Source organism: Thermothelomyces thermophilus, chromosome 1 (genome assembly GCF_000226095.1).
Source record: "Thermothelomyces thermophilus ATCC 42464 chromosome 1, complete sequence".
Lineage (NCBI taxonomy): Eukaryota > Fungi > Ascomycota > Sordariomycetes > Sordariales > Chaetomiaceae > Thermothelomyces > Thermothelomyces thermophilus.
In genome coordinates this window covers 1,116,048-1,641,224 of record NC_016472.1, presented here as the reverse complement: position 1 = coordinate 1,641,224, position 525,177 = coordinate 1,116,048, and the positions used below count along the sequence as shown (strand labels likewise).

At 53.3% G+C, this 525,177-nt stretch overlaps 130 protein-coding genes across 130 annotated transcripts in view; 65 read left to right on the top strand and 65 right to left on the bottom strand.

The window, feature by feature from the left end:
• The window catches only part of MYCTH_2049886 (uncharacterized protein), a gene marked incomplete at both ends in the record, with an annotated part of 297 nt that extends 296 nt beyond the window's left edge, over position 1 (top strand). The window contains one exon of the mRNA XM_003658642.1: position 1. This exon is cut by the window's left edge and continues 296 nt beyond it. Within this exon, the coding sequence (XP_003658690.1) occupies position 1 (1 nt within the window).
• A 3,197-nt stretch (positions 2-3,198) lies between these two features.
• On the bottom strand, positions 3,199-5,517 carry MYCTH_2294774 (uncharacterized protein). The gene is made up of 3 exons (XM_003658641.1): positions 5,337-5,517; positions 4,178-5,278; positions 3,199-4,094 (listed from the first exon to the last, which is right to left on the bottom strand). The coding sequence occupies exons 1-3, from the start codon at positions 5,394-5,396 to the stop codon at positions 3,237-3,239; spliced, it is 2,019 nt and encodes a 672-aa protein (XP_003658689.1). The 5' UTR covers positions 5,397-5,517; the 3' UTR covers positions 3,199-3,236.
• A 1,155-nt stretch (positions 5,518-6,672) lies between these two features.
• MYCTH_44797 (uncharacterized protein) lies at positions 6,673-9,691 on the bottom strand (the record flags this gene model as incomplete). The annotated part of the gene is made up of 2 exons (XM_003658640.1): positions 6,673-9,138; positions 9,191-9,691. 2 exons carry the CDS (start codon positions 9,689-9,691, stop codon positions 6,673-6,675), a joined length of 2,967 nt encoding a protein of 988 aa, XP_003658688.1.
• Positions 9,692-10,243: 552 nt separating this feature from the next.
• MYCTH_2087521 (uncharacterized protein) lies at positions 10,244-11,080 on the top strand. Its single transcript, XM_003658639.1, has 3 exons — positions 10,244-10,548; positions 10,617-10,708; positions 10,821-11,080. The coding sequence occupies exons 1-3, from the start codon at positions 10,436-10,438 to the stop codon at positions 10,958-10,960; spliced, it is 345 nt and encodes a 114-aa protein (XP_003658687.1). The 5' UTR covers positions 10,244-10,435; the 3' UTR covers positions 10,961-11,080.
• A 474-nt stretch (positions 11,081-11,554) lies between these two features.
• Positions 11,555-13,771, bottom strand: MYCTH_2294768 (uncharacterized protein). Its single transcript, XM_003658638.1, has 5 exons — positions 13,273-13,771; positions 12,913-13,209; positions 12,778-12,858; positions 12,601-12,720; positions 11,555-12,429 (listed from the first exon to the last, which is right to left on the bottom strand). Exons 2-5 carry the CDS (start codon positions 12,929-12,931, stop codon positions 11,708-11,710), a joined length of 942 nt encoding a protein of 313 aa, XP_003658686.1. The 5' UTR covers positions 12,932-13,209; positions 13,273-13,771; the 3' UTR covers positions 11,555-11,707.
• Positions 13,772-16,632: 2,861 nt separating this feature from the next.
• On the bottom strand, positions 16,633-17,771 carry MYCTH_2313379 (uncharacterized protein). The gene is made up of 6 exons (XM_003658637.1): positions 17,637-17,771; positions 17,496-17,505; positions 17,261-17,356; positions 17,102-17,202; positions 17,078-17,080; positions 16,633-17,039 (listed from the first exon to the last, which is right to left on the bottom strand). Exons 1-6 carry the CDS (start codon positions 17,659-17,661, stop codon positions 16,945-16,947), a joined length of 330 nt encoding a protein of 109 aa, XP_003658685.1. The 5' UTR covers positions 17,662-17,771; the 3' UTR covers positions 16,633-16,944.
• A 1,771-nt stretch (positions 17,772-19,542) lies between these two features.
• Positions 19,543-22,459, top strand: MYCTH_2074905 (uncharacterized protein). Its single transcript, XM_003658636.1, has 7 exons — positions 19,543-19,735; positions 19,841-20,001; positions 20,192-20,264; positions 20,326-20,346; positions 20,407-20,751; positions 20,806-21,745; positions 21,813-22,459. Exons 2-7 carry the CDS (start codon positions 19,976-19,978, stop codon positions 21,929-21,931), a joined length of 1,524 nt encoding a protein of 507 aa, XP_003658684.1. The 5' UTR covers positions 19,543-19,735; positions 19,841-19,975; the 3' UTR covers positions 21,932-22,459.
• A 1,407-nt stretch (positions 22,460-23,866) lies between these two features.
• MYCTH_2294761 (uncharacterized protein) lies at positions 23,867-27,826 on the top strand. The gene is made up of 3 exons (XM_003658635.1): positions 23,867-24,741; positions 24,801-26,008; positions 26,062-27,826. The coding sequence occupies exons 1-3, from the start codon at positions 24,025-24,027 to the stop codon at positions 27,725-27,727; spliced, it is 3,591 nt and encodes a 1,196-aa protein (XP_003658683.1). The 5' UTR covers positions 23,867-24,024; the 3' UTR covers positions 27,728-27,826.
• Positions 27,827-28,372: 546 nt separating this feature from the next.
• On the bottom strand, positions 28,373-30,989 carry MYCTH_2294760 (uncharacterized protein). Its single transcript, XM_003658634.1, has 3 exons — positions 30,322-30,989; positions 29,537-30,208; positions 28,373-29,459 (listed from the first exon to the last, which is right to left on the bottom strand). The coding sequence occupies exons 1-3, from the start codon at positions 30,898-30,900 to the stop codon at positions 28,602-28,604; spliced, it is 2,109 nt and encodes a 702-aa protein (XP_003658682.1). The 5' UTR covers positions 30,901-30,989; the 3' UTR covers positions 28,373-28,601.
• Positions 30,990-31,699: 710 nt separating this feature from the next.
• MYCTH_2294757 (uncharacterized protein) lies at positions 31,700-33,472 on the bottom strand. The gene is made up of 2 exons (XM_003658633.1): positions 32,980-33,472; positions 31,700-32,923 (listed from the first exon to the last, which is right to left on the bottom strand). The coding sequence occupies exons 1-2, from the start codon at positions 33,378-33,380 to the stop codon at positions 31,744-31,746; spliced, it is 1,581 nt and encodes a 526-aa protein (XP_003658681.1). The 5' UTR covers positions 33,381-33,472; the 3' UTR covers positions 31,700-31,743.
• A 2,014-nt stretch (positions 33,473-35,486) lies between these two features.
• MYCTH_2294755 (glycoside hydrolase family 20 protein) lies at positions 35,487-37,949 on the top strand. Its single transcript, XM_003658632.1, has 3 exons — positions 35,487-35,951; positions 36,057-37,223; positions 37,375-37,949. The coding sequence occupies exons 1-3, from the start codon at positions 35,802-35,804 to the stop codon at positions 37,804-37,806; spliced, it is 1,749 nt and encodes a 582-aa protein (XP_003658680.1). The 5' UTR covers positions 35,487-35,801; the 3' UTR covers positions 37,807-37,949.
• Positions 37,950-40,175: 2,226 nt separating this feature from the next.
• On the top strand, positions 40,176-42,352 carry MYCTH_2294752 (uncharacterized protein). The gene is made up of 4 exons (XM_003658631.1): positions 40,176-40,447; positions 40,528-41,038; positions 41,169-41,663; positions 41,841-42,352. Exons 1-4 carry the CDS (start codon positions 40,267-40,269, stop codon positions 42,265-42,267), a joined length of 1,614 nt encoding a protein of 537 aa, XP_003658679.1. The 5' UTR covers positions 40,176-40,266; the 3' UTR covers positions 42,268-42,352.
• Positions 42,353-42,617: 265 nt separating this feature from the next.
• On the bottom strand, positions 42,618-45,025 carry MYCTH_2294749 (uncharacterized protein). Its single transcript, XM_003658630.1, has 4 exons — positions 44,494-45,025; positions 44,301-44,334; positions 42,997-44,189; positions 42,618-42,884 (listed from the first exon to the last, which is right to left on the bottom strand). Exons 1-4 carry the CDS (start codon positions 44,812-44,814, stop codon positions 42,630-42,632), a joined length of 1,803 nt encoding a protein of 600 aa, XP_003658678.1. The 5' UTR covers positions 44,815-45,025; the 3' UTR covers positions 42,618-42,629.
• A 1,341-nt stretch (positions 45,026-46,366) lies between these two features.
• MYCTH_2136549 (uncharacterized protein) lies at positions 46,367-47,441 on the bottom strand (the record flags this gene model as incomplete). Its single annotated transcript, XM_003658629.1, has 3 exons — positions 47,036-47,441; positions 46,920-46,985; positions 46,367-46,842 (listed from the first exon to the last, which is right to left on the bottom strand). Coding segments are annotated over exons 1-3 (687 nt in total), but the record flags the coding sequence as incomplete, so codon positions are not given.
• Positions 47,442-48,226: 785 nt separating this feature from the next.
• MYCTH_2055617 (uncharacterized protein) lies at positions 48,227-48,820 on the top strand (the record flags this gene model as incomplete). The annotated part of the gene is made up of 2 exons (XM_003658628.1): positions 48,227-48,394; positions 48,464-48,820. 2 exons carry the CDS (start codon positions 48,227-48,229, stop codon positions 48,818-48,820), a joined length of 525 nt encoding a protein of 174 aa, XP_003658676.1.
• Positions 48,821-49,605: 785 nt separating this feature from the next.
• On the top strand, positions 49,606-51,756 carry MYCTH_62175 (glycoside hydrolase family 16 protein). Its single transcript, XM_003658627.1, has 3 exons — positions 49,606-49,985; positions 50,054-50,982; positions 51,147-51,756. The coding sequence occupies exons 1-3, from the start codon at positions 49,877-49,879 to the stop codon at positions 51,381-51,383; spliced, it is 1,275 nt and encodes a 424-aa protein (XP_003658675.1). The 5' UTR covers positions 49,606-49,876; the 3' UTR covers positions 51,384-51,756.
• A 367-nt stretch (positions 51,757-52,123) lies between these two features.
• On the bottom strand, positions 52,124-55,005 carry MYCTH_2294738 (uncharacterized protein). Its single transcript, XM_003658626.1, has 4 exons — positions 54,782-55,005; positions 53,092-54,720; positions 52,339-53,031; positions 52,124-52,271 (listed from the first exon to the last, which is right to left on the bottom strand). Exons 1-4 carry the CDS (start codon positions 54,965-54,967, stop codon positions 52,131-52,133), a joined length of 2,649 nt encoding a protein of 882 aa, XP_003658674.1. The 5' UTR covers positions 54,968-55,005; the 3' UTR covers positions 52,124-52,130.
• Positions 55,006-55,896: 891 nt separating this feature from the next.
• Positions 55,897-57,553, top strand: MYCTH_2294734 (uncharacterized protein). The gene is made up of 4 exons (XM_003658625.1): positions 55,897-56,158; positions 56,346-56,923; positions 56,981-57,114; positions 57,179-57,553. The coding sequence occupies exons 1-4, from the start codon at positions 56,103-56,105 to the stop codon at positions 57,305-57,307; spliced, it is 897 nt and encodes a 298-aa protein (XP_003658673.1). The 5' UTR covers positions 55,897-56,102; the 3' UTR covers positions 57,308-57,553.
• Positions 57,554-57,747: 194 nt separating this feature from the next.
• Positions 57,748-61,874, bottom strand: MYCTH_2294733 (uncharacterized protein). The gene is made up of 2 exons (XM_003658624.1): positions 61,412-61,874; positions 57,748-61,249 (listed from the first exon to the last, which is right to left on the bottom strand). Exons 1-2 carry the CDS (start codon positions 61,732-61,734, stop codon positions 58,066-58,068), a joined length of 3,507 nt encoding a protein of 1,168 aa, XP_003658672.1. The 5' UTR covers positions 61,735-61,874; the 3' UTR covers positions 57,748-58,065.
• An 800-nt stretch (positions 61,875-62,674) lies between these two features.
• Positions 62,675-65,226, bottom strand: MYCTH_2294730 (uncharacterized protein). The gene is made up of 4 exons (XM_003658623.1): positions 65,082-65,226; positions 64,792-64,987; positions 62,961-64,568; positions 62,675-62,888 (listed from the first exon to the last, which is right to left on the bottom strand). The coding sequence occupies exons 1-4, from the start codon at positions 65,157-65,159 to the stop codon at positions 62,767-62,769; spliced, it is 2,004 nt and encodes a 667-aa protein (XP_003658671.1). The 5' UTR covers positions 65,160-65,226; the 3' UTR covers positions 62,675-62,766.
• Positions 65,227-65,393: 167 nt separating this feature from the next.
• On the bottom strand, positions 65,394-66,434 carry MYCTH_2074876 (uncharacterized protein). Its single transcript, XM_003658622.1, has 3 exons — positions 66,374-66,434; positions 66,168-66,318; positions 65,394-66,104 (listed from the first exon to the last, which is right to left on the bottom strand). Exons 1-3 carry the CDS (start codon positions 66,419-66,421, stop codon positions 65,836-65,838), a joined length of 468 nt encoding a protein of 155 aa, XP_003658670.1. The 5' UTR covers positions 66,422-66,434; the 3' UTR covers positions 65,394-65,835.
• Positions 66,435-68,130: 1,696 nt separating this feature from the next.
• On the top strand, positions 68,131-70,114 carry MYCTH_2294727 (uncharacterized protein). The gene is made up of 6 exons (XM_003658621.1): positions 68,131-68,383; positions 68,519-68,570; positions 68,646-68,853; positions 68,923-69,079; positions 69,136-69,521; positions 69,586-70,114. Exons 1-6 carry the CDS (start codon positions 68,377-68,379, stop codon positions 69,985-69,987), a joined length of 1,212 nt encoding a protein of 403 aa, XP_003658669.1. The 5' UTR covers positions 68,131-68,376; the 3' UTR covers positions 69,988-70,114.
• Positions 70,115-70,786: 672 nt separating this feature from the next.
• Positions 70,787-72,405, bottom strand: MYCTH_2294721 (uncharacterized protein). Its single transcript, XM_003658620.1, has one exon. It carries the CDS (start codon positions 72,307-72,309, stop codon positions 71,062-71,064), a length of 1,248 nt encoding a protein of 415 aa, XP_003658668.1. The 5' UTR covers positions 72,310-72,405; the 3' UTR covers positions 70,787-71,061.
• A 2,188-nt stretch (positions 72,406-74,593) lies between these two features.
• Positions 74,594-77,485, bottom strand: MYCTH_2087474 (uncharacterized protein; the record flags this gene model as incomplete). Its single annotated transcript, XM_003658619.1, has 15 exons — positions 74,594-75,017; positions 75,079-75,171; positions 75,226-75,454; positions 75,508-75,529; positions 75,584-75,745; positions 75,824-76,000; positions 76,059-76,290; positions 76,368-76,403; positions 76,681-76,790; positions 76,846-76,909; positions 76,969-76,997; positions 77,138-77,185; positions 77,238-77,297; positions 77,366-77,388; positions 77,451-77,485. 15 exons carry the CDS (start codon positions 77,483-77,485, stop codon positions 74,781-74,783), a joined length of 1,557 nt encoding a protein of 518 aa, XP_003658667.1. The 3' UTR covers positions 74,594-74,780.
• A 1,559-nt stretch (positions 77,486-79,044) lies between these two features.
• On the top strand, positions 79,045-83,218 carry MYCTH_2106260 (uncharacterized protein; the record flags this gene model as incomplete). Its single annotated transcript, XM_003658618.1, has 3 exons — positions 79,045-82,846; positions 82,944-83,128; positions 83,192-83,218. The coding sequence occupies 3 exons, from the start codon at positions 79,045-79,047 to the stop codon at positions 83,216-83,218; spliced, it is 4,014 nt and encodes a 1,337-aa protein (XP_003658666.1).
• Positions 83,219-84,227: 1,009 nt separating this feature from the next.
• MYCTH_35909 (uncharacterized protein) lies at positions 84,228-85,017 on the top strand (the record flags this gene model as incomplete). Its single annotated transcript, XM_003658617.1, has 3 exons — positions 84,228-84,562; positions 84,793-84,874; positions 84,961-85,017. Coding segments are annotated over 3 exons (474 nt in total), but the record flags the coding sequence as incomplete, so codon positions are not given.
• Positions 85,018-85,622: 605 nt separating this feature from the next.
• On the bottom strand, positions 85,623-87,919 carry MYCTH_2294713 (uncharacterized protein). The gene is made up of 3 exons (XM_003658616.1): positions 86,984-87,919; positions 86,534-86,891; positions 85,623-86,447 (listed from the first exon to the last, which is right to left on the bottom strand). The coding sequence occupies exons 1-3, from the start codon at positions 87,139-87,141 to the stop codon at positions 85,776-85,778; spliced, it is 1,188 nt and encodes a 395-aa protein (XP_003658664.1). The 5' UTR covers positions 87,142-87,919; the 3' UTR covers positions 85,623-85,775.
• A 1,536-nt stretch (positions 87,920-89,455) lies between these two features.
• On the bottom strand, positions 89,456-90,021 carry MYCTH_2294711 (uncharacterized protein). Its single transcript, XM_003658615.1, has one exon. It carries the CDS (start codon positions 89,864-89,866, stop codon positions 89,654-89,656), a length of 213 nt encoding a protein of 70 aa, XP_003658663.1. The 5' UTR covers positions 89,867-90,021; the 3' UTR covers positions 89,456-89,653.
• Positions 90,022-91,295: 1,274 nt separating this feature from the next.
• On the bottom strand, positions 91,296-92,472 carry MYCTH_2313370 (uncharacterized protein). Its single transcript, XM_003658614.1, has one exon. It carries the CDS (start codon positions 92,193-92,195, stop codon positions 91,743-91,745), a length of 453 nt encoding a protein of 150 aa, XP_003658662.1. The 5' UTR covers positions 92,196-92,472; the 3' UTR covers positions 91,296-91,742.
• Positions 92,473-93,783: 1,311 nt separating this feature from the next.
• Positions 93,784-94,371, bottom strand: MYCTH_2053230 (uncharacterized protein; the record flags this gene model as incomplete). Its single annotated transcript, XM_003658613.1, has 1 exon — positions 93,784-94,371. The coding sequence occupies one exon, from the start codon at positions 94,369-94,371 to the stop codon at positions 93,784-93,786; it is 588 nt and encodes a 195-aa protein (XP_003658661.1).
• Positions 94,372-95,107: 736 nt separating this feature from the next.
• Positions 95,108-96,780, top strand: MYCTH_2294707 (uncharacterized protein). The gene is made up of 2 exons (XM_003658612.1): positions 95,108-95,718; positions 95,782-96,780. The coding sequence occupies exons 1-2, from the start codon at positions 95,452-95,454 to the stop codon at positions 96,613-96,615; spliced, it is 1,101 nt and encodes a 366-aa protein (XP_003658660.1). The 5' UTR covers positions 95,108-95,451; the 3' UTR covers positions 96,616-96,780.
• A 44-nt stretch (positions 96,781-96,824) lies between these two features.
• Positions 96,825-101,881, bottom strand: MYCTH_2294706 (uncharacterized protein). Its single transcript, XM_003658611.1, has 3 exons — positions 101,384-101,881; positions 97,904-101,303; positions 96,825-97,750 (listed from the first exon to the last, which is right to left on the bottom strand). Exons 1-3 carry the CDS (start codon positions 101,550-101,552, stop codon positions 96,946-96,948), a joined length of 4,374 nt encoding a protein of 1,457 aa, XP_003658659.1. The 5' UTR covers positions 101,553-101,881; the 3' UTR covers positions 96,825-96,945.
• A 647-nt stretch (positions 101,882-102,528) lies between these two features.
• Positions 102,529-104,712, top strand: MYCTH_2037035 (uncharacterized protein; the record flags this gene model as incomplete). Its single annotated transcript, XM_003658610.1, has 1 exon — positions 102,529-104,712. A coding segment is annotated over one exon (2,184 nt), but the record flags the coding sequence as incomplete, so codon positions are not given.
• Positions 104,713-105,195: 483 nt separating this feature from the next.
• MYCTH_2294705 (uncharacterized protein) lies at positions 105,196-107,874 on the top strand. The gene has a single exon (XM_003658609.1). It carries the CDS (start codon positions 105,516-105,518, stop codon positions 107,784-107,786), a length of 2,271 nt encoding a protein of 756 aa, XP_003658657.1. The 5' UTR covers positions 105,196-105,515; the 3' UTR covers positions 107,787-107,874.
• A 917-nt stretch (positions 107,875-108,791) lies between these two features.
• Positions 108,792-111,264, top strand: MYCTH_2141429 (uncharacterized protein). Its single transcript, XM_003658608.1, has 4 exons — positions 108,792-108,999; positions 109,101-109,283; positions 109,346-110,828; positions 110,897-111,264. Exons 2-4 carry the CDS (start codon positions 109,135-109,137, stop codon positions 111,050-111,052), a joined length of 1,788 nt encoding a protein of 595 aa, XP_003658656.1. The 5' UTR covers positions 108,792-108,999; positions 109,101-109,134; the 3' UTR covers positions 111,053-111,264.
• A 91-nt stretch (positions 111,265-111,355) lies between these two features.
• MYCTH_2294700 (uncharacterized protein) lies at positions 111,356-113,289 on the bottom strand. The gene is made up of 2 exons (XM_003658607.1): positions 112,770-113,289; positions 111,356-112,543 (listed from the first exon to the last, which is right to left on the bottom strand). The coding sequence occupies exons 1-2, from the start codon at positions 113,049-113,051 to the stop codon at positions 111,539-111,541; spliced, it is 1,287 nt and encodes a 428-aa protein (XP_003658655.1). The 5' UTR covers positions 113,052-113,289; the 3' UTR covers positions 111,356-111,538.
• A 1-nt stretch (position 113,290) lies between these two features.
• MYCTH_2294698 (uncharacterized protein) lies at positions 113,291-115,390 on the bottom strand. Its single transcript, XM_003658606.1, has 4 exons — positions 115,156-115,390; positions 115,015-115,084; positions 114,427-114,940; positions 113,291-114,109 (listed from the first exon to the last, which is right to left on the bottom strand). The coding sequence occupies exons 1-4, from the start codon at positions 115,204-115,206 to the stop codon at positions 113,581-113,583; spliced, it is 1,164 nt and encodes a 387-aa protein (XP_003658654.1). The 5' UTR covers positions 115,207-115,390; the 3' UTR covers positions 113,291-113,580.
• Positions 115,391-116,093: 703 nt separating this feature from the next.
• Positions 116,094-117,271, top strand: MYCTH_2106248 (glycosyltransferase family 62 protein; the record flags this gene model as incomplete). The annotated part of the gene is made up of 2 exons (XM_003658605.1): positions 116,094-117,194; positions 117,251-117,271. 2 exons carry the CDS (start codon positions 116,094-116,096, stop codon positions 117,269-117,271), a joined length of 1,122 nt encoding a protein of 373 aa, XP_003658653.1.
• An 841-nt stretch (positions 117,272-118,112) lies between these two features.
• Positions 118,113-118,840, bottom strand: MYCTH_2037019 (uncharacterized protein; the record flags this gene model as incomplete). Its single annotated transcript, XM_003658604.1, has 2 exons — positions 118,113-118,411; positions 118,663-118,840. Coding segments are annotated over 2 exons (477 nt in total), but the record flags the coding sequence as incomplete, so codon positions are not given.
• Positions 118,841-119,365: 525 nt separating this feature from the next.
• On the bottom strand, positions 119,366-122,566 carry MYCTH_2131574 (uncharacterized protein). Its single transcript, XM_003658603.1, has 3 exons — positions 122,494-122,566; positions 122,332-122,431; positions 119,366-122,244 (listed from the first exon to the last, which is right to left on the bottom strand). Exon 3 carries the CDS (start codon positions 122,180-122,182, stop codon positions 119,726-119,728), a length of 2,457 nt encoding a protein of 818 aa, XP_003658651.1. The 5' UTR covers positions 122,183-122,244; positions 122,332-122,431; positions 122,494-122,566; the 3' UTR covers positions 119,366-119,725.
• Positions 122,567-125,267: 2,701 nt separating this feature from the next.
• MYCTH_98838 (uncharacterized protein) lies at positions 125,268-125,753 on the top strand (the record flags this gene model as incomplete). The annotated part of the gene is made up of 3 exons (XM_003658602.1): positions 125,268-125,343; positions 125,405-125,550; positions 125,613-125,753. 3 exons carry the CDS (start codon positions 125,268-125,270, stop codon positions 125,751-125,753), a joined length of 363 nt encoding a protein of 120 aa, XP_003658650.1.
• Positions 125,754-126,300: 547 nt separating this feature from the next.
• On the top strand, positions 126,301-127,691 carry MYCTH_2294689 (uncharacterized protein). Its single transcript, XM_003658601.1, has 2 exons — positions 126,301-126,811; positions 126,875-127,691. The coding sequence occupies exons 1-2, from the start codon at positions 126,435-126,437 to the stop codon at positions 127,536-127,538; spliced, it is 1,041 nt and encodes a 346-aa protein (XP_003658649.1). The 5' UTR covers positions 126,301-126,434; the 3' UTR covers positions 127,539-127,691.
• Positions 127,692-128,672: 981 nt separating this feature from the next.
• Positions 128,673-132,205, top strand: MYCTH_2294684 (uncharacterized protein). The gene is made up of 9 exons (XM_003658600.1): positions 128,673-128,971; positions 129,056-129,285; positions 129,353-129,661; positions 129,726-130,023; positions 130,091-130,179; positions 130,242-130,495; positions 130,553-131,248; positions 131,357-131,396; positions 131,480-132,205. Exons 1-9 carry the CDS (start codon positions 128,815-128,817, stop codon positions 132,134-132,136), a joined length of 2,730 nt encoding a protein of 909 aa, XP_003658648.1. The 5' UTR covers positions 128,673-128,814; the 3' UTR covers positions 132,137-132,205.
• A 386-nt stretch (positions 132,206-132,591) lies between these two features.
• MYCTH_2294679 (uncharacterized protein) lies at positions 132,592-135,403 on the top strand. Its single transcript, XM_003658599.1, has 6 exons — positions 132,592-132,814; positions 132,959-133,013; positions 133,106-133,179; positions 133,256-133,584; positions 133,671-134,894; positions 135,000-135,403. Exons 1-6 carry the CDS (start codon positions 132,770-132,772, stop codon positions 135,217-135,219), a joined length of 1,947 nt encoding a protein of 648 aa, XP_003658647.1. The 5' UTR covers positions 132,592-132,769; the 3' UTR covers positions 135,220-135,403.
• Positions 135,404-137,331: 1,928 nt separating this feature from the next.
• Positions 137,332-140,711, top strand: MYCTH_2294675 (uncharacterized protein). The gene is made up of 2 exons (XM_003658598.1): positions 137,332-137,404; positions 137,492-140,711. The coding sequence occupies exon 2, from the start codon at positions 137,524-137,526 to the stop codon at positions 140,158-140,160; it is 2,637 nt and encodes an 878-aa protein (XP_003658646.1). The 5' UTR covers positions 137,332-137,404; positions 137,492-137,523; the 3' UTR covers positions 140,161-140,711.
• Positions 140,690-141,552, bottom strand: MYCTH_2122256 (uncharacterized protein; the record flags this gene model as incomplete). The annotated part of the gene is made up of 3 exons (XM_003658597.1): positions 140,690-140,707; positions 140,796-141,191; positions 141,352-141,552. 3 exons carry the CDS (start codon positions 141,550-141,552, stop codon positions 140,690-140,692), a joined length of 615 nt encoding a protein of 204 aa, XP_003658645.1.
• Positions 141,553-142,197: 645 nt separating this feature from the next.
• On the top strand, positions 142,198-144,151 carry MYCTH_2313362 (uncharacterized protein). Its single transcript, XM_003658596.1, has 5 exons — positions 142,198-142,311; positions 142,789-142,993; positions 143,085-143,329; positions 143,388-143,453; positions 143,509-144,151. Exons 2-5 carry the CDS (start codon positions 142,837-142,839, stop codon positions 143,593-143,595), a joined length of 555 nt encoding a protein of 184 aa, XP_003658644.1. The 5' UTR covers positions 142,198-142,311; positions 142,789-142,836; the 3' UTR covers positions 143,596-144,151.
• A 505-nt stretch (positions 144,152-144,656) lies between these two features.
• Positions 144,657-147,352, bottom strand: MYCTH_2294664 (uncharacterized protein). Its single transcript, XM_003658595.1, has one exon. The coding sequence runs from the start codon at positions 147,220-147,222 to the stop codon at positions 144,796-144,798; it is 2,427 nt and encodes an 808-aa protein (XP_003658643.1). The 5' UTR covers positions 147,223-147,352; the 3' UTR covers positions 144,657-144,795.
• Positions 147,353-148,101: 749 nt separating this feature from the next.
• On the top strand, positions 148,102-149,281 carry MYCTH_2294663 (uncharacterized protein). Its single transcript, XM_003658594.1, has 3 exons — positions 148,102-148,524; positions 148,591-149,108; positions 149,181-149,281. The coding sequence occupies exons 1-3, from the start codon at positions 148,492-148,494 to the stop codon at positions 149,272-149,274; spliced, it is 645 nt and encodes a 214-aa protein (XP_003658642.1). The 5' UTR covers positions 148,102-148,491; the 3' UTR covers positions 149,275-149,281.
• Positions 149,282-150,182: 901 nt separating this feature from the next.
• On the top strand, positions 150,183-154,461 carry MYCTH_2294661 (uncharacterized protein). Its single transcript, XM_003658593.1, has 4 exons — positions 150,183-151,644; positions 151,694-151,836; positions 151,900-152,446; positions 152,504-154,461. The coding sequence occupies exons 1-4, from the start codon at positions 150,615-150,617 to the stop codon at positions 154,135-154,137; spliced, it is 3,354 nt and encodes a 1,117-aa protein (XP_003658641.1). The 5' UTR covers positions 150,183-150,614; the 3' UTR covers positions 154,138-154,461.
• A 77-nt stretch (positions 154,462-154,538) lies between these two features.
• MYCTH_2294657 (uncharacterized protein) lies at positions 154,539-156,204 on the top strand. Its single transcript, XM_003658592.1, has one exon. The coding sequence runs from the start codon at positions 154,758-154,760 to the stop codon at positions 156,084-156,086; it is 1,329 nt and encodes a 442-aa protein (XP_003658640.1). The 5' UTR covers positions 154,539-154,757; the 3' UTR covers positions 156,087-156,204.
• Positions 156,205-160,199: 3,995 nt separating this feature from the next.
• On the top strand, positions 160,200-163,742 carry MYCTH_2294655 (uncharacterized protein). The gene is made up of 2 exons (XM_003658591.1): positions 160,200-161,239; positions 161,293-163,742. The coding sequence occupies exons 1-2, from the start codon at positions 160,465-160,467 to the stop codon at positions 163,557-163,559; spliced, it is 3,042 nt and encodes a 1,013-aa protein (XP_003658639.1). The 5' UTR covers positions 160,200-160,464; the 3' UTR covers positions 163,560-163,742.
• Positions 163,743-165,349: 1,607 nt separating this feature from the next.
• On the bottom strand, positions 165,350-166,044 carry MYCTH_2294653 (uncharacterized protein). Its single transcript, XM_003658590.1, has one exon. It carries the CDS (start codon positions 165,695-165,697, stop codon positions 165,530-165,532), a length of 168 nt encoding a protein of 55 aa, XP_003658638.1. The 5' UTR covers positions 165,698-166,044; the 3' UTR covers positions 165,350-165,529.
• A 3,351-nt stretch (positions 166,045-169,395) lies between these two features.
• Positions 169,396-171,530, top strand: MYCTH_2294650 (uncharacterized protein). The gene has a single exon (XM_003658589.1). It carries the CDS (start codon positions 169,511-169,513, stop codon positions 171,425-171,427), a length of 1,917 nt encoding a protein of 638 aa, XP_003658637.1. The 5' UTR covers positions 169,396-169,510; the 3' UTR covers positions 171,428-171,530.
• A 978-nt stretch (positions 171,531-172,508) lies between these two features.
• Positions 172,509-174,703, top strand: MYCTH_110187 (eburicol 14a-demethylase). The gene is made up of 3 exons (XM_003658588.1): positions 172,509-172,923; positions 173,025-173,222; positions 173,306-174,703. Exons 1-3 carry the CDS (start codon positions 172,678-172,680, stop codon positions 174,446-174,448), a joined length of 1,587 nt encoding a protein of 528 aa, XP_003658636.1. The 5' UTR covers positions 172,509-172,677; the 3' UTR covers positions 174,449-174,703.
• Positions 174,704-175,070: 367 nt separating this feature from the next.
• Positions 175,071-175,968, top strand: MYCTH_2294646 (uncharacterized protein). The gene has a single exon (XM_003658587.1). The coding sequence runs from the start codon at positions 175,156-175,158 to the stop codon at positions 175,627-175,629; it is 474 nt and encodes a 157-aa protein (XP_003658635.1). The 5' UTR covers positions 175,071-175,155; the 3' UTR covers positions 175,630-175,968.
• An 897-nt stretch (positions 175,969-176,865) lies between these two features.
• Positions 176,866-178,421, top strand: MYCTH_2294643 (uncharacterized protein). The gene is made up of 2 exons (XM_003658586.1): positions 176,866-177,390; positions 177,474-178,421. Exons 1-2 carry the CDS (start codon positions 177,147-177,149, stop codon positions 178,262-178,264), a joined length of 1,035 nt encoding a protein of 344 aa, XP_003658634.1. The 5' UTR covers positions 176,866-177,146; the 3' UTR covers positions 178,265-178,421.
• Positions 178,422-179,879: 1,458 nt separating this feature from the next.
• Positions 179,880-181,913, bottom strand: MYCTH_2294640 (uncharacterized protein). Its single transcript, XM_003658585.1, has 3 exons — positions 181,654-181,913; positions 180,130-181,127; positions 179,880-180,066 (listed from the first exon to the last, which is right to left on the bottom strand). The coding sequence occupies exons 1-3, from the start codon at positions 181,771-181,773 to the stop codon at positions 179,982-179,984; spliced, it is 1,203 nt and encodes a 400-aa protein (XP_003658633.1). The 5' UTR covers positions 181,774-181,913; the 3' UTR covers positions 179,880-179,981.
• Positions 181,914-182,537: 624 nt separating this feature from the next.
• Positions 182,538-185,075, bottom strand: MYCTH_2313356 (uncharacterized protein). The gene is made up of 2 exons (XM_003658584.1): positions 183,125-185,075; positions 182,538-183,063 (listed from the first exon to the last, which is right to left on the bottom strand). The coding sequence occupies exons 1-2, from the start codon at positions 184,794-184,796 to the stop codon at positions 182,945-182,947; spliced, it is 1,791 nt and encodes a 596-aa protein (XP_003658632.1). The 5' UTR covers positions 184,797-185,075; the 3' UTR covers positions 182,538-182,944.
• A 282-nt stretch (positions 185,076-185,357) lies between these two features.
• Positions 185,358-188,022, top strand: MYCTH_2294635 (uncharacterized protein). The gene is made up of 2 exons (XM_003658583.1): positions 185,358-186,036; positions 186,103-188,022. Exons 1-2 carry the CDS (start codon positions 185,625-185,627, stop codon positions 187,986-187,988), a joined length of 2,298 nt encoding a protein of 765 aa, XP_003658631.1. The 5' UTR covers positions 185,358-185,624; the 3' UTR covers positions 187,989-188,022.
• A 1,558-nt stretch (positions 188,023-189,580) lies between these two features.
• Positions 189,581-192,200, bottom strand: MYCTH_2294631 (uncharacterized protein). Its single transcript, XM_003658582.1, has 4 exons — positions 191,522-192,200; positions 190,198-191,331; positions 189,942-190,122; positions 189,581-189,888 (listed from the first exon to the last, which is right to left on the bottom strand). The coding sequence occupies exons 1-4, from the start codon at positions 192,112-192,114 to the stop codon at positions 189,748-189,750; spliced, it is 2,049 nt and encodes a 682-aa protein (XP_003658630.1). The 5' UTR covers positions 192,115-192,200; the 3' UTR covers positions 189,581-189,747.
• Positions 192,201-196,758: 4,558 nt separating this feature from the next.
• On the top strand, positions 196,759-197,646 carry MYCTH_2074790 (uncharacterized protein; the record flags this gene model as incomplete). The annotated part of the gene is made up of 2 exons (XM_003658581.1): positions 196,759-197,518; positions 197,597-197,646. Coding segments are annotated over exons 1-2 (690 nt in total), but the record flags the coding sequence as incomplete, so codon positions are not given.
• A 308-nt stretch (positions 197,647-197,954) lies between these two features.
• MYCTH_2294624 (uncharacterized protein) lies at positions 197,955-200,277 on the bottom strand. Its single transcript, XM_003658580.1, has one exon. The coding sequence runs from the start codon at positions 200,187-200,189 to the stop codon at positions 198,336-198,338; it is 1,854 nt and encodes a 617-aa protein (XP_003658628.1). The 5' UTR covers positions 200,190-200,277; the 3' UTR covers positions 197,955-198,335.
• Positions 200,278-201,469: 1,192 nt separating this feature from the next.
• MYCTH_2294623 (uncharacterized protein) lies at positions 201,470-204,218 on the top strand. The gene is made up of 3 exons (XM_003658579.1): positions 201,470-201,760; positions 201,817-203,748; positions 203,807-204,218. The coding sequence occupies exons 1-3, from the start codon at positions 201,570-201,572 to the stop codon at positions 203,892-203,894; spliced, it is 2,211 nt and encodes a 736-aa protein (XP_003658627.1). The 5' UTR covers positions 201,470-201,569; the 3' UTR covers positions 203,895-204,218.
• Positions 204,219-204,352: 134 nt separating this feature from the next.
• MYCTH_2294621 (uncharacterized protein) lies at positions 204,353-205,756 on the top strand. Its single transcript, XM_003658578.1, has 4 exons — positions 204,353-204,581; positions 204,850-204,875; positions 204,942-205,087; positions 205,199-205,756. The coding sequence occupies exons 1-4, from the start codon at positions 204,544-204,546 to the stop codon at positions 205,535-205,537; spliced, it is 549 nt and encodes a 182-aa protein (XP_003658626.1). The 5' UTR covers positions 204,353-204,543; the 3' UTR covers positions 205,538-205,756.
• Positions 205,757-206,098: 342 nt separating this feature from the next.
• On the bottom strand, positions 206,099-207,721 carry MYCTH_2294618 (uncharacterized protein). The gene is made up of 2 exons (XM_003658577.1): positions 206,209-207,721; positions 206,099-206,123 (listed from the first exon to the last, which is right to left on the bottom strand). Exon 1 carries the CDS (start codon positions 207,563-207,565, stop codon positions 206,276-206,278), a length of 1,290 nt encoding a protein of 429 aa, XP_003658625.1. The 5' UTR covers positions 207,566-207,721; the 3' UTR covers positions 206,099-206,123; positions 206,209-206,275.
• A 2,978-nt stretch (positions 207,722-210,699) lies between these two features.
• MYCTH_8962 (uncharacterized protein) lies at positions 210,700-213,814 on the bottom strand (the record flags this gene model as incomplete). The annotated part of the gene is made up of 3 exons (XM_003658576.1): positions 210,700-212,936; positions 213,071-213,298; positions 213,352-213,814. Coding segments are annotated over 3 exons (2,928 nt in total), but the record flags the coding sequence as incomplete, so codon positions are not given.
• Positions 213,815-214,380: 566 nt separating this feature from the next.
• MYCTH_2294614 (uncharacterized protein) lies at positions 214,381-217,455 on the bottom strand. Its single transcript, XM_003658575.1, has 3 exons — positions 217,104-217,455; positions 216,272-217,051; positions 214,381-216,070 (listed from the first exon to the last, which is right to left on the bottom strand). Exons 1-3 carry the CDS (start codon positions 217,332-217,334, stop codon positions 214,586-214,588), a joined length of 2,496 nt encoding a protein of 831 aa, XP_003658623.1. The 5' UTR covers positions 217,335-217,455; the 3' UTR covers positions 214,381-214,585.
• A 331-nt stretch (positions 217,456-217,786) lies between these two features.
• On the top strand, positions 217,787-219,351 carry MYCTH_62074 (uncharacterized protein). Its single transcript, XM_003658574.1, has 8 exons — positions 217,787-217,904; positions 218,051-218,142; positions 218,224-218,246; positions 218,323-218,356; positions 218,434-218,468; positions 218,536-218,562; positions 218,636-218,705; positions 218,785-219,351. The coding sequence occupies exons 2-8, from the start codon at positions 218,079-218,081 to the stop codon at positions 218,847-218,849; spliced, it is 318 nt and encodes a 105-aa protein (XP_003658622.1). The 5' UTR covers positions 217,787-217,904; positions 218,051-218,078; the 3' UTR covers positions 218,850-219,351.
• Positions 219,352-220,013: 662 nt separating this feature from the next.
• On the bottom strand, positions 220,014-223,036 carry MYCTH_2294607 (uncharacterized protein). Its single transcript, XM_003658573.1, has 3 exons — positions 222,651-223,036; positions 222,087-222,451; positions 220,014-222,033 (listed from the first exon to the last, which is right to left on the bottom strand). Exons 1-3 carry the CDS (start codon positions 222,822-222,824, stop codon positions 220,272-220,274), a joined length of 2,301 nt encoding a protein of 766 aa, XP_003658621.1. The 5' UTR covers positions 222,825-223,036; the 3' UTR covers positions 220,014-220,271.
• An 8,948-nt stretch (positions 223,037-231,984) lies between these two features.
• Positions 231,985-233,174, top strand: MYCTH_2313350 (uncharacterized protein). Its single transcript, XM_003658572.1, has one exon. The coding sequence runs from the start codon at positions 232,135-232,137 to the stop codon at positions 232,903-232,905; it is 771 nt and encodes a 256-aa protein (XP_003658620.1). The 5' UTR covers positions 231,985-232,134; the 3' UTR covers positions 232,906-233,174.
• A 1,185-nt stretch (positions 233,175-234,359) lies between these two features.
• MYCTH_2294601 (uncharacterized protein) lies at positions 234,360-235,839 on the top strand. The gene is made up of 2 exons (XM_003658571.1): positions 234,360-235,384; positions 235,484-235,839. Exons 1-2 carry the CDS (start codon positions 234,944-234,946, stop codon positions 235,799-235,801), a joined length of 759 nt encoding a protein of 252 aa, XP_003658619.1. The 5' UTR covers positions 234,360-234,943; the 3' UTR covers positions 235,802-235,839.
• A 1,132-nt stretch (positions 235,840-236,971) lies between these two features.
• On the bottom strand, positions 236,972-239,258 carry MYCTH_2294596 (uncharacterized protein; the record flags this gene model as incomplete). Its single annotated transcript, XM_003658570.1, has 5 exons — positions 236,972-238,239; positions 238,321-238,723; positions 238,782-238,935; positions 239,000-239,098; positions 239,160-239,258. 5 exons carry the CDS (start codon positions 239,253-239,255, stop codon positions 237,156-237,158), a joined length of 1,836 nt encoding a protein of 611 aa, XP_003658618.1. The 3' UTR covers positions 236,972-237,155.
• Positions 239,259-242,835: 3,577 nt separating this feature from the next.
• On the bottom strand, positions 242,836-243,573 carry MYCTH_2294589 (uncharacterized protein). Its single transcript, XM_003658569.1, has 4 exons — positions 243,407-243,573; positions 243,287-243,348; positions 243,136-243,222; positions 242,836-243,066 (listed from the first exon to the last, which is right to left on the bottom strand). The coding sequence occupies exons 1-4, from the start codon at positions 243,440-243,442 to the stop codon at positions 243,006-243,008; spliced, it is 246 nt and encodes an 81-aa protein (XP_003658617.1). The 5' UTR covers positions 243,443-243,573; the 3' UTR covers positions 242,836-243,005.
• A 115-nt stretch (positions 243,574-243,688) lies between these two features.
• Positions 243,689-246,863, top strand: MYCTH_2294587 (uncharacterized protein). The gene is made up of 3 exons (XM_003658568.1): positions 243,689-244,104; positions 244,168-244,964; positions 245,078-246,863. Exons 1-3 carry the CDS (start codon positions 243,809-243,811, stop codon positions 246,847-246,849), a joined length of 2,865 nt encoding a protein of 954 aa, XP_003658616.1. The 5' UTR covers positions 243,689-243,808; the 3' UTR covers positions 246,850-246,863.
• An 864-nt stretch (positions 246,864-247,727) lies between these two features.
• Positions 247,728-249,296, top strand: MYCTH_2294585 (uncharacterized protein). The gene is made up of 2 exons (XM_003658567.1): positions 247,728-248,269; positions 248,443-249,296. The coding sequence occupies exons 1-2, from the start codon at positions 247,864-247,866 to the stop codon at positions 248,958-248,960; spliced, it is 924 nt and encodes a 307-aa protein (XP_003658615.1). The 5' UTR covers positions 247,728-247,863; the 3' UTR covers positions 248,961-249,296.
• MYCTH_2294582 (uncharacterized protein) lies at positions 249,297-250,044 on the bottom strand. The gene is made up of 4 exons (XM_003658566.1): positions 249,913-250,044; positions 249,715-249,792; positions 249,559-249,629; positions 249,297-249,444 (listed from the first exon to the last, which is right to left on the bottom strand). The coding sequence occupies exons 1-4, from the start codon at positions 249,925-249,927 to the stop codon at positions 249,363-249,365; spliced, it is 246 nt and encodes an 81-aa protein (XP_003658614.1). The 5' UTR covers positions 249,928-250,044; the 3' UTR covers positions 249,297-249,362.
• Positions 250,045-250,789: 745 nt separating this feature from the next.
• On the top strand, positions 250,790-254,300 carry MYCTH_2087375 (uncharacterized protein; the record flags this gene model as incomplete). The annotated part of the gene is made up of 5 exons (XM_003658565.1): positions 250,790-251,020; positions 251,110-251,242; positions 251,464-252,000; positions 252,584-253,304; positions 253,392-254,300. Exons 1-5 carry the CDS (start codon positions 250,912-250,914, stop codon positions 254,298-254,300), a joined length of 2,409 nt encoding a protein of 802 aa, XP_003658613.1. The 5' UTR covers positions 250,790-250,911.
• Positions 254,301-254,600: 300 nt separating this feature from the next.
• Positions 254,601-256,052, bottom strand: MYCTH_2294574 (uncharacterized protein). The gene is made up of 4 exons (XM_003658564.1): positions 255,810-256,052; positions 255,613-255,698; positions 255,399-255,551; positions 254,601-255,283 (listed from the first exon to the last, which is right to left on the bottom strand). The coding sequence occupies exons 1-4, from the start codon at positions 255,828-255,830 to the stop codon at positions 254,902-254,904; spliced, it is 642 nt and encodes a 213-aa protein (XP_003658612.1). The 5' UTR covers positions 255,831-256,052; the 3' UTR covers positions 254,601-254,901.
• A 2,321-nt stretch (positions 256,053-258,373) lies between these two features.
• On the top strand, positions 258,374-259,754 carry MYCTH_62052 (L-arabinitol 4-dehydrogenase). Its single transcript, XM_003658563.1, has 2 exons — positions 258,374-258,623; positions 258,752-259,754. Exons 1-2 carry the CDS (start codon positions 258,403-258,405, stop codon positions 259,680-259,682), a joined length of 1,152 nt encoding a protein of 383 aa, XP_003658611.1. The 5' UTR covers positions 258,374-258,402; the 3' UTR covers positions 259,683-259,754.
• Positions 259,755-260,336: 582 nt separating this feature from the next.
• MYCTH_2313342 (uncharacterized protein) lies at positions 260,337-262,304 on the top strand. The gene is made up of 3 exons (XM_003658562.1): positions 260,337-260,858; positions 261,129-261,213; positions 261,410-262,304. Exons 1-3 carry the CDS (start codon positions 260,570-260,572, stop codon positions 261,651-261,653), a joined length of 618 nt encoding a protein of 205 aa, XP_003658610.1. The 5' UTR covers positions 260,337-260,569; the 3' UTR covers positions 261,654-262,304.
• Positions 262,305-265,311: 3,007 nt separating this feature from the next.
• Positions 265,312-267,304, bottom strand: MYCTH_2294559 (uncharacterized protein). The gene is made up of 8 exons (XM_003658561.1): positions 267,134-267,304; positions 266,634-266,761; positions 266,457-266,562; positions 266,248-266,396; positions 266,111-266,167; positions 265,915-266,058; positions 265,426-265,851; positions 265,312-265,352 (listed from the first exon to the last, which is right to left on the bottom strand). The coding sequence occupies exons 2-8, from the start codon at positions 266,687-266,689 to the stop codon at positions 265,322-265,324; spliced, it is 969 nt and encodes a 322-aa protein (XP_003658609.1). The 5' UTR covers positions 266,690-266,761; positions 267,134-267,304; the 3' UTR covers positions 265,312-265,321.
• A 5,393-nt stretch (positions 267,305-272,697) lies between these two features.
• Positions 272,698-274,506, bottom strand: MYCTH_2294558 (uncharacterized protein). Its single transcript, XM_003658560.1, has 2 exons — positions 273,005-274,506; positions 272,698-272,893 (listed from the first exon to the last, which is right to left on the bottom strand). Exons 1-2 carry the CDS (start codon positions 274,309-274,311, stop codon positions 272,755-272,757), a joined length of 1,446 nt encoding a protein of 481 aa, XP_003658608.1. The 5' UTR covers positions 274,312-274,506; the 3' UTR covers positions 272,698-272,754.
• Positions 274,507-275,154: 648 nt separating this feature from the next.
• On the top strand, positions 275,155-278,089 carry MYCTH_2294555 (uncharacterized protein). The gene is made up of 2 exons (XM_003658559.1): positions 275,155-276,282; positions 276,346-278,089. The coding sequence occupies exons 1-2, from the start codon at positions 275,256-275,258 to the stop codon at positions 278,031-278,033; spliced, it is 2,715 nt and encodes a 904-aa protein (XP_003658607.1). The 5' UTR covers positions 275,155-275,255; the 3' UTR covers positions 278,034-278,089.
• Positions 278,090-283,619: 5,530 nt separating this feature from the next.
• MYCTH_2294554 (uncharacterized protein) lies at positions 283,620-285,534 on the top strand. The gene is made up of 2 exons (XM_003658558.1): positions 283,620-284,396; positions 284,512-285,534. Exons 1-2 carry the CDS (start codon positions 283,873-283,875, stop codon positions 285,374-285,376), a joined length of 1,389 nt encoding a protein of 462 aa, XP_003658606.1. The 5' UTR covers positions 283,620-283,872; the 3' UTR covers positions 285,377-285,534.
• A 545-nt stretch (positions 285,535-286,079) lies between these two features.
• On the bottom strand, positions 286,080-286,844 carry MYCTH_2294550 (uncharacterized protein). The gene is made up of 3 exons (XM_003658557.1): positions 286,715-286,844; positions 286,557-286,654; positions 286,080-286,487 (listed from the first exon to the last, which is right to left on the bottom strand). Exons 1-3 carry the CDS (start codon positions 286,749-286,751, stop codon positions 286,104-286,106), a joined length of 519 nt encoding a protein of 172 aa, XP_003658605.1. The 5' UTR covers positions 286,752-286,844; the 3' UTR covers positions 286,080-286,103.
• Positions 286,845-293,998: 7,154 nt separating this feature from the next.
• On the bottom strand, positions 293,999-294,662 carry MYCTH_2294549 (uncharacterized protein). Its single transcript, XM_003658556.1, has one exon. It carries the CDS (start codon positions 294,175-294,177, stop codon positions 294,007-294,009), a length of 171 nt encoding a protein of 56 aa, XP_003658604.1. The 5' UTR covers positions 294,178-294,662; the 3' UTR covers positions 293,999-294,006.
• A 5,024-nt stretch (positions 294,663-299,686) lies between these two features.
• On the top strand, positions 299,687-301,115 carry MYCTH_2294547 (uncharacterized protein). The gene is made up of 2 exons (XM_003658555.1): positions 299,687-300,161; positions 300,246-301,115. Exons 1-2 carry the CDS (start codon positions 299,970-299,972, stop codon positions 301,071-301,073), a joined length of 1,020 nt encoding a protein of 339 aa, XP_003658603.1. The 5' UTR covers positions 299,687-299,969; the 3' UTR covers positions 301,074-301,115.
• A 2,199-nt stretch (positions 301,116-303,314) lies between these two features.
• MYCTH_42394 (uncharacterized protein) lies at positions 303,315-305,244 on the bottom strand (the record flags this gene model as incomplete). The annotated part of the gene is made up of 3 exons (XM_003658554.1): positions 303,315-303,992; positions 304,116-304,602; positions 304,721-305,244. Coding segments are annotated over 3 exons (1,689 nt in total), but the record flags the coding sequence as incomplete, so codon positions are not given.
• A 776-nt stretch (positions 305,245-306,020) lies between these two features.
• Positions 306,021-310,494, top strand: MYCTH_90896 (uncharacterized protein; the record flags this gene model as incomplete). The annotated part of the gene is made up of 4 exons (XM_003658553.1): positions 306,021-306,150; positions 306,219-308,994; positions 309,109-309,977; positions 310,085-310,494. The coding sequence occupies 4 exons, from the start codon at positions 306,021-306,023 to the stop codon at positions 310,492-310,494; spliced, it is 4,185 nt and encodes a 1,394-aa protein (XP_003658601.1).
• Positions 310,495-311,105: 611 nt separating this feature from the next.
• On the bottom strand, positions 311,106-318,903 carry MYCTH_2294543 (uncharacterized protein). The gene has a single exon (XM_003658552.1). It carries the CDS (start codon positions 318,642-318,644, stop codon positions 311,205-311,207), a length of 7,440 nt encoding a protein of 2,479 aa, XP_003658600.1. The 5' UTR covers positions 318,645-318,903; the 3' UTR covers positions 311,106-311,204.
• Positions 318,904-319,587: 684 nt separating this feature from the next.
• Positions 319,588-321,714, top strand: MYCTH_2122204 (uncharacterized protein; the record flags this gene model as incomplete). The annotated part of the gene is made up of 3 exons (XM_003658551.1): positions 319,588-320,292; positions 320,442-320,550; positions 320,603-321,714. The coding sequence occupies 3 exons, from the start codon at positions 319,588-319,590 to the stop codon at positions 321,712-321,714; spliced, it is 1,926 nt and encodes a 641-aa protein (XP_003658599.1).
• Positions 321,715-321,917: 203 nt separating this feature from the next.
• MYCTH_2294541 (uncharacterized protein) lies at positions 321,918-322,795 on the bottom strand. The gene is made up of 2 exons (XM_003658550.1): positions 322,475-322,795; positions 321,918-322,366 (listed from the first exon to the last, which is right to left on the bottom strand). The coding sequence occupies exons 1-2, from the start codon at positions 322,514-322,516 to the stop codon at positions 322,082-322,084; spliced, it is 327 nt and encodes a 108-aa protein (XP_003658598.1). The 5' UTR covers positions 322,517-322,795; the 3' UTR covers positions 321,918-322,081.
• Positions 322,796-322,997: 202 nt separating this feature from the next.
• On the top strand, positions 322,998-325,425 carry MYCTH_2294540 (uncharacterized protein). Its single transcript, XM_003658549.1, has 4 exons — positions 322,998-323,121; positions 323,230-323,698; positions 323,807-324,102; positions 324,191-325,425. Exons 2-4 carry the CDS (start codon positions 323,476-323,478, stop codon positions 325,415-325,417), a joined length of 1,746 nt encoding a protein of 581 aa, XP_003658597.1. The 5' UTR covers positions 322,998-323,121; positions 323,230-323,475; the 3' UTR covers positions 325,418-325,425.
• A 268-nt stretch (positions 325,426-325,693) lies between these two features.
• MYCTH_2313336 (uncharacterized protein) lies at positions 325,694-327,243 on the bottom strand. The gene is made up of 3 exons (XM_003658548.1): positions 326,773-327,243; positions 326,639-326,710; positions 325,694-326,570 (listed from the first exon to the last, which is right to left on the bottom strand). Exons 1-3 carry the CDS (start codon positions 326,959-326,961, stop codon positions 326,082-326,084), a joined length of 750 nt encoding a protein of 249 aa, XP_003658596.1. The 5' UTR covers positions 326,962-327,243; the 3' UTR covers positions 325,694-326,081.
• A 333-nt stretch (positions 327,244-327,576) lies between these two features.
• On the top strand, positions 327,577-330,198 carry MYCTH_75824 (uncharacterized protein). The gene is made up of 6 exons (XM_003658547.1): positions 327,577-327,682; positions 327,794-327,971; positions 328,034-328,202; positions 328,264-328,642; positions 328,709-329,518; positions 329,581-330,198. The coding sequence occupies exons 1-6, from the start codon at positions 327,640-327,642 to the stop codon at positions 329,847-329,849; spliced, it is 1,848 nt and encodes a 615-aa protein (XP_003658595.1). The 5' UTR covers positions 327,577-327,639; the 3' UTR covers positions 329,850-330,198.
• Positions 330,199-330,797: 599 nt separating this feature from the next.
• On the top strand, positions 330,798-331,946 carry MYCTH_2122199 (uncharacterized protein; the record flags this gene model as incomplete). Its single annotated transcript, XM_003658546.1, has 1 exon — positions 330,798-331,946. The coding sequence occupies one exon, from the start codon at positions 330,798-330,800 to the stop codon at positions 331,944-331,946; it is 1,149 nt and encodes a 382-aa protein (XP_003658594.1).
• A 1,842-nt stretch (positions 331,947-333,788) lies between these two features.
• On the bottom strand, positions 333,789-334,997 carry MYCTH_2313333 (uncharacterized protein). Its single transcript, XM_003658545.1, has one exon. The coding sequence runs from the start codon at positions 334,866-334,868 to the stop codon at positions 334,518-334,520; it is 351 nt and encodes a 116-aa protein (XP_003658593.1). The 5' UTR covers positions 334,869-334,997; the 3' UTR covers positions 333,789-334,517.
• A 2,679-nt stretch (positions 334,998-337,676) lies between these two features.
• On the bottom strand, positions 337,677-338,367 carry MYCTH_2122196 (uncharacterized protein; the record flags this gene model as incomplete). Its single annotated transcript, XM_003658544.1, has 2 exons — positions 337,677-338,031; positions 338,270-338,367. 2 exons carry the CDS (start codon positions 338,365-338,367, stop codon positions 337,677-337,679), a joined length of 453 nt encoding a protein of 150 aa, XP_003658592.1.
• An 8,224-nt stretch (positions 338,368-346,591) lies between these two features.
• On the bottom strand, positions 346,592-352,345 carry MYCTH_2294525 (uncharacterized protein). Its single transcript, XM_003658543.1, has 3 exons — positions 351,867-352,345; positions 346,923-351,802; positions 346,592-346,851 (listed from the first exon to the last, which is right to left on the bottom strand). Exons 1-3 carry the CDS (start codon positions 352,221-352,223, stop codon positions 346,824-346,826), a joined length of 5,265 nt encoding a protein of 1,754 aa, XP_003658591.1. The 5' UTR covers positions 352,224-352,345; the 3' UTR covers positions 346,592-346,823.
• A 578-nt stretch (positions 352,346-352,923) lies between these two features.
• MYCTH_2294523 (uncharacterized protein) lies at positions 352,924-354,028 on the top strand. The gene has a single exon (XM_003658542.1). The coding sequence runs from the start codon at positions 353,166-353,168 to the stop codon at positions 353,892-353,894; it is 729 nt and encodes a 242-aa protein (XP_003658590.1). The 5' UTR covers positions 352,924-353,165; the 3' UTR covers positions 353,895-354,028.
• MYCTH_2294522 (uncharacterized protein) lies at positions 354,029-355,634 on the bottom strand. The gene is made up of 8 exons (XM_003658541.1): positions 355,516-355,634; positions 355,359-355,448; positions 355,166-355,297; positions 355,049-355,093; positions 354,750-354,922; positions 354,606-354,694; positions 354,445-354,549; positions 354,029-354,381 (listed from the first exon to the last, which is right to left on the bottom strand). The coding sequence occupies exons 1-8, from the start codon at positions 355,527-355,529 to the stop codon at positions 354,163-354,165; spliced, it is 867 nt and encodes a 288-aa protein (XP_003658589.1). The 5' UTR covers positions 355,530-355,634; the 3' UTR covers positions 354,029-354,162.
• A 247-nt stretch (positions 355,635-355,881) lies between these two features.
• MYCTH_2294520 (SWD1-like protein) lies at positions 355,882-357,798 on the top strand. The gene is made up of 2 exons (XM_003658540.1): positions 355,882-356,382; positions 356,501-357,798. The coding sequence occupies exons 1-2, from the start codon at positions 356,024-356,026 to the stop codon at positions 357,570-357,572; spliced, it is 1,431 nt and encodes a 476-aa protein (XP_003658588.1). The 5' UTR covers positions 355,882-356,023; the 3' UTR covers positions 357,573-357,798.
• Positions 357,799-358,373: 575 nt separating this feature from the next.
• MYCTH_2294518 (uncharacterized protein) lies at positions 358,374-360,115 on the bottom strand. Its single transcript, XM_003658539.1, has one exon. It carries the CDS (start codon positions 359,756-359,758, stop codon positions 358,556-358,558), a length of 1,203 nt encoding a protein of 400 aa, XP_003658587.1. The 5' UTR covers positions 359,759-360,115; the 3' UTR covers positions 358,374-358,555.
• Positions 360,116-361,654: 1,539 nt separating this feature from the next.
• On the bottom strand, positions 361,655-364,244 carry MYCTH_105669 (uncharacterized protein; the record flags this gene model as incomplete). The annotated part of the gene is made up of 6 exons (XM_003658538.1): positions 364,150-364,244; positions 363,801-363,901; positions 363,073-363,747; positions 362,748-363,006; positions 362,170-362,680; positions 361,655-362,082 (listed from the first exon to the last, which is right to left on the bottom strand). Exons 1-6 carry the CDS (start codon positions 364,234-364,236, stop codon positions 361,655-361,657), a joined length of 2,061 nt encoding a protein of 686 aa, XP_003658586.1. The 5' UTR covers positions 364,237-364,244.
• A 1,222-nt stretch (positions 364,245-365,466) lies between these two features.
• On the top strand, positions 365,467-365,984 carry MYCTH_44554 (uncharacterized protein; the record flags this gene model as incomplete). Its single annotated transcript, XM_003658537.1, has 4 exons — positions 365,467-365,570; positions 365,630-365,774; positions 365,826-365,884; positions 365,954-365,984. The coding sequence occupies 4 exons, from the start codon at positions 365,467-365,469 to the stop codon at positions 365,982-365,984; spliced, it is 339 nt and encodes a 112-aa protein (XP_003658585.1).
• Positions 365,985-367,051: 1,067 nt separating this feature from the next.
• MYCTH_2313331 (uncharacterized protein) lies at positions 367,052-369,928 on the top strand. Its single transcript, XM_003658536.1, has 3 exons — positions 367,052-367,604; positions 367,747-369,413; positions 369,501-369,928. The coding sequence occupies exons 1-3, from the start codon at positions 367,488-367,490 to the stop codon at positions 369,607-369,609; spliced, it is 1,893 nt and encodes a 630-aa protein (XP_003658584.1). The 5' UTR covers positions 367,052-367,487; the 3' UTR covers positions 369,610-369,928.
• Positions 369,929-370,067: 139 nt separating this feature from the next.
• On the bottom strand, positions 370,068-371,120 carry MYCTH_14609 (uncharacterized protein; the record flags this gene model as incomplete). The annotated part of the gene is made up of 3 exons (XM_003658535.1): positions 370,068-370,391; positions 370,551-370,796; positions 370,872-371,120. Coding segments are annotated over 3 exons (819 nt in total), but the record flags the coding sequence as incomplete, so codon positions are not given.
• A 1,113-nt stretch (positions 371,121-372,233) lies between these two features.
• Positions 372,234-374,759, top strand: MYCTH_2294504 (uncharacterized protein). Its single transcript, XM_003658534.1, has 3 exons — positions 372,234-372,296; positions 372,971-373,936; positions 374,024-374,759. Exons 1-3 carry the CDS (start codon positions 372,252-372,254, stop codon positions 374,417-374,419), a joined length of 1,407 nt encoding a protein of 468 aa, XP_003658582.1. The 5' UTR covers positions 372,234-372,251; the 3' UTR covers positions 374,420-374,759.
• An 82-nt stretch (positions 374,760-374,841) lies between these two features.
• Positions 374,842-380,200, bottom strand: MYCTH_2294503 (uncharacterized protein). Its single transcript, XM_003658533.1, has 5 exons — positions 377,899-380,200; positions 377,523-377,839; positions 377,282-377,455; positions 375,946-377,188; positions 374,842-375,823 (listed from the first exon to the last, which is right to left on the bottom strand). Exons 1-5 carry the CDS (start codon positions 380,087-380,089, stop codon positions 375,105-375,107), a joined length of 4,644 nt encoding a protein of 1,547 aa, XP_003658581.1. The 5' UTR covers positions 380,090-380,200; the 3' UTR covers positions 374,842-375,104.
• A 425-nt stretch (positions 380,201-380,625) lies between these two features.
• MYCTH_2313329 (uncharacterized protein) lies at positions 380,626-382,936 on the top strand. Its single transcript, XM_003658532.1, has one exon. It carries the CDS (start codon positions 380,871-380,873, stop codon positions 382,710-382,712), a length of 1,842 nt encoding a protein of 613 aa, XP_003658580.1. The 5' UTR covers positions 380,626-380,870; the 3' UTR covers positions 382,713-382,936.
• A 300-nt stretch (positions 382,937-383,236) lies between these two features.
• MYCTH_2294499 (uncharacterized protein) lies at positions 383,237-385,033 on the bottom strand. Its single transcript, XM_003658531.1, has 2 exons — positions 384,677-385,033; positions 383,237-384,535 (listed from the first exon to the last, which is right to left on the bottom strand). Exons 1-2 carry the CDS (start codon positions 384,769-384,771, stop codon positions 383,320-383,322), a joined length of 1,311 nt encoding a protein of 436 aa, XP_003658579.1. The 5' UTR covers positions 384,772-385,033; the 3' UTR covers positions 383,237-383,319.
• A 658-nt stretch (positions 385,034-385,691) lies between these two features.
• Positions 385,692-387,288, top strand: MYCTH_2294498 (uncharacterized protein). Its single transcript, XM_003658530.1, has 2 exons — positions 385,692-386,306; positions 386,623-387,288. The coding sequence occupies exons 1-2, from the start codon at positions 386,056-386,058 to the stop codon at positions 387,146-387,148; spliced, it is 777 nt and encodes a 258-aa protein (XP_003658578.1). The 5' UTR covers positions 385,692-386,055; the 3' UTR covers positions 387,149-387,288.
• A 271-nt stretch (positions 387,289-387,559) lies between these two features.
• On the bottom strand, positions 387,560-388,654 carry MYCTH_2019108 (uncharacterized protein; the record flags this gene model as incomplete). The annotated part of the gene is made up of 2 exons (XM_003658529.1): positions 387,560-387,768; positions 387,805-388,654. Coding segments are annotated over 2 exons (1,059 nt in total), but the record flags the coding sequence as incomplete, so codon positions are not given.
• A 639-nt stretch (positions 388,655-389,293) lies between these two features.
• MYCTH_2294496 (uncharacterized protein) lies at positions 389,294-391,366 on the top strand. The gene is made up of 2 exons (XM_003658528.1): positions 389,294-390,972; positions 391,052-391,366. The coding sequence occupies exons 1-2, from the start codon at positions 389,557-389,559 to the stop codon at positions 391,112-391,114; spliced, it is 1,479 nt and encodes a 492-aa protein (XP_003658576.1). The 5' UTR covers positions 389,294-389,556; the 3' UTR covers positions 391,115-391,366.
• Position 391,367: 1 nt separating this feature from the next.
• Positions 391,368-392,439, bottom strand: MYCTH_2294493 (uncharacterized protein). The gene is made up of 2 exons (XM_003658527.1): positions 392,170-392,439; positions 391,368-391,938 (listed from the first exon to the last, which is right to left on the bottom strand). Exons 1-2 carry the CDS (start codon positions 392,186-392,188, stop codon positions 391,595-391,597), a joined length of 363 nt encoding a protein of 120 aa, XP_003658575.1. The 5' UTR covers positions 392,189-392,439; the 3' UTR covers positions 391,368-391,594.
• A 994-nt stretch (positions 392,440-393,433) lies between these two features.
• On the bottom strand, positions 393,434-395,195 carry MYCTH_2294490 (uncharacterized protein). The gene is made up of 2 exons (XM_003658526.1): positions 394,481-395,195; positions 393,434-394,415 (listed from the first exon to the last, which is right to left on the bottom strand). The coding sequence occupies exons 1-2, from the start codon at positions 394,916-394,918 to the stop codon at positions 393,516-393,518; spliced, it is 1,338 nt and encodes a 445-aa protein (XP_003658574.1). The 5' UTR covers positions 394,919-395,195; the 3' UTR covers positions 393,434-393,515.
• A 1,367-nt stretch (positions 395,196-396,562) lies between these two features.
• On the bottom strand, positions 396,563-397,193 carry MYCTH_2122175 (uncharacterized protein; the record flags this gene model as incomplete). Its single annotated transcript, XM_003658525.1, has 3 exons — positions 396,563-396,694; positions 396,753-397,077; positions 397,174-397,193. 3 exons carry the CDS (start codon positions 397,191-397,193, stop codon positions 396,563-396,565), a joined length of 477 nt encoding a protein of 158 aa, XP_003658573.1.
• Positions 397,194-399,385: 2,192 nt separating this feature from the next.
• On the top strand, positions 399,386-400,707 carry MYCTH_98773 (glycoside hydrolase family 18 protein; the record flags this gene model as incomplete). Its single annotated transcript, XM_003658524.1, has 4 exons — positions 399,386-399,547; positions 399,605-399,836; positions 399,913-400,484; positions 400,618-400,707. The coding sequence occupies 4 exons, from the start codon at positions 399,386-399,388 to the stop codon at positions 400,705-400,707; spliced, it is 1,056 nt and encodes a 351-aa protein (XP_003658572.1).
• Positions 400,708-402,265: 1,558 nt separating this feature from the next.
• On the bottom strand, positions 402,266-405,906 carry MYCTH_2294485 (glycosyltransferase family 90 protein). The gene is made up of 5 exons (XM_003658523.1): positions 405,624-405,906; positions 405,482-405,537; positions 405,295-405,399; positions 405,037-405,191; positions 402,266-404,972 (listed from the first exon to the last, which is right to left on the bottom strand). Exons 1-5 carry the CDS (start codon positions 405,647-405,649, stop codon positions 402,426-402,428), a joined length of 2,889 nt encoding a protein of 962 aa, XP_003658571.1. The 5' UTR covers positions 405,650-405,906; the 3' UTR covers positions 402,266-402,425.
• A 358-nt stretch (positions 405,907-406,264) lies between these two features.
• MYCTH_2294483 (uncharacterized protein) lies at positions 406,265-408,027 on the top strand. The gene is made up of 2 exons (XM_003658522.1): positions 406,265-407,954; positions 408,004-408,027. Exon 1 carries the CDS (start codon positions 406,355-406,357, stop codon positions 407,813-407,815), a length of 1,461 nt encoding a protein of 486 aa, XP_003658570.1. The 5' UTR covers positions 406,265-406,354; the 3' UTR covers positions 407,816-407,954; positions 408,004-408,027.
• MYCTH_2294482 (uncharacterized protein) lies at positions 408,003-408,554 on the top strand. Its single transcript, XM_003658521.1, has one exon. The coding sequence runs from the start codon at positions 408,190-408,192 to the stop codon at positions 408,523-408,525; it is 336 nt and encodes a 111-aa protein (XP_003658569.1). The 5' UTR covers positions 408,003-408,189; the 3' UTR covers positions 408,526-408,554.
• MYCTH_2294478 (uncharacterized protein) lies at positions 408,555-412,346 on the bottom strand. The gene is made up of 2 exons (XM_003658520.1): positions 412,041-412,346; positions 408,555-411,928 (listed from the first exon to the last, which is right to left on the bottom strand). The coding sequence occupies exons 1-2, from the start codon at positions 412,041-412,043 to the stop codon at positions 408,584-408,586; spliced, it is 3,348 nt and encodes a 1,115-aa protein (XP_003658568.1). The 5' UTR covers positions 412,044-412,346; the 3' UTR covers positions 408,555-408,583.
• Positions 412,347-415,367: 3,021 nt separating this feature from the next.
• Positions 415,368-418,710, top strand: MYCTH_2294476 (uncharacterized protein). The gene is made up of 6 exons (XM_003658519.1): positions 415,368-415,663; positions 416,145-416,380; positions 416,460-416,714; positions 416,795-417,204; positions 417,284-418,102; positions 418,196-418,710. Exons 2-6 carry the CDS (start codon positions 416,280-416,282, stop codon positions 418,270-418,272), a joined length of 1,662 nt encoding a protein of 553 aa, XP_003658567.1. The 5' UTR covers positions 415,368-415,663; positions 416,145-416,279; the 3' UTR covers positions 418,273-418,710.
• Positions 418,711-419,333: 623 nt separating this feature from the next.
• On the bottom strand, positions 419,334-421,573 carry MYCTH_2294472 (uncharacterized protein). Its single transcript, XM_003658518.1, has one exon. It carries the CDS (start codon positions 421,306-421,308, stop codon positions 419,533-419,535), a length of 1,776 nt encoding a protein of 591 aa, XP_003658566.1. The 5' UTR covers positions 421,309-421,573; the 3' UTR covers positions 419,334-419,532.
• A 345-nt stretch (positions 421,574-421,918) lies between these two features.
• Positions 421,919-422,653, top strand: MYCTH_2294471 (uncharacterized protein). The gene has a single exon (XM_003658517.1). The coding sequence runs from the start codon at positions 422,060-422,062 to the stop codon at positions 422,624-422,626; it is 567 nt and encodes a 188-aa protein (XP_003658565.1). The 5' UTR covers positions 421,919-422,059; the 3' UTR covers positions 422,627-422,653.
• Positions 422,654-422,877: 224 nt separating this feature from the next.
• MYCTH_2313324 (uncharacterized protein) lies at positions 422,878-423,819 on the bottom strand. Its single transcript, XM_003658516.1, has 4 exons — positions 423,639-423,819; positions 423,477-423,560; positions 423,351-423,412; positions 422,878-423,297 (listed from the first exon to the last, which is right to left on the bottom strand). The coding sequence occupies exons 2-4, from the start codon at positions 423,522-423,524 to the stop codon at positions 423,138-423,140; spliced, it is 270 nt and encodes an 89-aa protein (XP_003658564.1). The 5' UTR covers positions 423,525-423,560; positions 423,639-423,819; the 3' UTR covers positions 422,878-423,137.
• A 58,588-nt stretch (positions 423,820-482,407) lies between these two features.
• MYCTH_2050200 (uncharacterized protein) lies at positions 482,408-482,704 on the bottom strand (the record flags this gene model as incomplete). Its single annotated transcript, XM_003658515.1, has 1 exon — positions 482,408-482,704. A coding segment is annotated over one exon (297 nt), but the record flags the coding sequence as incomplete, so codon positions are not given.
• A 14,666-nt stretch (positions 482,705-497,370) lies between these two features.
• On the top strand, positions 497,371-497,646 carry MYCTH_2054788 (uncharacterized protein; the record flags this gene model as incomplete). The annotated part of the gene is made up of 1 exon (XM_003658514.1): positions 497,371-497,646. A coding segment is annotated over one exon (276 nt), but the record flags the coding sequence as incomplete, so codon positions are not given.
• A 9,493-nt stretch (positions 497,647-507,139) lies between these two features.
• On the bottom strand, positions 507,140-507,634 carry MYCTH_2054177 (uncharacterized protein; the record flags this gene model as incomplete). Its single annotated transcript, XM_003658513.1, has 2 exons — positions 507,140-507,373; positions 507,410-507,634. The coding sequence occupies 2 exons, from the start codon at positions 507,632-507,634 to the stop codon at positions 507,140-507,142; spliced, it is 459 nt and encodes a 152-aa protein (XP_003658561.1).
• Positions 507,635-525,177: the final 17,543 nt, after the last annotated feature.

Genomic DNA, 525,177 nt, shown 5'->3' with positions numbered 1-525,177 from the left:
GCTTAGGAAAGGCATTCTATGGTTTGACGCCAAAGTAAGGCCACTTTAAGCCCGGAAGACGGCACTAATAGTAATAGCCTAGAAGGAAGGAAAATTGAACCCTAGGAAAGCTAAACGTACCCGGAAAGTGGTTATATCTACTGTTAAATTTACTCTAACTAAGGAAGAACTCGAGTCATTCCGACTACTATAGGAGTACCTATATAACTAGGAGTTCCTCTATTACTACTGCCTAGAAAAGCTACTAATCCTGAATTTAGATGCCTATCGTGACGGCTATAGTGTCATTACCTTCTAACTTAAGGACGATTAGGATAGAGAGAAAATTCCTAGTAAGGATATTCCTATAAGCGAGGTATAGCCTATCCTATTTATGTTATAAGCGACTACTAACGTGGAAAAACGCTATAGATCTACCAAGGCAGAGATTGCCGTACTTATCTAGGTAATTAGGAAGCTTAGAAAAATAGTCTAATCGAATAGGCATCTAGTCAATGTCTTTACTAACTATACTCCTATAAAAGGGATTATAAAGTATATATCCTTAATTATAATAGATCTAGCTAAGGCTAACCTTAAACTTGCTAATATTATTAATTACCTGTCTAGATTTAACCTTAATATCTTTTATATCCTAGGGACTTTAAATATTATACCTAATATATTATTAAGATTACCTATATAGGAATAGAAAGATCCAAAGATTAAGAATAGTATAGCTAACAAACTTAGAGACATTAGAACCAAGTAGTAGGATAAGGATATCTTTATAGTAGATATGACTATTATGGAACTAGTACTTAGTAATAAGTTTAAGGCTAGAATCATTACTAGCTATTCTAAGGACCGTAAGTATAAACCAATTTACCATACACTTTATAAAAATAACAAACTAGCCAGAAACGACTACGGCTAGAAATACTAGTGTAAGAGAGCCCCTTGCGTAAGAAGGCCGCTAGCACGCTCTATAGTAACTGTACCCTGGCTAGGGATACCTAGGCCAGGGCTAGGACTCTTATACGCCTATAGTAGGAGCGCCTATCAGCACTATCTATATTCCTAGATAACCTAGGCCCGGCTAGTAGTAAGAAGGACTAACAGATAAGCGAATAGATATAACCGTAGGATAGAGGAATAATTATAAGGACTGTCGTAATAGACAAAAGACTAATATATTTACTAAGTTATGACAGGTCGTCATTTTTCCTTTCGAACCCTAGCACCTGTTATAGTATTTGGCTATCTATAGGTTAGATCTAACTGACCTACTAACAGGGATAAAGAGCTAGGGTCAATATATATTTAGACAGCTTCTCTAAGTGCCTCTAGCACTTAGAACAATCAACGCCTTTATTACCTACTTCTATAGACCGTAATAGTTGGTCTGCCGCCTACGGCACGAATACCGCTATAGTGTCATACCTTTGCAGCCTCTCTGAGCTATACTGATTATAGCCTCTAAGCTATAGCAATAACTTTGACTATACTTCCTTCGAAGCTCTTTTATAAAAGGAAGGAATAGAGGAAGAAGAACCTCTTATTAGTAATATATCTAATTAATCTTTCCTTTCCCTTAATATACCCATTTACTAGTCTTTATGGTATATTTCTATAATAGTTTATAACCTCCTTTTCTTACTAGCCTTAATCTTTATATCTCTATTTTAAGTTCCTATAGCTAGTAATTTTATTTCTTATAAGTATTATTATAATTATTAATTAGCTTCTAATATTTTGCCTTTATCTTTATTATCTCCCTTAGCTAATAATAATAAGGATTAATCTCTAACTAAGTAAAATAACCTTAGAATATAAAAGTTATCTAGCCCTTCTAATACCTATTAATATAATATTAGCTATTTACTTCCTAGGTTTGACGCTAGATAGAACATTTTCTATAGATAGTACCTAATATAATAGAGGTCTTATCGCTTTATATTACCTTTTTCTAATCTTCTAGGGTTTAATCTTTAACCTTTATAGTAAATTTAAGCCAAGCTATCTTCTAGGCCTTATTTAATCTTAGCTTTATTATTAACTTAATATTCTTAAAACTAGCTTACTTAAGCTATTTCTAAATTATTATTTAACTTAGCCCTTTTTTATCTAGTAGTTTTAATACTATATTAGTAATCTATTAATAGGTATATTATCTTATAGTATTATTTTTAGTTACTACTTATTTAATAATCTAAGTAATAGGTTTAATTACTACTTTTAGTCTCTTAAACTTTAAAGTATTTATAATATACCTATCTTTAATAGGCCTATTAGGTATATAACCTTATTCTTTTACTCTTTATAATATAGTATAAAATGCCTTCTATTTTATACCAATAATAGCTTCGATTTCGGATATCTTAGCTCCCTTAGAATAGAAGGTAAAAGCTTAAACACGTTAAGTAATAGTCATATATTTACGGCTTGACTTAGTAGGTATAGAAGAGTCTGTAAGCAGGGGAGCCATTATAACATAGGCTGACTAATAGCCGGTTAGTAGGAGTTATCAAGTTAGGAAAGGATAGCTTACTAGAACGCTCTAGAAAGTATTACAACTACCGTGTCTGGAAGACTTGTAGGCTCTGATGGGCAGGATGGGCAGGATGGGCAGGATAGGTAGAGAGGAACCTGGATGTACGGTGAGGATCTGTTTACTATACAAGTTATAGTATAAATAAGATTATAGGTGCACTTCGCACGTTATTATATGCCTAGCCTTGGCATAGGTTTGCAAAGTCTTCCCGGACCAACCTCCGTACTTACACATAATACGGAGTGTACTATCCTTTCTAGGTAAGGTACATAGATAGGTACCAAGTTACGCTAGCGAGTCCCGTACGCAGATATCTACTCCGTAGACTACGCAATCATCTTAGCCAGCCTAAAAGGTTGTCTGTTGCCCCGCCGATTCCATGACGCGAGACTGAAGGCGACCACAATTACAGAAGGAATTCAGATCTGTATGTACAGTACATGAACCATCCGGATACCAAAGCCGTATGCCCAACCCTCGAGCTCCAACTCCTGAGCCCGTTTTTCTTCTTTTGCCCGAGTCGTTCTTGCAATAAGCCCGCCCAATAGTGTAGGATCATGCTTCCATTCTAATACCGTCTCCCATCCACGGTCCCACCCTTTTATTGTTTCCTGCCCATCACTAACTAAGCCTTGCCTGCTCAAAGACAAGCAAGGCATGTCAGAGAGACCCAACAGGAGGAGGAGGAGGAGGAGGAGGAGGATCAAAGCACCGTCTTCGCGCTCGGCGGGCACCTCGCGCTTATGCTCCACGCCCTCGGCCGTTGCACCGTCATGACCAGCTGCTGCCCTCCTCCGACCCCCATGTTCTCACCTGCAGCACCGGCCAACCGCTCCCCGTTCGCCCCCATTACCTCCCTCCCTAGCTGCTCAATCTCGCTTGCCTTCCTCCTCAGGTCGCCCGCCTTGTACCTACTGACCTCCTGGTACGCACGGTCCAGCTCCATTTCGACGGCACACCGCACCCATAGCGCGGCCACGGCCGGCCACACGCTGCGCTCGCCACGCAGGATCCAGTACTCGAGCGTCTCCTTCGTGGGCGTCTCCAGCAGCCGCACAAAGTCGGTCAGGCCGACCTGCGGCACCAGCGTGACGCTGGGCCCGGGCAGGTGCTCGTCGACGAGGAATCGGCGGATCAACGGCGGCAGGAGGTGGAGACGGTCGAGCTGTCGCAGGCGATGGCGCGTCTCCAGGCCGATAATGCGCGTGATGAAGGTCCGCGCCGCCGCGAACATGCTTCCGTGCTGCCGCGGGTCCCACCCTATGCTGCCGTATTGCTGCGACGTCGACGGCCCGTGCATGTCCGACTGAAGGAAGGGAATCAGGTAGGGACGCGCCTGGCTGACAATGTAGTGGTTGACGTTGAATAGGCCGGCGACGCGCTGGAGGGGCGCGTTGCGGTCAGTGTACGACGCGAATGTCCAGTGGCGAAAATCGACCGTGTCGGCGGGCGCCCAAGGGGTGATGTTACCGTGGGCGTCCTTGCAGAGGATCTTCGTCTGCCGGTGGCCATAGAAGGTGGTCGAGGAGGCGTTGGAAGCCACCGCGGCCGTCCAGACCAGCTGGAAACGGGAAACCGTCAGCAACGTCGAGGTGTCCCCCCGGGGGGGAGGGGACAGGGAGAGGAGGAAAGATAGTAACTTACCACATTGGGGGCGGTGATGTAATTGAGGAGGGTCGGAATGCCCTCCTGCCCGGCCGTGACGACGGTGATGTTGAGGACCCGCTTACTGCGATTGTAGGCCTCTTCGAAGGTAAGGTCGCCCACATTCGCCCGGACACACTCCTCGAGGACCTTGACATCCAGAAAGTAGCCCTCCCTCTGGAACCGGCGCACCCTCCTGATAAGAGTAGCCCACTTCGTCCACAGGGACTGCATGACCCGCTTGTTGTGGCCCTCCGGGTCCCTACCGTTGGCCGCAAACGCCGAAAGATCAATGCCGTCGCCCGTCAGTATCCGGGGGAGTTCCTCCTCGGGATGGACCCCGACCAAGGCGGCCATCATGGCTCCAGTCGCCGTGCCGATGATGATGCGCGGCAGCAAGCCCCGTAAGTACAGGGCCTTGACTACGCCGAGATGGCAGAGGCCGAATATGGCACCGCCCTGCAGCACGAGTGCAGTCCGGCCGAAACCCTGTCTGGTGTCGTGGACAAAGTCGAGCAAGTGCTGCGTCGGGAGTGTCGCCTTGGCCATGCCGCCCTTGCTGAGACGCGCGGCGGCGGCAGCGCTGATGGCGCTCTTCTCGTCACCGCCACCCTCGAATCCGCTACCGGCGCCGCTGCTACCGCTCCCGCCCAGCTCGCCGTCTTCCCACTCCGGGGCAAACCATTCCACTGTCGGCTGCCTCTCGTCCTGTGGCGGCGGCGGCAGCATGACGATCTCCTGGATCGCCTCGACAAACTGCTGGACATATTCCTCAATGAGGTGCTTGGTGCCGGCAAAGGCGCAATTGAAAAGCTTAGGGCTGGTGATGTTGCCCAGGTTGCGGACGAGTCCCGTGCGCAGCGTGTTGATGAGCTCGTAGACGTCTCCGGCCTTGCGGGCGTTGGCGATAAGCCGCAGCCGTTCGTTGATCAGCCGGAAGTCGTAGTCCTTGCTCGTCGGGTCGTGGCGCCACAGGTCAAGACCGAGGCCGAGATCGAGGTTCTGTGCCGCCTCGGCCCATTGTTCGTAGGTCGACGCGGTACGGAGGTCATGGGCGTACTCTTGTAGTTTGGAGCGCTCGAACAAGTACGAGACGGTCCTCTGCTGACATGTTATTCATCGGCGCCGACCCGGGGCAAGAGAACAAAAGAGGACATACCGCCTGCCAGAACCACACGACGTCCCAGAGCGTGTGCCAGAGAGCTATGAGAAACGACATGTCGGACAGGATGACAACCGACAGGGCACCCTAAACCCAATGATCCGGGGGTATGTGTGGAATCAAGAATCGCATGTGCGGCAACGCCGAGAGACAAGAAACCAAACAAAGGGAAAAAAAAAAGGAAAGAAAAAGCTCCAGAAGTAAAATGCCAGAAGGCTGAGCTAATTACGGGTTACTAGAACTGCATAGAAAACCAGCCACGGATGGGAGGAGGTGCGTGCTGAATCAAGAAATGATGAGACCGAATCTGGGTCCAGAGCGGTCCGGGAGGAGCGGGCGGGCGGTCACAGGGACTAGGCAGCGCATAGGAAAAAAAAAAGAAAATAAAAAGCCCGTGTGCCGCCTCCTGGATGTCGTATGAGTTTAATAATCCACAAGCTCTCGAGCGCACGGGGAGGATGTTGCCAACATTTGAAGGTTTGTTGACGGGACAGGTATGGACTTAAGGTCGGTGGGCTTCCATTTCCCGTGGCTGCAGTGCCGTGAGCCCCTTCCCGGTTGATGTCGCAAGCATGTGATAATCCACGGCGGTGCTCGTCATGGGCCCCCGCAGTGGCTAGTCCCCGCAGTGGGCCCCTCGGCCGTTGGCAGCGTTGGCAAAGCCGACCCACACTGAGTGGGAAGGATTGCTCCATCACCGGACCTTATATAATCACGCAGTACTCTCTGTTCATACACAGTACCAACCGAGGTACGCCGTACACTACTTGTAGAAAATGTACAGTACAACTGGACACCCAGGTGGGCAGTGCGCACTACCACAAGATTACTACTCCCATCACGAGTTTTCCTAGGTATCTCGAGGATGACGGCCCATCAAAGTAGAGTGCAAACGCCCATGCAGCATAGTCGACCTGTTCTACGCCGCTCGATTCAAGCAAAATACTACATGGGGCCCCCCGGCATGCATTGTCACGTCGTCTACTTCTTCTGCATGTGTAGACCCGCCAATTACAGATTTCTTTATCCTCTAACTCTATGTATCGGCGCCTCTAAATTATGCGTCTCATCATGCTCCTCCTCCTCGCTGCTGCCGTAGAAGAACCGTGGCCGACTAATCCTCGGCAAGCTCCAATGAAGAGCCACCGATGCATGGGCATGTGTCAATATTTGATCATACAGAACCACAAAGTCGTAAGAGAAACCACGCTCTTTGTAAATGCTGGGCAGGTTGTACCCGAAGCAGAGAACGCCCATCCCGAGGAAGGGTGAGAGTAGACGGATAGATTGGCGTCGGGTGGAGAAGACAGGTTCCCGGGGGACTGACAACAATTCAATTCCCGCTTGGAGGGGTCGACACACCCTGCCGGAGTAGCTCGCTCTTGACTGCAGACTCCATCTCTCCCGACGTCATCTCAACCGAGCTCCAGCCCGTGACCTTGTTGGCGAGTTCGAGCTTCTTCTCGCACGCCTTGTACACGAGCTCCTCCACCGTCCCCTCGCTGATCAGCCTGATGATCTCCACCGGCCGCGTCTGCCCAAGTCTATGAGCACGGTTCTCGGCCTGAATATCGTCCTGCGGGTTGTCAGATTGGTCAAAGATGATGACCTTGTTGGCAGCCGTAAGGTTGATGCCAGTACCGCCGGAGCCTGTCGTCAGGAGAAACACGGGAATGGACTCGTCGGCGTTGAATTCGTCGATCAGCTCCTGCCGCGCGCTGACATCGGTATTTCCCTGGAGAGACAGGTATTCGATGCCTTCCGACGCCAAACACTCGCCTAGGATCTCGATCACCTTGGCAAATCTCGTGAAGACGAGGGTGCGATCCCCGTTTGCCTGGTATTCCCGGACCAACTCGAGGAGCGCTTTGACTTTGGCGCAATCCGTCCATGACTTATCCGGGAGATCGTAGCGCCTGATGCACTCGTAGTCCCTGCACCAGAGGTGCAACTCAAAGTCGGACAGAGCTTTGAGCTCGTTTATCAGGTGGTCGAGCCTCGGCTGTCTCAACTCTGACTGCGGCACCTTCTTCATCAGGATTTCGGCCATCTTCTCGACGTCGCGGTCCTTGAAGAACCGCCGGAACAGCTGTGGGTGGATGGCTGATTTTCGCAGCTGGATCCAGACATTGTTCGTGTCGTTGTCCCGGCCTTCTTTGACTCGAGGATCGGAAGCCGAAGAGTCGGATTTCCTAAACCGTCTCTCGTAGTCTCGATATATGGCTTCCTGAACAGGATCCATCTTACAGGTGACAACCCTGGACGTCTTGGGCGGTAAGTCTTGCAGCACCTGCTCTTTTCTCCGCTGAAGGATGAACGGTTCGAGGATCGTCCGGGCACGCGCAACCCGCTCGCTGTGCAAGAGGGCTCCCTTGGAAACTGCTGTCAATGACAGTTTCTGGTTGAACAGCGCTTCCAGATTCTCAAAGTGGTCTTGGAACAGCTTCGGCTCGACAAACTGCAAGAGAGCGACCATCTCCATGAGGTTGTTCTGAACCGGTGTGCCGGACAGTACCAAACGCCAAGTCACCGTTATGCGGAGCAGATCCTTATACACCTTCGTCTTGGGATTCTTCATCTTGTGACCTTCGTCAAACACCGCCACGGTTGGCCGGAGGCGACGAAGGTTGGAGATATCATCGTTCCTTGAGAGTTGCGAGTATGAAGTCAGGACCACATGATGGCTAGACGGATCTTCCCCGATGTCAAAGGCAATTTCGTCTCGGGCAGACTGGCTGCCCTGATAGAGCGTGACATTGAGCTTTGGAGCAAACTTTTCAAACTCTGCAGCCCAGTTTGCCAGCGTAGAGGGGGGAACGATGATGAGGTTCGGCCACGGGCGGGTATCCATGCTTCGGCCGTTGCGCTCATAGTCTTCAACAATGGAACAGATCAACGAAATGACCTGGCAGGTCTTGCCGAGACCCATGTCGTCAGCTAGAATACCGCCATACCGGTTCTGATAAAGCAGGTGTAGCCAGTTGAGGCCGTAGATCTGGAATGGCTTCATCGTGCAGCCCTCCATGAGCTTTGGTTGACGCAGCGGCACCTCCACCAGTTTCGCCGAGTCCTCAACGCTGACTGGAGTCATTGGCTTCCCGTCGTCGGGCTTTGAGTCGCTGCGGAGGTGACCTGTCAGATCGATATTCCACCTCGAGGTTGTCGCCTTGAGCGAGTCCGCTTGGGATTCGCAGACCGCAATGATGTGGTCAATGTCATCCAGCGCACGAGCGTAGGACCTGACTGCCGAAACAATCTCATCTCCGATCGAAACCTTGGCAGCTTTCTTGCCACGCTTTTTCTGGGATATTGTCACCCTCCGGGCTTCCTCAAGGTCGCTAAACGGTTGACGAGAGACCATCAGCTTCGCACTATCCTCTTTGACATTCGCAATGGCGACAAGCTGCATGACGTCGCAAGTGTTCAGGTAGTTCAAGACCCGTTTGTCAAAAGGATCCTCTTCTTCACCTCCCACCGGCGAAGAACCGCGCTGCGAAGACGTCTTGGACGCTTTGTAGTCGTCTCCCACATCATCGTCGCTAACCAGATCAATTAATTGCGCTCGTTGTGGTGTCTGTTGGCTGAGGCTGAGTACGGGACTCGAGGGGCTCGCTGAGCGCGGGCGTCGGCCTTGTACAAGTCGTCGCCGGGTTGGCTTTGGAGGGGAAACCCTCCGCAAGGACTCGAAGCTTTCCTGCGATGAAGAAGATGGTGAAAGCGATACCCAATCCTTTTGTAAGACATAGGATTTCTCTGGGCTCGTTACGGAGCTGGTAGAAGCAGATTTGGCAGCCTGTATCTCGTTAGCCTTCGCTGTCCAGTGCACCCAAGGGCTTACAGCTGTAACCCACCGTCTTCTTCGCGACTGCTTGGCCTTCGGGCGCAACTTGTGAGATCTTCGGCCCCCTAGGCTGAAACGAGGACGGGCGGATGTCTCCTCTCGAGGGTTCGTCATCATCCGAGGAATCACCTCCGGCGTAGATCGGGGCATCAAGCTCGTCATCCGAGATCATGACAAACTCCCGCTTTGGCGCAGATTTTGTTATCGGCAGAGGCTTCTGGGCAGGAGGCCTGAACGTCGTACCAGCAGGTGCCATGACATTCGCGAGGGGCCCGCGTCGTTGTTGAAGAGCCTGTGGCCGGAACGGGGACGAGGCAGGCACCTCGACGATCGACTTGGGAGAAGAAGTCGCGACTGGCGGTAATTGTGGATTCGGTCGCTCAACGACTTGGGTTGGTTGTGTAAAGTAAGGGGATTGTGTCACCAAGGTCAGCTCGTCGTCGTCGTCGTCGTCGTCGTCCTCGAGGCTGAGGAGCCGACGATTTGCGGGCGGCGAAGAGGAAAACTCCATTGTGAAAGACGGACGGTCTCCGAAACGCCGAGCAATACAGAAAATGTACTAAGGAACTCCCCAGCCCAAGGAGTCAGAGAAAAGGCATCTGTTGCGCTTAGCAACGGGTGGGCAACTTCGCCCAAAGGAAACTTTGGCGGTCAACCAAAAAGTACTAAACACACAGAGGTGCTGAACAGGGCCCCGGATAAAGAAGACAAAACAAGAAAAAAACCAGTGCAATGCAAATCTAGAGCACTTAAGAGGATCTCATGAATCCCCGTCTTCCTTCTTCCGTCCCAAGGCGAAGTGCTCGAGGCTGGGAGGAACGGCGTGGGGTTTGAAAGGATCAAGAATTGAGCCCGATTCGGCATCACGACGCCAGACCGACCTGATCAGCGCCCCACAGCGCGTTGATGGGTAAGTTTTTTGCGGGGCGACGCGACCCAAGCTGAGGTAGTTTAGTCGCGTCGACACGTGCCCTCTTCAGTCAATTAACGCGATGTTGGATCACTAGTACCGAAGTACGCAATACAAACCTTGCAATCCGTTACAACTCCGTAAGCGCCTCGGTCTGTGTGCATCAGCAACCCTGCGCACTGTCAACCCAATCAAAGCCAGATTGATTCCGCCGAGAACGATTCGTTGTTGTCCCGCTTGATCGAAACAGGATCTCTTTGTCGCACTTGCCCACTCTCGCACATCAGTTTTGAAACCTTCTCTTCCACACTCACCTCGCCTTGAACTTCAGATACCCATCTCATCATGGCCACCCGCAGGATCATCTCCCACGAGAAGACCATCCTCGAGAAAGATGACTCTATCGGCTCGAGTCCGGCAGCAAATGAGAAGTCCAACATTGCGCCCGCTGTCCCTACGTGAGAGATCCCCCACAGTTTGGGTCTCCATCCCAACTCTCATTCGCCATCTAACCCCTCCGCTGCAGGTCTGTCATCATGAAACTCCTTGCCTTCACCTTAGGCATGATCGTGATTCCCATCGGGTCATACTACGTCACAGTAGACACTCTGTTCAGAGGTATGTTATCTAAAGTTGGCTCTCGTCAACACTTACCCGCCCAGATCTCCAGCCCAAACCCGGCCCTCATCCCATTGGGCAAAATGTATTTGAAAGACTGACTTGATTCCAGGCAACTCTACTTACGCCGGCGCTCTCGCGGCTATCATGGCGAACGTAGTTCTCATTGGTTACATATTCGCCGCCATGGCCGAGGACCAGTCGGAGCAGCAGGGGGGAGCAGCAGCAAAGGAAGGGAAGAAGGACCGGTAAATAAGCTTATACTCTTTCATGCTTTGTTTCTCAACACATGGTGCGCAAAGGGGGAGAAGCAACTTTGTATATGAGTAGGTATGCCATGCGCTCTCAATATGTAATGATTAGACGCTTCCGCTTTGTTCCGTTTCTCATCCCATTCAAGATACAAATTTGAGTATGCTCCGGAAGACCAAGAAACCGTTTCCTTCCCCACTGGCCAATTACTCATAGTAGGTCCATGCCTGTCATCTTTCAAACGCAAAAAGAATATGGAAAAGAAAGACGAAGTTGGAACAACGGTCAAGCCCCAAGCCAAGAGATCGACAATAGCCTCCGAAACCCTGAACAGTCCACCACAATACGTTCCTCCTGACCGCGTAACCTCATCAACCGCGAGCCATGAAAACCGCATATCCGGTCGAAAAGTCATAATCCACACCCTCCCCGGCAATCCCATACAAGTAACCAATAAAACAAGTACGCTACGAGATGTCCAACGTGCAAACGATTAAACTCATCCACCGCCAGTCATCAAGCACCGAAGACAGCCAGCATACCAGCCAGCATACTGTTGAATCATTCGTCGTTCGTCCGCTGTGCAGAGGAACGCGACCCTGCTGCGTTCACCGTTTCAAGCAGTCCAGCTGACATTTCCTCGACCTTTGCTCGGTCGTCGAGAGAACAATGGGTATCGAAAGCAACAAAAAGACAAAGCAACTGCGTATGTGTAATTGGTCCAGCACCAGAAAACAAGCATCAGTACTACCCGTGCTTGCTGAATCGCCGAGCAAACCAACTCTTCCGTTTCTCGGGCTGCGCTGGTCGTGCCTGCTGCGAAGAGTTATTCACAATCGGCTTTTTTAAGATACCTGCTCCCGAATCTTTCTGGGGAACCCGGGGGGGAGTGTTGCTGTGGTTGGCGACTCCGCTCACTTGGTAGTTGCTGTCGTTGCTGTAACCCACGTTTCCTCTCGCGCCGTTCGCCCCCTCAGTCTGACCGCCAAGCGCGAAGCTCGGCGGCTGGTACACTGCGCTCTGACTGAACCCAATACCGTAGTCGTTCTCCGGCTGCCGCCTGGGAACAGAAGACTGTACGCGTTCAATCGAGCTGTTGTCGCTGCTGGTCGGGTCGGTCTGATAACCTGCTGGTTCCGCCGACGAACCGCTCCCAGAAGCAGTCGTCACCGTCTCGTTCGAGCGGTGGTTGCTCGGGATTGGGTAATCGCCTTGTCCCCCTGGTGGTGGTTGTCTGGATGAAGAACCATAGTGCGGTTCGGAAGCCATCCTTGCCCATCCACGTCGCCCATTCTGCGTCGACGGCCCGTACCCGCTGTACCCGGTTTGTTGCTCGTAGTAACTGTCGCGTTGCCCCACACTGCCGGCACGAAGATCGGGAAGACTTCCGTCCGCGCGATTGGCGTACATCATCGAACTCGGGCGGCTCCCATAATAGCTGTCATGTCCAAATCGACCGCTGCTTCCATCTGTTCGCCTTCTTGTAAGTATCATGTCCTTGATAGGATTCAGGGGAACTCATACAGCCGCCATAGTAAGAAGTTCGCCGATTAGGTCCCCAACTTGACCCTTCGGCTTCTAAGCCAACAGTCGCAATCAGCGGGGGATGTCATTTTTTTTTGCCAGTCCATCAGACGTACCTGGGCGAATCATGGATCTCCGATTGTTGTACGCGCCATCAATCGCTGCTTCAAAGCTCCGAATCGTCTCCAAGGGACGTTCCCATCGACTGCGGGTCGGATTTGAACGGTCGGGGTCGACTACATGGAACTCAGTCAGCCTCTTGCCATGAAGCGCGGCAATGTATGAAACCATACCAATAGGGTTTCCCCAGATGTCCTTGTGCTGGATACTTCTTAATGGGGCGAAGGTTGTCCCAATACTCGCCGCCACCTCGGCTGCAAAACAGTTAGCGAAGTCGCAGGTGGAATTTCGTACGATACGGTGCTCACCAGGTTCTGCTTCATGCATGGCAAGCGTCGGGTCCGCTTTGCTGTGCAGTCTATTTGCTTCTTTTTCTGCCGACGTCTCATGCAGGTTGATTTTGTGATTGCTGCCCGAGCTGTGAGACTTGTCCGAACGGAAACTGAACGCTCTGGACTTTCGGCGCCCGTGACCTTGACCTGAGTGGCCTTGGCGTGTCTGCGGCGAGGCCTGCTGCTCGGTTTGGGGAGGAGGAATGGGTGGAGGGTAGGTATTTGCGATCGCCATGTCGCGTATTGGGGGAATGTCAACAACTTTATCCTGGGCTTTCAGGCTAGGGTCCTGGTCAGCGCAGAGGCGGATGCACGATGGAGCCAAGCTCGGCTTACCCTTGCCGTGACTATAGTGAAAGCAGATTGTCGGTCAACAGACGATCCGGGAGTAATTCCGGCTAGGGTTACTCCACTAGCGTGGTGTAGATAATGGAGCTGGAGATCAAAAGTGGAATCGCCGGGAACCTCCTGGGCGTCGAGAGATTGCTTCAGGTGTTTTTTTCGAGAATCGCGCGACCCACAAAGCGTTTATTGCAGGTTTCAACAATCAGGGCACCAGATGCCTTCGAGGTTTCAAAATGTTCAATCTCGGATAGAATCGGAGAAGACAGAGCTAGCAAGTGAACGTTCAGTCGGGCGAGTCGGATGTTGTGCTGCGGCACAATCGTGGCCAAAATGACAAAGGCGGTGGTGTCTTGAAGCACGAGGTGGTAGTTTCTTTGCGCTGCCGCCTGTACCAGCAGCTTCCTCAAATCGCTGACAACCAAACACTCGGGGCTTTCCTGGCGTCTGATCGGCCCACTGGGCGCTCGACTTTGTTTGCAGGGGTGGAAGACAACCAAGTGCTCCACTGCAACCCAAGAACAGCGCCTTGTGGGGACCGCACTAAAGCTGGCTGCGGCGGGTGGAGTGACTTGGGACGGTCACTGACGTCAGCACCGTATGCCCCGCTGATAGGGTACCTTTCGTGTCGGACCGAAACACAAAACGCACCACCCAGCTTAACGGAAAGGCAGAGCACAATTCCTTCCCTGTCGGCCGCCGGTGATCGTCGTCGGGATAGCACACAATTCAGCCTCTGGGATGCCGTCAACGACTGCACTCCTTGCTTGTTGTCGCGTGGTAACCAATGGCGCGAGAAATTAGTTGTTTGCTGAATACGAGCCGGGAGAGGTCGGTTGCTGCATGTCCAGCGCAGGAATCGGCGCTAACTCGACGCAGCTGCCACTAGGTAACTTTAGATCGGAGTCCGCCACGCGGTGTGCGAGCCAAGTCCCTGCGAGGCGAGATGGGTTGAACTTGGGTGTTTGGTGAAAATCTCGGGCGTTTGACAAAAAGGAAAGTGTTATATGAATATTTCTGAGGCGAAGGGGGATGCCAAACATTCAACGGGTTCAATGGGTGATCACGGTTGTTGGTAGTAACGAGAGGAGCGGACGCGGCTTTCGAGGAGTCAAAAACGAAAGGTTTTGATTAGATCGGTCGGGTGCGATAAGAGCTCATTGCAGAGTACCCCAGCGTCGAGGGGGTTCAAGTAAAAGGAGTTCGATAACGGGCGTGTGCCGGGCAGCCGTATCCTTAAGAATGATCGGTTTCCGGATGTACATAGCTCGCAACGGACGCTAGGCCGCGTGGAAGGGTGTGGAAAGGTGGGAAGGTGCAGCCCGAAACCGCAAAGCGGATATGTTCTCAGACCTGTTTTGATTTGCCCCTCTTCAGCGTTGTGAGCTTTGACCCACAAAGGGACCTTGCAACACGAGCTGACCTGACTTTGAACACTACTTGTTTCGTCGCATCACCGTAGGCTCCAACACATCGCTCGCACAGTACGCTGATGACTGGTGCTCGTAGATAAGACGGCATTCAAATAGGCGCAAAGACGACGGGGTGGCGGCTGGGCCCACGATCTGCGGCCGATCCACCGGAGCAGGTGCTACTTACGGGACTCGTTGAGCAGAGCCCGGCAAAAGGGTCCGTCCTTGGATGTTCGGAGTGTGGATGCTTGTCTCGATGCTGCGCCCCAGATTGCGTATGTGGGCGGGGGCCAAACACTGTGCGTTTCCAGGTAACTTCCAAGTTGGACAGGAACGATTCTCCGGTTTCTGGGCGCCAAAGTAACCGAATGTAGGACGCGTTTGCACCATTCTCGCGGTTGAACAATTGATTGCATGAGACTCGTCTTCCGGCAGAGAGTGTGTGCACGTACACCTAGCAACTGAAACATGGTTTGGCTCTCGCCCGGCAGTGCACGACGGCCAATAGACCTGGTCATCTCTTCGGCGTTCCATCCCTTTGGCCTCAGCTTAATTGTTTAGACAACACTGGTCCTGGCCGTGGGTCGAGGCCCAGAGCTGCATACTCTCGAACTGAGGTATCCTGTATGTATTGTACAGAATTCCATACACAGGAAAAGAATGTACCTACCAGATATCCAACACACTGTCTCCGCGAGATCAAGCATAAAGGTATCTAGGCACCTTACACATATTCACCACCCTGACCCGCGGACCAAGACTGCTGAACTCAGCATTCTGTGTATTACGGCAGTTCTTCGCCCTGCTGAGACACTTGCTGATATTTAACGGTGACGTCTGGAGTTTAGTGAAAAGGCTTCTATTGCGGCAGAGAGTAAAGGGGTAACCCCGTTGCAGTTTTCGACCGGGACTATATCGTCATCTTTTGCCGAGAACGACCGTGACCTTTTAACTTCGCAAGACACCCACAGATAGATGGGCCTCGCTGTGACTAGTGAACCGGGTGGTACGCTACCTGAATCCGCAGAGCTACCTGCCTGTAAAAACATGGAATTGACGTCTCGACCTGCGTGCCTCAAGCAGCTGTAAATGCTCCACGACGCACGGTATTGAATAGGCGGCATATTCCGGTACCGTGGGGGAATGGAGAAAAGGTAATGTACAGTACATACACCCGTGCGCTAGTCATCCGTCCCTGCTGATAGCCTCTCGAATTCCGCCCTGCCACGGGATATGCGGGCTGCGAGAGCAGGCTTCAGGCGGCCCATTCGACCAAGCATTCGGGGTTCTTCGGCTCCGTTACGACGCTTCCACTCATCGTGCAGACAACCCGGAAATTCTGCGCGATACTGTCAACTGGTTTTCCAATTACCACCCGTGTAGCAGTGCAAGGGGATTAGTGGCTGGCGAAACTGCTCCATTAGATAATTCTACCACAAATGCGCTACTGCGGCGTCCGAGGCTGGCCTGACCTGGGCAATTTCAGTCTGATGGGAAACAACAATTCCACTAAGTGGTATTGCCCATTCTGGACAGAGCATTGGTCCGATGAGGTGCAGTTTCAAGAAGGGATAGGTTTGATCCGCCGGGCAGGACCGAAGGAAAGCCACTGAGACGCGCCGCCATCTCACTTCCCAAATCTCCACTCCCCTGTGTCACGGATGGCCCTGCGTTGGGTTTCTGTCGGCAATACGCATGCTCGCACCGTTCTGAACTCGTACACTAGGCAATACCTTCGCCATGACGGGTAGCTGCGGGGAGAGACTCCACGCTTCACCGGTCTGGACCTTCAGCTTGAAGGGATTTTAACATTAGCGGGATCCCTCAAGAAGACGTATTATGGGACGGTCATCCGAAATTCGGCCATCTTGTTGGTTTCAGAGAAGCCTTTGGTGAGATATCACGCCTTCGCAACACACCTGAAGCTGGCTCTTATATATCGTCACCATCCCTGCCACTCAGACCGCCTCAACGGTCTTGCAGACCTGTAGATGTTGTAGCCCAGGTTCGGCCTTTATCGTTGTTATTGTGACAGAGAAGCCGAGAGTCTTCCCTCTGAGCTGCCTTGTGTCCCTCATCAGTGAAGCACTCTCCCGTACCCCAAGCTGTGGATCCTCAATGGCATCGTCATCTTGGTATTGCCTTGATTTTGAATGCTAGAAGCATGGCCATTTCTGTAGAGGCCTTGCCTATCCCTGATGCACCAAAATCATGAACCACCCATCACCAACTAACTCCGGCCTGATCCAGTCCCTTAAATCGAGGAGGGGTAGAGCATGATGCGAACCGAGGCGCCAAACGACCTTGCAGGAAGGGGGGTGGAGAACTTCGCCCGAACGACACCAGAGTTGCCTGTGGAAGAAAAATCAGCCCAGCCCATCTAATTGCGCATCATATCCGTCGAGTCGTACCGTGTGGCCTCGTCACCTTGCCCCAAATGACCCGAATCTTGGTGCCGCGCACCTCCTTCTGACCCCGGTAGACATAGGCGACCCTCTTGCCGGTGTAGAAGCTGTTATCCACCGTCAATCCCGTTCTCCGCTAATCTGACATTCGACTTTTCAACATACTTGGCAGCAGCAGTGTCGTCGACGCCCTCGATCTTGATCAGGCTGGTCCTGGGGTGGGTGTTGTGGCGGCCCCGCTGGTAGCTCAGGTGGCGACCCCTACGCGACAGCGGCGGTCAGTGTCTCGAGCTCATCGGCAATCGAAATTCAGGGCGCTTTATCTCGAATCGCGTGGATCCAAAGCGTTCGACTTCGCAGCTGGAGCGCTCTCGGAATTGTCGCCAGGGGTTGTACTCACTTGACGTATACTAGAGAACAAAGTTAGCCATTACTCAACAAAGCAAAGCGAATTCAGCAACACCAGTGCTAGACATCATCGCAACCGTGCGAGATCGGTCGGCACCAGTGTGGCTACAGTAGCAAGTCCAGGTTCGCTCACATCTATGACCAGATTCACTAGGCATCTTGTCGGTTTGGAGTTCCCGATCGATCAGTCTTTTCCGACCACGGTCAAGGGATATCAGCAATGTGTCGTGCTGATTCGAGGTCCGGCGTTGGGCGACGTGGTTGTGGCTCTTGCGCTTCAATGTCCCGGCCGATTTCAAAAATTCGCGTGGTGCGGCTGGTAGGGCTTTCTGAGCTTTTGTGGGGCGGATTATCTGTTGCACCGGTTTATGGCTCTTGGCCGAAGGCTTGGCATGTGGAAGGCTTCGGTCGATCGTGGCTCAGCCAACAGGGTCTGTGGCTGGTGCGCAAGCCACAAGTGACAACATGCAGTTGGATTGGCGATTATTTGCTTAAGTTTCTGGAACCCCCTTCTTGCATCCACCATCACAAACACTAGTAGCAAGCGCCAGTTGCGCTGTAATACAACGCTGGACTCGGCATTCCTTTTCCGGCCAGCACTGCTGCTGCTGTACTGATTCTTGCTTTCGGTCAATCGGGCATTAGACTTACGGAGTAGAAGGTCAATAATCGAAAATGTATCGCTCGAACGAAGCCTGGACAAACCAGGAAGGCTAGAGGTTGGGTAATTGCCTCACGCTTATTGCGATTGTTGCAACTTTTCCTCAACAGCATCAGAAAGGTTGTCCGCTCCCGTCCTGGCTTAACAATGGAGCGGATAATCGGAACCCTGCAGATGCGAAAGAGTGGAATTCAGCTCCACAGCTTGTCGCTCGAGACATGCGAAGCCGGACCGGATGTCGGAGTCACCTCGATCACGAAACAAAATAGACTCAAGAAAAAAACGGCGAATTTGTCAGTCTTGGCCCGCTTCGACTGGATCAAAAGGGATATTCGATACGCTCTTCTGCTGTGGCTATCCCCTACTTGTCCAACGGGCGTTGGTAGCCTTAGCCTTGACCTAGAGCACCTCCAGTTTTTCACTCAAACGTGGTTATCCCGCGGAGATGTAGGCAAAAATTGCTGTTGTCGTGCGCACATCAAATTCTCAAAGCAGGCATGCCGAGGAGTCGCAAAACTGAGGCGACCGGACTTCAATACTCGCTCTTCAATGCACCGAACGAAGCTAACCAGGTATACACTACATTACCAAACACGTCGCGTGGGGGCAGGGGAATTCTGCCGGTCGGCGGATCCAGCCTGCTCAACGCAATTCCTTGACCTCCGTCAACGTGCGATTTTTGCCTGTCTGGCGGTTTAGTGTCAAGACAGCCCATCCACACAGGTCCACGGGTCCTGCGGTATTTCTCCGGGGGCAATTACCGCCTTGCGACGCATGCACGTTGGCAAGAGCTTTCTCGGCTCGCCGCGACCGACCTGATCTTGCTCCACCACCACCATCCCAACAAGATGCGAATGCCCCGCAGCGGCTGGATCAACAGCCCTGCGTTACCTCTGAGCCCTTCCGACCTTAGATGCTGCAGAGGGTCCAACCCCGAGATGAGATTAGCCAAATTACCGGGAGAGCCTTCGACATGGTGTCCCCACGGGTTCGGCTATGGGCGCGATGCTTGGCTGCTTCTCCTGGAATTGAAATGGGCACTTGGTAAAGCGCTTGGGTTGTGGAGGTGAAATTTATCTGACTGGTACGGAGTATATGGTCCATACAATAGTTAGGACGTAGTGCCATCTTCGCTCTTCCAGGTTGCCCTCCCCATTCTCCCATTATTTGTCAAGTTTACTCAGATTTCCGGCGTAGCATGCATTTCTGCCACATTATGCAACATAGTATGGCTCTTGAATTTGGATGCTGGAGGCATCCTGTAGTGACAAATCGGTACCTGCACGAGCGTTCGCCTGTTCAGCCTTTAAAGATCCATGACGTAGGGCAGGGCGTCAACCACGTAGCAGCAACCGACAGGCGTTATCAACAAAGCAAACTAATCACCACGGCTGTTTATACCTCACACATGCGGCGCCCCAAGGGTTCTTGGTTACAAATCCAGTGAGGGGCGTGTGCCCATCCGGAGAATTCGGAGGGTACACAGGAAGGAGTTGGGTTCCAAGGGTTAGCATTCCCGGCCCAGGCTCGCCTTGCTGTGGTAGGCCGATACGTAAAGGCGGGGTCCCTGAGTAAGCTGCCCCTCGTCGCAAATGCCCTGCTCTTGAGCTCCAGCCCTTTGCTCATCACCCATCGCCCCTGCCCGGTTCAAATACTATTAACCCCGAAACCTCCAGCTCGAACGAACTCCGATATTCTTTCCCCCTCCCCTCAGTCGACACAGCCATTCCGCCTACTTCGGACCAGCCTGAAGTCCTCCGATCTTTGGCGCGGACTCAATCAAATATTTGTACAATAGAGCCCTGGACAAGATGGCCTCTAATTTGCATTCTGGAGGGTGAGTGAGCCCCGCCATCTCATGACGACAATTTCAGTGGAGCTGGGTCGGGCTATTTCGTACAGCTCAGCGCAACTGCCTCCAAGACAGAGTTTTGGCTTCATTGGCAGGACGCACTCAAGGAAATGTCCCGAGAACAGCCATGAATTCAAGCGACCCGAATTTGAGCCTCATTCTGACTGCTTTGCAGCTCCGTCGAGCTCAAGGACAACACCGTCATCGTTGTCCTTGGCGCCTCCGGCGACCTCGCTAAGAAGAAAACGGTACGTATCTTGACAGCCAACCCCCCAATGTTTGACGTGCTTGCCGGCTGACCATGCTTAGTTTCCTGCCCTTTTTGGACTCGTAAGTTGGAAAATACTCACCGGAAACGCTGGGAGATCGAGTGATTAAACGTCTTGGTAGTACCGAAACCAGTTCCTGCCCACGGATATCAGAATCGTTGGATATGCGCGAACAAAGATGGACCACGACGAATTCCTTCGTCGCATCAAGTCGTATATCAAGACACCTACGAAGGACATCGAACAACAGCTGGAGGAGTTCTGCAGCCTGTGCACATATGTGTCTGGCCAGTACGACAAAGACGAGTCATTCCTGCAGCTCAACAGGCACCTCGAGGAGCTCGAGAAGGGAAGGAAAGAGACCAACAGATTGTTCTACATGGCACTTCCGCCCAGTGTCTTCACCATCGTCTCGCAGCATCTGAAGAAGTGCTGTTACCCAAGCAAGGGCATTGCCCGCGTCATCGTGAGCCCGCAGAGTCCCCTGAGGACCTTTTGCTCCTGCTAACCCTTGTGACAGGTCGAGAAGCCATTTGGCAAGGACTTGGCGAGCTCCCGCGAGCTTCAAAAGTCGCTTGAGCCTGACTGGAAAGAAGAAGAGCTGTTCCGCATCGACCACTATCTTGGCAAGGAAATGGTGAAGAACATACTCATTCTGCGATTCGGCAACTCCTTCTTGGGCGCGACTTGGAACAGGCACCACATCGACAATGTGCAAATCACATTCAAGGAGCCGTTTGGAACCGAGGGGCGCGGTGGATATTTTGACGAGTTTGGCATTATTCGCGATGTGATGCAGAACCATCTACTTCAGGTTTTGACCTTGCTTGCCATGGAGAGGCCGGTTTCCTTCTCCGCCGAGGACATTCGCGACGAGAAGGTGCGGGTACTTCGTGCTATTCCCGCCATCGAGCCCAAGAACGTTATCATCGGCCAGTACGGGAAGTCGCTGGACGGTAGCAAGCCGGCATACAAGGAGGACGACACTGTTCCCAAGGACTCGCGGTGCCCCACCTTCTGCGCGCTCGTTGCCTACATCAAGAACGAGCGGTGGGACGGCGTGCCCTTCATTATGAAGGCGGGCAAGGCGCTTAACGAGCAAAAGACGGAAATTCGCGTTCAGTTTAAGGACGTCACCTCCGGGATCTTTAAGGACATTCCGAGGAACGAGCTCGTCATGCGCATCCAGCCTAATGAGAGCGTCTACATTAAAATGAACTCGAAGCTTCCGGGCCTGACAATGCAGACGGTGGTGACGGAGCTCGACCTCACATACCGCAGGCGATTCTCCGATCTCAAGATCCCTGAGGCGTATGAGTCGCTAATCCTCGATTGCCTGAAGGGCGACCACTCCAACTTTGTCAGAGACGACGAGCTCGACGCCAGCTGGAGGATCTTTACACCTCTGCTACACTACTTGGACGACAACAAGGAGATCATTCCCATGGAGTACCCATATGGTAAGCGGGTTCTAGACATCATGCTATTCCTGCCCGCCATTGTTTCCAAAGCTGACTTCCTTTTCAGGCTCTCGTGGTCCGGCTGTGCTCGATGACTTCACCTCGTCTTACGGCTACAAGTTCAGTGATGCCGCTGGATATCAGTGGCCGACAACCTCGGCTCTGGGCCCGGGCAACAAGTTGTGAGAAGTTGATGCTCGCAGGTGAACATGCAAATGCTGCTTAAAGCGATAGTCTTAAACCGCAGCTGAGCGCATTACGACCTCGGTCACGCTCAACTAAGCCCTGTTGGGCGTTCCTTAAGACTTTTGCGTTTTTGGGCAGGGCAGGGCACGGCACGGCACGATTAGACTTTAACACTGGGAAGGCGCGGGGCAACGCAGGAAAATGGGTGGATAGCAACGGGATCTTTCGAAGCAGCTGCAGGTTGTAGCCGTGTTGCTTTCTTGCTTCATCGGAAATTTCGATCTGTTAGCCAACAAGCCACGCAGGGAGGGATAAGAGCCTTTGGGATGACCAGGTTCAACAGGTAAATTCAACGTTTACACGGGTTGTAACTGGCAGCCAGATATTTTCACGTGGTGAAGAAACATGGTTCAAATCCTTCAGTGGGTGTATGCCAGGAGAGGACGCTATCGCTTGCTTGGTGTTGCAGCCCACCCTCCAACGGTGCAAATGGGTAGTTATTTTCAGAAGAGAAATTCGTCCCGGCTCAATGGACTACTTTCTTTAAGGCACAGGTTGGCCGTCGTCGGGCCACTTCCGAGTTCCGCAATATCTTGAATGACGTAAGGGAGTCCCAAGGGCCCTGGAATCGAGTTTGCGCAATATGGATGTAATTCCGGTCAACTCGAGCTGGCCAAGTCCGCCCTGCTCGAGATAGCTTTCATTGACTACATAGCAGGACATTTAGTTGGTAGCTCAGAAAGTAAAGACACAATGTTAGCGAGGTATTCTGTCGCGTAGCACAGGGCAGCGTTTCACAGCAAACGCGGTGTTCAAGAGTGACATCGGGGGTGGGGGGGCGAGGGGGTCGGGAGGAAACAAAAGGCTGTCGCGGCCGTGTCTTAGCGTACCAGCATGCACTGCACGCGTATGGAAGGCTTATATAAAGTAGGTATGGTAGGTATGTACCTAGGTAGGTAGAACGGAGTACGGGGTGTACGGATTGTGTATGTAATCCGTACATAGCTTACAGTGATGCCTCCCTGCTTCGTGCCCTCCATTTTCAATGTTATCTGCAACGTATTTCGTATTGCCAAGGTATTTGCGCCTAACTTTCCGGGCACCAAAGCAGCACCCCTGTTCTCTAGTGGAGCATAGCCCCCACCCCTGTTCGCCTGAGAGATGGTTGCCGTTCTTTGGCACTGGGCGGCAGATTCCTCTGGAACAGTTCAACACCACGGAACCGCGACGATTCCAACCGCGACTGTAAACCGAGAGCGACGCTCCCTCGACAAGAAACACAGAGCGCATGGTTTAATTAAGCAAGTTGGAACGCTGCGATATCGAATCGTTGCTCGTGACACTCCGAGCGTTTTCCAACGATAGGAGACGGGAGTCGGAAGCCAAGAGCAGCTCTAACGATCGATTTACTGCCCTCTCGAACCGAAACGAGAAATCCAACTCAGCAATTACGGGCGCTAGGCGCGGTGCGGAATCGGATCTGGAAGTAATGGGTTTTCGCATCGCCGATTCTTGCCCTGTCTTCTAAGCCCGCGACTGGCAAGGTGCTGGCGCGCAGTCGCTGCTTCTCGGCGATTTTGGCTCGTCAGCCTTTCTCTTTCTTCGGCAGCATCGCGTTTCGCCTCCCGCCTTATACTCCTCGCTCGGTCGAAAAGAAAGCCTCAGCTCAGCCAACGGCGACCGATCCGCCGACCGACCGCATGGAATTCGGGAGCCGCTCTCTTCGACTCCACTTTCTCCTTTCTGAACTTCGCCCGCCGACAACGAGATCCGCATCAACAGCAACCGGCGGAGAAACTTGGAACTACCTCTCCGTGTCTCACCTTAGCAACTAGATCCCCCCCTCTGCTTTGACGGCATAACCTGCCAGGCGACCAAGGGCACGCCCTATCGCCATACCCTTCCACTTTCTCATCGGCGCATCTACTCATTCTCGGGAGCTCGACATCCAGTACCTCACGCCACTCACATTCCCCCCGCTCCTTTTCACGCGCCGGTCTTCCTGAGGCTTGGAGATCTCCTAGGTCAGCCTTGTCGAGACAGTCACGGTTGAAGGCGCTGTAGGGGTCTGTGGCGCAGAAGCCGGTCTCGAAATGGACAGCGGCATGCACGACAGCACCCCCCCCGACAAGGCCAGAGGTTCCATCGTTAATGGCGTCAGTGGCGATGACGTGCCCGTCAAATCAGAGTCTCCAACAACAGGCAACAAGGTAGTTGACAATGGACCGGCCATCGACTACAGCAAGCTGGGGAGCAGCCTGAGGGACGTCAAGAAGGAGGAGCCACCAGACGAACTCCAGCATATAACGGAGGGCGTGATGCCGCTTAGTCTTTTGTTGACCAGGCTTGCCCAATTCTCGCATATGAAACTCCAGGAGCTCATCCTTGAATTGGCATCCAAACCTCTTCCTGAGCACACTCGTAACGGCAATGCTAAGGGTCCCATCAACAGCGGCATCAATGGCAGCGTTAACACTGCCAATGGAGGCGCCAAGATGCCCGGTAATGTCTTCGAAGATACCTCCCCCGAAAGCTTGGACAAGAAGACGATGCTCCTGAAGTTCATCCAAGATCTTCACTCGAGATGGGTCAAGGCATTGGTCATCACCGAGTGGGCCAGAAACGCCGACGAAGTTGGCAAGCTGATTGACTTGAGGATACATCTTGCCGAAAAATTGGAATTGTACAACAAGGCGTTCTGGAATATGATTCACGTAAAGCAAGAGATGGCATTCGCCAAGGTCCCGAGCCCGGACTTGAAGACTGCGCTAGAGGTTCTCAGCGCCGGAGCGGTACACTGGATGCCAGATGTAGGTTGAAAACTGCTCCGGGTTTCTGCAAGCTCCGTACGAACTAACCGATTTGCTAGTTTGGTTATCTTCCCAAACCGCCATTGGAGGCGCAAGAGATATCGCATTGGCTGAATGAAATCGAGGTGACCTTGCACATGAGACTTCAACTTCACGAGTACGAGCAGATTCCAGAACCGTGGAAGCAGTATAAGATCGACAATGGCCGAGTCACCTTTACCGTGCCTGGCGAGTTTGAGGTCGATCTGACGATATCCGACGAGGATTTCGGCACGCAGTTCTGGTTCCTCGATTACCGCCCCCTCTTCAGCCCGGCACCCCCGAAACTCTCGGACGGAGCCAGGGGATTCATTGAGGGCCGGGTGAACAAGATTCTCGAGACTGAGGGCTTACCGGGGTGCTACAAATACCTGCATGAGATGGCTCTCACTGCCAAGATTGGCGAGTTCACACGCCAGGCTGTTGAGCTCAACCGTACTGGGTTGTGGGCGGAGACATTGAGGGTGGAGAGGCTGAATAGGGCCCTAGGGATTCAATACTGGGTTCAGAGTTCGCACACCCAGGGGTCTGAAAGCTGGATCTTACTCGGCACACATAGCGGCAAGAACTCCGAGGGGGGCTCCGATCCGAATTCCCCGAGTCGCCTCGTATTGCAGTGGTTCCGCGACGGGAAAAAGGTCAAGGATGCCGACATACCGTTCGATGCGGATAACATTTCCACCGAGAAGTTGTTGACGGCGGTCATTTCGAGGCACATCCAGCACCTCCTTTCGACGATCTTCAACACCCTTCAGGGCAAGCCCCGGTATGCGCGGAAGCAGGGAAAGCTGGCGTTGCGCATCTCGGACCAGCCGGGAACCGACTCCGCGCTCACAATGCAGCTGCTCGGTAAAGCCGACGCCGTCCTCAGTATCGGCACGTGGTCGGGAAATTTCTATTTCGTCGACCGGTCCCTCATCGGGCTTGAATGGGCACACAGGCTCAACTCCTCGCGCAACCCGGCAACCGAAGGCCCGGGCATGCTAGAGGCCTTGAGGTGGGCTTACACGGTGCGTTACCTGAGGACGCTGCCGAAACCTGCCGATTGGGTCATCCTCCCGCAAGCTCCCGTCCCTTCGGACGAGGTGAAGCGCGTCGTTTACTCACATGCTCCAACGACACGGGAGCCGTTCTACGCCATGTGGATGAGGAACACTCGGTGGAGCGCGCAATGGTTTGCCATGATGAGCTTGAGTCTTGGCGGAGACCGGTGGTGGCTCATCGAGGTGTAAGTGCATCGTTCCTTGTGTATGCCTCTGCTCTACGCTAACGCACATCAAGCACCGCCGAGGGACACGGCTTGCCGGGCTTCCGTATAAGTACCTTTACCGAGCTTCCCATCACGCCCACCGATCTGCTTCCACCAGCAGCTAGTCTCATTCCGAAACTCACAAAGCACACAGCAAATATCATGGCCCAGATTGACGATCTTCGTGGTCTCCACCAGCAACGTGTGCCGCACACCGCAAGCAAGTTCCGCGAGAGCGGTTCGTTGACAACATATGTGCTGTCGGCGGATATGTTGGCGCGCCAACCCGGTTCCGACGACGCCTCGCGAACAACGTGGGCGGCAAAGTTCATCCCACTCGCTTACAAAGGCCCAGCGCCCGTCCCAATATCGGAATACCGTGAGCTTCTTGCCGACCTCCGCTCGCCCCAGAGGCAGCCTGCACGCCAGAGGGTCATGGTGGAGGCGAAAGTCGACGTCACAAACCGCTCCAGATTGCAACTCCTTGAGCGCAATCTTGATCGGGATGTGCTATATGACCACCGAGCTGGCCAATTTATCCTCCGACTTCAGCCGGATAGCAGTTCTGGAGCGATTCCCCTTCTCCGTGCCCGCATGCAGGCTCTCGATCGCCTTGTGGGCATCGTTGACGGCCTCGGACGCGGCGGCAAGCATGTGACTCCGGAAAGGATCACTCTCCGTGAAGTCGTCTTTTCATACAGCGCCAAGGCATCGGCAATTCGCGCTCCGGAGCTCTCACAACCCGATCAATCATCGTCTTCAGATGGCAACACTCAGCGGTCATGGAAAGTGCGGCTTGGTCTTGCCGGGGAGCAAGGGGTAAATGTCATGCTCGAACCCGGCAACCCACATCTGCGAGTCCTCGACTTCCTGCGGGCCACGGCCAATTCGCCTCAATTTAAAAAGCTCCCTTCTTGGCTGCTTTTCACGCTCCCACTTTTCGAAGCACTGGAACGGCTCCAAATTTCCTGGGACGCTGTCCTCGCCAAAGAGCAAGGGACGTGTTACGTCTTCCACAAATCGATGGATTGGGTGACAATACGCTTTGCACTCACGGGGGCCAAAAATCGCCGCTTGCACCTGGATATTCGGCCCCGCGACAAGGGCGGCGAGCTCACGTGGCACGTTTACCGTCCAGCAACAGACACGAATGTCAACAACGAGAATGATGAATTCAACAGGGTCCTGAAACAGCGCGTCTGGTCGACAAACGGTCGCGGGTTTAAGGGCCTCATGAATGGCGCGGCGGCGACCTGGGACGACGGGATCGGCAATCTTTTGGCCCTCATTGACGAAGCGCTCCAGTCACTGGCCGGTACACCAGCGCCTCCGCAGCAGGCGCCGGCGCAAGCCCCGCAACCCACCCAACGTCCGCAACAACCTCAAGCCCTAGAGCTGCAAAATCAGCAGCAACCACAACAGCCGCAGCAACCACAGCAACAGCAGCAACAACAGCAGCAGCAACAGCAGCAACAGCAGCCGGCTCTCCCGCTGCACGGTAGTGGCGCGCCTGGGCGATTTCCACACCCGCTCCAGCAGGGCCAACAAGCACAGTACCAACAGCAGCAACAGCAACAGCAACAGCAATTACAACAAGCACGACTGCAGCAGCAGATGCATGGTCAGGCCCAGGCGCAGGGTCAGCAGCGCGGAGGCGGCGTAGGCAACAACAACGCGCCCGTGGTGGTTCTCGACTAGACCTCAGGAAGCCAACCGGCGGGGTGCGTTTCTCTGACGAAAACCGATCTGCCGTGACTGTGGTTGCTCTGGCCGGCTTATTCTTCTTTCTCTTCCGTCGGCGCACGACGGCTTATTCCCTACGGGCGGGGACCGACCAGTGCCTGGCAGCATTCTAGCGTGTTGGCGTCTTTTTTGTATGGTATCATGTTGTGCATTCACTTTTTTTTTTGTTTTTGGCCCGACACGACACAGCAAGAGGAGCGGGAACAGGAATTGGGGTCTTGTTTGTGGGGAGAAAGGGAGGAAGGGTTTGGGTTTTGAGAAGCCCACAAGGCTGCCGGGGCGGAAATCCAAATACAGGACAAGGACAGAAAAGCAAGGGACGTGTGAACGGACATGAGGAGAAGAGGGGCGCGGTGGACGGGATACCATGTCATATGTCATATCAGATCATTGGGGCTGTGGAATGGCTTTTTAGATAGGCGATGATACCAGCATAAAACACACACAAAAACAAGGAAAGACGCGCGGGACCCATCGTCTGGGCCGCGTCGTTTCTGATACGGTGGTGGTTCTCTCAGAGTCGTTATTTTCTTTCTCCTGATGACTTCGAAGGTTGTGCACGTGGGGGTGGAAGTACGTTTCGTAATACATCTTTGGCTTGTGCTTTTTGTCTTGCATGATTTCTTTCTTGTCTTCTTCGAAGACTATATATATGTATATATAGATTTACAATACATTCCTCTGAACGGACAATGCCCGGCTTATTTTACACACCCGCGCGCGCGCAACGCACGCAAGCACACAACAGATAAATCTACGGGTGGTGCCAGCCGCAGGGCGGACCCTCCCCCCCTCCCCCCTTTTCTTCATGCTTCAGTTGGCCTCACCATCACCCTCCGGTTCCCAAGGCGCCCTCCCTCAGCCTGACCTGTCCGGACTCGTCGACAAAGGCGCCGCTCCCGTAGCGCAGGGGCAGCATGTGCCTCTGCAGGGACAGGTACTTGGGCTGGCGGGTGAAGCGCTCGAGCCCGGTGTCGCCGACGGACCACTCGGCGGCGGCGCCCTCCTCGCGGCCGGCGATCTGGACGGCGACGTCCCTGGCGGCGCGCAGCATGTTGAGCACGCCCGGGTTCTGGTAGCTCTGGCCGACGACGGCGAGGCGGCCCTTGAAGGTCCACTCGAGCTCGGAGTGGGCGGCGCGCATGCGCCTTGCGTGGCCGACGAGGGGCTGGGGGATGCAGTCGCGGCAGAGCTTGGCCGAGGCGTGCGCCTGCTCGGTGAGCTCGGGCGGCAGGCGCAGGTGGCGCTCGACGGCGGCGAGGGCCGCCTTCTTGGCGCGGAACGTGTTCGCCGTGACGTGCAGGGGCCAGTCGGTGTAGTAGTGGCCGCCCATCATGACGGTGAGCTTGGTGCCCTGGACCGTGTCGGCCCCGCGCGGGGCCGGGTCCGGGTCGGACGGGGTCGGAAGCGGGGACTCGCGGTCCGAGTCGAAGATGACGCCGAGGACGCACTCCGGGTTCTGCTCGAAGGGGAGAGCTTGCGGGACGAGGTAGCCGAAGCCGTTGTAGGGGAAGTTGATGCGCGGGACCGGGTACCAGATGTTGACGAGCATGATGCTGACGGCGGTGGTGGGGAGGAGGGAGGGGAGCAGCTTGTCGGTGATCTTGTATAGCTTCTTGGCGAAGATGGTTGAGACAACCTTGTCGTACAGGGCGGGTTCCTCCATGAGGGATCTCGTAATGTGAACCTAGGAGAGAGAGAGAGAAAAAGGGCGGGATGGTTAAGACGCGGGTGCGACGAGCCACAGAGAGAGAGATAGCTTACCCCGACTTTATCTGCCTTCTCGATGTACTCGACACGAGTGACGAACTGGCCGGTGACGAAGGTGACGTTGGGGTTCTTCTCGAGCGCGTCGGCCAGCGCGTTGGTCAGGGTGCTGAAGCCGTCGCGGAACCAGAGCGCGCTCGTGTCGAGGTGCTGCGAGGCCAGGTCGAAGACGGCCTTGTCGCGAGCCAGCTGCAGCATCATCTCGTAGTCGACGCTGCGCACGGGAACGTTGGTGATGGGCTCGTCGTCCGTGGGCACCAGCTGGTCCGCCAGGAAGCCGCTCCCCATGCTCAGCTTCCACACGTCGCCGCCCGTGATGCCGTGGACCATGGCCGACATGAGCTTGTCCACCAGGGCGGGGCTCCCGAGCCGGTAGGCGTAGTAGTCCCCGACCGACATGTCCCGGCGGCCGCGGAACAAGTCCATCCTGAAAGGGTCCTTCCTGGTGCGGAAGATGTTGAGGACGGCGGGGATCAGGTCGCGAAAGAGGGGCTCGAAGAGCAGGGCGGCGAGGTTGGCGAGTTGCCGGAGAGCGCCGAGGGGGTCGGACAGCCGAATGGTGACCTTGGGGAGCGGGACGAGGTGGTCAGGATAGTAGATGAAGCCCGAGACCGCCTCCTCGTCCTGCTTCGCGTGCACGAGCTGGTCGGTCAGGTTGAGCTTGGTGACCTGATTTGATGATAATGAGATTCATTAGCGCGCGGCGGGCGGTCAGCATCGCCTCGTCCATGTCATACACATGCAAAGGGGGGAAATATCTATCCGCGCCGAGCAAGACGCACCAGATCGTAGAACACCAGGTCGTCCCACTTGGGGACGCGCGCCGGAGCGGATTGCGGCTTGATCATGCGGGCGGCGCGCTCAAAGTGTACGGTGCCGACCTTGCCGTCGGGCGTCTTGACCTCGGCCTTCTCCGTCTCGATCCAGCCACCCAGACGCTTGTTGGCCTCGTAGATGGTGATCTTGGCCTCGGGGAGGAGCCGCGTCAGGTACCATGCCGTGGTGAGACCGGTCAGGCCACCGCCGAGCACGGCGATGGTCTGCGGCGGGTGTTGCTTGTTGCCCACGGCATAGTGCCGCCTCTGCTGGCTCCTGGACCGGGGCGGGATGGCCGGTCGTAATGGTGATGATGATGGTGATGATAGTGGTGATGATGATGGTGATGATGACGATGGCAATGCCGGTGTGGTCGTCGGTGCTGGCGGGCGCAGGTTATGGTGGGGTGGGGGGGTAGATCGCAGTGGTCGACGCGCGTTGGCGACGTGGGCGCTCAGGAATCGGCGGCAGGTTCGCAGCGGACCGCACTTGGCGCCATTGCCGCCCGGATTGCGCGCGGTGCAGCGCAGGCTGGTTGCGTACATGTCGAGCAGCGCTCCAGTGGCCACATCCCGCATCGACAGGACGGTGGGCGCAGGCAATGGCTCGGTGCGGACCTGAGCCTCAGGTCAGGTAACATAAGGTTGATTTCTCCGGGGTTTCGCGAAGCCCGCCGCTGCTGTGGTACCACCTTGGAAGCTTGGATTGTGACATCGCTTCAAACCCTAACCCTGGTAATATTGGTAATATTGCTCGTGAGGGAATATGGAGACAACCGTTTGCACATACATTTCCGAACGATCTACGGAGTAGTTCTGAATCAAAACCTGGACACTTGGCTGGGATGGGAGGGGAGAGGGGGAGGGCAAGGACATTTCAAGCTGAGCGGGAGCGAGCGACGGCAATCTCTATTCATGTCGCTCTTCGCCCCAACCAGAGATCCACCACCCTTCTTCCCACTATCTTCCGCTTCCATGGAACAGAGAAACAAAGCCGGTCTAAGAGAAGGAGGACAAGAGAGAAAGAGGGAGAGAAAAAAAAAGGTGACCCAAGGGGAACCCAAAAATGCTCCAGAACGCCGCTGTGATGATATACTAGTACATGACCAACCCGCACCTTCACATACCCATTGCCGGCAACAAACTCGTCCAATACCACACATATATATGCCCATGCCCTCTTCTTTGCTGGGTATCTACCCTCGGTATTTTGTTGTTCCCATGTCACCTCGCATAAGGGCTCCATCCCTTTCCCATCGTTCCATCCTTGGTCTACCTCCCTGTGATCGAAATGTCGTTTGAACAAGCCGCCCACAACCTCCAGCGCCGCTTCGCTGCCATCCGTTTCCCAACGCATCAGAGCACCCGCCCCCCACCACCAGCCCCCAACTAGATGACCACCTCGGTGGCTTCGGCATCCGGTGCTTGATCTCCAGACCCAGGAAGCACAAGGTCCTCCGGCCCCTCGTTGGCAAATTTGCGCTCGCTAACGTGCTCCTTGCGCCCGTCTTCTGCCGTCCAGACCTTGTCTTGGAACGTGCCCCGCTGACCCTCCTCGTGCATAAACGGGCAGTTGCGGTTGGTGCACGGCCGGTACTTGCAAGGGGTCTTGATGTGTGTGAACTTGCAGCCGGGCACCTTGCACTCGCCGCCGTTGCGGCAGGCCGGCATGCTAGGGTGCCGGAACGGACAGACCGGGTTGGCGCAGTTGGGGAAGTACTTGCAGTCCTGTTCGCTCTGATGCGCCGCCTTGGCCGCCGGTGACGGGTGGCGCCCGACACACTTGCGGTTCTTGCAGGCCGCCCCGAAGCTGCAGACGTCCTTGAGGTCGATGGGCGTGTTGGGCGGTGCCGCCGGCGACTGGTGCGCAAACTTGCAGTCCTTGTTCTGGCACCGCAGGTTGAACCGGCACACCGTCTCCTCGGGGTTCGGCGCCTCGCGCTTGGTTCCCGCCATATCCACGTCGCCCTGCGAACCAGAGTCCGCCTGGCCGCCTTCAGACCCTGGTTGTTGGTGCTCCCCGTGCCCGTTGTGCTGATGGTGTCCGCCACCGCGCCGGAACTGGCCACCTCTCCCGCCCCGGTCGAACTGGTGCTTGCCGCGGCCAAAGCCACCGCGGTTCCCCATACCATTCTGCTGCTGTTGTTGTTGTTGCTGCTGCTGCTGCTGCATCATCAGCTGCTGCTGCATCTGCTGGAGCATCTGGTTCTGCTGCTCCATCATGGCAAAGATGTCCGCTTGGGTGTAGCCGCCGGCGTTCATCGGGTGCATCCCGCCCATTCCGTTCATCCCCGCAGGCCCCTGGGGTGGCATGCCGCCCATGTTCGCAATTCCGGCGGCGACGTTGGCCGCGCGAGCGTTGTTTGTCCGCGGCTGCCGTCCTACGCCCATCCTCGGCCCAGACGGCGGTCCTCTCCCGATTCTCTCGTTGCCAGACTGATTCCGGACACGGTGGAGAACCGAATCTTGTTGGCGGTCCATTGCCCGGTTGATCTGGCTCATGAGGCGCTTTTCCCGCCCGCCACGGATGTTGCCGCTTCCGTTACGCATGGCCTTAGGCCCGGTAGGTCTGTTATTTGTCAGCAATGAGGTCTTGCGCCCGGCGACTAGTGGGAAGTGACTTACGCGTTGAGCCCGGCTGCGGGTGCGTCGGATGTGTCCATATTGGTGTCCTGGTTGGCATCCTGGGACCCATCCATCGGCTCGTCCTTTGCCCCGTCCGTGGCATCAGAGGACTGGGCCTGCTGGGAACCTAATTGTGCGCTGAGGGTACCGATCTGCTGAAACAGCCAACTTGCGAACGCCGGAGCTGTTTGGTCGTCGGGGCCGAGCGAGAGCAAATCGCCAGCGATTTCGGCGGCAATCTCGGACTCTGTCTTCCCGTTCGCGAGCATGAGGAGAAAGTACTCTGACATAGCAGAGCCCTCGGTGCCCGGGCCGGCCCAACCAAGCTCTGCGATCTTTCCCTGGATGGCCACATTAAGGGCCTCCGCGAGCGGCGTGCCGAGCGCGACCTCGACAGACATGGTGATGGGCGATGATACGGGGCAACACCAGGTTGGATATGGGCGTCGTCAACGGAGTTGATAAGGAGTATGGGGTGCCGTGCTTTGCGCGGTGAGCGTGCTTTGGCAGGACGATCGGCGCTGGAATCGAAGGCCGATGTGGCCAAAGCGAGGCTTCGTTATCGAGACGCGGCTGAGGCGACTTGATGGTGCATGCGCGAGCTGACCAAGGTCCAGGTCGCGGAGTGTATCGTAAAAAAAAAAACAATCCCAATCTGGGAAAAATACGTTTAGAAACGTCCAGGAAAGGCGCGTCGAGGGGCGTCGAGGGACGAAAGTCGTCGGTGATCGGTCGTAGGTTCGTAGGCGATGATGATGCCGGGGAAGATTTTAAGATTAGGAACGTGGAGCCGGACTGGTCAAAACCAGAGGCTTGGTCCCTTGGACAAGCAAGCAGGGGGAGAGCGGCGTTGGGTGGCTGGTGCAAAGCTAGAGGTGGCGTAACCTCACGTGACCTGCCAAGAGCGCCTCCACTGGTGCGCTTGGTCAGCGGCGTGGCGCACCTCGACCAACTTTCAGGCTAACTTTGTCTGGATTCTGCTCGGTCAGATAGACAGTTGAAGGCAAAACTGGCTGCGCGCTAACTGCCAAATGAGATGAGACGACCGGCAGTTGCCCAAGTGATTACTATTTAGACAATAATGCGTTCTGCATGTTGACGTCGGCGGAGTCATTGCCGTACGGCCAGCCTGGACGCAACAAACGAGGCAAAAGAACGTCACAGCGTTTCAAGTCAGAATCCGCTTGGTTGAGGCCTTTGTGGTGTCTCTGTCTTGTCCTCTTTGTTATAGTCTTTTTACATTGACTGCTTTCCTGGCTAGGGTTAAAGAAGAAGGAAGCGTTTAACAGAAAGTTAAAAAAGAATAGAAAGAAGTGCAAGGCGCAACCAAAGACAATGGCATACTGTGTAATGAGATACATCTGGTCTTCGTATTCTTCCCCGCAGTGTAAGAACAATAGTAGCTGAAGTTCACAGTTGCTGGTCGCACCGTGGTTTACATGCACCCACCTTCCTTTCTCGCTCAGAGGACAGCCGATGGTCAAGTCTTTAGCTCTTTGTAGTGTCGTGCTAGATAATGAAGCCCCAACCCTGCCTACCACGACGCAGCTGCAACCTTAACGATCTGGTATGTCGTAGTTAGCACTCTGCACATATGTATCGTATGTATGTACAGTACGTATCTCCCTGCCTCCCACTAGATTCCAATTGACCCACGTCTTTAGCGTAGGATGCTATTGGATGCCTGATGGAGTCGGAGATTCTATGGGGTTGCTTTGCAGCCCACCCACTCTTTCCTGGTGCCTTTCCAATGCAACTATCATTCTTTCAATTCCCCTCGGACTTCGCTCCAGACGCCGTACCAGTACTATGCTCCAGGGTGGAGTACAGAGTCTGTTCCTGGAGGGAACTCTCGCACATTTATGCTTTGCGGCGTTTCTTGCGACGGGGTTTAGTGTACTGGCTTCCGGACCCGCGCAGATCAACCGATGATCGTCCCTATTTCGGTGCTCGCGTCGCAGTCATACGGGCTGACACGTCGCCAGGCAACTTCGCTGTGAGACGTAGCTCTCCCAGGGCCGAGATGCAGGCATTCAGCACGCCTTACGACCTTGGAGTCGTATATGAATACAAGACGCTAGCACTCGGAGCATTTCGAAGCTAAACAGTTCCAAGTCGGCAACAAAAACATAGCTCGGCTTGGATGGACTCGGTTCCCCTCTCCACACCAGTGCAGGCAGCAGAGACGTAACGTTGCGCCCTGTTCCCGACGGAGCTATACTTGATTTCCCAGCACCCGCCGGCAAAGCAACACGCGACCCGCCAGCTGACCCGTGCTGGATCCAGCCTCTTGGGTCAACAAGCGTGTGTGTGCCCGACACGCCGAAGTGCACAGTAACAATCTAACTATCTGGTACCTTGGGTGACCGTGGTGGGTTGCATAGCCATTCCTGCCTTAACCCAAATCATAGTTCGTACTGTACCTACCATTCCCCAACCACCGCTAACCTGCACCGAGACACCCTACCTTGCCCTTCGGTCCCATACCATCACCGTCCCATCACCTGCCAACACTTCTGTGTTTCCCGCTTCTCTGGATACTTCTTCTCGGGGCTGCAACCAACCCGTGCAACGGTACCGGAGCAGGGTATCCGAGTGATTGGACCTGCCGCGACCAACCAACCAACCATATCAAGACCCAGCCAGAGTCGTATAACTATAAACATTTCGACCTTACTCCCCTGCTGTGCCGCATCCCATCTCGCATTCATCAAAACGAGGGCGGCGCCACTTTTTTTTTGGCCTTTCAGTTTATGTCTTCTCCTTCAAGCCCCCTCGCAGATATACTACACAACAAGTCATGAATTGATGCTCGATTAAAGATGTGGTCGCCGTCACTCTCTTCGTTTTCTGTTTTATTGGCTGCTCTGCAGCCCGTCGCGGCAATCTGGCCGGCACCCCAAAGCTTGACGACGGGCAGCTCGGTTCTATACTTGAACCAGAACATCAAGGTCACATACAATGGAGAATCCGTACGATGGTCTTCCTCTTGCTCTTCTTCTTTCCCTTCGTCTTCCCAACACGTATGCTCCGACAAGGAGGTGGAAGTGGATGCTAAACAATATCTGCACCAACAGATTCCGTACACGTACGGATATGTGTCTCGCGAGTTGACCAGCAAGGAGGTCGTTCAGGCAGGCATTTCCCGGACGCTCGCGGGCATTTTTGAGAGCAAGTTCGTCCCTTGGAAGCTGCACAAGCGCGGGTCCAAGTGGGAGCCCGACCTGTCGCAGGGCCAGCAGTGGATCAAGACGCTGGAGATCGTCCAGAAGGGCAAGGACGAGCCCAGCACCTTCAAGCCCCTCGCCGGCCAGGTGGACGAGTCGTACAACCTGACGGTGAGCGCCAAGGGCGAAGCCAAGCTCGCAGCCGTTTCGTCCATCGGCGTGCTCCGCGGCCTCGAGACCTTCTCGCAGCTGTTCTACCAGCACTCGGCCGGCACCTTCTGGTACACCCCGTTCGCGCCCGTGTCGGTGCAGGACGCGCCCAAGTTCCCCCACCGCGGCGTCCTGATCGACACGGCGCGCAACTTCCTCCCCGTCGCCGACATCCTGCGCACCATCGACGCCATGGCCTGGAGCAAGCTGAACCGGCTGCACGTCCACGTGACCGACTCCCAGTCGTGGCCGCTCGTGATCCCCTCATTGCCCGAGGTCTCGGAGAAGGGCGCCTACCACCCGAGCCAGACGTACTCGCCCGAGGATGTCGAGAAGATCCAGACGTACGGCGCCGAGCGGGGCGTCGAGGTGTACTTTGAGATCGACATGCCGGGCCACATCGGGGTGGTGTCGCTGTCGCACCCGGAGCTGATCGTGGCCTACAATCTGCAGCCCTACCAGTGGTGGTGCCAGGAGCCGCCGTGCGGCGCCTTCAAGCTCAACAATACCGCGGTCGACGCGTTCCTGGACAAGCTGTTCGACGACCTCCTGCCGCGGCTGGCGCCGTACTCGGCCTACTTCCACACGGGCGGCGACGAGCTCAACCGGAACGACTCGATGCTGGACGAGGGCATCCGGTCCAACGACACCGAGGTGCTGCGGCCGCTGCTGCAAAAGTTCATCGACAAGCAGCACGCGCGCGTCCGCGCGGCCGGCCTGACCCCGATCACCTGGGAGGAGATCCCGCTCGAGTGGGAAGTCGACATGGCCAAGGACACGGTCGTGCAATCGTGGCTGGGCGGCGACGCGGTCAAGACGCTGACCAGCAAGGGCTATCAGGTGATTGACAGCAACTACAACTTCTGGGTAAGTATACCAAAACCCCCCTCCCCGGGCCCGGCCCCCCTTTTTTCAAAACTCAATCAGACACTTGCTTGCAAACCCTCAGCCTCCCCTTCTTTTTTCCTATTCTTCTTGGCTAATCTCTCTCTCTCACCTTCTCTCTTTGGGTGAACAGTACCTCGACTGCGGCCGAGGCCAGTGGCTGACGTGGGGGAACGGGGCGGCGTTCGCCCAGGGCTACCCGTTCAACGACTGGTGCGGGCCGACCAAGTCATGGCAGCTAGTGTACCAGCACGACCCGACGGCCGGGCTGACGGCCGAGGAGGCCAAGCTCGTGCTGGGCGGCGAGGTGGCACTCTGGGCCGAGACCATCGACCCGGTCAACCTGGACACGCTCGCCTGGCCGCGCGCCAGCGCCGTCGGCGAGGCCCTCTGGTCCGGCCGGATCGACCCGGCGACGGGCCAGAACCGGAGCCTGGTCGAGGCCGCCCCGCGGCTCAACGAGTTCCGCGAGAGGCTGGTCGCCAGGGGAGTCGGGGCCTCGCCCATCCAGATGACCTTCTGCACCCAGGGAAGGGCCGAGGAGTGCGAGTTTATCGTCGCTTGAGCGGGCGGGTCGCATCCGCACGATTTGATGGGGGATTTTTCCTCTTCTCTTCTCTTCTCTTCTCTTCTCTTCTCTTCCCTTCCCTTCCCTTCCCTTCCCTTCCCTTCCCTTGTTAATTTATTATTCGGCAACTCTTTTTGCCAATCTTTTGTTCCGGAGTGGGGTCACGGGTCAGCCTTTGCATACATTGACGATCTCCTATATTCTTGGAAAAGAAAAAAAAAGGGGGGGCAAATCGTGATGTGATTTGGTGACGGAGCTCAGGTCGGAGTGATTCCGTAGGGAGATGCCCCGATGTTGCATCACAAGTCGGCTAGTATCCGAAGGAGCGCATGACTGCAGTAATTACTTTAGGAACCCAGCGTCTGTTTGTAATATTACTATGTCTTTAGCCTTCCTGCGACGTGCAATTGGATCACTCTCGGCCGGCAACGGGTCATGGTGGGGTGGGCCTTCAGGCTTGGTGTGACAACAACAGCTTTAGCGTCATAGCAAGGAAGCTAGCTAGTAGTGGGCATTTCTCTGGGCGTATGCACTGCACATACTGTAACTACACTACGTACATAGGCAGGTCCTATTGCCCGTGACGGGCTCGGGATGGGGCACATGCCCCTCCGAACCCTGCTCGAGGGCCACTGCTTCCTCATCGGTGTTTGGATGTAGTGCGAACCCGGCGATACCCCCAGGTGAGATGCGTGGGTATCCGTACTTAGCTTACCTAGGTAAGGTACCTTCCGACGAGAGCCGGGGAAACAAATACACTACACTACTAGAAAGATAAGGGGCCCTCAGAATGACAGTCAGCACCTTACCTGAACCTCGCCCTCCATACACCCTGGCATCTGATCGGCTCTCGCAGATTAATATGCAAGACACTGTGGTTTGGGCGTGTACATACATCCCATTACACACAAGGACGGAGTAACGGAAGTAAGACGGGACGCTGCGAAAAATCCATTCTGCCTTGCACCGAACCCACGCGATGCCATGTTCGTTCCTTCCCGTAAGTCTAAATGACGTAATCCGTATCTATCATGGAATGACATAAACGTACTAGTACCTTCTGTTTGCTTGCCCAGCGTAGCACCTTCCCAATCGCTAGCGACGACTGCCTTGACTCCAAAAAAAAGTTGCGAAAAGTGAGGATAATAGAGACTGTGGGCATTTCTGCGTGCATACATAACTACAATACACATTCTGTATGTACATACTGTAAAGTCGAATACCAGTACGCTGCGCTAACCTACCCGTCCATGACGCGCACAAGTGTGGAGTACAAGGCTTCCTCGGCCCCGGATCTGCATCGGATAAGAAGAGCCGGGGCATGGTCGATACGCTTGGATCGGCGGGGCGCACGAGGGCTCATTTCCAAACCTTTCCCCGCTTCGCAACGGTCTGTTACACCACGGGCGCAGAAGGGGAAGAGAAGCCTCGGTACTTACCTGGTTTGGTTACACACCACACCCTCTGCGATGTGGGTTGCAGCGCAGCACAGCCCAGATGTATGTATGTACGTACGTACATACATAGTTACATACACTGGCCGCTGTCTAGAGCTTCTCTAGCGCTGCCGTGGAATCGAGGTGTGGGGTAGCGACGGGGCCCGCGGACGGCGCAAAGAACCGCCGCGACGAACAAGAGCCGTGCCAAGAGGCTCTCATGTCTCAAGGCAAGGCGTGTGTTTGGCGGCGACCACAGCAATGGAACTCGCAAACTCGCCTCCTATCCGTCACGGTGGAGCTCTTCTCTTTTGTTCGCTTCGATCTCGGTTCGAGAGGGGAAGAGGGGGGTGGGCGGTCCGAGTGGGGAGTATACACCACCGGGATGGCTGTATTGTTGACGGGCCTCCTCGTAAAGACACGCACGCGTACTACTAGCACACGGCCTGTCTCCGAGCACTTGGCACGAGATGGCTAGCGTCTAAGAGCAGGGAGTAGCCGATTCGCGGTACGTTTCCGTATCCGCATGGACAAGACACATTCGCGTACCCTAGTATCAGGGCCACTGCTTGGCCTCCCACTTGGACCTAGAGAGGTTTTCCAAGGAATACTTGCGCCAGGTTCCAATCAATGATAGACACGGGATTCGGGCCCATTGACCTCCCATCCCCTTCTACCCTCCCGCGCAGCCGGGCTCCAGGGTCCGCCCGGCAGCTTTCCTCTCTTCTCGGCCGTGTTCTCCCTAAAGTAGTAAGACAAAAAGGGCCGGGGTCCCCAGGAATAACCCGACTTCCATGCAATCCAGAAATTGTCGTCCGGTCGCATCTCACACACAGTAGTCCGTACACCTGGGACACAGTTTGTGTCCCGTCGCTCGACAGCTCCCCCCCGCCGGGCCCGGCACGTCGTTACCTTCTCCCGCTTGACTCGTCTTTTGTGTTCTCCGGTTCCGGCTGGACCGGCGAAGTAACCACTCTTCCCCCCTTCAAGCCAGTCCCGTTTTGTTGAGCCGTCTGGCATAATGGGACTCACCGAGGCTCTCATCGAGCGTGCCTCGGCCAAGTCGGCCCTTATCCTCGTCCCAGGTCTCTTGTTGGCCTACGTCATCGTCGCCATCGTGGTGAGGCCAGCATGGCAGGAGATCAAGCTGGCTCGCATGCCGGGCACAAGGGCGCCCCGGATCAAGTCGAAGCTCCCATTCGGTGAGTGAGCAGGCCCTCGCAGGGGGGGGGGGGGGGGGCACCCCGAGTGCTGAGAGAGAGAGAACTAACGGCGTGCCCAGGCCTCGACTTCCTCTGGGGGGCAGTCACCTCGGCGCAAAAGAACCAGAACCTCGCCTTCTGGAACAAGATGTTGGGCGAGGCCGGGGCATACACGGTCGAGGGCCGTATCGCCGGCCGCCGCATCGTCTTCACCGCCGACCCCGAGAACATCAAGGCGATCCTGGCTACCCAGTTCAACGACTACGGCAAGGGCGAGCCCTTCCACCGGGAGTGGCGAGCCTTCCTCGGGGACAGCATCTTCACCACCGACGGCGCCCTGTGGCATGACAGCCGCCAGCTGATCCGCCCCCAGTTCGTCAGGGACCGCGTCAGCGACCTGCACGTCTTCGAGAAGCACATGCAGATCCTGTTCCGCGCCATCGCCAACGGGGGCGCCCTCGACGGCGAGAACCAGCCGGTCGACGTCGAGGCCGGCAACGGGAAGCCCGTCGAGATCACCGATCTGTTCTTCCGCTTCACTCTCGACTCGGCCACCGAGTTCCTGCTGGGCCACGATGTCAAGTCGCTCAGGTGTGTTCCCTCCCCTTTTTTTTTTTTTTTTTTTTTCCCGTTCTCCTCTTTTTTTACTTGTCTGGTCTGGCCAACGTCTCCAAACACAAAAAAAAAAAAAAAAAAAAAAAAAAGTCTGACCTTCTCCGAGCCACCCACGTCAGGAATTTGCCGATGCCTTCGGCGAGGTCCAGCGGATCCAGAGCCTGATCTCCCGCGCCGGCGCCCTCAACGGGCTCGTACCGCGCGGCCAGTTCAACCGGAGCATGAAGGTGATCAACAACTTCATCAACACGTACATCGAGCGCGCCCTGCGCCTGAGCCCCGAAGAGCTGGCCAGCAAGTCCAAGAGCGACGCCGGCTACACCTTCCTGCACGCCCTCGCCGCCTACACGCGCGACCGCCGGGTCCTCCGCGACCAGCTCATCGCCGTCCTGCTCGCCGGCCGCGACACCACCGCCTGCACCCTGTCCTGGACCGTCTACGAGCTGGCCCGCCACCCGGACGTCCTCCAGAAGCTGCGCGCCGAGATCCTGTCCGTCGTCGGCCCCACCAGGCCGCCCACCTACGAAGACCTCAAGAGCATGAAGTACCTGCAGAGCGTCATGAATGAGACCCTCCGCCTGTACCCGGTCGTGCCCTTCAAGTGAGTTTTTTTTTTTTTTTTTTTTTTTTTTACCCATATTCCCCTATCCGTCCCACCAAAGGAAACAGAAAGCAAAGAAGAAGGAGAAGAACAACAAGAAGTAGAAGAAGAAGAATCACAGCAATGCTGACGAACACGGGGCTCCTCGCCCGCCCCCCCGGGGCCCTACCTACCTAGCGTCCGCCTGGCCCTCCGAGACACGACGCTGCCGCGCGGGGGCGGGCCGGACGGGCTCGAGCCGGTCAAGGTGCTCAAGGACACGCCGATCGCGTACTCGACGCTGGTGATGCAGCGCCGCGAGGACCTGTACCCGCCGCCGGGGGGCGCCGCCGCCTCCGCCCCCGCCGACGCCTTCTCGCCGGACCGCTGGGCGACCTGGCAGCCCCGGCCCTGGCAGTACATCCCCTTCAACGGCGGGCCGCGCATCTGCATCGGCCAGCAGTTCGCCCTCACCGAGATGGCCTACGTCCTGACCAGGCTGTTCCAGCGCTACGACCGCATCGACAACTACACCCACCGCCACCCCGGCCTCAAGGCCGACATTGTGCTGCAGCCGGCCGAGGGGGTTAGGGTCGGTCTGTGGGAGGCGAGGGCGGAGAAGTGAAAGGGGGGGGAAAAAGGGAAAAAAAGAAAAAAGAAAAAGGGAAAAAAAGTCGAGGGGAGGTTAGAGGGGAGGTTGTTGATGCAGGGATGCAGGGCAAATGACAGTCCCTTATCGGGTTTCGCTCTGTCTTTATATGATGATGATGATTACGGTTGGCGAAATCCGGATGTATGATACTCATTAACGTCGACGGACATTCCCTTTTTTTTTGTTGTTCTTGTTGTTGTAGTTGTAGTTGTTATTGTTCCATGTTGCGTCCTCCGGGACATGAGAACTTGCCGAACTCGGGGTCGCTTGCCGTTGTCCAAGTTGCCGACAATGCCACGGGCCATAGATAAACAATTTCAATTCATCTTGAAATTTTACATCCGGTAGCTCTCCCTAATTGCCTCTCCCAGCCGCCTGATGGCCTCCCTCATGTTGTCCGGCGAGGCGGCAGCAAACGTGGTCCGGAAGTACAGCCCGGACGGGGGCTTGTCCTGCTCGGCGCGGAACCAGGACCCGCGGGCCACGAGGACGCCCTTCGCGATGCACCTGTCGAAGATCTCCTCCTCCATGTCCAGGATGCTCTTGGTCGATGCGTGCGGGTGCAGCTCGTGGTTGACCTTGAGCCATTGCTGTCGTTCCGTCAGCATCCAACACACACAGAGAGGGGCGCCCATGCATAAAAAAGAACGGGAAAGGAGGAGAGAGAGGGGGCAAAAAAAAAAAGAAGAAAAAAAAACTTACAAACATGCCCGCCTTGGGCGGGTTCCAGCTGACCACCTCCTTGGGCAGGAACTCGTCGCAGGCGGCGGCCATGACGTCGCGGCGCTTGGTGTACTCGAGGCGCAGGTTCATGAGCCAGCGCATGTAGCCCTCGTGGCCCCAGCGCTCGTCGAGCAGCTTGTGCAGGATGACCTGGGAGAAGCCGCTGGGCCCCTGGTTGGCGACCTCGGAGTGGCGGATGAAGCGCTCGACGATCTGCTCGGGCGCCGTGATCCAGCCCATCCGGGAGCCGGGCACCACCACCTTGGAGAAGGAGTCCATGCGGAGCACGCGCCCGTCCACGTCCATGCTCAGGTAGGTCGGGATCAACCGGTCGAGGAAGTCGTCGACGGTCCGCGGCGGGGGCGCCGGCCCTTCGTGCATCTGCAGGTAGTAGTACGGCTCGTCCTCGATGATGAAGAGGTCGTGCCGCCGGGCGACCTCGTAGATGTCGCGCCGCCGCCGCTCGCTCTGCGTCGCCCCCGTCGGGTTCTGCCCGGACGGCACCGTGTACAGCACGTGCGGCTTCCTCCTCCCGCCCCCGCGCCCCCGCCCGGCGGCGTCCCAGCCGGTGAGGAGGGCGTCGAGCCCGTCCGGTAGCAGGCCTTCCTCGTCCACGGGGGCGCCGGCGAATCCGACGCCGAGCGGGGCGGCCGTCTCGAGCGCGGTCGAGAAGGAGAACTCCTCGATGACGAGGGTGTCGCCGGCGCGCAGCAGCATGCGCAGCGCCTGCTCGAGCGCGCCCGTGCTGCCGACCGTCAGGCACGTCCGCCAGTCCGCGTAGGGCGGCACGCCCACCAGCTCGACGTGCTCCGTCACGAAGCGCGTCATCTGCGCCGACCCGGACGCCTGCGCGTAGTTGAGCGCGATCGAGAGGTCGTATTCCGACTTGGGCTCCCCCGTCCCGGGCGCCGTCGACGGGCTGGACGTGGTCGAGGGCTTAGAGAAGCCGGCGTCGTACTTGCCGATCGTGATGTCCTCGCCCCCTCCTTCGAGCGTGGCGGCCTCGGAGAAGTCCGGAGGCGTGGCCACGTGCAGAGTCAGGGAGGAGATGGGGAAGTACTCCGGGCAGGGGAGGCCGCCGCCGAGGGAGATGAGGCCGGGGGTCTTGAGGTGCTTGGCGGCTTGTTTGAGCTTGCAAGGCTCCCGGGAGAGGGATTCTTCGGTCAGGTAGTCTGCCGCACTAGTAAGCACTTAGCTCCCCGAGAGAAGAAGGGGGCAAACAAGAGGGGGGTGCGTGGTCAAGGGGGATGGTTTTTTTTTTTTTTTGGGGGGGGGGAACGTACGGTCCCAGCGTTTGGCTTTGGGCTTTCCGGTCGTCTGCTCATGGTAATTGGTGTTAGCTACAGCATCTGAGTCTGTATCTTCTTGCTCATACTGGCCCCGGCGTCATGTATGTACTAGGTCGGCTGAAGGGGTGACGGGAGAAAGAGAGGGGGGGAGGTGGTCGGGATATGAGACCAGGGTTAGGGTACACACTGGCGCCTTGAACATGTCAGCATCGCTGTACGCCGCTGTCGGCGCAATGAGCCGCCCGGCTTTGGCCCGCCGCTCCTTGATGTCGGCAATGGAGATGCGCTCCCGGGGCGTCACTGCCGGCACCGACTCGGCTTCGGGAAGCTTGGCAGCCGGGGCCAAGGCTTCGGAGCAGTCGGGGGATTTCGAATGTAAGGCAGCCGATGGGGGCACTAACAGCCGGCGCGGCACATGGTTCCGGAGGCCATTGGCACCGGGGCGGAGCGGAGCCGAGTTGAGCGACGGGAGGCCCCGGAAGGCGCCGATCCGGATTGCGCTCCGCATTTTGGCGGGGGCGGGCACGATACGGCGGAGTGGGGGTGGGAACTTCTGGGCTATTGGACGCAAGTTCAGAACGGGCACGGATCCGCGCACGGGGATGGAAGAGGGAAGGGTAGGGGATGAGGTGGTCAGCGGGATTCAGATGGGAATGGCTATGGCGTCTGCGGGAAGATAGGTAAGGGGGGGTGCACTTTGATAGACGGCGGGAAAAATGACAAATGACCCCTCCTCTTTGATAATAATCGTCCAAACAGATAACTAAGTTTCAACTTCCTAAAACGAATGGCCAGGGCCAATTCCGGGGGGGTCCCGGCCCCGGAGGTAGCCGTGTGTAGCCCCGATAAGCCACTAAACCTTTGGACCCGACTTGTCCTTGTGACCACTGTAGTGTTCGGGGTAGTAACACCGCCATTCTGCCAGTACGTAATGGAGAATCGGACTGATTCGAGCTGGTAAGTCGCCGAGAACTGAGCTCCACCACCAACGCCAGAGCAAGAGACACAGACCGATTCTTGAGATTATGTAAGTATTCCTTGGTGGCCGCAGCACTTGCGCAGCCTCGATGTTCTGTGTATACGGATTACATGCCTTTCCTTTCAAGGTACCTTAAGAGTGCTTACAATATCGGATCGAGGATAAGTGTGTACGTGGAAAAATCCAGCACCACATTCTCAAGCACGCGTTCCTCCTTCCCAGTTCTCGTACTCCTCTCTCCTTCCTCTGAATCTTCTTATTCAGGGGCTTCCTCGCACACTAGATGTTTAGCCATCCTCCCGAGTCATTGCTGCCTGGCACATGGCACACACACACACACAGAGAGAGAGAGAGAGAGAGAGAGAGAGACTGTGTGTGTGTGTGTGTGTGTGTGTGTGTGTGTGTGTGTGCGTGTGTTACGGATGCGCCTGCATATAATTTCTAAGCTCTACAGCTACCGACGTATGCATTTGTACGATGAAAACAGGCCGCCACCCAGCCAGCCAGGATCATGACCGATTTTGAATGCACGCAACTCCGGGGAAAAGTAAAGCAAAAGGAAAAGGAAAGAAAAGAAAAGAACCGAAAGAAAGAGCGAAAAAAAAGAATATAGAAACCGGGAGGAATCGGTGAGTCATAACTGTTTGTTTGCTACAGGATGTTAACCATTCATGGCCCTCGAAGGGGAACCGCGGGTGTCCCCTTTTTCTTTCACACCGCGCCTTCAGCAGCCGCTTCTGTTGGGAGTTTCGGTTTTGAAAGGAAAGTCTTCACAGGGAGCAAGAGTGCGTAGCACGTATCGGACGTTGACCAACAGATCAATCGTATTGGGGATCGGTGCTTTGATCCATGGACGAGACGACCGCATCATTCAGAAGAGATGAAAAAGGAAGAATGCATTCGTCATGCTGAATGACAAACAGTCTCTTTTCACCAAGGGTACACTCCCGTAGAGAATCTCAGAGAGTTAAACCTCTTCGAGGCGTGAGCAGGGGGTAGCTGGACTCTACCGTATCGGCGTCCGAGTCAAGTTCCGGGTCAGAGTCTGAGTTCATCCGTCGTTCCGGACTTGCAGTCCGCGGGCCAAACCCAACCGGGTGTTCTCCGTTTGGCGGAGCAGTCGCTGAAAAGTAACCCAGTGTCTGGGCATCCCAGTGAGATCGCAACTGTGGCGCGATGCCGGAAAGCGTAATGTCGGTGCCGTTTGTGTACGTCCGCTGGGACATTCTAGAGGGGGGCCCATGCCGGGCGAAAAAGAGAGGATCGTGCAGAGTGGAGCCGAGTACCGACTGCGGCCGTTGCTGGGTCGACACGGACCGGAGGGAATAATTGCTCCACGTGTCCGTGGATGTCCAAGACGGCACGTCGTCGCTACCGACGAGGGAAGCAGGCCGGAGCCCGATACGCTTCGAGATGTCGTCCATGGCGACTGTGATCAGGCTCAACGAGGCAATGAAGAGCGGCAGCCACGGGATGAGTTCCTCCCTCGCAGATCCAGCTGCCAGGACAGCGACGAGAAGAAAGGCGAGGGCCGGGGGAACAGTAAAGCGTCCATATCTGGAAGGGAAGAAAACGGTCAGCAGGCATATGGGACAATAACCCTGATTATGACCCGCGGTTGCCGGGCCTATTACCTGACGAAGGGTTCCAGGTGTAGCGCATGGAAGCCCAGCGCGCTTAGGATGAAGATAGAGGGCGTCCTAAGTCCTCTGTTAGCAACTTGGTCCTGAGAGCTGCGGCCTGGCCTTACAAGGCGCGAAACCAGAGGCCCTGGACGTCTGCCAGGGGAAACAGGATGGCAGTGCCAATCATGCCACCGCAGGCCATGATCTTGATGGCATGGCGGAGCTTCTGGCGTCGGGCCTTCTGGCTCCCAAGGGGGCGGGCTTGCTCCATGACGGGGGCGTTGCTCAAGAGTTGGTTTGATCGTCTGGGCTGAGACGGAATTCCGCCTTGAACTGCTGCCTGCACAAACGTTCCGGTCAATCAGGGATACGTGCTTCCCGTTGGCTTCGAAAAGAGCGTTGGTAGGGCAAGAAATAGATCAAAAGAGCGCGGGCCGGGCGGGATAGTGTAATTAAGAGAATGACCAACAACTCGGCTCCAGGCCGCTTTCTCAGTAGTGGTGGGAGGCTCTCCGTCGAGGTGAGCGGTGGCACACCTGTAGCCTGCGCACTACAATCCCTGGCCGGCCAACTCGAGAGTTGAGAGGCCGCCTTTTGTATCGAAGACGTCCCGGTTCGCTGCGGTTTGCAATTGTCCCCAGCATTTTGCATTCACGAATCGGTTGACGGCGCGGGGTTGATCGCGAACCTTCTGGGAGATTCGGAAGCGTGGGGAGAGCAGGCGGTTTGTCATGAGCTATCCGGGGCATCCCAATGGTCCGCCATGGTTCGCCCAGCTTGCGGCTGAAAAGTATGGCGTTTGCAGAACCGGTTGGACTCTCGGTGAGCGTCGTCAGCCGGTCAGTCAGCCCTGGCGCCGACGAGGCAGAAAAGGCAGCGCCAATTGGCTCGCCTTCGCCTTCGCCTTCGCCTTTGCCTTTGAGTCATGGTGCGCAACGGGAGCAATAGGGCAATGCGAGCCTCGCCTGCCCGCCCTCGCCCGTTCTTTTCTTCCCCGCATGCATGCGCTCATTCTGGATCCGGATCGAGCGAGCAGCCTCGATCCACACACACCGATAAGATGCAATTGCCCGGCGCTCGTAAGTTCGCAAATGCGCAATCACACCAATTAGACTCGGGCCTTCGGAGGCCGTGTCGACAACTCGACGGCATCCGAGGACCTTCGTTGAGCCTACAAAAGACCCAGCCCACTGCCCGTCCCCATCATCAATTGATGATGGCAGCCCGGTTCACATCTCCCAGACCGCCTAGACGGGAACTCTTCGGCATCTGAACGCACCCCCGACATCCCAGGACGCTTCTCACCTAGCCAGCCAATGGACGTGCGGCCTTGTTGCCAACAACCGAGTTCGGGGGTGGCAGACCCGATTTCGAGCCGTCGGTACTGTGTATCGGAGGTGCTCGAAATCGCCATCTGCTCTCTCTGCAGCGTCGTCATGTGGGAATACACCGTCCAGAATGAAATGATGGAAAAGCGTGACGGAGTCAGTGCTAGTCGGCTCGATTTGGGAACGTTTGTTCGGCTAACCGGTCGAGTAAATAACCAGGACCAGGTATCCGGTCAGCATAACGGAGCCGAAGACGTCGCCGGCCCATCTGTCTTCCGCCCATCCCCCGGCCTCATGCTCTTCTCCTGCCTGGTGTTCGGCTGCTGCGTTTCGTCCTTTACATACCGGAGACAGGACCAGGACCCGTTCCAGTTCGTCATCTACCTCATCCTCTTAGGTTGCGTTGCCATGATTGGGTACGCCGTCGGGGCCCATCTCCACTTGATCTTGCTGGGCTATCTTCCGTGGGCAACGTGTGCCGCCATGGCCATCAGCATCTCGGGCCATAGCGCGTACAGGTATCTGAAGACCAATCCTACGAGGCCGAGCCGAGACGAGGAGAAGGCACGGCTTTGGGGTTGAGTTGCCAGGAAGTGAAACTCGGTCATTAGTCGCCTCGTCGGCCAACTGTTCACGGCCAGTACGGAAGCACACTTCGCGTTCACTTCGAGCTGGCGAAACTGGCGATGTGAGGGATGGATGACCCGACTAGATACGTTTTCTATGCTTGATGGCCGAAGATGGCAGGGCCGTCGGTAATCTGAGTGATCGACGGATGGGGTATATAGCTCCTTCCACAACTGGACAGTTTCTCTTCTTTTTGCATGACCGATAGACCACGAGGGGGAAGATGCAAAGAAATCAGATGCCTAATCTGTGAATTCCATATCGCTCCCATAGTCCCATCCCTTGCTTGCTGCTTCGATGAACACGAAGCGCATCACGGGGGAAAGCGAGAGAAAGGAAAGAAAGAAAATAGAGGCCAGCCGCTCATCAACCGACGAGTCCCGAATGCAGTCAAAAGCGGGGCTCGGAGACCCTGGTAATGCCAAGACTTCCAGCCACCAGCACAGAGAGCTGAGACTCGCTCTTGTGGTTCTGTGGCCTGCCAAGACTTCCCAACCTCCTCCCACTCACACAATGGAGACGAGGCCCGAGATGGCATCCGAGCCAATCCTTGTCCGTCTACACTTGATCCAGGGAGCCCACTTTGGGATGACGACAATTCCAGGAGGCTGGTGATGTCGAGTTGTCTCCTTCGTCTGATCTGTTGGACCCTTTGTTAAAACCGGGAGCCCAAAACTTGCAGCGCAAGTCTCGCAAGTTTTCTTAATTGTACATACCAGACACAGTACTCTGTGAAAGGACAGATAGGGAACATCCGCCAGCAGGTCATCCTTTCAGGGTGTAGCTATCCGTACCTCCCTATTATCTCCAGCTCTGGCGAAGGCGTAGTGCGCTTTGTTTTATCTCTTGCTCTGGGGATATTTTTTTTTTCTTTTTTATCCTCTAAAAAATAGACAAAACAAAATACTGTTGCTTGCCACGAAGGGACCTTCGTACGGAGGAGTTTCACACGGATCAGTCCCTCGGACGACCTTCTTCCCGTTTGCCGCTCGGCGTCGGATCTCCCACAAGATGTTCTTGTCCAGCCGGGGATGGAGAAGAGCAGCAGCCACGGCGGTGGCTCTGCTGAGCAGATCAACATTTGCTCAGACCTGGTCGGCATGCAACCCATTAACATCAAGTGAGTTCCCTTCCCGTTCCATGTCCCCCTCACGCCCCTCCCACGGCCCGCACTGACATCAACCCAAGCAAGTTGCCCGGCCGACACGGCACTGGGCATGACGATACACGTCGACTTCACCGAGGGGGAGGTCAACTCCTTCGTCCCTAGCGGGGGGGTGCCGACCTACGACGAGGACGGCGTCAGCTTCACGGTCGCCTCTTCCGGCGACGCGCCGCAGCTGACGAGCATCTTCTACATCATGTTCGGCCGCGTCGAGGTGACCATGAAGGCCGCCCCCGGCGCCGGCATCGTCAGCTCCCTCGTGCTGCTCTCCGACGCCCTCGACGAGATCGACATGGAGTGGCTGGGCGCCGACTCGACCGAGGTCCAGACCAACTACTTCAGCAAGGGCCAGACCACCACCTACAACCGCGGCCAGTTCAACCCGGCCCCGAACAACCAGGCCGAGTTCGTCACCTACACCATCGACTGGACCGCCGACCGCATCGCCTGGTACGTCGGCGGCACCCTCGTCCGCACCCTCACCTTCGACGAGGCCAACGGCGAGTACCCGCAGACGCCGATGCAGGTCAAGTTCGGCGCCTGGTCCGGCGGCGACCCGTCCAACCCGCCCGGCACCATCGAGTGGGCCCGCGGCCCGACCGACTACTCCCAGGGGCCCTTCTCCATGGTCGTCCGCTCCGCCGTCGTGACCGACTACTCCACCGGCAAGCGCTACACCTACGGCGACCAGTCGGGCACCTGGCAGTCCATCCGCTCCGACGGCGGCGAGATCAACGGCAACCTGGGCGCCGCCGGCACCGTCTCCGTCACCGCCAGCGCCCCCGCCGCCACCGACTCCCTCTCCCCCACCATCCCGCCCGGCGGCATCATCGGCGGCGGCACCGCCACCGCCACCGACGGGAGCACCGGCCCCTCCCGCACCGTCGGCCCCATCCCGGACGGCTGGGTCATGACATCCGAGGGCAAGGTCGTGCCCATTGGGTCGAGCACTGTAAGTACGTACCTACCAACCATTCACACAGAAGAGGAAAGAAAGAAGGAAAGAAAAAAAAAGATTACCTCCTGAGAGTGTTTCTCTCTCTCTCTCCTTCAAGAGCTTCTCTTCTCTTCTTTTGTCTGTTCGCAAAAGATGCTGACAACATGGTCACGGTTCAGACACTCCCCGGAGCACAACCGTCCTCCTCCCTCTCGCGGGAGCTCTCTGCTTCGCCCTCAACGGCGGGCTCCGGCGGCGGTGAGACCACCACCCTCGCCACGAGCACACTATCGACCCTTGGCGGCGCGAGGGCGCCGACTGACGCGCCCCCTGAGAGCAGCGCATCGACCGCGAGACGAGGCGGACTTCTGCTTGGACTCCTCGTCCTCGCCGCGTCCGCGTTGCTTTGCTGGTAGCGGCTGCTGCTACTTTGCCTCTTTTCCTCTGAAACAATGGGTGGGCTCTTTTTTTTGCCTGTATTTTTTTCTTCTTTTTTTAGCGTATCGGGAGCATAGTTGGATAGAGACCAGGGTGCATTTGACGGCGTTGCGGGGCATTCACGGCAGCAATACTTCATTTGACAGTGGGCATAGAGAGAGCGGAATTCTCAGGCAACTTGATAGGGTAGGCAAACTGTTCGAGCTCGGAAATACTTGTGCGCAGTACTTCATACCGATGTACGTCATCTAGTGGATGAGCATTTCGGATGGCGGTCTTGATTCAAGACTCCATAAGCACAAACAACCACAGACGATCGCAGAGTTAGATGCAATGACAGTTCATCGGCTCAAATCCATCGCCTTGAAATCATAAACGGCATGCTAGTGTTATAGCCTAGACCCGACGAATCTCGAGCTAGGGATCAGTCGGCCAACCCCAGGGGCCGTTTCAGCATAGCGAACGAATGATCCCTTCCGCCTCGGGGCCACTTCGCTTTCTATCAAAGGAGTAGAACACATGCCCCCGTCTGTCAACGCCGCAGCTATGAACATCCCCAACTCTGCTGCCCATTCTCTCCCAGGCATCAGAGTTCGTGCGCCTGTAAGGTCAAACAGAGTATACCTTCGATCTCGAACCCAGGCATCTCGATGGTGCCCGCAGAAGTATGAAAATCTGATTCTCTATTGCGTACGGCAACGCAACCCATAACGGGGAATGGGCTCTCAGAATTCCCACGTGGAGTCTTTGCCCACGGACTGGATGGCCCAATTGAACTTGTCACGGAGCGTCTTGGAGAAGAATTTCTCGATAGGAACGTTGAATCTGTTCGAGAAGGCGACCGTGAGACGAGGGTCGATGTAGTTCTACAGTAGTGATGTTAGCAGAGTTAGGGTCATGCCATTTGCAACAAACGCCGAGCGAGCGACTCACGATCTTGGATGTGCCAAGGGCAACCTCCTTGTTGCCCTCGCGGTCTGCCGACTGCAACTCGAGCGTCCTTATACGCTCGTTCAGCTTCTCGACAGCGGCTGTCAACTTTTCGACAGTGACACCCTTGCCCTCGGCCTCGACTTTGTTCGTCTTGTTCTCTTTCTTGAACTTGGCTTCGAGCTCCGAGACCGCCTTAAGGCGCTCCTTGAGCTCCTTCTCCGGCAGCTTCTGCTTGCCGTCTGCCTCGAGCTTCTCGTTGTCCTTCGCAAACTTCTTCTCAATCTTCTCCCGCAATTCCTTTGCAAGAAACTGCTGGTGTGATTCAATCCAGGCCTGGTCGAGTTCGGGATCGAGCTCAAAGAATTCAGGACCCTTCTTCTTCTTCAACTTGGGGTCCAGGTCGAGCATCATCATCTTGGTTCGCCACCTCTGATACTTGAGGCCCTTGATGCGATCGCCAAGCTTTTCCATCTGCGCCTCATGGCTAGCGCCAACAGTTCGCTTGTGGTTGCAGAGAATGGCAACCTCGCGATTGCAGTCATTGTAGAGCTTGATCTTCTCGGCCATGGTCCTGTCTTCCACCTTCAGGTTCTTGAGGAGCTGCGACATGGTCCAGGACGCGTTGTAGGTACGGAAAACCTTGGCCGTAAGCCCGGGCATGTAGCTGGAAAGGTGTTTATTCAATTGCGAAGTCTGCGAAGAGGATGTTAGCAAACCGAGTCTACCGGTTATGTGGTATGCGGTCCAGCTTACCGTCAGCCTGTCGAAGATGTCGTCTCCCTCCTCCTTGGGAGGCTTTTTGAACATCTTGAGATTCTTGAAGACTTGACGATCCACGGTGAATTCGTTGTAGAAGCGAATGCTGTCTTTACCCAAGAAGTCAAAGATCACAGTGTTGGGTTCTTTGAGGGTGACGTGCTCGTATTTCAACGAGCAGCAGCCGACCGTCTCGGCCTCATTCTCCGTGTCCTTTTCATTTCCAGCTCTGAGCGCAAACTTGTCGATCAGATACATGGCAGTGGCACGCTGCCGGTCTGCCATGACCTCGCTCTTGAGCTCCCTTGTGTAGTCGGCGCGAATGCGGTCGATGTGCTTTTTGAGCTCCCGAGCCTTCTCGAACTTCTTGTAGTCTGCTTGCCCCTTGATGGCACTGTTCGCAGCCAACATCACGTACTTGTAGTTACCGTTAACGTTCTCTTGCCACATGGCGAGCCAGGTCGCTTTGTTGTCGTGCTGGACGGCCTTCCACTTGTGCCCAGGAGGTGGAGACGGAACCTTCGCCTCCTTCCCAATGTTGATCGTAACTTGCTCGGGCATCACACGCTTTTTTACAGTACCAGTCTTGGGGTGCTCGCCGCGGCCGCGGAAGAGGCCCGGAGGTTCAACGCGAAAGTTGCCCACTCTCTCCTTGCGGCCATCCCACTTGCAGTACATGTAAGGAGCCTCTAACTTCTCCTTCTCGGCCTTCTCCGCTTTCTTTTCAGCGGCGGGACGTGCCTTCTTCGCATCGCTGATCGCCTTGTAGTGCTCATAGATCTTGGTGAAATCGAGCTTCTTGAACTCTGTGATGTCGACGGGATTGCCGTCCAAGTCCTTGGCGCCGCCGGTCTTCTTCAGGATGTCCTTAAAATCGTTGAAAAAGTTCTTCTGGAAAACTGGGTTTTCGACGTTCTGCGTCGAGTGAAGCATGGAGCCAAAGAAAGTCGCAACTTCTTCGGCGTCGACGTGTAGATCAACGGGCTTCCCGTCGTAGTAGAGCTTCACGTGCTTGGGAAGTGGCTCATATGGAGGGGGAAAGAGCACACCATTGTGCTCAAGCGTCGTCCACTTGATCGTGTCATCTTCCTTCTTCGGCTCGTCCCACCACCGGTATTCTTCCTCCTCTTCCCCTTCGCTGTTCTCCTTCGACTCCTCCTTCGGCTCCTCCTTCACAGGCTTGGCGTCTTTGGCAGGCGCAGTATCCTTGCCCTTCTTGGGTGGCGGAGCGGCCTTCTTGGCCTTCTTTGCGATGGGTGCATCAGAATCAGAATCCGGCTCCTTTTTAACACCGTTGGTCTTTTTCACAGATGAGACGCCGTTCGACTGGCGTTTCCTGGGCTTTGCCAGCGGCTCATCGTCGGACTCCTCCTTGATCGACTTCCGAGGCGTGGCCTTCTTTGTCTTCGCGTCAGCCCGGATGGATTTGGCTTCCTTCGCAGCGGCCTTCTCAATGTTTGCCCTCCTTTGCGCAATCTTTGTCCCTAATGGTTGGTCGTCATCAGATGATTCGAGGGTTGCCGTGTCCTTGACGGACGGAGGCAGCTTCGAGCCATTCTTCTTGGCGATTGGCTCATCGTCGCTGTCTGGCTCGGCTTTTTGGTGTTGCGATTTTTGCCGTTTCGCCTGAGTTGGTCAGCCCACACTCATCTGTGGAAACTCCGGCAGAGGATGTGGGCAATCCTACCAAGGGAGCGCCGTCGTCACTATCCGATTCCTCTTTGTATTTAACTGGTTGCCCAGCCGAGCTGCGAGATTTGCGCTTGACGGTCCCATTGGGTGCCGAGTCGACACCCATCTGGTCACCGACCGGGCCATGACGAATTGAGACGCCCGGAGGCGCAGGGCGCGCTTTAGATGCAGACTCGTCCATCTCGCGGTCGGCAGAGGGCGATACCGTGGGAGCGGATGCTACAAGAAAAGAGCGTCGGTTAGTCCGGCTGGTACTCTGGGGGTAAGTCTTGCCAGCGACAATCTGGGTAAAGCTGAAGGGGTGCCGCTCCGAAGACGCGATGCGCATAAACGTAGGGCTCATCGAGGCACCTTCGTGCGTTGTGAATATCAAAGGGGGGGAAGCGCGGTGTTGCGTATTTATGTCGACAGCAAACTTACCGTGACTGGCTTTCGCAAGGGGGACGTCGTCGTCTGAGCTATCGGGACGCATGTTGACTGCAGGTGTTTTCGATTGAGGTCGTGGTGCAATCTGGAAAGAGGGAAGGTGGTGGTGATTTGGTCGGATCAGCTAAACTTTAAGGCGGCTGAGCCGAGTCCAGAACGACTGGAAGGCTGCAAAGGTCGCGAAGACTTGTAGTTATAGATGGTAACCGAGGCACGGTGAACTGAGCGGGGAAAATCAAATACGGTCTTCGGGAGGGCACGGCAGCGGGGAAGATAAGAGGTAGCGAAAGAAAAGAAAGAGAGGGAGGAAGGCAGAACGGCCGGGGGGGGAAAAGGAAGGGATTCAACGAGCCAGAACTTGGGGCGAGAGTGAGGTTAAAGATTGGAATCTTCGGGGCTCCACTTCGCAAGCAACCCGAGCGTCAGCCTGCCCAGGCTCCGGGGATGAACCATTACCTTCGTCTTGTCAGGTATGTACTGTATGTATGTACGGAATACGGAGTAATCAGTGGTAAAATTACCAAAAGTCGGCCACCGTGGCACGCAGAGAAGGTTCGGGCAGGGAGGGACTTCCCAGCAACGAGTTGAAGCGGGAGCGAGCCACAATCTGACTAAGCAAATGTATTATTGTAGGCGGCCCAGCGAGTCTTCTCTTGGTTCCACCGGCCAATCGCCAGCTGCCGGGAAAAAGGGCGGCTTGAGTGCACGAGCACGAACAGGAAGCGGAAGGAAGTGGAGCCGACGGCAGCAAACCTCTCACGCCAATTGCAGACTTGCGTCCAATTGACCTCAAACTACCCGATCAATTGACGCCAGCACACACCGTGGTCAACCGGGGCCACAGCCAGCAGAGACGGTCTCTTTGAAATAGTGCAGCATCTCATTTCGCAATGCTGTCCCGAGCTGCCCGCCCGGCGCTGAGGGCCGGTGCTGCCGTCTCGTCCCGGTACGTGACCTCCTCCCACTGACTGGAGCTGCCGATGAGGTGGAGGATTTGGGAGGGGAGATGGGGGCGAGGTTGAGGGAGGGCCGGAAGACTTTGTGCAGAGCATTTAGGACGGGGGAGGCGATGGATAGGAGCCTTGATGCAATGACGAAGAGAATCCCGGCTAACCGACGACGACCACGCGCAGAGCGGCCGCTCCGACAGCCACCTTCGCGACGCTGCGTGAAATCGAGGGCCGCCTCAAGTCGATTCGCAACATCGAGAAGATCACCAACACGATGAAGATCGTTGCCTCGACCAAGCTGACGCGTGCCCAGCGCGCCATGGGCGACTCGCGCAAGTACGGCGAGACTAGCAACGAGGTGTTCAAGTCGGCCGAGACCAAGTCGCTCGAGGGCGAGGGCAAGAAGAAGCTGCTGGTCGTCTGCAGCTCCGACAAGGGTCTCTGCGGTGGTATTCACTCCGGCCTGTCTCGCTACATCCGCCGGAGGTCGCATGAGGACTCCAACTTCGACCTCGTCATCCTTGGCGAGAAGTGCCGCTCGCAGCTGCAGCGCACCAACGCCAAGAACATCGTCCTCAACTTCGCCGGCGTTGGCAAGGACGTCCCTACCTTTGCCGAGGCCCAGGCCATCGCCGACCAGATCGTCCAGCTCCCCGGCGACTACTCCGACATCGAGATCGTCTACAACAAGTTCATCAACGCCACCAGCTACGAGCCCGCTGTCATCACGGCTTTCAATGAGGAGGCCATTGCTGCGTCCCGTACGTTGAGTATCAATTGGCTCGCTTTCCACGCACGGCGCTGACCGCATCGTTTAGCCAACTTCGCCGCCTTCGAGGTTGATGAGGAGCTGCTTTCCAACCTCCGCGAGTACACTCTCGCCAACTCCCTCTACTGGGCTCTGACTGAGGGCCACGCCTGCGAGATCTCGGCCCGTCGCAACGCCATGGATGTGAGTCGCTTCTCTCCCCTCATTCTGGCCTCTCCTCCGCGGAGCTGACCTCGATAATCTTCAGAACGCCTCCAAGAACGCCGGCGAGATGATCAACAAGTACCAGATTCTGTTCAACCGCACCCGCCAGGCCGTCATTACCGGCGAACTGGTCGAGATTATCACTGGTGCTACTGCCTCGGAGGACATGTAAGGGGTTTCAGAGCGCGTAGTTCCCATAGACCGAGGGGAGAAAGAGAGCGCGGGTTGCAGCGGCGACGGGTTTCGTTCTTTCTCACCTGCGTAAAGCACCACAGTAGAGAGAAGGAGGGAGTTTTTTTCTTCCCTTTGTATATCAAGCAGCAGAGACTTCGCCCTGCATCCGGCCCTCAGTGTACCAACGCCTTCCAATACAAAATTTCTTTCCGATCTTATTCTGCATTTCAGGAAACCATTTGCCCCTGCAATACGCAATCTCTCTTTGCGGTGAGCAGTAATAATTCCTTGTCAGCCGCCGTCCCTTAGTGATTACTGAGCAAACGCAATGAAACCGGAACGCTTCAAGATCCAACTTCCATTCTCTACCCTGGCTCCGTCAGGCCCCCCCCCCCCCCAAAAAAAAAAAAAAAAAATACCTCCATCATCGCAGACAGGCAGCCGCTCTTTCTTGCAGGGCCATATAGTACATGTACGGGTCGCTATTATATATCATAGTCTCGCTAATATATATGTACCGATCCACCTTCCATACCTCCCAATGTCCCCAGCAATAAAAAGCCGCAAAACTTGGTCCGCAAAAAAAACCGTTCGATGCCGCGCGCAGCCTCATGACGCCGTCGAACATCGAGGCCACAATGGGCCACTGGAAACAATGTATACATATCACACAGTTACACAATACGTCAAGGTGAAAACGGGCCAGGTGAGAGAAGGGGTGGGCAGGGGGTGGGAGAGGGGTTGCTTGGCGCTCACTCACTCCGCCATCACCACTTCTGTTATCTTTCCTCCCCGGCTCGGGCCCCCCGCGTCCTCGGCGCTGTCCACATCCATCTCGTCGCTCGCCCCCGGCCCCACCCCCGCTTCCCCATCGGCCTCCATTTCCACATCACTATCAAGCTCGGCATAACTCTCCACCTTGGCCTTACTCCTCCTCCTTCCTGCAACGTCGCCGTCTGGACCACCTTCAGCGGCAGGAGGCGGATTCTCCTGCACCCACTTTCCCCTCACCTCTTCCGCCTTGCCATCCCACTCGGCCGCAGCAACCTTCCACGCCTCCAGCGCGGCCGTATACGCCCGCTTCTGTTCCTCTGCCATCTCCAGATACGGCTTCCTCTCCTCCTCGCTCGCGTCACGCCACATCTTGGCGCTCATGACGCGCACCTCGTTAGGTGACGGCTTGCCTCCACCTTTGCCGCTGCCCTTCCCTCCGGAGCGCCGGCCGGCTTCGAGGCGCCTTCGTGCGTCGTCGTAGTGCGCTTTGCTGTAAAAGATGTAGGCGTTGGTGGCGGGCTTGGGCGGCGGGAGAGGGCGCGGGCCGAGGTGTGCTGTTATGTGCTCCCAGAGACGGGCCTCGTAGGCTTCGAGGCGGGCGCGAGCGGTGACTTCTTTGGTGGCGGTGCTGTTTGAGGATGGGCCTGTTTCTAGAGAACCGGCTTTGCGCTTGCTCCCGAGGAGGGAGGACGAAGAAGTAGAAGAAGAAGAAGAAGAAGAAGGGGGGGAGTCTTTGGGTAGGATGAGCGGGGTGGGCACCTGGATGGGGCCGAGCATGGCGTCAAGCACTTCGGAGGCAGCTCGGAGACCCGAGAGATATGCGCCGTGAACGGTGGCGGGGTGGGTGCCGCTGGTGTGCTCGCCCGCGAAAAAGAGATTGCCGATCGGGCGGGCCATGCTGTCGTAGTCGTCGGCCTTCATGTCCGGTCCCGCGGATGAGTAGCTGCCGCGAGCGAACTTGTCGGACGCCCAACGCGTAACGACCGCCTCGATAGGGTGAGGGACCCTGGGACCAAAGACGCTGCGCAGGATGTCGGTGGCTTCGGCGACGAGATCGTCGTTACAGGTCTGTTCGGTGTCGAAACCGGCGTCACCAGCCATCAGAGCGATCAGGACGGGCAGGCCGCTGGTTTTAGTGACGTTGAACCACTGGAAGAAGCGGCCCCGCTGGGAAGCATAGTCATTCTGATCCAGGCTGTGACGGTTGGTCGGATTCCTCAACACGCCAAAGATATCGCGGTCTTCGTCCCAGAATGGTTCCTTGTAGACCAGGATGACCTTATTCAGAACGCCAAAGCCGAGGCGGCCAATGGCGTCTGCCTTCCAAGCCGGTAGCGGGGGTTCGAACTTGACACTCCCGTGCTTCAGCACTCCCAGCGGGATGGTGCTTACGACAAAGTCGGCCTCTATAGTAGAGCCATCTTCGCAAGTCACCGTCGCGGGGCCTGTGGGACTGTCGGAGGTGTACGTGATCTTGCTGACGGGAGATTTTTGTTTGACGTTCAGCGGCGTAGGCAATTGCATGAGACCCCTCGGCACGCTTTGATAACCGCCTACAACCATGGAGTGACTGCCCTCCCATTCGTTGCCGGCGTCGATGTCCCACCCTTGGAGGCTGAGCTGATGATAGTTGATTGCGTTGCTGTATTCGAGGTTGGCAATGTGCCAATTCATGAGCCTGAAGTCTTGCGCGGTGAGGTCCAGCAGGCTCCTGTACTGAGCAATCACCTTGTCTGTCACGCTCCCGAGAGTGGCGTTGGGCTCTTTGGTTGCTGCTTCCAAATCTATGTCCGCGTCCTCACTCACGCCTTGCTTCAGTGTCCAGCCTATTAACTTTGCCTTGTGCGCCGCCTTGAGAGCGCCCGGTGTCCCCGGCTCTGTGTGTATCTTTCCGGTGGCTCTATCGGTCGACACTGGCACGAGATTCACCTGGGGCGCCATGTTCTGCTCTGAGACGGGTACGGCATACGGCTGGGCCGCGGCGGATTCTTCTGCTTGCCGTATTGTCTTGTGCGTTTCAGCTGAGCTGTCCTTGCCCTCGTCAATCAGATCTCTGTTACCCTCGATCAACTTCGAGATAGGCTGCTTGAACTTGTACTCGCTGACTCGGTCGAGGCAGTCATTATAGAGGTTCTCCACTAGTTGGTCTCGATGCAGATCTACCGGTTTGCCGTTGGAGTCGTATAGGGTGGTCTCTGGCCTTAGGAAGTGGTAGGCGAGGCCCAGCTGCCCTCGGAGGAGGATGTTTAAGGGGTTGCCCCTCTCAAACCCGGTGATGATCATGCCTCCCATCTCGGCTGTGAATCGCATCCCCTCGAAGTGTTCTGGAATCTGTTTCGGCCGCGACTTTAAAGATCGTGAGTAAACTCTGCCGCCCACTCGGTTCCTGCCTTCGAGGACGATCACTCTGGGCGGCTCCTCGCCCATGCTGCAGAATTGTTTCGCGTACTGCAAGAACAGGCCCTCGAGTTGTCTGGCACAGCCAAGGCCAGACATCCCCGCTCCGATGACGACCACGGTTCTCTGCTTGCGACTAGGCGATTCGCTCTGCTTGCTGTGTTTACGCGGTGGCCGTATCTCGACACATCCAAAGTTGATGTAACCTCGGCGGACAAGCCAGTCGAAACAGACGCTTGCAACGTCGAACCATCTCGGGTCCTTGGCACAACCGACAGCCTCCTCGCGGGTGACTGGAATCTGCGGGTTCCTGACCCAGAGCCGCAAGACACCATTCCTGATGTTCAGGTAGGTAGTCACTTGGGTATGACTAATGTGGTCCCGCAGCATCAGATACTCTTCTTGGTGGAGTGAGTAAGGATTGAGCCTCGACGCCTCGGCTGCTGCGACGCACTGCATCGCATACTCGGGGAGGGGCAGGTCGGAGGGAATGGAGACCTTGGGCCGTACATCCCACTTCCGCCTCGGTGTGCCAGTCGATTGGCTAGGACATGCAACACCAGGGGCCGGAGCCTCTCTTAAGACGTCGTGGTCGACAGGGGTAGTAGCCTTGCTCGATCCTGATGGCGCGTGGGACGAGAGATCGAACTGGTCGGACAAAGAAGAGAGCGAGGATAACGAGGAGGATTCCTTTAGGGGGGTCCCATTCTGGACAGGAATCGACGGCGTCGCGGCCGGAGGCGGCGCTTGGGAAGCAGGTGCTGGTATTCTAGTGATAGGTTCAGCAGACAGCCATGAGATTGTGAATTAAAGCACTGGATGAAGCTGCCGGGGGGTGTGCCTGTGTGGATGAGACGACGAGATCTGCCCCGCCATGAAGAACGGCAGACAGAGAGTGTGGGTGAGGAGCAGCTAGGACCACAGGACATACACTGTCTTTTCCTCGGAGGCCGGAGTGGCCGGGGTCGGTGAGGTGGCTGATTCGGGCGAGTCTCCCGTCATGTTGTTCATGTGCTCAGTCCAGACCACAATCTCGGGAGCAATGTCTTCTGAACCGGTCGCGGCAGTGCGCCGAACCAGCTTGGACGCAGCCTCTAGGTCCGACCCGGTGCTAGGGGGTGGCGATGGGGGGTTGGCGGGACTGGCGAGTGAAGTGCGTGGTGAGCGGCGTGGGTCGGTCTCCCTGGTTCCCTTGAAAAGGCCCTTTCCTGAACCGCTAAAATACCGAGCGCGGGACTTCGGAGAGGTTTCCATTATATCGTTAGAGGCCGCGGGTCACTGGGCTGTGATATCTGCGGCCGGCGTGGTCGTCAGTGCTGACGGGTGCCGCTCGGCCTCGGGCCATATAAGGCACGGAAGGATTTAGTTATGAGGAGCGATGGAGTGCCACAACCCAGCGAACTTATAAGCAGAATGTCAGATGGACGTCGGCTGTGGCTATGAGAGAAAGAGGACCCGAAACTCTGCTCTGCACGCATCAGCATGGCTTCTTCAGGACATGGACGGAAACGGGGGGAAAGTGATATGTGAAGGTCAAGGGTGCGTGTCAGAGAATCGATGCTTCAGAAAAGACTCGCGTACCAATGTCCAATCGTTAGTTAGGCTAGGGAATTGCATATCACCGTACCTCGAACACACATATCGCCCATCATGCACTCTGTGCCATTCGAATACGGTCGGGATGCGGTTGCCTTCCAAGGTCAATGATACAAATTAGGAAATTTTGTCTCTGAGGAATTGCGCCTCGACACCCCAGGGTGGCTGTCGTCTTGGTGGGACGAGGAGTACTCGGGTGACGGTGCAAGTTAGGTGATCTCCACTGCAGCGCGACTTTGAGCCTTGGCCCGCCTGACTCGCTGCATTGAAGCCACCATTTCAGGCATGGCGCCATCACGTGAGGGCAAACACGAGCGCCTTCTGCGAGACAGTAAGACCCCCAACAACCACGAGAAAGGCAACCTCCCTCATGTCTTAGCTACCAGGTGCCTGACCTGGGCCACTTGCCTGATCGAAAAGCTACCTCGACCCTAACTCCGTGGAAACCTCGTCTGCCAGGGACCCAATCTCGGCTCCCCACGATTTACAAAACTCGGGCTCGGTCGCCTTTCGGAGTTCCCAACTCCTCATCCGGCACACCTGGGGCCCTGGGGCGAGGACTAGATCCTGTCTCGTTTCACAGAGAGCTGCTCTAACTCGCCCCCCCCCCCTTCTCCCCCCAGTTGAGCCTCTTGAGATCACCCGTATTAAGTCCAGGTCGCCATATACTGCTAGAATGGGTATCGCAATTCATCGCGCTTGTTGCGCAGCCTGTGGGTTGCTCTTTTCGAACGTCCCTCTCTCTATCGCGGCATCCATTATTCGGTTCCCGCTAATGATCGAGGTAGTGCATATGACAAAGTTTCTCCGTGCTGCCCGACCGAGCGTATGTTAGTGATCACGTCCTCACTGGGGTCCGGATCGTGGCCGTAGCTCCAACATACCTTCCTCTTGCTTCGCCAGGAATCTCAGCGCCGCGATCTCTGTAAATGTGATGCCGCCCACAAACACAACAAACACCGTCTTCTTCTCGCCGCTGCCCGACAACAGAGCCCGCGCCTTAACAGCCTTGTCTTCGCCCTTTTGAACCTCGTCGAACGTCTGCCCGCGGGCGTGTTTCACGGCGTCGTCAAATCCCCGCCAGCCCTGTGCACCTCCCGCTGCCGCACCCGATGCGCCGCCTGCCGAGTTGCCTCGGGTGATGGAGAGCAGGTACTGCTTTTGCAACACGCACTGCACGAGCCGCACGGAGAGCGGTGCGTAGCCGCTGTAGACGTAGGCGATGTCGTTGGGGTCGTGCTCATTCACTTCGTCCACAATGAGCCGCAGCTGTTTCCGCAGGTATGTATAATTAGTCTTGGTACCCTGGGCACCCACGGAACCAGTCATGGGGATCATCGACGCCAAGGGCGACGCTCTGGATAAGAGCATCTGCAGGCGCTCTAGGTTATGGAGGGTAAGGAGGTGCTGATATCCGTATCCCTGCAGGATCAGCCGCCGGAAATGGTCCAGTTCTTTGGTCTTGATCCCTCCAGAGATGCACGAGTAGATGCACAATAACCTGAGGACTTGGGGTAATGGGGTATCACGGGCGATGAGCTCCTCGATCGCATCGAATTGCCCCGAGGGATCGGCACCTGCCGCCAGGTTCTGCTGGACCTCGAGCAACTTGTTAAACCTCTCAGTCCGCGTGTACTTGATGATCTCTTCTGCCAGGCCCGTATGGATCTTTAAGCTCTGCTGTTCGGCTTGATATCCAGGAAGCTTCTTTACAAACTCTTTGAGTTCCGCCGTCGTCTTGGAGCTATGCCTACTTTCGTAGTCACTCTTCAGCCGTCGGGCTATCTTATTCAGGAGATTGCCGACGACAGTAAAATTAGAGTCGCGAAGCTGTGCGAACAAGGGGTCCGACCCATCCAGCTGGATCTTGCGCTTTCGCGATTGCCCGTTGTTAGACGGCGCGGCTGACGACGTACCCGCCCCTGCCGGCTGCGCCACGGCACCAACGATGGTCGAATCGACGTCGGTCTGATTGTTTTGGATCCCAAACACCTCGTCTATAAGACCCTCGTAGGTGAGTTGCGTCAAAAGCGGCGTGACAAAATCGACCTCACGGTCGATTATGATGACGTTCTCGATAGTAGTGCTGGGGGATAGCCCGGTCGCGTCCGCCTCGGCTGCATCCTCGTCCGCAAGCAGTTCCTGCCGCATGCGGATGAGAAGATCGGCTACTCGTTTAGCGCTGTCACCCTTGCCGATGATGCGAGGAAACAGGCCGTGTTTCTGCTGGATCCCCATCAAGGCACGGGCAAGCAGGAAGAGAGGGGTTGGGTCTTTCGCGAGGTACAGATCCCTAAAGGAATCGCTCAGCTCGAGCGACAAGACATCTGTTTCCAGCGGAAAGAAGAAGAGGGGCAGCTCGGCGACGTTGGTGTCACCCAGAACACCGGCTTCCTCCAGCACCTTGTCCGACAGCAGAGTCCGCCGAGGCACCCAGAAGATGTGGAATTCGTGAGGTGATTGACTCTCGCGTTGAAGCCGGATGATCTGGTCTGCGGGATTGTTAGCACACTATGATGCTCTCGACCGCATGTCATGCGACGATTAGTGAGAGTATAGGTAGGTGCCAGGCCCGATTGGCTTGGTATCCGGCTCATCTGACTGACAAACGCTGAGTGGAGTGAGAGCTCGGCGCTGTCTACTCTAGAGCCGAGGACTTGATGCATAGGAAGCTGGGGGAGGTGGGTACGAGGTGAGGAGCCATCCTGTGCTCACCTGCGATGGCATGGGCATTGCGGGCGGACTCGCCGCGAGCGACGAACACAACATTCCGTTGGCTCGTGTCTGTGTTTTTGTTCTCCAGGAAGAAGAAGTTGTCGACGCCGTAGTCGCGAAGAGTGGAGGCCTTGACCACGACACCGAGTGGACCAGCCAGCTCCTTCTCAATCACGAGGTTCTTCTTGCCGCGAACCTAGGCGACGCACTGCCCGTCAGTCTCAGCGGTCCAGCGCCTCGCAGAGCCCAGCGTGGAGCATGGCGCGTCTCGACCGAATGCATCGACTTACTCCCTCAAGGAGATGGAGCAGATCCTTGCGCGCCTTGTCCCGGAGCTGCTCCGTGTCAAACCCCGCACGAGGAGCCATGATGCTGAGCTCTCCATGTGGTGATTTTGTGGTGTTGGGTGGAACCTCGGTCGGGCTCTGCGAAGCCTGCCGAAAGCTGGGCGCAAAGGAAGAAGAAGAATGCCTTGTGGGTCGCTATTTGAAGTCTTGGCGTTGGCCCAAGCTTTACACGAGCAGCACTTGTCGAGACCAATCCGCTTTCAGTCGTCGGTTGGCTTGATCCAAGAAAAGATGAGGCATTTGCACAATGGATTTCGTACAACAAGTATCATATCGTTCCTTCAGCGCTGTCGGAGTCACACAGGAATGCTGTTAAGGCTATTTCAAAATTTGAGTGCTAAAAGCGAATGCATTTTGCGCCTGTTGCTTCCCTTCATCAATCAGTGACCACTGATTGGATGCGTCTTCGTGCAGCTCCGTCCGTCATCCAGGAATCCAGCAAAGACCAAATTATCCCAACCCGACCCTGCACCTGGCAGACCACGATGATTCGGTGCATTGGGACCAAATTGACGTGAGGGCTGCATAGCAGGACCGGCCAGGTGCGAGGGCGGTCGGAGGGTTGGTCCTAACTCCATAATGCATGCAGTCAAAAACGTTCGCAGAACCCACAACCAAAGATTCGTGAGGATCATAAGAAGGCTTATGAGTTGGAGTAACTTTGGTGCCGCTCTCGGGGATTTCAGCCGGTGCTGCGTCACACGTCGTTATCGTGATAGTAGAACTGGATGTCCCTAGGTCGCATAGTGTTGCCCCGAACAAATTCCTCATCTCCAGGAGGCCGCTCGTTCTTGGAGTTCCCGGTAAGCATGCTTTGCAGACTCATACAAACGCTCTCGACGTTCTGCACGGGGCTCCATCCTTGCTGGCCGAGTAAGTCAAGACAGATGATTCCGTTGGAGTAGATGTGAGGATGTATCGGGATTGGACGGTCAGGAAGCTGGACGAAGACGACTTCGGGAGGCTCTAAGAGCGGAAATATCAGGAACTTGCTTCGTCCCTTGGTGACAAGAAGCGGGGAGGACAAACCGATAGGGTATGACGGGCTAAAACGGAATTTCAGCCTGTATGTTTGGTTTTGGTAGAGTGGGTTGTTATCCAGCACCTTGATGTCCAGCAGCCATTCCTCGAAATTGTCAGCCGAGACAAGCTCGATCCCTGGCGGCAACGAGCTGCTGATCTGAAAGCGTACAACGTCAGAGATGCACAGGCTTCAAAGATAAGTCGTGGCAAACCTTCTGGAGCTCCTTACCCAACCTTTTCGCAGCAAACGGCACCGACATCTTCTATCGTGACTGTGATTCCGATGATGAACAGTTGAGGGGAGTTGTGGCGGGGAGAGAGCTGCAGATGGTGGGGGTGGGGAATAATCATGTACTACGGAATTGAATTGATTGAGTCGTGGAGCGGGATGGATGGTCCGGCCGGCGCCGGGGGGGGGGGCAAACAGAGTTAGTAACGACAAATGCTAGGTTTGAAATGAAAACGGTCCCCTTGGAACATAATACGGGGCCAAGTCTACCCTTAAACTCAGGTCTATCCGGGGCTGGACGTGAGAGAAAACATCGCGTTCAAACGCGGGGGTGGGCAAGACCAAGGTCGCTTGACCACAATGGAACGCAACGCAGCGCAACGGGAGGGATGCAAGGCTCCACCAGCCGTCAGACACCTTACCCTCTCGTCCTGGACGAGACCCAGCAGGAGGGAACCAAGCCGGGAGAACCACGCTGCTCCTTCATTGGTTGCAGCAGCAGGCGGCTCAAGCTGGATCGAGTTCGGGCAGCATCCGGGCGGGCAAGAACCTAAACTGCACTCAGCATCTCTCTCATAAAGTGGCACGACGCAACACCATGCAGCGAGTATCTTGACCTTTAACGCGGCCTCACCGATGACATGCACGGAAGGCGACAGCTCACGCGTTGTTTGTGCTATGAGCCAAACTGTGAGCCTAATGCTTATCACTGCACAAGAGCGCCAGGGATGTCCATCCATCAAAGGGCCCGAGCATCTACGAACCTTTTTCTATAGCCACCCGACAGCTTCCCGCCCTTCGCTGTGCCTTACACAGCAGCGGCAGTGCAGTGCAGTCCTACCCAACCTTTGTCGTTGTAAGAAGATTGTTGTCAAGAATTAAGCATCATGAGAGGCAGCAGCCAAAGGTTGCCCGCCAATGAACGTCTTATGAACTTAGGCATATATGTCTTCATGTCTGAAGCTAAGGTACCTCATGAGTTTGAAAAGTTCCTGAGTATCTGGCGGCCATAATCCAGCCGTCTGGCCGTCTATCCCCGCCATCCACTCCTCCAATCCTCCGCGAGTGGGACCCTAGCCTACGGTGGATGTAACTTCTTGTTCGGAAGACACAACGCACCTCTCAGTACATGATACTGATCTATACAAGTACACCTCGTTGAGGTAGCACTAGTGTACACTCCTGCGCAGGTAAGGTAGCTCAGGTAAGGTAGGTACCTAATGTGCAACACCTGGCTTCCGTACCAAGAAATGAACTGTACGGAGGTATTGCGGTACTGCGTATGCGCAGAAGTGGGGTTAGTAACCCCTGGACCGTAGCGACCCACAAGGAAGAAGGCACAGCCAACGCTCGAGACCCAGCGGCCGGTTCTCACAGCCGCAAGCTGGAACCAACCGATGTGATGTGAAGAAGCCTAAAGGGCTTCGCGTTGATGTGCCTAAGTCGGCGCCTTGTGGAAAGCGTGAAAGATCTGTACTGCGTCCGGATGTTTAAATAATCAGTCTAGTCCAGCACCCCGTCACCATCTCCACTTCGTTGTCCCTCTTGGGTACTATACACGGACAACTCGCAGCAGTTTCGGCGGGGTACTCTGGGCAGTTACCCCTCGTTCAGCCCAATCGTTGCCAAGCCCCCTTCCTCTCGTTAACTTACGTACCCTTCATCTGCTTCGCAGCGCCTTCCCAGCTGAGCTGCCAACCGATCGATCGACAATTCAGACCCCAGCTGAAGCCTCCCTTGATTTTTTCGCCGCATCTCGTGCGATTCCGCTTCGCCCAGGCCCTGCTTCTCCGCGCGAAAGCCAGGCCTGCAACACAATACACAGCCAAGGCACGACCCAGTCTACCAGCGACAACGCATCTAGGACGGAATCCTCGTAGCGGCCAAGCCTCGCGCAGTCCGTTACTCGACCCGAGCTGACCATTTTTTTCTTTCCTTTGTCGGTTGAACCTTCATTTGGGCTTTTCTCCTGCAAAGCTCGCAACCATGAGCTGTAAGTCACCCTCGTTCCGTCAGACGCTTTCGAGCTTCGGTTTGTTGCTTCTGGCCCCCTCAGTCGAAGAACAGCCCTGGGACCACGGCCGACGGGCGTTGCGTTTTTCATGAGGCTGATGGGTGTACTATGCAGTCGCAAACATGCTCAACCGCCTCCATGGGCAACCCGAAAGCTACGAAAAGAAGTACGTTCCCCGGGGTTCCCATTGCACCGCTTCCGAGCCTCGCCCCTCGCGGTCCACTGACACATCATACGTTAGGGCGAAGTACCGCTTTGGGCGCACCCTTGGCGCCGGCACATATGGTATCGTCAGGGAGGCAGAGGGCCCCGATGGTCGGGTCGCGATCAAGATCATCTTGAAGAAGGCCGTCCGCGGCAATGAGCGTATGGTTCTCGACGAGCTGGACATGCTCCAGCGGCTTAAGCACCCGCACATTGTCAAGTTTGTGGACTGGTTTGAGTCGAGAGTATGCCGCCTGATTCGCTATCGGCAGATTCACGGGAAATCTCGAAACTGATTCGCGACATTTGTTTAGGACAAGTACTACATCGTCACCGAGCTGGCGACTGGCGGAGAGCTGTTCGACAGAATTTGCGAAAAGGGCAAGTTCACTGAGAAGGATGCCTCTCAAACCATCAAACAGGTCCTGGACGCCGTCAACTATTTGCACAAGAACAACGTCGTTCACCGCGGTATGTATCTTCGCTGTAGATTGTCTACGCCGCGCCAGAGTCTAATCGTGCAACAGATCTCAAACCCGAGAACCTCCTGTACCTCACTAAGGACCCGCACTCGGATCTGGTACTGGCCGACTTCGGCATCGCGAAGACGCTCGGAACCAAGGACGAGGTGCTGACGACGATGGCTGGTTCGTTCGGCTATGCGGCGCCCGAGGTGATGCTCAAGCAGGGCCACGGCAAGCCCGTAGACATGTGGTCGCTCGGTATCATCACCTACACCCTACTCTGCGGCTACCCGCCTTTCCGATCCGAAAATGTCCAGGACCTGATTGATGAGTGCACTGCCTGCCGTGTGGTATTCCACGAGCGCTACTGGAAGGACGTCAGCCAGGACGCCAGGGACTTTATCTTGGGACTGTTGCGACCGAAGCCGGAAGATCGCTGGACGAGCGAGGTGAGTTCACGCCCCATCCTGAATCTTTTCGAAATTACGATCGGTGACTGACTCCCCCTTTCAGCAAGCCCTCGCCCACACCTGGCTGAGCGGCAAGAACGCTACCGACCACAACTTGTTGCCCGAGATTCGCGCCTACCTCACTCGCGCTCGGTTGCGGCGCGGTATTGAGATGGTCAAGCTCGCCAACCGCATCGAGGCGCTCAAGGCGCAAGAGGAAGACCCGGAGAACTCTGATATGCCCAAAGACGCCACGTCAGCAGCGGACCAATCGCGCCTTACATCTTCCTCTAACGCCAACGATAGCTCCGCCGCCGGGAATGCTAGCGGCCAAGGCGGCAAGCGCAATCTCTCCAAGGCGGTGAAGAGTGCCATCTTCCGCGAAGTGGTCCTGGCCAAGGTGCGAGAAATGAAGGAGCAGGAGCAGACTCTCAAGGTGACCGAGGAGGCGTCCAAGATGGCTTGAAGGAGAGGAATCGAGACCGTCTCGGGTTTGATTTTGAAAATACACATAAGACTTCGAGAGAATATGGAAGGGGGGAAGGGGATAGGTTCTGTTTTGTGAAGGGTTCAAAATGTGGGGACTTAGCTTTGACTTGGGAAGGATCCTATATTGCTGCTCGGATGATCTGGGAGACAGGTTTTCCACATACCCCGTCCCGAGTTATGGACTGAGAGCGGGTTGCTCTTCTTTATCTAGTCATGTTTTGATCATTCAGAATGTGTCGACAAATAGGGCTCTTGTCGCCTCGGACAAATTGGAGCGGATTAGCTGTCTGGGACACAATCCAAATTCTTTTTTCCCCCTTGTCCTTCCACACTCGGAACGCAAGATGGCGAACGCGCCAGCGGGAATGGCGATATGAAGATCTTGGTCAAGGCGGATTGCCTTGCCAGAACCATCTCTCTGGTGGGGGCTACTTCTTCTGTGATCCCCCAGGCCAGGTAGAATCGGCGCAGAAACCGGGTCAGTCACGAGGGGATCGAAGCCGGATGGGAACAAGTTCGGGAGCCTCGCGGGCCAGCATGCCAGTAACAGACTCTGGATTCCCTTGCAGAATAATGATTTTGGTCCGCAGAAAATTGGGTGAGCTTGCTCATTCGGTATATGGGTGTGTATACAACAAGTAGAGCTTGGGGGCCAGCACCATCACGCACAACATCCTCACGAGCTCGGCAACACTATGAGCAAAATTCTGAGACTATTGTCGTTGTATTGGTTAAGTCACTTGTGTTCCATCTAATGCAAATGCAACACTCAAGACCACCAAGAGAACAGGGTCGGCCTCGAGAATTCTCGGTGAAATTTTACCCTTCCCTCCCTTTAAGTACATTTTACCCTACAATGGAACGAAGCAACCAACCCGTGCGCCCCACCCAATTGCGTGAATGTATATCTCAACTGTCTAAATTAAGAATGATGTAATGTTGCCCATCGTGAATTCGTGAAAAGTAAAGTCCCTTCCGTTTTCTTTCTTTCTTTCTTTCTTTCTTTCTTTTTTTTTTTTTTTTTTTTTTTGCGTTCGCCCCCCGCCCGGGCTTAATCCTGTCCTGACAACTCGGCCAAGACGGTATCGCACAACTCTTCGTACTTGGTCGGGTCGAACCGCTCGCGCTGCCACCCGCTCTTGCGCAGCCGCTCGATCCTGGCCTGGCGGTCTTGGTTCCTGTCATTGCAGCCCCTTTGTGTCGTCGTAGTTGCCGAGGGGGAAGAGGCATCAGGGGATGGCGTAGGCTGCTGAGCCAAGAGCTGTGCGAGGCTGGCCGAATGCCGCGCCAGCTGTGTGCGCAGGGTGGAGAGGTGCTCGCAGCAACGGTCGACGGCGCGGGCTACGTGGTAAGCGCTCTCGTCTCCCTCTTCTCGTTCCTCTTCTTGTTCGTGCTCTGGCACTGTCGGCAGGGGCAGCTCAATCTCCTCTTGGAACTTGATTGGCCGGAGATCTGGCGGGGATGCTTCTGCTGCTGCTGATACGCCGGGCTGGTGGTAGAAAGCGTCTTCGAAGCCGAGCGTGGGCGAATCCGGACGGATGATGGGCTCTGCTGGGCCGGCATGAAGGGGCGTATTCTCGGAGAAAGAGAAGGATACTTTCTTGCCGTGCCCGTGGAGTGAATGAGAGGATCTGCGATCGGGATCGTGGAAGGAAAAGACGGAGTTGGTTGGCGACGTAATGCAGGTGTCGGGGGTCCATGCTCGCGAGCTGATCGAGCCGGAGGGCGAATGGCAGCTGGAGGAGCGTGTTGAGCCGACGGAGCCGGGGCGAAACTTTCGCAGAAGAGACTCCTCGGCGGCATTGATCAGCGCCGAGGCCCGGTCGAAGTGGGTGTAGGCCTGCTGCAGGAGCGTGGCCCGGAACGCGGCAGTGGATGGAAGCGGACGGGCGCAGATCTCCAAAGACGTGGCCGCGTAGAAATGGAGGTAGATGAGATATACGGGCTCGACCTGGGACGTATCCTTAATGCTCTCAAGGACCTCGAGACACCTCGCCGAGCATGCCCGGTACCGCTTGCCAAAATACATCCTCTTGACTTCGGCGATCGTCTTCTTCCATTCTGCCTTCGTACAGGGTATCACTGGAGCTGGCGCTGGGGCGGGAAGTGACGAGCGTTTGTGCGGGTTCAGCCTCACAGCGTACGTAGGTACCGTAGGTACCGTTGGGGTAATTGGCGTCGTTGGGCTCGTTGAGCCGGGCGAGTAACCCGTTGACTGGCGTCGAAGGAAAGACTGAGTTGGGCCCGCGCTACACGTCCGAGAGCCCGAGGCGAGCATCAAAGGTATCAGTCCAGGCATGGTTGCTGTTAGTTGACGGTAGTCCCAAAGGAAAGAATGTCGTGGCTTCGTCTGGCTTCGTCCCGGAGGTCGTCAAAGGAAGCTGGAGGTTATCTTCTTTGAACCGGGACTTTGAAACCGGGCGGAGCCCCGTGCTGTTGACTCCCCAGGAGCTTGTACAGGCATGCACCCTGTCGCTCGCTAAATGAGGCGATGAAGGGGATCGCCGAATCCGGCAACAGGCGCAATTCGCCAAATGGAAATTGGAGTGGATTCGACAGGGTCTCCCGAGATGAAGAAAGCAGGTTCCGGGAAACTGGGAAAGGGTCTCACGCCGTGCCTTCGAGAATCGTGAATCGTGAATCGAGCCACGTGCGGAGCACGTCGTGATCTTGGTACACTTTTAGTACGGCCTGGGGTCTGATCTGCAGCTAGCACAGCGCGATCGCCCTTCCCTTCAGAGAGGAGTTGTTGCACGCGGCCGGAACGGAAGACCTGGCCTGACTAGTGTAGCGTAGTGCTGAGCATCAATTAACGGGCTGATCTGGATCAGCGTTGCCTCCTGGTCGGGCAGAGGTTGCCACGATTCTTTCGAAATGAGTGCGTTGGGCAAAGCCCCTCTTGCACAAGCTTCTGCTGCAGAAAATCTGGTGGCAAAACGCGGTCCGCGAACAAATGCACGCAATTGTTGTTTGTGTGCTGTCAAGCGACGGAGCAGCTCCCGACGGGATAGAAAGGAACGGAGTCCGAGTTGGCGGGCAAACGCTTTTGAGGCCGGAAGGAGCGGATAGGTGCTATTGCCGGGTATGCAAACGAAGTAACGGCAACGACAACAGCAACGATGATAGGACCGCGGGTGCTAAAGGAGTGGACGAGGATGTAGTGCGAAAAGACTCTGGTTGACCGCGGATCTCAATCGCACAAACAACAACCCCCACGAAGCGTCTCTCTGGGAAGGGAGCAGAGAGGGAGAGAGAGAGAGAGAGAGAGACAGAGGAGAGTAAGTCAACGCACTGACCGACCAACGGGGCAGCTCGAGCACACCCCAGGCAGAGCCGGGGGGTTCTTTCCTAGTAGTGTACACTATACCCTTCTTCAGCTGCATGACACCCAGCGGCAATTGTATGTACTGTGTACATATACATACGCGCAAGACACGCTTTTTTTTCGCTCTGGATTTGTGCGGGAAGAGAACCGGCGCCGAATCCCACAGAACGCTAAGTCGCATTTGGGGCTGGTCGTGCGTCTCCGGATGCGAGTGTAGGAGCTTCGGAAGGGCTCGTGCTGGCACTAGCGCCGCAGGGGCTCGAGTTTGGGTCCTGACGCTAAACCGAGTTCGGGAAAGCTTAATCTTAGCCCCTCAGCACGCTAACCTGAAGATGGAAAAGTGATATCTGCTGCAGCTCGCACATCAATCCCGTCACGCAGTCACCAAGTCACACGTGAAGAGAACACAACCTGCCCAACATCGTGGTCCACGAACACACTATGAAGTGCTCCATCATGTAATCCGTACACTATGTACATACTGCGTACACGAGTGGAGTTCGGGTATCACTCTTGCCTGCTAATGTAGCGATTTGGACGCTGCAGAACTACCAAGTGTGGTTATTAGGACTGCCCATCTAATCTGGACGGTAAATTTACTTGCTCCAAATCTTGATGCCTTTTGAGATTACGCACAGCTGCACACTCCATATATACATACATATACAAACAAGCCATGGCCAGGATAGACTCATACTTGCTAAATCAAGCGGGGGAAAAGAAAAAAATAAAAAGGAAATTGGCAATAACATTACCTATATCCACCACTTAGTGTCTCAGCTTTGCCGAAACACTTTCTTCCCAGACACGGTAACTAGTATTATTCGTAGTGTAACTATGTAACTACATACACTCGTGTGCGGAACTTCCCATCCCTGAAGAAGTGTGATCATGGCGGCCACCCCGAGACATGCCCGGCGGGGCCAATGTGCAAACCATCAAAAAGTCAAACATGACTTTGCTCAGGACCCCGAAAAAAAAGCAAATAGTGCCCTGAGCAAGCACAAGTCGGAACCCACGCAGCACAGCGATCGCTGCAGCAGAGTCTTCAATCACAGGAACTTGCAGAAAGGACATCAGCCCCACAATCAAGTTCCCTAGTGTATGTATGTACACTATGCTCTCAGACCCTGCAGCTGGGTTGGCCCGCATTGACCATGCCCAAGGTCCTTCTGTGACATGTCTGAGGAGGGCGACCGCATTCAACTCTCAACAAAGTCATTGACTGCGGGGGTTCTTCTCACGAGAGATATGAGGTACTCGAAAAGGGGTAGTCTATCTTTTTGAAGTCTATGTACGGACGTACTTGGCGCTGCCAAATCTACGCTCTCCATGCAAACCGTACCCGTTCCTTTGGAGAACGCTGGGCCCCCGGAACTTGCACGACATTAGCGACTGAGACAACATCGGCATCACGGCTGCTCCGTCTCCGGGGAAGAATGAGACTACTCGGTAGACTGAGCCGTTTCTGCAGGAGCTTTGACATCTTCCCCTTTAACCCCACCAACGACCTTGAGGCCCTCGGCTTGTTGTGTGATACTGTCAAGCTCCTGCTTCCGCGCGAGGCGTGTCTTCACTTCCTCAATGAGGTTATCAAGACTGATGAGCTCGCCCTCCTTCAGCGGGTGGTCCTCGGGAAGACCCATCTCCTTGAACCTCGCCTTTCCTTGGGCCAGTTCGTCCTGTTGTGCAGTGTCAAATAGCTGATGGCAATGAGAGAACTGTGAAACCTGAAGAACCCACCTCACCCAAAATAAGGGCAAATGGCACGCCGTTTGCTTCGGCCGCTTTGAACTGGTTCTGGAGCTTGGGCTTCACCTTGTAGAGGAACTCGGCCTATCCGCCATTAGCTTTGGTTTTGACATTGAATGCTCGGCGGATGAAACCGACCTTGATCCCTGCGTCCCACAGACGGGCACAGACCTGACTCCTCTCCTTGAGCAGCCCAGTAAAGTCCTTGCCGCCGCCGAACGCCATGACGAAGACTTCGACCTCGTTTCGCCGCTCCTTCTTCTTCTGGGTGGCCTGGATGATGGAGAAAATACGGTCGATGCCGAAGCTGATACCAACGCAGGGCACTTGCGTCTTGCCGGAGAACATGCCCACAAGGTTGTCGTATCTACGCCGAGATCAGTATGAATCGGAAAGCGCTTCGAAATAAACACCACCAACCTGCCACCAGCAGCAACAGACCCTACGGCACGTTAGCATTTGGCATCACCGAGGCTGCAGGTGTAAAACGACGCACCTATTCCAAGCGTAGGGTCGTCGGAACGGTCCTCCTCAGGATCCCCGGGCTTACCACCCTTCTTCTTAGCCTGCTTTTCCTTGGCCTCCCCTGATGCGGAGACAGCAGGCGCAGAACCTTCTGTTACCACCTCATAGATGACGCCTGTGTAGTAATCAAGGCCTGCATTGCCCCATTTTAGCATGACCCAACAGCAATGCTAACAAATGGCCGGCACTAGCGAATCGGCAAAGAACATACCTCTGGCCAACGACAGATCGAAAGAAACAGTGTGGTCGGCCCCAAAGTCCTCAAGATAAGTGAAGAGAAGATCCATGTCTGCGAAGCCCTGCTGCATCGATGGGTTTGCCGCCAAGGCCTCATCCTGCTTCAACTTCTCGAGGAGGTCTCGCTTCCCCTTGAGAACCACGTAAGTCCCTTTCGGACGGTTAGTCTATCTCGATAAACAGGGACTGGAGAAACTCGATCAACTCACCGATCTTGTCGGCAACCTCCGGGGCCAACCCCTTCTCGTCAACCATCTCTTTCCTGACGTCGGCCCAAGGCATCTTGTCGAGCTTGTCCACGGCAGAGGAGATGGGGCGGATGAGATTGTCCGGCACACCGCAGACTTGGAAAAGGCCGTCGAGAATCTTGCGGGAGTTGAGCTTGATAGTGTACTTCCCATGCCAGCCAAGACCCTCAAAGACCTCGTTGATGATCCTGATCTATTGAAGGTTAGATCCCAAACGGCCTACAAACGGGAATGGCCAAGCTCAAGACCGAATAGCTGTGTCCGACGTACAATTTCAGCATCCGGAATCATGGGATCGTATACGCCCTAGGGATGTTGTCAACATTTGGTTCGGAAATCGGGGCCCGGAAAGGCAAGCAACAGGAGGAGCGCCTTACAGCAATGTCGAAACTGTTTCCATGAAACGAAATCGTTAACTTGACATCTGTGAAATAGACGCGACTGGAAATGCTTTTTTTTTGGGGGGGGGTGGAGGGGGAGGGTGTTAGGCACAACACATACTCGCATTGATACTAAGTCATCATGTTAGTCTACATGTAGTTCCTTGATGTGCGGGAAAAAGAGGGGAGGAGGGGATGCTCACGAATTCTCGCATGCGGCCCTTCTTCACTGCCGGTTGATCCCTGCGGTAGACCTTGGCAATGTGATAGCGCTTGATCTGAGTGACGTCCTTGTTCATCGCCAAGTACCGGGCTGGGGTGAATCTTAGTACCGAGACCGCAACTCGGGGGCCGACTAGAGGGCATACCGAAGGGAACGGTCAAGTCATATCGCAAGCTGCAAAGCTCACCACCCTGATCCGCCAGGTCGTACTACTAGACTGTCAGAGGGATCCGAACCGCGTGTTGTGGACAGACCGAATGGGGCGTACGATGAGCTTGCTGTCCTCGCCATATTTGCCTGGTTGTGCCCGGCGTCAGTCGAGGTCTCGGTGTCGGTGGCCGCACGCGGCTTCTATGTACCTGCAAGGATCTCTGGCGTCTGTTAGCCAAGCTCTGCTGCTAGCCATCGAAGGATAACCGGATTGAGGAATTACCCACCCTTCAGTTCGAACACGGGGGTGTCGATGGTAACACCACCATGACGTTCTTTTGCCCGTCAGCCTCGTTCCCACTGACGGCTTGTTCGGCCTTCACCTACTGAAGACATCGGTGATTGTTTTGAAGATCTTTTCCCTGAGCACCATGTCCGGACCGGACCCTGGGCGTGATGTTAGGAGCCGTATAGTAAAAGTGTCAAGGCGAACAGGAAATCTCGGGACGACGCACAGTCTCGGGTGCCCTTAGGCGTCCTGCATGACGGTTAGCCGGATGCCTTCCTTGAATGTCCCAGTGTTGGCAAAGAACAACGGACTTGATCTCGAACTTGGGTGTCTTCGAGGGCGCCATGGTTTTTGTGATGGCGGGGTTATTGATGGCGGGGTTATTTGGATTGGGGACCTGCAGCGTCGCCGAGGAGGATCGGAGGGATGAGGATGTCGTGATCTGTCTCGATGATCTAAGCTTGCAGGATGTCGTCGACAAGGTCGTCAAGGCTGATTTTAGGCCTCGTTGTGGTCTGGCAGACCGAAGAGCGCGGATCCACGGGGTCTGCATCAAAATGTGGGTGGGAATCGGGCGCGGGGTGACTCAAGCTCTCGCGGTTGTGTAGGTCCTGAGAGCTCGGCAAAACCTCTGCAATTGCTGATGCATGCGGGTCCGACTGCAAGGCTGCGACGAGGCTGTAATGCGGGACGTAAATTCATTGGCGGCAGCTCAGGGTTAGGTATTACGGAGTAGTTTACGCGAATCCGCTGCTGACTTTATCGCTCTTATCTCGGTCAACCCCGCCATGCCAGGCCACTCACCTCGCTGCGGTTCACGAACTGAGCATCGATATTTTCGAACAGAACAGGAATTGTTGTGCTTCGCCGTAGTCAAACGCCATTTGCCAACAGGTACAGTACTAGATGAACTGCGAAAGTCCTATGGAATCCTAGATGCTAACTTAGTCGGAAACGACGTATTTCCACTAGCAAAAAAGGTCAGGTATCGTGACTCGTTTACAAAATATATTAAGGAAGCTCGTGTTACTGCGTGGGCGGCAAGTCACTCGAGTACGGACGTACACATTTCCGTCGCGGTCGCCCTATACGGAGTAGAGCAGGGTCCATTAATTACCTGGTGGGGCACTACACATGAAGGACCCTGGGTGGCTTGGCGAACGACGGGTGTGGTGTTCGTAATTCGTATTGTATAAATGTTTCCTCCGATTGGTCATTTTTCAATATCCTTGCAGCCTACACTACTGCAGTTGATTGATCTTTCTGGAACCTGCTTTCTTTTGAGCGCAGAATTCGTGACTCCAGAACGGGATCGTTTCGCCCCTGTTAGCTGCAAACGCGTGCCAGCGCTCTCAGGCGTCATATGAAAAGGGGAAAGTATGGATGTTTTTTTGTACTATATGTACGTACATCCATACGTAGTGTATATCGTTGGGTATAGAGGTCATTACTAGTAGAAGCTCAAAAACCTCCATCACGACTTGTTTAGACCAACACGGGATATGCTACGGCATACGGAGGACGGGGACTGAAACTTCTTGGCACCAGTGTTAACGAACATAGCGTGGGCCTAACTTTCCGTTTTGAGCTCGCCGGCCCTCGGACAATTCTACAAGCCCGTGAACCCGCTACACAGGAGAGATTGTCACGTATGATTACCTAGCAGCGCGGCCCCGTGCAAATTTAGAGGCTGTCGCATAGAGAAAAGGACACCAGGCATCCATTGTTACGTGTATTTAATATATTCTCGTTCCTATCGTCTAGAATAATACTCTTTTCTCTTCGTTTACTGCCTATTAGGCAGGCTGAAACGACGCCTGGTCTTTCTCCACCCTCTCTCGATCGCGCACAGCTCCCAACTCTCGCGTATGGGCACGACCTGAGATCAATTAACGCGGGGCAGCCATGGGCGAGAGCAGCACAGAGAGCAGCGAGAAAGCGGCGTCTCGGCCAGCCGACGGGGAGAACGAGAAGAAGCCGCCGACAACTGGCGGCAAGGTCGATGACGATGGCCCGACCAAAGAGACTAAAGATCCCAAGGCACGGCCCGAACGGGAGGCCACGGCCGCTGACTACTTCCGCGTCTTCACCTACGCCAAAAGATGGGACTTTGTCCTGATGGGCACAGCCGCCATCGCCAGCATAGGCGCCGGCGTCACCATGCCCTTGATGAACATTGTCTTTGGCCGGTTGATCGGCGAGTTCAGCGATTTCTCCAACCCGGACGCCGCAGACCCAGACGAGTTCTCGCGGACTATCGACCGCATGTCCCTGTACATGTTCGCCCTCTTCATCTCCCGCTTTGGGCTGAACTACATCAACAAGTTCTGCTTCCGCCTCATCGGCATCCGCATGTCGGCCGCCATTCGCCTCCACTACCTCCAGTGCCTCTTCGGCCAGACCGTCCACGTGCTCGACTCGATGCCCTCGGGCGCCGCCGCGAGCACCATCACCTCGACCGCTAACACGCTGCAGCTCGGAATCTCGGAGAAGCTGGGGACCTTCCTCGAATTCAGCTCGACCATCGTGGCCGCCATCGTCATCGCTTTTACCTACAGCTGGTCCCTGACGCTCGTCACCGCGTCCGTCATCCTCTTCATCTCGCTCGTGGTCTCTGTTCTCCTGCCCTTCATCATCAAGGGGCAGACCATGCTTACCAGGGCCGACGCCAAGGGAACGTCGGTGGCCACCGAAGCCTTCGGCACCATCCGCATGATCACGGCCTGCGGCGCCGAGGCCAGGATGGCCCGGCGATATGCCAAGTGGGTGGCCAAGGCGAAGCAGGCCACCCAGTTCAGCTCCCCCTTCCTGGCGGCCCAGTTCGGTGCCATCTTTTTCGGCCTGTACGGCGCCTTCGCGCTGGCCTTTTGGTTCGGCACGAAGTCCTTCGTCGAAGACCGCATCGAGGGCATCGCCACCATTCTTATCGTCCTCATGTCCGTCATGCTCATGGTCATTTCTCTGGAGCGCGTCTCCACTCCGCTGATTGCCGTCTCCAAGGCCATGGTGGCCGCCGCCGAGTTCTTTGCCGTCATCGACGCTCCGAAGCCAAAGATGGGCACACTGAAGGAGCCCGACGTCTCAGCCGACCAGGACATTGTTTTTGAGGATGTTCATTTTGCCTACCCGAGCCGCCCTCACAAGAAGGTGCTCGACGGCTTAAATCTCCGCATCCCCGCCAGGCTGAACACGGCCATTGTAGGCCCCAGCGGGTCCGGAAAGAGCACCATTGTCGGCTTGATCGAGGGCTGGTACACCCTCCACGATCAATATGTAATTGCGAAGGCCGTCGAGAAAGACAAGGCGAAGAAAGAGAAGGAAAAGGCAAAGAAGAAGGAGAAGAAGAAGAAGAAGAGCAGAGGGAAAGAGGACGACGAGGACGACGACGAAGACGCAGCCGCCGACGCGCCGCTCGATGTGGAAGAAACCGGGGCCCCGGTCGAGCTAAAGGGAAGCATATCAACGTGCGGGAGGCAGCTCGGTGATATCGACATCAAGTGGTGGAGGTCGCAGATCGGTCTCGTGCAGCAGGAACCCTTCCTCTTCAACAACACCATCTTCTACAACGTCGCAGTCGGCCTCATCGGCACGCAGTGGGAAAACGAGCCGGAAGAGGTCAAACGCCGGCTCGTAAGAGAGGCGTGTGCCGAGAGCTTCGCCGACGAATTCATCGACCGGCTACCGGATGGCTACGACACCCAAGTGGGCGACTCGGGCGCCAAGCTGAGCGGTGGGCAACGCCAGCGGATCGCCATCGCCCGGAGCATCGTCAAGAAGCCCAAGATCCTCATCCTCGACGAGGCGACCTCCGCCATCGATGTCCGTGGAGAACGGATCGTGCAGGCGGCGCTGGAGAGGGCCTCCAAGGGCCGGACCACCATCACCATCGCTCACCGACTGTCTACCATCAAGAACGCCGACCGCATCTGTGTCTTGCAGAACGGACGGGTCGTCGAAGAGGGCACCCACGACAGCCTGCTCGAGAACGAGCGGGGCGTCTATTACGGTTTGGTCCACGCGCAGAAGCTGTCCCTGGGAGATGACACGGGCGGAGACCTCCTGCACGAGGAAGACGTTGGCGCGGCCCTCGCGCGCGAGAAGAGCGCAGCCAAGTCGGTGGCCGAGGGCGCAAAGGAGGAAGCCAAGTGGGCCGAACGAGGCTTGTTCAGCGGTTTTGGCAAACTCCTCTACGAGCAGCGCAGCCGGTTCCCATTCTACGTCCTTGCCCTTATCGGTGCCATGGGCGCTGCCGCTGCGGTGCCGGTACAAGCATATCTCTTCGCTAAGGTAGTCGGTGTGTTTCAGAGGACGTCTCTGCAGTCTCTCATGGACGGAGCCACGTTCTGGTCAAAGATGTGGGCTGTCCTCGCCGGCGGAGTCGGCGCTAGCTACTTCCTCACCTCTCTCGTATCAAACAACCTCGAGGGCTACATCGCCGCCGTATACCGACAGGAGTATTTCGAGTCGATCCTGTTCCAACCCACTGCCTACTTTGACAAGGACGACAATGCCACGGGACAGCTAACCGCGCGTCTCTCGAGCGATCCGCAATCGCTCAAGGAGCTCCTGGGTATCAACCTCATGGTGGTGCTCATCGGAATCTTTTCCCTCGCAGGCGCGCTCGCCATCTCGTTCGCCTACGGCTGGAAGCTGGCCCTTGTCGCCCTCTGCGTGACGGTGCCGATCGGCATCGTGTCGGGCTACTTCCGTCTCCGGTACGAGCTGCAGTTCAACAAGATGAACGACGAAGTGTTCCAGGAGAGCTCAAAGTTCGGTGCCGAATCTATCGGTGCGTTCCGGACCGTCAGCGCCCTCGTCATGGAAGACAGCATCTGCGACCGGTACCAGAAGCTGCTCAGCGGTCACGTCGTGGCGGCGTTCAAGAAGGCCCGGCTTACCACGATCGTCTTTGCCTTCGCCGACAGCGCTAGCTTGGGGTGTCAGGCGCTCATCTTCTGGTACGGTGGCCAGCTGATGCTGAAGCGTGAGTACGATGTTGTCGCGTTCCTCGTCACCTACATGGCGGTGATTCAGGGAGCCGAGTCCGCGGGCCAGTGGCTGAGCTTCGGCCCCAATGCTGCGCAGGCGGCGGCGGCGGCCAATCGCATCCTGCATGCTCGCGAGACGCGTCTCAGGAGCGACGCCACCAAGTCGGAGCAAATCCCCGACGTGGACGGCGGCATCAAGATCGAGCTCAAGGACGTCCACTTCAAGTACCCCACCCGCGACGTCTCCATCTTCAGGGGGCTGAACCTCACCATCGAGAAGGGCCAGTTCGCCGCGCTGGTCGGCGCGTCCGGGTCGGGCAAGACGTCCATCGTCAGCCTGCTGGAGCGGTTCTACGACCCGGACAGGGGCCAGATCTTGTTCAACGGCAAGGACATCAGCGAGGTCGACGTGTACGAGTACCGCAAGCTCCTGTCGCTGGTGGCGCAGGAGCCGTCGCTGTTCCACGGCACCATCCGCGAGAACCTCCTCCTCGGAGTGGACCCGTCGACCGTGACGGACGAGCAGCTGCACCAGTGCTGCAGGGACGCGAGCATCCACGACTTTATCGTGTCGCTGCCCGACGGGTACGACACCAACATCGGCAGCCGCGGCGTCAGCTTGAGCGGCGGGCAGAAGCAGCGCGTGTCCATCGCCCGCGCGCTGATCCGCAACCCGCGCGTCCTGCTGCTGGACGAGGCCACCAGTTCCCTCGACTCCGGTGAGTGGCCCCAATCGGCCTTTTTTCTTTTCTCTTTTTGTGTGTGTGTGTGTGTGTATGTGTGTGATTTGCCGTTTGCTAACCTGATGTTGGGCAGAGAGCGAAAAGCTCGTGCAGGCGGCGCTCGAGAGAGTCGCCAAGGGCCGGACAACGATCGCGGTGGCGCATCGCCTCGCCACGATCCAAAAGGCCGACATCATCTACGTGCTCGGCGAAGGTAAAGTGCTCGAGAAGGGCAGCCACGCCGAGCTGCTCAGGCAGAAGGGCGTGTACTGGCATATGGTATGCTTCAGACTCTTGTACATGGAATGATTGGAGCCTGTTTCATGCTGACTTGTGCGGCAGTGTCAAAACCAAGCGCTCGATAGGTAACTAACTGGTCGCGGCACAATCGCGGCTTGTGCCATGTTCGACTTCGGGAATGGGCCGAAAGCACCCTCATACTCGGTTTCACCTGTGCAACTAGCAGGTCTGGAAACTGTTGGTACCTTAATCGCGGAGGTTTCTGTCTTATACCTATTTGCTATATTAATACGGGCACTTCCTCTCTTGGAGTTCGATCTTGTAAAACAGCATCCGGCATTCTCCACTCCCGGAGGGGAAGAAAAATATATAATCCATATATACATGATTCTCTGGACAGCATCAATAGACCAGATGAACGACACGAGGATCTATTGAATCACGAATCGTCTTAAACAGATGTATATAAGGTGTGCCGAGTAAAGGTAGACGCCATATAAGCGTGCAGGAACCTTGGTGTAGAGACACCGATGTATGTGTATCCATGTACGTAATACTTTGACCGTGAAAGGTCGAGTCTTGAAATTCTCGTTACACAGTACAGCACGGAACACACTACTTGGATGTCGTATAGCCCTGCATTCACAGCAACTCGCGGGAAGGCGCTCTGGTCGGCTACAAGCGGCACAGCGCGGGGGGGGGGCTTCCTGCCCGCATCGGGCTTCTCCGCTGACCTTGTTGTTGACTCTCGCCGTGATGCAGGCCCCAACAGACGGACAACGCCGAAACGCCTGATGCGACCATCATCCATCAACATCCGGGAGAAGAACAGAACACCGGTTTATCCCAGCCATTGCTCCCAATTGCTGCTGCTACTCCACCACCCCCGCAACCCACCGACACTGAGGACCCGCTCCGCAGTGTCCTTATCGCTCGATCAAACAAGCAATTGAAGTATCAACAGGTGAACCGGAGAACAAAGAAGGAAAAATAAAGAAATAAAGGGGGAGAGAATACGATTCAAGAACGGGAGAGACCGACAGAAATAGAAAGGAAAACACCTAAAAGAGAGAAAAAAAAGAAGAAGAAACGACAAGGGAGAAGAACGATGCCGACCGCCCCGATCGCCTCCTCCATCACCTCCCACACGGCCATCAACGAGGCCTGCCAGGAGCACGGCCTGAGCCCGAGCGAGTTCCTGGAGCTGTGCGGGCGCGCGCAGGACGCCAAGGCGCGCGCCTACTGCCCGTACAGCGGCTTCCGCGTGGGCGCGGCGCTGCTGACGCGCGCGGGCGACTACGTCGTCGGCGCCAACGTGGAGAACGCCAGCTACCCGGTCACGACGTGCGCCGAGCGCGTCGCCTTCGGCACCGCCGTCGTCGCCGGCGCCGCCGGCCCCGGCGGCTTCAAGGCCGTCGCCGTCGCCACCGACGCCGACACCCCCACGAGCCCATGCGGCATGTGTCGGCAGTTGTGAGTTTCTCTCTCTCGCCAATTTTCGTTCTTATTCTTCTTTTTTCTTTTTGAGAACCATTTCTTGGGGACAAGGGTAGATAAGAGAGGGCCGTGGGGCAACGGCGGGGCAAGGGAAGGGGATGAGGGGGGTTCCCCTCTTCATTCCGGGTTCGGGAAGAGACATTGGATGTGCATGCCTGCCGACTGACTGACTGACTGACTGATTGACTGACGTACCGTCGATGCAGTATCCGCGAGTTCTGCGAGCTGAATGTGCCCATCCTCATGTTTGATAAGGACAGCAATTTCATCGTGCTGAAGCTAGCAGAAGTATGTACATACATACCCGACCTATTAATACCCCCCACCTTTCCCGAACTGATTGACTGACTGCTAACGCTTCTTCTTGTACATAGCTTCTTCCCCTGTCTTTCGGTCCGGACAGCATGGGAGTCCCCGACCCGGCAAAGCCGCCCAGCACACCTCCTACCGCATAGGGGCGTGAGGCCATGTGGGAGGCTCTTGCAGAGATGGTCGATCCATGATGTTGTTTGATGGCGTTTGGGGGGGCAGCGACACAAGTTTCGTTTTTCATTGTTCAGCATGCAACTGCATTTTAGAGGGACGAGGAGCAATCGGATTCTATGGCAGCGAACAGCATCCCTTGTATGGAGATAGGGAATAACTAGCATATCACGCTTGGATTAATTCATTCATTTTATTATTTCTTTCCACCCAAGGGTTTTTTCCTGCTTTTGTCCTTTGCACAATGTCCACTAAGGCGGTTTCAGACGAGGCGCCTTGCATAGGCAACTTAACCGAATCACAAGCACAGGAAGAACGCGCCCATGGCAGAAAAAGGAAACTAATTAAAGCCTGTATGAATTACTATAAACGAAAGTCCCCATACACTTGTGCGTGCTAATAAAGGAATGGCATATTTCAGAATGCTCAATGCTACACACCCTCACCTCCTGATACGCCAGACAAAACCAAGAGACAATGAGCCCAGAGTCGTAAAGCCAAACCCAGTATTGAAAAAAGAAAAAATCGTATACGCCAACAAGACAGCAACAACCCCTTGACAAACTTTCCTTTGGGAAAAAAGAAAAACAAACTGGCCCAAGTATGTAAAAGTCTAGACCTCCTTTTTCCTTGAGATACCGCCCGGCCGCCCCATGAACAGCGATTCCCTCCGCTAGGAGCCGAGGAGCCAGCCTTTGACGGCGCCTTAATAGCCGAACCCGTCGTGCTGGTGCACCGGACACCTCCCCGGGTGGCGCTCCCACCAGGCGTTGATGCAGGCCCGATGGAAGCGGCAGAGACACTCGAGCCTCGCCATGGCGACGCCGACCTCGAACTCCTCGAGGCAGATGGAGCACTCGGCCGAGTCGACGCAGTCCTTCTCGGTCGCCGTGTAGGGGAACATGCCGGTCCTCCGGGGCCCGGGCCGCGCGCCGTCCGGGCTGCTGCCGTCCTCCCCCGCCGAGGCGGGTGGGCGGCCGCCGTATCGGCTGTGCGACTCGATGCAGCCGGTGATGTGGGCCTCGCGGAGGGTCTCGAAGTTGGGGAGGGTCCGCGGCGGGAGCTCGCGGTGGCAGACGGGGCACTCGTCTTCCTCGGGGATCTGCGGGCGCCGGCGCACGGGGGGATGGAAAGTGCGGGAGGCGCTGGAGGAGGAGGAGGAGGACGAAGGGCCGGCGATGGTGGAGGGGCCCGGCCTGTTGCCGACGTCGAACATCGACCGGTACCGGGGCGCGGTGCCCGGGTAGAACGGGGCGGACTGCGAGGTGGCCGTCGGCCGGTAGTAGGCAGGCGGGGTGCCCCAGAGAATACGAGCCTCGTAGTTACTACGATGTGGTGGTGGGACCGGCGGCTGGGAAGACGATGACGGCCCGGGTTGCTGCGTGTGGGTTAGAGAAGTCACACATTCGAGCCCGAAGTCGAGCCATCGCAACAACAGAAAAGCGAGCGACATGCGGGACTTACCAGAGTAGCGCTCCGAGTCCTCGTCTGAGGGTCATTCGCGGCTCCGGCGCCAAAGTAGAAGTTCCATCTATTGGATGACGAGCTGTCGGCCCGGCCGGGCGAAGCCGGGTCGTTCTGCGAGCTTTGTTGATGCGCCTGGCTCTGAGGCGGCGCCGTGTTGGGGTCAGGGACGCAAGGGTTGCATAGCCTGACTCTCTCGCCCCCCGAGAATTCGGGATACCAGCCTTGGCTGTCTAAGAGGGAAAGGGAAGGACCTTGGGAGAGCGGACTGGGCGCCCCAGGAGGCCGAACGATATACCGGTGGGGGATGGTGATGCGGTGTGGCGAGCACGCGTTGCAAACGACCCGACCACACTTGCTGCAACAAAAAAATAAAAAAATAAAAAAAATGGGTGAGCCTTGCCCTCCTCTGACATCTCGCATCTCTCTCGGCTTAGGTAGTGTACTCACCGGCAGTGGTGTTTCCTGACGAAAATGCTGAACTGCGTGCCGCAAATCGGGCAGTAGGTCTGTTCGGAATCCGGCTGCCACCTCGGCAGCACCACCTCTGGAGGAGCGCGCTGAGCGGGTGTTGTCGACAGAGTGGGCGGGTCAGCGGCAGGCGGCATGCTAACTTGACGGCCGGAAACCCCGGTATCTCTCGGCATGAACCCGGGAGGCGGAGCTGCAGGCCCTCCGCTCGCCGCCCGCGATCCTGGCTCGGGCCGTGGCTGCGCAACCGACGGGGAGGTGTTCCTCGGCGTGGGCTCGTTGTTTTGACTTGTCGACGTAGCGTCGTCCTGCCGTGCGTCTGGTTCTTCAATCCTACGGGCCTGCGAGGTGGCATCGGCCTCTCCGGACGTTTCGGGGTGGTGTTCCGGCGAAGGATGCCGAGCCTGCTGATGACCATCGCCCTCTCGGTCGCCGGAACTCCGCGGCGAGACCTCCCCCGGATCGAGACGGGTTTGGCTCGCACCCGGTTGCGCACCTTCCTCTTCTCCGTGTTCTTGGTTCCCTCGGTGTCCTTCCGCTTCCTCTTCTCCTTGTCCTCCTGACGACTCTCCGGCGTCGGATAGCGCGCGCTCAACGACGTGGGTAGGGCAGTCAAAATATCGCGAGCATTCGTGGTCGTGATACCGCGCGGTCCGCCATCGGCATACCGCTCTGGTGCTCTGATCGAGATGGCGGTCGCGGCTGGCGGGGCTGGGGCCCCTCGAGCTGCTAGGGAGAGACTCGCCGCCAGTCTCGACTTGCCGAAACGCGCCGTCGTCTTGGGAAGTCGTCATGGCCGAGGCGGGGGGCAGCACATCCGGAGACGTCCCAGTAGACAACTGGTGGGGCGATAGGCGCTCGTCGGGTTGCCGAAGTTACCTAAACGCTGCGTATGGGAGCCTGCCTGTGGCTGCCTCTGATCTGCTGTTCGCACGTGTTGGATGCAATGCGCCTTTCGTGGTGTGTCAGGAATGGGGCGAGATAAGCGGGGGGGTTCGAGTCGTCGACGGCCAGACGAGGCTGGCTGGTAAACCGTAATGCGCCGGGAGAGAACAACGAAAAAAGGAAACAGAAGAAAAAGTAAAAGTATAAGAAAACGAGGAACGTCAAGCTCAAACACGAAGGCCAGTCAAAGTCAGCCCGTTGTTGTTCCCGGCCTGGTGTGTCGGTGTCGGTGTCGGTGTCGGTGTCGGTGTCAAACCTGAGGGATGGCCTCAGCCAAAGGGTCTCGGCTCAGCGCCGACCCACTGATCGCGTCATGGGCGTCTCAACGCCGTCGATAAGCTCTCGAACCCCGGACTGAGCACGCGCCCCGGGCTGTACTTCCAGATCTTGCTGCTCCGTCTACGGCACGACGAGGGAAAAAAATTCCAAGAAGCCCGGCTCTTGCCCGATATCCAATGCTGCCCTCGGGTGTATGGAGCGAAGGGATACTGGGGAGCGGCGGTAGTTCGTTGGGTGAGCAGTGGAGTTGGAGGGGCAAAAACCGTGGCGGCGTGTCGGGGATGCCTTGTGAGACAGGGGTTGTTGATCCCGGGATAAGAATGTGGGGCGGGTTGCTTATCCTCCACGCTCCACCCTACTCCGTACTACAGTATAAACTGCGTGTGGACCTTGTAATATACAGCATCTAGATCTGATTACCGAGTGACCGACCAGACATCACACACAAGACGATATCATCCAGAGCTGGTCATGCTTCTGCATGTTCCTGTCTCGATGGGAGCTGGAACCCGATTTGTAACTTCTGCTGCTGCTGCTGCTGCTGCTCTACAGACAATCAGGCAGCGCAACCCTCGAACGGAAGGGCCATCTCCACGTAAGAGTGAGTGATGGTTTGTCAAGCGAGGAGATCAGAAGTTGAACCACATCAGAACCCCGTTCTACACCCTGTTTTTCGACCTCTTACCCGCATTGCTCATGCCAAGCCTGCTACCCTCTCCCCTGGCTGTCAACTCGTTCGAGGAACAGGTTTAGCTGCTTTGTATAAACGGCAATGCGAGTTCAGGAAGGCAGGTATGCTAGATAAGATAAGTACGGGGGTCAAACAATTGCTTATGAGTCTCCTAACATCTGATTGCTCCGTGGTAGCGAGTTCTGATACAGATTGGTTATAGCGGAAAAGATATGATCAGCATCCGAACCAGCAACCAGATGCGTCAGTTTTTATATGCGAAGTACTAGCTGGGCGTGAGTATCGGATGTACTTTCTTTCGGAGAGGGGCTTCCAGGAACCTTTTATCTGATGGACCACCTTCCTCGGCTCTCTCCCAGTGTCAATAGAACACTCAGCTCGAATGGACACAAACCGTCTTGGACGCGACGATTACGAAAAGACGGTGTTTGTACGGCACCAACATTTCTAACCGCCATGACGGAATATGTCTTAAGTTGAGGAAAGCAACGCGAGTTGTTCTTATGACTAAACTATAATCCTGCGCCTGCGCTTTTAAAAATGTCCTCTATCCCACCCCCTAGTGTCTCATTTCCATTCTATACCCGTGTCCTTCTGGTAACCGCTTCTCCTTTTCCCAAAATCAAGATGTGAAAAAAACCCTGGTGCCTGCACCCTCATTTTCATTCTATGCCTTGTATCCTTGTAACCGCTTCCCCCTTTCCCAAAATCAAGACAGGAAAAGCCCAGTCTCCTCAATTACCCGTGGTCGTGGTCGTGGTCGTGGTTGTGCTTGTGTCTGTGCTCGTGTCCGTGGTGGTCTCGGAGCGGTACAAGGCCCTGTTCTTGGAGCACGAGATGCCAGACTGACCACACTTGCCCTGCTCGCACTGGCTACAGAGCGTGTCCTTGACCTCCACCGTGTTGGTGCAGGTGTAGTCCGAAAAGTGCTGGCACACGAAAGGCATTATGTCCTAGTAATTGATGATCAGCGAGGCTCCAATGGTCTCTTGAAGGGGGGTGAAGGACCTACTGATGTCAAGGATCGAGTTTCGATCGGTGGAGGAGTAATGTGGCTTTGGAGACTGTGAGAGTGTCTGGGGAGTGATGGGTGAAGAGTGTCCTTCGAATTATAGTTTTGATGCTCTTGAACTGGTAGATGATGTGAACGGCTGAGTTGAGGATGTTCAGGTATCGTGAACGGCAGATACTCGGTCGATGATACCCCTATATATATGTGCAAATACATGGCGCCTCCTTTGGCATATGTTCCCAATGCTGTCCGGGACAGCCGTGATGTTGCCAGCTGGAACAGCATCGATGTTCACCTCGTCGCAACCGCCATTGTCTCCTATAGACGTGGCTTGGGACGTGGCAGTTCGTCTTGCACCAAGTGACCAGGTATTCAAAGGTTGTCTGAGAAAGAAGTTCGGACCGGCATGAGTGGAGCGTGCTCTCGTCAAGGTCACGATATAATGCGGCCCTTTGAAAGGGGCAAGTTTCCAAGGCACGAGGGCTAACGACGGGAAATCTAGGAATCTACTTGAAGGGTGACCTGGAAGGGTGGACGTGGTCATCCGGAGGGTGAACAAAGTGATATTTTAAACCTTGGATCTCAGGGGATATAAAGAACAGGTTCCTGACCGCCTACACCATCAACCAACAAGGCCCAGGAGTACAACAACGATGCTACTCCTTTGACTGGGGGGATGGCCTGTGGTGTAAGTAGGATAGGGATCGTTACCAGTGAGTTTATCACAAAGGGGCAAGGGGCAGCTTTCAACTCCCAACAACATCACTCTAACCCAGACTAGACCGGCACTTGCTCTTACCACTCTCCACGTACCGGACTCCCAGGTTGCCGTCTCGCATCATCCCTGCCGTCGAAACGATTCATGTCTCTAGTTACTTCTCCCTCTATAAGCGGCATATAGCTGTGAAGAAATAGGAGCTGGCTCTTCGTTCACCCGAGTCGGTGTGATAGGTTCACCTGTTCACTCGACACTACGGTTCGAAGGTGTAACACCTTACACTCGCTTGCCATCTGGGATCTCTTAAGGAAAACAATGCTTCTCAGGGGAAACTTATTTGGGGGCGGTTGAGAAGTCGGTCGACTTTAGCACCATCGACTTATACATATTGCAGCTGAAAAATTACAGGTTATTGAGGAATGCGATCAAGCGAGAATGCTTACGTGCTTACACAACAACACATCTACAAGTGCATGAGATCGACTAGTATCAGTACTGGCCTTGATTCCTCTGGATCGACCGTTTACCTGTACATCTCCAGATCGACACTACTGAGGCAGATCAATCTGTGCAACAACGGCGCAATGCAATGTCGAACCCTTCATTGACCGTGCCAGGAACAACCAGAAAAGATAACCAAAGGAGAGACCGGCGGAATGTTTCTTTCATCCTTCAATTCGTTACCAAGCACTTGTGTGCGAGCTGCAGCACTACAAAGAACTCGGGTCAGAAACTCAGGCGCCATGATGCCCAAGCCATGCCAACAAAGGCATGTCATAGTCTATTGTCCAACATGCCGGCCGGTATCCCGCTCGAAGATGATCAAAAATCAAAGGAAATGGTTGGCGAGTTGCCTCGTAATATTGAATCCCGTTCCCCCACCCTTTTTCCACACCTTTCAAGGTGTTACTTCCAATCAAAAAGCCCCAAACGTCTCATCCCCGGAGAATCAAGTAAGGTGGCAGAGAAGCAAAGAGTTTCAAAAATAAAGCTTGTATTCATGGGTATAAAATCGTCAACGCCAGATGAGTCTTGAGCCTCCCACCCGTCCCTCTCGAAGCGCGCATCTTGAGAACAGAGTGGCTACGTTCGTTTAGGCCAGGAGAGCAACACCGGCGGCGCCCAGGACACCGAGAAGCATGGCGGGCTGGACATAGAGGCCCGCGGCGGCGGCGGTGGGGATCGAGGGCGAGCTGGACGTCGTCTCGGACGGAGGGACCTCGACACCCGAGCTCGAGGGCGGGACGACGAGGGCGGTCGAGGTGGTGAAGATGAAGGAGGAGCTGGCGGTGGGACCGACGGTGCTCGTCGAGTTGGACAGAGGGAACGACGCCCAGCTGCTGCTGCTGGTGGTGGTGGTGGTCGACGTGGTGGTCGACGTGGAGGTGGAGGTGCGGCCGGGGCAGTTGGTGACCGTCGGGTTGCACTCGGTGATGGTGACCGTCCTGGTCAGCGTCTGGGTAGAGGTGACGGTGCTGTCGCTCTCCTGGGCGGCGACCAGGGACAGGCCAGTGGCGAGGACGGCGAAGATGCTCTTGAACTGCATTTTGTCTGATTTATGACGGCGATGTGATGCGCTTCGGCCAAGACCGCTCCGCAATCGACAGGTTTAACGAAACGAGGTCGGTAATGTAAAAGAAGGCGCGACCGCAGCCAAAAGGTTGTAATAGGTCTGGTAAACTTAAAAACGACCGACCGATTGAAGGTGGCGTTTGCAGTTGTTGAACTGATTCAAAAGAGTGGAAGGCTGTGACGCCGGGAAGGTTGAGAAAGGAGCGGATGGCTGCTGGACGCGCTGTGTGGGTGAAGAAAGAAAGGGGGGGAAGGAGGGAGCGCAGATCGAATGGGACGGGAAATGCAATGCTTTTTTATTAGGGGAGCTGTGGGAGCGCCCAGAATCTTTGCGCCTTGGGGGCACCTTCCCACCCTGGCACGACAGCGAGCCATGTTGCGCCAACTTGAGGAGCGGACCAGTGGGGGATGGAGCACCCAGGGACGCCCAGGGATGCCCAGGGATTGACACGCAATCGACCGGGCGAAAACCGGTACCTTGCAGCGATGAAGGGGTGGAGACCCTTATTTTGACGAGCGGGTGCCGGTGACTGGTCGGGCACGTTCCGCCTGCAAGGGACGGTCAGCGGACAAGGGAGCATCGACCACTTGAAATTTGAGTGCGGTGGGCCCCAGAACCCCCCCCTCATGCTTGTGTCCGATCTGCAAAGTACTGTACACTACGCTCTGGGCTGTCAGCGCCCAATGCGGCACCAGGAAACAACTCATCAATCCACTCGGGCTGATGATGCCGGTGTCCACTTGCGCAGCAAGGTAGTGCACGCTGGAGTCTGCAAAACTCTTTTTTCTTTTCTTGCTTGCCACATAGTTATCTGCGCGTGTGTTTTGGAGGCATTGCCGAAGAGTGTGTCTCTAAGACGGGTCTGGCCGACAAATGCCCGCGCCAACGCCCAAAACGAGCAAATGGGACATCATTCGATACGCCGTGCCGCGCTAGTCGAGCGAGGGGGCATGCCACTGTCATACCGTGCGAGCAAAAATAGATGGCTTATCGGAAGCTCAAGAGGGGAACAGTCGCATGCCCCGGGGCTGACTTTGCGATATATTTGCGATCGCAACTCTACTTTGAAGAAGTACAACATGCTGCATGACACAGAGTACTGCGATAGTTACACTACCCATGTAACCACAGCGAGCCCTGCGCATTGCGCTCCAGACCCTGCTGAAGGGGAATCTGGACCCCCCGTACGCATGGCTTGGCAAAAACGTTATTTCGGTCGGCAGCATTTTAACATGGGCAATCCGCGTTTGACAAGAGACCCCCTTTCCACTTGACCATACATAGTAAATTGCAGATTCATCAATATCCGGGGTCACCATGCCAAGACCCCGCGAAATTTCGACTCTTTAAATTGGGCAGCCGATTCTAATGTTTCACGTGCGGTGTACGGAATAACTGTGCTACGGACTATGAAGTACTCTGATAGACAAGATGGATTGATCCGTCTAGTTTGCCAACATGGGACGAACACACCAACAAGGGCTCTCCTTGGTTCCCGGCAATAACCGGCCGCATTTCCGCCACTGTCCTTGCCACTCCCATCACTCCCATCGGGCCGCCGTCAAGGTTTGTGTGGGCCACCACTCGACCGGAACTGTCGTTTCCGCGAATCGGCACCGCTGTCCGTGAAGGTTCCGATCCGGGTGGCGTCGAGCTCGGGAACCGCCGGGCACTCGATGATGGCGGAACCGCAGCGGGTGCAGACGCAGTGGCGGCAGCAGTATGTCGTGCCAGCCGAGTCTTTGCCACGGGAATGGGAACTGTCGGCCTGGCCGCTCGGATGCGGCGGCTCGGGTTTTGCTTCGGGTGCCGTGTTGGGGGGGCTGTACGGCGGCGCCTCTTCGAACGGCGTCCGCTCTCGTTCGAGTCCTAGGCGGCACCTTTCTGACATGTCCAGCCGGGTTTGCTCTTGCCATCTCTGCCGCTCCTCGACGAGACTGTGCTCCAGCGAGAGGCATAGCCGCGCCAGGGCCTCTTCAGCCAACACGGCCGAATCCCTCGCCCTCTCCTTCTCTCGTCGATGGGTTCGTTCTCGGTGCGGGCGCTCAGAGCGTCCGTGACTAGAGCGTCCGTGACTCGAGCTTCTGCTCTTATGCCTTCGCGTCTCCTTCTCCCGCTCGAAGGGGAGTAAAAGACCGATTAGACACATTTTTTTTTCCCTAATGGTCAAGTGGTATGTGCACACAGGAACAGGGAGCGGGATGAACTGGTGTGATATCGACTCGGCTTGCCCTCGAACTGCAGTCTCATGTATCAACGTGCTTTACGATTGCCTCTATATACTACTACCTCCATCTCCGGAGTGTTGCTGATTCCGGCGGGGGGAGCCTCAATGGGATGAACTCGAGACACCAACGCTTTGTGATGCCTTCTGTCGAGCCTTTGCCCTTTGAAAGGGGTACTACCATCTAACAAGGACTTGTTCTCAGCCTCATCGCCAACGTGGTGACGGGCCACGGTCTCGTTTCAACAAGAGAATCTCCGAGCAATGATGAGGAAACCCCGCCACCCACCGACTGCGCCTGTTAGTCCGATCTATGTTGAGCCGAGTCCGTTTGTCACAAGCGTGACCGTCCTTGATCGGATCTGAAAGAAGCCTTAGAGAGCATTGTTGGGCGAGCTTTGTTAGCCATGATCCTCTCGGTCGATTCATCTGGGACAACAACAAAGCACGATTGACTGGAATGTGTGCTTTTTATGGAGAGCGGGAGGCCTGCTTCGTCGACGACATCCGGCGCCAACTCCAGATCGGCTGTGTGGATTGCGTTGCATCATCGGGAGATGCAATGGATGATGGGCACTGAACCGACCTGTTTCATGTCTCGTGGCTGCAGGAGCTCTAAGACAGACGACCACGTTTTTTGTCTCCTTTCGCAGGGCAGCCAGCCATTGTAGTCGCTCCTACAACTACTGGTACACTCTCAATAGGCTCTATTTACTCGAAGTCTTTCTCTCTACATTGTTTTTCCTTTCCTTATTTTCTTTTCTTTTCTTTTTCCCACCCAAAAAACATCGCTTTCTTCCCAACCTTTGCTAGTGTCTTGGTAGGTGTGCGAGTGCCCCTCCCTCAGCTACCCCGCAAAAGTGGCTGGCGGTGCCCCTCCTTCACGGCTTTTAGGAACTGGCCTTCGCGCCCGATCTCGAGCTTTGGAGACAAGGCGATCCAACACAGCCGAGAAAAAGAAGAGATCAAACAAAAAGGCGTCCTGCAGACAGCGCCGGCAACACCATGGCGTCGGAAAGCAGCGAAACCAAGTCGTACTCGACCGACCCCGCCCTGTACATCTACACATCGTTGACGGCGGGCTCCTCTCACATCGTCACGGCGACGTCGCGCCTCGAAACCATCCTGCGCGCCAACCGCATACCGTTCAAGGCCATTGATATTGCCACCGACGAGAAGGCCCGCATGCTATGGGGCCGCCGTGCCGGCAAGGATGCGAGCGGGCGCCAGCGCAAGCTCCCGGGGCTGGTGCAGATGGGCATGGTCTTGGGTGTAGGTTCACCGCGTCTGAGCCCCTTGCTCCCGGCCGCGTACTAATCCGCCGCGGTTTCCCAGGACATCGTAGAAATTGAAGAGTGGAACGAGTACGGCGAGCTCAAGGACCATGTCACTTTCTACTACGACGAATACACTCAACCCTCCATCCACCAGGCGCCCAAGCAGCCCCCAGCAGGCGCGCCGAAGGCACCATCCGCGACGACGGCATCGCCCGCGCCCCCGGCACCGGCACCGGCACCGGCACCAGCATCAGCATCAGCGTCCAAGACAACCGCTACAGAGAAGGCCGCCTCCGCCGCCTCGACAGCCGCCGCCAATGTCACCCTTCCCGTCCGCAGCATAGCCGAGGAAGCAGCCGCCAAGGCGAAGCAAGTCCACCTGCAGTCCCTCCGCGATAAGGTCCACGGCAAGGGCAACAACAACGACAACAACAACAACAACAACAGCAGCAGCAACAACAACAATAGCGCCAGCACTGCTTCCACATCCCCCTCCTCCACAAGCGCGACCGCCAGCACAAAGGCCAGCGACGCCACCGCCACCACCACCACCTCTTCGGCTTCCCAGGGGACAACCGCCGGCCTTCAGTCGCCCACCTCCTCGGGCTGGAAGGCGCCGGCCGGCGGCCCGGCCCCGACGCAGTCGCCGACGTCGACCAGCTGGAAGCCGCGAGACGTGGAGCCGCCGGTGACGGAGCTGCACGGGGCACCTGTGGAGCGGGCGAGCGCGGCCGAGATCGCGGCCGTCGAGAAGGCCGAGGCGATTCGGGAAGAGGGGGAGGAGGAGAAAGGGAAGGAAGATGACGTGGAAGAGGATGGTGACGAGGAAGAAGGAAAGAAGAAGGAAGAGGGAAAGACCGGCGGCGGGGAGGCGAAAGGGAAGGGGCAGTAATTAGAGCCGGGGTGGAAGACGCGTTGTCCCATCGTCAAAGACGGGGGCGACCTTGTTGTTGTTTGATATGGTATCAACCTCGGCAGCATTTTGCCCAAGTCCTGTTTCTCTGGGTTATGGTACGGGTGGTTTTTAACTAGTGCACCCTTGCAAGCATGCTGGCGTAACAAGATCCTTCAAGAATTGCTGCTGGTTGTTGGGGGCCTTGGACAACATTCTCTCATGCTTGCAGTCATACTTTACTCTTCAGCAACCCTGTACATGCCGGTTACTAACCCGTGCATGCTTTCTTTATGTTATGTATACATTACTCCCTCAACCCAACCCGTCCTAATCATACAACCCCTCGTCGCCGCTCCCCGTCCCATCCCGAAAAAATGGAGATGCCTCGGCGATCGGAGGAGCCACTTCCTTCCCCTTCCCCTTATCCCTCACCCCATATCCACCACTACCGCCCTGACTACTCTCCTCCCCTTCTTCTTCTTCCTCCTCCTCCCCATCCTCTTCTATCTCCCCTCTCTCTTCATCGTCATCATCGAACTCGTCCTCACTCCCCAAGGCAACCGCTTTGCCTTTGCCCTTCCCGCCAGCACCTGCCCTGCCCTTGCCTTTTCCGCCGGCGCTCCTCGCCGAGGCGCCCGACGCCGTCCTCCGCCCGGCCAACCCCAACCCCAGCCCCAGCCTCGCCGCGGCCGGCACGCCGGCGCCGTTCGGGGCACCACCTACCTCCTTTCCGTTACCCTTTTCTTTTCCCTTTTCCTTCTCTTTTTCCTTGTCCTTGTTGGCCCCCTCGAACGTCGCCCTGACCCGCTCGTAGTGCGCCAGCTCACCCGCGCTCACGCTCGGCACCAGCTCGCGGTGGGCGTCGAGGAAGTCCTGCTCGGTGACCATGACGGCCAGGTCCTCGGGCTTGGCGAAGTGGTCGAAGAAGTAGGCCGTCGAGATTGGCGCGCGCAGCCCGTGCGCCGGCGGGTCCGCGTTGATGGCCCGGACCTTGGCGTCGACCAGGCTGGCCTGGCGGGTGACGGCCTTGAGCATGGCGTCGGAGCAGAGGGCGTAGAAGTCGGCGCCCGTGTATGTGAATGGCAGGCGTTCCGCGATGGAGCGGAGGGAGAGGGAGGGATGGAGGGTGAACCTAACGGTGGAGAAGGAAGGGAGGTTGTTGGTGTTAGTTGATCCGTACACATTATTAGTAGGAAAGGTAGACGAGTCAGAAGCGGGGAGGAAAAAAGGGGGAAGAAGGGGGAGGGTGTTGTCTATATGCGAGGGGATATATATATATACGTACTTCCTCGTCAAGGCCTCCATGATGGTGAGCTGCTTCTCGTGCGTGTCCGACACGCCCAGGTAGAGCATCTTGTCGAAGCGTCCGGGCCGGAGCAGGGCCGGGTCGAGCAGGTCCGGTCTGTTGGTCGCGCCGATGACGAAGACACCGCCGCCCGCGTCTTCTCCACCCCCGGACATGCCGTCGAGCTCGGCCAACAGCTGCGAGACGATGCGGTCCATGACGCCGCCGCTGTCGCCCTGGTTTCCGCGCTTCGGCGCGACCGAGTCCAGCTCGTCGAAGAAGACGACGCACGGCCTCGCGTCCCGCGCCCGCTGGAAGACCCGCCTCACGTTGGCCTCGGACTCGCCAATGTACATATTGAGAAGCTCGGGGCCCTTGACGCTGAAGAAGTTGAGGCTGTACTCGGTCGCGATAGCCTTGGCAAGGAGCGTCTTGCCCGTACCGGGGGGGCCGTAGAACAAGATGCCTGACCGCTTCTTCATGCCCTTAGCGAACAGCTCTGGCCTCTCGAGCGGCAGCTGGATGGTCTCGGCGACGGCCTCCTTGACGTTGTTCAACCCTCCGACGTCGTCCCAGGTGACATTGGGGATCTTGGGCGCGCCGATGGCGTCGGCAAAGTTCTTCCTGGCCGCCTCGACGGCGACCTCAAAGTCCTGCTTCGTGAGGCCCGAAGCGGCAGGGCCGCCGGCAACCTGCACGTCTCGTACCGTCACGGGCTGGCCATCGCTCGTCGCCTTTGCCGAGAGCTGCTCCAGGCGAGACTGCCGGGCCACCAGGGCCCTGTCGACGACATCGACGAGGTCGCCCGCCACGAGCGCCGCGGTCTTGAGCGCGATGCCGCCAAGGTCGACTTCGGGATCGAGACTCACGCCGCGGTCGTCCACGATGGTGCGCAGGATGCCCTCGCGCTCCGCCTCGTCCGGCGCACTCATCTCCAACTCGTGCGTGAACAGGGCCCTTAGGCCGTCGGGCACCTTCTCGACCTCGGTTGTGGTGGCGATCAGGACTCGGGCATCCGCCAAGATCTCCTTGATGGACGAGACCATCCGGTCGGCGGTCAGAGCCTCGATGTGACGGATCAGCAGGGCGCAGCAGTCCGGCCCGCAACTCATGGCGCGCTCCGCGCGCGAGGTCAGGAAGCCGGCCGTCTTGACGTCGCTCCCGCCCGCGCCCGAGTCGTTGACGATGTCGTACGCGTCGATGGTGAAGGTGTGCAGGCCAATGTCGGCGCAGGCCTGCGATGCCGTGAAGGCCTTGCCGATGCTCCGCTGCGTGGAAACGAGCAGGATGGCCACGGGCGGCATCTTGAGATGGATGGCCGGCTTGCTCGTCGCCGCAGCCACGAGCTCCCTGACCTTGCGTCTTAACGGCGAGACGTACTGCCGTTCTGGCTCCGCCAACAGCGGGCTCGAAGGACCATGGTGTCGTCTTGGGAGCTTCTTGATCCCGAGGTAGTATGGCCACGTATTTGAGGTCGTGCCGGGGACACGGCTCGTCACGGAGCCGGTCTGCTCCAGGTGCGCCACGGAGATGTCGACGCAGGCGACCGAGCCCCAGGGGTCATCCTCTTCCTCGTTCTCTTCCGCCGACTCCTGCTTCACCGGCTGGACGTGGCCAACTTTGAACCAGGCGACTTCGTCGTACTTTATGCCCCGGTCCGGCCTTCCACTAGCGATCAGGCCCAGCACGTCGTCGACGGCCGGATCGTCGCCTGCCGCGGTGGATTCCTGCAATGCTCGCCCTAGCTGAGTGTCAATGGGCACCGCGATAAGATCTCCCGTCTTCACCACGCGCAATCTGCTCTCGAAATAATACTTCAGGCCGGCCATGACGGCAGTCTGCACGTCCCTCTCCACGGGGATCGGCGTCCGAACGTGCTGCAAGATCACCTCTCGAGCAAGAGGCGGTTGAGTGGGGACGGATGACTTGGGCTGGGGCCCCTTTGCCTGCATGGCTCGCTTGATGGGCGCGAGACGCAGGTACGGAGGATTCTCGAGGTTCGCGAGCATGACGGGCGAGAGGTATACGGTGGGGCTCGAGGTTCCCTGGACCTGGGACTCGAAAAAGGACATTCTCCGGCCGTCGTGCTTGGAGCTCGCCACGCGGGCCATTGGGCGGTTGGAGTAACCCTCCGGCAGCCCATAGACCCTCGCAGACCGCCAGTTCACCTCGTCGGGGTCTTGCTCGACGAAGCTGCCGAGGCCGAACGCGCCGAAGCCGGTACTTGGCGGCTCTCGGGATGCCTCTACCCGCACCCAGTCCCCCGAGAAGCAGCCGATGCGGGTCAGGTCCTTGGTGTCGACGTAGATGCGTGCCTCTTCATCGTCGACAGCGGCGGGCTTGGGGTGCAGAAGGTCGGGCGGAATGGGCTGCACGAGCCCTTGGGCTTTGAACAAGCGGCCACGCGGCCGGTCCGGCCTTGCGGTTGTTGCGGTGAAGTTGGAGAAAACGGACGCGGCGCCGCTCATCCCGTTCATCCTCCGCCCGCGCCCTATGGTGGAGGGTGTGCCTATCCCGCTTGTTATGGTGGACGACAGCGTGGGCGCCTGGAGAGATATCATTTCGTCCATCGAATCGTCCGAAAGGGCATCCTCCTCCTCCTCCTCTTCCAGTCCTGGCTCTTCGAATTCCGTATCGGTTGCGGTGGCATCTGTTTCTTCGGTCGCGGTGTCAGTCCGGATGCCCTCCTCGGCGGCCGAGTAAAACTGGTCGTTCGCCGTGTCCTCGTCGTCCTCTGTGGTGCCGTTCAGACCCCGGCTCTGCGGCATCGGGGCCGACGAACGGCTGTGCTTGGAGTGGATGCGGCCCCGCGACACGATGATCTTGGTGTTGGGACCCAGGATTCCCTGTGCGACGGGCTCGCAGAGGGCGATCCTGCCAGGGTTTGGAGGGACATGAGTGACAGGGTGCGGCGGCAGAGGGAGCGGGAACAGGTCTCCGGTGTGGACGACCTTCAGGGAGCGGAGAGCGGTTCGCAGGGCGGCCGTCAAGCGCGCCTCGGGGGTAAAGGGAACCGGGGCCTTCCCGCGGTCCGCGGTAGTGGGATGGTCCCGGAAGAAGGTGCCCTCCCCGTTCTCAAGTCGCTTGGCCGACTCTCCCTCGAGGTTCACAAAGACGGTGTCTAGCTCGATGGCAGCGACATCCAGCACCAAAATCTCGATCCCGCTCCTGCTCCGGGTGTTCAACTGCGACGGGGCGACCTGCTTCAGATTCAGGGCGAAGGACTGCAGCGCCAAAGACGAGGGAGAGAATTGTATGGTAGAGGGGGCGAGGGCGGTCGACGGGGTGACGGGGACTATCGCCCAGTTCGTGGATTCGGGAGAATGAGAGGCCGTCCATGGGGCGATGGCAATGTGCAAGGGGGTCGGAAGGCTCGAGAACCGATCGCCTTCATCTTGGGCTACATCGTGCGCACACAATTAGCACCGATGCAGTAGAATGGTTGGCAATTGGAAAAGAGACAAGGAGTGGCAAACACACAGTCTTGGAGATGGGGGAACAGCTCTGCGAACAGATCCTCGGACACGACGCCAACGTCGGTCTTGATGTGGTCGTCGAGAACCAAACGCGCCGAGACTGCGGCCTTGTCATGGCGACGCCGCCGTACCCGTCTCCGGCGGACGCTACCAGTTGCATCGGAAGCTGCCATCGTGAAGGCCGGGCGCAGGGGGACAGAGTATGGCGGATGGCCGGGCGGCGTGCCGCTTCGCTCCCCTGGGGGAATGTGTGGTCGGAGTCACCCGACGACTGTTCTGATCTGGAGAGAGAGCAATTGGGCAATCGGAGTCGGTGCCGAGCTGCTCCAGCCTAGAACAAAATGGTCGTCCACCTGGGATGCGGCGTGAAAAAAAAGGGAGATTAGAGAATTCCGCTATGCTCTCCTGAATCGAACTCGGGTTCAGGTTCCCATCTTCAAACCCGATTACGGATAATCGTTCGGCGCATCTCTTGCGAAGCACCCCAGACCCTTTGGTGCAGGTAGCTTCGGCTCTGGGGTTTCGCCTCGGCACATTGAGGGCCCGCTCAGCTCGCCCGGCCCGGGGAATGCAGCAGGGTGCAGGAATAGTGTGGCTAACCCTAACCCGAGTTAATCGAGAGCAGTGCCGGAGATAACTATTCAAGAGATCTTCACATGCCCCAATGCCAGGAACCAATGCGAACCCTGTCAATCTCCCCAGATCTAGGAGCTTAAACTTCCCGCATTCTCCCCTTTGTCAGCAGGGCGTGTTGCATCACTACTACTATGATGTAGGCACGCATTTGTGGTAGTCGCATGCGATCAATAACTAATATGATAATTTCAACTCAAGCCAGATGACGTCGCGACTGAGTGGCAGTACATTGGTTCCTGACAACGTGAACCTTCAACATCTCGATTAATGCTTTTTCATTTTATCTCTTTCCCTCTTTTCCCTCCCCCCCCTTTTTTTTTCAATTCCTTCGAATTGAGCAAGGCTCACGTTGAAAATGCTCCGGAAAGCTTGTACGGCTCTCCATTGGCATCGTACGACCCGTGAAATCTTCATCTCGTCTGTGTCTGTCTTTAGACCTCGCAGTCAGGACCTAGACATTCCATTGCCACCATGACAGTGCCAGAGGCCAATCCGCGTGAGAAGGAGCCAATCCGTTCCCCGTCCAGTCAAGATGGCGATGGCTCTTCTTGGGACCGGGCTGTCGCCGAGTTTGCAAGCCAGGCCGAGAAGCTCTCCCTTCAGCATCCGTCCGAAACCGCCGTCGGGGACGGAGTCGCCGCCGAAGCACGCTTTGTGACGCCCCGAGACCCAGTACTTGTCACGGCGGACGGCAACCGCTTGGCTCCGGTGCCGTTGGAAGAGGCACACAAGCTGAATGTGCTGCGGGAAGAGCTGCAACATCACGAACCTGGAACAGTAGCATCGGCAGGCGGGGAAGACTATGGCATCAGTGCAGAGGGACCTGCGCCACCAATGAAGAGGGCGGTTGATGTTGCCGCGGAAAAGGCAAAAGAACGGGGAGCAAAATCGCCGGACGGGAGTCTTCGGCGGGCTATGCCCCCGACGCACACGAACCCTCTATTCCCGCCGTTACCACTCTACGGCCCTCCTTCTCTACTCCGAAACCTCCAGTGTCGCGTGTTTCAGATATCGTCGTTCTTTCTCAGCCTTGCCTTTCTCAGTGTCATCGTCCTCGGTGCGCTCTTCACCAGCATCGGCCCGTCGCTGCGGCGGCTCTGGCTGCGTGCAACACTGCGGGACCCCGACCGCGCCCGTCCGTTCTACGCCGAGGAGGTCAACGAGAGGAAAAGGAGGCTTGAGAGAGAACGAGAATGGAGAGAGGGTATCCGCTCCGGCGATGATGGCTTCACACCCAGCGAAGGAGGGCCCGACCCGATTGTGTGTGATCCGGCATACTATGCCCGCCGCGTTGGTCTGGACATGGAAAGCTTCCAAGTTCAGACTGAAGACGGTTTTATCATTGAGCTCTGGCACGTCTATGATCCGAGGGAATACCGACCTCTGTCCGGGAGTGACCGCGCTGCTGGCGGCCCAGAGACCCTCGAGCGCCTCGACCAAAGAGATCCCAGCCACAACGCCATCAACGGCAGCAACAGCGCACGGGACGAGAGCCAGGGCAACAACCAGAAGCCCAAGTTCCCCGTCCTCCTCATGCACGGCTTGCTCCAGAGCTCCGGCGCGTATTGCGTCAACGACGACGCGTCGCTGGCTTTCTTCCTCTGCAAGTCGGGCTACGACGTCTGGCTGGGCAACAACCGCTGCGGCTTCTCGCCTAGACACGCCCTGCTCGACTACTCGGACCCGCGCATGTGGTGCTGGAATATACGGCAAATGGGCGTCTTCGACCTGCCGGCGCTGGCGTCACGCGTACTGGTCGAGACCGGCTTCGCGCGACTCGGGCTCATTGCGCACTCGCAGGGCACCACGCAGGCGCTGGTGGCCCTGGCCAAGGAGCAGCGCCCGGACCTGGGCGAGAAGCTCACCGTCTTCTGCGCCCTGGCGCCCGCCGCCTACGCGGGGCCGCTCATCGGCAAGATGTACTTCAAGTTCATGCGCGTCATCTCGCCGGCCATGTTCCGCCTCATGTTCGGCATCCACGCCTTCATCCCGCTCATGATGACCATGCACCGGGCGCTGCACCCCTGCGTGTACGGCTGGCTCGGGTACAAGGTGTTTTCCTTCCTCTTCAACTGGACCGACGCCCGGTGGGACCGCGGGCTGCGGGACCGCATGTTCCAGTTCGCGCCCGTCTACGTCAGCTCCGAGTCGATGCGCTGGTGGCTAGGGAGGGAGTGCTTCGCCAGGCACAAGTGCATCCTCGCGACCAAGGAGGAGTGGAGGGCCGAGGAGAGGGAGGACGCCCGGGAGCGGGAGCAGGAGCAGGAGCAGCAGGGGAGGGGGACGCTGTCGTCGTCGTCGGTGCTGGCGCGGGCGGTCCGGGACATGGAGGGGGACGAAGGGGTGAGGAGGTCGGAGCAGGCGGCCGGGGCGTACAGCAAGAGGAAGCCGAGGGGGTCGACGGCGTGGTACAATCACCAGGCGCCGCCCTTTGCGCTGTGGGTCTGCGGCAACGACGCGCTGGTGGACGGCGAAAAACTGCTTAGGCGGTTCGAGCGCGGCCGGGAGCCGCACGTCAGGGTCGTCCACAGCAAGGTCATTCCCGAGTACGAGCACTTGGATGTCATTTGGGCCATGGACGCGCCGGAGCAGGTGTTCAAGGAGGTGCGGGAAGTGCTGTGGAAGACGTGCGACGTCAGGGACCTGTGCCGCGTGCCGAAGGGTTGCGAGGACGTGGAGCCCTGGGTGCCTCCAGACAAGCAGCACCTCGGAGAGCAAGGGGAAGAAGAAGAACAGGAGGGGGAGGAGGGGGAGGGGGAGGAGGGGGAGGATAACCTTATGTCAAGCAGCAGCGAGGACCCGTCTTCGCAAGATTTCTAACAGGGTTAGATGTCCTGTTTTGAGACAACATATCCTTGGCTGGCTGGAAGGTTTCAGATGGAGATCGCATTGAACTGTCAGTATCGGTCTCCGTACTATGTACCCCGATTGAACTGTCTTCCAGCATCAAGCTTTCGCCAATTTTACTGGACTGATAACCTTCCAGGCTCCAGCCACCAAGCAGGCAACGAACGGAACGGGATTTGCAGAGCTGTCAATCCCCCCCCCCCGGCACGCCTCCATGCATTCATTGGCCGATGAGTCAGAAGCTAGTCCCTTGTCGCACTGGCACCGCCAAGAATACCACGATCCGGCATCTGGATTCCGGTCGAGGCCCCTTCAGGTCTCAGCTGGTCACGACACAAAACCTCCGTTCTCGCGGCGCATGTTTTTGCATTTTCATCTTTTTTTTTTTTCCAGACCATCCCCGTCCCGCTTCATCAAGTGGGCATACAGGAGTACACAGTACACCAGCGTATCGCCGGGGGTTTGAGCCCGCCCTCTGTGCTGAAACCAATTGGCTCCTCTCAGGCTATTTTTGGGGTCTTTTTTTTTTTCGGGGGGCCCCAGTCCAAGCGGCTCCGAGGCAAGAAAGAACTGCAACGGAAACATCAATACTAACAACAAACAACAACCCCGGCACGGTGGTGGACCAACGGTCCCACGACACTCGGCGGAAGATGGCTCTTCCGTTCCTGACCGGCTCCCGGCGGGGGCGGTTCATAACCCTCGCCCTCCTTTTCATCACACTGGTGCTCTGGTTCACATACCAGACGCCCTTGTCTACCGTTGTCCCCCACGACGCCTTTGATCTGCACAAGGACCCACAATACCCGGACGCAGCGCCCGATGTCGCCAGGCCACCCCATGACCCTCAAGACCACGCGACACCGGAACACGACCATCCTGCTCAGGAGGTAGAGAAGCCTAAGGATGCCGCGTCTCCGCCGTTGACCTCTACGGGAGGGGATGCCGGCGAGGGTAGCGAGAAGGCCGAGTCCGAGCCCCGGCCGGGCGAGAGTACAACCAGCACGGCGGCCGAGCAGACCAAGGCGCCCGAGGAGACCGAGAATGCCAAGGAAACAGGAAAGGCCAAAGAGACCGGACAAGCTAAGGAGACCGACGAGGCCAAGAAGACGGGGACCGCGACCACGGCAACCGCCGCCGCTACTGCCGAACCTTCGGTCGAGTGCGTCGACTTTGAGACGCTGCAGCGACAGAAGCCCGGGCCGCTGTCCGAGGGCCGGCGCAAGTTTCCCTACGTCCGGCCGCCGCCCGAGTGCAGGAAGTTCCGGCTGCCGGCGCTGGAAGCCCTGATCGAGCGCATGAGGAAGGTGATCCGCGACCCGGACCTCTTCCGGCTGTTCGAGAACAGCTACCCGAACACGCTCGACACCATGGTCAAGTGGCGGGGCTACGCGACCCGCAAGGACGAGGAGACGGGCGAGACGGTCGAGACGGACGAGGAGCTCACCTACGTCATCACGGGCGACATCGACGCCATGTGGCTGCGCGACTCGGCCAGCCAAGTGTACTCGTACCTGCCCTTGTTGGAGGCTTCCGACGACCGGGACTCGCTGGCCAGCCTCTGGCGAGGGCTCATCAACGCGCACGCGCGCTACATCATCATCTCGCCCTACTGCCACTCGTTCCAGCCGCCGGCCGAGAGCGGCATCAAGCCGACCAACAACGCGGCCTACCACCAGAACCACCCGTTCCCGGCGTACGACCCGGAGCTCGTCTTCGACTGCAAGTGGGAGCTCGACAGCCTGGCGTCCTTTCTGCAGATCAGCACCGCCTACTACCGCCGGACCGGCGACCTCGCCTTCTTCGCCAAGTACTCGTGGGTCGACGCGGTCGAGGCGGCCGTGGACGCGTCGGCCGCCATGCGGCGGGGCACCTACGACGAGGACGGGCGGGTGCTCCCGTCGGCGTGGACCTTCACGGGCTGGACGAACCGGGGGTCCGAGACGCTGACCAACGACGGGCTGGGCAACCCGGTGCGGGAGAACGGGATGGTGCGGTCGGCGTTCCGGCCGAGCGACGACGCCTGCATCTTCCAGCTGCTGACGCCCAGCAACATGATGTGGGCCGCCTACCTGGAGCAGGCGTCCGAGATCATGCAGGGGCTGGCCGACGGCGGGCTCCACGCCAAGGCGGCCAACCTGACCACCGAGATGCGCAAGCTCGCGGGCGGGATCCGCCGGGGCATCGCGCTCGATGCCGTGGTCCACCACCGCGACTTTGGCGACATCTTTGCCTACGAGGTCGACGGCTACGGGGGCGTCAACCTGATGGACGACGCCAACGTCCCCTCCCTCCTGGCCATGCCGCTGTGGAACTACACCCGCCCGGCGGCCGCGCCGGGCAGCCGCATGGTCCGGTCAGCCAAGCACGCGGCCCGGAGCGAAGAAGGTGATGATAATAAGGACGGTGATGCCGCCGCCGCCGCCGCCGGCAAGAAGACGGAGGCCGAGGAGGAGGAGGAGGAGGAGGAGGAGGAGGAGGAGGAGGAGGAGAAGAAGCACGACTACGCCAAGGTGTATCAGAACACGCGCCGGTTCGTCCTCAGCACGGCCAACCCCTACTTCGCCAAGGGCCCCGCCCTCTCGGCCGTCGGGGGCCCGCACCTCGGACCGGGCAAGGGCTGGCCGATGGCGGCCATCGTGGCCGGGCTGACGGCGTTCGAGGACCTGGCCGGGTTCGAGACGGCGCAGGAGCGCGACGCGGCCGTGGCCGAGCAGCTCTTCGCCGTGCTCAACTCGACCGCCGGCACCGGCGTCGTTCACGAGACGGTCAACGCCTGGGACGAGCGCCAGTGGACGCGCGCCTGGTTCGGCTGGGCCAACGGCCTCTTTGGCGAGCTCGTCCTCCGCATCGCCGTCGACGAGGAGAAGAGGGGCGTCCTCGGCAGCGAGGAGGGCCTCCTGGGGCGCTTGTGGCAGGACTGATTCCGGGGGGTTTGTTGGGATTCATTATTCGGGCATAGACAAGCTAACTGTATAGGTTATCTACCTCGTGATGGATATTTGGCGTTGGGTTGCTGTCTTGTTTTATTTATTTTTTATTATTATTTTCCCTCTCGTTTTAAGGTAATCGGAAACGAGTAGTATGATGGAGTGTTTTGATGTATTGTAGCTACGATTTGGCTTGCTCTTGGCTAAATAGAGAAGGAATCCTGACTCAACCGGCAAGGCTTTCAAATATGAAAATGACTAGGAAAAAAAATAAGGACCTGCAAGTGTTCGAACCCTTGACCTCCCCACAAAAGGTCCGGTCGGAGGCCCTTAATACTTCTCACGGCATCTTGCTTGGCTGTATAACTAATATTACGTTAGGTACAAAAAAGTGAAAAAAAAATTGGTAGCGTCTCTTTGAGTAGCGTGTCATCCTTAGTGCAGGGGCCATGCTAATCTTCTCTGTATCGTTTCAACTGCGAGGTGGTTAGTCTCTTGTTTTACAGAGCGTAACGCTAAACCGCTTGGAAATACTCACATTGACCAAATGTCCCGAAGGACAATTGTTGCCCCAGCAGCCTACCTTATAAACCATATTGAACCGTGCACCTCCCCCGCCAGCTGGGGGCGGCTGGCTGCCCCTCAGTTCCAGGGTCCATCCGATAACGATACCAGCTCGATCCCCTACGATATGCCCATTTGGGCCAGGTCAACGAACTACAAGACGAGACGTTGTACACGTGAGAATGAAAAACAAGGTTTGTTACAAAGGAGGACGGGGAAAGCAATTCACGCAATTTTAGGGGGAAAACTCTTTTATACGTTCCACCCAAGCGAGCAACTGCATGGCGCTAGTGCGGCAATTAGTAGCTAAAAAAGCCTGGGGTGCGGGGCTCGCGGGGCAGAAGCAGCCTCCCACCCCCGATCCCGGCCAAGCTACCCCTCCATCCGACACAAGTGACGAAAGAAACAAAGACAAATTTCAGCCCCTCGCTCTTGCCTTTTGGTGGTGTGTTGGGCAAACGCTGAAGGTGCATTATTGGGCTGATCTCTCCCCGCCACGAGCCTTAGAGCCTTCTCTTTCTCGGCGGCACCAGCCAACCATTAATCTTCTCCCTTCTGTTCGAGGCACGGCAATTGCAGGGTTTTGAGCACTCGAATTGGCAGCCGAGTTTACGATTAACCGGCCGGGACTTGGGTACACCTTGTAAGTCGCCAAAAACAAAAGGAAAAAGAAACCACCCCCCCAGCAACCGATCGCGGGGCTGCAGTTGATTGAAGAGAACCACTGACGTGCTCGAACTGAAGTTAGCGTTCTCGCAACACCAAACCATCTCTCACAATGGCCGACCATCAGCGAATCGCAATTGTTTCGGTCTATGACAAGACCGGGCTCCTGGACCTGGCCAAGGGCCTCGTCCAGCACAATGTCCGCATTCTGGCTTCGGGCGGCACCGCCAGGATGATTAGGGAGTCGGGTTTCCCGGTTGAGTACGCATTTCGCCTCGGCACCTTCAAAGGAAACAGTTGGCTAACAAATGACCTTCATATAGGGACATTTCTGCCATCACCAAGGCTCCCGAGATGCTTGCTGGCCGCGTCAAGACCCTCCACCCTGCCGTCCACGCCGGCATCCTTGCTCGTAACCTCGCCTCGGACGAGAAGGACCTGGCCGAGCAGAACATCGACAAGGTTGACTACGTCATCTGCAACCTGTACCCTTTCAAGGACACGGTCGCCAAGATCAATGTCACGGTGCCCGAGGCTGTAGAGGAGATCGATATCGGCGGTGTCACTCTCATCCGCGCGGCTGCCAAGAACCACGCTCGCGTCACCATTCTGAGCGACCCCAAGGACTACGCCGAGTTCCTCAAGGAGCTCGAGACCGGTGAGATCAAGGAGGAGAGCCGGAAGCTGTACGCCCTCAAGGCCTTTGAACACACTGCCGACTATGACGCTGCCATTTCCGACTTCTTCCGTAAGCAGTACGCCGCCGATGGCAAGCAGTATATTCCCCTCCGCTACGGTGCCAATCCCCATCAGAAGCCCGCCTCGGCCTACGTCAAGGAGGGCGAGCTTCCCTTCAAGGTCCTCTGTGGCTCTCCGGGCTACATCAACCTACTGGACGCCCTCAACAGCTGGCCCCTGGTCAAGGAACTCAAGAAGGCTCTCGGCAAGCCCGCCGCTGCCAGCTTCAAGCACGTGTCTCCCGCTGGTGCCGCCATTGGCCTGCCTTTGACCGCCGACGAGCGCAAAGTCTACATGGTCGATGATATTCCCGGCATTGAGACTTCTGGCCTCGCTCAGGCATATGCTCGCGCTCGCGGCGCCGACCGCATGAGCAGCTTTGGTGACATGATCGCTCTGAGCGACGTTGTCGACGTTCCCACCGCCAGCATCATCTCCAAGGAGGTCTCCGACGGTGTTATCGCCCCCGGGTACGAGCCCGCTGCTCTGGAGATCCTCAAGAAGAAGAAGGGCGGCAGGTACCTTGTCCTCCAGATGGACCCGGAGTACGAGCCCAGCAAGACCGAGACCAGGACCGTCTACGGTATCAACCTGACCCAGGGCCGCAACGACGTCGAAATCTCCCCCGAGTCGTTCAAGACCATCATCACTCCCAAGAACTCCGGGCCCCTCCCCGAGAGCGCTCTGCGCGACCTGACCATCGCCACGGTTGCCGTCAAGTATACGCAAAGCAACTCGGTCTGCTACGCTGCCAGGGGCCAAGTCGTCGGCCTCGGCGCCGGCCAGCAGTCGCGCATTCACTGCACCAGGCTGGCTGGCGACAAGGCCGATAACTGGTGGCTGCGCTTCCACCCACGCGTCCTCGGCATCAAGTGGAAGAAGGGCACCAAGCGCCCAGACAAGAGCAATGCCATTGATTTGCTCGTCAGCGGCCAGCTCCCTAAGTCGGGGCCGGAGCGCGAGCTCTTTGAGGCCGCCTTCGAGGAGGTCCCGCCTGCCTTCACCGAGGAGGAGAAGAGCGAGTGGCTGTCCAAGCTGACTGACGTTGTCGTGTCGAGCGATGCTTTCGTAAGTTACCGCCCTTTTCCGGTGTGCCACCCTCCCATTACTGGTTCGAAGCTGACGTGGGACCACAGTTCCCCTTCACCGACAACGTTTACCGCGCTGCCCGTTCTGGCGTCAAGTACATCGCCGCCCCCGGTGGCAGCCAGAACGACTTGCCCGTCTTCGAGACGGCCGAAAAGCTCGGTATCACGTTTGTTGAGCAGAACATCCGGCTGTTCCACCACTAGAGGAATACTGCTGGACCGACCTCAACATGACGAAGATACCCCATCGCCTCAATTTCTAGGCTCGATGTACAATATGGATGCCCCATACTACCTATCCCCTCGGGGTGGAACACTGGCGTGACGATATGTGGTGGATGGCCTGGTCGGGAACGGAAGAGTTCAACACTTTAGCTAGAAGGGTAGACATGGAATGAAATGGGCATTGCGTTTCTACCTCGTGGCCCAAGTGTGAAGCTAATTGTGATTGACTCTGCGGCGCCCTAATGTGGCACGAGGGCAGAGGCAAAGCAAAGAATGGGCAACTATCTATTATACATACCTGGACGCGAGAGCCAATAGTTTTCGTGCTGCTACCTTTTCCGGCCTTAGATATCAAAACCTCTGGAAGTTCAAGCGAGATGAAAAGGGAAAGTTCGTACACTATACCGCAGAGCACCCATGCCAAGTCAGACTTGGGCGCCGCACAATCAGGTTCCTACCGGTTAATCATTCCTCGTCGCTCGCGTCGCCGCCACTTCCTTTCCCCCCGCCTTTATCCCCCTTTGATTTCCGGAACCTCTCCCGCCCCGTGGCGAGGTAGGCCTCGACGATGCGGCCGGCGAAGGCGCGGCCGTGCATGAGGCGCAGGCAGGCCTCGGCCGCCTCGCGGGTGCGGAACTTGACGCTCACGATCCCGTCTTCCTCCTCGTCGTAGAGGACCACGTTGGTGACGGGGCCGAGCTTGGCGCACTCCTCGCGTATGTCCTCCTTGATGTCCAGGAGGGCGGCGGGGTCCTCGCGCAGCTCGTCGAGGGTGAACATGTTGCGGAGGATGACGACGCGCTGGTACTTTGGGTTGACGGCCTCCCGCAGCGCCGACGGGTCGTCGTCGTCGCTCCAGTCGGCCAGCTTGGCCGAGAGCTTCTGCGTCTTCTTGATGATCTTGGCCTTGTCCTGGCTGCTGCGCTGCTGGTTGCTGCTACTATTGTTGTTGGCATTGTTATTATTATTATTGTTGCTGCTGCTGCTGCTGCTGTTGTTGTTGCTGTTTTGATCTGAAGGACCCGCGCCGGTGCCGGGTTCTCCTGATCCGGCGGCGTTCTCGCCGTCGTACTTGGTCTTCTTGTAGCTCGAGTCGGCGGCCTGGACGCGCATCTTGGGCCCGTTGGACGGGGCGCCCGGGACGGGGAAGCGGAAGTCGGTATCGTCCAGCAGCATGATGGCCATGTCGACCGACTGGGGCTTGAAGAAGACGATGAGGGCGTCGCCCTTGAAGTTGCCGTTCTCGTCCGTGTACATCTTGATGCGCGGCCGGCCGCTGTCGATCTCCTCGGCGATGACGCCGCACTTGCGCGAGAAGAGCTCGGCCACTTCCTCGACGGTGGCATCGAGCGGGAGGCCCGTCACGTAGACGGCCGTGTTCTGCTTGGGCTGCGGCGGCCCGCGGTTCCCTTGCCTCCTTGCCGCCTTGAAAGGGCGGGCCTTGTTATTATTGTTGCTGTAGTTGCTGTCCTGCTGGCGCGCAAGCAACAAGGTAACATCAAGCGGCTGGTCAGTCTCTCCCGGATCTCGCGCGCGAGCATTCGGGACGGTCCTTGTCTCTCGGCTGGCCTTATGTGCTGGGCTGTGTGGTAGGAGGAAGAGGAGGTGGTGGTAGATGAGGAGGAAAAGAAGGAGGAGGGCATGACGGCGTGCGGGACGGCAAGTCGCTTCAGGTGTGCATGCGCGCGCAGCTTACCTCGCGATCGTTCGAGTCCAGCTTCCTCTTTTTCCCCTGTGCCAATTCCTGGCGGTCGTCTTGAGCGGCAGAATTGGGCATTATGTACCCTTTCTGTTGTTCCTCGATCAGGGCTTCGTCGACGATGGGGATCCAGCGCCTCAACCCTTCGTCGAACTCGTACTCGGTGCCGTCGTCCTGCACCGCGATATACTTGTTGTCGAGCTTGGAGTAGGAAATCCGCTCATCCTGATCGAATTCTTCCGGGTTTGTCGGAAACGTCCAATATTCCGCTTCTGCCATGGTCGTCGAAGTCTCGATGGCGCTCACCTAGGTTGGTCGGTTGTGGGAAGGAGGAAGCTATGAAAGCTAGAGCTCCAAGCTAAAGTGGGATGACGCAGCGAGTTCCAGGCAGAGAACTGCAAGGGTTAGGGTTGGTTCATCGAGCAATGAGTTGCTCCGAAAGTCTTGTGCTCGTTTTCGAAACAATTCTGGAGTTTAGGTTGAGGGAAACGGAAACAAACCGAAAAAGTACGTAGAATGAGTGGCAAAGAAGGGGGGAAATTGAGTATCAATTTCATCAAACTTGACACCGTTGAGACAGCGCCAGGTCTAGCCCTCTAGATCTGACACATTCCGCCGAAGATGAACCAGTCAAGGCTACGATGCACTACCGGTCTATGTACGACTTTTCCCAGTTCCGTATTTGGCCTACCTGCTATGGCCTAGCAATGACACCCTGTTTGTAATATGTCTTCCTACAATGCGGCTTGTGTCGTCTCTGGCACGGATGGCCCTGACACACAGCCCCCCCTCCCTCCCCCTTTTCCTTTTACTTCTTCTGCACCGTCTTCTTCACCCCCTCCACAAACGCCTCGACAGCATCACCACCACCTAGTGGCACAGTCCCGCCCCTGACCAGCCCGCCATTCTCCACCGCAATGCCCAAGGCCTCCGAGATGCTCGGCAAACCGCCATCCCTCAGGGCCATCGTCAGGCTAGCCAGACTCTGGCTGAACTGTGGGCTGCGGAGCACCTTCTTGAGGAGGTCTCGCTTCTGGCTCGAGCTCATGGCCTGCTTGGCGGCTTCCACCGACTCGGGCCCCGGTTCTCTCTCGATGGCATCGCCGCGGTCTCCCGGCTGAGCCAGGACCAGCACGGTGGGGGGGATATAGCCCAGGAGGCTGTCGACGTATTCGTCCGTGGCCGCCTCCAGCATCGGGATCGTCGTAGACGTGTCGAGAAGATCGGTCAGCAGAGGGTATGCCTTGCCCTCGGCCCGGTTGATCCCCCCGAGTCCCGGGGCGCCCTTGAGGGATTCGAGGAAGTTCCGCACCGCCGTGGCAGCGTCGTTGCTCACCCTGCAGCTTGAGATTAGCACTTGTGCAGGAAGCCGATGAGCGTGGAACGAGAATGAGACAATGCCGGCTTTCTCATTTTCTTTGTTTCTTGGCCGCCATGCTTCTTCTCCTTCTCCTCCTCCTCCTCCTCCTTCTTCTTCTTCTTCTGCTGGCGGGTCTCTTTAGAATGTACAGGCTATCTGAGAGAATGTCCGATGCTCTGCGCCAGATCCCAGTCCATTCCCCAGCAGCGAGAACGCCCATGATATAAAACGTGCAAGGCAACAGAGAAGACACCCGGGAGACCGGAGTCAAAAAGTGGAAGGATGATCACCTACGCTCGCGCCCCGTCCGCCCCTCCTTCCCGAGCATCCTCGCCCTCCTCTCTGAAGTCCCCGCCGGTTGCGTCCGGGCCGGCGCCTCCGCCGCCGCCGCCGGGGCTGCGCCGATGAGAATCACCGTGACCCTCGACGTCCTCCATGGTCTCGTCGTCGTCGGCATCACGCCGGCTGTTGTTGTTATTATTGCGGACCGAAGCAAGCTCGCGGTTCACGTCCACCTCCTCGCCCTGCAGCAGCCTGTCGACGATGTCGCCAATCTTGAGATCCCTCGGGCTGAGCCACGCCGCGTCGCCGCTGCGACCCTGCGGCTTTGACTGGAGCCAGAACAGGTGGCGCTGCGAGGATGAGGCGAACTTGAGGACGAAGATGCGGCCGTTGGTCTTGGAGGAGGGGTGGCTCGGCGTGCGTGTGTCGTATGGGACGAAGTTGCCGTCTGCCGGCACCATGACGAGGTCGAGCTCGGGTCGGTCGAGGGGCGCCGACCTGGGGCGCCAGCAGAAGTGGACGAGGTCTGTTGCGGGGTGTCAGTCAGCGCCAGTGCTGGGCGGGGAGGGCGGCGGGCGCCAAAAGGTCAGCAGGGCGTACCATCTTCGGAGTAGAGGTAAATGTAGCCGGGCGTCGGCTGGGGCTTGACCTTGTATGGTTTCGACGATTGCTAACGCCAGGTTCGGTCAGCGCGCTATCGGACGAAGGAGGGGCAGGGCAGGGAAGCCAGGGAAGACAAACATCGACATCACAGATGCCCGCCTTGAAAGTGATGATTGGCGTTATTGACATTGTCGCAGTTGTGTCGGCCTCGGCGATTTCAAGGAAGTTGAAAACGAATAAATGAAGCCGGAAAGTATGGGTGAAAAAAACGGTGTCGTGAAGAGTGGTGGTTTTCAATTCCTCTCGAAGAAAGCGGCAAACTTGGTTGCGCAGGTGGCAGCTTACACTAGTTAAGCTCCTCGCAGTTGATTAGGTGAACTGCTTGCTCTAGGTAATTAGTTAAGGCTGCGAGCCGTTGACGCAGCTCTACGGAGTAGGCCAGAGGCAGACTACACACTGTACCGCACACTGTATGTTTGTTACAGGGTTTCTTATGTCTCAAAATCATAACTGGGCCCTAAACAAAGCCACCGGACGTGGCCAAAACCTCTTGATTCAAGTTTTCCGCACTGACAAGGGAGGAGGACATGTTGCAGAAACTCGTGCTTTGGCCCAGAACAAGAGACATCTATGTGTCGAGCAAGATGGCCCGGCGCTCTGTCCAACGACGTATACTTGAAACCACCAACAAGTGCCCCAGCCAAGGGGATCTCGATTACCATGTATCCATACTGTGCCCTTGCAGCAATCAGAAGCCAGCATTCGGCCGCTGCCATTTTAGACTTGTCCTTTTTCGACCCCCATTGCATCCCCCCAGCACCAGCCAACTCCGGTTAACCAACTAAAGCCCCTTTGACACACCCCCCGTGGACGAGCAGCCTCTGGTTGCGTTGCCGGGCCGATTCGTCACGACCCTCGCTGGGTGACGTTGGAGCGAGCGAGAGAGAGAGAGAGAGAGAGAGAGAGAGAGAAGGAGGAAAAGAGATCACTGCCCGAGTTCAACCTCGACGATAACGCATCAACGCGTCGCTGGCAACTCTATGGGTCGTCTTTCCTGATCCATCTTCGACGAACCCATGGCACGCCCCATGGGGTCGGTTCGTCTCAAGAAGACGAGCCCCGCAACTCTTGCCGTCGGCGTGGCGCTCTGCATATTCATCATATACTTTTTAATAGGGCCCTCTACCCCCAATTTTTCCCCTTCTCGCAAAGCCGCCGCCGCGGCGCACCATCTCTCGCCGCCGACCTCTCCCTTCCGCAAGCCGACTGGTGACAAGCAGAAGCAGAAGCCGCCGCCCGTCGCGCATTACAACCTGAACAATGTCACCACCACGCCCAACCCGCTCGAGAACCGCGAGAACATCCTGATCCTGACCCCCATGGCCCGCTTCTACCCGGCCTACTGGGACAACATCCTCCGGCTCGAGTACCCTCACGAACTGATCACGCTCGGCTTCATCCTTCCCAAGACGAAGGAAGGGAACGAGGCGACGCGGGAGCTGCAGAAGAGGATCACCAAGACCCAGAAGCACGGGCCGGAGAAGGACCGCTTCAAGAGCATCATTATCCTGCGGGAAGACATCGACCCGCCGCTCGTCTCGCAGGACGAGAAGGAGCGCCACAAGTTGGAGAACCAGAAGGTCCGGCGCGCCGCCATGGCCAAGGCCCGCAACTCTCTCCTCTACTCGACCCTCGGCCCCTCGACCTCGTGGATCCTGTGGCTGGACGCCGACGTCGTCGAGACCCCTCCCACCATCATCCAGGACCTAGCCAGCCACGACCAGGCCGTCATGGTGCCCAACTGCTTCCAGCGCTACTGGAACGAGGAGAAACAGATGATGGACGAGCGCCCCTACGACTTCAACAACTGGCAGGACAGCCCCACCGCGCTGGACATGGCCAAGAAGATGAACCCGGACGACATCCTGCTCGAGGGCTATTCCGAGATGGCTACGTTCCGGACCCTGATGGCCTACATGAGCAGGGAGGACGGTCGCCTGCATGAGGAGATGCCCCTGGACGGCGTCGGCGGCGCCGCGCTCCTCGTCAAGGCCGATGTCCACAGAGACGGCGCCATGTTCCCTCCCTTTGCCTTTTACAACTTGATCGAGACGGAGGGCTTCGCGAAGATGTCCAAGAGGTTGGGTTGGCAGCCCGTCGGTCTGCCCAATTACAAGGTGCGTATTTACTCCGGGTTTTCTGTGAGCTAGATATGACATGCTGACCGGGACAGGTGTATCACTACAATGAGTGACTGTTTGTGCAGTCACATTTCTTCTTACCCGGGTGCCACTACTACACATGCCGACTCCAGGAGGAGCAGAGTAAGCGCCCTTACGAATAATAAGCGTTCGCGGGACCCAACCTCTTCAGGACGGCCATGAAGGCTTCATGGAACGACGTGGGAAAGAGACCGATCAGCTTTGGTTTCGCCCACTTGATATCCTCGTAATGCACTTCTCTCGTCGGGGGTTGCACCACTTCGTCTTCAGGAGAGGGTGTTGGTCAGCCAGCTGGCAAAGGAGGCTGTGCCTGAAACCTGTACGATAGATTGTGCGACCTTTCTGAGAACGGGCGCGACATAGAGACGGGACTTGGTGTTTTGTTTTGTATTTTTTTTTTTTTAAGGCCTTGTGGAACTCGCGGGCGGGAGGCCAGAGATCACTCCCTGCTGGCAGACAGCCGTGACTCAAAGGTAACAAGCATTGCGTAGAGAGAGAGAGAGAGAGCGAGAGAGAGAGACCACCAGGGTCCGAAGGAATGGGTATCATTATTATGCATCAACTTTCTCGAGCGAGACTAAGGTGTCCCTTGAAGTCGCCACTGCTCCCACTATAACCAGTGAAACAAGTCCAACACCGTGTGTGTGTATGTGTGTATGTGTGTGTGTGTGGCCTTGCGCGCGCGCGCGCGCACCCCCGCGTGTTGCCGATTCAACTGCGGTTCCCGATATTATTCATCCGTATGCATCCGTATGCATCATCAATGTCTCATATCTCCTCTTCAAACCCACAATCTCAGGTCTTTCGTAGGAGGGCAGGAGAGAGGACCCAACCTAGATCATTATTACGGCATCACTTGCCCTCGAACCGCTCCTCCTCCACCCACAGCTCAACCAGCCTCCTCGCGCCGAGCGCGTCCCCGTCGCGCAGCAGCGCGGCGACGTCCACGTTGAGCGGCGAGTCGATGCCGGGCGCGCTCAGCAGCATGCGCACGGCGCGCACGCACTCGAGCACGCTGTAGGCCGGCGTCCAGGCGTCCTTGAGCAGGTCCAGGCAGATCTCGCCCGTCTGCAGCGCCACGTTGGCGTGCACGATCGGCGTCGCGAAGCGCATCTGCGGCGGGTGGAGCGGGTAGGTCGGGGGGATGGTGATCTGGAGGAGCCAGCGGCCGTCTGGAAGATTGTTTAGGTTGCCGGGGCCCCATGGGCCACCCCGTTCAACGTCAGTCGTCGGGTTGCTTTTTTTTTGTTCTTTTTACTTTCAGGACGAGTTAGGGGAGAAGGAGAAGGGAAGGATCCGCTCGTGGAGAACGAAGTAAAGAGCGGCGATGATGATGATGATGTTGTTGTTGTTGACGATGATGATGATGTTGACGATGCTGACCAAGACCAAGATCAAGGATGAGAAAGAAAAGAAGACATACTCTCATACCCGCACCCGACCCCCCGGCCATTGATCACCGCTTCCCATCTGAGAAGGTCCTCGCCGTCGCCAGCGGGGCCCAGGCGCTCGATGCCTTGCTCGGTAGGCGACTCGATGGTGGTCCAGGTGTCGAGCTCCTTGAGCAGACGGCGCACGGCGCTGCGGGGGAGGGCGGAGGAGGAAGAGGGAGGGGATGATGATTCGGGGGGCATCTTCGGCGATGTAAAATGCTGCGATAAACGTTCTATTGTTCTCGTTTTCTTTGCTTTCAAATTGTGTGCCGCCAAAAGCCGGTAGCTCTACTCGAGGAGCAAGAAGGGCAGCACGTTCCGTACAAGACGTCGCTTGCGGAATGTTTCGAGCTGGGCGGTTCGTTTGCTCAGAGAAGAGGTAGTCGGCCGTGTTCGGTGATCGCGTGGTCGCGCGTTCAATTGGACTGTCATAAAGTTCCAGTTTCCGTCTTGTTCTCCGTCCTCGACTTTTGCTGTGGCTTGAGACTCGCGCAACGCGGAGCTTTAGGGCGCGCTGACGGGGCGTTCTAGATTGTATGTAGTTACTGTATGTATGTATGTATACCGAGGCCGCGTGCAGTGGGACGCCCGCTGAGCAAAGACCCCCACTTGGTACCCGATGCCGAGATCCAGAACCGGCGATTACGTTGAACAAAGCACCCCGGATGCGCACCGATTAATCCATACAATCTTCCAGTCGTTCAAAGCAGACATATGTCGACCTCGGTTTGCCATTGTTCCGGGGCATGCCCGCTACCTCATGGTACGACATATGTACAACGATATGTCAAGAGAAACAACCATCACCGACCGAAAAAGAAGAAAAGATATCATGTCCCCATCGTAATCCCCCGACCGCCATTGAGACCGACAATCACTCTGGCAGTTGAGCTTGCTGTTCCTGATCTCATGTACCTAAACTTGCCCTTCATTCCGCCATCAGAAACGCCCAAAGACTTCAAACGAAACCCCGTCAGCACCCCCACGGCAATCCTGCATCTCCGCCCCAAAGCCTATGGAACTGCGCCCACTGAAACTCCGAGGCACTGCCATTCACCTAGTGTTCTCCCCCTTCGATTTCCAGAACTGCATCATTCGGCTCAGACGCTTGGACTTGCTGCCTTTCGTCTTCTTTTCTGGCTCCCTCTCCATCGGAACTTCAATTGACAGTTTGCTCCGTTCCCCGTGCGAGCTGTTGATCAGGCGGCTAAGACTCGCCAGACTCGAACGCCGCCGCCCAAAAGCTGTCGAAGTAAAGGAGGCGGGCCTGGGCTGCTCATTCAACGGCGGCTGCCTTGCTTGTGGGTGCTGTGCAAAGAGACTCTCCCTCGTCATCGTCGAATTGCTCGAGGTCAGAGACGGGATATCGTCTACGGAAATCCGCACTTCTGGGCCAGGTTCTCCCATGAGCAGTGACTGGAAATTGTCCTCCGTAACCGATGACGGCGCTGTGGAGATGCATTGCGCATCATACGACATTGGCGATCGCGGAGAGGGGAACGCCGAAGACTGAGTCAATGACCACGGGCTAACCGGACCCAAAGACGCCGTGGGGAGATTTAGAGGGCTGACCTCAACAGGCGCAAGCTCCTTGGGACGGAAGACGTGCCGGGGAGAAGGCGTCGAAGAACCAGAATTGGCATAGCCGGGAGACGACCCCGAAACTTCCATCGCAAACGGTGGGACAGGCTCAGCAAGCGAAGTTTCGTCGCATTTTGAGACCGCCGGCTGAGTCGTCGCCGGTTCCGCTGTGCTTGCCACTACGTTATTTTCGGCGCTTCCCTCCCGACTGTCTTGGGCAGACGGCGGCGCAACCGCCGGTTCAGAACTCGGCTGATTCCCGCGCTGTGCCCCATCATCGGGCTTTCCCGCAGTCGAAGTTCCGGCTGCAGGGGTTGAGGCGTTGATCGAGGATTTGCAGGATTCTTCTTCTTCTTCCTCGTCTTCCTCAAACACGTCGGCCATCGATGAGCTGCTTCCAAACCGACGAAAGCCAAAGCGTCCGCCCTCGAAAGGCACCAGTTCCGGAGCACTTTCAGCCCGTCTATGGTAGTAGTGCATCCCGGGCCCAGTAAATCGACTCATGCCGGCGGCGCTGTGCAGTTGCTTCTTGACGAGACCTCCCGCCTTCTGCGCTGCCTCCCATTCTGGATTGCGTGGCAGTGGGGTGTTGAAAGGACCGAGAGCCGCGTCCAAATCAATCATTGGATATGACGTGTCTTCATCCTGATTCTGAGCGGGCTTGGGGAATGTCCATGATTTCCAATCTCCATTTTCAGACGACTGGGAACATGGAGCCTCTGTCTCTGTTGGCATTTGCACTGTACCGTCATCTTCGCCTTCAGCAGGCTCAAAACGGCGAGGTGGAGTCGGCGTTGGCGCTCTTCGCTTGTGCTTCTTTCCATAGTGATATTTGCCTTTGCGGGTTAAGATGGATCCTGCCCAAGTCTTGACCTTCTTCTTTTTCTTGCTTCTCTTCTTTGTCAAGGGCTTTGGTGGCTCTGGGCTTTCCGCGAAATCCGCCAAAAGTACATCCGCAGCACGTTCCGTTGAATTGCCTTCTGCCACACTCAAACGCGAATGGGCAGAGCGCGGGCTATCGGCCTGGGTCCGTGTAGGGGAAGGGGAGACAAACGAATCACGACCAAATAGCGACCATTTCTTTGACGATCTTGTAGGGCTCGGAGTTGCTGGGCTAAGCGGAATGCCAGAGGGAAGCGAACCCAAGAGAGGAATAGATCCTCGTCTTCTCGGAGAGAGTAGATTTGGATCTTGTTCGTGAGCACTCTGGGTCCGCTCCATAATAGCCCCTGCAGTGCTGGGTCGACTTTCGCTGGGTTTTTGGGCCGAAGCAGAGCCAGGAAAAGGATTGACTTCGCGGTCCGCATTCGTAGCGGAAATCACAGACGAAATGCTCCCCGAAACAGAGTGGCCAGGTCGTGCGGTAACAGTGCTGGAGGTATCGTTGGAAGCGAGTGACAGCGGCCTTGGGATGTACTCCAGTGTATCTGAAAACCCAACCCTGTTTCGAATCGCAGACTTCGGTGTTTGATCAGGCTTTGGGGAAGGCGGCACATGACTGTTGGGTTGGTGAGCAGCAAGGTCTGGAGCGGAAACGGGTTCCACATTTCCATTGTCGACAGGCTGGTCATCAGCCGAACAATTCTGGATAGAAAATTGCTTGGGGGGTGCAGGGCTCGGGGGAGCACTGCCTCCCTTTGTAGAGTTGGGAGGAGGGACGATTATTGAAGACAGATCATGGCTCGAAATAGCGGCTGACCGACGATGAGCATGGCCTCGCCGAGGTCGAGTTGGTTGAAGCGATGGCGAAGCGATGCCGCTATCAGACTTGGTTGGACTGATGTTCGTTACGGTTATCGCCTCGCCGTCTCGAATGCTTCCTCCAACGAACTCGCTTCCGCCCCTACGATGTCCGTGACCAGGGGGGCGCGTTGCTGCTAGTCGAGGAGAGCTCGGCGCGGACGGAGACTGTGGCGGACTCAAGAACATGTTTTCCGGTGGCGGAATCGGCGGGAGCGAAGCGCCCGGGTTGAATGAAAAAGCCGGAAGAGCTGGGGATCGATTAACGAGCTTTTCATCATCGGTGCTCGTTTTTGCCGTGGCACTGCGAGGTTCAATCGCGGATTGGGGCCGTCGACCATTCGTTCTCGGAAGCGAGGATGGCGCGGAGGAGGATGATGGCCGTGCCGGGAAGACGAACGGTGGGTTCGGAGGCGGAGGTTTCGATCGTGGGGATGACTGCGAATCGGAGGGACGCGCCTGGGTTGATGCAGCGCTCATGGTCGGGGAACCAGAAAGACAAAAGGCCGCTCGTTGATCGAGCCTCTCCGGCGAGGGAGGGTCGACCAGCATATCGAGGCCAACTGTCGCCATCTTTCCAAGCCGCTCTGCGGCACCAGAGTTGAGTGGCAACTCAGTTCAATACAAATGACATGGAAATGCCGAGGACGAACGTTGCCCGGCGGAGAGACTCGAAGCGAAATACGATCCGAGGCCAGTTCGCCGATGCTGTCGTGGCTCAGCCGATAGTGAGAAGAATTAAACGATTAAACTCAATTGCAGTCTGGACTTTCGTAGATCTAGTTAACTGTCAGCAACGGTCGAATGAGCCGACAAAGACTGCGGCAATATACAGAAGATGCGCGCCGCATCTGATGGCGAACTATCAGGATGTGGTTTGTCGCGGCGATTAATGAGCATCACAACGCACCATTGATCGTCGAAGTCCGCGTGCCTGCAAGAGACGTGGAGGATTAGGCAACCGAATGCTGTTCCAGACGAATCCAAATAGTATGTATCAAAGGAGTGGACGGCCAAAGCCAGAGCAAATCGAAAGATTTGCTACCGGAATTGAACCAAGAACGCCGGGCTGTCGAGAAAGCGGAGGGCGGCGATGGAAGCGGGAGATGTGGGAGGAAGGGGTAAGAGAGCGAAGAACCTGGGTGTTGTGTCCATTGGCTGTTGAAATGCGCTGGCAATGTGCGGGGAGAGGAGACGCACTGTGAGTGTGGGCCCTGGAACTCCATCTCCAAAAACGGCAGGAACTGCGGCTGCAATTGTTCATATTCAGCTCTCAACCTTCCTCTGTTTTCCGGCCCTCGGCTTCGTTGATTTGAACTTCTTTTCCTTTTATTCTCTACTACATACTTGCCCTTCATCGGTAGTATCTCTTTACGTTTCACAACCATCATGCTCTTTTCTGGAAACCTTGTGACCCAAACACTAAAGGGGGAACAAAGTACAAAGGTACACATGACGTTCCGGCGCTTGCGTTGCTCTCGTTCCCGTTGATGCAACAGTCCTGTGGCATGGTAAGAATGAGATTGGGGGGGCTCGTGGAGCGAGTTGATTGCGGACACGGTAGCCGTTTAGTGAGCTGGAGAAGCTCAATTGTGTCCAAATTCGAACTGCTATTGCAGCCCGGCGACCGCTGATTTAGTTTGGGCGCAGAAACACCCCTTCACCTCATCTAACACAACACGTTAACGTTATTTCATTCCATCCCAGCTGCCTCCATCAATGGCAACAGATAGCCCTGCGCCTTATTGCATGTTACGCATCGGCTTTGCTCAGGATTCTGCCAGATCTTCGTTGCACAGCCAGTCGCACGCACTACTTTACCCCTGGCTTGCGCGGGGGTCGAATGCAACCCTCCGGCTCGAATCCTGCGCAAGCGGGCGGAACAGCAATCGGCTTTCCGGTTCCTGTCGTAAATTCCATGTTAACTGTGCTCGCTACGGAGTCGTTACAGTACCACCGTACTAGGCACTGTGTTTCTTTCGGGCGTGAGGGTCTGGAGTCAACCGAACGGTGGCGCACGGTCCTGACAATTCTATTCAAACGCAGGACGCTAGTCCAATATAGTGCAAGGTACCTTAGTCTGTAACTATGTATTGTACACTAGTGTACGGATTAGATCAGGTACAAAGGTGCGTGCGACCTAGCAGGCTGAGCGGATTTGCGGCCTGTTCCTGCATGCCGATTACTGCGGCAGCTTCCAGATTTGTAGGCGAAAACAGGGGCCAGTGGCACGGCTGCAGGGTGTTCAACAGAGGTGCGACGCGCTGCTCAAGAACTTTACTAAAGAGAGTATCGAGCCTTGGCTGCGCAGTTTATGGGACACTTTGGAATAATAACTTGTATCCGTATTCTGTGAGTGTAATCCATTACTCCACATTAGCGGCGCCCCGCATTGTGTGCCGAGACGATACTAATTTCCGAGCAGAACCAGTGTATCAAGCGAGAGTCAATTAGGTATGTACACTAGTACTGTGTACAGATCCTCCAGGTTGTTCCATCCAGCCCCTGCATTAGTTCAGAATACGATATCTGAATCTAGAGTGTACTCAAGGATATACATATGTGGTATCCCGTACAAGTACCTGTATGGTACGTACAACGGAAGTGAGGAATCTGCTTTAATGGATCAGTTCAGGTGCGCTTGAAAACAAACAAGGTATGAGGGGCAGATTAAACGCCTTACTCGTAGTGGGTCGAAATGCTCAGCAGCCAAGCTTAGTAGCAATGATCTGAACATCATCAAGAGGCATAATTGAGTTTACCATATCAGAACACGGTGTTCACTGTTCCGGTACGATATCTAGGTAGGTTGTATTGGTAGGCAGGCGCCTAATTTCCGCTTTCAAGAATTGAGCACGAAGTATACTTGGTATTAGTCAAAAGCCCTAGCAATTCACCTTCAAGCGAGAGCCTGACAGCTTTCTCTACAAATTACGCTGCTCACCTGCGTCCATACACTACTTGTCCGTGCTGAACATGATCTGCCCCTGGGACTTTAGAGTGGGGCTGTCTTTAACGCCCTTCAGCCCAGCCTCATTTCAATGCAGAGCCAACGATTGGGACTTCGGAGCCGATAAGCGGGCCATCTGAAGCGGCAACTAGAACCCCGCAAAAAACACGGCTCTCCGACAATTCTGCCGGCCAAACTTGGGTATAGTGGGGCTGTCCTTCCCAAATTTTGCGCCCAGCAGCAGCACTAGAGACTCGACCGCTTTTGCGTTTCCTGGTGGTGGTCGTCTTTGAGAGTGGAGGACCGTTTTAAGAATCATCAAAGATGTCTACAACAGCGGTTACTGCGGCGGCAACGCCGGAAGGAACAGTGACTAAGCCTCTTGGAATGCGAAAAAATGGTACGCCGATGGCGGTCCGCCGCATTTGCAGCCTTTTTGTCATGCTGACAGCACCCGCCAGGCAAGCAATGGCATGCTCCGAAGAAAGCTTTCCGTCCTGGTTCTGGCCTGACACCGTACGAGCAACGGGCGAAGGCCAGAGTTGCGCAGGCCGCTGCGAAGGCTAAGGAGAAGGAGTTGAAGGAAGAAAAGGAGGCAGAACGGAAGGTGCGCGGTGCAACCTCAGATATGATCGAGCAGCCGCGGAACGCTAACTGTCTACCGTGTAGAGACGGATACAAGCCCTGAAAGAAAAACGAGCGGCAAAGGAGGAGAAAGAGCGATATGAGCAATTGGCGGCCAAGATGCACAAGAAGAGGTTGGAGCGGTTGAAGCGCAAGGAAAAGCGCAACAAGTTGCTCAACTCATGATCGGCATTCGGGGCGGATCGTTCGGATACCAGCTCGCTGCGGCACATAAGGCCGCTTCGACCACATCACACGGCATGGGGTTCCTCGTGGCAGAATAGCTCTGAAGCAGCATGCCCGGGAGGTCAGGTCGAGGGAGCAGCGCAGGCGGCTGCTCTGGTGTGACTCGCTCGTTGAGCTTCCCTCCGCACATATACCCACAAATACAGAGGCGGTAACCACGAGGGCTAGGTAAGCCATGGTATTACTGGCAAGCTAAGACGCCCGACGACAGCCGCCTTGGCTGGGGATTGCCGATTCGTGGTGATCGAAGTTACTCAGGGCACTCGATCATTTACATTAGACATGGCATACGGCTGTATGTTCTGCGTAGGGTATTGTACTCTATCATCAGCAGATCAGCACATTATGCAGTTTTTAGCTGAGTCCGATGGCACCTTTCTATCACTTTCCCATTTTTTTCTGGAGGGGAAATCTGAAGCGGCCGCAGAGATTCACATGCCACCAGCTCACTGAATGTAACTTCTGCCCCTTGACACCGAGTTCCGTGCCCCACCTCCGCTCCTCAGCGGTCTCATGACTTGCGCCTGGCAACCAACCCAAACCACTTCAAGTCAAGCCTCGCGCGTGACTGTACGATCTACCAGCCCGATCCCATAAATAGAGCCAGAAACGCCGAGGACCATGTCCCAAAATGGCGGCGACACAACCAAATCGTCGTCGCCAGGACGCCCGCGGCATCAAATAACAAGGTCAATTTCCGAAATTTCGTCACCGATTCGCCTGCATCGCCGACATTCGTATCGAGCAGGAAACGAAGGCGAGCGCGAATCGCGCGCTTCAGCTCCGCAGTCCGCGATACTCGCCGTCCAAGGGAAACGTTCATTCGAGTTGCCTCGCTCCGAGGGAGTCACCCCAAATCTCACCCCCAGCGCGAGCCGACGGACGAGTGTGCTCTATGCCTCAGCTGACGAGGGGATGCCGGCGGCGGAGGCTCCAAAGGAGAATGTGTTGCTCAACGGGCTCTCCAGGGAACAACAACATGCAGCAGCCCGGGAGAGGTCAGCATACCAGTTTAATGACCCTCGCTATTGAAACCAGTTGTGCGCTGACCGCCTTTCTAGTGGCCTGCAACGATCGCTAGCAGAACTCGGGTCTTTTGCAACGACAACAACAAAGCAGCTTGACGACGCATACTACGCTTTTGTGGAGAAGCTTAGCGCGTTGCAAGGCACCATCATCGCACTCAAGGAGCTCTGCGAACGTTCCCGGCAGCTGAACGACAGATTTAACACGGAGGCCGACGATTTGGTTACAGACATAAGTGCACAACTAGACACATTCAGGCAGTTTGAGGATCAGCAGAAGCGCATTGAGTTGCTCCAGGGTCGCATCCAAGCGGGGAGGGAGCGCATCAAGTCGCTGAGCGAGCGAGTCGATGCCGTAAGTACGCGGATCGAAAGCTGGGAGCGAGCAGACCGGGAATGGCAGGAGAAAACTAGGAAGCGCCTCAAAGCCATCTGGGTCGTCACGTCTGTCGTCTTCTTCCTGGTCCTTTCGCTCTTCATTGGCTTCCAATATGTGCCCGAAAACGCGGAGAGCAAAACAATCCACGTCGCGAGTCAAGGCCTGACTAGCATCAGGGATTCGTCTGGAGCAGACCCAGAAGCGTCTCCAAGCGCTCAAAAGTCCGAACCATATGGAAATGGCTGGTCATTGAACCGGACAAGATCCTTAGGGCAATCATCTCAAATGGTTGACATGCTCAGGGCATTCGACGAATTGTAAGCATACACATCAAAAGAGGTCTGACGGCACAAGGATACCCAACTGTTGCTGCGTTGTCAAGTCTTGGTAACCGAGCGGTAGCATTATCCGTAACAAACGATTGTTTCTTTACTCAGTCCCACAGCAACTACCTGGTAACTTGGTTTTTGGTTTCAACTGCGACAGCACAGTACACAGTGCAGTCTGTTGTAACTGAGAGTTTCCAGTGATCCGGGGTGAGGCCTCACGGCGAAGAGGTTCCACTTGAGTTTTATGAGACGATCAGAAGGGTCAGTTTTGCCGAGGACGGGAACGGTAAAGTGCTAACTAGCTTGCGCGCCTCTGTTGATCCACGTTTGCCCTCGGCTGTGGACGTAGACAATGAACTACACTACGGATTACACGTACGTACACACTCGGGAACAATATCCGTTCACAAACGTGCATACTCGTGACTGCGATGCCTCGACGTTTTCGCTCCTTGCTTTGCCCAATTACTATGAGTAGTGTAGACAGAGGCTTGGCGTGCTTGGCTGCTTCCAGGGGTAAAGGCGCCAAGCAGACGTCATCAAGCAGGCTGGGGGACCAAGGGAGCTTGGGATGATCTGCGCCACCTACCAAATGCGTCATTCGGTCACTCGGCCTTTGCACGGAGACGGCTTCTGGCGGGGGAACATCCTCACCGCCCAGCTTCTTGGCTGTCTTGGAACGACGTTGTTGGAGTGGCTCAGCTGCGTACTGCGTATGTTACCCTTCAACTCCGTCGTTGCTCGATAGATAGAATAAATATCAAGAAGCTGCGACAGTTATCCGTGTTAACCGTCTGGGCGTTGATCTGCATGTCCAATTGCGGGGTGAACCAAGACGCAGGCAAGTCTTGGCCCCTGCTATCAGTCGTCTGGCGTGCTTGACTGCCCGCTTCTTTTGTTCCTTCACGCCTGGGTTGTACCTGGTCTCTCCCTTCACACTTACGTGTTTGGCTCGCAGTTTCTGTTTGGTACGGTGCGTATAGGTAGGGGCCACATCAGTGTGCGGCGCAATCTGTCAGGCATCAAGCGCCGCACAACCTTCGATTCTCAGCTTCGACCCTCGAGCTTCTGGTGCGATTGTGCCCCGCTATCTTAAACACGCCCGTCCGGGAAACGCCCGTAACCTTGAGTAGTTCGGGGTCATCTCACTGCGCAGTTGGAAGCTGTGCATTTCTACCTACCCGCAAGAAGTTGCGAAACAAGTGGAATCCTTCTTTACCCTAGTATCACCCGAGTGCTCTGCCGTTCCGGCCCGTTCGTTCGCGGCAATGGTGTCTGTCAGCTCCGCCGACACGCCCCAAGATTCCAGCCAAAATAACAAGATGCCGCCCGTCCTGTCCACGGAGCTTCCAGTGCGAGCGGCATCGGACCCCGCATCAGACCCCGCGCCAAAAACGCAGGCGCTGACGGGAAAACAAGAGCATTGTTTGTTTCCTGTTCCTCGCGCTCCTAGACCCTGTCGGTGTTGCAGTCCCACCCCAATATCTCGCTGACACACCTCCTTCGCAGACCTGAAGCGCGAACTCATATCGGAACAAGTGAAATGGGAGATATCGGAGCTCAATTCGCCTACGGCTCTGCGGCGGTTCGGCGCACCGTTCAAGTCGGACTACGGCGAGGTATCACCGCTCGATTCGGAATTGCCCATCCTCCGATACATCTTTGTCCACCATGTCCGCGAGTTTCCGTTCCTCGACAAGGCGAAGGAGAAGGAGTTTTGGCAGGATAAACTGCAGGTGGTAGGTATGTCCACCGGTCTAGGGCGGGGGAGCCAGGGGGCTGATATCCGGCATTCGTCTCATCTAGTTCCTCGAGTCGTTCGCGAGCAAACACATTTCGTCTTCCGAAGACCGATTGGAGGAGACCAAGAGGAGGAAGCTAGCCACCAAGGCTAGGAAGCTGGTGGAGCTGATGATGGTTTCGGGGATACCAACGTCCTCAGGCTTTGAAGAAAGAATCAGGTTTTCCGAGCTCGAGATCGTCGATGCCAACGCGATAGACAGCGGTGTTCTCAAAACGCTGCCAGAGGGAAATTATCTGAACGGATGGGACGTTAATGTCGCTGGTGTTCGGATGATTACTGTTAAGCGGAAATTGAGGAGCCACGAGCATGCCGTAAGGTTCTTCATCCTGCCACTTGCGAAGGTGACTGGTTGCTAATCGATTTATCAACGTCAAGGTATTCCTCCTTCGGGTCAGGAGGAAAAATGCGCCAGAGCACTACGTCGGGCGACGCTTCGGCGACTTCGCTCGTTTACATAAGAGATTACGGACCGAGTTACCGGGCAAGGTCCTCCCACCTCTGCCCCAGAAAAACAAGACACATTCCACGGCGCCCGGTATCATCGGAAGCCATAGCGGGAATGAGTCTGAAACATCTTCCATCTCGTCGGCTTCCACGCAGATCCCCAACAGCCCCCTGCCGAATGGCTGTGGGCACCAGAGCGACACGCCCCAGAGGCTGTTGTCTGTAAGAGGTAGGTCTGAAGCCGAGCATTCGAAAACTGCCAAGTTCTGCATACTCACCGAGCCATCATCGCTTAGACCGTCGCTCGGCCGACCGGATATCTCCTCGAAACTCGGTTGACGATAGGCCAGTGAGCCCGGGTCTCCCGAGTCCCAAGCCGCAAGAGGTCAGTGTTTCTCGCTCAGACGAAAACGACGTACATTCCAGCGCGGCAGCTGACTATACCAGACTGTGGTAATATATAGAGAGAACCAGAGAATCTCGTTGCGTGCGTTTTTACGAACGCTGCTGCAGAACCCCCAGATTGCCGGCACAAAGGCTATGGAGGAGTTCCTGCTCGCTAACCCGGTAAAACTGACTGACGAGGACTGGGACGATATTGCCCGCCGAAAGCATGTGGATAAGAAGCGGGTCGAGGAGCAGAAGCGGTTCTACGAAGTAGCAAGGAAGCGCGCGGCCGAGCTCGACGTCTACATGGAGCAGTAGGTTACCTCGCAGAATCCCCTTCCGCTCTCGCTGCGTGCTGATTATCCGTCCAGATTCCGACAAGACATTGTCGAGCGCAACGGCCTGACCATGCTCTTCCAGGAAATCCGCGATAAGGAGACGATTCAGGACCTGAGCCTGCAGTACCAAAAGTTCGCCGAGTGGCTGCGCATCGAAGTTGCGGCCACCATCTACCACCTCTTCCTTGCCGAGGACAATTCGCCAGAGCTGTTCGCTCAAGCGAAACGGATTCACTCGCTGATTCCCTACACGCTCGTGAAAAACGCCATCCGGATAGCCAACCCGGCGGCTGTCATGTCCAGCATCCTCGACATATTCTTGGCACAACCCTTTGGCACCCGGTCTTTGATGCAGCGCATATTCTCCATGACGTTGCATGACGGCATCAGGGCTTTCCAGCGGTCGATCGATGCGCTCGGTGATAAGATCGGCGACCCCGTCTTCGTCGAGAAGCTCAAGACATACACGAACGCCGACGAGCAGATCAAGCAGGTGATCAGGGATGAGGCCGCGGACGAGAACATCGACGTACTTGTTGCCATCCTGCGGTCGGAACTCGTGGGTCCTGCGCTCGAGCCCGAGCAGATCGAGCGGCTGTACAACGCATACGCGGCGTTCAACAACGCGGTTGAGAACGTTGACGAGGAGCTCCGGCAGGGCGCGCAGCTCTTCTCGTACCTGAAACAGCTACAAAAGTTGTACCTTCGACAGAGGGATAAGGCCATGATGTTGAGTCTCATTGAGGAGCCCGTCACGCTCCAGCTGTTTCGCGATTTGTTTACCATATTCTACGAGCCTCTCGTCAGGGTGTACAAGTCGGCCAACGTCTACAACAGCGTGACCGACTTTGCCCATTTCGTCGACGACTTGATCACGGTACGTTTTTTTTTTTTTTTCCCATTATTTGAGCCCTGGGAAAAGGGGTTTTGATGATGATATTGAGCTGACTCGGCATGCAGGTCGTCGAGAAGTGCCGCGAGCAGGATGCTTCCGCGGATCCTAACCAGACAGTGCAAGCCTTCATCGACCTCTGCCAGCGGCACGAGAACCACTTCTACAGCTTCGTGCACCAGGTGCACACGCACGACAACGGGCTCTTCACGCAGCTGATGGGCTGGGTCGAGGGTATCCTCGAGTTCCTCCGGCACGGGCCCAAGAACGGCAGCCTCGACATCAACGCGCTGTTTGAGGGGGCCGTCAGTTCGGCCCTAATTGACAGGGAGAAGGCCATCGCCGAGATCGACAAGCTCATCGCGTGGCAGGAGGCGCGCAAGAAGTGGCACCACGACAAGACGAGACAGAAGATGGCCGCCGAGGGCGGGCCGGGAGACGCGGACGCAGTGGCGCCGCCGGGGGCGCTGACGTTCCGGTCCAGCGACTTTGGGCTGGACCAGGAGGACGTGGCGGAGATGGGGTACGACGACGACTCGGAAGAGGAGGCTGAGGCCGAGGAGGAGGATGAGATGGACCCGATCGATGCGGAGCGCAAGCGCCGGGCGCGGAGACAGGCCCGGCTACGGCGGAATGCCGGTGAGCCAGAGAAGCCCGAGGTGTCTGAGGTACACAAGCTGAAGGACAACTTTTTGGCTATGTTGCGGGTGGTGCTTGCCGAGTAGAGAGAAGAGAGGCTTGTTGCAGGTTCTTCGTTTTCCCCTTTCCTCGGTCCTCCTTAATTTTTTTTTTTTTTTTGGCCCGTGTCAAGGACAGACAGGGCCCCTTCGTTGTTGCATACTGATGTTTCCCTATGGATTCATTACCTGCGATTAGAATTGGTTAACTGGCATCTTTCTTCTACAGCAGAAAAGCATCCAGCAGCAGTAATTGAAGCAATTGGGCGTGCAATGGCGTTCTCCTCGTGACATCTTCAAAGGAGGTAGTACCGTGGATGTGCTGACAAGCCAAGGGGATGGACTTGGCAGCTGTCATGGTGCTTCTTCAGTTGTTTGACGCTTGGCGTGCCTGTGCCGAGGGACAATCTCTCGTCACATTCTCTTTCACCTGACTTTGGAGCACAGTTGGCGGCAAACACATCATGACGCCCCACTCGCTCTTCCGGTGCTCCCTGGCCCACCAAGCGCGGACCTCGCCGGCAACTCGGGTAATCAGCCCTCGCTGATTGGCTCGTCCGCTAGAAGCTCTCGTGCGTCGGTCGGGACTTGGAACAGGCGAGCAACTGCACGACATCAAAGGAGGTTCAAATTATTTCCCTGATGCTCACCACCTCCCCCTCCAAACCTCGTTAGACGACAATGGCTTCCACAATGGCTTGGAGGCGCCTAGCCGCGGCGCCGGCGGTAAGTAGCTCCCACGTTCCCCGTTCGCTCGCGCGCCTGCTCGCTTCAGGTTTGCGCGAGATTCCCGCTTCTTCCTCTTCCCTTTTTCTCGCACGTGGAAAAAGTCCCGGCCAGTGGGCTAACCCGAGTTCTATCCGGAAGCAGCTCTCGCGTGCCGCCAGAAACCCGATCCGCGCATTTTCCACAACACGGCCAGTCGGTAGGTCAACCAAAGCAGAGAAGCCCCCAATTGGAGCGAGGGGGGGGAGAGAGAGAGAGTTAGGGGAGGCTAACTGTGGCGGCTTGTCACAGCCCGCGTCATCGCCAACGGGCCGCTCCGTGCGAAGGAGGCGTCCCCGTTCGTAAGCAGCAAGTACCCGGTCATCGTACGTGTCACCCCGTGCTTTGGAGCTCTGCGCGCGCGATTGATGAGCAGGATCAATTGACCTTGACGGAACACAGGATCATGAGTACGACGCCATCGTGGTCGGTGCCGGCGGTGCCGGTCTGCGTGCTGCCTTCGGTCTTGCCGAGGCCGGCTTCAACACGGCTTGCATTTCCAAGCTCTTCCCCACTAGAAGCCACACGGTCGCTGCCCAGGGTGGCATCAACGCCGCTCTCGGCAACATGCATGAGGACGACTGGCGGTGGCACATGTACGACACGGTCAAGGGCTCCGACTGGCTTGGCGACCAGGACGCCATTCACTACATGACCCGTGAGGCTCCCGCCTCCATCGTCGAGCTTGAGAACTACGGCTGCCCCTTCTCCCGGACCGAGGATGGCAAGATGTAAGTTGTTCCCCCCCCCCCCCCCACCGCGTCTGGCGACCCAACTTGGGCAACACGTGGCAAGACTGACAAAAAGGTTCCAACAGCTACCAGCGTGCTTTCGGTGGTCAGTCCCAGAAGTACGGCAAGGGCGGCCAGGCCTACCGCTGCTGCGCCGCCGCTGACCGTACCGGCCACGCCCTGCTCCACACCCTCTACGGCCAGTCGCTCAGGCACAACACCAACTACTTCATTGAGTACTTCGCTATCGACCTGATCATGCAGGACGGCGAGTGCCGTGGTGTCTTGGCGTACAACCAGGAGGACGGCACGCTGCATCGGTTCCTCGCCAACAACACCGTCCTGGCCACCGGTGGCTACGGCCGCGCCTACTTCAGCTGTACCTCGGCCCACACCTGCACCGGTGACGGCATGGCCATGGTCGCCCGTGCCGGTCTGCCCAACCAGGATCTCGAGTTCGTCCAGTTCCATCCCACTGGTATCTACGGGGCCGGCTGCCTGATCACCGAGGGTGCTCGCGGTGAGGGTGGCTACCTCCTCAACTCGGAGGGCGAGCGCTTCATGGAGAGGTACGCCCCGACGGCCAAGGATCTTGCCAGCCGCGACGTCGTCTCGCGTTCCATGACCATGGAGATCCGCGAGGGCCGCGGTGTCGGCCCCGAGAAGGACCACATCTACCTCCAGCTCAGCCACTTGCCCCCCGAGATCCTCGCCGAGCGTCTCCCCGGTATCTCGGAGACCGCCGGTATCTTTGCCGGCGTCGACGTTCGCAAGCAGCCCATCCCCGTCCTTCCCACCGTCCACTACAACATGGGCGGCATTCCGACCCGCTACACCGGTGAGGTCCTTACCGTGGACGAGAATGGCAACGACAAGGTCGTCCCCGGTCTCTTCGCCTGCGGTGAGGCTGCCTGCGTCTCCGTCCACGGTGCCAACCGACTGGGTGCCAACTCGCTGCTCGACCTGGTCGTCTTCGGCCGTGCCGTCTCGCACACCATCCGCGACAAGTTCACCCCCGGCGCCAAGCTGAAGCCGATCGAGGCCGACGCCGGCGCCCAGTCGATCGAGACGCTCGACAAGATCCGCAACTCGAACGGGCCCAAGTCCACCGCCGAGATCCGCCTGGCCATGCAGAAGACCATGCAGCGCGAGGTTAGCGTCTTCCGTACCCAGGAGAGCCTGGACGAGGGTGTCAGGCAGATCACCGAGGTCGACCAGATGTTCTCGCAGGTCGGCATCAAGGACCGCAGCATGATCTGGAATTCGGACCTCGTCGAGACCCTTGAGCTCCGCAACCTGCTCACTTGCGCGTGAGTGGCCCCCAACACTCCCTGTTGTCTTTTTTTTTATGATTATCTCCTATTCTTCTTCCCGATGAGGCGCTCAAAAACGGGTGGCTAACGAACCGGAAACAGTGTGCAGACCGCCGTCTCGGCCGCGAACCGCAAGGAGTCCCGTGGCGCCCACGCCCGTGAGGACTATCCCGAGCGCGACGACAAGAACTGGATGAAGCACACGCTCAGCTGGCAGAAAACGCCGCACGGCAAGGTCGAGCTCTCGTACCGCCGCGTCATCGACACCACCCTCGACGAGAACGAGTGCAAGCCCGTGCCCCCGATGAAGCGTGTCTACTAAACAGAGTCGATGCATACCCGAATGTGTGTGCCAAGACTTGACTGTTGGGCCGCGCGCGTGTGGGGAGGCTGCCTGATGTGACTTGTCCTCTGATCGGAACGGGGGAGTCAAGTCGATTCGGGCGGAGAAAAAAAAATAACAGGCGAGCGCTCAGAATGGACTGCCTAAGAAGGTCGGTGTGGTGGGAGTGGAGAAACGTGAAAACATCCATATCCGCAATATGCATGGGTGTTTTGTGGGAAGGAAAAGAATACCTGCCAAGCATATCATTCGGTCATTTTTATCCTTTTCCTTCCTCATGTGTCGTGTTGTGTTTGGTACTGCTGCGCCCGGAGGGTGGAGATCTGGTTGTGGAGGAAACGGGGCTTCACGTTGGAGGCTCGGAGGTGCGGGGAGGGGGACGATGGAACGCGTACTTGTAAACTAGCAAACTTGGACGGTCTCCTTGTCGGGGTGGCTTGTTGGTGTGTACACACAGAAGAGATAGGCGCAAGAAACGGGAATCGTTGGAAGAGGCGCGAGTGGGAAATGAGTATTTATTCTTGAAATCCCTTGGCAGGCCCTGGAGTGGTGTTGCTGCCTGGTTTGCCGCGGTTCCACGGGATCTTGCGATAAATCGTTCCACCTGCGCGAATTCCAGAGGTATATCCATAAAGGAAACGAGGGGAAGTTAGAGGAAGTTAAAACAGGTATCGTACGACAAATATCCTACTTTGGACGGGAGTTCTCGGTTCGGTAAGTTTCAAATGTATCTCCGGGTCATCAACCAAGCGCCAACTTTCCCTCCCCCCAGATCTGCAGGGCTGCGGGAATCGGAACAATAAGGGTGTCGAAGACGGGGCGGCCGATCAAATGCATGGCCAAGCATGAAGATGATGGAAACATCCCGAGGGCCCATGTGGCTAGGGTGGCTGAGGGAAGGGGGTTTTCCTGGCGGATGACCATGTTGACGACCGCCGGGCTCCTTGTCATTCGGAGCGGGCGACTTCTGGTACCCGGTAGTTCGCGCTGAGAGACATGGTCGTGGTCGCGGTGGTAGTGGTAGGTGTGCTATTGTTGTAACTGGGGAGAAAGCTGAGAGTTGGCGATTCGACGACGACGACAACAACAACAACAACAACACCATGGATTCCTGGGACGGCACTTCCCTCGAGAGTCGGGAAGGGATCAGAGGAGGCAGGGCTCAATATCAGGCACTACGTCCAGCCCTGCCTCTTATAACCATACCACAATTAGGCATGCGCCGAGCGGTAGGTACAGGAGAGACATTGCGAGGGAATCGACCCGCAATCCGTCCGCTTGTTCTCGGCGAACACAGACCTTCAGGATCAATGATGTCGGTGCGAGAATCTCGCAGAACGGGAGCGTCGACGCTCAATGGCTGAGCACGTTTGCGGAAGGCGTTCTGGAAGCGCGTTCTTGATGCAAATCTTAGGTTCGCAGACCTTTTTCCTCATAGCCGCATCTGGTGTTTTTTTGATGAGAGTGACAGATTGGGGAAGGTCCAAAGAATAACTACAGAGCATAGGAGTCACAGATGCCACTTCCTGCGCGAGCTTGACTCCACTTCCCAGGCGCGCTCAAGACGTGCCGTGGGAGTTAGGATAGATACCTGAGGTATGTACTGTACTTTACAGAAGTTATCGATCCGTTATCAAAATGCCCATCCTCCCCACCATTTCCGCACTGCACTGCGTAAGAATGGCTTCGGAATTTCGACCCGCATATCATCAGTTCGACGATGTAACATGGAAAAAGAGGTGCGTGGTGATTGGCCCGCAATGTTCTCGCGGAAGCTTGGAAGCCTGGGCTGAGGTTGGTTGCTGGGCAACGCGAGCATGGCGCATGTCTACAGAGCTATCAACAACCACCAATCAAACAAAAGAGGATGATGCTCTCCCCGCCTGGGTTGGAAACCGGAATCAAGGCCGACCCGAGGCTCTCAGTTTTCCAAGACCGCTCCACATTCCGCGCTGAAGAAGGCCCGGATGGCCCGTTCATGATCATTCGTTTGGATGTGTTGAACCGAGCGACTCCAAACGAGAGAGGGACCCGAGTCCGACCCGAGTGCCCAAGATACTAACTAGCCTTGGCCCCGTGCTCTCATCTGGCCTACCTTAACAAGCCACCTCCTGTGGAGTATAGTTACGCACGGGATGTTTACTCCTGGGCCGGGCAACACCGAGTAAGAATGCCTTATCCTGATGCATCTCTGTTTTCTTAACCTTTCGCGTCAATGAGCCTGGGGACCTGACAGACATCGACCGCATAGCAAGTCTACATCTCTCCCCATTTGAATTCAAGATGGGGTTGCTACCCTTCAAGCTCTTCCGGTCGCGGGAGACAAGGACACAGCAGCTGCCCTTGTACAAGGAGGTCCCCGCTCCGAGGACGCGCAAAGCCAAACCACGAACGCCGCGCTCGCCCGTAAAAGAGCGTTATTCCGACTCAGAAGACTCGTCGGATGTTTCCGACGATGGCAACACCACCGACTCGTCCACCTCCAGCTCCGGCAGCTCGAGGCGGACATCATCCTCTGCCTCCTCGGCCGCGGCACCCATGCTCTCCAAGAGGCGGCCCGTAGCTCCGCCACGCCGGGCACCGGTCAGGAGATACCTGTACCGCCTGCCGAACAGGGTCATCCGCTTCCTGTGCTTCGGCATGATGTCGACCATCATCATCTTCATCTTCATTCTGGTCCGGGCCAGCCAGATTGAAAACAGAAGGATGGCAGAAGGGAAGGTGGAAAAGAAGCCAGTGCCGCCCCCCTGGGAGCAGTTCGAGTTTCTCACTCGGTACTACGGCGGCGTCAAGACCATCCTTCCTCTGGCCGACAACACGCCCCAGTACCCGCGGCTGGAGGAAGAGGGCCCCTACAACGCCAGCTACCCGCAGGAGAAACAACAACAACAACAACAACAAGATGCAAAAGTCCCTCCAAGCAAGGCCTTTGTCGACTACCCGGGGGCGGGGTTCCCCAAGCCGGCTGACGGCATCCGCGAATGCTTCCTTGACAGCCAAAATACCCTCAAGGTGCCCTCCATCCGTTACTTCGAGGGTCGTCCGCACGGTTTCCCGGACAATATCCTCGGCTCTTACGAACTGCTCTCGCTCCCGGGGGACATCTGCTTCGACCGCTACGGGAGGTACGGGCCATATGGCTACGGCTACTCGGTCCGGACCGGGGGCCTTGGTATCGGCGAGCACGGCGACCGCGAGGGGTCCGAGGCGGTTTGGAAGTCCGACCGGCGGATCGACTGGCGCAACATCGACTGGGCCGCCGCTCAGCGCCAGTGCTATAAGGCTAATGCCGAGCGCTTCAAGCCGTTGACGGTCCGCGAGGCTCCCCCTCGCGGCTTCTACATCGGCGACGGGCTCGAGATTCCCAAGCTGGCCACGCGTCAACAAGACGACCAAGACCAGCCCCTGGCCACGGACGAGGAGCCCGGGAGCGAAGAGCTCCCAAGGACCGCGGTTGTGCTCCGCTGCTGGGACGAGTTTCCCTGGCGGGAAGAGGACATTGTCAACCTCCGAGCCCTCATCGCCGAGCTGTCCCTGGCCTCGGGCGGCCGCTATGATGTCCACCTCCTGGTGCAGGTGCGCAATGATGCCAGGAACCCCGTCTGGGCCGACGACGACGAATATCGCAGCCGCATCAACGAGACCATCCCGAAAGAATTCCGCGGGATCGCCACGCTGTGGTCCGAGACCCAGATGCTCGCCGTCTACCAAGGTATCCGCGATCTATGGACGAGGGGGCCAGACCTGCCCGTCCACGGCTCCTACCGCGGCCTGCAGATGGCGATGCAACACTTTGCTTACAACCACCCCGAGTACGACTACTTTTGGCAGTGGGAGATGGACATCCGCTACACGGGCCACTACCACGACCTCCTCTCCAAGCTCGAGCTCTGGGCCAAGGATCAGCCCCGCAAGGGCCTGTGGGAGCGCAACGGGCGCTTCTATATTCCCCACGTCCACGGCAGCTGGGAGGACTTCAAGCAGATGGCCCGCGTCCAGACGGAGCACGGCACCGTCACCGCCGACAACATCTGGGACTCGGTACAGATTGCCAACAACGGCGGCGGCGACGGCGGCGGCGGCGGCGGCAGCAGCAGCAGCAGCAAGCTCGGCGAAAGACTGGCAACCCCCAAGAGTGAGCAGTCCGTCTGGGGGCCCCTACGCCCGGATTCCCCGGCCGACTGGTTCGAGCACGAGGACGACCCAGAGCCCCCAACCACGTACGAGCGCGACAAGTACACGTGGGGCGTGGGCGAGGAGGCCGACCTCCTGACGCTCTCGCCTATCTTCGACCCGGACGGCACCACGTGGAAGCTCGCCGACGACATCACGGGGTACAACGAGACCGGGGGCAAGCCGCCGCGGCGGGCGCAGATCATCACGGCCTCTCGCATGTCGCGCCGCCTGCTGCTAACCATGCACCGCGAGACGGCGTTCAAGAAGCACCACGCCTTCCCCGAGATGTGGCCGGCGACGGTGGCGCTGCACCACGGCCTCAAGGCCGTCTTCGCCCCGCACCCCGTCTTCGTCGACCGCGTCTGGCCGCCCGAGTACATGGCCCGCGTCCTCAACGCCGGCCGCAACGGCGCCTCGGGCGGCGGCCGCGCCTCGGTCTACGGCGAGCGCGAGCACAACATGCGTGGCCTGACGTGGTTCTACAACGCCGGCTTCGCCGGCAACCTCTACCGCCGCTGGCTCGGCCTGCGCGTCAACAACGACGGCGGCGAGGAGTTCGAGACCACCGCCGACCTCAGCAAGAACGAGACCTCGGTCGGCACCATGCGCGGCGGCGAGGGCCGCATGTGCCTGCCCCCCATGCTGCTCCACCCCGTCAAGGAGGTCGACCTCCCCGTCGAGAGGGGGCATCCGCAGGAGGAGGAAGCCGCTCCGCCCCCTCCCGCGTTGGATCCTGCTGCTTAACGGTTGTTTTTTTCTTTCTTTCTTCTTTTTCCTCCCTTGTCCTTTTCCTTTTCCTTGTCATTTTGCTTTTATTCCTTTTTTTTATTGGCTTGAGTGTTCAGCTTCGGCGTTTGGGTATGATGTGCTAGGAAAGGGAAGAAGATCTGTAGGGTTACGCTTTGATGATGAGATATGTAAACAAACAGATGGTTCTGCTTGGACATGACATGCATTATGCGCCTTCGCGAAGAGAGAAAACAATCCGTCTCAGTTATGTCCCTTTATATGGTAAATGACCCTACTATCGTCGTGGCTGTCACCTCTCAACGTATGATATGTCCTTCGGCTCGTTTAGTTCATGTTCTTGGTGATCGTACAGGACCCGGACGCATGGGAATATTTGATGGGACACGCGTCGTCCAAGACGCTACACCAGAAGATCACCGGCGCCGTTTTGGTCTTCCGAGTTCCCCGTTTGCGCCACACATACTGATATATGTGATTTTGCATCGCCAATGTAATAACACTAACAACGTCGAGAAATGGCCGATTAAACAACCCTCTTGACCTGATTTAGAGAAGAACTGATGTTAGCAGGAACGCTCTTCCAACAATTTCCCCATAGCCTCCAGCAGCACCAGCACCAACCGACGTACCTCGAAGAACCTCCGCAGCCACCAGACCTGGAAGACGCTCTCGCCAATGACGACGCCAATCACAAAGATGTTCCACCACTTGACCCTGCTGTTGGTGCTCTCGGCCGTGTTGCGGTGGGTGCGCTCGCGCACGACGATGTAGGCCTGCTCGTCCTTGACCCGCTCCAGCATGTCCGACAGCTTGCGCACCTCGGCCTCGAGCGGGTCCTGCGGCGCGTCCGCTTCGGACACGTAGACGATGCCGTGCACGTTGAACGAGACCTCCTTGGACGACGCGCCCCAGTGCTCGTTGCCGAAGCAGTAGACGTACTTGCCGTCGTGCCGCGCGTTGAACGTGAAGTCGCCGTTCGACACCGACTTGTCGTTGACCTCGTACCCGCCCACGGGGTTGGTAATCTTAAAGAGAGAGAGAAAGAGAGGGTGTCAACAAATATTACTGTTTGCACGGATCGATCGATTGCCCCGACTTGGGAAGAGGGAAGAGGGAAGAGGGGAAGAGGGGAAGGGAAGGGGTTTTGGGGGGGGGGGGGGGAACATGTTTCCCGCAGCGTCATACCCAGAAGTCAATGTCGAGGTTGCCGGCGCTGCCAAACTCCCGGTCGCCAACCTGGAAGGTCACCGTCATCTTGTCGCCCGAGTGCAGGTTCTCGTGGAAGCACTCGCGCCCATGCGCCGGGAGCTGGATGTTGTGCGCCACTGCCGAGCTCAGCAGCAAGCTTGCTGAGAGCAGCAGCTTCGCTGCCGTTTGGAGAAACATGGCTGCTGCCTGCTGTCGTCGTGTGGTGGCCCGCGCCGACGCTGTGTTTGTTTGATTTTTCGAGTTCCTGCCAGATATCCCAGTGCAGGGCAGTGCAGTGCAGTGCAGTTCCTTTTTCGGGCGGCTGCTTTCAGGGATTCGTCAGAGCGTCCAAGGACACCTTGGCGGGTTTTAGGCGGTCGGTTGGTTGCGGCTCCAGGGGGACGTCGTCCCCTTGGATGGCTGGCTGCCAACAACTGCAACGAATGCAGACAGTGCGCGTGTGGGCCGGCCACGGGGGCAGGTTGCCGACTCAGCAGGCACCTTCTCAGTGAAGGCGACTGGGGCCCGGACTCGGGGCGGAGCTGCTGAAGGCTGGGTACAGTAGGTACTCCGTACTCCGTACACTAGGTAGGGAAAAAAAAGGAGGTGGCCCCGGTCCAATGTTGTTCCAGGCAACCCAGTACAAGTCAGGTACAGGTGACACGCGGTGGCAAGCAGAGCCATTGTCAGCCAGCGGGTCCGCAGATAAGGTGTCCTAAAGGTAGCGTGCACGGGCCTTGGAACGCCCTGGATGGGACCGCACCCCCGGTCAGCGCCCCAGTCACTGCCTTCTCTGGCCTGGATCAGCCCGAGAACAACTTTCAAAATCCAATCTGTTTCCCCCCCCAAAAGGCTTTCCTTTCACACCGCCATCGTAGCATCATAACCAGCGCCCAAACTCGCCGGTAAATAACCGCGTCGCCATCTCGGTCTGTCTTCGAGATTAATACCCGAATAGTAAGTCGCTTTCTCTATCGGCCGACTCCTCTCCGGTGGATTTAGCGGCTTCGGCTTCTGCCTCGGTCTGCCTGCCGCCCGCTGCCTTTGAACGTCTTTGTCCCTGAAGGCCCCAAATCCCATCCACGCCCAAGTCTTGCGCGTCCCAAGGACCCCAGCCTGCGCGTGGCTGCCTCACAATTCCGCTGCCCACTGGTCGCTGACTAGCTTCCTTTGCCGGCGGTCTGGGATGCTTGGAGCCTCTGTCCCCCAAGGACGCGCTGTGCATATCTGTCCTCAGATCACGCACGCCAGTCAGCGGCCTTTAAAACCACCATCCCCCCCCCCCCCCCAAAAAAAAAACAAAAGTCCGGATTCTCTCGTGTCGCATTGTTACCGGATCCCTTTCGTACAAGACATCAAAGCCTTTCCCCTCCCCCTCCCCTTCATTGCACACTCGCGCCATTGTTCGATTGCTTACATATCGGGCCTCGACAGATACCAACCCCTCTACTTCTCTCGGTTTGACCATTCAACACCACCAAGATGGGCCTAGGAGGATCCAAGATGTGGAGCTGGCTCTCCCTGCTCATGAAGCAGAAGGAGATGCGCATTCTCATGGTTGGTCTTGACGCGGCCGGAAAGACCACCATTCTGTACAAGCTCAAGTTGGGCGAGGTCGTCACTACCATCCCGACCATCGGTACGGTCCATTCCCGATCCTGAGCAGGGCGGCTTGCACTGCTCCTCTGGTGCGACCAGGCGCGAAATGCTAACTTTGTCGTCGCTCCAAGGCTTCAACGTCGAGACCGTCGAATACCGTAACATTCAGTTCACCGTCTGGGATGTCGGTGGCCAGGACAAGATCCGTCCTCTGTGGAGACACTACTTCCAGAACACCCAGGGTATCATCTTCGTCGTCGACAGCAACGACCGTGACCGTGTGCCCGAAGCCCGCGAGGAGCTGCAGCGCATGCTCAACGAGGACGAGCTGAGGGACGCCCTTCTCCTGGTGTTCGCCAACAAGCAAGATCTTCCGGTGAGTATTCGCGTTGCTCCGGTCTAGCAAAGACGAGCTGCTGACGTTGCCCGTCTAGAATGCCATGAGTGTTGCCGAGATCACAGACCAGCTCGGCCTCCACAGCCTGCGGCAACGCACCTGGGTACGATACCCACCCCTGCCACTGCACGATCCTACCCGTACTAACCGTGCCGCAGTACATCCAATCCACCTGCGCCACCTTGGGTGACGGTCTCTTCGAAGGTCTCGACTGGCTCGCCCAGGAAATCAAGAAGCACAACTAAAGCAATCCTGCAACACCGGGGACCGGTCCTCCTCGCCCCCCCTTTAGCCAAGCGTGGCTCGATTGTGCTCTATCAGATATTCCACGTTAGGCAAACAGTCGACTAGCCCATAGATCAGCTCTGGCGGTTTGGTGCATGCATCGTGACCACCGCTTACGAATGAGAAGATGAACGCGGGGAGGGTGGCCGACACTCATTTTGAAACTCCTGGTCACTTTTTCGGAAAGACGGAGGGGGCGCACTGGGTTGGGATCATGTACAATTTGATACACTCGTCAGGGAGAGACAAACAGTTCACTCACTGCTTTCCTCGACCCCAGACCAGAGACCAGGCCAAGTGGCCTCGCCGTGTGTGCTGTACCGAGAGGATCGGAGCAGAGAACGAGTGCCTGGCCCGGGGGAAACACGCAGCGGGTTGTGCTTGGTTGTGCTTGGAGTATAACGCGAGCAAGGGCTGTAAACAGTACGGGTAATCATCAAATGTCGATTTTGCGGTTTCTGCTCTTTTTCTTCTACTCTTGCTTTTCCTACTTTGAAATTCTCCTGTTGTCCCACCAGTTCGCCCGCCAGGTGCAACAATAGGCAGTAACTCTAGTGTGTGCAAGTGTGCGGGAGAGAGTGTGTGTACGGGGGTGTGTGTATTTGTCTATACCGCTCAGGCAGGTCAAGGAGACTGGAGTCCGTCTAGATATGGAGGACATTAATTTCGATCGGCCCCTTCCAGGGAACCATGGGCGCCATGAATTCGTCCTCGGGATCTGAAAGGTGTACAATATACGATGCTATGTCGTTCTACTACTCAAGTAAGGACTCCGTCGAGGCGCATATATTGCCTGCGAGGTTAAGCCGGTGGTGGGGCGGGAAAGACGCACGAAAGATGAACGTGATGGAAAATGAACATGACGGAATTTTTTTGGATTGAGTGGGCTTGGAGCTACCTAGTATGCTAGCTACATTTATACTGTACATGATATGCTTCCGTTCCTTGAGGCTGACAACCTTCTATCCCGCCGGTGGCATGCCATCCTTTCAAACACCCCGTAAATGATTTCTCCCTTCCGCGGAACGCTTTTCCAATGACGACGTGGCGAGTCCGACAACAAAAAACGGATATACCCCAAAATAATATACATTATTGTACACAAAATAAAAATCATCGTAAATCGTCATCAATAGCCAAAGGATGCCGAGCATCTAGCGTCAGGCCGTGGCCGCGGTCTCCTGTTCCGCCGCGCCGCCGTCGCCGGCGCCGCCGTGCAGGGCCGAGATGGTCAGTCCGTTCTTGTCGTCGTTCACCGTCACGACGGCAGTGTCGCCCGTCTTGATCTCTCCGCGGATGATCTTGTCGGCGAGCCCGTTGCCGATCTGCGTCGTGATCAGGCGGTTGAGCGGGCGGGCGCCGAACTTGGGGTCGTAGCCGCGCTCGGCCAGCCACTGGCGCACGTCGTCGGCCGCGCTCAGCGTGATGCGCCGGTCGCCGAGCCGCTCCTGCAGCTCCCGGAGGCGGATGTCGACGATGTCGCGCAGCGCCGGCAGCGAGAGGCGCTTGAAGACGATGAAGGAGTCGATGCGGTTGAGGAACTCGGGCGGGTACTGCGACGAGACGACGTCCATGACGGCGGATTTGACCTTGGGATCAATCTCGCCATCGGCGGTTTCTTGGTACGGGTGGATGGGGTCCGCACCGACCAGGATGTCGGCCCCCAGGTTGGAGGTGAGGACGATGATGGTGTTTCTGAAGTCGACCTTGTGGCCCTGGGCGTCCGTCAGGTAGCCCTCGTCCAGGACCTGGAGGAGCAGGGCCGAAATGTCGCGGTGCGCCTTCTCGAACTCGTCAAAGAGGAGCACTGCGTAGGGCTTGCGCCGGACGGCTTCGGTCAGCTGGCCAGCGTCCTCGTAGCCGACGTAGCCCGAAGGAGCACCGATCAGGCGGGAGATGGTATGCTTCTCCTGGAACTCGCTCATGTCAAAACGGACGACGGCGGATTCGGTGGAGAAGAGAAAGCCGGCGAGCTTCTTGCACAGCTCCGTCTTGCCGACGCCGGTGGGGCCGAGGAAGAAGAAGGACGCGAGCGGCCGGTTCTCGCCGCTGAGGCCGGCTCTCTGCATCCTCACCGCATCTGCGACTGCCTTGAGGGCCTCGTCTTGGCCACGGACAGACTCGCGTAGGATATCCTCCATGTGGATCAGTCTCTCAGTGTGACCGCTCGTGAGCTTCGAGACTGGAATTCCGGTGACCCTCGAGACAACGTTGGCGATATCGTCTGCTGTGACCGAGTCATGGATCAAAGCGCCCTCGTCCGCTGGCCTCTCGCCGTCCTTTGGCAGTTTCTTCTCGAGGTTGGGAATGACGCCGAATCTCAGCTCGGACGCCCTGGCAAAATTGCCTTCCCGCTGCGCCATCTCCAATTCTATCCGGGCTTTGTCGAGCTCGGCTTGAGTCTGTTTGATGGCGTCGATCTCGGCCTTTTCTTTCTCCCACTTCTCTGACAAGGCTCGCGCTTCTTCTTGGTACTTGCTGAGATCGGCCTCCAGCTTCTCCCGCCGCTCTTTGCTTGCGACGTCCTTTTCTTTCCGGAGGCTCTCGAGCTCAATCTGAACGGTCATGATCTTCTGATCGAGCCGCAGGATATCCTCTGGTTTGCTTTCTTGCTGTAGCCTAAGGGAGCTTGCGGCTTCGTCCATCAGATCGATCGCCTTGTCGGGCAGGAAGCGGTCGGTAATGTAACGGTTCGACAATGTTGCGGCGGCAACCAGCGCGCCGTCGGTGATACGGACACCGTGGTGAACCTCATACTTGTCCTTGATACCGCGAAGGATGCTGATTGTGTCTTGGACCGTTGGCTCGCTGACGAGGATCGGCTGAAATCGTCGGGCGAGAGCAACGTCCTTCTCAATCTGTCGGTACTCGGCCAGCGTCGTGGCGCCGCAGCATTGTAGTTCGCCCCTCGAGAGAGCGGGCTTTATAAGGTTCGACGCGTCGATGGAACCCTCGGCCTTGCCGAGCCCGAGAAGGGTATGGAGCTCGTCGATGAAGAGAATGACCTCGCCGTTTGATTGTTGGACCTCGGTCAGCACCTTCTTGAGTCGCTCCTCGAAGTCTCCTCTGAACTTTGCGCCGGCAATAAGGGATCCGAGATCAAGAGCAACGACCCGTTTGTTCTTGATACTCTCTGGGACAGCACCCCGCACAATCTCCAGAGCCAGCCCTTCAAGAACAGCCGTCTTGCCAACACCGGCGCTGCCGATCAGGACGGGATTGTTCTTCGTCCGCCGGGAGAGGATTTGTATTGTCCGCTGAATCTCAGCCGATCGTCCGATGACAGGGTCCAACTTGCCCGCCTTCGCTTTCGCTGTCAGGTCGACTCCGTATTGCTCGAGCGCCGGCTTTTCTGGCTCGCCTCCGAGATTCATGCGGTGCGTGCCGCCGGGCGGATGTGGTCTGCCATTGGAGTATGTTCGGATTGCGACGCTGGGAAGAAGCCGTAGGGAGTTCGTGGCCGCCGTTATCCGCGGGGCAGCCGAAAGTGACCGTGGAATTTGAGGCTGTCGCAAGGAGCCGCCCCTCGAAGCAGCGGCGAGCCGCCTCGAGGCAGTTGACGCTGCTAGTTGTAGTCTTGCTTGCATCTTACGAAATTGGTTTCAAGATCGGGAACAGAGATAATTGCATCAATAGCGCAGATGCAAAGCGTATCTCGCATCTCTAATGTCCGTCCCGAACATCCGAAAACGGTGGCGATCCTAAAGCGGCCATGCGATGCGCCAGAGAGCTGGAACTTGTGACGAATGCTCTCGCAGCTTCTCAGACCCACCCGCTCTCTTATCTTATCAGAGCTCCATCGTTTTGTTGGTTGGGTCTGGGTCCGTGCTTCCATTATTGACTTTTTAAGGAGTTCAAAATAACGGATTTTTTTTTTTCGCTTCTTTCCAATATCCGGCAAGACGGCCAAAGGTGTTAGTTGTTGGCGGCCAACTGGTTGTCAACAATTTTGCCCAGTGATGTGTAAGGTATGTACCCTTCGGTTTGCTCTGATCTGCTTCCCGACAATCATTCTATCTTTTTCTGATGATACATTTTGGTCCGTGTTGCCGAGCAGCCTCAAGACCTGCAGATGAGGACAAACTCCTGCATTGACATGCGTTTCTGATTCTATATTCTATATTTTGGCGTTATGGAACTGTTTTCCCCGGCATTCGCTAATCATTTCTGCGCGCAGATGGTTGACCTTGTTCCGAAAGGCTTTCCACGGATCACGTCTGCTTGTCGTTGAATCCCCAACCGGTCCAACTACGGAAACCACGGAACCGTTGTTTCTCTAAAGCTCTTGGGTGTTATCCGGCTTAGTAGGTGTTGCTGATGACGCTCAGCGCCACCGGACTTATTGGTTGGTAGTACGCTTCGTCTTGTAGCAGGTTCAATTGTGCCCTCTACTGGGAACCTATAGCACTCCAAAATCAACAGCAAAACAAGAAATATATATGTGTGCCTCCGATAAATCCATTCGCTAGGGAATCAAGCTCCTGGCCGATTCCACCCATGTCAACATGTCCCAATCTCGATCGGATAGAGGCTTGCTTGCTGAATATCATCAATGATGTGGCTACTTGAAAAACGTGCTATTAAGTTTACGAGTAGGCAGGAGCCTTGTAAAGGCAACTACTTGTGTACGGATTACATACATACGGATGACATAGGACAAGCAGAGTAGCATGAAGTGAAAGTGGGGACAACTGCGCTGTCCAATTGATGCCCTGCACCTAGCATCTGGCAATCCCGACGCGGCGCGACGCAACTCGCTCCTGGCCCTCCAAACTATCAACAGTCGATTTTTAAAGTCTGCACGCGCCTTCAACATAACTTAATTCAACTGGACGGTCCAGCAAAGCTTCTTTAAGATGCCTATGTACGGAGATCTGGGCAACAAATTGGTACGGAACTGTTCTAGCTGCCAGTCTATCGTTCTCTCATTCTCATCACTGACCCCCTCATACCAGGTTCAACATGCCAAACGAACACAGAACCTGGCGCATCTGCCGCCGTATCAGACCGAGCTTGTCCGTGCTGTGACCCGAGAGGTGCGAGACTTGGACAAAGATGTGGCGAGCCTGCTCGAGCCATTCCAGGGTTCGTTCGACCCCTCAGCAGACCAAGCCACGGCATGCACCTTGCTGGTCAACCACCTGTCCATGCGCAGGAACAAACGCTGCCTTCTTGCATACCACAGGACGCGTACCGACAAGCTCGAGGAGCTGGTCTGGAAGGGGGTCGACATTCTCGACTTTGCTGGTCAACAGGCAGGTGGCGCTAATGGCGCGCTTGCCGCCGAGAGCGGAGGAAGCAGCAGTCTGAGCCCTCAGGAAGAGGATTACGTTCGCCAATACGGAGATTTACTCGCTGCCTACAAGGGACAATGGACAGATATTGACTTGACCGGGAGTCTCGAGCCGCCAAGGGATCTATTCATCGATGTGCGGGTGCTGAAGGATGCGGGCGAGATCCAAACAGAATATGGGTAGGTCTCCGTCAGGTTATTTCCGGGGTCCTCCCATCCCGAGCTGGGGAGCGGAGCTGATTTGTCTTGCAGCGCCATCAACTTGACAAAGAACAGTCAATTTTATGTCCGCCAAGGTGATGTGGAACGATTGATCGCCCAAGGCTACCTCCAAAAGCTTGGTTGAAGCTCCTTCCGTTCTATTGAAGCGTTTCTTGGTACTTTGAAAAGGCCAAGGGATTCCGACCGGACCTTCGCACATCCGTCCACCGATACGTTAAGGCAGCATGGTATAAAAGGCATGGGTCCAAGGATAGTTCAAGATTCGCCTTGGCCTGTGGCCACTCATACGGGTGGGTGATCGAGTTCGCGGAAGGTGGTACAGACTGGGCGGTAGCTCGCCACAATGGTGGCAGAAGACGAGGTCCCTTTTGCGCGAACACCAGGGAGCAAGCGGCAATGCCATATAACCATGGCGCCATGCTATGTAGTCCTTACGCAGTACTGATGCGCCCCGCTCGGCGGCACCCGCCGTGTCCGTGCCGGAACGCGGACGTGCATATCCGCGGCCTTGCAGGCATTCAACAGACCTGCAGCACCGGCTGGCCTGGAAAATTTCTTGCCAATCGGGAGGCGGCAGTTCACAGTGGGTGTACTGTATCGCTCTGAGACCAGATCACGATGCAGTAAACAAGTTGTAGCTAAGGTCTCTAGGAAAACAAGACTCGTAGAGGTTGGTTTTGAATTTGAAGAGAATTGAAGATATGGCACAACTACACGATTATGCTTAGCAATTTAGATCGGACTTGATTCCCATGGAGCAGGTGCTTTCTCCAGTCCCAGGACGTGCCTTGGCTGCCCCAGCAGCTCAAAAAGTCAATCCACACTGTTATTGCATCATCCTACATTTGCCCGTCGTTCTGCCCCGCCGACCGGCGTCTGTCAACGGTCCAGGCCTTCATGTGAATTGGACCCGTACGGTAGCATGCCGGGCTTCAGCACAGTGCTAGCGGCTGAAAGTTTGGAATGTAGAGGAATCTGTACCCATACCAGTACACTAGTAAGTGAGTGCTTGGATACCATGGACTGTTGGCCGGAAGTTACGACATTCCATAGCGCACAGGTGGGGCCCACACCAATTGAAAATACCACGGCCCGTCTTGCGGCTTATCTGTGATCGATCGCCTTCACATGGTAACCTTATTTCCGTTGCCGATTCCATCATGTTACCCATTCCGCCCGCTGCTTGATGTGCTGCTCGAATCAACCAGTTGTCCCGCGCGGGTCGGTAATCCAGCTGCTTTAGGAGCTGCTGTCGACTCCAATCCTCCAGCCAGCTGCAAGCCCCGTTGCAGCCCCCGTTGCTTCCCTTTCCGGCGCTCGGTACATCCCATGCATCGACCTACCTTGCGCAAGTTGCTCGTCATCGCAAGGGTCTGTGTCGTTTGCCCTGGTGGAACCGCCATGTACACGCTGTTGGCAAATCTGCTGCAGACCACGCCTTAACCATCTGTTACCCATTTCATCATGTCGTCGCCGGGTCTCGGCCGCTCGTGGCGGAGGAGTCCCTCCTTCGCCTCGTCCCATTCGCAAGAAGAAGAACCCCCATCCGCCTCAAGCCAACTACAGCTCTCCCGCAAAACCAGCAATGATGGAAAGTTACTGTCTTCTTCGGCGGGTTCAGTCACGTACCGGGAACCTCTGAGGTCCTTCATCCATGGTACCGTCAGAGGCCGTCTAGGTGAGGCTCCTTGCCAAAGCTTACGCGGGAGGGCTGATGCTGACAACCAGGGACCAGCACCGCTCGACAGTGCAGAGTCGGCACGCTCAGTGCGCGAGGAAACCGCCGAGATAGCCGACTACTTTCTCTCTGACAAGCCGGACGCCAGGAGCAGCCCGTTCCCTCGCCGAGCGCAATCTGCGTCCTCCCCAAAACCGCGACCTTCCGTGGAGTCACCTGGTCCCGAGTCAGGCCCGTCACGGTCCACCGATACAATAGCCGAAGTTTCAGAGCCGCCCTCTCCCCAAGACACTCACGAGCCTGCCGGTCCTTCGATGCTCACAACTATGTTGAAGAGGTCACCACCGGACAAAGACAACTTCATTGCGCCAAAGGAGCCCAATTCACATGAGGGCGGCGTCCCAGCCGAGGAAACTGACGACGAGGAAGGGGCCCCTCTGAGCAGGGTACAAACCGTCGAGTATCGGCCGTTGGATGCCCGTCCGGATCATTCGGACAACACCAACGAGACATCGCCGTTGCTGGCTGCCGCAGCGTGGGAACGTTCGGGGGGGAGCTACGGGGCTGGCGACCAGGATCATCAAGATGCCGACTTGGAGGGCCGGAAGAGTCTTCACCGAAAGAAGTGGCTGGCAAGAACGGCCGATTCCCTGCGGGAAACCGGGGCCCGAGTGGTTATTATCCTCCCGACCATTGGCAACCCGAAGCGTTGGGATCGCCATCTCCTTTGGGAAAATGTTGTTGTCGCTCCGATTGCCTGTCTTCCCGCCGTCGTCGTCGGGTTGCTTCTCAACATCTTGGACGCACTGTCATACGGTGAGCTTCATCGTTTGATTTTGGTTGTTCGTCCGCTGACTCGGCACAGGCATGATCTTGTTCCCCCTGGGAAGCCCCATCTTCGCGAGCTTAGGGTCTGCCGGGATATCAATGTTCTACGTCAGCTGTATAATTTCGCAGCTAACATTCTCATCGGGGAGCATATTCAAGGGTGGCGTTGGCTCTGAGTTGGTGAGTCCTCCATAACCCCCCCCCACCCCCTGCATACATCCGGCATCGTCTCACATCAGGCAGATCGAAGTCGTGCCCTTTTTTCACAACATGGCTGGCACCATCACGGAGATAGTCGGGCAAGAGAATCCAGACGCTGTTATTGCAACGACTATTACATCGTACGCGCTAAGCTCGATGCTTACTGGCGCTGTGTTTTACCTGATGGGGAAGTTCAAGTTTGGCTACCTCGTCGGCTTCATCCCTCGGCACATCCTGATCGGCTGCATCGGAGGTGTTGGGTGGTTCCTGATTGCTACGGGATTTGAAGTAACAGCGAGGATGGACGGGAAGTTCAGCTATAACCTGGACACACTCAAACGGCTCATGCAGGCCGACACCGTTCCCCTATGGATCATCCCCCTTACCCTGGCCGTGATCTTATTCTACGGGCAGTCCAGGATCACGTCCAAATATTTCCTCCCGCTCTACATTCTCATGATACCCGCGGTCTTCTACGCGGTGACCGGTGCTTTGAACCTGCTGAATCCGGACACCCTCAGGGACAGCGGCTGGATATTCGAAGGCCCGCCCGCAGGGGAACCTTGGTGGTATTTCTATACGCTATACAGTAAATTCTCCCCACATTTGCACGTCCAAACCGGCCCATAGCTAACGAGTAGTGCAGAACTGAAACTGGTCCACTGGGGGGCTATTGCACAGTGCATCCCAGCAATGTTCGCCTTGACCTTCTTTGGCGTGCTCCACGTTCCCATCAATGTCCCGGCCTTAGCTCTGAACACGGGCGAGGATCACGCCAACCTCGACCACGAGCTCAAGCTGCACGGGTACTCGAACTTTCTCTCTGGCGCGGCAGGTAGCATCCAGAACTACCTCGTCTATTCCAACAGTCTATTCTTCATGCGCTCCGGTGGTAACACCCGCCTGGCCGGGTTCGAGCTAGCATTGTTCACCTTCTTGGTCATGCTAATCGGCCCCTCGCTGATCGGCTACATCCCCGTTATGATGGTCGGTGTGCTCATCTTTGACCTTGGTTTTGAGCTTCTTCTCGAGGCCGTGTGGCAGCCGAGGAAGAAGCTGAAGCCGGTCGAATATTTTACCGTCCTGGTGATTGTTTTAGTCATGGGAACTTATGACTTCGTGGTCGGCATCGGCGTGGGAATCCTACTCGCGTTCATGTCCCTGACGTTCCAGACATCAAGGGTGTCCGCCGTCAGAGCGAGCTACTCGGGCGACATTGTCGGGTCAACGGTGAGAAGGAACCCGACTCAACAACACTACCTGCGGCAGGTCGGCCGCCAGATCAACATCATCAAGCTTTCGGGCTACCTATTCTTCGGCACCATCGTCGGCGTGGAGGATAGGATTCGAGTCCTCATTTCCGACGAAGAGTTCAAGAGACGCCCCATCAGGTTCTTGGTATTGGACCTTTGGCTGGTCACTGGTGTCGATTACTCCGCCGCCGAGGTCTTTAACACCATCAGCCGCCTGCTAGATAGCAAGGGTATCGAACTCGTTGTCAGCGGCGTGGACCCGGAGCACGGCCTAGGCCGTAACCTGAGGGCTGTCGGGCTCGGCGAAGACGGCGTCGAGGTCAAGCTCCTCCCCGAACTGAACTCGGCGCTCGAGTACTGCGAGAACGAACTTCTCAAAACCCTCTTCGTCAACCAAGAAGACTCGGACAGCACGCTCACGACCTCGACGGCGAACCTCGACGTGCCGAACCAGCCATGCGCCCTCGCATCATCGGCCGTCATGCTAGGCTCGTCCCCGCGGCGCGACCATCTCCGCGAGGTTGCCCGCAAGTCGCTCGGGCAGGTTAAAGCGAAACGACCGACGCGCTGGCAGAGCTTCAAGGAGCCGCTCCGGCTGATGCTGCAGATCTTCCGCGACGTAAGCGACAAGAACGAAGACTTTTGGTTTCGGGCGGTGCGCTACTTCAAGCGCGCCCATCATGCGACCGGCACGGTCCTCTTCCGCCGCGGCGAGCGCGCCGAGGCCTTCTACCTCATCGAGTCTGGAATCCTGAGGGCCGAATACGATCTGCCGCAGGGGTGGCTGTTTGAGAGCATCGTAGCGGGGACCACGTGTGGGGAGTTACCCTTCTTTTCCGAGACGAATCGCACGGCGACGTGCGTCGTCGAGAGGGAGGCGGTTGTGTGGGTGATGGACCGGGAGAGCTGGGCGCGGCTGCAAAAGGAGGAGCCGGGTGTTGCACAGGAACTGCTGCGGATCTCGCTCAAGCTGACGAGCGAGCGCATGTCGGTTATTACGAGTTATACGCTAACTATGGCTGGATAATTAGTGCGTGGGAAAAAGCATGACCTGGGCGGTCTTTTTGTTTTTTTGGCTTCTAGCGAACATTGGGAAGGAAAGAGTTTGTTGGTTGAAGGAAGTCTTTTCACAACTAGAGTCCGACTAGTGTTCATATAACATGTTGACTGCTTAGTGAGCTGCAAGTATAGCCGATGCATGGGGCCGTACGGTTTTAGAGCGCTGATCTAGAGATCAATAAGGTCCTCTCTTGTTGTCTCGAAGCCAGCAGCGCTGTCAACATGTGAAAGGGTTAGGGTTGTACATACGTACATGAGCACATACAGTATTAGAAGTTTCCGTACAGTATGGAGTTATCCGTACTCCGTACACATCTTACTCTCTCCTTCCACGTTTGGCAACCCGTGGCAAGTTTTTCAGAATGGCATCCCGGAAGTTATGGCCGCGTAACGCCCGTTAGTTATTGGTACCTTGCATAAAATCAGATCGAACAGCGCCCCGCTGGCCGTGCCGCGCCCTGCCACTGATGGAGGGCGGCGCAAGACAATGTCTATTGAATACCCGCCGCGGAGAGCCTCGCCTGTGAAATCATTTCTCGCCGGCTTTCCAACTGCCAAAAATAACACGGTGAACCTCCTACCGCCATCATGACCCTCCACTCCGTCCTCGGCATACCCCGCGTCAAGAAGCGCTCATCCTCGTCTGCAACGAAGCGCTCTTCATCGTCTGCAACCCCGACATGGACGGCCTCGTTAGCCCGGACAAAACCTGGCACCGGCACCACCAGGACCAGTTCCAACAAGGCTGTTCAGCCCAGAGACGATTCAAGTGACCGATACCACCAAAGACTGCCCAATCTCGGCCCCGCTTCTCTTCCCGTCCCATTACCATCTCTCCCGACCTCTGGAGGAACGGCGTCGGCGTCGGCGCCAAACCCAGTCGAGATCCACGAGCACATCCTCGCCACCATGTTCTCCCCGCTTCCCGGGAACGGCACCGGCAAGGGACTCGGCTCGGCGCGGATCGCCGCCGTCCTACAGTTCCGTGCCGCCGTGCCCCGCGTCGTCTCGGTGCCCCACCTGCTCCAGGCGCTGCGATCTTGCTCCTCTTCCTCCTCCTCCTCCTCCTCCTCCTCACCGGCGGCGGCGGAGCGCGCGATCGCCGCTACGGTGCGCCGCGGCGAGGGCCGGCGCGTGCGCATCCCGACCCTGGCCGGCGGTGCCGCGGGCGCCGAGCTGTTCGTGCGGGCCGCCGAGCTGGAGGCGCTGGTCGGCCGGTGCGCGGCCCTCCGCGAGGACCGCGTCGGCGACCGGTTCCTCGCCTGGCTGGGGCAGAACCCCGGGCGGGAGAGGCTGGTCGAGGGGGAGGGCGGGCTCGGGAGGAGGGAGGTGGACGCGCTGGTCAAGGCCGGGTTTCTGACGGCGGTGAACGGTCACGGGACCTGCGGTGGCGGTTCCGCCACGGGCGGGGCCGCGCTACGGGCGAGGCCGGAGGCGAGGTACAACACGGTCAGCCTCGAGACGGTGGCGCGGGCGGCCGCCGGGTCGGCTGCCGCAGTCGGCGGGGAAGGGGTGCTGCATGCGGCCGGGGGTACCGGGGCGAGGAGGTTGGGGCCGGCGGCCGAGGAGCCGGCGGGCAGCGAGTTCAGCGTCGCGGTACCCGGGAGCGGGGTGTTCCTCAAGCTGGCGTCGGCCGCGCTGGAGCACCTGGCGGACCTGCTGAGGAGGACGCCGTACCGGGAGCTGCCCGAGTCGGACCTGCGCGAGAAGTGGGACGGCGGCGTCGTGGGCGACAGCGACATCGCCCAGGCCAAGAAGTCGAGGGGCGAGTTTGCGGGCGTCATGCCGGGCCGGACCAAGAAGTGGAAGGAGTTTCACGGCTTGGCGTTCGACTGGGTGCTGCGCGAGGCCGTCGGTGCCGGCATGGTCGAGGTCTTCGAAACGCAGACCGTCGGCCGCGGCGTGCGTCTGGTTTGAATAGCTCAGGGGTGAATATCACGTTGCCCGAGCGGTACAACAAGCAGACTTGTTGAGTTCCTCGAGATGCGGCTCGGGTGGTGGCACACCTAGCCCGGGGACCCTGAGCGTTACTGGCGCCGACCAGCCATCTACTCCAGACATCGGAGGGCAGGTTCCCGGGCCTTCCGGTGAGAGGGGCGCTCATTCACCTCCCCTTAGTAGCCATGCTGAGGCTTCAGTTGTCTGAACTAGTATGCAACTCAAACCAACCCCCCCCCCCCTTCTCTCACAACCAAAACTCCTGGGCACAGCGTTTGGTTCTCCTCCCACCCGGCCGATGGTAATGCGTTGGTGCCCGGGAAATCCTCAAGATGAATATGTGCCCGGAGTCTGTGCGATCCGCTGCCGCATCAAAAGTTTCAGGGAGGGATGGCGGCAGCTTTATGCACCGAAACACGGTTCATGCAAATGGCTGTTCCCATGACTATTGCCATGGTTTACATCAAACACGCGGGAAGGCTCTATCACAGCTTTCGGGGACCATCATCTTCACAAGGTGATAGATAACTCTCCAGACACGATGCAAGGCCTGTCTTCGAAGGCTTGACTCTCAACCGCCACTGGTTTATTCAGGAAGGGTGGGGATGAACGCAGCACAAGTAACCATCCTTTTTTTCTACATAACGAATGAGCACCACAGAAATGTGTGCAACTTATGGTATCGGAATATAAACAACATACTGATAGTTCGGCTGATCTTCTCTCCCGCTGCTCGAATGATTCGCCAATCATGATCGTTCTCAGTAGAAACTCCTGTTTCTGGGAGAGTTGATCCTATATCAACTTCTCTAGGATCTTAGCGAACACAACAGTCTCCGTTCTCTTGGGAATCACCATCGGGCCGCAAGACCGCGGCTGAAACAGCGCGCGACTCGCGGGAAACCAGAAACCGGCTTTGATTCCGGGCGGAAAATGGGCAGCTTGACTCGGGTAACTCTGAAACCTGTTACACTGCATAGTGTGTGGGCAGTGTGGTTAAGATAGTCCGGGTCTGCCCCATAAGCCTCCCTATATCAGCCCGACCATACACTACTCTGTAGTGAACGTGTCTTAATGAACTTGTCATACAGTTAAAGTAATCCGTATTTTCTTGGAGTAGAAGTACTTGCCGCCTGTACGTCTAAGCATGCAGGGGGGGTTTCCGGATTACATAGGAGGATAGCCGTTGACGTTCTCCTCCGTTCGCCGCTGATCTCCGCAGCGCACCCACGTTAATCGATGGTTAAACTTTGGGGGCCTAGTTAACTGTTTCGGCGGGTGGCCGATGTCTGTGAGCCTGTCCTGGCCAAACAAGGCCCGAGGCTCTGGGTTTCTTTTCTTTTTTTTTTTTCCCGATCTCTACGCGTTTGGCGGGCGGTTGACGGCTAAAATTGAAACCGGAAAACAAGAGACCGAAACATAGAAACCGTTTTCATGCCTGAAACGGTGCGAGTATTATGCGGACGTGGTTCGCCTCCATTTCAAGATGACTCGACAGATGCGCAGCAACGTATGTACTGTACATTTCTGTACTACGTACGGATGTACGGAATACAAGAATGGCGTATGGAATTTTTTTTCTGGTTACCATTGTCTTCGTGATCGCTGGGTTACATTGAGATTCTCAACTGCTGCGTAACTAAGGTACGCAGTATGCGTGACGGAACTGGAAGCAACGCTGCAGCAGCGGTCGCCTTGCATCAAGCAGTGGGGGAGCTCCCACGCCTGTCGAAAACGCACGGTCATCCGTTGTAAGCGCCAACGATGCTGCGGATGTCTAAGGATTTCTTCTTTTTTTGTTCCATAGCTGAATGTTTTGTTCTTTGTTTGTCTCTTATTTCAACCCTTGATTTTCTCTCTCTCTTTGAGCGACGCCCTTCTTAACTTCTCCGTATTTGCGGTCCTCTGATTTTAGCCTTCCGGTCCATTTCCCCAGCAGCGCGTGGCTCCCTGAATCTTTAGGGCCGGCTTCAGGCCGGCATCGCCAAGTACCGATCTTGTGGAGTGATCTTTGAGGTCTTCCACTACTGTGTACACTAGTGTACAGAGTAATCACAAGGGTCCTCCACAGGACCCGGGTGACCCCTCCTCTTGGTTGAGGGGCGCAAGAGGCCCGACGTGCGAGGAGTTGGCCCGCGTTTTGCAGGGACGCGACAGTGAGAACGAGTTCTTTCCCTTTCCAACTAGTTATTGTAGACGTACGCAGTCAGGTAGTTACCAACGGCAAAACCCCACGCTTCCACAAGTCCCTGATAGGGCACGGAGTAGCGTGGGCAGCTATCCTACCCATGCACAAGTGATCTGGTATGCCGGCCAATGTGGTGTTCGAATCAATGCGACTCATGAGGTGTGATGTGACGGGGCGCGCAGAGTTGATCCTCGGCGCTGTCTGCGCGCCTGGTTGGTGTCGAGTTGCAACCCCCCGGTCCTGCAGGGCCGGCAAGCTCAGTGCGGGTGGCAGGCATCCTCGCCGAACCATTGCCGCGAGAACCGGATGGCTATGAATTCATTTCTTTATGTAAATTCTGGCTGTGGCCCTGGTAAAGAGCCATCGACTAAATATATTCTGTCAGTCTCTGAGTACATAAGAGCGAGACGGGTGCGAGAGCATAATACTCACTCACTCACTCTGTTTGGTTCCTACGGAGTAATCATAGCTGTCGAATCATCGACGATTTTCTTTTTTCTGTTGTGCCTGTCAGATGCCCCTGGTTCATCCGCACCTCTCCAACCACACGCTCGGTCCAGAAACGGCCTACGGAGCTAATCCGCCTGGGGTTGCGCTGCAGGGGTCCGCAGGGACCCGATGGTGGTCCGTCGAAATTGCATCCTCGAGAAAACCGGGGCCAATTACCCAGGCTCGGTTGGATCGTGCCAGAATGCCCACGGTCAGGGGAATTTTTGGGACGAGGAAAACAAGGGGCTGCTCAAGAGACTAGTGTAGGAGACCCTAGGAGACTGGGAGACTGGAAAAAGGAAAAGATCTGCCCACTCGGTCTTCCCCTCCCCTTCGTTACTGCGTAGCCTCCCGTCGTCTCTAGCAACCACTGGATGGTGAGAGGGCATTCACGACGAGGTGATAGCGACAAACCGCGCGCGGCATTGGCATTCGTTTCGCGACCGGAGCATACTCTGAGTAAAAAGAGACTACGGATAACGAAAGACAAACTGATCGCCTGGAGCATTTCCCTCCAGCGGCGAACGACGCTCATTTCTCGAGGTACTTCGTACTCGACTCTCGCCTCTCGGGAACACACCTCCCATCATCGGTTTTGCCAGTCGCTCTTTTGCCCTCCCAGGAACCACCAGCCTAGCTCTCCGACGGCTGCCGCGACGACAAGAACAGCGTCTTGCAACTCGGCCATTCAATCGCTTCTACGAACAACTAACTCTGGTAGTTAACTACCAAGTACTGTACATACCTGGGGCAATCCTCGCCCGTTTAGTTCGGTCCCTGCGGCCGCTTGTCTAAGATCTCAAGCGCCAGGGCCGGACCTTGCGCTGGCTCGAGCACCCGTTCATCTCCCCTCCACGCGAACCTCGTCCGATCTTTTCACGCATTCCTTTCCTTGCCTGTGGCTCACAACTTTGGCCCTTCACCTGGGCACTCCTCGGTCCTCAGTTGGGCACTATATCAAGCCTCAAGTCTCCGTCATTTTCGGGTCCCCCACAGGGAAGGACGCGAACAAAACCGGAGAGTGTTCACCAACCCCCACTCGTTTTAGCCCTCTGACCGCCTCCACACCTGGGTTGCGCCCCCAGTTCGAACGTCTTGCAGCAGCGCATCTTCCGACATCTGCGGGCGGCATCATATTGCAGCTCATCATCGTCACGCCATACTACGAGCCGGTTGAGCTTGCAGCAGCAGTTGCTTTCTTGCTGTCTGCACACGACGCTGGTTGCTTACCTTTTTAATAACGGACCGACCACCTCCACTCTATCGGGGTTGCACCTGCTCTCTCCCAAGCAACTCGGGGTTAGGTTAGGCATCGACGTGGAGCAACCCAAGAACCAGAGGCAGTATCTGCCTCACACACTCGCTCAGTCGAACAACGGAAACGAGGAGAAGTTTCAAAGAACTCTGGCACGGCCGGTGCGCCGTATGTCTTCGTTTTTGATTCGTCGCCGATATTTATCGCCTCGTTTCGCTCTCCGAAACCCGTATATCCGGACGGACCGGTCCCGACTTGAATAGCTGGAAGAAAGTCACGGTCGATTCTATCCTCGGCACAAATGCGATGTTGACGGGCCCCGCCGAACCGAAACCTTTGTTGTAACGCAACTGCCATCCGTCAGAAGCCCTCGTGTCGCCCTTCGCAACAAGGCCAGAGAACTGTCGAAATCGGGTTATATAGAAATGTCCACCGCTCTGCCGAGGCCGTCGAGGCCGTCAAATGGCCCGCCCACGATAGCGCTCCCGGCTCTGCCCGTGAACAAGACGAGGAAAAACACCGGAAACCTGGCAGCTCCTTCAAGCAAGTCTACGCCCACGACCCCCAAATCATCCGGTCTTCGAGCCCCGTCAACAGCTCTCCTTCCTCCTGCCTCGCCCAACCCGGCCGGGTCCCTTCCTCAGCCCAGGTCGGCATCGGGCGTTAACTCAGCAGGGAAGACGATAAGGAAAACAGTCAGCATCAACTCATTCCCCCAGCCACCGCGAGGAGACAGTCGGATATCCAGCCTGCCACCCAGCCCACTGTCTACCAGCGCACCTTCGCGAAAATCGCGAGCGCCTACGACGCCGAACCCCCAGCTATCCAGTGCGACCCCTAGCTTCCTCAACGGCACCGGCGAGGGCAAGTCAATATCCCGACAACCTTCCACCAGGAATTCAGATGGCCTTACCAGCGTGGCCTCTCCACCGCAAAGCCGCAGCTCCTCCGCCCAGGATTCCTACTCCACCTCGGCAACCCAGTATGACGACGTCAACGACACAGCACCGCCAAAATCGGATTCTGCCGTGAGCGGAAAGCGTGCGTCAAAAGCAGACGGCAAGGGGAACGTCATCGTCAGTGTCAGGGTGCGACCGGATCTCAGCGGCCACGATAACGCGCCGAATCCGGACTGGGTGATCGACGGGAGGAAGTCGTTGATTGCGTACAGAGGGAAAGAAGGGGGAGACTACTATTACGGTACGGATCTCGAGAAGCAGCTCCCTTGAACTCCGCTAACCCCATCGTCGCAGATAACGTCTTTGCAACGCACGATGACAACTACAGAGTCTACGACCACATCGCGAAGCGCTTGGTACGAAGGGTCATGGAGGGTTATCACGGGACCGTCTTCGCCTATGGAATGACCGGCACGGGTAAAACGTTTTCGATGCAGGGCACTGCATCCTCGCCGGGTGTGATCCCTCTCGCGATCACCGATATTTTCTCGTACATCCGCGAGACGCCGTCCAGGGAGTTCTTGCTCCGAGTCAGCTACTTGGAGATCTACAACGAGAAGATCCACGATTTGCTGAGTATGCCCACCGGCAATAATCCCGGTGCACAGCAAGAGGAGATCAAGCTTCGGGAGGATAGCAAGCGGGGGGTCTATGCGACGCCGTTGAAAGAGGAAATCGTCCAGAGCCCGACGCAGCTCCTCCGTGTCATTGCCCGCGGGGACCAGGCTCGCCGCACCGCAAGCACACAATTCAACGCCAGGAGCTCCCGAAGTCACGCGGTCGTGCAGATCGTCGTAGAAAGCAGGGAACGGATTCCCACCTCTGGGGACAACAAACGGCAGGGCCTCTTGCCTGGCGGTGTCCGCGTATCGACATTGAGTCTGATTGACTTGGCTGGGTCTGAGAAGGCCGCCGAGTCAAAGGAACGTCGGCAGGAAGGCTCACATATCAACAAGAGCTTGCTCACCCTCGGCACGGTGATCGCAAAGCTCTCCGAGCAGAAGGAAGGCAAAGGGGGCGACAAGGATGCCAAACACTTGCCCTATCGTGACAGCAAGCTCACCCGGTTGCTGCAAGGAGCCCTGTCGGGAAATTCGCTCGTTAGCATCCTCTGCACCATTTCCATAGGCCCGGGCGCGGGCCCCGCCGCGTCGGCCACGAATATCAACGAGACCCTCAACACACTCAAGTTCGCTTCTCGAGCCAAAAACAGCATCGTCAGCCATGCCAAGCGCGCCGAGGAGGCTCTGGGTGTCGGTGGTGATGGGAATGCCCGGGTCCTGCTCGAGCGGTACCGCATGGAAATCATGGAGCTGAGGAAGGAGCTGGAAAACCAGGCAAAAGCCAACAGCAAGAGGGAACTTGATGAGGAGAGGGCGCGCGATGCGGAGGAGGAGCGGGCTCGTGAGAGAGAAGCGGAGCTACGCCACGAGGAGCAGATGTTGGAGATGCAACTGGCCCGGACGGCTCTGAAGGAGAGGATAGACCACCTCAACAGGCTCATCCTCAGTTCCAAGTCGATCGGGGTCAACGCGAGCGGGTCTTACAGCGCCCTCGGCATCCATCACCGCTACTCGCAAGGGTCGATCCGGTCGTCGATGGCCACGTCGAATGGGACCAAGTTTGGGCTCGAAAGGACAGAGTCCATGACCTCCAGCGCCTCCACGATCGGCCGGAAATCGGCAAGCCATCGCTCATCTGGCGGCCCGGAACCACCCGCCTTGGACGACGAAGAGAGCACGGGCGAGTACGGGGACGGGACGGCATCGCTCGCATCGCAGAACCGTGCGCTCCAGGCAGATCTCGCCGACAAGAACCGATACATCCAGACACTAGAGAAACGGCTCCTTCAGGCCCGGCGCGCGAGCTCGTCGCGTGCCTCGATCGGCTTGTCGAGCAAGGGCATCATGGTCGGCGAGGACCACAGCGTGGCGGCGCTCATTAAAGAAAAGGACGCCGAAATCGCTGAGCTTCGCGCCCGGCTCGACGACAAGGACCGAATGCTCGCCGCCCTGCGGAGCGCCGCGCGATGCCGCGATAACGCCGACCGCGTCGAGTCGCGGGTCGAGTCGCGTTCCGAAGTCCGCACCTCGCAGATCCTCGACAGCAACCCGGGCCCAGCACCCACCGGCAGCCCCCCGGCCGCGCCACCCTCCCTCCTCCGTCAAGTGTCCCATCTCCGCAAGCGCACCAAGAGCGTCGACGAGATGAGCAGGATGCTCGACGAGATGATTCAGGATCGCGTCGAGAGCGGCCACCTCATCCGCGGCGCGCGGGGGAGTGTTCGGATCGCCCCTGCTGTCGCCTCGTCGCCGCTCGATAAGCCGCCGGCCATCGCCGGGCGGAGCGGCAGCGGCAGCAGTGGTGACAGCGGAAAGGTGGCGCTGTCGCCGTCGACCTCGTTCGGGCCGCCTCCTTCGCTGCCTCCCTCGGGCCCGCCGCCCCCGTCTCCGCAGGCGCCTCCCGTCTCTCGGCCGCCGATCCAGCTGCAGCTCCTTTCAAGGCAGAGGTCGTCGTTCGCGGCGTCTGAGCCGCAGAAGTCGCTTGCGTTGGAAGTATGAGGAAAGGGACCGGGCTGTTCCTGTTTGCTTTGGTTTTGCCTTTTTGGCTCTTCGGCCTCCGACCTGGCCGCTGGGGTTTCCCTCGAATTGAGTACCGCGACGGGCCGGCCGGTCATATATCTCGATTTCTTTCTCGAGGTCAAAGGTACCCCATCCGATTCGTCACGTTGGCGTTTGGTGGAATATGGTGGTTCGACTTACCTACTTTGTTCATTTTGTTGGTTAGGCCGATTCGTTGATTGATCGGCATTTTTATCTTTTATTATACCCGACTTTTCTCCTTTTCTTTCTTCCTTTCTGATCCGTCATTTCTCGTTTCTCTCCTTGACTGTGACCTTTTTTTTTTAGGTTCGTTCTGTTCTTTCTCATTCTTTTCTCACCAACCCTATCTTGGGTTTGTTTCTTTGTGCCGAAAAAGGTCTTGGGAACCGTGGCGCTTGTTTTGCCTGCCTCATTTTATGGAGCTGGGGGGTTCTGTTGGGCAGGCAGTGTATTTTTTGTACTATCATCAGTAATGTGTTTAGAAAAGAGGGGGCAGGCAAGTGGCGGGCGAGGGAACGGAATGACCCCATCATGAAGTGGACGAAGGCAAAGATGGGTGGCTTGGGTTGGTTGAATCCGACGAGTGATCAAGCAAGCAAAGCAAGGAAGAAAATGGATTCATGGAATCTTGATCCGAGTGTCGTCATTGTGACGTCTTGGTGTTCGTGATTTGTTGCGCTTTTGTTTCTGGTGCTGGGGCCGGGGTTGTCTTTGGTTCCCGCTCGCCCGCTACGAGTTAAGAGACATGATTGTGAGACAAGGCAAGAGGAGCGAAGGTGGACGAGGCCTTCGGCATTTTACCTGATTTTTTTTTTCGTGCAATACCGACCCGTAGGGAATTTGCCGTACGCATGAACGCACGAGTCAAGAGCAAACGGGCCGCTCTGCTGCTATTGGAGGGTACCTAGTCCAACGGTGGTCAGCACGAACCAAGTCCCCTCCCGTGAGAGCTCCAAGAACTGTTTATTTTAGCAACTTGTCAGCCAATGGGCGGGCCACCTCGGGGCTATGGTTTGCAAGGACCGGGCTAGAATTCTGAAAGGACGGGGACGATGTCGGGATCTGGGCGTTTGCATTGCCCCATAGCGTTTTGCTTTCCTTGGGAGCTCAGGGTGTTGTTGTGCATCGGAACGGGAGAATCGGCGGCGCGCGAGAAAGCATGAAGACGGCCGAGTCAGCGGGAGGGGGGAAGATCCCTGGAAGGAAAGGGACGGAATCGCATGATGCTACCAAGTACGGTGTCCTCAGAGTCGTCGTAGCACGGAACGTTGGTGCAAGCTAGTAATGATGGGGTTTCACGCGTGTGAGACTACCTGATTCTTTCTCCTCGGATGGAGACTCGTCCTGTCTGCGTACCCTGTCTGGATAAGGGGAGGTCTCACCAGACACATACGCGACCGCTAACACGATCACTACGCTGTGTGCTACAGAGGCCAAGTCTAGTGACGGTCGAGCACTGAGGGCATATCAAAGGTAACTGCTTCCAATCGCAGAGCAGAGCAGGGAGAGGAAGGACGGCCGTTATGACTGGTTTGTTGTTTCGGGAACATGCTGATGCCATCTGATGATATTTTGCTCTTGCAGCGGGTACCCGGGGCGATCGCGGGTCGGAATCTTGCATACAAAAACCATCTTGCATTGCCATCGCATCTTAGTGAAATCTCCAGATTGTCACATACCTCCCCGTACGGTATGGACGCTGCATAGCGGCGGCGGGCCGATGTGGTCAGAGCGCCGTGCCAGCTTTGGGATCAGCAACGCACGGCGCGGGCCCGCTCCCGCCTTGTTTGGGGAGATGGAGGTGTTGAACAAGACATTGGTCGAGGACGTTGGGGAGGGGGGAAGGGGCGGGAGGCAGGAGTGAGCCGGGAGCGGTAGCGCTCTACGTTCTGACGCCTCAGAAACCTTATTTTTGACCTTTAGTTCTGTTATACTTTCCGACTGGCAAGAGCAGGTGATCGAGGTACGCGGATCACTCCGTAGCAATGGTGGGTTGCCAGCCAGCTACTGAGCCACGGGTCGTCGGAAAGCTCCTTTGCTGTCTTCCAGTTCTCAGGACGCCACTGCAGCGTGCCTCTCAGGAACTCTAGAAACATCGCCTTGTTCTTCCCCTCGAGCCTCGTCCTCGGATGATTCGAGGTTATTGTTATATGGGATTTAAATCTCGCTATCCTAAGACATGACGCGCAACTGTTAGGGAAAAAAAGTGATAGAGATATGGAAGGCTCACCGTCTTTGATGAAAAACCGAGAGCCGCAAACACACTGGCGGAGAAGATCCTGGGCCGGTGAGCCAGCATTCGTGCCATGTCCGCCAGGGGAACATGACTCAGGTACGGATTACTTTCTGGTTATGGAATCTTAGCTATAAATCATGTGTTTTACGGAGCAGCCTTGAACGAGTCACAGATCTGCCCAGAAAACCATTGTCAGCACTGACCTGCAAGAGTCCAGCTCGGCCAAGGCAGGAGGTAGAGGGTAGAAAAATGGAAGGAAGAACAGGCTGAACCATCCAGCCGCCGGTCCAGAGATACCTACAAGCTCCATCATGACATTGTCGGCTTTTCGTTTCTACGTCGGCATGCACATCGTCAACTCGTTGCTATCTCGAAACGAATGGAGCTAGATATACGGACAGGTGTGAGGCGATGTGCATTCGCCACAAAGAGAATCAAACGCCAGAAGCAGCGTCTTGGTGGGCGGGTTGAAACAGTTCCATTGTGAACTGGCCGGTGGGGGCGGGGGGGGGGTTATAGCAAAGCAAGTCTCTCCAGATGTTCCAAGCGGTCTTCAGCACGAGACGTTGATGGTCCGCGCCGGGTCAATTCTCGGTTTGGCGTATCCTGGATGCCGAGAGCTGGCGTCGCTAGGTGTGTTCATAGGCTATTTGCAACTCGACTCTCTGGTTTCGACGATACTCTTCAAGTTCAGTGTCACATGCTGATGATCCTTGAATCTGTCAGCATATTACCTCCGGCACCGCTAGCCAAAAGAATACCGACTGAAAGTCGCGAACGAACAAGCTACGCCGTAGAAGTAGACCCGAACCCCGACTTCCCTACCTAGCATTAGGTAAGGACTCTGAGAACGTGTGCGTACTGAATGTACATACATGCAAGGTACATATAGTGCCTTCTCAACGTTCACCAAGCTACTAGGAGCGTATATAGTCCGGCCTTTTAAAGTCGTCAAAGTGCTCTTCCTCAGCCGTTACTTGTGGGTGAGGATATGCCGAAGACAACGGTTGGGAATTCACTCGGGAGCAGTAAGCGTCGGGGTACCAGAGCCCTCGCCTATTTCAACAATGAAGATCACCAGATAGGCAGTGACCATCTGGGCGGGCTTTTTCTTCGAGAAGCACCTACGAGGAACGCTTCTCGGAAGGCACGCTCGAGCGTCGTGATGCATGGACCGTGCCGCGCTCGATGATCGTCAGGAAGGACCACGGTTCTGGCTGCTACACCTAATTAGGTTGCTGGAAGCCAGCCAGATTTGGCGATTGCGACTGTAATGGAACTGGTTTCTCTTGCAAAGTGGCCACTAAGCGGCGGAGTACGGGTGTAACATGCAAGGAGGCGAGTGGACAAGCAGAGGCGTAAGGTATACTCTACCTCCTACTTGAGTATGAGTGCTCTAATCTGTATCCGTGCTGTTTACGAAGTACATGCGGGCATGTACGGAGTTCATGCCACTTTTCCAAATGTATCGCTAAGTTGCCCGTCTTGGCACGTAGGGTCGTGGAATCCGTGCTTGTACCGTACAGTACTGTATGTACGGATCCGTACATACATCCATACATACCTTACTTACAAATTAGTACAGGACACGATGGAATAACATGGCTTCCCTGATCGGTACAGTACTCTGGACACGTGCATGTACGGATTACTCCGTAGCGCCGGTTTTGTGTGGGGTCGAATGGCCAAGGGGAGATGGGAATTCCGACTGGAATGCAACAAATGCGGCCATGCGGGATGTCACCAGCCTGCTGGATAAACCGGCAGCTCCCGGCTTTCCTGATTGGGTCCCCCCAGGACCCCTAAACCCATTGTTGGGCGTTTCAGAATCGACATGGGTGAGAAATGAGATCATCTGCTGACCCGCGCTCTTGTCTTCCTTGATGTCCACGTCTCGGCGAAATCGGGTCTCCTGTGTAGGAGAGGGTTTTACGGAGTACTGCGTAGTGTATCCGTACTACGGAATACACAATCCGAGCAGATTGCTACAAAGTAATTCGTGTTCCGCAGTGTGTAGTATTCCACGGAGAGAAAAAAAAAGCCATCTCGTGCCGCGTTATTCTTTCAGGACAATGATTGCACTTACGTGATGGATCTGACCTGGTGCACCGCCCGGGTATCCGTCTTGAGCTGGAGGGGTTTTTCCCGGTAGCTGAACAGCCGACGCGACAAAAACTGGGCAATCGCAAACGTGTGGGCGGCGCCTGCCAACTTCACCTCAACCATGCGTTTGAGCAATTCGTGGCCGTTTAACATTACAAAACGGGAAAAGATGTCCCGACCCGCCACCTTTCTTCCCTCGTCACCCCTCGCCAACGGTCCGGATGGGAAAGGGAATGAATGGGGAGTGAGTGGCCATGGGCAAGCCCCGCCGTCCTGCTCAAGGCCCCTGACGAGTGAGAGTTGCATTTGATCGACACTCCGACCAGGCTCCGGCGATCTTACCCATTCACCTCTGCAGTTCCTTCCATCGGCATCGACCATGGGCCTTCCTTTTCTTGCCTTCCCGCCGCCGAGGGCTCATCACTCGACCAGGCCCTTGTGCAAAAATCATCGCGACCTGGGGTTGCACACCTTCTCTGTGGCCCGGCTCTCTTTTCGTGCCGTGAGATGTTGAGAGTGAAAGGGCCCGCAATTTTCATCCCTCCCTTGAGCAAACAACCGCTATTGTCAGCCTTTCGTTACTTTGCATGACAGAGGGTCGTCCAGCAGCTATGGTGCGGCACGCATAGCCCGAGGTATGCCCTCAATTCTCTCTCGTCCCTCCGACCCTCGGCCATTCATCCCTATTCTTTCTTCCCTTCCCGGGCCTGTCTCTCCAAGGTGATTGACAGAGCCTACTGCATATTCGGGCAGAAGCTGTCCTGCCAGAGTGGAAATGATTCTCTCGAGGCTTGGAGCCAACCCCTCGCGCCATTCACGTCATCGCCAGTTTGCCCTGTACGACCCCCCGGCCGCTTACATTGTGCATACATGCATACAGACAAGGCCGCAACCTCCACAACATAACTGGGACCTACTGGCAGTGTGCATATACAACACGCAGCGTGGAGTGCATGTACATACATACATACCCAACCCGTGGGCCGCCGGCTAACTACCTCGTCAGGGTCGTTCAGTAGTTAGAGGTCCCTGGAGAGGAAAATTGTTCTGCGTGCAGATCTCCCTCCCGGCCCGTGGGTTCCGCTCCTCAGCTTCACCGCTCCCTGATCGGCGTTTTGCCGTATAAGAAGCTGTCGCGGTCTCGTGGTAGCATCGCGCGACTCGAACTAGAAGGGTTTCGTCGCGTGCTTCACCAGCCTTGTGGTCTTGAGCCGAGACCTCGGACTGCGGTAAGCGGCCATCGGTATCGGCGGCCGGAGCATGGCGTCGACATAAGGCTTGAGCGGCTCTCTCTCTCTCTCGACATTACCCGAACCAGTCCCCATTCGATCAGATCGCATGCCCGCCGCCGTTTTACAATCACTCTAATCGCCAAAAATAACCTGCCGCTCCCTCCACCGCGCGATCACAGGGGCAATCTCGACGACATCGACGAGTCACCAAAAACACTAAACGCTTCTGTGAGCCTCGCTCAGCCGTTCCTTTCCCCTCACCGCAGTCTCTTCTTTTCTGTTCGGTTTCTCGAAGGCTTCTCGCATGCCGTAAACATCGGTATCACCAGTCGTTCAGCATGCCGCCGACGCTTGACCTCAGCACCAATTCCCACACCAAAGTCGTCGTTGCTCCGCCACGTATCAACCTTCGCCGAGCCGCATCGTATCAACATGACCGGGGCCCGCTTTCCTCAACGTCGTCGCGGTTCAGCTTCAACCACTTGGTTTTTTCCCCACCCCCGTCACCGGGCCTCCCTTCGCTATCGCCCCCGGCAAAGAAGCCGAGCGGACGACTATTTGGCACCGTCCGCCCGCTTAGAATCATCCGCTACGCCATCCGACTGCTGAGCATCGTCGTGGTCTTCTTCGTGGCCCTGGAGGTTCTCACATGGCTGTTCGGTGAACCAGTACCGGCAACCGCGCCAACAGAAGCCGCGAGACCAGTCGAAGAAGCCGAGAAGGAGACTGGGATGGTTTCCCAACAAACGGCGCCGGACTTCCCGACTCCGATGGTCATAACCGATCATCGGGGGCGGGCAAAGTGGACGGTGTCCATACCGCCAGGATCCGAGTTTCCCTTGACGATGAACCAGTACGCCGACATGTGCTCCAAATGCCAGCAGGTGGCGGAACGGACGCGCTACTTGCGGTCCCACGGGCACGGACTACATCAGCTGTCGTTGGGGTTCGGCTCCGACTCGGCAGATGACTTTATTGACGTGCAGGAGGCCGAAAAGGCTGGGTACCTTCCGGGGCCGGAGAAACCCAGTGGGAGCTCCCAAGAGCCGGATGCAGCGGGGGGCACGGTGTGCAGAAAGAGCCTAACATTTGTGCTTGAATCGACTGATGCTGGCCTGGGCAAGACCCTGATGATGCTTTGGATGGCATACGGGATAGCCGAGAAGGAGGGGCGTGCCTTTTTCGTCGACGACACTAGGTGGGCATACGGGAAGTTCACCTCCATCTTCCAACCTCCGCCGCTCCCGGGGTGCTCAGCACCGCCTAGCCACGAGATACTTCCTTGTCCACGACACGCCCGGCACCTGGTCGCATCCGCCGCGACCATGGACGTGCTCTTTGGGAGCCTGACCGAGAATGCCGATCCCCCGTCCGAGTCGCACGACCGAGCCCAGCGCAGGGCGCAGTTTAGCCTTGCCCGCCGGGGTTACGAGGCCCTGTCTCGGCTGAACGAGGAAGACAGCGCCTACGTCGACGCCCGCATCCGCGAGCTGAATGCCAAGAGGTTAGTGCCCGAGTCGAATGGCCAGCGCAACGGCCTCGCCGTAGGCGTGCATATCCGGCGCGGAGACCGGCACCCGCTCGAACTGCAGTACCGCCATTCATACATGCCGCTCAACCTATACACCGACACGGCGCACCAGATCATCGAGACGTACTTCAACCAAACCGGCGGCGGCCTCTTGGGCGGCAGCGCCGATGACCAGGGCGCCGCGGCAGCCGCCAAGGAGCAAAGCATCGTCGTGTTGGCGTCGGATGACCCCGTGGTCTATGACAGCCCCGAACTGGTGGCGGCAGCGACGGGGCACACGAGCACAAGCCGCCACCACCGCGCGCAGGAGCGCATCAAACTCGCCAGCAAGGAGGCCATCAAGGAAGTGAGCACGCGCAAGTCGGTCATGCGCAAGTTTGTTGACGAGACTTTTGGCTGGGAGGGCGGCTTCTTCGCCGCCATGTTTTGGAACCTGGGAGTCTCGTCGGCGGCCCGCTCGACTTCGGCGTCCGCCACCACTGCCGCCCTCGCCCCTACCGACACCACTCCATCTGCGGAGACCCTCCGGCTCAGGAGCCTGGTGGGCCGCGCGTACATGATGGACCTGGCTGTGCTGGCCGGGGCGAGCGACGTCGTCATCTGCACGGTCAGCGCGGTGGGGTGCCGGCTCTTGGCCGTCATGATGGGGTGGGAGAGTGCCATAGAGCGGGGCAACTGGGTCAACATCGATGGCGGGTACGGGTGGTTGGGGCTGGAGTGGTGATTAGGTAATTGGCCTCCGTCCTGCCTGGCCGCGGGCCACAGTAAGCACAATCCTCCGAAGAAGGTCTCATTACGCATTCTACATGGAAAAGGGCGTTGTCGGGCGTTTTTATCATCGGGCGGGTCCGTTTTGGAGCTGAGCGAAAGGGAGAGCGGCGGGGTCGGGGAGTGTCGGGCTTTGACATATTTACCCCCTTTGGGGTGGCATGATACCACATCATACGCATTTGACTGCGTCTTTTTCTTCACTTCCTGTTTCGTTTATTTGGTTGCTGCATGTCAGAGAGAGACAGAGATGGCGTTGCTACGACAATTTCGCGCCCGCAAGAGGTAGCATGATAATAATTGGTACTATGATAATAAATAGAGCCAGCATGAAGGGGAGTTTCGAAGGCCAAATCAACACACATTGGGTGTGTTGACGACCTATTAGACTTGGCAAGAAGTGCGCGTACAGACGGTTTTGTAAGGGGGTAATCCGTCCGTAGACAGATTATATCCAAAGGGTTAGGGATCATCAACCAGTGAGGGCATTGGCAAGCGTTGGATTCCCACCAGAGTGCTTGGGCGCACGGCCCTTCTCTTTCGCTAGTGTGTACGGATTACAGTACGGATCCTTCCGTCCGCGTAGTGTAGCCAGAACAAAAAGTGTTCTGTACCTGCCTTAGCGTGCCAAATGTGGAGTCCCACTTTGTGCCTTCCCACCAGCAACTGCACCCTCCGCGATCGTATTCGGGAATCTCTCACAGCCCAATGGTTGTAGCTCTAAAACTTGCACTCTGGCCGTGGATGCCTCTCTGCAAAGGCGGAAAAGGCCGGCCATACAATCAATTGGCTGCGTTGTACGAATCCGTACGATTGGGAATGCCTGTGGCATGATCGAGCCAAGGTACCAAGGTACCTTGGCCGGATGCGAATACGAACACCACCTCTGATTGGCTGATAACTGGAGAAATCATCAAAAGACCCAGTCGCATCGCGCCAGTGGTCCCCCGTTCCCCTGGAACAAGGCGGTAGGCATAAAAGTTAGGGACACTGGGACCTTCGCAGACCGCTTCAAAAACACACCTTTCCTCCCACCCAGCACACCCTACTTTAGAGTCCTTCTTCCAGGACGACAAGAAGCCGAGTTTCTGCCCACGAGTCGACTTGCAGATACTTTGGCTCTTGGATCCAGAGTCTCTTGCCCTCTTTCCCTCGTAATTGCCTCGGATCCGGCGCCCTCTCTCCCTCTCTCTCTTTCTGCTTAACATGGGTCTCATCCAAGATCTGGGAGGCCCGCTGGCCGAGGGGTTCTCGCGCCTCGGGCTGGCGTCGCAAATCGGTGTCGCGGTTGGGGGGTTCGTGCTCCTGTCCGTCATCCTCAATGTGCTCAACCAGGTGCTCTTCAAGAATCCCAATGAGCCGCCCGTCGTCTTCCACTGGTTCCCCTTCATCGGCAGCACCATCACCTACGGCATGGACCCGCCGCGCTTCTTCAAAGAGAACAGGGCGAAGGTGAGGACTTCCCCCCACTCTCAACCCCCACCCAACCCTCTCGCTCCTCGCGCCTACGGTGTCTAACTCTCTTGTTTTGTTTCTTTTTTTTTTCTGGTTAGTACGGTGATTGCTTCACCTTCATCCTGCTCGGCAAGAAGACGACCGTCTACGTCGGCCCCAAGGGCAATGACTTCATCCTGAACGGCAAGATCCGCGACGTCTGCGCCGAGGAGATCTACACGGTGCTCACGACGCCCGTTTTTGGCAAGGACGTTGTCTATGACTGCCCGAACTCGAAGCTCATGGAGCAAAAGAAGGTTGGTGAAACCAGATAACCAACCCTGGCGGGGGATATCGGACGGCAATTGGGTGGCTGACTTGGCAATTTTCGCTCTGGCAGTTCATGAAGATCGCCCTGACGACGGAGGCATTCCGCTCCTACGTGCCTATCATCTCGGATGAGGTCAAGAGCTACTTCAAGAGGTCTCCCGATTTCAAGGGCCAGTCGGGTATCGTCAACATCTGCCCCAAGATGGCCCAGATCACCATCTTCACCGCCTCCCACGCGCTGCAGGGCAAGGAGATCCGCGATAAGTTCGACGAGACGCTGGCCGACCTCTACCACGACCTCGACATGGGTTTCACGCCCATCAACTTCATGCTGCACTGGGCCCCGCTCCCGTGGAACAAGCGGCGCGACCACGCCCAGAGGACAGTGGCCAAGATCTACATGGACACGATCAAGGCTCGCCGTGAGCGCGGCGAGACGGGGGCGCAGGATATCATGTACCACCTGATGAACTCGACGTACAAGAACGGCGTCCGGGTGCCGGACCACGAGATTGCTCACATGATGATTGCGCTCCTGATGGCCGGCCAGCACTCGTCGTCGTCGACCAGCTCGTGGATCATGCTCCGCCTGGCTTCCCGCCCGGACATAATGGAGGAACTCTACCAGGAGCAAATCAAGAACCTCGGCCCGGACCTGCCGCCGCTGACGTACGAGGATCTGGCCAAGCTGCCGCTCAACCAGGCCATCGTCAAGGAGACGCTCCGCCTGCACGCGCCGATCCACTCCATCATGCGGGCCGTCAAGCAGCCGATGCCGGTGCCGGGCACCAAGTACGTCATCCCCAACAACCACGTCCTCCTGGCCGCGCCGGGCGTCTCGGCCTCGGACGAGCAGTACTTCCCGCAGCCGGACCTCTGGGAGCCGCACCGGTGGGAGAAGGACCACCCGCTGGCGCCCAGCATGGTGCGCAACCCGGACGAGGAGGAGGAGGAGAAGGTCGACTACGGCTACGGCCTGGTCAGCAAGGGTGCAGCCTCGCCGTACCTGCCCTTCGGCGCCGGCCGCCACCGCTGCATCGGCGAGAACTTTGCCAATCTGCAACTGCAGACCATCATCGCCGAGACGGTGCGCATGTTCAAGTTCCGCAACGTGGACGGGAGCGACAAGGTCATTGGCACCGACTACGCCTCGCTCTTCTCGCGGCCGCTGGAGCCGGCCAACATCTACTGGGAGAAGAGGGACAAGCAGTAGATGGAACAAAAGAGAGGTTTTCGGCTGTGTGTGCGTGCGTCTGGGTGCGCACCCCACGCGAGAGAGAGAAAGAGAGAGGGGTTGGGGTGCGTAGGAGAGCTGAAACGAAGAATGATTGCTTCTGCGGCGTTGGTTATTAGGAGGAAAATGCTGTTGTATATATAGGGGACACGATTCATGGAACGACAGGACCGGCGGCTAGCATGACTGATGTGCGCCATCATTAGACGGATAATATTAATACTCGTCCACTACTTTGAGCCGGCCCTTTTTTTTTTTTTTTTTTTTTTTTTTTGCGGCGGACCTTTAACTGACCTGCTTCTAACCGGTAGGCCACTGAGGAGGTACTGCTCATGGATATTAACCCTTTACCCTCGGAATCGAGACAGCAGGCGGTTTGATGGTAGGCCATGTTCCGACTCGGGCCCTCCAAAGAGCCTCGGTTCGACGAGGTAGAGGCTGACGGGTAGACAGGCACAACTGATTCCGCGCCACACGCAGCTTCCCACGGTCACTTGCCGCGTCTTTCTCGCATCTCTTGAGCTCTGAAACAGCCATTCGCCGTTCTTGCTGACTGACCCGACCTCTGCGCAGCGTCGATCCCAAATCTTCTCTACCACAGCCGGTATGTGTGTTCCTTGGGGCCCGAAGCGGCTGAGCCAGAGGCCAGAGCTAAACCGCCCATACCAGACAACCAACCCTCTGTTATGATCAAAGTCTACGAAGGCGAGAGGACCATGACAAAGGATAACAATCTCCTGGGCAAGTTCGAGCTCACGGGCATACCGGCGGCACCACGTGGCGTCCTCCAGATCGAAGTCACGTTTTCGCTTGACCTCAACGGCATCCTGGAGGTCTCGGCCCAGGACAAGGGCACCGGACGCAAGGAGACCATCATGATAAGCAGCGACGGCGGCCGCCTGACGCAGCACGAGATCGCTCGCATGATTGCCGAGGCCGAGAAGTTCGCAGATGAGGATAGGGAGGCCCGGGAGCGCATCGAGGCGCGCAACGGCCTCGAGAGTTGCGCCTTCAGCCTCAAGAACCAGTTCGACGACGAGGCTGGGCTCGGTGGCCAGCTCGGTGGCGATGAGAAAGAATCGGTGCGTTCCTCCTACCCGGCCTGGAGACCTGCGCAAAGAATAAATACGATGCTAACCCTTCCCCTTCCGCCTGTATAGCTCCGGGATGCCGTGAGAGAGGCGATCGAGTGGCTCGACGAGTACGCGGCGTCGGCGACGGCCGATGACTTTGCGGAGCAGAAAGAGAAACTGTCCGAGGCTGCCTCCTCCATCACCAGTAAACTATACGACGGCACCGGAACCGAACGCGCTGGTCGAGACGATTCTGGCGATTTTCATGATGAGCTCTGATCTTTAGTGAATCCTCGGAAGATATCGGCCGTTGGAGCGAGAATAACTTCTAGAGTTGGAATATCCGCAAGTAAAGAAGATAGCTAAAATCCACCCCATCGACCAACTCCATCTTGGTGTTTTTATTTCCTCTGTTTGTTTTCTTTTCCTTCTTCTTCTTCTTCCTTTATAAGTCGCTTCGCAGTGTACCTGGAATGGGTGTGCTTGTCAATGCCCATGCGTGTGCGTGGCTCGGTCTTCGATAAGAGTGCAAGCTTGCACCCACAAGCAAATAAATACTGCAAACACTTCATGATGCAGTAGTTACATAGTAGTCCGTACATACTCGCAGGCTTACAACTGCCTACAGTGTACTAATCCCATAACATAATCCGTGCGGAGTGCAACCCGCCCAGACCGGACCGGCTAAGCCCCGGGCCTCTCCACATTGCGCAGGGGTGGACTGGCACTCCGCAAGCCGTGTATGTACAGTACTGTACATACGGACTCCAGTAATTCGTACCGAGGTTCACAAGCCTCCCCCCCACACTCAGAGAGTGTCGGCCGTCGCCCGCAACCTTGGCTATTCTCCACTTGGCCGCCCACTGCCCGTCAATTATCAACTCGACCACATGCCAGGCGCTCTTGCGAACGCCGGCGCATCGCGAGGAAGCAGAGAAAAGAGCCTGAAATCGAGCCACGTCAACCTTCGCGGGCCGTTTTCAGCGCACATTCTGGTTGTTGCGGGCGCGCGCTTCCCGCCAAGAGCCCCGACAAGTACCGATCAAGTACCCGCGCACATACCCCGTACGGCCTTCTTCCTTGGGGCGACCCGACCCTCGGCCCGCTTCCTCGCGTCGCCACCCTGGAAACGATTCTCCGCCGTCATCGCTGGTGACCACCGATTTCTCAAAAAAATCGCTGCCACACAACGCCCACTGCACAAACAAAAGCAAACGCACGCGAGCGAGCTCACGCGCGAAATATGGCTTCGCCACCAAAACCTTGGGAGAGACCGGGCGCGGCGCCGGCGACTTCTGGTATGCATTCCTTTCCTCTGTGTGTCGGTCGGGCATCGCCAAACAATATCGCTAATCCGTCCCGGTGAAGCAGCAGCGCCATCCACATCCTCAACATCGGCAGCCGTGTCCACCGCACCGGCAACCGCCAGCACAACCACAACAACATCCTCTACCACATCACCCGCCATTCCCGCTCGGCCTGCAAGCCTGACTGCCTCGGTGAACCAGAATGCGGCGACCTACAGCAGACCCTACGGGACAACTCCATACACCTCGGCATACTCGTCGCCATACGCCACACCCTACTCCAGATACGGCGCCGGCATGTACGGGGCCGGAATGTACGGCGGCTACGGCGGCTACGGCGGCGGCATGTACGGCGGAGGCATGTATGGAGGAATGCCCGGGGCCATGCCCGGGGACCCCAACAATCCCGACAGCCTCACCCAGCGCTTCAACATGAGCACTCAAGCCACCTTCCAGATGCTCGAGGGCATCGTGGGTGCCTTTAGCGGGTTTGCCCAGATGTTAGAGAGCACATACATGGCTACCCATTCAAGCTTCTTTGGTAAGCTAATCACCCACCCCTCTCCTACCCGGTCGATCGTGTACCAAAGTCCCCTGGCTTCTAATTTTTTTTTCCTCAAATAGCAATGGTTTCCGTCGCCGAGCAGTTCGGTAACCTGCGCGACACCCTCGGCTCCGTACTGGGCATCTTCACCCTCATGCGCTGGATCCGGACCTTGATCGCCAAGCTGACGGGTAGACCCCCGCCGGCGGATGCGAAAGCTCTCACCCCCGCCTCGTTCGCCCGCTTCGAAGGCCGCCACAGCCCCGCCGGCGAGGGCGGCCCGCCCAGGCCTAGCCGCAAGCCCCTGTTCTTCTTCATGCTCGCCGCCTTCGGCCTGCCGTATGTCATGAGCAAGGTGATCCGCTCGCTGGCCGCCAACGCAGAGGAGGAGGAGCGCCGGCGGCAGCTCGTGGCCTCCCAGCAGACCCTCGACCCGTCCAAGCTCGAGTTCTGCCGCGTCCTGTACGACTTCTCGCCCGCCACCCAGGGCCAGGCCCTCGTCCAGGGCGTCGACCTCGAAGTCCGCAAGGGCGATCTCGTGGCCGTGCTGAGCAAGAGCGACCCGCTCGGCAACCCCAGCGAGTGGTGGAAGTGCCGCGCCCGCGACGGCCGCATCGGATACCTGCCCTCGACCTTCCTCGAGGTCCTGCGCAAGCCGGGAGCTCCCATCGCCGCCATCAAGGCCGCCCCCGCGAGCGAGAGCAGCCGCACCAGCTCGCTGACCAGCACCGTTAGCGCGCCGGGCGCCCTGCCGGAGGCTGCCGCCGCTCCCGCCAAACCCGCCGCCCCTGCACCAGGGCCCGTCATGCCGTCCACCAAGGTCGGTAACGTCACCGTCGAGAGCTTCCAGAAGTCGCAGTTCCAATCCTAGCCGGGCTCTGCCCTGTTCATTCATTATCACCATCGCCCTCTTCCTCCTCACCTTGGCGCCATTTATTAGCGGTATCGGTTGGCCATGACCAGCCGTGAGTCGCACCTCATAGCAGCACAATACACTTGCTGTACTTGCCACAACTATGGCACCACACCAAAAGAGGCGCTACGCAAATTCGCGAGGGGCTCCTTGCTACTCACTGTCCTTTATCCTGTTCTACTACTCTAAAGAAATGACTTCGTATATACTTACTGGCATGCCTGATTCGGGCATGGGAGCGACCGTTGGTTTTTCAAACTGGAATACCGGACTCAAAAGGCCGAAGAGAGAGAGAAGGAGGGGGGGGGAGGGGGGTGGAAAATAAGATTCTTGGCGTTATCGGGCGTTGAGCGTGCGTTTTGCGCGGGGTTGCAGACACAGAGAAATTTGCTCCATTTTGACAAATAGATGGAACGCTTTAGCGACGGGTGTCGTTTCTCGTTTTCCTTATTTCTCTTGTACGTCGTGTCGTTTAGGCCCTGGAGTGAGGTAAATTCTCTTCCTCGTTCAGCCCGGGGAGAGTGACCTTGTCGTTGCGTTTCTGTAAGTAACATGTTATATATGTGTGCAACCTAGCATCGACGGAATGTGATACCTCCTTTATCATCGTCCCCTTGGACTTGCCCTCTTCGTGGATGTATGTATGTGCAGGAGAATTCATGATCCATATCCAGCCGTTCGCCTCACCCTCAACCGTCATGCTTTGCTGGGTTGATGCTTCGTCCACGTCTGTTGCACATTTTTTGTATTCTTATTTGGAGAGCGGGAAAGAGTGTTCTGTTGAATTACCCGTAGCCGCAGTCCCGCATCTCCTCGAGCTTGCCTCCATCCGAGCTCAAGTCTCGGCTCTCGCCCCGGAACGCCATCACTCTTGCCTTCTTCCTTTTTTTTTTACTTAATTCAATTAAGAGCGGTCATCAGTGCCAAAGTCCAAGAGCGAGGCTCAACTGTACGAGTGCCACCAGTCACGAAACCACGCTAGCATATCACGAAACGCACGTAGAACAGCTCATTGTTACCGCTCCATTCGTACCCAGGTAGGGAACAAACTGCCTCACCTACCTAGAATACCAAACCGCTGACGCCTGGGTCTCTGTCCGCCATGAACAAAAACAAATCGGGGACTTGACATCATTCCCGAATAGCGGCCACCCAGTGATTTCCTTCCTCTCATGACGTCCCGAATCATATGATACAATACCTAACAATTGCCCAACTGTCGTGAACGGTGAAACCCGTTTGCCCGTCTTTGACTCCCAAGCGAGATAGGGAAAAAAGCAGATAAAAAGAAGAAACGGGCAAAGTTGAGTCGAGAATCCAGGAAGAAATACCCCGCTAGGTAAAAGAAGAGAAGAAAAAGAAGCAGCCCTTGATTTTGGAAGGGGCTCCGTCCGCCAAGAGACCGGCATTTCGTGTTTCAGGCGGAGACGAAAAACAAGGCTAGAAGAGAAAACCGAGAGCAGATGGGTCATCGCAGGATCTGTCAGCTGCAGCAATCAGAGGCAGAGTAAACCGTGGCTCCTTGGTATCCCGGATACTGGAGAGGGATCGGCGCGAGAGAGGCAAAGGATTGCCAGGAAGTGCCGGGAGCCTTTCCGCCAAAATCACAACGCGTCAGGAATACCGAACTCCAGTACGAGCCGAGGCTGACTATGGGCAACGACCGCCGATGTGGTCACCACTCGTATTCGCCGGTCGCCTTGGCGAAGACGTATTCCTTGCCGTTGACGGTAAGCACTCCGTCCTTGAGGATGCACTTCCTATAAAGCATGTCAGCCACGAGTCCAGGCTAAACCGGAGGGCAGTTGAAGAATCAATCATACCACTTGTTCTTGACGCGCTGCACCTTGTCGTACATGCAGAGCATCATATGGCCCATTGAATCATCCTCGTCCTCGTCGTCGTCACCCATCTCATCGGGATCATCGAGGTCAGAGTTGATGGCATCCTCGTCATCATCCTCGCTCTTTCCATCGTCATCTAACCCGCCATCAAACTGGGCAGGGCCAGTAGCACCGGCTTGCTTGCTAGCAACGCTGCGGTCCTTGGTCGCCTGCTTGAGCGGCAGCATCAGGCCGCCGCCTTCCATTTGCTTGGCTCTCGCTGCAAGTTGGGCATGGAGGAGCTCATCGATCTGAGCACGATCCATGGTGACAGAGGACGCGGCCTCAGCTGCATCGCTGGGTCCATCAACCTGAGAGGTCGGCAGACCGTTGGGCCCCGTCCGGTTGACTTGTTGCATTCGCTGCTGCTGCATAGCGGCGGCAACGTTCTGCCTGTACTGTTGCTGCGGGTTCAGGTGTTGTTGTTGTTGCTGCTGCTGCTGCTGCTGCTGCTGCTGCTGGTGCGGGTTCATATGCTGCTGAGGCACCTGGCCGGGTCTTTGATTCTGATGAGATTGCTGGGCGGCGGAGTTAATCTGAGCGATGGACTTAGCAGCCCGCGGGCCATACTGGTTGTGCAGCGCCGAAGCGGCTCTCTGTGCTGCTATGGGCGGGACTCCGTTGGCGGGGTTGTAGCCGGAGGGAGCCGGGGGAAGACCGGGTTCCTGCTTAATGGTGGGCTCGGCCTGGGTAAAACCCGGCTCCTGCTTCGTGCCCACCGAGTTTGAGTTTGGATGAAGCGACCCTGGAAGCGAGAGAGTCTGAGCGGAGGACTGGGGACTCAGCGTGGACTGTGTGTAATTGGCGGTAATAGGGGGCGCACTAGGGGGCGCAGACGCCGGGGGTGCGTTAGCCGACGCCGGCGTTGGCGGCGGTTCGGGCTTGGGGTCCCATGGGAACTGCGCCAAGTTCATCTGGGACAGCTTGTGTTGCCATGTCTATTACCCGCACGTTAGCACCATACCCTACCGTCTTGGGTCTCGCTGCGAAATTGGAGATTCAGGGTTGAGCTGGGGAACAAGGGAGGGGGACCAGTTCCAGGGTTCAGCACGTGATGCGGGCCAAACAGCCCAATCGGAAATGGCGGGACAATGGCTGGGCTGTGTCTGGAACAGTTGCGCTGGGCCTTAAAAGAGACCCAAAAGTGCTGGGTCGCCCACCCAGCCAGCTGCTCTCCACCCCTCTCGCCCTGGCGCGGGAGGCAACCGTCCGGGGAAGCCCCCAACAACTCGTTGCATCTCTGGCTGGTGCATTCAACGCCAAACCGAACAAAACGGATCCCTCAAGAGCGGATGCATCGACATACTGCACCCGACCTCGATCGCGAACCGGTATTGTCCGGGTCTGACGGTGCATAGGAAATGGTAGGTAGATGGGTGGGTGAATAAGGCCGAGATTGCAGTGGCAAAAGACACAGGGGCTGGGATGTGCGCGCGCGAGAGAGAGAGGAAGAGAGAGTCTTACCTTTTTCAGGTCCTCCAACGCGCTATCATCGACGCCGTTCTCCTCGAAATCGACGCGCACGGCATTGATAACTTCGGTGATGATGGTGTCGTAGACAGGTCCGACCGCTGCGTTCGACATGGCGATGGATGGATGGCTTGCCCTCTGACCGGAGCCGAGCGAGCTTGGATGTGTCACAGACCCCGCAGCAATTGCTTCTTCCAGCTGAATTGCCCAACCGCCACTGATTTCGGCGTGCCCGTTCTACGTCCTGTCGGCAAACCTAGAACTAATCCGATGCGCCTCGACGATTCGGTGCGGCCGGCGAGCCGGTTGTAGGGGAGAAGCTCTGGCTCGGTGAATGCGGGCCCCTCAGACGCCGCCGCCTGCTGCGCTCGAAATTGTGCTCTTTTGAAAATCTCTAGGTCGCTCCAAACATGCTAGATGCTGGTAATCTTGTATTTCTAGACGGTATGTCGCCGTATCTCACGGTTTGCAGTGTTGCGCCGCAGAGTTGGGAAGACGGCGTTTCGGCTTGCTTGTGTGTTGTATTGGGCAAGTTCCGAGAAGCCGCCAGACTTGGTTGGATTTGTAGTATGGTCGGCTTAGTCAGCCACCCGGCGCCTGCTTCTTTCACCTCGACTGCCAGTTTGCACTGTGCATCCGAGACATTGGCGAAAACCAGAACTTTGGAAAGAGTCAGAAACATCCACCTCGCGCTTCGTATCCAAAGTGCATGGGGAATGGCATCCATTGTTCACTGTGATTAAAAGGGGAGGGCTGATTTGGCCACAACGAGAGAATCAACAGAGTGGAGAGTGCATCCGCCAACAAGGTGCAGATACCTAGTCGGAAGCAAGCGCGAGCCCAGAAACACATTTGTCACGGTCAGTCAGCCACGATCGCTGGCCACCATTTGCTGTGTATTAACAATCCGTACTTCCATTTCCCGCGCCAGTGTTCCCCCCTTATTATTACAATCATTCTTACAATTCGGTGTTGACCTGATTCGACGGATGCAGAAAAAAAACTCAGTGCAGATAACCCAACAATTTTATGTCCCCAGTGTCCGTTCATAACTTAATGACCAAGCCGATGCCCATCCATCCCTGCATGAGAGAGCCCTTATATGCATGACCGGAGAGTCCAAACCCCCCAACGCCGCGCTTAAACCCATCAAATTGCAGGAACCCCATCCGATGATGCCTTGACCGTGTGTTGCTCAGAAGGGAATCATGTATACCTACCGTTGGTTGAACGATCGTCCTCGACTTTGGCTGATCCTGAAGACTCTGCCCGTACAGCATGACATCTAGCGGATCGTCATGTGCTTGGGCGTGGTAACCTTGGAAGACAGACCCATTCCGGCGCTCGAGCTAGTGCCAGGCTTCTTCTCAAAGATCTTCCAGAACTTAAGGCTCTCATCGGCGGCTTTGCTCCGTGTTAGCAGCAGAACGTCCATTACCTTGAAAAGGCGGAGGAGCTAGCTTACCAGCTGTGGCCAGCATCTGACCGTCAGGGCTGAGGCAACTGTGGAGAACTCTGCTCTCGTGCGCCGGAATCTCGACATTGCGGACGAGTGTAGGGTAGCTCCAAATGCTCAGCGAGTTGTCAGGGAAACCGCTAGTGCTGACAATCTCGCGGTAGTGGGTACTCCAGCGGAGACTGGTGACCTGCGAGCCGGTGTCGATACTGTTGACGCGGGCGCCGGATGTGGAATTCCAGAAGTGGATATGACGATCGTACGAGCCGCCTCCCGTCGCCAGCAAATTCATGTTCCACGGGCACCAGGCGATAGCCTTGACAGCCGCCTTGTGGTTGGTCTTGGTGAACTTGGGGACGGCAAGGGACCGGGCATCCCAGATGGACACGAGATTGTCATTGCCGCCCGTGGCAAGCTGAGCGCCATCCGAGCGCCACTCCAGGCCGCAAACCTCCGAGGTGTGCGATACAAGCTCGGCCACTTTGTGCTCCGCAATACGAACATCGTGATTGAAAACGAGACCACTCCTGGCGCCAGTGGACAGGATGTGCTTGCTCCAGCCCATGACACCGACCCGAGTGTCATGGCCGTACATGCTGCGGATCTTGACGCCCTCGGCGACGTCCCAGATCTGGACTTCTCCGGTCCCAAGGCCGACGCCCACGTACGCGCCGTCCCCAGACCACTTGACGCTGCTAACGTACGTATCCGGGCTCGTCTCTAGCAGGCAGCTCACAGTGCCTTCGTCGGCCGACCAAACGTAGACGTTGCGCTCGAGTCCGATGGCAACCTGGTTGCCCGAACTCCAGTCGAGGAGGTTGAGGTAGTAGTCGTCAATGAGACCGGGGGCATCCAGAACACGCTCCGGAGCAGTGGCGATGCGGCGTCTGAACTGTGCAGATGAGCCATTTGCCGGCTTCAGCGGGCGGTTGTACTGTTGGCGCAAATCGATAGGCTTCGATGCCTCGGGAGGGGCCGGCTTAAACTCAAGGATGCGCGTGTTCAGGTTCACGCCACAAGCATCTGCCAGCGTCTCCCGATAAGCAACCGTACCAGGCGAGGGGCGCGAGTACGAGGGTGGTTCGTCGTCATTGATGTTGAGCCCCTCGAGGGCGGCGAGCGCGTCGTCAGCGGCGGATGCAAGGACTGCCGACGCCTCGCCACTTCTCGGCCGCTGCTGGCCCTCACGGGCTCTGGCCTTCATAGATCCGGAATTGGAGATGGCCGAGCTCGCGGACCGGTTAGGGATGAACCGATCGCTATTGTAGGTTATCCTCGACTTGCTCGTCTGCTTCTTGACGGCAACAGGTTTCTTGTCCTTGGAGCTGGGAGAAGTTTTCATGTGGGCACCGGTGCCCCTCAGTGTGAAATCCGACACTCCGAGTTCAAGGACCTTGCGAGGGGTTGGCGCAACCCGGGCAATGTTTGACTTGGGCGAGTCACGGTGGTTCTTGGTAGACTTGGCAAAATGAGCGGCCAAGTTGCCACCGTAAACCGATGTGGACGGTGCCCGGTGGGCGTCATTGCTGGCTGTCTCGGGGGTGAATGGCGACGAGCTGATGTTGACCAAGGAAGAACGTTGACACGGTGATGGAGTCAATGGCATCCGCCCGCCTGCGGTGCGAGACGAAAAGAGCCCGGCGTGGGATTTGATTGGTGTTGAGACTGATGCTGTAGCCATGATGAAATGACGACTGTGGTGTGTAGTATTGATAACTCCAACGACGATGCGCCAGCGCCTTTGCACAAGGTGGCCGAGATAAAAGGAGGACGCTGGGTGGCCGTTTTAATCTGGCCTTTTGCGTAATTTAAATCGGCTGAAAATGCAGCAGATATGCTACTAGTAGCGATGGGGCTGGATGCTTCCTGATAATCGAGACGGGTAAGCTGTAGGAGGTTGCAAAGAGGTTTGGGTGACACAAAAGGTGAAAGATATCAAAGGCCAAGCAAGACAGAAATGCGAAAGTATGATGCAGAAAGGAGGAGCAGGAGCAGAAGGTCAGGTTGGGAAAGAGGAAGGTACCAGATATATGAAATGTTTACGCTGCGGTCGGCCGGACAACGAGAGGCAGGGGACGACTTTAATGAGGTGGGGCGCGCCACACGCGGTTGTCGGGGGGGGGGGGGGGGCTGCCCCACAGTGCACATCCAAATGCAGCCCTGCCCGGAAGCGCTAGTTATGTGGGCCCCGCGGGAATGCGATCGTCGCCCCCCGTTTCTCTTCGCTCCTTTTGCGGCGTGCAACAGGCAACACTACGCCTAAAACACCATTGGGAACGGAGCCGCGATTGATCCACAAAGAATCAGGGTATTAAATTCCAGCAGCGACACTTACACCACTGCGTAGCTACACTACCGAATTGGGCGAGCCGAAATACAACAGTATCCGTCTCTACAACGCTAACCTCTTGTTGCCGAATGCCCATCTTCACCATTTGAAAATTACCACGAGGTGCCTTAGCGACCTTCATCAAGAGCCCCGTTCGAGCCTTGCGCATCCACCCTTGCCATGGCACAACACCACCACCCGGCCACCCCCGGAGCATCCGCCGCAGGCCCTTCCGTCTTGGGCGGGCAAGGCCAAACTACTACCAGCGTCACGCCGCAGGTCTCTGCGTCCTCATCTGCACTGACGCCGGCCTCGGCATCCTCCAGCAATACGTACATCATGCCGAACTCGCCGCTCAAGAACCGCGGCCTTGCGGACGGCTACCGGCCCAGAGTGACGCGCACCCTTGGCCAGCGCCCTGCTTGCCTCGTCAATGCATCCGTGACGTATTGCGGGAACAACCAGATCTACGCCTTTGGCGGTTTCGACCAGTACACTGACGAGGTGTACAACCATGTGTTGCGCCTGGACCTGGTCAGCCACCAGTGGACTCTGGTCGACAACTATGGCGATATTCCGGGGGTTCGGATGGGTCAGCTCCCCACACCTCTCTTCTTCGGGTCTATGACGCCGTGTGCCAACTAACCGTGCCTCTCAGGTCACACGGCAACCCTTTACAAGGGCGACAAGTTGCTGGTCTTTGGTGGGGAGAACGAGCATCGAACCTACCTCTCCGACCTGATCATCTTTGACCTGAAGACGGCCCACTGGACACAGCCCCAAGTCTCGGGGCCGATTCCAAAGGGGCGCGCACGGCATGCTGCCGTGTTACACGAGGACAAGCTCTTCATCGTCGGCGGCATCACTGGCCATGATAACTACGTGTTGGACGACATATGCTACCTGGATCTAAAGACTTTCACCTGGTCGAGGTCGTGGCGCTTTGTCGGCCGCTTTGATCATTCGGCGTACATATGGAGCGATCGGGTCTGGGTATTCGGCGGCCTGAGCGAGGACATGGACAAGGTTAGCGACCTGTGGTGGCTCGATCTCAAAGGAAACCCGGCCTTCGAATCTCCGCCGCAAATCGGCTACCTGGACAAGTCGGGCCTGGTGAGAAGCGCCGTATCGCCACGGCCGCCCTACCAGGTCTCACAGTCCCCCGTGGTCGGGTCGTCGGGTTACGCAGCCAACTCGCGGACGCCGCAAGTAAACACCCCGTCGTTCCATCTCAAGACATATGCGCCCCCCGCACCGGGCGCCATCTCCGCGCTGAAATTCGTCAGCGGCTCGTCCGTCCCGTCCCAGATGCAGGGCATCCACTTCCACGTATACTCGTCCGGAACGCTTCTAGACTTTGTAACGCCGGCGGCGACCATCACGTCCAAGGACTGCTCGCTCTCCGCGCTCGACTTGGGCACGTTGAGGTGGCAGAAGCTTGCCGAAGGAAGGGAGATCTTCAAGCCGGGCTACCGCTGGCACTACTGCACGCTGAATGAGGACGGCACCAAGGCATGGCTGCTGGGCTGCCCCACGGAAGCCGGGGCGATGGAACTCGGCGCTAATGGCCTCGAGGAATACCTGTCCGACATAATGGAGATTGACCTGCGCCGCTACGGCTTCCTCGGCAACAACCTGGCATCGGAAGCGAGGACAGACCTGGCTCGGCCCTCGTTACGAGCGCGCAGTGTGGAACCGCCCTCTAAGGGACTAGGAGCCGATCTCGCGAGGCTCTTCAACAAGCCCCCGGAGACCGGGAGCGGCACCGATTTCGTCGTCACTGCGCTCTCGCGCGATTTTGACGAGGATGAAGTTATGGGCTCGGCGCTGATGCACGCGAACGAGCCCGACGAAGGCAGCCAGACCTGGCTCGCTCCGGATGCGCCGACCTCACCGCCGATCTACGTCCACCGGCTCATCCTGCAGGCCCGCTGGCCGCACTTTGCGCGCCTCTGGGCCAGCCAGATGGCCGAGTTCCACACCAAGAAGATGCACATCCCCGAGCCCTACAGCGTCGTCAAGGCCTTCCTCTACTACCTCTACACGGACCGCATCGACCCCGCGGACGACGACGCCGAGGAGAACACCATGAGCGACCTGTCGGACGTGGCGGGCCTGCTCGTCATGTCCAACATCTACAACATCCCGCACCTGCGGCTGCTGTGCGTCAACCGCCTGAGCAAGGAGCTCGACGTGGACCACGCCTGCATCATCTGGTACTGCGCGGGCCTGGCCAACGAGGAGTGGCTGCGCAAGCGCGCCGCCGGCTTCTGCATGACGCACTGGGGCCGCGTCGTGCGCACCGCCGGCTTCCAGAGACTGCCGCGCACCGCCCTGGTCGAGCTGTCGCAGGAGGTCGACATGGAGGGCCGGGTCGTCGGCGGCGACGAGCTCGACAACATGATCATGGACGGCGTGGGCGGCCGCTACGGCGACGGCGCCCTGTCGGCCGCCTCGCGCCGCAAGGAGAGCGTCAGCAGCAACCAGACCCAGATGCTCGAGACCGAGGATGACGACGAAGACGACGGTATGGAAATGTCCTAGATTGACATTCGAGCAAGGAGGAGGAAGGGTCGTCCTCGGCCGCGGAGCCGGCCCGTCGCTTGGTGACGTCAAGTCAGTCCGAGTCGGTCTGCCTCGTTTGCTTCGATGTGCCATGTCATCGCACATAACTTGTTAGTCCTTTCGAGAATCGGACCGACCGACAAGCAAGAAAGCGAAACAAAGGAGGAACAAAATGGAAGACTTGGACGGGAGTCGCTTACACATGCCTTTTCGGGGGGGAGGAAGCGTGTTACGGTGGCTGACACATTTTTTTGTTTCTTTTTTTTTTTTTTTCGGGTCACGGAAGAAACGACGCATGTCATTGTTCGGTTATTACCTTATGTACGGGAGGGCATTGCGAGGCGTCGGACGGCTTGTTTGTTATCTTGCGGCTTCCACGTAAAGAGGGGAACGAATTTGCCACATGGTTTGGCTTAGACTGGCTCCATATTCTCATTCGAAGGTAGAAATCGAAGATACGATGCCGAGGTGTCTTTTAGAGATGTGAGACTGCAATGGCGGCCGATCTTTTTCCTTTCCCCCCCTTTTCTACCCCGAATCCCCAGTATTCCCAACGCTTTGGTCCTCTCCCTGTTTCTTGTACAGTACAGTACACCGCCTTTGCGCCACAAAAGTCAGCGTGAGGAACATTCGTTCGTCCCTTATACCCACACCACCTCTACAGCATTAATCAAACAAGGCACTTGTCAAGCTACGATCCTACCCGTTCCTCAGCCGCACCCCACTCCCCTTCCACTCCCCCTCCCCCCGCCTCCAACACCCAAGAACCACCCTCTGACTGTGGGTGGCGGTCGTGCCCGGGAGTTGCACAGAGGAGCGGAGCGGAGCGGAGCGGCGTGAAATGTGCTGAGCAGGCAGTGAGAAAGGTGCGCGAAAGGCGGGAGGGAAGAGGAGGAAGCAGAAAGGGAAACGTCAGGAAGCTTAGACTACGGCGTGCCCCTCCGCTTCGAACTAGGTACGCTTGGTAAAATTAGTGATTAGACGGCGCAAGCAAAGCAACAACTAAACTTCCGTTTCGATTTTGGTTGGGCTGCACACCCCGAAACAAATCGCAAATTTTCCTATCTCGTTTTTTTTGTTTTTTGGTCCACCCCACCTTGTCCGATGCCATTCGCAGTCTAAATGTCGTCTCATCGTTGTCCCTCTAATCGCGGCCCATCTTTTCTATCATCGTCGCGTCATGGAGTGGAAGAAGGGAAGAATAGCAATACACCCAATCCAAGAAATGTTGGAAAACAGGAGTAGGACTATGTGTCGTTTGAGGGGTGAAGTTTTCGAGTTGGACTTGCCAATCCCTTCGCCCCCCCGGTTCTGAAGGGATCGGTAACCCCCTTTCTTTCGCTGGTGACACTCCCTCGCCCGGCTCTCTTGTCCCTCTTGCTCGGTTTCTTTTTGTGTTCGCATATTCCTTTTCTGTTCCCGTAAACCGAGACCGACTATTGAGTGGGCGGAGGGGTATCGGTGTGAACTCCTCGTCTAAAAAAAAGGGGTATCTGGCTGTGGCGACTCAGTCCAGCCAACGCCGCTCGCATAGAAATTCAACAAGCACTAATGTCAAATCGATGAACGCCGAACTATATGTTGCAAATGCGGGTCTCGTGTTCGCGGGTGAAGGAGGCGGGTTTGTTTTGGCAGGTTTGTTTTGGTTCGGATGCCATGTAACGGCATCCCGACGGCAGTCCGGCCAGGAGCGCGCAACGCCTGGAGAAGACTGTTATGCTGGGCATTGATCGCCCTGCTAGAGCATCGCATCCTCGTTGATGTTGGGCAAGCCTTGTTGGAGCGCGAGAAAAGCGGCGGGGTTCTGCATCATCGACGTCAGGATCGACTGATGATGCGCCCTTATGTCGGGATCGCACATGGGCGAATGTTGTTTGTGCTAGACACCCGTCAGCAACAGCCCTCGCGAGTGAGTCCTGCTTTCAGACGTACATATTTCAAGCCGTTCAGATTCTTGTAGCGCTTTCCGCAAACTTCGCACTTGAAGGGCTTCTCCTTCTCCATCCCCAACGTCCCCGGGTAAGGAGTACTAGTCTCTGGGTTGACGATAGAGAAGGTACCATCGCCGTTCTCATGCAGCTGCTGAGTTGAATGCCCATGGGTCTTGTGATACCTTGATAAGTGCGTTAGCAAAGCCGTGGAGATGCATTGAAAGATTAACCCTCGGCGGGGGTGCTGAGCCACTTACTTCAATCCATTCTGGTTCTTGTACGCCTTTTCGCACCCGATAACGGGACACCTGAAGGGCTTGTGCTCCTCGGCAGGCGGCATCATTAGAGCCGTCATCTGCTGCAGGATGAGGGCAGGATCGGTGCCGGGCGGGAACTGGCTGAGGTCAAGGTTCATGGCTTGCAGGTGCTGCTGCAACTGTTGTTGCAACTGCATCTGTTGGTCCAAGGCTCGCTGTTGGCTAGTCATCTGATTTGTGCCCCCGGGACTATACAGACGCTTGGCGGGATCGTCGATCGTGCCCAAGGCGCCGAACGCTAACCCTCCGAGTTGCGAGCCGCCCAAGTTCATGTTGCCAAGATTCATCTTCATAGGCATGCCGGCAATCTCTTCGTCCTCGTCACCGTTCCCATCCTGCCCAAACTGTTGTCCGCGTTGCGGCACTCCCTGCTGCTGTGTCGTCAAGGTCGGTGTGTTGACCGACGAGACGGTCGGGTTGTTCTGGAACCCGAAGCTGACGGCAGCTGGTGTGGGGGGCTGGGAGGTGCGGAGTGCTTGGTGAGGAAGACCGGAACTATTCAGGTGCAGCTGGGGCCTCTGTTGTTGACCGAAAAGCTCGCGGGTCGCTTGAATGGTGCGCGTGTTGTCGTCCATGTCCATTGGGCCAACCGTTTCGTCCATTTCCATGTCGCCGACCGTATCCATCTCGTCGTTCATGTGAGACGACAAGGCGTTGGCTTTCTGGGAGGACCCCGTCGCTTGTTGTTGTTTTTGCTGTTGCTGCTGCTGGCGCATCATCTGCCCGATCCCGCCGACGCCCATGCCGGAACCAGCCTGCCGCTGCTGCGGAAAACCATGTAACGATTGCGAAGCCTGCTGTGTCCTGCCTGCGGAAGGCGCGACGGAGCCCGCGCGGCTTGTAGCGCGAGAATTTGGTTGGGTCGCACCGAAGGCATCTTTTGAGGTGTTGGGCGTCGTAGTCGGGTGGTGATGTTCCTCGTAGTGCTGGAGGAGGTCGTGCAGCGTCGGCCACCGCTGGTCGCAACATGTGAAGTCGCGCATGAAGCTTGCCTCTAGCCTAGGAATATACGAGGAAGATTGAAAAGACGAGGATTGGTTATTGATGTACGGTGAGGTTCCCGTCATCATCATGCTGCAACCAGACTGATTAGCATGGCCCGCTCGATGAAGACACAGGTCCTTTCCTACCGCCGGCCGGCGCGGAGTGCGGCGAGGCGAGCATCCCAACCCAAGACACGGTCGGAAGGGCTGGGCTCGGGTGTGCAGGGGACAGTGCCAACCAGCAGGCTGAACGAAGGCGCAAAGGCACGGAGTGAACTCACTCTTCACGGATGAAACTGCCGACTGAGATACCGCCCCAACTCATGCCTCCCATCAGGCTCCCAGCTAGACTCTCGCGGCGAGCGCGATTTGCGTGTTCGCGATTCGGATTGGTCATGGAGATGGGCTTCGCACCGGCGCTGACGAATGAGTCCTGACGGCTGCGGCCAGTGGCCGAGCCGAAATCGGGGCCGGTCGTCATGTCTACGTCTTTGGTGTCGATGTCGAGGGCGAGATCGGTATCGGCAGCGTCAGCGATGTTGGTGATGCGACCGGTGGTGTAAGAGTAGTCGAAATCGTCCTGGCCGCCGGCAATGGCGGGAGACGAAGCACGCGGTGGATATTTCTGGGCCGGGCCCGCAAAGGCAACCTGCTGAGATGTAACAGTGTGGCCAAGCACAGCCAAGCAAGGAGTGGCCGGTTGAGGCGTTGGAGAGGGCGAGCGCGGCGAGTGGTCGAGAGGGGAAGGCGAATCGCTGTGGGTAGGCGACGTATGGTTACGGGTCGAGTTCTTATTACAATGGGTCCCAGCAGGCTCCGCTGCTTCGGGGTCCGCTTTGGAATTAAACCACTGGGTCCAAGACCGGGACGGCATGGCGATGGGCCACTGTGGGTAACTAAATGCTGCCTAGCCTCGGATGCGATGGGGGCCTGCCAGCGGCGATTGACGGCGGTCTCTCAGCGACAGCCACAGGCCCGGAACGCCGATTCGGTGACGGATTCGCCGCGCAGAATTGGCTTCCAGCTCAGGAGCTGGCGTGAGAGAAACTGAGAAAACAAAGAAAAAAAAACAAAACAAAACAGCGGTAGGTAACAGAAACCAATGTATGATGATGAAGAAGAAGAAGAAGAAGAGAAAGAAAAAAGACAACTGAACAAAATACGGAATACAATGCTTGGTTTAGGTGTGAAAGCAGTAACACTGCTCATCACCGGGAAACCCGACGCAACCGCTCTCGCTGTCGGGCTCGAAGTGTTTAATGAATGATGTAGGCCTAATTGGAGCAAGGATAGGGGCCCCTGGGGGGGAAGGACTGCGTTGAGGGATGGATCCCGTTTCCGCTAGGGTGGCACGATGGAAGGTTCGACCAGGGATTTGGGTGTAAGTGATGGTGGAGCCTGAGCTCGGTAATGACTAATTCGCCCCAACACAGAGCAGATTCAAAACCAAAGGCCGTGCGGGATAATTCACGGCTTCCTGCTAGGTATGCCGTCGTGTTTGTCGGTGTGTAGGCGGGGGTCGAGGAGTTGGGTAGGGGGAGAGCTTGTTGAGGATGGATAAGGAATGCGTGCCTTGCGCAGTGTGGGGGAGGCGGTGCGGTTTGCCTCTACAACTAGGATTCCCTAAGGTGGGCAAGGTCGAAGGAAGACGCGGCACCGCAAGGTTGGGGGGAGCAGCATGCATGCAGGGAGAGGGGTAGCAAAGATATATTACGACATTTACTCGTCTTTGACGCGGGCACCGAGTTGCTTTTGGGGGCGTCGTTGTTCAGTGCAATCATGAGTATGAGCGTCGTTTGGCACATGTGAGATAGCGATGCACAGTGCGCGGACGCGCCCTGTAGGAGGCTGCAAGTTGATCAGATCATTTCTGATGACATTGAAGCACTGATCATCGCAGGAGCGACTTCGCGCCAAGTTGCTTTAGCAGCAGTCTTCCCAGTTCCGCTCGCTCTCACCGCCAACTTCCAGGCCGCTAATGCCTCTTGGCTTGGTTTTGTTCTCGTCCGGCAACTATACGGTATCTTAATAGGAACTTTGCCCCCCAAGAACACGACGATCTGCGCTCCGGTCATGATTGCCGTCCTACTCTTACGGGTAGCTGCGTGGATATGTAGAGGGCAAACGACTCCCACAGGTCCACCGACTCGGGGGCTTTGGAGCTCTGCCGCACTGGCCCAGAAAACGGGAATCTTGGCTTTGTCTTTGGTTTAGTGTACACCAACATTACGAGCACTGTGGGCTCGGCATTCAACCCCAGTGAATGAACCAATCCATTAACCAGGTAGGTAGCGACCCGGAACCTTAACACAGTGAGTACCTTACCTTCAACTAGGTACTGCATATACGTACTCACCTTACTCTGTAGGTACTGTATGTATGTACGGAGTACATGAGCACTCGGGGAGCTCCACATAAGCTCTCTAGGCACTTAAGTTCAGTTAGGCGACAGTCATACGTTGCGTAGGTTTCTTCGGGACGTATGCACCTTGGCGTTACGCGGTGGATAAAGGTACCTTGGCTTACTATACTTGTAGGTACCTGGCGAAGTACGCGGTACCTAACCTTGGCTGGTTAGGTGGCTTAACGAATGCTTTGCAACAAGTAACTACTGTCGTTAGAGTCGATACGCAAGCAGCGTTCCCCGGCCACTGGGGAGGAGGCATTTACACTAGGTACTTTGGGCATTCTGGGTTTATAGGGGGCTTCTATGAAATCTCGGCGGCCAAAATTCCGTAACGCGCACAAACAAATCGCCCAAGCGCGCCTCGAGGCAACCTTCCAGGCTCACTTCCCCGTCCGCGACGGAGATCACGACACTCTTGCGTTCCTGGTGAAAAAAAAAAACATGATTACTCCCGTCAGGCGTAGGAAACCAGCTTGTTGGAAAATCTGCCAAGGATGTTTCGCAATAGGTCTCGAGCCCCTACAAAATACGGCGTATCTTGATGCAGCGGCTGGCAATGTTGCGGGCGCTGGAGCCCGGGTTAAGTCGAAACGGTAGTTGCTCTAGCCGCCGCAGACTGAGCGCCACAGTAACTGACTCAAAGTCGTAACAAAGGAGGTAGGCCTCATGCAAACTTCCTACAATTTGGGCTAGTAGGGAATCCGCACTGCCAGATCTAACCAGCTTACCACACCGAGACCATCGTGGTATCATAGCAGCTCCATCGCACTTCTTTAAATAGCAGGACATTGAAGTCACCTTTCAAGTTTTGGAGCAACTTGCAAGACACCGTTCCACTAGGGAGGTATGATGTATGGAGAAGTCTCTCGGATGTATGGACAGGGGAGCGGTACATACAGTGCGTCATTTCCGTACTTGCGCTTGAACGATCTGGCGGTCCGCCACGTGCGTTCGAACCGAGTCTCTCTCGCAACAGACCCACAATCGCGTGCCGCAGCCCTGAGCGCTGGGAAAGAATTCGCGAATGACCAGTGACGCAGGAGTCGGTTTCATCTGTTGCCGACGACGCCGTCTGGTAAGTGATTGGGCAGCTGTTGCTTTTCCAGAGGGATCTACTATGTATAGGAGCGGGAAATATTTTGGCTTGTTCCGACGCTCTGATTCTGCGGTTTAGCTTTTCTTCTTGAGCTAATTGTATGTACAAAGTATATCCTGTACCTCCGTACCGTACCCTCTAAAAAAGCACGTGACCAGTCCAAGACGTAGCATCTTGATCGGCAAAGAATTACACTACACAGTAGTCTGTTCCAGCACTGGTATATATGAATAAGACAAATAGTTGACTAATGTTTTCATGCTGTCAGCAGATACCTATAGAGTAGAACCATATTATAGCCATTTCGTATGTGGAACGGTTGGAGCTTATTAGTGCACACTTCTGATAGAGTGGCTTCTCGGGAACCCCCTCGAATTTACAGAACTTGTATGTACAGTACGTAATACTCTAGGGAGCAGACAACGGAGACACCAGAACCTGACATGGCATGACGGGTCCTGTGTCTGTCCATAATGATCCTTTGGGAGCACCCTTACGTACTCTCCTAGGCCCATACCGCCTGCGTATGTACTGTACACTGCGACAGCATGCTACGGGCGGTCATCCTCGCCAGCTTATAGTAGCATTTTAGCTAGCGGTTCCTGTCTCCAAACCCCGAGGAACCCATTACTCCGTAATGGAATGTCGCATTCGCGCCAATGCGGAGGGTTATTCCGGCGCGGTGGATCTGGCAATGCCTGCCCCATTGGCAGCAACTCTGGAGGACATCAAACGGATGGATAGAGTGCTTTTCCGGGCCGAGTTGTTGAGAAGCCTGAGAACCTATTTACACTCTCAAATCCCTTCGTGGAAACAGGCATAAAACTGCAGCATGAGAACCAGGCCAACCTTCCTTCGCATCCGCCGTTGTTTCCACGCTTTCACAACAGCCTAAAGCACGACGGTCTGACTGCCCTACCTAGCTCAGGGCAGGCGACAATGGATCAGCCCCGTTCTAGAGTACGAAACAGCAGTTGTCGCTAAACCGAACGGAGGACGCAGGGCATTGAAGTTTCAAGACACATGCGGTATTGGTGTGACATCTTGCCGAGACACGGCAGGCCGGCTTTTGCCGACCTCGCCCCTACCATCGCGGGCCACGGTCTGGGCGCGCCAGCTGGTGTTAGGGCGGGAACCTAGAAGGCAGCCCCCACTACGCTGTGATTTGTAGTTATGAACCTTATTCCGTAAGTACTGCAAGATACTCCGTACTGCGGACAGTAATCCGTACATGCATACCCGCAAGTTCCAAAATCACGGAACCCGCCAGCATGAACCTCCATCAATCCGTATGCCAGGGTTTTGTTTCTCGTGTCAAGATAAAAGTTGGCTGGCCTCTCAGAAACAACGCCTGGATCGGAGGTGTATCTCGGAGGACTCCCGGAGAGTTTGCGTTCGACATCGTCTGTTGCGACCGACCGGTGCGCCTTTGCGTGGATCACGGAAGAGTTCGGGGTCAGGCATCCGAGCAGCTGCAATGTGTACGGCAAAAGTAGGAACAAGTGTGTTGTGATGTAGCCTCAAGGCAGCGGCTTGTACCACTCGATTAGTCATTGCTTTGCGACAAAATCCCGAACAGAAGGGTTCTGGTCTGTGCACAGGCAATGACGGAGAAGACTCGGGGTTTACCTCACCCCAGTGGCGACCTGACATCACTCATCAAGGCAGTATCTCACGAGAGCAAGGAATTTTTAAAAACGTGACAAGTCTCCTTTAGACAACTCGATTCCAAATCAGTTTTTTCTCCAGAACCGACTACACTTTTGCAATAGAAACTTCGACTGGTGAGAGGCTTTTTATATATAACTATTAGATTTGTTCTCCGGAACTCTCGGGTCTCTTTTTCTACTCCATACGCTCTGTCGTAACAAGCCGCCCCCCCAACCAGATCTTGGGCCCCACAGCGTCCCCGAATTTGCGTTCCTTGTCTCCAGTCGAGACCTATACGGTCATCCGATATTTTTTTGCGCGACCAACATTAGCGCCGCAAACAGACAAACTAAAAGGGAGAACGAGGGCCCTGAATCGACGCGCTCAGAGATCCCTTAGAACATAGCACAGCAGTCCACACCTCAATTGCCGCAATCGACAACCCCAGCAGTTAGCAACCCTCAGCCAGCGGCCCCACAACCAAGATGAAGGTCATCAGCAAGGAAGAAGAGCAAGAGCACTACAGCCGCGTCGTTCGTGGCGGTCTCATCGGCGGCACCGCAGGCCTGGCGGTAGGCCTGGCCGGCGTAATCTATGGCTCGAAAAGGTACCCGATGATCCGGCAGCTCACGCTCCCGTTCCGGTCCTTCCTGGTGACATCATCGGGCACCTTCGGCGCCATCGTGGTCGCGGAGCGCTACAGCATCGAGTACCAGCGGTCGCGCGACGCCATGAACAACTACCTCGAGGAGACGCACCGGGCGGTCGAGGAGGCGCGGCGCGCGCAGCTGAGCGAGAAGCAGAAGCTCCTCAACTGGGGCCGTGAGAACCGCTACACCATCGTCTTCGCCAGCTGGATTGCCGCCATGGGCGTCGCCATGGCCATCGTCGGCCGCAACAAGTACCTCAGCACCAGCCAGAAGCTCGTCCAGGCCCGTGTCTACGCCCAGGGGCTGACGCTCGCCGTGCTCATCGCCACCGCCGCCTTGGAGACGGCCGACGCAAAGTCCGGCAAGGGCCGCTGGGAGACCGTCCTGGTCGTTGACCCCAACGACCCTACCCACAAGCACATGATTGAAAAGAAGATCCACAAGGAAGACTACGAGGGCCAGGACTTGTGGAAAGGTAACACTGACCAGTCCAATAACCCCCTTGTATCAGTCGTTAACCCAAAGAATTAAAATGACTAACCCGAGCCTGCAGAGATGGTCGCTGCCGAAGAGAGGCGGCTGGGAGAGCAGAAGAAAAACCGTCAGGATCAGAAGAAGCCCGAAGAAGAGGACAAGGCCGCTGCTCATTAAGGACCCGAAATTTCCGGTCCATTTTACAAACCTTCTCCTGACAGGGCTGTGTCATAACACATTGACATATCGCCCATGAGTAACCTCTCCACTTCTGCATGCAGGGCGGCGTTTATGGGTTGATTTAGCGGGTGCAGTGCTTGTTCTTCTTTTTTTTTTTTTTTTTTGTTATGGATTGTTTCGATGTCGGCATCTAGTGTTTCTCTCGCGTAACTACCATCAGAGTCAGGTCGGTCTGAGCCAGGTGTTCAACCGGACCGGCCTGTGCAGGCATGGTAACAGAGAGCGCAGGATTCGATGGACGTGCGGCCATGGTTTAAAACAACGAGGGGCATAGACACAAGATGGCATTGTATAAGAAGCTGTATTTCTTCTCCAGCAGAAGTGCTCGTTATCTGCGATTTCGTTGACCACCAATTTGAGTGGGAGTGAACTTTTTTTTAAAAAAAAAAACAAAAACAAAAAGGAAACTCTGATAATAAGGCCGTTACCGCTCTCCGTTTTGTATTGCGTTGTCCAGACCGCGACGCCATGCCTCGCCAGTGTTATAGAACGCGCGCCCCTGCTTCCCCTCGATCCAACCGTGCCCTCCCTTCCCCCCCTTTCCCACAGAAGCGGCTGGCGATTAGGATCAAACAAACCTAGACATCAACAGTAAAATGACTGATCTGCGAGTAGTACGAGTGCACGGCTAGCTCGAGGATCCACACGTCGCCAAACACCTCGCTGCCGTCAAACCCGCCTATCACCAGCAGCCGGCTGTCGTGCAGGACGGTAGTGTGATAGCCCCTGCCGCTGGGGGGCAGGCCGTAGACCTTGCGCCTGTCCCAGGACATGGTGACGAGGTTCAGCAGCAGGACGTCGTTGGAGTACTCGTTCCCGTCGTGGCCGCCGATGACGAACAGGTAGGAGCCGACGATGGTCGAGGTGTGCGAGAGGCGCCGGTAGGTGATGGGTATGTTGACCGCCTTCCAGACGTGGGTCTCGACGTTGTAGACCCAGACGTCGTTGAAGCACTCGCCGCCGTCGGAGCCGCCGTAGATGATGAGCTTGTTGCCGACCATGTTGGCCGTGTGGTAGCCCCGCGCCTTGGGGACGGCGTCCTTGCCGGTGCCGGTCGCCGGGGAGGGCGCCGAGATGAGCTTCCACGACATCTTGTTGATGTCGCTCACGTCGAGCCGCCAGATGTCGTTGAGGGCGCGCACCCCGTCGCCGCCCCCGAAGACGTAGATGCCGTTCTTGTACAGGCAGGCCGTGTGCGCGCGCCGCCGCGACGGCGCCTTGTCCCCCAGGATCCGCGGCTTGGACCAGCGGAAGTTGACCGTGTCCAGCACGTACACGTCGTTGTAGTACGCGGGGCCGTCGCCGCCGCCAAAGACGACGAGCTTCTTGCCGACGGCGGTGCACGTCATGGCGCGCAGGGGCACGGGCACGTCGCCGGCCACGTGCGGCGTCGACCAGTAGAAGGCGTCGGCGTCCAGCACGTACAGCTCATTGAAGCAGGCCCGCGCGTCGCACCCGCCGAACACAAACACGTTGGACCCCACCAGCGTCGCCGTGTGCGCCCGCAGCGCCGTGTGCGGCGCCCCCGACGCCGGCGCCCGGCTCCAGTACATGCCCGACGACGGCGCGGCCGGCACGTCGGCCGCCGTCCGGGGGTCCACGAGCGGCGGGGAAGGGGTGTACACCTCGGCGCCCTTGGCCGGCGCCCCCCGGCCCGTGCCTATTCGGGTCACGGTGCCCGGTACCGCGCTGCTGCTGCCACCATTGCCGTTGTTGCTGTGGTTATTGTTATGATTATTGTTATTGTTGTTGTTGTTGCTGCTGCTGCTCCTGCCGCTGCCGCCGCCGCCGCCGCCGCTGCTTTGCCCCGATCCCCCGGCTCCCCCGCTACCCCCTGCTCCGCCTCCTCCTGGTCGGCTTGCAATGGCCGAGGTCGAGCGCAGCGCCTGCGGTCGTCGTGGGGGCTCTTTGCTGCCGCCGCCGCTACTGCCGGCGGCGGATTCCTGCCGCTCACGCCCGGGAGTCTTCACAGGCGTTGCGTCTTCGGAAGTGGCAGGCTGTCGGGTCAAGGAGGGGGTTGGTGTCTTCAAGGTACCGGAAGAGAACGAGGCTGCTGAGACAGGGAGCAACGGCGTCACCCCGGAGGAGGAGGAAGAGGAGGAGGGCGCGATCGCTGCAGCCAACGACTGCGAGCGCTGGCGGAGGGAGAGGTCGGTGGGCTTGTTGCGGCGGTCCTGACTCTTGGAAGAGAGGTGTCCGGGCGTGTGAGATCGCGGTATTGGGGGCGCTCTGTCCCGGGCTTCTTCTTCTTCTTCTTCTTCTTCTTCTTCGTCGTCGTCGTCGTCGTCGTCGTCGTCGTCGTAGGGCTCGGAGGGAGGGAGGCGCGAATCTGAGGGCGACACCGGCGCTATCCTTTGCGAGCGCACGGCTTTGCGGTTCTGCGGAGACTGCAGCGTGTCCTCCTGCCCCACTCCTCTGGCCTGGTCAGCCATCGTAGGTCCGAATGATCATGTCCCGAACATGGACGCAAGGAGAGACAATAGTGGGCGGCGGCGCTGCGAGACCAAACGGTCGGTCTAACCCAGGCGTGGGACGGCGGCCGTGGGCGGGGAGGGACCTGAATGTCGAATCGGTTCGGAGGCGGGAGCGGATGACGCTTTCGGGACCGGTTAGCTAAGGTAAGTACGGAGTAGGTAGATAGAGATCGTATTTTGGCCCAAAGGTAAGCTGCCAGTCAAATTACCACTGCGCGATGGACGCGATGACTGTTTTGCCTGGGAGGACGGGACAGGAAGTCGGGAGGTGAAATTGAACCGACCCCCTGGTGAGGTGGGTTCCATCTGGATGCAACAGCCTAAGGTAGCTCGCCCTGATGATGGGCGCTGTTGCTTTCGGAGCTGTAGTGTCAACCCCCCTGTAATAACAGCCCCCGCGCCACAGCAGCCGGTATTCCCGGTTCCCACGCTCGCACCATGCCTTCCAGCCCCAACACGCCCCCGCACACCCTCCCCTTTTTGCTTGCCAGTGGATCATGCAGGACGGCATTCATCACCCGTATGTACGGGATAGCGCCTTGCAAGTCATGTAAGGCACTTCCAAACCTAATAGGATGTCTTACTTCTCCATCCAGGGGTTCTGGCACGCTGCAATGCAACATCTCCAGACAGCCACAAGGAGAAAAAAATGCCTTGCGCTAAGACTGGAACAGATCGATCTCCGGGACCCCGCGTCTGGATTCAACATCCCCGCAGCCTCAAGACTGGATAGAGACCAGTCTCGTTGGCGAGAGACCAACGGTAGTTGTCCTCATGATGGAAGCCCCAAGACAAGCCGCTCTTGTGGGCGACCATTCCAGGCCGATGCAACCTGAAGGGGCCGCCAGGCGCTCTCACGCTCCGCTTTCAAAGCTGTAGATATTCCAGAATGCTCAAGCAGACAGTACGGCCTGGATGAGCGTACTACTTGGGAGAGAGGGTCTCTGTACATACACGGCTACACGACATTTTCAATCAGTTGCCGTCTAAGTGAGCAGAGTGTCCCCGGAGACGGAAACACTACTATAGAGCAGTGCCCCGCATCCGATCGCTTGCTTGCACAGAGTACGCTACGTTTTGTACTCGTACAGTACATATGTATTGTAAGAATTACCGAGCTCGGGTTGACAGAAAGGTGCGTTGTCAGAGACGCTCAGTGACCCCGCTGTGGGGCCAGATTTCAGTTCGACCGATAGAGCATTTTTGAGATTTCAAAGTTGAATGCCAGAACGTTCATAAAAAAAGGTTAGGAAATTCATAAGAGGCCAGAATAACCTAACCTTTAGAAAGTAGCAGCAAACTCGGAAGCCCTAGCTTCCTGAATATAATATATGAGCGATGGAATCGCAAGAGACCGCCAAGCGGCCCCAGGAAGAGGCCAATGGCTCTACTGATCATCAAAATATTCCCAACGGCGACGAACCTGCGCTCAAGAAGATCAAACTCGACGGGCCTTCATCAGTGTCCGACGTTCCAGCCCAGTCGTCGCCAAGACCGAGGGTCAAAGGAGTCGCCCCGATCAAGGCAGAGTTAGAAAACTCACACATGTCACCCCGACGTCCAGCATCACTGACAACTTGCGTAGATACTTGATCTTCGTACCTGGCCAGACAGGGAAGCCTGCCGAGGACGAGGTCGCTGACGACGATGCTGCCGAAGGGCAAAGAGCTCGAGAACCCCAGGAGGCGACACAAACATCCAAAAAGGACGGGAAGCGGAAAAAGCAGAAGGGCCAAAACAAGGACAGAGATTTTGGCACATTCTCAGATGCTAAGCGCTTATGCAATTCCGTCGCATGGACTCCTGAGTTCTCCCCTCGGCCCTGCAAACATGGCGACCGTTGCAATGCCCTCCACGACCTCCGCCAGTATCTGAAAGAAGGCCGGCGCCCCGACCTCGCCACCTTCGGAGGCAAGTGCCCCGTCTGGGCAAAGTACGGCAAGTGCCCCTCGGGCTGGCGTTGTTTGTTTGTCCGCAGTCACATGGACGAAATCAAGCACACCGACGGCCGGTCAGAACTGGTCCTCTTGGAAAACACCACAAAACAATCACCCGATGGAGGGAAGGGGGAGAAGGACGAGGGGAAGAAGGAGGAGGGGGAGGAGGAGGAGGAGGGAGAGATGGGAGACGTCAAGCCTGGCGTGGTCAACGTGGTGCCGGCCAGGATCAAGTTCGACCTCGCGAAAAAGAGACTACGGCTAGAAAAGTCGGATCGGTACCTAGAGTGGCTGGCCAAAGACACCGAACGGCTCACCAGGCATTATCACAAGCAGAAAAACGATACGGATGAGGCCAATGACTATCGAGCACAATACGTTGAGCCGCCGCTCAAGCCGTCAGAAAAGAGGAGGATCTACTTTGGCCGAGAGACGCCGGTTCTTGCGCCCCTTACCACGCAAGGCAATCTTCCGTTCCGCCGCCTCTGTGTCGAGCTAGGGGCTCAAGTGACATACTCCGAGATGGCCCTAGGGCTGCCGTTACTGCAAGGGCAGAAGGCAGACTGGACCCTGATGAGGGCCCACGAGATCGAGACCACTCCACCTCGCTTCGTCCCCGGCAACGGTTCTATCGTCCGAGACTACGACAATTCGAGAGATCTCAAATTCGGCGCTCAGATCGCCGCCAGCGTCCCCTGGGTCGCAATCAAGGCCGCCGAGGCTCTGTCTCGGTTCCTGCCGCATCTCCGACTCATTGACCTGAACTGCGGCTGCCCGGTGGACGCGGTGTACAAATCCGGCGCCGGGTCTGCCCTTCTGGATGCTCAGTCGAAGCTGGAGAGAATGATCAGGGGCATGAACGCGGTTTCGGGGGAAGTACCAATCACCGCAAAGATCAGGATGGGCGTTAGGGACGACAGGCACACGGCACACAAGCTCGTCGAGCGCCTGGCGCTAGGGGGCGAGGATATGCGCAGCGTGGTCGGCGCCCCCGGCTGCGCGGCCGTCACGCTCCACGGCCGGACGAGGCAGCAGCGGTACACCAAGGCCGCCGACTGGGGCTACATCGCCGAGTGTGCCGCCCTGATCAAGCAGTTCAACGACAAGGCGGACAGCCTGGCCGACACCATTCGGGAAGCCGACGAGAGCACGCTGCCTAACGGGGGCAAGATGTACTTCTTGGGCAACGGCGACTGCTACTCGCACGTCGACTACTTTGAGCACATCGACAAAGCCAAGGTCGATAGTGTCATGATTGGCCGGGGCGCCATCGTCAAGCCGTGGATCTTTGAGGAGATCGAGAAAGGGCAGTACCTGGACAAGTCAAGCTCGGAGCGGCTGACGTACATTGAGAAGTTCGCCCGCTACGGAATGGAGGCCTGGGGCTCGGACGAGCTCGGTCTCAACTACACGCGCCGGTTCCTTCTCGAGTTCCTCAGCTTCTTCTGCCGCTACGTGCCTGTTGGCCTGCTGGAACATCTCCCTCCCAGCCTGAACGACAGGCCCCCTGCTTACCGCGGGCGGGACGATCTTGAGACGCTGCTTGCGAGTAAGAATTACAAGGACTGGATCAAGATCAGGTATGATCTGCCGGCGCGTGGACGAAACTCTAATGGTTCTCGGCTGACAGAGATGTAGTGAGATGTTCCTGGGCCCAGCCCCGCCAGGGTTCAAGTTCCAGCCAAAGCACAAGTCGAACAGCTACGAGCTCGAGGCGGAGGGTTGAAAAACAAGAGGTCATACTTCCGTGATGCGGAGTTTCCTTAGGGTATACACATCAGAGGATATGGAAATAGACGCCGCAGATGAGGAGCCTCGGAGGATACAAAGAAACCGCCCAAACCGCGAGGGTGGCGGGACAGAAGCTGTAGGGAATGCAGTAACGGAGGGGTCCAAGTCACGTTTCGTGCTTTGCTGCCTCCGTAGGGAGTAGTTCTCGTGGCCTGGTGCTAGGCGGTAGCTTTCAAGGCTAGCGGACCTCGGCCAACGCACGAAATGGTCTAGGACCCCGCCCGTTAACATTGCGCTGAATTGTTTGTGCTCTCAAAAGCCACGCAAACTTCTTGTCCAAAAGTTAGGTCCTGCTATTTTGATCGTTGCCACCTGACAAGAAAAATATGCCAGCTGTAAGGCGACTCTGACTGCGTTATTTCCCCTCCCTTTCCACGTCATGACGGTTTTGAAGGCGATCTGACCTGTTCAACGTTGTTCCAAGTATGGAGCAGTTGGGACCCCACTCATCTCAACCCCTCAACCCCTCAACCCCTCAACTGTAAATTTAGGCTGCCACCAAACAACACACAACGTAAACAGGCACCAACCACAGAAATTCAACCTCCGTCAATCAACTAAGAGACACACATAACTTCGTCAACATGGCGTCTACCGTACTTCCTGAATCGGGCAATCCTCTGTAAGTTCGAAGCCCCTTTGACGCTGCTGGTCCTTTTTTTCGTCCCCTTTTTGTTCCCAGTCCTACTTGCCACTGGTGATACCCCGCCTCTGGTGATGCCCCGCCTCATCATTTGCACCACATGATTGAGGGAGTGGTACTCTCGCGGCGCAACTGCTGTGGCCGAGCTACCGACGACGGCGGCCATGATGCTTGACATCCAAGTTGGCTCTGCTGCGCGTCAGGAATAGGATTTCATGCTGACATGGTTATCTTTCACTTCTCACAGCGTCTTTTTCGACATCACACTTGGCGGTATGAACATCTAGCCACAATCCATCCTCCTGGGGTCGAACGTGGCGTACTCATCACCGTAACCAGGCGAACCCCTCGGCCGCATCACCTTTGAGCTCTTCAAGGACGTGGTTCCCAAGACGGCCGAGAACTTCCGCCAGTTCTGCACCGGCGAGTACAAGGACCATCTCGGCCGGCCCCAGGGCTACAAGGGCTCCAAGTTCCACCGCATCGTAAGAAGCCCTGGATACCCTACCAACAAAGAATCTTGCAAAACAAAAAAAAAAAAGGGAGAGAATAAAAATAAGAAAAAAATTCACTACTCTAACCACGGAAAAACACAGATCGCCAACTTCATGTGCCAGGGCGGCGACTTCCTCAACGGCGACGGCACGGGGTCGACGTGCATCTACGGGACCAAGAGGTTCGCCGACGAGAACTTCAACATCAAGCACGACCGGGCGGGCCTGCTGTCCATGGCCAACGCGGGGCCCAACACCAACGGGTGCCAGTTCTTCATCACCACGGTGCCCACGCCCTTCCTGGACGGCAAGCACGTCGTCTTTGGCCGCGTCGTCGAAGGCATGGACGTCGTCCGCAAGATGGAGCACACCAAGACCGGCCTCAAGGGTAAGGACGTGCCCAACCTGGACGTCGTCATTGCCGAGTGCGGCGAGCTGTGAAAAAGAAAAAAGGGGTCGAATTTTCGAGGCGGAAAGCGAGGATGCTGAAGAACCAAGTCGATCATCAATTTGTAGATCGATGAGTGGACGCGCAGAATGAATAGTACAGTGTTTCGGCTCTAGCTTCTACGTTCATACGTATCTGTAAGTGCTGTGATTGTTGTCTCCTGGAAACCAACTACTGCCTGCCAAACAACTGGGGATTGAAGGGAGGGGGGGGCGGGGAGGGGGGAATTGAAGCTACAGTATGTATGTCTGTGCATCATCTGCCGCCAGCCGGCAGGAAAGTAGTAAAAGCAGAACCGAAATGCAGCCATTCGTTTATCTATCAAGACAGCCTAAAGAATTAAAGGATAACAAATGTTCCCTCAAGGAAGGTGAAGACAAGATATCTAGCCAGCTCATGCATGTTGCCTCCCTCCTCCCAGTCACCCAAATCAGTAGTTCTCCTCCGGCGAGGGGAGATTGAAACAGAAGAAGAATGATAGCACAAAATCACCAAATGCATCGCCGCTATTGTCTACCTCATACGCCGTATACGCCAGTCTCCACACTCTTTATTCATGACACATCGTAACGCTGCATTCTGGGCAAGTTAGCCATCAGAGCAAAAGGAGGGAAAAAAGGAAAAGAAAGAAAAAAAGAAGAAGAATAAGACAAAACAAACTCACGTGCTCGTAATTTTCAAGAAAGTGTAAGGAAAGGAGGAGCAGTCCGGTTGGGTTGTCTGGCCCCTGCTTACGCGCGGTGGCGGCGCCTGAGTAGGATGCCCCTCGGCTTGGCCTCGGGCGTCTTCTCGGCCTTGGAGCGGGTCACGGTCATGGTGGTGAAGCCCTCGGGGACGGTGGTGGTGATGGTGACGACCTCCTCCTCGTCGCCGCCGCCGCTGCCGCTGCCCGAATCCGGCGAGGGCGTCGGAGTGGGCGTGGGCACGCCGCCGCCGCCGCCGCCCGCGGCGCCGGGGGTGTTCTGCTTCTCTAGGATGGACTGGGGCAGCGGGAACTCGGTCGGCTCCTGGCCGATCAGCACGGCGAAGGGGATGTACTTGGGGTCGGCGGTGGCGCTGGGGACGCTGGCGCCTGCCTGGGGCACCTTGACGATGAAGGGCTCGGCCAGCTGGGAGGGGATGCCGCGGGCGGTGGCGGGGGCGTCCATGGCGAACTTGACGTTGCTGTCGGCCGTGGAGCTCTTGCAGGTCGGGCCCTTGACCTCGCCGAGGCTCTCGTCGCAGGGGTCGACGATCTTGAAGTCGACGACGCCCGTGTAGGTCTCGGGAGTCGCCACCTGGTCCGAGTTGTACTCGGCCGGGGGCACCGCGACGCCCGGTTCCTTCATATCGGGCCAGTCCCAGACCCAGATGACGGTGTAGATCTTGCCGACGGGGGCGTCCTCGGGGATCTTGATGTCGCTCTGACAGAGGAGGGAGTCGGCATTGCTGACGTGCTGCTTGCGGTAGTCGCCGATGCCCTCGAGGTCGCCGTCTGCCGGCTTCTGTTCGTGGCATTGGCCGTCGTCGTAGTTCCGCGTCGCCAGAAGCCTGCCCTTGCCGTCTCCGCCCTTGCCGTCGGCCGTCCACTTCAGATGTACGTCCATGAGGTTGACGTTGGACAGATCGTTCTCCGTAGTCCCGTAGAGGTAGATGGTGCCGCGGTTGATGGGCTTCATCGGGTTCGTCTTGTCGGCGCGCGTGACATGGCCGTTCTCTCGGTGCTTGATGGCGACGAAGTCTCCCGGGGCGACGGAGAGCATGGGGAACTGGTCGCTGTAGCTCGAATCGGTCAAGGTCCCTTGTCCATCCCTGACAATCTTCTGGTTGGCGTCGAAAACCTTGGGTCCGCCGTTTGGCGGGATCAGGAAGCTGGCATCGGGCCCATTCTCGATGTGAGCCCTGTCAGCACCGGGCTTCCCAACTTCTTTACCATCCGGCCCCAGGCGGACGGTCTGCTCAGGCCAGGAATGGGCTGTCGCGGTCCCGCTAAGGGCCGCTAGGAGCCAGGCGGCCACGATGCGGTCTATGGATGTTCTCATGATATATCCGTAATAGTATGTCGGATGCTGTTGCAGAGCTTGCAGAGCTTGTGGTTGACCTGCTGCCGTTGTTTCTGCTGCTGCTGCTGCTACTGTAGTAGAGCTGATTGTTGTTATTGTTGTTGTTGCTGCTATGTGGATGAAGTTTCCCGGGAACAATAAAAAAATAAGGTCAAATCTCTGGTTCAATAAATAAGGACACCTTGTTCAACGGCCCGCGATGACAAGTATTGTTCGTGCCGGCGCGAACAATACCGACCCGGAAAGCAAATGGCAAATAGCGGCGAAAAGCGGCGATAGTTGGCCCCTCGGGCTACCGTGGACGTAGTTTGGAATCGCACGGCGAGAACAAGGGGAGCCGAACAAGGGCTTTGTATGAACAATGGGTTCCTTGGGAACCAAAGGGTAGCGTGGACCCAAGTGTCGAGTCGAGGTGATCGCCTTGCCTCACCAACACACTCTCCGGGAGTTGTCGATGGACTCGCTGGATGTATCGAACTCGTTGCCGACCCGCTGGAGGAACCTGGAGTGAAGACCAAGATGCCGGAAACAGAGAGGTTGCCAAGACGGCGACGGCAGGGGTAGATATCCAGCTAGAGGCGTTGCACAAAAACCGGAGGATGAGGCAAGTCTGGTCGCGTTGGGCGGACATTTGGAAGCTGAAACCTTGATGGGCGGTTCGGGCCACGCGACGGGGAACTCTAAGGCGATCGAGTCGGACACATGGTGGATGAGGAGAGGATCCGGCTCGTCTCTTGGAAGAGGAGGAGAATCGGAGGGTTCGTGGAGAGGTAGGTGGGAGACAACACAACGCGACGGCCGCCGTGGGGGAAAGACGGGACGAGGTTTGAAGAAAGGCCTGGAAGAGGGTCTGAGGAGGGTCCACGGTCAAGGGACGACCTTTTGGGACATTGGGGACTGGCGGCCAGGCCATGCTCGGCGCCATGCTGGGCCCGGCTGATCTCCAGCGTTGCAACAGGTAGCAGCAGGCGCTTTCCAATGCATGCCGCCGGCTACGGCAGCGGGCGACGAACTAGCATGGCGGACACTGCTGGTGCCGGGATGTTACCTGCAAAGTGTGCGGGCTTGGTGGGGTGAGGGGTTGGGGGTGGGTTGGCCTGCGAAGTGCGTGGAAGAGAGAGTGAGAGGGTGAGAGAGTGAGAGAGTGAAAGGGAGGGAAAGAAAGGGCCGGCCCATTCTCGCAGAATTGCTATCGAGCAAGTCACCCGACAGCATCAACACAGCGCTTGGTGACTTCCACCCGGATCCGCGCTACTGGCCCAAGGGCTTTCGAGTGGAGCAGAGCTGCCCGCGGGTGCCTGCCAAGCTTTTGCAGCCGGTGCGCCTCATCCACTCGTGCCGCTTCCTCGACTCGAAACTCAGATAGGCGAGGCCCAGTGCGGGGCCCACACGGTTGCGTCGCCAGGGCCCCAGGCTGCGGGCGATTCGCTGCAGGTGCACCCACATGCGACCCCAGGAGAAACAGGTTGGGCCCGGCTCGGGCCCAGGCCGCTTCTGGATTCCATGCCAGCCCGGGCCACACGGCTTCACTTTTTTGCACACCTCGCCCAAGCAATGAAGTGAAGCACTGCGAGGTTGCAGCCGCGCATCGACGCAATACGGACTAGGTCCGGATCACCTACTGCAGTAGTTACTCCGTACGAGGTATTCATGCCCCCTCCTCTCAACTCTGCCGTGGTCGGACTAAAGAAACGCGGAGCGCGCTTGAAGGAATTACCGCCTGCCACGCTGACATTGCGAAGCGAGATTTCTTCGTCCTTTAAATCGGCCATTCATTGGCTAGGTTAAGGGTGCGTGCAACGAAGAACTATACCTAACATCTTGTCTGTCACTCTTATGGCCGTTTCCCTAACATATCCGAGGCTTCTTCCCTTCTCCACGGATCAGATTTTCTGGCTCGATGATATTTCCTGTCAATGCCCGTGCACGGAGAAATGCGCTAACCATGGAAGAATGAGATGACCCAGAACGGTTTTGACTGATGATCGCCCGTTGCTTGTCTCATCCGAACACGTCAAGTCCCCACCACCCGGACGCGCACCTTGTTAAACCAGCCTTACAGAATACCAAATACGGAGGTACAGTACTACTGTACCCGTAATCCGTATGTATGTACATGTACATACATACAACACTACGGAGTACTCATCAATGAATGCCTCTTGGAATAGCCAAAAGACGAACGTTCCACTTCCTACTCAAGCACCGACTCACCGACCGACCTCGGAGAGCCAGAAGACATGTTCGTGCACACAAAAGAGGTTCTCGAGGCCCACATGGTTGGTTTTTTGTTTCATCTTGTCGCGCGTGCCGGCTCCAAGGGTTGCGGCCGGGGCAGGCTCCATCCCGGATTGGCCCCGTCTAATTATTCGTTGTCAACAACGCCGGCCTCACTCTGTACCATCATGAGGAAATCACAAATCCCAAAACGTCGGATTGGGAACAGTGGCCGCAGCAATCAAACCCTAGATGTCGGTCCATTGCCCAACGAGTCATATCCCCAACGCGGCCTCGTACTGAGAGCTGAGAGACTATCACGAGCAAGTGGAAGGGAACGAGGAAAAGGGGACACATAATATCAGAAATTGAGCGAATGAGAAAAGTCCAACAATTCAGCAGAAACCCCCAGTGTGTGTGTGTAGCATCGCTTGGTCGAACGTTGGGTTTCGCCCTAAATTTAACCTCTCAAACAACACACACACCGATGGCCAATACAGAGAAGGGGAAACCCTAACTTCGCGAAATCAATATCAATACCTCGCCCTCAACCGACGATACCCCTCTTCATCGCTCGCAGGGTCGTCGTCCTCTCGCGCCCGCTTGCGACTCACCGGCGACGGCATGCCCAGCGAGGCGGCATCATCATCATCATCATCACCGCCACCACCATTACCATTACCATTACCACCGCCACGTTCATCGGCCCCACCAGCCGCTGACGACCCCACATGATGGCCAAGCACTCTCATCTGCCTCTCAACTTCTTTCTCTTCCTCTCTTCCCCTCTCCTCCTCCTCATCCTCCCCCCAGTCCCGTGAGGAGGAGTCGGACGCCGCGCGGTGGTGGTGGTCGTGGCGATGATCGGGGTGGCTGCTGTCTGCACGCGGAGGAGGAGGGGCCGTCTCTGCTGCCGGGGTCTGGGTCTCTGCCGCGATCGGGGGCATCCACAGTTCGTGGTTGTCGATAATGCTGTCAGAGTGGGTGGACGATGCCCACGTGTGCTGTTCTGGCGACCCGGAGGGGTGGTGATGTTGGTGGTGGTGGTGGTGGTGCTGCTGCTGCTGCTCGCTGCCCCGGCGTGACCGGACGGTTTGCGGTTGCGTCCCCGCGGACCAGGCGATGGTGTCGTGATGATGGACCTGATGGGCGGCCGCGCTGGCGTCGGAATAGCCCGGTGACGACCAGGGATCCGCATCCAACCCGGCGACGGCGACGGCGACGGCGACGTGACTGTCCCAGCCGTGGATGATGCCGTCCTGCGCTCCGCCGTATGCACCGCCCACGTCTGACAGGAACGGGTCCGTCATCGCCCCCGGGAGCGCGCCGCCGAGGGTGTGCGGGCCGGCTCCCGGATCCGCCGTCGTCACGGGGCCGTGCGGCGGGGACACGTAGCCCGGGAACACGTCGGAGCCCGCCGAGGCGGTGCTGAAGGGCTGCGTGAGCGAGCTGGCCGTGGAGGCGGTCGAAGGCGGCGTTGCTAGCCCGCCGTGGCTGCCGCCGAAGCTGTCCGGCAGCTCGTACCCTGCCTCGCCCGCGGCCGCGCGCGGTGGTATCGCATGTGAAATGGCATCGACATCGGCACCGTAGGCTCGCGTCGTCGGAGGGAGGGACAGCGCCGCACCTGGCCCTACAGCAACATTGTTCCAGGCCGGCGGGAAGTTCTCATTCGTGGTCGCGCTCGGGTGCTGCGGGTAGCTCGGGGTCGGGGACGGGATGGCAGCGCGGGACCCGGGCCGCGAAGCGCAGGCGAGGCTGTCCGAGACGCCCCGGAACTCATCAGCGGGCGTCCGGCGGCTGGTGACCGCGGCCTGCCGCAGGTGATGCTCGCTGGAGGGATCGAGAATAGTCAGGAAGCGCCAGCAGGTCCTCCCGCCCGAGGCCGTCTGCGGCTTCCCCCTTTCTCTCCCTCCTTCCTTGGCCACGCTGTGAATGGTGTCAAACGTCCAGAGGATCAGCCCGCGACGTGTCCAGCCCTGTTCCGAAGAAGCTTCGCTGCTCTCCCCTTGGTGGGACGGAGCGGGCGGCGGGCACGACAAGATCTCCTGCATCATGGCGATCTTGGGGACCAGGTCCATTTGCGTAGGCTCTTTGCTGCCGCGTCGGCGCCATCCCGCCTCTTCCCTGTCCTCCTCTCTCTCGCACTCGACGCCCCACCCGCGCGCATGCCTCTTGCTCCCGCTGGACGGATACGCCGGGTACTCGGCGCAGTTGGTGAGTGTCTGGGCCCAGGCGGTAGCGGGGAACGGAATCGGGAACGGTACCGAGAACGCGTCCCGACCGCTGCACCGCGAGAGGCAGTCACAGTGTCCGCGGGCACTGTCACTGCTGCTGCTGCTGCTGCTGCTGCTGCTGCTGCGCGAGCCGTCGCATCCCGGCTGATGCTGGTACTTGATGGTAAACTCACCATGCCGCTCATAAATATCTTCCTGGTACGAGCCTTCTTCCCCTGAGTCATCGCGGGCATAGCTGAGCTCCGGAGGCCCGACAAGGTGTGTCTCGACCCTCCATCGGTGGTTGAGCAAGTGCGGCTGTTCAATGCTGATCTCGACCCAAGAGCTGAGGCTCGAGTCGGCAGGAAAGCCGGGCTTCTCCCTCAGCTCGAGCGTGGTGTGCAGGTGCAGGACGTCGCACTGTCCATCCGTGGTCGACGACGTGATCGCCCTCAGGCGCTGCTGGAGGCTCGGGAACGCGGACGCCCACTTCCTGGCAAGGTCGCCGACGCTGCCCGATTCGACCTGGTGGATCTCCTTGGTGAACTCGTGAAGGAGTGCGCCCCTGAATAGGTGCTGCTCCTCCTCCCTGGCCCACGTCTCGCGCTCGAGGTTGCGCCGGAGGTGCGGATACTCGGCCTGGCCGAGCTTGGTGCCTGTCGTGGGCAAGTACCCCGAGCCGTCTTTGCTGACGAGCACGTCCGGATGCGAGACAAAGATCCAGCAGCGCCGAGGCCTGAACTGCACCTGTTCGTTCAGGGCGAGAATCTGCGCAAAGTACTCGTAGTTGGGTCGCTGATCGGGCATCCGATTCTCGGACAGGGCAATCAGGATCGGATTGTTCTTGAGCGACACCTTCTCGATGTGGCGCTCGTCTTTGTCATCCTTGTCTTTCTGTCGTGGGCCGAACAGAAAGTGAACTGCAAGGGATGATGTTTGTTAGTTGCTGACCACACCCCAGAGCGGCAAGGCGCAAACGCCACTAACAACAAAAAAAAAAGGGGGGGATGGGGGCGGGGTTGGCCCCTGGCTATTCGAAAAAAGTCAAACTTACGGCAACGATGAGCGGCAAAGAAGTTCCTGACCACCTGGATGTGACTCGAAACCCTCTTTCTTCCTTTCTCTCCCCGAATCTCCAGAAGAAGAGCGCTGGGTTTCTCACCGGGGCCCAGGTCACGGCAAGAGGCTAACCACAGATACTTTCCAATCAACTGGTTCCGCCCCTGCTGACGCTGCTCTATGCTATATTTACTGCGCCCCATCTGAGGGATGAGTAGAAGTGCTGGTTGCCAAACCAAACCAGGATCAGCCAGCCATACGGAGACACAGACACACAGAAAGGGACGGCACTAGGGGGGCGTGCCTTTGTTTGCTCGGTAGACTTACCGTCAAGGAAGTGCCCCTCCAATGCCTCGGGCCATTTCTGTTCTGGCTTGTCCGCCTGTTTCTTCCGGTAGTTCTGGAACGCCTGGGTCAGCAGGGGCATGAGCGGGTTAGACCCTCGCCCCTGCTTTCTGCCGCGCAGGCGAGCCTCCTGTCGTTGCTGGGGTCTGGGGTACGCCGGCGTGCCATAGTCTGGCCCAAGTGACTGCGTTCGCAAGACGGGTGCTGCCATCACCGGCGGAATCGATGGCGGAATCGATGGCGGGATCGATGAAAGGGCTTCAAACTGCTGGCCATACCAGGCCATGTGCGGGAGTTGAACGTTTCCTGCCAATTCCTGGAGACACTGTCTGCAAGGCGAGCCCGGATGGCGGTCTTCATGTTCGTGGTTTGGCAGTGGTGAATAGCACTGCGCCGAGGGAGCGAGAAGCCTCAGTGGCGGTTCCATTGCTGAGCACAATGGCGCTTGCAGAATCGCAATGGGTTCCGCGGTGGCAGGCGAATGCCTCGGAATGCCGGCGAAGAATCGAGGAATCGAGGAGGAGGGGAAAGCTGGAGTGGAATGACTTCCACTCTGGATTGCGAGTTAGAACCTTTCTATGAAATATGCTGGGCTAGCGAAGCCCGACATATCAAAGGGAGCGAGGGCATAGGATATAACGGGCGGCCATCGACACTGCATGAACCCAGTGTCCGTTCCCTTCCCCCCCCCCCCCCCCCCCCGGAGATAGGTAGGGATGCTGTTGCAACTTGTTAGGTAGCTAGGGGCCACTGCTTTGTTAGTTCCGGCCCCGAAGGACGCACAGCACCGTACCATCTGCACGCAAGGGCATCAAAAGGCTTTGACATAGCCTCCAGGGGAACATGCGACAAACTCGTTGGTTGGCGTGGACCGTCTCGGGACCACGGCGCTGCTCTCGGGGCGCACGCCATCCCCGGGACGCGAACAAGATTAGTCTTCGCACAAAAAGACTAATTAGACGCAATGGGAAGGCGTGAAAGGCTGGCCGGGTATTCTTCAACAGGGCAGAGGTGGGGGGTTCTGCAAAGGGAACCGCAGGGATATGGACAACGCCTCCTCGGCAAGGGCGGCATAGCCACCAAAAATAAGTTAACTCTCGAGGGTACTGGTCCTTCTTTGTCTCTGATGATCCAAGATCTATCTAGAGATCGATTCTTCGTGCTGTCATGCCTCATCCTCATCTTTATCCCCGATGTTGATCCGTTTCCTCCCTTCTCCCGTGAGCTTCTGTAATGTGACTTTGTTCACCTGTCCCCTGATCTTCTTCTCCATGGCCTTGATTTGCTCTTCTGGGTCAACCTCATCAGCCTCTGCAAAGTCGAGAACCAGCCGGCGTCCCAGAAGATGAGTGTCCTTGAGTGCAGTAAGAGCGTTAAGCGCCTCTTTGGCCGTGGCGAACTCGGCAAATGCGAAGCCGCGCGACATCGAGTTGAACTTCTTCGGGAGGCGAAGTGCAACCAGTTTGCCATAAGCACTAAACAAGGCACGCACATCCTTTTTGGTTGCCTCGAATGGAAGGTTCTTGATGACAATCTTTGTCCGCTGCGCCGCTGCTTTCTTGGCAAGGTCTTCACGCCTGCGTTCTTCAGCGGCGTCATGGCCCCTGTGCGAAGCCTTTACGGAAAGCTTATGCGCGTCCAGCACATAGCCGTCCATGACCTTCAGAGCCGCTTGAGCCTGCTCTTTGGTCCTGAAGGCACAGAATCCGAAACCCATGCTGAGCACCTGACCCGGCCGCTTGGGATCCTTTTTGGTCTTGACCGTGGCGCTCACAAACCCGTCCAGGTGTTTGAAGGCATTGGTCAAGCCCTCGGCGGTGGTTGAGAAGTTGAGATTACGGACATACAGAGAGGTCGTCTCGAGTTGCTGATCCTCGTCGTCATGGCGCTCCAGCAGATCGGCAACCGAGGGCTTCTGAACGCCAGCAGGGCGATCCTGAGGTTCCTGAGGCGGGGCCGCATTGTCTACGAACAATCCTTTGGGGGCTTTCTCCAGAAACAACACTGAATCTTTGAACCGTGAGTACGCCTTCTTGGCGAAGGCGGCTCGGCAAGCCGCCGGCTGTCCAAACTGGACGATGGCGATGGTACCGCTCGGCGGCATCAGAACCCTCACCACAGAACCATGCTCCTCAAAGAGGTTTCTCAATTCTTCGATCGAGGCGTTCTTGATATTCTTGACGAGGATCGCAGTGTCGCCTCGCTGCTGCGACTTGAACGCCTCGATATTCACCCCATGGGCGGCGAAGTGGGCTTTAGCCTCTTGAATCACCGTGGTCTCCGCAACTGCCTGTTTCACGGCAGCAGACGCGTCCGTGGGATCCAGGAGCTCGTGTTTGGAAATACCGAGACGTTCTGCCACGGCTGTGTTGACAGCGTCTTGGCTCATGAAGAGCGAATTCCAGTTGAAGGTGCTAGACGCTGCCTCGGCCTTCTTCTTGAGAAGCTGCTGCTTCTTGTGGGGCAGCTTGGAAAGTGCGAATTCATCCAGTTTCTTCTCCCTTTTCGCCGAACCAGGGATGATGTGTATTATTCGGCCCTGAAAGATCGAGCCGTCTGTCTGAAATGCCGCGACCGCGGCAGCCGGCTGCTCATAGCGGATCATGGCGAAACCCTTGCCTTGGCCCCGGCTATCCAACGGAAGATTTACCTGTATGCTGTTAGCGAGCGTCCGGTGCCCGGTGAATGGAAATAATAAGATAATCGGCCCCTCTCATCAGAATCTCGAAGCATCTACTAAATACTGAGCCCAAGGGTTTCGTCATATGCCAATGGCATAAGCTGTCCCTATCAAGGGATTCATCACAAAGGGCAAGCGCTTGTATGGACAGAAGAATGAGAGCATCCTTACCTCTTCCAGAGCCCCAAACTTGGAGAAGTGCTCTTGAATGTCATCCTCTGTGACGGTGTAGCTGAGATTCCGCAAGAACAGCCTGCGAGTCTTTTCGATTTGCTTTATGGCGTCCTCGGTATCCTCAGTTGGCACGGGTGCGCCCTGGTTGGGGCCATCAGTATTGGTGGTTGTTTCAACATGTCCCGAATCTTTTGGCTCGGGTGCATGGGTGGTCGCGGCTGCGGGGGCCGATGGAACTGCCCGCGCAGCAAACTCTGGGTCATCAGGATCCACGAGGTCAAGCAGACGATTTGTCCTTGACCGGAGCCAGTCATCATCTGTCGCGTCTGCAGCCACCTTCGGCACCTCCCTCACGCGTACGTCTCCTGCTGCCGGCGTAGGGCCTTCGCCATCTGGCACAGCTGTGGGTGCGGCCTCGACAGGAGCGGGATCCCCTTTGGGCCCCCCTTTCGGTTTGAGCGAGGGGATATCCTCATACTCGTCGTCGCTCTCGCCCGCCTCAATGACGGCAGGGGGGACGGCGGCTACCGAATCAGCCTCTTGACCGGTGCCAACCACTTCCCTGTCACGGGGCTTCTTGACCGGATGTCCCATAACCTCAAGGTACTCTTGCAGCTTGGGATCCGCCTCCTCAAGTGCCTCCCTCTTTCTCTTCTTTGATTTCTCGTCATCGGTTTGGTCTACGCCGGTGCCGTCAAGCTTGCGAGAGGAAATGCCGGCGCCATCATGACGCTGCTCATCCTTTGCGGCTGGCAATTTCGGTTTTGAGTCTGCAATCTTGCATCTATGATCAGCAGGAGCCTGGCGAGTCGGGGCGGGTTGACCTTACCGGCTTGGCCAAGTCGACAGATATCCTAGACAACCGGATGAAGGTTTTGTTGAAGTACTTGACGGCCTTTGCAGCATCTTCATGCGACTTGTAGCCAACAAAGCCGATGCGGCGGTTAGAGAAGAGCTTGACATCGGTGACTTCGCGACCCTGGGCAGAGAAGTGGTTGCGAAACTCGGCCTCCGAAATGGTCGGTGGCAGATTCTTGACGAACACTCTCGAGGACTCCATGTTCGTTGATTATATTGCTTCCTGTCTGCCGCCGGCAGGGTTTGAAGCAAAGGCTACCGCACAATCATTCCCGTTGTTGATGTGATCTTGTTTTGATCTTCAATGAAATGCAATAAGCTTGAGTCCTCTTTTTTTTTTTTTTTTGGGCACCCGTTCCAGAAATTTCAATGCCGGCCCCACAGCTCTAGTGGTTATCTTATCGCCTGTCCTTCACCACACTTGAGCGGAGTAACTATGTCCGGAAAATAACTAGCCCGCCCCGCTCCCGGGTTGCCAAGTGTGTTCCGGGGCCTGCTCCTTGAATTCTGGGCCGGGACCAAGCGCTGAGCCCAAGTGACGCCAAGGAGTGCGGCACCAATCATTTAGCTTCGGCCGAGCCGCGCCGACCTCTACGTGGAAGACCACAAACAATTCGATGCAGAGCACTTGCCCGTTCACACAACACCGCGAATCGCCTTTCTCCTAACGTTTTCGTACATCAAGTTTGGACTGCCACACCTTTGCGCCCGTACCTGTACCAGGTTTGCAGCGCCTCATTGTCGAATCCACCAAAGTTTACCTTGTTTGCTTGTACGTTAGCCCCCCCATCCAATTTCGTCAGGACCTGCGACGCAAGGACAGGAGGGGGGATGCATCACCCGTGTGCAGACACGGAACGGCTCCTCCGCTTGCGTCCGCAGTGTCAAATTGCTGCAGAGTCTGTGCTGACTGCGTAGCCGAAGACAGACCTCAACCCAAGACACAATGCCGACCGACGAGAGGAAGCAAGCTAGGAGCAGCTCCCCTGTCGCCCGGGAGAAGCTCGAGGGTACGGTTGCCGCAGCCCCTTTCACTGCGCACGCCTGACTCACAAACCCTCACAAACCGCGTTTGCTAACTTCTGTAGCAGCCCAGATTAAGAGCGCTGATATGGTTCGTCCTCCGCATCGATATGCCCGCCGTCCGATTTCGGCCCCCGGAGACAAGTCTAACACACCGAGCATGACAGACTGAGGACATGCAACAAGAGGTCATCGAAGTGGGTATGTACGACCTGGATCCGATCGTGACCTTCGTGGTCAAACCGGGACATACCGGACTAACCTATGATGTACCTTAGCCCAGGAGGCGATGGCAAAGTTTACCATCGAGAAGGTTTGTGCTCTTGACACCCCAGTTCGCGCGGTCTAACTAGCGTAACTAACATTAATCGCCTGGATAGGACATTGCCCAGCATATCAAGCGAACCGTATGCCTACTACGCTATTTCCAGCTAACACCGGGCCACGGACCTTCCGCTGACGCAATACTCTGATACATAGTTCGACGAGAGGAAGGGGCCCACCTGGCACTGCATCGTGGGCCGTAACTTCGGAAGCTTCGTGACTCACGGTATGAAGTCGACCACCCCTCTTCCTTCGCTTCGGGCTGCTGCAGACGACCACTGACGACATCGACCCGCACAAACCAGAGACCAAGCACTTCATCTACTTCTACCTCGGCCACTGCGCAATCCTACTGTTCAAGACCCAGTAGGGAGGCGGCCTCCTCCGTTTTCTCTCCAAGCTGTGAAAGGAAGCAGCAAAGCGGGGCGGTTCACCAACTCCCCCACCTGTGAATATGTATATATATATCTACGTATACGACACAGAGGTCCGACACAATTTGCCTGCTTTCTTACACAGCGAGCGAGCCGACGACGGCGACGACAAGACGGAAACGGATGGAGGAGGATCAGCACGAGGAGGAAGGTCGGTCCGTGGCGGATAACCACGTGGGTTGGCCAAACAAATCTAATCAGAGTTCCCGGAGCAGGGAGCACCAAAGGAGCTCTCGGCTTAGGCGGCGGGCGTAGAGGAGAAGGCGGGAGAGGAGTAAAGGGGGGAAGGTTGCTTAATGACGGACGTAACAAACATGATGATTGACGCGAACAATTCTGTCTTATATACCTGTCGATCGAGGAGGCGGGAGAATAGCCGATGGCTTCGCTCCTCCTTTCCCGGTTCGCGAATGATACACGACACCCAAACTAACCTTCAAAACATCTCGTTCACGGTTTCCTCGCTCTCCGTGTTGGTTCGACCGGCTGTGTAGAGCTGGATGATGCTCCGAATGCTTTTCCAGCACCAACATGTGCAGGCGCGCGTGGCGTACCGGCGCAGGGGTCTGAACCCGGACTTCTGGACCTGAATATGTGTGTGTATGTATGTGTGGGTGTGTGTGTGTGTGTGTGTGTGGCTCGGATGCGGCCCTTCTGAAGGGTGCGAAGTATAATCCGTACAGAAGAACGTACTCCGAACCTAGCAGATTTTCCAAGCGATAATCTAAGCGTAGACAAGGCCATAGCACCCACCCTTCGAGGCATGTGGGACATCGACTTTGCCGTTTCAACGCAGTATGCATGATATGGAAGCCTGAATGGGGGGTCTGGCTCATATGCATACTCAACGCTGCCTGTTGTATTTCATCGCTATCAAAAAGAAACGAGAAAATACCCTCCTCCCCCTTTCATGTGATGGACTGGTCCCATCGATCCAGACATGATAACCTAGCCAACGCTGAGTATCAAACTTCCCAAACCGGATTTTCCATAACGCCAATTCGTGCTCCGAGCCATCTTTTTCTTGATGGACAGACTAGTAATCCAAACCACAAACCATGCAACACCCAGGTGCAGATGCAATGTGTGCCCAGCTCGACGATCCGGTCTGGCTCCGGGGCGAGCTCAACTGCCAGTGTGAAACCCAACCTCTTGAAACTCCCTCGCCATAACCAGTCAGGATTCATGCAATCGCTTTTTTGTTTCGAGGACGAGCAACGACAAAGAAACCCCTTTAGTGTAAAAAAAGGACCCAATCAACTAACCGAGAGTGCAAGTGCAGCCGGCTTTGACCCTCCCAGTGCTTGCTTTTCCCAGCCCATCTCTTCCATCAATCAAGTCACCCCCCACCTTCCCCCTCATACCTCCACCGCAGCATAAATCTCCGTCTTCATCCGGCTCAGCCGCTCGTGCATATCCAACAGATCCGTCATCTTGCCCGGATCGGGGTTATCGTGGCTCGCGACATCCCGGTGCAGCTGCAGGTACCGCGCGTAAAATTGCCGGAACTTGGCTGCCATCTCGATAGTCTCCTGGGAAGGGCGTTGCCGCTTCGCCTTTCCCTGGGGCAACGAGTCCGCCGCCGCCGCCGTCGTCGTCGTCGGAGGTCGCTTCTTGGCGATGCTGCCGCTGGTGCTGCTGGTATCTGTAGTGCTGCTGCTGGAACCGCGCACGGCCGTCTCCCGGCGCCACTCACGGTCTCGTTCCCGTTCTCGTTCCCGTTCCCGTTCCCGCTCGCGCTCGCGCTCACGGGCCTTGGCGGGCGTGGTGCGGTCCTGTTCCACGTCCGATGCGTTCGTCGGCGGGGAGGAAGCGAGGGGCGAAGACTTGACGGGCGAAGTATGTTTGGGCTTGGGCGCGGCCACCCGGCTGTGCTGGCTAGCATCGGAAGCAGTGCGCGCTTTAGTCTGCGTGGGTAGTGGCTTGGCGGCAGGCTTGACGCGCTTGCTGAGCGGAGTGCCGGAGCTCGAGCTGTCGTCGTCGTCGGCCTCCCGCGGGCGCTTTGCGGCGGGCTTAATGGGCCTGGCGATCACCTCGGCGCGGATGGTATCCTTTTCCTTCTCGTTCTTCTGCTCTCGCGGTGACACCTTCGCAGCCGGAGCGGGTTTCGGCTTCGGTACGGGCGCCTCTTTTGGCCTCTCCTTGCCATTCTCCGCCAGCGCCTTTGGCTTCTCGGCTGGCCGCGCCATCGGCTTTGGAGCCGGTGCGCTTGCGGCTTTGGACTTCGCCTTGGACGACGACAGCGGTACCTCGTCATCGCTCGAGTCCGAATCCGTAACGAACTCCTTGGATAACACCCGGCCGCCTTTGGCCGAAGTTCCCTTGGTGGACGATCTGGCTGCCGAAGTCTTCGGCGCTGCCTTTGTCGTCGCGGCTGGCAACGGCTTCTTCTTGTTGGTGGACAGGAGACGCTTGGCCTGCGCCTCCGACGCCGACAGCTTCTTCTTCCCGTTCGACGCCTGGGAACTGGACCTCGACATTGCCTCGCCGCCCGGACCCTTCTTTGTGGCTGAAGTCGCCGAATCGTCCTTCTCCGAGTCGGCCCCGCCAGCGCTCGCTGCGTCGGTCCGCTGCTTGGGCGCCTGCATCACGGGGCCCTTGGCGAGCGTCACTTGCAGGTTGCTCAGGCATATGCCCTTCCCGCGATCCGCCTTGGGGAGCAGCTTCTGCCAGAGGGGGTCCGACGCGCTCACCCGGTTGCGATCAAACCACTTGATGGCATTGGTAATGGCCTTCTGGCGGCGGTCGTCGTCGGAGTAGTCGTACTCGAAGATATCGAGGTCCTTCCAGCAGTTCTTCTTCAGAACCCACTTTTGGAGGTCCTTGTCGAAGGTCGCCACTTTTTCGAGAGCAGCGTTGAACTCTTCCTCGGTCCCGTCCCACTTCTCCAAGAGTTCCTCGCGCGACAGGTCCTGGACCGCCAGCTCGTGCATGAGGGGAAACCGCTGCTGCTTCGCTCTCTCCTGTGGCGTGCTTCCGGAGGGAAGAAGCGAGGGAGAACCGACCCCGCTGAGTGCCGGACTTGGGGGTAATGAACGAGGCGAAGGAGCACCGTGTGTGTCGAGCAGTCGGCCAAACTTTGCCCCCTTCGAACTGGGTAACCCGCCGACGATGACAGCACTGGGATTGATGTTAGTCTCAGCTCCCTCAGCGGACCTTTCTGGCATCCGTACGAATTCTCCCGCTTGTCCGCTGCCAAACTGTCAAATGTCCGCTTAAGCTTCGCCGTGGCATCTTCCTGTTTCTGAGATTCCCCATCCTCGGCTGCTGAAGAACCCGGCCGCGCTGCGGCACCGGAAGACTTGGCAGAGCCTCGGGCTGGCGCTTTCTTGGCTACCGGTTCTCCCTTCCCGGCTGGCTTGGCCGTCTTCGGGGCGGTCGTCTTCGGTTTGCGCTTCGGCTGCCGAAGGATCGACATGGTCGGCTCGGGCAACTTTCTCGCAGTCGAGGGATCGTCGGAATTGGCCAAGAAAAGGTCGTAGCCGGAGGGGTCGGACGTCTTTGGGATGCGAATCTCGTGATCGTCGAAGAGGAATTTCTGTGGTTGGGAAGGTCAGGAGATCGTCGAAGCAGACAAAGAGAGAGAGCGAGAGGAGCATCCATAGGATTGGGGGAGGGGGGTGGTCGCGGTTGTGTGGCTCCGACCCAAGTGCTCGGTATTGTCGAGCACCGCACAATAACAGACAATACATAGCGGACAATATTGGAGGCCAGAGGATATCTTGACAATTACTCACCGGATTGCTCCCCAGAGCCAATTGGATGTCCCCGCCGTTCTGGACGCAGAGAATCATGTCCTCAATGACACTGTCACTCAAGGTGATAGCGAATGCCTGCGTCGGGAACTCGGCCATGTCTTTGATGGCCGAGCTCTCGATCACGACACCGCTCTCGGGAAAATTGAGTACCATCTTGACGCAGCAAGAATAGTTCCGCAACGGCTTGGCTTCCCTCACGCCTCCCCACGGGTCCCTTTAGAACCCCCAGCAAGCTTTCCCCGTCTGCCTCAATAGTTCGTATGTTTCCCCCCGCCCCCTCTTGTCAGTTCGCTAATGTGTAGGGCGAGGTTCGTCAACGATGGAGGAGGCTCGGTGGGCGGCTCGCTGGGTTGGAACTATCAATCGGAAGGGCGAGAGAACGAGAGAGCGGGAGATAGAGGTGGAGGAACAGAGGTGAGGGAGAAAGAGGTAGAGAGACGGCGCTCTGGACGGTGTCGATCAGTAATGGTGCGGAGGTCTAGGATTGCCGTCCACGATGTAGGTCCGGTCGAAAGTCGAAAGGGAGAAAGAGTAACGCTCCCACAGAAGGATGTTGTCACGGATATATAGTTCCCAGTCTAGTCAAAGACTCTTGACAACGTGATCATGCGTGAGCCCGCCTCTTCGGAGAGGAGGAGTCCCCTGCACCTACGTGCTTGTTGAGATTGATTGAGAGCTTGGTCAGGTTTCTTGCCACTGACTCCGTCACCCAGAGCTCCCGTGCAGCTGTCGGCATGTGGTTGGCACACAAAGGGAGGAATCAAAGCAGCGAGCATGCACCTGGGCCACAACACTGACGTGGTGCTCTCTGTACGCTGAGTTCGGAGAGCAGGCCGGAGAATGTGAGGCGCCGCGAGGCTCGCAGGCGGTGGGCAGGAGAAAGAGAGGACGAGAGACGGGTCCCAAAGAGCAAAAGGATAAAAACAGAAGGGAACACCACAAGATCTCTTTGCGTTTGGGAAACCGGAAGAGGCGAGAGCACGCCTGTGGGAGAATGAAAGCAAAGCTCCCAGGAAGAGGAGCGCAAGAGAAAGAGAGGGAGAGAAGACAGAGAGAGAGCCCGCACCGCACCTGCAACCAAGAGTGCAGTGCGCCGGGAGAGCAACATGGAAGCAAGAGACGGGACCAGGGCAGAGAGCGGGTGGGTTACACGCCATTCCCACGTCCCCACAGCATTCTTTTGGCACGGAGTCCCCACCGAGCGTTGCAGGTTGCAGGTTGCGGGCATGTATCAGTACTGGGCTTGTTCGCCCGCCTGCCCAGGCCGACCCACCGGGCTTTGCCGATTGCCCTCGCCGATGGGTGGAAGCAAGGCAACGGCGGCCGATGACTGGCCTAGGGAGACTGAGACAGGGTTGGAGGGGTCCCGGCTGAGGTACCGCAAGGTACCGGCCGTCCTGGGCAAGCTGCTTCTTTTGCCCGACAAGGGCGCAGGGATCGCGGGTGAGCAGCATTGTGCATGTATCCATGCGGACCATGATCTCCAGGCCTTGCCAGCAAGCCATCGACACCTGATCGAGAGGGTAGGAGATGGGGCTGCTTGCCATTGAGCACAGGTTCCGGCTACCATCTGCCAGCCGCCAGCCTAGCTTAAAAATGACGGGATGGGAGGTTCCCAGATTGCAAGGGGAGAAAAAGAAATCGCACACCTAACCCGAAGGGTAGTACACTACAGGATGTCAGTGTACTTTGTAATCCGTAGTGTATAATAAATAAGTACGGACAGAGTCATCAGGCGCAGTCAGTCAGCACCTTCGCGCGTGCACCACTCAGGTCGAGCTCAGCGGCCCCAGTGGAGACGTTGACCTGGGCTTCGCCTAGCAATGTGGAGTCAACGTTTCGCTTCGTTGGGTTTCGGGGCCAGGATTCACAGACCACCAGCCTCACTCACCTAACAACGGGCACCGTAATTAATTTCCATTCTCTGCCTTGGTTGGAAAGTACGGAGTATTTGAATTGTTATTTTGGGGGCCCAGCCTGTGTCATATTCATTACACAGTACGGAGTATGATGAAAGCCAATGCTTCCTTCCTCCTTCCTCCCTCTCTCCCTCCCTTCCTTCCTTTCCATCTTTCGATTCTTCTCTGAGTTGACCACAATTTGCGGATTAGGCCATGGAACAAATTGGCGTGCCCGGCCCTTCCCCCTCCCCCCATTCTCCGTCCCTCCACAAACTACTTAACACTACTATGTACCTATCGGAGCGCTAGTATTTTAGTCTTGTCGAACTGAGCGTGGCACTCCACTCAACTTCGCAATAGCGCGCATGAGGGGAAGTGGCCCGGCCCAGTCCGCTCCTCAATCCGTGTCCCGGGGGGGGGCCACTCCATCCTCGCCCTGAAATTTCTCCCTGTCACGCATTTGAACACCGAGCGGATTGGATGCAAGGAAACTGATGAGAAAGCGCTTTTAAACTGATGCTCCTTGACTTTTCAGGGAGGAACGGTACCCAAGACCCAGCCTTGTATAACTTTTCTTTTCTAATCCTCAAAAGCTGTCCTCATCACCCCGATCAATGGTTACATTACCCACCTGACCTACTGCTCGTAACGTTATGTATGTACATAGTACGGATTACATACAGTACTATACATGTATGTACCTTGGGGGCAGCTGAAGCCGACGCTGCGGACTGCTGGAAGTTGGTCTGACGCACTGCGACGTGCCTAGTCAGACACAGCCCTCGCGGCCTTCTTCCGTTCTCTCCTCATCAGGGTACGCAGGCAAAGAACCACACGCAATCCGTCCGTGTTGACACCATGACCTGCCACCCGGGCGGGTGGAATGTTGGGGCGTTGTGTGACGGAACCAGACCCCCGAGCAGATCTTCTCGGCCAAAACACCAATTGCCCTGCCCTGTGCATGGATACCGCAGCGGGCAACGCCTTCGGTTTCTGCTCAGGCTTCCCACTCGTCCCAAAACCTCGGGTCAGCCGCCAAGCAATGGAAAGCTGACCGGGAATGTCGCCCTTGCACGAGCTACCTCCGTAGACAGGAGTCGATCCTGCTTTCGAGACTTTGGACATGATGATTGATTAACTCAAACTGGAGGAGAGCAAAGTGGTAAGCCGTGCATGGTGCAATACATGCTCCACGGCTTCCTGGCCTTCCGGCCGGCATACGCTGCAGGGTTGCTCCGGTTGCGGGTGCCCCGCGGCGTCTTCGATCCTTCGAGCAAAGTACTATGTATCTCCGTGCATCCCCGGTAAATCGAAACAGTACCCCATCAAAGAGCTGCTGAAAGTTGAGACAAGCCGAGATCGAGCGGCCCAGGCGCCGTGTCAATGCTTCGGCCAGGCATCAGCATTCTCAGATACATACTTCGTATAGGCTTACCGTGGTCATCAAGGTAAACGAGCTCGGGTTTTTCAGCCTGCCCCCTTGGGCTCGTTCGACCAGGCTGTTTCGGTCCCGGGTACGCACGCGCGCGTACGCCGGTGGCCATGACACCGCCGGTTCTGCCGGGACCCATATGTGTGTGTAATCCTCGGTCATTGACATGCTTCTTCGCGGCACGGGACGAGCAAAACTCGTGTACGGATTATAGCAGCGCGGTACCGAATGACAGCACATGCCCAGCCCCCCCATAGTGAACGCCCCTGTCTCAGAGACGAGCTACTACCTTACAGCCACTACCTGCCCGGGTAGGAGATAGCGCTGCTGGTGACACAGCATTCTGCGGAGCGTGGGCGTATTTTGCGCAGATTGTACACACGAGAGCAGCCTAACAGCTAGGACCAAACCTGCGAGCGGTGGCAAATAACCAACCCCCAAGTCAGAGAGGTAAAGGTAGTGTAAGTACAGTATATGCCTTAGGTAAGGTAGGATTTGGCCGGGGTTTAACACTTCTATACGCAGTTTCTTTGTGAGGCCCGGCGGAAATCCTATGCGGTATGACGGATGAATTGACTATGGATGACTTCCATCCCCTGTCTGCAACCTTCGTATACTACGGATTGTATGTACGTAGGACATATACATTACCTTCGATCCGGTCCCTAGCACAGAGGTAGGCGGGTACTTTACTACGAGCCCTAACGCCGAGCCTTTCCCCCCAATCGACCATGCTGATGTACCCGATACTTAGTCAACTCTTCGTTAGGTATCTCGCAGAACGATAGGCTACGGTATTACTCAAACCCTGACCCTCATTGCCCCGTTCGGTTTACCTTATGTTACCTGATAAGCGTGCGCTCGCTCTGCAAGCCTTTGGCACTGTTCTGGCTGCACCCGATATTTTTTTTTTCCCTTTTACTATCTTTCTTTGTTGATTTCTTTTTGTTTTCCCCTTCTTTGTAGGACCGCAAGTTCGGTAGCAGGAAGGGACAGGAACCTGACAGCAGTGCGGGGCATTGTTGTATGTATGTACATACATACCCACCTATAAAGTAGCACGGAAGCTACTCCGTGCCTTCCTTACCTTCCTATGAAGCAGTTGTTGTTACCTTACTGGCAGGCAGTCCGTGCTCGCGTGCAATCCACTGTGATCCGTATCTCCGAGAGGCTCTTCGAATACCTAGGTATATACACAAAGGTCAAATACCTACGCAGGAGTCCCCCGACCCGAGTTCGCACGCACACAGACATCGCGTAAATACAGCTAAGGCAGTGTACGCACGCCTATGCCTCTCTGCTCGGGCGATTCCTCGCTAATCTTATATCTCCTCCTCCTCCTCTCCTCTCCCTCTTCCATCCCTTCTCGACGGTATCCAAAGGTCGATCTCGACCCCCTCAGGCCGCCTCACTTCGAGGTTCGGGGGTTCGTCCGGCCTCAGCTACCAATGGGCGCCTTCCCCTGGGCTGGGTGATTCCGGGTTTCTGCATGTCTCACCCTTATGTAGCCGTCCTGCAAACAGGTCCTGTCGCCGACACATGGGGGCAGCCCCCGGCTAGAGAGTGGCCGGCTGCAGGAGCCGTATGGTTACAGCTACACCTGCATTCAGGAACCCCGCGCATATGGCATGATGTCCTTACATAGTACAAACTCCGTGTACGGCGGGGGGGAAAGGGGGGGAGAGGCGAGGGGAGGGGACGCGAACAAATAACGCGGCGTCCCTACACTAGAGGTACGAAAATGTCACCCATTTGGTTACTAGTACTGTGTAGCAATTGTCTCCAGGCTGGCTCACGGTTATGAAGGCAGAGAGGGGAGGGGGCGAGTCGAGGGCTAACACAGCAATCCGTACGTATTTTCGCGCTATTTGCCGGTCTCCCGATTGTTTACATGCTTGCGACAAGGTGACGTGGAGAAGCGTAAGAAAAGGTTAGTGTCGGTTGCAGGTCGGCAGCACCCGCAGCCCCGGCGATGGGTAAATATCTATATTTAAACTTAAGCGGAGCTGCTCGTCCCGTTTTAGTGTGTAGTGGACCGGCAGGCATACAAAGTAAAGTGCGCGGATCGGACCACTGGGCCGCCAATTCCTCTTTGCCTGGAAAATCCGGGCCAAATCTAAGAGGGAATTTCTTGCATTTCAAGCGACAAAACGTTACCCTCCGATGTACACTACTGATTACTCACCTAGCTGATGGTTCCCGACCTCTCTTGGCGGGGAGGCAATATGCACAAAAAGTGATGGAGTTCCGCTCGCTGCTGAGCTGAGACATCGAGAAACCCGATGATATGGGTCTCTAATCCGTACTTGTAGAGTAAGCAAACCAAGACCCCACTCATTACCAATCATCGAACGAGTGATCCCCTGGCAGGCCGCGAAGGCGTGCTCTCTTCTGCCTCTGCCCACCATCTGACTTTTCTGTGCTCCCAATGATGGAGCGAGAGGGTAACGACTCCGGTCCCGGGGCGGGCGGAACCTCTCCCGCTGCTACGGTTACTTCGGTTACTGTCCGCTCACGTTACTGCGTTATGTATATACACTACGAGTACAAAGCACACGGCTTGGCAGGTGATGCGGCGTCTTGTCTAGCGGATGATGCCGGCCGTCATAAAAAAACCGCTCACATTCCGTGACGGGCCGGCGTATATACTCCTCGATATGATCCCTATCAAAGATAGCAGGGTACTTCTGGTTTGAGCAGCCCATTTGAATGGCACCTAGGCGTGTACCTGTGCAAGCTTAATGTCCGCTCGAGAGAATCATCGTAGTGTGTCGAAGCCTATAGGGCTGTATCTTGAGGTACCCTTATTAGCAAGAGTGTTGTCTTTGGCGGCCCCGCATTGGCAGCTTGCACTTTAGTTCACCATCTCGTAGCACATGTTCTCAGATTGAGCCTAGCGTAAACCTAAAACGGGGCAATAGAGTGGCCCGGGCACACGGGCCATAGACCGTTCCTCTGGCCAAATCTCCCCCACCGCTGCTGCTGTGCTCAGAAAAACCCGAGAAAACTTCAAACCAGAATAAGCCAGCCCGGGCTGCTTGGGCAAATCTCGCTAAGGCCTGAAGGAATCTGGAGCCGATTCGGACAATGCGGGATCTGCTAAGACACTAGTAATATCTTACAGCCATCTTGTGGCAAATTGGTGGATATAGAACAATACAACCTTTAAATCGTGGGCCTGCCGCTAGACATCATGGCATACAGTATGTATATACAGTACGTACGATGTACGATGCCACACGGACGGATTACGGAGTACACTCCACAAAAAGGGTCATTGAGAAAGTTTTACTCTCCCTTACCTCTAGGACAATCGACTAGTTCGGTACGGAGTAGTTCCAACTACCCGGTGGTTAGTGCTGACTAATTAGTTCAGGACTACCACCTGTCTCCCGACAGGTGGGGCCAAAACCCCCGGACATGCCAATATAGCCGGACAATGACAATAGTACCTTCTCTTTCAGCAACACTCTCAATTACCGTAGTAGTTACCTTCTCTTTTAGCCTCCTAGTGATGGTTATTATCTTCTGTCCCTGGCGTTGCTACTATAGACTTGTGGGTACGTCGCTTCTTGAACCTCCTGATATCCTTGATAATGGCTATATATAGAGACTCCTTCTTGACCCTGGATAGAGATGGTGACTCGATATCCTCTTCCTGCCCATCTTCACTATCTGTAAAGTCAAATCTGTCATCGTCGCTGTCGTCAATTGACATTATAGACGTGCCGCCAATCCATATCCTAGGACGTTCAGGGGATGGGAGTTTAAATTCTGACAACGGCTTCTTAGCTGACCAGGGGATTAGGATTTCTTTTCTATCTCTAGAGTCGAAAAATGCCAATGGCTGATGCTCCTTCTAGTCTTAAATAGTTAAGCCGTATACTATATACTAGGTTCCTTTCTATAGGGTAAATGGCTAGTTTAGTGGCGAGTTTGAGTGGTAAGGAGCTATTTGGTGGCCTGTATATTAGCTGGTTCCTGGATTTGGTCAGTTAGAGGCATCGTATATAGGAAAGTGGTTTAAATTGGGCTTGTGGTAGTGGTAATATCTTCGGACACGTACCTGTCCGGCTATATTGGCATGTCCGGGGGTTTTGGCCCCACCTGTCGGGAGACAGGTGGTAGTCCTGAACTAATTAGTCAGCAACTAACCACCAGGTAATCTTCAGGCTACAGCTAGTTACGCTACAGTGCTGGCGGGCCAGGCGTGGAGACAGACGTAGGCACACAGACCGTGGTCCTAACCTTACGCAGTACTTGATCTGGCGTCTGCTGTATAGGTACTCTGTCAAAATCCACGGCAAGCCAAATGAAATATCATACAATAAGCACAGCACATGGTGGGCACTGGCAAACCTTTCTGGTACAAAGTAGTATACCGTACCAAATAGTCTTCTTTGCCTAGGCGAGATGCCAATCAATGGTGCTTGCAGCTGTTAGGCACACTGTCTGACTCTGCCTGTATATAAACTCCGAAGGTCAGACCTCTCCAAGCAAAAGCGGGTTCGTACATACATAGTAGTACAGACAACAACAGCCACACCTAACAACGCAGCACAACGCAACACAACGCAACCCAGCGCAGCACACAGCACAGCACAGCACCAGCTCACAGCAAAGAGCAGGCTCCATCCACTCATTCACCCATGCGAAACGTGCCACAACAAACAGCACTCAAGAGGGTTAAAAAATCTGATACAGCCCCACACCGCACAGCTCACGCTTTCCCCGTGATGGGTGGGTGTGTGGTGTGGTGCGTGAAACAGTACTCCGTAGTGTAGGCCGGGTAAGACCAGCCCAGCCCAGCCAGCCTCGCCCACCACGGTCGCAACAAAAGTTTTCCCTTTTCCCGGCTTTGTTTCTTTTCTTACAAAGATTGATTGATTCCCTTGCTGTCGAATGCCGTCATCGAGCGAGGGGGTACTCTTGTGTCTCCTGCATCTCTCCATCAACAAAGATCAGAGTTTTGCGTAACAGTACCTACCTACACAGTACACCAACATCGCCATTTTGAGCTCATATTGTGCATTCGGTCCTCTAATTTTATTTAGCAAGTAAAGAGAGAAAACGAATAAGTGATAAGAAAAGTGGAAGGGGTGGTGGGCCTGGTCTGCTCGAGAGAGGCCGAAAAAAAACAGAGGCAAAAAGATCAACTTACAACACTAAACTCATCGCCCATCGCAGCTTGTGCTTTGGTTCCACATCCCGTCAATGCCATCCATCATCCGCAGTCCAATTTTCAATTTGACACGGTCAAGGAACTGGACTGCGATGGCCTGCCACATGTCATGTATTCCATACACATCCCTGCCCGCCTTGCCTACTTCCATGTTTTTTTGTGACTGTACGACTAAGTGGAACTATCCAGTCAGCGAGGCGAACAGAAGAAAAAGAGAGGGGGGGGGGGGGGGGAAGGAGAGAGAAAGAGAAACGGCTGGTCTTAATTGCCATTGCCCTCTACACAAGACCGAAAACAAGTGATCCGCCTCCTGGTCATTCCTCGCCGCTTGGGCTCATAACACATGCTCTCGCATCGAAGTATAGACGCTACCCGCCTCCTACAAGCAGCCTCCGAGGTCTGGTGAACCAGTGCCATGGCAGACAGAGAGACGGAACGAGTGAGAAAACAATACTCTCTATAGAGGGTGACCAATGTCACCTTACTCTCTCATCATCCCATGTGTGTGATCGACAGACCCCATGTGAGCACATCGTTGGGCAAGGTGCTAGGGGTTCCCTTGCCAGCCAGACTATGGAGCGAAACACCAGACGCTTGGTTGGTCTGCACTAAACAAGCAGCAGCACAGGACAGGCCTGAGGAAACACACCAACGTCCCCCCTCTAGCGGCCAGAGAAAGGGATTGCTAACGCCGTCGGGGTCTAATCGGAGGTCTGAAGGCTTGTATGCGCTGGAAAACAACGGAAAGGGAGACAGACAAAGACGGCTGGACAATCACCAGTTTGCAATCGAGCGAGTAGACTCAGAAGATGTTTGTCGGGTAATCTTGGTTGACTTTAGATATGTTATGGTTGAATAGCAACCACATCTTCAATAGCACCGCACCAAGTGCCTACAGGTTTTTTAAGCCGGCAGGGAGCACTCCAACTCCACGACCTCCACGACGAGATGAACGCCCGCGGCTACGGCCTCCCAACTTATCCAGGCTGTTCAACTTACCTCCCAGCAGGCTCAAGGAACTACCACGACCAGGCACGGAAGCTCTCGCTGTGCGACCTCAGCCTGTCCGACGACAATCACTCAGAACACATGCCTTGCTGGGTCAAGGATAGAAAATCAAACCTGAGAGTCAGCGGCATTCACGACCCGGCTAACAAACAGCGAGATCTCAAGGCACCCCCGGCTCCTCAATGCCTCGGCATCGATGCCATATTGCGAAACCTTCACCACGAGATCAGCTCCTCGCTGAAGATGCTCCAGGCGCTCGTGCAATGCTTCGAGGCCGATGTGGAGGCTCTCCGACCCTGGGCTGAGGAAAGTACTCTCGATACCGTGTGGAGAAACAAGGTTAAGAAGGTCTTCCGTGGGAAGCGCGACAAGGCGAGATTCGAGGGCGTAGCGGGCCGGATATCAGCCAGCAGGGCAGCTATCAAGGGCGCCGTGAGAACCGTCAAGACCGTGAAGGCGGCGTGGGAGGACAGACACACAGTCGAGGGTCAGATCCGGACGGCCAAGAAGGCGATCGTCTTCTGCGACGGAATCGTCGATCTCGCCGAGAGAGCGGCGAGCGAGCGAGCCGCCTGCAAGCAGCTGGTGACTGAGCTCGAGGAAACGATATGTTTGCTCGACCGAAGGAAGCACCCATGGATCTGTAAGTCGGCCCTCCTCAGTACCTGCCCTCCTAATCTCAAGGCTTCTTCAGCGGGCCCGGGACAATGACTGAGCGGTTGAGACTGCCATGTAGATGGGGAGGAGGGAACCAAGCAACATGGCAGCGAGCCTCCTGAGACGAACAGCTCCGCAAAGGAGAGCAAGGTCGAGGAGTCAAACCGGTATGGGTGGGGCTTCGACGACGAGGCCAACGGAGACAAACGGGGCTGAGGCGCAAGGCAAGTAGAGGTGTTCGACTGAAGGTCCGCCGAATCGGCCTGCGGTATTCCGTAGAGCAGAGCAGAAGCAAAAAAGCAAGTGCGGAGAGGCATGTAGCTGGGGTGACTTCATGATGATTCGCATCGTTTGTGACCCGATGGGGTTGGAGGTGGGGGAGGGAGGGGGTTGTTGGTTGCCCAAGTTGCCCAAGGCGGGCGGCGATAGTTGGTTAGCAGTATCCTCGCCCTCACGGAAACAGGAAGCCACTTCTTACCTGGGAAAAAAAAAAAGAGTTGGTGAAGCCTCGTCCTCAACAGGATAATCGGAATCGAATTGTGTGGTCTCGCCCGTCCAAGAAGAGAAGCAAGACCGCACGCTGCGTATTGCACTCAAGTGTTGCGCACAAGCTTCGTAACGGCTCTCCCAGAGGATACCTGGGAAACCGACACCCGCGTTGCCACGAGGCGATCCCAGGCCCTGCTTTTCTGATGCCAATTACAGACGCGAGATCGCGCCAAGCCGTCACCGGCAGGGCTCGCAACCCATCGGACGCCCGAGAGCGCAGATGGACGAGCCATGAGTGAAGCCGATTCTCCGAATTTCTCATATGCTAGATGGTATGGCTCGAAAGCACTGCTTGCGCAGGCTCTCCGTTTGTAGCATAGAAACGCAGCGTTGAAGAGGACGAGGCTTCACGAAGAAGAGAGAAAGGGAAAAGAGAGAAAAAGAAGCAGAAACACGGGCACAAAGAGTTTTTGGAGTCATCGAAAATTGCGGCTCAGTGCCCCGCGGTCGATCCCAGCCAATCAAAGCTCGCCTGCGCAGGATAGTGTAGAGACCCGATTTTGTTCAGGGTTCTCAAAGGGAAAGATGCACCCCCACTTTCTTTTTTTTTATACAATGTCGCTGCTCTTCCTCACTGGCGCCGGGCAAAGCAAAATGCAAAATTTCGAGACGGCAGTGGGTCACCGCCAGACTGGCAATCCCCCGCCGTTATCGTGGAGGCACAGGAACTGTCGGGGGCTAAGAGGCTCGATAACTAGGATACGGGGAAGAAAGACGCCAGACGGCGGCGCCACGATGGCACTGTCCATCGGGATTCCCAAAAAAAGCGGCCAACGGCCATTTCCATGTAGGAAAATGTTGTATAAGCAGCGCCGCCGGTAGTTTTCAATGTCCTGGCCGTGAAGGCCGCTCGAGTTTATAGTCTCGTCGGTATTTTACCATCTTTTCATCCTCATACTTTCTTTCTCTTTCTCTCTCTTTTACTTCCTTGCTTTCCTGTTCCTCATTCCTTGGCCACTCTTTACTGCCTATTCACAACTGTTTGGCCCTTCGAGGGTATCCTTTCCTTTCCGCTCTTTGAACCTCAAAACAAAAGCTTCTCCCTATACAACAAATCTTGCCTCGTGATCGATTGCCCCCTTCGCTGCGCAGAGCATGAGAGGCGCCGAGCTGTTCTCCTCCCCCGAGGACGACCTTCCCCGGCTCTGGCAGAAGCCCGCCTACGAGGTACTCTTGGAAACCCTCAAGAAGCTCCGCGTCGAACCCCGTGTGTGGAGTCTGCAGGACTCGCGCGCCGATATCCTTAAGGAGCAGGCCGCAACCGCCTACGACCGGCGGGAGGTGGTCGCGTTCCTGTCCTCCATCATCAAGAGCGGCTTGCCATGGCTCGATAGCGATGACGAGCGGGAAGTGATCTGGGAAGAGGCAAGCAAGCGCATGTCGGAGCGCTGCGGCCGGACAGGTATGTCTACATTACGTTACACGCCCTCCCGGTGGAAGAAAGAGTCAAGGGCGGGTCGGGGCGGAGAGAGGAGGAGGCCAGCCCAGAGACAAGAAGGGCAGATTGAGAGAGAAGGTGGGGCTGACGGTGGCCGGTGCAGCGATGGGGGAGATCACTCGGCGCTGGCCCTTCGAAGATCACGGCCACGGTGCCTTCAGCCTCGTCATCCGGGAGCCGCCCCTGACCGGGGATTCTCTCGGCCTCAAGACGTGGGGCTCGTCGTACGCTCTCGCCCGGCTCCTCCACCAGTTCGCGGACGGTCCTCTCGCACACCTGTTCGTCCCCGGGGCGCTCTCGGCACCGCACGAGGTCCTGGAGCTGGGCTCCGGCACCGGCCTCCTGGGCCTGGCGGCCGCCTGCGTCTGGAAGACGAGTGTTGTGCTCACGGACCTGCCCACCATCATCCCCAATCTGGCGCACAACGTGTCTCTCAACAGGGAGGTCGTGGGCCGGCTTGGCGGCAAAGCCGAGGCGGCTCCGTTGACATGGGGCGGTTCCAGGGAAGACGTCGACCCCATGTTCTGGGAGCCGAACTGTTTTCAGGTGAGGGCACTAAGCAGCAGCAATGCTTCAACCAGAACCCCTCCCACCAAACAAACAAACAAAAAAAAAAAAAAAAGAACGCTAACCCTTTGATAACAGCTCATCATCGTGGCAGACCCCCTGTACGACGACGACCACCCGACGCTCCTGGCCTGCGCGATCGATGAGCAGCTCGCTCTCGGCACGGACGCGAGGGTCCTCGCCATGGTTCCCCAGAGGGACGAGATCACCAGGCGTCTGCTCAGCAGCCTGCGGGAGGAGCTGGGCCGGCGGCCCCGCCCGCTGCTCTGTCTCGAGGAGGGCGTCGTGGACGGCCAAGACGACTGGGGTGACGAGCACGGCGACGGCGACGACGACGGGATGCGGAATGTGGGTTTCTGGTGGGGGATCTTTGGGCGGGCCCCGTCAAGTTGCTAGCTGAGCTGGCAGTTGGATGGGGTTTTCTCCAAAGTTAGGCCATTTTCTTTCCCTTTTTTTTTTTTTTTGGGGGGGGGGGGGGGGGCTGCAACTTCATGGGAAGCAGAAAGCGCGGCGTTGGCGGGCGTGTCTTATTGTAGACGACGAGCTTGTTAGACTATTCGCATAGTGTAGAACTGGGATGTGAGGGAAAGAGCGGGTTGGAGTTACTGGACCAGAGCAAGAAAAGGCAGCAAATAGACAAGGTGTGAAAACCTAGAAAGTCCCAGGTCCCAGTGTTGCCTTGAAACGGCTTCAAGGATTGGCGTCATTGCAAAGCTATGGGGAAAGCTCGAGACTTGCATCACAGACCTCGGAACCCTGTCGTGAGGAAGGCCCTTGCTAGAAGCCCGTAACTCTCTGGCTGACTTTTAGACGGCGGCGAATGGGTCAGGAAACTCGAGTAGTCCCGAGGCACTACTTCCTCCGTCCTTGTGTAGAAAAACGTCCACATCACCATCTGACGAGCACTCTAGGATCGACACCACCTGAATCAGAAGCCGTGAGACGATGTCATTTGCACACTCGAAACGCAATGCAGAAAAGATGACATTCCTTGTGCTCCTCTGCCTACTTGTCTGTTTCTCCGCTCTGTCCCCTTCACCTCTAGGAGCCATCCCAAAAAATCATAGACCTCCTTCTCCGTCTGGTTTAAACAAGATCTGCCTCCACCCATTCCCCAAATCTTCCCCCCCCCCCAAAAAAAACACCGAACCACTGTCCCACATGGGTGGTGTAACGCAACAAGCCACAGAAACGACAGGGACAGAAACTCTGGCTCAATGGGTCAACGTTGTCATCATCATCACCATCAAATCAACGGCTGTCCGTAGGGAGGTATGCTCGCAAATGAAAGGCGTGTGGACGCCGGGTTCCATATATGAAAAGAGAGAACCAAGTTTTGCAACTTCAATGACAGGGTATCTAACAGGAATGAAGCTCCAATAAATATAAACGAGAAAAGATGGGGTGGCGTGGGGCCGGATGGGATGATGGTTAGGTTTAGCTGGCCGCTAGATGTGTCCTCCCATCCGAGGGTGCCTCGGGACCGTTAGGCGTGTGTTTCTGATGAGCCCGGGTCGGTGACCGGATGGACGGCGGCGGCATGGATGCGGTTGGATGGGTAGGGCTCGTTGTGGAGCAGTCTTGGATCGGACACACAGCACGACGGACAAAAGAAAACGGAGCGTCATGAAGTGCCCGTCCCAGGTTCAGATCGGTGTGGTGGGCGATGATGGAAGGAAGAGTGGCGTAGAGCAGAACCGTGCTGGCGCCTGCCCGAAGTCCAATCACAACGACCCCGTCGCGCGCGCCTTTACACGGTTATCGACATGTTTTTCCTCGCCTCGGCCTCATCGGGCTGGATACCGAAGACTAGCCGGAACAAATCCCTTAGGAAATTGTACTGAGCAGACCGCTGCGTTATCCAGCCCACGCTCTTGGCAATCTCGGCGGCGGTGAAGCGTTTCCCGCGCGCAGGGAGGCTAGTTGAGAAGCGGAACGATGCGTCTGTGAGCACGAGGTTCTTGTAGCTTTGCAGCAGTGCCGCATGGCTGGGGAGCGAGCCAAAGGAACCTGTCGGCAGAGTTTTGACAAAGTTCTGGAGCGAGGCCGCGCTGCTGGTACCATTCGCTACCGCCGTGTCACGGTCGAAGCCGACGTTCATGGCCGCCTTGAGGATAAGTGCCTTTATGCGCGTGACATTTGTATCCTCAACGGCAGCAGTGGTTGTGGCCGTGCTAGACGTATGCTGGCTGCTTTGGCTGTAGCTCGAGAGGTTGGAGGCGTTGCTTGACCAGCGGCCGCCCCGGTCGCTACGCGAGTCCCCCGAGGTGCCTAGGATTAGAATGTTGGGTGGCATTCGGGGGCTGGCGTCGGGCGAGACCGGAGTGTCCTCAAACTCGGTGACGGGCGTCTCGGGCACGACGGGGTGGGGGCGTGGCCGGTCGATGTCGGCGAGGCTGCGGAGGCTCTCGCGCTTCGAGTGCAGCGATGCGCGGCTTCCGGCATTGGAACGAGCAACGTCGGACGGGTGGCTGCCCGTGGACTGGTTGCCATAAGGCGTGCCGGCGGCGAAGAAATTGACTTGGTTCGGTCTGGGGGTGCCGCGATCTGGCCGGATCTGCGTCCAGCCCTCGCGGAAGATATCGCAAAGCTCCCAACAAGCCTGCACTGCCGAGCCGAGTAACTCTTCATCAGGGGCCTTCCCGTCCCGGCGGCTCTGCCGGAGGCTGAAGAGCATCTCCGCCAGCGACCAGCAGGCACGCAGGAGCGAGTCGGTCTCCTCGGCAAGATCGCTGCGTTGCTTCATGAGTCTGTGGCACAGCGTTATGTAAAAATCGAGTGTTCGTTCCCTAAAAGCCTCGGGGAGAGACCGGCTGTCTTGGGCGCTGTAGAGGCTGCAGAATCCCGTCAGATAGGCGCCCTCATGAGTGATGAATGAGAAGAGAGAAAGGGGAGAGAAGGGATCGTGGCCGTACTGATTGTTGAGCTCGAAGCTCACACGCAGGATAGAATCAGCTGTCTCGTCCTTCTTTTGCCGCACATCGAACAAGCACTGGCAGAAGTCGCGGCACAAATCCAGATTCGTCCGGACCCCGTACGATTCCGAGACATCGTCTCGGCTCTGGTACAGCCGCTTGCACAGTTTCCAGCAGCTCTTCCACGCCCTCTCGTGGGCGTCTGGCGTGCCGGAGCTGTTGAAAACGCGCTCTCGGTGGATAGAGCTGAGGTTGGCCAGGGTGTTGCACAACGTCCAGCACTCCTCCAGGGCGGCCTTGAGCGCTTTGACCTCGTTCTCTCGGCTCAGGGTCGGCCCCGAGAAGTCGTCGGCGTCTTCGTCTTCGTCGTCGTCTGCGTCCACTTCGTGGCTTTCCGGAATCACTGGGGGAAGCTGTCAGGAGAGCGATAATCGGCACGATGGACACGCGGCGAGACTCACGCTCCAGACTGCTCGCGGTGCTCGACCGCAACCTCGGGGGCTCGTTCGCAAGAACGTCATCTAGCTTTTGAGCCTGCGGTGTCGGGGCGTCTACGCCGAAGGTCACTGGTTTCACTTTGGTGTTGACGGTGGGTTGTTGCTGGGCTGGGGGTGTCTAGTGCCCTGGCGCGTTAGCCGGACCTTACGCGCACCGAACCGACGGAGAGTTAACCGCCTACCACTGTTGATGGCTCGCTTGGTGGAGGGCTACTTGCGCTCGTGCTCTCCACGCTGGTAACGCTCGCCGTATTGGATTTTGAAGTCGCATCGCTCGACTGCTTTCATGAGTTTTGCGTCAACATCTCGATCACGTCGAGGCAGATATGACATGGATCATACCCAGTTCTGGAAGTTCGGGGGTGCGTGAATTACCGAGACGACTTCTTCGCTTAGCGGTTTCCGAAGGTGATCGGGGATGTTGGTCCTTATCATCATGAGCTGGGGTGTGGTTAGCCACCCGATAGTACATTCCGCTTCGACCCATCTTTCCACCTACCGACTGTCGAATGTTCTTATTTTCTTCTCTGGTGTTTTCGGCCGCCTCGTCCTCGATTTCTGTGGTCTCAGTTCCGTTTGAAGTCACTGGCGAAGGGCCAACTATATCACTGCTGGGACTCATCAGGTGCGCTGAGTTCGGCCTCGTGAAGGAGGAGGGGCGGGGAGGCTGGGATTCGGAACCCGAGGTGGAGGAGCTATGGCAAAGACATGGTCAGGACGTCGCCGGCACAACTTCATGTTCAGATTGAGTTCATACGCGACATATTGCGAAGGCAGCGAGGGTGACTCTGGCCCTGTCGAGACCGACATATCTGCGTGTGTCAGGTACCTCGATGTGATGCTTCCCGTTGATGACCTCAAGGGTGCCTTAAGAGCCATTGCGCCCGATCCTAGCTACACGGGCAGCCGGCCGAAGCAGGCAAGCAGCGTAGGCTTCGAGGGACTATTTCCGAATAATAGTAGTAGAGGTTGCCGACGGCAATGAGATAGCGACGAGCCACACGCGTAAGAAGCGCGGAGGGTCGGAAAGCTCTGGAACCGGGACGTGACCGTCCGTCGCTGCGGCCAGCTATTAAGCAAACGAAAAGCTGCAGTCCAGTGCTGAGAAGCGTATCTGCTCTGATCTTGTTCGCCCGAAACCGCTTGAGCACACAGGGGTGCGGAGGGCTGAAGAAGGTGCCTCTTGAAAGATTCTTTTACGAGGCTAAGGCTTGAGCTGCTTTCCACCCCCCCTCAAACACCGATCGGAGGTATCAAAGACAGCCAACCAACGAGGAGCGTCTTGCAGCAGCAGCGGCAGCGGCAGTAATGGGTGTGGGCGTGCGGCTTCCGGGCCCTGTGCGGGACAGAAGAAGGATGCTGAAAGGTACGCTAGAGGCTAGATAGTGGATGTCGCGAGAGCACAGCTGTCGAAGCACTAACTGCCGAGCAATGGCACGTAGAGCTGCTTGGCGGGCTGCGACAGCAGCCGAACGCGGGCAGAGGGGAGAGTGCGGAGGACGACGACCTGTCGGCGCGGGAGTGGTGGATGTGTCGCTCGTGGTTCGCCGTCTTGGACGCAACAAGATAGCACCAGGGCTGAGTGGCTGAAAAGAGAGAGCGCCGCTGCGCTTAAGGAGAGCGCAACAGCCAAACGGGAAGAAGGGTGGCAGCGGCGGGCAAGGGTTGTGGTGGGCGCCTTGCCTGACAGGGAATAAGTACACTTACTGTATATGTATGTATGTACATACATGAAGGAGTCGACAGCACGCCAACGGGCCCGCAGAGCAGCTGCACGGCGCGGGGAGGCAGTGTAGTGTAGCAATCTCAATCGTCGGCGGACACCCTGTCCCTCCTCTGCTGCCTTCTTGTGTGTGACTGCATTGCCGATGTCACCCGTGCAACTGTGATGCGTACTCCGTATGTGAACTAAGCCTTTGTGCCCCTCTGCGAGTGCTGCTCAGGGAGAGCGCGGGGGACAGAATATTATATACACTAGCCCAGAATGATATCTCGACGCTTCAACATGCCACGACGGTGCCAGCAGCGCTCGCGCAAGAGACCGATTCCATTCCGCACCCATCCAAACAGGGGTTCGATGCGCGTCGTTACTCCTCGAGCCAGTGAGAAGCCGGCGAAGACCCCCCTCCTACTTCTGCCGAAGAACTGCATTGGCCACAGCGTCGGCGCTTAACGAGTCGCTGTGGCTCGCTTTGCTAGCAAGTCAGCGACCTCTGTCTGACATGGGGCCCTTGTCCGAGACCGTTCCGGGATGAGGGGCAAACAACCGTCCAATAGGCTTGCACAGGGAATCAAGACGACCGTCGCTGTTTCCAGCCTGCTGGGCGACATCCTGGCCCGCGACATCCTGGTCTGGCGTCCCATTGCGCATCACGGCCAACGGCGCCGCGTCCGATGATCGACGGTACTTTCGCTTTGGCCCCCAGCAGATCCTCACAAAGTTGCCGATGTCTTTTCTTTTGTCTGGGCCCGGGAATCTCGATGAGCCAAAGGCGGCATGGCGGTATTCGGAGCGAAAGTGTCGACAGGCGTGTTGGCGCGCAGACCCTCCTTATTCGAGACGTTCCATGCGATGGGAATTTTCTTCCGCATGACACACAGTGCTTGCTGCTTGTTCCGGTCCTCCATCCCACCGGATGATTCAGGTGAGGCAGACACGTTTCATTGCTCGGTCGAATTGCCCAGCCCTAGCTATACCGCACGGAGGAGGCTTCCGTGAAATGCTGCTTGCTTTCGAGGACAAACTGCAAGGGGCGAAGAAGACAGAAAACGTTCATCCGTACTTTTGATCGTGGCTGTAGCGGAACGCCGCATACAAACTACCTGGTACTTTTCGAGGTACTTCGTAGTGCAATCCCTACTATGTACTCCGTTTCGTAGCCTAGCAGGGGTTCGGATTCGTGGCGGGTTGGATCCCGACGCTCTGGTTCTGTCCCCGTTTTGGCATAGTTGGTTAATTGTTGCCGCTTTGCTTTCTCCCATGCTGTGGACATCTCTGAGCTCGGAGGTCGGGCTGTTCGGCCAACGTCGGCTGCAACATGTATCATTTTTCGAGGAGATCCCGTTGCTTTAGGTCCCCCAGTGTTTGCTCTGTTAATGAAATTCGAGCGAATCAACAAGTTGCATCACCGAGTGCGTGTCACCAGAAGAAAGCAGATTCCGCCTTTGGAAGCGCTTTGGTTTGTTTGCACCCGCGCGAGGTGGGCACCACCCGATCATGCAGTGACCTACTTGTAAGGTAAGGTAGGTAGTTATAGTTATAGTATAGGGTAGGTATTGTATGCACATACATACATCCATGCAACAACGTGCCTGCCTTGTTTGGCATGGACCTGGCTCAAGCGCTGCTGCGGCCTTGGTTCGCTCAGCAGACTTTAGCGGGCAACGGCCGTGAGGACGCGAGCCAACACGCCAATACCATCCAGAACAGTGTGTTGGCTACGTAGATCTGTTGACTGTGTCGCATCCTCAACGCCACCTGGCCCCAAATACTGGGGCCGCACCATCAAAGGAATCCTTCGAAGGAATCCTTCGAAAGGATCTTCCAAAAGCTTGAAAGGCGGGGGTGGGGATAGAGAGAGTGGGACATGCACCGGAGAGCCTGCTGACCGTATCTCAAATTCGGAAAGCCGAAATGAATGGAGGACGAGCCTGGTCTGATCAATGCTATGTACGGAGTATATCAAGAAAAACGTCGGGATCCCTCCGACGAAGCACCTCGTTTTTCCAACCACCAACTCGTCTCCCATCTGTCCGCAACCCCAAGTTGCACCCATCGAACTGCCCGATTTCCAATGCCCGGAGGCCAGGTAAATCGGCACCCGATGGCGCAGACAACGTGACGCCAATCACAACGATCGCCGCAAGACGTTTGATCTTGTGTAGATGCGTCGCGTCAACAGCCCACTTACAGGCTAGTTATGCGGTTGGTTACGGCAAGCCACCGAGGGGTATCGTTTAGGCGGCTGGCCTGGCCGCATTCCTGAGTCGAAATAAAAATGTCCGCCCTTTGGATCCGAAGAGGAGGGCAATTCACCCGGCACCAAAATCTCACAATGACCGAGACGCCGCCTTAAGTATACCAAGCAGACATAATCCGAGCATCAAGCTCCCAGAAAAAGTGCACGGCCACCTCTTTTGACGCCTGTCCATATTTTGATCGAAAAAGCCGACGCTGATGGCTGCACATTACTCCTGGTTGCGCTGCTGCATTTCGATCTTCTTGTAGTTTCGGCCGTCGGGCGTGTACCTGCAATCGAGTGTCAGAGCACTACCTTCAGCGAGCCCCATATACAGTATCGTCGCGGCAAGAACATACTTGAGAAGCTTCTCAATGAGGTCCACATGCGTCATGACCATGCGCCGGCAGCAGTACCGCTTGCACCCAAGCTGATCCAGGGCGTCGCTTTTGGTCCGTCAGCAAGCTGTCCCGCTCTTCATATGTCTGGTGTGCGGCGCTGCCACCTTACCCGTCGCTGAGCCCTTCCTCCTCGATCAGCTTTACGAACTTCTCCCAGAGGTCGCCCGTGACCTAGACAATGACATATTAGGCGTGACCGTGATAGACTGGGAAGGGGTGCGTAACCCACCTTGCCACACGAGAAGCAACGGATGGGAATAATCATCTTGTGCGCGCTTGGAGAGTCCTGGTCGGTTTCGCAAAAGGTAGGTACAAAGTAGGCAGTCGGATGCAATGGCGCAAGGAACCAACCGCTGGGGATTGAAGTTGATGGATTCCGTGTTAACACGCGCGGAAGAGCTTCTTGCGAGTTCTCAAATCTCTGTTCCTGCATGCGATCCGTGCGTATCGCTGATACGAAGCCCGGCCCCACTGTAACTTTTTTGACGTCCGCCAAAATTTCTGCTGCCTGCAAGCGAGCGATTGGAGAGGGGTTTCGGCGCTTGCCTTCTAGCATTGGCCTGTTCAGCTCGAAATCGCCGCTGCACCCGGGTTCCCTTCTTGTCGGTCACAGATCGCGAGGTCACTGAACATGGATGTAAACGGCGACACAGCTTCCCTGAAGCGGAAGCGCGAGCCGAAGGACGACCCGGCCCTCTCCCAAAAGAAGCATCGCCGGAAGTCCAAACTCCAGGAAGTTAATGTGAACGGGGAAGACACTACGAATGGGGCGCCCCAACAGCGACCGGATGGCGACGTCGACCTCCCGGATGCTTCTTCACAATCCTTAGCGGGGCCCGTCCAAAGCAAGTCACAGCCATGGAGGTTGTCCAAGCCGATGGGGGGAAGAATGCTGGACATCGATCCCATTTTCTCCCCTGACGAACGGTAAGTAAGGGCGGAAACGGGTGGGTGAGGGCGTCGTACAGGAGCAGCTACTGACAAACTCAGGCATCTGCTTATCACATACAACACCTCAATTCAGGTGTACTCGACCGAAGACTCCCTCCTTGTACGCAGAATCGCCCTTCCAATACCCGGGTCGGACGGCGAGAACGAGCTCGTGTCGACGCATATCGTTGCTTCGGTATTATCCAAGTGCGACACCGACTACGTCTGGGTTGCATGTTCCGATGGACGTATTTGGTACCTCAATTGGACGTCTGGTTCGGGCGTCGACGCCCCCTTCAAAGTCGAGGCCAAGAAGGTGCTGGATATGACCGTGGACGCGGTGGAGCTTGGCGGCAAGGCAGAAGATGTCGTGCTGGTTCTGCAGAAGCTCACATACAGCTCTGCGCAAATATTTGCCTACAACACCAAGGCGCTCTCGGCAGGGAGAGGCACGCTCCTGCACACTTACGACGAGAGCCCGCAATTGCTGCAGTCTGTCGCAGGCGGCAGACTGATCGTCGCCGCGGCGAAGGAGACGTTGCACATAGGCCAGCTGAAGCCGAAGAAGCTGGCCTCCCTGGATGACTTGGTGTATCGCTTCGTCTGCTTTGATGTCCCTGATATTGTCAGCTGCCTGAACGTACGGCACACCGTTCGGACGACCAAGAAAGGGGGTATCGAGATCCAATCTGTGGATCTTGTCATTGGCGGTGCTCGGGGAGGTATTTATGTCTATCATGATATACTGTCCAAGCTGCCAGGGGAAGGATCTGCTTCCTCCAAGGCAGGCTTGATCCAACCGAGAAAGTATCACTGGCATCGCCGTGCGGTACATAGCGTCAAGTGGTCCGAGGATGGTGAGTCCTTTTTGTCCCCCTCTCCCACTCCCAAACACCCCCCAACCCCCCCCCCCCCCCCCGGGGGGGGCGCGGGGGGAATTCAGACGTGCGTTTTGGCTGACCTCTGGCAGGCAACTACCTCATCTCCGGCGGTTACGAGACTGTTCTCGTCCTCTGGCAGGTCGACACCGGAAGGCTTGATTTCCTACCCCATCTTCTTGCAAGCATCGAGAACATTGTCGTCTCGCCTCGGGGATCATCGTACGCGGTTCATCTGGATGACAACTCGACCATGGTATTGTCCACTGCGGAGATGAAGCCGACGATGTACGTCTCGGGCATTCAATCACTGGTCCTGGGCGATCGTCCGTCCAAGGACTCTCTGGTTCGTCGTGTCTGGCGCCCGGTCGACGAGATCGCGACTCCGTTGGTTGCTGCCATCAACCCTCAGAGTCCGTCACAGATGTGCTTGTGCGTCGGCAATGGGCAACAAGCCTCCCTGGGAGGGTCCCTATCCACGCCACTTCTGCAGGTCTTTGACATCTCGTCATTTCAGGGCGTCACCAAGCACGCCATTGCGCGTACCAATCCTCCTGAAGCGAATATCACCAGCGAGGGTGCACCCATTACAGAACCAACCGCTACAAAGCTCGCCTTCTCCCGGGACAGCAGGTGGCTTGTCTCCGTCGACGAGTGGCAGCCACCCGAACGAGATACGGACGTCTTCTTGATTGGTTCAAAAACGCCAGCGGATGCGTGCCGAGAGAGGCGTGAGATTTATCTCAAGTTCTGGGAGGTCAGCGCGGACGGTCAATCCTTGGAACTCGTGACTCGCATCAACGACGCCCACCATACTGATCGAGCCGAGACAATATTCGACCTCGCCAGTGATCCGACTTCCTCACGGTTTGCCACGATTGGGAACGACGGAACAGTACGGTTCTGGACATCCAGGATGCGCAAGAGAGACGGGCTTGCGGCCACTGGGCCCGATGGCGAACCGCTACGTAGTTGGACCTGCTCGCGGACCGTTTCTCTTCCCCTCTACGAACGGCAGGACGATACCATCGAGGTCGCCGAAAATGAGCCGCGCAGTGGTGCGATTACCTTCTCCGAGGACGGATCCATCCTTTTCGCCGCTTTCGGCCCTCCGTCCGGCGCACTGGTCGTCGCCATTGATACGGAAACTGGCGCCTTCAGGGATGTGGTGTCGGGGATGTTCAGAGGCGAAGTCAGGGCTTTGAAATCCCTTGGATCGTCCCTGATCATGCTCTCCGAGGACCTTGTGGTCTACGATATCGTGTCCGATGAGCTGCTGCACAGCTACTCCCTCAAGGAGACATCAGAGGCTGCCAAGCGACTGACCCAGGTCGCGGTCAACTACGAATCACGGAGCGTTGCCCTCGTCGCACCCATTCCGAACCAGAACCAGGAGAAACTGAAGAGAGGGACGAGGTCAGAACTTGTTGTGTTCAACATTGACGAGGAGGAGCCTCAGCTTGTCAAGACCTTCTCGCAGCTGATTACCTCGGTATGCGCCGCTCCGTCATCATCTGGCTTCGTCCTGGTCGACTCAGCGGCCCAGATCTGGTCCGTGACCCAAGGCATAGAGCAAGCACCAATGCTCCAACCCTTGGCGGACATCGGAGTCGATGTTAATGCAGTTGGTGACGCGACACCCAATGAGCTCCAGCTTCAGGATGGTGAGGCCAGTGATGAGGAGATGGGGGATGCAGACCAGGATGTGGATATGGAGGACGAAGACGATACACATGCTGCTGTCGTGGCGCCTCAGCGTCTTGCTGAGATCTTCAATGCCGCCCCGGCCTTCGCCATGCCGCCGATCGAGGACGTCTTCTATCAGGTGACCGGGTTGTTCTCTACCAAGCCTCTCAACGCTTAGTATCAACCAATCTCAACCCAGAAGTCATTACCTAACCAAACTAAGAAATGCCTCCGGCCCGACTGCTAAAGCTGGGTCGCGTGCACTCCAGCATAGCGGAGCTCCATCATCCTTTGTCGCCATGGACTGCCGCAATATTGCATCGGCTTGATTCCACCTGGCGCAGCCTCCAAAGACGCCGCCGGACGCCGTGCCGACGCGGCTCCGGAGTAGCTCCGACTCTTCGAAGGCTGACCACCCCCGCCCTCGTTGATGATCCGGTAATGTGACGGCAAGAAGACGGCCGTATCGGAGCTCCGGTTTGCGATGACATAACCGCTCACACAACCGGGTCGAATTGATTTCCCAAAAAGCCGGTTCGATAATTGCACCCCCTGGCCCCGCCCCGCGCCGCCGGGTGTGGACTCTCTTGCGGGGCAGCAAGATCAAGCTCCGATTGCGCCATTCTACTAGGGCGCACGATGTATCTGTGAGGAACGGACTGGTCCTTCTGAAATATTCTAGATAGTCTGCATACATTTTGCTACTAGGAGCGAAGAACCTCTCGACGGAACTCGCAGTTAGATACCCTATTGGCATAGTCCCCAATACACGCTGCTGTTATAAAAAAAAAGACCGACAACGCCTAAGCTTGGGCGCTCCTCTCCCAACCAAGAGTGTAGCTTCCCTTGCTCAATTGAGTCTTCTCTCACGCATCCCGATCACGCGGCCAACCATCCGACGCCGATATGTCCTTCACCTCGATCCCTATTCTGGATTTGTCGCTGGCCAAGGATCCGGCTACGAAGCCCGGATTCCTATCCGACTTGCGACACGCCTTGATGGAGGTCGGCTTCCTCTATCTCAAAAACGTCGGCATCCCGGATGAGCTATTCAAGCGGGTGATCGAGGAGGGCAAGGCCTTCTTCGACATTCCCATGGAGGAAAAGTACGACGACTATACGGCCCCTCCTCCCCATGCGCTCGGGTTTATGAAGCTTGGCAACTGAACGGCTCGGCAGACTCAAGATCGAGATGAAGAACGCGCCATCCTTCCTTGGCTACTCACGCCTGTCGGCAGAGATCACTGCGGGCGCAATCGACCATCGCGAGCAGATTGACCTGTCGACGGAGCACCCGCTGCCCGGGCCAGACGCACCGAGGTACTACAACTTGCTGGCGCCGAACCAGTGGCCGTCACCGGAGGTGCTCCCCGACTTCCGGCCCGTCTTCACCGAGTACATGAAGCGCATGGGCGAGATCTCCATCTACTTCACCAGTCTGATCGCCGAGGCCATCGAGCTTCCGAGCGGGGCTTTCAACAAGTACTTTGACGCCGACCAGCAGCACAAGCTCAAGATTGTCAAGTACCCGGACGTGGGCGAGCTGGGCGCGGAAGGGAAAGGCGGGAACCAAGGGGTTGGGCCGCACAAAGATAGCAGTAACGTCTACCCCTCCCCCCCCTTTTATTATGACTAATTATTTCTCTGTTTTATTTTCTATCTTTCTTTCTTTTCTTTTCTTTTCTTTTTTTCCCCTTCTTACCTTGCCATACGAATTTGAGGTGACAGAGTAAACTGACGCAAACTTCCCTTCTCGAACAAAAATAAATAGTGCTTACCTCGTACCTCCTCCAAGCCACGCACCACCGGGGCCTGCAGGTGCAGAACATGCGCGGCGAGTGGATCGACTGCCCGCCCATCGACGGCACGCTGGTGGTGGCCATCGGCCAGGGGCTCGAGGCGCTCACGCAGGGCGTGTGCGTCAGCACGACGCACCGGGTGCTGTCCCCGGCCGCGGGGGAGGGCCCGCGCTTCTCGATCCCCTTCTTCCAGGGCGTCAGCGGCGACGCGAGCTTCGAGGACCTCGAGACCGTCGGGGTCGGGCAGGTGCCCGAGCACGTCCGGGAGCAGCGGAGGGCGGTGCTGGAGCGCAACGGCGGCAGGCGGCTGGACGACGTCGAGTTCACCTTCCGCAGGGGCGGCGCGGCGCGCACGCTGGGCGAGGCCACGCTGCGGAACCGCGTCAAGAGCCACCCGGACGTCGGGGAGCGCTGGTACCCGGACATTCTGGAGAGCCTGAGGGCGGAGCAGCAGCAGAAGGCGGGGAATGTGGGGGTTGCGGCGGCATAAAAAACGTGGTGAGGCAGCAGGGCAAAGGCTCTCGAGAGCATCTCTCAAGAGGCGGGCGGTGGAGATTTTTTTTTTTTTTTTATCACGGAGGTTGGTGTTGTTGGACCGCGTTCTGGAGGTTGGCTGTGCTAGGCCCGCAGACCCGAGACACCTGAACACCTGGACTCCGCCCGCCCGCCGGTTTGTCACATGCAAGAAGAATAAAAAAAAAAACATCAAGCAAAAGAAAGCCAGACATGGGTTGGCTTGGCAGGGAAATTCAAACTGTTAACGCCCTTCCATCTACTACGCCTTGTCAGTAACCCAAGAGCTTGCCCAGTCGTCTCAACCCCCCTCCTACCCGTCAGTTCTTCGTAACACTCGTGAGTGGTCGTTAATCCGTGGAAGTGTGGCTGGCAGCGCTCATTTGGACGCAGGGGGCTTGAAGTCAGGGAAGCACTGGGGAAGGGTTGCGTTATGTTTGTTGACGGCGTGCAGTGTCAGCCTGTGAGAAGAGAGCATAGCAGCGTCAGCCTCGGGCCGTCGGTGGTCTTGAGATGCTTCCTAGTTCCGAAAAGGGAGGAAGCAAAGAAGAACAAATGGCAGAGCGGTGTCGTACTGAGGTTCGCGGGAAGTCGAGAGGAAGGCCTGCTTGCAAATGGCGCAGATGATGTTCATAGCGGCGGCGTTCTGCGTGGTAAGAGGCGTGTGTCAGAGGATGCCATGCTCGGGCTTGCCGGCCATGTTAAAAAAAATTAACGTAGAGATCACATACGGACTTCAACTGCGAGGCGGCCTTCGGAACGTTCTTATGTTTCTCGTTCCGGGCACGCTTCTGCGCCGCCTTGGCTCCCTGTCCCAGAGAGAGTCAGTGGATGTCGGACGGGGTCTCTCAGATCGACCGCGATGGGCATCTCGGCATGCCGGAGAGTGGGAGCGAGTGGACTTTCGGCGGAGACAGGGGCGCACTTACGTTACCACCGCCCATTGTGGAGATCTCTATTGGTTCCTGGCTTTCTTGAGCTGTCCTGGGCTTGGGCTGGTGCTACGATATACACTCTACGTGTTCTTTGCGGCTTCTTTCTTTTTTTCGTCTCGGTTTTTTTTTTTTCTGCAGCGGTTAAAGTGGCCCGCTCGGGTGCCGTTAGCGGGCCTGCGGGCGATAGGCTCCATCAGGCAGGTCCGGATTGCAGTGTGCACGGGCCCCGAGCCTTAGTGGTTTGCTCTTTCCGCAACAGGGTCCAGGCGCCAACAAAAGGACCCTGACAGCGTTCATTCCAATCCATTATCTACTACAGTAAACGTATAAGGTAGGTACCTCGACACTACTCCGTATGTAATCTGTACTTACAATAAGTACTCCGTCGCAAGTACCGAAACTACTTGGAACTTCCATCGATTCTTGTCAGCTGGCAGCATTCCGTCTAGTCGTCAAGCAATTCTCAAGAAGACAATCTCGAAGATCAGAGCTGCAGCTCCTATAAGCGCATTCCTGCGCGAAGGTGGTTTAAAAGGCCCGCGTTGCCGTGCCGCATGTGATTTTCTCCCGCTAAATACTTCGTAGGCCGGGCTTGAACGGTTCTTCAACTTGGGTGCGGCGGCATTCCGGGACTTGGCCGGCAGAAGCTGCCTTCGCCTAACTAATGCGCTGTGCCGAGAACGCAACCGCGCATCCTCCGCTGCATCTCGCTTAAACAGGGGTTTCGGTGAAATTGTTTCTTCGACTCATTCCAAACGGCACCGAGGTCGAGACATTCCCACTTTCGCCGGAGCGGTAAGCACACACCGAACCCGCTCATTAGGCCACCGTGGCCGCCAAGTCAGGACAGCGTGTCTGCTGCGCTTCCCCTCCCGAATCTCGAACCCGTCTTCACTGGATAATCATTCATCTACATAGCTGGTGGATCGAGCGGATCCCAGTCGCCATCGGTCCTGCAGTGCGACCACGGCCCGGTATCGACAAGGAGCCGCAATGCCCAGCACAGCCACTCCGTCGCCGGATAGCGTATCCGACAGCGAATTCCACGAATTACTCGCAAGCTATTCCGACTGCATCGCTGAGATATCCGGCAGCAAAGGCAGTAGGCACATCCACTATCCGACTTCTACTTCGTTTTTCTCGCAGGGTACGGCAAAACGCCGGCGGTTTCTGACACCTCACATTCCGCAGCCAAACCTGGCCAGGAGACGCTGTCCAGTTTGGACCAGTATCGCTATGGCGCGGCTCTAGATACCTTCGGCTCCGGGGACCGGGCCGCGGCCATGGGTCTTGACGACGTCAAGAAACTTGTCGAGTGGAAACTGTAGGCCCCTGGTTCCTCCCAACCCTTCCCCCTTGTCGACGCTTGTCCGCTCCCGTAGCTTCAACCTGGGCAATGTAGCCGTGCGGACGGAGATCCGGAGATCGTGCACCAATGATGCCGCCCCGGCGCACTTCAGGCAGCACACACTCGACAAGCACTCCCCGTTTCCTGGTTACTGCTGCCCGGCTCGCTCTCACTGACTTTGCTACGTGTACCATCAGTCGTCATGGGAAGTTTCGGCCCACCCTGATGAAACTGGTTTCGTCAAACGAACCCGGTTTCGTCAAGGACACCATCCGCGAAGCTGTTACGCTCTACCGGGGCAAGTCTGACGTCTCTGGTGCCCTCAACATTCTGACCCGGCTCAAAGGCATCGGACCCGCAACTGCGTCTCTACTCTTGGCCGTCCACGATCCAGAACGCGTCATATTCTTCGCCGACGAGGCCTTCTACTGGCTGTGCTGCAATGGATCGAAAGCGCCCATCAAGTACAATCAACAGGAGTACATCGAGCTAGACAAACAAGCGCAGTCCTTGATCAAGCGTCTCGGCGTGAAGGCTATGGACGTCGAGCGCGTGGCATTCGTCTTGATGAGACAACCGAAAGGCGAGAGGGCCGCCTCGGCCAGCGAGGTCAAATCACCAACTGGATCGCCAGCCAACGGCATGGTCAAGAAGCGGCCGGCAAAGAGAAAAGCTTTGGGTGACGTGCCCGCCGATGATGCAGCACCTGTACGACGCTCCAAACGGGTTCAAGCGTCGGCCAGGGGGCCTTGAATGAACCCGGCGCACAGGAAAACCCGCCGACCGCTACGAGACGGGACTTCGGCAAAGGGCCATGGAGAATGTTGTTGGACCTTTGGCCGCGTCTCCTTTCCAGTCCATTCCCAGGATGATGATACAAGCGAAAATGGATAGAATAACTCGAAAAACTGGTTTGCAGTTTTAGCGCTCGTCATGGCCCGCAACGGGGTTCCTCCTCATTGGTGACCGCCACGGTTATTCTCCGTAGCCCTGCATGTCGGCCTGGCGGGCCGTAGCTGCGGACATGGCTCCCCCCCTGTCGATATCGAGACAGACTAGCATGCACTTACACCGGTCAAGGAAGCCGCATGCCTCGCATCTCTCCTAACATGTGCGCAACATCCGTCGACATGTGGTGTTCTTCGGCCACGGGGGAGGTCCATCGTGGGGTGGACTGTATCTCGCGCTCCTTCTGCAAACATGCTTTTCTTGCTCCCTCTCTCTTGAGATTCCCTGCGAATCCTGCCCCGATTTTACACGCATCCCGTCTCTGCCATGTCAACTCTCACCGTTTCTCGCCATGGCCATCTCTGCAAGGCCCCTCCCGGTTTCGTCGAGTATGGCGGACACCCTCCTCTTGGCCAGAAGGGATGAGGCACACTCGTTTGCTTGTCCTGACCCCATCCAACTTACCCCGAGGTTCGCGGCCCTCAAGGAGAGCTTGGCCTTGGGTAAGGAATCGGCAATCAGTTCCTCGTGGCACCGGCTTCTCCAGCGTCTCCCAGTCGAGATTGGAGTAGTCTCATCCCTTGGATCCGATGCCATACCCACCATCCGCTTCGAGGACGCCGCGGACCTACAGCAGGCTGACCGTTTCCTGCGAGACCTTGGCCAGAGAGGAGTCGGTATCATCCGCGGTGTGGTGCCCAAAGACACGGCTCTAATGTGGAGCCGAGAGGCGGAAGAATATCTCGGGCAGTCACCACCTGTCAGGTCCCCTTCGGGGGGTTTCCAGGCACAGGATGTATACTGGAGTCCTGCCCAGGTTAAGGCCCGAGCTCACCCGAATCTCCTTGCGGCGCAGAAGTTTGTCATGAGCGCGTGGAAATCCAAAGACGAAAACGCCAGGGTGACGACAAACTTTCCAATCTCGTACGCCGATCGGATGGCATTGAGAGGGAGGGAGGGGCCAGAAAGTAGCCCTTGGGCCACCGTTGACGGCGGAAGTGTGGAACGATGGGAACCAGACGGATACGGCCGGGCTGGCACGTACAAGGACATCTTCGAGGGCCGGTGGGAAGATTATGACCCCTGGGAGGTATGCGTCCCCCTTCCCCCTTCCCCCTTTCCCCCTGCTCTTCCTGCCCAAGCATGGACTGATTGAACCTCTCCCCTCCCTCTGCAGAGCAGCACCCGCCTCGGCGTAACAAGCGATCTCTACCACAGAGCCGGCGCGTGCTCCATCTTCCGAATGTTTCAGGGCTGGCTCGCCCTCAACCACGTCCCCTCCGGACCAGGCTCGGTCCAAGTCTGCCCGCTGCCGCGCCTAGCCACGGCCTACTTCCTCCTCCGGCCGTTCTTCTCCCCCCCGCCATCGTCAATCTCAACACCAACGACGACGCCAGACCGCTCAACCGAAACAGGAGACGACGCCCAGTGGGCGTTCAACCACCCCCAAAATAGCATCCTCCACGGCGCGCTCCCAAGCTACGCCCAGCAGATCACGCCGTCCCTCCACCCGCACCTGCAGCTCGACCGCAGCCTGATCTCGGTCCCGGACCTCCAGCCGGGCGACTACCTAGTCTGGCACCCGGACCTGATCCACCGCATCATCCCCGACCGACCCCAACCCCAACCCCACCACCACCACCACCATCACCATCACCCCTCCGATTCGGATCCCGACCCCTCTTCCTCTTCCTCCTATTCGAGAGCGGCAGCAGCCTGCATGTACCTCCCCGCGTGTCCACTGACCCAGACGAACGCGCTCTACCTCGCCCGCCAGCGCAAGGCGTTCCTCCTCGGCCATCCGGGCCCGGACTTTGCGTGGGGCGGGCACGGGCACGGGCACGGCCGCCGAGAGAGCGGGGAACCGGTGTGGAGCTGCGACGGCAGCGGCAGCGGCAGCGGCAGCGGCAGCGTCATCAGCCGGCCGGAGGCGCAGGAGGTGCTGGACGCGGGCGGGGATGACGGCCTGCGGGCGATGGGGTTGTTGCCGTGGGACGAGGAAGAGGCGGACGAGGACAAGGAGAGGGAGGTGCTCGCCATGGCAAACGGCATTCTGTTTCCGGACTTGTATGATATGTTTGGGTGAGAAAAAGAAGAGAGGATAGTTATTATCATAGACGGTGGGCTCTTTGTTTGCTTGTGCAGATCATTGGATTACATACATACAAAGTTGGAATTTGGGGAAAAGGCGGCGAGCTGGATAGACGGTGAGTTGGAATCGCGGGGCATGTAAATGCTTCCTTACCAGCTAGAACTGTGTGTTGCGATAGGATTGTATAAAATTAGAGTTGTGCGTGATCTCGTCTTGGACTTGGGAGTCGAAATGCCTTGCAAGTGCGAAGAAACGCTCGAGCCTAGCTAAACAGAGGTACCTCTTATCAAACACAACAACACCCCACCCATAGAACTTCGGTTTTGCATGCCTTGATAACTACCCTCGTCCCCCCAATGTTTCGATTCGTTCGTGCTGCTTCTCATCCTCTTCGTCCCTAATATGAGGTCCCTTTTCGCAGACAACCTGCTGGGCATCTGCAACTTGTTCAGTCCGCGGGCGGCTAAGGCGACCATATGTTCGGCGGCGGCAATGGCCTCCGCTGTCTCGGCGTGTCGGTGTCCTCCTCGTCCTTCACCGCCGCTGTTGCAGTTGCTTTGCTCAAGGAGTCGAGATCGTGCCAGAGGTCGCTCTCCTATTTGTCCTTCTTGGACATGGTCCCGTCCTCCTGGGTGCGGCCGTACTTCTCGGCCAGGGCGTCGTACTCCCTATGGAGGCCGGCGGCCTGCTTCTTGAGGGTGGCGATGTCCTGGTCGCGCAGCTCAATCTCGCGCTTGAGGCGCGCAATCTCGCCCGCGTCACCGGCAGCGGCCAGCTTCTCGGCCTGCTTGGTGTTCTTCTCGGAGCCCTCGTACTGCTTCAGCTTCTCCTCGAGGCGCAGCACCTCGAGGATCATGATGTAGGTGCGGTTGAGGATCAGGGACAGGAAGAGGGTAAATCCGCAGAGGTACATGTTGCGCTGCGAGTAAAACTTGCGTGCCTGCACTTCGAGGCGCTCGTGGCCCATGATCGTCGGCCTGCTTAGGACGGTCAGCTCCCTCTTCCTCTCTGTCTCTCCCCTTTCTCCTCTCGTTTTTGCCCTCTTTTGCACCCCATATCTCCTAGAATGATGATAATGCATGCGGAACGTACGCTGAGGTGCCTGTGTTCTCGGTGGCAGAGGCTAGCTCGACTTGGACGCGGTAGACGCGATTGACGCTGTCGATGAAGAGGATCAAGATGAAGACGAAGGTTATCTTCAGCCAGTACTGGACCTTAGCCACGATGGGATTCTCGGAAATGAAGCTGGAGAAAATGAGACGATTAGCTGTGGGACAAATCTCTGTAACGGCGTGGGGAGACGTACGTGAACACTTTTCTGCGCATGGGGAAGGGCAACGGCAGGATCAAGAGCATGAAGAGGGCCATCTCTGCCACGAGGAGCAGGAAGACCTGTCGCAAGCATGGTTAGTCCGGATGCAATTTGTGCAGTTGGCGGCTGTTGCCCTGCAGTTCCGACAGAGAACGCCCGCGAGAGCTTGCAGCGGGGGAGAGAATGCGTACCAAGGTGTAGTAGAGCGTCATCTTGGCGGGATTTGGGTAGATTGATTCGTGTTGTCAATCTCCGCGATGTTGTTATTGTCGTTGTTTGTTGTCGAATTTGTTATGTAGCAAGTCAATGGGAAAAGGACAAATTGTGCCGAGAAGGAGCAAAATAGAGCTCCCCAGGTATACAATAGGTGTGACGTGGTGGTTTGTGGGAACAGGGGCGGCAGCTGCCTTCAGGCCGACAGGGGTTGAACATCGTAAACGTCATCGCTTGCGGCTGATGGCAGCCAGAGAGACAAACCGGGACTGGCGCGTTGCTCCCTTTACACGTGAGCAATTTATAACCCTAACCCTAACCTTACCGCCTTGCATTGTGCAAACACGGGGAGATGCACGGATTTCAGATGACAAGAGCTCCTTTGCTTGCTTGTTGATAAACGAAACGTAACCGTACGCAGCGTGCGCACCAAGCCAAACATCCAACCTTTGGCACAACTTTGAGCCAACTAGGAGTCCTAACTCCCCCATAGAATCATGTCTCGATTTCTGTTTCCTAGTGTTTCATCATCGTCATCGTTTTCTTGATGCGTGATCAGACGTTCTACGAAAGAACGAACTGAGGATACGCAATGTCACTCGTAACAGCGGGAGAACCTCCCGCAAAAGAGCTCCAAGACCGGCTCCTGCGCAATGCACAATACACCCTTGGGCCAATTCGCTGGATCCTAGCCCCACCGAGTCTTCAATGACTAGGTTGTACGAAGTACTTCCAGAGCTACGTGGGGAGGTTTCGCGGGTTTTGTGCTTGCCATTTCCAACCTCCTGATCTGACGAATCCCCTTCCCACGCCTCTCGCCCGCGCGGGTATGCCAGGCCTCTCGTTGGAGATGCCAGTAACACCTGAACTGCTCGGGGCTCTTCGACAATAGCTCGGCTTCCCTAGGGCTTCCCTAGTTTGGTTTGGGGCTGCACCTACCTGGCTGACCCATCTTCTTCCTTTCGCCGTGTTGGGAGTGGTTCTCGGACTGGGGCTCGAACTGGCTGCCAGTGTTCTTCATCACCACTGTTGCGACAAACATTCGAGTTCTGGCCGTTGTTTTTGACGCTCTCGCCCAACCGCCCCCATTCATGCTTACCGTCCCCAACCATCCGATCTTATCCCCCCCTTCGTAACCAAGTTGTCCGAGAATCGCGAGCCGAGCAACTCGAACATCCGAACCACTACATCCTTCAGGGCCGCGTCGCCGGCAGGAAACTTGCTGCAGCCACAGGTAACGCCCCCGCGATATGGCCGTTGCAGACGATATGAGAGACGGACGCGAAGTGGAACGAACGTGAACGAGAGCGGTGGGGGTTATGGGACCGAAAAGGGACCGCGATGGAAGGGAGGGAGGTTGGAAGTCGATTGAATCCGCGAATCCACAATTTTTGCCCACCAGACTGTGGCGTTGGAGTTGACCTGACTGTCGGATAAAGTCCAATCTCTACGCGCGATTAGCAGGCCTAGTACTCCGTCCAAAGCGTACTTCCGTACACCTTTGCCGCACGCGGTCGTGAAGCCTTTGTGGAGTAGACAAGTTGCCCATTGGTCTGGGGGCGGGCGCTTCGGCGGCGGGGAGCTTTGTGGGGTTTGGTTTGTTTCTTATCCTTGGTCTATTGAAAGGTGAACTAGTTTTGGAACTTCAGCATCGTTCGGTGACGGGCAAAGTAATCCTCAAAAAATGTATATTCTTGTTTTGTGTAGAGCACCGTATCACGAAGCGACGATCGTCGAGATCAAAAGCATAGCGGCCGATGGTTCGCTGGACGGAAACAAGATATCGCGATAATTTACTGGCAACGTTGCGCACCGGCATTACTTGAATCCCCGCGGGGCCAGCACCAACTTTGTAAGACGTCGACTCGGTTGAAGCGTGGGGTAACCAACTTAAACCTACTTCGGCCGCGAGCTCAACCCCCACAACGGGGGCTCCATGTCCCACGCGCACCCGCTCGCCGGCGGGTTCCCGGCCCGGTGATTGGCGCGCATAGAGGAAAAACGTGGAGGCTGCCCCTCGGGCGCTATCTTTGAGCTTCGGTCATCGGGGTGCCGAAGTGTGCGGAGTGCCCGCGATAACGAAAGTGTGTGGGCTGCGGGCTTGCTGCAGAGATGCCACATGACTCAAAGAATGTCCCTTATATAGCCTACCAATCCCCCGGCCGGCGGTCCATCGAGGCCGAGGCCTGTCTTTGGTGGAACGGCGTTTCTTCCGTGCCCATCAGAGACCGTCTTGCATCGCTTGCATTTGCGGGAAATCAGATATCGGGTGGAGCCGTGCGCAACTAACAACTTAGCCAGGTGCACCCGTCGATGCGAAGACGGTCGCCGGGTGGATGGATGTAATGCTGAACCCTGCGTGTCCCCATGCGGAACCTGCAGATGATCGTCTCGCCGGAAGCAGGCAGAGCAGGTTCGTATAAGACGACGTAACCTCCCACTCTACCCCGCCTTCCCCCAAGCGTTCGAGAAGTCAAGCCTCGTCACCTCGTACCCGGATTCTACGCTTGCCCCTTTCCTTTCCGCCCTTCCGCCCTCCCACCCTTTCCGTCCTCCCCCCCGACAGTCACCATGAACGGCATCAAGAGCGTCAACGGTACCAACGGTACCGAGGGTATCAATGGTACCACCGGTGCGGTCAAGGCCTCCAAGCCCAACATTGGCGTCTTCACGAATCCCAACCACGACCTGTGGGTTAGCGAGGCCACACCGACGCTGGAGAGCGTCCAGAAGGGAGAGGAGCTTAAGGAGGGTCAGGTGACCGTCGCCATCAGGAGCACAGGTATCTGCGGGTAAGAACTTCATCCGAGAAAGAGAAAAAAAGAAAGAGAGAGAGAAAAAAATCCCCCGGGGAGGGCGGAAGAGGCAGGCGTTTCGAGAGAGCTCACACGGTCCTGTTTTGTCTTTGGTCTCTGTATAGGTCGGATGTCCACTTCTGGAAGCACGGCTGCATCGGCCCCATGATCGTCGGTTGCGACCACATTCTCGGCCACGAGTCCGCCGGCGAGGTCATCGCCGTGCACCCCAGCGTGACGAGCCTCAAGGTGGGGGACCGCGTCGCCGTGGAGCCCCAGGTGATCTGCAACGAGTGCGAGCCGTGCCTGACGGGCCGGTACAACGGGTGCGAGAAGGTCGACTTCCTGTCGACGCCGCCCGTGCCGGGCCTGCTGCGGCGCTACGTCAACCACCCGGCCGTGTGGTGCCACAAGATCGGCGACATGTCGTACGAGGACGGCGCGATGCTCGAGCCCCTCTCGGTGGCCCTCGCGGGCCTGCAGAGGGCCGAGGTGCGGCTGGGCGACCCGGTGCTCGTCTGCGGCGCGGGACCCATCGGCCTCATCACGATGCTCTGCTGCAAGGCGGCCGGCGCGTGCCCGCTGGTCATCACGGACATTGACGAGGGCCGGCTGCGTTTCGCCAAGGAGATCTGCCCGGAGGTCGTCACCCACAAGGTCGAGCGGCTGTCGGCCGAGGAGTCGGCCAAGGCGATCGTCAAGAGCTTCGGGGGCATCGAGCCCGCGGTGGCGCTCGAGTGCACGGGCGTCGAGAGCAGCATCGCCGCCGCCATCTGGGCGGTCAAGTTCGGCGGCAAGGTGTTTGTCATCGGCGTCGGCAAGAACGAGATCCAGATCCCCTTCATGCGCGCCAGCGTCCGCGAGGTCGACCTGCAGTTCCAGTACCGCTACTGCAACACCTGGCCGCGGGCCATCCGCCTGGTCCAGAACGGTGTCATCGACCTCAAGAGGCTCGTCACGCACCGCTTCGGCCTAGAGGACGCCATCAAGGCGTTCGGGACGGCGTCGGATCCCAAGACCGGCGCTATCAAGGTGCAGATCCAGAGCCTGGATTGAAGCATCATTGATATTTTTTATATTTTAATTTTAACCCTTTGGCGTTTTCCCTTTTGCTTCGTTTGCATCTCGACATCGGCGCATAGAGATCTAGGGCGGGTGTGACACACTGAATCCGGGTCCAGCCCGCAGCACTGTTAGTTGCCTAGGTAGTTACGCGGTGCTACCTCTGATAACGCCTGCGGTGCTGTACCTTGTTCGGGTCATTGTTGGTTCGGTCGGAGTCCCATTGGCGCGATGGCGGTTAATAGGATATTTTTCATGTACTTTGCTTTGTTGACGACTTTCATCGATAATTGGAATGGAGTATAGATTAGCAAAAGAAGGCCTAAGGAAGAGAGAACTATGGGCACAATGTGAGTAAACAGGTGATGGTGTAATCCATACTCCGTACAGTACGTGGTTTGCAGAGGAGAACCTACTTAGGTACTCCGTAGTGTACAATTCGACCTGCAGGCCCATTACCGTAGTACACTCATTACAAAGTATGTACTTTGTACGGGGGAGCTTAAACCCGTCTGAGCTTTGGCCCCAGCTTTCAATTAGGCCACCTGATTGGTCGCGATCTTGCCGAGAAACCTGGCTAGACGGCCAAACGCCTTTCGATATCTTCCGAGCATTCCAATTTTTCTTGACTTCCCGGCTCCATCCCGTCCGACGTGCGCGATATCGTAGGTTCCTTTCACCCCGGAAAGCCAGCTCCTGTCACACGGCAGCCCATCCGCAATTGCTCCTTGGCCGTGCGCCCCGAGTCTCCGCCCGCCGAAGTTTTGCATTTGCGGCCTCTCCATCCGCGTCACTATTTTCTTTTTCTTTTTCCCCCCCGCTCGCTTTAACCCGCAAAAGAGAGAAACGACAATCCCGATCCCTCCACCCTCCAACCAAAAATGTCCTTCGCCCTGGTCATGAGGCGATCGGGCCTCTCGATGGGCCGCACCCTGGCGCGCTTCGAGTCGACCGCCAGCAACTCGACAACAACAAAGGCCGCCGAGGCCGCCAAGCAGACCGCCTCCAAGGCCTCGTCAACCGCGTCCGAGGCCTCGTCCAAGGCCGCCCAGGGCCTGTCGCGCGTCACGGCGGCCGGGGGCCCGGCCATCGTCAGCGCCGCCAAGGGTGTCTCGGGTGCGCTGAGCCGCGTGGGCGGCCGCACAGGACGTCTGGTTGCCTTCGTCGAGCGTAAGAACGACACCCCGCCCCGCCTACCTCGCCCTGCCCTGCTCCAGAATTCGGCACTCGAGCCCCGCTTTGTTTGCGTCGTCGGTCTCGTCTCACCTGCTCCCCTCCTCCATTTTTGCTGCGCCCCGTGGGGTGATCGCGTACATGGGTTGCGGGCGGGTGTGACGGACCGAGACGCAGGGCGGATGATGTGTGCTGAGGTCGGGAGACTGTCATCGTGGCTCCAATGACTGACATTTCCTTCTCCCCCCCCCTTCCCCCCCGGTGCAGGCCAGACTCCCTTCGTCGTCTACTACTCCAAGGTCGGTCTTGAACTGGCCAAGCTTGTCTTCAAGGGCCAAAACATGACCCCACCGTAAGTCCAATAACCACTCTTCTTCCCCTTCCCTCTCTCCTCCTTCCCGATCTAGGTTCCCATTCCCTGGGAACCCCCGTCTCATCTTCCGGGAGGCTGCCACTCCCCGAGGTGGCCCTCCTGTTTTGTTTTGTTTTGTTTCGTTTGTTTTGCGCTTCCGCTCGGGGACGGTTGCTGACATCTCCCGACCGCACAGTTCCATTTCCACGTTCCAGACCTACTTCCAGAACCTGTGGAAGCAGCTGCAGCACCCCGGCGCCTTCTTCTCGAACCTCGCGCACTCGCTCAACCCCCAGCAGCTCCGGAACCTCTCGAGGACACAAGTGGCGGCCGGCGGCGTGCTCCTGGCCGAGTGCCTGGGCTTCTTCACCGTCGGCGAGATGATCGGCAGGTTCAAGCTGATTGGCTACCATGGCGAGACCCATGCTGCTCACCACTAAAGTGAGTTGGAGTTCTGGTAGCTGACTCAGCAGGGGGAGCTGGGGGCTGTGTATCATGTTGTGTTTTTTTTTTTTTTTTACGGTGAGAAGAGGATGTTTGACTAGAGCCGGACTTTTCTCTCACCCGGCGTCTTTCTGCCGGAGCATCTCTCTTCGCAGTCGTCCGTCCGTTTGGCATGCCGGGGTAGGCGCAAGGGAAGCAAGGGAGACGAGCGAAGAGGGCGAACATATTATGTGTTCTCTCTAGGGAAGAGGATAGACTTGGTGGCGTATCGGGGTGGAAGGGAGTGCCGCTGATACTAAAAAATCCGCGAACTCATTCGGTGCTACCACACACCTGGGCCCTGCGAACGGGCGTTACGACCTATCGAGTCAGGGAAGGTTCCTGATGGGTTAGGGTTCCCATCCTTTACCTTTGGTTCCGTTCGTCTGGGTAAAGACCCCCCCCCCCAAAAAATATCCGGGAGGGCAAGCCGAAATGGGGAAAGGTTAGAAGGTATCTTGCCCCCCGCTGTTTATTTCTCTCCCCTTTCCCTCATCTGTCTTGTCTCCCTGTCCTCGTCTCTCCCTTGTCCGCGGTAGCCGAGGAGCTTATGTCGCTTTTCATTTGTCTCCTGTACACTACCACTAGAATCTTCTGCATCAAGTCAATCAAGACGAAATATCCCGCATTCGTCCTCTCTCCCGTTCTTGCCACTCACGCCTGCCGTCACGTTTCCTAGCAGTCATGAATGAAAGAATGAAAGAAAAGAACATTGTATCCTCAACGTCACCAATCACATGGCCGCCCTCTCGAAGCATGCCTCTGCGCTCCTCATCATTATTCTTGGATGGACTGGACAGAACTTACCGGATCTAGCTAGCCAGCTGGCCAAGTCAGCCAAGTCAGCCCAGCCAGTCAGCCAGTCGGCGTCAGTCAGCCCTACCGATCTCCGCCCCCCGTCCCCCCCCCTTTTTTTTTCCACTCCAAAAGTCCGTCCCTTCCCCCACCCACCCAGGCTTGCAAAATGCGGCGTGGCTGGCTTTCCGGTCCTTCGGCCGTCTCCTGCCCCTTGCCCGACCAAAGAGATGATGGCTAGGAGATAAACCCCCCCTCCCTTCCCCGGTGTCCGATCTGGGGAATGTAACGAGCGGGACGAATCGCGATAGGTCCTAAACCTGGTGAGGGAAGGAGTAGTGGGGTTATTTTTTGCGATGGGGACGTACGGGATATCAAATTATAATCAAACCCAAGAGAGAGAGAGAGAGAGAGAGAGAGAGAGAAAAGGCGATGATGGGCGGAATTACCTACTTTATGACCGGTGGTGGTGTGGTTCTGTGTCGTCTTGGCCGCGGGCCGCGGGTGGACGACCGTAGATCGATGGCATGGCGCAACCTGACCTGACCTGGGGACGCGGGCGATACGTTTGGTGAGTGTCTGATCGCTAATAGAAGAGCGCGTACCCCGGGGGGGGGGGGGGGGGAGAAGGTGGGTTGTCGGGGGCTGGAGTGATTAGGGAGGCGGATGTATGTCAGATGCAAGTGGGTGATTGAGTGAGCGTGTACAGATTATTAGAGCGGTGAGGCCAAGCCATCGGGTCGAGTCAGGGGGTACATGTTGGGTAGCGGTAGGGAGGAGGTGGACAATACGGAGTAATTTATATTAAGCTCTATCCCGTTTTGGGCGTTCCCTCGGCTGCCCATCGTCAACTGTTGTCTTTTCGCTCTCTTTTTCGAGTGCCCTCTTCGAGTGCCTTCTCATCTCCGGCAAGACGCGCTGAAGTCCCGCAGCTGGGTAGTGCCGCCCGCAAGGTCCTGCTCGTAGTGAGGTCGGCTTGCCACCCCCGTCCCCTGACTCTTCTCTCGACCCCATATTCCCCCTCCCCCCCCCCCCCTTTCTCTCTAGTCCTATATTCTTGATGTCGTATTCTTCTACTGCATGGGCCGCAGATGCAGTTGGGCCTCGTCTTGCAGATCTCGCCTTACCCGTTTAGGGGGTGCTGGCCGCTGTTGCTGGCCGCTGTTGCTGGCCGACGTTACAGTAGCGCCTGTCAGCCTGACCCGCCTCACTCTCTCTCTGCAAGGTTTTGCGACCAATGGTTCTTCAAGTCGAACATACTCGCCGGTTAGGGTAGCCGTTATTAGAGCTGTGTATGGGCCTCTCGCTCCTCTTGCTCTCTGCTCTGTGCACAGCCCCATTTCCCTTCACATTTACTCTCCGCTCATGATGGCATGGTCGATTTGGCAGACCATATAGCCCGATTCCAGATGGCTAGTCATGAAATCAGACTTCCATACCCTTCGAGCAATGACTAGGAAATCCTGGGCCGCGAGCTCATGTGAACATCGTTGATGGATGGAAGAGACATTGGGGGGGAGAGGATGAAGGGGGGAACACAAGAGCTCATCAGTGTCCTGCTGTAAAGAGAATTAGAACATCATGGTAAAAGAGAGGAAACCAAGATACTCCCAAGCGACGCCCTGAACTGAGCATCGAAAACCAGGGAATAGCGAACAGCCCACGAGAACGGTTGATACATAGCAGCCTTTGAGATCTTCCTTTTTTTTTCCTTCCCTTTGGGCTATATACATGAAATGGGGATCGCGAAGTGCCAACCGAGTTAGCTAAGATGCCAAGGTTGCTTCTTGGACGGGGGAAGGTGGACAGGGTAGGCCATCCGGACCCGAGACCGAGATGTATGTACAACACAACCTTGATAGCTCCCCATTACCCAATATCCCATTAAGGACTGCCGACACACCATCAAGGGGTGAACCCCCCCCCCCCCCCCCGGCCGTGCTAATTTCGAAACCGTAGCCGGGCTTCTCACTTCCAGCCTTCGTCGTGGTGGGGGTAAGGCGGGGGCAGCATCGGTGACTGCGTAGACGTCGGGTTGGCATGTTCAGATAACTCTGCGGTGGCTGGTGGGGCCGGGCCTGCTTTGGGGCCCCAATCGGCTTCCTCCATTTCCTGGGCAGCAGCGGAGTGAATTGAGTTGCATGGCCGCATGATTGAATTGCCAACTGCAGCAAGATATAGAGTAGCTCTGATGTGTCCGATGACACCAAAGCTCCGGTTGCACTGAGCCCAGTAACTTGCCACCGCACACGCTGCTTTGGGGTCGATCCAAATGCTCTTCCTGTCTGTCCTCCATGTCGCAAACCCCGCACACTTTGAGGGGAGAGAAGAAGACGAGCTTAACATTATAGAGAGGTAACCAACGAATTTGGCGGGATGTAGTTATGAAGAAACGGGTTGCCGTCCTTGCTGTCCCATGGCCGCGGGGTTGACATGGCAACGGAAAAGCAGCGAGTGCTGGAGGGTTGTCCACTCTGGTGTCGCAGATTGCAGTTCCTCTTCAGCTGAGACAGGGTGCGTTCCAAACAAGTACCCCCCGGGGTGGGGGTGAGGGGGGAGAAGGGGTTGAGGGGGGGGGGGAGGGCAGCCGGATGATCGGCTATGGGGCTGCCGTCCCCGGTCGTTCCGGGTGGTGTATGGTCTCCAACAAGCCAGCAGAAAGTGAAATTCTAGAAAAACGGAAGTCCCGTGATTCGCCGGCGAACCAGGTCTGGCCTTGTGTCGGAGGAGCAGCGGATACGCCGAATGGCCTACTGCCCCGACCATCGGCCTGGGTTGTGCGTGCCACGATCCTGCAGAGTAATCCATGACAGCAACAACAGGCCAGGACTCACCGTGGCTTTCTGGCGGTAAAGATGTGTCTGAAGCCGGTCAGCCAAGTAACCTCGCAAGAATTACGCTGAAGAAAGAATCACAACACGCAATGGCACTTACAACGTGCAGTAGGCGCGCACGCTGTTGCTGAACACTTCATGCTTGGTATTTTCAGCCAGCTCCTGTACCTCTGCTGGGGTCCGGCCAAGGCCTCGACACAAAGGCGCCAAGCTAAGTGGCTGGAGGGCTTGCCGAATCCCTAGGTTGAACCAACGACCAAGGGCTTTGCCGTGTGTGTCAATAGGCCAGCCATTGACGGGCAACTGAATAATCTCTTCCTTGATGTCGTCGAACCCGGCATCGGCTAGTTGCTGCTTGATGGTGTTGCTATTAAAGCGCATAGGGCGGCCAAAGCTGTCCATGACATCCATGAGCTGGGTTGCCCACTGCACGAGGTAGCCGTTCCGCGGCAGCGAGCCATCGTCACAGCGCGGGGTCCAGTCGATCTCGACTTGCTCAAAGTAGCCGTAGTACGGCTTCAGATGCCTTAGAGATGGTCAGTCAGCAGTGTTTCCTGTCGCTCCGGATGAGCGACGAGGCTCGACCTACCTGTAAATCTCGGCGTATACCCGAGGCCAATTGCTGATACTGCCCATGAGACAGCGCATATGGATCAGGTCCCACGTGCCCGGGTCCAAGTCCTGCCACCTGTCCTCGATATCCTTTTGCAAGAAGCGCATGTTGGCGGGAATGCTAGGATGTGTGAGCAGCACGGCGTGAGGGCCGACTCACGGGTGGCACTCACAATTCAGGCTGAATGTAGTTGAGGTCGACGCCAACATGGACACCACCGGGATATTTACTGCTCAAGGGGTAAGACGATGTTAGCGGAGCTAAACTGGAACCGATGAAAGCACAATCGGATCGCGCAGGGCGGCGTACTCTGCCATGTCAATGCCCCAGATCCCTGTGCCACAGCCCAGGTCCAAGATGTGAGGGGTTTCTTGGTTGGGGAAGGGGGCACTGTGAGTGGCCTCCTGGCGTGCAACGAGGAAGATTTTGTGGAAGACGTCGAGCCTCTCCAGTTCGGTCTTCAGCAAGCGTCAGCTTCCCCGGGCCCCCATCGGCGTGAGAAAAAGGGGAAGGCTCACTTCGTCGATGGGAAACATGTACTTTCCCTTTTTGAACGTACCGTACCAGCGGCCGTTTTCGGCATAGACTTCTTGGTAGGTGCGATTCTGCGACACTCCGTTGGTACTGCAGGGAGGGTGACCACAGTCAGCTTCAAATCGCGTGTTTCATCGCCATGTCGGCTGGGCTGAACTCACAGGTGGCCTCTATAAGGCTCGGAGTCCATTGCCACGGCCGAATCAGCGGAAGACATTGTTTCGGCACGGACGAGCCGTTCATGAACAACTAGAAGTGGCGGTTCTGGCTCGCGAGGACGAACCGCAGACTATAACGAGAACTGATGTTAGGCTCCAGGAGTTGAGTGAACAATTAAATAATGTATAATGTCACAGAGGCGGGGCCAAGCAGCGTGACCAAGGGAGAACGAAACAGGTGTAAAGGACGTAGCCAATGACACGGGATGGGAAAGGGATGGAAGAGACAAGACGCCGTGACTAACCGCAGAGTGGATTGGCAGTTCAGGAAGGCGAAGAGGACGGCGTGAAGGTGGGGAGGGGAGAAGGAAAAGTAGAACACATGAGACGAGGACTGGCGAAGGTCGAAGCCGGGATCCCGCACACCCGTGGACCACGAGACCTGTTAGGGACCCCGGAGTGCGAAGAGAGGAAAACAATCGACGAGGGCAACAATTGCTCACCTGAGAACTTGTAACGCCCGGCGTGATGCTTTACGGGTCGGTGGCAGGCGCGGCCGGCATTCGACGTGGTCGCAGAGTTGGCCAGCTAGCGCGTTATATAACAATTAGCAGAGCGCGGTTGCAGCTAAAAATTACGGTCGATGTGGTCGATGCGGTCGATGCCGGCGGCCTTGGGCCAACAACGCCCTCGTTCGGTTATGCTGCTGTTTGGGGAGAGGAAGCGGCAGGGGGGGGGGCCTTTAAAATCCTCGACGTCGCAATGATGCAGAGCCAGGGTCTCGGCAGGGAAATGCAAAAAGAGGAAAAAAGAATCAGCGTTACCGTACAAATGCACGAGGCAGTACGGAGGGTCGCCTGTAGATGTGCGCGTACTGTAGTCCGCACAGAAATGCGAGATAAGAGGTATAAGCTGTATTATAAGCGCGTAGAGGACCGAGATGATGGGTTTTGGTACATGGTAGTTCCGAGTTTGATGAGACGCGCTAGCTGGCCGTCTCGCCATGTGTCGGTGGGTGGGTTCTCTGGGCAAGGGCGCCTAATAATTACCCGCCCATCCATCAAACAAGGCCCCGCCCAGTTGTGGTGGGAAACCCAGGGTTCAGGGTTTGGCGGGATTCGCCCAGTAAAGAGCAGGGTTGCGGCCTGTGTGGAGTTCCCGCGACGTCCCGCGCAAAAGTGAGCCTTGGTTACTATAGGTGTGGGAGGAGCACTGGACCGTCTGAAACATGTGGGGAGTGAGAAAGCAGCGGAAAGGCGCTCTTACAAGGGCAGCATACACGACTGACCGCTCGGGTCGGTGTGAATTATTGCGGAGGGGCTGCGAAAGGTATCGTTCAGTTGCGGAGTGAAACCTGCCACGGAGTTCAGTGTTTTGCACAGCTTCATGAGCCGTCCCAATGGTCTGGGTGCGTCGCCAGACGTACATACAGGGCCCCATCACGGGGCTTTTCCGTCCTAGTTCCCGCTCCCGCTCCCGTATCCGGCGCTGGCACAGTGTATGTATGTACAGTACTTGGTATGTATGTACTTTATATACATATATTACTTACAGGTATAATACATACCTCAGGTACCTTACGTCTACCCCCAACCCCACCCCCCCCCCCCCCTCTTTTTCTCTAACCGGGGTACGGAGGTACATACACTACATACCTAGCCTCCTTGGTCCTACCCTAGCTGAGTCCAACGCATTTTAGTACCTTGCATTGCTGGCCAGGGCAGTGACTGGGGCGTTTAACGCTCGACGCAGTCCTCACCGACCGTTCGCTGCCCCGATCGCGGCATGGAACTCCTTCCACGCTTCTGCTTGTTGCATGAAACACGGTTTCAAGGGCCGCATCGACGATCCTTCCGTCCTGTCAGCAACCCGCCGCTCGCAAATTGGCCCTCGAAACGATAAGCAGGTAAGCTGGCCCCCAACACACTGCATAAGCCATGACCACTAAGATAGACTCGTGTGAATAACCAGGACTGGCACTGTCGAGGACACAGTCAGTTGACCGGCAGAAAGTTGTGGAGCGCGCCATCCAACTTGGTACGGCTTACTGTAGTACGTCCGTACTGTGGTTGCGAGCCAAAGTTTTTTCCCCCTAGGCAGGTACCGACCGGGGTGACACGGAAAAACTCCCATGCTTCCCAGGCGTTTGTTGCAAAGTACCAGAAATACATCTTCAAGATATACACAACATCATTAACCAAAGAGAAAAATGGTATATATAAGATAATATAATAAATACGTCTCTTATTATATAAAGTATATGATTTTTAAAGCAAAATCCTAGTGCTGGTATTGTTTTCTGCGCTTTTGTTTCTCAATGTGGTGTTGTAGGCGGAGACCCTTATTAGTACCCGTCATAGGGAAGAAACTTACCCATACCACCTAGTACACTACAGACAGTTCGTTCCAGGCAGGCCGTACAGTATCGCCACTGTAGCTAGAAAGCAATCCCCGTATCTCAGGTCCCCTACACGACAAGTAAGGCCAGATTGATGCGGCCTTTTGCAGGCTATAATTAACGATTGTCCAGAGTTCGGCTTCAGACACGGGGAAAAAAAGGAGAGATTTACAGCAAAGAACCGCCGATGTGCAGGCCGGGAGGGAGCCAAGCTGCCCCGGTGTACCCGCGAAAAGTCGGCACAGTGCACACCAGGCAGGCAGCACTGGCTGGCGGCCGATGCGTGGGAGACAAGTAAGCTGGTTTGTCGGCTCCGAGCTGTCGGGTCGAAGCGTCGAGCACCCACCACACCGGGCACGTGTAATAAGCGTAGTGTAGGGTATGGCCGCTGGTTGTGCTCCGTAGGGAAACACCCAATCAAAACAAAAGAGGCTGTACGATTTTGGAGCCCGGTGAAAACGATTCGTCTATTCCGTAGTGCAGTGCTACACTACTGGTAATAAAACTGGCCAGTTGCAACCTTATGACCGCCCGCCCGAGACTTGTTAGGCAACCAGGACAACGAGTCCTCACTGCCGAAGCGAATCGCATGGCGACCTTGAAATCAACCGATGGAGAGTCGAGTGGGTCCATCCCAACCTCTTCGGGCCACGTCCGTTGGAGCTGAAATGCGACTAATCTCAACACCGCGCTATCCTCTACCATATACACTACGGAGTACGGAGTAGTGTATGGTCGTTACACTAGTGCAGTAGCGCGCCATGTGACCGGCTTTCTCTACCAGTTTGGGTGCTCGGGCTTGTTCTTCCATTTCTCTCCACTGACACTTCACTACTGCCGCTGAACGGAGTACTGCAGTGGTTTGCCCAGCCACCTGCGCCTCGCGCCTCTTCTTCATACAACACTGTCGCCAACCGCATAGTGTGTAATGTGGTACACGAGCGTAATAATCGCTGGGCTAGAGCCCTTGACTCGGAGCATCCTACGAAGTATGTACAGCTGGTATTATTAAAATGGACTAGGCATCGATCGACTAAAGTAGCTTGCGAACCATGGAAACTCGCTGGGAATGTCCCGTCATCCTCGCGTCAAGCGGGATACCGCGGAAAAGTCAACATGGGACCAGCCAACCAAGCATGCTAATCTATCTCCTTATACTAGCGTACACTGGTGTAGTGTACTGTGTAGCGGTGCTCCCGATTGTCCTCGGTTTGGGCCGCGGACTGTTTCGGCGCCATGACCCAAGGATCCATGATGGATCGGCATCCCGGTTTGGAACCTTCTTCCAACCGACGCACTCTCCGGGGCGCCAAGAAATTGCTCCCCAGAGCCCGGCCTCTCATCATTCGCCAGCAGTTCCCGACACTCTGGAACGCCCCGCTTCCTGTCTCACTACGGAGTACACTAGGTGCCAAGTGAACGCGCGGCGCCATCAGCCAGCCATGTTCCTCTTGGTTGTCGCACCGGGCGGGATGACAAGGAACCAGCCCACGTCGTCCAGACCGTCGGCGATCACGAAGAGATTCCCAAAGCCACTGGGGTGTTCCAGTGCTCAATTTGGTGACAGGACTGACGAATTTCGAGTTGAAGCCTCTCACTCCTGTTGACGATCTGACGATTTTTTTTTTTTTTTGGCTGGTATCGATCGGTGTATGTCGGCTACCAACACGGGCGGATTTCCGGTCGGTCGCGGATTGAATCGAGATCCCAAACCGCTCCCCACTCCGCGTGGGATGTCCTGTTTGTCCCGAACCGATCAAGCGAAAACTTTCGGGTCCCGAGACGTCTACGAAGTATTAATCCGTACACTAGCCGGGAACCCCATAACAATCTTTTGCCGAGAGAAGCATCCCTCCGTCCCTTCCCAAGCCTTTCCCGTCTACCTCCCTTCCTCCCCCTTCCCCCCAGCTCTCGCCTGTGGGCATCCCTCTGGCCGCGTTTGACCGCTATTTCATGCACTCATTACGGAGTACGAACCGCGAGATAACTATGCCGAGCGGTGTTGCCAATCAAACAATTCACACCAGTGTACGGAGTAATCATGGGAGCCACCACGCAGTCACAACCCTCGTCAAAATCGCCGCGCTTGAGATCCACGTCAAGCAGCTATTTCGAGAGGGTAGTACAATTGGGACAAGCGACACTCGGATGAATGCAGGAACCCGGAACCAAACCTCATGCAGATTCGCACAGTCCAGGGCCAATTGGCACCGGCGATTGCATGTTCATGTTATATTGTCTCACCAACTACCTTTCTGGAGCCTCCTGGCCCGCCGCCATTTTCCGCTTCGTCAGCGACCCTTTCCCGCTCTGGGATTCCGACACATTGACTTTCACTGACTACTTGGCTTGCTGAAACTTCAACTTAGATGGCCGAAGACCAAGGGCCAGCCAGAATGAGCCCGGATGTGTTCCCGATCGATGCTGAGCAAGCGGCTTGAGAGGTAAAGATACTTCGTGCTGTGTGACGGTACGGTAACACCATAGCCAGAAGAGTACCCGCGTACAAGAGGGATACGGATCCCAGACCAGCCGGCTGGTACCGACGGGACCTACAGTGTGGTATCATGTATGTAAGGTATGTACATGTATGTACATACATTCCCGTACTGGTGCATGTATGTGCCAAGCACCGTTCCTTGTTCGAGCTCCCGGAAACCCGTCACCCCTGGCCAGGGTCTACCGACCCGCCGGGTCCCCAGCAAGCATCCCTCCCCTTCTCGTATTGTACTACAGTATACTAGCAATAGCGTACGAAATACACTAGGGATCCGAGTGAAACGACGAAGCAAAGTTGACTCCCCGTCGCACCACGGAGGAATCTCAGGAACCACACAACACAACACAACACCAACCTTGTTCTGACGATACAACCGGACGGGACGGGGCGTGCTCTCGTTGCGATTAATCATAAGCAAACAGCTTGACCGCCAAATCTGCTGAGAGGGGGCGTTGGGGAGGTGGAGAGTCTGCGTTTGCGATGTGTGAAAATGTGGTACGAGGCTGCCCCCGCCCCTTTTTAACTGCTGCTTTTTCCTTTCCCTTTTCTGCAGAGTACAGTACTTGTGAAACAAATGGCCATAGGTTCTGATGTGCGGGGGGGGGGGGGGGGGGGAACAAAAATCAAAACGCCTTCTCTTCTTTGTATCATAATCCGTTGAGTTCTAACAGGGCGAAGCTCTCTCGCCCTTTTGAATGCTTTGGTGCAACAGCATCCGAACCGATCACAGGATTTACGGCGGAACTTCTCGGGAGAGACTGACCTGTCGTGTGACGTGAGTTGTAGTCTCTCAAGATCAAACGAAACCCCCCGTCTCTACGCAACATTGAAAAGTCCGGATCAATCTGTCCAGAGAGGTAGGATGACACTCGAAAGAGATGAACCGCATAGGGTCGCCTCTGGTCTGGTCCTAGCTGGCGACGTGCATGCAGATGTTATAGCATCGCTCGAGATATGTATGTACCACTAGCAGTACAGCGTGGCCTCTCAGTAATGGGCCTTTCATTGATGGGACAAAGTTCAAAGGGGAAAAGCATTCAACTCCGAACCCATGAGCGTCTAGACCTCTATTGGCGGTATATGCCCGTTACCACACCTACCGCAAGACGATAGCCTCCCGCAAACCCCTATACACACCTATAACCAGAGTGCGAAGAATAGGTACCCAACCTGCCGTTCGATTCGATTGTTGTATGCCAACGACGAGACAAAAACGGCGTCATCACCTACGCCTTGGGAACATCCTCCTCGCGGCCCCATCTCGCCGTTTCGTCACCGCCCTCCCATTCCTTCTCGACGTATCCGAGCTCGCGCTTGACCTTCTCGACCGTCGCCTTGTCTCCAGTGTTCTTTCCGATGTTGTCGCTAACGTAACATTATTAGCTCGCATCCCCGGAGCAACGGCCATTTCCGATTAGATCCTCCTTGGAGGGGGGAGGAGGGAGGAGGGAGAGAGGAGGGGATAGAGCAACTTACCTGATCTTGATAGCCGGGTTCCCGTTTGCCGAGCTGAGCTTGATGACGATATTTAGCGGCGTCGACTTCTTGCCCGTCTTGGTGTTGACGAAATCGTTTGTCAGGAACGTGCCGACACCGAACGTGGGCTGGAAGCCGGCCTCCTCCGAGACCTGCTTGTACTCGAGGCAACGGTCGATGTTGAGCGAGTCGGAGAAGACGATGACTTTCTTGTCGTGAATCCCTTCCTGGTCGTAAAAGTCCCGGATAAGCTTGACGAAGCTCTTGGGGTCGCCCGAGTCCTGGCGGACGCCGGTGAAGATGTCGGCGTATGTCTTGTTGGTCTTTTGAACCGTCTGCGCTCCGGAGCCGGTCGAGATGAAGGAGTCGGCAATACTCGGCTTCCTCGCGGAAGCCGGCAAGGGCTCCCCCAGGTGTTGGACCGGTTTGCGGAACGCCTTCAGGAACTCGGGGGTGCCGAAAGTGTCAGTCAGGGCGATGCCGAGCACGCCCTCGCCGAAGCAGCCGACCCAGCGGCGCAGCGCTTCCTCGGTGGCCTTGTGGTAGTCGCCGACGATGGCGGCGGTGCCCATGAACCACTCGTGCGCGACGGTGCCGACCGGAGGGATGTTGAAGCGCATGGCCAGGTGGACGTTGCTGGTCCCGGAGAGCTTTCCGGGCAGGCCGCGCTTCGCCGCCTCCTTGCTGGCCTTGGTGAGCCCCCTGAACACCAAGGCCTGGGTGTGGTAGTCTCGCCTCCGGCGGGTGCCGAATTCCGAGAAGACGCACCCGGCTTCGAGCAGGCGCATGCCCTTGTCGAAGGCTAGCTGTTCCTGGCCTTCGTACGTCCAGTCCGGCTCCATGAACTTGAAGTATGCCTCGGACGTCAGGGCGAGGAGCGGAATCTCGTATAGGATGGTCTCGGACCAGACGCCGCTGATCTTGATGTCCAGGTCTCCAATGTCGGTCTCGGCTCCCGTGTCTTGGCCGGTCGGCCGGAAGCTGAGCTCGACCTGCTCTCTCGGCCGGAGGCGGAACTCAGAGAGAAATTCCAGGTAAGCGGGCGAGAGGTACGGGCAGTGCTCCTTCAGGTAATTCAGTTCTTCGGTGGACAGCGAGATGTTACCGAGCTTCCGCACTTGGTCCTCCAGCCAGCGGAAGGCCTTGCGGGAGAGCTTCTTTTCCGGTGTCCGGTTTGTGTATTGGTACGTGACCGGAACATCCTTGTAGTACTTGAGGACGGCGCATTGCATCGTCAGCTTGTACAGGTCAGTGTCGAGGAAGGAAATGACGCCCTCCGGATAGGGCGAGGAGCTGTTGAAATCCATGGCGGGATGCCCGGGGGGGGGGAGGGGGCGGGATGGCCTTGCTGAGAGTCGATATTCGGATAAGCGAGTGCACAGGGAGCCCGGAATGCCGGTAGCGACAAAAAGATCGTAGAGGCTGCAAATGGCAGAGAGCACGCGATGGGTTGTATCCGAAAAGAGTATCCGGTCTGCACAGCTCTTTCAGCTCGCTTGTTCCCCTCGGCAATGCCAAGAAGCGACAAAGGCCTTGAACCGCAGTGTCAGAGACTGTTCCACCTGATCTCTTTCTGTAACGTTAACGGCCTCGGCTTCGGCCTTGCCTGGGAAGCTAAGCGATGCTTCTTTGTATGGGTTGAACGGGCTCGCTGAGTTCTTGGTGCCAATCGAGGCTCGTCGCGGGGTTACCAGTCCTTAACCAATGCTAGCAAAAGTCAAAAAGGGAACTGTGAAAGCGCCCGCTCGGGTAACGCTCGGGTAACCCCGGGGTCGCACAAACTTGTTCACGTCCGGCGGCGTCGAGGGGGGTTGGGTGTGTTTGGCCAACAGTAACGCGTGTTTGGCCTGCGAAACCGCTGACCAAATCCCTCGGTGACGGCACCCCTTCCTAAACTTCCCGTCAGAGGTGAGAGAGAGACCCTGGGTGGGGTGTGTGTGTTTGAGCGCGGGGCATGGTACTAGTAGTGGGGTACAGAACTTGAGCATGGCAGCGCAACAGATAACTAGCCTAGAAAGGCTGGCAACGGAACCCAATTTCTGTAAAGCGCGGCAGCGTTTTCGGCGGCCCCAGCTGCTATCGCGCACAGGCCATAGCTTATTTTCCTGACCGACTTCCAGTCCAAAACTTTTGGAAGCGGCAGAAAAAAAAAAAAAAATAGGGAAAAAAAGTCGGCAGAGTCCCATAGCCTTCAGGAATTTCGGATCCGACGCCCTCCCCCCGCGACCCCAGGGCTGACAACACCGGAACGATGGATATCCACCGGTGCCGCTTCATCCGTTATCCTGCATCGGCCATCAATGCGGTCGCGTTCACACACTCGTCGCTCCCCCCAGTTTCGGGCCAGAAGAAGCACACGCAAAAACACATCCAGGTCCGCCTCGCGATCGGCCGAGCCAATGGCGACATTGAGATCTGGAACCCGCTCCAGGGGGCCTGGCATCAGGAACTTGTCATCCACGGCGGCAAGGACCGCAGCGTCGATGGCCTCGTCTGGGTCACGGAGCCCGACGAAGAGATGGCCGACGGCAAGGTGATCCACGGCAAGTCGCGCCTCTTCAGCATCGGTTACACCACCACCATCACCGAGTGGGACCTGGAGCAGGCCAGGGCCAAGAAGCACGCCAGCGGCCAGCACGGCGAGATATGGTGCATCGGCGTCCAGCCTCCCTCAAACAAGGGCGCCTCCGCGCCGGGCAGTCGGAAACTCGTCGCCGGCACCGTCGACGGCAACTTGGTTCTCTACTCGATCGAGGATGGCGACCTCAGGTTTCAGAGGACGCTCATCAGGAGCCCGACAAAGAAGACCAAGTTCGTCAGTATCGCCTTCCAGTCGCACAACGTCGTTGTTGTCGGTTGCTCCAACAGCACCATCTGCGCGTACGATATCCGAAACGGCACCATGCTGAGGCAGATGACCCTGGGTACCGATATCTCCGGCGGTTCCAAGAACATCATCGTCTGGGCCGTCAAGTGTCTGCCAAACGGAGACATTGTGTCCGGCGACTCGACCGGCCAAGTCTGCATCTGGGATGGCAAGACGTACACCCAAGCGCAGCGGATCCAGAGCCACTCACAGGACGTATTGTGTCTCTCGGTCAGCGCGGATGGCTCCAAGATCGTCTCCGGGGGCATGGATAGGCGGACGGCCATCTACGAACCCATTGCTGGCCAGGCCGGGCGCTGGTCCAAAGTGTTCCACCGACGATATCATCAGCACGATGTCAAGGCGATGGCGTCCTTCGAGAGCAAGGGGATTAGCGTCGTCGTTTCGGGCGGTATGTACACCAACCCTTTCCACTTTAACTCTCCTGCAAGCTAACATGCGATCCTCCTTCGAGGCTCGGATGCAAACCCCGTGGTCTTGCCCCTGCGCGGTGCGGGCAAAGAGTATCACCGAACGCTGCCACATCTTCCACAGAACCCTCCTTTACATAGTGCTCCCAAGGCTCGGTTTATCGTCAGCTGGTGGGAAAACGAGATCCGGATCTGGCACCTGCTCAGCCCGGCGCAGAAGCTGCTCGATGACCCGCAAGCGGCTCTCGGATTGCGAAAGAACAGGAAGCTCCTCGCACAGATCCTGGTGAAAGGAGAATCTCACATATCATCAGCGGCAATTAGCGAGGATGGCACGCTCCTTGTTGCCTCGACGGCTACCGACATCAAGGTGTTCCAGCTGCGTCTCGCCAGGGGCGAGCACGCGGAGCAGCCTCAGATCAGAAAAGTGGACATGCCGACGAGCGGCCATGCGGCTACCAAAGTCCAAATCTCACCCGACAGCCGATGGATATCCTGGGTAGAAGAAGGGAACAAGGTGATGATTGCCAGGGTGCATACCACAGAGTCTTCGGCCGGCGTCGCCTACACGATTTCTCGTCCCTCCAAGCTGAACCGACTCCGGCGTCAGATTCCCAAGCACCTGCTTCTCGGCGGTCTCGGATCCTACGACCGGAACATTACACAGATGGCCTTCTCGCCCGACAGCAAGCTTCTTGCCGTTGCCGACTTGGCAGGGTTCATCGATACCTGGGTCTTACGCGGCCCCGGCGAGGGAGCGAGCGGCGCGGGCAGCAGAGATGACGAAGGCGCAGCTAGCAGCGACTCGTCGAGCGATTCCTCCGACGAGGAATACGGCGATGTTGCCGGCGAACGCTGGGCCCGGAACCCCAGTGCCAAGCTCCTTCCCAAGCTGACCGCCGCTCCGGTGGTGCTCTCGTTCTCGAAGACGCGGCGGGAGGACGGGGACTACGACCTGCTGACAATAACAGCGGTGAAGACCCTACTCGTTTTCAACCCCCTCCGCGGAGCCCTCTCCGAGTGGTCGCGCCGGAACACGTATCCGAAGCTCCCGGCGCCCTTCAGGGACACGCGGGACCAAGTCAAGGGCGTCGTATGGCAAGGCCACAGGGCCTGGATCTACGGGGTCTCGTATCTCTTCATGCTGGACCTCTCCCGGGACCTTGACCCGGAGAAGGACTCGGCAGGGCAAAAGCAGGGCACCAAGCGGAAGCGAGGCGTGCAGGAGAGCGGCGCCGGCGGCAAGATGGAGAAGCACTCCCTCGCACCCCAGCGGGTCAAGGCGGCCGTGGGGCCCGACGGAGCCAAGTGGGAAGACGTGGAGATGGCCGACGCGGACGACCAGAAGAGCATCAGCGCGAGCAGCGGGGTCGATGACGACGACGATGACGACGACGAGGACATCGACGGCGGCGAGCTGCAGCGCCTGAGAGACGACCAGGGAGCTGCAGCACAGGCCAACGGCGACGACGCGGCGGGGGCCGGGAAACAGGTGACAAAACCAGCAGCGGCAACAGCAGCAGCGACAGCAGCAGCCGCAGCCAAGTGGTGGCATACGTATCAGTTCCGCCCGATACTGGGCATCGTGCCGCTCGAGGGCGGGCCTGGTTTGGCGAACGGGGACGTGTCTGAGGGTCGCCTGCCACCTCTCGAGGTTGCTCTTGTCGAGCGGCCACTGACCAGCGAGGACCTGCCGGAGCGTTACTTTGCAGAGAACGAATGGGAGAGGTGAAAATGGGGATGGGGCATGCTAGCAACGATGGGAGCGTTGAGGTGCGGCGAGCTTATGATGTGTGTGTGTGTGTGTGTGTGTGTGGGTAAAACGGCGAAGGGTCAATCAAAGTTAGCTGGGTTGGCGGTACGTCTTCTCGCTCTGTTCTTGTTGTTGTTGGCGAGCGCCGTTAACCCATTGGGGTAAGTCCGTGTACGAATGGGAATGCCTCCGGCGAGGCTTTGGACCTCGACAAGAGATCATTGAACCAAGGATGACACCGAGCCGTTGGTGATGAGCGAGCATTTCCCTCCCCTCTTCTTCTCCCGACCTACCCCTACCCCCTTTCCAGCTGGCCATCAAGTTTTTGAACAGAGTGAGTTCCTCGCAATCAACTTCGGGCCCCGGATACCGAAGAAGCAGTCACCGGTGTGGTGTACCACCAACCTTCGTCGACCCCCATTTGGAAAGGACGCCTAAAACCCCCCCCCCCCCCCCAAATCCCCGGACATACCCCCAGAACCCTGCCTGCTGCTCCTATGCACACACGCATGCATATACACCCCTTCCGCGCCATCTGCCCCGTCTTGTCAGCCTCTGCCTGTCTTGTCCTAGGAGTCTGCCGTCAGCAACATGACGCGGCCGGTACGCCGGTCCCCGACCTCGCATCCAGTCGCGGGCTTTTTTTTTTATTTGTGTCGTTGCCCGATAGTTCTGGGCAGGTGGAAAGGGGGATCTTAGGAAGAAAGTAGGAAATAGAGATAGAGATACACAATGGAGGTGGGAGACAGGAAACAGGGGTTCCGTGGAGGTCGGGATTCGGCGAGATCGGAGACTACGGATTACATGTGTGCCTTCTGCCTGGCCTGCTTTCTCTCTCTTTTTTAATGCCGCTGGGGAGGGTCATCTTTTCCCCCCTTGTTGTTGTTGTTTTTCTTTTGGCTTCTGGCTAAGCTGTGTCCACTTCGGAGGTGGAGCGTCTGTACATATACGCGCGTGTGTATGTACCTATATATATGTATGTGCATATGTACATGTGTATGTTATGTGTGTAGAGGTGTATGTATGTGTACGTATATAGGGATGTATGTATGTGCGTGTTTGCGTATGGATGTAAGTCTCGGATGACCCGCCAGGTCGTCGAAGAGGCTCAAGTCGAGTTGACGCTCCTTTGGTCGATGGGATCGATGGATCCATAGACACCATGTCGCCCCATCTTGTCCTCCTCCCCTCCTTCCCTTCCTTCCCTCCTTCCCCTCGTTCGTCCGCGGGCGAATCTTCCCCTCTTGCACGGCATGTGCGTGCGTGACCTTGTGGTGGAGGGCTCGGCAGGCCATGATGGAGGGAGGGGGGAAGAGAGGGGAAAAGAGAGGAGGTGCCCGAACCCTTCACTCCCCGTTTTGACGGTCCGCTATGCCGCTCACTATTTATTCCTGGAGATAGACGCGGACATGCAGGTCAACCTAAGAAAAGGGGGTTGGGTTACGCGTGTCTTTTGCTGGGTAACTAACTACTGGACTGCCCGGGCTGGGCGGCGGTCCGCTTGGAGACCGTGAGTAATGAGTGCGAAGTAGGTGCAAGCCTCGATCGCCGTGCTCCGTGGAGCGTGGGCAGGCGGACAGATGATCGGGCCACAGAAGCAAAGCGAAAGAATTTTCTTCCCTAGCTCGGTATCCGGGTGGAGCGGAGCGGCGAGACGCGCGTCCAAGGCCTCGCCAAGTTCCTATCTTTTCTTTTCTTCTACCCTTCCTTGCCTCTCCTCTCCTGGCATGTCTTGCTTGTGGGGAAGGGGGAGAGAGGGCAGGGGACGTTGCGGTCAAACCTGGAGAGGCAAGGCTGGTAGTGGATGATGGCCCGTCGGACTAACTAGACTCAGGCCCGGTTGAACTTTGCTTGCTGTTTTTGGAAGATGTGAATGCGGTGATGGGGGCCCTGCCCAGTTCTGGAGGAGTTGAACCTAGACGTGTGGTCTCGGCGGAAAATGGGGCGGGCTCCATCCTACTTGTATGTACCCGCGGTGTTCACCTTGTTTGTGCCCCTATCTGGTGGAGCGAAGAACTGGCGAACTTCTAAACAGCGCGCTGGAGAAGAGAAGGCCAAAGACGGCCAACTAATATACCAATGATACATGTGTAAACCGTACAAGATATATGATGTGTCCGACCAGGGGTCGGGCATATCGGTTCCACCCGGAGTTGGAACGTGAAGATACAAAGCTACCCACCGGGACAGACATGGAGGCAGAAGTGAGGCCCGAGGCAGGAAAGCAGGACTATACCTGATACAACGTATTGGGACTCGTGGCCTGGATCTGCATGCTCATCACATGCGGAACTGTGAAACCTCGGGGATAGCACACAGCACGTCGTTGACTGCGAGTGGCCCACGTCGGCTGGCCGGATTCTGGCCGGATTCAAGTGAGTGAACCGCTGTCAGGCAGTTCCAAGGCGCGATCGCATGGCTCTCGCCGTCGTTGGGATACGCTCGTCCGGGTGCCCAGCTGTTCGGCTTTGCGAGGCTTAGCTGATGAATGCGGGGACTAGTATGTATGTAAACACCCGGCTTGGAAGGCCGACATGGAGGACGGGGATCCTCTTAGCCGCCTCCGCTTATTACAGAAAGAGTCAGAGCACCAACCTTCGTTTTGTGTGACCGTGGTGAGCTCCATTAGGAAGTTCGCGTGGGGAATGGGCAGAGGGTATCCGGGAAAGCTTAAGAAGATCGAAGCTCGTCGTCAGAAGACAGAACGAGAAGGATTGCCAGGAGGTGACGGACAACAAGGGTCGGATGCCGCGTCATCCCCAACGCCACTCCCACCAGCCGCACAGTGTTTTTGTTGGTACAGTTCTTGTATAACACTGTATGCCGCTTGGATTCGGCTGCTTCGTCCTCCGTTGGCAATGCGCGAACTTCGTTCCCTTTTGAGCACCCATTCAATCGGGCCCCCGTCCTTGTTCTTGTAACATTGCGTAACGTACGGAATAATCCGTACCCAGTCTCAAGACCTGCTCACCTCCAGGCTGACCGTCTGCTGTCGTAATAAGGCGCTGATGATGAACGAACATCTCCGCCTGAATAAGACACTGGCATTCCAATATTGACAAATCTCGGTCTCTGGGGCGGCCGAGAAAGCGTTGATGAGGCAGCGGGTGGCAAGAAACAGCCCAGTCGTCAGCCTTTACGTACCTAGCTATTGCTCGGCCCAACCCGACCTCGGTAAGCCCGTCCAGGGCGTGAAAGTGCTGGGCCCTGACAAACCATCCATCCTTGAGACCCGGAATCCCGGGCTTCAGAAAGTGAGGTCGTCGACTGGCGGTCAGGAGCCCGGTCGGCCTAGTGCATCCGTATCATACGTATCCTTATTAGTGCGCGGAATGTTCGCGGCTCCGAAGTTGCGCGGCAAGGTTTGGGTAGTAGGTAAACTTGTAGCTATGCCATACGCCCTTCGTACATACCGTATGCTGGCAAATATAGAGGGCGATGGCAAAGCGAGACTGCATTGTCCGTCGACGGGCTGCAGTCCTTTATGAAATTCTCTCCCCTTCTTGTTTTGCCTATTTCGAAGTTGTGCCAAGTCGGCCCTGGCCTTACAAGAGAGCCCCCGCCCGCTTGCAGCGCAACCGGGTGACGACGCAACGATGGGCGGCGGGTGCAATCTGATTGGGAAACCGTCGGTGTGGCGTTCTTTCAATATTAAGCCGACCGATAACGTTTCTTCGTAGACATTCGCCTAAAACAATCAGCGATCTAGTGTAGAGGGTTGCGTCGTGAAATGGAATTGCAAGGCAAGAAGAGTGAGGCAGGCGAACAGTCAGGCAGGCAGGCAGCAGGCAGGCAGGCAACCTGTGGGCTGAATCGCTGAATCACTCCACAAGGCCCAACCTGAGGCCGGCGAATGACAAGCCATACGGAGTAATAAGTCACACAACCATCCGTACACTACTGGGTTTCCAGCCTCAGCCACAGCAGGGAAGGAATTACACTACTGATACCAAAGACAGGATTGGCTGCTTCACAGACTACTGAACACTCCCCGTCAGGTAGGTACAGTACTCTGAATGTATCTACATACAAAGTACGGAATACATACAGACACTCATTCCTCCATTACAGCGTAGGGTGCTGGCCAGAGTTCCCGTCGTCATGATAATAATAAGGCACGGAAATACTTCTTACTGCAAGCGATGAATCAACTTGCTGCGCTGCATATGTACTTGGCGGATATCACTAGAACCACCCTCTCTGACTGCGAGGTACATACCCAACTGCAAGTACACCTTCGGGTGTCGGGTCTGAACTCTCTTTTACACTAGCGTGCAGCATGCTACAATACGCAGGACGCAGCATGCTGCCAACAGCCCGGTCCCTTCTTGCTGGTCCGCTCACCCAAGATCAGACCTGCCTTCATCCAACGTTAAAAGAAGTATGAGTGGCCGAAAAACCCTTCGCAACGTGACTCGACACAGCACCAGTCAAGATCTCTCGGCGGTCTCCTAGAGTTTGCGGCCTGTGGAGAATCGCTCGAGGCCGCTGAGGCGGAGATTGGAAGGGGTGTGGAGATCCGTTCGGGGCGGAGGGAACCGAGGCCGGTTAGACCGGTTCTGATTGGCCGTCGCCGGGAACTGGACGCGCGTTCTCTCTTGTCCTCCCCTCCACTCTCTGACGGGCTCCAGGTCTGTATTGCGAGCAGAGATCCGAAGATTCGTCTACTCGTTGCCTGCACCCCTCCCTCAGCTTACGTCTGCTCTGGCGAATGACCCGCTATGGTGGGCAAAATCCGGATCCTCAAAATCTGATGAACGAATGAATGAATGAATGAATGAATGAATGAATGGATTTCAAAAAAACGTCGGATTGGCTCGTTGGCAACCAGCAGTTGTCAGGAGCGAGACCCGGGCTAAAAAAGGCACAAACTCGGTCGGGAGGCGTGGATTGAAGCTCTGCTTGGGACTATCCGCATCGTCCTGCTCTTTACCCAGGTACTAACGCAGGTTACATTCCTAATAACTAACCTCACCTTGCGCGACCTACGCTAGTGTATGTATGTCCCGTACCTACTGTACTGCCACGCAAGCCTCGATCGCCCCGGCCAGTGCGTGGTTAGATACGCCGGGAACGGGCGCACGCCATTAGTGTGTAAGTACGGACGTATGTACTGTACTGCGTACATACACCACGCCTGCGCCGGCTCCCTGAAACCCTTGCGCAGCAACCCGCCCTCCACCTGCCCGCAGCTTTATTCTTCGGCCCCCTTGTCTTTACGCCTGTTCCCGGCCCACCTCTGCCTGTCTCCCTCAATCCCTTTACCAACCCGTCACCACCCACCCGCCCTGTCAAGGCTCTGCGAGGACTGATCCCCCTCCAAGCCGTCGACATACCGGACTGCGCTCGCTCTTTGACAGCAGGAGGACGCTTGCTTGTCAAACAGCAGGGCTTTTTTCTTCCTTTTTTTTTCTAGTGGGCGGCCGTCGAGGTTTGACGGGAACAAGCAGAACGGTCACAAGAGGCGCGCACACCCCGGTTCGTCATTCGCAACATTGCGTGGCCCGCACTCCAGGCGCCGCCACCTGACGACGACGACGACTAAGACGACGACGACGACAACGGCGCTGCCTACCACAAAGAGTCAAGGGAAGGAACAAGTTAACTAGTTGCACGACCACGATTACGACGACAACGACAACGACGGCGACGACGACGACGATTTTCTTTTGCCACAGAATTGATCGTCCTTTTCTCCGATCCGCGAACACATTGCCAACCCGTCTTCCCCTCCAAATCAATCGATCAAATAATAGTGCCCGCCTTTCAACAACTGCCGCTCAACGCAACTGCCGGTCGGTCATCGCACAAATAAGGCATGGATGCTAACGGGAGGGACGCCCAACGGGGCGGGAACGAGTACGGCGAGGAATGGGCACACGGCCTGAGGGTGCAGTTCGAGCAGCTGCTGAGGACCAAGCGGTTAAACGAACTACAGGCAAGATCACGGCAGGGCTCGCCCGGGCCCGGTCACAGCGCTTCGACCAACAGCCACCGAGATGGCCACGCCTCCGGTCGCAACAGGCAAGGCAATTCCGGCGACGCTTCAACGCCCCCCTCTTATTCGGTCGTCCGCAATCTTCCCAAGGTCCCGATCCCCCCCTCGCCCGACGACCTCGAGTCGACGCGGTTCAGGAACCTCCTCATCTCGTTGTCCGCGACGCCCATGAAGTATGAGAACCCAGGCCTGCTAGACGAAGCCCTACAAGCGGTCCCGCTCGATAGGATATACAGCGAGGCCGAGGAGGAGTGCCAAGTGCTCCAGGCCCAGGCCGAGAGCATGGGAGACGGGCGCAAGCCGGAATGGGGCTACCAGGACTGCATTGTCCGCGCCCTCCTCAGGTACGTACGCCGCATGCCTCGGGGGAACTTTGCCCCTCAGATATTCCCCTCTTCTTCTTCTTCTCTCTTTGTTGATATCACCCATCTGACCGACATTCTCGGTTTGTGCGGACAGGTGGTTCAAGAACGACTTCTTCACGTGGGTCAACAACCCGCAGTGTCCGGTCTGCTTCTCCCCGACCATCGCCCAGGGAATGACACAACCGACGCCGGAAGAGAAGGCCTGTGGTGCGTTGCGAGTCGAGCTATACCGTTGCTCCAACAACAGCTGCCGGGCATATGAACGCTTCCCCCGCTACAGCGACGTGTGGCGCCTCATGCAGACGCGGCGCGGGCGATGCGGCGAGTGGGCCAACTGCTTCAGCATGCTCTGCCGCGCAATTGGCTCGCGCGTCCGGTGGGTGTGGAATGCCGAAGATCACGTATGGACCGAGGTCTACTCGGAACACCAGAAGCGGTGGATCCACGTCGACGCCTGCGAGGAGGCGTGGGACAACCCCAGGCTGTACACCGAGGGTTGGGGCAAGAAGATGTCGTACTGCATCGCCTTCTCGTACGAGGGCGCGACCGACGTCACCCGGCGCTACGTGCGCAAGACGGAGTACTACAACGAGCGCACCCGCTGCCCGGAGGAGGTCTTGCTGTACGTCATGAAGGAGATCAAGCACCTGCGCCGGGCCAACTTCGACAAGCAGAAGCGCTTCGAGCTGGAGAAGGAGGACTCGAGGGAGGAGCGGGAACTTCACAGCTACGTCGTCGCCTCCATCACGCAAGCCGTGACCCAACTCGTCCCGAACGCCGTCGATGCCGGGCCGAGCGGCCGAGGGACGTCTTCCAACGAGGACACCAAGGTTCCCGTCTCCGCCGACCTGCCCGCCCGTCAAAGCGGCAATGCCGAGTGGGTGGCTGCCCGCGGCGAGAACGGCAGGCGAAACCAAGGATTCCCACCTCCTCACGGCCAGGAACCGCCGTTCCCCTGACCCTGATTTTCTATAACAACACCTTTTCTCCGCTTGCCTTCCGGACCCAACGACAGCTTCTGGTTTCATCGGCGTCGTCTAAGCATATCCGTCGAGGAGCCGGCCAACAAACGGTTTCGCTGTGTTGTTTGCAGCAAGATACCCACCGCTTGTTGTCGGCCGACTCGGAATCTTCTTATTTTTTTTCCCTCTTCCGTTTTATCATGTTGATGCTTCGTCCCGGTCGCAGGCACGGCATCGCTTCCTTGGGTGTGTCTACACGGCCACCTGTCTTCGCTGCGATCTTTAATTTTTTTCTTTTTTTTGTATATGCCGTCATGGTGTTCCCCCTACCGACACGAACATACATATCACCAACGGACCAACCAACCATTCAACCAAACCAACCCATCGGCTTACCAATCCTACTTTGACCGCCTTGTGTCTAAGTACCACTAAATATCTTCCATTTGTCGTCATCATCGTCATCACCACCACTACCATAAATGTCATATACAACCCGTCATCATCATTGCTTGGAGTATGCCGGCGCTGATTGGGATCCATTGGAAAGGGGGAGCGCATGTTTTCATTCCGGTTCTCTTCTGTCTGTTTTTTTTTTTTTTTTGTTCTATTTATCCCGGCAGGGAAGGAAGGACAAGGAAGCTGAGCCGCTCTGTGATAGCTTCGGGTTGCCACGGGTAAGGGTGGCGTTCACGATGATTCCCTGACAGCGCCTCCAGAGAGCCTATTTGTGCTCGCCATAGCTGTCACGGCCGCTGGCAAACACCTTATCGAAATTGTACTCAAACCATCGGATCTCGGGCTCGAGTCCGGCAAACTTCCACACTCCATTGACCTTGCGGTAGTAATGCGTGTTATGGCTGTGGGCGTGTCCTTTGACCTCAACGTTCCGGAGGCTCGCGTCTGTGTAAACCTGATGTGGCACTCGCAGTTGATGGTGGCCGATGATTTCGGTGTCCGAAACCCTTTCCCACTTGCTCGCGCCGCCAATGAAATGCTGCGTCCGCAGGAGCGGGTTGCCCAGCACTGACTTGTCAGATATCATGGCGATAAACTCTTCCGCCGGCATCGCTTCCCAGACCTTGCCTAGGAACGAGCGGTAGTCAACCTGTCATGATGGTGTCAAGATTGTCAGCTAGGCTAGCGTTTTCGCCCCTCCGCCGCTGTATCAACGTACTCGGAGTGTAGGAGCGATGCACTTCCTCAATCGGTCCCAGTCCTTGGTGTCGTAGCTGTCTGCCCATTCGAACGCCGCCTCGGTAACGCCGAGGTACTCTTCTAAGCTTGTCAGTCAATATCTCGGGTATTGGTATGTCTTAGATCCTTAGTACCGACCCTCGAATGTGATTTGCTTCTCCTTCTTGCTAGTCATGGTGTAAAGCTTGTTTGGTAATAACTCAGTGGTTTGCTTCTGATGTGATTTGAATTGCTGAGATTGTCGAGGTGCTCCTTGCCTCGTCCGGCGCGGTTTATGTCTTGGAAGAGGAAGGGGAAAGGGACGGGTCTCTTCGGGTTAGGAAGAAGCATGTTTGGGCATGGCCTCGTGGGCGATCCCCACAACAGCAAAGCATGTTGTCAGTCAGAGGGAGCTAAAGAGCAGATCAGCTTGCCGTGGACGCGGCTGTCGCAACTTTTCGTTCATCCTGTCTTAAAGTGGTTGCGTGAAGAAGGAAAAAGGACAGGTGGTAAAAGTCGCGGATGCAGATATATGCGTGTTGTTCTGTCCGTGATGGTGCGTGTTGCATGCCTTATCTCCGCAGAGAGATCCGAACCTAGGTTATCGTAAACATGTGAACATACAGGAAAACATGTGACCTGATGGCATGGACAGGGGCATGATAGTGTAGATGGGCTTGCGTGGCCCGGGCGCCCTGTTATAACGATACTATCTATCCCCTGATAGTGTTAGTCATGCTGCTGAGTAGTGTAAGTGAGTATGAACGAAGAGGCGTGTGAAGGGGGGGCGGAAGGGGGAGGGTGAAGGAAAAGGGGAGACAGGGCATCTTCCCGTTGCTGGGTACCGCGTGACGGGCTACCTGTGTAGGCTGTCCGGTTCTCCTCCTTTCCCTTCCCATCTCGTTCACGTCCTTTCTGCTCCTCCTCGCATCCTCGCCTGCCCCGATCACTATATCAGCTCATCACTCTCACTCATTTACACCTATCCACACATCTATATCCCTCTCTCCCTCTCCCTCCCTCTTCGCGTTCTCAGTTTCCCATTCTCAGGTATGTATCTTGAATATATCCGTCCCTACTATATGTTCCTCCTATAGTCAATGTCTCTTACCCTTTCTCTCTCACTCGCCCCTCACACTTACCCCTTTATTATAAGCCAGCCTTCTCCCCCCCCCCCCCCCAAACTCTCCTATCCTGTGTCCATCGATCCGTCGCTTCCATGGTTTCCTAATGCTCTTTACGCTCTGCTATTTCATCAGGCGGTGATGTTCATGCTCATATGCTTATGCTTTCTGTGGCCTATCGTGACAGAACACTACGCAGCTCCTCCTAAGAGGAGGTTGATGATACTCCCCCCCTCCCCCCCGGGGCCTTCTCTTTCCCCTGATCCCCTGACCTGATTCTGCCGGATCGACCCGGTTGGCACCGTCTATCTTTTTCTTCTTATTTCTTTCTCTTTGGTTTCTTCCCTCCGTCAGGCTTGCATTGTCAAATTATATCTCATTCTCTCTCGCCCGAGCCTGGTCGGTTCGCTTTTGTCTTCCTCTCCGGGGCTGGGATGGTGCCGGCTTAGAAATCGTGCTACCGCCCAACGGTATCCCTGAGCTTGGCCGCCTACGCAGGGTCGAGAGCGGGCGATGATGACGATAACGATGATGATAATAATGATAATGGCCTCGATTCCCTGACGCGTCTTTTATCGTCCGCCCTCCCCAGCGAACCGAGCCAAACCGGGCTGCTCTTCTTTCTTTCTTTCCCTCTTTTGTTTTTGTCCCTTTTCATTAATTTACTCCTTCGCACACTATACCATAACGTCGGTGTCTGTGCTCGGGTAGACTGGCACCGCCGTCTCGCACTGCGGCCTGCTCCGAGTATGGGCTTCCCTATAGCGGGTGAGGCTGGGACGGAAGCAATATCTGCATCCCCCAATCTTCTAACCGACCAAGTTCGTACGCTTGATGGGGACCTGCTCCGCTAGAGGGCCGCAGAGACCGCCTGGTAGAGGAGATGCCCGAGACTTGCTCTTGGTCTCTTGTTTTCCTTTGCCGTTTTCACAGCAGGTTTTATAAGTTGAACCTGCGGTGTCGTGGTGTCTGTGATCGGGATAAAGAGATATTTTTTTAAAAAAAGAAGAGGAAGAAAAGTAAAAGAGGTTCTCTAGCTGGATATTACGGATATTTCAGGTTCCCACTCGTCTTCAGTTGCGTGGCCACGAACCCCATACATGGGTAAGTGAAAAAGGACTTCAGGGGTAAACAGATGTTGTAAACCCAAGATTCAGCTCCTTCCAAGGTCAAATTGTCCCCTCGTCCGCGAGTTACACCGTCTAGAGCAGAATTGTTCTTTTCTTGTTCTCTCTTCCTATTTATTTCTGTAAGGTATAATTGTTTTGTCCCACCCTTGGGGGGGGGGGGACGATCAGATGCCTCGAGTCACCGCGACAGGTCATAAGAGCAACCGCTGTTGACTTCCGGCTTCTTCATCACGCAGCGAGTTTCGACGAGGGTCTGAGAGCAACGGGTTCCGTTCTACTATCGGGAGAAGGGACCACATCACCCTTTTTTTTTTTTTTTTTTTTTTTTTTTTTGGCTCGGAGCGGTCCCGACTTGGCAACTAGGAGGTTTAATTCCCGCCAAGTTGACCATCTTTTAGTGCCCCATGAATGTTTTGTTTCGAGTAATGGCTGATAATTGTTTACGGGATATATATACGTACGGAGTACTGTATTTAGACACATACATTGGCGTACATGTACGGATTACATTACATATATACCAGAGTCCATGGCACGCAGCGTATGAACTTTGCCGGGCGAACTGCTTACCCTCCCCGCGTTTGGGTCGGTGGTCAGAGGGGAGTCTCGATGTAGTTTAGTTATCGAGATGTTCTGCTGATGACACCCAGCGACACCCCGAGACACACTTGACATTGCCTCCCCCGTCTGATCGTCGTCCGTTTCCCAGACGGTAATAACCGAGCAGGGTACTAAGTACGGAGAATGGAGCAGGTCGATCTGTCGTGGAAAGCCTCTGCCATAATTTTTTCTGTAGTGGATGTACGGAGTACCGATTACCTTCCTACAGGGTATGTAGTACGGATTACATTACTACACAATAATAGGGCAGCAAAGCCTCGTGTTTTTTACCCCTTTTGCATCCCCCTTGGCCTGACCAGTCGTTCGTTTTCGGTCTGGCAATCCTCAAAGCCAAGCGGCCAGGGAGACGAAACATTTGGGCTTGAGGGGGCAAACGCTAGCCTAGTACGGGATGTTTTAGTGTGTCGTCAGCACCGATTCAAGAGGCCAACTGCAGATCGTGCAATCGTATCGAGATTGCCATGCAGCTACCCTTGAGCTGGGCGAGTGCGCTGTAAGGTACGAATGTATATGTACCGTATGTACTTGAATGAATTGTGTGTAACCGTACTCGTAAGGCGGCCTTTAATTAGCGAGAGAAAGAGAGCGAAGAGGACGAAGCGCAGCGAGGAAAGGGAGAGAAAACAAAAAAAGTCTGCGTCTTGTTTGACACAACTGGTGGGCCATCAATGAAGCACGGCAAACGTCGGTTTCATTTGATCGTCTCACCTCCCGATTCCTGCTGATGGCCGCGCATTGTGAAAGTTGGTGACTTGGTAATCAGGCCTGGTGATCCTTAGTTGTATGTAATCTGTACGCCGGGGCCCCGAGACCAAGGGGCCCCGCTGGCAGCCGAGATTATGGGCATAACTACACTACTGTGTAGGGAGAGACAACACCCGCCCACCCCCCGGTTTTTCGTGAATAATCCGTACATATACGGATATGGAGTAATAATACTGGGCTCACCGGGATGGATCAAACAGAACGCGGGCGGAGCCAGACCCAGAAGTGCAATTTGCAAAGTCGCAGTGGCTTCCAAGGTTAGTTATGATTACTGCACAGCATACACTAACTGATCCAGACTGTTGGTCCTTGTTGCTGCTCGGGGCGGGAGGGGGCCACCGCACCGGAACGCCCGGGGAAAACGGTAGCCGTAGAGCGGCGGCCGCACGAACAAAGGGGCAGCCAAACAATGATTGCTCCGTTCTGTCCCAAGTCAACGCAACAAGGAGGCAAAAGCGGGCTTTCGACCGAAAAGCAACGTGTTGCTGGAAGTGCACTCACTGTAACTAGTGTACGGAGTAACTATGCACACTAATCTAGTTAGGCCGCCCAAGACAAATATCCGCCCAGACGCCTTCGGAGGGCTTTTCCAGCTTGTTGTTTGCTTCTTCCTTCTCCCTGGCAACCCGCCCCAACCGCAGGAGATGCGTGCTTTCTCTCTCTGCTCGGAAACCATGCCCGCTGCAGGGTGGCTTGCTAATCCCCGGCGAATACACTAGTGTAGAGAAGGATTGCGATGCACAAGGACCCTGCGGTTATTGGCGCTCCCAGAAATAGTGTTGCGAATGTTGCGGCAAACCTGGGGGGCCCCCCCCCAAAGACTTGATAGGACAGGACAGACCCCACAGGCCCCCAAGGCCGTGCCTTACTGATGCATCAGCAGTGCGATCCTGCCGAAGCCGCGAGTCACGCGTAAAGTGCGCGCATGGTTACTATAATACGGAGCTGAGGCTGCGATTGGCTGAGCACACAGAGGGCCTGACGCGAACCCTCTGAAAAGAACAGGGTCGCTTGTTTGGAAGGCGCAACTAAAATCTCTCTTTCCCGACAGACCGGGTTGGGCGGCTGCAGAGTTGAGAAGACTAAACCTTCTCGACTAATAACGCGGCCGATCGAAACTACAGCGCGTGCGGCACATGTCGGATCATGACAATATACCCCCGCCCGGCCGGACGAGGTACCCATCCCAGACTCCGGCGGCTCGTTACCTTCCTACTTGGTATTGCACTGGGGAACAGAGCGAGTGATCAATCCTTCGAGACGCAAACGACGCCCGCGGACCATGGTCCAATTCGGTGCTAGTGTAGCGATCGCTGGGCAGGATTGTCGTGCATGTTGTAGGGGGTGCTTAGTGGCCGAGACTTTGGCTGAGATGAGGTCATCGAGTGTCAGTTGGATCTTTGATGCGCAGTACTCCGTAGACCGAGAGCCATTGGCGACTCGGCGACGCCTTGGCTCGGTTTCAGTCCAAACCTGCTCACGCGCCCAAGGCGCTAGAGGTGGCGAAGAGGCTTCCGTTTCATGCGCCCATGAAAAGCGAAGAGCTGGAAGCCGGCTTTGCCTTGCAATCGCGTGATCCATTTTTCGCGTTGCCTTCTGGCTACTAGTAAATTGTTGATTCAATTGGCCAATTGGTCCCCTCAAGTTCAGGGATATGAGATATGAATGGGTATTGTCTGAGCGCCCGAGTGCTTTGCTTCGGATCAACGCATTCCAAGTTCAACTGATGCTGAAGATTAATTACCCTCGGAACAATTCGCACGCCTTCGCGGACGAGGCATCTGGTTGTCGAGGAAGCTGGAGATTGGCCTTGGCTGGGCCCCCCATCTCACCTGCTCCCACATTTCACATCTACTCTCTCCCTCTGGACACGGTGTCGTGAGCCGATCGGACATCCAGTCTTGGCTTTTCCGCCTCGGCGCCGGCGCCTGCGGAGGGTGCGGAGGATGCGGCGGGGGTACGGAGTAGAGGAGCCGGGGAGAGTCGCCGGGTAGTGCCGAGACAGGGTAATTTACAGTATGTACTGTACATGCCTTGCACATACGTGCACAGGTGCGAGGCCTCTTGGGTGGGTTGCAATTCGACGAGAGCCCTCGATGAAACCGACGGTCAAAATGAACAGAGAAAGAGTTGTTTCTTTGTGACGGTGCACGTGCGGTGCTGCTGGCGGCTGCCTGTGCGGTCGGTCCCTGGTGCCGTTCCTGCCATTCATCTCGGTGAAACGCCGGCGAGCGCCAGACTTGGTTGTGTCGAGCCAAACTTCCAGACGCGGCCGCGTTCTCCACTTCTGCTATCCATTTACGGATTCCTTGGACGGGATACTGGAACGGAGTATGTAACATACATACATACATACATACACACATACATACATGTTCGGGGGAAGCAGTTGAGGCCAGTCTCTTGCAGTTGCAAAATGATGTCCCGAAACGCACATGGAACAGTCTTGGACCGGATTCCGGACGAAAACCCTTTCTCCGTGTGGTGCATCATCCACCAGGGGTCCTGATCTGTTTCTAAAAGCGCTGACGGGCCTGCCCGTATCCCAAATGTTTTATTCAGGAGCTGCATTGGGTTGATGACGGCCCCCTATGTCCCTGCAGATTGCTTGCCAATCCGGAAAGCCGCCAGGACTAGGCTTACCAAAAGCTTTGAGCCAAGAAAACAAGCTGCCACGCGTGCGAAACGGGTCTTCGAAAAACCTGGAAGAAAGAGGTCGCTTGTGTCAAAGTATTCTCGAGATTTGAAGCGATGGTCTCATGTGAATTGAAACCCAGGAACTCTGACGCAGCCCACCCCGGCGATAGTCGTAAGATCGCGGTGAAGATATGGATGTACTCTGTATGTGCCTTTGCCTGACAATCGAGCCTTGATATGTGTATTGCGCAGCAGATTCAACTGTCTTCTACTCCGTACGCCGGCTGGCATCGTCCCGTGCCGCGGTAATTGGTCCCAAAGAAAGGGGGGAGCCTTAAAGATAAAGAAACGGACAGTAAAAAGGGCCCCAACCTCACCTGTTTCCCGCCGTAATTATTCTTTGGAAGCGTGTTTTTCGTTATTCTCTCTCGCCGAGTCGAATATGTCGAAATGACGGGACTCTGATGGAATTTGGTGCAACTCTGGTCTGGTAAATCCCAGGGACCTTGGAACTGATATGAGAAACTAAGCCGGATTAGGCAAAGTGTGCCTGATTATCCCGAAAGCGGGAAAGTAGCCAGGGTCTGGCGCCTTCCTTGGCGCCGCAGCGAACTTCGTCTCGTTGGTGTTCCGTTGCGGGGTGGTGCCGGCAAGCTCGGTTTCTCAAGCTCGCCTCAGCCCCATGTGGCACGCCCTAGCTCAGCCTTATCACTGCTATGCAGCTGGAGGCCGGGCGCGTCAGGCCAGCAGGCAGGTGTTCTGGAAGCACCTGGCGAATCCTGGAGATTACGACCCGCCTACAGCGTTTTTGAACGCCCTGGCCGCCAGGCCACACCTATTCGTTCAAAAGCGCAAAGTTACCTAAGGTATGTTACTGTACGGACTACTCCGCACGCTATGGGGACCACCGGCCCGATGTGTTTAGGACCAGGCATCTGAGGCAATTCCCAAATTTTCTCTGTGCATCTACACGATGGAGAAGCAATGAATTTTTGTTGCAAGCCTTTTCCTAGAATCGCCCTCGGCCTCGGTGCACTTGCGGTGACGGCAGGTGGATTAGTTGGAGAAGATCGAAACCGGGGTGGCTTTCCAGCTTCCAATCACAAAAGCTGTCATTCCGGAAGGGGGGCTGGCGGGTTCTTTTTTAGTGTAGTTTAATCCGTACACAACGCACTCAAAAGTCTCGGACCACGCCGCAAGGATGCAGCCGACTTTTCCTCTGCGGTGCGGTTGGGTCCCGTTGTGGAGTGCTCGCGGGAGGGGGGTCCGGGTTTGATGGAGCATTGTGGGCAGTCGCAAACGGCCTCGGCGAACGAGCCAGCAGGGGACTGGCTTCTGAAGCCATTCTCACCGCTTCTACGGGCTCTTGGTCCCCTCGCTGCCGTAACAACGCAAAGGAAAGGTTGCGAGTATACGGAGAACAAAAAATAACGACATCTATCACCGTAAAGCACGAGGCCGAGAAACAGGCGGCCGACTCCGCAGATCTCGGGGCCCCGTGGTGGTCATCCCCGGAACTTGAACGGTCGGCTTGGCGGCCCGCTTTCGGAAACGCCGGTACCGTGTGGTTCGCTGGACACCGCCTGGTCGCCGGGGAGAAGGAATATCGTCGCTCCATCTTCGACTCGCGGGCTTCCGATCCGGTGGGATGCCTCCTCCGCTAGTTAACCTTTTTTTTTTCAGGCCGGACCCACAACCTCGCGCTCTCCTCGTCGCCGCTTCTTTGTTGGGCAAACGTTTGCGAACTTGAAGGCGGATAGAGGCCGCAAGCCGACGAGCAAAAGTTCTGTGCAGAATGATTGGACCCTTGACGCAATTGGTCGCCCGCAGGCAGAGTAAGCAAGTACTGTGTAAGCAGAGATCGCTCAGCTGCTGACTTGCATATGTTGCATTGAAGAGACCCTCTTCTCTCGAGGTAACTGGAGCACATATTCGGTGCAGTGCCTGCGTCCAGTCAGCCACAAAACCCTCGGCTAGTCATTCATTGGCTCCAAAAGAACGGTTGCCCTCCTTGCTGCGTTGGGAGCAACAGTTTCATGTGAATTATCTCGAGGTCGACCCATTGGCTCCCGATTCATCATCATTCGGGAAGGAGCACCGCCAGCTGAGGGGTAGGCGGCCGCCACACTCGGCCTGTGCTCTAGAAGGCTGCAAGTAAGGAAGTTTGTAGACTCCTCCCCGATTCCTGCGTCTGCTGAGCACGGAGGAGTGTACCTTATTATGTAGGGAGCCTATACAGTACATGCGGTTGGTAAGGATGCACTGAGAACTTGGGATGATCCACCTCTTCTCGCTCTCGGCCCGCTCTGGTTAGCTCTTTTTGCTGTGCCGTACAAAACGTCATTCCCTCTTCTGAACCCAAAGATTACTTACAATGGAGAAAGACCGATTTCAAGGTACTGTATAATGGAAATAGTAATCAAACTCGAACGGGCCACTGCAGTTCTCTATAGAGCTTTGATAGACAAGCTTGGAACTACCTGGATAATTGTCGTCCGCATGGAGAACGCGGGCTCCATCTTGATAAAAAGACTTGACGGTAACACAACGCTCAGACCCGTCAATTAGAGAGACGCTGTGTCCCACGGAAAAAAACAGAGTGGCGATATATCGTCACGGAAGCCGGAGACGGTAGTCGCACAGAAGCCTTGGTGTAGCCCCGCCAACACCGAAGCCATTGGCGGTCGGGCATTACAGGGCCAGGCTTGTTGCCCGGTAGAGAGGATGCGAGTTCGCGCGCCCTCGCGCTACAGCGGCCGGCTTGAAGAAAAGTGTCGGTGTTGCTTTCGTGAAGGCCATTCGCCGCAATCCCTGAGGGGCTCCGGGTCGCGGCTGCCTGCCGGGGATTGGACAAACCCGTCGTTGACACGCATGAATTAAATTGAGAGCCTTAAGGCGTGCAGCAACGCGTCGCGCCGTTCTGATTGGCTGTTGGCCATCAGACCTTCCCGATACGCATCGGCAGGGCACCGCAGCCTGAGGGCTGTTCCCTCCAGGTGCTTTCCTTCGTTTTCTAGTCAGTGAAAGCCCTCGCGTCGTCAAACCTAACTCACAAACGGAACAACTAGACTATAGTATCACGGTTTCTCCTGGTCTTTGCCTGTTGCATGTGTTGACCGAGCACACTACTTGCCGAAGAAACACAAAAAGATCGGGACGAGGTTGCGAATCTTCGAGATGTTGTGGGCCGTCGGCGGCCTTGAGAAAAGCGGGCCGCCTCCCCCCACCCCTCTCACCCCTTCCCAGTGGTCCCCAAACTGCGGCCCATTAAAACGCGGGACGCGCCAAGCACTGATGATACGCGTAGCAACGCAAACCATGGAAGCGGCGAAATGGGAAACATTAACCAGTTTTGGACGTAAAAACGATGCATCGTTCTCCCTGCTGTGGGCATGTCCTTGCACTAACGGGGATGAAAGCTTTACGCAGACCAATCTCCTGGCTCCTGACCGTACGGGGAATCCAACGGGTTGCGGGTTCCTTTGTACCGGTAGATATTATAAGGACGTCGTTGGGATGTATGTACGAGAACAAAGCCATGGTACAGAATACAGAAGGTTATCAAGAGGTCGGCTATTCGTCTCAGCTTGTCGTCTCAGCGGGGCGCGACCGAGGGGTTTGAGGATACTGATGTAAAATTTGAAGAAGCGCACTTGAGACTTGATGGACATTGCACTGATGCATCTCTTCGGAGGTCGCAAAACGTTAGTTCATTCCGGATGACCTGCAGCTGACCTTAGCGGACATATATATCGCCCACTCTTGTGGTCTGGCGGCATGCAGTCCATGTCTCTGGTTGCAGTGCCTGTTCCTTGCCCACCGGGGGTTGGCAACCTGGCTGTCTCGGTTGGCTGAGCGTCCAAGCAGCAAGAGAGGCTTGTGGCATGGCGTTCTTAATCGGCCGAAAACCGAAGGCCTGAAGATGAGGCCATGGCGATCCCGTGCGAAGCGTGCTGATGCGACAAACAGAGGACAAACTGTATCAAATGGCCCAGATACCTCTAGGTCCAGGGTCCGGTGTTTCAGTAGCTATAATGCTGTGTACGAAGCACCGTACGTTCTTACTGATTCCGTTGTTGCTCTGGCCTGGTCGAGAACCGAAGCAAGGGATGGCTTTCTCAAATCGAAACGGAGGCCGGCCCCCCTTTTTCCCCCACCAATATCACTCAAACTCTTGTCAGAAGTTAATGTTTGATGCCGCCATTTTAGTGTTTGACCTGTCGGCCTGCGTTCATTGTGCACAGTCCCATTGTGCAGCGCAGTCATCTGCCAGACTCCGTTTCGTCGCTCCCGGCTTGTAGAGGTATCGACGCCTAAAGAAGGCAATTATCGGAACAGGGAATTACACAATCCGTAAGCGGACTGCGAATGGAAACATGAAGCTGAGCGGGCATTTTTGGTTAAGGAATGGAAAGAAAAATGGAAAAAAGATGTCGCGCCAGTCTCAATTGGCCAGAGGACGCCAGACCGTGACACGCAGCCGCGCAACAGAACACCGACACGCTTCCTTGAGTGCAACTCTGGTTCCGTGTCTCAACGAAATTTTGCCCGTGGTCCACCTTCTGCCTGCATGCCGGAGCTCACCATTCCAGCAAGCTGAGTGGCTCACTGCGGGCGACGGAGTGCCTGAGGACCGTAGATCCCTGCCGTGCTTCGTCCTCTCGCCTGGGCTTCGAATTTCCCAGCCCGGGCCACGAGTCCACTCAATTCCAGCGTCGCCCACCACCAAGCTCCAGTCCGCCAGGAGCGAGCCTGCTGGCCGTGCCTGAACGAGTGCGACCTCCGCACCCCACCCACTAACTACGACCACTCATGTAAAAGTGCTCGAGTGTCGAAAGCCAAGGAATAAAGACGCCCGCGTCCTGCAAAGCAGAGCTCAGCAAAGTAGTGTAGTTACGGTGACGTGCAGAGTGCAATGGACGCCATATTTGCATCGCCTTGCAAGGCGGCCATGCAACCACTTTTGCGGCACAGCTCAACACGACGCGACGCGTAGCGTGGCTAGTTGCCTTGGAGCAGAGTCGACAATGAACTTTGTAAACGCATGCACGAGCAGTGATGGAAGACATTTGGAAGTTTGCGTCTCATGACCGACAGTTCATCACCGATTCGTTTTGGCGTCGCTCCTTGCTGCGCGCGACGGAGTGAGGTGGGTCGGACAGTGAGGGAGAAGGAGAGTACCCCATACGGGATAGTTAGTTCAGTTTTCCAAGTTGTAAATTGTACTGTATGTATGTACAGAGCCAGGTCCTGGCACGATTGCGGGCTCTTGGCGACGCCAGACTGTTGAGCGCTGCCTGGATGGCCTGGCTCTTTCCCCCTGCACGCCCGTGGTCCTGCACCTGGCCAGGGCAGGTACTTCCGTCAGTACGCGGTCGGTGCTGCACGCTGCTTGGTGCTCAACGCTCCTCCGTCCAGTCGCGAGCCGGGGTCCTTGTCTTAAACCGGCCGTTAACCAATCTCTGTGCTCCATTTCCACTCCCTTTTCCTCTTCTCCATCCTCCTCCGCCCTGAACAAATATCTATCTCCTCCTCCCCTTCCCTTTCTCCTTCTCTTCCATCCGCAACCAGTCATTCCCTCTCCCTCACCGTCCCTTCCAACATTTCCCCCCTGTTGGACTTCCTTTTCTCAGACAGAGAAACGGAGGGAAGGAGGAGATTTCGAATCTGGGCCCCCCGACAAGCTAGCCTCACCCAGCCTCATATAAGGACAACGACCGGACTGGTACGTTGCAGAGAGCCGGAAAGAAAAAAAATTAAGAAGCTGGAATTGGGAATCTCGCACGTTCCTGGTTCTTAAGGCTCTTCCAAGCTCTCGAGCTCCACCACGCTGCGTCCTGGTTTGACTTGTCCCCCCCCGCCCCAGGCATTCTTCGGTTCGACGACGAGGAATCCTGCAACTCTCCGCGGCCGCTCCCTTCGTTTCGAGTACTCTTTGACCTCGCTCTCGTTCATCTCCCAACGCACCGACTTCGGACCTCGGCCTCGAGCGAAGCAGACGTTGGCTGGTCAATCTCGACAATCGCGAGGGAACAAAATAAAGAGGAAAATCAAACGGGGGATTCCAATCCGTTTTCCACCAGAATCCGGGTCATTTGACAAATCTTGCCTACCGATCCACGAGCCGAGAGCGACTGGCGGTCATCTACATGATCTCAATCGGTGCATAAAGACCCCCTTTTCTGGCCCTGTCGAGGCTCTGAGAGTTGAAGGTACGTGTGTGAGCTTTTTTGTTTTTTTAGAACAAAACCTTTCTCCGAGATTCCGTATTCCCTTCCTCGAGGGGAAATATTATCCTGGAGCCATGCCTCTCCCGTCGTACTCGCCCGATAGCTGCCCCTGATGTCATCAGTTCAGGCACGAGCTCTCGTGTGGACAAATAACTGAACAATGCCTGGTTGTTCCCCTCTACAGATACATGCCGATCCGGGTGCTCCCTGCAATCCGCGGCATCTTTCACACCCAGGCCTAATCGACCGGCGATCCATTGAGAGCTGCCGTGGGACACGTTAGCTCGTTGCTCCCGCCCAGTGTCAGGAATTGTGCTCATTTTGCGTCGGTCCTTGTCCATCGACGACCCGCAGCCGTGGCAGTAAGGGATCCCATCCGATTCTTCACTCTCCTTTCCGCGCCTTGAGACTCGCCGGGTCCTCGTCCGTGCCGGAACGAGTCTCTTGTTGCCAGCTCGGTCGAATCACAACCAGCCAGCCAGCGTGGTTACTCCCTCTACTCGGAACAATGGAGCAAGAGAAGGGAGTTATGGGTTAACGGACCGCTCTGCTTCTGTGCATTGAATGCGGTCGAGAGCTCGGAGAATGGGACTGTGCTGATTCTCAACGATATAGAAGACCTTCGGCCGACACAATTCAGAACCGCACGGTCACCCGAAAAACCTTGATTCTCTTTTTTCTCCATTGAAGTCGGCGATTTTTCAGCCACATCCACTCCTTTCCCGTACTTCTATTTCATCGCGCTCTTTAATACTTTAATACTAGTCATCATACTCGGTCGACGTCTCACTCCCTCGGCTCGATCATACTCTCTACCCTAATACTACTTTCCCGGAATTCCTGGAGAACTCGGAACAGCCGTCGCCCACTTGGACTTTCCCGGTCTTATTTATCCCGAACAGTCAAGATGGCGCCGTCAAGTTACCAACCCGACGAAACCTTTTTCGTCGAGTCGGACGAGCCCAGCCAACGCATGATGATGCGCGATGCTGCCAAAATGCTTGCGCGGAACAAGCAGGAGATGATCGCCAACGAGCTCTCAAGGCTGGCCTGTGACGAGTATCTGGAGGACATCATGCAGCACATTCGTCAGATGGAGGTATGTCATCCGACTGGGAACGGTCAATAGGACGTAGCAAAGGAAATGCATATCTCTTGCTAACTTTTCTTCACCTTCCTCCAGGACGAGACATTACCCGATGCGAACCTCATCGACATGCAGCGCGAGATTCAGTGGTTCATGCGGCCGTATCTCATCGACTTCTTGGTTGAGGCCCACGCCGCCTTCTCGCTGCTCCCTGAGACCCTCTTCCTTACCGTCAACCTCTTGGATCGGTACTGCTCGAAGCGGGTGGTGTACAAGCAGCACTACCAGCTGGTCGGCTGTGCCGCCCTCCTCATTGCTGCCAAGTACGGAGACAAGAAGGACAGGGTACCTCAGATCAATGAGCTCAACAACATGTGCTGCGGCCTCTACGATGCCGGCATGTTTACCCAGATGGAGATGCACGTCCTCAACACGTTGGACTGGAACATTGGACACCCGACCGTCGACTTCTTCACCAAGCTGGTTGCGGCCGAGGAACGGGATAGCCTGGAAGTGGAGCACATGGCTGCATACATCTGCGAGATTGCCCTCTACCACCGGGACTTCGTGTCGACGAAGCCCTCGGTCATGGCAAGGGCATCGCTGGCTCTCGGCCGCGCAATCCTGGGCAAGCCCGAGGTTAATGACGGCGAGTGGGACCACGCCGATAACGTGACCCTCGTTGCATTGTCGCAACATCTGCACCAGCCGTCCGTCACCCTTGCGAGGAAGTACTCGAGCCAGTACTACTCGCGAGTGTCGACGAAGCTTGCCGACTTCCTCGCGCAGCAGGCTGCCATTGCGCGGAGAGGGGTGCCACCCTCGCCGCCCGCCGAGCACTCGCTCTCCGACAAGGCAACAGACGTGTACAGCACACCGCAAAGGGGCTTGGTGCCGTCCCGGGCGTCGCCGACGGCTACATGACGCCGCCCATCACGCCGGATGGTACCGGGTTTGGCCAGAACAACGCCATGGCGAAGGACTATCAGGTACCGCCTCGTTGCCCGGTCACGCCAACACCTCAACCGAGCCAAGGCCAGTCGTACAACTCGCAGTCACACGTTCCCCAGCAACAACATATGTCGGGGCCATCTTATTTTGGCACTGCGTCTCATATGTCGTACTAGGGCTGCTGTCCAAGGGGGGGACACGCAGAACCAAGTGTGGCTGGCGTGACATAGTGCTTCGTTTGGCGACCGGCCTCTGTTTCTTTTCGCAAAGGAAATAGACGCCGTTTCCTTTTCTCCACTTTCTTCTGGGCATCTTGAAATATACCAATACCACCTTGGAAGACAAAAGATTGCATTCATCTGGCTCTTTTCTTTGCACGGGAATCATCTAAGCGTCATGGCATCAGCGTTGATTTTCTTTTTCCTTTTTGCGATTTTTTTTCAGATCACTTATTCGATTCCACTTCTTCGTGAGATACACTGGTGCGGCTGCATCATGGCTGCAGCCGCTGTCGTGGCGCGGGGACCTGTGATGTCCCTGGGCTGTGACAGCCTCGATTCGCAACAGCCATGCTAATTCTTCGCCTGAAAAAAAAACCGAAATTCTGACCAAAAAAGAAAAAAAAAGGACGGGGGTGTGTAGTATCGATCCATTTTGGTGTGGAGCGGGGGGGTCTCACCACGCATGCCGGTGATACCGGACGTGGACTTGTTCCCGCACCAACCGAAAGTTTGATAGAGAGGAACGGGCTTCAGAATGGCGGGATTTGTGACGGAAAGGAAGAGCGGATACCAAGATTGGCAAAGGTACGAATGGGCAGAGATACCCGGATGGGTTGAAGGGGCAGGAAATGAGCGGTGGGTTGTTGGCACATGAAGGATAGGCCAAGGGATCAAACATATCTCTTGTCTCTCCTCGGTTGATGGGCCGGCCCGCTGGCGATGGCTTAGCGGCAGCTACCACTAGGTTATACCACGGACTTGCGGACAGCCAGCCCCAGCGCGATAGGAAGTGGGTGAGGGGATGATTGCCGACTTTTGCTCTTGGTCTTGAAGAGGGGAATATTTGACCGCTGCTGGACAAGACAACAGCGATGGGACGTAAGCGGGGGGTTGCTTGGGCATTCTAGTTGCTCTCAGGCTTACCTCGTAGGTGCCGCAAGCAAAGAGGTAGCTAGCTGCTGAGAAAAGGAGAAAAGCAAAATTCAGGTCGTGTGTGTGTGTGCAGCCGTACATTACATTCCATCCTATCCCCCTTGTCTGGCGTGCGAATCATGATCCTCATCTACTGCTATTATGTGTTGTGCTCTGTTAAAGGTTCCCTATTGATTCAAACCTGCGATCTCCCTTCCCCCTTTTCTTTACACTTGGAGCATGGGTTAAGTTTGAAGGAGGTATGGTTTTACACACGATTGCTGTCCTGCTGGCGGTGGCTAGCTATTTACTATCTGTCTATCTGGCCCTACCCAAGTTATCGAACCCCTTCTAGTCAGTGTGCGTTGGCTCACATCTTAATCCTCTTCCTCGCCGGCTTGCTGCTGCTACTGCTGCTGCTGCTGCTGTTGTTGTGGTGGTGGTGGCGGTAGTCGTCGTCCTCCTCCTCCACGGCCGCGCTGGCCCGTCGCCGCAGGGGTACTGCCCTTCCCCGGGAGGCATCGCGACCCAGGGCCGGCTGTTTCCCATTCTTCTCTTTCTTCTTCTTCTTCTTCTTCTTCTCCTCCTCCTCCTTCTTGTTCTTCGAACTCTCGGGCCGTCCTCCTCCTCCTCCTCCTCCTCCTCTGACGCGTAGCACCTCGGTATCCCGGGCCCCAGCGGCGTCGGTGCGGTCCACGTCGGCCCTCCTCCTCCACTCCTCCTCGTCGTCGTTCCTGTGGTCGTCGTGGTCGTCGTGGTCGTCGTGGTCGTCGTCGCCGCGCCTGCGCATGAGGAGGAGGAGGACGGGGTCGCGGCGGCCGACGACGTCCTCGTCGCGCAGCACCAGCACCGCTCGCTTGTCGGCGCAGGCGAAGGCGGCGGCGTCGGAGTCGGAATCGGAATCGGAATCGGCGGGGGCCAGCTCGTGCTCGAATATGACGCGCTCGGGCGTCCCGCGGCATCGGCTCAGCCGGCGTGCTAGAAGAGCCTTTTTCTCATCCTTCTCCTGCTGCTGCTGATGCTGCTGATGCTGATGCTGCTGGTGGTGGTAGTAGTCCTGGTCGTGGTGGTGGTGGTGACCCGCCCCTCCCAGGACCTCGCCGTACCGCATCATGCCCGGCAGCCGGGAGGCGCCGAGCACGTCCCGCCGGCGATCGCCCATCCACAGCCGGAACGAGCCCGGGGCGCCGGAGAGGTAGCACGTGTGGAAGGGCAGCAGCCCGCTGAGGCGGTCGGGCACCGCGTCGGGGGAGGAGGAGGGGGACCCGTCGGCTGCGGTGGTGGCGTCCCGAGAGGCGCCGGGGAAGACGAGCACGGGAATCGTGCAGCTCAGTGATGTTGTTGTCGTCGTCGTCGTCTTGGTCGTCGTCGAGTGGCTGGATGGGCTTGTCGGGTCCCGACCTGGCTCGGCTCTGGCTCTGGATCCGGTTCTGGAAAGGGGACCGCGATTAGTGCCACCACCGTCGTTGCCGTTGTCGTAACCGTCATCATCGTCATCGTCGTCGTCGAGGCTGCCCATGACGCTCACGTCGAGCTCGTAGATGCGTGAGACGAGGGTCGAGTCGGCCGTGTGGACGCGCCGGGCCGACTGGGCGGCATACCTGGCCGGATGGATGCCCAGGGCGGGCAGATCCGACTCCCATAGGGTCGGGAAGGTGGCGCCGCTGTCGAGGAGCACGCTATAGATAATGCGGGGCCCGTCCGGGTCCGGGACTGTCTCGCCCGGGGCGCTGGTGCTGGGCTGGGGAATGGTCCGGGCCTGGCCTGTGCGGGTCGGGGAGGTGAGGTGGTGTTTGGTGGGTGAGGAGGTGGTCACGCGGGAACTGTTGTAGGTGCTTGTTGTTTTTGTCTTTTTTGTGGTGCTGCTTAGGGGGGAAGACACGGAGAAGAAGGAAGATGGTTGCTTTCCTCCTCCTCCTCCTCCTCCTTCTCCTACCCCACCTCGCGATACGTTGGCCTTGCGCCGACGGAAGCCCATCCGGATCTGGTAGTGGCCCATGTTCTCTGTGGGCTGGCGCCAGCTCGCCTTGCTCTCGAGACAGAAGCCCTTTTTGGCCACAACGTTCGTCTGCCCGCGTGTGAGCGGGGGTTCGTACCACAGCCATCCCGGGCCGTACTCGGCCGCGTAGCGGTTCAGGCGAGCCTCCCGGTCGCGGGTGAAGGAGGAGTAGTCCGGGCAGCGGTCGACGACGCGGCCGGCCCAGAGGAGCGTGTACGAGTCCGAGTACAGGATGGCGCCGGACCGGTAGCCGGCCATGGCCGCCTCGATGTTCTGGCGCTCGGGGGGGAAGCTGCTGCTCTGGAGAAGGGCGCCGAGGACGTCGAGGCGGTCCTGAATCGCTCGGTTCCGGGTAGACTCGAGGGCCGATCTGTGGGCGGGTCAGCCTTTTTTTTTCTCTTTCTTTTTTCCTTTTTTTTCTTCTTTTTTATCCTCACGCTCGACACCGACTCGGGCGCGCGTTCGGGCGAGGAGAAAGTAAAACTGACCTGGGCTTGGTGTTCTCCTCGGATGCCTCGTCCAGCCTCTGCCTTTGCTCGACGGCTTCCTGGTGTGCCTGGGCAAAGTACGGCACTCCGCGGTAGTGGTCAGCCCAGAGACGGGTCTGGGCAACCTTCCTGTCGGCTATCTGAATAGCACTGAGATCCTCTCCCTCGAGCCAGAGAGGGGACCCTATCACGATGGATGGCTTCCACTCTTTGACTGCTTTGTCGCTGCTGTCGGTCCGAACCACGCCGGGATGCGAGTCCGCGTGCTGCGTGTGCCCCTGGAGCTCCTGGCCCTCTGCCCTCGCCACGCTCCGAGTCCGTACCCGGTGGGAGCCGAAGATGGCAGCTTCGTGGCTGTGACGGTTATGGGCAAAGTTTCGGGCATTGTATGCAGCCCGCCGGGAGGTTGTTGACGATCGCCTCCTTGCGCCAGGGGCATCGTCTCTGCTCAGGGGGCCGCCCGGTCCGACGGCATGGCTGGGAGTCTGCGAGTCTCGTACGACCAGAGAGGCCGGGCCGCCCATGATGCTCCCAGAGTCATCGGATGCTTTCCCGTTTGTTGTCATTGTCGCGATAGGGCCTATGTTCGTTGACCAGACCAACTTTTTCCGACGGTTCAGCGTCCAACTGGACTAGAGTCTGTGTGCAGCCGGTTTTTGACCACGGAGACGACCATTCTTTTCTCGTTTCTTTCTTTCTTTCTTTTTTATTCTTTATTATTTTTTTCCTCGGCCGCCTGAATCAAGATAAAGAAGTATTTCACCGGTCAGCTGCAGCAAGCCCCTTGCGCGCAGCGGCCATAATTTTTCTTTGTCTTCTTCTGTAGGGGGGGGACTCCTTTGTTTGCCAACCACCGCGCAAAGGCTGAAAACGGGAACTTCTTCTCCCTGAGGTCCAATTGCAACATAATGCCGTCCAAAGTCCCGTTTCATTGTGTGCAAAGCGCTTCAACAAGGCTGCGTGAGCAGCACATTCCAACCAGACCAAGGGGGACAACAAGACTAAGAATACCCATCACATCTGCCCCCTTGCGTTTTTTTGTAAAGGTGTAGTAGATTGCTGCATCCCTTGGTCCCGGTGGAGTTGTTGCCATTGAAACACCCAAACGACGCCATCCTCTCTCTCTCTCTCTCTCTCTCTCTCTCTCTCTCTCTCTCTCTCTCTCTCTCTCTCTCTCTCTCTCTCTCTCTCTCTCTCTCTCTCTCTCTCTCTATCTCCTTCGCCGGCACACCTTTGCCCGCACGCTTGAGAACTCGGCCAGGAGAACATAGACAACCCGACTTGTGCAGAGACTTGCAACATGGCCGGCGAGGATTCGAGCAGTCGTCCGCCGTACGGTTCCCCAGATGCATCGAGGACACAATGGCTGGGAGTCCCGGCCGAAGCAGATATCCCCCGAATACACCAGGGGTTGCGCATTGCAGTTGACGGTATGGTCATGGCGCTCGGGGATTATTAAATAGAACGGGGTCCGACGAAACTGACTCGGTGACACTAGCGGGATTTGTCAAGTTCCTGATGGACTATGCCGCCAACAACAACAACAGCGATGAGTGTCCGCCCCTGTTCAAGGCGTACCTCGAAGAGGTGGTGCTCAGGCCAGGGGCCGAGGACCTCAGACTGCAGGTCGAGAGCCACCTGCGGAACCCACGCATCAGAGACTTCGGCCTCGGCCCGGTCTTCCTCCGCGAGCTTGAGAGGTACAGCATCTTCGACCAGGTATTTCCTCCGGTGCCTGGACGGCGGCCTGCCCTACCGAGCGCTCCGATTCCCGAACCGTACCGGCCCCTGGCTCCTACCCCGGGACGGCTCGCCGAGACTGCCTCCGAGCCGCCCGAGCTCGTCGAGCCGGGCCTCCGCGAGGGTGGCGGCGAGGAGACAGACTCCGGAGACGACGAGCGAGAGAGAGCCGCAATGATGGAACGCCTGCAAGCCCTCGAACAGGGGCGTGCGCCTCCGCATCGGAACCTTAACGCTCCGGCCGCTCCCCTCCCAGGCCCAGGCGTTGTGTCCGTTCCTCCTCCTATCCCTTCGAGGAGCGCCTTCGGTGAGCAAGGCAGGGGCGGACAAGACACGGGGAGGCTTGCCGCATTGCTCCGTCGGCTCCAGTCCATCCCTGTCCTGTCTCGGGCTGGCGACTTTCGGGAACAGGGAGACGAGGCGATGGGCAGCCGCCGCGACTGGGAAGCAGACTCCTGGTACAAGGGCAAGCGACAGCCCCCATTGGCGGTCCGGCTCGACACCGTGGTCAAGTTCCTCGCCGAGGAAGACGTGGACCGGTGTCTGAACTGGGAGGCCAGATTCGGTGAGGTTGTGTCCTACCTGGAATGGCTCGCTCTCGGCGACGGCAGCCATCAACTGCAGGCCGCCCACCCGCAGACCCGGGCCACGTTCAACGACGCCGTCACCAAGGCAAAGGCCCACGTGCTGTTCGAGAAACATCACTACGAGCCCACGCCCCCCTTGACGATGATGATGATGACGAAGATCGCCAAGCCGCCACCGAGGCACCACCCCCTGAGATCGACGCGCCTTGACTGGATGGTCGACCCGCGCCGCCGGCCCCTCCCGTCCTGGACCGCGGCGGTGGTGCCTGACCGCAGCGAGCTCCTCCCGAGGGCGATCGTCCCGCGGCCCCCGGTTCCCGTCAACAGGATGCTGGTCGACAGACCCGGAGACCGTGCCTTGTACGACCGATTCGCCGAGGACGAGAGAAGGTGGTGGCGCCGCGTAGCCGGCAGAAACGGCCCGGACGACATCCCCCGCGACGACGGAGGAGCCAAGGATGCCGCGGCCGAGCGGCAGAACCTCGCCTACATCGAGGAACAATCCTTCCTCTCCGTTTGCCGCCGCCAAGATCGGGAGCAGCAAAACAACAACAACAACAACAACTACAACAACAACAACACCGACAACACAGGAGACGACAGGCCGGCAGCGAGATGGGCGAGGGAGCGCGGGGCCCGGCGTGCGCGGCTGCAACGAGCCCTCTGCGCCCTCCCCACCGACCCCCTCCCCTTCCGCCATGACTCCTCCGCCTCCTCCTCCTCCTCCTCCTCCCCTCGTCGTCCCCGGAACACGCTGATCCTCCCCCTGCCGGCGGCGGTCCTGCGCCAGGCCCGCGAGCGCGCCGACGGCCTGCAGTGGACGCCCCCTTCGCTCTCCGCTTCCGAGCTGCTCCTCCCCGCCGTGCGAGAAGGACCAGGACCAGGACCAGGACCACGACCAGGACCAGGACCAGGACCAGGACCAGGACCAGGACCAGGACCAGGACCAGGACCAGGACCAGGACCAGGACCAGGACCAGGACCAGGACCAGGACCAGGACGGGGGGCGGACGAAGGGGAGGAAAACGACGACGGTGATAATCATCACCAGCAGCAGCAGGACTACTACGATCGCCACCACCCATTCGAGACGATGCCCTACAACGTCTCGTACCGCGAGCGGCTCCGGCGCATCAGGCAGGCGCGCGAGCTGGCGCGGCTGCGCGTGGAGGAGGAGGAGGAGGAGGAAAAAGAAGAAGAAGAGAAACAAGAGGACGAGGGAGGCGGGCGGGTGGCGCTGCCGCGGAACCTGGTCGTCGGCGGGCCGCTTGTATGGGCCGCGGCCGACGCCGGCGCGCGGGCACGCCGGGACCTGCTGCGGGCGTGCCGGACCGCGCTGTCCCTGCTCCGCGCCGCCGGCAGGAGGGTGCCGCGGCCGCTGCTCAAGGCCGTGCTGAGGGCCGCCCGGAAGGGGGCGGAGAAGGGTCGCGGTGGCAGCGGCGGCAGCGGCGGCGGGGAGTCGTTCCCGGACGGGGATGGGAGGAATGTGGTGCCTGCGGGAATCAGACCGGCGGCGGATGACTGGGAGCCGCAGCAGCGGGAAAATGAGGAGGGGGAGGTTGTTGGTCGTGGTCGTGGTCGCGGTCGCGGTCGCGGACGGGGGGAGAGGCAGCGACGGCCGAGGCTGCTTGATACGGACGAGGTCGAGTGGCTCAAGTTCCTGGCCGGGGAGTGCGTCAACCGGAAGAACTGGACGGGCAGGTTCGTGCCGGACACGCCGAGGGACAAGTACCGGCTGTTTCTGCTGTTCGCCACCAAGGTGCAGAAGCTACTGGACGACAAGAACCCCCGGGGGCTCTTCGCCTCGCACCGCGCCGCCGTCGAGGTCGAGGATCTGCTGAGGGCCATCAACGCCGGCAAGGACAGCAGCGCCGTGACCAAGCACGAATTCCGGCCGCACGATGCCTGCTGCTGGCTCGACAGGTTAAAGAAGAGCGGGCATGTGAGGTGAGATTGCTGAGAGCTTGAACCATCACTCACATTTGCTGGAAAAAAAAAAAAAAGGGGGGGGGGCGGGTTGGAAGGGGAGGGAGAGAGAGAGCTAACTGACCCCGTTCGCAGATTCCACCTCGATCCGCGTTGCTACGGCATCGTCAAGCGCCCCGAGGCCGAATTCTTCCCGGAACACCGCGTGCTCTGGCCGGCCGCCGCGGGGGGGGCCGACGAGCGCCCGCGGCCCAGCTTCTCGCGCGGCGACGTCGCCGACTGGGGGCGCGTCGTCCGCGACGGCCACGTGCCCGACACCGGCGAGGGCAGCGCCATCTGGAACTTTTTCCTCTCCCTGGCCTTCCGCCTCGGCTACACCATCTCCACGCTCGAGGCAGAGACAGAGGCCGAAGCTGAGGCAGGACAGCGGCAGCAGCAGCTCGTCCGGACTCGCCTTCGCCTCCGCGAGGCCATCGACAAATGGAAGCGCGCCTGCGCCCGCGACCCTTCCTCCGCAGCCAGCGCCGCGGAGCCGACGCCCCGCGAGCTCGCCCTCATCCGCACGCGCCTCATCGACGAGCTACACGCCAACGAGACCATGTTGCACCCGGCCCGGCGGCGGGTGTGGTTCGACAACAGCCGCGGGCAGCAGCAGCCGCGCGCCGTCCTGGTCCGCGACTTCAACTGGGACTGGGCGGCCGTTCCCCGCCCCGGCCGCCGTCGCAACAACCGCCGCCACCAGTTCTGGTCCCTCGACCGCTGGCCGGCGCCTTCCTCAAAGGAGGACGACGGCGGCAACCAGGACCGGTTCGCCGACGGCGCCGCGACATACGACCCTGCCGCTGCCGACCCGACGACCGACTGGCGCTACACGCAGCCCCGGATGCGGCCGTACGGCTACGAGCGGGTGCTGTTCCGCCCCGGCCCGGCCGTCTACCAGGCCGGGGATACGCGGCTGCAGAGGGAGGTGCTGCGGGGGCTGGTGGAGGACATGGCTGACCAAGGTGAGTTCTTCCTGGCCTTTCCTCTTTCTTTCCTCCTTCTCTTCTAGGGGATGTGGGTGTTCTCGAGGAACAATATGCTGACTTACTTGGGTGCGTGGATATCACAGCTGCCGGGCTGGACGAGGAGCAGCAGCAGCAGCAGCAGCAGCAGCAGCAGCAGCAGCCGGAGCAGGAGCAACAGCCACGAGCTTGGAGCGATATGCTCGCGAGCTGGAACCCACTCTCGCGCTGTTCATCGAGGGCAGCGCGTAATAAGGAGGCAGAGGGACAGGACGATGGAGGAGAGCCGGAGAGCAAGTTGCCGCCCGTGGACGTCAGCGCTATTCCGAGTAGCTGGGATCCTGTTGCGGCGGCTGAGCAACACGACGACGTTGACGACGTTGACGACGTTGACGATGATATGATGTTGCTTGATGACGCTGACGAGGCGGGTGACGACGGCGCCCATGATGACGATGATATCCAGAGCGTCGATGTCCTTATGACGGGGATGGGCGATCCATGGACGACAGCTTGAGCCCAGTATGCTATGGCCGGACTTGTTCTTGAGACACTTCTGGCGTTTCGGCTGCTATCGTTTCATGTTGCTGTAAACTCAACTCCAGACGTTCGTGACTCGTTAATTACGGGAAATGGACCCGAGACTGTCTTCCCATGTCGCCATGATAATCCACCAGTATTCCGTACACAGTCGAGCCTGCACCCAAAACTCCCAAAAAAGAAAAAATAACCAGAAAAAAGAGAATGGGAAAAAGGAAAAAAAAAAAAAAAAAGAATAAGCCGGTTGGCCGCATGCTATGACGTTCCATAAGCGCCAGTCCAACCAGAAGTGAAATGCATCCCTTTTATCAAACAAACCAACGCTATGCCATGCTGTTATAGAATCCCCATCATGCATCGGTCGTATTCCCGTGTTGCCGCAAACGAGATGGAATGCTGTCACATTACTCGGGCCCCAACAGCCCCCCTTCCCCTTCACACCGACATCATCATCTTCTTCTTCTTCTTCGTCATTATCATCATAATTCATCTTCTTCAAATCGAGGCCTCGGTGTTGCCGGCGTGTTGGGAACCACGCGATCCTCAAACGTGTGCCAGCAGTTTGGAGACTGGAGAATGTACCTGTCAATCACAGATCATCGCGTTAGCTGAGTTCCGAAGCAGCAGCAGCAGCAGCAGCAGAAGAAGCCTAAGAAGAAGAAGAAGAGAAAAAGAGAAAAAGATGGCCTACCTCGCCATCGCTTCCCGGAACCGACTCTTGTACTCCTTCGGGCTCGTCACCGTCGGCCGGTTGCGCCCGCCGCCCGCAAACCCGCGGTTCTTGATCCAGCTCTCGAGCTGCTTGTCCCACGTGTACGTCCGGATGCAGTCGATGATGCCCACGGCGATCTCCTTCTTGACCTCGTCGACGGCGACCATGAGCGAGTAGTCCATCACGTCCTGCTTGGCCAGGAACAGCGTGTCGTTGAACACGGACGCCCGCAGCAGCCGCTTGGAGTGCTCCCGCGAGAACAGCGGCGACTCGTAGATGTACTCGACCATGTTCTCGTCCAGCAGCACCTCGTTCTGCTCGCCCGTCGACTGGATCTTGCGGTTGCGCATCGACCCCTTGAGGTCGAACGTCCGGCTGGGGAACCGGTCGTAAAACAGATTCTCCATGACCAGCAGGTCCAGCTTGATCTCCGTGTTGGTGAGCGGGTTCTTGATGAAGACCCGGAAGAAGCCAAACATCTTGGCGATGACCGAGGGGAGGTCGTGGAACAGCGCCTCCTTCATGATGGTGAAGTAGTTAGGAGCGCACCGCAGGAACGAAGACGTCTCGCTCGGCGAGAGGGACTTGAGCACGAACCGCTCGTCCAGCGTCTTGAGAAAGACCGACTTGGTCTTGCCCCCCTTGGAGTCCCACTTCAGGCACCGCGACAGAGACTCGACGAACCGGTCCGCCACGCCGCACTTACGCCGGAGCGCGTCAAACTGCTCGGCGTAGAAGATCTGGCACGTCATCCTCGCCGACCCGTCCGTGAACTGGTACTTGACGTGCATCCCCGTCTTCCGGAGCAGGCTCCTCTCCAGCTCCGCGTCCGACCTGCTGGCCTTGTTGCCGGCCTTCGCGCTATCCGGTCCGGACGTCTGGGGCCCTTTCATCGCCAGACCATCGCTGCTGCTCTCGCCCGCCTCCGGCTCGTCCGGCGTGTCCCACTTCTGCCGGATTTCCGCCAGCTTTGACCGGTAGTCCTCCGAATTGAGCGCAAACGCCACCAGAGAGCTCGGCTCGTCCTCCCGGATGATCACGTCCGAGTCGAAGAAGATGTGATCCGTCGCGTTGATGGGATACTCCAACTGCGGCCAGCCGCTGGCCGATCGCTCCGCCCAGAAGTTGGTCAGCATCGTCATGAGACTCTTCTTCTGGTATTTCGGGAGCTCCTCCGCTATCTCTTCGCTCCGTTCCAACGTGTCGGCAAACTCCTTGACATTCGGCAAGATGTCGTCGAGGGTGATGGCAGGATTGTCCCCGTCGCTTTCCGCGCCCTCGTCCTCAAAGCCGGCCCGGCCCTCTTGACGACCCTCCTCCGCTTCCGTCTGCGCGACGGTCTCATCCTGCTGTGATGTCGGCTCCGAAGAAATGCGTTCCTGGGGCACGCTACGCTCTGTTTCGGGAGGCTTGCTCCGCTGCGACTCGGGGAGCGTAGCCTCCGCCGCGATCGTTGAGCTTTGTTCTGCCGGCTTGTCGCCCCGTTCCTTGTCGAGAAGCTGATCGTCCTCCGGCGCCGGCTCCTGCACCGCCTGGTCCACGTCTTTGTAGACTTCTACTATGGTCCTGGTTGACGACCGCGGCAGGAATGCTCGGGTGTGGTGCATCTTGGCGGCGCGTTGCTTGCGATCCTTCAGCCTCTCCTTTTCAAACTCCCGGCTCAGCTGCTCGAAATGACGCGCCAACGTCGAGACTTTGGACTCTCTCTTGTGCACATACCGCGGGATTCCGGACGGCCCCGCCTTACGGTGGCTCTTGAGCGCCCCCAGGCCGATGCGGTCGGCAAACTTCTTGTCTCCCTTCGGCCCAACCTCGCCTGGTGCTTTCTGCGTTTCCGAGCCCACATCCTGGGCCTTTTGTTCTCTCAGCAGTTTGCCAATGGCGGACTGAGTCCTCGGCAACGAACCCGGCGGATGAGAGATCGCACGAACAATGGGAGGCGACACAGCCGCGCCCGACCGCCTAGGAACGGCGCGCTCCGCTGCAGGCTTGGGGGTGCTAGCTGCATTTTCGACACCGGCGGCCGAGCCCCTGGTATCGTTTGCCAATGCTCGCTGCTGCTCTCGGCGCAGCTGCTCGACCTTTTCCGACAATGACATGTGACCTGTCGGTGGAGGCGGCGGTGCGCTAGCTTGCGCGGGCGAAGAGGTGGCGGAAGCAGATACGGTTGCCGAACTAGTAGAGGAGGAGGGGTGGTCGCTGGGCGGCTCGGGCGCTTCCGCCGCAGCCTCCGCAGCTGGGAAGAGTAGATTGGTCACGGCCGACGGGTTCGGAGCTGCGAGATCCAGAGGTTCGACTCGCTCCAGAAGCACTTCAGTTTCGACCGCGACGCCTTCTTTTTGTGCGGGAACAGGCTCCGCAGCGGGAGACAGAGGGGTCTCCTGTGGTGGACTTGCGTCGCCGTCCGAAGGCTGAGACGGCCTCTCCTCGACTTCGGAAGAGCCGGGCGGGGAAGTCGCAGGAGTCGTCTTTTCCTCGTTCTCGGATGCGAGCGACGGTGTTCCTTCCGTGCTCGGCAGGCTCTCCTTGGTTTCGTGGTCCGTAAATATCTTCTTCAGTTGAATGATAGTCAACTGACGCACGTCCTTGTCGGAGAGGAAGTCGGCCTCGAACTTGGCAAACGCGGCATCCCAGTCCGTCACCTTCTCGAGCATCGCGCGGATGACCGTGTTGAACGGGATGACTTCGTAGTATTTGGAGTTCATGTACGCATCCTGCAGGGCGCGGATCAGCTCTGCTTGGTCCTCTTGCGCCTTCTTGCTGAGCCTCTCCACTTCGGCCTTGCAGGCTTCCGCCTTCTCCGGCAGCACGCTGTCGATCCGGATGCTCTTGAGCCTCGCCATTACCGAGTTCATGAAACGGTTCCAGCGGTCCTCGGCCCGGAGGAACACGTCGTTCTTGACTCTGAGATCGTAGTCCACCTTCCACGTGATCTTTGTCCGCGGCACAATGATCTCGTACAGGTCGATGGGGTCGTAGTGCACCTTCACTGCGATGTCGCGATACAGATAGTAGAAGTAGCGTATGTGATCCTTCTGGTGGTCATGCGGACACCCGCTCTGAGGGTGCGGCTGCAGCCCTCTGTTCCAAAACGAGAGCTCGAGATACTTGCCAAAGGAGTACTTCCAGGTGCTCACAGACATGGGCATCAGGCCGAAATGCTTGTCGCAGAGCTTGCAGTAATTCCACATGCAGATGCCGGTCTCGTCCTCGTCCTCATCTCTCACTTGGGGCTTCTCGGGGAAGTTCTCGGGCCACGCCGGAGACGTTTTCAGAATGATGGTGAGGCGGGCGTTGTCATGCACGTAGGTACGATGATGCTCGTGCATCTTTCGGTCACAGCCGTTGGAGTAGCAGATGAAGTCGGCACACTCGCAAATATCCTCGATATACTGACCTAGAGTACAGTCTTGGTCCAGGCCCGATTTCGGGTCCGGGTGCTCGTTGTAAAACTCGATAGCCACGAGACTGGGCTCCGAGCACGGGATCTTGGTCGCCGTGCAGGTGACCGAATAGAGGACGACGATGTTCTGGTGAGAGTACGGGTCGAAAAGATCGGCACTTGCGTGGACGTACGCCTCCCACTGCTTCGCTTGGGTCCGAAAGCTGTGCATCGCCCTGTCGTATTCGGCATCGTGGACGGCATGGAGTACTTCCATGACCTTCTTGGGAGCTCTCTGTTCTACGCCGCGTACCATCTCCGGCTGGACGAGCTGGAAAGGTTCCGGATTCTGTTTCTCGTCTCCGTCGGTTGCCTCCGTCTCCTCCTGCTCCAGGAGCCGTTTCAGATAGGTTGCGCGCCGCTCTTGCTCTCGTGCCTTCATGAGCAGATACGGTTCCCTAAACTTGACAAACGGCGATGTGGACAAGATCCTCGTCTCATACTTCTCCACCATTTCGCTGTGGAACGAGGGCATGGGGAGGTTGTCGGGCACTTGCTCGTGTGAATGTAAGTCATGCATTGATATCGGTCGCTGGGCCGGCTCAGTAGCGCGCTGAGGCGCGTTCTCGGCGCTAGATAGCTCCGACTCAGCAGCGGCCGCAGTCGTTCCTCCCGCGTCTCGTAGGGTGTCACCGTTCTCCGTACTCTGCCGAGTGACCACAGCGGCAGGACGATCGCTGGAGGGATCCGGGGTCTCCTCGCCGGGGGGAGGTGGAAGGCTGTCACGGCTCTGCTCTGAGGGCGAGGCCGGCCGCGCAGCGGGGGAAGCCTCTGACGGGACCTGCACGAATTCATCGCGCATGAGGCAGGACTCCAACTTCAGGTTGTAAATGACGTAGACCATGAACTCGGTGATGCGCTTCATCCGGGCAAGCACCTCGGATGAGGCGCCACGGAGCGCGATGGTGCAGCCACGGTCTTTTGGGCAGCCGGATATGAAGATGTAGGTTTTCTTCCTCCCTCTGATCTCGTTGTTCACGAACGTCTTGACCTCGAAATTCTCGCAAACGCCCACCCGGGCACCGAGGGTGAGCATGTCCATGGACGAGATTACCGGCATGTTCACGATGCGTGCCACGGCTTCGAGGACGGACGGCTTGACGTTGTACGCAACGGCAACGTTCGCTTCGGAGAGATATTGGAGCGCAAGCCCCGCCACGCTCCTCGCGACCAGGAGCACGTGGGGTTCCAGGTTGAGGATCCGGTTGACAACCATCCTCAGGTACTCCTTCTCCTGTTCGATGACCGGCTGCAAGCTCATAAAATGCTGCTCCGGGTGGCGCTGGTATTCTAAGGGAAACGTGATGATGACGATCCTTGGGTTGCGTATCTTGCGCGGCATACTTTTGAGCGCAAGGTTCTTTGTGAAGACAACCCCGTGCACGTAGGCCGTATCGCTCGGCTTGCCACCCGGGATCCGCTTCAGCTTCACCCAGTGCCGGATGTCCATGTCATCGCCGTTGCGGATGTCCGGGTCGACGTCTTCGGCACACTTGTCGAGGATGGGAATCAGGGCCTTCTCCCAGCTCGCCGGGTTCGGAATCTCGGCATCCTGGAGCAGCTGCCGGAACAGCTTCTTGGCGTGTTGCAAGCTCGCGGGACTCAGGCCTTCTTCGGCCGGCTTCCCGTCACGTATGGAGTTTCTTCGTTTCAGCGCAGGAGTATCGACGACGCTCTCAAAGATGGACAGTGTGTCGGCCGAGGCGGAGGGGCCCTTGAGGACGGCAGACTTTGGCCACGGGGAGCGCAAGTGATGGATGCTTGCGCTTGCGGTGCTGAGATTCCTCCGCCGTGGCGGCCGCGTGTGGATGGACAGGTTTTGCAGGCCGTTCGCCTCCTCATACCCGCGGCCTGCGTGGCTCGGCCCGCTTATGCTCTTCTCGCCCGTGCGAAATCGGTGTTTTCGCCCCGCGCTCAGGTAGGTACCAAAGCTCGCCCGCCCGGGATCGAGGCTCGGAGACTGGAAATCGCCGCCCTCCATGGTGGCGAAGATGCTGCTCATTTGCTCATCTTCGCTTGATTCGTCGGACATATAGTCTGCCAGCTCTGGGTCGATGATGTTGTCGGCATGAAAGGCATTGACGTTGGGCTTCTTCTTGGCCAAGTCCTCGCTGGCCGGCGTGCGGAAGGGGGCTCTCTCCTCTGGCGGTGCCTTGAGCCTGCTGAGGATGTTGTGTTTGGAATGGTGCCTGCGGTGACCGGAGGACTGCGGGCGGGTGGCGGACAAAGACTTCAAGGACCGCGACGAACCGGGTCTGCTGAGTTGCGGCATGTCGATCTCCAAGACGGCGGAATGCCGGTTGTTTTCCCCCATTCGCCGGGTTGCCGGGATCGCCATCATTGGCGTGGTCGCGTCCCTCGGGTCCTCGGCCTGCTCGGTACGCTCCGATATGCTGCTCGCCTCGTCGTCGGTCCGCAGCCTGGCCGTCACAGGTGAGGCGGCCTTTGCCTGGTGGCTGGCGCGCAAGATTGCAGGGAGATAGGACTCATCAGCCGAATCGTCGGACCCGCTGTCGTACCGTCGGTTGATGACGCTGAGGCAGGTTTTACAGACCCGGAGATTTCCCTGGACGCCGAACTTTTGGCCGGAAATACTGGACGTGCATTTCGAGTCGAAGATGCAGCCGCATGTGCGGCAGTGATGTTTACGCCGGAAAGCCGTAAACGGGGTACCGCAGAGGAAGCACTCCTTGCAGGTCTCGTCGGCCATCCAGAACTCCTTGCTCAGCACCTGCTTCCGCATCCGTTCTAGCCTCGCGTTGACGACTTCCGGGGAGCCTTCGTTGGTGGTCGTGCCGGGGATCCTCAGGATGCCCGACTGTAACCTTTGGGGTCGTTCGTTGTGGGTAAAGGAATCATGGTACACGGAACTGTGGGCCGAGGTACTGACGGGGCTCGCGGCGGCACCTGGCCCCAGGGACGACGACCTTGAATGGCTTCTACCTCTGGAGGAAGCGATCCGGTCGATCACCGCCGGCCTTCTCATGGTCTCTGCGGAAGGAGTAGGGCGGGAAGATGAGGAGGAAGAAGCGCGCCCTTCAGCAGCGGGCTGGGAAGGGCTCCGCGGTGCGTCGATACTGCCGTCCATGCTGACGACATCGTCCCTCCTCGAACGGTTACTCGGCATGGCCATACGGTCCACGGTGGCTACGCTGTCTAGGCTTGCATTTCCGGAAGGGCTAGGAATCGGCGGCGTATCGGCCGGTCTGCTTATGCTCATACGGCCCCCGGCTCGGTTGGGCAACTGGTCTTCCACACGGGCCGCCCGGCCCGCGGAAGCATCCATCTCCATAACACCTTGAGCAGTGACGGGGTCGACAGCGGCGTTGACCGCCGTCGGCGCCCCCGCCTTTGCCATCTTTGGCATGTTTTGGAGAGAGGGGGTCTTGGAAGTGGATGGGGTTGTGATCGAAGAGGCTTTTGAGGAGGATTGCGGTGCAGTCGTTTGCGACTCGGAGGTGGGGACCCCGGAGGAGGACAAGCCCGATGTCTGGATTTCCGATATGGCAGCAGACTCGTGGGTCGAGGCCGTAGCGCCGCTCTCGCCCCTCGGGAGCGGTGATGTCTTGGCGCTCTCGCCGGCCGCACCAACACTCTTTCGCGACGAGGCACCATCTTGGCTGTTGGCATCGTCTACCTCCTGAGCCGAAGCCTTGCCCACCGCGCCGACGGCCTCTTTGAAGCGTGTGTACAGCCCGCTCAGTCCCTGTTGAACCATGTCGCTCGTGGTAGACTTCGGTTCGGAGGAAGGAAGCGAGTCCGGGGGCGGAGCAAAGTCGTTGAAGGTGGTCAGGACGTTGGACTGGCTGGCCGACGTGTGGATCTTGTCGAGTGCGAGAGCATAATGTTCCCTATCGGCATGGGAGGCTACTGAAAGCGATGCTGCCGAGTCCCGGCGCGATCGGGCGTCCACCGGAGAGGAGGGCACCGAGGGGCCTAGAGACGGCGCCTCGAGGCCGTGGGGGTTGGCCATCCTGCCTTGTTCCGGTTAGAAGGTGGGCGGGTGTTTGCAGAGCAGCCCGTGTGATGGTATGTAAACAAAACGCATGCTTTGGCAGTTGGCTTCACGGATTTTCGATGCGGATCGTTGGGCGGGGCACGGGCAGCGGCGCGAAGATGGTCATTCCGAAACTCGAGGTCGTCCTGTTTGGAGGCAATAACTAGAACAGAGGGGCGAAGATAAAGCACCTAGAGTCTCTTTGAAATCTCGAAGTTGCACTGTTGTATGTGCTCCGCAGTAAAAAAAGGGTGTATTCTGCTTTTGTGGTGCTTGGGAGAAAGTCCCTTTGTGGCTTGTTGACTTCACAACATCGGGTGCACAACCTAGCAGGCACGCCTTCACACCTTGGGTAAGGTAAGTAGTTGGGGTAGTTCACCCCACGGCGCAGGCCCCAGGTGTCGTCACAGGATAGGAAAGAACGTTAGTGTAAGCTACAAAAGATGCTGATCATCCGCACTGCATCAGCCCATGTATTTTGTTGCCGCTCGAAGCCGCGTAAATGCGGCGGGATGCCTTACTGTGGCAAGTGGGGCAACAGCTGCGGAGCAATCCTGTGACCTGGCGTCGGCGCACGCTCCACGGTTCGCGTCCGTTCACCTTAATAAACGCGAGACCTTCTCAGTGTCCCGCTTGAGAGGAGAGGGGTGGTTATTTTTTGGTCGATGCGCCCCGGTCCTCAACCAACCAGCCTGGGAGAGCAAAGGTCTCTTTCTTTCCTTCATTTTTAATGACATAGCACTCTGGTCTTTTGCAGCAAGCGATTTCAAAACCAGCTGCTGCCCGCGACGGCGACAAATTTAACCGACGACCTGATTGGGCTACCCCGAAAACGGACGTCGCCGCCGCAATGAGATAGCAAACCAATTGGCCCAACCGTCTTGGCAGTCCCACGGCTGGTTACTCTCGCTCGTTCGCCATGGCGAAGGCGGGCAGTTCTGTTCCCCCGGACGCCTGGGCTTCTTGGTCTCCTGCTATTCTCGCTAACCCGACCAAGATCCCCCGTCGATACGTCCAGATACCCTCGGATCAGCAGAAGCTGTTGGACCGCCCTGATGCTTGGTCTCTTGGTCGTTATCCTAATGTGCCACCAAAAGTGCTGACAGACGTGCGAGCGCAGTCTGTGAGGGACACTCCGCCTAACGTCTCGGCGCTGGAGGAAACGCTCCTCTCGCAGCCTGCTTCTCCGGCCTCTCCTGGCAGGGCCGGGGAGGATCTCCATCGATCCGCATCTCCAGAAAGGGGCGTCGGTGCGGGCATTGGGCTGGAAAATGACTCGGCCAAAGCCGAGGAAGATGGTAACAGGGGGGTAGAAAACACACCCGGCACCCCCATACCATGGTCCTCATCGCCTCCAGAGCACTTCCTTGGACCACACCAACGTGAAGAGGCGCGAGCCAAGGATGTGAGCGATTCGAGCCGCCATTCTCCTGAGCAGCGTGGTCCCAGGACCACTGGCAGAGTCTCAGCCCGCGCGGCGTTCTTGACGGACTTTCCCCCCAGCAGCAGCGCCAAATCCGACCCTGGGCTAGAGATTGAAGTCCCCAACGCTGTTACCGAAGCTCTAGAACCGGTCAACCGACAAGCTGTATCTGTCTTCAATCATACTCCGCCCTCCGCACAGGTGATACCATGTACTTTGACCGAGAAGACAAGCCCAGCCAAAGAGCCTCAGCCGAAACGTCGCCGGCTTATGAAACCTCCTAAGTTTGTCAGCCCAATAAATCCCGCCGGGCAAATAGACGATTCGAGGTTCACGTTCCCCGGCACCAGGTCCACATCCCCGTCTCGGCCGTCTGGCCCGATCATCAACTCCTCGTCGACGACACAGGCACAGCAAGATCGACCTGGGCCTGGGCCAACATCACCGGTTATGCCATCCGTAGAAAATCACCATGACCTAATGTCCGCGCATCGATCGGGTGTTGCTACAGCCACCGCCTCATTGCAACCGGCCGGCGAGCAGGGTCCCAGCGAGTTCCCGATCGACACGCCGTCAGACACTTCGTCATCCCAGGCTCCATATACCACCTTCAAAGCCGCCTATCCAGATTATGAAGGCAGCCTTGGGGTCTACTTGCGAGCTGTCTTGTCGATATTACCCCTTCAGAAAAAGAGGGCTTTGGCTGAGTTCCTGTACGACGATTTTGTGCGGGTTTTCTCTACTGATTTTCTTACCTACATTAGCGGTCAGGAGGCCAATCCTCGCCCGCTCTCGGCAGTCGAATTTTATAACGAGAATGTGTCAAGACCCGTTTACTTGAGGGGCGTCTTGACCAAGAACAACCTCAGCGAAACTCTCAACAAATATGCGAACGAGATACGTGCCATCAGGGGGGGCGCTGTTGAACCCCAGGAACCCGAAGACACAACACGCCAGCGACATGATCAACGAGCACCGGACAAGGCGCCATTCGAGAGACAAACGGCACGACAACCACGGCAGCGGACGGACACAAGCTATGCCTCTCATGAGAGCGACTCCTCCAGTGCGGCTGTCTCTGCAAGTCCCGGACCGGGAACCCGGGAGACTGGGTCTCCCGCAGTTCCCACTTGCGCCGCCACAGAACCACGCCCCACGAAGCAGGTCCGTGAAACGGTTCCACCGCCAACAGCCGGTATCGATGTTCCCCCGCCTCCGTCGACCGTTCGACCCCCGACCGAGGCTGGTAAACCGGCCAGAGAGGCAATCGTCTCTCCCTCTCGACCTGTTTTCCGAACCCAGCCTGATTCTCCTTCGCTAGACATTGAGCCTTCACCAACTCCGGTCACTCCAGCGATGTCTAAGCGTACATTACCGGCAGTAGACAAATTCTCCGGCGCTGGGCTCTCTCAGGCCAGCAACCCTGAGAGCATACCAGAGACGACGCTCAAGCGCAGGGCCGCGCCTCGAGCCTCGGCTGGGTCCTCGACGGCAGAACCTGGCGCCGAGTTCAAGCGGCCGCAGGCGGCAAAGACGAATGCAGACAAGCGAGCCTTACGGTTCAAGAAGTTCCTGATGCAGAAGAGGATTCAGAGTTCTGCCCCTCAACGGTCTACTCCATAGTACCCGAAGCAGCGGGAATCGGATTGATACGACGGCGTTGGGGGATTGACTGGTTAAGGATCTGATACCCATGATTACAAGACCATGATGATATAACATAGCAACGGGAGAAACACTTTTCTAGCGGCCTATCATTGTTGAAACCAGAAAGATGAGGACCTGGCCTAGGCAAAGCACGTACTTTGAACCAAGCATATATATCACTTGAAATTTGCGTAACGTTTGCTCTCCGGCATGTTGCATATGCATGTAGGTAGGTATGTACTGTACATATATACATTACAGTGACGTACAGTACAAGGGGTATCATTTTCCATGGTTGTTGGGCCATCTCAAAAGGGTTCCGGAGCGAGCTCCGATCTCCTCCCTACTCGGCCTCGGCTTCCTGGGCACGCCGCTTTGCCTCCTCTTCCGGGGTCATGGTACGCAGCTGCAGCGCGTGGATGCCGCCCTCCCGCTTTAGCTCGTCGTTTAGCAGACCGTAAACCAGACGGTGCCTCGCCGGCTGCGTCTTGGAGCGAAAGGCCTCGGAGGTGATGACGAGTCTGAAGTGCGTCTCCTTGGACGTCACGCCCTGCATCGGCGCGTGGTGCGCATGAAGGTGCGAGTCGTTGTAGATCTCGAGCGTGGTGGGCTTGAGGCCGGCGGTGATCTGGGCGCGGGCAATGGCTTGGTGAGCTTGCCGAGCAACGACCTCTTTGTTTGGGGGGGAAGAGAACAAATGCCAGAGCGGGCCGATAGGGCGGCGAGGCGAACGTACCTTTTCCCTAATCGCGTCCTCGACCGGAGTGCGCGACGCCATGGCGGAAAACGGTCTGGCGGCTCTTGCGAAGCCAAACGCGGCCCGGCGCAACATTAAGGGTGATTGATGTTCTGGATTGGAACCCGCGGGCTGTCCTCGATCGCGGCTCACAGACAGTCAGTCAGTCAGTCGTAAGCAGGTGATTAGTGTATGCGTATGTAATCCGTAATCAGTCAGGGTACTGCAAGAATGTAACCCGCACACGTATCTACTGTTTACGCAGTCCTCTATCCGGAGCGGCAACGGGCAAGCGAATCGGAATAAAATCATTCGCCGACAGGAACCAATCTGGAAAACGTGGGGCTGTGATAGTCGCCCCAATGAGACGGGTTCGCAGCACTGGGTCCCAATCGTGCTGCAAGAGTACGGTTACTGGGGTCCAGTGCCCCACCTCACGCAGCTAATGCCCACACACGGCCGCAGTCCCGCAGCGACCAGCACCCGACCCTACATGCCCCGAAACAAAGAGACGGACAAAAAAAAAAAAAAATCGTCAATGGCTTGTTATCCGCATTGCCTTCCCGTTCTCCGTTCCTGACTCCACCGAATCCAACGTCGAAATCCCGATTCGCCGACCCAGTCTCCCTTTCCCGGGCAAATACTATGTAAGTATGCGTCCCGGACTCGACGTTCAGAAGGCCGCTTCGGGTGCGATGTCTGGACCCCTGTAATCTCACCACGCTCACCCCCCGCCCTCCCTCCTCCCTTTCAAGGAAGCGCTCCCGGCCGACTCCGTTTTACCGCATCCCGCCCCATCCTCCGGCTCCTGCAGTGCGGGTGTGGCACCTTTAAAAAGCCGATCGGCAACTCCCCGCCTCTACCTGCCGTTTCGGCCCCTCCCCCTCCCTCCTTCTCCAATGTCCCTTTCCTTTGCCCTCTCCCTCGGAAGGCGTTTCGGTCACCGGCTTCCCGCTGCCCTACTCCCGCTCCGTCCCTTGTGCAGGTCTACCGGCTTCAGGATGGCGTCTACACTGCCGAGGCTGCCCGTCTTCGAGGCGATCGCCCGCCACGACCCGGAATCAACCGCCGTGATCCACTCGAACAGCGGGCGCCGGTTCCGGTACGGGGAGTTGCTCGGCGACGTGTGCAAGGTCCGGAACCGCCTGTGCGAGGCCGCCGGAAAGGACGACATTGATGGCGAGCGCATCGCCTTCCTGGTCGAGAATAGCTACGACTATGTGGGTATGTAAGCCGATCGGAGCAGCCCCCCCCCTCCTCGTGATCGAGCTCACTCGCCGAGCTCTCCCGCCTCCTGTCCGCGATCCCGGACTAATTCGACGCCCATAAAAGTGACTCTGCTGGCCATTCTTGCGGCCAAGTCGATCGCCGTGCCCCTGTCTCCGGCCTTTCCTGCGCCGGAGCTGCAGTACATCCTGAACCACAGCGAGGCCCTGATGCTCCTGTCTTCGGCAAAGTTCACCTCGAAAGCGGAAGAAGTGCTGAAGACGGAGCTGGATTTCCAGCCTGTCCATCTCCAGCTCGAAAAGTTCCAGGGCAATGGCGTTCACGAGAAGGTCACGCTGGAGAAGTCGGATCCTGGATCCGCCGGAATGATGCTTTACACATCTGGCACGACGAATCGACCAGTAGGACCCCCCCCCCCCCCCCCCCAAAAGGCCCCGGCCATCATGGGCTTAGGTTCAACTCGCGTGCTGACCTCCCCCGTCACAACAGAAAGGCGTCTTGCTCCCCCAATCGGTCATGACAGCACAGGCCCGTTCGCTCCTTCAAGCCTGGGAGTATTCGCCTTCGGACCACCTCCTCCACGTCCTCCCACTTCACCACATCCACGGAACAATCAACGCCATCTTCACCCCCCTCTTCTCCGGCAGCACGATCGAATTCCTCTTCCCCTTCAACGCCGACGCCGTCTGGCGGCGCTTCGCCGCACCCTTCCTCACCCCAGACCAGACCCCCGACTCCGACTCCGACTCCCCCCAACCCCGTCACCGCAAGATCACCTTCTTCACGGCCGTCCCCACCATCTACTCCCGCCTGCTTGCCGCCCACAAGGCGCTCCCACCAGACATGCAGAGCGCCGCCCGCGCCGCCATCTCCCCGGCCAACCTGCGCCTGGCCATCTCGGGCTCCGCCGCCCTCCCGACGCCCATCAAGCGCGCCTGGGCGGACCTCAGCGGCGGCAACGTGCTCCTCGAGCGCTTCGGCATGACCGAGGTCGGCATGGCGCTCAGCTGCGGCCTGGACGTGGCCGACCGGGTGGACGGGTCGGTCGGGTGGCCGCTGCCGGGGGTCGAGGCGCGCCTGGTCGACGTCGACACGCACCAGGTGATCGAGCCGGGGCAGGAGCGCGACGCGGACGGGCGCGAGCGCGCCGGCGAGATCCAGCTGCGCGGCCCCTCCATCTTCGCCGGCTACTGGCGCAGCCCGGAGGCGACGGCCCGCGAGTTCGTCAACGCCAAGGACGGCCGCGGCCCCTGGTTCAAGACGGGCGACGTGGCCGTCCGCCGGCCCGTCGAGGGCGCCGGCCGCAGCGACCGCCCCAGCCAGCGGGACTGGGCCCGCGGCGACCTCTACTTCATCCTCGGCCGCCGCAGCGCCGACATCATCAAGAGCGGCGGCGAGAAGGTGTCGGCGCTCGAGGTCGAGCGCGAGATGCTCGCCCTGCCCCAGGTCGCCGAGGTCGCCGTGCTCGCCGTCCCCAGCGGCAAGTGGGGGCAAAAGGTCGGCGCCGTCGTCATCCTCGACCGCGAACACGTGCCCGACGGCAAGTGGTCGCCGCTGGACATGCGCCGCGCCCTCAAAGGCCGCCTCGCGAGCTACAAGATTCCCCAGGTTCTCAAGGTGGTTGATCACATCCCGAGGAATGCCATGGGCAAGATCAACAAGAAGATGCTGGTCAAGGAGATGTTTATCGACGAGTTTAGCGGGGATGAGTTGTAAGACCCGGGGGGGGGGGGGTCAGGAAAGGAACACGGGAAAGAAATTAACGAAAAAAAAAAATGAGTAATTCGTTCTGTTGAGAAAGGTTTGCCCTGGGCATGCGGATAGAGGATGGGGCTCAATATTTAGATCACCAGGTCGGCGGGTATAAAGTGTATCATAGCATAGGGCATCCATTGTTAGACTTAGAGCGAGGGCTTGGTATAGGCTGCTGGCTGGGACATGGGTAGGCATCGCGTCAACACGTCAACACGACAGTAGGTGGTGGTGGTCGTTGTCAGATCAGAACTGGCGTGCTCATAAGGTAAACTAGCAGATATATGCTAGGCTTCATCGCAGATAAGATACCATACTTGAGAGCGCGGCGCGGATAAGTGATCATACTGTAAATGATGCAGTCAGAAACGATCTCCGCCCATTCGTCCGTAAACGCTGCGGCTCTCCCAGGCTACCAAGGTACTCGAGAGGAACCCAGGCAATATGTTGTCGGTATGTCTCATCATATCTATCCCCTGACGACCATTGTCATGCTGTGCATCGCGATAAAGCCGCAAATGACCCCATCTAGCTCTCCAGACTGAGCGCACGGCGCAAGGCCATCAAAACGGGAAGGCTAAGTGGGCCGGGCGAACAGGCGTCGAAGCCTGTGAGCGCACACAAACTTTTAGACCACGATCTTCGCCTTGGCGCGTGTGCTGCCGCTGTGCGCGCTGTCGGTGTGGCCCGAGAACTCGACCACCTCGTTGGGCGGCAGCTTGAGAACGTTCTTGAACCGACGGCCAATAGCCATCAGGATCTCCTTGCCCTTCTCCGCCGATCGGCCCTTGCCGCCGGCGATGTCGCCGTCCCCGCGACCGGGAATGTGGCGGCCCATCGTGCGGGTCCACACGCCGATACGGTAGAACGCCTTGCGCACGTTGACAACCACGCCCATCACCTCGCCGTCATCCTCGTCTTCCAGCGTCTCGCCGATGGCGGCGAGCATCGTGTGCAGCCACAGCTCGTCGATATTGACCGACCGCTTATCCTTGAACTGGTACGACCACTTGCCGCCGTGCTTGTTTTGCGGGTCCTCCCACTCTGGCCGCACGCCTTCCTTGAAGAGGTGATAATCCGATTTGAGGGCAAGTTCCGAGACGGGGGCAATGTTGTTCTAGAATTTCGGTCAGTGGAAACCGGGCATGCAAAGACTTGGAAGCAACCTGCAGGGGCGCGGCTTACATATACACCCCAAAATTCCTCCACCGACTCAAAGGTGATGACTTCCTTTAGCAAATCATTCCAGTTGTCACCCTGGAGTGGGAGTCTGGTCAGAACGATGCGTCAATGACGGAGTGGTGGAGGCCGGAGCAGACCTTTCCGCTAGCGGGCTTTGTGAACCAGAGCGTCCACCGACTCGACAGAGGGTGCTTGACGTTGAAGTTGTCCTTGTCGTGGAACACGGTGACAAGTTTCTCCTCGGCATTCTCGTTGGAGGCGCCATCGGGCTTGTTTTCGCCATCGGGCGAAATGGGAATCGTAGTGAGGTCGACTTGCTCTGCCATATTGTATGCTTCGGCTTCTGAAGGTCAAAGAGGCGTCTGGTAAAACAAAGCGGTCGGTTTGAGAAGGTTGGTTTGGCTGAGATGGGTTGGTTCAACAGGGCGGCGAGCTCAAGGATGTGGCGCTGCAGCGTTTTCGCAGAAAAAAAAAATGCGACTTTTGGTGTCGTCAAGTAAGATAGATGGCCTCGAGTTGGAAGGTTGGATTAATGGGCGTTGTGGCAACTGCAGTCGGCGCTTCTAGGAATGAAAAGAACGACCGTGCTCCAGGCAATGTCGTCTGGCGAGGAAGGGCTGCTGCGCTAGGGTGTGGAGGGGCTCAGATGCGATCACAAACTTTGGTCGAGTGGAAAGCCAGTCGCACAATCAGCCGCAAGCGCCTCACCCAACAGCATGCTCCAGTTTTCCTGGGCCCCACTCGGTACCAGCCAGGATCCTCCGCCTTGAAGTCACGTGCTTGATCACGGGGTGCGGCGAGAAGAACCTTGCGGCAGCGGGCGCCAAACCAGGAAGGGTTTGTGGGGAAGGAGACGGGCAGGGCGGAGGGGAAAAAGTTCGCATTTGAAAATTTCGAAAAATTTAAAGGCTGTCCTGCCTGCCCCACGCTGAGCCGGTCTTCTTCCTCGCGCGCCAGATTCTGCCCAACCCTCAAGACCCTCCTCAACAACACCAATCTTCAAAATGGCGGACGAAGTCTATGACGGTGCCATTGGCATCGATCTCGGTATGCAATGCTCCGCGCGTGCTGCTGCGCTCGGTCTTCTCGACTGCCGCGCGAAGTCCAAAACTTGGGTGGAATTGGGCGCCGTGGCTAACTGACAATTGCGACGAACAGGCACCACCTACTCCTGCGTTGCTACGTACGAGGGTACCAATGTCGAGATCATCGCCAACGAGCAGGGTAGCTTCACCACGCCCTCGTTCGTCTCCTTCACTGAGGACGAGCGCCTGATTGGTGAGGCGGCCAAGAACCAGGCCGCCATGAACCCGGCGAACACCGTCTTCGATGTCAAGTATGGACCCCCTTGCCGCCGCCCGCAGAGTCGGAACACGTGCTGATCCTCTTCTCCCTCAGGCGTCTGATCGGTCGCCGCTTCGATGACCCCACCGTCAAGAAGGACATGGAGTCGTGGCCCTTCAAGGTCGTGGATGACGGCAACGGCAACCCCAAGGTCGAGGTCCAGTACCTTGGCACCACCCACACCTTCTCCCCCCAGGAGATCTCGGCTATGGTCCTCAGCAAGGTCGGTAACTCGGCTAGAGATCTTTCTAGACCCGGCCCAAGACTGACAGACTGCAATACAGATGAAGGAGATTGCCGAGACCAAGCTCGGTAAGAAGGTTGAGAAGGCCGTCATCACCGTGCCGGCCTACTTCAACGACAACCAAAGACAGGCCACCAAGGATGCTGGTGCCATCGCTGGCCTGAACGTCCTCCGTATCATCAACGAGCCTACGGCTGCCGCCATCGCCTACGGTCTTGGCTCTGGCAAGTCCAGCAAGGAGCGCAACGTGCTCATCTACGATCTCGGTGGTGGTACTTTCGATGTGTCGCTCCTGAACATCCAGGGCGGTGTCTTCACCGTCAAGGCTACCGCTGGTGACACCCACCTCGGTGGCCAGGACTTTGACACCAACCTTTTGGATTACTGCAAGAAGGAATTCACGAGGAAAACTAAGAAAGGTGAGAGATTTCCACCAGTTTTGGCAACCTTTTTTTTCGACACCATTTACTAACATACATGCTTAGACCTCTCGGGCGATTCTCGTGCCCTCCGCCGGCTGAGGACTGCCTGCGAGCGCGCCAAGCGCACTCTGTCGAGCGGTGCTCAGACCACCATTGAGATCGACTCTCTGTTCGATGGCGAGGACTTCAACATGCAGATCACTCGTGCCCGTTTCGAGGATCTGAACGCCAAGGCCTTCGCTGGTACCCTGGAGCCTGTTGCCCAGGTTCTCAAGGACGCCAACATCGAGAAGAGCGCGGTCGACGAGATCGTCCTTGTCGGTGGCTCGACCCGTATTCCCCGCATCCAGAAGCTCCTCAGCGAGTTCTTCGACGGCAAGAAGCTTGAGAAGAGCATCAACCCCGATGAGGCCGTTGCCTACGGTGCCGCCGTCCAGGCCGGTATCCTCTCTGGCAAGGCCACCTCTGCCGACACCTCGGACCTCCTTCTGCTGGATGTCGTTCCTCTGTCTCTGGGTGTTGCCATGGAGGGCAACATCTTCGCCCCCGTCGTCCCCCGTGGCCAGACCGTCCCCACCATCAAGAAGAGGACGTTCACCACGGTTGCCGACAACCAGCAGACCGTCCAGTTCCCTGTGTACCAGGGTGAGCGTGTCAACTGCGAGGACAACACCTCTCTGGGTGAATTCACCCTTGCTCCCATCCCTCCCATGAAGGCTGGCGAGCCCGTCCTCGAGGTCGTCTTCGAGGTTGATGTCAACGGTATCCTCAAGGTGACGGCTACCGAGAAGACCTCTGGCCGCAGCGCCAACATCACCATCACCAACTCTGTTGGCAAGCTCTCGTCGAGCGAGATCGAGAGCATGATCAACGGTACGTACCCGCTCATGACGACTGTTACCGCGTCGAGACTGTTCCACTGACAGGGTTACCAGATGCCGAGAAGTTCAAGTCCAAGGATGAGGCTTTCAGCAAGCGCTTCGAGGCCAAGCAGCAGCTCGAGTCGTACATCTCGCGTGTTGAGGAGATCATCTCGGACCCGACACTGTCGCTCAAGCTCAAGCGTGGCCAGAAGGACAAGATTGAGCAGTCGCTGAGCGAGGCCATGGCCCAGCTCGAGATTGAGGACTCCACGGCCGAGGACCTGAAGAAGAAGGAGCTTGCTCTCAAGAGGCTGGTCACCAAGGCCATGTCTTCGCGTTAAACGACCTGATGACGGATGGATGGATTGGCCTTTTCCAGATAGATACAGGGCGCATCGGACAGGGATTATGAAGCCACGGTCTGGAGCTATTTTGAGCGACCGGCAGGACGGCAGGGCCGCGGTACGATGGGAGGCGTCTTACATCTTGATTCATGAAACGGGACATAAAAAGTTAGATGGATCTGGCTTTAGGATGCGTTTCGCTACGGGATTACCGCTTCGGCCTGGAGGAGGCATCTATAAAGATTGATGATTGGGACTTTTCCTCTTGATTCTCATGACCGCATCCCTCTGGCGAATTGCATTTAGACTATCGGGGGGTTTAAAATCGAAGCATTTGGACGCCCGCACCAGCACCTTCTTCATTTCGAGTGTGCGGCAAATCTTACCAACATATGGATTTGCAGGCCCTTGATACTACATAGGTCCGGATAGCGCCATCTGAATGACTGGTGTGTCTGGCCATGATGGCCAAGAAGCAGCTTTCGGTATGAGGTCTAATCGGCCAGATATGAGAGACGAGTGGTAAGAGCGAGAAGGAAAAAAGAGTCACAAAGAAAGAGTGAAAAGAGCGTAAACGGGGAGAAGGAAAATGAGAAGTTTGAAATGCTAACAAAATAAGGGAGAGAAGAGAGAGAAAGAAGGAAGGAAGGGAAAAAAGAAGGAAGGAGGTGGGAAAAAAAAGTGTAATAAATAATGCATCAGAGAGAGAAGGAACGAGGGTGTGTTGAATTGTGTTGAATCCCATGTGCCAAGTAGGGAAGGTATGTATGTACGGACTACAGTACCATGTAAGTTGGCCTGGGCCAATCGATGAATCACGGCTTCCGCAGCGAACATGAATCGCCCTTCACTGACTCACTAATCATTTCCTTCTTCGGGCAATTCACAACATTTGCCTGTGTCCTCGGCTTTTGATCCTGGAATCAAGTAAAACGGAACAGAACGATGCCACCCGAGCGATTTGAATTCTTCTTCGATCTCCCGCCCGAGATCCGCGAGCAGATCCTGTCGTACCTCTGCCTCTTTCCCACGGGAATCTGGGTCGGGGGTGGCGTCGGCGGCAAGAGCATCGCCCTCAGCCCTGCCGCCGCTGCTCTGCTCATGGGCAAAATGCCCACAGGCCCGCAGCGTACTGCGACTAGGAAGTCCAGAAGCACGCACAACGGAATTGGCGGTAACGTAGATATCAGTTGTGGTGGTGGTGGTGGTGATAGCGGTGGTGGTGATGATGGTGCCTACGGCCTGGGAGACTGCAACGCAGACCCGCCCGTTAACCTCTTCCTGGCGTCTCCCATCCTCTACCGCGAAGCCGGCGACCTGTACTACGGCCGCAACCTCTTCCACTTCGCCTTCTCCCTGTGCACCTGGGGCAGGAAAAAGCTACAGCAACAGCAAGGACATGACCAGGACAAGGAGAAGGCGAAGATGCAGCAGGAGCAGCAGCAGGGAGACCGGCCGATCAGCGCCGCCGCCGCCGCCCGCAACGCCCCGCGCGACCCCTCGGGGGCGGCCCTGGCGCGGTTCCTGACACACGCGGACACAGTGCGCGCGCGGCGGCGGGTGCGCAGTGCCGTCGTCCACCTCGGGCGGCTTGGCGGCCTGGTAGAGGACCTAGTGGTGCCCGCGCTGGCGGACCTGGCGCTGACGGGCGCGCTGCGGCGGCTGGGCGTGCACATCGGCGGCGAGCTCTTCCTGTGTGTGGGCCACCCCCCGGAAGCGCTGAGCCTCGTCGTCGATCGCGAGGAACGCCCGCACCAGCAGCAGTTGCTGCAGCGGCGGCAGCATCTAGGGGGCCGGGACGACCAAGATGGCGCCCTGGCGGAGAACCCGGCACTGCGGGCGCTGCTGGTGCTGCTGGCGGATCCAAGCCTGGAGAAGGCCGAGCTGCGCGTCCTGTGGCCGCACCGCGACCGGTTCTGGTGCAACTTCCATCCCGGGGGCTGGTTGGACGAACGGGGCTGCCGCTGCGCCGTACCCGGGAGGCGCCTGAGCGGTCCATACGAAGGCGCACTCGTCGAGATGGATATTCCCAGGCTCGTGGACGCCTTTGCCGGTGACGCGGCGGCCGAGTTCAACATCAAAAAGGTCGGGTGACCACTGTTTCTTAGCAATCTAACCTGCTCTCTCTTTTGATTCTTTTTCTCTTTTGGCTTGCTGCTCATTTCCTCACCTCTCGCACGCTCGCACCCTTGCACCCTTACACCACCGAGAACGTGTTTCGCCAAGTGCCCGCCAAGCATCTCACGGGCAGGATTATTGAGCCGTCAAATCGAAGATCAATTGGGCGCAGGCGCTGCCGAGCATCTCGCCAAGACGGAACCATGCCGACGATCAAGATCTACGGAATTGATGTCGCTGATGAGGAAACGGGATCTGAGATAAGATCTCCTACCTTTCTTGTACTAGTCATTGTCAAGAGATCTCCGTGGGGTCCCTCTGGGTCACGGGGCAAATATTGATTCAGCTATAGTGTATCTGGTGTAGTTGTGATCGTCATCGTCTTGCGCGAGCTGGCAGGTACCTGAGGCAATGGCTACCCCCTATTTGGGGCGGTTTATTGTAAGTCTTCCATGCCATAGTGTGGTGTACTGTACAGACGTACAGTACATACATTCACTACACTATGAAGCGGTGTCATTCACTCCGCTCCAATGCTGTGTGTCATTAGAGCGATTTGCTTGGCTCTTGGCAATATATGCCAAGAGACACGCAGTCAAGAACAAGTCTCAGAATGAACTCAACGGTTCTACTCCGTACACGGCAACACAAGCACCTCAGCACAGCCGTTGGCACAGGAAAGGAGTAGTCACGGAGGAACCACTCCACACCAGTGTCTAATCTTGTCCACGATTCTGCGCAGAGCCCTCGAGGCTTCAGAACCGGTCCTTTTACTCCTTCCCCAGCCTTCTATCCTCAAAGTCCTGGAAGCACTGGATCACGAAGCAGGTTTCCTCCTTGAAGCAGGTTTCCTCCTTTGCTACTCCGGATGTATGTACATACGCACACACACACACATCTTCCCTTACTTCCTCTCAACCATCCCCGCACATGATCTTCCCTGTCCCATGGGTGGCGCCTCGTCGCCTACCGTCTTGGCCTGCATGGTCGCGGCGCGCGTCCCATCCCACACACGCACACACACATACACACACACATACACACACACACACACACACACACACGCACGCACACACATATACAAATAGAAAACAAGCGATTGGATGAGTATCGCAAAAATTTGGAGTGCGGAGTAGCTCGTACGCTAGCGTAAGTTGATCGCCCAGACCCTCGGAGTGGGCGAGCCGGCCGCGGGACGACCTAAGCCGCCAAAGCAATCCGTAGGAGGCGAGCTCAACATGATCGCTTCGCTGGGCGGCGCTGCTTACGGATGAGATAGAGAGAGCGTGTGTGTGTGTCTTGCTCCGATACTGATTGGCGGACGGCGTGCTGATACGCCCTCCTTTCTTTCTCTCTCTCTGGTTCTGTAGCGTAGTTGTGTAGCCAGTGATCAAGGAAGCTTCCCCCCCTTCTCTCTTACCTTCTCCCCTTCCCTCCCTCTCACCCGAGTGAGCCGCTGCGATTCGCTACAGAAATGCGCAGCAAGCAAGCAAAGCGGTCAGAGGAGGCCAAAAAGTCTCCTCCTCTCCGCAGGCCCCCCTCCCCCCCTCAGATAACCACACGTGTGGTAATCCGCTCGAGGGTATTGGCTCTTTCTATATATCAGCTCACAGTGATAGGCAGGCATGGAGGAACGTCAGCTCCGGCCGCGAGACCATCCCACAGCCACCTGGTGCTTGATTGGCATGCATGTGGGTTATGGGCCATGGGCATACATGCATACATATAGACACACATAGTCTCTCGCGCTTGCGCGCTCACACACATCCACACGACCCGGTGAGTCCGAGACGGGATTGTCGGGAGGAGAGGCTGGTTGGTGGGAAAGATTTTTGAAGTATATTTTTTTTTCTAGCCCTTCTTGTTTCATTTCAGTCTGGTGGTTCCGAGCCTATTTTGGCTATTTTCATGGGGAAAAGAAAGAAAGGTAGGTAGCAATAACTCCCTTTCCTTTTTTTGGTTTTTTTTGTTTTCTTTCCTTTCCTCATTCCTCCCTTGCCCCCCCACACAAGATGCCTCTAGCAAATCCGTCGTGTAACAGAAACAAGCTAGTGTGAAAGCTAGACTGCGACCCCCCCTGGTCGGAGTTAACCTTAAACTCCCCACCATTACAACCCTCCACACTAACAGAGTCCGACCAATACTTGTAAGGAGACCAACAAGTGGGAAATTGAAAATGACACGTAAGACTCATTGTGCGGATGTATGTGTATCTGTCTGTCTGTGTGTGTGTATGTGTGTGTGAGAGAGAGGGGGGTGGGGGGGATGGGAGGAGGGGGGGCCGGGAAGGGCCCCGGCGAACTCTGTTGATCGCGGCCATGTCAACCCTGCAACCCATGATGGATGAAACGGACAAGCTCCGTTTGAAGCCCTGCGAAAGGAGTCCATTCTTACTCTGTTTCTCTCTTTTATTCTTCCTGCCTTCTCGAGCTCATCGCATCGTGATCTCAATGGCAAAGCACTCCGAGAAAGACAGAGATAGGGAGAGAGACAGAGGTAACATGGGGAGAGGGCCGCATTTCCGTGACGAAGGAGGAATTGGACGCGTCATTCGACCGCGAGCTCATAGTAGTCGCCCTTGTGGTCGTCCTGGTGCTCGCCCCAGTGGACGGGGCCGATCTTGAGGAAGCGGAACTTGGACGCATCGCTGCTGAGGCTGGAGGAGCGACGCTTCATTGCCTCGCCGCTGGCAGCGCCGTCTTGCTTCGTGACCGCGGCCAGAGCCTCCGGGGTAAGAGGCTGCCTGGGCCGCTGAGCGCGAGGGTACGAGTCCGAGGTGCTCGGGGCCAGTGACAGGAAGGTCGAGGGCCGGCGCGGTCGGTGATGAGACATGGTAGGCGTAAACTCGACGGCTTGCTTGTTCAGCTGACGGATCTCCTCGGTTGTTGAGGCCGCCATCTTGTGTATGGGTCAAGTGAAGATGGATAGGTTGGAACACAGAGATCGTGAATGGTTGGTTGCCTTGAAGATAATGATGGCCGAAATATGGAGGTCAAGGTCTGAAAATGGCGGGGATTATGCGTTGAGGAAAATCAAGAGTGGAATCAGCAACAAGCAAGAGGCGGCGGGCGGGGTGGATTTGGGAGGGGGGGTTTTATAGATTGCTTCTGGCATCGTCTTATCCTTCCCCCCCCCCCCCCCCCCAAAATCCCCTAGATCCTCCTTCCTTGGTGCTTCGCTGTAACAGTGCTTACACGGAGCATTTGTAATTCCCAGACTCGCGTCCTTGTTTCACACGTCGATATTGTATGACCCCGGCAAGCCCCACCCTTCTTGATTGGGCTCGACATTGGAGAGTAGGCCCAGCCTTTCTGGGCTCTGGGTAAGCGACGGCCACAAGTGGGCTGAGTCTTGGTCTGACCTAAGGAGCCGGGGGGTGGAGTGATGAAAAAAGGCGGGGCCGGCTGGCATCGGGAGGCTGCTGACGGTCCATGTGTTTTTAGTATTCTTGGTGGACGTCATGACTGAGGTCCGTCGGAAAACGTCGCGGGAACTGCTCGGTTTATCGTCGAATAATCCCGGTGAGGATGCGATAGAGTTTGAAGTTAACCTCGAGCACGTGGGGAGCATGGGCGGCTTGCTGGGCTGTTCCGGAACGAGACCCATGACATCGGGCCTCGGCCACGGTTGATTGGACCGCAGCAGCCGCCAGCCGCGAATAGCCCGGGGGCGGGGCAACCCGGAGACCGTCCTGGCCCCGTCCCGGTATATTGTTGCGCCTCGGCCCGCTCTAGGCCCGCGGGTTGTTGTTACGAGGGTACTCAGAAATATAAGTCGTGGGAACCTGGACGGGAAACCAATGCAGTATTGCAACAACCTGAGTCTGCCGGGCTAGCAGAAGTGACAGCTGGTATATTTTCCTGGTTGTGGCGCCAGAGCCGCTGTTCATCGGTGTTGAACCCGGAGCAACCCGATGTTTCTTGTTTTCTTCGTCACGATTGTTCCTCGCCGCCGCGGATTGTTCTCGCGGATCGAGAGGGACGCCGAGATAAGTGAGAGCACGCTGGTTCCATGGCGTTATCGCTGGCATCACATCTTAGACGCCCCTTTTGAAAGCCATCACAAGAAGTGCAGTCCCATCTCACAACCTTCTCCCATGCCCTAGATCACTGTCCGGCTGCCAGGCTTCCACTTAAAGCTGCCGTATCCGGTCCATGGCCGACAGTGCCCTTACGCAAGGGGGCCCAATATTCCCCTTCACTTAAAGTTCCCGGTTTAGATTCAAAGCACTTTAGAGAGTGTTTCGTTTCAATCCGCGGGTCGTCCATACTCGTGAGATGCTTGTGGGCGCTTTGCAGAACGGATTTGGCGACCGCATAAACGTCGCGAAGCTCAGGGGCTGAGGGCAAGTAGAATCCCTCCGTGGGACGCCTAGTTCCCAGCCATATTCGCTTGAATAGTACGCTGAGTCGGGGATCGTGGGGACGAAGGCGAAAGCCAGCACGATAATCCAGGTCCCTAGTACGACGCTTGACGGGGATTCAGGCGGGAGGATATGCGGACATTCAACAGGGAAACGTTGTTGGTGTGTGACAGCCCACGCGGGGACCGCGGAGGTAGAAGCTTGGCCCCCGGTTTTGCAAGCTCTACCTAGAAGGCATCGACCTTCGCGAACCAGGTGAGCAGCAGCGTTGGATGTTGGCAGCGGGGTAGCGTCTTGTGCTCATGCTTACACGGGCAAGCCGACCAGGGATGGACGGGAAACACGAGGTGGATTTCGTGCTCTGTCTCTCTGTGTCGCTAACTGTTGGAGGACCTTGAAAGTGACTGGTCTGTCGGGCGGCGATAGCAATAACGCCGAGACTCGCACACTTTTCCGGTTGCAGCAATGACACTGTCGGGGATGAGCACTGAACGTAGCTCGACACCTCCATCACACACATCCTCGCACCAAGGCCGTAGTTGGTGTGTCTCCTGGACTGGGGCTTGGTTGGTTATATCGACACCATGTGCTAGGAGGCGTGGATTGGGAAGGCACATGGCACCGTTGGGAGTAGAGCCCACGGGACTTCAGTGACGGCACATCGACATGGCCCGGAACGGCCCTCCACGAGCCCGTAACGGCGCTCCTCCTGCGTGGAGAAACGCGGGTCAGCTGATCCCCAAGCCAGCTGCGGCCGAGCTCGTCCAAGGAGCATGCCAGCGGAAGAGCCCTATACGAGAAGAGAACGTAGAAGAAACAATAATAATCGATAGTTTCCCGGAAGCCATGGACCGTGGCGTCCCAGGATTCGTTACTTCTCTGGTGATCATCCAATCCGGAACCGGACGCCGGCTACTCGCACTCGTGGCGATGTCGACTAACAAAGTCGCTTGGATGCAGTTGATGATGCGTGACAACAAGGAGCGGGGCTTCAGACTCGCCACCAACAGTCGGAATCCCACGCTCATCATGTTCGACTCGGGATATGAGAAGGATAGTGGTGCCGCCAGACTTTTGTGGGTGTTTGGAGAGAGTTACTAGCCGCGGCGGCGCCAGGCGCTTAATTTCTACCCTGATTGGTAGGAACACGCAACTGTCGCCCGCCGTCACAACAACATGGCCGAAATGTTGGCAAGGCTGCTGCGGCCCGACACCCAAGGCCGCGCCGACCCAACATATAACCGCCTTCATCGTCGTTTAGCTGGGCCGTGCATGTCGCGTTATTGCCTAGGGAGGGTATGATGCACTGCATGAGGCCCCTGTCATGGGTGGAGGAACCGCGCCTAGCAGTTATCGCACAGGCGCAGCCGCAGCCGCGGGCCATTGTTGGTGACAGTCAATTCGGTGTTACACTCAAGGATATGTTGCGTACGCAGGGCGCCTGCTACCGAGCAGCCGGGACGAAGACGCGGCCAGGTACGAGAGCGGTCACAACGTCCCCCAACCTCAGGAACAGGCCGGTTGCGCTCGGCGGAATGTGCACCGGCGAGGAGACATCGAGCGGATGGGTGCCGGCCATCCCTCACAAAGGTTGCTGATCTTCTAGCGGCCATCAAGCCATCTCTGTTGGGGCAGGCCAAGGGCAGAGCTCCGGCGCGAAGCCTTGCCATCTGCGGCGGCGGCGGCGACACCTGCTGCCTGTTTCACGTGATGTCACTACAGTGGTTTCCTTGCAGTGATTCGGCATGGAAACTTAATCGATGCGAGAGTGAGATCCGGAGGTGGGTTTCAGATCGACGGCGGCCGCAGGTTGCCAGGCCGTAAGAAGACGTACGGATGAAAAGGGGAACCCTCGGTCGGCGGGCCCTGAAAGACCGACCGCCGGGGCCCGACCGAGGGTTTGGGTCAAGTTTGAGGTTAAGGTTGCGCCCAAGACCGCTGCCCGAAAAGGGAGAACAGGGCTGTGCCGATGGGGTCGGCCAGAAAAGCCGGCCCAGCGATGGCCGGGGCCGCAGAATGGGCCTCACGAGGCATTCTGGGACTGCGGCATTCCCGAATTTGCCAAAAAGCTAACTCGGGTGCTCGGAGAGAATGGATGTACCCACTAAGGGCTTACTCCGTTGCGCACAATCTTCTATCGATATCAGGCCCTTCTCTTCGGTGAGAAAGTTGTGTTTTTTTCTTGGTGGCGCAATCGAAACTAGTGAAGAGATAGTTAGTCGTTCGCAGAGGGGTGGATGAGGTTACTCCGACCGGAGCCGGGGCACGATCTTTTTGGTTGCAATGTTGGTGAGCGCTGCACTGCCAGCCACTAACCAGCCACTGCACAGTATGTATTTCGCACAGGCATTGCAGTGCTTTCTTCCTGCCGAACAGCTGCACATGCTTTCAAGTGGGGCTTTCCAGGCAGGCACGAGGGACCAAATCGGCAGGCCCAATCCAGAAGCGGACAGATGATTGGCCGATCTGAGGCTCCAGAAAGCTTCGGGACCAGGGGAATAGACCCTTTGACATGGAAGGAGCTCCATGGCAACGGCGATTCTCCCTTCCTCTTCCATGTCTCTTCTTTCTCCCGCTTTGCAAACCAAGTGGAATTCTGACTCTCTGAGCATCTTGGAGAGAAAAAGACTAAGGGATGATGGTAGGTATGCGATTCCAGATACTGTCATCGAGGCTTACTGTGCAAAAACCTCCCACATTTGTTTGTTTTCCCTTCATGTAGTTGCAAGTTACGTCTGAGGATCGCCTCTCTCTCTCTCGCTTTTCTCTTCCCTGTCAACCCCATACCCCATCGGATCAAGCTCGAACCGGGAGTTACCCCGTTGTTCCCGGTGGAGTTGTCTCAAGCATGGAAACTGCCGCTACACCGCGTTTGTGCTAGCCCTCGCTGCATTCAGTCTTGGACGGTTGTTCATGTTGGCCAGGGTTTCGCTGGCTTGGACGCGACTTTTCATGGACTCCGATGCGAGTTTGTTGGCCGGCGATAGGTGGCGGTCCCATCTGCTCTGATCATTTCTTCGCCCACATGCTGTCCTTGGCCTACGGCCCCTCGCACTTGGGTCTCTCTTCTCTCCTCTCTTCTGTGTGGTGTAAGTGTTGCAGTCTTTTGTTCTTCTTTGGATTCAGGCGGCCCGGAGCAGGATCTGGGTCGAAGTCCCACGTCTTAGGCTGGTTGCTGGATGCTGTGGCCTGTCAAGGTCGGAGATACCTCGAGTGAGTTTCTGGCCAAGTACCTTGTTGCCATGGAGTGGACCAAGTGCGGCTCGAGGTGCGTTGGAGAAGTCACCCATCCTCGCCTGCCAGGCCCCTTGCTTAATGGTGCCTTTTACATTTCGTCATACTCATAGTTACCTACCTCTGCTTCGCCCCCGGAGCATATAGTAAGCTGCAAGGCGGGCGGCCCGTCACCTCCCTCCATGACGAACTGCTGCAGCTTCCGAGTTCCTTGGATAGGTACCTTGGGTACCCACCATGCCCTCTATCCGCTACTCCTGCATGCCGCTCCCCCATCTTCTTGGCGACGTCTGGCTGGTCCTGCTCGGCCACCCAACACGGATGCAAGAGGACCATCTGGCCCAGCAGGGCTGGATGGCCCGGCTTCAAAGTACATGCCCAGATGTCTCCTTACTCTCTCTTCCCCTTCCCCTGGCTGAGATGAGAACCAGACTGCCTAGTACCTGAGGTTCCTTACCACCCCCCTCCCCCTTTTCTATCTCGAGCATCGACCACACAACGGCTTCCCGTTTTCCCTACAGTTGGTGCTGACCACTTAGCGGGCAACGTAGTGTATTGCGGTGGGGGGTGCTCCCGCGTCTACCCCAACCAGCTCTTGGAGGTGAGGACTCTTCCGACGTGATAGGTCCAACACGGCCTCCATCTACAATTAGCCCTTGTCACCTTTTCGCTCCCGGATCGGCCCACACCTGCCCGCATGTCTCCCGAACTTGCAGCCGGCTAGCTCAGTAAGTACCCCTCGCACCCCGATACATAGCTGTACAGTACATCGGGGGCGCGGGTGTGTATCGTTGCATTTCCCTCTCGAGATACTCTTGGACGACAGTTACACCCGTCAACCAACTGCTCTCGACGCAACTTGATTTGCCTCGCCCCGTCCCCGTGAGGAGGGGCAACCAACAACCGACATTACTCGGGCAGTCACACAGGGGGTGAGCAGCGGGACCATCACTGCCTTCGCAAGAACCCTAGCACGGCAGGCAAAAGCCCAACGTCGACGTACCACTTCAGCGCAGCCAGTCTGTCGGCATCTCCAGCAACGAGTATAAAGAGGGCTGTCGATTCCCGTCCAGTCTCTCGACCATCCTCACTCGCAAGCACTCGCATCCATCTGCGCCAGCCCAAGCAGCACCCTCTGAGCTCTCTCCAGACGCGCTTCGTCCCTCTACGAACTTCCATCGCCAGCGCGGTAGCCACTGCCGAGCACTCCCCTCTCAAAGCATCGCAAGACGATCCCATACTTCACAATGTGCACTCTCTACCGCTTCCACTACACGTGCGGCCATGTCCGCGAGGAGATGGTTCGGTGCGCCTCCTTCGCAGCGCTGGGCTACTGCCCCCATGGCGGCCCCCAAGTCGTCGACGACTACCACGACGGCGAGTGCAATAACCACTAGCAAAGCGCCCAGGCAACGCAGAGGTATGTACACCGACCGCGAGATCTTCGATACACCAAAGACTTCGTTCCTTGTCTTGTGCTCGGTCTGAACTAAGTTCTGACGGACGGACCTCTCCTGCAGTTACCAGCTTCGTCCTCCAGCCCTCCTCCACCTTCTGTCAACGCCAACTTTGCCCCGCCGTTTCCCCTGGCTGTCGGCTACGAGCTCGAAACGCACAGTCGGCTTTCTATCTTTCCTGAGGATCCTGGGGTTGAACATGTCCTCGTTCATAAAAAGTGCCGGAAGGGAGAGATACAGGGCGGCAGGGACGAAGGCAACTGCTGCTCAACCGGAACAGAGACTACGACTTCCTGTACCTTTTCCTGTTTTTTCGGATTTGTTTACGGGGCTCGATGCCGATGACTATGTGTCGGCAATGTCTGTAGGGATGGAAGCCGATGGTTCTCTTCAAGTCTAGAGGTGGATTTCTTTGTTCCATAGCTTTACGGGATAATCTTTAGCACCGAGTGCTAAACTGAATCTCAAACCACCATCTTTTTTTTCCCTCCCTTTCGTTCCCTTATTAGCGTTTCCGCTCCACCTGTCCTGTCAACACATGATCAGCCGTATGCCTTGGCTGCCATTTCGACCGAATGCGATCGGGTCATAGCCGCAAGCCACACGATCAAGACCGTAAGGAAACCCCGTGTATCGCTGTCCGGGCAGTGGGCCGATTGGCGAGCCTGTTGTTTGCAAGCAACAGGAACAGGGACCTGCTTGCTTGCCCCTGTGCAACGGCAAAGGGGGGAGCTCTTCTTTTGCCTTCAGGTGCCGTTTCCGTTCAAGTGTACGCCCGTTAGGATCATATTGACATGCGGTGCAGGTATCGGCGGCGGAAGAATATTAAAAAAAAAAAAAAAAAAAAAAAAAAAAAAAAAAAAAAACTACTTTGTTGGTCTACAGCAGTACTGCTCGTTCGCCATGGAGGCGGAGGCGGAGGCGGGCCGCGGCCAGTGTGGGCACGGCACTGCCGTTGGCGCGCATTTGGCGAGGCATGGCCGCGGGGACACGCAGCCGGATTCTGTCACATGAGCCAGCTCAGATGGGGACCGAAGGAGGGAAAGAGAAGAAGAAGGGGGGGAGTGGTGGTGTGGTGGGTGCTTTCGCCAAGGAAGGAGAGATCAGAGAAGCTGGATAGAAAGGAAGGAAACACCCCTTGCGGCCCGTGCACCTGTTCGTCAACCCAAAGGCGGGAAGGATGGTGACCCTTGAAGCTTATCTCCCTAGGGAGTGGGTCATCAAAATACTAGTAGGGCACAGAGCAGGCAGGAAGGAGCTAGGTTCTTCCAATTCATGGAAGTTCGTCCTCCCAGAGTATCCGTAACCATTCGAGTTTTTTTCTATCCCACTGAGGGATCCGGTACTTAGCTTGACATGATCTTCAGACCATCAGTATGCACCGACCTAGTCAGATCCGCGCGGAGCAAGGCACGCTCGGTCCCGGGAGTTGTGTTCTGGTTCCCTTTGTCCTTTCCATGTAATCGATAGCAATCACCAAGTACGAACAGAAACCCAGGAGAGGACCACAGTTACCGTCTGTTGGACTCGGACTGGTTCGATTCCCGGCACACCACAAGCCTGCGCCGCATACCCTCCTGGGAACGAGCCGGTCTATGACCCAGTCAGGAGCGAGAAAGGCAGAGGCGGAAGCGATTCGAAATCTCGGATGCGCCTCGCTCTCACACGACCGGGTCACAACCAGGTCGCAATCAGGTCACCCACGAACCTAGCGAGAAGTAGGGATGAGGGCCGTCGCAGTGCGCTCGGTGAGATCACAACGGGCATCATACACCACCACCACTTCCCCGGGCGCACCCCCCCTGACCTTCTCAGGTGCCGTCACGGACAGGCCCTGCATTGTGCTACAACAGATGCATCTGCATCGCGCTTGACAATCGCAATGCCGCGAATCAGAAGAGTTCCGCAAGCCGGATGCAAGGGGCTGTTTACATGTGAACCCGACAATAGAAGGACGAATATGGTATTGGTTGTCAATGCAAATCAGCCTTGGACGCAATAGATTTGCTCGCTTCACCGATGGCCTCTGCACCAGGGCCTCATTACGCTGGTTGGTGTGGCCTCACTTGGGCTCTTGAGCCTGGGTCGTGGCATCCCAGGCAGGGGCTGACACTCAAACTAAGTTGAAAGATGCCGTGCATGCATCGCCTCCCCTCTTACAGACGAGACACGCAATTTATCAATCAGGCTGTTGGTATCCGTCTGAACTAGTGGTCTCAGTACTTGCTGAGAGAAAAGAATGAAGCGTTGAGGTACAGGAGTTCTCCCGAGAGCCCGCTTGCGCATCGGTCAGCTGTACCAACGCCGAGCTCCGAACCCCAAAAGGACCCGCGGCAGCGCCCTCCGCACCGGCCACCAACATGGTGCACCATTGCAATCAGTGCCCAATCTCGAGGCGTTGCCCTACACCACCCCGAAGGTGACCCCCGAGTCATCGTCATGCTTCTGGAGAAATTACTGGCTCGATGGGCGGTCCTAGTCTGGCAGCTCGACTGTTAAGCGCGGATGACAGGACGATCTAACAGTCGATAGCCAATGGGGCGCGAGAGACAGCAAGAAGGGCTGCTTCAGCACAATTAACAACCCTCGGCTCGTGCAGGGGAGATACACATCGTGCCTGGGTCAGAGGGCACGATCGTCTTGTGCAAGAGCAACCATCTGCCATACCGTTGCCTAAATGTCGTGAGGACGGGACTGCCAGTCGGGTAGGGTTGTTGCGAAGACCTTGCTCAGATCTATTACACCCTAATGTCGTCGCTTAAACGGTGTCACCAACACGTTCACTTGGCCGAAGGGTAAGTTAGCGGGGGACTGCCTAGGCCCGCCCGGCAATCGTGGCAGCCACCATTTCGGAGCGACGACCGCAAAGCAGAGACGGTAGTAGGGTATCGGGTATCTTTGCGAACTTTTCCGAATTGAGGCCGCAACCCCTTCCCCACTCTTCTCTCTTCCTTTGAAGTACCTGGACAAGGGAAGGTACATCAGTCAATGTCCTAGGAGGTACCCTGGAGACTCGTTAAACTTTCCCGGGGAGACCGGGGACAGGGATGACTTGAAGAAACCCACATGTCGCATTGTTCCTTCGAGAGGCGCCATGTTGCAACTCCAGCGCAATCTTGGGGTCAGACTGAGGCTTCCAAGTCACAAATCAACAAATGGACCCGACAGTCTGGTAACCTGGTCCGTGCACAAACAGGGGGGAAATACAACTAGTGCCAGGGTTAGCGCCTTAACAGATTCGCCTCGAGTACGCTGCAAAACACTGTTATAGCAACGGTTTCTCGTACCTTGCTTCCGCTGGGTCTCTACTGCACGGAGGCGTGGTTCTAGCAGATCCGCCGCTACACTAGCAATTGGCGACCCCCGCAAAAGTGGCTGGCTCCCCACCCTATGGAGCTTGTGAAGGTGCTTTGCTGTTCTTCGTGCTGATCTCTGCACAACAAACCAACAACAGTATGGACAAAGCGACAAGCCACAGTCTTGCGCTTTCCGTAATGATCTGGTTCGAGATACGTCAGATTTTTTTCTCTCTCTCTAAGTATCGTCGTTTTTTGTTCGGTGAGTTTCGAGAATGGGGGCTGTGGTTGTCGAACTAGGCCGCGACTGATGCGGCCACCGTGACAACGTCTTAAGGCTGAGCCCCCGCCAAAATTCTGGATCCACCATCACCAAGTTGAGAAGCACGCTTCTCATTCACCCATTTACTATCCCCATGTGGAGTCAACCGGATGCATGTCGAATGAAGCTACCGAGCCCACAAACTTGGGCACAGAAAGACAGGCAACCGCCCCGTCGCTGCGCCAAGGCTCGCGATCTCGTCTTTCGGGCACGGAATTGGAATGGGCGATGCACTGCACACTTCCATAGATGCCTGTACTTCGTGATATCACGCCCCGTGAACGATTCGGTTCAGACTAACTGCGTATCCATGTACTTACTGTACATACATACGTACATCACCCCCATCAATGATCCGATACCACCTATAATTCATCCGACGTCTGGCCGCCTATCATATTCCTCCTTCTACAAATATCACCATCGTCATCGCCTCGGTCCTGCGCCGAGGCCGGGTCCATCCCCCCGAACCTATCTCATCTTGGCAGTCCCCCGGTCCTCCTTTCCAATTTCTCTCTCCCCCCCCCCTTCCCCTGCCTCCACTGCCCCCGTACTTCCGGCTTCCGGCGCTGCCACGGTATGTATCTCATCAAATTTTTCTTTTCTGTTGCTTTATGTTTCAATCATCTCACCCCATTTCAGCCCCACGCTCAGGCAGGCTAAGGGATGTGAAAAGCAGTTGGTTGATCAAAAGTGGTGCCTACCCAAGAGAGAGAGAGAGAGTGTGTGGGGGAGAAAGCGATGAGAGAGCGCAACGCGTATGTTTGTACACGCTTGTACCTCCCCATACGAGGTACCGTCCAGAGACTCAGGGGGGAGAGAGAGGGAGAGGGAGAGAGAGACAAGGTACCATATCTTCCACACCAACGATGGTAATAGTGTGTATGTGTGTGTATGCGTGTGCACCCTCCTCCCTCTTCCCTTTCCCCCGGCACGCTCCGCGATCCCCTGGAGAGAGAAAGAGAGAGAGAGCTCAGCCATATCATATCCCTGACTGACCGAGCTGGTCCGGGCCCCGTCCACCCACCCCTTCACTCCAAGGACCCAAAGGTCTCGCGCACGTATGCACACATACAACACATGTGTAATTTACACGCGGATGACGCTGGGGAGGTGTCCTGACTTCAACGAGCCTCCCGGAGGATGCAGCCGAAGACCTCGCAGGCATCGATCGCTCAGAAAAAAAGGGGGGGGGGACCAAGCCCCCAACGGCTCTCTCCCCCATCCCCTACTAACGTTTGTGGAATCATGTCCCAACCCAACCTGTCCAAACTCCGGTTCTACCACGTTCTCTCACACACTCACACACGGAGAGAGCAATAGGTCAGGTAAACACCAGGCTCCCTACTAAGCCTCACTGCCCATGGAACTGATCCAGCCAACATGGTACAAATACGTTGGAGAGATGGTACGTGGGAATGGGAATGGGAAGGATGGGTCTTCTCCGTATGTAAAGTACTGTACACAAAATCTCATTACACAGCCCAATCCCGCCCCAAAGTGCCATAAGTTTAAGTCCCTCTTCATCAGTGTCAAAAGGCAACATCAATCCAGCCGGCCATCATCCACTTTCATCCATCCATCCGTCCATTCATCTCAGGCCGATCTCATCTGGGCCGGGCCCCGGCGTCGTCCGTCCGGCCATCAGCAACCCCCTTCGGCCATGTTGATATCACTGCAGCGGCAATCGGAGCCCTCCCTCTCAAACGGTGAGTAGCAATCCATAACCAATCTGGTGCCGCGAGTCCCGCCTGTCTCTCCCTCACGATGTCTGTACGAGATGCTTTCCTCCCTCGTTGTCTTCATTCTTCCCATCATCTTCCTTGCTATCTCAGCGGTGATGGTTGGAGAGACAAATGTAGGACGCGATAACAGAAATAAAAAAACGGAAATTGCATCCCTGTCATGAGGGACTGTTTGGCTTATTGTGTCTTCTTTTTTTGCGCTCTTCCTCTCCGGCCTGCCATGTGAATGCTTCTATCGAACGGCACGAAAGGGTGAAAAACAAGAACCTGAAGAAAAAGAAAACAGACTCGCTCCGAATATGTGACCCCGAGGGAAAGACACGCGACTCTTGCAAACGCTCCAGTAATCTTCTGCAGCGCGACAACTTCCAAGGCAAACCTGTGCCGTCCGTGCAATATGCCTCGCTTCTCCTGACTTAGAATGATGAGAAGCGAATTAATCATTTGTCGGAGAAGTAGGTGAGCTGTTGAAGCGGTACTGTCAGCAAACTGTTCCCCAAGACCATACATTTTGATGTTAGATGGGTCAACGTACTACTGATCACCACTGCCCCCAGACGGGCCGCGGCCCGGAGTCCTAGGTGAGAAGGAAGGTGATGTCGGCGAGTAGCCAGGGCTGGTCGGCGACATCTGCTGCCCAGGCGACCGATGGAACGACGGGCTTGTTGGTGAGTAGGCATCCGGCGACGTAGGCGACCAGGTAGGTGATGCCGGCGAGTACGACGGCGAGGTTGAATGCAGATTCGGCGAAGCAGGGCTGTAGCTGGGGCTCGTCGGCGAGTACGATGGGGACGTCGGCGAGTTGAACTGCGCTGGCGACGTGGGGGAGTAATGACGGGTTGCTGCGGGCGACGCCGGGGAATAGCTCGGCGATGTTGGGCTGTAGTTCGGGCTGGTCGGGCTTCCAGGCCGCAGCATTGGCGACGTCGGCGAGAATGACGGGGACGACGGACTGAACTGCGGGCTCGAAGCATACCGACCACCGGCATCGAGGAGAGGGGAAGTGGGCGAGTACCCCAGAGGTGACGACGGCGAGTAGCTGAATGGAGAAGTGGGCGATGTAGAGAAGGGGCTGGTAGCGCGAGGGCTCGTCGCGTATGGGTTGGCGCTGCTCGAACCACCAAAACCGCCGCCGTACTCGGTCCCAAACCCGCTGGGGCTGTCGGAGCCTGCACCCTGGATGGGCGAGAAGTTACCCATAGTCGGGGAGAAGCTGCCTAGATACCCGTTGTCTGCCATCGGCGAACCCGTGTCGTAGGGCGTTGCGGCACCCTCGAGCTGGCCTCCCTTGATAGTCATGCCGGGCATCAGGCCCATGCGAGAGTTGTCCGAGATGACCGTCTCGAGCATCTTAGGGTCGAGAAGTACATCAAAGTGGCCGGTGCCCATAGGTGCCATCTGGCCCAACATGACGTTCTCCGAGATACCACGGCAGTCGTCGAGTTCACCGACGGCGGCAGCCTCGAGCAGAATCTCAACTGTCTCCTCGAAAGAGCAGCGCATCAGAGCACCCGTGTCGGCGCGGTTGATACCGTGGCGTGTCACCGCGGCGATGCTGCCACGGTATGTCATGACATCGACAAGAAGTGCGAGATGCCGGTGGTTCACGTAAGAACCACCGAACGCGAGCACCTGGGTCAGCTCCTGCATAAGGGCCGCCCGCGCTGCTTCGATGCCGAACACATCCACGATCTGGTACAGGTCGTTCGTATAGGTGCGCCTGGTGTCAACGCCTTCAATCGTGAGGACCTCCCTCAGGGATGTGCCCTGCGTGTCGAGATACCACTCCATGCACTCTGGTGTTTCCTTATTGGCCACCTGAGAGCCGTCCGGTAGCACCGCCAGCTTGACACCCTTGTTCAAGAAGGCTCTCTCGATGCCAGGAACGCCGCGTAGGGTGCAATTGTCAAGGAGATGCTTCTCGAGACGCTTCAGCATCACGTCATCCTCAATGATCTTGTTGCCGTCTTCATCCTTGTCGTCATCCTGGCGAATGACACGGATGCGGATGACCATCTCCTCGGCGTTGTTGTCGCTGAAAATGACAGCAACGTCCTTCTTATATTCTTCCTTGATCCGTGCTGCAACATCCTCTACGCGCAGGCCCTTGTCAAGCATCTTTTGCCGATCGAGGGTCAGCCTGAGCAGCCAGCGGGATTGGTTTTCGATGGAATCCTGGTCAGAGGAATCAGGAATCAGGAAGTAGGACTCGACCATGTCGTAGTCCTCTGGGATGACGGTGGAGGTGATATCCGGATCGTAGTAGATCTCCGTCACGGCCGTGACAGAACGGAGGCTGGTATGCTCGACCGCACTGCGCATCCTCTTCGCATCCTCCTGAGTCGCATTTGCGTAATCCAGGTAGACAACCATGGACGGCGTCTTGATGTCCTTGGCGACGTTGAGGATTTCCTTGAGGCGAGGCACACCCAGCGTGACGTTCTTAGACGACACACCAGCGAAGTGGAAAGTATTCAGAGTCATCTGCGTTGCCGGCTCTCCGATGGACTGCGCAGCCAGCACGCCAACCATCTCACCGGGCGCGACCATCGAGCGGGCCCAACGGTTCTCGAGCTCGCCCAAGATGTGCTCAAAGGCTAGCTTGTTTATCCTTTGCTCGACAGCGAGGCGCTTGTACGCCAGGCGAGAGCGCAACTGGATCTTGAACAAGAGGGTCGAGTTGTAATCGGCCTCCTTCGAGATTATATCATCCCCGCGGACTACCACCATCCTGTCGAGCAAGGCCCGGACGGCGGGAATCACGTCGTTGGGCGTGAGGTCGCTGCGCTGAGAATCGTCAACCTTGAAGAGCTTCTTGGCCGTCTCAATGATGCGAGCGACATTGAGAGGAAGCTGCATGTAATCATCGGCCATCTTGCGACGGTTGATCTGTCGCACGAGCTCACGATCGGCGAGCAACTGCTCGTACTCCTGGTCCAAGAGCTCCTGCACGGCCGGATCACTAGCCATTTCCCTGCCGTACTCGAGGGAATCGAGGATCGAGGACGAGGCGGCTTCGTCCATGACGTCTAGACGGAACCGTTTTTCGAAGTTCTTGTTCGACAAGTTCATGTGGTCCACACGCTGCCTCTCGATGGCGAGACCGTCCAGGCCGTCCTCGCCGTAGACGAACTGAATGATGTCGCCCAGTGAGTTGCGCACGGTTCCGTCGTAGCGAGCTTCCGCATCCTCCAGCGCCTTGACAAGGCGGCGTTGGATGTAGCCCGTTTCGGCTGTCTTGACAGCGGTATCAATCAGACCCTCTCTACCAGCCATGGCGTGGAAGAAGAACTCCGAGGGCGTAAGGCCGCGGAGGTAGGAGTTCTCAACGAAACCCCTGGCCTCGGGGGAGTAGTCGTCCTTGGTGAAATGCGGAAGGGTGCGGTACTTGAAGCCGAATGGGATCCGCTTTCCTTCAACGATCTGTTGCCCCACCAAGGCGGTCATCTGCGAGATGTTGATCGACGAGCCCTTGGAACCGGAGCGTGCCATGATGACTGCGTTGTTCAGATCCTTCAAGCTCTTTTGGGTGCTTGTGCCGGCCTTGTCGCGGGCCTTGTTAAGAGCCGTCGAGACCTTGTTCTCGAAGGTCTCGCGAATGTTCATGCCGGGAAGCGGCTCAAGCTCGTTGTTGGTGGCCTGCTGCGTCAACCGGGCAACCTCGGCCTTCTCGTCGTTGATGTGCTTCTGGATCAGGCCGATGGTCACCTCGTCGGGGATCGTGTCGCCGATACCGATACTGAAGCCGTTATGCAACAGCCAGTAGTTGACTACCCGCTGGCAACCGTTGAGGAAATCCATGGCACCTTGCGGGCCGAGCTCGTTGTAGCACAGGTGGACAATGCCGCCACCAGAGGCGCCGACGCTCTTCTTCGACAGCAGGCCGAACATCAATTCGCCTTGCTGAATGAGGAGGCCGTCGTCCTCAAAAGGATGGTCCTTGTCCTGCTGTTCCGAGGGCATATGAATGTTGATGATGCTGGGGATGATCAAGCTGATGATCTGCTTGCCGGTCCACCGGGGGCGGGGCTTGTGGATTGCGGGCAGAGGAATGATGCCATCCCAGTCCGGAACCCAGAGCATGATGTTCATCACCTCCTCCTTGGTGAGGAAAACGTCTCGCCGACAGAGCTTATAGACGCCAGCCAGTGTGTCCTGAACAATACCCATGAGGGGGCCGTTTCTCTGGGGCGAGACGATGTTCAAGGGAACCATGCATAGCTCCTTGACCTCGGCACGCGTCTCCTCCGTCTGGGGAACGTGCAAATTCATCTCGTCACCGTCGAAATCGGCGTTGTAGGGAGAAGTAACTGACAAGTTGAGCCGGAAAGTGGAATAGGGCATGACCCGTACCCTGTGGCCCATCATTGACTCCTTGTGAAGAGAGGGCTGGCGGTTGAAGATGATGTAGTCACCATCCATCAGGTGGCGCTCCACCTTCCAGCCGTACTCGAGCTGGATGCCAGTCGCCCGCCGGTGGTGGCGGAGATCGAGACGAGTGCCGTCCGACCGGACGACGAACCTGGCTCCAGGGTGCTCATTCGGCCCGTTCTGGACCAGCTTTGTGAGTTTGGCAATGTTGTAAGGCGTGACCGTTTCGGGGTAGGTCAAGGTACGAGCAATGCTGCGCGGCACGCCGACCTCGTCCAACGAGATGTTGGCATCGCCAGTGATGACGGTACGAGCCGAAAAGTCGACACGCTTCCCCATCAAGTTGCCCCGAAGGCGCCCCTCCTTTCCCTTTAGGCGGGCGCGAATAGCCTTAACGGGACGACCACTCTTTTGCAGCGCTTGTGGCTGGCCGGCGATGTCGTTGTCCATGTAGGTAGCGACGTGGTACTGGAGCAGATTCTCAAAGTCCGTGATGATGTGCTGGGGCGAGCCCTCCGCAATAGCCTGCCTGACATTGCCGTTGGCGCGAATGATATCGCCGAGCTTGTAGGTCAAGTCATCCTCGTTCCGCAAGCCTGTTCCAGTTCCGTCCATGGAAATGCTAGGACGGACTGGAGGGGGAGGGACGGGAAGGACAGTAATAATCATCCATTCGGGCCGGGCTTGAGAGATGTTGATGCCGATGTCGATCATCTCCTCGTCCGACATGCGGCGGAAGATATTGAGAGCCATTTCCGGAGTGATGATCTTCTTCTCCTTGGTCTTCACTCCGTCTTCATCCTTGGTCTCGATACTGCCCCAGAGAGTGAGAGCCTGCTGGCGAATGACGGGCTGTATGTTGCCGCATCCTCCGTGACCTTCGACGGGTCGGTCTCCGGTGCCGTTCAGGTTGTATTCACCATCCTCGGCCTGCTTGGGCGGATCGTTGTCGCAACGCCTCTTGCTCTTGCAAATATCCCAGACCCGCTTGAACCGAACCTTGGGATCCCGGATCCGCATCGCGGCGGCATACTGAGGGTCGGACTGATTTTCAGAGTCAGCATCAAGCGACACAAAGATCTACCCGACCGGGCAATGGTGCACTAACTCGATCAGCCAACACCTTGCTACAGTTGTGGCAGACCATCTCGAGCAACTTCTTTGTGCGCCTGATGAAACCGGGGTGGAAGACGGGCCGGGCAAGCTCGATGTGGCCGAAATGGCCGGGGCACTCCGTCATGTTCTCGGTGCACGTCTTGCATTTGAACTGTCGGTCAACGGAGCCGAGGAGGGGATCGTTGAGGCCACCATCGCGAGGCTTCGTCCGGGTCTCGTCCATGGTCTCGGGATAGACGATATGGCAGACGCTCATTCCCTTGATTTCTTCAGGGGACAGGAGTCCGAACTGGATCTCCTTGATCTCGCGGATCGGCGCACTCGAGTGCGCAAAGATAAGGTTCGCCATATTGTAGGTAATGCGGACCGGATGCGAAATGGAGCTTTGAGCAAAAAATTCGAGATGGGGAATTCGTGCGAAAACAGCGGTCGGCTAGCTGACCGGAACGTTGGTCAAGGGAATGTCGCGTCAACCGAGATGCGCGCGGCGACCTGGCGAAGGAGGTCGAACGGCCAAGAAGGAGAAGAAATGTCGATGAACGACTGGCAATTGTTTCGATGGCGAGAAAGCCGGCGTGGTGACGACTTTCCGCGATGGTCTTTGAGGACCTCCTCCACCACGCTTTCCAGGCCCAGCGGCCTGCAGCGACCGTCAGAGGCTTATCGTTTCCAGTCTCGCTGCGGCTCGAAAAAGAAAAGCGGTGGATCGGAATACCGCAAATCGCACGTTCGATATCCTGTCGGAAAAGGATGGGCGACAAGAATTCGAAGCTGCTTGACGCGATTCGCGACGGCGGCGGGATGGTTGATGAATGGTGTTTCAAGGGAAAGGAGGACACGGCGATGGGCCGAAAACTTCGACCTTGACAAAGCAACGCGGGTGAGAGGCGAAAGCGGCTGATTCTGACCCACTTTGGAGGAACCTAAGAAGGCAGCGGTCCTCACAAGGCAACAACAGCTATGGATTACGTAAGGCTACTGTATAGTATAACTCACAGTGTATGTACATACAGAGTACACAGTACACCTAGTAACCCCACGAAACAACCCGCCAAGCCAAAATTTTGAAGTTTACAGTAAATCCGTACATTCTCTCTCGGTGTCCTCGACCCGTCAAGGTTGTCCGATACAAAACGAGCCGACATGCGGATTGTCCGCGAGCTAGCTCGACATCACTACCCATGAAGAATCGAGAACAGCCAGGACCATTCCAATAACACGACGAAGCCCCTCTTCCTCTTTCTCTTCCCCCTAAAAATTACCACCACGACCATAATAAAGGTAGCCCGCCATGGACGCAGCCGCCCTCCTCAAAGCCCAGGGATGGCGGGGCAAGGGCTTCTCGCTGCACCCGACCAACAACGCCATCGGGCTGTCGAAGCCGCTCCTCATCTCGCGCAACACGGACGGCCGCGGGATCGGGCAGAACAAGCATTACACCAGCGACCAGTGGTGGCTGCACGCCTTCGACCAGAAGCTCAAGGGCCTCGACACGTCCAAGAAGGGCACCGTCGTGCAGTCGGTCACGCAGGGCAAGCTGGACGCCGTCGCGAGCAGCCAGCCCAAGGGGAAATACACGGGCGCGAGGGGCCTGTACGCGTCGTTTGTGCGGGGCGGCATGCTGGAGGGCACGATCGAGGTGAACGTCGTGGCGGACGGTGCGGCCACGACCGGCACGGCGACGGGCGAGTCCACGGACGCGACGCCCGCGACGTCCGACGACGGGAGGAGCGAAGAGTCCGTTTCCAAGAAGGAGAAGCAGAGCGAGTCAAGAGAGGAGAGGAAGGCCAGGCGGGCGGCCAGGAGGTTACGCAAGGCGGAGAAAGCCGCGAGAAAGGCGGCCGAGGCTAGGGCGGCGCAGAAGGCCGCGGAGAAGGCTGCGAAGAAGGAGCTGAAGAGGGCGAGGAAGGCGAGCGAGACAAAGGAAGAGAGGCGGGCCAGGAGAGCAGAGAGGCGGGCACGGAAAGAGGAAAGGAGGAGGAAACGGGCGGAGGCTGCGCAAAAAGCCGACCAAGGATGAAAGGGCTCGGACTGAAGATTCAAAAGGCTAATATGTTCCCCCTTCGGCGCGAGCCGACTGGTGGCTCTTATCACTAGGCGCCGCTTCCTGATGCTCGAGCTCCCTACAGCGCACTTGGATGGGCGTGTGCCGGTTCCAAGTGCGGGAGGCCGCAGTTTTGCGGGCCTTTGCCAGCGACCCATCTGCGGCAGGGAGGTTGGGTGCGACGACAGCGAGCTATCTCGGCGCCGGATGGTGTTTGGATGGATGGCCGGGTTGTCTTACGGCCTCAGGGCTCCTTGGGTACTTTGCCCGGTTTGTTGGATAGCAACCAGGGCCGGCGGTCCCAGAAATCGTCCTTGATAATGTCAAGGTGTTGTACCACAATCCGCGCCTTTGCCCTTCGCTTCTTGTCGTTTTCGGTCTGTGTCTTGGACTGCTGCACCGGCTCCGCCAGATTGTCCACCTCGGCGGTGGTGTTGTGCGTGCCAGGTTCCACCAGCTCATACTGATCGCCTGTTTAGCTTCTGTAGTGCCAACTAACCAACCTGGAGAGTCCAAAGCAACTTACATCCCGAAACACGACACTGCCCTTTTTGTACATTTCCGGTTCGTTGTTGTAGTTGATGCCGAATCTCGAAAACAGGATCTCGTTCTTATCCGCGGCATAGGTCCCCTAATGATTTCTCGAGTTAGTGACAGCAGTTCTTCCACGACAGCACCAGAGCTCACCTTTAAGGTCTTCTCCGCCTCTGTGGCATCGAGCCCCCCTAACTGGATGAGCGCCCAGAATGTCGTGTTGTAAAGATTGTTGATGTGGCCTTTCTGACGAGTTAGAGTCGGACCACGGCATTACAAAGGGAGAGGAGCAATTACAGTCTACTTGTCTCCAACTCATGTAATCTCGCAGATTTTGCACCGTCGGATAGCACACAGCCCGGCCGTCGAAGCTCGGCAATGGGGGTGACAGAGGGGTATCCGGGAAGTGAACCGGCCAAAGATGGATGTAGTAGGCGGTGAAGGTCGAGACGACCGTCGAGATTAACTTGCTGTGTGGTTGTCAGCGTAAGAGACAGAGACACGAATAAAAGAGGGAAAACGAGAAAATAGCACCTGGAACAGAAAAGGCGCTCACTATTTTTTTGGGGGGGGGGGGGGGAGAGGGTGTTTCCTACCTCGCGCGACGCTCAAAAAGACTGCAGCTCTTGTGGAAGACAAAACTGGGTGGGCAATGTTAATCAGAGGCTTCCAAACCTAGCATTGTCATCAATATGGATCAATATAGAACATACCTGTACTCATCGCTGACGCCATATGCAATGGTGATGTCTGGGAGCTCGGCCATGACTGCCCTGGCTGCCGCGTTCATGAGCTCGAGCGCCCGCTTGTCGTTGGGCTTCTCAAACGCATATTTTGCTGAGAACCTTGGGCCGCGGTTAGACATGTCGCTGTACGGCGTTGGATAATAACTGAGGTCGTCCGTACTTGGTAAACCCCCGGCCATCGATCCTGACCACGATCCATGTGTTTGGAAGGAGATTGTCGGTCTGCTCGAACTGCTTCACGTACTCGAACCTTGAAACGAGTGCAATCATGTTAGCTCTGGTTCACATCTCATCGAGTCATGCAGCAGCTGCCATACTTAGAATTTGCCATTTTCAAAGCAGCCTTATTTTATTGACAAATAGGTACAATATATGTGTTGTTCTTCTGTTTTGTACGTTTGAGGCATTCAAGGCAACCGATGCTGGGTGAATCGGGAAGTAGGCACCTGCAGTCAAGTGCAACCCCGCCAAACCCGCACTCATTCGAGCCTTTGGGCGACGTGGGGTCGGCTTGCGGGTGCTGCTTGGCATCTTGCCCCACAAGTCGGATCTGCTACCGAACCCCTGCCACGGCGGGTGCTCGAATGTGTGTAGTGTAACCCCAGCCCGGCAGCGCTGCCCATCCCAGTAAACCTTCTCGTAACCACACTAGCGCGCTAATCCGTACACTACGCTAGGTGACTCCAATACCTTGTGTAGTGGAGTGGGGCGCCGCAGCCCTGCAGCAACGGGACCACGAATTCTCCAGGCCAAACTCGGCCTCGTCGCGACATCGATCCGCAAGCTTGTCGTACTCTCTCCTCTCCAACCTCCACCGTCGTGGCCATGAATCTCCTCCTTTCCGACGACTACCTCCTCCAAGACTACCCAGAGAACATCACAAACACGATCCGGTCCGGACACTCGACATGCGTCCGATTCAACCGCAAGGGCGACTTTCTGGCCTCGGGCCGCGTCGACGGCACCGTCGTCATCTGGGATCTCGAGACCATGGGCGTGGCGCGCAAGCTTAGAGGTCATTCCAAGAATATCACGTCGCTTAGCTGGTCTCGGTGCGGGCGTTATCTGCTTTCGGCGTGTCAAGGGTGGAAGGTCATCCTCTGGGACCTGCAGGACGGGAAACGCTATCGCGAGGTGCGCTTCCGCGCTCCAGTCTATGGAGCCGAGCTGCACCCATGGAACCAGTGCGTGTCTCTCGATGGGCTCCTCTATTTCGCTTTTTGCTTTTTTTTCTTTTTCTTTTTTTTTTTTAAAAAAAAGGGGGGGGGAAAGAGTCCAAAGATATGCTGACCGGTGAGACAGCCACCAGTTTGCCGCCGCCCTCTTCGAGGACCAACCGATGCTCGTCGATATCACGGAACCGGTCGAAGTGCGATATGTCCTGCCCTCGGTGCCAAAACGAACCAGCACCGAGACCGACCCGGCGCTGCGGGAGAAACAAGCCAAGGAGGATGCGAAGCACATGACGACAGCCATCGTGTACACGGCATCAGGCGACCATTTGCTGGCCGGCACCACCAAAGGGCGCCTCAACATCATCGACGCCAGGACGCGCGAGATCATCTACTCGGAAAAGATTGCGAGCGGCATCATCACGACGCTGCGGCTGACCGAGTCCGGCAGGGAGCTCCTCGTCAACGCGCAGGACCGGATCATACGGACCTTCATCGTGCCGAACCTCTCGGCGGCCGACCTGGACCCGGACACGATCCAGTTACCGCTCGAGCACAAGTTCCAGGACGTGGTCAACAGGCTGTCGTGGAACCACGTGGCCTTCAGCGCGACGGGCGAGTACGTGGCCGCGTCCACCTACAACAACCACGAACTCTACATCTGGGAGCGCGGCCACGGCAGCCTGGTGCGCATGCTCGAGGGTCCCAAGGAGGAGCAGGGCGTCATCGAGTGGCACCCCCACCGCGCCCTGCTGGCCGCCTGCGGGCTCGAGACCGGGCGGATCAACATCTGGTCCGTCACGACCCCGCAGCGCTGGTCCGCCCTGGCGCCCGACTTCGTCGAGGTGGAGGAGAACGTCGAGTACATCGAGAGGGAGGACGAGTTCGACATCCACCCGCAGGAGGAGATCCAGAAGCGGCGGCTCGACCAGGAAGACGAGGAAGTCGACGTCCTGACGGTGGAGAACGGCGGCGGGATGGACGAGGACCTGGGCGCCTTCCGCATGCCCATCCTGTTCAACCTGGGCGAGTCGGACAGCGAGGAAGAGTTCGTCAACGTCTCGCTCGGGACGCTGCGCAGAAAGAGCCCAGGCGACCAGGACGAAGGGGACATGACGGGCGAGGAGCGAGGCTCGGGGAAGAGAGGCGGCGGCGGCGGCGGCGGTGGTGGTTCAGGCCGGGGACGAGGTAGGAAGAAGTAACATGCAAAGCAAGCAACCAAACCAAGTAAGGCAAGCAGGCAGACAAGCAGGCAGGCACTCGAGCACCTCGGAGTTTTGGACCCGGAGAAGTCGACGTTGGGGCGATGGACAGTTCTTTGTCAAACGTCGCGCCCGCCTCGCCGAGCGATCTGATCTGTCAGGACCGGATCACCAGGGTTTGACTCCGTCTAATCTGATCCTAGCCATGGCCCTTCCAAATCCCCAGCCCGCTCGAGTTACCTAGCTGAACCGGTCCGTTCATCCTCTGCACCATTAAGAGCTCGCCCGAGACCACCCTCGGATTTGGTTATCAGCGGGCTTGATTCCGCCGCGGAAGCCGCCAGGAGTTGCCTTGGTCCGGGAGGCATCGATAAATCGGTATTCTGGGCGGGCTGAAGCAACCAAGGCCAGAGTTTCAAAAATAGCTTTGCAGGATGGGCTAAGGCGGGTGGCTAGGGGAGTTCATGGCCACCATACTCCTTCATGCAGAGCAGGCCTGTCACACGGGACGAGATATGAGTCTCCCTTTCAAGGTCGAGAATCTCACCCTCTGCTGAGTCGGAGAACCTGACCACAGCCACTGTACAACAAACAGCAGCCACCGTGCCCGACACCTCTACATCACAATGTTTATAAGTATTCACAATCGCCAAGGCCCTTGTTTCTGTTTCTGACATCTATACCTGCGGCCTTCCAGGTGTGTCTAGTTGTCTAAATCCATGGCATCTGTTGCTTTGCTTCGAAAATGAAAAGAAGCAGAAACAAAGGAAAAGCGACTCAGCCGTAAATGGCATAAGTACAGTACATTCAACCAAACCAGGAGAAACAAGAGTCATGCTGACCGAAACCAGTTCAGCCATGGACGTCCATCTGGAGGCGGCGTCTCGACAGCAACCGCGGTGTGTGTCGAGTACTCGACGGGGACGTGAACGGTGACCGGTTTCCTTGTTCCAACCAATGTCAGGCCATCTTAAGGGGTCCCATCAAGGCGAAGAGGATGGGGGAGGATGGACGTACCAGATGAGCTGCTCGGCAAGTGCTTTCGCAACGTCTTTCACGGAGGCCCAGCTCAGGTCATCGCGATTGAACGCCGAGCCGTGCCCTGTGGTGCTATTTTCCAAGGTTCCGCGCCGGTCGACACCGCCGACACTACCCAGGAGCCATCGCTGGCCATCTTCCAACAGACCGTCCAGCGAGCTCCTGGCAGAAGACGCAAAGTACATGAGCATCCTAGAGGATGCGATGAAGATGGCGATAACGGTGATGAAGACCTCCATCACGAAGAGGGCCGCTTCCCGGACGAGATACCTGGCTACCTCCGCCGGCACGTGCCCGACATGGCGCAGCAACCCGTCGGCAGCAGTCGGGTCGTTCCCTGCCAGGAAAGCAAGCAGCAGCCAGATGCCGGCGATATACGCAGCCCAGCGAAGCGGCAGGAAGGCGATCCGAGCGCGCCTACGGTCCGTCTTCCGCACCCACTCGGCCAGGCTCGGGGACCTATCCCCAACCTCGCCGCGCTCGTCGACTCGGCCGTAGTAATAAACCACCCGGGACTTGGAGATGGTGGTGATGCTTTCCCCATATGCGGTACCCGTGCGCGGGTCGATCTCGCCGACCGTCGCGAAGCGCTGCAGCATGGGCCAGAGGACGATTTGGACCTTGCCCATACGGGACGGACGGCGCCAGACGTCGTTGGCGCCCTGCTGATGATCCCCCGAGCCCTCCTCCTGTCCATGACCGGTGACGAACCCGCGAACGGCCTCGAATCCGCTCCTGGCCGAGGCCAGCACGCCCGCCCCGCGATCTCGGATTTCTCTTCTCTCACGCTGCGCAGCCAGCCGCCGAGCCCGCCGGCTCCTCCACTCCTTCTCGGCGGCGGCATCGGCGCGGGTGTTGGCGGCCTCGGAAGCCCGGTAGATGCGATTGTCGACGTTTGCTTGGTCGTTGTCCCACACCGTTCCCGGGACGGGCGACGAGAAGTGGAAGATGTTTTTCGACAAGCGGATGCCGAGGGAAAGGTATCCGGCCCGAGCGACGATGGCGTGCAGGTCCTGGTAGAAGCTGCGCAGCGATGCCGCCTGGCTGGCCGGGAAGTGCTCGTCCATGAGGTCGACCAGGGGCAGCAGCAACACCGTGATCTGGAGCGTGAGCTGGTCGACGCGAGGCCAGAACTCCGGAGTCAGCATGTCGCCGGCCAGGAGGGTGCGGACGCACTGCGAACGAAGGCCGGTGCGGTGGTATCCTGGTCTCGGGTCAGACGAGACGGTGTCCCTCGAGACGGGATAAAAGAGAGAAAGAAATAAAGAAAAAAAAGAGGAAACAGGTCCGACAGCACTCACCTTCATAATCAAGCGTGCACTCGTCCTGCGCCTCCAACATCCTCTTCTGCACCTTATCCGCCCCGAACAACAAGTCATCAAAGACTTCCATCTCCAATATCTTCCCAATCACTCCGGTCACCAGATACTCCCGCTGCCGCCTCTTGGTCAACAGCACATCCCACCCGCCCGCATTATCATCCTGCATCGCAACCTGGGCCACAAACCACAGAAACTGCTCCGACGACCCCGCGTCCGCCCAGACGCTGCCTTGCCCTGCAGCAGCACCACCAACAGGACCCCAAGTCCCCTTAAACAAAGAAGACGGGGACGAGGACGAGGACGGCCCCTTCACTTGGTCCGCGAGATCTCCATACCCAAAATACGACGCCGCGAACTCCCCCACCTTGTCAAACAAGTCCTCATACACCCCCTCATACCACTCGCTCTCGAGCTCCCCGCCCCGCTCAACCGACCAGAGCCCTCTCCCTCCTCCTCCTTCTCCTCCACCACCACCATCCCGACCGCCGGGACCCACGAACCGCGCCCGCGTCGGCCGCCACGACCCGCTAGTGAGCTCTTCCAGCCCGCGCCGCCGCCCTGGCCCTCGCCCTCGCCACCACCACCACCTCCTCCGCGACGACGACGACTCCTCTGCGTTGGTGGGAGGCATCGGGGCTACGCCGCCTCGGCGTCTGATGTTGGCGGGGGTGGAGGATGATGAAGAGGAGGATGAAGAGACGGAGGTGGTAGTGAAGGGTTGTTTTTGTTGTTGTTGTTGTCGTTGTTGATTCTGAGTCCTCATCCGCGAGCTCCGGGAGCGGGTGCGACGTACGCCGCCGCCGCTGGCGACAGCAGCAGCAGCAGCAGCAGCAGCAGCAGTAACAGGGGGAGCTCCTTGGGGTGAGTGGCTATACGAGGACAGGGCGCGGGCAAAGTTGGAGTTGTGCCGGAAGCCGTCATCGGCAAAGGAGCGGTCTCGGAGCTGAAAGTCGCTAGCGTCCATGTGAGGGCCGTCGAACTTAGAGTGATTGATGGGTTTGGATTGATTTGGAGCTATGCTGGCGTCAGGGGGTTGTTGTGTCCTCCTTGGAATAAAACAACCTGAGGTGTTATTACAACATTGGAAGTGTAGAATAGAATAATATATATATAAAACAAACTAGGAGTTCTTATGGGTCATGGTTTGTTCATCTGATATGGTGGGCAAGACAAAGAGGTAGCCAAGTTAGGACGGGAAGCGGAAGCCTCGCTCAAAAAAAGGGGGGGGATAGGCCCGGATAGGGAAGAAACGGTGCAGGCATCGCCTCTCGATGAGGACCGCATCCGGAGGAACGCAAACAAAGGGAGCCGTCAACCCCGAACGCCGCCCTCACCGTGAGGTAAGGGATCGATCAAGCAGCATTCCAAAAAAAAGCCCAGCTTGGGAGACAAAAGCAGAAAGGAAGAAAAAAAAAAGTCTTGATTCCATTGTGGGCACGGTAGATCTACAGTGCATAAAATATCAACAACAAAACCAACCGACCACCCGACCTCTGACACCCTCTCCCCAGTAAAGCGGCCATAATAACGCAGACAGAGGCACACCGCCATTGTCCCAAACGCCAGAACCTAGTCGAGCCGCTAACCTTGCCCTCATGATATCCATACAGTGTTTGGGGCCGACATTGTAACATTCCCCGCGGCTTTGAGCGATACGCTTCTCCCCCTGCCCCGATAGCAAAGCCGAGGCGCTCTCTCGGGGGGGGGGGGGGTTTGGGGTTACTATACCCTGAGGAGCTGCACATTGAGGACGAGTTTCTCGACCTCGCAGTCTGCGCCATTTGGCAGCCTCTGCCCCTTGGGGAGGCTGGCAATGACCGTGACGGCGATGATGTTCGTGACGGGCTGCAGAACCAAGTCGAAAACGATCGGGTTGGGAGGCAGCGGATCGTCGTCAGCGGGCACAGGAGGGGCTCTACCAATCGTCTGCCCGTTGACCGTCACGAACATGCGGTACTGCCGTCCCTGCTGCTCAAACGGGGCCAGGCGCGGGATGAGCTGCAAGCGGCTGTGGGTGGCTGGGATGTGCGTCGTGAGGTTCTGGTGCGCTTCCTTCGGGTGGGCGGGGATTTCGAGTCTGAACTTGGGGTCTATGACGAGGGTAGGATGTGTCCGGATCAAAACGCTCGGCAGGAGAGCATCGGCAACACCTAGTCGCAAAAGGTTAGGATGACGACCCCTAAGAAAGATCAAACGGCTCCCCTCCCAAGACCTGGGGGACATGGGCATGAACATACCTCTACCGGGAGCACGATACTTGAAGTCGTAGATGGGTGGCGCTGGAGCCGGTGTCGGTCCTGATTGTGCATGGCCATTCTGCAACTGTTGACCGGGGGGGGGCTGCTGGAAGGACTGCCCCGGAGCCCCCGCTCCGTCTGTACCATTGACGGCACCTGGCACGTTGCCATTCGGCCCTGCGGCTTGCTGGGCGCCTGCAACCGCGGGACGTGGAGAAGCCACGGCGCCGGGCACCGTCTTGGCACTGTCGCCCTGAAAACCGGCGGCCGCCGTGTTCGCCGGAGGAAGGGCGCGGTTACCGTCAGTACCGCCTGAATCGCCTGACCGGCCTGTTGGTGGCGCAGGAGAAGGGGCCGCTGTGCTGCTCCTGGACCCCCCGACGTGTATTGTGATCTTTTTGGAGCCGAGCACCGGAGTTTCCTGGCCAGGAGTCATCTTCAGCTTGATCTTGGGCTGAGGCGGCTCCTGTACCACGGCCTTTGCTTCGTTCAGCTCGGCTTCGAAGCAGTTCTGGTTCGGTCACTGGTTAGCTCCGCGGCAGCCATTAAACCACACAGATGCCACCAGTCATACATACCTTGAGCTCTGTCGCTAGCGTATGGATAACGCTCCCCTCCTCGTTGTAGAAGTGCGCATTGGTCCAGAGCAGGCTCGCCTTTTCTTCAAACGCTGCCCAGCTCTTGAAGTCGCTAACGCCGGTCGCAGGTTGCCGGCCATGGATACCCTTGACCAGCTTCTGCAATCCCTTCAGGGAGAGGGGCGATGTGATGACGGCAAAATAGTCCTTGTAGCTGCGTGGCGGCAGGTTGATGAAGTCCAGGAAGTACGGGTCCCCCCTTGTCTCGGTCAGCAGTCCAAGAAAAAAAAAAAAAAAAGGTCCAAAGTTGGAAGGCCAAACTCACGATTCGTCAGGCTTCCGGATCAGCTCCTCGACAATCTTTTCTTGGGCTTGCTGGAAGGTGAGCCCTTTGTACGGCACCCCCTCGTACTCGTGGTCGGCTTTGACCCTCCCGCTCTTGTCCAACTTTCTGGCTTGTTCCGACCCGGCCCTGGCAGGACGGCCGGGCCCTTTCCTCTTGAGGACAATCCTTCTCGAGCTCCCGTCATCCTCGTCTTCATCCTCTTCGCCGTCAGCGTCTTCCTCGCCCTGCGCATCCTCTTCTCCCTCGGCGTCCTGGTTCCCAGCCTTTTGGTTCTCAGCTTCCGTGCGTTCCGCCGTGGCAGTGAGAGCTGCCACCTCTGGTTCAGGCTGCAGATCATTGGGGATCGGGGTTGCTTGACAGCTGTAGCCGGGAATAAGTTTGTACGCCGGGTTCGTCTTGGTCATGTAGTTGCTCAACGCTTTCCGCACGCGCTCCGCATCTTCAAAGACCTCCGAATTCTTGGGGTAGAATTCTTTCGCATTGGTCACCATGCGCTTGAAATAGCTCTCGAGCTCGGACAGGTTCTTGAAATCCTGGTTATGGAGCTTTCTCTCGATGGTTTTGAGAGAGATTGGCATGCGGATGCGCTCGTAATACTCCTTGTTCGTCTCCCGAGGGAGGAGATTCTCGAAGTAACTCGCCACAAGACGGCCGCTGTGGTCGGGAATCAGCATGCGACGGAGGAAAACGAAGGCCGGCAGAAGTACCTTTTGTCCTTTGTCCTCCGAATCGTTTCAAGAAAGTGTAGGCCATAAGCGGTCGTGGATTCGCGTGTCTCGCCTTGCAGGAGGTTGTAATCGGACGGTTGCTGTACTCGCAGTTAGTCTACTTTGCTTCACAGTCACAACAAAACACATGGTTGCGTGTCTGCAAGCCAACGGGAGGCCAGGAGGCCGTACTCCAGGGCGCCCGAGATTGTAGTCGCACCCAGAGCCAAACCCCAACTGAGAGCGGCCACGCCAACTGACAGGCCCGAAACCCACGATGATCGAGCGCTTGGGCCAGGCATAACTTCCGAGGAGAGAAGGGGGGGAAGATTGGCCCATCGAAACTTACTCCTGGCGTCTTTAGTCGTTTTGTGGCCCGGTCATCGCCGTCCGCGATGCCAGCCCCAGAGGAGCTCGCCTTGCGTTTGTGGTCCATCGCGCGACACCACCAATCGGCCCCAGTTAAGCGTCGCGTCGAAGGACAGTGAAGCAGAAATTGTGCACCTCGCTATCGGCTGAATGCGATGGTGTCACCAACTGTCGCTGTCGCCGTCGCCGAGGCGCGGATTAGCTGCCGGTCGAGACGCGTCGATGATGGATGTTGTTGGTAGGCGCAAAGGCTCGAACGGGCTTTCGGCAAGATGAGCTCGCTAGGGTCAACCAGGTCGGCGGATCTTGGAGAAAGCGAGCGAATCGGGTGGCAAGCCCTAAAGGATGACTGCGTAAACCGCGTGCATGAAAGCCGAGCAACAGAACCCGTCCGTCAACAAGTACGGATGAGATGTGGCCAGGCTGGGGACATGGTTCGCCGTCGTTGTACTCCGTATGTGCGCCTTTGCAGCTCACTGCAACGCGATCCGACAAGGGGCGTGAAGGGACTTGGCATGCGATATTGGGGAGATGGCCCACAGTGCGACAAGCGCTTGGAACTGCCTATATGACTGAATGGCTTGTTCGGCCCAAGGTTATCAGTACGCAACACACAGTTGACGTGCCTACAGTCTCTTCAGGTGGCCTCTTCCGCTGCATTGAGTATTCATGAGAGGCTTTGGCGTGTTTTTGGACGGTTCTGATCGTCCTCTGGCGGTTGGATTCCAGTGAGCAAGTACGGAGTAGTTGCCGCAATTGGCACTTCTATTGGCCTGTGCTTCAAGCCCACATGGGTCGGAGGGGGGTTAAAATTTTAGCGTCGGGCAAGAGCGGCAGCTCCCTCCAGAGGCCAAGCGGACGAACGACTCCGATTTGTTTATCTTCGACCGCTTTCTCAGAACCATCTCCTCCACATCGAATTTCACTCAACGCCAGCCCAGTCGCGCGCGCGAAAGCCAACATCGTACCACGTCTTGCAAAACCTACCTACGTCTACACCAAAGACACGAATATCAAGTGCACCTCCAATTCTTCTTTCCGACATCCTGATTTGCTACCAAACCGCGTTTCTCGGTCGCGCATCTCCCCACGTCCCCGAGATCGCCGCAAGCCAACCGGTACAGAAGGCATACGGGCGATTCCGAATAGCTTTCCGAGCCTCGGTCGCGCCGTTCCAGCTTCGGAGTGAGAAGCCTCAGCCAAGGGCACCACAGCGATCGCGCACACCGATAACACCACCACCCCTTTCCCGTCTTTGAGCGCCACGGCAACCGGAAAGATGTCGAATGCAGAGCTTATGGGCATTGATATCAGCCGCCGCAACCGGGTTCCGCGGCCAGTGACAGAGGAGGAGCGCGCGCGCCTGGACGAGTTCATCGACTCGATACACTACTCCACCAGGTCTGTTTTGGTGTGAAGGCGACTCTTAACTGGGTAGCACCAACTCTAACCCGTTCTAGATACTCTGACAACGAGTTTGAGTACCGGCACGTGCAGCTGCCCAAGGCCATGCTCAAGGCCATCCCCCCCGAGTACCACGACAAGTCGAAGGGCACGCTCAAACTCCTGTGGGAAGACGAGTGGAGGGGAATGGGGATCACACAGGTCCGTCACCCTGCACCGGGCAAAGAGTCAACCGTAACTGACGCTGAATAGAGTCTTGGTTGGGAACACTATGAGGTTCATGAGCCGGAGCCCCACATCCTCCTCTTCAAGTAAGCCACGGCCGCGCTTTGCCTCTTTCTCTTGATTGATCTACAGGAACGCTGACCACAACTCCCTAGGCGTCCCCTGAACTACCAGCCACCGCAGTGAGGCAAAATATAGGGCCCGGAGAAAGACGAGAACGAAGCCTGAGTCTCCGCCGCGTTTCGCATTATCATGGCAACCAACGACCGTACAGCCGTCAACAACATTGCATAACTACAACGCCTACGGTACTGGGGGAGTTAGTAGACGTCATGAGCCTTTGAATTGGCTGATGCATGAAGCGCACGCCTGATCCGCAACCTGCACTCAACGAGATCCGGATGCGTGCGGTGTGATTTGGACAGGGGAGTCAATCACAGGATATGGAGAAGCGGTGCCGCCTTTGGATCGGAACACCGATCCGACGGCCGGTTGAGGATCGCATGGGGTTGATAGAGGAGGAATGGAATTGCGTCTAGGGCAGGGCAAGCTAGACTAGACGCCTTCCGAGATGCTGCATTTGTTGGTTATCACGTTATGTACTGGATCAACAGCAGTTAGCAATAACACAGTTTGACCAAGATTGTGTGCCTTGGATGATGGTGATGATGATGCTCTCTCTGCTTGCTTTTTGCAGTGTGCTGTGGATGCCAATGACTTAAGAAGAAGAAGGTGACATGACTGAAGAACAAAATACACCTGGGAGATAAGGCACCCATTTTACCTAAGGCGGAAGGCAGTTACAACTACCACAGCAGACTGGGAGATTACGAGAATGAACAACTTGCTTGATGAACCAAGGTACGAGGTACATACTGTACATAGGACGAACCATCTTACTGTACTATTTAGAATACACGTATCCGTATCCCAGCGAGATAAAAAAAAGCTCGACGGCCGACAAGGTCAAGCTTAGCAACCATGCATCGCGCTGGAACTCTGGAGCGGATCCGGAAATGGGGCAATGCGACGCCACTCTCCGCCGGAAAGGATGGAACATCGGAAGGTTTGGGACCTTTTAATCAATCAGCGTGCGGCAGGTCGTTCGGTCGGCATTTCAGCATCTGCTGATCTTCCGTTTTGGACACATTTCAACTTTCCCACACGGGCCCCTCCCCCGCGTCTTCCGACATTTAAAAAACCCAGGGACAGGCCGGGACGTTCGACTCGGGGCCGATCCCAAGATGGAGCTGGCTGAACATACACTAGCAGGCTTTGATATTTTTGGAAAGTTTGCCCCCTCGCTTTTTTTGGGAGAAAGATTTCAGATCCCCTTTGGTCCCTGCATTTCCAGAACCCGCCAAGCAATTCTTCGCTGGCCGCCGATCCCTGTGCAGTGACCTTGATAGGATCGATAAAAGGACCCGATAAGCGGCCTCCTGCCGGGTGTCCTCTTCCGGCCGCCACGAATCAACATCGGACCACTTTCTCTTGGGACTCTGACGTTTCAGGCCAGGTCTCGGGATTCAACCAGACCGCAATCGAGCTTCGGCCGCCCAGAAGACCGCCAAAGACGGTCCAAACGTTTACAGTACCACAACACAACGACCGTGGCCAAAAACAAGCCCGCGACTTCTCAAACGACCCGAGCGAGCGACCGCGACAACTGCGCCGCTCTCCTTCAGTGCGATGATGAAGTCGGCCAGTCGCCTCTTTTACCTGTCGGTGTTTGCCCTCTGGGGACCGCAGGTCTGGTGCCATAACCCAGAATCGGTCTCCTCGCCTTCTTCTCAAGATGACTGCGCGGTATGCATATGCACCACTCTTTAGTCTCATTGCCTTTTTTGGCCCGCTCTGCGCTGCCCTGTCGCACTGCTCCGCGGCGGTGACGTCGGCGGCGGCGGCGGCCGAGGTCCGCTTCTTCCGTTCTAACGGCTCCGTCTGGCAGATCTCACCCAAGGCCATCGTCGGCGACGCGTGCGCTTCCTACTCGACGCTCGAGCGCCTGAACCGCAACGTCAAGCCGGCCCTTGACGAGCTGACACGGACGACCGACTTCTTCTCACATTACCGAGTCAACCTCTTCCACAAGAAATGCCCGTTCTGGAACGACGAGAATGGCATGTGCGGCAACATTGCCTGCGCCGTCGAGACGCTCGACAACGAGGAGGACATCCCGCCGGTATGGCGCGCCAGCGAGCTGGGCAAGCTGGAGGGCCCGCGCGCGAAGCACCCGGGAAAGAGCATGCAGAAGGAAGAGCCGGTGAGGCCGCTCCAGGGCGGGCTGGGGGAGAACGTGGGGGAGACCTGCGTGGTCGAGTACGACGACGAGTGCGACGACCGGGACTACTGCGTGCCCGAAGACGAGAGCGCGACCTCCAAGGGCGACTACGTGAGCTTGCTGCGCAACCCGGAGCGCTTCACCGGCTACGCGGGCGACGGGGCCAAGCAGGTCTGGGACGCCATCTACCGGGAGAACTGCTTCCAGCGGAGCTCGTTCCCACACTCGGCGGCGCTCGGTAAGGACACGTCTCCCAAGGGGCCCGCGGCCATGGACTTCAAGGCCGTGCTCGAGGCCGCCGGCCGGCAGCAGGCCCTCGAGGAGCAGCGGCAGCACAATCCGCTGACCCCCTTCGTGGCCAAGACCGGATACGAGCACGAGGACGAGTGTCTCGAGAAGCGCGTCTTCTACCGGGTCATCTCGGGCATGCACGCCAGCATCTCGACGCACCTGTGCTGGAACTTCCTCAACCAGACGACGGGACAGTGGCAGCCCAACCTCGGCTGCTACCTCAACCGCCTGCACAAGTTCCCGGACCGCATCAGCAACCTCTACTTCAACTACGCGCTCCTCACCCGCGCCGTCGCCAAGCTGGGCCCGTACCTCTCGCAGCAGCAAGACTACACCTTCTGCCTGGGCGATCCCGAGCAGGACGCCGTGACGCGCACCAAGGTGATGGCGGTCACCGAGAGGGCGGCGAGCGTGCCGCAGACTCTGGACGAGAGCCTCATGTTCAAGAACGGCGAGGGCCCCTCTCTCAAGGAGGACTTCCGCAACCGGTTCCGCAACGTCAGCCGGCTGATGGACTGTGTGGGCTGCGACAAGTGCCGCCTCTGGGGCAAGCTGCAGACGGCCGGCTACGGCACCGCCCTCAAGGTGCTGTTCGAGTTCGACAACAACGACCCGCCGTCCGTGCCCGTCCTGAAGCGCACCGAACTGGTCGCCCTGTTCAACACGTACGCGCGGTTGAGCAACAGCTTGGAGGCCATCCAGAAATTCCGGAAGATGGTAGAGCAGCCCGAGACCGAGACCGAGACCGAGACCGAGACGGAGGCCGAGGCGGCGGCGGCGGACAAGTTCGAGGAGCGGCTCAAGGAGGCCGCCAAGACCAGCGTCATCCCCGACAGGGCGAAGAAGCCGCGACACGCCGTCGGCCCCCCCGAGTCGCCGCATGCGGTGCCGTCGGGGCCCGTCAACGAGGCGCGCGACAAGGATGACGATTCGTCCGTTTACGAGAACCGGACCCTCAAGGAGGAGTTCGACGATGAGCTGGATAAGGTGATCAGGACGCTAAAGTTTGTCCTCACCCGATGGGTCACGTTCCCTGCGACACTGTAAGTCCTCCCCCCCTCTCCTTCGTATACACCGTCTTTGTCAAGTAGAATATTACCCGACTGGGCTAACGCATACTCTCTGTGCAGGTGGCATATCGTCACATGTGAGCTGAGGCGGTTGTGGCAGTCCTTTATCGGTCTGCCCGTGTCCCCGAGGACGTGGACCTTTGAAGCGCCTCGGGTAGACGAGCTCTGAGGATTATCTGGTGTTCATATATGTTTTTTTTTCTTTTCTGGGTGTTATAGTTATACATAGCATTGCATCAGGTACCGCATGCGTAGGGCTCGGACGGAGTTGGGCGTTCCGGACAATCTGTTTGTTTTATCGCCGCTGTCAGGTCAAACCTCGGGGTGCTCTTTTTGGGTGGTTGGGCATGCCAGAGCCACAGCACTTCAGGAAAGCATTTTCTTGCAGTTGTCGGCATGGCGATAAGGAATGGGGTGGTGTAAATATATTTCGAGTTGCCGTCTGCGAGCGGGACACCGGCGCATCAATCTACCGTACATACATACATACCTCCCCCCCCCAGACACACACACACACACACCCACACACCATTCTCCCTTCTTGCCCTATCTTCTTGACTGACTTGCAAAAGGTCACAAGCCTAGCAAGTTTTTTGTTCCCTTCCCAATCACCTTCTTCCCACGCTGCTCGAGGGCGACGTGAGTGACAACGTTCCCGATCTTGACCTTGACGCCCTCAACAGGAATCTCGATCTCCCGTATCTTGTCGATGATCTCTTGGCTACCAAACACCCGCTCGGTCGCCCGCACCAGTTCTTCGGTCGGCTCGGCAAACGACCACGCAATCGACACGTGAAATGCCTCCCCGATCCGCTTGTCTGCCTCGTCCACGGCCCCCTCCTCGGCCCACCGGTACAGCGCCGGCTGGCCATGCCTCTCCGCCACCTCGTTGCACCGCCGCAGCAGCTCCGTCAGCTCCGGGTTTACGTTTCCCTCCTCCCCCTCCTCCTCCTCCTCCTCGTTGTCGTCTCTGCTCCTCCGACGAGCATCACCGTCACCACCACCACTGCTATTGCTATTGCTATTGCTGCTGCTGGTATCATTGCGGCTACTACGACTACTACTGCTACTACTACTACTCCTACTACTACTACTACTAGCGCTGCGCACCCGCAGAACCAGGAAGGACCGCCCGCTCTCGGCCGTCCGGTGCCACTCGACCCTGCTGCACCTCAGCGAAAACGACGTCACCCTTCTTCTTCTGCCTCCCCCTCCTCCCTGCCCCCCGCCGCCGCCGCCACCGCCACCCGCCAGCGCGGCTTCGAGTTCGCTCAGGAATTGAGCCTTCTGCTCCGTCGAGAGGGCGAGCGGCCGCGACAGGCTGACGTGCAGCGGCTGCGGCACCCCGACGTCGCTCTGCAGGAACCCCGTGATGGGTTCGGGCCCGGGTCCGGGTCCGGTGTCTCCTCCTTTTGGGGCGGGGACGACGACGTCCTGCGGCAGTTGCAGCTCCACCTGCTGCTGCTGCTGCTGCTGCTGCTGCAGGGCGGCGAGCAGCTCGCAGAGGAGGGCGTGGACGGGCGGCGCGGGCCGCCACTCGACGTAGACGTGGCTGGGCCAGAGGCCGGGGACGTGGGGGATCTGGCGGGTGCGGCCCTGGTGTAGGGCCGGGTCGTCGCGGGGCGCGGTGCGGACGGTGGAGGCGTACAGGTCGTGGAAGGCGGGCGGGAGCGGCGGCAGTCGGGGGGTCGGCGCCTTCGTCGCGGTAGGGGTAGTGGTGGTGGTAGCAGTAGTAGTGGTAGTGGTGGTGGTGGTGGTTAAAGTAGATCCGGACCCGGACGGCGCCGGCACGGGATGGCGGGGTGGGGATGCCGTTCTTGGCCGCTTCGTCTTCGGGGGCGACGGAGTGTCGTCCCGGAGGTGCTCGGTGCTGGCGGCCGAGGCGTCGTCCGAGTCCGAGGCGTAGTCGACTAGCGGCATTGGGCAGGGAATCAACGACGTCTCGAGGCTGCCCTGAAATTGATGACCCAGTCTTCGGTAATAACCCTTCTTTTTGGCCCTGCGGCCCGGCTGATGTTGCGGGCTTATTGGTTATTTTTTGCTTCGTTTCGTTTCTGTTTCTGATTCTGTGTGGGGCGGCGCGGTCCCGGCGCAGGTGGCCAAAGGGGGCCGATGCTAGTCCCGGTTTCACGGCCACGTTCTAGAGTTGCAACAGTGCGATCCGGGACCCGATTGCAACGTCAGACGGAACGCTCCGGAACACCCCCCTCCCCCACCCCCCGGCCCGAACAGCGACCGCGGAGAAAAACAAGCTCGACCCACGAGTCGACTTGATAGCTCCTGAAAGCCGGGTTTGGCTGCGAGATGCAGTGCGTTTTTTGCTCAATCCTCGTCTCTCTTTTTTCTTCCACCCAATTAGTTGGATGCGCGTCCAATCGATGGGACGGAACCGCCAGGGTCTCGTGGCCTGGACTCCCTCCTCCGGCTCTGCCCCTGGCTCGATTCACGGGACGCGGGGTGTCGGAAACGGCGGGCACTTGGTCTTCAAGTGGAGTGGGCTTGCTGATCATGAGGTCAGGTCGGACCTCGTTGGTGGTTTGGCTGTGGCGACAATCCATGGTCGCACGAGTTAACTATCATCTTCTGGTTGTTCAAGAGGAAGGCATCAAACCTTTTCTTCTTTTCTTCACAATTCTTCAACGACCTGTTGCTCCCCCATGTTAGCAACGGTACGAGTGCAAAATTGGTGTATACGGAGAAGTGCATACGGCGCACGGAATACAGTGCAACTTCCTTGATACTGCCGAGTTCTAAGCCCCACTTCTACAGCACTTACAAGCGCTGCTTGGCCGTTGCGGCTACTACATTAAGATGGAAGGCAGGAGTTCCCATGGCATCTCCATCAACAAGCAATGTGTGAGCTCTCCTTTTCCTTCTTCCCATCGGTTATCGCGACCCTGCTCCAGATCCCATTGCGTTGATATCGAGAAGATGCCGGGCAAAATGCCATCTCGCCGAAACCCGTTTCCCGCATCGTCTAAGCTGGTTTCCCCAATAACGCGGGCTGTGGCAGTTTCCACCATTGACGTCTTTTTGGTCTTCGTCCCACTTCCCAGATCACCTTCCCGTTTCTCTTGAGCGACTTTTCCGAGAAATTATTTCTCGATATTTCTTTGCTTTTTTAGAAATTCCCACCAGAAGCCTCTCTATCCTCTCTATGAATTATACCCTGAGCCTCTTATTCACAGTATGAGTCTGACGCGGCCTCGGGGGGAGTGGCCCACTATTACGACACCACGTCTCGTGTGGCTGCCGGGATAATGGCCGTCGCTGGCAATCGCCCTCTTGAGTTGCGTCACTCCATTCCACTTCCACGTCCCATCGTGGAACCAGGGAATGAGGTTGCCAAGTCCCAGGCACACCTTTGTCGAATTTCCTTTCTCTTAGGTCCAGGAGCCGCCGGGCAAGCCGCTTTTTGCCCTTTTTAGACCCAAATTGTTCTTCTCCCGTCTCATACTGGTGTCAACTTTGCATCCTGCCTCGTCATCATAACGAGACGCTAATAGATAACCTCTTATATCCCGCTACAGGCATCCGACTACATACTCGGTCCTCTCTACGACCCGGAGCCAAGCCAGGTGTGTGCCATTCATCCGGCACCATCCACGGTTTATCCGGACCATCCCAGCCAGGCGCACAAAGAGACTGCCGTTGACAATTCGGACGACGACGAGCTGCCTTTTTCGCGCCGTGTCCTAGGCCGCCGGGCCAGCAGTGTAAAGCGCAAACCTCTTCCGCCTTCTGTCGTACGCTCCCAGTATCCACCACTCTCAAGTCTGGAGCGGAAGCGTTCTCTCTATACTGCCAGCCCGCCGACTACTCGCTGGAACCAGGGTACTATCCTGGTCAGAGCCAATAGCGTATCATCCCCCAAGCCTGGCGTAGACGCAATGGCTGCGCTAGGAGATCAGAACGTGTCCCGGCGCCGTGCCACTTCCCTCGCCGCGCGCTATCCGGACGATAGGTCCCACCCTCCCCCCGCGATGCTCACCAATGAGCGGAGGGCCAAAGACGGCGGACAAGAAACCCGTCCACGCCGGGCCAGCTCGCTCAGGGAGCGGTACCCGGGCGACATGTCCCACCGCCCACTTGCCATGCTCACCCGGGAATTCCGCGCCGCCGACCGCGCGCCGCACCTGCACAACCGCCACCGTCAGCAGCCCCACGATACCATCGACGCGCTAGACGTCACCGGGCCCGTCCCTGGCGTCTATCACCATGGCGGTCCGTTCGACGCCGCCATGAAGGCGCGCAACCTCGACAAGAAGTATGCCCCCCTAGAGGCCGTCCGGAGCACCAACATCGAGGCCCTGAAAGCCACACCGTCCGAATTTGTGAAAGACTCGCTGGTCAAGCACGTTCCTCTTCAGGGGACGGCCATCATCCCGCCGGGCATGAGGGACTTTTCCGGATGCACAATGCAGTACGAAGAAGGCGCAGACTTGATGCGGGAGGAAGATGCCGAAGGCGGGCCGTACAAGCGGTGGGACCATATCGTAAGTTAACTAGCATAGTTTTCGATTTCCGCCCAAGTTTCTGATATATCACTGACGGGCCACCGAACTAACAACCATCTTAACCAGCGCTACCGCGACGACGACCTCAAAGGAAAGGGCGAGCCCTCCTTTTCGCAGGACCAAGCCCGCCGCCGCAAAGCCTCCAACGCCTTCCACTCGGGCAGCGGAAACGTGTACTATGAGATGCGGTCCCGGGGCCAAGGTAATCGCGGCAACGACGGTGGCGACAGCAGGCCCAAGGAAGGCGGCACTGCCCACGTCCGCCAGCGCAGTTTGAGCGCCAATGGCGCCTATCAGCGCCTGCCGCCGGGCATAGTAGATGACGGTGATGACGATGGTTACGGGGGCGGCTCGTCCGGCCTGGGAAGCAGCAATACTACCGGCAAGAACATCGCTCAGAGTCTGAAGAGGCGGTTCGGGAGCCTGAGGAAGAAGCGGGCCGGTGACGAGGCGGGCTCCTGAGACCCTTCTGGCCGGGTTTGACATGACTTATGTGCGGTTCGGAGGACTTGTGATCGCTTTGGAAACTACTAAACTGCTATGGGGGTGGGCTTGGCGGCAACGGGACTTGATTGGGTCTGCACTTCAGCTATAGAGGGGGTACATGGGATGTGTTTTCCGGCATGAGTTGTATTGCGTATGTTTTTGATCTTGTCACAAAGTAGGACGACAATAAAGGATGTTTTGACCTTGTTCGTTTCTGGGTTGTCTTATGTCCAGTCAATAAATATCAGGTGCTGCTCGTGGCCTGCGACAGTTAAGACTCTGCAGTCACGAGGCCAACTCGCCTAAGTAAGGGTATGAATACTCAAGGCAGCTCAAGACAGAAGTAAAAGTAGCTCACTATTATTGGCCTCCATAATAATAGCAATGGCATCGCCAATTAGATGATACATGATGACCGTGTTCTAGCTAGCGCTATGATCCTCGGTAGGTAGGTAGTAGCAACGTTGGATAACATGTCAAAAGACGCCAAGAGAGCTCCTCTCGGCTCCTTTTTATTATTCGCCTCTTCTTCACACTCGTGACGTTGCGTCATCGTCCTCGTCGTCATCGCCGTCGTCGTCGGAACATTTTCACAACCCCCCCCCCCAAACACACACACACATACCCGCACTCTCTTCCGCGCCAAGGAAGGGGGCTCAAATCAGAAGTAGCTCAGCCCGGCCCAGCCGAGGACGGCTTCGAGCTCGGCCCTGACCTCGGCGACGCCGCCAGCGTACCCGGCACGGCCGGCGAGCTCGACGCGACGGGCCATGCCGAGCTCCGTGAAGCGCTGGAGGAGGGCGCCGTCGACGATGGTGCGGCCGACGCCGGCGTCGACGCCGGGGACGACGGCCGAAAAGGAGGAGGAGGAGGAGGACCACGGGGACGAGGACGAGGCGACGCCGTCGGGCAGGCGGTAGCCGCGCGGGTTGAGACCGGCCGCGTGCGGGAGCGAGCCGGCCAGCTGCGCGGCCAGCGACGAGAGGCGGCGGTACGCCGACTCGGGCAGCGCTCGCAGCGCCGCCAGGACGCCCGTCGGCGCCGCGAGCACCAGCACGTGCGGGCGCGGGGACGTGAGCGCGGCGGCGGCGCCCCCCCCGTTGGCTTGCTGGTCTTTTTTTGTGGCCTGCTCGCGGCTTTGGGTCTGGTTTTGGTTTTGATGATTTGACGACGAGGTGGAGGGGAAAAAGGGGGAGGAGGGGGAGGAGGGAGAGGAGGAAGAAGAGGAGGAGAAGGAGGAGGAAGGGTCGGCTGGTTTGCGGTCTCGTTCTTGGTCGGCCGGGGTGGTGACCGGGAGGAGGAGTGACTTGGTCGGTTGGTGGGCGCCCGTGTTGAAGGTGGTGCGGTGCAGCAGGAGGTGGCCCTGGAGGGATTTTGGATCTGGAAGAGCACAGATAACAAAGGTTAGTCGTCTGGAACCGAAGGGAACAGGGAGAACAAAAAAGGCATGAACGAAGCAGCAACGATTAAGGAATAGCGAGTCGGGGGGGGGGGGGGCTTACGCTCTGGATCAAACTGCAGGATGTGGATGTGGCCGTCGGCATCGCTCACGACGATGAAGAGCTCCTTGCCGTCGGGGAGGAAGTCGGCGTTGAGGACCTCGAGCCTCGTCGCGCTCTTGCCGAACAGCATCATCTTGTAGGGCTCCTCGGTGTAGCCGGTGAACCAGACGCCCTTGAAAGCGTCAGCCATGAGGCAGAGGCCGGTGCCGGGCAGCTCCTTGGCGGCCGTCACGTAGCAGCTCATGTCCATGAAGGCTACGGGCAGCAGGCTGCCGTCCTCCTTGAGGCCGCGGACCATGCACTTCTGGCCCTGGGCGACCAGCATGAGACCCTGGGTGCCGATCTCGGACAGGGCGGTGACGGCGCCGCGGGGGATGTCCTCCTTGGCGATCAGCTTCAGCTTCTTGCTCGTCTCCGGGCGGCCGGGCTGGGGGATGACGTCGGCAATGTCGTAAACGTAGACGCGGCCGCGGGTCGGCAGGTCCTCGCCCTTGGTTATGGCCGTGCCGACGGCGATGAGCTGCTTCCGCTCGTTGGTGAACTCGGACACCTCGAGGCCCAGGCACTCGACGCAGAGGACCGTCTCACAGGGCTCCATCTGGATCGAGTCGACCACGGTCCAGGTGATGGGGCTCACGAGCTTGAGGTTGCCGCGGTCGACGGTGGGCTTGAAGGCCAGGTTCTCGCGTGCCCACTCCTTGTGGTAGTCGTCGTCCTTGGGCAGCTCGAACGGCTCGGGCGTGTTGCAGCCGACAACGTAGCTCTGCATGGGCGGGTGGTACGCGGCGGCCGCGATGTCCTCCCCGATCGGGATCTTCCTGACCGCGAGCCCGAGCTCCGCGTAGCTCCAGTCCTGCGGCAGCTGGGCTACCCGCGCCATGTCCCGCGAGTCTGCGTAGATGAAGCCGTGCTCGCAGCCCTCGGTGTGGAAGGGGCTCATGGCGATCACGCCCGTCCCCTGCAGTGGCAGCACTTTGGGCACCGACTTGGATGACTTGATGATGAAACTCGGAGACGCGCCGGGCAGGAATACGGTGCTGTACCCCCCGACATTGGCGCACCTACGCATCGAGAGGAACCGGGGCTGGTGCGTCGCCTCGTCGTCGTCTGCCTCCTCTGGACTCTTGGCGAAGACCGTGTTCGGGAGCTTCTGGAAGAAGAGCGTCTTGGAGAACTCGAGGCCGGCCCCCGTGTTATACCGGAACGGTTGGTACAGGGTGAGGTCGTCGTTTGTGTGGCGAAGCTGCGGCACGTCAACCATTGTCCACTAGAGGAAAGAGAGAAGGGGAAAAGGGGGGGGGGGGGGGGGAGAGAGGGATGGACAAGGTTGTCATACGATGAGATGCGGCGATTTGTGCGTCATGTCCCCGAGATCTGCAACGAGTATCTCGGCTATGGTCTCCTTTGCCGTCCCTTTCCTCGCGGAGTAGTCGGCCGAGAGCCCTGGGGGAATATAGGACAGCCCCTCGGCGACATAGACCGGTTTCGACAGGTCGGGCAGTCGATATATCTCTCTCCATGTCAGAAATCAAGCAGCCAAACCACAAGGCAGGGGGGGGGTACCGGGGCGGGCTTACATGCAGGGCGCCGCTGGCGCTCAGAAGGAACATCAGCACGCTTTGAGATAGCTTGCCCCCTTTCCCTGGCGCTTCCTCCGCAAAGGCGCCCGTAGTGTCGGCGTACAAGCAGCCGGTGAGCCACTTGGTAGAAGCCAAGGTCGGGTCCTCCTTGTCGAGCTCCTCGAGCTCGTTGCTGCTGTCGACCTGGGCGATGAAGGCGCTCGAGTCGTCCCGGATGATGAGAAGGAAGGGGTCCACAATGCTCGCGCTGACCGCACGGGGCTCCGCGCCGGTCTCCTCATCGAGCATGGGGACGATCTGGCTGAGACCAAAGTCTGGCCGGCGGACGCGTCAGCCAAGAAAAAATAAAAAAAAAAACAAATAAGAAACTCACCGCCGTCGTAGCATCGGACTTCGGACTTGAGAATCTGAATGATCCTGCTGCCTTTGCCCATGGTCCCCGCCTCGATGGTGATACCGGCAGCGGGGTCGAACTCGGTGCCGCCGAGGCCCTCGAAGCCGGCGGCGGTCAGGGCGTACACGTCCGACTTCTCGTAGCCGTCTAGGTCGACCTTGGCGACGATCATGAACCGGTCGTACTGGCCGGCCGTGTCGTAGTCCTTGGAGAGGGAGTTGCCGGCCTTGTCGCCCTGGAGGCTCTTGGGGACGGGCTTCTTGGCGCAGACGGTCCAGAACCCCCTCGCCTCGGGGAACTCGAAGCGGCCGATGACCCTCGGCTGGATGGCCAGGTTCACGGTCGCCAAGGCGGCCGACTTGTCCCGGCCGACGGTGCAGACGAGGTTCAGGTCGCTGCGGACGCCGGCCGAGTTGCGCTCCTCCTCGCTCCCGGCCAGGTAGACCGGCTGGCTGTACGTCAGCGCCTGGATGGGCGCGACGCTGAGGAGCCGGTCGTGGACGCGGAAGCTGACGTCCCCGCTCAGGAAGCTGCTCGCGGCGGAGACGGGCTGCTGGCGGGGCGCCGACTCTTCGCCGTACAAATCGTCTTCGTCCTCTTCGTCCTCGTCCTCGTCCTCCCCCTCCGCCACCACGTCCTCGTCTCCCTCGGCGAGCTCCGCACCCTCGGCATCCACATCACCGCTGCCGGCGGCGTCCCTGGCCCGGAGTCTCCTCCGCCCGGTCTGGGCCTGTCTCTTGGCCCAACCGAGCAACAAGGAGTCGCCCTCCTCGCGGCCGGCGAAGACGGCGTTGCGGCCGATGCGCGAGAGGGTGGAGACGCGGCCGGGGATCAGGGACCCGCCGGCGGATTCGGGGAGCATCTTGATCTCGAGGCCGGAGACGGTGCGGCCGTCGATGCGGAAGGTGACGACGGCCGCACGACCGTCGTTGAGGACGACGAAAAGCTCGCCGAGGTCGGGGGTCAGGACGTCGATGGCGCAACCCTCGAGGCGGAGGTTGAGGTCGGACTGGTCGACGAGGCCAAAGTTGGTGCACTGCCTGGTCATGGGGTTGACGGCGACGCCGTTGGGCTTGCCGGACTGGTCGACGTGGATCAGCTCGTTGGAGCCGACGAGCAGGGCGCCGCCGACGGGGGCGGGCAGGGGCACGACGCGGAAGAGGTCCTGGGGCAGGCCGGAGACGGAGAGGATGGTGGTGGAGGCCTTCTGCTGGAGGTCGAGGGTGAAGACCATGTAGACGAGATGGTCCTTGCGGCCGAGCGCGTTGGAGGGCGCCGTGGCCGAGGCGAGGATGCCAAAGGTGGGCTCTCGGTACTCATGCAGGAAGGCCAGGTGCACGGGATGGAGCAGGCTTGGGTCAAGATTGGAGAGTCGGAGGACAAAAGAGGGTGAATATGGTGTGTCTTCTATGTTGCTAGCTCCATTCACGACAGCGTTGGACGACGGATCCTTTGCCGGGCGCGGACCGTCCAGCTCCTCATCCCAGTCACCCATGTCAATGTCCTCATCGGCCTGCCTGAAGGGCAGGATGGCCAGGTTCCTGGCGCCGAACTTGAGCGCCGCGCACCTGCTGCCCGGGTCGGCGACCAGGAAGTTGACGTAGTGGCTCAGCGGCGCCGCCCACGGGCTGCCCTGGAGCTCTTCCTGCTCGTAGTAGTGGATCGATATCGTAGACAGGGTGTGCTGCTCGGCGTCCCACTCGACCAGACTGAGCCGCGCATCCCTGAAGGCGATGAGGAGCGAGTCGCATCCATGACCCGCATGACCCGCATGGCCCGCACCGCCGTCGTGGTTCCTGTTGGCCTTGGGCGTCCTGATCCGGGCGAGTCCCGTTACCGTGCCCGCGAGCGGGAACTCGGCGACAAGGACGAGCTTGGTCGTGTTAGCGCGGTCGGTCCTCAGGCCCAGGCTGTCGCCGCCGAGAAAGGATGCCTCGAGGCCGTCGTCGTCGTTGGCCAGCCGGCTCTCGTACTGCGCAGCGCTGCGGGCCCGGTTCCCGCCGATGCCGGTCTGCGATGCATCGAGTTCGGTGGCAACGATCTTTGTCCTGAATATCTGGAGAAGCGACGACTTGGCGACGACGAGGTTTGTGCCCTGCCCGGGGATGAATTGCAGCGTCGTCGAATGCGTCACGGCCGTCGGCGGCGTCAGCTCTGTATAGCACTGCATCGCGTATGCCTCCGCCGCATATCTCTCCACTTGAGGAGGATTAATTGGCGTGAAATGCGCGTGCTCAAAGAGTGTGGATGGGGTGGTGCTTTCTGCTGTTGAAGCTTCGAAACTTGGGAAGCTTTGAATTGGGCAACCTCAACAGTCAACGAACGAAACTGATTGGCCGTCGCCGGGAATCGCTGCGCGCCAAGGTTCGAGGCCCCGGTGTTCCACGGGGGTTCCAAGTTACCACAAGTAGCTAGTGTAAGTACCGGAATTTGTGCATACACGCACCCGACTACTCCGTAAACTTAGCGTAAAAGTACTTAAAAGTACTAAAAAGTACTGTAGTTACCTAATAAATCCGTATCCATACTACGACATTACCTGACGCTCTGACAGTCTAGGCCCACACAGAACTCAATTGTCAACCTGTCAAAGCTACCGCAAGTATGCGGCATTGCGTCACAGCTCCAAAATCCATTGATTCCCCATCCCCTGCCCATTCACTTGCAACCGGTTCGATAACTAACCCACCAACTGCCCGCCCTCCTCGCACCTCGTACCTCGCACCTCCCCTAGCATGATCGTTCCGCTCGTTAACACCCAGCGGATGAGAGTGCAGCTGCCGCATCGGCAATTCCAACCCGCTAATTCGACCCGACTTCGCTGAACGCTCCCGAGGATTCACGGTCGCAGATAATAAATAAGAGGAAGAAACAGGAACAGAAACAGGAACAGAAACAGAAACAAAGCAGAACAGAACAAACCATATAGAACCCAGACAACCCAAGACAAGATGGCGTCGGAAGGTCTGCTACAGACCAGTCTGATCTGGGTCGCGTACGCCGTCGCCATCGTCCTCGTTCTCATCGTCTCCGTTATCACCACCCTCACCTGGCAGACGCCGCACGAGCGATCCGTCGCCGTCAGCACCGTCTCCGTCCTCAGCCTGACCGCCCTCCTCGCTACCGTCTTCCTCCTCCCCGTCGACATTGCGCTCGTCTCGTCTACCTCCTCTGCCCACCTTGGCGCCAAGAAGGACTGGGCCACGCCCGAGCGCGTCGAGGGCATCCTCCTGACGCTCAAGATCGTCTACTACACGCTCTACACCCTCGATGCGCTGCTGTGCCTGGTCGTCATCCCCTTCACCTACTTCTGGTACGAGGAATACGATGAGGTCGAGGAGGAGGAGGGAACCAGCAGCCCGGGCAAGCGCCTGTGGCGGGCCTTCAAGTACACTCTCGGCTTCGTCTTCCTCGTCGTCGTCCTCTTCCTCATCGGCTTCTTCGTGCCCGCCGCCGGCAGAGACGCGGGGAGGCACGTGGACCTGGACTACTTCAAGCGCCTGCTCGCCGAGAATAACGGGGAGAAGGCGCTCACCTTCGGCGTCGGCCTGCTCATGACCCTGGGCACCCTGCTCTACGTCGTCTACACGGGCTCCGGCCTCGCCCTCCTCCCCATCTCGTTCATCAAGTCGGCCCCGTCCATCTCGGCGCCGCAGCTGTCGGCGACGACGGCGTCCGCCCTCGAGCGCAACCGCGAGCTCCAGCGGCAGCTCGAGATGCGCAACGCCGGCCGCCCCGGCGGCATGTCGCAGAAGGACAGGAGGGAGATGGACGCGCTCCTGCGCGAGGAGCGGACCCTCGTCCGCCGCGAGCGGCTGGCGGCCGAGGCGCGCGGCGACGGCCGCGGCCGCATCTACCGGGCCTGGACCAAGGTGCAGGCCGTCTTCCGCCCGCTCAAGCTCCTGGGCGGCATCCTGCTGCTGCTCGTCGCCCTGCTCGTCTGGGTGTCGATGCTCATCACCGGAATCGACAAGGCCGCCAACTCGGTCTGCAAGCAGCACTGCGGCTACATCCTCGGCCACCTCAACGTCTTCCAGCCGGCCAACTGGATTCTCGTCCAGTCCGCCCGCGTCTTCCCCGTCGACTACGTCCTCACCGCCCTCCTGGTCCTCCTCTTCTTCAGCAGCTCCGTCACGGGCCTGGCCGCCGTCGGCATCCGCTTCCTGTGGGTGCGCGTCTTCCAGCTCAAGAAGGGCCGCACCGCGCCCCAGGCCCTCCTCGTCGCCACCGTCCTCCTGGCCCTCACCGTCCTGGCCATCAACTACGCCGTCGCCATGCTCGTCGCCCCGCAGTACGCCACCTACGGCACCCAGACGTTCTGCGTCGCCAGCGGCAGCGGCGTCCTAGTCCCCTCGCGGGCGGACTGCCGCGGCCACCCGGACATGGTGCGCCCCTGCTCCGAGCTGGCGCGCGAGCCCTCCGCCCGTGACGTGTGCACGCCCACGGTCGTGTCGACCTTCTTGAACCGCGTCACCCTCGGCTGGCCCGTCTTCGGCGCCGTCGCCTTCTGGGCCCAGTTCGCCTTCCTCGCCGTCTTCCTCGTCGTCTTCGCCACCAGCCTCTTCCGCACCCCGAGGCTCGACCTCAGCGAGCTCGACGAGGAGGCCGAGGTCGACGAGGAGGAGGGCCTCCTGGCCAGCACGCGCCGGCGGTTCGGCGCCACGTGGGGCGACATCACTGGCCGGGCGAGCGGGACAGCTGGCGCTGGCGGCCAGAATGAGGAAGGAGGAGCTGGTTACGGCACGGTGGGGAGCGGGAGCGGGAATGGCAACGGTTCCCGGTCAAGGACTTAAAAGGGTAGGGTAGGCTACGGTAGGGGGTATCGTTGGCGGTGATGGTAATGGAATATGAGAGGGGAAGGAAACGAAAGGGAACCAAAACAAAAAAAAAAGAAGAAGAAAAAAGGGAAAGATGGGCATGGGATTGGGTACCACGGGGCGGAATGCTTATGGATTACTGAGCTCTCTCTCTCTCTCTCTCTCACACACACACTCTCTCTCTTCGACGCCAAGATTGTAACACACTTCGGTTCGGACATGGTAGTACAAGGTAAGATGTGGCGGAGTCTTGATGGCTTTGCAACGGGCTGATTAACGGACTGGTTTGATGTGCAAGTCCCGAACTGATATTTTTCTCTCGCTTTGTTTTTCTTGCTTTTTTTCCTTCTACTGGACGGGACAAGAATGGGAAGGATTGGTCAAAAGAGTTCGGATGGACTTGGCGGCTTTCTGTCATTTGTTGGCGTCAGAAGCGTCCTATACATATATTCACGTCTGGCGAACACGTTCGTCTATGATGGATTGAACCGGGAGGCCTCCCAATATCGTAGAACAAGTGCGGTGAACCACCCATAACCGACCCGGAGATGCATGATGCATGTAGCCAAGTCTCGGGAAACAATTACCGAGGAGCGTTCCTCTCGAACTTCACCCACTGATGGCCCCGTTCGTCGTAGCCGGCAGAGGGTCCCACGTGCATCTCCTTCCAGCAGCGGGCGCAGTAGACGTCGTTGTCGCACCCGATACACCTAATCGCCGCGTCCTCTAGGCACACGATGCACCACGTCTTTTGGTCCTCGTCGGTGTACCTGCTGGGTCGCAGGAGGTTCTTGCCGACCGGCACCGATGACGACTGGCCGTGGCGGTCTTGAGGACGGAACGTCGGCGCCGACGGCAGCCCGAGCGCGTCGAGAGACCCGAATCCGCGCAGGGACGCCAGGCGCGCCGAGATGTCCTTCTCGAAGTCGTCCCCGCCGCCGTCGGTTGCCATCCTTGTTGTTGTTGTCGTCGTCGTCGTCGTGGCCGGGTCGGGGAGCTGCGAGGGCACCGCGGGGAGGGTGAACGAGGGTTCGTCGCCGTCTCCGCCTCCGCCTCCGTCCTCGTCCCTGTCCCCAGGCCGGTCCGCGGCCCAGCCGGCGGGAGCTTGAAGACCCGCGCCTCTCTCGGATTCCGCGCTCTCCACTTCACCAGACTTTTGCTGGCAGTCTTCCGCGAGCTGGTTATCGTCCTGTTTGGCGAGCGTTGCTCCAGGCGGCGGGAGGGAGCGTATCTCGTCGCGTATCTGCGAGAGCACCGTCTCGACGGCGCGCGTCATCTGCTCGCCGTCTGAGTGGTCCGAGTCGTCGGCCGACGGCGGGTTGGAGCCCTGGGGAGTCGACGCCCCGGCGTCATGCTGCAGCGAGCGCAGGAGATCAGACACCCTCTCTGCCTCGTCGTCTCGGCTTTGCCGAGGTGCCGGCTCTTCATCCTCGGCTGCGGCGAGTTCAAAGTCCTCGTCTGCTAGAGCCTCGAGAAGCTCGTCCACGGCCTCCTCATCGTCCGCCTGCGAGTCGGCGATCTGATAGGAGAACTTGTTTTGCTTAGGGCTTCGGTGACCCTTTGGAGATACCGATGATGGCTGAGTGCCCGCCTGATCTACCAGAGGCGATGCTGCTGTGCCGGCTCCATCGCGCACGGCGTCGTCCGGTCTGCCTGGCTGCTGACCGCGGCCTTGTGTCTGAGGAGCGCCTTCGCCGGGCTTCTCGCCGCTGGTCTGACTCCGGAGTACCCGTAGCCGAGCGGTCAAGGCATCTTCTTTCGACTCCGGTCGGGTCCCTGGGCCAGTCGCACTTGCGGGGCTTTTTTTAAAAAACGTTTCTTAGCCCGATGTGCTCACAACAAGGCGGATAACGATAATAGTGGTGGTGAAGGTGATGGCGATCATGGTAGAATCTAAATGAATTGTTGTGGGTAGCATGTGGTAGACGGGGCAGTATTACTTTGCGGATTTGTCAAATGTGATGCTTGTGGGTTTGAGAGCATTCAGCCTATCCAGCAAGGATCGATCGCTGCCCGGCGGTTGTGACGATGGCATGGTCGGGTGGACTGACAGAACCGTAGTCACACTGGGGTTTCTATCGCCCGCAGAGACATGGAGATACTACTGTGCGAAGCTGTCCGCAGGAACGAACAGGTGCCGCGGATCTTTTGGTGGGTCGGGACAGAAAACGGCTCGAATGATATGGGATCGCTCGGTGATGAATGGGAAGGATTGATGGCAACGATCATGTCGGTCAGGCAGACTGCAAGGCAATGCTTTCTTACATGCACTGTGACGCCTTACTACACACTGAAGTATGGAACCGTGTGCTATTTGTTATGTAACGCTCGACGTATTTAGGCTAGGGTATGTATGTCACTCTGCCAGCGACTGCGCTACGGAATCCACTAACTGCGCACAGCCTCAGTGGCCCATACGCAGGTCGAATACCACTAGGTAATTAGCAACGTTTAGCGGGCCACCTAAGTTGCGGAGATCTTGTGCTAAGTTGGGCGTTCGCAACTGCATCCACAAACGGCACACCGGACCCTTCCAATCCAGCATGTGTAACTTCCTTGTATAGAGACCATATACTAGCTCCATCAGGAAGCTGCAGCCATGGAAATGGACGTGTTCCGAGGGAATAACAACGAGTAAATTACCCGAGTTGAGTTTAGGTACCTACTGCGGCTTCAGACGAACAACTTAACCCGGTAGCCGAAGGTGCGGTTTCTTTAATCCCAGCAGGTTAGAGCAGGCTGCTTTCGGTTCATTCTTGAGTCGAAAAGTGAGGGTCTCCTTGTACGGAGTTTTCGGGTAACGCTGCCTTGGCAGGAGAAACCCGGTCCATGAAGGCATGCCATCATCGGCGACGTGAAAGTACGCCACGGGGTCTCTTGGCATACGACTTAACCCATTTCTTTGTGGTGACAGTCCGCTTAGCGGTTGGCCCCAGCCACCAAAGGTTTCCCTACTTGGGCAGTTGATGACAATTCAATCGCCGCCAAAACACCGATCCTGCTCTTTTCTTTGCCGCGCAGGTTGTACGTGTATATCAAAGCCGGGTCCCCGTCTTCTGCCGCATCCGGGTCCTGTCTTCCTTGACTCTCTGAAACCTACAGTATACATACTACCACAGCGCCACCTAGTCGCGCTTAGGGAATTTCGCCCGCGCACATCTGCATCTCGCCTCCCCATCCGAAGGCACCTTGCAGAGCTCAGAGTTCTTTCCTCGGTAGTACATACCACTACCTCAGGCACTCACCTCCCCACCCACCTTCCCAAGGTGGTACCTAATCCGGTCACGCCACCGACTCAATTTCAATCCACACACCAAACATGAGACTCACGTCCTTCTTCCTCGCGGCGGCGCTCCTCAGCGACGCGGCCCTCGGCGCCCTCGGCGCGCCGCCTCCCGTGGACCTTGCGAAGCCCCAGTCGGTGCAGATTCATGAGCGCGACGAGGCGGCGCCCGAGGAGCTCTGGAAGCGCAAGGGCGGCGGAGGCGGCGGCGGTCGCGGAGGCGGTGGTGGCGGTCGCGGCGGAAGCAGCGGTAGTGGTGGCGGGCGCGGATCATCCGGATCGGGATCGTAAGTTCTGTTCATTTTTTATTTTATTTTATTTTCTTTCTTCCCCTACTCTCGCGCCGGCCGTGGGACGGCTCGGGCCTACTTCATCAACGGTTTGCTCCCCTTGTTTCTGAGCTGGTGGTGACCGTGGAGTGAGCGAGCAGAGGCAGAGGCGGTTCGAGCTCGGGCGGGGGGGCTAGCTCCTCCCGCAGCGGCTCCAACCGAGGCGGCTCCGGTAGCGGATCATCATCGTCAGGCCGGTGTGTTTGACTGCTTCTCCGTTGGTTCAGCATGTTTTGATTTCAAACGGCCGCTAACGTAGATCTCTGCAACAAAGAAACCCTTCTCGTCCCGTCCCGGCACCGGCCTACGGCGGCGGCAGATTCTACGGCGGCGGCGCGGCCACGCCCTACCGGGCCGGCAGCCGGTCGCCGTCGGGCATCGTCCCCGTCTTCTTTGCGGCCAGCGCCCTCGCCTTCTGGCCGGGCCTGTGGCTCTACGGCGCCCACATCTACCGCTTTGACGACGAGTATGAGTTCTTCAACGTGACGTCGCAGCGCACCGAGTCCAAGCCGGTCGAGTGCGCCTGCGCGCAGAACGCCGACTGCGGATGCGACGAGAACCGCGACAAGGACTACCTCGACGACCTGATCGGCAACGGCAGCTACGCCGCCCTCAACAAGACGCTCGTCAACGTCGCCGACGTGAACGGCACCAGCACGATCCTCGTCAACGGCACCCTCCCCGACGGCACCGCCGCCTTGGCCGGGAACGCCGCCGGGGGTGGCCTGCGTGCTCTGCTGCACCACGCCGGATGGTGGCCCGTCGTCGCCACCGTTTGCGCTATCGTCCTGACGGCGTAGAAGGCTGGCCTTGTACTTGGTTCGAGTTTTGCAAAGCTTTAAGAAACTCGTGTATATCCTCAATCGTTTGCTGACGGCGGCTTTTTGTCTTCCTTCTTTCGGTACTGGTTATACCCATGATAACGAGGCGTTTTTTAGGGGGGGGGAAGGGGGGAGTAGACGCAATGAGTGTTTATGACGGTCGGTGTGGCTCCATTGGGATAAGGTCGACCGCGAACCATTCTTCGCGACTTCCTGGAGCGCAGTAGGCAGATAGGTTACGTTAATGATTCAACAAGTATGGTATGGCTGATGAACTTGTTCCCCTCGTGCGGTGTCTTATTTAATGGGAGGGAAAAGGCACGCTCGGCTTCAAACCGGCTCACTTTCAGTCACTTAGATCGCCGCGGTGTTTGTGGCTGCGGTGACCGCGACAGAATCACCAGCAGCTGCCCTCTCGGCCCTCCTCTTGACGACCCAGTCCCCCAGTTCTTTCCATATCTCCTCTTTCTCCTTGGGCTTCAGCGTCGCTGCCAGCCCGCTGGTGCTCGTCGCCACGAACACTCTTGCCCCTTTCCAATCCGGGTCGTACACGACCCCTTCTTCCTTCTCCTCCTCCTCCTCCTCTTCTTCTTCTTCTTCTTCCACCGGCCGCTGCCACCCGTCCCGGTCGAGACGGCCCATGTTCTCCCGCTCGTCCTGCCAGCCGTAGCGGAACTCTGCGGGCCGGATGGGCCGGCCGTGGCGGACGCGCCAGACGCTCTCCCAGATGCTCTTGCCGACGAGGCAGACGGCCTCGGGCCGCCAGCGGCGGATCTTGGCCTCGAGGACGGCGACGCCGGCGTCCATCTCGGCGCGGCTCAGCTCGGCGCCGTTGCGGCTGGGGCGCGCGACGATGTTGGTCAGCCCCAGGGCGTACCGCGCCGGCAGCTGGCGGTCCTCGGCGGGCGCGCACAGCCGCGGCGTCACGCCCGACGAGTGCAGCAGCCGCCAGAAGAGGTTGGTCGGGTGCGCGTACGCGTGGCCCGTCCGCGCCGTCTCGATGCCCGGGTTCAGCCCGACGAAGAGCACCAGCAGGTTCGGCGCCAGCGCGTCCGGCAGGCCCGGTAAGTGGGCGTATGCCGACGGCGGCGCGTAGCTGGAGGGGACCCGGGCCCGCTTGGACCTGTTGTTGCGGGAAGGGGACCTGGTTACGGTTACTGTTGCTGTTGCTGTTGCTGTGGCGCTGATGGTGCTGGTGATGCTGGTGGTGCTGGTGGCCGCCGGGGTAGATGGCGAGGAGGTGTCCTCCTCTTTGAGATCGTCCTCATCGGGAGGGTCCGCTTTGCGCTTGGACGGGGAGCGCGAGGCCCGCCGTGGCGGCGGCACCGGGAGTGCCGCGGCCGATGATGAAGACGCTGACGAGAGGCGCAGGCTCCGCCGTAGCCCGGCAGTCGCGAAACCTGCTTTGAACATGAAGCTCTCGAGTTGCAGGCGGCCTTGGAAAGTCGGCGGCGGGCGGGTGTCCTCCGTAATATCCGCGCCCATCGTCCTCCCCCCGGCGGCTGAGTTGTGGTTGAATCGTGAGAGTCTAGAAGCTGATGTTGGCTGTGCTCCTCGGGACCAAACGAGCATAAAGCAAAAAGCTTCTTGGCCTCTTGTCAATCGGGTGAGGAGAAGCAGCGGTGACTAGATATTAATGTCAAAACCATCGCTTTCCCAACCTTTTCCTCGGCAGGGATGATCGTTCGATGTTGTGGCTGCTGTCTTAATCAGCCCCTCAACCTCTGGGGCTTGCAGTGGCAACTCAGAGGCAGCAAATGCGCCAAACTCAACTAGCGCAGCATTCCGCGTTGATATTTCCACCAGGTCACTGACTTGTCTTGGATAATTGAGCACTTTGCCCGTCCTCTACGTTAGACCCCTTAAACTTGTGGTCATGTGGAAATCTTGACTAGAGTTGAGAGCCGGAAAGATGCTTGGGGGGAAGTTGCGGGAAACGTGCGATGAATGCGCGGTCCCGGCAGTTCAGACCGCCCCTGCCATCTCAGCGAATAGGACCCCGAACCTGCTGCAGGTGGTGGAGACCCGTCGGTCTTCCGTGGGGTCGAGATGCTCGCAGCAGGGGACGTGGCGCCGGCACGGCGCTGACTGCGGGGCACGTCCGCATTTAACTAACCATAGTATGTTCTAAGTGGGCTGTGGTTGCTGGGCATTCGTATCGTATCGGACGGGAATGTTGTCTGGACTCCTTACCTCGTCTTGTTGGGCTTCAAAAGGATTCCGCTGGCCGAAAAGGTTGTGATCTCTTGTTGACAGTAATTTTCTCCCTCTTTCTCTACCTCCCTCGAAGCATCGCCAATTTTTCTTTTTCTTTTCCCAACCCCAATTGCAACACATCAAATCGTTCGATTTGTCCCTTGTCAATTCCTTCTCTGCACCACTGCACCATGGCTTCAGTCCAGAATGCCCCGCAGGAGCCAACAGCGCAGCAGCTGTCCGAGCTCAAGGAGAAGTACACGCTCGCCGGACAGAGCCAAGTGTTCACCTTTTACGACTCGCTCTCGAGCGCCGAGAAGGCTGCACTATACCAGCAACTGAGCCAGTTCGACCCCACGTACATCAACACCATCGCCGCCAAAGCACTTGCCCCACCCCAAGCCCAGGATGCCGCGCCGTCTCTCGAGCCGCTGCCGGACTCGGCCCGCGCGAGCATCATGGACTCGGCGCCCGCCGACATTGACCGCTGGTACTCGCAGGGTCTCGACCTGATCGCAGCCAACAAGGTCGCCGTCGTGCTCATGGCGGGCGGCCAGGGCACCCGGTTGGGCAGCTCCGAGCCCAAGGGCTGCTTCGACATCGGTCTGCCATCCGCCAAGTCCCTGTTCCAGATCCAGGCCGAGCGCATCCGCAAAGTCGAACAGCTTGCCGCCAAGAAGGCCGGCACCGGCGCCGGGGTCACGGTCCCCTGGTACGTCATGACGTCCGGGCCGACTCGCGGCCCTACCGAGCGGTTCTTCAAGGAGCACAACTACTTTGGCCTCAAGCCCGAGAACGTCTTCATCTTCGAGCAGGGCGTCCTCCCTTGCATCTCCAACGACGGCAAGATCCTGCTCGAGAGCAAGGCCAAGGTGGCGGTTGCGCCCGACGGCAACGGCGGGCTCTACAACGCCCTCGTCGAGGCCAAGGTGCTGGACGACATGAAGAGGCGCGGCATCGAGCACATCCACGCCTACTGCGTGGACAACTGCCTCGTCAAGGTGGCCGATCCCGTCTTCATCGGCTTCTCGGCCTCTGCGGACGTCGACATCGCCACCAAGGTCGTGCGCAAGCGCAACGCGACCGAGAGCGTCGGCCTGATCGTCAGCAAGAACGGCCGGCCAGACGTGGTCGAGTATAGCGAGATCGACCCGCAGATCGCCGCCGAGGAGGACCCCCAGCAGCCCGGCGTGCTCAAGTTCCGCGCCGCCAACATTGTCAACCACTACTACTCGTTCCGCTTCCTCGAGAGCATCCCCACCTGGGTCAAGACGCTGCCGCACCACGTCGCCCGCAAGAAGATCCCCTACGCCGATCTCGAGTCGGGCGAGACGATCAAGCCGGCCAAGCCCAACGGCATCAAGCTGGAGCAGTTCGTGTTTGACGTCTTCCCCAAGCTGGAGCTGAGCAAGTTCGCCTGCCTGGAGGTCCGCCGCGAGGACGAGTTCAGCCCGCTCAAGAACGCCCGCGGCACCGGCGAGGACGACCCGGACACCAGCAAGCACGACATCATGGCCCAGGGCAAGCGCTGGCTGCAGGCGGCGGGCGCTACCGTGGTCAGCGAGGACCCGAACGCGGGCGTCGAAGTGAGCCCGTTGTTGAGCTACGTAAGTCCACTCTCACTCTCCCCTTGTCAGGCCTGCCAATAATAGTGTGTGTCTTCATCGCTGACCGCTTTTACTCTAGGGCGGCGAAGGTCTCGAGAGCGTTACTGGCAAGACCATCACGGCGCCTACACTCTTGGAATGAAAATAGTAGTATGCCGACGGCGACAAGGGCGCTGGCGCGGGTGCCGGGCCCCTTTTCTTGTTGCTCAAGCATCCCCGAATATCCAAAAAAAATAATTACTCGTGATAAGGAAAGAAAGAACTATAAAAGTTTACGGGCTAGAATCAGCCAGGGCATGATTGATGTACTTGGCCTAGTGCTTGCTTTGCTATCAGTGTCAATTCGACATCATCCCGTCCCACTCTCTACCGGTCCGCCTGAGATGACATCCTTTTAAGTGGGAACGGCCATCGATTGATGGGTAATATGCTAAGCAGCGATAGTCTGCTTGCCATCTAGCATTTGAGTAGAGACGCAAACGCCCTTGGAACCTGTCTCACTGCCAGACCAGAAACTCCCGCTGTGGTCTATAATCCAGAACCCGAACGCTTTTACAAAAGCATGAATGGAACTTTGCCCTCTTCCCTCCCTCCCTCTGCTAGCCTCTATCCTGCCCCCCTCTCAAGAGCTGTTCAGGTAGCTCAGGTAGCAGTTCCACCCGATGCTGATGACGTTGACGAAGAGCAGGCGGTGCTGGAGCGGGACGAGCTTGAAGTTGACCATCTGGACAAAGGGCCAGATGGCCCAGTTGGTCAGCAGCGCGTCCTTGTAGCTCCGCGCGAGCTTGTCCCGCGGCGAGCCGCCCTCGAGCACGGCCATGCTGCCCAGGAAGACGCCGATGAAGGTGGGCGCGAAGATGCCCTGGTCGCACGCCACGCGCGCCAGCATGGTCGCCGTCGGCGAGCGCAGGTTGACGTGCCGCGAGAGCAGCCGGAACCAGGTCGCTGCCGCGGGGCCGAAGACGACTATTTGAGTCTTTTAGTTAATCTATTTTTTTTTTTTTTCTGTTCTTTTCTTTTCTTCTTTTACCCCACTTCCAACACTTCCAATAGAAAAAGAGAAATAGAGAAAAGAAAAAGAAAAAAAGGGATCAAAAAAGAAGCGAGGTGGAAAAGTAAAAAAAAAAAAAAAAAAAAATTAGAAAAATCCCAATATGTCTGTTACGCTTGAGAATTCAAGAAATGCATCGAACATACCACCACCGTACAACGCCATGCGCCCGGTACGCGCCAGGTCGTGCTTCTCGACGCCCTTCTTGTCAACCAGCTGCTGCGCCGTTATGTCGCCGACGGCGAACAAGATCGACGTGGTGACGGCCTGGGTGAAGAGCGGCCGCGCCGCCAGGCGGGCTTGGTACCTTTTTTTGCATCGAAACCACCGCGCGTCAGTCGTTGTTGGCTAGGTAGGTTATCTTTGTGCGTGAGGGGAGGAAGAGGGAGGAGGGGTGCGAAGGAGAACGGGTAAGTTGGTTGGGTTTCTCTCACCATCGAAGCATCTTCTGTGGTTTGGGGTTGTGAGTTGAGAACCGCGGTTCTCACTCACGTCTATTGACTGCGTGGAGGAGAGAGAGAGAGACAGACAGACAGACAGACAGACAGAGGGAAAAAGAGTCCAATGAAGCAGCTCTCGAACTGGTTTTGTTCTACAGGCGATCGAGGGGCTCAGTTGAGAGTCTCACAAGCTCTTCTTGAATTGGGTTTAGTTGCACCAAAATAGTGGTCAATTTGTCAGGTGTTGATGCCTGTCATCTCAGCAATTTTTTTCTTTTTTTTTTTTTTTTTAGTCTACTCCGAACTCTTCTTTCTGTTCTCGAACCCTGTCAAGATAGTTACTTGGTAATCACACAAGAAGTTCCTTTCAGGATCCTTGATCGGCGTTCAACTCATTTCGCAGCCCAACTCTGTCTCGGCAAGGTTCGCTGCTCACGGGACCTGCTAAAACTGGGGCCCCAAACTTAAAATCGCAACTCCGACAGGGTACCTTCAGGGGCTTTCAGGTCTCGACCCTTTGCGTGGCGGTGTGGCCGCTTTTTCGGCGTGGGGGTTTCTTCTAGTGTGTTTAGTTATGTCAATCAGTTATTACTGTCTCAACAACCTCCGCCATGTCTTTTTGACTCCTTCTCGAAGCCAATACCACTGATTCCCTGTACGGAACAACCCGTTTAGAACGGACTACCTCCTAGTCATATTGAAGAATCAATTGGTTATTATCTGAGAGAGGTACAAACACAACACATAGTTGATGGCCCTTTTTCGCTCACACACAACGTTGGAAAACCGGCTACTACTAGTACTAGTACCATACCAGCAAATAACCGATGCAAAAAAAGAGAAGAAAAAAAATGACCTCCATACTATGGCCTGCTTAGCAACCCCCATTCAAGTTGCTTCATACGCATACATCATGGCTCATCCCATTTTTTCTTCCCCCATCTCACTCACGAGCCCAGTCTCATCATGGGACTACCGCTTGCCACACTCCCAAGGCGGCCCGAGGCCCCCCCTCAGCCTCCGAATAACCATCCTTCCAGGCTTCCCCCTGTCTATGGGTTCGAGAGCAGGTACTCAACCGCACCTTGGACGCTGCCGCCGCTGCGGCGTAACGCCGTCACGTTCCTGTCAAAGTCATAGAAGCCCATGTCGTTCAGCTGGCGCAGCTGCTCGGCGTAGCGCTCCTCCGGTGGCCTATTGTCGGGCGGCGCCGCAGGAGCCGCGCCGGCTCCACCCAAGCCCAACAACTGCGCCATCTGCTGCAGGGCTTCCGGGGAGATGGGCGGCAGTCCAAAGGGATTGTTGGCGTTGGCCCCGGGGGCGGCGCCGCCGAATAGCGCAGCGAACGGGTTGGCCGCCGGTTGGGTGGTGCTGCCGGCCTGGCCCTGCGTGTTTGCGCCGGCCGCCGGGGCATCTCTGTTTTCCGTCGAAGAGGGGGACTGTGGCGGATTTGCTGGCGCCGCTTGCCCGGCCGCGCCCGGTGTGGCGGAGCCAAAGGCGGGTGGCATCATGCCCAGGAGGGAAGCGAGAGGAAACCCGGACGGGGCGTTGCCGGCATCCCCGGCGGCGCCGAACAGCGCCCGGAGAGGATCATCGTTGTTGTTGTTGTTGTTGTTATTGTTGTTGCCCGTGGTCGCGGCATTCCCGCTCCCTGGCGCGTCGGCCGGCGTGTTGTCCGTAGCACCAGGGGCCGGGAAGGCGGAGCCGCCGCCGCCCTGTAATACTCTTCGCATTCTCGCCGCCATCCGGATTGCCTCCGGGTTTGTCATCATGTTTCGGAAGTAGGGCGACTGGAGCATCTCGCGCGCGTTGGGCATGGCGGCCAATGCCGGGTTCGTACGGATCATCATGTCGATGAAGTTGGGGTTGTTCAGAGCTTCGTTCATTGTCTGCGCGATCATCGGGTTGGACAGCATATCGGCCAACTGGTCCTCGCTCGGCGGCGCGCCCATCTGCGACAAAAGGAGGGTGGGTCAGCAACTTGGTCCGCGGACAGCTGTGGTTATCGCTCACTTACCCCGCCGTCTGCGCCAAACAGGTCGGCGCTTGGCAAGTTGGCATGACCGGCAAACCGGGCGCCGGTGAGCCCTGCGAGAGGGTCGCCGGCAACGGAGCCCGCGGCCATGTTTTGGGGAACCGCGGCCGGAGTTGGAGTCGAGGATGAACCGCTGGCCGCAGGTTGCGCGTTGCTTCGGGCGCTCTTGACCATGTGGATGGTGTTCATGTTCTTGATCTTGTAGACGCTCAGGGCATCCGAGTCTTTCATGATGCGCCCGGAGTAGATCAGCCGCTGCCTGTCGGCGGGGATGTCCTCGAAGTCGGCGCCGGCGAGCTTGTTCTTGAGATCGAGCACGGTTGCCGACTCGTCCATGGTGATTGTGTGCGTCTTGTCGTTGGAGCTCTTCACCTTGAAGGTGATTTGGGCGTCGCTGCCCGTCTCGTTGTTGTCTGCCATGGCTGCACACCAGGAGTGAGCGAGAAGCGGGTTGCGACGAGACGTGGGAGGGGTGGCGGGGCGAACGATCGTGTAATTAGAGAGGGTCGGTCGGGGTCCGGTCTGCGAGGTCGGACCGATGGTACAAACGATAATCGTCGCTGGAGTAACCTCTTCTCTCTTCTTTCCCTGCGATGCCCCGAATTGATCACCAGATACGGGATTCAGCTGGACGAGCGTTTGACGTTGGTTGCTTGAGGTCGAGTGGAACGTTAATGATGTGCGTGGAAGTGCCAAGACCGCCCGCACACAGGCAGCTGTGGCCAACACTAGTCGTGTATGGATTAGATAAGACTAGCTATTGAAAGCTTGACATATTGATACGGTCCTAACGACAATAACTAAACGAGTGTAAATACAGATTACAAACTCCATCGCCTTCTAAAATATTTATTACTTAATCCAGGTTCATTAGCAGCATATGCCATATTTACGTGGACTCTCATGAGAAATACGGATACCTTACCTCATATCAGTTTCCGAAATGCCGACTCTCCTCCCAAGCATGCCTATCTCTATTTAATCACACCGATGCTACCATCCAAGTTCCGTCATCCCTGACTGCTAGAGGTTGCTTCAGTAGGTTTTTATCCTGTGGCACATTCACGAGGAGTTATCCAGCACTTAACTGTTTACCTGCGGGTGTCTGTCGATTGCAGACAACGCTGTTGGTGGTTCAGCTCAGCTTGCGTACATACATGGTCACGTGACCTAGGTCAGGTAGTTATTCCGTACCTCGATTTACATCCGCCTTCTGACTAACTAAGTGAATGCGGCGCCCGCACCTGCTGTTGACGCTGAAAGCAAACAGTGACGCATGGTCTCGGCCTGCTCGGTGAGCATTGCCGTTACACATAGCGGCAGCGAAATACCTTACAGCCCGGCGCCTGCCGATGATTGCGTCGGAGACCCGATCGGACGAGCAAGGAAGCGACATCGCGGGTGCCGTGCTCCACCTGCCGTGGCACCGATCGGCCCACCGAAAGAGCGCAAGGCCAGTTTCCGGTTGCCGATAGGGCTTCAGGACGGAACCACTTAGCCGTCTCCGAGGCTTGCGGAGGCAGCCACAAAGCACTCCGTGGAACCGCGGCGAAGAAACCTTACCCCTCCATCGAGCCTCACAATAATAGCCTTTGTCATTCGTCAATCGTTTGTTGCTCCCCGCCTCGTCTACGTTCTATGGAGCGAACCTTGACTCGTGCAAGGCCTCGTGCTTGGGTGTTCATACCCGTATGTTATGTACTGTACATACATACCTGTAGTGTACGAACGGATTTGTATATATTCCCAGCGCAAGCCGAGGCCGAGCATGACTGCCACTAAACTGGGGCTTCGAGGTTGTGAGATCAGAGGGCGATGGGCAATGCAATAGCCTCACCCGCGTACCTACTTCGCCGAACAGAGCCCGAATCCCGAATGTTCATTACTAGGCTCTGACTTGACGCTGCTTATACACAAGAGTGCCCAACACCCAACATCCGATCGCTCTGACCCTTACGGCCAGCCCGGCCATGTTCACTGTCGTGAATCACCGCGGCGGCAAAAGATCCATGACCAGGCGAGGCGGGATAAGGGCAGGCCTAACTGCGAGGGGGGAAAAAACGGTCATTGTCCGTTGCCGGTGTGATCATTCTCGGCCACGTGGAAACTCGAGACAGGATGTTCGCGGCGTGCAAGACGGCGATATGGCTTCTTCTTTAGGACATTCTGTGCTGGCAATTGGGTTGGCTGCCCGGGCTAGCCACATGCATGGCAGATGTGTTGCGCCTTGCAATCGCGGATCGAGCAGCCTCACCGGGCCGGAAAACGGGTCGGTGCCCAGCAGGGGCCGAGGGACCAACCAAGAAGGGCCTGACGAACCAACATCCCGATCATCCTTGCTCTCCTTCCCTGGCACCTTACGAGGCTGCAAGACTGCTGTGGCCGTGTTGCAAACCACCAAGTGCGGTGGCGTCAGGGGCGCAAGCACCGGACCAAACAGAGAGGCAGGGCCGCAACGCCAAACAGATAACGGGAAGCGCATGGTGCGGGTAAAGGTCAGGCAATGGATGGCCCCCGATCCCCAGATGTCCACCGCGGGGTGATGGAGTTGTTCCTGCCCTATCATCGTCTCAGCACCCCTGCGTGGTTTGTGGGTGGCTTGCAGAGCCAAGATTTGTCAGAGGGTCGCACCAAATTGGGCTGGCCGAAAAGCGCTCCTGTTGTCAGGCGGTCACCTGCCCTTCTCGACCGACATCTTGGCCGATCTACGGATATCGGAGGACCATCCGATAGCCAGTTGCACAAAGCGAAACGAGGCCGGGACTTCCCGGCCCCTCCTCTCTCCGGATCCTCGTTCCACTGTTGAACAGAATTAAAATGGTTATATTTTTGGGGTGCGGGTGGTGGTAGGGGAGAGGGAGAAAAAAAAAAGGGAGAAAAGGCGCAGGAATAGGGTATGTGCTCCGTAGCATGCTTCGTGACGACGACCGAGTTGGAGTTGAGGGGCAAGAGCGGGGAGTGGAGGAGCGCGGGGTCGAAGGTGAGGGGCACGGAATTCTTCTGGAAGCCGACTTCAATTGCAAGCCCTAAACACCTGGGCATTAGGAACCACGCCATCCATGGATTGCAGATTACATTATGAGAGCCAATTGAACTTGACACTTGACACAAGACTGAAGACGAGGTTGCCATGTGGGCGCCACGGCGGAGTGTGAGTTGGCAGGGCAGTTCTGGCAGTCGCTGCCCGCCCGAAGTACACGTGCCTACCTTGGCGTGTAAGTCAGGTATGTGTGTTCATACATCCGGTACCTAAGGTACCTTCTCTCTCAGGCATCTGGGCATTCGGGTCGAGGCCTATGATTCAGACAGAAGGAACAAAGCTCGCTGCGTTGGCAAGAGCCGTTCGTCATGCCGACAACAACCTGCAAAGGCTCTCTCTGGAGCAAGCTATCAACCAACCCAATCCTTTTCGACACCACGCAGCTCGCCAGTGGATACAAACTGGCAAGAAGCGGAAACAGCCTCTATTTTCTCTTCGCATAGCTTAGCCCAATGAAAGATTTTGCGTGGCGCAGTCTCTGCACGTCCACTTCCATTCCATTCTCTCTCCCTCTATCTCTCTCTGTTTTCTCTCTCCTTATCCCCTCCCTCGCTCTCTTCCCAGCCCAAGGTGAGTTTCATTAGGTAAGGCGTCATGTTTCAAGTTCATTCTCTGCGGGCACTGTGCCCCACGGTAATCCTCGACATGCCAGACCCTCCCATTGAGCCTTCGGGAACGACATTAGCATGCGCACACGAGACTGTGTGTGTGAAAGCAAGACTGCGTAGGAGAAGAGCAGGTAGGGCCTGACAACGGGGAGACCCACGGTGGATTCGGTCGCTCTCACTCACCGACACGGTCGTCTCACATGGGCTCTTCTCGCCCCGGTTTGGTCTCCATCGCCCCATAGGACCGAGGGTGACGCAGTCGAGTCTGCAACGCTACGCTTAGCTGCTTTGGCCTACCCTCACCGCTGGGTTGGATACAGAGGGCTGATTGGGCGGCAACATGTTGAGGCACAACGGTAACGACACATGATGAGGATGCTCTCTGGGCAAGCATGACAACGTTGCTCGACGGGCCCCTACAGCAGACACAGCACGCTTGACAGAGAGAGTCCACAGCTCATGGCCGCCCTCGGTCCTCTGAACCTTACGAACCGTCGGAGAGCCGAGTATTGAGGGGCGGCATTTCCAGCTCTGAATTGTTTCCACTCTCTCTCTTACATCCACATCTGCCTTGTTAGGGCCGCCAGTCATGAGGCGGCAGATTCATTCGTTCTCCCCTTCACCCATACCAAACCAAACCCCCCCCCAACCTCTGACGCACCCCGGCTGCATTACCCGGACAAGTCCCCGTTCGCGCCATGGCCCATTGTCTTCCGATGGGCTTGTTTTTTCTCATACGTCCCTGTCTTACCGTTGAGGGATCCGCTCTCGCAGATCAACTATGTTACTATGTCATGCGGCTGCTCTCTTTCACTAGAACTTCAACCCACCGTTCGTCTCTGACTTTATGGCTCTTGCCTCCGGCTCTCGAGTCCTGGGAAGCCAGCTGAGCGGTTCACCCCTCACCCTCTTACGCTTCGCACATGTGTTTATCCCCCGGCCAGAAGGGTATCAGGACGCAAATTTTCGTGATACTCTGCTGGCTCCCTCGTGTCCTTTTGGTGCCCGACCAGCACCTCGAACACATCAGTCGCAGCATGCGTTGGCACAAGCCCATTTCTGAGAAGAGGATGATAATCCCCGAGCAGCCGACCATATAAGGGCTTTCTGTCCGCACCTTCTCTGACTTCACTGTTTCTCTTCGTCCCAAGCCCGACCCCTGACTTCGGCACTCTACCAACAACCAGCCGACTCTCTTCACTTCTTCATTCATTGACATTACCATCTGCCTCAGCCACCATGTCGTCTTCACAACGCAAGTCCCCTGTCGTGTACACCAATGCTGTCTACTGGCCCAACTACCGGGTCTTCCATGGGGACTCGCCAGGCCAGCTGAACTACGGGTGCATCAACCGGGTCTACTACGCCTTTGCCACGGTAACGGCGAACGGAGGGGTGTTTGTGAGTACAATTGGATGCACCAATGCGCGGTCTGCAGCTTGCTCACTCGACGACTAGCTCAGTAACGAGGAGGCCGATGCCGAGGTAGCCTGTGACGGAGTCAAGGGAGCGCTGGGGTCTCTGATGCACCTCAAGCAGAAACATACCCATTTACAAGTCGTCTTGTCGATCGGCGGCGGCGCCTCGGCCGAAACGTTTCCCATCGTGGCATCCAGTCCCATCCTCCGGGACAACTTTGCCCGCTCGGCCCGTGGCCTACTCGACGCATCCGGCCTGAATGGCATTGACAGTAAGCCCCCCGTGTCCGTCGGAGACCAACCGGCCAACTTCTTGATATTGTCGTCGTGGCTCTAATACGGGGCTAGTCGTCTGGGAGTATCCTTGCACACCGGAACAGGGAAGCGACTTCCTCGCGCTGGTCGCGGCGATCCGCATCTACCTCCCCGAGGAGCACTACCTGCTCACGGCCACCCTGCCGGCCGTCCGTGCAGTCCTCCAGAACATCGACCTCGGACAGGCGGCCGAGTACCTCGACACCATCAACTTGGCGGCGTACGACTTCTTCGGTCCCTGGTCGCACAAGAGCGGACACCAAGCGCAGCTGTACGCTATGAACAAGGACGAGCCATCGGGCGCGAGCGGCGTCCGGGACCTGATGTCGGCGGGCGTGCCGAGCCGTAAGATCCTCCTGGGAATCCCACTCTTTGGCCGCAGCTTCCTGCACGTTTCCGGGCCGGGACACAAGAACCGGGGCGCGGGCGGCGGCCCGGATGGCTCGTTTGAGTACTCCCAGCTGCCCCGAAAGGGGACTAAAGAGCAGGTGGACAAGCGGGCCGTGGCGGCGCAGTGCGTCGGCGGCGACGGCGGCTTCGTCTCGTACGACAACCCGGACACGGTCAGAATGAAGGCAGCGTTTTGCAAGCAGAAGAGGCTCGGAGTACGTGCTTTCTTTCCCACCCGAGACTTTTTTTTAGATTTCTACTTCCTTTTGTTTGTTATAAGGAGTAAAAAAAAAGAGAAAGAGAGGAAAAGGGAAAGAGAATGGCATGCTGACTTGTTCTGACGTCCAGGGGCTCTTCTACTGGAGCGCGCCGAGCGACTCGAAGGATCCGAAACGGAGTCTTATCGCGACGGGGTTCAAGGCGCTACACAGCTCTTGAAAATCTCTTTTCCCCCCTTCCTTACTCTTTTCCCTCTCTCGCATCGGGTTTGACATGACTTTTCATTTGTGTCTACACTCCCCATGTAAGTAGAAAAGGCCCAAGAACTGTACGCAAGGTACGAAGCGGATGACCGAGACGAGTTTCACGACATCATGTTTTGGATAAAGGTACAAAAAAATGACATTGGGAAGCCGGTTTAGAAAGGTTTCGGGTTATTGATCTTGTTTCTTTTTTTTTTCTCCCCTTTTCATTTTCCTACTTCCTTACTCACTTTGAACTAGAATAGATGGCGGCACAAGCAGGACAAGACATGTCAGGAAGCGACACAACGCGAGTTGTATATAGTGTGCATTCAATTGGACCGCGGTTGGTTTTTAGATGAAAGAATCAAGCAGACATCGCAAATGAAGGATCTTGATATGGTTTGTTTTCTCTCCCCCTTTGAAGTCTGTCGGCTGGGCCGTGAACGAGGTGTCTACTATACGGTACTCAGAAATAACGAGAAAGGAGTCAGCCTAATTATGGAAGTTATCCTCCGTCTGGTCTACGAAACGGGTCACGGAAGTTTGGGGATGACTTGGCCGCTCTGTGAAGTGAGTATGTAATTACACGCTACGCTCGAGTCGCACAAACGTCTGAGGCCGTGTGCCCCACGGGACCTTTCAAATAACAACGACAAAAGGAACATTGACGGGAAAGAAAAGTAACAATAGCGATGTCGAGGTCCTCCTCCCCCCCCCCCCCCCCTCTCTCTCTCTGTGTGTGAGTGAGTGAGTGTGTGTGTGTGTGTGTGTGTGTGCCATTGAGTCAGCGCCCAGGTCCGGGTCTGGGAATACGCCACGTCTACTTCATGTCTGGCTTCGGTTCGGTGCCGTGCCGAGCGATCAATTGACAAGCATTCATGATTGTCTCTTTTGTTGTCCATTTGGGTTCGGGTAGGATTTCCGGTGTAAGGCTGAGTTACAAACCATAAAAGGGGAAGGGAGGGAGGGCTACGTCATGCCAAGTTAAGAGAGAAAAAGGGAAAGGGAAAGAGGGTGGCCCGGGATTGGGGTTGGGCTGAAATGCGTCACGGAGAGGGAGGGACCAGGGTCGGGGAGATGAATTTTGCCTTGACCGGTTCGGCTACGGAGTAGGTGAGTGAGTGAGCGGAAGGGTTCTTTTTGTTCACTTGACAGCCTTGCGGATTGCTACTGCGTTCTTTGTACATACATACTACGACTGACTAGGTAACTTCGGTACTGTGCATACACCTAAATGTGTGTACGGAGTATACAGATTAGTACTGTACAAATCAATTCTTAACGAGTCTGTATGGTAAGCGAGGTCACCGGGGCGACGCCAACGTCAAACCCGAACCCTCGAGGTGCAACTGCAAGGAGCGCTCAATCGAGTCCCCTTCCCTCCCCCACCCCAAGATAGAACAATTCAGGATGGCGATGCTAAAGAACCAGGCTGCTGATACACGTGTAGAGAGCATGCAGGTCCAAATCAAGGCAGCGATGGGAATATGCGTAGCAGCCCATGTCTGCAAGGGACACTAGAAGCAACATGGGCCGGGTCGAGATTCAATAGGGGAACCCGGGGGTGAAGGGGGTATTATTATCAAGAACGCCGGCGCCCGATGTATTATTCTATATATGTATATATGTTACTACTTAGTACCAAGTTATCCAAGGGACGCCACCCGCCTCACTCAACTTCCACCCCATTCGTTAGGTCAACACGAAGCCGATCTCGTCCCTGTTGTCGTCAATCACGCGGCCCCACTCGAGCAGCAGGCGGAACAGGTAGACCTCCATGTCCTCCCTCCGGATCGCCTTCTCGGCCCAGCGCTTCCCCTGCTCGGCGATCCACTGGGCGTCCTCCTGCCGCGGATACATGAGCACCTCCCGGCCGTTCAGCGTGCGCCCGTCCCGCTTCAGCAGGCCAAAGAAGTAGGCCATGGTGCCGTGCAGCGCGTGGTACCGCACGTCGATGGGCACAAAGTGGATCCACGGCATCAGCCGCTCGCTGTACCACTCCCGGAAGATGGACGAGTAGAACGGGACGCTGTTCGACCGCAGCGTCCGCAGGAACTCGGGCGCGGGGCCGTCGTCCGTGTCGATGACCATGACGTACCTGTGCCGGAGGGGGTCGTCGGCGGGGGGGGCGTCGGTGTTGGTGTGAAACTCGGCGCCGATGGCCTTGCAGGACTCCTTGTTGTCACTGATTTTTTGCTTGTTTTTGTTATCCGTCTCGTCGTCACCGCTGTCCTTGCAGGCGGTGTAGCTGGAGAAGGCGACGTCCATGGGGAAGAGCTCGTTGATGTCCGCCGTCGGGACCTGCTCAAACATGAACCTGTCCTTGGTCGGGAGTAGTAGCCTGGTCGTCTCCGACCGTGACGGGTTGTTGAGCATGTGGACGAGCCGCTCTTGATGGCCACCGCGGGCGAGCTCGTGGCTGGTGTCGTGGCGGTCCACCTTTCCACGCCAAAACAGTCGCTTGTACTTTACCTTGAAGCCCTCGGTTCTCGGTTCGGGGGGCTCGCTGATCCGCCGCAGCGGGATGAGAATGTCACTGTAAACGTCCGTCTTTGCTCTGCTGAAGACGGGGAGCAACTCTTGGAGAGGTCGGAGCGGGGGCGGCGTCATGTGGAAGCCATGGAGGCGGAACAGGTCCGGCTGGTGGCAGATATCTTGGGATAGCGGCCAGTTGGTCAGGTATTGGCCCAGAGACTGCGGCCGGGCGCAAGATGTGCAGACGTCCCGGACGTCCCAGTGGGTGCCTGCCCGCCCCCTGCTTCCAGGCGGGCAGGCGAGGGCCGTCATCTCCCGGTAGGCCTCTACCGAGGTGGTGAAGCCGTCCGGGTTCGAAAGCTCCTGGCTTTCAGCCGCGGGTTGGGCGGCGGGAAGTTCGCCGAGCGGATTGGAGGCCCTTGGAAGAAGCTTGCTGACACCTTTCCGGGTTGCCGTCTTGCTGAGCCGCTGGACATCCTCCCACGGTGCGAGCACCCGTGGCCGCTCGTTCAGGTTGATGGCCAGCTCCATGTCGGGCAGATGTTCCGCAAAAGTGGTCACCAGCTCGACGAGATCTTCCATGACTGGCTTGTAAGGGCTCGAAGGGGGCAGATTATGCCGGGGCTTGCCGTTCTGTATCTGAAGAATAGCCATATCGGGTTCAGCGGCAGCACGGCGAACACCTTCTCTTATCTTGGACGGAGCCATGCCCCAGAATGGGAGGAGGTCTTTCTCAATTTGCGGGAAATGGTCGAGGACGACTGAGTTCCGGTCCTTAGCAAAACCGTACCAGACATCAAACTTTGCGGGAGGGTCTCGGCCATGATGACGGTCTTTGTATTCCTCGACGGCAACGCGCAACGAATCGCTGACCGCCGCATTGACCAGCCACCGGTCCGCCTCGGTCCGAGCATCGTACATGATCTTGGTTAGCGGGTGCTTCTCGGTGATTCGGAGTGCCTTAACGGGAGTGTAGATGGTGGCCACGATGGTGACGACGACGAGAAGGAGGACGATAAAAGCGCGGTGCAAAAAAGCGACGGACCGGATGTCGTTTGTGTATAGGAGAGATGAGAAGCCGACGCAGACGAGCATCAAGCCGGCATAGACGACCCCGGGCGCGACGTTCTCCCAGGTCCCCGTCAGAGCTGTCTTCCGCACTGCTTGCGTGAAGCCCAGGAGGAAGGTAAACAGTCCCACCAGAGACAGGGGGCTGCTTTCGGTGGCGAGAAGACTGGTTGATATGACGAAGATGGAGAAGGCGAGGCCGTCGACGACGACATCAAAGAGGTACAGCGAGTCAAGGCGTCGGAAGTCGGATCTCGTGGGAGTGCCGGGGAGGACGAGACGGGAGAACTGGTAGAGCAGGCCGGTGCCTACGGCGGCGAAAAGGAGGATCCCACTCAGGGTTCTCAGACGGCTCTTGGTGGTTCTTGTCCAAGCAAGGATACGCCAGGCCACAATAATGATAGCAGTGTCGAGCAGCAAGCCAACCCATTGGAGGAAGACGACAGAGGCGCTGGCGTCCTTGCTCGAACAAAAGAAGGTCGACCGGGGATCGTTGGACGATACGAGATACGTGCCCACGGTGAGCATAGTGACGGCAAGGGTCAGGGACGCTTTCGACTCGCAGAACCAGGAGCCAAGGGCCTCATAGACAGTCATGCCGAAATCGTGTGCCTCCCTGTCATCGTCACCGACACCAGACGGTGGCCCGAGGCCAGGGAGGAATTCGTATAAAAAGATTAAGAGAGGCAAAAAGGCCTGGTTGAGGTCAGAAGCCTGAACGGAAACAGCCAAGGCCAGCACGACCGGACGCGAGACTGACCTCGATTCCCTGCTTGGAGCATTGCAGGTCAAGCGACACTCGGTGGAAGATTTCCAAACGCAATATGACACAAAAAACGAGCGCAGGCAAGAAGTATCTCCGTGGTTTCTTTGGTAAGTTGCTGCGTCTCGCCCTCAGCGGCGCCCGCTCATCGTCTGAGGTGGTAAGAATTAGTACGTTGGCTTTTGTTTTAGAAGAAACGAAAGAAAGTTACAAACAAGATACAAGATACAAAAAGGTCTATATCAGAGTACTCACCGAACCTCCCATTTGTGCCGGGGAGACACACGGAGAAGAAGCTGGCTCCATACGACGATAATGCCCCGATGAGGAGGACAAGGAGGGACGAGGGCCGAGGTTGCTCTGTTATCTCACTCGAGGTCAGCAAATACCAAGCAAATGGCTGGACTTGAGACCCGCGGGAGGACGGGGGGATTCTGCTGACCGATGACCTGGTGGTACTCTATGCTATATGCGAGCCATGCAAAGGACGTGACGGCGCTAGGCGAGGGTCAGTCTTTGTTGTCATCGTGGGGTGTTGCATGCGTAATTGTTCAGGGGGTGTCTCGGTCTTGGGGTCTTTTTACCTTAGCGCCGTCAACTGGTTGGCCATCGGGTGCTGTACCGATGGATGAAACCCGCACGCTAAATTACCTGTAGTTACCTTGAAGGTTGGTATTTCGAGTGCTCCCGTCAACGTCGAATGCCGCGGGCGGGTTTACCCGGCTGCTGCCACGGTCGGGAATACATTAACTCAATAAAGAGGAATCGTTTGGAAAGCTAGTAGTCTGGGACGAGCTCCCGGTTGGATGTTTGATGGAGAAAGGGATCAAAATAACAAGATCGCCATTGCGGCGACTGGATGGAACAACTCCTTGTTGTTCAGGTCGCAGATCATTAGCGGGGGGCGGGAGCGAGATTTTAATTAGCACTTTGAGACTGCTGACTGGGAACCACTGCACCTAGCTAAAAGAGGTTATCAATTCCAAGTTTCCTACTCCGTACCGCGATACACTAAAGTAAATACATTCATGTATCCATCCTACAGGTGCTAGCCAGTTACGCAACTCCAAGGAAGGAAAGCACTGTATATGTCAAGTGCGGAAGGACCTAACATAGCGCTTCCTTGGGCAGGCCAGGCAACCAAGACCTGAACTGTTGGGCGGGTCTGTGGCTTACAGTGTCACGACGCGTTTTAACTATCGGTTTTAGCACTCGCGTCGGTCCACTTTATCTTAGCCATCTCTTCTTTACAATACACAACCTTTGCACATTCCACCCGAACTGCTCAAATGGGCCGGCCAGCAACACATCGGCAATGACGTCGCTCAGAACAGGCCCGGCCACTGCGGGCCTGCACCGCCTCTACATTCCCGCCGTGTGCGCGCTGATCGCCTTCCTCGGCTACTACTCGCAATACCTGTTCAACACCGACCCGGATCTGGCCCCGGGCCCGCTCACCCGCCGCGAGACCCTGACCTTCAACGGCCTCATTGCCTGCGTCTGGCTAACCTACTACCGCGCCTGCACCGTCGACCCGGGCCGATACCGCTTCCCGCGATCGGAACAGCAGCAACAACAACAACATCATCATCATCATCAACCTACCCCCGAGGCCGACCCCCGAGGCCCGCACCCTCTCCTCCGCCCGACCCGCTTCTGCAAGAAGTGCGATGCCCCCAAGCCCCTCCGCGCCCACCACTGCCGCCACTGCGGCCGCTGCATCCCCAAGATGGACCACCACTGCCCCTGGACGGGCACCTGCGTGTCGCTGCAGACGTTCCCCTACTTCTTGCGCTTCCAGCTCTACGCCAACGTCGCGCTGTGGTACCTGGGCGCGCTGCTCTGGCGCCGCGCCGCCGCCGTCTGGGCCGACCGCCGCCTGCCCGCCTACCTGGGCCCGTCGCTGGCCAGCCTGGCCGGCCTGACCGTCCTGACCCTCGCCGACGCCGCCACCGCCCTGCCCCTCGGCCTGCTCCTCGTCACCACCGTCCGCGGCTGGGTCTTCAACACCACCCTGATCGAGGACTGGGAGGTGGAGCGCCACGAGGCCCTCGTGTCGCGCATGGTGGCCGCCGCCTCCGACGGGGACACCGACCCCGCCTCCTCCTCCTCCTCCTCCTCCCTCTCCTTCTGGGCCGACGACGACGCCGCCGTGCGCGACGCCCTCGCCCGCGTCGAGTTCCCCTACGACCTGGGCGTGTTTGCCAACATGGCCCAGGCCATGGGCACCCGCAACGTGCTGAGGTGGTTCTTGCCCGTCTTTGGGGGCGGGCCCGTCGTCAACAACGAGACCCCCGGCAAGGGCGTCGGCTGGGAGTGGGAGGAGAACGGGTTCAACGACCTCCCCGGCCTGTGGCCGCCCCCCGATCCGGAAAAGATGAGGCAGGCGAGGCGCGGCCCCTGGCCGGGCGCGGCCGCCCACGACCAGGATCGGCGGGCCGAGGCCTGGGATGCGTATCAGACGCCGGAGGAGATCAAGGCGGCCTTTGCGAGACGGCAGCGGGAGGACCAGCTGAGGAGAGAGCGCGCCCGGGCGCTGCAGGCCGGACAGCGCTCCGGCATCATTGCCGAGCTGGAAGAGCTGGGCGGCGGGGTGGTTGGCCAGCCGTCGTGGACAAACGCCGAGGGCGACCGGCTGTGGGACTACGGCGTGGATGAGGAGGTCGAGGAGGACATCATGCCCTCGCGGGCAGACGACGAGAACGTGCCCCTGGCTGAGCTGATCCGCAGGCGCAAGGTCCGGACTCGGGAGGGTGGTGATGATGATGATGGCTGAAGCCCGCCTAAAACGCTACGCTATACCATGGTCCCAACATTTCAGATCGAAACATGACCAACAATAGGAACATAACCTACAACCAACACCGCACGCACACACCTACCTTTATCAGGTGTGTGTTTGGATCACACACAGAGTACGCAGCAGCAGTGCTTTTCGAATCAGCCGCACACTGACCGCACAAGTCTGCCTGCCTTTGATCAAACAAGCCACTCTTATCGCTTCCACGCACATATACGCATACATAATTGACCAAAGATCGCCGCCTTTTTTGTCATTCGGCCTGCTCCAAAAAGGCAAGCAAAAAAGAAAAAAAAACCGCTATCTAAAATCTAATCTACCAGTCGTCATCATCATCATCCTTCTTCGCCATGGCGTTCTTCCTCGCCAGCAGCGCGTCCGCCAGGCTCCCGGCCAGGCTCGGCGTAGGCGTGCTGCTCCTGCTGCTGTCCGAGCCGTTCATGCTCATGCCCGAGTCGCGCGCCTGCAGGCCGGCCGGTTTCCTGCCCGCCACCGGGCGCTTGGCCGGGGGCTGCGGCGCTGCCGGCTTGGCCCGCGCCGCCACCCCGTTCGCGGCGGCGGCCGCCGGCGGGGGCGGTGGTGGTCGCGGTGCCGGTGCCGGGGCCGGGGCCGGCTCTTGTTCCTCCACGTACGCGGCCGGAACCCAGGCTTGTCCGCTCGACGTCTTGGCGAGCCACCAGCCTTAGATACGAATTGTTCAGTCAGTATGGGGGGAAATTTCTAGATTATTCGACCGACTACTTTTTAAGATCTGAAGGGGAGAGAAAGACAAAGAAATGGCTTACCATTGTTTTCCTTCTGGACAATCTCGATTATCTGGCCCGCCTTGACGGACAGTTCATTGTCTCGCTGACCGGTGAAGTCGTAGAGAACCTTGGCCATGATCTTGGGCTTTGCAGGCGCAGCGGGGGGTGGAGGGGGAGGTGCGCGCACGGCCGATGAGTTGGACTTTTGGCGGGTGTGCGAGGGGATGCTGACGGAGACCGCCGGCTGGGGTTGCGGGACCGGCCTCGAGGTTGCCGTAGTGGTGGTGTTGCTGGTCGCGGCGGAAGCGGCCGACGGTCGGGGCTGGGGCGTTCGGTTGACAGGGTTCCTGGACGGTCTGCCGCCCGGCCCGCCGGGCTTGATCAACTTGCCCTTGGTGATCGGTCTCGGAGGGACCGGCTTGCCCTTTGGCGTCGGCCGGGAGACGGAGTTGGGCGGCTCGCCTTGCTGCGTGTGGACGGCGCCGCTCTTGTAGAAGTCCTGCGGGCCGGGCGCGTCCTTGAGGACCTTTACGATCTGCATCTTACCCGGCTTCTTAGCGTACTCAATCGTATCCCCAATCTTCAGATTGAACCCGCCCGGCATCACTCTCTTCATCTGCGTGAACAGCTCCGTCTTGAGGACGCAGTTGAGCAGCGGGTCGGCCTCCTGCTGCGACCCCACGCCCAGGGAGAACCAGTCGTCCCGGCACGTGGACGTGCCGATGAACTTGATGGCGCCCAGGGGGATCGCGCGCTCAGCCACGATCTGGACCTGGCCGTTCTGGCCCATGACCTGCGCGACGATGTAGAACTTGCTGTTGGTGACGATCAGGATCCTGGGGCTCGGCTTGCTGGAGCGGCCAAACTTGGCCTCGAGGATCTCGCCGCGGCAGGAGAAGACGGCCCTCTCGTTGGAGCCGAGATGGATGCCGTTCCGCACCTGGGCGCCCGGGCCGGTGGTCGCGTTGATGCCGAGGTAGTCGCCGAGGAAGCGCCGGGAGCCGAGGAGGCTCATCCTCCTGCGCTCCTTGCGGCCCTGCAGGATCTTGTGGCCCTCCTCGCGGAGCTGGAGGTACTCGGCGCCGGTGCGCTTCTTCCTCCAGAAGCGCTGGATGCGGGTGGCGGCCTCGGCCCGGTAGGCGAGGTAGGCCCGCCACATGCGCTGGATCCGCGTCGCCATGTTGTGCCAGTACCGGTCCCTCATGTGCTCGAGCGCGAACAGGGTCTCGGGCGACTTGATGAAGGCCTTGGTGACGCCGAGCTGCCACTCCTCCTGGGGAATGCTCGTGTCCTTGAGGATCTGCTTGACGGCGGCCTCGTAGGAGCCCTGCCAGGTGTACTCGCCCGCGTACGAGGTCGCGGGGGACAGCAGGAAGAAGCGGTCGACGAACTTCTCGAACGACTGGCGGTAGGCGAAGCCGGCGCGCCTGATCCGCACGTTCTCCTGGAGACCCAGGTACTTGATCTGGTGGAGCACGTTGGCCACGTTGTACTCGTGCGGCGACTTGTTCTCGTTGGGCTTGATGGTCCGGATGTAGGAAGGCTGGCACTTCATGAGCGTGTCCACGAGCGCGTTGGCCGACGCCTTGATCCTGTCGCCCGCCGAGGGGGGCTGCTTCCGGTTATCTTGGTCCACGTGGACGGGGAAGATGGTGTGGAGGAACTTGTTCTGGCTGCCCTGGACCAGGTTGAGGAGCCCCTTGAGGAGCTGGTCCTTGTTCTTGTCCGTGATGCCGTCGACCGTGTACGTGACGTCGCCGGCGTAGTGCTTGACGATGAAGCTCCCCTGCCGAGGGGTGAGGTGGGGGTTCGACATGCTGTTGATGCTCTGCATGAAGGTGCGGTCGCAGGCGGCGGGATCCGCGTGGGCGGTCTTGGTGGCATCCTTCATGGCCGAGAAGATGCCCGGCGGCCGGACGGACTCGATCAGGTCGCACACAATCTTGTTGTCGAAGTAGGAGATGGGGGTCCACTTGATCTGCTCCCGGGCGTATTCTTCCTGCTCGGCCTTCAGGGTCAGCTGGATGAAGATCTGCTGGAGCTTCTCGTTCACGTAGTTGATGCAGAGCTGCTCGAAGCTGTTCTTCTCGAAGATCTCGAAGCCGTAGATGTCGAGAATGCCAATCGTGTTGGAGGTGGCCTGCCGCGCCCTTAGGGACTGGTTGAGCCGCTCCACGATCCAGTCGAACAGGTGGTAGTAGATGGCCATGGCCAGGGCGTCCCTGGTCGCCGTCGCCTGGGCCACGTTCGCGGGGGACTCGATCACCTCGCCGCTCCTCGGCGTGAGGACGCGGATCGTGATGGCGTGGACGAGGCTGGCCGGGTCGACCTCGAGCAGATAGGCGAGGAAGTCCACGACCGACTGGTCCGACACGGCCGCATATCCGCTGTCATCCTCGCGGAACACCAGGTTGCCGGTCCAGAGGATGGCGGCCAACATGCGGAAGATGCTGTCCTGCTCGGCTTGCGTAAGGCCGATGATCTTCATGGCGTTGAGCGTGTCTTGGAACTCGGCCAGGTCGTCGATCCCGTCGACGTTGAAGCACTTGGACTTGCTGGTGTAGAGATACGTCTCGGGCTTCTGGACCCCGAAGATCTCTCGGTAATGCTGCGACGCGCCCTTCGTGAACTGATAGAAGATGTGGAAGTTGCGCTCGTTGGTGACCTGGCCAACCACGCGCGACTTCTCGAGCAGGTAGTTGGTGATGTCGGCACCGACGGGCTCGCCCTGGGCGTTGAAGTGGATCTGCAGATACTTGCCGAAGCGCGACGAGTTGTTGTTCCGCAGCGTCTTTGCGTTGCCGAACGACTCGAGCAAGGGGTTGGTCGCCAGCACCATGTCCTTGATCTGCTGGATGTCGCCCGTGTCGCCGCCGCCCGAGACGTTGGCGATGTACTGCATGATGCGCTTTGCCGCCTCGGTCTTGCCGGCACCGGACTCGCCCGAGATGATGACGCACTGGTTGTCTTTGTACGCCTTCATGTTGTAGTAGGCGGACTCGGCGATGGCGAAGACGTGCGGGGGCATCTCGAGCCGGTTCTTCCCCCGGTAGCTCTGGAGGACCTGGTCGGTGTAGATGCCGAGGTCGCGAAAGGGGTTGACCGAGACCAGTACATGGCCAATGTATGTGTAGATTTCGCCGCCCTCGAACCGCTTCTTCAGGTTCTCGTTGATGGCGTCGTTGGACACGGTCCGTAGTAGCGTCAGGTCGGACACGCCGATCTCCTTCTTCTTTGTCGTGTCGAAAGTGGCCTTCTTGGGCTTGCTCGGCGCGGCCTGGCCGCCGCCGCCAGCAGCGCGTTCGGCCCGGGCGGCCTTGTCTTTTGCGCGTCGAGTGATACCCTGCGATCCGGGGGCGCTGTCAGCGACGTTCCGCCCTGGAACCCGCGGTCAAGAAAGAGCGCGTGCCCATGAGCGGCAGATGCGCCCGTGTCCGAGAGAGAGGGTTGCTCACCATGGTGGGCGTGTCATGCGCGTGCTGCTCGAAGCGACCGCAATTGGATTAATTTACACCGGGAGATTAGGTTGGTTTCCGGTCGCGGGTTGTGGCTTTGTGCGGGGAGGGGAAGGGATGGGCTGCGTTGAACAGCACGGTTCTTGGTCGGCGATCCGGTGACGGCGCTATGGTCGATGGTTGTCTTTGGCATCTAAAGAAAACGTGCCTGGGTGTAGCAGGATGGATCCCGCACTCAGATCCCCCGAACTTGCTCCGTGGGGCCAACGGTGCCTGATGTCTCCCTAGTTCAACTACTAACTTTACACAGGTTACTTTGGCAGAATGGAGCCCCCCCTTCTGCGCAGTGACGAAAGGCGGCCCAAAAGTTGGTGGGGCACCCGACTGCGGGCCACACTGGCTCGAACCTCCAGAGAGCCCGAGGGACCCGACCAATCAACGCAATTATTCACGATCAGATAGCACGCGTTTCCCTGTCGCCCCATTCACTCAGCCACAACCGTTCGAACCGCCCTCAGCCGCCATGCCCAGGGCCACGCAAGCTGCAGAGTCATTCAACCAGCCACAGTAGGCTTTCAAACCGATGGGCAGATGTGGCGACAATTGCACTACATCCATCAGAACTCCAAGGAAGACAATTTCGAGGCACAAGGTACGGGTCTGTCTTGAATACATTGCAGGGCCCCGCAATGACAGCCACTTCCCTGAACGCTTGAGGGGATCACAATAGAAAGATACTGGAGGTATCTGTGCTTATAATACGGAATACTCTCTGTACGGGCAGTACCTCACTGCCTGTCGGGGGCGAGGACTTGGGCTCGGAACGACTGTATACTGTACTGCAGCAGGCACCTTTTCTGGCGATGGATACACTGTGAGACTTGCGGAAATCATCGACTCTCGGCGAATCGTACCAGAAACCGAAGCCAAGGTTCAAAAGAGCCATCACCGGGCAAAGCCACCTGCGCACAACTCGGTACAGAGGTACGCCAATAGGGAAGAAGAGCAGGTCTTCGAAGAAGGGGAGGAATCTTCGACGAATTTATAACGAGCTCCAAGGCAGAATCCCCGGTGGCTTGCGTGTTTGAGAAAGGCGCAAAAGTGGCATGATTCCCCACGTGCGGCTGGCCCCGGATCGTCGACCTCTGGGGGTAGGACGAGGATGCTGTGCAGATGCATCCCCTCAAGTGGGTGCAGTCTCTGGCATGGTGCAAACAACCTTATTTTTTTTTTTCCTTGGCCATGTTCTCTCTTCGGACGATCGGTCTGACAGTCATTCCTCGATTTTCCCATTTCGTCCCTGTATTTGACCGTCAGACAATCTCGTGATTCGCCGAGTTTCGGACTCGGCGTTTGGGGGCGCCGCCCCAGCCAAAGCAGTCAGACTCGCCTTCACTTTGTGTCTCAGCTCCCCATAAATGGATGCATCTATCTATGCGAAGTACGGACGTACAGCAAGTAGAGAACCGTAGGCTAACTAGGCCAACCTCCAATTTCAACCTTACCGCCAACTTCATACTCTCGATTTGGGAGCCATCGAACATCTGCTACTCCGATGCCGTCTTAGCCGTCCATGTCCCCGAGCCCACTCTGTGACATGGTTGTCCAGGGATGTATGGGTTTCATGAACCATCCAGGGGCCCCGCATGTGGTCATTGACACGGTGGTGGGAGTCTATATGACAAGTAGGCAGCTCGGATGGGTTTTTTTTTCCCTTTGACAGCTGTCTTTGATCGTTTTGCATGAGAGTCTTGCCGAGTTGGCCGACCATATTTAGGCTGAAAACCCCTGAGGCTTGTGATGCGCGCTGTGGAGGTTTGCGTTCCAGGCGTTCTTTTCGGCGATTTCTACTACCTAGCCTTAACAACTTTCCAACGGGAATCCCACCTACGATGTATTGGAAGGAGTAATACTGCATTGCGCTTCCACTCAAATTTCGCATCGCAACAGATGCTCGTTTCGAGGCATCGTGGCCTATTAAAAGGTATCCGGAGCACGAAGGGACCAACTAGTGTCCCGAGGAGGGGGGATTCGGTTTGGATATAGGGCAGGTATGCACCTCGTGGCTCGACCTCACCCGCTTCATCCTCATGTGCTCTACTCTGGTGAGAAGTTTTCCAGTCCTGGGCCCGTGGCCGCGGGCGCAACGGCACCGATGTTTCCCAGCTTTCCGCATATGTATGTACTTTAGTGTAGAACGCGAGTAAACCCACAGAGTGGAGGCCGGTGAGAGATTGGGTGAGGGGCGCGACCGGGGAGAAAAGTTTGGCTGGCACCTTCTGCCACAATACTCTACGCAGTAATCTGTATTTTGTAGGCCCCCTCTAGATACTTAGAGTTCTGCTGCGTAGCCGTGGTGAGAGGAGTCACAGTGAGTGCAGCAATAAGGCACAATGGATGTTGATGTGGAGATGCAGCTTGCCGAAGCATGGCCGTAAAAGTGCAGCCGGGGCCGTGATAAAATACACGCTAATCTGCATCAGCCTCCATGCCTCTACTTCATACTAATACTAGTAGTGTGCACTACGGATTAGTAATCTTGGGTTCTCGCAGCACTCAACTACTTATTGGTTTGCGTCTTCATCCTTCCCTTAACACCATGTCCAAAAGCGCCTAGCGCTCTGTGGGGCGTTTCCCCTGTAACACCTCCAATGGCTGGGACCCTGGCGTTTAAGCGCCGGGGGGTCTTGGCTTCTCTTGGCTGCCGAGAGGCATGTGCCTGCCTGGCTATTCTTAGCGAGCACTCGGTTGCGGCCGCCGCCTCGATAGCAACCACCTCGACCTTTTAAACACTTTCACAATCGCATCGTGTTGATGCAATGTGGGACATGGCAGGTTTAATAAAATTATAGAGCCCCCCCCCTTCCCCGTGTTTTCTTTTCCCCCAAACTCGACCTTGCTCTCGATTCCAAGCGCGCATAGCAATCCGCCGCTTTTACACTACGATATTTTAAACTTATTTTATTCCCCGGTCGGCTCTCGGGAGCGCCCAATTCCTCTGCGGACCCCTGTCCAGACGAAACGTCAAGGTCACCTCCAGCAACCCCTCGGTCCAAGCGTCTCTAACAATTGTCGTCTCAACTGCCCTACACCACGCGACTCAAGTTCCCTGTTGTCTGATAGCGCGCTCTCAGGCCCCAGAAACTTGACACACGACTTCCCCGTGCCGAAACCTCCTCCAGCGTTTGATCTTCTAGCATACTTGCACCTCCTCGACACCCCCGTCACCCCATCATCAGCACACTCGCCCTGTCATTGCTCGTCTTAGCTCATCCCTGTCGGCCCACTGCCATAATCGGCTGCTGCGGGAAAGGGTACTTTTGTGCTGCACGATAGGGGGAGCAAAAAGAACATCCGGGGCAGACGAGTCGGTTCGAGCTTGGTGATCGATTTTGGGATCTCGTCAGGGTGGAAGTCTCGAGGATCCCCGTCCCTATCACAGTACGGCGTGATATTTTTCGCTTGCCAGGGCCGAGCCGAACTGCAACACCCCAGGCGAAAGTGGAACAGAGGAGAAGCACGGCCCTGCGCGCGCGCTCTTGGGTATCCGGGACTTTCTCCCTCCCGTCCCTGGTCCCCTGTCGGCTCGTATGCGTCCGTGTGCTCCGTTCCGGTGGGAAAGAGTACGGACTACTGTTACATCATCTGGTTTCTGGTCTCTCGGCGCCCGTTTGGGCCGGTCTCTTATGACCAGCCTTTTCGCCGCACATACCTCCTCTCAGCCTCCCCTTCTTCTTCTGCCTTCCTCTTGTTCCTCCCCAAACTTTGGCGAGGCAAAGACTCGAGACCTTTTCCGCGGGTGCCTTTCGTCGCCGTCCTTCCTTTCTTCAGCTGCTGGCTCAGACCACTCTTTTGCTCCATTTCTTTATTTTATTTTTCTGTTTATCTTTTTTCTTTCCCCTTTATTATTCTCTTTTCCAGTTCTTTGCAGGCTGGTAGCCTCCATCCCCGCCGTTCGTGATATTCCTGTCGTCGGTTTCGTCTTGTTTGGTTTCCCGCGACAGAGGACTGGGACTGCGACTTGCTTTAAATATCGAGAGCGGCGAGATAGCTAATCGGTGGAACAATCGGAATTGGGCCGGAGTCCTTCCTACCGCGTCTCAGCACCGATTCCAATCACTACCACTAGCCCGAGCTGGAAACGAGTCGATATCACCCTAGTCGCAGGACGACAACGATACATCCGAGTAATAGAGTAGAGGGGATTACAGGGGATTAGAGGGGGGAGTGGTCGACAAGATGCCGCTTCTCACGCTGCTGAAGAAGCAGCTGACGAAAACCAAGCTCACCTTTCACTTCCTTTTCTGGTCGCTTCACTGGGGCCTCTTCGCCTATGGATGGTAGGCATCTCAATCGTGGGGTGGTCGTGCGGTCATGGCGGGAAGAGCTGGCGAGCGGCGGCTGACAGCTGTTGTGCAGGTACAAACAAGCGAACGATGCGCGCCTGGCCGGCCTCAACACGCTTCAGTACTCGGTGTGGATATCGCGAGGTGCCGGCTTGGTCCTGAGCGTCGACGGGATGCTCATCCTGCTCCCGGTCTGCAGAACCATTATGCGCTTTGTCCGGCCAAAGATCCGGTTCCTCCCGCTTGACGAGAACATCTGGATGCACCGGCAGCTCGCCTACGCCATGTTGCTGTTCACCATCATCCACACAGCAGGGCATTATGTGAAGTAAGTGGCGTTTGCGGGGCGGGAGATAGAAGGAGAAGGGGCTTGTTTGCTAACTGGGGGGGGGGGGGGGGGGTTTTCAGCTTCTACAACGTCGAGAAGACCCAGATCCGGCCAGTGACAGCGGTGCAGATCCATTACGTACAGCCCGGCGGCATCACCGGCCATGTCATGCTCTTCTGCATGCTTCTGATGTACACGTCGGCGCACCACCGCATCAGACAGCAATCTTTCGAGACCTTTTGGTACCTGCACCACCTCTTCATTCCCTTCTTCCTCGCCCTCTACACCCACACCGTCGGCTGCTTCGTCCGAGACACAGCCGAACCCATTTCCCCGTTTGCTGGCGAAGAGTACTGGAAGCATTGCATTGGTTACCTGGGCTGGAGATGGGAGCTCTGGACCGGCGGCTTCTACCTCCTCGAGCGGCTGTATCGCGAGATCCGTGCCGTGCGCGAGACCAAGATTACCCGTGTCATCAGGCATCCCTATGGTAAGCTGGCACTCCTGGATCAAACGAGGTATTACGGATTTTTTTTTTTTACTGATTGTTTTTTTCCTCACCTCCCCAGACGTGGTCGAGATCCAGTTCAGCAAGCCGTCGTTCAAGTACAAGGCCGGCCAGTGGCTGTTCCTCCAGGTACCCGAAATCTCCAAGTACCAGTGGCATCCGTTCACCATCACGTCCTGCCCGTACGACCCTTACGTCTCGGTTCACATCCGCCAGGTCGGCGACTTCACCAAGGCGCTGGGTGACAGAGTGGGTGCCGGTGCCGCGCAGAGCAAGCTCTACGAGGGCGTCGACCCGATGGGCATGTACGAAGTGGCGCTTCAGAACGGCCAGCAAATGCCGCTCCTTCGCATCGACGGCCCATACGGTGCTCCGGCCGAGGACGTGTTCGAGAACGAAATCGCGGTCCTGGTCGGAACCGGTATCGGCGTCACTCCGTGGGCCTCCATCCTGAAGAACATCTGGCACCTGCGCAACGGGCCGAACCCGCCGACGCGGCTGCGCCGTGTCGAGTTCATCTGGGTGTGCAAGGACACGACCTCGTTCGAGTGGTTCCAGACCCTGCTCTCTTCCCTGGAGCGGCAGTCGGACGAAGCCGCCCGCGTGCCCGGTTCGGGCGGGATCGAGTTCCTCAAGATCCACACCTACCTGACGCAGAAGCTCGACATGGACACGACGCAAAACATCGTCCTGAACAGCGTCGGTGCCGATCTGGACCCGCTCACCGAGCTCAAGGCCCGGACCAACTTTGGCCGCCCCAACTTCAACAAGCTCTTCACCAGCATGCGCGACGGCATCCTCAACCGGACCTATCTCAACGGGCTCGAGGGCAACATGAGGACGACCGTGGGAGTCTACTTCTGCGGTCCCTCGGCAGCCGGTAGGTTTTTACTTCCCCCTCCCCCCCGTTGGCTTGTAACTTTGGAGAGGAGGAAGGAGAAGAACGTTAGGTGCTGACCAACCGTACACACAGCCCGCGACATCAAGAAGGCTGCCAAGGCGGCCACCGTCCGCGAAGTCCGCTTCCGCTTCTGGAAGGAACATTTCTAATCGTACATATCCCGGTAATCATGGTGCAATCCCTCTTCGGCTGCTTTCCGGCCCGTTACGTTACCCGCGCGCGGGAGGGCCAGGAAGGAAGCGGATCTAACCGGTCGGTGGTCGAACGTGACGTTGACTTTGCAACCGGACACACTCGGTCATGCTGGGCGAGTGCAGTGGGGGCCGGGTCATCTTGATGAATTGACTCCGTACGGAGGAGTTATTTACCATCTAAGAAGGGACCTGTTCACGGGACGGGCAGATGTGGAGGACTGAGTTGGGTTGACAACAAGCGAGGACGGTTGGGAAAGGGGCGGTGCGAGGTGGCTTCATTTTCGTTCGTCCTGACATCTTTGGATACTATACCACGGAGTATATACCTCTCTGCTAACGTATATCATATATGCATTTTTCTTTCTTTATTCTAAAGCGAGCGGAACACTGCGCATTCTCCTCCCCTCCCCCCCCCCCTTTTTTTTTTTTTCTTTGGTAGGTGAACAGTAATCTAGCGCGATTTGGGTGGGTGTTGTAGACGGAGGCCGGGATATCCATCAGGGCGAACAATTTACCGAAGCTTCTCCAGGTAGCGAGGAGGGCATCCGAGAACCAACCGTCCCCAGGTTTTTCGATCGCGGAGTTAGATCGTACCATAGCGCTCCCCGTCGGATCTGTCGTGTGGGACGTTCCCCGCGGTTTGGGGCGAGCTGAAACCCTGGCCTGACGGTGTGCTCATAGCTAACGATAGGTTAAATACAGTAAGCTTTTATTTCTGTTGTGACGGCGGGGGGCGAGGAAGCTTTCGGGGGCCCTTCCCGGATGATGGGGCCGGCGGTTTGGTGACACTTGAGGCGGTTCGTGTCGCAGGTGGGATGGGGAATCGTCCCACTTCTCATCTGTGCCCCGGAGATGAACGCTTTGCAAGGCACTGGAGGGGGAGCGGGCGCTTAGGGGTCGAAGGATGTAAGAAAGACACTTGGGAAGATCGGGCTTTTGTTCATTGCCCTGAACCTATCGGAATCTGAATCTACGTGGGATCAGCAGACTATAGCATCATGTTGGGTTTTCCATGGCCAGGAGACGGGAGGGAAGAAGAAGAAGTTGGAGGTAGTAGGTCCTGCTCATCGATTTGTCGAATTGCTGCGCGGAGTTGGAATCACGGATCACAATCAATAAGAAGGTTGTCTCATTGTCGTACATTACGTATCCATTTGGAGTCACTGGAACGCCCGCTTCATAGTTCTCGAGCAACCGAGCAGCCCTCTGTTGCTGCTAACTCTCCGGATCCTCGTCTAGGCCATCCTCTTCTGCCTCGTAGTCTTCCGACTCGGAACCCCGGGAGTCGTCGGCTTGATCGGACGACACACTCGGTGTCTCCGGGCGGAGATCGTTCAGGCCCCCGTCGGGATCCGCCTCGACCAGGACTTGCGAAGATTCCCCCTCGTTCTCACCGAGTTCTCCTTGCTGCTCCTCTTCTTCTTCGTTTTCTTCTTCTTCGTGGTCCGACGGCGCCTTCACGTCGTCGGCAAACACCACCGTCTTGGTGGTTGCGGGCGACGACTTGACTTGGGGCTCCTCCAGCACGTCTCCGTTCCAGGGTTTGCACTCCTTGATCAGCTCGCCGCACCGCAGGCAGGGCCAGCCTTCGCCTTCCTCCCGCTCGATCCTCGTGGCCAGGCAGACGAAGCAGTAGGTGCACCCGCACGGGATGGCCTCGTACGGGTTCGTGATATCGGTCTGGGCCGACCCGACGACGCCGCCCGACGCGGCGGCCAGGAGCTCGGTCTCGCTCGACGCCGAGTTCTGGTCCCGGTAGCAGATGGCGCACGTGCGCTCGGGCAGGAACGAGTACTCGCCCTTCTTGTCGCCGGCGCCGCCGTCGGCGTCGGCCGTCATGATCTTCTTGGTCCTGCGCCAGGTGCGCGCCAGCCACCGCCTCCAGCGGTTGATGCCCACCAGGGGCAGCACGAAGAGCAGGAACTCGGTGAAGGCGTGCCAGACGAGCTGCCGGTTGAGGTACTCGAACGAGACCTCGCGGCTGACCTGGCTGGTGGGCGGGGCCAGGCGCATGCGCAGCAGCCGATCGAGGAGGGTCCTGTACCTCCCGTGCAGCAGGAAGACGAGGAAGGAGACGAGGGCGGCGGAGGCGTGCAGGGTGGACAGGGCCGAGGTCCACCGGGCCAGCCGCTTCACCCTCGGGCTCGGGCCCTCGAAGCCGTCGTCCTGCTCGAGCAGCCAGTCCTCCCACTTGGCCCACAGGTACCTCCCGCCGACCGTCACCAGGCCGTACAGGGCCTTCTGCCAGCGGCTGGGCGGCGCCAGGGCCGGGCCGTCCCGGCGCGCGTCCGTGTACTTGAGATTCTGCAACGCCGCCCCGTAGGTCGCGTCGTGGTCCCACACGGTCAGCTTGAACAGCACCGCGCGCAGCGCGAGCGAGATCTCGGCCTCCCAGTCCTGCGCGACCCCCGAGCCGACCCCGCCTCCACCTCCGCCGCCTCCACCTCCGCCGCCGCCGCCGACGTACCGCAGCGCTTCCCGCACCTGACCCCGCAGCAGCTCGACCAGCTCCTCGTCCAGCAGCTCGGCGTCGACCTGGCCGACGCGGAAGGCGGGGCGGGTGCCCTCGCGGCTGGTCAATGTGTCCCAAAGGGAGAGAGTAGAGGTGCCGAGGCGGCGGAGGAGCGGCGACTGGGAGGCGGCGATGCGCGCGCGCAGCCGGGAGGCGGACTGCTGGGTCGCCTGGCGAGCGGCGGCGGCGGCCTCGCGGGCCTCGCGGCGGGCGGCGATGCGCTGTTGGGCTTGGAAGAAGGCATTGTTGGTGTTATTATTGGTATCAATGTTTGTGCTTCTTGTGCTGTTGTTGCCGTTGTTGCTGCTGCTGGCTATTGGTGGGGAGGGGGTTGCCGTGGGAGTCGGAGCGGGAGTGGAAATGGGATTGGGATTCGGATTGGGATTGGGAGGAGTCGGGTTAGGATTACGAGTCGAATTGGGAATCGAAGTGGGAGCGGCGCCTTTAGCGGCGGTGGGTTTGGGGTCCGAGTCGCTCATCGCATCGGGGTGTTGATCTGTCTGGAGGCTGACAGCACTTGTCTTTTCTCCTCGAGCTTGAGGGGCATTGTTGCCGGGAGTTGTCTGTCGACAACCGGAGCCGGTTGATGAATCCAAGCGATGGAGCCGGCGTGCGAAGTAGAAGCCGAGGTTGCTAGCAGTTGAAAGCCGGCCCGCTGGCTTGGCAGCCTGGGGTGCAAGGGCCCCTTGTAACTCTCAATGTCAAGCACGGATTAAAGTACGTACCTCACGCCCGGATCGGTTATGGTACTCGGTTCTTGTAGGGGAGTAATCCGTAGTTAGTGTTCAGTGTATCATGCCTACCTCTCTGCTAATTCAAGCTGTTAGCACGATAGCTCTTGAATTCTCAGGCAGTGCTTAATGGGACCCCAAATCAATTACTTAAGAGGATCTCGATTTTAAATCTCTACTCACTTCGTAACTTTCACGAAAACGAGGTGCGCGACTAACTTAAAGGGAGCAAGGGAGCTCGCCGTCTCTCTCCATGACAAATAGCCACGTCATTCACCGTATTCTATATTCGAGCAGTATTTCTGGATCGTGCACGCATTGCTTGGGTCAATTCTTCTAATTCCTCTTCAAGGCCACTTGGCTCCTCAGCACGAATCTAACCAAGCTCTAAAGAACAAGAGGGAAAAAAGAAACGAATTGAAAAATAAAAATAAAAAGAAGGAACGCACGAGAGGAGAGAAGAAGGGAAAAAAAGGAAGAAGAAAAATAATTTAAAAAAATGGCCAACACTCAAGACACGGCCCCGTGCCGCCTGGCCCAGGCGACCGCCCTGCTCCTGGGCACGCTGAGCGCGGGCGCCAACCTGACCCTGTCGGCCTTCCTGGTGCCGCGCCTGCTCGAGTCCCCGACGCCGCTGATGCTGCGGCAGTGGGTGCGCACCTACCGCCGGGGCGCCGCCACCGTGCCCTTCGCCGCGGGCCTCGCCGCCGCCGCCTACACGTACCTCTACTACTACCTCGGCACCCGCGGCGGCGGCGCTGCTAGTGCCTCGGCGCTCCTCCGCGCCCGCGCCTACCTCGCCGCCGGCGCGCTCACCATCGGCATCGTCCCCTACACCCTCGCCGTCATGGCCGGGACGAACTCGGAGCTCAAGAGGATGGAGCGAGCGGTGGGCGAGGTTGCTGGCGCCGACGCCGCCGAGGTTCCTGCCGGCGAGGAGGAGGAGGTGGTGGTTGTCGAGGAGGAGAGCGCGAAGAGGCTGGTGGACTGGTGGGGGGTGCTGAACCTGGGACGGGGGGTTCTGCTGCTCGCGGGCTCGATTTGCGGGTTGGCTGCGACGCTTTGAGGAGGAAGGGGAGAAAGCGGGGGAGAAGGGAATTCCGTGGGGAGGGCTGAAATTTCAGGGGAGGGAGCTGATGGTGAGAGATGGAATCACTGCGAAGGAGAGATGAGTGAAAGACGTGGCCCCCTGGTCCCCTGGTCCCTTGGTTTGGTGGTGGGCAGGTGGGCGCGCTCTGGAGAGAAGACCCGGTGGAACGTTTGCCCAGATTGCATGCATGCATCCCGCACAGCGAACACGATGGTGCACGGAGGAGTCAACGAGAATACTTTGTACGATCAGTTAGTTCCGTTGCTGCAGGCAGAGAGAGAGACTCCACTGAAGAATCCAGGCTGTCGCTTCCCCCCTCCACCTCCTCCGCCTCGAGTGCGCTGGCTCAATTGTAATGCGCTCGTCGCTGTCCGTCGAGTGCCCTCCGGCTTCCCTGCACTCATTGCACCAGCTGGGATCTCCGAGACACCCTACGTCCAACGTGGCCTACTACGGATAGTGGTGGTTTAGTTGACTACAGAGTACGTTACTTGCTTCTGCCGCTGCCCGAGTCGTTCGACGAGGGACCCGAGACGAAGCCGGTCGAGTACACCTTGTAGCCAGACGGCGAAGTGTACGTGGAGCCGCCCTTGCCGTCGGAATAGTAGGTTGAGCCGTCCGGATTGGCGTAGTAGTAGCTCCCGTCCCTGCTAGAGTTCAGCACGCGGTTTCTCCCTCCCTCCGGACAGATGCGCCTTACTGGTTCGAGTAGTGATACGAGTTCGACCCGTTGCCATAATCACGGGAACACCAGTGGTTGCCCTGGCGCAGCGTCGGTCAGAGAATTTCGGGGGGCCAGGTCATCGGAACGCTTGTTGTCGCTCACCTGGCTATTGACACCAGAGCCCTTGTAGGTGAATCCCCTATCGGACATCTTGATACTTTGTCGTTGCGGTCGAATTGGCGGTTTCTGGCGTTGAATGAATCGTTGGGAATTTGTTAGTGACAAGATAAGAGATGTTTTGCGGAAAGAGCGGAGGCTACCCACGAAGTCTGGGAAAAGGGGCGGTCAAATAAATCTCCACTGAGGTCGACGATGCCAGGGCTTTTGTCCGAAAAAAACGGTGGCGCTAGGTAGCGACGATCCCTTATTTGGGAAACAACTGGTGGGCGATCAGATGGTTGATTTTGTAATGTGCTAGCCTTATGGCATCTGCAGATAAGCGTACAATGTTTTATTCGACTACCTTAGGGAGGAAAAAGAGGAAAAATACAAGAGTTATACGGAGGAGTGCCTTTTAACTAATATATACGTATATGACCTAGGTAGGGCCCGGTTAGGCTCCGGGTCGGGCGCTAACCAGGCCTTGGCCACGTATCTACCGGACAAGTTACGAACGAGTAACGAACGCTCTACGGACCTATAGGGCGGGGTAGGTAGGGTAGGGTAGGTCTGTTCTATACCTAGGTAAAGCCTAGGTATTATCTAGCCTAGGTATAGCCTAGGCTTATAATATACCTCCTTTCTTTTTTTATAGTTACTAGGCTAACCTACCTTATAATATATTATATATATTAGATATATAAGTAGGTTTTATACCTTCCTTTCTTTATTATTATAATAATATAACCTATATATATAATAGTATATTATATATAAATAGATAACTATTTAAGTTTAGATGAAACCTATACCTCTTTCCCTTTATTATTAGACTAATATAACTTATATATATAGTAGTAAGTTATATATATAATAAGGAATTTGCCTAGGTCCTATATACTCCTTTATTACCTTCCTCTAATACTTATAAATATTCCCTTTACTTCCTTCCCTCTTTTAATTTCTCTCTTATAACTAACTCTCTTCCTCCTTTATATCCTCTAACTATCCTTACCTCTTATAACTATACTTATTACCTATACCCCTATTATACCCTTAAGTTTTTTTTAATTAGTATCTATTTAATATATTAATAGCTACTAGTTTACTTAGTAATAGTAATAATAGTTATTACCTTAATAATAATAAGAATAAAGATTACTATATAAGTTTTCTCTTATCTATATTGATTTTTAGCTATTATATATATATATATAGGGTATAGACTAACTCTTTATTTTATAGTATAAGAATGCTAATCTCTCCCTTAGTAGGTATATTATTAAGGGTAACTCTTTTAATAAGGAGTTCGAACTATAGCCTAAGAAGTAATAATACTACCTATTATATATTAACTAACTTCTAAGAGGTAATAAGGTTAAGTATATCTAAGGTTAGGGCACTTTCCATATAACGTACTATAAGAGCTATAGGAGCTATATTTAGGATCTATAGCTCTAAGCTAATAATCCCTACCTATATATAGGTATTAAGAAAATTATAAGTTATTATAATACTAGTACCGCCCTTGCCTCCCCTACTTACTATAAGACCACTAACTAGGGCGCCTATTATGCTATCCTAATGCCTAAGTTCTCTATATTAATATACTTATTCTCTATACTCTTTAAGGCTGCCTAGTCTAACCGTTCGCCTAAATAGGCTACCTTCGCCCCTACCTAGGCTATAAGTTCTCGTCGCTCTAGCAATAACTTTACCTTAATTACTACTGCCTCTACCCCTAATACCCTTACCTATTATAACAATATTATCTAGCCTATTACTAGCCCTAACCTTACTCTACAGGCTATTAAGTAGCTTATATACTATACTATAGTATAGAATAATAGTATATTATGCTAGATATAGCATACGAACAAGAATATATTAACTCTAGTTAACATTAATATTACCCTTATTGCCTATGTCCTAAGTACTTTGTTACCTACTTCCTACGCCTGTTCCTATACCTTTATACGCCCTATACCTATACCGATTAACTTCGGCCGTTCCTATGCCTACCACTCTTCCTTACCTACTAAGTATAAGGTATACCTAGTCTATAACTATAATAACCTTACTCTTAACACTATAATCATTATTTTAAAGGGGGAGGATAAGGAGGAAAAGGTTATAAAGTAAGCACGTTATATGCTAGTTAGTATATTTATTTTATTTTTATAATTGGACTATCTCTATAGGTATATCTATAATATAGTTATGGCGCGTCTATAATACGACCGTAATATACCTATCGCTTATTCGCCTTAGGTTTACCTGCCTATACAAAAAATTTATATCGTTTACTTTTATACTCTCCCCTACCTCCCATTTATAATTGGTCTATTATAATAATATATGTCTCCCTACTCTTACTTCAATATATTAAGCGTCTTAATATTTTCTAGATTTTCTAATAGTTCTTAAGTTAGGGTGTTATATCCCTTCTATTTTATTAGTATATTATATCGATTTCCTCTTCCCCTTACGTTCCTAGCTATAAGGATCGCTTTTACTTTATATTCCTCCTATAGTAGTCCCTCTTAGGAGAGTTTAAATACTAGGTCTAGTTAGAAATCTAATATACGTTATAAAGGCAATAGGTCGGACGTAGTATACTTAATAAGGTTAATATAAAAGGTAGGGTAGAGGCTATAGAGAACATTTAGAGTTACTATTAGCAACATTAATATTATGATCACTTTATACCTAGCGTTAACCTAGTTAAGTTTATAGCTGGGGTAGTTAGTCTTAATATTATATAAAGATAGCTATACTTTATCCCTTACTTTAAATCTCTTAGCTAGGTATTAAGAACAATCAGCGTCTTTTTACTAGCGCTATTATATATATATAATAGCGGCCTAGGTCTATTCTATACCTTCTCTTAGGTAATATAAGAAATTAGTAACTCTTCTTTATAGGGTTAAGGTAAGAGTATCTAGCAAGTTAGTAAATATATTAGGCTTATATTATAGCTATAAAGGAGGTAGCTTATATTTATCTTAGTTATTATTAAGTTATAGTTATTAATTATAAACTAGTATATAGGTAGATATTTAGGCTAGTTATATTAGGCAAAGGAAACTATAGTCCATAAGATAGTCTATACCTTTTAATTTATATATTCTATACCTCTATCCATCTATAGATAATAGGCTATTAATAGTAGCTACTTAATCCTAATAATCTTATAGAGAGTAGTCTGAAACTAGCTAAGCTAGTCCTAGCTATAATTAGTAATAATTTATATTAGAAATCCATAAAACTACTATTATACGTCCTAGAACTAGAGTATATATACCTCGGCTCCTATTAAAGATATAGCTTTAAGCTAGACGTACTTTAATAGTCAGTTAGTAATTACTATAAGGTATTAGGGTAAATTTCTATTTCATATGGGGAGATCGACTATAAAATCAATAGAAATCTGTTTCTAAAAGCGGTCGGTAATAGGTAGAGGCTAGAGGAGTCTTTATCATAGTTAATGTAAAACCTTAGCCCTTTGATATATATAATAGTCCCTTATAAATCTCTTTGCGTCTAGGGATATAAAGTCCTAATAGTAGTCCTATTAGAGTATTTTAAATAACCTATATCTCCCTAGGTAGCCTAATATAGGGAAGTTATAGATATATTAAAGAATAGTAGTTATAAGTAGCTTCTATATAAGAAGCTAAAGTCTACCCTAGAACTAAAGGGTACCCTATATATTAAAGGAGTAATCTATAATCTAGGTCTATACTACGTTTGCCTCCTTTAGAAATTTTTAGGCCTTATCTTAGATAGCCTAGAGCTAATATATATAATGTTTATCCTTAATGACTCCCTTATCCTATAAGGCTATAAGCTATATATCTATAAAGATAGTACTCCCCTTTAGTAAGTAATATATTTTAGGTAATAATAAGGTACTAGTTATATCTATCTAAATGGTAGGGAGGAGTTATACCATATATTATATATCCTTAGGGTAATCTTATTTATAGTAAGATAAGGTATTGGGGTAGGAAGCTTATAATCCCAGTTAATAACAAAGTTTAAAGTTGAAGAGAGAGAGTATTTTAGCCTATTAAGCTTGTCGTTTATTAATTAAACGAGGCTAAGAGAAGTATTTGAGGTTTTATAATTAGTTAGGATTCAAAAGGGGGTAGTAATACTATAAAGCTTAGCTAACTAGGCCTTTAGATACGAGATAATTATAAGTAGTTTCTTATTATGGATTATATAGTTCTATTCGGCTAGAGATAGTTTCATAGAATAGTAGGCTATAGAATATAGGACCCTATCTTCTCCTTATTAGAATAAGTACCTTCCTAATATTATTCTAAAATAGTCTACCTCGAGTATTATCTTCTATTTAGAATCCTATTATATTAAGATAGGTTCTAATATAAAAGCTATCTTAAGAGCTTCAAAGGCCTCTTATTCCTTAGTCCCTTACTAAAATGAGGTATTTTTATAAGTTAACTATATTAAAGGTATAGTTAACTTAGAGAAGTTAAAGATAAAGTCTTAGTAGAAGTTTACAAACCCTAGGAAATTCTATACTTCCTAAACCTCATATAATACCTTCTATTTATAAATAATAGCTAGCTTTTTAAGGTCTATGCAAATCTAGGCCCCTACCTTTATAATATAGCTAAGATATTTAACTTCTTTTATAATAAATATATACTTCTTAAGATCTAATATAAGTTCTACTTTCTATAGCCTTTAGAGTATATCCCTTACCTACCTTATATAATCTTTCCTATTATTTAATATATAGATTAAGATATTATTAAGGTATATTATTATAAAGTCTCTAAATATTGGGCTAAGAGCGTTATTAATATATTATTAGAAAGTTATAAGTATATCTATAAGTCTAAAGAGATAGATAAGCTACTTAAAGAGGCTAAAATAGGTCTAGAATACTATTAAATGCTTATAACCCTCTATAATCTAGATATAATAGAAGGCTACCTAGACGTTAAGCTTTATAAATTACTTAGCTCTAGCTAAGAAGTAAAGTATCTCCTTAATAAGTAGAAGGGGGTACTAATCTTACTTTATAATCTTATTTACCGTCCGATAGTTAATATAGAACCTCTATCCTCTATCTACTTTCTTTATTAAGAGGATAGGGGCAACGGCTAAAGAGGAGCTAGCTTAGATCTATCCTTTATCTAGTAAGTTAATGACTTACTTTTAGACTTCTAATAAATAATCTTATGGTATATTATAAAGAGGCCCCTAAGGGAGTTTAGAAATCTTTTCATCTAGGCCTTCCTTTAATTTAATATAATAGTTAGTTATACTATAATATAGGGGGAGTTTACTAGCTTTTTCTTTATCAAAGAGGTTAGTAAAGTTATAAAGTTTGTCTAGTAAGGTAACCTTTAACTTTATATTAGGCTTAGGTTAAATACTCTCTTTTTCTAGGCTATCTTTATTAAATTAACGTCTTAATTCTAGGATAATTATTATCTCCTAGATACTAGTAATTAAGAAAGTATTAGAAGTCTTCTTTTTCTATACCTTTTATATTATATCTATAAAGATTATATTTATTATTTAGGAGATTCTATAATATACTAGCCTTATAACGTCTATAGATAAATGTATAATATTCTATTTGACTACCTTAGGGAGGAAAAAGAGAAAAAATACAAGAGTTATATAGAGGAGTATCTTTTAACTAATATATATATATATATAACCTAGGTAGGGCCTGGTTAGGCTCTAGGTTAGGCCCTAACTAGACCTTAGCTATATATCTACCAGACGAGTTATAAACGAGTAACGAACACTCTATAGACCTATAGAGCTTATATAAGTAGGGTAGGGTAGGTCCGCTCTAATGCCTAGGTAAAGCCTAGGATTATCTAGCCCGGGTGTAGCCTAGGCCTATAATATACCCCCCCCTCCTCTTCTTTTTTACGGTTACTAGGCTGATCTAAGCCATGTCATGCCCTTGTGTTAGTCCCGCAAGTAGGTCCCATGCCTTCCTTTCTTTATTATTATAATAATGTAACTTACGTATATAATAGTGTGTTATATACGAACAGGTAGCTATTCGAGTTCGGATAAAACCTATACCTTCTTCCCTTTATCATTAGAACAATATAACCTATATATATAGTAGTAAGTTATACGTGTAATAAGCAATTTAACCAGGTCCTACGTGCTCCTCTACTACCTTCCTCCTAACGCTTATAAATACCCCTTCCTCTTTTTTCCTCCTCCTAATTCTCTCTTCTATAACTAACTCTCCTCCTCCTCTATACCCTCTAACTACCCCTACCTCTTATAACTATACTTGCTACCTATACCCTTATTATACCCTTAAAGTTTTTTTTTTAATTAATATCTATCTAGTATATCGATAGCTATTAGTTTATTTAGTAATAGTAGTAATAGTTACTACCTTAGTAGTAATAAGAATAAAGAGTACTATATAAGTTTTTCCTTACCTATATTAATTTTTAGCTATTATATATATATATAGGGCGTAGACTAATTCCTTATTTTATAGTATAAGACTATTAACCTCTTTCTTAATAGGTATACTATTAAGGGTAACTTCTTCAATAAGGAGTTTAAACTATAGCCTAAAAAGTAGTAATACTACCTACTATATATTAACCGACTTTTCAAAGGCGATAAGGTCAAATATATCTAGGGTTAGGGCGCTTCCTATATAATATACTATAAGAGCTATAGGAGCTATATTTAGGATCTATAGCTCTAGGCTAATAACCCCTACCTATATATAGGTATTAAGAAAATCGTAGGTTATTATAATACTAGCACTACCCTTACCTCCCCTACCTACTATAAGATTACTAACTTGGGCACCTATTATATTATCTTAATGCCTAAGTTCTCTATACTAGTACGTTCGTTCTCTATACTCTTCAAGGCTACCTAATCTAACCGCTTGCCTAGACAGGCCGCCTTTGCCCTTACCTAGGCCGTAAGTTCTTATTATTCTAGTAATAACTTTGCCCTAGTCGCTATTACTATTACCCCTAATATCCCTACCTATTATAGTAATATCGTCTAACCTACTACTAGCCTTAACCTTATCCTACAAGCTACTAGGCAGCTTATATACCATACTATAGTATAGAATAATAGTATACTATACTAGATATAGTATATAAATAAGAACATGTCGACTTTAGTCAATACTAATGCTACCTTTGTTATTTACGTCCTAGGTACCCTATCGTCTACCTCCTACGCCCGCTCGAGCGCCTTTACACGCCCTATACCCGTGCCGATCAACTTTAACCGTTCCTACGCCTGCCGCTCTTCCTTACCTACTAAGCGTATAGCGTACCTAGTCCGCGACCGCGACGACCCTACCCTTACCGCCGTAACCATTGTTTTAGAGGGGGAGGATAAGGAGGAGGAGGTCGTAGAGTAAGCGTATTACATACTAGTTAGTATATTTGTTTTTATTTTTGTAATTGGACTATCTCTATAGGTATATCTATAATACGGTTATAATATATCCGTAACGCGACTATAATATGCCTACTGCTTGTTTACCTTAGGTTTGCCTGCCTATATAAAAACTTTATATTATTTACTTTTATACTTTCCCTTACCTCCTATTTATAATCAGTCCGTTATAGTAATATATATCTCTCTACTTCTATTTAAACGTATTAAGTGCTTTAATATTTTCTAGATTTTCCAATGGTTCCTAAGTTAGGGTATTATATCCCTTCCATTTTACTAGTATATTATATTGATTTCCTCTTTCCTTTACGTTCCTAGCTATAAGGATCGCTTCTACTTCATATTCCTCTTATAGTAGTCCCTCCTAGGAAAGTTCTAATACTAGGTCTAGTTAGAAATCTAATATATATTATAAAGGTAGTTGGTCGGATATAGTATACTTAACAAGGTTAATATAGAAGGTAAGGTAGAGGCTATAAGGAACGTTTAGAGTTACTATTAGTAGTATTAGTACCGTGATCACTTCATACTTAGTGTTAACCTAGTCAAGTTTATAGCTAGGGCGGTTAGTCTTAATATTATATAAGGATAGCTATACTTTATCCCTTACTTTGAATCTCTTAGTTAGGCGTCGAGAACGATTAGTGTTTTCTTACTAGCATTACTATATATATATAATAGTAACCTAGATCTATTCTATACCTTCTCTTAGGTAATATAAGAAATTAATAGCCTTCCTTTATAGAGTTAAGGTAAGAGTATCTAGTAGGTTAGCGAACTATATTAGGTTTATATTATAACTATAAAGGAGGTAGCTTACGCTTATCCTAGTCATTATCAAGTTATAGTTATTAATTATAAGCTAGTATATAAGTGGATGTTCAGGCTAGTTATACTAGGCAAAGGAAACTATAATCTGTAGGATAGTCTATACCTCCTAATTTATATATTCTATACCTCTATCTATCTATAGATAATAGGCTATTAATAGTAACTACTTGATCCCAACAATCTTATAGAGAGTAGTCTAAAACTGGCTAAGCTAGTCCGAACTATAATTAGTAATAATTTATATTGGAAATCTATAAAACTATTACTATATGTCCTAGAACTAAAGTATATATACCTTAGCTCCTATCGAGGATATAGCTTTAAGCTAAATATACTTTAATAGCCGGTCGGTGATTACTATAAGGTACTAAGGTAAATTCTTATCTCATATAGGGAGATCGACTATAAAATTGATAGAAATCTATTTCTAGAAGCGGTTAGCAATAGGTAAGGGCTAGAGGAGTCCTTGTCGTAGTTAATATAAAACCTTGGCCCTTTAATATATATAATAGTTCCTTATAAATCTCTTTATATCTAGGGATATAAAGTCTTAATGGTAGTCCTATTAGAGCATTTTAAATAACCTATTCCTCTCTAGGTAACCTAATATAGGGGAGTTATAAATATATTAAAGAATAGTAGTTATAAGTGGCTTCTATATAAGTCTACCTTAGAACTAAAAGGCACCTTACGTATTAAGGGAGTAATCTATAATCTAGGTCTATATTACATTTGCCCCCTTTGGAAATTTCCAGGCCTTATCTCGGATAGCCTAGAGCTAGTATATATAATATTTATCCTTAATAACTCCCTTATCCTATAAGGCTATAAGCTATATATCTACAAAAATAGTACTTCCCTTTAGTAAGTAATATATTTTAGGTAATGACGAGATACTAGTTATATCTATCCAAATGGTAGGGAAGAGTTATACTATATACTATATATCCTTAGGGTGATCTTATTTATAGTAAGATAGGGTATTAAGATAGGAAGCTTATAATCCCGGTTAGTAATGAAGTTTAAAGTTAAAGAGGGAGAGTATTTTAACCTATTAAGCTTGCTATTCGCTAATTAAACAAGGCTAAGAGAAGTATTTAAGATTTTTATAGTTGGTTAGGATCTAAAAGGGGGCGATAATATTATAAAGCTTAGCTAACTAGGCCTTTAGATATAAGATGATTGCGAGTAATTCCTTATTATAGATTATATAGTTCTATTTAGCTAGGGACAGTTTTATAGAATAATAGGCTATAAGATATAGGACCCTATCTTTTCTCTATTAGGATAAGCACCCTCCTAATACTATTCTAAAGTAGTCTACCTTAAGTATTATCTCCTATTTAGGATCCTATTATACTAAGATAGGTTCTAATATAAAAGCTATCTTAAGAGCTTTAAAGGCCTCTTATTCCTTAGTCCCCTACCAAAACAAGGTATTCTTATAAATTAACTATATTAAAGATATAGTTAATATAGAGAAGTTAGAGATAAAGTCTTAATAGAAGTTTATAAACCCTAGGAAGCTCTATACTCCCCGAACCTTATATAATACCTCTTACTTATAGATAGTAGCTAGCCTTTTAAGGTCTAGGCAAACCTAAGCCCTTACCTTTATAATATAGCTAAGATATTTAACTTCTTTTATAGTAAATATATACTTCTTAAAATCTAATATAAGTCCTACTTTTTATAGCCTTTAGAGTATATCCTTTACCTACCTTATATAATCTTTCTTACTATCTAATATATAGATCAAGATATTATTAAGATATACCATTATAAAGTCTCTAAGTATTAGGCTAAGAGTATTATTAATATATCATTAGAAAGTTATAGGTATACTTATAAGTCTAAAGGGGTAAATAAGCTACTAAAAAAGGGTAAACTAGATCTAAAATACTATTGAATACTTATAGCCCTCTATAATCTAGATATAGTAAAAGGCCACCTAGACATTGAGCTTTATAAACCACTTAGCTCCGGCTAGGGAGCAAAGTATCTCTTTAATAAATAGAAGGGGGTACTAATCTTGCTTTATAATCTTATTTAACGTCTAATAGTTAATATAGAACCTCTATCCTCTATCTACTTTCTTTACTAAGAGGATAAAGGTAGCAGCCGAAGAGGAGCTAGCTTAGATCTATCCCTTATCTAATAAGTTAACGACTTGTTTTCGGACTTCTAATAAATAATCTTATAGCATATTATAGAGAGGCCCCTAAGGGAGTTTGGAAATCTTTCTATCTAGGCCTTCTTTTAATTTAATATAATAGTCGGCTATATTATAATATAAGGGAAGTCTACTAGCTTTCTCTTTATTAAAGAGATTAGTAAAGTTATAGAGTTTGTCTAGTAAGGTAACCTTTAATTCTATATTAGGCTTAGATTAGGTACCTCCTTTTCCCTAGCTATCTCTATTAAATTAGCGTCTCGATTCTAAGATAGTTATTATCTCCTAAATATTAGTAACTAAGAAGGTATTAAAAGTCTTCTTTTTCTATACCTTTTATATTATACCTATAAAGACTATACCTATTATTTAGAAGATTCCTATTTATCTAGGCTATAAAGAGATCTTATAGATAAGTAGTCCTAGTTATATTTTAATCTTAAGAACGCCTATATATATATCTAGTATAACCTCTTAGTATTCTATCCATAGGAGGCCTAGTATAATGTTATATATAAGTCCTAGGACTATATAGAATATAGCCTAGCTCTCCTAGCTATTAATATCTATTATAATATAAGCTACTTAAGTGATCTTCCGGTTTAGTTATAGCCTAGTCATAGTCCTAAAGGTATATATAGTAGGCAAACTAATCTACTTAATTCTAAGCTTTTAGTATATTCTCTTATTAATAGCGCTATAGCTAGAATATCTACTATCTACTTAAGCGTTCATAAAGCCAATAGAGTTAAGGAAGATTAGAATAAGAAAAGGAGGTCTATCTATTCTTTTACTAATCTCTATAAACTTGTCTTTTAGGTAGTTATAGTCTTCTAGCCCCCTTGTAAGACTTTGCTTAGGGGCTACTCTTTTCCCTACTCCCTATCTTCCTTATTAGATAGGTCGTCGTCTTCCTTCTAATCCTTAGCCCCTAAGGTATTAATGTCGGTTCTTAACTAGTTCTACTATACTAGCCTTAAAGTAAAGGCAAAGTTATATTTAGTAATAAAATGACCTTTCTACTTATACTAGATATATACTCTAGCTACCTATTAGGCTATATATACTTCTAGGCTAACCTATTTTACCTATAAGGTATTACCTTTATATTTTCTTACCTTATCTCTATTAGGTCCCTTTCTTTATAGGTTAGTATATAATAAGTTAATCCTAGTTATTAGTATATCTCCTTTCATATCCTTCTCTCTCTATAGTTTAGGTACCGCCTACTACCTTTATATCTATTAATATTTATTACTAAGCTAAAGAGCCTTAAGATCTATAGTAATCTTATAGTATTTCTTAATTACCTGTGACGAACCCAACTCAGACTTCTTCTAAAAGGGTTCAGACGGAGGTAAATTAAGCGGGACAAGCATACAGGTCGTCTAAGGGATTCGGTGAAGCCAAAGGGTTCATAACAACACTAGAGTTATCTCCTACAATAGTCAGTAATGCTTAGTATAAGTACTTATAATTGTGGGTTAGGTTGCTATCACTGGTAAACTCCTAGAGTCCACTATAACGAGTGACTAGCTAGCTATATATATATAATTATCTGTCCCTCTTTAATAGTTATCACTAGTACCATTTCTCCTTTCACTCTGTGATTCCACGTTATTAACGGTGACATGTTATTATCACTAGTGAAGACCTTAGTCTTGGTAGTGATAATCTTCTGATTGGTCTGTCAAGTGATTGGCTGTCGGAATATCCCGCGTCCTAGCTACAGCCTGCCGGGCCGTCTATATACTTATCCGTAATACAATGCCCCTCCTTTAAGGCTTTTGACCTGAAAGCCCTCTCAGGCCGTTTCAAATAGCGCTAATAACCCTTTGCTTGTAAGTACTACATTTTTCCTATTTCTACGTTATAGTTACCTTATTGACAAAATGCCGATAGAGAAATAGAAGTCGTATTCTATACGTTACCGTGCTTCCCTTGCTTAAAACATTACTAAGAACGGTTTCATCGTTATACCTTGCTCTTGGTACATATTACAAGGCCTTATCTGTAAAATGATCGTATATATAAAGTGTTATAAAGCTTACGTTCGTTAAGGTCGTTCTTACGATAGCTCTAGTATACTACTTTCTTCTTATAAGCACGTCTCCTTTCTCTTTTTTTTTAAATATAATTCCTAATATTTATTCTAGTAGATCGTATTCTCTAAGAGCAGCGTCATATCAAGGATACTAAACGTCATACCGAACTTAAGCTAGATAAATCCTAACGCCATCTAGAAGAAGCCTAGCACGAGTTATTTAAAAAGCTTATATAGCTCTGGCGTCTTTATTAGTAGAAGGAGTTTTTGGTAGAGAAAGGTGCCAATATAGTGGCACGTGGTCTATCGACCTTAGACGAGTTAGAGGAGGTTAAGTAGTAAGAGTAGCAAGAGGCGCCTACTATACCCTTGTCATAGATTAATAATACCGTCGATGCTATTAACTAGGGCGCTATCTTTAGTTCTGTCCTAGGTTTTCCTTTAGTCGATCCGGGTTCTACCGGTAGAACTATTCTAGTTTCTTAGGGTAGTTCAAATTCTTAACTAGTTCCTATAAGTTATCTTTTAGTCTAAAATCAAGCTATTTAACTAGATACTATAGTTCCCTATTGATAATATATAAATCTAGAATTTCTTTGACGTTCTATTCTTTCTCTTTGTCCTTTACTTCAATGTCTATAGTAGTCTTAGCATTCTTTAGTACTAGTTCGAGAAGTAAAATATGAAAAATATCTATCTATAATCGTATAGATGATAGTAACAATAGTCGGTAGTTAGATGTCGAAATTCGTTCCTTGATAATAAAGGGTCTGACCTTCTTAAAGTCTAGCTTTGTGCTTAGTCGTTTGGTTTATAAGTTTCGTACGATTAGGTAGACTTTGTCTCCCCTCTCTAGGCAAGGTCCCTCGAGCCTATATTTGTTATAGTAGTTCTTTATTCTGGTTCTGATAAACTTAAGTTTCTTTTTAAGCTTCTCGTATAGTACGTATATTTGTTCTACTTTGACTGCTACTCTTGGCACCGTGACCTCTAGCCCTTACCTAAGGTTTGCTTTATATCTATAGTTTGTAAGGAACGGTATAACTTTGGTCATTTCTATTAGCATTATATTATAGGCAAGTTATACTATTAGTAATAGTATAACCTAGTCATCTTACTAGTAGTTAATGTAAGAACGGAGGTACTACTTGACAACTTGGTTTAATCGCTCTGTTTGTCTGTCGGTTTATAGGTAATATGTCGTTAATAGCTTGCTACTAACGCCTAATCGTTATATTAATGCTTGCTAGAACTTCGATACGAATTTGGTATCTCTATTGGTAATCTATTCCTATAGCTAAGTATATACCAATGTGACTTGCCAATAGATTACGTCTACTAACTGTTCCGCTATCTAGGACTCCTTATAGGGAAAGAAGTATACCTATTTAGTCAGGCGGTCTACTATAGTAAGAATACTATTATAGATTACCCTTATAGCCGTATCCTTAGATTCTAGTAGCTTTGTAATAAAGTCTATTATAACTAAACTCTATAGTTTATCGGCTATTAGTAGTAGCTAAAGTAGCCTATATAGCTTATATTATACTGTTTTGCTTCGATTACAAATGTCGTAATTCTATATGACTTCCTTAACTTATATCGTTAACTATAGAAAGTCATAGTGTTTTTTAACTTATATAACAGTCTTTATAACTCCTTTATATCCTCCGAGTTTTGACTTATAGAGTCCTTAAATCATTCGTAGCTATTGATCTTTATTATAGATATATACTTTGCCTCGGTACTAGAGTTTCCTATCTTTTTCTTCTACTCTATTAGGTACTACTAGTCTAGGTGCTGCTTAATACTATATCTCGTTAATCCTTTCTTCTCGAAAGATTATATAACATTCTAGGAACAAGTCGAGTAGGTCATCTTCTACGGGTGTCTACGTTTCGTGATGTAGCGTTCTATCTATTTGTTCCTTAAATAATGGTGGCGTTGTTTCTATTTATCCTTCTATATAATCTATTTATCGGCTTAAGGCGTCTGCTCGTACGTTCTCTTTGCCCTTCTTATAGCAGATCTTAAAATTAAATTCTATAAAGAATTCTACCTATTGTGTTTGTCGTCTATTAAGCTTCTTTATCATTATAAAGTATTGTAAATTCTTATAATCTATATATACTTATACTAGTTCGATCGTATTACTAAGGTATAGTTGCTATTCCTTAAAAGCTTCGATAATTGTAAGTAGTTCCTTATTATAGATTAGATAATTGAGATATAGTCTATCGAGCTTCTTTAAAAAGAAGGCTATAGGATGTAGCTTCCCTTATTTATCTCATTATCCTAACCATCCTCTAATAGCGTAGTCTAAAGCATCCGTTTCTACCTTAAATGGCTTCTTAGGGTCTAATAGCACTAGTACTAGATCTTTAGTAATAGCATCATAGATCTATATAAATGCTTGCTCGTGTTACTCTTCCTATTAGAATTTAGCGTTCTTCTTGGTAAGTTCGTACAAAGGTCATATGATTGCTCTAAAGTTCCTAATGAACATCTGGTAGAAGTTCGCAAATCCGATAAAACTTTATACTTCTGTAACTAACGTTAGTCATAGCTAATCCTTGATAGCTTTAGCCTTTGAAGGTTCTATTTGGATTTGTCCTAGAGATATCTTATATCTTAAAAATACTGTCTTCCTAACATAGAATTCGCTCTTTTCCTTATTAACTAATAGCTTATATATATATAATACATTTAGTACTACTCTTACGTACTTCTGGTGTTTGTCTATCGTTTTAGAGAAGATAAGTATATTATCAAGATAATATACTATAAATTTATCGAGAAAGGATCGGATAGCTTAATTAATTAGGGCTTAAAATATTACTAGTATATTTGTAAGTCTAAATAGCATGACAAGGTACTTGTAATAGCTATAGGGTATCCTAAAGGCCATTTTCTACTTGTCGCCTTCTTTAATCTATATATAGTTATAGGCCGATAGCAAGTTAAGACGCGTAAAATATTAGGCTCCTACTAACTAATCTTAGAGCTATGAGATTAGTAGTAATAGGTATTAGTTTTTTACGGTCTATTCGTTAAGTTACTAATAGTCGACGTATAACTATAGCTTTCTGTCTTTCTTAGGCACAAATAGGATTAGGTAGCCTACTAGCAATATTAATAGGTAGATATATCCTCTTCAAAGATTCTCTTCTAAGTATCGCTTAAGTTCTTTATTTTATATCTAGCTTGTATAATAAATCTTAAAGAACTTTAGTCGTGCTCCTTCCTTAAGCTTAATCTTATAATCCTATAGGCCGTATTCTAATAATCCTTCTAGATGCTTCGGTTCGAATGCTAGGTATCCTTTGTATTCCTTCGGTACTTCCCTAGTCTTGTCTTATCTCTCGGCTTTCTAATAGTATACAAACTTGGTTCCGTCTATAGCGATGCTGGCAATTTCTCCTATCTTAACCTACTACTCTAGTTATAATGCTCTACATTTGTCAATAGAGAGAATAGCTATCGGCGGTTTAGCTCGTTCCTCCTATCGTAACGTCGGTATTGTTATACTGCTTCTTCTAGAGTCTGTAGTAGTCTGCCTACTATTATCTGTCCCTTGCGGTAGATCTATAGGATATGCCTTCCCCTAAGCATCGTCTGCTTGTGATCCTTGTGTGCTCCCTATCTCGCTAGTTAAATACGATTCTATTCGGGGTTATAGGTAGCTACTATTCTTCTAGCTAATGTCTAGGTCGTAATCTTTATATTATAGTAATCCTAATATTATATCTTTATTATTACCTATATCTATAATACTAAATATAACTACTATAGTTTTCCTTACTATAGTAATATTAATCGGTTTAGTCTCCTTATATACCTATTATATCGGAAATGGCCCTTTGACTATGCTATACTTTCGCTTTATTCTCTAGGGTATCTATAGCTAATTTATAAGTGTCGGTGAAATTAGGTTTATCTCTACTCTACTATCCATTAGTATAAGCATTTTGTGCTATTTCTATTGTATTATTATCTATAATCGTTTGTCTTGCCGCCGTTATCTAAAGATTACGGCAATTTCCTATATTTCTGCTAAGAGGTCTCGATATAGTAGTCTCTTATACTAGTTCCTCCTATACTACGCTACTACTTGCCGCTATATAGGCATTAATAGTTTTCGGGCCCCTCGAAGGGCCCTGACCCGTTTCCTAGGTCAGTGCTAACCTCTTCGGTTGTTTAGCTAATAGCGGCTTCGTCAATCGTACTTATTTCTATAAGCCATTAGGTGCTAGTAACTTCCTACTATTAGGTCTGTTCTGCTTTCCGTTGTACATGCTATAGCTTTATCTGAAGCTTCTAGATCCATAATTTCTTTTCGTCTATATGGTAGAGGTAGTCGTTACTTTGGCACGAGTCTTATATATCTTGTCCTATTCTATAGTACCTAGGCTAGGCTCGTTTTGGTACTACCGTAATGCCTTCTAGATCGCGGGCTTCGATTTTCTAGAGCAATTCGGCCGCTCTGTTTCCTACATTATAGACCTATTCTATAGGGTAGAGGCTTCCGTCTTCATTTCCTTGTTAGGTTGGCTAGTGATTGTTTTCGAATTTGTCACGAAAGTAATATCGGCATTTATATAATATATACTAGAACCAGGGCACTTATATATATGCCTTGTATTGTAGGTATAATTATATAGTGTTACCTAGAAGGTATTAGAATTCTTTTCTAAATCTTTCCTACTATATATAGACTATAGGTACTCTAATGCTAAGGTAGGAGTATTTCTTCTAGTAGTTTTCCTATATACATTCGTCTTTTCCATAGTTCGCGTATATAAACTAGTACTCTAGGTTCCGTATATCGTGGCTAAGTTACTAATCGTCAAAATACTCGGTATAGCTATTAGGTCTATTATATATTATAGGCTGTTCCCCTTTAATAGTTTCTATAATATGTCGAAGTTCCCTTATCTCGTCCCTTATTTTATCACTCTACTAGGTAAGTCAAATTAAACGTCTATCCCGTTCGTATAGTTCTATATTAAGCTAGAAAACTTTGTTATAGTACCATTCGATTTATTCCTAGAGGAATAGAACATTAGGTCCGGGTCTTTCGATTCCTTAGGTATCGGTTGTCTACGATCTATCTTACCTCTAGGTAACTATGAAACCCTACTACCTTAAGGCTAGGAGAATCGAAATTGGTAGTGTATATTCTCCTGCCGTATTCTATTTGACAAGACCTATTTCTAGGTCTATAGTAACTAGTTCAGAGTACGGTGCTTATTTGTCTTTACTATTGCCGTCGTGTCTAGGACTATCTATATCATTGTCCCTGTTCTTGTAGCTTATAGCCGTTACTTTGATAACATCCTTAGCGGTTTCGTTAATAGCCATAATTTTCTTTCTAGGGACTAGTTTCTAGTCTTTCTTTAGGCTTTGACATTCTCGTTTATAGTGTCCTTTCTTTCCATAGTTATAGTAGGTAACGTTAGACTTGTCTTTAGCTGTCTTTTTCTTATCCTACTTCTATGCTATATCTATATCTATAGCTCTAAGATACATCCTATATAATGTACTAACGTATATTCGTTTTTTCTTATCATTAGCCTTAACTATAGTTCTATTTATCTAACCTTATTTCTACTACTCTCGTATATAGAGTTAATTATTAATTCTAATAGCCTATATAATATATTTATCTAGAGTCTTGGGCCGGTTATACTTATATAGTTTATCTTTAACCTTTTCTTTTAAGCTATTATAGAATAGTTATATTAATACCTTATTATTAAGCTAACACTTAAGTATATCCTATCTAAACTATATAGTATAGGAGGCTACTAACTTAGTCTATTAGAGATTAGCAAGTCTTTCTTACATATAAATCTTCTCATCTTTATCGCTAAAAACCTTCTAAAGCTCTTCTTTAAACCGGTCATAGGATCGAAAGACTACCTATATAAACGTGTCTTAGTTATCTTTATCTTTCTTAGTAAGATAGTTATTCTATATAAGCTTAAACTATCTAAATGCCTTACCCTCTAGTCTTATAGCTATATAAAGGACTTTAGCTTTATTATCTAGAAACTTATCGTCATTAAGCTAGAAGTAAGATCAGAGGTTTATCAGGAATCCTATAAGATCCTCCTTAGTTCCTCCATATTTACCAGGTAGTTTGATCTTAATATGGCTCGCTTTGGCACCCTCGAGCGCCTTAATTTTAGCGTAGGCCTCGTTAACCAGCTTCTACAAGTGCTTTTCGCCGTTTTCGAGTTCCTTAATCCGAGCTTAAGCAACCTTATCTCTCTAGTCTAACTCCTAGATCCGCTGCTAGAGTTAACCGAGCTAGGCGAGTAGCTATTCGGCTATAATGTTAGTAGCTATATCGATGTCGAGGTCGAAATCACCTCCGTTCTAAGCCATAATAGAATAAAGGGAGTAATAGCAACGTGTAACGAACCTAACTTAGACTTCTTCTAAAAGGGTTTAGACGGAGGTAAATTAAGTAGGACAAGTATATAGGTCGTCTAAGGGATTTGGTAAAGCTAAAGGGTTTATAATAACACTAGAGTTATCTCCTATAATAGTTAGTGATGCTTAGTATAAGTACTTGTAATTATAGGTTAGGTTGCTATTACTAGTAAACTCCTAGAGTTTACTATAATAAGTAACTGGCTAGCTATATATATATAATTATCTGTTCCTCTTTAATAGTTATTACTAGTACCATTTCTCCTTTTACTTTGTGATTCCGTGTTGTTGACGGTGACATGTTATTATCACTAGTGAAGACCTTAGTCTTGGCAGTGATAATCTTTTAATTAGTCTGTCAAGTGATTGGCTGTTGGAATGTCCCGTGTCCTGGCTATAGCCTGCCAGGCCGTCTATATGCTTATCTGTAACATTACCATTATATAATTATCCTAAAGAATTCCTTATCTAACCATTATATATTTAAGTTTTAAAGAGAGGCATTATTATAATTTAATTATATATAACTTGTCGCTCTAAATAAGGCTACCTACCTTCGATAGCTTAGCCTTAAACTAAATAATAAAGGCGGTAAATGGTTCGTTATTTCTTTATTATAAGAATTCTAGTTCCGATAAGGCTACTATCTTCTTATAAAGATCAAAGAAGATACTCTTAAGATATTAAAAGAACTAAATCAGGTTATACCTAACTTTTAGGCCTACTAATTTATAGTAAGCTATAACTTAGGTCTATACCTAGTATATAAGGTTTCCCTAGATAAAGACCTATTAGTTATAATTAGAGCCAATAAAATCTCCATTAGCTATAAGGACGTGTTCTATCGTACTCTTCTATACTATAAAGAGTTCCTTTTTACTATTAAAAGGTTGTCTAGTTAGGAGGCGCTTTCGTTATAGCCACTAAGCTTTAAGGGGTACCCTAGCTAACTTAGGGGTTAGGACATATTAGGTTTAGAATGCCTAGAGAGTCTCGATCATAGTATTCTGCTATTCTATTACTACTTAAAGGGAGTAGATAAGCTCCTATAATTCTGCTAAGCCTAAAGGCCTATATATTCCTAAATCTGCTATAACTATATTATTAATAACTCCCTTAGGGAGTTATTACTAGTATAAAGGTAGTCGAAATATAATATACTAGCCTTATAGTGTCTATAGATAAGTGTATAATGTTCTATTTAACTACCTTAGGGAGGAAAAAGAGGAAAAATATAAGAGTTATATAGAGGAGTGCCTTTTAACTAATGTATATATATATGACCTAGGTAGGGCCTAGTTAGGCTCTAGGTCAGGCCCTAACTAGACCTTAGCCATATGTTTACTAGACAAGTTACAAACGAGTAACGAACGTTCTATAGATCTATAGAGCCTATATAAATAGGGTAGGGTAGGTCTACTCTAATGCCTAGGTAAAGCCTAGGATTGTCTAGCCTAGGTATAGCCTAGGCCTATAATAGATTCCTATTTATCTAGGCTATAAAGAGATCTTATAGATAAGTAGTTCTAGTTATATTCTAATCTTGAAAATACTTATATATATATCTATTATAGGCTTAGGCTATACCTAGGCTAGATAATGCCTAGGCTTTACCTAGGCACTGGAATAGACCTACCTTACCTTACTTATATATACCTTATAAGTCTATAGAGCGTTCGTTATTTATTTATAACTTATCTAGTAGATATATAGCTAAGGCCTAGTTAAGGCCTAACCTAGAGCCTAACTAGGCCCTACCTAGGTTATATATATATATATTAATTAAAAGGCACTTCTCTATATAACTCTTATATTTTTCCTCTTTTTCCTCCCTAAGGTAATCAAATAAAACATTATATATTTATCTATAGATATTATAAGGCTAGTATATTATATTTCGACTACCTTTATACTAGTAGTAACTCCCTAAAGAGGTTATTAATAATATAGTTATAGTGGATTTAGAAGTATATAGGCCTTTAGGCTTAGTAGAATTATAGGAGCTTATCTACTCCCTTTAAGTAGTAATAGAATAGTAGAATACTATAATTAATACCCTCTAGGTATTCTAAACCTAACCTATCCTAACCCCTAAGTTAGCTAGGGTACCCTTTAAAGCTTAATAGCTATAGCAGAAGCGTCTCTTAACTAGACAACCTTTTAACGGCGAAAAAGAACTCTTTATAGTATAGAAGAGCACGATAAAATACATCTTTATAGCCAATAGAGATTTCATCGGCTCTAATTACGACTAATAGGTCTTTATCTAGGGAAACCTTATACGCTAGGTATAGACCTAAGTTATACCTAACTTAGTTCCTCTAATATTTTAAGAGCATCTTTTCTGACCCTTATAAGAAGATAATAGCCTTGTCGGAATTAGAATTCTTATAATAGAAGGACGATAAACTATTTACTACTTTTATTATTTAGTTTAAGGCTAGGCTATTAAAGGTAGGCGGCCTCCTTTAGAGTAATAAGTTATACTTAATCAAATTATAATAATGCCTCTCTTTAAAACTTAAATATATAATAGTTAGATAAGGAATTCCTTAGGATAATTATATAATAGCTATTAAGAAATACTATAAGATTACTATAGATCTTAAGGCTCTTTAGATTAGTAATAAGTATTGGTAAATATAGAGGTAATGGGTAGTACCTAAACTATGAAGAGAGAAGGATATAGATTATTATTATTATTATTATTAGTCCTATACTGCTATGCCAATAAGCATGCTAGAGCCTCTCTAGTTATATATAAAGGAAACCGTACCTAATAGGCCGGATAAAAACCTCTGTCCTACCTTTAACGCCTAATCTGGAATACTAATATACTATAAAGAAAAGGAGAAGTAGCTAGAATAGCCTTATAGAGGCCTTCCCTCCCGGTCTAGCCTCCTTGCGAGGCGGTATTCTAGGAGCCTCCCTAGGTCCATTAGCCACTGTAGAACCCTCCTTGCCAAACGATAGTTACGGGCCCCTATACCCTATAGAACGAGGTCTAGGTCCCTTTACAACCGTATTTCCTAGGACTCCTATATTCGGCTTCTTAATAGGTTTAGGCACTATACGACTAGGTGCTCTACAGTTTCCCTCCCCTGGCTATAGGTATAATAAGGGGTACTAACCCCTAGGACTTGAACCTTAAATAGGAAGTTACAAAGGCTAATGGCCCCTGTACGGGCCTATACTAGTAGGGAGCTCTAGGCCTTAGTTAGGCCCTAGTGCCTTTATAGGCCTTCCCCTATAAAAACTAGGCATAGGGGGTCCTTGTCTAATACGTGCTATATCTTCCTACCGGCTTGGTCGGCCCTCTAGCGGTTGCTCTAGCTAGCTACTACGGCTAGTTCTATAGCCTATAGCCTCCTTTATGAGGTCTATAGGGGGGGTTGACCCCCTCTATAGCCCTCCTAAACCTACTACTAGACCATCGACCCTGCTACTTCTAGGGTCATAGGCTTTGGCTCCCGGCCCCTTGCCCTAGCCCTTCTCTTCTAGAACCTCTAGCTTAACCTATTATAGGCTTGTTAGATAAGGGCCCTCGTAGAGACCTAGGAGGCCCCTAGGCCTGCCCTAGTCTGTAGGAGTGGCTAGTCAAGTTTGGCTTCGAAGTTAGCTAACCTCTTATTAAGATAGAGGTTAAGGGGCAGTACCTAGGCTTCTGTTTTGAGGCACCGGATAGGGGTAGCCTTATAGGCCCTAGTAACTACTTGAAGGGCCCTATATTAGGCCTTTGATAGCTCCCTAGCAGGGCCTTCCGGCTTACCCCCTAGCTTAGTAGGCTTGTAGAAGTTCGAGGCCCTATAAGCTAGGGCATTATAGATACACTTAGTATGGACCTTATAGGCCTATAGGAGGCCGGGGCCCTAGGTCTTTGTAGCAAGCCTAGTTAGGGCAAACTCCTAGGTTTCTAGCTTCTTAGCTACCTTTATATAATAGGGGCCCTATTATAGCCTCTAGTCTAGCTAGACCCTGAGGAATCTAGCCGACTTCGATAGGGCTATAGTAGTAGTACCCCCTCTAGGCCGTAGGAGCTCTAGTAGTTACGACTACTGTTTCTAGCTCCTATTAAAGTAGATAAGCTCGTACTTTTCTAGGGCAAAAGCTATACCCTAGGTCCTTACCTACTATAGGCAGGCCTTCTAGGCCCTTTATAGCTAACTATTATAGGCCTCCTTAGCCCTCCTAAAGGCTAGGAGGTTAGTATCGTTAGCGAAGCCTATTAAACTAACCATAGGGCTGGCCTAGCAAATGGCCTAGTAAAGGGAGGCTATATAGAGGATAAATAGTATAGGGGAGAAGGGTGACCCTTATAGGACCCTAGCCCTTACTATTATATCCTCTATTTCCTGGCTATCGAAGTAAAGGATAGCCACCCTATCCTATAGCTACTCCCTGACCTAGATTACTAACCACCTTAGGAAGCCCTAGCTCCATAAAGTGGCTAGTAGCTAGGTATAGTTAACAGTGTCGAAAGCCCTTAAGATGTCGAGCTATAGGAGGGAGGTAGCTGCCTTGTGCCTCTAGGCCTCCTAGACCTAAGCTATAATAAGCCGGATAGCTAGTTCTATAGACCTATATTCCTAGTTACCTATCTATTTGGCCGGTAGAAGCCTATAGGCCTCTATAATAGCCGTTACCTTCTAGGTGACTATAGCCTCTAGCACCTTACCTACTATTAGTAAGAGTGCTATAGGCTTATAGCTACCTAGGGTAAAGTAGGCCTATAGGGGTTTACTAGGCTTATAGAGGACTACTATCTTAGCCCTTTTAAACTAGGCTAGGAAATAGCCAAGCTAGAGGCTTTCCGAGGCTAGTATAGCTAGTATCTGGTAGAGCGGCTACCTATAGGCCTTTAGTAGACCTATAGGGAGGAGGTCCTCCCCTAGGGCCTTCTATAGGGCCGCTCTAGCTAGTACTACCCTAACTTTACCTACTATAACCCTTTAGCTTATTTCGAACTTTGGCTCCTAGTAGTCGTTTAGATCTAGGTCGTTAATATCTAATAGGTCTGCTTCTAGGTTTGGAAAGAACTTGTCGGCCAGTGCTTTAGCCTTCTATTAGTAGATTATAAGCCCTCCTTCGAAGGCCAGGAGCTTTAGAGGGTCGACCGGTAAGTGGCTTTATAGCCTTGCCTACTACTCTAGCCTCTATAGTAGGTCCGGCCGGTTAGGTAACTCCCGAAGCGTAGCTCTCTAGCTCTTAGTCTTCGTAGCTATAATAGTTTTAGCCTAGTCCTATAGGGCCTGCCGAAGTGCCTCCTATATATAGGGGTTTAGGGTGCCCTTATAGGCTCTCTCTACCTCTTTAGCCCTCTTTTAGGCCTCTTGTACCTCCTTAGTCCACTATTAAGCTCGTTTACTACCTATACTAGCCTTCTTTACCAGAGCTGAGACCAAAGCTATTTCCTCGAGGGCCTCTATAAGCCTATCGAAGGCCTGTAAAAGCTCTTCTAGGCCCTAGAAGACAGGCCCGGCCTAGGCTAATGCCTATCTACCAAGCTAGAGTAAAAGGTAGGCCGCTTTGGTCTATATAACCTCCTAATCTAGGCTATTCTAGTCCTACCCCTTACTAGCTAGTATAGGCCTACTAGTCCCTTAAAAGGAGACGTATAAAACCTATAGGTAGTGGTCGGATTTCCTATGTTCCGTGATATCCCTATAGGTCGCTTCTAGCCTAGCCGAGGCCTAGAATAGGTCTATTATAAAAGGCCGGCCACGTTAGTCCCCCTAGGGGGCCCTAGTGACTTGGCTATAAGGCATATATAGGTTAAGGTCTTACTAGTCTATAAGGCTAAGGAGGTCCCTAGCCTCCGGGCTAAGCCTGTCGAATAGGTCCTAGACTAGGTAGTAAAGGTTAAAATTATCTATAAGAACTAGGGGGTAGGTAGGCCGAGGTAGGGCTAGCAGGTCCTATAAGAGGGCCTGCTCCCCCCTATTATTATAGACTGACTAGAGCTTAAACCCCCTCTCTCTTAAGGCCAGAAAGGTTACCTTATACTAGTTCTCCTCTGCTAAATGGTCCTACTAGCTAACTAAGAAGCGCTTAGCTACTAGAATAGCTGCCTTGCCTTTAGGCTTATAAACTAGGTAGTATTTCGAAGCCTAGGGGTAGTATATTAACCCTATAAACCGGTTAATCTATAGTTCCTAGATAGCTAGTAGGTTATATTTAGCCTCTTTTAGTAGGACCTTAAGGGCCTATTTGTTACCTTAGGTATTCTACTAAAGGATCTTAATTTGCATTTAAGGTAGCTAGAGCGGAGGCTAAGGGTATAGTAGTTAGCTTTATAACTATTACCCCCTTAGCCGGTTACGAAAAGGAGGGGGTTCTAGGCTATAGAAAGGAGATATAGGTCTATCAGGCGTTAAATAAGGCGCTCCTAGCCACCTATCAGGCTAGGGTAGGCCTCTTATAGGGGCGTTTGGCCCTAGTTTAATAGTGGTCGTCATCTTCCGGCTAGTTATTAAACTCGAAGGCTACCTTCTAATATAGTTGCTCTAATAGTTAGAAGGTTTAGAGTCAATACTAGTAGGCCTCCCTAGCCCTTTCCTAGGCCTTGACTTTCTTCGGGTAGCTCTTATACTACGCTATATAGGGGCCCCTATAGGCCATATATCTATAAGGGAGTTAGTTAGAGTAGGTAAGGCATTAGGCCTCCCTAGCCTTCCCCCCTTCCCTATAGGCCTTCACGTCATAATGGCTATAGTAGGCCGGCCACTAGTAATACCGCTAGGTATAGCTAAAGCTCTAATACCTATAGTACTACCTTAGCTCTAGAGTATCCTAGTAAGGCTTATAGTCTAGTACCTAGGCATCCTAGATTATACCCTTGTTATAGGCCTTCTAGGCCTCTTTGAGGTCCTATAGTATCACGAGCCAACTATATACCGCGACCTAGTAGGGCATAGAAGGCTAAATGAGCCACTAATCAAGAAGGGCACAAAGCAAGGCTGACATAGGATCGCTAGGGAGCACAGGCTACCACGGGCAAACGATTGCCAAAAAGGGAAAGATAGCAGAGGATAGCTAGCTACCAAAGGCGATCTAAGGGCAGGATAGAAAGGGACTATAAGCGATCGGCAGAAGTATATATACATGTAAATAGTCACTCGTTATAGTAGACTCTAGGAGTTTACTAGTAATAGCAACCTAACCTATAATCACCAGTATTTATACCAAGTATTACTAACCATTATAGGAGATAACTCTAGTGTTATTATAAACCCTTTAGCTTCACCAAATCCCTTAGACGACCTATACACTTATCCTGCTTAATTTACCTCCGTCTAAACCCTTTTAGAAGAAGTCTAAGTTAGGTTCGTTATACGTTGCTATTACTCCCTTTGTTCTGTTATAGCTCAGAATAGAGGTAATTTCGACCTCGACATTGACATAGCTACCAACGTTACGGCTAAACAGCTGCTTGCCTAGCTCGGTCAACTTTAGCAGCGGATCTAGGAGTTAGACTAGAGAGATAAGGTTACTTAAGCTTAGATCAAGGAACTCGAAAACGGCGAAAAGCACTTATAGAAGCTAATTAACGAGGCCTATACTAAAATCAAGGCACTTAAGGGCGCCAAAGCAAGCCGCATTAAGATCGAACTACCTAGTAAATATAGAGGAACTAAGGAGGATCTTATAGGATTCCTAACGAACCTCCGATCCTACTTCTAGCTTAATGACGACAAGTTTCTAGATGACAAAGCCAAAGTCCTCTATATAGCTATAAGACTAGAGAGTAAGGCACTTAGATGGTTCGAGCCTATATAGAATGACTATCTTACTAAGGAAGATAAAGATAATCGAGACGTATTTATATAGGTAGTCTTTTAATCCTATGACCGTTTTAAAGAAGAGCTTTAGAAGGTTTTTAGTGATAAAGATAAGAAGATTTATATATAGGAAAGACTTACTAATCTCCGATAGACTAAGTTAGTAGCCTTTTATACTATATAGTTTAGATAGGATATACTTAAGTCTTAGCTTAATAATAAGGTATTAATATAACTATTCTATAATAGCTTAAAGGAAAAGGTTAAAGACGAGCTATATAAGTATAACTAGCCTAAGACCCTAGATAAATATATTATATAGGCCATTAGAATCGATAATTAACTCTATATATAAGAGTAGTAGAAATAAGGTTAGATAAATAGAACTACGGTCAAGGCTAACGATAAGAAAAAACAAGTATATGTTAATATATTACATAGGACGTATCCTAGAGCTATAGATATAGATATAGCATAGAAGCAAGATAAGAAAAAGATAGCCAAAGACAAGTCTAACGTTACCTACTATAACTATAGAAAGAAAGGGCATTATAAATAAGAATGTCAAAGCCTAAAGAAAGACTAGAAACTAGTCCCCAGAAAGGAAATCATAGCTATTAACAAAACCGCCAAGGATGTTATCAAAGTAGTGGCCACGAGCTATAAAGACAGGAATAGCGATACGGACAGTCTCGGACACGATAGCGACGGTAAAGATAAATAAGCACTATACTCCGAACTAGTCACGGTAGACCTAGAGATAGGTCTTGCTAAATGGGACACGGCAAGAGAATATATACTACCAATTTCGATTCTCCTAGCCCTAAGGTAGTGGGGTTTCATAGTCACCTAGAGGTAGGATAGATTGTAGATGACTGATACCTAAGGAATCGAAAGACCCGGACCTAATGTTCTATTCCTCTAGGAACGAATCGAATAGTATTGTAACGAAGTTTTCCGGCTTGACATGGAACTATATAAATAGGATAGACGCTTGATTTGACTTGCCTAGTAGAGTGATAAGATGAGGGACAAGATAAGGGAACTCTGACGTATCGTAGAAATTATTAAAAGGGAACAGCCTGTAATATATAATAGGCCTAATAGCTACGCCGAGCATTTTGATGACTAGTAACTTAGCTACAACGTATAGAACCCCGAGTACTAGTTTATACGTACGAACTGTGGAAAAGATAAGCGTATATAGGAAAGCTATTAGAAGAAATACTCCTACCTTAGCATTAGAGTATCTATAGTCTATATATAGTAGGAAGGATTTAGAAAAGAATTCTAATACCTTCTAGGCAATGCTACGTGACTATACCTACAATATAAGGCATATATACAAGTGCCCTAGTTCCAATATATAGTATACGAATGCCGATACCACTTTTACGACAAATTTAAAAATAATTACTAGCCAACCCGACAAGGAAATGAGGATAGAAGCCTCCGCCCTATAGAATGGGTCTATAATATAGGAAATAGAGCGGCCGAATTGCTCTAGAAGATCGAAGCCCGCGATCTAGAAGGCATCATAGTAGTTCCAAAATGAGCCCAGCCTAGGTACTATAGAATGAGACGAGATATATAGGACTTGTGCCGGAGTAATGACTGCCTCTACTACGCAGATGAAAAGAAATCGTGGATCTAGGAGCTTTAGATAAAGCTATGGCATATATAACGAAAAGCAAAACGGACCTAATAGTAGGAAGCTACAGGTACTTAGTAGCCTATAGAAATAAGTATAATCGACGAAGCTGCTATTAGCTAAATAACTAAAGAGGTTAGTACTAACCTAGGAAACGGGTTAGGGCCCTTCAAGGGGCCCGAAAACTATTAACGCCTACATAGTAGCAAGTAATAGCGTAGTATAGGAGGAACTAATATAAGAGACCACTATATTGAGACCTCTTAGTAGAAACATGGGAAATCGCTATAATCTTTAGATAACGGCGGCAAGACAAGCAATTATAGACAATAGCACAATAGAAATAGCACAAAATGCTCGCACTAGTAGATAGTAGAGCAGAGATAAACCTAATTTCGCCGACACTTGTAAATTAGCTACAGATACCCTAGAGAATAAAGCAGAAGTATAGCATAGTCAAAGGGCCATTTCCGATGTAATAGATATATAGGGAGACCGAACCGATTAACATTACTATAGTAAAGAAGACTATAGTAGTCATATTTAGTATTATAGACATAGGTAATAATAAAGATATAATATTAGGATTACTATAGTATAAAGATTATAACCTAGACATTAGCTAGAAGAATGGTAGCTACCTATAACCCCGAACGGAGTTGTATTCAACTAGCAAGATAGGGAGCATATAAGGATCGCGAGCAGACAATGCTTAAGGGAAGGCATATCCTACAGATCTACCACAAGAGACAGACAGTGGTAGGCAGACTACTATAGACTCTAGAAGAAGTGATATAATGATACCGATGTTACGACAGGAGGAACGAGCTAAACTACTAATAGCTGTTCTCTCTGTTAATAAATGCGGAGCACTATAACTAGAGTAGTAGGTTAAGATAAGAGAAATCGCTAGTATCGCTATAGATAGAACCAAGTTCGTATACTATTAGAAAGCTAAGAGACAAGACAAGACTAGGAAAGTACCGAAGGAATACAAAGGATATCTAGCATTCGAACTAAAGTATCTAGAAGGACTACTAGAATATAGCCTATAGGATTATAAGATCAAGTTTAAGGAAAGAGCATGACTAAAGTTCTTTAAGATTTATTATACGAGCTAGATATAGAACGAAGAACTTAAGTAATATTTAGAGGAGAATCTTCGAAGAGGATATATCTGCCTATCGACATTACTAGCAGGCTACCTAATCCTATTTATGCCTAAGAAAGATAGAAAGCTATAGTTATATGTCGACTATTAGTAACTTAATAAACAGACCGTGAAAAACTAATACCCGTTACCGCTAATCTCACGGCTCCGAGATTAGTTAGCAGGAGCCTAATATTTTACGCGTCTTAACTTGCTATCGGCCTATAACTATATACAGATCAAAGAAAGCGACAAGTAGAAAACGGCCTTTAGGATACCCTATGGCCACTATGAGTACCTTGTTATACCATTTAGACTTACAAACGCGCTAACAACGTTCTAAGCCCTAATTAATCAAGCTATCTGATCCTTTCTTGACAAATTTGCGGTATATTATCTTAATAATATACTTATCTTCTCTAAAACGATAGATAAACACTAGAAGCACGTATGAGCAGTACTAGATACATTATATACGTACAAGCTATCAGTTAACAAGGAAAAAAGCGAATTCCACGTTACGAAGACAGTGTTTTTAGGATACGAAATATCCCTAGGATAAATCTAGATAGAACCTTTAAAGGTTAAAGCTATTAAGGATTAGCTACGACCGACGTCAGTTATAGGAGTACGAAGTTTCATTAGGTTTACGAACTTCTACCAGATGTTTATTAGGAACTTTAGAGCGATCGTAAGACCTTTATACGAACTTACTAAGAAGAACGCTAAATTCTAATAGGAAGAATAGCATAAGCAAGCATTTATACAGATCTATAACGCCATTACTAAAGATCTAATACTGGTGCTACTAGACCCCAAAAAGCCATTTGAGGTAGAAACGGACGCTTTAGACTATGCCATTAGAGGACAGTTAGGATAATAAGACGAATAAGGGAAGCTATATCTTATAGCCTTCTTTTTAAAGAAGCTTAATAGACTATATCTCAATTATCCAATCTATAATAAGGAACTACTTATAATTGTCGAAGCTTTTAAGGAATAGTAACTATACCTTAGTAGTACGATCGAACTAGTATAAGTGTATATAGATTACAAGAACTTACAATACTTTATAACGATAAAGGAGCTTAACGGACGACAAATACGATAGGTAGAATTCCTTATAGAATTCAATTTTAAGATCTGCTATAAGAAGGGCAAAGAGAACGTACAAGCGGACGCCCTAAGCCGACGAATGGATCATACGGAAGGACAAACGGAAATAACGCCACCGTTATTCAAGGAATAAACAGACGGAACGCTGTATTATAAAACGTAAATACCTGTAGAAGACGATCTACTTGACTTGTTCCTAGAATGCTATATAATCTTTCGAGAAGAAAGGATCGACAAGGCATAGTATCAAGCAATACCTAGACTAGTAGTACCTGATGAAGTAGAAGAAAAAGATAGGAAACTCTAGTACCGAGGCAAAGCGTATATCTATAATAAAGATTAATAGCTATAAATGATTCGAGAACTCTACGAGTTGAAACTCGGAGGATACAAAGGAGTTACGAAGACTATTGTATAAGTTAAGAAATACTATGACTTTCTATAGTTAATAATACGAGTTAAGGAAGTCATATAGAACTATAACATCTACAATCGAAGCAAAATAGTATAATATAAGCTATATAGGCTACTTTAGCCACTACTAATAGCCGATAAACTATAGAGTTTAGTTATAATGGACTTTATCACGAAACTGCCAAAATCCAAGGATACGGCTATAGGGGTAATCTATAATAGTATTCTTACTTATCACGGAAATATATATGTAGCTGCCGCCTAGGCCACTGATACAAACGGGCTAATCAAGCCGAAGAATGATGGACCAATTAGGATAGGATCACACTTGGCAAGAAATGATCCTAGCAGAGGATTACTAGCTCACGACGTAAGCCAGGTAAGCTAGTACAGAGGATCACCACGACCACTAGTAATCCCAGGATTATATATACATATAGATAGTCACTCGTTATAGTAGACTCTAGGAGTTTACTAGTAGTAATAATTATAATTATAGTACTTATACCAAGCATTGTTAATTACTATAAGAGACAACTCTAAGTGTTATTATAAACCCTTTAGCTTCACCAAATCCCTTAGACGACCTGCCTACCTGTCCCGCTCAATCTACCTTCGTCTAAACCCTTTTAGAAGAAGTCTAAGCTAGGTTCGTCATACATTGTTACCACTCCCTTTGTTCTATCATAGTTCAGAACAGAGGTGACCTCGACCTTGACATCGACATAGCTACTAACGTCACGGCCGAATAGCTGCTTGCCTAGCTTAGTCAACTCTAGCAGCAGATCTAGGAGTTGGACTAGAGAGATAAGGTTACTTAAGCCCGAATTAAGAAACTCGAGAATGGCAAAAAGTACTCGTAGAAACTGGTTAACGAGGCCTATACCAAAATCGAAGCGCTTAAGACTGCCAAAGCGAGCCGTATTAAGATCGAACTACCTGGTAACTATAGAGGAACTAAGGAGGATCTTATAGGATTCCTAATAAACCTCTGATCCTACTTCTGGCTTAATAATGACAAGTTTCCAGACGATAAAGCTAAAGTTCTCTATATAGCCACGAGATTAGAGGGTAAGGTACTTAGATAGTTCGAGCCTATATAGAATAACTATCTTACTAAGGAAGACAAAGACGACCGAGACGCGTTTACGTAGGCAGTCTTCCGATCTTACGACCGTTTCGAAGAAGAGCTTTAGAAGGTTTTTAGCGACAAAGACGAGAAGATTTATATATAAGAAAGACTCGCCAATCTCCGATAGACCAAGTTAGCAGCCTCCTATACTATATAGTTTAGATAGGACATGTTCAAGTCTTAGCTTAACGACGAGGCGTTAATATAACTATTTTATAATAGCTTAAAGGAAAAGGTTAAAGACGAGCTATATAAGTACGATCGGCCTAAGACCCTAGACAAATATATCGTATAGGCTATTAGAATCGATAATTAACTCTATATATAAGAGTAATAGAAACAAGGACAAATAAACGGAACCGTAGTTAAGGCTAACGATAAGAAAAAGCGAGTATATATTAGTACCTCGTATAGGATATACCCTAGAGCTATAGATATAGATACAATGTAGAAGCAGGACCAGAAGAAGACGACTAAAGATAAGTCTAATATTACCTACTATAACTATAGAAAGAAAGGGCACTATAAGCAAGAATACTAAAGCCTAAAGAAAGACTAGAAACTAGTCCCTAGGAAGGAAATTATGGCTATTGACGAAACTACCAAGGACGTTATCAAAGTAGCGGCCACGAGCTACGAAGATAGGAGTAGTGACACAGATAGTCTCGGATATGACGACAATAGTGAAGACGAACAAGCACCGTACTCCGAACTAGTCACTATAGATCTAGAAATAGGTCTTGCCGAATAGGATATGGCAGGAGAATATATATCGCTAGTTTCGATTCTCCTAGCCTTGAGACAGTAGGGTTTTATAGTTATATAGAGGCGGGATAGATTATAGATAACTAATACCTAAGGAATCGAAAGACCTAGACCTAATGTTCTATTCCTCTAGGAACGAATCGAATAGTATCGTAACGAAGTTTTCCGGCTTAACATGGAACTACGCGAATGGGATAGACGCTTGATTTGACTTGCCTAGTAGAGCAATAAGATAAGGGACGAGATGTCACGAGCTAACTATATACCGCGACCCGGTGGGGCATGGAAGGCTGAATGAGCCACCAATCAAGAAGGGCACGAAGCGAGGCTAACATGGGATCGCTAGGGAGTACGGGCTACCACAGGCGAACGATTACCAAAAAGGGAAAGATAGCAGAGGATAGCTGGCTACCAGAGGCGATCCAAGGGCAGGATAGAAAGGGACTATAAGCGATCGGTAGAAGTATATATATATATAAATAGTCACTCGTTATGGTGGACTCTAGGAGTTCACTAGTGATAGCAACCTAACCTATAATTACCGGTATTTATACCAAGCATTACTAACCATTGTAGGAGATAACTCTAGTATTGTTGTAAACCCTTTGGCTTTACCGAATCCCTTAGACGACCTATACGCTTGTCCCGCTTAATTTACCTCCGTCTAAACCCTTTTAGAAGAAGTCTAAGTTGGGTTCGTCATATATAGGCCTAGAAGTACTATAGCCTACTTTCTCTATAGGTTCTTTAGTAGCCGGAACTTAACTATTTCGATTAAGTATAGGCCTATAGCCCCTTTAAAGTCTTGTTTGCTAACCCCCTATAGCTCCTCTTTCTAGACTCCTTTAGCTAGAACTATATAAGCCCTACTAACCTCCTTAGCCTCCTCTCTAAAGGCTATAACTACTTATTGCTTGTTAACTAAATACTAATCCTTAGTAGCCTTATCCTTAAAGACTATTACTATATCCCTACTTAAGAGCTTCCTAGCTGTAACGGCTCCCTAGCGGCTAGAAGCCCTATTAACTGCTTAGACTATTTTAGCTAGGGTTCGGGCTTTAAGGTTCTCCTATAGGCTTACATTCTATATCGTAACCTCCTATAAGGCCTGTAACGGCACTACCTTAGCTAATAGTAGGCCTCTATAGGGGCCTATTACCTCTTATTACGAGATTATAGCTACCTATGCCTAGGTAGGTTTGTTAGGAACCCTATAAGATCCTCCTTAGTTCCTCTATATTTACTAGGTAGTTCGATCTTAATACGGCTCGCTTTAGCGCCTTCAAGTGCCTTAATTTTGGTATAAGCCTTATTGACTAGCTTCTATAAGTGCTTTTCACCGTTCTCGAGTTCTTTGATTCGAGCTTAAACAGCCTTATCTCTCTAGTTTCACTCCTAGATCCGCTAATAGAGTTAACCAAGCTAGGTAAGCAGCTATTCGGCTATAACGTTAGTAGTCATATTAATATCGAGGTCGAAATTACCTTCGTCCTAAACTATAATAGAACAAAGGGAGTAATAGCAATGTATAACGAACCTAACTTAGACTTCTTCTAAAAGGGTTTAGATAAAGGTAGATTAAGTAAGACAAGTATATAGGTTGTCTAAGGGATTTAGTAAAGCTAAAGGGTTTATAACAACATTAGAGTTATATGACAAACCTAGCTCAGACTTCTTCTAAAAGGGTTTAGACGGAGGTAAATTAAGTAGGACAAGCGTACAGGTCATCTAAGGAATTCGGTAAAGCCAAAAGGTTCATAACAACACTAGAGTTATCTCCCACAATGGTCAGTGATACTTGGTATAAATACCGGTAATTATAGGTTAGGTTGCTATCACTAGTGAACTCCTAGAGTCTACTATAACGAGTGACTATTTACATATATATATACTTCTGCCGATCGCTTATAATCCCTTTCTATCCTGCCCTTGGATCGCCTTTGGTAGCTAGCTATCCTCCGCTATCTTTCCCTTTTTGGCAATCGTTTGCCTATAGTAGCCTACGCTCCCTAGCGATCCCATGTCAGCCTTGCTTCGTGCCCTTCTTGATTAGTAGCTTATTCAGCCTTCTATGCCCTACCGGGTCGCGGTATATAGTTAGCTCGTGACATGATGCCCCCTCTTTAGGGCTTTCGACCTAAAAGCTTCTTATGACTTGTTTCAAATACCACTAACACCCCCCTTTTTCTAGTAGGTAATGTCCTTCTTCTACTAACTTCCTTTTATTATAGCTAATCGTATTCCTAGGAATCGTCGCGATCTTAAACGTAAACAACACGCTATTGCGATCAAGATTAAGCAAGAGGGTTACAAGGTCGCTATACCTTACAAGCGTTGTTAGAATACGAAGCTATAAAGGCGTTATATAATAATAGAAGGTTTAAACAAGTGTCAAAACTATGTTTATATAAGCAAGAAGTGTAATAGTCTAAACGTTATAGATGCCTATAGGTTTCTTATTTTTTTTTTTTGTAGTCTTAGGTAGCTAACTATCTTAGTCCTTTCGAATTTGTCAGAGTAGGAGAAGGTTTCGAGAGAGATTGCTAAGACCGAGGCGCTACTTGCTCAGATACTAAGTCGTTTAAGTCAATTACGTCGTTTATAGCAATCCCTGTATGATCGTAGTGCCGAAGTTTTTCATTATAGCATAGCTTGTCTGGAGGAGGAGGAAGAACTAGATACCCCTCTGCTAATGTCGGAGACGTAGACCCTCGCGGGTCAGGCTTAGGCGTTAGGTGCTTTTGACGTGTTTGATTAGGAGTCAATTAGGTTAGATCCTAGTCCTAATTCTAGCAGGTTCCTCTCTTTTTCTATCGGGGAATAGGCTTTGGAGCCGGTTCTTATAGCTGGTTAGGATTCCACTAGTAGAACTGCTCTAGTTTCTTAGGGCAATTTAGGTTCTTAATAGGTTCCTATAAGTTATCTTCTAGTCCGAAATCAAGCTATTTAACTAGATACTATAGCTCTCTATTAATAATACGTAAATCTAGAATTTCTTCGACGTCCTATTCTTCTTCTTTGTCCTTTGCTTTAATATACGTAGTAACCTTGGCGTTCTTTGGTGCTAGTTCGAGAAGTAAAATATGAAAAACATCCATCCGTAGTCGTATAGATAATGGTAATGATAGTCGATAGTTAGATGTCGAAATTCGTTCCTTGATAACAAAGGGTCCGACCTTCTTAAAGTTTAACTTCGTACTTAGTCGTTTGGTTCGTAAGTTTCGTATAACTAGGTAGACTTTGTCTCCCCTCTCTAGGCGAGGTCCCTTGAGCCTATGTTTGTCGTAATAGTTCTTTATTCTGGTTCTGACAAACTTAAGTTCGTTTTTAAGCTTCTTGTATAGTATATGCATTTGTTCTGCTTTGACTACTGCTCTCGGCACTGTGACCTTTGGTCCTTGCCTAAGGTCTGCCTTATATCTGTAGTTCGTGAAGAATGGTGTGACTTTGGTCGTTTCTATTGGCGTTGTGTTGTAAGCGAGTTGTGCTATTAGTAATAGTATAACTTAATTGTCTTGCTAGTAGTTAATGTAAGAATAAAGGTACTATTCGATAACTTGGTTTAGTCGCTCTGTTTGTCTGTCGGTCTATAGGTAATATGCCGTTAATAGCTTACTATTAACGCCTAATCGTTATATTAATGCTTACTAGAACTTTAATATAAACTTGGTATCTCTATTAGTAATCTATTCCTATAGCTAAGCATATACTAATATGACTTGCTAATAGATTATATCTGCCAATTATTCTACTATCTAGGACTTCTTATAGGGAAAGAAGTATACCTATTTAGTTAGGCGGTCTATTATAGTAAGAATACTATTATAGATTACCCCTATAGCCGTGTCCTTAGATTCTAGTAGCTTTATAATAAAGTCTATTATAACCAAGCTCTATAGTTTGTTAGCTATTAGTAGTAGCTAAAGTAGGCCATATAGCTTATATTATGCTGTTTTGCTTTAGTTGTAAATGTTATAGTTCCGTATGACTTCCTTAACTTATATCGTTAACTATAGAAAGTCGTAGTGTTTCTTGACTTATACGATAGTCTTCGTGACTCCTTTATATCCTCCAAGTTTCGACTTGTAAAGTTCTCGAATCATTTGTAGCTATTAATCTTTGTCGTAGATATACGCTTTGCCTCGGTACTAGAGTTTCCTATCTTTTTCTTCCACTTCATTAGGTACCACTAGTCTAGGTGTTACTTGATACTATGCCTCGTTAATCCTTTCTTCTCGAAAGATTATATAACATTCTAGGAACGGGTTAAGTAGATTGTCTTCTACGGATGTCTGCGTTTCGTAATATAGCGTTCTATCTATTTATTCCTTAAATAACGGTAGCGTTATTTCCGTTTGTCCTTCTATATAATCCGTTCGTCGGCTTAAGGCATCTGCTTATACGTTCTCTTTGCCCTTCTTATAGCAGATTTCAAAATTAAATTCCACAAGGAATTCTACCTATCGTATTTATCATCTATTAAGCTCCTTCGTCATCGTAAAGTGTCACGATTTGGCTATATAAGGCGACCCGGCAAGGCGCACAGGACCAATCAGGAACCACAAGACCTAAGGACCAATCAGGAAGTGATCGCAGTGATCGCACTTCGATTAAGATAAGCACTTGGGTAACGATCGCAGGATCGTAGCAGCGATCTCACGATCAAGACTCAAGGAAGAAGGACAGGGAATTGTATATAGTCACTCGTTCCACCGGACTCTGGCGAACTCTAGGAGTTCACCAGTGGTAACAATCACAATCATAGTACTTATACCAAGCATTGCTAATTACTGTGAGAGACAACTCTAAGTGTTGTTATAAACCCTTTGGCTTTACCGAATCCCTTAGACGACCTGCCTACCTGTCCTGCTCAATCTACCTTTGTCTAAACCCTTTTAGAAGAAGTCTAAGCTAGGTTTGTTATATATTGTTACTACTCCCCTTGTTCTATTATAGTTTAGAACAGAGGTGACCTTGACCTTGATATCGATATAGCTATTAACGTTACGGCCGAATAGCTGCTTGCCTAGATTGGTTAACTCTAGTAGCGGATTTAGGAGTTAGACTAGAGAGATAAGGTTACTTAAGCCCGAATTAAGGAACTTAAGAATGGCAAAAAGTACTTGTAGAAACTAGTTAACAAGGCCTATGCTAAAATCGAAGCGCTCGAGACTACTAAAGCGAGCCGCATTAAGATTAAACTACCTGGCAAATACGGAGGAACTAAGGAGGATCTTGTAGGATTCCTAACAAACCTCTGATCCTACTTCTAGCTTAATAATAACAAGTTTCCGGATGACAAAGCTAAAGTTCTCTACGTAGCTACGAGATTAGAGGGCAAGGTACTTAGATGGTTCGAGCCTACGTGGAACGACTATCTCACTAAGGAAGACGAAGACGACCAAGACGCGTTTATATAGGCAGTCTTCCGATCTTATAACCGTTTCGAAGAAGAGCTTTAGAAGGTTTTTAGCGATAAAGACGAGAAGATTTATATATAAGAAAGACTTGCTAATCTCCGACAGACTAAGTTAGTAGCCTCCTACGCCATATAGTTTAGATAGGACATGTTTAAGTCTTAGCTTAACGACAAGGCATTAATATAACTATTCTATAACGGCTTAAAGGAAAAGGTCAAAGACAAGCTATATAAGTACAATTAGCCTAAGACCTTAGACGAATATATCGTACAGGCTATTAGAATCGATAATCGACTCTACGTACGAGAGTAGTAGAAACGAGGACAAATAAACGAAACCACGGTTAAGCCTAACGACAAGAAAAAGCAAGTATACGTCAGTACCTTGTACGGGACGTACCCCGGAGCCATGGATATAGACGTAGCACAGAAGCAGGACAAGAAGAAGACGGCTAAAGACAAGTCTAACGTTACCTACTATAACTATAGAAAGAAAGGACACTATAAACGAGAATGTCAAAGCCCGAAGAAAGACTAGAAACTAGTCCCTAGAAAAGAAATCGTAGATATCGACGAAACTACTAAGAACGTTACCAAAGTAGTAGCCACAAGCTATAAAGACAAGGATAGCGACATAGACAGTTTCGGACACGACGGTAATAGAGAAGACGGACAAGTACTATACTCTGAACTAGTCATTGTGAACCTAGAGATAGGTCTCGCTAAATAGGATACGGTAGGAGAGTATATACCACTAATTTCGACTCTCTTAGCCTTAAGACAGTAGGGTTTCACGATCACGTAGAGGCGGGATGGATCGTAGACGACCGATACCTAAGGAACCGAAAGACCTAGACCTAATGTTCTATTCCTCTAGGAACGAATCGAAGGGTACTATAACGAAGTTTTCCGGCTTAATATGAAATTACGCGAACGGGATAAACGTTTGACTTAACTTGCCTAGTAAAGCGATAAGATAAGGGACGAAACGAGGGAACTCTGACGTATCGTGGAAGCCATTAAAGGAGAACAGCTTGTAGTATATGATAGACCTAATAGCTATACCAAGTACCTTGATAATTAGCAACTTAATAACGATGTACGGAACCTAGAATACTAGTTTATACACGCGAACCACGGAAAAGATAAGCGTATATAGGAAAGCTACTGGAAGAAACACTCCTACCTTAGCATTAGAGTACCTACAGTCTATATACAGTGGGAAGGATTTGGGAGAGAATTCTAATACCTCCTAGGCAACGCTATATAACTACACCCTCGACACGAAGCATATACGCAAGTGCCCTAGTTCTAGTGTGTGGCATACGAATGCCGATATCACTTCCGTGATAAATTCGAAAATAATCACTGGCCAACCTGACAAGGAAATGAGGATAGGAGCTTACGCCCTGTGGAGTAGGTCTACGATGTAGGAAGCAGAGCGGCCGAATTGCTCTAGAAGATTAAAGACCAGAGTCTAGAAGGCATTACGATAGTTCCAAAACGGGCCTAGCCTAGGCACTATAGAATAGGACAAGACATATAAGACTTATGCTAGAGTAACGATTGCCTTTACTACGCGGACAAAAAGAAGTTACAAATTCGGGAGCTTTAGATAAAGCTATGGCACGTACGATAGAAAGCAGAACGGACCTAATAGTAGGAAGCTATAAGCACCTAATGGCTTACGGAAATAAGTACAATAGACAAAGCTGCTATTAGCCGAACGACTAAAGAGGTTAGTACTGACCTAGGAAACGGGTCAGGGCCCTTCGAGGGGCCCGAAAACCATTAATGACCGTATAGCGACGAGTAATAGCGTAGTATAGGAGGAGCTACTGCAAGAGACCACTATATCAAGACCTCCTAGTAGAAATATAGGAAATCGCCGTAATCTTTAGACGACGACAGCACGACAAGCGACTATGGATAATAGCACAATGGGAATAGCACGAAATGCTTGTACTAGTAGATAGTGGAGCAGAGATAAACCTGATTTCGCCGACGCTTGTAAACTAGCTACAGATACCCTAGAGAATAAAGCAGAAGCATAGTATAGTCAAAGGACTATTTCCGATATAATAGGTACGTAGGGAGACCAAACCAATCGACATCACTATAGTAGGGAAGACTATAGTAGTTATATTTAATATCGTAGATATAGGCGACAATAAAGACATAATACTAGGGTTACTATAGTATAAAGATTACGACCCGGACATTAGCTAGAAGAATGGTGGCTACCTATAACCCTAAACGGAGTCATATTCGACTAGCGAGATAGGGAGCACACAAGGATCGCAAGAGGACGATGCTCGAGGAAAGGCATGTCCTATAGATCTACCGCAAGAGACGAACAGTGGTAGGCAGACTACTACAGACTCTAGAAGAAGTAGTATAACAATACCGACATTACGACAGGAGGAACGAGCTAAACCGCCGATAACTGTTCTCTCCGTTGACGAATGTAGAGCACTGTAACTAGAGTAGTAGGTCGAGACAGGAGAAATCGCTAGTATCGCTATAGACGGAACCAAGTTTATATACTATTAGAAAGCCGAGAGACAAGACAAGACTAGGGAAGTACCGAAGGAATACGAAAGACACCTAGCATTCGAACCGAAGTATCTAGAAGGATTACGAGAATACAGCCTATAGGATCACGAGATCAAGCTTAAGGAAGGAGTATAACTAAAGTTCTTTAAGATTTATTATATGAGCTAGATGTAGAACGAAGAACTTAAGCGATATTTGGAGGAGAACCTTTAAAGAGGATATATCTGTTTATTGACATCGCTAGTAGGCTACCTAATCCTGTTTGTGCCAAAGAAAGATAGAAAGCTATAGTTATATGTCGACTATCGGCAACTTAACGAATAGACCGTGAAAAACCGATACCTGTTACCGCTAATCTTACGGCTCCGAGATCAGTTAGCAGGAGCCTAATATTTTACACGTCTTGACTTGCTATCGGCCTATAACTATATACAGATTAAAGAAGGCGACGAGTGGAAAACGGCCTTTAGGATACCTTATAGCCACTATAAGTACCTCGTCATGCCATTTAGACTTACGAACGCGCTAGTAACGTTCTAAGCCCTAATTAATCAAGCTATCTGACCCTTTCTCGATAAATTTGCGGTATATTATCTTAACGATATACTTATCTTCTCTAAGACAATAGATAAACACCGGAAACATGTGAGAGTAGTACTAGACGTACTATATACGTACAAGCTATCAGTTAACAAGGAAAAGAGCGAATTCCATGTTAGAAAAACGGTGTTTTTAGGGTACGAAATATCCCTAGGACAAATCCAGATAGAACCTTTAAAGGTTAAAGCTATTAAAAATTGGCTATAACTAACGATAGTCACAGAAGTACAAAGCTTCATCGGATTTACGAACTTCTACCGAATGTTCATTAGGAACTTTAGAGCGATCGTACGACCTTTGTACAAACTTACTAAGAAGAATACTAAATTCTAATGGGAAGGACAATATAAGCAAGCATTTATACAGATCCGCGATACTATTACTAAAGACCTAGTACTGGTACTGCTGGACCCTAAGAGGCCATTCGAGGTAGAAACGGACGCTTCAGACTACGCTATTGGAGGACAATTAGGACAACGAGACGGACAAGGAAAGCTATATCCTATAGCCTTCTTTTTAAAGAAGCTCGACGGACTACGTCTTAATTATCCGATCTATGACAAGGAACTACTTGCGATTGTCGAAGCTTTTAAGGAATGGTAACTATACCTTAGCGGTATAATTAAACTAGTACAAGTATATACGGATCACAAGAATTTATAATACTTTACGATGACGAAAGAACTTAACAGACGACAAATACGATAGGTAGAATTCCTCGCGGAATTCAACTTCGAGATCTGCTATAAGAAGGGCAAAGAAAACGTACAAGCAGACATCTTAAGCTGACGAACGGATCATACAAAAGGACGAACGGAAATAACACTACCATTGTTTAAGGAACAAGCAGATAGAACGCTATATTACAAAACATAGATACCTGTAAAAGATGATCTACTCGACTCATTCCTAGAATATTACGTAATCTTTCGAGAAGAAAGGATTAACAAGACATAGTATCAAGTAACACCCGGACTACCGGTACCTGACAAAGTAGAAGAAAAAGATGGGAAACTCTAGTACCGAGGCAAAGTATATATCTACGATAAAGACCAATAGCTACGAATGATTCGAAAGCTCTACAAGTCGAAGCTCGGAGGACATAAAGGAGTTACGAAGACTGTCGTACAAGTTAAGAAACACTACGACTTTCTATAGCTAATGACACAAGTCAAGGAAGTTGTACAGAACTGCGACATCTGTAATTAAAGCAAAACGGCACGACATAAGCTGTATAGACTACTTTAGCCACTACTAATAGCCGATAAACTATGGAGTTTAGTTACGATAGACTTTATTACAAAGCTGCTAGAATCTAAGGATATAGCTATAGGGGTAATCTACGATAGTATTCTCACTATAGTAGACTGCCTAACTAAATAGGTATACTTCTTTCCCTATAAGGAGTCCTAGACAGTAGAACAGTTGGCAGACGTAATCTATCGGCAAGTTATATCAGTACACACTTAGCCGCGAGAATGGATCACCGACAGAGACACCAAATTCGCATCGAAATTCTAGCAAGCGTTAATACAACGATTAGGCGTTAACAGCAAACTGTTAACGGCATATCACCTATAGACCGACGGACAAACGGAGCAACTAAACTAAATCGTCGAACAGTATCTCCATTCTTACGTTAACTACTAATAAGACGACTAGGTCATGCTATTGCCAATAGTATAGCTCGCTTATAACACAATACTAACGGAAACGACCAAGGTCACACCATTCTTCGCGAACTATAGATATAAAGTAGACCTTAGATAAGGGCTAGAGATTATAGTGCCGAGAGCAGCAGTCAAAGTAGAACAAATGTACGTATTACATGAAAAGCTTAAAAAGGAACTCGAGTTTGTCAAAACGAGGATAAAGAACTACTACGACAAACATAGGCTTAAGGGACCTTGCCTAGAGAGGGAAGACAAAGTTTACCTAATCTTACGACACCTACGAACCAAACGACCAAGCAAGAAGCTAGATTTCAAAAAATTGGGACCATTTGTTATTAAAGAGCGAATCTTAATATCTAACTATCGACTATCGTTACCATTATCTATATAACTATAGACAGACGTTTTTCATATTTCACTCTTAGAGCTAGCGCCGAAGAACGCTAAAGTTATTATAAATATCGAAGCAGAAGACAAAGAAGAAGAATAGGACGTCGAAGAAATCTTAGATTTACGAGTTATTAATAGAGAACTGCAATATCTGGTTAAATAGCTTGATTTTGGACTAGAAGATAACTTATAGGAACCCGTCAAGAACCTAAATTGCCCTAAGAAACTTTAGCAGTTCCACCAGAGGAACCCTAATCGACCGAAAGCGATAGACCAGAAACTAACCCGAAATCGGCTAGCAAGGATAGATCTAAAGGAACTTTAGGATATATAGTATCCTAAAGCTACCCGAAATCGGCAGACAAACGAGATAAGGTCGAAGAAGACGTAGTAACCCTAGAAGTTTCCGCTGCCGCCGCTGCCTCAGCCTCCTCACACTCCACTCGTTCTAACTCCTCCACACTATCAATACCCCGAGTAATAGCCCTCATTATCTTCTTAAACCACATCCGCTTTTATTTCTAAAGACAAAGGACTTGCTCCTTAGCAGCTATAAGTTTATCCTCAAGTTTCTAATGCTAAGCCGCGATAGAACGAAGCTAAGCAGGGGAAACGCTAAGAACGTCATAATTCGAGCGTTTGTTACGGACGTACTCTATATATCGAGAAGAGTCGGCTTTTAAGACCTTATATAAACTAAGGCCTTTAGACTTACATGGCGAACAAGGACGTATTGTTAAAAGGCTATCCGAAGAAAGAATCGCTATAAGAAGGTAATTAGTACGAAGAGTCGATATAGCAGGTTTAGATTTCGACTTCTTTCTTATACAATTAGCCATCTCGATAACATCATAGAAGGCAAAGGAAAGAAGAAACTAGGAAACGTAATTACATATAGATAGGGGATATTAGTGCTATTTGAAACAGACCAGAGTCTTTCGAGGACAAAAGACCTAAAGGAGGGGCATCGTGTCACGATTTGGCTATATAAGGCAACCTAGCAAGGTATATAGGACCAATTAGGAACCATAAGACCTAAGGACCAATTAGGAAGTGATCGTAGTGATCGTACTTCGATCAAGATGAGCACTTAGGTAACGATCGTAGGATCGTAGCAGTGATCGCACGATCAAGACTCAAGGAAGAAGGACAGGGAATTGTATATAGTCACTCGTTCCACCGGACTCTAGCGAACTCTAGGAGTTCACCAGTAGTAACAATTACAATCACAGTACTCATACCAAGTATTGCTAATTACTGTAAGAGACAACTCTAAGTGTTGTTATAAACCCTTTGGCTTCACCGAATCCCTTAGACGACCTGCCTACCTGTCCCGCTCAATCTACCTTCGTCTGAACCCTTTTAGAAGAAGTCTAAGCTGGGTTTGTTATATAAAGTATCGTAAATTCTTATGATCTATATATATTTGTACTGGTTTAATCGTGTTGCTAAGGTATAGTTACTATTCCTTAAAAGCTTTAACAATCGTAAGTAGTTCCTTGTCATAGATCGGATAATTGAGACGTAGTCTATTAAGCTTCTTTAAAAAGAAGGCTATAGGATATAGCTTCCTTTGTTCGTCTTGTTATCCTAATTGTCCTCCGATAGCGTAATCTAAAGCGTCCGTTTCTACCTCAAATGGCTTCTTAGGGTTTGGTAGCACCAGTACTAGATCTTTAGTAATGGCGTTACGGATCTACGTAAATGCTTGCTTATACTGTTCTTCCTATTAGAATTTAGCATTCTTCTTGGTAAGTTTATACAAAGGTTATACAATCGCTCCAAAGTTCCTAATAAATATCTAGTAGAAGTTCGCAAACCTGATGAAACTTCGTACTTCCGTGACTAACGTCGGTCGTAGCCAATCCTTAATAGCTTTGACTTTTGAAGGTTCTATCCGGATTTGTCCTAGGGATATCTTGTATTCTAAAAAGACTATCTTCCTGATATAGAATTTGCTCTTTTCCTTGTTAACTAATAGCTTGTACGCGTGTAGCGCGTCTAGTACTGCTTTTACGTGCTTCTAGTGTTCGTCTATCATCTTAGAGAAGATAAGTATATCATCGAGATAATATACCGTAAATTTGTCAAGAAAGGGTCGGATAGCTTGATTAATTAGGGCTTAGAACGTTGCTAGCGCGTTTATAAGTCTAAATAGCATGACGAGGTACTTATAGTAGCTATAGGGTATCCTAAAGGCCGTTTTCCACTTATCGCCTTCTTTAATCTATATATAATTATAGGCCGATAGCAAGTCAAGACACGTAAAATATTAGGCTCCTACTAACTAATCTTAGAGCTGTAAGATTAGTAGTAATAGGTATCGGTTTTTCACAGTCTATTCGTTAAGTTACCGATAGTCAACGTATAACTATAGCTTTCTATCTTTCTTAGGTACAAACAGGATTAGGTAGCCTACTAGCGATATTAATAGGCAGATATATCCTCTTCGAAGGTTCTCCTCTAAATATTGCTTAAGTTCTTCATTCTATATCTAGCTCGTATAGTAAATCTTAAAGAACTTTAGTCGTACTCTTTCTTTAAGCTTAATCTTATGATCCTATAGGCCGTATTCTAGTAATCCTTCTAGATGCTTCAGTTCGAATGCTAGGTATCCTTCGTATTCCTTTGATACTTTCCTAGTCTTGTCTTGTTTCTTGATTTTCTAATAGTATACGAACTTAGTTCCATCTATAGCGATACTAGCGATTTCTCCTGTCTCAACCTACTGCTCTAGTTACAGTGCTCCGTATTCGTCAACGGAGAGAATAGCTATCGGCGGTTCAGCTCGTTCCTCCTGTCGTAGCGTCGATGTCGTTATACCGCTTCTTCTAGAGTCTATAGTGGTCTGCCTGCCACTATCTGTCTTTTACGGTGGATCCGTAGGATATGCCTTCCCCTAGGCATTGTCCGCTTACGATCCTTGCGCGCTCCCTATCTTACTAGTTAAATATGACTCTATTTGGGGTCGTAGATAGCTATCATTCCTCTAGCTAATGTCTAGGTCGTAATCTTTACACTATAGTAACCCTAATATTATATCTTTATCGTTACCTATATCTATAATGCTAAATATAACTACTATAGTTTTCCCTGCTATAGTGATATCGATTGGTTTGGTCTCCCTATATATCTATTACGTCGGAAATAGCCCTTTGACTATGCTATACTTCCGCTTCATTCTCTAGGGTATCTGTAGCTGATTTACAAGCGTCAGTAAAATCAGGTTTATCTCTGCTCTACTATCTACTAGTACAAGCATTTTATACTATTTCCATTGTACTGTTATCTATAATTGCTTATCTTACCGCCATCGTCCAAAGATTATAGCGATTTCCTATATTTCTGCTAGGAGGTCCCGATATAGTAGTCTTTTACGCTAGTTCCTCCTGTACTACGCTACTACTTGCTATTATATAGGCGTTAATGGTTTTTGGGCCCCTTAGAGGGCCCTAACCTGTTTCCTAGGTTAGTGCTAACCTTTTCGGTTATTCGGCTAATAGCGGCTTCGTCGATCGTACTCATTTCCGTAAGCCATTAAGTACTTATAGCTTCTTACTATTAGGTCTGTTCTGCTTTTTGTCGTACATGCTATAGCTTTATCTAAAGCTCCTAGATCTGCGATTTCTTTTTGTCCACGTAGTAGAGGTAGTCGTTACTCTAGCACGAGTCCTATATGTCTCGTCCTATTCTATAGTGCCTAGGCTAGGCTCGTTTTAGTATTACTATAATGCCTTCTAGATTGTAGGCTTTGATCTTCTAAAGTAATTCGGCCGCTCTATTTCCTACATTATAGACCTATTCTATAGGGCAGAGGCTTCCGTCCTCATTCCCTTGTTAGGTCGGCCAGTGATTGTTTTCGAATTTGTCGCGAAAGTAGTATCGGCATTCGTGTACCACATACTAGAACCAGGGCACTTGTATATATGCCTCGTGTCGCAGGTGTAGTCGCGTGGCGTCGCCTAGAAGGTATTAGAATTCTTTTCCAAATCCTTCCTACTATATGTAGACTATAGATACTCTAATGCTAAGGTAGGAGTGTTTCTTCTAATAGCTTTCCCATATACGCTTATCTTTTCCACGGTTCACATATATAAACTAGTACTTAGGGTTCTATATGTTATAGCTAAGTTGCTAATCGTCAGAATACTTGGCATAGCTGTCGGGCCTATCGTATATTACAGGCTATTCCCCTTTGATGGTTTCCACGATACGTCGGAGTTCCCTTATCTTGTCCCTTATTCTATCGCTCTACTAGGTAAGTTAAATCAAGTATTTATCCTATTCGCGTAGTTCCGTGTTAAGCCGGAAAACTTTGTTATAGTACTATTCGATTTGTTCCTAGAGGAATAGAATATTAGGTCCGGGTCTTTCAATTCCTTAGGTGTCGGTCGTCTATGATCTATCCTACCTCTAGGTAACTATAAAACCCTACTGCCTCAAGGCTAAGAGAATCGAAATTGGTGGTATATACTCTCCTACTATGTCCTATTTAGCAAGACCTGTCTCTAGGTCCACCGTGACCAGTTCGGAGTACAGTGCTTGTTTGTCTTCACTATCGCCGTTGTGTCCGAGACTATCCGTATCGCTATCCCTGTCTTTGTAGCTTGTAGCCGCTACTTCGATAACATCCTTAGCGGTTTCGTTAATAGCCGTAATTTCCTTTCTAGGGACTAGTTTCTAATCTTTCTTCGGGCTTCGATATTCTTGTCTGTAGTGTCCTTTCTTTCTATAGTTATAGTAGGTAACGTTAGACTTGTCTTTGGTCGTTTTCTTCTTGTCCTGCTTCTATGCTATATCTATATCTATAGCTCTAGGATACATCCTATACGAGGTACTAACGTATGCTTGTTTTTTCTTATTATTAGCCTTGACCGTGGTTCTGTTTATCTAACCTCGTTTCTACTACTCTTATATATAGAGTTAATCATTAATTCTAATAGCCTATATAATATATTCGTCTAAAGTCTTAGGCCGGTCGTACTTATATAGTTTGTCTTTAACCTTTTCCTTTAAGCCGTTATAGAATAGTTATATTAATGCCTTATCGTTAAGCTAAGACTTAAGCATATTCTATCTAAACTATATAGTATAGGAGGCTATTAACTTAGTCTATCGGAGATTAGCAAGTCTTTCTTACGTATAAATCTTCTTATCTTTGTCACTAAAAACCTTCCGAAGCTCTTCTTCAAACCGGTCGTAGGATCGAAAGACTACCTATATAAATGCGTCTCGGTCGTCTTTATCTTCCTTAGTAAGATAGTTATTCTATATAGGCTTAAACTATCTAAGTGCCTTACCCTCTAGTCTCGTAGCTACATAGAGGACTTTGGCTTTATCGTCTGGAAACTTGTCGTCATTAAGCCGGAAGTAGGATCAGAGGTTTGTTAAGAATCCTACAAGATCCTCCTTAGTTCCTCCGTATTTGCCAGGTAGTTCGATCTTAATACGGCTCGCTTTAGCGCCCTTAAGTGCTTTAATTTTAACGTAGGCCTCGTTAACTAGCTTCTACAAGTGCTTTTCACCATTTTCGAGCTCCTTGATCCAAGCTTAAGCAACCTTGTCTCTCTAGTCCAACTCCTGAATCCGCTACTAGAGTTGACCGAGCTAAGCAAGCAGCTATTCGGCCGTGACGTTGGTAGCCATGTCGATGTCAAGGTCGAAATTACCTCTGTTCTGAGCTATGATAGAACAAAGGGAGTGATAGCAATGTATGACGAACCTAGCTCAGACTTCTTCTGAAAGGGTTTAGACGGAGGTAAATTAAGCGGGACAAGCGTATAGGTCGTCTAAGGGATTTGGTAAAGCTAAAAGGTTCATAATAATACTAGAGTTGTCTCCTATAATGGTTAGTGATGCTTGGTATAAATACTGGTGATTGTAGGTTAGGTTGCTATCACTAGTGAACTCCTAGAGTCCACTATAACGAGTGACTATTTACATGTATATATACTTTTGCTGATCGCTTATAATCCCTTTCTATCCTGCCCTTGGATCGCCTTTGGTAGCTAGCTATCCTCTGCTATCTTTCCCTTTTTGGCAATCGTTTGCCTATGGTAGCCCGCGCTCCCTAGCGATCCCATGTCAGCCTTGCTTCGTGCCCTTCTTGATTGGTGGCTCATTTAGCCTTCTATGCCCTACCAGGTCGCGGTATATAGTTGGCTCGTGACAAGTTATTTCTTATAGTAGTTAGTAATACTTGGTATAAGTACTATAATTATAGGTTACTATTACTAGTAAACTCCTAGAGTCTACTATAACGAGTGACTATCTATATATATATATATAATCTTAGGATTATTAATAGTCGTGGTGATCCTCTATACTGGCTTACCTAGCTTATATCGTGAGCTAGTAATCCTCTGCTAGGATCATTTCTTGCTAAGTGTGATCCTATCCTAATTAGCCTATCATTCCTGCTGTCCTATTGGCCTATTAGGGAGGCGGCTTAGACGGCGTCCTGCATATATATTTTCGTGACAGTATGACTAAGTTAGCCTTGACGAACGGAGCTAGGACCTTATAACCTTTTAAACGCTTATTGGCCTCTTCTAGATATATACCTTCCTTATAGGTAGAACGAACTCTATTGCCTAGTTTTAACGAGCAATGACCTAGATCTTCTAGAACCTAATTCTAGATATCTATTATATTTACCTAGATAATATCTATATAAAAGGGCTATAGTCTGACTATAATAGGGAAGAGGTTACCCCTAGGTTATAGAAGTTTATAGTCAAATACCTCTAGAACATTAATATAGTTTTCCTAAATGCTAAACTTGCCAGAGCTACCATTATAGCTAGGAAATCCTAGTAGTATCGCTTATAAGTGGTATTACTTAGCTATCTCTATATATCTAAAAGGTAACTACCTAATAATGCGAAAGTTACGAAAATCCTTAAGTAGACTTCCTATTTAGATTTAAAGGATCTTTATACCTGCCTAGGGATCGTTAGCTATTACTAGATCTAGATAGAGCACTTCGCTATAATTGCTTGGCCGCTATATAACCTAATAAAGAAGAATGCCTATTAGGAATAAGGCCTTACTTAATAGCAAGCTATAAAGAAACTCTAAACTTGAATAACCATTGCCCTGGTCCTTATACTACTTGTTTTTAATAACCCTAGGTATAGTTAGATATACCTAATGACCAATACAAGTCTTTTCGGTTAGGGAGGAGTCATTAAACAAGTTAGCCCCAATAAGAAGAGGCACCTATACCGGTTTAAGAGTAGGATATAGTCTAAGGCAGAGAAACGGTACGACCTTACCAAATAGGAGCTCTATAGACTACTTTTCCTATTAAAACGTTTCTGATAGTACCTCTTTGGTATTTACTTTATTATGGAGATAGATGCTCTTGTCCTAGTTTACTAGCTAAACGGTATAGCTAGTAATGTACCTAGAGCCTTAATAATACGGTAGATCGTATAGATTTAGCTATTCGACTTTGAGGTTAAGCATATTCCAGGTTCTAAAAACGCTATTGCTAATAGGCTTTTACGGAAGCCTCCTAGTCTATCTAATTAGATAGAGAAAGCAAACGAAGAGGATATTGACGATTAGGTTGACATATAAATCTATACTAACCGCGTTAGCGATCCTCCTGAACCTATAGACCTAAACCTTAAGGAAGGATATTCTAAATACTCTAGAGCTATCATACGGTACTTGGCTACTCTAGAAGAACCTATAGCTATCTAACTATACTAGTAGCGACGTTTATTTAAGAAGGAAGCGCTTAAATATTTAGTAGATAAGGGCTATCTGTTCCTTTGGCTAGCAAATAATACCTAGAATCCTTAATATATAGTAGATACCTTAGAAGAAAGGTAACAAATCTTCTAGGCTTACTATAATAAGATAGGCTATAAGGGTAGAGAAGCTACCTACTAGAGGGTCACTAACTACTATTACTAGAAGGGAATATATACTAATATAGTAGAATAGATTCGTATCTACGTAGAATATTAGGTATAGAATGCTAAAAGATTTAAGGAGGTATATTTGTATTCGGAACCTTCTCTAATCCTATTTACAAAATGATACTTAGATATCTAGTTTATACCCTCTAATTAGAAGAGGAAGCCTTATTTCCTCCTTAAGGTATATAACAATCTTATAGGATTTGTAGAAGCCGAAGTCCTACCTAACAAATCAGCTAGAGCGGTAAAGAACTTTATTAACTATAACATTCTCCTTCGTTAGGGGCTCCTAGAAGTTATAGTCATTAATAAGGGATCTAAATTTAAAGGGGAAGCGAAAGCTATCCTAGAGGAACTAGGGGTAAAATGTATTATTATCTCTCTCTATAACTCTAGGGCTAACGGTATTAATAAGGCTAGGTATATACCTATTATAGCTTCCCTAGCAAAGATAACTATAGGGACTAGAAAGAACTAGTGATAACTTCTTCCCTATATCCTATATACTAACCGTACTACCATTTAAAATAGCTATAGCTACTTACCTTTTAACCTTATCTATAACTATAATCCTATTAGCCTGATCGAAAACGATATCCCTACCTAGCGAATTCTTTACTAGGACTCTATAGCCATCCGACTAGACAGGGAAAATTAAGTAGAAGCCCGTCTATAATTATTAGAACTCTATACTAAGGTATTGCTTAATACGGAATTTAATCTAGAAGTTACTACTAAAAAAGTTGCCAAAGCTAGACAAAAAATGGCTAAACGCTAAAACGAGGCCTATTGCTATAAATTCAAAGCCAAGAATGCTTAAATCAAGGCAGGCGATCTTATTCTAGTATACGATAATATTTAGCAGATCGATATAAGTTTATTTTAAAAACTCTAATACCGGTGGCATAGTCTATACTAGGTCTAGGAAGTTAGGAATAGAAATACCTACTACCTAGAGACTCTTGATAGTATAACTATATAAATACTATATTCTACGAACTATATTAAGAAGTTTTTTAAGCAGGATAGAGTTTAGCTTAAAGCTAATAGATCTAATAGTTTTCTAGGCAAGTAGAACCCCTAGAACTAGGAAGTAGATTCTTTACTACCAGAAGCGCTTAAAGAAGTAATAGTAAAAGAGGAAGCTCCTAGACGAACTAGGTAATTATGACTAAGCGACCGACTTACTAGATCTAAAGCCTAAGAGTAACGATAGTAATAGTAGGAGCTTATAGTTAAACTAACCAGAGGGAAACTACCTAGATTTTAACCTTTAAGCGATTAATAAAAATATAAGTTAACCCTATTTAATTTTACTTCTATTTACTCTTTACTACCTAAACCCCTAATTACCCCTTTTCTATATCGCCTTTACCCCTTTCCCCTAAATCCTTAATTCCTTACCTATAAGCGCTATCTACCCTATTTATAAGCTATCTATTAATCTCTAACTATACCGTCTAAATCTATTGAAATTAGAGAGCTCTTTTTCTATATTATTAGCTAGATATTCTTTAGCTAGCTATTAAGGTTAAATTTAGCCTAACCTATAAGTCAAAGGTTAAAATCTTAGGAGCTATTATTAACTATATCTTCCTACAAGCACTTCTTATCACTCTAGTAGCAGTTTCCGTACTATCTGTCTAGGACAGGACCTATTAAAATGTAGCTATAGAATAGCTATATAGCGTAGATAGTAACAAGCTTCTTGTTTCTCGGAGGGATAACCTTGGTTATCGACCTTTAGTAGGACTATTTATAGGCCTAGCACGGTGTCAGATTCCTATATCCCTAATTAGCTCTTCCTCTAACTAGGGGGAGGAAGTTATTCTTATATATCCCTAAATACCTAGATGAACAAACCGAGAACTTAGGCCTAGCAGGTAACTATAGTGTAAATCTACCGACCAAACGGACTACCGTTATTGATTTCCGCGAAAACTAGGTATAACCGCTTTACTAAAGCTCTCTTATAGGTATAGAAGAATTCTATATAGGTAGGAGCAAGTCTTAGGATTCCAAACATTTACTCTAAGATATTAGGATTAAGGTTTAACTCCTAATGAATATATAGGATTACCTATATCTTAGGGTATTTAATAAAGAAGAATCTATAGTATAAAAGGAACAGTTTATACTAGTACTATATTAAGGCTACCTCTAGATAATCTAAAGGCATTAGGGGATCTTCTAGGTAAGCTACTCTCACTACCTATATAAACTTAGGAGGCGCTAGGAACCGATTATCCTAGATAGTCGTCAAATCTACCGGCCGGTTAGTTATCAAGGGAAGTATAGGCTTAGTATCCTTGTCGATTTCTATGTCTTCCTAGACAGAGGATTTGTATCTCTAGTGCTTAACTCTTTTGGTAGATATAGTGGTCAAACTTGCTTATAGGAGCTTATAACAAGTTCAAAGGGGAAGTAATATAGGAAGAAGCAGTATTAGCCGTCTAAATGGAGGAAGACGATTGCAAACAAGAGTTAGTTAGGAGGGTAGAAAAGTAAGAAGAAGTTTAAGGAGAAATAGAGGATACTTATCCTTTAAATGATTTAATAGTTAAGGCACTAGAACTACTAGACTTCTATTTAAAGAAGGTATACCTAGGCTAAAATGACCTATTATATAATGGGTTATATTCCTTCATTATTACTAGATGAAATATAAGTTAAGGTCATTCCTTAGAGTTATAATGAAGAATGACCTAGTTATATAAAGGCTAATATAGTTATCTATTAGATAGCACTAGAACTAATAAATATAGCCTAGAACTGCTAGATAAGGAAGGTATCTAGGAAGAACTAGAAGGTCCATAAATATCCCTAACTTAGCCCTCCTCCTCTCTCTCTTTTCTATAACTATAAACTACAAATCGCTAACTTATAAAAATACTAAACAAAATGTCTTCTCTACCTAGTTAGATAGCTAGGCACCATTAGGCAAGTATTTTACCAAGCGATTCATTTCTAAATATTAGTAGTCTAGGTTTTAAGCGACTCTATATAAGTCTTCTGATGGCAAACACGTATAGGGATAACGTTAGAGAGTTAGATCGAAGAAGAAGAGAAGGATCGGTTCTTCTCCCTCTAACTAAAGGGCCGAGCTAACCAAGTATAGGACTACCTTTACTCCTTCTAAGAGAAGATCCGGAAACCCTAAGGCTCTTTCTTCGGTACCTCCTTATAACTTAGGTCCTAGGGGAAGAAATCGCTAACTACCTAGGGAGCGATAATACCTAGAAGCTCTTTAATAAGCCGTATACTAGGCCTATTCCCTACCCTAGGGAAGTGGTAGCTAAAAGGCTAGAATGGCTTATAAGCCTTAGTCTTAAGACTAACGAGCGAATCGTTAGCTACCTATTTCCCTTATATACTAGGCTATATAGCTAAGGGAAGATATACTTTAGCTAGTATTAGTATAATATCGCTATAAACCTATATAATATTAAAGGGCTTATATTAAGAAAGGAGTACCTAAACGGCTATGACCTTTTAAACCTACTTTAGTATATATTAGTGTCTTATAAGCTATATATTTATATCTTTCTAGAAGCCATTAGCAACCTAAAGTCTAAATGGTTAGCACTACCCCTACAAAAATGAAAAGATATAGCTAGAAAACGATTCTAGGTAATCCTCTGCTATTTACGATAATTATATTAGGCTATAGCTATATATAACTAGATAGAGTCCTATCTCCATTATATAGATTCCTATCCTTTTAATAAGTAGAGCTAAAAAGATCCATTCAAAACTCTATAGGATAAGGTCATTCTCCCTAGCTTTCTTTTTCTACTACTTAGAGGTTATATATACTAGCTAATAATATAGGTAATATTAAAGCAAAAGGGCCAGTGGGAATATAGCGTCTAGGTCGCTAAGTTCTATCGCTTCTACTTTTAAGAGATATAATAGGGAGATAAGGCACGGCTTAAGCTCCCCTAGTAGAAGGGCTATCTATATATAGGGCTAAAAGTAATAGAAGCTAAAAACAAGATATTAACGCTCTAGCTTAGAATAATCCGGATAGCTCTAGGCTATCTGCCTAATAGCTCCCTCTAGCTAGAGAAGCTAAAGAACCCTTAGGGGGATAGCCGTCTCTATTAACTGCCTAGATAGCCTATAGATAAGCCACTTCATAGGCTGCTAGTTCTATAGCTATAGCTATAGCTAGGATAGGCTAAATTAGTTATCTCTGTCTCATAGAGGAAGGAGAAGATAACCTACTGTTAATAAAGGAGTAACTAGTTATAAAGAAGGATCGTTAGGTTCCCTTAGACAATACTATCTAGCGGTTCCTTAGCAAGGTACCTAAAAGACTTAGGCTACCTTAGCTACTTTAATAGGCGCTTAAGTATCCTTATAAACTAAGGATAGCTATTTACTAGTACATAGTAGAATAGGTAAAGGAGCAAGTTATAGCTATAGAAGGCTAAAGAAAACCTTTAGAGTTATAGTAGTAGTAACTAGTTAAGTAGGTGCCTCTAGTACTACGATAGCCGCCTAGTTAGGCCAAGACGAAGCCGAGTAAGCTAGTATAGATATAGGAGATACGCTTAACCCGAGCTGCTAAGAAAAGACGGGCTTGTCGGCATCGTCCTAACGATGATCCTACCGAATAGACTCGGCCCCTACTATCCAAACGTTTAGAGCCTGAAGATCTTAAGCTGGTTCTTAAGTACCTGTTATAGTTTATAGGCTAGGATACGCTAGATACCAAAGTAAAAGCCTAGCAAAGGCGTCAGGTATCTAAGAAACGGCCCTTGCCCGAAGGTAATAGTAAAGCCAAGCGGACTAGGCGTCGTAAGGAACGCGAGTAAGGTTTTAGGTCCGAATTTGCCGGTAGGAGCCTTAGGGCGAATTCGAAGGGGAAGTATAGACTAGGGCTAGAAGTTCTTAATATGACTAGGGGGATATAGGGTATAGTTTTGTTTTTCTAGTTCTGTTAAGCGTCATTATATATAATAGGTATAAATAGAGGTTACCTATCTAGGGGGGGCACTAGATAGATAGATAAAGATAATAGATAGCTTTTAACACTTATTTACTCTAATAGATCTAAGTGATAGGGTATAATTCTTCTTTCTTTTATAAGCTAAGGATATCTTTTCTATATAGGTAGACTCTTTTACATCTATCTAGAGGGATACCACTGTCGCTACCTTTGCCTCTATCGTCGTTGCCGTCCGGATGGTCGGACTTGCCTGCTATGACCGCGAATACTCGGATGCCCTAGACATTTTAAACCAAAGCTCCTCCTTATCTGACCAGACGGAGGTTTAGTTCCAGAGGTGCTAAGTAGTGCCCTAGAGGGTTGGTACTAGCTTAATAGATATGACTAGGTAGACTTTCTAGGATTTAGGAAAATCTAACTTATATATTAGTTTTCCTACCTTCTGTTTGATTTTGAATGGTCCTGCCCTCTAGGCTAACTACTTCCTATTAGGTTTGCCAGGTAGGTAGTAGCCTTTATATAGACGTAGCTAGACAGTGTCTCTAACCTTGAATTTAGTAGGTATATATCTCTAGTTATATTATAACTTGGCTATAGCTATGGCTTGGTCGATCATTTTGCTAGCTTTGGCCTAATATTACTTATATAGGATTTCCAAAGCTTCCCGTCTACTAGATTTGGCGGTCCTCTTGCTAAGGATATCTAGGACTAAGTGTAGCTTAAATCTATATACTAGCTTATTTGGTAACCTTCTAATACTAGTAACTAGGGTATTATTAAGGTAGTACTATAGAGTAGGGAGGATCTTGACCTATAAGCAGTCAGAATTGGCCGCAAAGTTCATTCTAAGTGCGATTTCTATAGTCTAGTTCGTCCGTTCGGACCAGCCGTTGGTCTATAGGTAGTAGGCTATAGAAAACAATAGCTTGGTTCCTAGTAGTAGGAATATTTCCTTCTATAGGTCGGATGTAAACTTAGGGTCACGATCGCTAATGATCTAGGTAGGTATACCCTAGTTAGTAAATATCTAGGTCCTTAGAAGAACGGTTACCTATTCCTTGGCTATATATATCTGGTAGCCTACTATAAGTAGCTTCTTCTTACTAAACTTATATATTACAATATGGAGTATATCTACTAGTATATAGCCTTCAAGTGACTAGAGGGTCCTGACGGTTAGTACTAATGGCAAGTCAGTAATAAAGTCTATAGCTACTATATAATATAGTATTAGCTAGGTCCGAATTAGCTAGAGTTCCCCTAGTAATAGGTTCTAGTTAGTCAAGTTTACCTAGTATACCTTATAATACTATACGAACTTTAAGACTTTCTAAGCCTTCTTATAGAAATGGATAGCTATAAGCTTATTTATTATCTTGTTTTTACCGAAATGGTGTATATTATTATAAATGATCTAAAGGATTAGGTTAATATAGCTTTTCGGTAGGCAGAGTCTCCTAGTACCATTGAAGTCGATATAGAAAAGTAGCCTATTTGTTGATTCGAACGGTCCTATAGGTAGTTTTAGCCGTCTACGTTTCCTAACCCTATTCTAGTTATTTCTAACTAGGTCCTTCTCGCTTTCGTAGAGTATATAGTAGATAGGTCTATACTTATAATCCTTAGGATAGCTAGCGATGATTCTAGCCCTAAACTTATCACTAAGCACTAGTTCTATGATAGTTATATTTACTATAAAGATATCCTTGTCCTAGTGCTTGCTCTAGATATCGCTAAGTTCGTTAGCCAGACTATCCTTAACCTTTAGATCCTCCTATTCCTATATAGGTAGTCTTGATAGTACGTTAGGTATAACATTTAAGGTTCCTAGGATATAGAAGATATTAAAGTTAAATCCGGACAGGTAATTAGTAGCATTAGCTAACTTAAGGTTAGCCTTAGCTAGATCTATTATAATTAGAGATATATACTTTATAATCCCTTTTATAAGAGTATAGTTAGTAAGGATATTAACTAGATACCTATTCGATTAGACTATCTTTCTAAGCTTCCTAATTACCTAGATAAGTATAGTAATCTCTACCTTAGTGGATCTATAGTATTTTTCTATATTAATAGTTACTTATAATATAAATAGGATAGGCTATACCTTACTTATAGGAATATCCTTACTAGGAATTTTCTCTTTATCTTAGTTACCCTTAAGTTAGAAGGTAATAACGCTATAGCTATCATAGTAGGCATCTAACTTTAGGAATAGTAGCTTTTCTAGGTAATAGTAATAGAGGAACTCCTAGTTATATAGGTACTCTTATAGTAGTCAGAATGACTTAAGTTCTTCCTTAGTTAGAGTGAATTTAACGGTAGATATAACTGCTTTCCGGGTACGTTTAGCTTTCCTAGGGTTTAATTTTCCTTCCTTTCGGGCTGCTACTATTAGTACCGTCTTCCAGGCTTAGAGTAGCCTTACTTTGGTATCAAACTATAGAATGCCTTTCCTAAGCTATCTAGCTATCCTAAGGTAATGCTCTAAGCTATCGAGAGTGTCTAGGAACTTTAGCTTCTTAAAGGTAGTAATATAGTCGTCGGTTTTAGCAATGTTTTTGCTATTTATAATATACCTAAGGAGTCTTATAGCCAGGTATCCTATAAGAGATTTAGTAGCGTTAATATGAATATAAGCCTTGTTAAGGATTTCGTAAACGGTGTATAGGTATTCTAGGTATTCCTCCTTTGTTTTCCTAAAGATAATAATATTGTCAATGTATACCTTAACGAAATAGCGGTATTTAAGGAAAAGTCTATCTATATAGTGTTATATAAATGTAGGTATATTTTTAAAACCTATAAATACCATATTAGATTTCTCTAGGCTATAATAGCTTATAACTACTATATAGTTATTATACTCCTTAGTAACTAGTAACTAGTAGAAGAATCCTAAGGTATCTAGAGCTATAAAGAACTTATTACTAACTATAGTAGCTATAATGTCGTCCTAGTCAGGTAAGGGGTAAACATCTAGAACTATAATTACGTTTAATAGTTATAGGTCGATTATACTTCGGCTCTTCTTAACTTCTACTCCTAGCTTCTTAGTAACCTTCCTCCATACAATAAATACTAGGTACGTAATAAGAGTTAGTTTATCTATAAAAGTAAATCTACTAGATACTTAGAGCTAATTATAATGCTTATCTAGAGCCTTACGGTCTTTAAGCCCTATTAGGTATAGTCTGACTATATAGACTTGCCTTTGCTAACTATTAACTAGGTTAATCTATATCTTCTGGTTTTCTAGCATTAGTACGATTCCCCTATTGCGGTAAAGGTTATATCTATCTAGAAGTTCCTTTACCTTAAACGCGAACTCGGGATTTACGTTAGCAATACTAACGCTATCTTTGCTTTTAATGGCCGGGATGTCGTCAGGTTTCTTAATACTATAAGATAAGGTATAAAAGTTGACTCCGTTCGGCAGCTAAAGATCCTAGCCATTGTTACTAGTATCTTCTTAATAATATACTTACTAGACCTCTTCTAGCTTTTCCTTTAGCTCCTATTTGGTAATTCCTTCCTAGACCTTAGTCTATATATTCTTTATATCGCTTATATTGACCTAGGCGGCAGTGTCCTCCCTATAATATTCCGAGAGGTAGCTAATCTTGTCTCTTTTCTAGATAACTATAGAGATATTAGTATTATTTCCAATAATAGCTACTAAGGGTATATACTAATTAACTATAGCATCCTAGACTCTATCTTAGCTAGTAGTAAAGTAGAAGTACTTACCCTCCAGAACGTTATTAGGTAGTAGTATAAAGTAAGTCTCGACTATCTAGGTAAAGTATATAGGAATAATAATATACTAGATAGTAGTAACCTTCTAAGAGATAAGCTTAGGGTTCTTCTTTACGACGTCCCTATAGACCTTTATATTTGCTAGTAATCTAAAGGTATAGATACCCTTGATAAAGTTAATCTTAATACTATAAACTATTATAAAGTCGGTGCCTAGGAGTATTTTTAGAGCAAGTTTGTCAATTACATCGGCTATAAAATAGATATGTCTATTAATTAGCATGTTCCTAGCCTCCCCTAGGATATAGAAGTTAAATTTGACCTATTCGCTAATCCTAGTCTTTGAATTAACTCCTTTAAAGGTATAGGGTTTGCCCTTAATCTATTAGGGATTCTTTACCTATTAGGTAATCTATATCCGGTTAACTAGATTAGTTAAACTGCCTATATCGAAACAGATATCTATAGTTTAATTTCCTAGGTTAGCTTAAACTGGAATACGTAGGTAAGACGTTTTCCTTAGCTAGTAGAAGGGTATTTCTATACTTAGGTTAGCTTTCATTACTTGGCTAGGTTCAAAGGAAAGGAGTATAGTTTCCTATTTCTGTTCTTTAGGTAGTTCTAACGGTATAGTTGCTCCTTCCATAAAGTCTTATTCTACCTAGGGAAGGTCTTCCTTCTTTAGTAGTTCTAATAGTTATAGTTTCTTCCTATAATTCTAGCGTAAGTAATGGTATAGCGCTCCTCGGCTTATAAATAACTATCTATAGAGCCTATAAACATTGCTATCTTCCCAGATATAATCTTCCTTAATGGTACTAAGGAAGTATACCTCTCTATTACCATTATTTCTATTAGTCTCGGATTTATAGTTACTAATTAGAAGATAGCTAGTAGCTTTAAGCTCCTTATATTCGGCTTTAGCTTTCTTATCCTTATTAGATATTACTATAGTATTATAGTAGTAGTAGGTACTATCCTTATTAATATATTTCTAGCTATAATAATAGAATTATTAGAAATAGGGATTCCGTTTGCTATATCTACCCTTCTTCTAGGGTCTAGTACCCTAAGGATAGTTACCCCTACCTTAGTTATTATAGTCTTTTAGGTAAGGCTCCTAGTTACGGCTTTAGTATCGCTCTCCTTATAGAAGATATCTACGTTTCTATTCCTCTCTCTGCCTATAGTAGTCAGACTAGTACCATTAGCCTTAATTACCTTATCTTAGCTTAGTATATAACTAGTTAGCTTGATCTTTAGAAGTGCTATTACTATTATTACCGCTACCGCTTAGTCTATTAGAGGTGTCCTCGATATTGAACATAGTAGCTTTCTATACCCTTCTTTTAGCCTTAAGCTCCTTAGAGAGTATCTCCTATTTTTCAGTGACCTAAAGGAGGTATTGGTTAAGTATATCTATTTCCTATAGCTTAGGATAGAGCTTATAGAGTACTAGGGTTATTGCTAACCAAAGTCTAGTCAAAAGCTAGTGGTTTGTCTTATCTCCCTAGACTTAGGTATAATAGAAAAGGTCTATTATAAATTTATAGATAGATTTACCTATAATAAGGTTATCCTTAGTATAACTATTCTAAACTAGCTATTAGCCTACCTAATTAAACTAGATGCTAAACCATTTTTTAATCCTTTAGAGCTATATCTCTATACTTAAGTAAAGAGTCTCTTTCTTAATAGGTAATAGTTACTATTTATATTACTATAAAGCTAACCTATAGAATAATACCTATAGGTTATTCTATAAAAGGAGTTCCTTAGAGACGTTTCCTCTAACTATATTATAAATATACTCGATCTAGAGGTTAGTATCCATATAATAATAGATCTTCTTATAGTAGAAGATTAGCTAGCTATTAGTAATCTTTTAATTAATATCTGGCTAGAGTAAGCTAATATTAGTAATCTTCTATACCTAGTTAGTAGCTAGTTATAGCGATATACGTACTAGCCATAGCTAAGGAGAACTAATGTCTGTCAGTTTAATTATAGCATTCTATAGAAGTCTGACTATAGCCTATTAAAGTAGTCTTATAATTGTCTCCTTAGTTAAGTCTAATAGTAAGAAAGGTATATACCCCCTAGTTAGGGTATCTCCTACCAGTGTTAGCGTTGCTATTAACGATTCTTCTATCAGATAGGCTATCGGCTAAAGGGTTTGAGAAGACCCCTATTAAGGTTCTTCTCTTTCTAGAAGCTCCTTCGGCACGTCGGTTATAATTATAGTTTAGGCAATTCTAATAGGTCTACTTAGTGCCTAATTACCTCATTAACTTAGACCTACTAGGTTTAGCTTAGGCCTTAGTGTCTCTAGTAGCTCTAGTAGGCTAATAGGTAGAGTTATCCTTTATAGGGCTATTTCTAATAGTATAATAAATTATTAAACTAGGCCATTAGGACTCAGCGTTTTTAAGGTCTCTAAAGGTCCCCTAAGTTAGGATTCCTCCTAAACTTATACTTCTAACGTAGTTCTTGCTTCTAATAGTAATAGTAAAATAAGCGCCTAGTCTAAAAGCTAGGGAAGGTGCTTAATAAAGCGGTTAGCAAGTCCCTTTAGCGTATACTTATTAAGATTCCACGACTCTAGGTAATCTTTGTCGATTAGGTGGTCGTTAAAGTCTTATATATAAGCTAAGTACTGGTTAGCCTCTTTAAAGGATGCTGCTAGCTCGAGGATTTAAAGTTCTGTTAGAGTAAGCCTCTAAACCTAATGCTGGTAGGCATTTCTAATGACGAAGCGGTAAGTCTAACGCGCTTATCATAGTTTAGGCTTGTTCATTAGGTCTTGATAAAGTTACTATTACTATTGTATCTGACTGTTTAAATGTCTGCTTAAGCAAAGGGATATAGTCGCTTGCCTAGGTAAATGGTCTCCTATGGTATTCAAATGCTTGTAATTAGTAACGAGATTATAGATTTAAACTAGCTAATAGCCTATCTAATAGAAGAATCACTAATAGCAATGTTAATACTAGTAGGAGATACCCTAACTAGGGGGTATATACCCCTCTTACTATTAGACTTAACTAAGGAGACGATTATAAGACTACTCTAACAGGCTATAGTTAGACTCCTATAGAACGCTATAATCGAACTAATAGACATTAATTCCCCTTAGCTCTAGCTAGTATATATACTACTATAACTAGTTACTAACTAGGTATAGAAGATTACTAATATTGGCTTGCTCTGGCTAGACACCGACCGAAAGATTACTAATAGCTAGCTAATCTTCTACTATAAGAAGATCCATTACTATATAGATGTTAACCTTTAGATCAAGTATATCCACGATATAGTTAGAGGAAACGTCTCTAAGGAACTCTTCTTATAGAACGACCTATAGGTATTATTCTATAGGTTAGCTCTATAGTAGTACGAATAGTAACTATTGCCTATTAAGAAGGAGACTCTTTACTTAAGTATAGAGATATAGCTTCAAAGGATTAAGGAATGGTTTAGCATCTAGTTTAATTAGGTAGGCTAATAGCTAGTTTAGAATAGTTATACTAAGGATAACCTTATTATAAGTAAATCTATCTAAGAATTCGCAATAGACCTTTTCTATTATACTTAAGTCTAGGGAGATAAGACGAACTACTAGCTTTTGATTAGACTTTAGTTAGCAATAACCCTAACACTCTATAAGCTCTATCCTAAGCTATAGGAAATAGATACACTTGACTAATACCTCCTTTAGGTCACTAAAAAACAGGAGGTACTCTCTAAGGAGCTTAAGGCTAAAAGAAGGGTATAGAAAGCCGCTACATTTAATGTCGAGGATACCTCTAATAGACCAAGCAGTAGTAGTAATAATAGTAATAGTGCTTCTAAAGATCAAGCTAACTAGTCACGTACCAAGCCAAGATAGGGTAATTAAGGCTAATAGTACTAGTCCGACCGCTATAGGTAGAGAGAGGAATAGAAACATAGGTATCTTCTATAAGGAGAGCGATACTAAAGCCGTGACTAGGAGCCTTGCCTAAAAGACTATGATAACTAAAGTAGGGGTAACCGTCCCTAGGGCATTAGACCCTAAGAGAAGGGCAGATATAGCGAACGGAATCCCTACTTCTAACGATTCTATTATTATAGTTAGAAGCGTATTAACAAGGATAGTACCTACTATTACTATAATACTATAATAGTATTTAGTAAGAATAAGAAAGCTAAAGTCAAATATAAAGAGCTTAAAGCTATTAGCTATCTCCTAATTAGTAACTATAAATCTAAGACTAATAGAGATAGTAGTAATAGAGAGGTATACTTCTTTAGTACTATTAAGGAAGACTATATTTAGGAAGATAGCAATATCTTTAGGCTCTATAGATAGTTATTTATAAGCTAAGGAGCGCTATACTATTACTTGTACCAGAATTATAGGAAGAAACTATAACTACTAGAACTACTAAAGAAGGAAGACCTTCCCTAAGTAAAATAGGACTTTGTAAAAGGAGCGACTATACTATTAGAACTACCTAAGGAATAGGAATAGGAAACTATACTCCTTTTTTTCGAACCTAGCCAAGTGGTAGAAGCCAACCTAAATATAGAAATACCCTTCTATTAGCTAAGGAAAACGTCTTACCTACGTATTCCGGTTTAAGCTAACCTAGGAGATCAAACTATAGACATTTGTTTCGATATAGGCAGTTTAACCAACCTAGTTAACTAGATATAGATTACCTAATAGGTAAGAAATCCCTAATAGATTAAGGGTAAACCTTATACCCTTAAGGGAGTTAATTCAAAGACTAGGATTAGTAAATAGGTTAAATTTGACTTCTATATCCTAGGGGAGGCTAGGAACATGCTAATTAACAGATATATCTACGTTATAGCCGATATAATTAACAAACTTACTCTAAAAATACTCCTAGGTACCGACTTTATAACAGCTTATAATGTTAAGATTAACTTTATCAAGGGCATTTATACCTTTAGATCTATAACGAACCCAGCTTAGACTTCTTCTAAAAGGGTTCAGACGAAGGTAGATTAAGCGGGACAGGCAGGCAGGTCGTCTAAGGGATTCGATAAAGCTAAAGGGTTTACAACAACACTTAGAGTTGTCTCTTATAGTAATTAGCAATACTTGGTATAAGTACTGTGATTGTGATTGTTACCACTAGTGAACTCCTAGAGTTCGCTAGAGTCTGGTGGAACGAGTGACTATATACAATTCCCTGTCCTTCTTCCTTGAGTCTTGATCGTGCGATCGTTACTATGATCCTGCGATCGTTACCTAAGTGCTTATCTTGATCGAAGTACGATCACTGCGATTACTTCCTAATTAGTCCTTAGGTCTTGTGGTTCCTGATTGGTCCTATGTGCCTTGCCGGGTCGCCTTATATAGCCAAATCGTGATACGATGCCCCTCTTTTAGGTCTTTCGTCTTCGAAAGACTCTGGTCTATTTTAAATAGCGCTAATATCCCCTGTCTATATATAATTACGTTTCCTAGTTTCTTCTTTCCTTTACCTTCTACGATATTGTCAAGATAGCTAATTATATAAGAAAGAAGTCAAAATCTAAACCTGCTATATCGACTCTTCGTGCTAATTACCTTCTTATAGCGATTCTTTCTTTAGATAGCCTTTTAACGATATATCCTTGTTCGCCGTATAAGTCTAAAGGCCTCAGTTCATATAAGGTCTCGAAAGCCGACTCTTCTCGATGCATAGAGTGCGTCTATAACAAACGCTCAAATTGTGACGTTCTTGGTGTTTCCCCTGCTTAGCTTTGTTCTATCGCGGCTTAGCATTAGAAACTTAAGGATAAACTTATAGCTGCTGAGGAGCGAGTCCTTCGTCTTTAGAAACAAAAGCGGATATGGTTTAAGAAGATAATAAGGGCTATTGCTCGGGGTATTGACAGTGTAGAGGAGTTAGAACGAGTGGAGCGTGAGGAGGCTAAGGCAGCAGCGGCAGTAGAAACTTCTAGGGTTACTACGTCTTCTTCGACCCTATCTTGTTTGTCTGCCGATTTTGGGCAGCTTTGGGATACTATGTATCTTGAAGTTCCTTTAGATCTATTCTTGCTGGCCGATTTCGGGTTGGTTTCTAGTCTATTGCTTTTAGTTAATTAGGGTTCCTTTAGTAGAACTGCTAAAGTTTCTTAGGGTAATTTAGGTTTTTAATAGGCTCCTATGAGTTATCTTCTAGTCTAAAATTAAGCTATTTAACTAGATATTGTAGTTCTCCGTTAATAACTCGTGAATCCAAGATTTCTTCGACGTCCTATTCTTCCTCTTCGTCTTCTGCTTCGATATTTGTGACGACTTTAGCGTTCTTCGGCGCTAGCTCTAAGAGTAAAATATAAAAAACGTCTGTCTGTAGTCATATAGATAATAGTAACGATAGTTGATAGTTAGATGTCGAGATTCGCTCTTTAATAATAAATGGTCCTAATTTTTTGAAATCTAGCTTCTTGCTTGGTCGTTTGGTTTATAGGTGTCGTAAGATTAGGTAAACTTTGTCTCCCCTCTCTAGGCAAGGTCCCTCGAGCCTATGTTTATCGTAGTAGTTCTTCATCCTCGTTTTGACAAACTCGAGTTCCTTTTTAAGCTTTTCATATAGTATATATATTTGTTCTACTTTGACTACTGCTCTCGGCACTATGATCTCTGGCCCTTATCTAAGGTCTGCTTTATATCTATAGTTCGCGAAGAATGGTATAACCTTGGTCGTTTCTGTTAGCGTCGTGTTATAAGCGAGCTATACTATTGGCAATAGTATGACCTAGTCATCTTGTTAGTAGTTAACGTAAGAACGGAGATACTATTTGACGATTTGGTTTAGTCGCTCCATTTATCCGTCGGTCTGTAGGTAATATGCCGTTGACAGTTTGCTATTAACGCCTAATCGTTGCATTAATGCTTGCTAGAATTTCGATGTGAATTTGGTGTCTCTATCGGTGATCCATTCTCGCGGCCAAGCGTGCACTAATGTAACTTGCCAATAGATTACGTCTGCTAACTGTTCTGCTATCTAGGACTCCTTATAGGGAAAGAAGTATGCCTATTTAGTTAGGCGGTCTACTATAGTGAGAATACTATTGTAGATTACCCCTATAGCCGTGTCCTTAGATTCTAGTAGCTTTATAATGAAGTCTATTATAACTAAACTCTATAGTTTGTTAGCTATTAGTAGTGCCTAAAGTAGTCTATACGGCTTATATCGTGCCGTTTTGCTTCGATTGCAGATGTCGTAGTTCTATACGACTTCCTTGACTTGTATCGTTAGCTATAGAAAGTCGTAGTGTTTCTTGACTTGTACGACAGTCTTTGTAACTCCTTTGTGTCCTCCGAGCTTTGACTCGTGGAGCTTTCGAATCATTTGTAGCTATTGGTCTTTGTCGTGGATATATACTTTGCCTTGGTACTAGAGTTTCCCATCTTTTTCTTCCACTTTGTCAGGTACCGGTGGTCCGGGTGTTACTTGATACTATATCTTGTTAATCCTTTCTTCTCGAAAGATTGCGTAACATTCTAGGAATAAGTCGAGTAGATCATCTTTTATAGGTGTCTACGTTTCGTAATGTAGCGTTCCGTCTGCTCGTTCCTTGAATAATGGTAGTGTTGTTTCCGTTCGTCCTTTTGTATGATCTGTTTGTCGGCTTAAGATATCTGCTTGTACGTTTTCTTTGCCCTTCTTATAGCAGATCTCGAAGTTAAATTCTGCAAGGAATTCTACCTATTGTATTTGTCATCTATTAAGTTCCTTTGTTATTATAAAGTATCGTAAATTCTTGTAATCCGTATATACTTACACTAGTTTAATCGTGCTACTAAGGTATAGTTGCTATTCCTTGAAAGCTTCGACAATTGTAAGTAGTTCCTTGTCGTGGATCGGATAATTAAGATATGGTCTGTCGAGCTTCTTTAAAAAGAGGGCTATAGGATATAGCTTTCCTTGTCCGTCTCGTTGTCTTAATTGTCCTCCGATGGCGTAGTCTGAAGCGTCCGTTTCTACCTCGAATGGCCTCTTAGGGTCTGGTAGTACCAGTACTAGGTCTTTAGTAATGGTGTCGCAGATCTATATAAATGCTTGCTTATGTTGTCCTTCCTATTGGAATTTAGTATTCTTCTTAGTAAGTTCGTACAAAGGTCGTACGATCGCTCTAAAGTTCCTGATAAATATTCGGTAGAAGTTTGCAAATCCAATAAAGCTTCGTACTTCCGTGACTATCGTTGGTTGTGGCCAATTCTTGATAGCTTTAACCTTTGAAGGTTCTATCCGGATTTGTCCTAGGGATATTTTATACCCTAAAAACACCGTTTTCCTAACATGGAATTCGCTCTTTTCCTTATTAACTGATAGCTTATACGCATATAGTGCGTCTAGTACTTCTCTTACGTGTTTCTAGTGTTTGTCTATCGTCTTAGAGAAGATAAGTATATCGTCGAGATAATATACCGTAAATTTGTCGAGAAAGGGTTAGATAGCTTAATCAATTAGGGCTTAGAACGTTGCTAGCATATTTATAAGTCTAAATGGCATAACGAGGTACTTATAGTGGCTATAAGGTGTCCTAAAGGCCGTTTTCCACTTGTTGCCTTCTTTGATCTATATATAGTTATAGGCCGATAGCAAGTCAAGACGCGTAAAATATTGGGCTCTTGCTAACTAATCTTAGAGCCGTGAGATTAGCGGTAATAGGTATCGGTTTTTCACGGTCTATTCGTTAAGTTGCCAATAGTCGACATATAACCGTAGCTTTCCATCTTTCTTTGGCATAAATAGGATTAGGTAGCCTGCTAGCGATATCGACAGGCAGATATATCCTCTTCGAAGGTTTTCCTCTAAATATCGCTTAAGTTCTTCGTTCTACGTCTGGCTTATATAGTAAATCTTAAAGAACTTTAGTCATACTCCTTCCTTAAGCTTGATCTCGTGATCCTATAGGCCGTGTTCTAGTAATCCTTCTAGATACTTCGGTTCGAATGCTAGGTGTCCTTCGTATTCCTTTAGTACTTCCCTAGTCTTATCTTGTCTCTCGGCTTTCTAATAGTATGCGAACTTGGTTCTGTCTATGGCGATGCTAGCGATTTCTCCTATCTCGACCTACTACTCTAGTTACAGTGCTCTACATTTGTCAATAGAGAGAATAGCTATCGGCGGTTTAGCTCGTTCCTCCTATTATAACGTTAGTGTCGTTATACCGCTTCTTCTAGAGTCCGTAATGGTCTGCCTACTATTGTTTGTCTCTTGTAGTAAATCCGTAGGATATGCCTTTCCTCGAGCATCGTCCTCTCGTGATCCTTGTACGCTCCCTATCTTACTAGTCGAATATGACTCCGTTTAGGGTCGTAGGTAGCTATCATTCTTCTAGCTAATATCTAAGTTATAATCTTTATACCATGGTAACCCTAGTATTATGTCTTTGTCGTCGCCTATATCCACGATACTAAATATAACTACTATAGTCTTCCCTACTATAGTGATATCGATCGGTTCGGTCTCCTTATATACCTATTACGTTAGAAATAGTCCTTTGACTATGCCATGCTTCTACTTCATTCTCTAGGGTATCTGTAGCTAGTTTACAAGCGTCGGTAAAATCAGGTTCATCTCTGCTCTACTATCTACTAGTGTAAGCATTTTGTGCTGTTCCCATTGTGCTGTTATCTATAGTCGCTTGTTATGCCGTCGTCATCTAAAGATTGCGGCGATTTCCTATATTTCTGCTAGGAGGTCTCGATATAGTGGTCTCTTGCGGTAGTTCCTCCTATATTATGCTACTACTCGTCGCTATGCGGTCGTTAATGGTTTTTGGGCCCCTCGAAGGGCCCTGACCCGTTTCCTAGGTTAGTGCTAACCTCTTTAGTCGTTCGGCTAATAGCGGCTTTGTCTATCGTGCTTATTTCTATAAGCTATTAGGTGCTTATAGCTTCCTACCATTAGGTCCGTTCTGCTTTCCGTCGTACGTGCTATAGCTTTATCTAAAGCTCCCGAATTTATAACTTCTTTTCGTCCACGTGGTAGAGGCAATTATTGCTCTAGCATAAGTCTTATATGTCTTGTTTTATTCCATAGTACCTAGGCTAGGCCCGTTTTGGAACTATTGTGATGCCTTCTAGACTCCGGTCTTCAATCTTCCAGAGCAATTCGGCTGCTCTGCTTCCTACATCGTAGACCTACTCTACAAGGTATAAGCTCCCGTCCTCATTTCCTTGTCAGGTTGGCTAGTGATTGTTTTTGAATTTGTCGTAGAAGTAATATTAGCATTCGTATGCCATACACTAGAACTAGGGTACTTATGCATATGCTTTATATCGAGGGTGCAGTTGCATAGCGTTGCCTAGGAGGTATTGGAATTCTCTCCCAAATCCTTCCCACTATATATAGACTATAGGTACTCTAATGCTAAGGTAGGAGTGTTTCTTCTAATAGCTTTCCTACGTATGCTTGTCTTTTCCGCGGTTTGCACGCATAAACTAGTATTCTAGGTTCTATACGTCGTTACTAAGTTGCTAATTGTCAAGGTACTCGGTGTAGCTATCGGGTCTATTATATACTATAAGCTATTTTCCTTTAATAGTTTCTATAATACGTTAGAGTTCCCTCGTTTCGTCCCTTATCTTATCGCTTTACTAGGCAAGTTAAGTCAAACGTTCATCCCGTTCGTACAATTCCGTATTAAGCTAGAAAACTTCGTTACGGTACCCTTCGATTCGTTCCTAGAGGAATAGAACATTAGGTCCGGGTCTTTTGGTTCCTTAGGTGTCGGTTGTCTACGATCTATCCTGCCTCTACGTGATCGTAAAACCCTACTATCTTAAGGCTAGGAGAGTCGAAATTAGTAGTACGTACTCTCCTACCGTGTCCTATTCAGCGAGACCTGTCTCTAGGTTTATAGTAACTAGTTCGGAGTATAGTACTTGTCTATCTTCTCTATTGCCGTTATGTCCGAAACTATCTATATTACTATCCTTATCTTTGTAGCTCGTGGCTGCTACTTCGGTGACGTTCTTAGTGGTTTCGTCGATATCTGCAATTTCTTTTCTAGGGACTAGTTTCTAGTCTTTCTTTAGGCTTCGATATTCTCGTTTGTAGTGTCCTTTCTTTCTATAATTATAGTAGGTAACGTTAGACTTGTCTTTGGCCGTCTTCTTCTTATCCTGCTTCTATGCTACGTCTACATCTATAGCTCTGGGGTACGTCCTGTACGAGGTACTGACGTACACTCGCTTTTTCTTGTCGTTAGCCTTAACTATGGTTCCATTCATTTGTCCTCGTTTCTGCTACTCTTGTATATAGAGTCGATTATCGATTCTAATAGCCTATATAATGTATTCGTCTAGGGTCTTAGGCCGATCATACTTATATAGCTTGTCTTTGACCTTTTCCTTCAAGCTATTATAGAATAGTTATATCAACGCCTCGTTATTAAGCTAAGACTTGAATATGTCCTGTCTAAACTATATAGTATAGGAGGCTACTGACTTGGTCTGTTGGAGATTGGCAAGTCTTTCTTGCGTATAAATCTTCTCGTCTTTGTCACTAAAAACCTTCCGAAGCTCTTCTTCGAAACGGTCGTAAGATTAGAAGACTACCTGTATAAACGCGTCTTGGTCATCTTCGTCTTCCTTAGTAAGATAGTCGTTCTACGTAGGCTTAAACTATCTAAGTGCCTTGCCCTCTAATCTCGTGGCTATATAGAGAACTTTGGCTTTGTTATCTGGAAACTTATTGTTATTAAGCCGGAAGTAGGATCGGAGGTTTGTTAGGAATCCTACGAGATCTTCCTTGGTTCCTCTGTATTTGCTAGGTAGTTTGATCTTGATGCGGCTCGCTTTAGTAGTCTCGAGTACTTCGATTTTGGCATAGGCCTCGTTAACTAGTTTCTACAAATACTTTTCGCCGTTCTCGAGTTCCTTAATTTAGGCTTAAGTAACCTTATCTCTCTAGTCTAACTCTTAAATTCGCTACTAGAGTTAACCGATCTAGGTAAGCAGCTATTCGGCTGTAACGTTAATAGCCATGTCGATATCAAGGTCAAGGTCACCTCTATTCCAAACCATAATAAAACAAAGGGAGTAGTAATAACGTGTAATGAACCTAGCTTAGACTTCTTCTAAAAGGGTTTAGACAAAGGTAGATTAAGCAAGACAGGTAGGCAGGTCGTCTAAGGGATTCGGTAAAGCTAAAGGGTTTATAACAACACTTAGAGTTATCTCTTATAGTAATTAGCAATGCTTAGTATGAGTACTGTGATTATGATTGTTACCATTGGTAAACTCCTAGAGTTTGCCAGAGTCTGGTGGAACGAGTGACTATATACAATTCCCTGTCCTTCCTCCTTAAGTCTTGATCGTGCGATCGCTGCTACGATCCTGCGATCGTTACCCAAGTGCTCATCTTGATCGAAGTGCGATCACTGTGATTACTTCCTGATTAGTCCTTAGGTCTTGTGGTTCCTGATTGGTCCTATGCGCCTTGCCGGGTCGCCTTATGTAGCTAAATCGTGACAAGATTGCTAGCAAATATAAAGGTCTATAGGGACGTTATAAAGAAGAACCCTAAACCTATCTCTTAGAAGGTTACTACTATCTAATATATTATTATTCTTATATACTCTACCTAGATAGTTGAGACTTACTTTATACTATTACCTAACAATGTCCTAGAGGGTAAGTGCTTTTACTTTACTACTAGCCAAGACGGAGTCTAGGATACTATAGTTAATCGGCGTATACCCCTAGTAGCTATCGTTAGAAATAATACCAATGTCCCTATAGTTATCTGGAAAGGAGATAAGATTAGCTACCTCTTAGAATACTATAGGGAGGACACTACTGCCTAGGTTAAGGCAAGCGATATAGAGGATATATAGACCAAGGTCTAGGAAGGAATTACTAAATAGGAGCTAAAGGAAAAGCTAGAAGGGACCTAGTAAGCATATTACTAAGAAGATACTAGCGACAATAGCTAGGATCTTTAGCTACTGAACAGAGTTAACTTTTATATCCTATCTTACGGCATTAAGAAACCTAACGATATACTAGCTATTAAAAGCAAGAATAGTGTTAGCATTGCTAACGTAAATCCCGAGTTTACGCTTGAGGTAAAGGAACTTCTAGATAGATATAACCTTTACTATGATAGGGGAATCGTACTAATGCTAGAAAACTAGAAGATATAGATTAACCTGGTTAATGGTTAGTAAAAGCAAGTCTATATAGTTAGACTATACCTAATAGGGCTTAAAGACTATAAGGCTCTAGATAAGTATTATAACTAGCTCTAGGCATCCGGCAGATTCACTTTTATAGATAAACTAACCCCTATTATATACCTAGTATTTATTATATAGAGGAAGATTACTAAGAAGCTAGGAGTAGAAGTTAAGAAGAGCTAAAGTATAATCGACCTATAACTATTAAACGTAATTATAGTTCTAGATGTTTACCCCTTACCTGACTAGGACGACATTATAGCTACTATAGTTAGTAATAAGTTCTTTATAGCCCTAGATACTTTAGGATTCTTTCACTAGTTACTAGTTACTAAGGAATATAGTAACTATATAGTAGTTATAAGCTACTATAGCCTAGAGAAATCTAATATAGTACTTATAGGTTTTAAAAACGTACCTATATTTATATAATACTATATAGATAGACTTTTCCTTAAACACTACTATTTTATCAGGGTATATATCGACAATATTATTATCTTTAGCAAAGTAGAAGAGGAATACCTAGAATACCTATATACCATTTACGAAATCCTTAATAAGGCCTATATCCATATTAGTATCACTAAATCCTTCATAGGATACCTAGCTATGAGACTCCTTAGGTATATTATAAATAGTAAAGGCATTACTAAAACTAACGACCGTATCGCTACCTTTAAGAAGCTAAAGTTCCTAGATACTCTCGATAGCTTAGAGCACTACCTTAGGATGGCTAGATAGCTTAGGAAAGACATTCTATAGTTTAATACCAAAGCAAGGCCACTCTAAGCCCGGAAGACAGCACTAATGGTAGCAGCCTAGAAGGAAGGAAAATTAAACCTTAGGAAAGCTAAATATACCTAGAAAGCGGTTATATCTACTGTTAAATTTACTCTAACTAGGAAAGAACTTAAGTTATTCCGACTATTATGGGAGTACCTATATAACTAGGAGTTCCTCTATTACTACCGCTTAGAAAAGCTACTATTCCTAAAGTTAGATGCCTACCGTAACGGCTATAACGTTATTACCTTCTAACTTAAGGGTGACTAGGATGGAGAGAAAATTCCTAGTAAGGATATTCCTATAAGTAAGGTATAGCCTATCCTATTTATATTATAAGCGACTACTAATATTAAAAAATGCTATAGATTTATTAAGGTAGAGATCACTATACTTGTCTAGGTAATTAGAAAGCTTAGAAAGATAGTCTAATCGAATAGGCATCTAATCAATGTCCTTATTAACTATACTCCTATAAAAGGGATTATAAAGTATACGTCCCTAATTACAATAGATCTAGCTAAGGCTAACCTTAAGCTAGCTAATACTACTAATTACCTATCCGGATTTAACCTTAATATCTTCCATATCTTAGGAACCTTAAATGTCGTACCTAATACATTATCAAGACTACCTATATAGGAATAAGAGGATCTAAAGGTTAAGGATAATCCGGTTAACAAACTTAGAGATATCTAGATTAAGCACTAGGATAAGGATATCTTTATAATAGATATAACTATTATAGAACCAGTGCTTAGTGATAACTTTAGGGCTAGGATCATTACTAGCTATCCTAAGGACCGTAAGTATAGACCTATCCATTATATACTCTATAAAAGCGAGAAGGACCTGGTTAGAAATGACTAGAACGGGGTTAGGAAATGTAGATAGCCAAAACTGCCTATAAGACCGTTCAAATTAACAAATAGGCCACTTTTCCATATCGACTTTGATAGTACTAGGAGACTCTACCTACCGGAAAGCTATATTAACCTAATCCTTTAGATTATTTATAATGATATATACTATTTCGGTAAAAACAAGATGATAAACGAGCTTATAGCTATCTATTTTTATAAGAAGGCTTAGAAAGTCTCAAAGTTCGTATGGTATTATAAGGTATACTAGGCAAACTCGACCAACCGGAACCTACTACCAGGGGAACTCTAGCTAATTCGGACCTAGTCGACACTATACTATATAGTAGCTATAGACTTTATTACCGACTTGCCGCCGGTACCAACCGTTAGGACCCTCTAATCACTCGAAGGCTATATACTAGCAGATATACTCTATACCGTAATATATAAGTTTAGTAAGAAGAAGCTACTTATAGCAGGCTGCCGGATATATATAGCCAAGGAATAGGTAACTGTTCTTCTAAGGACCTAGATATTCATTGACTAGGGTATACCTACCTAGATTATCAGCGATCGTAACCCTAAGTTTATATTTAACCTATAGAAGGAAATATTCTTACTACTAGGAACTAAGCTATTGTTTTTTATAGCCTACTACCTATAGACCGACGGCTAGTTCGAACAGACAAACTAGACTATGGAAATCGTACTTAGAATAAACTTTATAGCCAATTCTGATCGCTTATAGGTTAAGATCCTCCCTACTCTATAGCACTACCTTAATAATACCCTAGTCACTAGTATTAGAAGGTTACCGAATGAGCTAGTATATAGGTTTAAGCTATACTTAGTCCTAGATATCCTTAGCAAGAGGACCGCTAACTCTAGTAGATAGGAAGCTTTAGAAATCCTATATAAGTACTACTAGGCCAAAGCTAGTAAAATGATCAACCAAGCCATAGCTATAGCTAAGTTATAGTATAACTAGAGATATATACCTACTAAATTCAAGGTTAGAGACACCGTCTAGCTATATCTATACAAAGGCTACTACCTACCTGGCAAACCTAATAGGAAGTGGTTAGCCCAAAGGGCAAGACCATTTAAGATCAAACAGAGGGTAGGAAAACTAGTATATAAGTTAGCTTTTCCCAAATCCTAGAAAGTCCACCTAGTCGTATCTATTGCCTAGCTTTACCACATTAAACAAGGTCCTAATCTATTTAAAAGAACCGCTCCTCTACTATAGCCAATTCTAGTTAATAGCAAGGAATACTAGAAGATTAAGAAGATCGTCGACTATCGAGTACGTAGAAAGAAGCGCCCGAAGGTAGAATACCTTGTCCGTTAGCTTAGATTTAACGCAAAGGACGACTAGTAGCTTCCGAAAAGCAAACTCGAAGCTACTACTAGCAAATTAATTTAGGAATACGAGAATCGCTACTAGATTTAACTGCTACCTAGAAAAAAGCAAGGCAGGCCACCTAAATAGAAGGCCTAAGGCGTCATTTCTAGCTAGGAAGAGGCTAAATAGTGCCTAGGGGCGTATACCTTTAATAGGATACCCTAGAATCTGGTTTAACACTAGAAAGCCTATTACTACTCCCCTTAAACCTATCCTTTACCTACTATATTTGCTTTAATTCCACTACTCGTTATAGATAAAGCTTTAACCATTACTTTAAACTATATACCTAGCTTGGCTAACCTATTAAATAGCTACTTATTTAATTAATAGGGCTAAATAGCCTACCCATTCCGGTTAATAGGGCCTAACACCCCTCTTATTTAGGCACTTTTCATCCTATCTTTAAAGCCCTACCCTAAATTATAAGAACCCTAGTTTTCCTACTATTTTTTACCTCTTTAAACCTCTTCTACTTCTTCTATAACTTCTTTAATAACTACCTTCTTTTCTAACTACTAGACCCTTTAACCTAGCCCTTTCTATTAACCTACCATTATATAGCTATCTCCCATAGCCTATATATCACCATTTCCATTAAAAGGAGGCTTTAGAGTTTGTTTTCCTACTCCCTTTTGCTTATTCTATTATATATATAAGAAACTACCAAGTTTTAGCGATTTTGGCTAAGTTTTGTTAATCTAGAACCACCTAACAATAGCTATAATGTCACGATTTGGCTGCATAAGGCGACCCAGTAAGGCGCACAGAACCAATCAGGAACCACAAGACCTAAGGACTAATCAGGAAGTGATCGTAGTGATCGCACTTCGACTAAGACGAGCACTTAGGTAACGATCACAGGATCGTAGTAGCAATCGCACGATCAAGACTCAAGGGGGAAGGACAAGGAAATTGTATATAGTCACTCGTTCTAGTAAACTCTAGGAGTTTACCAGTGATAGCAATCACAACTTACAGTACCCTAACATTGTAAGGAGACAACTAAAGTGTTGTTATAAACCCTTTAGCTTCACCGAATCCCTTAGACAACCTGCTTACTAGCTCCGCTCAATCTACCTTCGTCTAAACCCTTTTAGAAGAAGTCTAAGTTAGGTTTGTCACACGTTGCTATTACTCCCTTTGTTCTATCATAGTTTAGAACAGAGGTGACTTCGACCTTGACACCGACATAGCTACCGACGTCACGGCCGAACAACTGCTTGCCTAGCTTAGTCAACTCTAGCAGCGGATCTAGGAGTTAGACCAGAGAGACAAGGCTGCTCAAGCTCGAATCAAGGAACTTGAGAACGGCGAAAAGTACTTGCAGAAATTGATTAACAAGGCTTATACCAAAATCGAGACACTCGAGACCGTCAAAGCGAGCCGCATCAAGATCAAACTACCTAGTAAATATAGAGGAACTAAGGAGGATCTTATAGGATTCCTGACAAACCTCTGATCTTACTTCTAGCTTAATAACGACAAGTTTCTAGACAAAAAAGCCAAAGTCCTTTATGTAGCCATGAGACTAGAGGGCAAGGCACTTAGATAGTTTGAGCCTACGTGGAACGACTACCTCACCGAGGAAGATGAAGACGACCGAGATGTATTTATATAGGTAGTCTTCCGATCTTACGATCGTTTCAAAGAAGAGCTTCGGAAGGTTTTTAGCGACAAAGACGAGAAAATCCATACGTAAGAAAGACTTGCTAATCTCTGATAGACCAAGTTAGTAGCCTCCTACGCTATATAGTTTAGACAGGACATGTTTAAGTCTTAGCTTAACGACAAGGCATTAATGCAATTATTCTATAACGGCCTAAAGGAAAAGGTTAAAGACAAGCTATATAAGTACGATCGACCTAAGACTTTGGACAAATATATCGTACAGGCCATTAGAATCGATAATCGGCTCTACGTACAAGAGTAGTAGAAACGAGGTCAAACAAATAGAACCATAGTCAAAGCTAACAATAAGAAAAAGCAAACGTATGTTAGTACTTCGTATGGGATATACCCTAGAGCTATAGATATAGACGTAGCGTAGAAGTAGGACCGGAAGAAGATGACCAAAGACAAGTCTAATGTTACCTACTATAACTACGGAAAGAAAGGGCACTATAAGCGAGAATGTCGAAGCCCGAAGAAAGAGTGGAAGCTAGTCCCTGGAAAAGAAATCACGGATATCGACGAAACCACTAAGAATGTTACCGAAGTAGTAGCTACGAGCTATAAAGACAAGGGCAGTAACACGGACAGTTTTGGACACGACGGCAACGGTAAAGACGAACAAGTACTGTATTCCGAACTGGTTACTATAAACCTAGAGATAGGTCCTGCTAAATGGGATACAACCGGAGAGTACGTACTGCTAATTTCGATTCTCCTAGCCTTAGGGTAGTAGGGTTTTACAGTTATATAGAGGCAGGATAGATCGTAGACGACCAACACCTAAGGAACCGAAAGACCCAGACCTAATGTTCTATTCCTATAGGAACAAATCGAAGAGTACCGTAACGAAGTTTTCCGGCTTAACACGGAACTACGTAAATAGGATAAACGTTTGACTTAACTTGCCTAGTAGAGCAATGAGATGAGGGACGAGACGAGGGAACTCCGACGTATCGTAGAAACTATCAAAGGAGAACAGCTTATGGTATATGATAGACCCGATAGCTATACCGAGTACTTTGACGATTAGCAACTTAGTAACGATATACGGAACCTAGAATATTAGTTTATGCGCGCGAACCACGGAAAAGACGAGCGTATATAGGAAAGCTACTAGAAGAAACACCCCTACCTTAGCATTAGAGTACCTACAGTCTACGTACAGTGGGAAGGATTTGGGAGAGAATTCCAATACCTCCCAGGCGACACTACACGATTATACCTTCGACATGAGGCATATACACAAGTGCCCTGGTTCTAATATGTGGTATACAAATGCCGATATCACTTCCGTGACAAATTCGAGAACAACCACTGGCCAACCCGACAAGAAAATGAGGACAGAAGCTTACGCCTGGTGGAATAGGTCTATAATATAGGAAATAGAGCGGCCGAATTGCTCTAGAAGATTGAAGACCGGAGTCTAGAAAGCATTACGATAGTTCCAAAACGAGCCTAGCCTAGGCACTGCGGAACAGGACGAAACATATAGGACTTATGCTAAAGTAACGATTACCTCTACCACATAGACAAAAAGAAGTTACGAATTCGGGAGCTTCGGATGAAGCTATGGCACGTACAATAGAAAGCAGAACGGACCTAATAGTAGGAAGCTATAAGTACTCAATAGCTTACAGAAATGAGCACGATAGACAAAGCCGCTATTAGCTAAACGACTAAAGAGGTTAACACTAACCTGGGAAACAGGTTAGGGCCCTTCGAGGGGCCTGAAAACCATTAACGCCCGCACAGCGGCGAGTGGTAGCGTAGTACAGGAGGAACTACCGTAAGAGACTACTATATCGAGACCTCCTAGCAGAAACATAGGAAGTCGCCGCAATCTTTGGACGACGACGGTAGGACAAGCGACTATAGATAACAGCATAATAGAAACAGCACGAAATGCTCACACTAGTAGACAGTAGAGCAGAGATGAACCTAATTTTGCTAACGCTTATAAATTAGCTACAGATACCCTGGAGAATAAAGCGGAAGCATGGCATAGTTAAAGGACTATTTCCGACATAATAAGTACGTAGAGAGACCAAACCGATCGACATTACTATAGTAGGGAAGACTATAGTAATTGTATTTAGTATTATAGATATAGGCGATGACAAAGACATGATATTAGGGTTACCATAGTATGAAGATTACGACCTAGACATTAGCTAGAAGAATGGTAGCTACCTATGACCCTAAATAGAGTCGTATTCGACTAGCGAGATAGGAAGCGCGCAAGGATCGCGAGAGGACGATGCTTAAGGGAAGGCATGTCCTACGGATCTACCGCAAGAGACAGACAGTGGTAGACAGACCACTATAGACTCTAGAAGAAGCGGTAAAACGATAACGACGATATAATAGGAGGAACGAGCTAAACCGTCGATAGCTATTCTCTCTGTTAACGAATGTAGAGCACTATAATTAGAGTAGTAGGTCAAGACAGGAGAAATCGCCAGTATCGCTATAGACAGAACCAAGTTTGCATACTATCAGAAAACCGAGAGACAAGACAAGACTAGGGAAGTACTAAAGGAATACAAAGGACACCTAGCATTCGAACCGAAATATCTAGAAGAATTACCAGAACACGGCCTATAGGATCACGAGATCAAGCTTAAGGAAGGAGCATGACTAAAGTTCTTTAAGATTTACTATACGAGCTAGATATAGAACGAAGAACTTAAGTGATATTTGGAGGAGAACCTTCGAAGAGGATATATCTACCTGTCGACATTACTAGCAAGCTACCTAATCTTATTTGTGCCTAAGAAAGATAGAAAGCTATGGTTATACGTCGACTATCGGTAACTTAACGAACAGACTATGAAAAACCGATACCTATTACCGCTAATCTTACGGCTCCGAGATTAGTTAGTAGGAGCCTAATATTTTACACGTCTTGACTTACTATCGGCCTACAACTATATATAGATCAAAGAAGGCGACAAGTGGAAAACGGCCTTTAGGACACCCTATGGCTATTACAAGTACCTCGTCATACCATTCGGACTTACAAACGCGTCGGCAACGTTCCAAGCCCTGATTGATCAAGCTATCTGACCCTTTCTCGACAAATTTACGGTATATTATCTTGACGATATACTCATCTTCTCTAAGATGATAGACAAACACCAGAAGCACGTAAGAGTAGTGCTAGACACGCTACACGCGTACAAGCTATTAATTAACAAGGAAAAGAGCGAATTCCACGTTAGGAAAACGGTGTTTTTAGGGTACAAAATATCCCTAGGATAAATTCAGATAGAACCTTCAAAGGTTGAAGCCATCAAGAATTAGCTACGACTAATGATAGTCACGGAAGTACAAAGCTTCATTAGATTTACGAACTTCTACTAGATGTTTATTAGGAACTTTAGAGCGATTGTACGACCTTTATACGAACTTACCAAGAAGAACACTAAATTCCAATAGGAAGAGTAATACGAGCAAGCATTTACATAGATCCGCGACGCCATTACTAAAGATCTAGTACTAGTGCTGCCAAACCCCAAGAAGCCATTTGAGGTGGAAACGGACGCTTTAGACTACGCTATTAGAGGACAATTAGGATAACGAGACAAACAAGGGAAGCTACATCCTATAGCCTTCTTTTTAAAGAAGCTCGATAGACCATGTCTTAATTATCTGATCTATGATAAGGAACTACTTGCGATTGTTAAAGCTTTTAAAGAATGGCAACTATACCTTAGCGGTATAATTGAACTAGTATAAGTATATACAGATTATAAGAACCTGCGATACTTTATAATAACGAAGGAGCTTAATGGACGACAAATACGATAGGTAGAATTCCTCGCGGAATTTAACTTCGAGATCCGCTATAAGAAGGGCAAAGAAAACGTACGAGCGGACATCTTAAGCCGACAAACGGGTCATACAGAAGAACGGACAGAAACAATACCACCGTTATTCAAGGAACGGACAGACGGAACGCTACATCACGAAACGTAGACACCCGTAGAAGATGATCCACTCGACTCATTCCTAGAATGTTATATAATCCTTCGAGAAGAAAGGATCAACGAGACATAGTATCAAGTAGCACCTGGACTAGTAGTACCTGACGGAGTGGAAGAAAAAGATAGGAAACTCTAGTACCGAGGCAAAGCGTATATCCACGACAAAGATCAATAGCTGCGAATGATTCGAGAGCTCTACGAATCGAAACTCGGAGGATACAAAGGAGTCACGAAAACTATCGCACAAGTCAAGAAACACTACGACTTTCCACAGTTAACGGCACGAGTTAAAGAAGTTATACGAAACTGCGATATCTGCAACCGAAGCAAAACGGCACGACATAAGCCGTATAGGTTACTTTAGCCACTACTAACACCTGACAAACCATAGAGCTCGGTCACAATAGACTTTATTACAAAGCTGCCAGAATCTAAAGATATAGCTATAGGAGTGATCTATAATAGCATCCTTATTGTAGTAGATCGCCTAACTAAATAGGTATACTTCTTCCCCTATAAGGAATCCTAGATAGCTAAATAGCTAGCAGACGTAATCTATTGGCAAGTTACATTAGTGCATGCTTGGCCCCAAGAATAGATCACCAACAGAGACACCAAATTCGTATCGAAGTTCTAGCAAGCGTTAATACGACGATTAGGCATTAATAGTAAGCTATCAACAGCATATTACCTGCAGACCGACAGATAAACGGAGTAACTAAACCAAGTCATCGAACAGTATCTCCGTTCTTACGTTAACTATTAGTAAAACGACTAGGTCATGTTATTACTAATAGTATAACTCGCTTATAACACGACGCCAACGGAAATGACCAAGGTCATACCATTCTTCGCGAACTACAGATATAAAGCAGACCTTAGACAAGGACCAGAGATCATAGTGCCGAGAGCAGTAGTCAAAGTAGAACAAATGCACGCACTGTATAAAAAGCTCAAGAAGGAACTCGAGTTCGTCAAAACAAGGATAAAGAACTACTACGACAAACATAGGCTTAAGGGACCTTACCTAGAGAGGGGAGACAAAGTTTACCTAATCTCATGATACCTACGAACCAAACGACTAAACGAGAAGCTAGACTTTAAAAAATTAGGACTATTCGTTATCAAAGAGCGAATCTTAACATCTAACTATCGACTATCGTTACCGTCATCTATACGACTACAGACAGATGTTTTTCATATTTCACTCTTAGAACCAGCGCCAAAGGACGCTAAGATTGCTATAAACATCGAAGCAGAGGACGAAGAGGAAGAATAGGACGTCGAAGAAATTCTAGATTTACGTATCGTCAACAGAGAACTGTAATATCTAGTCAAATGGCTTGATTTTGGACCAGAAGATAACTTATAGGAACCTATCAAGAACCTAAATTGCCCTAAGAAACTTCAGCAGTTCTACCAGAGGAACCCTGATCGACCGAAAGCGACGAACTAGAGACTAACCCGAAATTGGCTAGCAAGGATAGATCCAAAGGAACTTTAGGATACACGGTATCCCAAAGCTATCCGAAATCGGCAGACAGGCAAGATAGGGTCGAAGAGGACGTAGTAACCCTAGAAGCCTCTGCTACCGCCGCCGCCGCAGCCTCCTCACGCTCCACTCGCTCTAACTCCTCCACACTGTCAATACCCCGAGCAATAGCCCTTATCATCTTCTTAAACCATATGCGTTTTTGTTTCCAAAGACGAAGGACTTGCTCCTTAGCAGCTATAAGTTCATCCTTAAGTTTCTGATACTAAGCCGCGATAGACCGAAGCTAAGCAGGGGAGACGCCAAGAACGTTACAATTCGAGCGTTTGTTGCGGACGTACTCTGCGTATCGAGAAGAATCGGCTTTCGAGACCTCGTATGAACTGAGGCCTTTAGACTTATATGGCGAGCAAGGACGTATCGTTAAAAGGCTATCCGAAGAAAGAATTGCCGTAAGAAGGTAATTAGTATAAAGAGTCGATGTAGCAGGTTTAGATTTCGACTTCTTTCTTATACGATTAGCCATCTCGATAACATCGTGGGAAGGCAAAGGAGGGAAGAAACTGGGAAACGTAATTACGTACAGACAGGGGATATTAGCGCTATTTAAAACGGACCGGAGTCTTTCAAGGACAAAAGACCTAAAGGAGGGGCATCGTGTCACGATTTGGCTGCATAAGGCGACCCAGCAAGGCGCATAGAACCAATTAGGAACTACAAGACCTAAGGACCAATTAGGAAGTGATCGCAGTGATCGCACTTCGACCAAGACGAGCACTTGGGTAACGATCGCAGGATCACAGCAGCGATTACACGATTAAGACTCAAGGGGGAAGGATAAGGAAATTGTATATAGTCACTCGTTCTGGTGAACTCTGGGAGTTTACCAGTGATAGCAATCACAACTCACAGTACCCTAACATTGTAAGGAGACAACTGAAGTGTTGTTGTGAACCCTTTGGCTTTACCGAATCCCTTAGACGACCTGCTTGCTGGCTCCGCTTAATCTACCTTCGTCTGAACCCTTTTAGAAGAAGTCTGAGTTAGGTTCGTCACATATAATAGCTAAGTCTAGAAGCAGAGCTAGGAAGAGTAACAAATAGGCTGCTAAAAGCGCTAAAGGCCTTACGGCTACAAGCCTAGCCTAGGGAAATAAGCCTATAGCTAGCTAGTAAGATATGCCTATACCGTAGTCAGTAGTAGTAGAGTTAACTGACATTACTACTATTACGTTTATACCTATTAATCTACAAAGGGCACTATCGGCTATAAGCACTAGGGCAACTAGCCAGGTATAGCCTATACTAATACCTATATAGGGCGTATATTTAGGCCCTATAAGTAAGAACAATAGCCTAGATAACAAGGTCATCTAGGAGGTCCTTAACTATATAGATACCTTCCTTAAGAGCGGTATAGGCTTTACTATCGCCATAGGCAACAAGGAGGAAGTTCGGAATGACCTAGTAATAGGTAGCCTAGTCCAAGTGCGTTATAAGGATATAACCTTATACTTTAATTCCGAGGGCAAAGACCTTACTATGTCCTAGAATAACCTATAGCGTATACCTCCTCTAGCCATTACTAACGATTAAACCGGCATATATAACACTTTTGGCCCCTTATACCTATAATTGCCGGACGACGCTATCGTCAAATAGTGCTATAATAGTAATATAGGTATTATAGCCTAAGTCCTAGATAATGTCGTTAATATAGTCTGTACTAGCGTTAGCAAGTATGACGTAGTTTGCCTCTTAGCTATATATTACTTTGTCAATAGCTACTATTCCTAGGGAGAGCAAATAACTATAGCTAACTATAAGACCTTCTATAGTATAGATAAGGACAATACTACTAAGATCCCCTGCCTAGAGGCTAGATTTGCCTTTATTAGAGTTGATAGCAAGATAAAGGCCGTGCTCTTTAGCATTATCGCTAGCACTATGGTTACGGTTGACCTATATAAGGCTACTAAGGCCGAGATCTACTATATTATACTGGCGCTATTCTTTGCTAGGCACTATAAGACCTTAAACTTATAGGGAGGATTCTAGCCTTATGCTATTAATAGCAATATAGTATATAAAATAGAAGATAGCTATATAGTTATATATAGCTAATGTGTTAGTATAACTAGATAGGTACTAATTAACCTATATAAGGTATATAAATATAAAGAACTAGCTGCTAATAGCCCTAATAAGCTAGTAGACTAAGATAATAGGCTAGCCCTATCATTATTAATCAAGTTCGCTATTATTAAGGTATAGGATATAATAAATAAGAAGAGGCTACTAACACCCCTAACTATATACTAGGCAATTCTAACGCTCGAGCCTATTAACCGCCTATCCTATAAATTAGATATAGCTTAACTAGAGTAGAACTACTAAGACTCCGGCTCTACCGACGCTACTACCAAGGACGTAACTATATACCTATATATGCCTACTAGCTTACCTATAACCATATAATAAGGCACCAAGCACTATAATAACGAGGGTATATTAGTCGTTACTAAAACTATGGACATTATTACTACCACTCTGACATCTTAGGCCTTGCTATAGCCAGACCTAACACTCTACCTGCCTAAGCTTACACCCTAGCCTGTCACGCTAACTGGGCATGCTTAGCGTAAGGCACCTACCGGTAGGTTTATCTATAGGAGTAAGAGGGACCCTGATGATAATAAAGAGGCCGAATCACAGGCTAGATTTAACGATGCCTATATTGTCTTTAATAGCCTTAAGGAGGTAGAAAATACCTTTATAGGTATAGAGTTCAACCCCTTTATTAGTATTAGGGTTATCAAGTCCGGCCTACTATACCTATCTACGAGCATATTAATTAGGCCCGTCAAGGATTGCCTTGCTTGTACCTGCTAGGAGTGTTGTAGTAATAAGGATATACTTATCTATACCTACTATTAGATCTACCGCTACTATAAAAAGGCCAACAATGACTCTTTTAAGGCTAACCTAGCTATATATAGCCTTAAGAAGAAACTAGAGACTATATATAAGACGTACTATATTACTAGTATAATACCTACTAGTATACCTAAGCCTAAGGAACTATTAATAGCTTATATCTATATACCTAAGGGAGATAGTAACGTTCTAGTTAATAACTACCTATTTAAGCTTAGCTACCTATATTATAGCCTGCCCGGCCACTAGGTTATATAGCCCATACCTATATAAGTCGTTACTACCTAAGGTATAGCTAAAGATAACAAGGCTAACAAGGACTTCGCTAAGCGCTAGTAACTAGCTACTAAGGCCGACCTTCTTAGGCTGGCTTAGACTATAGTTTAAAGGCAGGATAAGGCTACTAATAGCGTTACTAAGGCCCTTAACCAGATCAAGAAAGAGCTTAAACAGCTATAGGAGACTTTAATAGCTATAAATGATAACTATATAGCTACCCTCGACTAGAAGAAGGGTATAGATAAGAAGCTACAGCAGCTTAAAGGTATAGTCGCCTAACTTAGTAAGCGTACTATATTAGCTACTATACTATAGAGGGCTCCTAGAACGTAGCTACCTATAGCTCGGCTACCGCTAGCCACCACAAGGGCTAGTGCCCCTCCTAGCTTAATCGCCCGCCCGGTCGTACACCTGCCGCCTACAACCACTAGCTAGAAACGACCATAGCCAGAAATACTAGCACAGGAGAGCCCCTCGCGTAAGAGGGCCACTAGCGTGCTCTATGGCAACCGTACCCTAGCTAGGGACACTTAGGCTAGGGCTAGGACTCTCGCGCGCTTATAGCAAGAGCGCCCGTTAGCATTATCCGTATTCCTAGACAACCTAGGCCCGGCTGGTAGTAAGAAGGACTGACGGATAAGCGGATAGATACGACCGTAGGATAGAGGAACGATTGTAAGGACTATTACAATAGATAAAGACTAATGTATTTACTAAGTTATGACAGGTCGTCATTTTTCCTTTCAAACCCTAGTACCTGTTATAGTATTTGGCTGTCTATAGGTCAGATCTGACTAACCTACTAATAGGGATAACGAGCTAGGGTTAATATATATTTAGATAGCTTTTCTAAGTGCCTCTGGCATTTAGAATAATTAACGCTTTTATTACCTACTTCTATAGATTATAATAGTTGGTCTAGGAGTGCCGCTTATAGTACAAATACCGCTATAGTATTATACCTTTATAGCCTTCTAAGCTATACTAATTATAGCTACTAAGTTATAGTAATATATAATAGTAGTTTTATGGATTTCCGATATAAATTATTACTAATTATAGTTCAGACTAGCTTAGCTAGGTTTAGACTACCTTTTATAAGACTATTAGAATCGAATAGCTACTATTAATAGCCTATTATCTATAGATAAATAGGGGTATGGAATATATAGATTAAGAGGTATAGATTATCTTATAGACTATAGTTTCTTTTGCTTAATATAACTAGCCTAAATACCTACCTATTAGACTAGGGCTAGAAGTTCTTAATACGACTAGAAGGACATAAGGTATAGTTTTGTTTTTCCGGTTCCATAGAGCTTTACTATATACGATAGGTATAAATAAGGGTTACCTATCTAGGGGCACTAGATGGAGAGACAAGAACAACGGATAGCTTTTAACACTCGTTTGCTCTAATAGATTAGAGTAACAGGATATAGTTCTTCTTTCTTTTATAAGTTAAGGATATCTTTTTCTACGTAAGTAGACTCTTTTACGTCTGTCTAGAGGGACATCACTATCGCCGCCTTCGCCCCTGTTGTCGTTGCCGTCCAGATGGTCGGACTTGCCTGCTGTGACCGCGAATACTCGGACGCCCTAGACATTTTGAGCCGAGGCTCCTCCCTATCTAACTAGATAGAGGTTTGGTTCTGGAGGTGCTAAGTGGTACCCTAGAGGGTTGGCACTAGCTTACTATATATTAGCTTACGATTAATAACTATAACTTAATAGTAATTAGGACAAGGATAAGCTACCTCTTCTATAGCTATAATATAAGCCTAATATAGTTTACCGACCTATTAGATACTCTTACCTTAACCTTATAAGGAAGAGCTATTAATTTCTTATATTATCTAAAAGAAGGTATAGAATAGACCTAGGCCGCTATTATATATATATAATAGTACTAGTAAGAAAATACTAATTATTCTTAATACCTAGCTAAGAGATTTAAAGTAAAGAATAAAGTATAGCTATCCTTATATAATATTAAGACTAGCCACCCTAGCTATAAACTTAACTAGGTTAATACTAAGTATGAAGTAATTATAGTACTAATACCATTAATAGTAACTTTAAATATTCTCTATAGCCTTTACCTTACCTTTTATATTAACCTTGTTAAACGTACTATATCCGACCTACTACCTTTATAATATATATTAGATTTCTAACCAGACCTAGTATTAGAACTTTCCTAGGAAGGATTATTATAGGAGGAATATAAAGTAGAAGCAATCCTTATAGCTAGGAATATAAAGAGGAGAGGAAATCGATATAATATACTAGTAAAATAGAAGGGATATAATACCTTAACTTAAGAGCTATTAGAGAATCTAGAAAATACTAAGGCGCTTAACGTGTTCAAATAAGAATAGGGAGATATATATTATAATAATAGACTAGTTATAAATAGGAGGTAAGGAAGGGTATGAAAGCAAAGGATATAAAATTTTTATATAAGTAGGCAAACTTAGGGCGGATATATAGCGGACGTATTATAGTTACATTACAGACACGTTATAACCATATTATAGATATGCCTATAGAGATAGTCTAATTATAAAAATGAAAATAAATATACTAACTAGTATACGATATGCTTACTCTATAACCTCCTCCTCTTTATCCTCCCCCTCTAAAATAATGGTTACGGTAGCAAGGGTAGGGTCATTGTAATCGCGGATTAGGCGTGTTATACGCTTAGTAGGCAAGGAAGAGTGGCAGGTATAGGAATGGCCGAAGTTGATTGGTATGGGTACGGGGCGTATAGAGGCGCTCGAGCAAGTATAGGAGGTAGGTAATAGGGTGCCTAGGATATGGATAATAAGGGTAATATTAATGTCGACTAAAGTTAATATATTCTCGTTCATATACCATATTTAGTATAGTATATTATTATTCTATACTATAGTATAGTATATAAGCTACTTAGTAGCTTATAAGGTAGGGTTGGAGCTAGTAGTAGGTTAGATAATATTACTATAGTAAGTAAGGATATTAAGGGCGGTAGTGGTAGCGACTAAGGCAAAGTTATTACTAGAATGACAAGAACTTATAGCCTAGGTAGGGGTAAAGGTAGCCTATCTAGGCAAGCGGTTAGACTAGGCGGCCTTAAAGAGTATAGAGAACGAATATACTAGTATAGAGAACTTAGGCATTAGGATAGTACGACGGGCGCCCTAGTTAGCGGTCTTATAGTAGGTAAGGGAGGTAAGGGTAGTACTAGTATTATAATAACCTATAATTTTCTTAATACCTATATATAGGTAGGGGTTATTAGCCTAGAGCTATAGATCCTAAATATAGCTCTTATAGCTCTTATAGTACATTATATAGAAAGTACCTTAATCCTAGATATACTTGACCTTATTGCCTCTTAGAAGTCGGTTAATATATAATAGGTAGTACTATTACTTTTTAGGCTATAGTTTAAACTCCTTGTTAAAGGAGTTACCCTTGATAGTATACCTACTAAGGGAAAGAGTAGCATTCTTATATTATAAAATAAAGAGTTAGTCCATACTCTATATATATATATATAATAGCTAAAAATTAGTATAGGAAAAGGAATACTTATATGATAATTTTTATTCTTATTACTACTAAGGTAATAATTACTACTACTACTACTAAGTAAACTAATAGCTATCGATATACTAGATAGATACTAATTAAAGGAAAAAAAAAACTTAAGGATATAATAGGGGTATAGGTAATAAGTATAGTTATAAGAGGCAAGGGCAGTTAGAGGGTATAGAGGAAGAGGAGAGTTAGTTATAAGAGAGAGAACTAGAAGGAGGAAGGAAGAGGAGGGGGTATTTATAGGTATTAGGAGGAGGGCGGTAGGGGAGTATATAGAACCTAGGCAACCTACTTATTATATATATAACTTACTACTATATATATAGGTCATGTTATTCCAATAATAAAGGGAAGGAGCTTAGCTTTTATCTGAACTTAAATAGCTGCCTATTCGTACTTGATATATCATTATACGTATAGGTTATATTGTCATAGCAATAAAGAAAGGAAGGCATAGGATCTGCTTATAGGACTAATATAGGGGTAGGATATAGGATAGGTCGGCCCGGCAACCGCGAAAAGAGAAGAGGGGGGGTATATTATAGGTCTAGGCTATACCTAGGCTAGACAATGCCTAGGCTTTACCTAGGTACCGGAATAGACCTACCTTGCCTTACTTATATACGCCTTACAGGTCTATAGAGCGTTTGTTGCTTGTTTATAACTCGTCCGGTAGATATATAGCCAAGGCCTAGTTAAGGCCTAACCTAGAGCCTAACTAGGCCTTACCTAGGTTATATATATATATATTAGTTAAAAGGTACTCCTTCATATAACTCTTATATTTTTCCTCTTTTTCCTCTCTAAGGTAATTAAATAAAATATCATACGCTTATCTATGGATATTATAAGACTAGTATATTATAATATCTAGTATAACTTCTTAGTATTCTATCCATAAGAGGCCTAGTATAATATTATATATAAGTCCAGAGATTATATAGAATGTAGCCTAGCTCTTTTAGCTATTAATATCTATTATAATATAGGCTATCTAAGTAATCTTTTAGTCTAGTTATAGCCTAATTATAGTCCTAAAGGTATATATAATAGGTAAACTAATCTATTTAATTCTAAGCTCCTAGTATATTTTCTTACTAATAGCACTATAACTAGAATATCTATTATTTACTTAAGCATTTATAAAGCTAATAGAGTTAAGGAAGATTAAAATAAGAAAAGGAGGTCTATCTATTCTTTTACTAATCTTTATAAACTTGTCTTTTAGATAGTTATAGTCTTCTAGCCCCCTTATAAGACTTTGCTTAGAGGCTACTCTTTTCCCTACTCCCTATTTTCTTTATTAGATAGGTTATTATCTTCCTTCTAATCCTTAGCCTCTAAGGCATTAATATCGGTTTTTAACTAGTTTTACTATATTAGCTTTAAAGTAAAGGCAAAGTTATATTTAGTAATAAAGTAACCCTTCTACCTATACTAAATATATACTTTAGCTACCTATTAGGCCGTATATACTTCTAGACTAACCTATTTTACCTATAGGGCGTTTTCCCTATATTTTCCTACCTTATCCTTGTTAAGTCCCTTCTTCTATAAGTTAATATATAATAAGTTAATTCTGGTTATTAGTATATCTCTATCTATATCCTTCTCTTTCTATAGTTTAAGTACTACCTACTACCCTTATATTTACTAATACTTATTACTAAGCTAAAAAGCCTTAAGATCTATAGTAATCTTATGGTACTTCTTAATAGCTATTATATAATTATCCTAAGGAATTCCTTATCTAACTACTATATATTTAAGTTTTAGAGAAAGGCATTATTATAATTTAATTAGGTATAACTTATTACTCTAAAGGAGGCTACCTACCTTTGATAGCTTAGCCTTAAACTAAATAATAAAGGTAACGAACGGTTTGTTATCTCTCTATTATAGGAATTCTAGTTCTAATAAGGCTACTATCTTTTTATAAGGGTTAGAGAAGATACTCTTAAGATATTAAAGGAACTAAGTCAGGTTATACCTAACTTTCAGGCCTATAGATTTATAGTAGGCCATAACTTAGGTCTATACTGTCACGGAAATATGCATATAGCTGCCGCCTAGGCCACTGACACAAACGGGCCAATCAAGCCGAAGAATGATAGACCAATCAGGACAGGATCACACTTGGCAAGAAATGATCCTAGCAGAAGATCACTAGTTTATAACGTGAGCTAGGTAAGCTAGTACGGAGGATCACCACGACTGCTAGTGATCCTAGGATTATATATACATATAGATAGTCACTCGTTATAGTGGACTCTAGGAGTTCACTAGTGGTAACAATTATAATTATAATACTTATACTAAGCATTGCTAATTACTATAAGAGACAACTCTAAGTATTATTATAAACCCTTTAGCTTTACCAAATCCCTTAGACGACCTGCCTACCTGTCCCGCTCAATCTACCTTTGTCTAAACCCTTTTAGAAGAAGTCTAAGCTAGGTTCGTCATACGTTGTTACCACTCCCTTTGTTCTGTTATGGTTTAGAATGGAGGTGACCTTGACCTTGACATTGATATAGCTACTAACATTACGGCCGAATAGCTGCTTACCTAGCTTGGTTAACTCTAGTAGTAGATCTAGGAGTTAGACTAGAGAGATAAGGTTGCTTAAGCCCAAATTAAAGAACTCGAGAATGGCGAAAAGTACTTATAGAAACTAGTTAACGAGGCCTATGCCAAAATCGAAGTGCTCGAGACTACTAAAGCGAGCCATATTAAGATCGAACTACCCGGTAAATATAGAGGAACTAAGGAGGATCTTATAGGATTCTTGACAAACCTCCGATCCTACTTCCGGCTTAATAACGACAAGTTTCCGGATGATAAAGCTAAAGTTCTCTACGTAGCTATGAGATTAGAGGGCAAGGCACTTAGATGGTTCGAGCCTATATAGAATAACTATCTCATTAAGGAAGACGAAGACAACCGAGACGCGTTTATACAGGTAGTCTTCCGATCTTACAACCGTTTCAAAGAAGAGCTTCGGAAGGTTTTTAGCGACAAAGACAAGAAGATTCATATATAAGAAAGACTTGCCAATCTCTAATAGACCAAGTTAGTAGCCTCTTACGCCATATAGTTTAGATAGGATATGTTTAAGTCTTAGCTTAACGATAAGGCGTTAATGTAATTATTCTATAACGGCTTGAAGGAAAAGGTTAAAGACGAGCTATATAAGTACGATTAGCCTAAGACCCTAGACAAATATATTATATAGGCTATTAGAATCGATGATTAACTCTATATACAAGAGTAGTAGAAACGAGGACGAATGAACGGAACCATAGTTAAGGCTAACGATAAGAAAAAGCGAGTATACGTCAGTACCTTGTATAGGATATACCCTAGAGCTATAGATATAGACGTAACGTAAAAGCGGGACCGGAAGAAGACGACCAAAGATAAGTCTAATGCTACCTACTATAACTATAGAAAGAAAGGGCACTACAAGCGAGAATGCCAGAGCCTAAAGAAAGATTAGAAACTAGTCCCTAGGAAGGAAATTACGGCTATTGACGAAACCACCAAGGACGTTATTGAAGTAGCGGCTACGAGCTACGAAGACAGGAGCAGTGACATGGATAGTCTCGGATATAACGACAATGGTGAAGATAAATAAGCACCGTACTCCGAACTAGTCACTGTGGATCTAGAAATAGGTCTTGCCAAATAGGATATAGTAGGAGAATATGTACCGCTAGTTTCGATCCTCCTAGCCTTGAGATAGTAGGGTTTTATAGTTATATAGAGGTAGGATAGATTGTAGACAACCGATACCTAAGGAATCGAAAGACCTAGACCTAATATTCTATTTCTCTAGGAACGAATCGAATGGTATCGTAACGAAGTTTTCTGGCTTAACACGGAACTACGTGAGCGGGATAGATGCTTAATTCGACTTGCCTAGCAGAGCGATAAGATGAGGGACGAGATAAAGGAACTCTAATATATCGTAGAAACCATTAGAGGGGAATAGTCTATGACGTACGATAGGCCTGATAGCTATACTAAGTATTTTGACGATTAGTAACTTAGCTGTGATGTACAGAACCCTAAATACTAGTTTATACGCGCGAATCGTGGAAAAGACGAACGTATATAGGAAAACTACTAGAAGAAATACTCCTACCTTAGCATTAGAGTACCTATAGCCTATATATAGTAGGAAGGATTTAGAAAAGAGTTCTAATACCTTCTAGGCAACGCTACGTGACTATACCTACGATACGAGGCATATATACAAGTGCCCTAGTTCTAGTATATGGCATACAAATGCCGATACCACTTTCGTGACAAATTCGAAAGTAATTACTAGCTAACCTGATAAGGAAATAAGGACGGAAGCCTCCGCCTTATGGAATGGGTCTATGATGCAGGAAATAGAGCGGCCGAATTGCTCTAGAAGATCGAAGCCTGTAATCTAGAAGGCATTACAGTAGTTCTAAAACAAGCCTAGCCTAGGCACTACAGAACCGGACGAGATATATAAGACTCGTGCTAGAGTAACGATTGCCTCTATTACGTGGACAAAAAGAAATTATGAATTTGGGAGCTTTAGACGAAGCTATAGTACGCTTAACAGAAAGCAAAACAGACCTAATGGTAGGAAGCCGTAAGCACTTAATAGCTTATAGAAATAAGCATGATCGACGAAGCTGCTATTAGCCAAACAACCGAAAAGGTTAGTACTAACCTAGGAAACGGGTTAGGGCCCTTCAAGGGGCCTAGAAACTATTAACACCTATATAGCAGCAGGTAGTAGCGTAGTATAGGAGGAACTAGCGTAAGAGACCACTATATCGAGACCTTCTGGCAGAAATATAGGAAATTGCCGTAATCTTTAGACGACGGCAGCAAGATAAGCGATTATAGATAATAGCACAATGGAAACAGCACGAAATGCTCGTACTAGTAGATAGTGGAGCAGAGATAAACCTGATTTCGCCAACGCTTGTAAATTAGCTACGGATACCCTAGAGAATGAAGCAGAAGTATAGTATAGTCAAAGGGCTATTTCCGATATAATAGGTATATAGGGAGACTAAACCGATCGATATTACTATAGTAGGGAAGACTATAGCAGTCGTATTTAGCATCATGGATATAGGTAATAATAAAGATATAATATTAGGGTTACTATAGTATAAAGACTATAACCTAGATATTAGCTAGAAGAATGGTAGCTACCTATAACCCCGAATGGAGTCGTATTTGACTAGCGAGATAAGGAGCGCGTAAGGATCGCGAGCAGACGATGCTTAAGGGAAGACATATCCTACGGATCTACCGTAAGAGACAGATAGTAGCAGGCAGACTACTACAGACTCTAGAAGAAGCGGTATAACGACACCGACGTTACGATAAGAGGAACGAGCTAAACCGCCGATAGCTGTTCTCTCTATTAATAAATGCGGAGCACTGTAACTAGAGTAGTAGGTTAAGACAGGAGAAATCGCCAGCATCGCTATAGACGGAACCAAGTTCGTATACTATTAGAAAATCGAGAGATGAGACGAGACTAGGAAAGTACTAAAGGAATACGAAGGATATCTAGCATTCGAACCAAAGCATCTAGAAGGACTACTAGAGCACGGCCTATAGGATTACAAGATTAAGCTTAAGGAAGGAGCATAACTAAAGTTCTTTAAGATTTACTATACGAGCTAGATATAGAACGAAGAACTTAAGCAATACTTGGAGGAGAACCTTTGAAGAGGATATATCTACCTATCGACATTGCTGGTAGGCTACCTAATCTTATTTATGCCTAAGAAAGACGGAAAGCTATGGTTATATATCGATTATCGGTAACTTAACAAATAGACTATAAAAAACTAATACCTGTTACTATTGATCTTACGGCTCTAAGATTAGTTAGCAGGAGCCTAATATTTCACGTGTCTTAACTTGCTATTAGCCTATAACTATATATAGATCAAAGAAGGCAACGAGTGGAAAACGGCCTTTAGGATACCCTATAGCCATTATAAGTACCTTGTCATGCTATTCAGACTTACAAACGCGCTAGCAACGTTCTAAGCCCTAATTAATCAAGCTATCTAACCCTTTCTCGACAAATTTATAGTATGTTATCTCGACGACATACTTATCTTCTCTAAGACGATAGACGAACACCGGAAGTATATAAGAGTAGTACTAGATACGTTATACGCGTATAAGCTATCAGTTAACAAGGAAAAAAGCAAATTCCATATTAGGAAGACGGTGTTTTTAGGATATAAGATATCCCTAGGACAAATCCGGATAGAACCTTTAAAGATTAAAGCTATCAAGAATTAGCTACGACTAACGTTAGTTACGGAAGTACAAAGCTTTATCGGGTTTACAAACTTCTACCAGATATTCATTAGGAACTTTAGAGCGATCATACGACCTTTGTACGAACTTACTAAAAAGAACGCTAAATTTCAATAGGAAGAATAGCACGAGCAAGCATTTATGTAGATTTGCGACGCCATTATTAAAGATCTAGTACTAGTGCTGCCAGACCCTAAGAAGCTATTTGAAGTAGAAACAGACGCTTTAGACTACGCTATCAGAGGATAATTAGGATAACGAGACGAACAAGGGAAGCTACATCCTATAGCCTTCTTTTCAAGGAAGCTTAATAGACTATGTCTTAATTATCTGATCTACGACAAGGAACTACTTACGATTATTGAAGCTTTTAAGGAATGGTAACTATACCTTAGTAGTACGATTGAACTAGTATAAGTATATACAGATTATAAGAACTTATAATACTTTACGACGACGAAAGAACTTAATAGATAATAAATATAATAGGTAGAATTCCTTACGGAATTTAACTTTGAGATCCGCTATAAGAAAGGCAAAGAGAATGTACAAGCAGATGCCTTAAGCCGACGAACGGATTATACGAAAGGACAAACGGAAACAACGCTACCATTATTTAAGGAACAAATAGACGGAACGCTACATTACAAAACGTAGACACCTATAGAAGATAACCTACTTGACTCGTTCCTAGAATGTTACGTAATCTTTCGAGAAGAAAGGATTAACAAGGTATAGTATTAAGCAACACCTAGACTAGTAGTACCTAATAAAGTGAAAGAAAAAGATAGGAAACTCTAGTACCGAGGCAAAGCGTATATCTACGATAAAGATCAATAGCTACGAATGATTTAAGAACTCTACAAGTCGAAACTCGGAGGATATAAAGGAGTTACGAAGATTATCGTATAAGTTAAGAAACACTACGACTTTCTATAGTTAACGACACGAGTTAAGGAAGTCGTATAGAGCTATAATATCCATAATCAAAGTAAAACAGTATAATACAAGCCGTATAGGCTACTTTAGCCACTGCTAATAGCTAATAAACTATAGAGTTTAGTTATAATAGACTTTATTACAAAGCTACTAGAATCTAAAGACATAGCTATAAGAGTGATCTATAATAGTATTCTTACTATAGTAGATTGCCTAACTAAGTAGGCATATTTCTTTCCCTATAAGGAGTCCTAGATAGCGGAACAGCTAGTAGACGTAATCTATCGGCAAGTCATATCAGTGCACGCTTAGCTATAGGAATGGATCACCGACAGAGACACCAAGTTTGTATCAAAGTTCTAGCAAGCGTTAATGCAACGATTAGGCGTCAATAGCAAACTGTCAATAGCATATCACCTATAGACTGACAGACAAACGGAGCGACTAAACCAAGTTATTAAGCAGTACCTCCGCTTTTACGTTAACTACTAGTAAGATAACTAGGTTATACTATTACTAACGGTATAACTCGCTTATAATACAACGCCAACGGAAACGACTAAAGTCATACCATTCTTCGCGAACTATAGATATAAAGCAGACCTTAGGCAAGGACCAGAGGTCATAATGCCAAGAGCAGCAGTTAAAGCGGAACAAATGTACGCACTATACGAGAAGCTCAAAAAGGAACTCGAGTTTGTCAAAACCAGAATAAAGAACTACTACAACAAATATAGGCTCGAAGGACCTTGCTTAGAGAGGGGAGACAAAGTTTACCTAATTATACGAAACTTATAAACCAAACGACTAAGTACAAAGCTAGACTTTAAGAAGGTCGGACCCTTCGTTATTAAAGAACAAATTTCAATATCTAACTATCGACTATCATTACCATCATCTATACGACTATAGATGGATATTTTTCATATTTCACTTCTCAAACTAGTACCGAAAAACGCCAAGGTTACTATATACATCGAAGCAAAGGATAAAGAGGAAGAATAGGACGTCAAAGAAATTCTAGATTTATATATCATCAATAGGGAACTATAGTACCTAGTCAAGTAGCTCGATTTCGGACTAGAAGACAACTTATAGGAACTAGTTAAGAATTTAAACTGCCCTAAGAAACTAGAACAGTTCTACTACTAGAACCCGGATCGACTATAGGCACTAGCTCGGACAAAACGGCCAAGTCGGTCTCCGACAAATCTAGGCCTAAAGAGGACTAGTCAAACGGGACGCCAGCACCCTAGGACCGTACATCACTAATGATACGTGCCTCGGAATCCTATAACCTCTGTTCTTCTGCCTTTATTTCCTCTAGAGACTATATGCCTTGACGAAAAAGCTTAGAACCCCGCTCCTTTAAGAAATGTTTCTGGCGATAAAGACGAGCTAATCGACTGATAGCCGTCTAAAGTTAAGTTTAAAGAACGAAAAGGGCCTCTTTAGCATCGGCCTCTTCTTATTCTATATATTTTTGTTTAGATATAATCTTTATTACTATAAAAAGATTAGCTACAAATATTAAGGCAATAACTAGGCTATAAATAAGCAGACGCTACGTCAGAACTATCGTAAGAACGACCCTAATGTATATACTCGCTATAGCAAGAAGAGCCTAACACTATACGACAAGCCAAGTTCCGCTTAAAACACCACGAACACGGCATGACGTCTACGCCAGAGGAGTTAATGAAAGAAGCAAGCGCGGCGCGCTATTAGGATTTCAAAGATCGGCGCTTAGAGATACGATCTACCATCTTGTTAGCCACTAGCAGTATAGAAAAAGGGGAAAACTATGAGGTATACGTAGAAAGGATGTTAGTATTATTTAAAACGACCTAAAGAGGGCTTTCAGGTTAAAAGCCTCGGAGGGAGGGCATTATGTCACAGAAATATACATGTAGCTGCCGCCTAGGCCACTGATATAAACGGGCCAATCAAGCCGAAGAATGATAGACTAATTAGGACAGGATCACACTTAGCAAGAAATGATCCTAGTAGAGGATCACTAGCTCATGACGTAAGCCAGGTAAGCCAGTACGGAGGATCACTACGACCGCTAGTGATCCCAGAATTATATATATATATAGATAGTCACTCGTTATAGTAGACTCTAGGAGTTCACTAGTGGTAATAATTACAATCATAGTACTTATACCAAGTATTGCTAATTACTGTAAAAGACAACTCTAAGTGTTGTTGTAAACCCTTTGGCTTCACCGAATCCCTTAGACAACCTGCCTACCTGTCCTGCTTAATCTACCTTCGTCTGAACCCTTTTAGAAGAAGTCTGAGCTAGGTTCGTCATATATACCTAGTATATAAGGTTTCCCTAGATAAAGACCTATTAATTATAATTAGAGCTAATGAAATCTCTATTAGCTATAAGGATATATTCTATTGTGCTCTTTTATACCATAAAGAGTTCCTTTTTGCTGTTAAAAGGTTGTCTAGTTAGGAGATGCTTCCGTTATAGCCATTAAGCTTTAAGGGGCACCCTAGCTAACTTAGAGGTTAGGATAGGTTAGATTTAAGATATCTAAAGGGTATTAATCGTAGTATTTTACTATTCTACTATTACTTAAAGGGAATAAATAAGTTCCTATAATTCTACTAAGCCTAAGGGCCTATATACTCCTAAGTCTACTATAACTATATTATTAATAACTTTCTTAGGGAGTTACTACTAGTAAAAGGTAGTCAAAATATAATATACTAGCCTTATAGTATCTATAGATAAGTATATAATATTTTATTCATTTTCACCGCACAGACCACCTAGCGCCCCTAAATGTAACGTCAATTTAAGGCCTAATGCTAAGCTACTAAGTAGGGAGGCCTATGGCTTCGAACTAATCAAAGGGAGGCTTACTATAGGCCTACCTTACCCTAGATATCAAAGAGCTAAGGGGTCTCGTCACGTAACTAGTCGACCTTATACTAAGCCCTAAACGGGGTAAGGCATAGGACCTCGCCGACAGGCTCTTATAGGGCCTTATGACTACTATTATGGGCCCGGTTCCGAACCTATAGGAACTCGTAGCCAAAGAAGTCAAAAAGGGGCTTAAAGAAGCCCTTAAGGCCACCCCCCGCCCTACCTAGGCGTAGGTAGCCGCAGGGCCGTAATAGGGGGCAACAGGTCCCTAAGGAGGCCTACCGTCGGCTAAGGCAGTACCGTTACAGGCTTTATAGGAGGTTATAATATGGAACGCGAGCCTATAGGAGGACCTTAAAGCCCAAACCCTAGCCGAAATAGTCTAAGTAGTTAACAGGGCTTCTAGCCGCTAGGGAGCCGTTATAGCTAGGAAGCTCCTAAGCAGGGATATAGTAGTAGTCTTTAAGGACAAGGCTACTAAGGATTAGTATTCGGCTAACAAGTAATAGGTGGCTATAGCCTTCGGAGAGGAGGCTAGAGAGGTTAGTAAGGCCTATATAGTCTTAGCTAAAGGAGTCCGGAAGGAGGAGCTATAAGGGGTTAGCAAATAAGACTTTAAGGGGGCCATAGGCCTATACTTAATCGAAACGGTCAAGTTCTAGCTGCTAAAGAGCCTATAGAGGAAGTAGGCTATTATGACGAACCTAACTCAGACTTCTTCTAAAAGGGTTCAGACAAAGGTAGATTAAGCGGGACAAGCATACAGGTCGTCTAAGGGATTCGGTAAAGCCAAAGGGTTTATAACAATACTAGAGTTATCTCTTACAGTAGTTAGCGGTGCTTGGTATAAGTACTATAATTGTAGGTTGCTATTACTAGTGAACTCCTAGGGTCTACTATAACGAGTAACTATCTATATATATATATAATCCTAGGATCACTAATAGTTGTAGTAATCCTCTGTACTAGCTTACCTAGCTTATATTGTAAGCTAGTGATCCTTTGCTAGGATCATTTCTTGCTAAGTATAATCTTATCCTAATTAGCCTATTATTCCTATTGTCCTATTAGCCTATTAGGGAGGCGGCTTAGGTGGTATCCTATATA

Coding starts and splice junctions, on each gene's coding strand:
- MYCTH_2294774 (XM_003658641.1), bottom strand. CDS start 5,396: ATGTCGTTTCTCATAGCTCTCTGGCACACGCTCTGGGACGTCGTGTGG. Junction 5,279..5,336: donor TCGTGTGGTTCTGGCAGGCG/GTATGTCCTCTT, acceptor ACATGTCAGCAG/AGGACCGTCTCGTACTTGTT. Junction 4,095..4,177: donor ACATCACCGCCCCCAATGTG/GTAAGTTACTAT, acceptor TCCCGTTTCCAG/CTGGTCTGGACGGCCGCGGT.
- MYCTH_2087521 (XM_003658639.1), top strand. CDS start 10,436: ATGGCCACCCGCAGGATCATCTCCCACGAGAAGACCATCCTCGAGAAA. Junction 10,549..10,616: donor ATTGCGCCCGCTGTCCCTAC/GTGAGAGATCCC, acceptor CCTCCGCTGCAG/GTCTGTCATCATGAAACTCC. Junction 10,709..10,820: donor AGTAGACACTCTGTTCAGAG/GTATGTTATCTA, acceptor ACTTGATTCCAG/GCAACTCTACTTACGCCGGC.
- MYCTH_2294768 (XM_003658638.1), bottom strand. Junction 12,721..12,777: donor CATCTGGGGAAACCCTATTG/GTATGGTTTCAT, acceptor AGTTCCATGTAG/TCGACCCCGACCGTTCAAAT. Junction 12,430..12,600: donor GAGATCCATGATTCGCCCAG/GTACGTCTGATG, acceptor GAAGGCGAACAG/ATGGAAGCAGCGGTCGATTT.
- MYCTH_2313379 (XM_003658637.1), bottom strand. CDS start 17,661: ATGCCTAGTGAATCTGGTCATAGAT. Junction 17,203..17,260: donor GACGACACTGCTGCTGCCAA/GTATGTTGAAAA, acceptor GGTGGATAACAG/CTTCTACACCGGCAAGAGGG.
- MYCTH_2074905 (XM_003658636.1), top strand. CDS start 19,976: ATGGCCTCTAATTTGCATTCTGGAGG. Junction 20,265..20,325: donor ACCTCGCTAAGAAGAAAACG/GTACGTATCTTG, acceptor GACCATGCTTAG/TTTCCTGCCCTTTTTGGACT. Junction 20,752..20,805: donor AGGGCATTGCCCGCGTCATC/GTGAGCCCGCAG, acceptor CCCTTGTGACAG/GTCGAGAAGCCATTTGGCAA.
- MYCTH_2294761 (XM_003658635.1), top strand. CDS start 24,025: ATGGACAGCGGCATGCACGACAGCACCCCCCCCGACAAGGCCAGAGGT. Junction 24,742..24,800: donor CGGTACACTGGATGCCAGAT/GTAGGTTGAAAA, acceptor CCGATTTGCTAG/TTTGGTTATCTTCCCAAACC. Junction 26,009..26,061: donor CGGTGGTGGCTCATCGAGGT/GTAAGTGCATCG, acceptor ACGCACATCAAG/CACCGCCGAGGGACACGGCT.
- MYCTH_2294760 (XM_003658634.1), bottom strand. CDS start 30,900: ATGTACGCAACCAGCCTGCGCTGCACCGCGCGCAATCCGGGCGGCAAT. Junction 30,209..30,321: donor ACCTGGTGTTCTACGATCTG/GTGCGTCTTGCT, acceptor TCATCAAATCAG/GTCACCAAGCTCAACCTGAC. Junction 29,460..29,536: donor AGAAGGCAGATAAAGTCGGG/GTAAGCTATCTC, acceptor TCTCTCTCCTAG/GTTCACATTACGAGATCCCT.
- MYCTH_2294757 (XM_003658633.1), bottom strand. CDS start 33,380: ATGTCTGTCGAGGTCGCGCTCGGCACGCCGCTCGCGGAGGCCCTTAAT. Junction 32,924..32,979: donor CCCGCAGCCGGGCTCAACGC/GTAAGTCACTTC, acceptor GACAAATAACAG/ACCTACCGGGCCTAAGGCCA.
- MYCTH_2294755 (XM_003658632.1), top strand. CDS start 35,802: ATGTGGTCGCCGTCACTCTCTTCGTTTTCTGTTTTATTGGCTGCTCTG. Junction 35,952..36,056: donor TCACATACAATGGAGAATCC/GTACGATGGTCT, acceptor CTGCACCAACAG/ATTCCGTACACGTACGGATA. Junction 37,224..37,374: donor ACAGCAACTACAACTTCTGG/GTAAGTATACCA, acceptor TTGGGTGAACAG/TACCTCGACTGCGGCCGAGG.
- MYCTH_2294752 (XM_003658631.1), top strand. CDS start 40,267: ATGGGACTCACCGAGGCTCTCATCGAGCGTGCCTCGGCCAAGTCGGCC. Junction 40,448..40,527: donor CAAGTCGAAGCTCCCATTCG/GTGAGTGAGCAG, acceptor CGGCGTGCCCAG/GCCTCGACTTCCTCTGGGGG. Junction 41,664..41,840: donor TACCCGGTCGTGCCCTTCAA/GTGAGTTTTTTT, acceptor CTACCTACCTAG/CGTCCGCCTGGCCCTCCGAG.
- MYCTH_2294749 (XM_003658630.1), bottom strand. CDS start 44,814: ATGCGGAGCGCAATCCGGATCGGCGCCTTCCGGGGCCTCCCGTCGCTC. Junction 44,190..44,300: donor CAAAGCCAAACGCTGGGACC/GTACGTTCCCCC, acceptor CTAGTGCGGCAG/ACTACCTGACCGAAGAATCC. Junction 42,885..42,996: donor CGCCCAAGGCGGGCATGTTT/GTAAGTTTTTTT, acceptor ACGGAACGACAG/CAATGGCTCAAGGTCAACCA.
- MYCTH_62175 (XM_003658627.1), top strand. CDS start 49,877: ATGTTCTTGTCCAGCCGGGGATGGAGAAGAGCAGCAGCCACGGCGGTG. Junction 49,986..50,053: donor ATGCAACCCATTAACATCAA/GTGAGTTCCCTT, acceptor CATCAACCCAAG/CAAGTTGCCCGGCCGACACG. Junction 50,983..51,146: donor TGCCCATTGGGTCGAGCACT/GTAAGTACGTAC, acceptor GTCACGGTTCAG/ACACTCCCCGGAGCACAACC.
- MYCTH_2294738 (XM_003658626.1), bottom strand. CDS start 54,967: ATGGACGAGTCTGCATCTAAAGCGCGCCCTGCGCCTCCGGGCGTCTCA. Junction 54,721..54,781: donor GTGACGACGGCGCTCCCTTG/GTAGGATTGCCC, acceptor TGACCAACTCAG/GCGAAACGGCAAAAATCGCA. Junction 52,272..52,338: donor CCCTTGGCACATCCAAGATC/GTGAGTCGCTCG, acceptor TCACTACTGTAG/AACTACATCGACCCTCGTCT.
- MYCTH_2294734 (XM_003658625.1), top strand. CDS start 56,103: ATGCTGTCCCGAGCTGCCCGCCCGGCGCTGAGGGCCGGTGCTGCCGTC. Junction 56,924..56,980: donor GGAGGCCATTGCTGCGTCCC/GTACGTTGAGTA, acceptor CGCATCGTTTAG/CCAACTTCGCCGCCTTCGAG. Junction 57,115..57,178: donor CCCGTCGCAACGCCATGGAT/GTGAGTCGCTTC, acceptor GATAATCTTCAG/AACGCCTCCAAGAACGCCGG.
- MYCTH_2294733 (XM_003658624.1), bottom strand. CDS start 61,734: ATGGAAACCTCTCCGAAGTCCCGCGCTCGGTATTTTAGCGGTTCAGGA. Junction 61,250..61,411: donor GCCTCCGAGGAAAAGACAGT/GTATGTCCTGTG, acceptor ACCTATCACTAG/AATACCAGCACCTGCTTCCC.
- MYCTH_2294730 (XM_003658623.1), bottom strand. CDS start 65,159: ATGGCTCCTCGTGCGGGGTTTGACACGGAGCAGCTCCGGGACAAGGCG. Junction 64,988..65,081: donor TGCTCCATCTCCTTGAGGGA/GTAAGTCGATGC, acceptor TGCGTCGCCTAG/GTTCGCGGCAAGAAGAACCT. Junction 64,569..64,791: donor CAATGCCCATGCCATCGCAG/GTGAGCACAGGA, acceptor ACAATCCCGCAG/ACCAGATCATCCGGCTTCAA.
- MYCTH_2074876 (XM_003658622.1), bottom strand. CDS start 66,421: ATGTCGGTGCCGTTTGCTGCGAAAAGGTTGGGTAAGGAGCTCCAGAAG. Junction 66,319..66,373: donor TGGGTAAGGAGCTCCAGAAG/GTTTGCCACGAC, acceptor GTACGCTTTCAG/ATCAGCAGCTCGTTGCCGCC. Junction 66,105..66,167: donor TAGCCCGTCATACCCTATCG/GTTTGTCCTCCC, acceptor TTCCGCTCTTAG/AGCCTCCCGAAGTCGTCTTC.
- MYCTH_2294727 (XM_003658621.1), top strand. Junction 68,854..68,922: donor TGGACTGGTTTGAGTCGAGA/GTATGCCGCCTG, acceptor ACATTTGTTTAG/GACAAGTACTACATCGTCAC. Junction 69,080..69,135: donor GAACAACGTCGTTCACCGCG/GTATGTATCTTC, acceptor ATCGTGCAACAG/ATCTCAAACCCGAGAACCTC.
- MYCTH_2294721 (XM_003658620.1), bottom strand. CDS start 72,309: ATGCCTGGACTGATACCTTTGATGCTCGCCTCGGGCTCTCGGACGTGT.
- MYCTH_2294713 (XM_003658616.1), bottom strand. CDS start 87,141: ATGCCGCCTGCCGCTGACCCGCCCACTCTGTCGACAACACCCGCTCAG. Junction 86,892..86,983: donor GTCAGGAAACACCACTGCCG/GTGAGTACACTA, acceptor TTTTTGTTGCAG/CAAGTGTGGTCGGGTCGTTT. Junction 86,448..86,533: donor GGACTCGGAGCGCTACTCTG/GTAAGTCCCGCA, acceptor ACCCACACGCAG/CAACCCGGGCCGTCATCGTC.
- MYCTH_2294711 (XM_003658615.1), bottom strand. CDS start 89,866: ATGCCTTTCGTGTGCCAGCACTTTTCGGACTACACCTGCACCAACACG.
- MYCTH_2313370 (XM_003658614.1), bottom strand. CDS start 92,195: ATGCAGTTCAAGAGCATCTTCGCCGTCCTCGCCACTGGCCTGTCCCTG.
- MYCTH_2294707 (XM_003658612.1), top strand. CDS start 95,452: ATGGCGTCGGAAAGCAGCGAAACCAAGTCGTACTCGACCGACCCCGCC. Junction 95,719..95,781: donor AGATGGGCATGGTCTTGGGT/GTAGGTTCACCG, acceptor GCGGTTTCCCAG/GACATCGTAGAAATTGAAGA.
- MYCTH_2294706 (XM_003658611.1), bottom strand. CDS start 101,552: ATGGCAGCTTCCGATGCAACTGGTAGCGTCCGCCGGAGACGGGTACGG. Junction 101,304..101,383: donor GTTCCCCCATCTCCAAGACT/GTGTGTTTGCCA, acceptor CGCACGATGTAG/CCCAAGATGAAGGCGATCGG. Junction 97,751..97,903: donor ATGGAGGCCTTGACGAGGAA/GTACGTATATAT, acceptor CTCCACCGTTAG/GTTCACCCTCCATCCCTCCC.
- MYCTH_2294705 (XM_003658609.1), top strand. CDS start 105,516: ATGGCTCTTCCGTTCCTGACCGGCTCCCGGCGGGGGCGGTTCATAACC.
- MYCTH_2141429 (XM_003658608.1), top strand. CDS start 109,135: ATGGCCGACCATCAGCGAATCGCAATTGTTTCGGTCTATGACAAGACC. Junction 109,284..109,345: donor GAGTCGGGTTTCCCGGTTGA/GTACGCATTTCG, acceptor ACCTTCATATAG/GGACATTTCTGCCATCACCA. Junction 110,829..110,896: donor TCGTGTCGAGCGATGCTTTC/GTAAGTTACCGC, acceptor GTGGGACCACAG/TTCCCCTTCACCGACAACGT.
- MYCTH_2294700 (XM_003658607.1), bottom strand. CDS start 113,051: ATGGCAGAAGCGGAATATTGGACGTTTCCGACAAACCCGGAAGAATTC. Junction 112,544..112,769: donor TGGACTCGAACGATCGCGAG/GTAAGCTGCGCG, acceptor GCGCGCCAGCAG/GACAGCAACTACAGCAACAA.
- MYCTH_2294698 (XM_003658606.1), bottom strand. CDS start 115,206: ATGTCAATAACGCCAATCATCACTTTCAAGGCGGGCATCTGTGATGTC. Junction 115,085..115,155: donor CGGGCATCTGTGATGTCGAT/GTTTGTCTTCCC, acceptor ACCTGGCGTTAG/CAATCGTCGAAACCATACAA. Junction 114,941..115,014: donor TTACCTCTACTCCGAAGATG/GTACGCCCTGCT, acceptor ACCCCGCAACAG/ACCTCGTCCACTTCTGCTGG.
- MYCTH_2131574 (XM_003658603.1), bottom strand. CDS start 122,182: ATGTTCTTGAGTCCGCCACAGTCTCCGTCCGCGCCGAGCTCTCCTCGA.
- MYCTH_2294689 (XM_003658601.1), top strand. CDS start 126,435: ATGTCCCAAAATGGCGGCGACACAACCAAATCGTCGTCGCCAGGACGC. Junction 126,812..126,874: donor CATGCAGCAGCCCGGGAGAG/GTCAGCATACCA, acceptor CCGCCTTTCTAG/TGGCCTGCAACGATCGCTAG.
- MYCTH_2294684 (XM_003658600.1), top strand. CDS start 128,815: ATGGTGTCTGTCAGCTCCGCCGACACGCCCCAAGATTCCAGCCAAAAT. Junction 129,286..129,352: donor GGCAGGATAAACTGCAGGTG/GTAGGTATGTCC, acceptor CGTCTCATCTAG/TTCCTCGAGTCGTTCGCGAG. Junction 130,180..130,241: donor CGAGTCCCAAGCCGCAAGAG/GTCAGTGTTTCT, acceptor TGACTATACCAG/ACTGTGGTAATATATAGAGA.
- MYCTH_2294679 (XM_003658599.1), top strand. CDS start 132,770: ATGGCTTCCACAATGGCTTGGAGGCGCCTAGCCGCGGCGCCGGCG. Junction 132,815..132,958: donor GCCTAGCCGCGGCGCCGGCG/GTAAGTAGCTCC, acceptor ATCCGGAAGCAG/CTCTCGCGTGCCGCCAGAAA. Junction 134,895..134,999: donor CGCAACCTGCTCACTTGCGC/GTGAGTGGCCCC, acceptor AACCGGAAACAG/TGTGCAGACCGCCGTCTCGG.
- MYCTH_2294675 (XM_003658598.1), top strand. CDS start 137,524: ATGGGGTTGCTACCCTTCAAGCTCTTCCGGTCGCGGGAGACAAGGACA.
- MYCTH_2313362 (XM_003658596.1), top strand. CDS start 142,837: ATGGGCCTAGGAGGATCCAAGATGTGGAGCTGGCTCTCCCTGCTCATG. Junction 143,330..143,387: donor CCAACAAGCAAGATCTTCCG/GTGAGTATTCGC, acceptor TTGCCCGTCTAG/AATGCCATGAGTGTTGCCGA. Junction 143,454..143,508: donor GCCTGCGGCAACGCACCTGG/GTACGATACCCA, acceptor ACCGTGCCGCAG/TACATCCAATCCACCTGCGC.
- MYCTH_2294664 (XM_003658595.1), bottom strand. CDS start 147,222: ATGCAAGCAAGACTACAACTAGCAGCGTCAACTGCCTCGAGGCGGCTC.
- MYCTH_2294663 (XM_003658594.1), top strand. CDS start 148,492: ATGCCTATGTACGGAGATCTGGGCAACAAATTG. Junction 148,525..148,590: donor GAGATCTGGGCAACAAATTG/GTACGGAACTGT, acceptor CCCTCATACCAG/GTTCAACATGCCAAACGAAC. Junction 149,109..149,180: donor GAGATCCAAACAGAATATGG/GTAGGTCTCCGT, acceptor TTTGTCTTGCAG/CGCCATCAACTTGACAAAGA.
- MYCTH_2294661 (XM_003658593.1), top strand. CDS start 150,615: ATGTCGTCGCCGGGTCTCGGCCGCTCGTGGCGGAGGAGTCCCTCCTTC. Junction 151,645..151,693: donor CTTGGACGCACTGTCATACG/GTGAGCTTCATC, acceptor GACTCGGCACAG/GCATGATCTTGTTCCCCCTG. Junction 152,447..152,503: donor GTATTTCTATACGCTATACA/GTAAATTCTCCC, acceptor CGAGTAGTGCAG/AACTGAAACTGGTCCACTGG.
- MYCTH_2294657 (XM_003658592.1), top strand. CDS start 154,758: ATGACCCTCCACTCCGTCCTCGGCATACCCCGCGTCAAGAAGCGCTCA.
- MYCTH_2294655 (XM_003658591.1), top strand. CDS start 160,465: ATGTCCACCGCTCTGCCGAGGCCGTCGAGGCCGTCAAATGGCCCGCCC. Junction 161,240..161,292: donor AGGGGGAGACTACTATTACG/GTACGGATCTCG, acceptor CCATCGTCGCAG/ATAACGTCTTTGCAACGCAC.
- MYCTH_2294653 (XM_003658590.1), bottom strand. CDS start 165,697: ATGTTTCTAGAGTTCCTGAGAGGCACGCTGCAGTGGCGTCCTGAGAAC.
- MYCTH_2294650 (XM_003658589.1), top strand. CDS start 169,511: ATGCCGCCGACGCTTGACCTCAGCACCAATTCCCACACCAAAGTCGTC.
- MYCTH_110187 (XM_003658588.1), top strand. CDS start 172,678: ATGGGTCTCATCCAAGATCTGGGAGGCCCGCTGGCCGAGGGGTTCTCG. Junction 172,924..173,024: donor TCAAAGAGAACAGGGCGAAG/GTGAGGACTTCC, acceptor TTTTCTGGTTAG/TACGGTGATTGCTTCACCTT. Junction 173,223..173,305: donor AGCTCATGGAGCAAAAGAAG/GTTGGTGAAACC, acceptor TCGCTCTGGCAG/TTCATGAAGATCGCCCTGAC.
- MYCTH_2294646 (XM_003658587.1), top strand. CDS start 175,156: ATGATCAAAGTCTACGAAGGCGAGAGGACCATGACAAAGGATAACAAT.
- MYCTH_2294643 (XM_003658586.1), top strand. CDS start 177,147: ATGTACGGGGCCGGAATGTACGGCGGCTACGGCGGCTACGGCGGCGGC. Junction 177,391..177,473: donor TACCCATTCAAGCTTCTTTG/GTAAGCTAATCA, acceptor TTCCTCAAATAG/CAATGGTTTCCGTCGCCGAG.
- MYCTH_2294640 (XM_003658585.1), bottom strand. CDS start 181,773: ATGTCGAACGCAGCGGTCGGACCTGTCTACGACACCATCATCACCGAA. Junction 181,128..181,653: donor CGTTGGAGGACCTGAAAAAG/GTAAGACTCTCT, acceptor TGCGGGTAATAG/ACATGGCAACACAAGCTGTC. Junction 180,067..180,129: donor CAGCGCGTCAAGAACAAGTG/GTATGATTGATT, acceptor CATGCTTTATAG/GAAGTGCATCCTCAAGGACG.
- MYCTH_2313356 (XM_003658584.1), bottom strand. CDS start 184,796: ATGGCTACAGCATCAGTCTCAACACCAATCAAATCCCACGCCGGGCTC. Junction 183,064..183,124: donor TCAGATGCTGGCCACAGCTG/GTAAGCTAGCTC, acceptor CACGGAGCAAAG/CCGCCGATGAGAGCCTTAAG.
- MYCTH_2294635 (XM_003658583.1), top strand. CDS start 185,625: ATGGCACAACACCACCACCCGGCCACCCCCGGAGCATCCGCCGCAGGC. Junction 186,037..186,102: donor TATTCCGGGGGTTCGGATGG/GTCAGCTCCCCA, acceptor CGTGCCTCTCAG/GTCACACGGCAACCCTTTAC.
- MYCTH_2294631 (XM_003658582.1), bottom strand. CDS start 192,114: ATGCCGTCCCGGTCTTGGACCCAGTGGTTTAATTCCAAAGCGGACCCC. Junction 190,123..190,197: donor AAGAACCAGAATGGATTGAA/GTAAGTGGCTCA, acceptor GCACTTATCAAG/GTATCACAAGACCCATGGGC. Junction 189,889..189,941: donor ATCTGAACGGCTTGAAATAT/GTACGTCTGAAA, acceptor ACGGGTGTCTAG/CACAAACAACATTCGCCCAT.
- MYCTH_2294624 (XM_003658580.1), bottom strand. CDS start 200,189: ATGGCTGACCAGGCCAGAGGAGTGGGGCAGGAGGACACGCTGCAGTCT.
- MYCTH_2294623 (XM_003658579.1), top strand. CDS start 201,570: ATGGAATCGCAAGAGACCGCCAAGCGGCCCCAGGAAGAGGCCAATGGC. Junction 201,761..201,816: donor GTCGCCCCGATCAAGGCAGA/GTTAGAAAACTC, acceptor CAACTTGCGTAG/ATACTTGATCTTCGTACCTG. Junction 203,749..203,806: donor AAGGACTGGATCAAGATCAG/GTATGATCTGCC, acceptor ACAGAGATGTAG/TGAGATGTTCCTGGGCCCAG.
- MYCTH_2294621 (XM_003658578.1), top strand. CDS start 204,544: ATGGCGTCTACCGTACTTCCTGAATCGGGCAATCCTCT. Junction 204,876..204,941: donor TTTCGACATCACACTTGGCG/GTATGAACATCT, acceptor CACCGTAACCAG/GCGAACCCCTCGGCCGCATC. Junction 205,088..205,198: donor GCTCCAAGTTCCACCGCATC/GTAAGAAGCCCT, acceptor GGAAAAACACAG/ATCGCCAACTTCATGTGCCA.
- MYCTH_2294618 (XM_003658577.1), bottom strand. CDS start 207,565: ATGAGAACATCCATAGACCGCATCGTGGCCGCCTGGCTCCTAGCGGCC.
- MYCTH_2294614 (XM_003658575.1), bottom strand. CDS start 217,334: ATGGAGTCCTCGAGAGTGTTCGTCAAGAATCTGCCACCGACCATTTCG. Junction 217,052..217,103: donor CTGTCGACTTGGCCAAGCCG/GTAAGGTCAACC, acceptor CATAGATGCAAG/ATTGCAGACTCAAAACCGAA. Junction 216,071..216,271: donor AGTTTGGGGCTCTGGAAGAG/GTAAGGATGCTC, acceptor AACAGCATACAG/GTAAATCTTCCGTTGGATAG.
- MYCTH_62074 (XM_003658574.1), top strand. CDS start 218,079: ATGCCGACCGACGAGAGGAAGCAAGCTAGGAGCAGCTCCCCTGTCGCC. Junction 218,247..218,322: donor AGATTAAGAGCGCTGATATG/GTTCGTCCTCCG, acceptor CGAGCATGACAG/ACTGAGGACATGCAACAAGA. Junction 218,469..218,535: donor CAAAGTTTACCATCGAGAAG/GTTTGTGCTCTT, acceptor TCGCCTGGATAG/GACATTGCCCAGCATATCAA.
- MYCTH_2294607 (XM_003658573.1), bottom strand. CDS start 222,824: ATGGTACTCAATTTTCCCGAGAGCGGTGTCGTGATCGAGAGCTCGGCC. Junction 222,452..222,650: donor TGGCTCTGGGGAGCAATCCG/GTGAGTAATTGT, acceptor TCCCAACCACAG/AAATTCCTCTTCGACGATCA. Junction 222,034..222,086: donor GCGGACAAGCGGGAGAATTC/GTACGGATGCCA, acceptor CATCAATCCCAG/TGCTGTCATCGTCGGCGGGT.
- MYCTH_2313350 (XM_003658572.1), top strand. CDS start 232,135: ATGAACGCCCGCGGCTACGGCCTCCCAACTTATCCAGGCTGTTCAACT.
- MYCTH_2294601 (XM_003658571.1), top strand. CDS start 234,944: ATGGGGGAGATCACTCGGCGCTGGCCCTTCGAAGATCACGGCCACGGT. Junction 235,385..235,483: donor GGGAGCCGAACTGTTTTCAG/GTGAGGGCACTA, acceptor CTTTGATAACAG/CTCATCATCGTGGCAGACCC.
- MYCTH_2294589 (XM_003658569.1), bottom strand. CDS start 243,442: ATGATTATTCCCATCCGTTGCTTCTCGTGTGGCAAG. Junction 243,223..243,286: donor GAGGAAGGGCTCAGCGACGG/GTAAGGTGGCAG, acceptor ACGGACCAAAAG/CGACGCCCTGGATCAGCTTG. Junction 243,067..243,135: donor CTCATTGAGAAGCTTCTCAA/GTATGTTCTTGC, acceptor ACTCGATTGCAG/GTACACGCCCGACGGCCGAA.
- MYCTH_2294587 (XM_003658568.1), top strand. CDS start 243,809: ATGGATGTAAACGGCGACACAGCTTCCCTGAAGCGGAAGCGCGAGCCG. Junction 244,105..244,167: donor ATTTTCTCCCCTGACGAACG/GTAAGTAAGGGC, acceptor TGACAAACTCAG/GCATCTGCTTATCACATACA. Junction 244,965..245,077: donor CGTCAAGTGGTCCGAGGATG/GTGAGTCCTTTT, acceptor GACCTCTGGCAG/GCAACTACCTCATCTCCGGC.
- MYCTH_2294585 (XM_003658567.1), top strand. CDS start 247,864: ATGAAGAACGCGCCATCCTTCCTTGGCTACTCACGCCTGTCGGCAGAG. Junction 248,270..248,442: donor TGGGCCGCACAAAGATAGCA/GTAACGTCTACC, acceptor AAAAATAAATAG/TGCTTACCTCGTACCTCCTC.
- MYCTH_2294582 (XM_003658566.1), bottom strand. Junction 249,630..249,714: donor CCGCCTCGCAGTTGAAGTCC/GTATGTGATCTC, acceptor CTTACCACGCAG/AACGCCGCCGCTATGAACAT. Junction 249,445..249,558: donor TCGACTTCCCGCGAACCTCA/GTACGACACCGC, acceptor CTCTTCTCACAG/GCTGACACTGCACGCCGTCA.
- MYCTH_2294574 (XM_003658564.1), bottom strand. CDS start 255,830: ATGACGCTCTACTACACCTTG. Junction 255,552..255,612: donor ATGCGCAGAAAAGTGTTCAC/GTACGTCTCCCC, acceptor CATTTTCTCCAG/CTTCATTTCCGAGAATCCCA. Junction 255,284..255,398: donor GAGAACACAGGCACCTCAGC/GTACGTTCCGCA, acceptor CGTCCTAAGCAG/GCCGACGATCATGGGCCACG.
- MYCTH_62052 (XM_003658563.1), top strand. CDS start 258,403: ATGAACGGCATCAAGAGCGTCAACGGTACCAACGGTACCGAGGGTATC. Junction 258,624..258,751: donor AGGAGCACAGGTATCTGCGG/GTAAGAACTTCA, acceptor GTCTCTGTATAG/GTCGGATGTCCACTTCTGGA.
- MYCTH_2313342 (XM_003658562.1), top strand. CDS start 260,570: ATGTCCTTCGCCCTGGTCATGAGGCGATCGGGCCTCTCGATGGGCCGC. Junction 260,859..261,128: donor TCTGGTTGCCTTCGTCGAGC/GTAAGAACGACA, acceptor CCCCCGGTGCAG/GCCAGACTCCCTTCGTCGTC. Junction 261,214..261,409: donor GGCCAAAACATGACCCCACC/GTAAGTCCAATA, acceptor CCGACCGCACAG/TTCCATTTCCACGTTCCAGA.
- MYCTH_2294559 (XM_003658561.1), bottom strand. CDS start 266,689: ATGTCTTCCGCTGATTCGGCCGTGGCAATGGACTCCGAGCCTTATAGA. Junction 266,168..266,247: donor TGGGGCATTGACATGGCAGA/GTACGCCGCCCT, acceptor CCCCTTGAGCAG/TAAATATCCCGGTGGTGTCC. Junction 266,059..266,110: donor AACTACATTCAGCCTGAATT/GTGAGTGCCACC, acceptor CACACATCCTAG/CATTCCCGCCAACATGCGCT.
- MYCTH_2294558 (XM_003658560.1), bottom strand. CDS start 274,311: ATGGATTTCAACAGCTCCTCGCCCTATCCGGAGGGCGTCATTTCCTTC. Junction 272,894..273,004: donor AACCCGGCTATCAAGATCAG/GTAAGTTGCTCT, acceptor ATGTTACGTTAG/CGACAACATCGGAAAGAACA.
- MYCTH_2294555 (XM_003658559.1), top strand. CDS start 275,256: ATGGATATCCACCGGTGCCGCTTCATCCGTTATCCTGCATCGGCCATC. Junction 276,283..276,345: donor TAGCGTCGTCGTTTCGGGCG/GTATGTACACCA, acceptor TCCTCCTTCGAG/GCTCGGATGCAAACCCCGTG.
- MYCTH_2294554 (XM_003658558.1), top strand. CDS start 283,873: ATGGATGCTAACGGGAGGGACGCCCAACGGGGCGGGAACGAGTACGGC. Junction 284,397..284,511: donor ATTGTCCGCGCCCTCCTCAG/GTACGTACGCCG, acceptor TTGTGCGGACAG/GTGGTTCAAGAACGACTTCT.
- MYCTH_2294550 (XM_003658557.1), bottom strand. CDS start 286,751: ATGACTAGCAAGAAGGAGAAGCAAATCACATTCGAGG. Junction 286,655..286,714: donor GAAGCAAATCACATTCGAGG/GTCGGTACTAAG, acceptor CAAGCTTAGAAG/AGTACCTCGGCGTTACCGAG. Junction 286,488..286,556: donor GCATCGCTCCTACACTCCGA/GTACGTTGATAC, acceptor CCATCATGACAG/GTTGACTACCGCTCGTTCCT.
- MYCTH_2294549 (XM_003658556.1), bottom strand. CDS start 294,177: ATGGCTTCAGAAGCCAGTCCCCTGCTGGCTCGTTCGCCGAGGCCGTTT.
- MYCTH_2294547 (XM_003658555.1), top strand. CDS start 299,970: ATGGCGCCGTCAAGTTACCAACCCGACGAAACCTTTTTCGTCGAGTCG. Junction 300,162..300,245: donor AGCACATTCGTCAGATGGAG/GTATGTCATCCG, acceptor ACCTTCCTCCAG/GACGAGACATTACCCGATGC.
- MYCTH_2294543 (XM_003658552.1), bottom strand. CDS start 318,644: ATGGCCAACCCCCACGGCCTCGAGGCGCCGTCTCTAGGCCCCTCGGTG.
- MYCTH_2294541 (XM_003658550.1), bottom strand. CDS start 322,516: ATGGCGTCGCGCACTCCGGTCGAGGACGCGATTAGGGAAAAG. Junction 322,367..322,474: donor AGGACGCGATTAGGGAAAAG/GTACGTTCGCCT, acceptor GCCCGCGCCCAG/ATCACCGCCGGCCTCAAGCC.
- MYCTH_2294540 (XM_003658549.1), top strand. CDS start 323,476: ATGGCGTCTACACTGCCGAGGCTGCCCGTCTTCGAGGCGATCGCCCGC. Junction 323,699..323,806: donor GAATAGCTACGACTATGTGG/GTATGTAAGCCG, acceptor CGCCCATAAAAG/TGACTCTGCTGGCCATTCTT. Junction 324,103..324,190: donor CTGGCACGACGAATCGACCA/GTAGGACCCCCC, acceptor CCGTCACAACAG/AAAGGCGTCTTGCTCCCCCA.
- MYCTH_2313336 (XM_003658548.1), bottom strand. CDS start 326,961: ATGGCAGAGCAAGTCGACCTCACTACGATTCCCATTTCGCCCGATGGC. Junction 326,711..326,772: donor CAAAGCCCGCTAGCGGAAAG/GTCTGCTCCGGC, acceptor CTCCCACTCCAG/GGTGACAACTGGAATGATTT. Junction 326,571..326,638: donor AGGAATTTTGGGGTGTATAT/GTAAGCCGCGCC, acceptor CCGAAATTCTAG/AACAACATTGCCCCCGTCTC.
- MYCTH_75824 (XM_003658547.1), top strand. CDS start 327,640: ATGGCGGACGAAGTCTATGACGGTGCCATTGGCATCGATCTCG. Junction 327,683..327,793: donor TGCCATTGGCATCGATCTCG/GTATGCAATGCT, acceptor TGCGACGAACAG/GCACCACCTACTCCTGCGTT. Junction 328,643..328,708: donor CACGAGGAAAACTAAGAAAG/GTGAGAGATTTC, acceptor ATACATGCTTAG/ACCTCTCGGGCGATTCTCGT.
- MYCTH_2313333 (XM_003658545.1), bottom strand. CDS start 334,868: ATGGCGGCCTCAACAACCGAGGAGATCCGTCAGCTGAACAAGCAAGCC.
- MYCTH_2294525 (XM_003658543.1), bottom strand. CDS start 352,223: ATGGCGAACCTTATCTTTGCGCACTCGAGTGCGCCGATCCGCGAGATC. Junction 351,803..351,866: donor GCAAGGTGTTGGCTGATCGA/GTTAGTGCACCA, acceptor TCTGAAAATCAG/TCCGACCCTCAGTATGCCGC. Junction 346,852..346,922: donor GGGGGCAGTGGTGATCAGTA/GTACGTTGACCC, acceptor CCGCTTCAACAG/CTCACCTACTTCTCCGACAA.
- MYCTH_2294523 (XM_003658542.1), top strand. CDS start 353,166: ATGGACGCAGCCGCCCTCCTCAAAGCCCAGGGATGGCGGGGCAAGGGC.
- MYCTH_2294522 (XM_003658541.1), bottom strand. Junction 355,298..355,358: donor GATGGCCGGGGGTTTACCAA/GTACGGACGACC, acceptor CCGCGGCCCAAG/GTTCTCAGCAAAATATGCGT. Junction 354,923..355,048: donor CTTTTTGAGCGTCGCGCGAG/GTAGGAAACACC, acceptor ACAACCACACAG/CAAGTTAATCTCGACGGTCG.
- MYCTH_2294520 (XM_003658540.1), top strand. CDS start 356,024: ATGAATCTCCTCCTTTCCGACGACTACCTCCTCCAAGACTACCCAGAG. Junction 356,383..356,500: donor GAGCTGCACCCATGGAACCA/GTGCGTGTCTCT, acceptor CCGGTGAGACAG/CCACCAGTTTGCCGCCGCCC.
- MYCTH_2294518 (XM_003658539.1), bottom strand. CDS start 359,758: ATGCTGACTCCGGAGTTCTGGCCTCGCGTCGACCAGCTCACGCTCCAG.
- MYCTH_2313331 (XM_003658536.1), top strand. CDS start 367,488: ATGATGAAGTCGGCCAGTCGCCTCTTTTACCTGTCGGTGTTTGCCCTC. Junction 367,605..367,746: donor CTTCTCAAGATGACTGCGCG/GTATGCATATGC, acceptor TCCGTCTGGCAG/ATCTCACCCAAGGCCATCGT. Junction 369,414..369,500: donor GTCACGTTCCCTGCGACACT/GTAAGTCCTCCC, acceptor CTCTCTGTGCAG/GTGGCATATCGTCACATGTG.
- MYCTH_2294504 (XM_003658534.1), top strand. CDS start 372,252: ATGGAAGGCAGGAGTTCCCATGGCATCTCCATCAACAAGCAATGT. Junction 372,297..372,970: donor TCTCCATCAACAAGCAATGT/GTGAGCTCTCCT, acceptor ATCCCGCTACAG/GCATCCGACTACATACTCGG. Junction 373,937..374,023: donor ACAAGCGGTGGGACCATATC/GTAAGTTAACTA, acceptor CATCTTAACCAG/CGCTACCGCGACGACGACCT.
- MYCTH_2294503 (XM_003658533.1), bottom strand. CDS start 380,089: ATGCAGTGCTATACAGAGCTGACGCCGCCGACGGCCGTGACGCATTCG. Junction 377,189..377,281: donor ACAAATCGCCGCATCTCATC/GTATGACAACCT, acceptor GACGTGCCGCAG/CTTCGCCACACAAACGACGA. Junction 375,824..375,945: donor CCTGCAGTTTGATCCAGAGC/GTAAGCCCCCCC, acceptor GTGCTCTTCCAG/ATCCAAAATCCCTCCAGGGC.
- MYCTH_2313329 (XM_003658532.1), top strand. CDS start 380,871: ATGGCGTCGGAAGGTCTGCTACAGACCAGTCTGATCTGGGTCGCGTAC.
- MYCTH_2294499 (XM_003658531.1), bottom strand. CDS start 384,771: ATGCCATCGTCACAACCGCCGGGCAGCGATCGATCCTTGCTGGATAGG. Junction 384,536..384,676: donor ACATTTGACAAATCCGCAAA/GTAATACTGCCC, acceptor TTTTAAAAAAAG/CCCCGCAAGTGCGACTGGCC.
- MYCTH_2294498 (XM_003658530.1), top strand. CDS start 386,056: ATGAGACTCACGTCCTTCTTCCTCGCGGCGGCGCTCCTCAGCGACGCG. Junction 386,307..386,622: donor GGATCATCCGGATCGGGATC/GTAAGTTCTGTT, acceptor TCTGCAACAAAG/AAACCCTTCTCGTCCCGTCC.
- MYCTH_2294496 (XM_003658528.1), top strand. CDS start 389,557: ATGGCTTCAGTCCAGAATGCCCCGCAGGAGCCAACAGCGCAGCAGCTG. Junction 390,973..391,051: donor TGAGCCCGTTGTTGAGCTAC/GTAAGTCCACTC, acceptor CTTTTACTCTAG/GGCGGCGAAGGTCTCGAGAG.
- MYCTH_2294490 (XM_003658526.1), bottom strand. CDS start 394,918: ATGGCAGACAACAACGAGACGGGCAGCGACGCCCAAATCACCTTCAAG. Junction 394,416..394,480: donor TGTTTGGCGCAGACGGCGGG/GTAAGTGAGCGA, acceptor CTTTTGTCGCAG/ATGGGCGCGCCGCCGAGCGA.
- MYCTH_2294485 (XM_003658523.1), bottom strand. CDS start 405,649: ATGGCCAACCAGTTGACGGCGCTAAG. Junction 405,400..405,481: donor AGAGTACCACCAGGTCATCG/GTCAGCAGAATC, acceptor GTGAGATAACAG/AGCAACCTCGGCCCTCGTCC. Junction 404,973..405,036: donor GCTCCAAGCAGGGAATCGAG/GTCAGTCTCGCG, acceptor GACCTCAACCAG/GCCTTTTTGCCTCTCTTAAT.
- MYCTH_2294483 (XM_003658522.1), top strand. CDS start 406,355: ATGACGTCGCTCAGAACAGGCCCGGCCACTGCGGGCCTGCACCGCCTC.
- MYCTH_2294482 (XM_003658521.1), top strand. CDS start 408,190: ATGGCGTTCTTCCTCGCCAGCAGCGCGTCCGCCAGGCTCCCGGCCAGG.
- MYCTH_2294476 (XM_003658519.1), top strand. CDS start 416,280: ATGCCGCTTCTCACGCTGCTGAAGAAGCAGCTGACGAAAACCAAGCTC. Junction 416,715..416,794: donor ACAGCAGGGCATTATGTGAA/GTAAGTGGCGTT, acceptor GGGGGTTTTCAG/CTTCTACAACGTCGAGAAGA. Junction 418,103..418,195: donor CTGCGGTCCCTCGGCAGCCG/GTAGGTTTTTAC, acceptor CCGTACACACAG/CCCGCGACATCAAGAAGGCT.
- MYCTH_2294472 (XM_003658518.1), bottom strand. CDS start 421,308: ATGAGCGACTCGGACCCCAAACCCACCGCCGCTAAAGGCGCCGCTCCC.
- MYCTH_2294471 (XM_003658517.1), top strand. CDS start 422,060: ATGGCCAACACTCAAGACACGGCCCCGTGCCGCCTGGCCCAGGCGACC.
- MYCTH_2313324 (XM_003658516.1), bottom strand. CDS start 423,524: ATGTCCGATAGGGGATTCACCTACAAGGGCTCTGGTGTCAATAGCCAG. Junction 423,413..423,476: donor GCTCTGGTGTCAATAGCCAG/GTGAGCGACAAC, acceptor ACGCTGCGCCAG/GGCAACCACTGGTGTTCCCG. Junction 423,298..423,350: donor TCGTATCACTACTCGAACCA/GTAAGGCGCATC, acceptor GAACTCTAGCAG/GGACGGGAGCTACTACTACG.